A 535,730-nucleotide genomic window follows, 5' to 3' on the forward strand; every position below is an offset into this window, starting at 1 on the left:
TTCAATGACAATGATTAGAAGCATCTATTCAGCTTTGAAAATTTTTTCTACTTTTTGATAACTGCCCTCCCTAGTTTCTGTTCTTCCAGTACAACTAATAGCTGAGGCTGGATATGATGGGTTCATCTGCTGGAAGCTAAAATTCTACCTATTTCCCTGCAACAGCAGTTGTTCCTATTGTCATAGCCTTTCTGAGTACCATGGGTCAAAATCTCTGCGATTAATGGAGAGGAGAAAAAAAAATTTCCCATTAGTATTCTGTCTTTCATCTTCTAGAAATTTGAAACAGTTCTTCATCTATGAGTGGTTTTTTTGTCTTTTCTCTTGTTTATTCTTTTGATTTTCCTTCCCAGCTTTTGCATTCATTCTGCCCTCTTGTTAGAGCACTTAAAGTTTACTTTGGATGACATGGTTGAAATAAAATTGCAAGACCAACTTCTCAACAGTGATATTTTAAAATAGAATAATATGTTATACAACTTAAGTAACATCAAGACATGAGCTTAAGTAATCATGCATTTTTATCTTTGTAAAGAAAAGATTGGAAGGGCAAAAGAAATGCAGGTTTCCTTTTCTTTAAAATGCAGTAATAAAGCACTATTCTTCTGCTGTTATTTTTCATTTTCATGTCGAATGTAGCTCTTGAACTTACATGGCTTTAAAAACATTCTTTTTCATTTAAGTGATGTCTTAAAAGCTTCTCTGCACAGAAACTTAAATGATTTTCAGCAGAGATTTTTTTTCCTGCGTCCTTGGATCAATTTCTGATTCTTTTAAGACATGTTACCCACTGTGATATTAACGTATCATTATAAGAATTGTAGCAGCAGGAGACTGCTTTTCTCTTCCTCCAGAGAGGCAAAAAGGATGTGTGCCTACATTTTGTATGAGAATTTCCTTGACATCCAACTTACACTCTTGGTGATGTAAATGGTACAGTAGCATCTCTTCACATAAGTGGGCCTCTAATGAACTCAAGGATATGTAAGCAAAACATAAATTTATATGTATAACTCTTGCATCCAGTTGTTTATAGTTGTTTCAGGTTAACAAACCATATTCATTCAATAAACATTTGTCCTGAACACTCTCTTTGGCCTTGAGATTCACAGTAAAGAAAACACCATGAACCTTGAGCAACTACTGGGTGGAATAAAGGTATGAAAACAAGAAAGCAGCTAGTTTCCCCCAAAAGCATGCTTGACCATATGGTGGGATGCATATAAGGTGCTTTAAAATCAGACAAAATGGTAAGTAAAGGCTGTAGCATTGGAGGAGTTGACAAGATGGCTTCCTCAGGAGATGATGACTCCTGAAGTGAGCCTCAAAGAACCAGTCAAATCGGTGAGCAGAAAGAGGCCAATGAGATCAAAGAGCAACGTTCTGAGAACCCAGAGGTGTGAAGGCTGCATGCAGAATCCATCACAGACCCCCCGGAAAGGACTAGACCAGTTTCCAAAGTGACATGTCAGTCCCAAAGCCTTGAAAGGACACTTAGCACAGCAGCGATTCTTTCCTGTCCCTTCACTCAAGCTGAGGATCTCCTTCCCCTTTGTCTCTCCGTTGAGATATTAATATGGCTGACTCTCACCGTGACTTTGCTGTATCATGACACTACACTATTTGATGGATAGGAAGTGGGTCTCAACCTCAGCAGCCAGCATGAAAAGAAATTAGACTGGGTGGTATCTATTCTGTTGAGAAGGGGACAGACACAGCAAGCAACGTGGAGGTGAAAGATGAAACTAGAAAATTATGTGATGGCATAAGGCCACAGCAAGCCTTTGGCCCTTTGGCCTCAGAGAATATTCTGGGTAACTTTTCTGAGCACAGAAGAAACATGGTTACTGTGTTACACCCAAATCTACGTTCTTATTCCTCAGTATGATATACACAACAAGAATTATATCACTTGGGTTAATGCGAATTAATTTTTGTTTCTTCTTTGATTTCTTGGGGATGTGGGCTATCTAGATGAGTCACAATGACTTATTTTCATAACTGAGGGTGGAGATGGTTGTCTATCATTTTCCTCAAATTCAGTGAAATTAATATATATAATATTAATATATTCACTCAACTTACCTTCAAAGTCTGAAGTCACAATCAAAACCTTCAACCACAGTTCTGTTACCTTTCAGTAATGGTGAGGGCTGAACAAGCACCAAATGTTAGAGAGATTCAATGATTCTTTCTACATTTTTCTGTCTTCCTAAGCTTCATGTTTAGAAATCAAATTAATGTAAACACAGTGAGTTAAGTCAACACGTAATTCCTCTCCCATGAAGACCAACAAGCCCTGTCTTGGCCTCTTCCTTTGAATAGGGAAGATCTAGGCTATGTGGACATTGAGTTTCTTCTGTGAGAGAAGGAAGATACTCTTTAGGAAAAAGAAATTGAACAAAATTTTACAAAATAACTTCAAGTTTTCCTTCTTAGTAGGGAAAGAACCATGAGGCATAAATAGAGGGCCAAGCTTCATCAGGTTTGTGGCAAATTCCCTCTCATGAGCATCAAGTGTATAAGAATGCAATGCAATTTTCAGAGTTATAATAATGTTGACTGGCTATTTCGGAAGAAAGCCTACATCAGAAACATGAAGGCTCTTTAAAGATACCTGCTCTGGGCTATAATTATCCACATTTGCCAAAACCTTGATTTGCCACAGAAAGCAGTTCTCATTTGAATAGTCAGTCAACAAGAAAATTCGTGTGGTTGATCTTTTTCTCTGTCCCTCCCTCCCTCCCCACTCTTCCTCCCATCCTTTTTGTCTTTGCAGTGTCTCGCAGATTTTAGAGTCTGTTCTCCCAAACACACATTCTATCTGACCTTTCCCCAAGTTCTACTTAGATATCCACTTTTCAAATGCCGGTACCCACACAACAGAGGCAATAAGGTAGACTGAATGTATTCTATTAGGTAAGTGGAAAAGAACACAACCGGGGAAAAATAATAAAGCTGATTAGGGCAATGTCCTTAAAAGCCTGTTCCCAAAGGCAGTGTCGCAAGCTGCTCAGGTCACCGGAGACAGTCAAGCAGTGAGGCTGTCGGAATGAGAAGCTGCAGCCCTCTGAGCACAAGCAAGAAGCCCCTCTCATTATACAAATAGAAGCAACTCAGCTCTTCGTGCCCTCAGACTGAGCTCCGTGTGCCACTGCATCTCAAAAATATCCATCTGTTCCAAGAGAAGAAGCAGGAAGTTTTGTTAATTATCTCTCACAAGCCACTAGTTAGGTTTCAAAATAATCACTAACACCATCTTTCCTGAATAAATTTAACAAGAAAGTTACAAGATGCAGCTCAGGAGATAAGCCTTCCATTACCCCTCCTAAATGAACCGAGCCTATCAGTGGCCCAACTGCACACTCTCTACCTTTGAACCCATTCCTGTTTCCTTGACACTCAACAGACCACATTATTTTCCTGTAAACGACTTTCTCTATTATAACATCGATTGATAAAGCAATAGCACATTTGAAAAATTCAAAACACTACCCACTGTGCAATCACTTGACAAATATTTTCTGGTTTTCAGCACAATTTTGTTTCTATAATCCATTAAACTATCTCACGAATTTGCCCAACACTAAACAAAATACATATGTAATTTTTTTTGTTGATGGTTATTAGCTAATTTAAATCAGTACCTAAGCAGCCTTCTTCAGTCTGATTATGTTGTCTTAACTAAAACTCCACACCAGAGTGCTATAATGGCATTAAGATTACATATGCCCAGTTGGCCTCTTGCCATTATTCTATAAATCATTGCCAATTATGCCAATAAAGCATCCTGGGCAGTGATTGATTTCTTAGTTATGCAGTCAGCTGTTCGACATTTTGTTCTCTTCTAGTGTCTCAATCACACCCCAGCTTCCTCACACCATATTGGTTTACATTTCCCCGTAAGAGCCATTTGTACACATCTGCTGGGGGAAAAGAGAGGGCAGAAACTCGGAGGGACCTCATTCATTCCATTTAACTGTTAGGAAGAGAATAACCCAAACTGGTGAAAAGTCTGGACTGCGAAAGTTTTCAGAGAAACGTAGACTCTATGAGATGGCTCAGCCCGGAAGGGCACTTGCTATGGAGTCTGGTGTATGATCTGAGCTCCATCCATAGAACACACGTGATAGAAAGTTATAACCAGTTTTTCTGACTGTCACACAAACACCATAGCATGTGTGCGTACAAATACATTCCATGAGAATGTATGTGCATACACACACATGAATATTAATTAATGTAATTTTTTTAAATGTAAGAAACTTTCGCCTTTATTTTTTATACATTTATAGTAACTCTTAGCCTAATGAAGGCTCAGATTTCCTTTTGGGAAGTAGAGGCAAAGGATCAGGAATTCAAGGCCATTGTTCTTGACACAGAGAGAATTTGAAGCCAACCTGAGCTACACAAAACTCTAAAGAAATATACCCTGACCTTGCAAATAGAAATCATTGTTTAAAGAGCTCAGAGTCTGTGAAATATGTATATGTTATATACATGTATGTATACATATAATTTATAAAATGTAACAAAATTTAATTACATATTAATTAACTCTATGGCTTTCTATGGCTTATTCCCTGTAAAACTCACACCATAGATTTTATGTCTATATTTAGTTAGCTAGTTCTCGTAGGGTTGAAGATTGAATTCAGGATGTGCATATGCTAGACAACCACTATAGCACTGAGCGACATCCCCAAATCCTCACATTAGAACTTAATTCTCAGTGTGAAGTATGAAGATGTTTTGTTGAGGTAAAGCTTTTGGGAAATGGTGAAGATTAGATATGATAATCAGGGTAGCACCCCATGATTGAGTACTGGCGACTTTGTAAGAAAAGAAGGACTCTGCCAAATGAGAAAGCCATCACCAAAACCCAAATCTCATTCCATATACCATCAACACTGAGAGTCAAAATAAATGACCTCTTGGCTTAAACTGTTCCCAGACTCTGCTACTGTATTATTGGCAGCACAATTAGGTTACTCTTACTGTTAATTTGGTTCAATTCTTCTCTAGAAAAAAAAGGGGCAAATTTCCTACAGTCTTTGCCTCAATCAATTTTTCATTTCCTTCTAATTAATTGCTTACCAAAACTCAAATATGTTTCTGATCAAATGACTCAAATATGGTTTTGATCCAGAACTGGATATTTTATATTTTTCAGAAATTAACCTTTAGACTTATACAGAAAACAAAATAGAGTAGAAGTTCCAGTCTGGGATTAGAACCCAAGACCTTGAAGCTAACAAGTCCTGGGTTCCAATCCCATGTCAATCCTTTACTGGCCTCATAATATTCACCCACTAATTCAGTCAACCATCACATATTGAGCAGCTACTCTTCCGTGTGGATAAAGTAGTGAGAATTCATTAAGGTACCTGTACCCTGAAGGTTACTACTTACAGGAGATAACCAGATGAAGAAACAGAATAATTTCAGATAATGTTAAAGTTATAAATCATAAATAGAATTAGACTTTGCATGGTTAACACATGTCTATGGTAAAAGACCTCAAAGGGCAGATGCTGGTCACCATGGAACAGAGCAAGGCTGCTTATGTGGAGCCTAGGATGGGGTTGAGAATTCAAAGCAAAGGGAATACACAGTAGCAGCAAGTTGTAATGAACCTCGTGTATTTAAATGCAAGAAATAAGGCCATTGCGCCTGGTTTCATATGTGAGATGGGAATAGCGATGACACCAGTTTTACAGTTACCATTGGAGATTTTATTTGCAAAGTACCTCAGCAGTACCTGCCACGTCTTAAACACTCAGAAAAAAATATAAATGTCACCATTATCACTATGATTATTATCCTTAGACCTGATGTTTGCAACTAAAATCCTGTAACTAATCTAATAAATATGAAGTGAAAGGAAGTTACCTACTCAGAACTACGAACACTGCCAAATAATGCCGGAGAACTGTGCTTCTCTGACGTTCCAGAGCTGAGGTTTGCATTCTCGCCTCCTAGAAGCAGACATTGTGCTGACTTTCCCACATCCGTGAAGATGTCTTTCAGCCAAAACATGACTAAAACACTGTAATAGACACGAGAGCGGAAAGGCGCGCTACAGAACTGTAGAAACACAATAAAAATTGATACTGCGGGCTGGGGAAGCAGCTCAGTTAGAGTGCTCTCCTAGAATATACAGGATTCTAGGCTTTATCCCTGGCATCTCATAAATCAGACATAATGGTCTGACAGTAATCCCACCTCTTGAAAAGCAGAGGCAGGAGGATCAGAAGTTCAAGGTCAGTGCCAGAGAAATGGTTCAGCAGTTGAGATTGCTTCTCGCATTTTTTGAGGACCTATGTTTTGTTCCCAGTACCCATTAAAGTGGCTCGCAATTGTTCAGGAAATCCAAGGCTTTCTTCTGGACTCCACAAATGGCTACATGGGTGTGTCTTATTTTTAAGAAGTTCAAGACAACAAACTATAGAAATGATCCCTGAACATAAAGCAAAGAAAATCAGCCTACAAACCACAATACCAGAGAACTTAGACAACAAGGAGGACACTGACAGAGACTTACACAGATCTAATCTACATGGGAAGTAGAAAAAGGCAAGATCTCCTGAGTAAATTGGGAGCATAGGGACCTAAGAGGAGGATTGAAGGGGAAGAGGAGAGGCATGGAGGGGAGCAGAGAAAAATGTAGAGCTCAATAAAAATCAATAAAAAAAGAAGTTCAAGATAATCCTCTACTACATAGCAAGTTCAAGGATAGTTGGCAATACATGAGACCCTTTCTCATATTATATGTGTGTATGTGCTCTGCATATTATAAATACAAAAATGCATCAACATATAAACTGTGTCTTAGTGTCACATCACCATGGTCTACATTACATGTTCATAAAACACTTTCTGAAAGAGCGGCTAGCCTGCTCATTGACCCACACATGATCAGATTCATCAGCATCCCTCTTAACATTTAACTTTAAACCACCCCCGGGTGATAATCGGCTCCATCAAACTTCTTCATAATCATTGCCTTAATATTTATCTAGGCCTAAGCTACTTAACTCTTCCAAACAATAAAACTATCTGCACACCAAGAAAACTACTTTCAAATATAATTCAAATCAAATAGATAAAACCCTGAGGCTATAACAGAGAGAAAATACAGGCATGCTCTAATTCTAATTAACAGAAGTCAATTTCTTTTTAAAGTTAAGAATGCTACTTGTCCAGAGATAAAAACTTGGAAGCATTCACTAAATTCCCTCACTGAGTTCTTTGAGATCCACAAGTCACAGAAAAAAAATAATAAATCAGGTCTGGACGATGGCTCAATGATTAAGAGCACTTGCACTCTTGCAGAGAACCTGGGTTTAATTCCCAATCCATGTGGTGGCTCACAAACACCGTAACTCCAGTGGGACTCTGACACCACCAACTCCCAAAACCCATGTGGTAGGTCTGATGACCTCTTCTGACTTCTGCAAGCACACACATGGCACACATACACACATACAGGCAAGACACTCATACGCATAAAGTAAAACCAATAAATTTAAAAATATCATCTCACTTCCACTTAAATATCTTAAAAATCAGAAACTTTAAAAAGAAGAAAAATTAAGGTTAGAAAAGAGGGAGGGAAGAAAGGAGTGAGGGAGGAAGGGAAGAGAAGAGGGGAGGGAAGAGAAGGGAAGCGGAGGAGAAAGGAGAAAGAATATGAACAAAATAAATTAGCTTTAGGTTAAAATCCAAAATATTAATTGAGTATGATTGAGCCTACCCTGAGAGATAAAAATAAATAAATGATATCTCTTTCATTACACTCCCCCTCCATCCCACCCCCAACCCAATCATCTTATTTCCTCATGTTCCCCTCCCTCATCCCCTGCCTTTTATATCCCCCTTCTCCCAGTTTACCCAGGACATCTCATCTATTTCCTCTTCGCAGGGAGACACATGAGTCCCTCTTAGAGCCTCCTTGTTACCTGGCTTCTCTGGGGCTGAGGATTATAGCCTGGTTATCCTTTGCTTTGCAGCCAATATCCACTTGTGACTGAGTACATAGCACGCTTGTCTTTCTGGGTTTAGGTTGCCTCACTCAGAATGATTTTTTTCTAGTTCCACCCATTTGCCTATAAATTTCCATGATGTCATTGGGTTTTCTTTTTTCTGCTGAGTAACACTCCATTGTGTAGATTTACCACATTTTCTTTATCTATTCTTCAGTTGAGGGGCTTCTAGGTTGTTTCCAGGTTCTGGCTATTACGAATAATGCTGCTATGAACATAGTTGAGTAAATGTCCTTGTGGTATGATTGAGCACCCTTTGGATATATGCCCCAAAAATGGTATCACTGGGTCTTGAGGTAGATTGAGTCCAATTTTTCTGAGAAACTGCCGTATTGAACTCCAAAGTGGCTGTTCAAGTTTGTATTCCCACCTGCAGTGAGGGAGTGTTCCTTGGGGTTAGCGAGAAATCTGGTGCCAGGGAAACTTCCAGGAACTCACAAGGATGACCCCAGCTAAGACTCCTAGCAATAGTAGAGAAAGTGCCTGAACTGGTCTTTTCCTGTAATCAGATTGGTAACTACCCTAGTTGTTATCAAAGAACCTTTTAATTCAGTAACTGATAGAAACAGATGCAGAAATCCACAGCTAAGCACTGGGCTGAGCTTCAGTTGTCCAGCTGAAGAGAGGGACTAGGGATTATAAGAGCAAGGGAGCATCAAGATCATGATGGCAAAACCCACAATGACAGCTGACCTGGGTTCATGGGAGCTCTGGACCAACAGCTAGGGAGTCGACATGGGACTGATCTAGGCCTTCTGCATGTGGGTGACAGTTGTGTAGTTTGGTCTTGTGTAGGGCCCCTAGCAGTGGAACCAGGGCCTGTCGTTAACACATGAGATAACTCTTTGGAACCTAGTCCCTATGGTGGGATGCCCTGTCCAGCCTTGATGCAAGGAGGAGGAGCTTGGTCCTGCCTCAACCTGATACGCTGTGTTTTTTTGACTCCTGTGGGAGGCCTTACCCCTTCTGTATGGAGATGGAGAAGGAGTGGATTGGAGGGGAGGAAAAGAGACAAACTGAGGGAAGGAATTGAAGGAGAGTAGGGAGGAGAAACTGTGGTTTATATTAAAAATAAATGACAAATAAACAAACAAACAAGAGAGAAGGGAGACAAATTTCCTAACAAGAACAGTTTCAAATAGTTCGTTATACATAGTTCTGACTACCAACAGATGAAGCAAGCATCCCCACTCAATATGGGCCATGCACAGACTGTCTTTTAAAGAGTGCAATCAAGGAAATGAGAGAAAGAATTTAAAAGGGAGAACTCTGGCCACCTATCATTAGACTAGTCACCAAAGCTGGCACCACAGCCATATAGCATCTAATAATGGCACCTTACAGAGTCCTCTGAAATTTGAGGTGTCAGGATGCTCCACTCCTGAAGTCTCCTTTCCCTGAAGTCCAGTGTCATCTGGACAGGAGAAAAACATCAAACAAAGGCCAAGTGAGAGATATTCTACAAAATTTCTAAGACCTCATCAAAACTATCATCATCATATTTTAATTAGACACTTAGAGGTCATGAGAGGTTATGGAACGAGCCTAGTCAAGTAGGGTTCAGGGAGACATAATGGCCAAAGGCAAAATGGTGTCCTGAACAGAAAAATGCAACAAAAGAACACTGGGTAAAAGCTAAGAAAATATGAATAAAGTACGGTCTATGGTCTTTTTTAAAAAAGGAAAAAGGAAACAATGGCTACTCCTGACATAGCTTTTGACATGAGACTACATCAACTTTACTAAATCATACTTTTTTTCACTGATGGACTTTTCCTAAGTTATTGGTTAACAGCAAAAAATTACTGTCAACAGCTTGGGGACTGCACTTAAAGAAAGCGTGGACATCATTGACACTATCCACACAAATGCAGAGCAGACCAGTTTCTTCTCTTCTGTAGAAGTTTGACTTCCTAGGAGAGAGGTAGACATCCCTGTGAGAGTGTGGTCTATAAGGTATTCAAGAGTCTGACTCCTGCAAAGGGAAAATGTCAGAGCAAGGGCAGGGCAGGGGGAGAAGATAAAACGCTTACCCAGATGTCAACCTAAACCAACTCCACTGGGAGCTGTTGGCATTGTCCCTGGGCCAAGATGGTCATGCTTCCTATGAATGGCAATGATTTGCCTGATAGCCTGCCTGAGAGCCACACAGAAGAAGCTCCCCCAGATTGCCCACACTCATGTGCCCTGGTTTCTCATAAGCAGCTGTGCCCAAGCAAGGCTCACATGGTATAGGTTGCAGTCACATTAATTTCATCTGGCAAGCTTCTCCCTTTCCACTCATGTGTTCCTCGAGGAGGTTCAGACCATACTACTAGAAATGCGGTTTATCTTCCTGTTTGGAAGCCTTTCTTGGTCATCAAAGCTGTTTTAGTAAATTGCAAAGACTCCGCCAAAGAGGCAATTTAAACCCATTTTCCACAAATCTTAGTGGACCTTCGCTGATTATAGCTCAAAGCAAAGATGAAAACACTTTGAACGAGAAATGGTGCACTAAAGTAGGAGGGTGCCCATGGAAGCATTACCTCGCAGCCCAGCACCCCTGTCAATCCTGCCCGTTTCCCATGAAGAGGCAACTCTCCTCACCTTCCAACTTGTCATTTAGCACCCTCGAGTGCCTAGGAAACAACATAAAGACATTTCATGAGCCATCACGTGGCTCATAGCTGCACTGCGGTACATTAAAACAGAGCATGGAGTTGGAAACAAATTTCTTAGCAACTGGATATATTTATTCTCACTCAAGCCTTCCTGGTTTGGGGGCATAAGACCAGCAGACACCACACGTAGCACTCTATCCACTGTTTGAGAGACAAAGTTTAGTCCTGGCCAACCATGAGCTCCCACAAGCATAACTGAAGATTTAATACAAGCCCTTGTACTTACAGATGTCAGCGTGCGTTGAAGAAGATGTGAAAATTACTGGAAGCCAATTTACAGCAGCTGGAGCAAATTAGGGCTCATTGCAAAAAAAAAAATTTTTTTTTAATTTAAAGAAGGAAGTAATGAAACACCCAGCTCTAGGCAAACCATATGTGTGAACCCACATCTTTATTAATGGAAGTGAGCATTGTGTTAAAGGCAATTTAGTTCCTATAGCAAAACTCAATAAGGATACACACTAACTTGTAACCCTTGAGTCTCAAAGTGAGTTTCCAAAAGGTGTGCAGAGACTCAGGGTGCTCTTTCTCCAGTGGCCTTGTACCTACGGGTTTGACAGATGTCCACATTATTCATTCCACTCCCAAAAGATCACTTTGATTTTTTTTTTTTTTTGGAAATCTGGAAAAAGTTACATCTTATTTTACTACAATTAGGCAACTTAATTAGCTCTAAAGAATATTCAGGGTGGTCATTAAGATGGCTCTGTGGATAAACAAGCTTGTCAGTAAGACTGACCCGTTGAGTTTGATGCCTAGAAGCCACATGGTAGAAAGAGAGAACCCACTCTTGCAAGTTGTCCACATGCATACCATGTGTACTTCACAAACACGTAAGTAATAAATACTAAATTTTTTTAAAGAAAGAACATAGAAGGGCTGGAGAGAAGGCTCAATAGAGAAAGTACTTGAACGTGAGTTTGAATACCCAGTATTTGTGCAAAAGATGGCAAGGCAGCAAGCTCCAGGTTCAGTGCCACTTGGTCTCAGATAACACGTGGAGAGCCATATGACACCTGACATGACTTCTTGCTTCCACATCTACATGCACACATGTGTATGCATCACACATGCACCGACTCTTCAGTGCTTTAAAAAGAATATTCAAAGTATTTGGCATAGGTGTGTGGGGTGGAATGGACACAGAAATTATCAAACTAAAATCTGAAATATTAGTAACAGTCCAATGGCTACCTTCTAATCTACACACTATTATAATCTACACTATTTCCATACATATGACAAGATATTTACCAGAGAATGTGGAATCTCCGAGCAAAAACAACAACAACAAAAAGTCAAAGCAATGTTCTTGCTTAGATGGCACCCAAAGGCAAGCTTTCAAATGACAAAAGTTTGTATCAGCTCTACTTATGTACAATGGGAGGAAAACACCTTACATAGCAGCTCAAAAAGGCTGACATACCCCAGGCCGACTGCTAGGAAGTCACGTTGCAAGTTTTACATCTTGCTTATTCTCAGGTTAGCCCGCCCATTTACCACTTGCATTTGTTGGTTCACTGGGACAAAAATAGAAAAATCATTGTGGACGAGACAGAAATCAAGACTTATTTTTCAATTAAGTTTCCTTCCAAGTGCCTATGTGCATGCCTAATTTCTTCTGGTGAAATTTAGGGCTCTCTAAATGAATTTTTCCTAGATGAAAACAAATCAACTTTCCAAGTATCTCTTAAAATGACTCAGTTGTTGACTCTGCTTACATTTCAAATGTTTTATTATCAAGTAGAGTTCATCATCATTGTATATTAGGATATCACTGTGAGGGGCTAGATAGATGGCTCAGTAATTAAAAGCACTGATTGCTCTTCCAGAGGACCCACATGGCAGCTCGCAATCTTTGGTAGCTTCAGGGGATCCAAGACCTACTTCTGACTTCCTTGGACACCAGGCAAACACATGGCGCACACATATGCATGCAAAACACCTACCCATACAAAATAAAAAACATTTTTGAGGTGTCATTGTGGTGGTTCGAATGAGAAACGTTCCCCCCAGATGCATATGTCTGAGCACTTGTTCCCAGTTGGCACTCAGAAGCTTAAAACCCCACACCCATTTCCAGTTTGCTTTCTCTGCTTTCAGTCCATGGTGAAATGTGTGCTCCCATACTCCTGTTCATGCTGTCATGCCTGATACATGCTGCATATGTGAGTTCCCAGATTCTGTTCATGCTGTCATACCTGATACATGCTGCAGATGTGAGCTCCAAGACTCCTGTTCATGTTGTCATACCTGCTACAAGTTGCAGATGTGAACTCCCAGATTCCGTTCATGCTGTCATACGTGCTACATGCTGCAGATGTGAGCTCCCAGATTCTGTTCATACTGTCATACGTGCTGCAAGCTGCAGGTGTGAGCTCCCAGATTCTGTTCATGATGTCATGTGTGCTACATGATGCAGGTGTGAGCTCCCAGATTCCGTTCATGCTGTCGTGCCTGCTACATGCTGTCCTGATTTCCTGCCATAGTGGATTCTTACACCTCTGAAATCATAAGCCCCAAACACTTGCTTCTATAAGTTGCCTTGGTCATGGTGTTTTACCACAGAAACAGAAAAGGAACTAATATGGTCATTAAAATGGCATTGGAAAAGATGTAGATTACTCATTTGGTCCTGTTTTTATAAGGTACCCACAAGAGTAGAAATAATTCTTCTGATAACATTTTAATTGGTTACTAGTAATAGTAGTATGATTCTTGATCCTCCACAGTTGATATTTCTTTTCACTTCCTGTGATTTAGGATTAAACAATGAGAGTTTAACACAAAGATTTACTTCTTAAACAGGGATTGGAGGTTCTCTGATTCCTACAAATGCAGGCTGCTCTTAAATATTTGAGGATAGCAGGGCAGGTAGGGGAGCCACCAATCACTAATCATCTATATACACATCTCCCTGGAACACTCCATTACCAAGGCAGTAAAAAATGATGGTGCTTTTGAGTACAGCATCAGTATTTATATACTGTAGATAGTTTTACTGTTGAACATGTTATTATGTTTATGCCTAGCAGTTATGTATCAATGTTCTCTGTTTAGTAATGACATACTATAGGAGAATACTTCTATGGCAAACTGGTTAGAGATAATTCGCACATGATCCTCATCAGGAGACAGACAGCTAGACACTAAAAGCCCCATTAGCCACAACATTAAATAATTCCTTGTACATTTCTTACTGGAGAATTAAGATATCAAGTTCAGCTAATTCATGATTTAGTCTATTCCTTGCTATGCTACCTACCATTAAGTGTGTTGGCTTTCCATGTGTGCTTTTAATTATTTTACATATTAAATATGCATGTATTGTATGTAAATTTTGAGTGCTGCCATAAAGAATAGGGTGTGCACTATTGTGAATTGTGCAATTCTCTTAATGGGACCTTGCAAAGGAGACCCTTTCTCTCCATGTGTGTGGTACAGAGTTTTTAAACACACAGCATACACCTATCAGAAGTTTCACTACTCTGTTTTATTAAAAGCATGGAGGGTGTGATTTCCAATCCTTTATAATTTCCGGATTACTAATTAAATTGCTTCAATCATGTCAAAGGAACTTTTATCACTTAGAATATTAGAATCAGCCCTTTTTGGAGAACAAAGTCAATCAGAAAACCTCTAAAAGCATGAAAAAGTGTTTCCTGTGTTCAGATGACTTAAAAGGAGCTCAAAGGAAATTCACCAAATTTAAATAAAAATTCATTATCATAAAAAATAAGGCTGCAAATGAAAGCCAAAGCAGTTAGTACCCAGAAAACAACCCTATGCTAAAAAGGCAGCCTTACCCTATCTTCTGTCACTACAGAGGATGCCCCCTCATCTACTTACATACACAATAAATCCTTTATCCAGTGTGATCATAAAATAAGGTGTCTTGATTAATATATTGAACTAGAACAGTAGTTCTCAACCTTTCTACTGCTGTGACCCTTTAATATAGTTCCTTATGCTTTGGTGACCCCTGAACATAGAACTGCCATCATTGCTACTACATAACTGTAATTTTGCTGCCATTATGATTCATAATGTAAATATCTCATATTTCCAATGATCTTAGGTTACATCCCCCCCAAGGGTTGTGACCTACAGGTTGAGAACCACTGGACTAGCGACATAAGCATCAATGTTCTAAAGCACTTATCTGTAACAAACACAGTCTTACCTCATTCTCACCATGTGCTACGCTTACATCCCTTTTCAGAAATGAAGAATAAGTGAAGTTATAGGTTACAGAATGCAGTAGTCTGAAGGCAATTGGTCTTGTAATCTCATAGGAATGGCACTATTAGGGGGTGTGGCTTTGTTAGAGTGGGTGTGGCCTTGTTGGAGGAAGTGTGTCACTGTGGGGGTGGGCTTTGAGGTTTCTGTGTTCAGGATACTACCCAGTGTCCCAGTTGATTTCCTGTTGGCTGCAAGATGTAGGACTCTCAGTTACTCCTCCCAGCACCATATGCTCCCTGCTTTGATGAGAATGGACTGAACCTCTAAAACTGTAAGCAAGCCCCTCAATAAAATGTTTTCCTTATAAGAGTTCTCATGGTCATGATGTCTCTTCACAGCAACAGAAACCTTACCTAAGATAGAAGAGCTATATAATTTTAACCAAAGTGCTTCAAAAGCCTCCACTGTTTCATTTTTCATAATAAATGCATATGCCATATTATACACATACTGTTTTCCAGAGAACTACAATATGATCAAAATAAATTTGTGTTAAGAAAAAAACAATTTATTGTCTTTGTAAATTTGAAAAATATTTTTGTCATGCTTCAGGGTAATCATTACATACATTATTTTTATATGATATTTTTTAATTTAACACTATATATAATGAAAGAATGGTTAATGCATATAATGGTGACCCCAAAGCATGACAAAAATCCTTTCATTTCATATTATATATTTTATAATATATAATGAAAGGATAAATTAATGCTTATGTATTCAGAAGTACTATTAAAATATTTATGATTAATGGCAAGCCAATATGTTTACATGTACATTTTTTCCTACAGAGACATGACAAGTTGCAGACTTGCAAAATGACTAATCCCATCATGATGGTACATGTTACTATATGATTTCTCAGTAAGCTTGACTGTGCAGGTCTTGTTGTGTATTGCCCTCACAAGACATTGAACGTACTGAAATAAAGAAATTCCAGAACATACAGGATCCATGGCTAATGTCCAAATCCTCAGAGAGCTACTGCTTTTAACTGTTAATTATGGAATGGCCTGAGGTAACCCATAATATCATCCGAAGGAAAAGATTGCTTCATTTGCTACTTTTCTTAATTCTCAAGTTAAAGGTGACCCTAACCAAAGTCACTTTCAGCACATTATTCCCAGAGGTTCCAAAATAGAATTTGGATTTTTTTTAAGATTTTATTTATTTATTTATTTATTTATATGAGTGTTCTAGTTGCAGGTTTGCCTGCATGACAGAAGAAGACATCCGAACCCATTATAGATGGTTGTGAGCCACCATGTGGGTGCTGGGAGTTGAACTGAGTACCTCTGGAAGAGCAGCAAGTGCTCTTAACCACTGAGCCATCTCTGCAGCCCCCAGAATTTGGATTTTAAAAGGCTTAATGATTGGAAGTTTCTCCGCCCCAAATCCTAAGCTTTCTAGCAATAGCCCGTTGGACCCAGGCTACGAGCTGAAGGGAGAGCTGGAGGACAGCAAGGTCCCCTCTGCAGTTTATAGTTTTCATAGCTGACTAATCAAAGTATTGATTTCCTTTGCCCTGAACTTGGGTCTCAGTGTGCAGCGTTATCCTAATCCAAGCACAGTTTTAGTCATTTCTCTGTTTAAGTGTCTAGTGTTTCTACTTTACAGTGGACAGCGAAGAAGAGCAAATTGTGAGAGAGGAACAAATGTGCAATCTATGCATATGCTTACTTTAAATGAATCCAGAGCCATTGGTATTTTCTCATCGAATTCCATTTTAAAAAACACAGATGTCATTGTTAGAATGTCTTCCTCAAGTGCTTAGATATGAACATAATAAGTACGTTCTTATATTGATAGAGACTTCCAGAAATATTCCCTGCTTAATCTGTCAACAAAACTAGGAAATATGCAGCAGTTAATAACAGATAAAGAGGAGGTTTAGGTTAAAAAAAATAGATCTATTAATGGTCTATGTTTTCAAATGTAACACATGTAGAAAATAATTGCACACACATATGTATACTATCATCACTTGTAGTCAAAAAATACCATGCCTGAAACTTAGAGCATAGTTGAAGCTTCCTGTGTCTGTCACATTAAAATACAAAGGTAAAAGGAGGGAAAGAAGGAGTAACCATTTGTTAGGGTAGCCGTAACAAAACTAGCAAAAAAGCAACAGAAATCTATGTTTTTGCACTTCTGTAGACTATAAGTCTGTGGTCAACCTATTGGCAGTTGTCTTCTTCTGAGCCCATCTCCTTAATTTATACATGGCCATGTTTAGCATGTCTTCTTCACTTAATCATCTCTTTGTACTTGACAGTACCCAAATTTCCTCTTCTTATGGGAACACACAGCGCATTGGATAAGGACCCACTTTAATAACATCTTTTAGCCTCACCTACTGTTTCAACAACCTATCTGTAAGTGCAGTCAAATTCTGAGACACTGGGGAGAAACAGCCCAACCTCCACATAAAGGAGCATGACAAATTGTACTTAAGTGCAAGATTGCCTATGCCCACTGGTGATTTGTTAGGGAATCATGTAGACTTTATTGATCCATTACAGAATGGAAAGTTAGCACCTAAGGTTAAAAAAAAATTCAAGGGTGTTACCATGGTTACATTAATAAACATTAGAAGCAGTTCCACCAGAGCAGTGGTGGAACACTGGTCTAACCTAGGAAAAGCCCTGAGTCCGATGCCCAGTGCCACACAAATGAATCAATAACTGCACCCTTTAGTGGTTGTAAAGTTTGCTATGTCATGGACAGAAAAATAAGTTTAAGAAAGCACATATTATTTATTCCAAATTTGACTTGTTTTTTCAAATATGCACTGCAGATACTCTATTATATTCCATGTCATTATTGAGCATTGATTGCATGATGGGTAGTAACATAACTCTACCTAAGAGTCAGTGCTTTGTTTCCTGGTGAATGACAGTCCATGTTAAAATGGGGTGTCTTTGGTTTTGTTTAGTTACTTCTAACTTCCATCAAGATTCAACAATACAAATTTTAGCAAGTTTTCAAACATAACAAACATAAGTAACTGCACATACAAATGTACACCATCACTATGTGGAGGGAAAATACTGTGCCTGAAACATATATATCCTTCATGCCTCCATGTGACCCGTCATTACTAGTGGGTGTCCTTTCCTCACTGAAAATACTTGGAGTAGCAACAGTCACTATGGAAAGCTGGAGCCCTCTGAGGTAGCTTCAAATTTACAGATTGTGCCACTTAATGACTCTAAGGATTCATATTTGACTTTCTTCCTCGGCTCTGAATTTGAAGAACACTTACTTAAAAAAAAAAAAACCAGACCTATAAATCAAGTATTCTATCAAAGTTATCCTTCCTCCAAAAAGAAATGGTAAACAGACAGCCATGACTAATTGAGGTCCTCCCGGGCTACCAACTGGTTGCTGGCAATTGTGTGTCATAAGTTTTCTGGTAGTTAAATTCAATTTTGAAAATGTCATCTTCAAGCACCAAAGCTTGGTAGGGAAATTGCAAAGACCACAAAGGGAGAAATCACTATAATACACGTTGCCTCTGTTCAATCTTAATGGACTCCTATTACTCAAACAGACCTTGTGACTTGGAAAGCCTTTGTCTGCATGAAATTGCAGAGTGGTTTGAATACAGCACAGATGCCATGGAAAGCAAGGATAGATGTTTTTCCCAAATTGAAAACATGCAGTGGTTGCCTAGCGCAGAGATAAAAGCTTGGCTGATGAAGTATCCCAAACTGACTTGTAGAAATCTAGAAAACAAACACCTCATCATTCCGCAACACACTGCTCATCCTGAGCTCTGGCAGCGAACATTCTTCCTTGGAGAGCTGGCCCATGGAAGAAATTTTCCATTGCTCAGCTTCATGAAAACTGTTGTTTGGATTTCTGAGTTCAGTGAGAAGTCAAAATTAGGAAAAGGCTGGGAAGAGTTAACACAGGAAGCTTCCAGAGACCTCTCTGGATTATTAATCAGCCAGACAAGAACATGGCCTGTTTTTCATAGAATCTTTTTCTTCTAAGTGGAACAAGCCTAGAATTGCCAGTGAACATCAATGCCGTACAGAGAGAGAGTGGATGAATTTAGAGTGAATTATTTCCCAGTTAAAGAGAGACCAACAGTGAGTTTATAATAAAACAATTTGCACACAGTTTGGAATATGACAATGCTAATTGTTCTTATGCCCCAAACAAAACTTTCCTGGTGTGTGCTTTGAGGCAGAACAGGCCACGTCCTAATATAGTTCTTCCCACATCTTCCCAGCACGAGGAAGGCAATTTTGTGTTGGTCACACTTGTCCGGCACACCCAAGAGTGCAGCACATTTGGAGGCATGATTACACACAAGAGTTTTCAAACCAGTATTTTCAGCTGGAAATTCAGTGTTCAATGCCAGACATTTAAAAGCAGAGGGGGAGTGGGGAGTCCTTTCATCTTCTGCTGATGGCTGATACTCCTGTTATCTGGAACTTCTGACACCGTTTTAATCATGGCAGAGCACTGACTCTCAACCTGGCTGTCCAGTGAATATCCCAGGGAGCTCTAATAAACTGAGAGCTGATGCCCACCTCTAGACATTCTGATTTAAGCCATGTGGGGTGTGGCCAGGCATTGAGAGTTTTGAAAGCTCCCCGTGTGATTCTAAAGAGCAGATGGGGTTCAAAGAGGATATAAGAAAGGGGAAAAAAGAAAGGGAGAGAGAGACTCAGATGATATTTTGTCATTTGTAGCTACACAAAAGCTAAAATCTACATAAATAGTTCACATTTCATTTTTAGTTGCATCATCACAACCACCGAAATCATTACAGGAAATGTGGAGGAACATTAGGCTATTTGAACTGAAGAGAACCACAAGCTCAATTAGTCCTGAGATGCTTAATCAGGCGTCCTTGGACTTCTGGGAGTCTGTTAGATACTACATGAACCATTTGAAAGTGTAGATACATGCAATTTTCTAGAAACAATAGCCACAGATTCTGGCAGTTTGTAGAAGGAGGCCCTGAACTCCAAAAGAACCATTAAGAACCATTTACATCATCAAAAACATGGAGACAAAGAAATGAAATACCAAGTTGAAAATATAAAGCAATGCATCCTTCACTATACCCTCTAGCACTTCTCAGAACCAACCTCTTAGAAGCTTCACACATAGCCAATTAAAATCTCAAACAAATACATAAAGAGCTCCAAACAAAGCAACCAAATCAATAGCTTTGGCTGGTAACTGAAGCTTCCAGATCCAGAGAAGCAATAAAGTTCTTGAAGACTTCTCTAGCTTTCAGAGAAGGGATCCCAAAAGAATCCCTCTGACTAGGAATTTGCCAAGCATTATCACATTAACTGCAAACTCGGGAGATGGGCAAATGCTAGCATAGTGCTTCCATTGACATGGTGGAACCTCAATTCGATTTCTCCGAAGTTTGTATCATGCTTAATTTATGTCATCCCGTAACCTCAGCAGATTGTGGGTCCCATGCATATTTATTGAGGATGATCTTGTGAATCTACAGCTGTTCATGGACAGGAGATTCAGAGATGCCACTGACAGGTCTACATACACACACAGCGCATTACAGCTCTGTGGGGGCAGGAATCAGAGGGCTGCTTCTATAACAACCACCCTGCTCTAAACAGAAGTCCCCTGGTTGAGTCATCGAAAGAGAAAGTAGAACTTTAAATTGTGCTTCCCAGTAGTTTGCTGTTACTGAACTCTTGGGAAATACTTTAATTTCCAGTTTGTCCATTCCAATTCTGTCAAATGTTAGCCAAATTTTTCAGGTCTTCTCTCTGCTAAAGCAGGCATAATATTAGTTCAACACGTAAGACTAAAAGCTATTCTATATTTGGCATCTACCAGTAGCCCTGTCAGAGGAGCAGCAGGTGGCAACTGAAGTTCAAAGTGAAGCACACCAGGAGACAAATCCCTGGTAGGTGAATCTTGTATAGGAAAGGCCCCAAGACCACAGACACCAAAATGTTTTTTGCTTTTGCTGTGCCTTTACATATTTGCCCCTGCCATCTTTCTCTGGTATCTGGCATGGTGTGAATGGATGTGGCGAGATTCCCACTGCCTGTAATATAGTGAGTTTATCTCATGGAAACTTCCTACTCTAGTGGGCATTTTTACCTGTGGACTATTGTGAAGATGCTTTCTTCCTAAGCTGTACTGTCTAATTGATAGTAATAATGTGAGTTTAAATAGAATTTTGTTGATAAAAAAATAAAACAAAGAAGTGTCACACAGTAAGAACACATGAGTTCCCATGGAGAAACCATATAGATTGTGTCTTAGGCTAAAGATTAAGAAAAACAATTGAGTTGGGCAGTGGTGTCACACGTCTTTAATCCCAGCACTTGGGAGGCAGAGGCAGGTGGATTTCTGAGTTCAAGGCCAGCCTGGCCTACAGAACAAGTTCCAGAACAGGCTCCAAATCTACACAGAGAAACCCTGTCTCCAAAAAAAAAAAAGGAAAAGAAAAAAGAAAGAAAGAAAGAGAAAAAGAAAAATATTTGAGTCCCAGTAGCCCAGATAGTTTAAATTCTTTTAATCCTAATATTGGAAGATGTGTTCACAGGTTTCAGAGTGCATGATATTTGAAACAAAGCATTGAAAATAACTTAAGGTTAGACTAAGATGCTTTCTTAAGTTAGCTTTGAGGGGGAAAACTCAAGAAGATAATCTAAAGTTTTAGAAAGGCACATCATTGAATGTGAAACTCGTTAAGTTAAGGAAACAAGAACAAAGCAGCCCAATTATCATTAGCTGATGTATCTTTCTTGCTAGGATTAGTTGACTACCAAAGGTGATGATTGATTCCTTATACTCATTTCTACCCTCAGTCTTCTGATAGAAAAAAATATTGATGAGTAGGTAAGCACCCTAAAGATTTAAAGTAGATTTGATTGATTGCTTCTCGTGTAAAAAGTTTATCTTGTGATTCTTTTAAGATTCCTTATAAGATTACCTTTCAAGATAAGTGATAAAATGATTGGTCCTTTCTTTGTAACTGCAAGACCAGGTTCAGTTGCCAGAACTCACAAAAAGAGATGTACAGCCCCTGTAACTCCGGGTCCATGGCATGAGACACTATCTTCTAGCCTCCATTGGGGTCTGTATACATGTGATGCACATGCAGATAAGAAGGCACACACATATACACATAAAAAATAATTAACTGAAAAGCTAAAATTATCACTATCTAGACCAAGCAACATCTCAAAAGCTTTCATATTCTCCTTCCTTACCTCAGTATCACCAAAAAAAAAAAGAAGAATTTTTTCTGAAATTCAAAATCATGGCAGGCTCATTTATAAAATCTTTGGAATGTTTTTGTTTAATTTCTGGTTTTGTTTTTCATTGTTTCTTGGGTAGGCTTTACATTTACTTAGTGAAGCTTTTGAAAGCAAGAGCAGAAAACATTGCATTAATGAATAAAAGATGTTGAATAGTTTCTTCCCATGTGCTTTGAATTCTTATTCTTATTGCAACAGTAGGTCAAAAATTAATATCATGAATTGAAAAATTAATATCATGGACTGAAATAAAGAAAGAGAAGGAATGAAAGGAAAGGAAAGGAAATCAAGAGAAATGTAGAAGGGCACTTTGACAGCTAGAAGCAGTTGGATGTTTGTTTATAAATAAGTATCCAGTTTACTCATTTTCTTCATAAGGCATCTAATAGATATTTAACAGGATAACAATGTAGCCTTTGGGAACTCATGTAATTTTATAATGTGAAAAGAATTAAAATGCAAGGCATACGGGTTTTATTTAATGAATGATAAAAACATTAAACATTATAACTATTTATATGAAGAGGAGAGAGAGAATTGGACAGTTGGGCAAAGTAAGATTTGAATTCCGCATCTATAAGTTATGGAGTCACTGGGGAAACACATGCTAGAGACAAACCTGATGTGCTGAAGACACACCTGACATACCAGAGACACATTTGACATGCCGAAGACACACCTGATGTGCTGGATACACGCCTGATATTCTAGAGACACACCTAACATTCTGGAGACACGCCTGATGTGCTGGAGACACGCCTGACATATTGGAGACACACCTGATGTGCTGGAGACACACCTAACATTCTGGAGACACGCCTGATGTGCTGGAGACACGCCTGACATATTGGAGACACACCTGATGTGCTGGAGACACACCTAACATTCTGGAGACACGCCTGATGTGCTGGAGACACGCCTGACATATTGGAGACACACCTGATGTGCTGGAGACACACTGACGTGTTAGAGACACACCTGAAGTACTGAAGACACACCTGAAGTGCTAGAGACACACTTGATGTGTTAGAGACGCACCTAATGTGCTGGAGACACAACTGGTTGCTGGAGACACACCTGATCTGTAAAGCAAAGAGGTCCTAAGTCAGAAGGTGAAAATTCAGAGTTGAGTCATGTCCAAGGAGCAATAAAAAAAAAGTCCAAGTTTCTACCAGGTTGACATATGTGAAATCCTAAAGGATAAGAGTGTGAAAAGAAGTGAAGGTCATAACTGTGCATCATAATACCTGAACATTTTCTTCCCAGCATAGCACAAAATTTCTGTGATGCTAGGAAGGAATTACTCACAAAACCAAAGTACTCCAACCATTCCTAAAAACCAAAAAGATAACCTAAAGAGTGGCCCATATTTCAATGTCACTCTTCTTCTCTACATGTAAAGAATAATGTCTACTAATTTGGAAAAAATCCAAATTGAAAATTATTAGTTATTCCAGATTATTAATTTTCCAAATTATTGATTATTAAATTCCAAATTATTTGGAAACTATTAATTATTTGGAAAATCTTAATTATTGGAAATCATATCCAATAATTTGGAAAGTGCTTCAGTTTTTCAAGTAAGCCTGAGAATCCACACATGAGCAAGAAAGAAGTGGAGAGTCAGCGCTCAAACTGGAAATACTGCTCAGCACTGACCTGCAAACAGCCAGGATAAATGTGTGTCACCTGTTCCTGTCTGTCCTGTTTAAAGTGAGTGGCCCAAAACCGTTTGCCAAACGGAAAAGCACATATTCTTTTTTTAAATGTATAGCATTCTGGGAGCTGAGGTCATGGTTCTTGTGATACAGTGTTCTCTTAGCAGACTGTGAGGTCCTGGGTTAGAGCCCCAACACCACATGAACTGAACATGGTGATAAACACCTGTAATCTCAGCACTTGAGAGGGAGAGGCAGAAGAATTGGGAGTCGAAGGGCACACTTGGCTGAAGAGCAAATTTGAATCCAGCATGAGCTGTATGAGATCATGCCTACAAAGTCAAGGGAGTGTGCCATTTTCAAGGTCTACATAGTTCTTAAAGAATAGACATATTTCCTCCACGTGATTCTCATTCCTGAATTTCCTAGTTAGCAAATGCCTAGGCCATAGCCATAATTCAATCAAGCTGTGGAATACAGCCTCTGCCTAGAACACAAGGGTACAGCTAAACCAGCAGTTCTCAACCTGTGGGCCACAACCCTTAGAGAGGTCAAAAGACCCTTTAACAGGGTCACCTAAGGCCATCACAAACACAGATATTTACAATATGATTCATAACAGTTATGAAGTAACTTACTGTTATGAAGTAACTATGAAAATAATTGTATGGTTGGGGTCACCACACCATGAGGAACTGTATTAAAGTGTCAGAACATTAGGAAGGTTTGGGAACCACCAATCTAAATATTATCCATAAACCTAACATGAATGATTTTTGTGTTATCAGAAGAAGAACTAAATATTTTTCTCTCTGCCTTCTGCTTAAGTTGTCCGTCAAGAGAAACTGACCCTTCACAGCATCCCTTGGAATTCCACGTAAACAACTGGATGCCCATGGAATTGGTTAATCTCAGCTATTCTAATCTAGGGTCCCATTTCTGCTCTGGGAATACTAGCCTGTCTTGCTATGAACTTTCACACACACAAGCAGACAGACCCATTATTATTATATGAATATCTGCTTCTTCCTCATAGGTGGGAAAATTGGGGGGAGTAGATACCAAATAGAAGTAAAAATTAGAAGTGAATGAGACCTGAATAAGCAGTAATGGGTGCCTTTAAGAAAGATAAACAAGAGTAAACGGGATGAAAGCTGTACCCTGAAAGAGAAAACAGAATGGCTGGACTACAGAAACACTGAGGCTAAAAACTGCGACTTTGTCTCCTATTTAAAACACCATTGGTGCTTTGCAAAAGTTGCTATCACTTCCCAAAGTGGAGTGCTATTTGTCTTACAGGTATCTTACTGGTTAATACATCTTTACAATAAACACTCGGCAAAGTGTAAAGGAACTGAAGAAATAAATTGAAATGGCTTTTAGTAGTGGCTGGGGTTACCAGATTGACAGCTCTGGAAATGGATGGCCTCTTTTTCTCCCAAGAAGAGATACACCCTGATAAACAGAGGTGTTCCTTCAACCACTTCTTCAATAAGCCCTCACCCTGATAAAGCAGCAGCTGAAGGGAGACAGGAGTCTTTTCCAGACATCTCTCTGCACACTGCTTAGGAACCGCCATTTTGCTCCTGGGTAAGGGTATTTTCCTTGGTACCAGCCATACAGGGCAATGCACTGATTTCCCTTGTAATGGTGAGCAGTCAATCAGATGGTGATAACATTTGACTACTCTGGCCTCCACTGGATCCAAAGCACAGAACTCGGAGAGCAATAGAACTCATGTTTCCTACCCCAATTTCTTACAGTTTAGTCTCCTCACAGTCTTCGGCACTAAATCAGGTAATGCAGTTGAGTCTGGCTGTTTTATCTAGTTCTCCCAAAGTTATTCGAAATGAGTACTCTGCCATCCATGAAATCAAATGAATCCCAGGGACATTTCTATTTATGCAGTGTGAGGGGGGAATCTTTCAAAAGAGAAAGAAAAAGCATAAAAAAAGGCATGGAATGATTCCAAGAGAAGGGCAGCGTGCATTTTCCTCTCCTGAAGAAAAGCAGCAAGTATACATGAAAAATTGAGGGGCGTGAGCTAAAGTGGAGTCGCAACATCATTTATTTATGTGCTGAACTTAAGAACTACTGAAATCGTCGTTGTCACGTGACCCTAAAATGAACAAAGACCAATATAATACCACTATCAGATTACAGTCAGGAGATGTTAGGAAATATATGCTTTGTTTATCTTATACTTTTCTAAACAATCATACACAGTCTTCTTTTGTTTCAGGAGTCACTCAGGCATATAATAAGAGTTCCAACAAGTTGAAACCTCTTGTCTCTGGTTATTTTCAGTGAGCCGTAAACCTGCTGCCGTAAATCTCCAAGTCAGTAGTTTTCTTGCATTGCCAGGGAAGATTTTTTTTTAAAGGAGTCATTGTTCCAGTTTTTGTTAAGAAAGCACTTTACGATTTTCCGTCTCTTTCACTGACCTTTGTTAATAGCTTGCATTGATGTTTGAGATACCTTAAACACCTGTGATGCTTTCCAGGTAGAGCGCACTCGTGTGGGAGTCTGTCATTCTTTCTTATTTTTCCCTGAGCTGTGTCTTCCTGGTTTCCCTCTCTCTTTGCACCCCAGAGCAAACCTCCAAACTGAGGTGGTTTGAGGGACCTACACTGGCTTGTTCACATGTGCATTGTACCATCTATGTTCCGTTTTTAATTCATTCATTTGTCCACATAGACATCTATTAGCATTTCTATGAATCTTCCTTTGTCTTATGCATATGCTGAATCAAGGCTATCAATGCATACATACACATACATGCATGGGGTTGCACAGTAGAAATGGAACCAGAATAGAAATCCTGAATTCTATAGCTACTGCTACCACCCAACAAATGAGACCTGAAGCTAGACACTTGCTCTCCTTACATAAACCTCTGATACTGGTTGGGCTATGTCATGTCTAAGATCCTTTTATACCTCTGAAAGTTTTCAGTTTCAATGCTGTGGTAGTTTGAATGCAATTGGCCCCCATAATCCCAAAGGGAGTGGCACTATTAGGTGTGGCCTTGTTGAAGTAGGTGTGGCCTTGTTGAAAGACCTGTGTCACTGTAGGGGATGGGCTTTGAGGTCTGTTTTGCTTAAGTTTCCTCCAATGTGACAGTCAGTTCACTTCCTGTTGCCTGCAAGATGTAGGACTCTTCGGTACTTCTCCAGCACCATGTCTGCCTGCATACCATCATGTCCCACCATGAGGATAATGGACAGAACCTCTGAACTGTAAGTGAGACACCCCAAATAATTGTTTCCTTTTCTAAGTGTTGCTATAGTCATACTGCTTCTTCATAGCAATAGAAACTGTAACTAAGACAAATGTCAGTTCAGTTTATGATACAAACAGACAAATCAATCCATGTAGTAACATTAAAAAGTTTGTATTTTTCTTTTTAAGTTTTTGACATTTACAGTGGTTGCATACAGAAGCTCTTTAAAAGTAAGACAGGGAAACTCAATATTTGTAGAATGTTGTTAGATGAAGGGAAGGGTATTCAAAACAATGTCCAAATCCCATTTATAGACTAGTCTCACTTATCTGTTTTTTATACTGTGCACTTTAGGGTCTCTGATTAACCTCCTTCACATTGTTCTTTACCTGTTCCCTCCACATTCAATGGAATTGCCATCCTCAAGATTACCAAGTTATTTTCCAGTTTGCATTTAGTGCCTATTATTTATTCATCCTTGTGAATTATCCTCAGCATTTGTTGACTACGATCACTTCCTTCCTTCTTACGCCCTTTTCACCTACCACCTAATTTTTCCACCTACCTCACTAACCAATGCTTCCTGCCTGAAGCCCAGACTTGTAGATCCAAAAGACTCAAAGGATGAAAACAAAGACTGTCTGATGCTTTCACCCCAGCTTTATACAACTAGAGCAGTTGATGTAAGCTGTTCATGTTATCAGATGCTATGTCAAAGACATTTTGTGGGTCATTGGATATTTCCTTCAAACAGTGCTTATTCCTAATCAGTCAGGACATGACTCCAGAATCTCCTGGCATACCACTTCTACCATCATTCTCCTGTGAGCATTGCCAGCCCCTCTGTGCACTGCAACTCTCTCTCTGACCCTGTCAATTCCCTCTTATAGTTTGTTAACAACATAGAAGAAGTGGTGATCTTCTGAAAATCCTAGCTCAAGCTCATGTCAAGTGTTGTCAAAGCTTTCACTTTAGCTTCTGAGGCTCTCCATGTTTGGTTCTCCATAACTCCTCAAATTTCCCCTCTTTTCAAGTGTACCCTCCTGCCCTCTACTTGGCTCACTCCTGCCCAGTTCCATAGGCCTCCTCCTTACTTGAAATGTAAGAGCCAAGCTTAAGAGGCTTGTGTAGCTTCTAAAGAGGCTTGTGTAACTAATTCTTCACGTCCTTCAAGCATTTCCTCATTTCTCATCTTCTCAAGGACTCCTACCCTAAACATCCAATTTTATACTGAGAATTAAACCCCAGGCTCTTCTCATCTTCCTTACCTTGATTTACATGTCTTTTTCCATAGCAAGTATCAAGTTCCAATGTTCTATGTACTTGCTCTATGTCTAGCTTAGCTTTTGCCTCTTAGTGTTGGAATGTAAGTCACAAGGGAAGAGATAATCGTTTTCTATTTGTTCGTTAATTCATTGCCAGCACCTGAAACCATCCTAGACACCTGGCAAGTATTTACTATCTGGTAAATGAATCAGTGAATGGGTAGATAAAAAGAAGAGTGGCCCTATAGTCATCATATTATAATAAACATCATATGAAGCTATCTATGTGATCATTAGCCCAATATAGCTTCATTTTAATTAGCTAATCAATGCCCGCCTACCCCTTCCTGACTAGTCATCTGACACTCCTGACTGATAGTTGGTCTTTGAAGTTAATTTCTCTCTATTGGAGAAATTCTACTGGGATCCTCAGAACAAATAACAATCTTGTTTTGGAGAAATAGAAACAAGAGTTTTAGACTCATTCTGAATAATTTAGAATAAATCCTAGAAAATAACTACCTCATGATGCTGAATGACTGTAAAAGAATTGATCAGTATCTAAGTGTTTAAGCCCTAATTATGTGCCAGACATTGTTCTAAAGTTTTATAAACTCATTTATTCCTTTCATTTAATCTTTATTCTGATATGACTACTCTCTCCCCATTGTTGGATAAACTTCACGTGCACAACTACAAGAAAGTAACAAAAAATACGAATGGATAGAAGACTTTAAGCTAAAAGCATGGCCATGTTAAGAAATGTTTGTGTTGACACATTGAAGATCAAGTATGCAGAGCAATGAAATTTCTCCAAAGTGAGCCATAGGGAAGACTTCATTTGGAATAAATCTAGATTTAGCTATCCAGCCACAATTGGTATGAGAATGCAGATATATTTAAAAACACTTATTGTTTGGCTCATTGTTTCATCAGCATTTTCTTTTACTGTTCTTTTAAATATATAAAGTATGACAAAAAATGTATTAGCTTGACCATGGTCATCTCAGAATCATTTCAAATATCACTTTATTACCCTACTATCTCATTTCTATAATCCAAGAGAGTAAGGAGCCACTTAAAATAATACCCTTGCAGTCACCCTCTAACTGGTTCTATTCATTCCAGACTACTAAAAGTCAAAGACTTTCACTTCCCCGAGACTGCACCTATCTGTTCAGAACACACCTGTTGGAAGTCTACTGACTTGCAGGCCCGTGTTACCCACACAGAAGCATATACCACAGCCCCTCAGTCAAGGATTTGGTCTTGGGTAGTGAAGGGTAAAACAACTGCTATAGTTTAGATCTGAAATGTGCCTCACGAGCCCCATGTGTTAAAAATCTTGATTACCACCTGTGGCACTTTGGGGAGATCATGGCCCACAAAGAGGAACGGACAAGGGGAAAGAAGATGGATAAGGAGGGTATACTGAGGAAGATGATATTGGCGTCCCAATGCCTTCTTCTGTTTCTTTGCTCTCTGCTTGCCACGAGGTAAACAGGTTTTTACCACCAAATGCTCTTGTCAGCTCATGCCATCCCACCGCAAGACTCAAAGTACTGGAACCAAGAGAATATACACTAAATATTCTCAAACCTTTCACCGCACCAAAGGCCGTGAAGACTGGGTCAGACACACAAGCAACTGCCAAAGGCCAGGCCCGGGGGAAAGACCAAAATGCTACTGAGAGGTGAGGCCTTGTGTAGGTGTGTCCTGAAAGTCCCCAGAACACTAACCTTGAGCCGGGTCTGAAGAACAGCCAAGGCAGCGCCAAGGCGTGCCAGGCGAGAGGAGTGGCTGATAAGAAAGCATCCTGGAGGTTTCAGCTGCAGCACCACCTCAGGAATCAGGCAAACACGTAGGACCCTTTGACATTGCAGGACAATGTTGCAATCTACATAGTTCATGGTCAAGAACCTCACAATCAAAGTGGTTTTTTACTAAAAAAAAAAAAAGTTTTATCAAAAAAAGAATCTCATAATTTTGAACTGAATTACATTCAAGGCCCAGAGGCCATGAGTTGGATATGGTTAGTAGGCGTTCACTTCTAATTGTGTTGTTTACCATTCAATGACCTTGAGAGAATCAATCTGTGAACTTTTTCTTCTTCTTCAAGTTGAGCAAGGGTTGAAAACACCCCCCTGCCGCCTTAGTGTGTGGACTAGAGCGAGTGCATGCAGGAATGCCCTACTGTGGTAAACAGTAATTGCTCAGAAATGAAGAACTGATTAATGATTATTAGCCGAGACTAAGACGCGTCTCCTAATTTCCTGAGTTAGTGATCTTTTCATAACACTACAATGCTGATTTTTGTAATTAACATTATCCTAATTTCATAAGGCCCAGAATTTTACAGTAATAAAATAAGACGCCTCACTGGAGTCCTAGGCAATTTACTAGGTCTGAATTTTTAAAGTATGTTCCTTGATGACGTGGTCACTCATGCCAGGCGCTTTCCCTCCATGCTTCTGCTTACTCTCCATGCCTGGCATGTCTGATTATGCCAAGATCTCTATATGACCTTGAAGCTAACCAAACTGGAACTTTGGATAAACCAGCTTCTCAGTTATGGACTCAGCAGCTAACTGAAACTTGGAGCAGCAAATGTATATTATTCAGGAAGTTAAAATAGGAACAATGCATGCTTAAAGCCTTGAAATACCCAGACTTTATTAGGTTACAGAAAATCTGTGTGCATATCTTTAAACATAGAGCTGGTATTGATAAAACATTTGCATATTTAATAGACTAGCATAGTTACGATTATTTGGGTTGTTCAGAAAGTAGGTTTAAATAAACTTAAAGGAAAAAATAACTTCTGGAACTCACCTGCTGGGAGTGATAGATATTCACAAACTCTTATCACATCCAAGGATCAGTAAAGGAAGACTACATCCACACCATTCCCTGACTGGACATCTCTCTCCAAAGTAAACTGATGCTTCCTTGCCACAGGACTGAGCCAGATACAGCATGATCTAAGTCCAAAACTGAGCAACTATATTATTTTCCTCAATCCGGTTTTACTAACCATTATCACTATCCCGAGAAGTTGTCTGTTCCTGGAGACTAATGGTCACTGAAAACTGTACTCGTTCTTCAGCATGCTTCTCCGAAGTCTGCTGCCCTGTGTCAAGGGGAAGAAGCACCCTGTCTCTCCTCACAGCTCAGTTTAAACAGCCGAGAAGCATGGGATCGTTTAGGCGGCAAGAGCATTCAATATGTCCTATCCAGAAAGCTCCTCTTGTCTGACAGGAACAGCTACAAATACCACAGACTGGTGCGGATAACACACTGTGGCCCGAGCTCCCAGCCTGCTGCCATGGCCGTCAGCACAACAGTAAAGCCTCCAGTTCCTCAGGGGTTCCCATCAAGCCCTGTCCCAGCCTACCCCTTCTCTATCCTTCCCAAAAAGGAAAATAATATATTACGTGTTGGTTAATAGTAAAGATACAAATGCTGTTGCATGAAGTAGGGTTTACACTGGTATTTCACAGGGGGTATCTGAACTGAACTGAGGTAAAATCAAAGCCTTTTAGAAAATGCACGCATTCACTATCACAGATGGTTCTAGCACTTGATATTCATCTTTGAGGCAAGGGTCGAAAAGAGAAGAGGGTCAATAATCAACCTCCGTCCCCCTTCCTCTGACTCTCCTCCCTCCCCTCCCCTGACCCTTCTTTTCTCATGTTTGTGGTGTGTGTGTACCATATGTATGTGCTGGCCTGGAACCCCTGTGTGTCCAAGGATGCGTTGGAACCCTTGCTCTTCCTGCCTGTACTTCCCAAGTGCAGAAACTAGAAAATGCACCATCTTAAGGTGGTGTTCCTCCAGAACAGTGAGAGGGCAAGGAGGTGAGAAGTTGCCTTTCTCTAGCTGCTGTGAAGAGAAATGCAGCCCACCCGAGAAAGGATTGACTGAGGGCCTTCTGTGGTGTCAAAGCCTCCCAGCAACTGCAACTGAACGATACACGACAACAGGAAAGCCAGCATTTTCTTGTCACTTTCTAATGTGAATTGCTTTAAAATTAAGACAATCCTCTTTCCTTCCTTGCTAGCAGCAGACAACAGTTGGCATGCTGTTTTGAAGGTAACATTTCGGAGTCCATCCCCAAAGACAGACTAAGGAACAGCAGAAACACTTTGGTTGCCTCATTAGCCATCACAGTTCTTCATCTTGTTTTTTGATTAACTTTCCCCATGCATAACTAAAGCACACTAAGCAGAATGAAAGGCAGGTGACTGTAATCACACTAGATTGCCCAAAGCGAGAGAGGAAAGGGAGGCAAATCCTGTAATTCAGCTCGTAAGTACCATCCTCACCTGATAGAGTTACTCCGCGTGTGTATAAATCAGACTCTTAAAAGTTTTGAATGTATCCATTGAAATGAGTAAGATTTCTGTTGGGAAAATATATTAGCTTGCATCGGGGCTTTCTGTTACTCTTAAATACATCTTTGCCTCGTGTTTCAGAACATACATCACATTGAGGCAGGGCGGGGGAAAGCTATGGAGGCGGGGGACAGGAGCTACAAATGTGAGCTCTGGAGAGGTGGCTCAGTGGGTCAAAGCACTTCTGCCCTTGCAGGACCTGGATTCAGGTCTCAGCAATCACCTCATGGCTCATAACCACCTATAACTCCAGTTCCAGGGATCCAACAGCTTCTTCTGGTCTCTGAGGATACCATACACATGTGGTACATATAGAGAAAAGCAGGCACACACATATGTTAAAATAAGTACAAATGTTAAGTTCCAAATGCAAGCATTACTTTTAAAATACTCTTTAGATTATAGTATGGACCAAATTATACGCTCTGGGTTAACCAATGAAAGGAGTCAATGTCTTACATGTTTATTATGTGGTATATAACACCTGGAGAAATATCTAATTTAAAGCAAAATATGTCTTAATTTTATAGAATTTTCACATTATCTGCACAATCAAGATACACATAAAGATGTGAACTAAACAGTAGGAAAAGATGAGCAATGCCCCCACAACAGTGTTGGTGAGGAGATAAACACCATCCCCGAGTAAGGAGGTCTGGGTGTGGCACAGCTCCATGCCTTTAAACCATTAGTGTTCTTTATCAATTTCACACACACACACACACACACACACACACACGGGTTTAGAATTCAGCAACAAGGGCACAAACAAAAAGAAACGGCCAGAGCTGTTTTTTTTAAAAAAAAAAATCTATAGTAAGATTTCATATGGACTCAACAGCTAAAAGCATGAGTCAAAACTAACTATGACTTGAAACAAACAAGGATACTGGATCTCAAAACTTGAGCACCAAATGAAAAATCGATGGGTAACTAGAAGCTGAGGTTCAAGCTAGAAAAGGCCCCAAGTAGAAAACAGAAACACAGATGCCTGAAATCTATGTATCTCCTTGTCTCCCTCCATCTTCATCATCTCATCTAAAACCTGGGTAAGAGAGTTGGGCAGTAAGTGGAGTTCCTGCAAAGAAAACTCCAGCAGGCTGTGTGCAGAGGCCTTGTTAGCCCTCGGCAATGCCAGGACTGAGTCAGGCATCATGGTCCCCAGAGTGCCCGGTGCTGGTCTAAACAGTTCAATAATGCTATGATTGGGTATAGAGGTCTACATTTTAGAAAAAAATCAAAGAGTATTTTGTGAGATGTTCTTGTCTAATTGCAGGCTCGGGGAATACACAGGTGAAGTCATGGTCTCTGCCATCAAAGAACTCTGATGGGATGTTCAATAAAGAAACAACCAATAGGATGCTTCGTCTACAAGAAGGCGGCCAATAGTAATAATGCAGCAAGCAAAATCAGGAAGAAAGGGTTGTTTGGGTCATCCTCCATTACCTGCTGCACCTGCCCCAGCATTTGTTGACTGTAGCAACTTTGTGACCATTCTTAGAATGAGTATTTGATTTGAGTTTTACTTATTTTTGGAGGGGGGGGGGGGGGAAACAAGAAACTGTCTTAAATGTTTTCAAATTCTAGCTTACAGTGAACTTGATCTATGACTGTGGCTCTAGAAAGCACAAATTACACAGAAGTTTGAGGGAGAGTAATGTAGGTGTAAGGTTTCCCTGAGGCAAAACTGGAACCGCTGGCTTAAGAACTAATAAATGCTGCCTTTCCTCTGAGTGTTCAACAAGAAGCTAAGGCCGGCAGATACTAGGAAGCCCTACATTGGGCTCTCGAAAGCTTCTACTTTCATAATGCCAAGTTCTGATATCCAGTTCCAGTATTAGAATCTTCAACACTGACATCTGGGAAATTAGACAGCAGCATTTAAACAGTCAAAAGATAAGGGGACATATACTTAAAGATCACCTGAGGTCGTGGTGAGGATCCACAAAATGTCTGCCTGATACTGTCGTGCAGAGACGTAGAACTCTGTTCTCATAAGGAGAGTCGAACTTGTTCCTGGAGTCCCTGGGTCCACCATAGCAATGAAATGGGAGCATCTATGTCACAGATGATAGCAAATATCTCCCAGCATGCTTGTAATGGAGTGTCATTGCTCATAAAAAATAACAATAACTCCTAGAGTTGATGCCATTCTCCAGGTCAGAAACTCCCTTTGATTGACTTTGAATGAAACGAAGCAGGCTAAGATAACCCCATACTAGAGTAAGGGATGTCTCCCTGTCTACATTACAGACTTTTCTCTCTTCAGTGCCCATAGACCTCATGTTAAAATGAACCCAAAGGAAAGCCCTGTCTGCATTGGTAGTATTTTGCCATGGCGACACTGTGAAGATGGTCTATGAATGACAGCATTTGGTAAGCAGTCTTCCAAAGATGAATGGTTACTGCTGTATGATGGACTATGGTCGTCATAATTTATCTGGGCACAGGAGCCCTAAGACTCAGCTTCTTGTGCATCTACATGGTCATTCAAAGACCACAAGTCATGGCGGCCTTTTTGTGAGACATTTGTCTTCATAGCTAGGATAAACTTGCTGAGGTCTTAAGGAAAGATATGGATAATAAATCAAAACTGTGCCCCCGGGGAATCTGTGTGTTCATTTTCTTCTAAAAGTTATAAAAGTTATATATTTCTTTTCTTTCAAAGAAAAAAAGTCCTAAGATACATATATATCTCATATGAGATATATATATGAGATAGAAAAATCATTTGTTTCTTTTTTTGCTTTCACCCTTTGTGTCTTCATTAAGACCCAGGTCTTACAAGTGTTTGACAATCTTGGCACCCTTTCTGGTTCCTTGCTTAATTAGGCAAGGAACACTGTTTACGCTCTACAAGTAACATACGTATTTCTAGCTTGTAATGACTGTACCTACTGCTGTTTAGCCTCTAGGCCTTTTGTCTAGATTCTAAAGTAACACACACACACACACTCCTGAGTTTTCTAACCAGTGTTACGTTTAGAAGTGAAATCCAAAGCTATAAGACCAAAGGGAAAGAGAACTGTGAAAAGTCTATTTCCAAAATTAACAAATAGAGAAAACCTAAAATCTGAATGCCCCAGGGCTCCATTATATCTTCAAGGAAAACCTGGATCTAACTTTTCACTCCAGTGTTTCATTCCAGCTACCTCTGCAACACAGCCTTTCAATTCCATTATTTACAGAGCTATTTGAAGTAGCTTAATACCTCCCAGAGCACAGCTCCACAGCAGGTAAAGTACACTGTGAAATAGCCAGCACACCTGAACAGGTAGGAGCAGCAGAGCCAACCGAAGAGGTTGCATTTGTTTGGCAAATTCCTCCAGGCTATTTGCGTTGAGACTTCAAGATGCTAAATGAAGCCATACTGCTCAAGGTTAGCAGTCAAAGAAACAATAACAACAACAACAACAAGGCAAAAGGAACAGCCCAGATGCCAACACAAACCAGACAGGGAACAAACAGCATTGTATTCCCAGTCATTCCAGCTCCCCAAAGAGGTTATGCTCACACATTTTCCAAGGCCCATGGTTATAAACTTGAACCATCACACTTCTGGGTGAAAGTCAAACCCCATACCAGCAAGTCACAGACAGCTGCCTCAGTTCCCCAGTTCACCAACTGTGGAAGTAAGCACAATGAAAGCACATGAGGTTGCACTTACGCTGTCAAGGCCATGCCAACCTTAGCTTCGCAAGGTTGGAAGCTTGTAGGTCCCCCTGCCACCTCCATTTGCCACAAGCTGTTGTATTGAAGTTGGGCTCAGAACTACTTAGGCTTTAATCCACAATCCATTTTTCATATAACTTCTAAATGTTAAAATAAATAGAAACCTCATCAGCAAACATTGTAACAGTTTCAACTGTCATTTATAGAAACCTGGTCACATCCCTTTCTAAATTACACTCTGATGCATTCATTGTTCAGGTAGAAACACAGCAGAGTGCTGTCATTTCTGCATCTGTGTATTCATTCATGAATGGCTGTGACTCACTTTATACATCTTCAGAAACCTGAGAATCCATCCTCTGAGTTAGTCACAGATCTGGCAAAACAGACACTGCGTGCTGAGCCAACGCAAGGGGAGGTGGCCAAAAGGCAGAGCACCAAGATCAATCTGATCTGTTATTGGGTACAAGAAAGGTCAGAGAGGGTCATCTAAAATGAAATTATCTCTTTCTCTTTGCTTGTTTGCTGTTACCTAACCCTCTTGCTCTGTATTAAACCTTACCCTACCCATCTGCTCTGGTGAGTGTTGTCTGCCTTGTGGGCCAACTCCAGGCTGGTTGGATTTTATGGGCAGCATGTTCTGTTTTATGCACAGACTCCAGATTAGTACAAGGACAAAGAGGACGAACAACCCGTTAACTATAATAAGCAACTTCGTATCCGAGGGTGACTATAGCACAGATTTGATTTCAGAAGAAAAGGCAGAATTAAACCATGTCTGTCTGTGATAGGGGAGTTCAGCCAATCACATTCTGTTCGTGGGGCGTGTCCACTTAGGCAAAAGTTTACCTATAAACCTGGCTAGTGCGCTTCCCCTAGCCCTCTCTCTCTCTCTCTCTCTCTCTCTCTCTCTCTCTCTCTCTCTCTCTCTCTCTCTCGCCTGGCTCCTACGTCCGGTCGGATCGTTGGGACTCTGGTGTAAGTCTTCCCTCTGTTTATTAAAGCTGTATATTTTGTATTAAGCTAGTCTGGCGGATCTTTTATTACTGATCGCACCACGCCCCATCATGTCTGTAAACACCTAAGCTATCCCACACACATCATCCCTGTGCTCTGGTGAATAGCACTACCCAAGAGTCACTTCTTAGTCCCACTCCGACTCTGCAACCCTTAAATCTTGCCATAATATCTGGGATCCACAAGAAAAAAAGAGAACTTTGAAAGCCCTCTTCATGATCAGCTGTAGGCAATGCTCCGAGAGACCGTGCAAACACAACACATCCATACCTTCTAAAGGAAAATGCATTGTTATTGCTTTATGCAGAAAACTCATTTTCTTAGTTGCTTTAGATTACATGGGACCCATTGCTTAAGTTTATAATGCATCTATTATGAAAATTTACTCAGATACATAAATATGGGAGAAAACCAATTTATGTTGTTACCCTGTATTAATTACAGACATTAAAACAACATTACTGTTATTTATTTCCACCTCTAATTCAACGTGAAGTGATCCACCAGGATTTTTTCTGCCCACTTCTTTATTTAAATGGGAACATTATCACAGAGGTCTTTGCTTACTCCATTTTCCTGAGAATTCCTTATACGCCCTCATCCCTCCTTGCACCCCGTCTTATTGATGAGCTGTTTCTCTTCTGGGCTGACCTTTCATCCAAAAGTATTTGCTTCTTCTGTTACTATAAAGCTTTGTGGTCCTGTAATAATGACAGTTATGATGGCATCTGATCACGCTGTCTATATTAATGACAAGACATAGCTGCCCCCATGTCTTCACAGCTTACTGATCTCCTTGACAAGAGCTGTCGGGCTGACTCCTCACAATTTCCATCTCCCGGTAATTAAAAACGAGCCTTTTTTTTTTTTTCTTAGCAGTTTGAACTTCATTTTGCAGTGACGTGGAAATAGCACATGTGGCTGAAAGAATGTACGAGTCACCTGTGTGGCTTGCTTCAAGAGAAAGGTGTGAAAAGCGAGTGAAGAAGTTAATCATGTGCCCAGATTGAAGGCTTTCAAGCTGTGGCGTATGTGTCCCCGTGCATCCCATCCGTGCTGGAGGAAACGGCTCGCTCGGTTTAAAGGCAAGAGTGCTAAAATGCAGAGCTGATGTCACCTCCTAATTGCAGGTGAAGCCCCCATTTAACAGGGGTAAAAGCCGAGGTAAAGCAAAAAGAAGAACCTTCAAGGGCTGCTAAAGCCGTTCAGATTGCCCACAAAGTACCACCCCGGGGAAGAGGAGCCCTAGAGACAGAAAAGAAAGGGGGCGATGGAAATTTACTTTTTGCTGGGCTCTCTTTGTCCCCCTCTTAAATTTATTTTTTTACACTTTTAGTCTTTTAATTAGGGCACCAAGTAACATCTTTCCTCTCTGGCATCTTCAGACATACTTAGCTTTCGTTGACCCTCTTCCGTCTTTCCCTGCCTCACTTCCCAGTACCCAACTTGTACCCCTCCACTTCTCTCCATTTTCATGTCACAGAACGTTCCGGGCTTTTGGACATTCTTTGCTCCCTTTTCTTACCCCCTCCCTCGGGGTCTCCTTTCTAGTCTCAGGACCTATAACCCACATTCCCATCCACATAACTATACATGAATGGCAATGGGGACCTGGTATCCACATGTGAGAGAAAATATGCAAGACTTTTTTCAGCCTGGGCTGAAATGTTTTCTCTCATTCTTATATTACTTTAGTTACAAGAGTAAACGTGGAGATGACCAAGCACCATTTGCCCCTCCAAACGCTGTGGCAGCTCGCAAAGACACAGGTTAATGCTAGCAAAACTATGTGCTGGGGTGGTTTCTTATTCAGGTTACCATCCCCTAGCTGCTTTTGTTCCTGCCTCCTCAAAGTTCCCTCCTCTCTGTTCCGTCAACTTCAGCCAGTCTCTTCCAACTTACACCCCATCAAAGAAAACTCCCAGGAAGCCTGCTGATTTATAGCAGGCTTGAACATAAAGGAATGACATAAAGGACATAAAGACATAAGCCTGAACATAAAGGAATGACAATATTTTTGCTTTCTTACAGATGCATCAAAAGACAATGTCAAACTGAACACTCCTTTTGAATCTCCATTGTGCCAACACAGGGAACAAGTTTCCCTCGACTAAACAATGGGCTACAGGGCTGGGGATGTAGCTCAGCTGACTCTCCATAAGCCCAGCCTGTTGGCACACACCTTGCATTCTAGCGCTTTGAGGGTAGGGACAGGTGGATCAGAAGCTTAAGCTCATCCTCAGCTACATAGCAAGTTTGATGAGAGCCTTAAACATGTGAGAGTCTACCTTTAAAAAAAAAAAGAAGAACAGTAAAGGGTGTTTGTGTGCATTATGCACTACATAAAAGCGAAGCAACTATTTAGGACTCAGAAGGAGGGATGTGATCTTACACAGAAGTCAGCAAATGTGGGGGCCCACGTGTGCCGGTCAAACGTGATGCAGGTCTCACTGGTGGCAAAGTACTGTGTCCAGTCACTCCTGCCCTGCTGGTGTCTCCTCTTGAACATAAAGATGTGAACAAAATGCTGACACTGTATTTTCCAGGGAGTGGTGCAGCGATTTCCTCCAGCAGTACCTGGGCTGTTGAAAATATGTTCCGCACGTTACTTTGAAAACTTTTCATGAGGCTGCTCTCAGCTTTGACTGACTGTGCCCCTTTCTGTCTTCATGGTGCCCCATTTTTGATACTGCTGCGAACCCAAATTTTCTCCTTCTGTTCACTGACATGCGTTAGAACGCCCAGACAAAAGATTACCTACTTGAGAATTAAATTTTTCACCTTTAGATGGTTCGTAAGGCCAAACTCATTAATCTTCTTCTATTTGCTGTTTGCTGCAGTATAATTACGTGGCATCAACCAGTGAAACTACTGGTTAAAGGCTCCAGTGTTAACTCTGAGGTTGCTCTTCCTATTGGCATTCTTCTACAGAGAAGCTGCTATGGGAATGCTGACCCCCACTCTGTCCCTTTAGGAGCCATTGACTTTAAGGCATCCACTTCTGCATCCAACTGGGCAGGTTTTATAATAGGACTAGGCACCATATTGTTTCGTAACATGGTGAATACTCAGAACCTTACTGAACTTTACACCTAAAAATCATTAAAATTGTAAATTCCATGTTATGCATTTTTTTCACCACACTAAAAAAGATTAAGTATCTTGGATTTTTTTTTTCCCAAGATAGAAACACCTTTATTGCTTCTGCTGATTTTCAAGCAATAAATACAGGCTCTACAAAATTCTAACAGGGGAAAGCAATATAGATGTAGATAAAAAAGCTTCTTACTCATCTTTCCCAGTTGGGATACTCACTGTGACCAGTTAGGCAGATAACTTTAGGGACTACTATTCTGCACAAACAGCAAGAGAATATTGTGCACGTAGTGAAGACTTCAAAATAGTTAGTGGAGAAGATCTCAGAGTTGCTGTTCTCCACAAAGAGAAACAATAAATATTTGAGATGAGGTCTCGCCAGTTATCCTGAAAAGGTCATTGCATGCTCTAAACATGTATTGATGTGTCATACTCTTTCCCAATAATGTGTGCAATTATTTTATGCCCAATTAAAAATAAGAATATTTTAAAGCAGTGTATTTCTTGCAAGTGACAAAATTAAACTAAAGTCACCTTAATTTGGGGGGGGTTGTTTGTTTTGTTTTGTTTATTTTTTTGAGCTATACATTTTTCTCTGCTCTCCTCCCTGCTTTTTCCCTCCCCTTCAACCCTCTACCATGGCCCCCATGCCCCCAATTTATTCACGAGATCTTGTATTTTTCTACTTCCATGTATATTACATCCATTTATGTCTCTCTTAGGGTCCTCTTTGTTGTCTAGGTTCTCTGGGGTTGAGATTTGTAGGCTGGTTTCCTTTGCTTTATGTTTAAAAATCACTTATGAGTAAGTACATGTGATAATTGTCTTTCTGGGCCTGGGTTACCTCACTCAATACAATGTTTTCTAGCTCCATCCATTTGTCTGCAAATTTCAAGATATCATTATTTTTTTCTGCTGTGTAGTACTCCATTGTGTAAATGTACCACATTTTCCTTATCCATTCTTCAGCTGAGGGACATTTAGCTTCTTTCCAGGTTCTGGCTATGACAAACAAGGCTGCTATGAACATAGTTGAGCACATGTCCTTGTGGCATGATTGAGCACCCTTTGGATATATACCCAAAAGTGGTATTGCTGGATCCTGAGGAAGGTTGTTTCCTAATTTTCTGAGAAATTGCCATACTGATATCCAAAGGAGCTGTACCAGCTTGCACTCCCACCAGCAATGCAGAAGTGTTCCCTTTACCCCACAACCTCTCCAGCATAAGTTGTCATCAGTGTTTTTGATCTTGGCCATTCTTGCAGGTGTAAGATGGAATCTCAGAGTAATCACCTTGAATGTAAATAAATCACATAACAAATAACTCTAGGTGTATATGCAACTAACTTCAGGCATCATAGAGTCATACAGAGTATGACTGGTATAAGCAGGGTTTGTTTCTATCCCTCACTTTGCCACAGTCTGAATTGCTATTGCTCAGGTTCCATAAGGTGCCCTCTGGCAGCCCAGGTTCAAGTCCAGCAACCAAAAATAAAGAAACACTTCCTGCCTATTCTGTGAAGGGTATGTGGGATGGGGTGGGAGGAGAATGATGTGCCTTTGCCTTTGTATATAGGGGCCAAATGTCAATATCAGTGTCATCTTCTGTCCCTCTCAACCCTACTTTTTGAAAGAGGGTCTCTTGCTGAACATGGAGTTTACCATTTTGTCTAGGGTGTCTGGCTGGTGAACATTTAGGAGTTTTCTGTTTCCACTCACTAGAGCGAGAATTGCAGAAGTACGCTATGAGACCCACGTCTTATATGGATGTTGGGCTCTAAAATCAGGTCCTTGTGCTTGTACACCAAGCACTTTATCCATTAAGTCATCTCTCCAGCTCCTCTTCCTTCCTGTTCTTACATGTTTTATGTTTCAAGTGGACCAACTACGGTTCAAGGGATGAGCCCCAAGCTAATTAACATGGCTAGGGAAACGAAGTTTCTAAATGACCAGCCTTAAATCTCACATGACTTGTGGAGAATGGAATTGAGGAGAGCTTCAGTCTGTCAACAGAAAGGTAGACAGATGTTTACAAGCCAAACCTCTAAGCTCCCCAGTTTCGTTGGTTCTTGCACCATTGGCATGAGCCACATAATTCGGAGGGGGACTCCTTGCACCAAAAAAAAAATATTTTAAAAAATAGGATATGTTAGTAGAAGAAAGTTGCACACGCTCTTTTATTTCATTTGTAGGATCTCCTGAAGCATCATGGTTTTGGTTTTGCTATGAAATGCCATTATAATTATAGAACAATTTTAAATTTGAATTATTTATATAAATCTTCCCATTAACATTTACGTTGTTCATCGTCAGTATTAACTGTAAATAAAAAAGGTTTTATCTCAAGTGTGGAATCCCATAAACTTTGTGTTTCATATTCTTTTTTTAATTGATTTTTATTGAGCTCTACATTTTCTCTGCTGCCTCTATCTGTGACTCATAACTCCAGTGTATTTCGGTCTTAGCAGAACCATGGGGTCTAACTCAACTCTTCCTTTCTCTCTCAACACAAACAGCTTCCACATTTCCTCCTCAACTTACTGATGACTCAGGAAAGACTTGAAGGGAAAGTGATTATGTGTTGTCATACTTTCTTGTTACCCCTATGACATTTCAACATAAGTGGCTGGCAAATACACAAAAATATGACAGGTTTGACAGAATACGGTCGAGTTTCCAGTTCACGCATGTTTTGTTTGAAAGGATAGCATAGCTTCTTAGGACGGCCAGTGAGTCGGCGTTCTCAGTTACAAATGAACCTCCCTAGCCTGTTCTCTCTGAGACTCACTGAACATCATATTTCAGGATCCGTGAGAACTCTGTGCTTATGAGGCATGGAGAATAGCATGCACAAAGGGGATAGCTCTATGTCCATGCATGCAATCCTTTCGCCAAAATGAGCACATGTAGAAAACACAGCCTCACGGCCAAGCTTGGTGATACAGACTTGCCATTGCAACTACTCAAGAAGTAGAGGTAGGAGGATCACAAATTCGAGGCCAGTCTAGGCAACTTAGTGAGATTTTGTCTCAAGATAAGTGAAAAGAGCAATGGAGACAGATCTCAGTAGCTAAGAAGAGTCCTGTAAAAAGACCTAGGTGTCCTTAAGGAAACCTGCTGTACAGAAATGGAGGTTCCACGGAATGAAGTAGTAGCAGTCACTGGGGAGAGAGTGAAATCTTTCCAAATACTTCCCCTATAATACAAATCTATATCACATGTAGAACACATTTACTTTTAAAAGGTCTGTAGAATCTTGCTGTATGATGCCACCATAATCTAACAGACTCTGTGATGGTTGATCTCAATGTCAATTTGATGAAAATTTACTCCATGGAGATGGCCTCTGGCCATGCCTGGTGAGGTTATCTTGACTAAGTTAATAGGAAGACCCACTCACTGTGGGTGGCCCCATTCCATTGGCCGGAATCCGGGATTGCATACACAGGAGAGAGCGAATTGAGTCTAATCCTTCATCACTCTCTGTATCTTGACTGTGAATACCATTGACCGACTTGATCAAGGCCCTGCCACCTGGACTTTCCCACTTCGATAGGCAAGACAAAAGAAACTCTTCTCCACTTAACTTGCTTTTGTCAGAGTATTTTATCACAGAAACAGAATGAGTAATTAAGAGAGTCCCATATCAACAGTTAGATTTCTTCCAAGTTTTCAGTAAGACTTTATGAATAGTCTTAGATGCTTATTATTCATCAAGATCAGTTTCCAGAATTGCTGAGTTCACAAGCCATGCACTGGTTTTCATTGCCAGAGTCTTCACAAATGGTATACCAGTTGGTACTGAAAGTAACATCTAAAAAAACTTACCTCTTTATATTCAAATGTTTTTTTTCAATATTTGCTGATCTCAACAATAAAAAATAGTATTATACATTTCTTGATTGTAGCTAAGAGTGACTATCTTCGTAGTTAAATGTCATTTTTAACATTTCTAAACTTTCAACTATTCTTCAATAGTTGCCCCACACTCTGTGAAGAATCAAGACCTGATGAGGTTATGAATTCAAGGCCAGCCTAGACTACATAGTTAGTTCCAGGTCAGCCAGGTGATACATAGTGAGATTCTGGGTTTGTGTGTTTTGTTTTGTTAAGTTAACTGAAGTGATATGTTATTCCCTCCCACAGTAAATATGATGCCATCACATTTCTTACATACTTTCTGTATAGAGAAATCTTTTAAATATATCTTATCTTTAAATCTTCAAACTCTCATTGAATATTAAAAGAAATGGAAACTATAATCATCCCCATTTTGAAGAGGAAAAACTGAGGTTTGAAAGGTTAAATAGCCATCAGTGGCAGAACAATGGCTTATTTGGAAGTCTATCTGAAACTAAAGTCAGTGTCCTTAAATTCTCTATAGTCTGCTCCTAAGCTCAATCTTGAGGCTTTAGTTTTCATATTAATATGACAAATGGACCTACACCTGGTTGACTTTAACCATAAAATGATCCTTGGCCACGGAACAAGAATGTCTAATACCTAGCAACCTCTGAGGATGTGAGCCAAAAGGAAGAATGTTACCCAAACTCTATCTGTCTGGCCAGGAGCTGAAAGGCAACGAGAAAGCTGAGTGAGCATCAGTCATCTTGAAGTCTCATAAAAGAAGGGAAATTGTATTTGCAAGTCCAATTTCTGAATGTTTGAGGCAGCCTCGCAGGAACACTGCAAGGAGGAGCTAAATGAGGATCCTGAGAAGAGATGTGGATAATATAGTGTGTGGGGCTGCCCACTGCAGGGTATGTAAATACTTTATACACTAATTCAATTACATTCCCAGGTTATTCAGGAAGGCTGATTTAAGCAACAGCCTGAACCAGTGTCCCATCCCCCATGCATACATGCTGGAGGACAGAGTTAAAGAGAGCTGGGTCGACCTTAACTCTGGGTTTCTTGACTTTTATGGGTGTAAGTTGGAACTTTAATGTTTTATTAATGTCGAGGTTTTGGAGCTGGTATTCAAAATGTTTCAAGCAGAGATACGACGGGTCTCAAATACCTAAAATCTGTTCACATTGACAGGTAGTAAAAAAAAAATTCACTATTTTACAGAAATTTTCAGCCACTCAAAGAACTCAGTGGGATTATTTTTGCATAAATTATTATACAAAGGATTATTAACCGTGTAAAGGGTGAAATGTTTAACTGATGATAATTGATATATACTGGCAGATAATGTATGTAATTATGAACTTTTTAAAGCCCCTATTCCAATGTATAATGAAACACATTCTTAAATTAATCATCTTCAGAGGAAGTGCAACAAGAACTATAAATAAGGAGATTTGCACAGAGCATAAAGGAAGTGAGCTAACGCTTGGAAATGCCTCAAAACGTCAAGAGATCCTAGAGTGTTCGTCTTTTCTATTCTTCACATCTTGTATTGATTTATGCAAGAAACCCCTTCCAAAACTACAAGGCTCTGATAGTACATATTATTTTCTGGAAAAAAATTTAAAGATGAAATAAGGGTGCAATTTTCAACAATAAAAATGTTTTGGTTACACTGATTTGCTATTTCAAAAAGTCCAGCCTTAGGAAAACTGAGATGTATGTAATATTTTTTGACAAGAAAGCAGTTGTGTAGAACGTTAATTTCATATTTTCCACATCTGATTAAGTAGATTCATTTGGTGATTTATACTCTCCTTGAAAATGTTGTTTAGTGACAGATTTCCTTTTCAAAGGGCCGAGGATCCATGTGCTATAAAATTTTTAATCACATTATTACCATTAATGAATGCTAACACATTTTCTCAGTGTTGCTTGTGTCTTTGCCACCACTTAGACGAGCTGTGCTACCTCCTTCCCAGTTCATTTGCGATGCTCACAGGTTTTATTGGGGGGATTTTTATTTTTCCGGAAATTGAGAATTTCGAGTTACATGTTTCCATATTCATAAATGTCTCAACTATGAAGGATAAAGTGAAAAGAGATTCAAACTGGGCAGAAATACTGCTTATAAAACAGTCACTCAAGAATAATCATCTCAACTAAAGTAACTGTTTGTGCAAAGACAAAAGGGGCCAAATTCCATCCTTGGATGTGCACTCACAGCTCCATTAGCTTCAGAAGACAGCTGCGTGAGTGGAACCAAGGACAATGTTTAGCTCAATTTGGTCTAATTTATCCAGACCACTGCAGCCACAAGAGATAAAGGCAGATTATAAGACATTCTGCATGTCAGTACAGTAGCTTGCTTTGTGTTTTCCTAGTCCCCAGGGCTTCCTCCACCAGGCCGAACGTCTGTAAGCATATCTGAGAAGTTTGAAAAGTGTGTACAACAAATTGAGTTGAGCTGAGACTTGTTGAGGTTGGTGGCTCTGTCTCAAAGGAGGCCACCCCTTCTGCTCTGGGAGCCAAACTCTGGCAAATTCAATTTACCAAAAGAACCAGTCTGAGTCATATGCAAACGAAATTAAGTGCTAAGACAAGAATAAAAGGACATTGATTTTAAAGTTTTTTTTAAGTACCAATCAAGAGATATTGAGTTAATATGTTTTAGGCAGTTTCAATTTTCTAACTTACAAGATACATTTCAATGAGTGGATTTCTATAGTGAGCTAAATTTAATTTCCTTCAGAAATGCTTCTATCTATATACATGGTGTCTACAAGGATTATTTACTCCTAAGTTTAGCCATAAGTCACAGGACTGGCTTTGTCTAGGCCAGTGCTTATAATAAGGGCACAAGCACATTAATTCTCCTGAAAAACTGCTGTCTCAGTGTACTATATATATTCTGACCCATCCTTATTGTACAGCATGTACAATTAGACAATCATGGGTTTACCGGCCTCTTCTTTTTTCCTTCACTGGCATTTTATACCAAAGAAAGGAAAGGAAATTACAACGAAGACTTGGCAAACTGCTTTCTAAACCCATGTCAAACAACACCCTGCCAAATTCTCTCTGCTTATTGCTGCTGAAGGATGCCCAGGATGTTTGCTCTTGTAGCACACACCTGTTTGACATTTCTTACCTCCTCGGAACTTTAGAATGCATTTTGTCTTCTGTGAATGTCTCAGGGACCTGACTCAAGACTTCTTACATGTGTAAAATTCCTATTGACATAAAAAATAATATTTGGTGCAATTACAAGATGGATCGTGAAGACCATCACAGAACTTTGGGGGGACCTTTGAAGCACAGAGTAAGAGAGAGAGATTTATGAGCACTTTGTCAGATTTTGCCAATAATGGGCTGATATTTTTTGAAAGTATTTTACTGTTCCCTGGAGCAAGAAAACATTTCAAATTCCATGATCTTGACATACAGGTGGAAACATGTTCGTATGGGTGTTTGTTTCTCTATGCATATATAAGGAAGATAGAACACATGTGTATGCATTGCACAGTTGTACTATATGTCCAGACATAGCAAATCTAATCTATAGCAGTGACCCTACAAATGGCTTAGTAAGCAAAGGAGCAGAACACAGAAGGAGGAGGAGGAGAGCAATGATGTGACAACAGGGAACAGTAACAACAAAACTGAACTTTTGACAAAAATAAGGTCCTTGAATCCAGTTTTAAATTGCCCATACTGTGCTTTGCTCTTTTGTGGAAATAACAATGAATCCTACATGCCAATAATATTACAGGTAAGCTGTGGCTTAGTAGTAATGATGGTGTCATAAGGGAAGGGGGGTGTTAGGGAAGACAGTGCAAGAAAATATGAAACTATACAGCTTCTTCCGCTAAGCAAAATTGAACCCATGATGAAGAAGGACACTTAAAAAAATCCCACACTAACTCAGAATCGAGAATAATAGAGGGTTATTTATTTAGGGGTAGACTCACAGACCGCAATCCTTTGCTGGAGCAGGGAATAGCTACCGAATCCTGCAGCAAGAAAAGAGGCACCATGGGAGCCGAATGGTGCTTTCACTACCTTCTTTGCTCTAGGATTGACAAGACTAAGTGAGCCGGCAAAGTGTGCTTCAGTTTTAAGACCGCAATTGGTCATCTGGATCATGTGTAAGGGATTGTGAGATGCATGCTGTGCTGGTATTTTGTTTGTGCTTTAGCAAATAGAACTTGCCTGAAGATCAGAATGTGTACTTAGCCACACTAGATAGCCATAGAGCCCAGGCAGTGGCGGTACACACCTTTTATCCCAGCACTCAGGATACAGAGACAGATGGATGGATCTCTGTGAGTTCAAAGCCACCAGAGCTACAAGAGATTTAAATAGTCTAAAAGAGAAACAGAGTCAAGGGTAGTGGCTCACATCTTTAATCCCAGCACTAGGGAGGTGAAGATGGGAAGTGATATGGCTGAGCAGAGAGAGGAATATAAGGAGGGAATAGGAGCCCAGGATTCAGTCTGAGGTTTCATAGAGATGGCATTCAGTCCGAAGATTCGATAGAGGTAAGAACTAGTGGCTAGCTGCTCTGCTTCTCTGATCCTATATCTGACTAGGGGTTTTTATTATTAAGAACAATTAGAATTTGTGCTACACACACTTTACAAAATAGGAACCAAAGTCAATGCAGACTATATACTTTGATGCAGGAGAATTATCTGTATTCTGTCAATCATATTTTAATAAAACGCTGATTGGCCAGGCAGGCAATATAGGCGGGAAAACCAGACAGGAAGTAGAGGTGATACAATGAGAACAGGAGAATTCTGGGAAGCAGGGAGGTTCCTCAGCCATTCCTGTGCAGATCACTGAAGAAGCAGCATGTAACCTGCCCTGCTGAGAAAGGTACGGAGCCATGTGCTAACATAGATAAGGATAATGGGGTAACATAAGTTATAAGAGCTAATAAGTAGCCTGGCCTAATGGGCCAATCAATTTATAATCTTATGGAATCCTGTGTGTGATTTTCTTTTGGGATTTGCCGGTTGTGGGGTACTGGACAGGCCAGATACCCCAACAAGCTGGCCCCCTCGTGTTACAATACTTGCTGTTTTATACATCAGACACAGTTTAGAAGAACAAAATGTTAATCCAAAATCAAAGCAAAAAAAGGCTGAGAGCCCAAGAAATTGGATTATCTAAGAGGAAATACTTGACCCTTATGAAACATTAGTTTTGAGATGAGCATCATCCCAAGAACCATTGATTCATGACCAGCTTCTACTCCTTGCTGGCCTTGGATAGTCTCAGACCATAAGTGGAGAACCAGAGGAAGGGATCTCCTGTTGGTACAAAGACAGGTCTGCTAGTCATTTGACATTGACAGTTTGGTGAAAAGAATAATTTCAAAACTCTGAAGTATGTGAAAGATAGCCTAGACCTCATTGGATCAATTACATAGTACAAACTATGGAAGCCCAAAAGTTTTTTCCTTAAAGCTATGGTTTAAAAACATTTGTATCTTTTTACCTTTTCTAAGCTTGCGCATTGATGTTAATAATTAATACACTAGAACAGTTCAAACTTTTGGGAGTTTGAGAATTATATGGAACTGATGTTGTATATGAAACAGTTATAATCAATTCCATATATTGAACACAGACAATGTGCTCCATTACACAGTAGGTGTGTGTACCAGTCAGCTTTCATAACTGTGACAACATACCAAAGAAAGCCTACTTAAAGGCCAAAAGAGTTATTTTAAATCACAGTTTAAGTTTCTGTATGACTATGGAGTTTCAGGCCAAAGTAAGGCCATGATGAAGTAGAACACCAGAAGGTAGCATGTGATGAATCAATTTGTTCACCTTGTGGCATCTAGGAAATAGAGTGTAAGCAAGTGGTCAGATGCAAATGATATCTCCTTCAAGACCATTACTCTGTGACCTATCATTCTTAGGTTAAATATGCCCTACCACCTACAGTTCCTGCTGCTTCTGAATAATACCTTAAATTATAAACCTATGAATGGAGTAACCCATTGATGAAATCAGAGCCTTCACAATCCTGTCACTGCCCAAAAGTTCCAATACTAATTACTGAAGTATCTGCAGAACAGGTCTTCAGCACAAGAGCCTTTGGGACATTTTAGGTCCAAATCATAGTGGTGGAAAATATAAAATTTCACGTGCACATCTCTTTGAGAACATGGGTCTAATATTCCAGAAATTAGGACAAAGGAAAATAGCCATGGGTTCAAAGAAGGTCCAAGCATAGAACTGATTCAAGACTGAAGTAGCAGAGTTGAGCTGCCTCCAAGGGCATGCTCATCAGCTCTAGGGTAAGATGGAAACAGAGTCAAATCCTCACCAAGAAGCATGCTGGATTTTTTTCTTATACCTTTTCTCATTTTCATCAGAAAGAACTATGGTCACAGACTCAAACTCATCTCTTGCCTTTTTTCTCAATATGCTAACCGGGAAGAGCTTTCTTGTCACGATAATATCTAGTGTTATAGATACCCTTGTATCTATTTTCATTTTTAAGAAGAAAAATATAAAGAGTAGAAAAATACTCATAGTGAGTCTGAATCCACAAATAAAGCTGAACTGAAACTGGTAATAAGTGGCCTCTCAAATGCTGTTTCCGTTTGCTAGCACTGTGCCTAATGACTGACAATTTCCTCATCTTTATTCTCAACAAGCTCAATGGTATTGGTGTCCTGTGCATTGCAGGAAAGAAAGACAAGTCAGGAATTTGCTTTATTTGATTGTCCAACTGATTTTACAAGATTGGTGATTTGTATTCACACCTAGGTATTCTTTGGGAACTCATCATAGGTCTCAGTTGGACCAACCAAGATGCTTCTGCAAGGGCAAAAAGCTTTTAACCATTTATTACATCACAGACACTCTGAAAATTCTGCAAAACAAACTGGAACTTTGGCGGGTCTGTTTTTAAAGTCATCCTTGAAACAGTCTTCTTGGGCTTCTTTTTTTCTTTCAATTTCTCTGTTTTCTTTCCTTACGCCAAATTTATTGAAAAAGGAAAACTCACTGTGCTTAATCTGAATATTTTGCCAAGCCTGTCTCCCTCTGTGGTCATAACATTTTTACTAAGTCAAGCTAGTCAAGACCCTTTTCCTTTGGAGTCACACTGGGAGTCATTCAGATTTCACAGCTGTTTTATCAGAAACAGAAAACCCGTCTGGCAGGGAGATAGGGAGCAGCTGGGTAGTAGAATGGGGAGCAGCTGGGTGACTTAGGTGTACAAGACTCGGGGTTCTATCCCAGCACTACTTATAACACACCGCTGTAATCCTGGCACTTGGTAGGTAGAGGCAGGAAGAGCAAAAGTTTAAAGTGATCCTTGACTACATAGTGAGTCCAAGGCCAGCCTGGATTATATGAAGATATTTTAGAGAGTGAGGGAAAATGCAATGGGTCCAGGAGGCTCTCCAAGCTAATGAGAAGAGCCCTTGTTTCCCATAGGAAGAGATAGCACTGCTCATTTCCCACTGATGTGGGACCCTCTGTATGCTGTGAATACCATTGGCTAATAAAGAAACTACATTGGACCTTTAGCAAGGCAGAACTTAGCTGGGCGGGGAAAACTAAACTGAATTCTAGGAGAGAGAAGGCGAAGTCAAAGAGAAGCCATGTAGCCCCGCCGGAGCCAGATGGAACTTTACACAGTAAGCCACAGCCACATGACCATACACAAGATTACTAGAATTGGTTAAATTACGATGTAAGAGTTAGCCAATAAGAAGCTAGAGCTAATGGGCCAAGCAGTGTTTTAAATAGTATAATTTCTGTGTGATTATTTCAGGTGTGAGCTGCCAGGCAGCCGGGAAACAAACAAGCAGCCTCCTCCAACATCCCACTTTTCACCATTCACTCCATGCTTGCAGAACATAAAGCAGCAAGCATTACTCTCCTCCCAATGGCTGTGCACATAGAACACTTGAGACCCTGTAGAGATGTGTTAAGTATTGATTGACAAAATGAACGCTTTATACTTATATCAAAATATAAAGTCGATCAGGAACTTTGGGTAATCCAAAGAAAAGTCTGTGAGTCTCCATCCCTCAGAATAATAAAACTATTAAATTTAGTACAATTACAATTGTTCCCTCTGCTTTCTCATCCTTTCCTAAAGCTCAAAGATTTCCCGAGAGGTATTTCTGGTCACAAAATTATACATTTCACATCTAGGAAGTTCTTGGTCCAAATATCTAAAAGGATGAGGTTAGTTAAAACTGGTATTTCCCTAGTCGATACAATAGTTTTAGATAGAAGTATGGAGAGATAAAGAAACCAAGCTAAAGTTTCAGTAGTTGACAAATGATATATATAAGGCTAAAGAGATTAGACATCAATCACTAAAATTATGCCTGTAACTACTCGCCCATTTACAGCATGACTTTATAGTGATTTCTGGTTATTAGAGTCTAATTATTATATAATGTTTTCTAATTTAAAAAAAGAATGTGATTGATAGAATTTCTCACGTGTCCCTTGCTAGTTTCCAGACTCTGAGTGTGACATCTTGACCATGAAAATGTGAGATTTACATGACCAAGAGAACCGCTGCAATTGAGGCTAGTCACCCAGTCCATCGTACAATGAGGGTATCACCCTCTACTTCCTCAGTAGGCTCCATGTGATGAACAGCTCTAAAAGCCTGACAGCAACGAGATGAGGAAATCAGAGGCATCCGGAAGAAGCAAGGCCCTTCACTTGTCATTGCTGGTTTGAAGATGTAGGAGGTCATGACAAGAGGAATTCAGGTGGGCATTCTCTGCCTTAGCAGCCACCAGCTGACATCCAGCAAGGAAGCCTAGAAGTTACAACTTCAAGGAACTGAATTTGATTAACAATCAAATGAGCTTGAAAGTCGATTCCAAGAAATTCCCCTTAAGAGCCTACCTCAACTGACCCCTTGAGTGGGTGTGCCGATACCATAAGTGTAGAAACATATGGAGCCTGCCTCAACCTTGAAGCCATATACTAGGTTTGTGTTGTTTTAGATCTCTGACTTCATGCACTTTTTACAGAGATAGTCGAAAGCTAAAAAGGTGAAAAATTCATTAACACTTTTTACATTATAAATGCTGATAAAGGGTTTAAATATGAGAATAAAGTTTGATTTGCAATTGCTCTTCCGATATCAAAGCCACAAAGCCTTCTTGGTGGTCATTTAAGTAATGGCAGGTTGGCAGGGTGGGAGTGGTGATCTAACAGAGGTATGTGCCAAAAAAATAACAGCTAACATAATCCACAAAAGTTAGGCCATGCAATCAAATAGCATTTATTATGTACCTGCTGCTACTCATGAGGCTGAGCAATGAAAATAAAGATTAACCAAAAGCCTGGCCTAGTAGCACATACAAGTCCAGAACTTGAGAGGCCAGAGTTCAAAGGCATCCTTTGAGCTGTGCAGTGAGCTTGAAGCCAGTGTGGGTTACAGGAGACCCAGTCTCAAAACAAAATTTCAGAATGGTTCACATCTCTTTCCATGACCTAATTCATGCCTAGTTGCTCCACCTAGGCCTAATTCTTACAATGCAGGCAGTGAATTTACGGCTGCAATCAGTGATTTCTTGAAGTCATCTGAACTTGCATGTTCACTCGCCTTTCAGTACGATGTAATGTACTTCCTCCCTGAACTCTATCCAACCTAAAGATAAAGTTGGTCAAAGGTCCAGTTCAGAGCTGTGATAGTTTGCCAATTCTAAAGAAAGTCTGAAGGCTGGGAGAGAAGGTCCTGAGAGTAAAGCAAGAGTTCAAAGGTTGAAACAGCGACCTGCTGAGGAATTCCAGTGGGAGATTACCAGGACATTCCTGTGAAATGCCACACTGAGAACTGAGCTAAGTGATTTATTTTCCCTGATCTTATCTGCACACATACAAAAGATGTTCTGCCTATATATCTTCCTACTGCCATAAAAGAAAACTTAGGAGTGGGTGTGGTGGCCCATGCCTTTAATCCCAGCATTTAGGAGGCATACACAGGGGGATCTCTGTGAGTTCCAGGCCAGCCTGATCTACATACAGAGTTTCAGATCAGCCAGAGTGGCATAGTGAGACCATGTTTTGGTTTTTTTGTTGTTGTTGTTTTTGATTTTGGTTTTTTGAGGCAGGGTGTCCTGGAACTCACACTGTAGCCCAGGTTGGCCTTGAACTCACAAAGAGCCACCTGCCTCTGCTTCCTGAGTGGTGCGATTAAAGGATTAAAGGCATGAACCACCACCCAGTGAGACCGTTTTTTAAAAGAAGAAAGGAAAGAAAGGAAAGGGAGGGAGGGAGGGAAAAAGGGAAGAGGGAGTAAAGAAGGAAGGAAATGAATTCAAAATAAATGAAAACAAGAATTTTTCTTCATTGTTGCATTGGTCTTACAAATATCTGTGGTTGAGTTGGAAAGTCAAGTATTTTTATAAATCACAACCACATGTGTTTTATGTTTGTGCATTTGCTCCTACCTTTTCACATGGAAAAAAATTACAGGTGGGTGGAGGGGCTGAGGGGGAACCATCCGCCAACAGGGTTTTGCAGATCACAAGGCCCCATGCAATTAAGCTGCCATTGTTAATTTTCAAATTGTCATAATCCATTTGAGAATTTAAGACAATTCAAAAAACAATTATGACTGAATGAAAAGTGAATTGGGCAATCAACTGAGATGAAATTTAGCCTTGAGAAACAAAACATTGGGAGGGGGAAGCCTAGAATATGGTTAAGAATGAAAGGCTTACTGAAATGACTGATTGTTCAGGGATGGTCTTCAAAGGCCAAGGCTACTTGACAAGAAGGTGGTAGGGATCTGTTTTACACTGTGTGATTTTGCCGTTCTGCTAAGTACAGCAGATTTAGTTCTTTTAATTTTTAAGTTGCACAATAAAAGCATTGAAGGCTATGCAGATGCACATAGATATGGCTGTGTAGTGTTTACCTAAGACTATCATTCAGAAGCAAATAAACAAATGGGTCCCCACAGACATTACCGAACAGCTTGCTGCAAAAACGAAATTTCGGTTGTTTATTCTGATTCTCAGAAAGAAGATTAATTTGTGATGCATCTAAATGAACTATTTCTTCTAAATCAGCAAGTTCAAATAATCACATCCTATCTTTTTTTTATTTTGAATTTGAAATAAAGGTACTTAGCAAGATCATCAAATAGCATCAAAAGACCCTATCATAAACCATGAACAGCTAAACATGTGTGTCAAGTAACATTTTTTAATTCTTACTCTCCCCCACCAATAAGAAAAAATAACTTTGTTCCCTGAAATCTGACATTTTACACAAACAGAAGAGGCAAATATTATTACACGGTGGCTCACGTTCTTTTAAATTCTTAAGTCTTTATTTCCCTCCAAGCCATTTTACCTCTCTCAATCATCCTCTCTGCCTTTTGTAAAACATAAGACAGGATTCAGCTCCAGTCTGGTGCTTTTCTTGATAAATCACACCCCATCATGGTCGTCCTTGGGCTGGGAATTCTCTCTGAATGCATTTGTTCATTCACTCACTCATTCATGGATCATTTTGCACTTTCTACGAGACCTCCTCCACAGAATCAAGTTCTGTGTTCTCAGTGCAATCCAAGTGCATCTATTCTATGCCTCCCTTGAATACTAGGGCTATGCTAGGCACCATAAAGTTTATAGAAAGGAGTAGAGGTAATTATTGGTTTCTTTCAAAAAGATTGAAAGTGGCTGACTGTCAAAACAAACTACAGTATAACATAGTCATCCAAAATAAAAGGAGGAAAAAAACTAGCAATAAATGAGAAGGAAATTATATCAAAACCTTCCATTGCGTTTTTATGTGCTCAAAAGGGGGAAACAGAATGAATTGTGATCCAATAATAGAGATATTCCTTTACTGTCCTATTACTATTCCATTTCAATTCAAAGTGGGGCAAGGATAGCAAAAACGTGTCATGGTTAGGACCACCCACGATCCAACCTCAGAACTTTTCTCCAGAAAGCATCAGAGCAAACAACTATTAACTCATCAGAACAGTATTCAAACTATTTCATATATAAATGATGTGCTCTTCCCTCAAGTGCACCATTTAAGGATAAGTACTTAGAATAGTTAGATACTATACTGGATTGGGATTTATGACCTCACCAACCATGTATAATTAGCTAGTTTACAACACCAAGCTGAATTCCCTTATACTGAGTTGGTCTTAAGTCCAACATGATGATTGGTTGGTTATTCCAAAGATACAAGTGCCATTATTGCACCTTGGAGATATCTTGGTATTCTGGTCATTGCTGTTCATAGACATTACAACTAAGTAAGACTATGTATATTTTTTAATAGCAACTTGTACAGCACCTCCAGATACTGTGAGAGCAAACCGCAGGGGTGAAGCTTACAGTTCGTTTCCAGAGATTTCTCCAAGTCCTTGTCTGAAGCTTGTGGTGTCTTATTAATAGGAACTTACCTACAAGTTTTTGGAGGCAACCAAAGGCAATAGTAATAGTCTATTTTATTTGGGGAATGCTCTTGAACTCCCCTGATCAATAACTTGAAGGGACATTTTGAATGCCTGGCACTGATGATGTTGTTAGACAGTCTATGGCTCTTTGGAAGCACATTATTACCCAAAGTAGAATCATCTCATTTAAACTGTGAGTTTGTGTGTGTGTGTGTGTGTGTGTGTGTGTGTGTGTGTGTACAACAAGATATCTGCTGGAAGGTAGTGTCTTCTTTACATTTAGAGATTTCATGCACCCATGAAATCTCAACAATATGGTTGCCCATACAAGACAAACATAATAAACATAATAATGACAATATCAGCTGAATATTAATATAAATTAGTATAATATAAGGTCCCACCCATAGATCAAGAACTACAAGAAATTAATGTCTACAAGACAGGAAGATTTTGTCTTCTCTAGCAATAAGTCCCTTGACAGGATATCTAGCCCTAAGCAGTCTTCCCTAATACATATACATATGAACACCTCCAAATGAACTTGACATGTTGTATTTATATATAGTAATTAAGAAGATGAGTTCATTAATTTGAAAGGGAGTGGATTGGGAACACATAAAGAGTTGGAAGAGGAAAGAGAATGGTTAAAAATACATAAATACAACACTCATATATTAAAATCTCAAATTTTTTAAATAAAAAAATAAAAATGCAAAAATGAATTTGTTATTTAAAAAGAGTAATGATGGGCACTTGTAAAATTGTGGAAAACTTTAGACTCAAACCAAGTAGTGACAATTAATCTTTCCTTCATTCTTTGAATCCTGAATAGAAGTTGTACATGGTATCCTACATATTTATTCCCAACACTCAGAAGACAAAGGTGGGTGGATCTCTGTGAGTTCAAGACCAGACTAGTCTACCTCACAAGTTCCAGACAAGCTAGGGTGATAGAGTGAGATTCTGTCTCAAAAACAATTGAAATATTCAAAATTAATTAAAAACTGGCTACTGAGATTCAGGCTCTATATAAACATAATATCCTGGATGATGCTAACATGAGTGCTGAACACAACCAATGTGAGGAATGCCCATACAAATCTTTGATTAACTTATAATACAATATGCATTCAGAAAAAAAAAAACACCTTGGTAATGAAAAACATGTCTGACACAAGAAGAAAAAAAAAAAGTCAAGCCTGAAGGATTAATCTTGTTGAATGAGCGAACTATGATCTTGAATAAGTTACTTATTGGAAGAATTTGATGATAACAATAACTAAACATTGAGTCTGTAATCTTGTTTTACTGGCTTATTCATCTGAGATACCTGAATTTCATATTAAACCTCCCATTCTTTTGTTTTCAGATTTTACTGTTTTAAAAATTCAAAGCAACAGCTTCACTAGTCAGCCAGTAGGCAAGCTTCCTGCAGGTAGACTGCTTTAACACCTTCCCCCATCAATGGGTCCCTGTAAGCTACAAGGCCCACTGCCCAAATCTCCCCATCCCCTGTGGCCTTAGAGGAACTCTGAAGCACAGGCTACAACTGCACAGAGCAATCCAAGAGAGCAGGCTAAGAGAGATCTCAGCACACAGCCAGTAACTGCACAGAGTAGACTAAGGGCAACTCCCTAAGGCACAGACAGTAACTGCAAGGATTGGACCAAGAGGAAAAGACACTGCTGGCACCAATTGGAGGAAGAAGTGGATAGGCATCAACGGAAACATTCATTCAACAACCTAAAAAGCAGCATAGTAATGTAAGAGTCCAGTGGTCACACAACTGGAAGAGCTGACCATCCTAACCCGGAAGAAGCAAAAGGAAAGGATCTTAAATATAACTTTATGAAGATGATAGAGACCATTAAAGAGGAAATGAAAATTCTCTTAAAGAATATGAGGGAAAGACATGCAAAAAACTGGAAGAAATCAATAAGTATCTTAAATAAGCTCAAGAAAACCAAGGAAAGAAAACAATCAAACAGGAGAAGGAAACAATTCAAGACTTGAAAACTGAAATAGAGGCAATAAATAAAACACAAACCAAGGAAATTCTGGAAATGGAAATGATGTGAGAGTCCCTTCTGTGTGCTTGATTACCATTAATGAATAAAGAAACTGCTTTGGACCTGTAGCAAGACAGAACTTAGGTAGGCAGGGAAAGCTAGGCTGAATGCTGGGAGAAAGAAGGGAGAGTCAGAGAGAAGGGATGGATCCACCAGAGACAGATGCTGGGAATTTTAGCCAGTAAGCCACTGTTATGTGGCAATACACAGATTAATAGAAATGGGTTAAATTAATATGTAAGAGATGAGCCAAAAAGAAGGAAGAGCTAATGGGCCAAGCAGTGATTTAAATAATACAGTTTCTGTGTGATTACTTTATGGCTAAGTGGCTGGGAACCAACTAGCAGCTCTCTGTTTCTCTCCAACGTGGAAAATTTAGGTAAATGAAAAGGAATTACCAATGCAAGCATAACCAACAGAATACAAGAGATGATAGAGAGAATCTCAAATGTTGAAGATACTATAGAGGAAATAGATTCATCAGTCTAAGAAAATAATAAATCCAATAAATTCTTAACAGAAAACATCCAGGAAATCCAGGACACTATGAAAATACCAAACCTAAGAATAAAAAAAAGGGATAGAAGAAGAAGAAAAACTCAAACTCAAAAACACAGAAAATATATTCAGCAAAATCATAGAAGAAAACTTTCCCAACCTAAAGAAGGATATACCCCTGAAGGTACAAGAGGCTTACAGAAAATCAAATAGATTGGACCAAAAAAAGACTCCTCAAAGCACAAAACATACAGAATAAAGAAAGAATATTAAGAGCTGCAAAGGAAAATACCAAGTAACATATAAAAGCAGACCTATCAGAATTACACGTGACTTCTCCATAGAAATCTTGAAAGCCAGAAGGTCCTGTCAGAAGGTCCTGCAAATGTGCTGTAGACACTAAGAGACCATGGATGCAAGCCCAGACTACTATACCCAGCAAAGCTTTCAATTACTATTGATGGAGAAAACAAGACATTGCATGATAAAACCAGATTTAAGCAATACCTATTCACAAACCCAGCCTTACAGAAAGTTCTAGAAGGAAAATTCAATCTAAGGAAGCTAACTGCATCCACAAAAACACAGGTAACAAATACCCTCACACCAGGAAAACCCAAAGAAGGGAAATACACAAACACTACCACTGAAAAAATAACAGAAATTAACAATCACTGATCATAAATATCTCTTAATATCAATGGACTCAGTTCACTTATAAAAAGACACAGGCTAAGAGAATAGATACAAAGCAGGATCCATTCTTCTGCTGTATACAAGAAACTTACCCCAACTTCAAAGACAGACATTACCTCAGAGTAAAAGAATGAGAAAGGATTTTCCAATCAAATGAACTGAAGAAACAAGCAGGTGTAGCTAATATCTAACAAAATATATTTCAAACTAAAATCAATCAGAAGAGATGGAGAAGGATACTTCATATTCATCACAGGAAAAATCCCTCAAGATGAAGTCTCAATTCTCAAATTTAACCCCAAATACAAGAGCACCCACATATGTTAAACAAACATTACTAAAGCTTAAATCGCACTTCAAATCCCACACACTTATAGTAGGAGACTTCAACACCACACTCTCCCCAATGGACAGGTCATCCAGATAGGAACCTTAACAGAGAAATAAGAGAACAGATAACATGACTCAAATGGGCTTAGCAGACATCCATAGAACATTTCACCCAAACACAAAAGAATATACCTTCTACTCAGCACCTTATGAAACATTCTCTAAAATTGATCACATTCTGGGTAACAAAGCAAACCTCAACAGATAGAAAAATAAAATTGGAAAAACCTCCTGTATCTTATCGGATCACCATTGTTTAAAGTTACAATTCAACAGCAACACTGATTGCGAAAAACTACAAATTCATGGAAATTGAACAGTACTCAATTAAATCACCCCTGAGTCAAGGAAGGAAAGAAAGAGTAGAAAAGAAATGAAAAGAAAAGAAAGAAATTAAAAACTTCCCAGAATTCAACAAAAATGAAGGTACAATGTACCCAAACCTATGGGACACTATGAAAGCGGTGCTAAGAAGAAAGTTCATAGGACTAAGTGCCTATATAAAGAAAGGAGAGAAATCTCACACTAGCAACTTAACATCACACCTGGAAGCACTAGAATAAAAAGAAGCAGACTCACCCAGAAAGAGTAAATGAGAGGAATAATCAAATTGAGTGCCAAAATTAATAAAAAAAAAAGAAACAAAGAAACAATGAAACAAAGAATCAATGAAACAAAGAGCTGGTTCTTTGAGAAAATCAACAAGATAGACAAATCCTTACCAAAACTAATCAAAAGGCAGAGAGAGAACATCCAAATTAACAAAATCAGAAATGAAAAAGGCAGGCATAACAACAGACACTGAGGAAATCCAGAGAATCCATTAGATTGTACTACAAAAATCTGCACTCCACAAAACTGGAAAACATAAAAGAAAGGGACAATTTTCTGGATAGGTACCACATACCAAAATTAAATCAAGATCAGGTGAACAATTTAAATAGACCTATAACCTACAAAGAAATAGAAGCTTTTGTCAAAAGCATCCCAACCAAAGAAAGCCCAGGGTTTTAGCACAGAATTCTACCAGAACTTCAAAGAGCTAATACCAATACTCCTCAAATTCTTCCACATAATAGAAACGGAAGGAACATTGCCAAACTCTTTTTACAAGGCTACAGTTACCCTGATACCGAAACCACGCAAAGATTCAACCAAGAAAGAGAATTACAGACCAATCTCCTTCATGAACATTGATGCAAAAATACTCAATAAAATACTGACAAATCAAATCCAAGAACACATCAAAAAAGCTCATCCCTCATGATCAAGTTGACTTCTTTCCAGAGATGCAAGGATGGTTCAACAAAAGAAAATTTATGAATGTGATTCACCATATAAATAAATTGAAAGAAAAAAATATGATTATCACATTAGATACTGAAAAAGCATTTGACAAAATTCAACACCTCTTTATGATAAAGGTCTTCGAGAGGTCAGGGATACAAGGAACATATCTAAACATAATAAAAACAATATACAGCAAGCTAACAGCTACCATCAAATTAAATGAAGAGAAACTCAAAATGATTCCACTAAAATCAAGACAAGGCTGTCCACTCTCTCCATATCTACTCAACATAGTTCTTGAAGTTCTATCTAGCATAATAAGACAACAAAAGGAGATCAAGGGGATACAAATAGAGAGGAAAAACGTCAAACTTTTGCTATTGGCAGATGATATGATAATATACATGAGTCACCCCAAAAACTCTACCAGAGAACTCTTACAACTGATAAATACCTTCAGTAATGAGGCAGGATACATGATCAACTAAAAAAAAAAAAATTGGTAGCCTTCCTACATACAATGATAAAGAAGCTGAGAAAAAAATTCAGAGAAACATCACCCTTCACAATAGCCACAAATAATATAACTTATTTGGGGTAAAACTAACTAAAGAAGTGAAAGACCTGTTCAACAAGACTTTAAGCCTTTGAAGAAAGACATTGAAGAAGACATCAAAAAATGAAAAGATCTCCCATGCACTTGAATAGGCAGAATCAACATAATAAAAATGGCAATCTCACCAAAAGCAATCTACATATTCAATGCAATTCCCATCAAAATCCCAACACAATTCTTCACAAACCTTGAAATAACAATACTCAACTTCATATGGAAAAATTTAAAAAAAAAAACAAGATAGTCAAAACAATCCTGTATAACAAAAAAATTTCGGGAGGCATCACCATCTCTGACATCAAGCTCTATTGCAGTGCTACAGTGATGAAAACAGCTTGGTATTGGCATAAAAGCAGACAAGTTGACCAATGGAACTGAATCGAAGACCCGGATACAAATTCACACACCTATGAACACCTGGTTTCTAACAAAGAAGTTAAAATTATACAATGGAAAAAAGAAAGCATCTTCCACAAATGGTGCTGACATAACTGGGTGTCAATATGTAGAATAATGCAAATAGATCCATACCTATCTCCATGCACAAAACTCAAGTCAAAATGGATTAAAGGTCTCAATAAAAATCCAACCACACTGAACCTGATAGAAGAGAAAGTGGGAAGTAGCCTTCAATGTATAGGCACAGGAGACCACTTCCTAAATATAACCCCAGTAGCACAGATACTGAAAACAACAATAAGTAAATGGAACCTCCTGAAACTGAGAAGCTTGTGTAAAGAAAAGGACACAGTCAATAAGACAAAAGGGAGCCTACTGAATGGGAAAAGATCTTCACCAACCCCACATCAGACAGAGAACTGATCTCCAAAATATATAAAGAACTCAAGAAATTAGACATCAAAATCCCAAATAATTCAATTTTAAAATAGGGTACAAATCTAAACAGAATTCTCAACACAAGAATTTCAAATGGCTGAAAAACACTTAAGAAAATATTTAACATCCTTAGCCATCAGGAAGATGCAAATTAAAATGACTCAGAGATACCAACTTACATCTGTCAGAATGGCTAAGATCAAAAACACCAATAATAGCTTATGCTGGAGAGTATGCAGAGTAAGAGGAACACTCCTCCATTGCTGGTAGGAATGGAAACTTGTACAACCACTTTGGAAATCAGTATGGTGGTTTCTCAGAAAGCTGGGAACCAACCTACCTCAGGACCCAGAAATATCACTCTTGGGCATATACCCGAAGGATACTCAACCATACTACAAGGGCATTTGTCCAACTATGTTCTCAGCAGCATTATTCATATATAATGCCAGAAACTGGAAACAACCTAGATGCCCCTTAATTGAAGAATGGATGAAGAAAATGTGGTACATTTAAACAATGGAGTACTATTCAAAGGTTAAAAAAATTACATCTTGAAATTTGCATGAAAATGTATGGAGTTAGAAAAAAAATCATGAGTGAGGTAACCCAGACCCAGAAAGATGAGTGTGGTAAACACCCACTCATAGGTGAATATTAGCTGTAAAGCAACGGATAAGGAATCTATAGCCCATAACCCCAGAGAAGTTAAGCAACAAGGAGAACCCTAAGAGAAATATACATAGATCTCCCTGGGAAGGAGAAATAGACAAGATCTCCTGAGAAAAAAATGGGTGTGGGGAGAAGGGAAAGTGAAAAGGGAGAAGGGAAGGGGGAAGGAGAACTAGGGGGAACAGAATGATCTAGATAGAGGAAGGACAGAGAACAAGAAAAGAGATATCTTAATTGAGGGAGCCATTGTGGGACTAGTAAGAAACCTAGCACTAGAGAAATTTCCAGGAACCCACACGGCTTACCCCAGCTAAGACCCTAAGAAATAGTGGAGAGGGTGCTTGAACTGGCCTTGCCCTGGAGTCAGATTGATGACTATCTTAAATGTCATCATAGAACCTACATCCAACAACTGATGGAAGCAGATGCAGAGAACTACAACGGAGCATTGGACTGAGCTCCCAAAGTCCAGGTGAAGAGTGTGAGGAGAGAGAATAGGAGCAAAGAGGTCAAGACCATGATGGGGACACCCACTGAAACAGCTACCTGAGCCAATGGAAGCCTTCCAACTCCAGTCTGACAGTAAACAAACCAGCCTAGGACCAAATTAGACCCTCTGAATGTGGGTGACAGTTGTATGGCTGGGCAGACTGTCTGGCCACTGGCAGTGAGACCAGGATTTATCCCTACTGCTTGTTCTGGCTTTTTGGAACCCATTCTCTCTGGAGGGACACCTTGCTCAGTCTAAATGTACTGGGGAGGGCCTTGGTCCTGCCTCAAAGCAATATGCTAGACTTTGTTGACTCCCCATGGGAATCCTTATCCTCTCTGAAGAGTGGATTGGGGAGGGGGGGAGGTGGAGGAAGCAAAAGAAGAGGAGGGAGTGGGAAAAGAATTTGGCAAATGAAATGAAAACAGATAGCGATTTTAAAATAAATTTTTCAAAAAATCCATAGTCATGAAAATCAGTTTGGTGGAATTTTGGGGGAAAGGGTGGTTTCATTTTGTTTTCTTAGTTTTGTTGTTGTATTGAGTTTTTGCTTTTTTGAGAGAGAACATAAAGTTGGGTAGGGAGGGAGGGAGGGAGAATGGATCTGGAAGGACTTGGGAGAGGGCAACAGTACGATCAAAATATATTTAAATTTAAAAACTGCTTTAAATAATAAAAAAACATAAAAAATCTATAAACATGAACTTAATTTATTAGTATTAGCTAATACTCTGTATTAACTATCAGCACAGCAGGTCAAGGGTACTTTCCTTGATGTTCAACTTTACCTGCTCCCTGATATCTGGCCTTCGGTCATTGAGTCGCAGCACCAATCCACCTGACAGCACCTATCACATTTATTTGTGAAATCACCCTTTTCGCTTTCATCAAGACAGGGAGCTCATTCTCATTTGCCTCCTGTTGCTGGTGGTGAGAGGATGTGATATGCAGGAGTCTCTATGCGGAGGAAGCCCTCCAAATCAGCAAGTACTCAAAATTGTGTGCAAAATATGAATAAAATATTGATTTCATTAAAAATGTTAAGGACTACTTAATTCAAAAACATTTTATATGTTTGCATATTTATTCTGAAATTTGCATATTTGTTTGCATATAACTTGTAAAGATGAATGTTAATTATACTTTAAAATCATTTATAAATTGTAACTAAGAATGTTGTATGAATTTTTAAAACTGACAAATTCTCAAGTACCACTAATTATAAAGTGTCATGTAAAGTACACTGGAGCAGACCTCATATTGAAAAAATATTGAGATCCTGACAAATAGGAAAGCAGAATCATGAAGTGTGCTTGCTGATTAAACGATACCTCGGGCGAGTAAAAGTTAAGTATCATTCAAGCTTTCTCTATGCATTGGTCGATCCTCCTAGAATCAGGATGATTTTGCTCCTAACCTGACAGATGCCTTACCTGGCTCCTCCTCATTAGCACATATTCAAACGTACATTCTGGGAGTTATTTCATATTTGGTTCAGCTTTACGTACTCTGGACATGATGGGCAAAAGGAACTAGAAATCGTAGGAAGTCATAAGTTGCTCTACCAGTATTTCCTAACCCTTGAAATGAGCTGAGATTTGGCCCTGCACTGTCTGTAATGATCTGGAGTAATTTCAGGCATTTCCACAAAGTCAGATCTGGACTGGTTTTCAAAAAGAACCATTGAGAAGAATGAAACATCCAGGTAATTACCCTGACATTGGACCTAACACTCTGTCTATTAAATTAGGCATGAAACTGAACTACTTAAAACTACAGCAGGTCTTGCCTTATGGATTGCTATAAGCTTTCTAAAGTTTTGATAAAATATTTACTTATCGTAAGCACAGATATACTATAGGAAGGAATCACAGCCTGGGTGTCATTTTTCTTCTAAATTAGTAATTACTGTAAGCCAATTTTAAATTTTTCCAAAGAGCTGTCATTAATTCCACCATCTAACATCTCCCTGTCAGGGAAACACCTTGCTACCACTTCCTCTTTCTCTACCAGCCTCATGTCCCTTGTATCTGTTAGTTTAGGGTTGATTTGCAGATGTCTTAATACAGGAAATAATTAATGCTAAGTTATTCCAGGTTGTTATATTATCAGTGTCCTATCTGAATTCATACTAACTTAATTAGAGATAAAGTCAGCAACAAAAACCAAGTAACCCTTAAGGTTCCATGCCAAATATGATCGACTCTGCTGGCAGAACAGAACTCAAATCTTGAAAATAACTGATATCAAAAGACAAAAGTAAACAAATTAGATTTGTAACTTTGCTTTTCCCCTCTGGGTATTAATAAACCTTTATAAAGTACATAGTGACCTCTTCAAATCTGCCTTAATCGGAATTTAGTGTTCTGAAAGGCAAATGGAAAAAAATTGTCTCCCTCTGGTGGGGAATATAACAAGTTTTTCTTTTTCTTTCTCTTTTTCTGTTTCTTTTTTCCCCCTCCTGTTTTGGTTTGTTTTTTTTTTCCTGCAGTCAGTTTTAACTAAGTTTCATGATGGCATAAAAAGAGTATTTTCGAATGACCAGATTTGTATCATCTTTTCGACAGATTTTATTATTATTTAAATGTGACCAGTACTAAGAAAATCCAGATTCAAAAGCCAATCTCTACTTCTTTGACCTTTTACCCCTGAATTAAAAAAAAAAAGAGAAAGAAAGAAAGAAAGAAAGAAAGAAAGAAAGAAAGAAAGAAAGAAAGGGCTAAAAGAAGGAAAACTTGGATCCAAATCCAAGTTTTGTGTGTTCAAGAAACATCCAGTGGCTAGATGGCTGTAATCAAAAACTTCACTTTAGAATTTGTAGTTTTGAACTTACACTTCTAAATAAGCAATTTCAGAGTAGGAAAATTCTAGAAGAAGCCCCATCTCCCTCCATCCACCCACACCATTTGCCAAGGCTACCCAGGGCTCTTTCCCTTCACCGTGACCCTGAAACAATGGAAATATATTACATTGTCATCTGAGAGCTGGCTTGTTTGTGTGGCCAACCCCAGTCAAGACTGGGAGCTCTTCAGCAGATGTTTTATGTTTGAATGTCTGCAAGTCACCAGTGTGTGCCCTAGTGTCTGGAGCAATGAGAATCCACCCCAACCAGGAGTGAGCAAAGGTTTGAGTATACAATCATGAACACAACATACCCAGTCCCTGCACCCCTTGCATGATAGAGTCAATCTCTAGACTTCTTTATTCTCCTTGTTTATGCATCCTCTGATCTACATCTCCCAACTTCCTGCTATGTTGGTTCAGGGGTTTTGTCAACTCTACACAAGCTGGGGTCATCTGGAAAGAGGTAACCACAGCTGGGAAAATATCTCCATCAGATGGGCAAGTCTATAAGACATTTTGTTAATTCATGATTGATGTCAGAAGGCCCGGCCCACTGTGGGTGGTGCTTCTTTGGGGCAGGTAGTCTTGCGATGTATAAAAACATCAAGCTGAGCAAGCTATGGAGAGACAACCAAAAAGTAATATTCCTCCATGGTCTCCTTCAATTCCTGTAGCACGAATAATAAAAACCCAGAGACAGAAACTGGGGTTCAACCTCAAAGCCAGAAAAGCACAGTAGCCAAGTCACTAGAGAAGTCTTAACCTCTCCCAACGCTGGGTGACCTCAAAACTAAGCAGGCTAAGCTAACTGAGCCTCTTTCTCCTCCCATTTTATATTCCCTCTAGTGCTGGATTTAAGGGCATATGACTCCTTAGTACTGGGATTAAAGGTATGAGCCACTACCACCTGGGTTTATTTCTACATTGATTTTATGTAGCCCAGGGTGGCCTTGACTCACAGAGATCCTTGTGACTCTGTCTGTCAAATCCTGGTATTAGAGGTGTGTGTCACCATTGCCTGTCCTCCAGTGGCTTTAGCTTTGCCACTGGTCTTCAGACAAGATTTATTTATCAAACAATATACCACTACAAGTTCCTGCCTATAGATTTCTGTCTTAGCTTCTCTGATGATGAACTATAACCTGTAAGCCAAAAAAGAATCTATTTCCATCCATTTGCCTGATAATTCAAGCAGGTCATTATTTTTTTCTGCTGTGTAGCACTCCATTGTATAAATGCAGAAAACATCATATTAAGTGGGGTAACCTGGACCAAGAAAGACAATTATCACATGTACTCACTCAGAAGTGGTTTTTAAACATAAAGCAAAGAAAGCCAGCCCAAAAATCACAATCTCAGAGAACCTAGACAACAATGAGGACTCTAAGAGAGATATACCTGGATCTAATCTTCATAGGTAGTAGAAAAAGACAAGATCTCCTAGTAAATTGGGAGCTTGGGGACCATGGGAGAGGACTAAAGGGGAGGGGAGAGAAAGGGAGGGGATCAGAGAAAAATGTATAGCTCAATAAAATCAATTAAACAAAAGAATCCATTTCCTCCTTAAGTTGCTTTTGGTCAGAGGATTTTACCAGAGATAGAGAAACTAGCTAGCTAATCCACCTACTGATCCTGACTCCTGCCACTGATTGCTGCTGTTTTGTTTTCTATGTCTACATACTTCCATTTATTAGACTCCGTATAACAATACATATGAAGGATGGGGGTGCTGTTCTGTGGTAAAGGGCTTACCTAACATGTGTAAACCCAAATATAATCCCAGCGGTATAAAAAGAACAGCTTCCAGCTGGGCGGTGGTGGCACACACCTTTAATCCCAGCACTCCGGAGGCAGAGACAGACAGGTGGATCTCTGTGAGTTCAAGGCCAATTTAATCTACAAGAGAGTTCCAGGACAGGATCCAAAACTACAGAGAAACCTTGAAAAACCAAGAAAAAAAGAATTAAAGGAAGAAAGGGAGGGAGGGAGGGAGGGAGGAAGGAGGGAAGGAGGGAAGGAGGGAAGGAAGGAAGGAAGGAAGGAAGGAAGGAAGGAAGGAAGGAAGGAAGGAAGGAAGGAAGGAAGGAAGGAAGGAAGGAAGGAAGGAAAGTCTTCTAGGTATAGTATGACTGGTGTACATATGAACTCACAGAGACTGTGGCAGCATATTCAGGTCTAAGTCAGAAGGTATCCCAGTACTGAGAGAGGAAGTGAACATAAGTCTCCATCCCTAACCTAGACGCTATCACCAACTGATAATGCTCACAAAGAAAAAAAAAGTTTTCTACGATGGAATCCCACTGGGTATGCACACCACATTTAAGAGCAGGTCCCATGCCCAGGAGTAGATGGCTAAAACAAATCTAACTCAATGATAGTTTGACGTTTTGTTTTGGTTTTGTTTTTTTTTTCTTCTTTTTTTGTATCATAATGCTTTGTCTTGGCATTTTGTTTTGTTTAACCCCACAGGTTTTTTGATTATAGATTATGGTTTCTGATTTTGTGTCTTTATGGGATTTCTGTATTTGTACATTTGTCTGTGTGTGTGTGTGTGTGTGTGTGTGTGTGTGTGTTCATGTGTGTGTGTGTATCTGTCTGTGTTTCTTGTGCTCTTTTCTTTGGCTCATGTTTTTGATTTTGTTTTGGCTTTTGGTTTTGGTTTTTTATCCCACTCAGGCTTGTCCTTATTTTATCTTGTTTCATTTTTTAAAGATGACTGTTTTCTGGTGAGAGAAAGCAAGAAAGGGTGTAGATTTGAGTTGGTGGAAATGATCTGTAAGGAACTGGAAGAAGGGAAATCATAATTAGAAAATAGTACATTTAAAAATCTATTTTCAATTGCAAATAGAACTGGTGTACATATGAACTCAGAGACTTCATATGAAGACTACATATGAAAAAGGAAGGGCCAACTCAGTATTTACTGAGAAAAAAGTGTTATATTAAGTGTGGTAAAGAGAATGCAATAATGAGACTGTTGCAGAGTTGTAGACAATGTCAAGAAGACTGGATAAGGGAAAGTGGAGCCCCTTAGAGCTAGCAAACTGAAACACCATTACCTACACCTAAGGATAAATGGAGAGAGTAATACAGCAGTTATCATAACCCAAAGAAAAAAATCATAACTGAAGGATAGAATCTCCTTTGAAGACTCATAGAAGCGAGAAAGTGGAGTCATGAAATTCAAAGAGAACCTTAGAAAGTTCCAGATGAAAGGGAGGTTGGAGGTCATTATAATCCAACTTGCCTATTTTAGCATTGTAGTCCCAAATGTCAACTGGCTGTTACGACATCAAATGGGGCTTTAGGGAGCAAATAGCCACAAATGACCTGCAATCCATTCTTACAGACAAAAAAAAAACTGCGTTGATCTCAGGTTCTTCATGTCCTCTAGTATTCTGGAAAGTTTCCCATTGATTAAATCGAAACAACCAGAAGGCAGAGGGCAACGGAACCTCTGATTCTACCTTCAAAAGTCAGTTTCCTGGAGCAGGTCATAAGAGACTCAGGAGGAACCAATAGACAACATCTTTATAGAGAGTCTTTTAGTCACCTGATAGTAGAAAGCGGAGCATTGGACTTAAACTCAAAATATGAAGGCCACAGCAAGAAGAGATGATGAAGCATAAAAACCTCTGGCGGTGTACATCCAGCACTAACAAGACTTTTGATGTACAAGTCACCTCACACTTTGGGCAACATCAGTGGAATGAGCAAATAGAACTATGATGCTCTCTGTGCTCCCTTTCATCTTGAATCAACTGAGATTCTCTTTGAATTTCAGGATTCCACTTCCTCTTATTGTCCCTCCCATGATGCTTCAATAGCCTGAGTGCATGCTGAGTGCTTATCAATTAAGGTCTGCCTAGATTTTCCGGGAATTGACAGTCCCAGAAGTAAAGAAGAAAAGAAAATTTTCTGGTGTTGAGTGGAAGCAGCCAACATTGATCATACTCATAGAGTTCAGAGCAAAATCTCTGCCCTAACTATAGAAGTATACTAAGAGAATCAATCATACTACATATGAAGCTGAGACTTCTTCAAAGTAAATGGCTTAATTAAACTTAATCTGAATACATTATTTACTGCCTGTCTTAGTTTCACTTGCTATTATAAGATAAAGCAGCCTAACAAAAGCAACTTAAAGGAGAAAGGATTTATTTGACTCAAAATTTCAGGTTGTAGCCTATCATTTTGAGGAAGTCAAAGTGGCAGCAACGTGAAGCAGCAGTCACATGACAAGCCACACCCAAAAGCAAAGAGCAATAACTGCATGCATGCTATGTTCAGCTCGCTTTCTCCACTGTCATACAAATCAAGACCCCCTTCCCACCTAAGGGAATGGTACTACCCACAGTAGGTGAACCTCGCCACCTCAATCAATATTATCAGAATAATACCCAACACACAGCTCCACAGGTCAACCCAATCTGTGTAATCCCCATTACACTCCTCTTACTGGCGACCCTGGATTGTCTCACACTGGCAACACTAACAATCACACTCTCTTAGAATATTTCAGTGCTGTGATATTTTTTATTTTCAATCAAAACACTCTGCAAACCACATTTTAAAATGAGGAAAGGAAATGACACGGGTCATCTTTTTCTTACAACTAAAACATCAGAGTTTGTTGTGACAGCCGCCAGTGAAGTGAACAAAATTAAATTACAATTCCTGTCTCAACTGACTTGTTGAGTGGGAACAAGTTCAAATGCCAGTAAAGAGACTGATCTACAGACTATTCTACTGAAAAAGAAAAAACAATTTTATTTATGTACTGAATGAATGACAAGCGGTAAACCATTTTCTTTATTTTCATAGAAACTGTTCTACACTTAGGAATCTACATGATGGACCAGAATGCAGTGACAAGAAAGGATTGACATTTGCCAGACTCGAGTTTATTCATTCATTCGCTACTGACTCACTAAGTGCTGGACATTAGTGTTTGTATATTGAATGGCAAAGAACCAGCAGCAGTCCATATGGAACTGGTAATGTGTTGGAAAGTGTTACCACTGCCAGATGCCATTCACTCTCTACTAATATTTTCAGGATTCTTACTTTTGTCCTTTTATTTTAATTTACTTAATTATTTAATCGGTTCTCAAATAATTTTAAACAAATCTATAATACATACTGAACATTTCTGGTGACATTTTAAAAAAATGGCCCCCAAAGGAAGTGGCACTATTAGGAGATATGGCCCTGTTAGAGTTGGTGTGTTCTTGTTGGAGGAAGTGTGTCACTGTGGAGGCAAGCTTTGAGGTCTCATATATGCTCAAATACACCGAGTGCCTCAGTCCACTTTCTCTTGACTTCTGATCAAGATGTGACCAGTCTGCATGTCACCATGTCCCACCATGATGAACTGGACTCAACCTCTGAAAATGTAAGCCGCCACAATTAAATGTTTTTCTTTTATAAGAGTTGTCATGGTCATAACATCTCTTTAACTAAGATAGAAGTTGGTACCAGGAACTGGGGTATTGCTGTGAAAGGCCTGACCATGCTTTTATTTGGGAGAATTTGGACTTTGGGTGTTTGGGTTAGGAAAGCAGTGGAATGCTTTAAGTGATTCTTTTTTTTTTTTTTCTTTTTTTTTTTTTTTGATTTTATCATATTTATTATCGGTTGTTATACTTTGGGTTGCTTTTGCAAACGGGATTGCTTCTTCCCTTTGAGGTCATTTACAATTAGCATATAAAATACATCTTATTTTTATATTGACTTTATATCCCGCACCAATACAGAATGTGTTCAATGGTTTCATTGTTTGAATTTTCCTATACATATGAAATAGGATCACCTTAACAGTGGCAGTTTGAGTTCATTTTTCTTCATTTCGGCACTTTTTGTTTTACTCCTGCCTCAATATTTCTTGGAGGATTCTTAGTAGTGGTTTGAATAATAGTGATAAACTGATCATCACTGAATATTTTTATTTTCCTGAGTTTACAAAGAAAGCTTTCAAGTTTTCTCCATTCAGAGTAATATTAATAAATGGAATATTGTAAATGATTTTATTATGTTGAGGTATTTCTTTTATATCAAATTTGTTCACTGTGTTTATCATGAGTATGTGCTCAAGTTGATTAAATCTTGTTAATAATTCTCTCAAATTGATCATAGTACTGTTTCATTTTGTTTTAAGTGATTCTTAATGGGTCATACCAATAGGAGCATGGAAGGCAATGATGCTAAGAGTAATTTGAATTGATGGGGGGTGGCTCAAGATGTTTCAGAAAAAAATTGTTCTACGTAGCATAGAAACCAGTCTTGTGATATTTTGGTGAAGAATGTGGCTGCTTTTACCATTATCCAAAAAGTTTCCCCAAATCTAAAGTGAAGAGATTTGGATTAATTCCCTTGAAAGAGAAAAATCCCAAAAGAGCTAGTATAGACTCTGTTGTGTGGTTAGTAGTATTAACTCTGATGAAGATATATAATGAAAAGGAACAAGCTGAGCAAGAAAGAATGTTTGCAGAGGAAATGAGCACCAGAAAGTGGAATACAGTGAAGTTCCATGTTCAAAGCTATAAGCATATTAAGAAATGATATAAAGGGAATGGTGACCTCAGGAAAGATCTTACCCAGCTAAATTTCCAACTTGTGAAAAGGAATTATAGAAAAGCTTAAAGCCAGGTGTGGTGGTACACACCTTCAATTTCAGCACTCAGCAGTCAAAGGATGGTGGATTGATCTCCGAGTTTGAGGCCAACCTGCTCTACAGAACAAGTTCAAGGACAGCTAAGCTTAGGCATGAAGGTAAATGGAGAGCTGATGAAGATATAATTATACAAGGAAGCCATGTTCCAGCCCCATCAAACACCAGAACATGGCAACTTTGGCCACATGATTCTGGAGTTAAGAGTAGAAGAAAGGGTCTAAGGAATTTGCCTCAACACCTAAGGAGAGCTGCTGAGGCCATGCATGTGTTAGGCGTATCCCTGAATGGGGGCCTAGAGAGGCCATTGTGTGAAGCTGTGAAAATAAAGTCTGAATTCCCTAGAAGACCCTCAGATGTTGAGACACCAGATACATCAAATACCTGCCAAGGAGAGCTGCTAACAGGAGTGGAACCAGCCCAAGAGAAAGATGTACATTGCAGTCAACAAAGCTGAGAAGAGTTTGAATTCTGAAGAACATTTCAACATCAGACATGAAGATGCAAAGTTTAGAATTTTTCCAGCCAGTTTTTAGTCTTGCTTTGGTCCAGAACTTCCTCACCATGTTCCTTCCCTATGTTTTGGAATGGTGATAAATATCCTCTACTAATACATGTTGGAAGTATATGATCTGCATTTTGATTTTGATAACAATGGGATTGTAGTTAAGGGATTTCCATGAGTATCAGAAGAGACTTTGGACTGTCAAACAGGTTTGAGACTGTTACAGACTATGGAGACTTTTTGAAGTTTAATTAAATGCATTTTACATTATGGTATTATTACAAGCTTATGGGGGCCAGGAAGTGTTTTCCAGCTACATCCATCTGTCATGTCAGCCTTTGGAAAGTAGAGGAAAAAGGATCAGGAGTTCAAGTTCATCCTTGGTCACATAGTAAGTTCCAGGCCAGTCCAGGCAGGCTCCATGAGACTCTATAGTTTTTTTAGGTCATTCTCTAGACTTAATCTGATCACTGAAATCATTAACTCCCAGGGAGAGGAAGGACAGGAATAGTAGGGATGCAGGAGGTGACAGTAGTCAATAAGAGAGGCATATATATGTGAAATTATAAAAAACAGTCATAATGATTACACATTATTTAAAACACATTCAGACATTGTTACTATATATGTTGGTCTCCATCAAGGCTAGCTTCCAGCCTCAAAAATCTTGCAGAGATTTTATGTGGTAACATTTCTCAGATGTTCTAGTTATGGCTTCTTCATACTCACACAGTGTTCTGATTCAAAGTCAACTGCACAGGGCAGGAGGAAGGCTGGTCTTTGAGGAAACACCATCCTTCTCTTACTTAAGAACAACCTATGTTTTGATTTCACTCTTATCCATACTTGACCCGACTCTGCCTCTAAGAACAGATTTCTTAGAGGTTTCCCTCAGAGATCTCTCTGGTAAGTGCATTCCACCAGGTCCACCCCAGTAATACAACAGATGTACCCAGAATTGTCCAAGTCCCAAAGAAAACAAGTTTACCCTGCTTTTAGTTATCCCATGGTAGCAGACAAGACAGTGGATAACAAACATCAACTAGACACATAACCAATTTACAGAGAGAAAGGCAAGGAAGTAGAATTAATTTTGAAGCAGATGCTCCCAGAGAGTGGATCTAATATGGGTCTAAAGAATAAGTGGGCCGTTGACACTCAGGGGGGAGAGAACAAGGGCCATCTAGGCTGAAAAAAAGTGAGACTAGAGAGACCTGGAAAATAGCAAGTCCAAGGATAGGGTTTTTAGTTTGGTATTGTTGCTGTGTGGACCAAGAGGCAAGCATGTTGGAGAAATTACCATCCCCGAAGAGCAGGAAGAAAAGGAATAGATAAATGCAAATTGCAGATGGAACTCAGGCAGAAATCGACCTTTTTCCTTGAAGCCCTGTGGCTCTTCTCATTCTTCTCATGTGGTCTCTAACACTGCTAGTTTTTAGTCCCAGCGATCCACAGAGGATGAGATTTCAGATGTTCGGGTTGTCTTTAGTCTTCCAAGCCTCACACAGCCTTCTGACTCAGGCTCATCACGGTTGCTTTGCTAGCCTTTACTGCTTCAGCTCCTCTTTAGTTTCTTCATCTCACCTGCTTTAGTGGTTTCACAGTTGCTCTCCATTATCAGTTTGATTTCATTTTAAAACATCAAGGAGACATACATCTGACCGTGTCTGTGAGGACATTCCCAGGGAGTCTTAACTGAGGAAAACCCACCAAATGTGAGCCAAACCCTCCCACAGCTGGAGTCCTGGACTGAAAAAAAAAAAAGGAAGACTGAGAAAGCCAGCAGGACTTTCTCTCTTTGCTTCCTGGCTAAAGACACAATGTGACCTCATGCTCCTGCCTTCCCCACCATATATACTGTATTCCCCGAAACCTTAAGCCAAGATACACCTTTCCTTCTTTAGGTGCCTCTGTGGGCATTTTATCATAGCAGTGAGAAAAGAACTAAGACAATTGGGTTGTCTTACTCTTCCATGGGGAGAGCTGTGTGAGAGCATAGAAATGACGAAGGTTTGTAAGCACATGGAGTTGTTCATGACTAAGTTGAACACTCCCATCCCACTTATGCCACATAAAAAAATTCTCTTAACTTTTCCTGGTCTGTGTTTATAAAATGTCAATGACAATATCTATAATTAAATGAATTAAGTAAAGCCTATGAAGTTACCATACTGCATATGTTTTTAATGCATTTGTTCCCCCCAAACCCTTCAAAATTTAATGATCTTCATCATGTCTTCTAGACCGTTGATGCTCACTGTAGACTGTGTGCCCAGAAATCACACTGCTGCCCTGAATTCCATACTTCTTCAGATCATACTGCCTTAAGTACTTTGGACAGGTTTGTAGTCTACATTAAATTCACTCCCCAAATCATTTGTGCATTAACTTGAATGCTTAACACTGCTAAAAGCTAGCAGAAAGTGTGTTCACCATGGGTCCTGCTCCAAAGAGTTCACGGCCCTTGGTGATTCATCTCTGTGGATGGACTTTTAAGGAAATTATCCAATAGTATAGTGAATGAGGTCATTAAACCTGAGTGATACAAGGATGTATTTTTTACAGTCAAGTAATTCCTTCATGGGAATGCTTTGTAATGCTATTAGGGCTTTGGAGAAAAACTAACCCTTACCAGAAGACAGTATCCAGGGAGACAAGGTCTCATTCTACACTCACAGAATTGTGTTTGATCTCAGTGGATTGGTCCTTTAAGTATGGCATAGATGAATAGATTTCAGAGTAGATCAGAGGTATGACAGCACTCACGTTTGCACACTTCTGTGTAACCTCAGCAGTTAGGGAATAAAACAATCACTCTATGATCCAAGAGATTATTCAAGTTTTCAACATGCAAGCTAGAGAAGCTTAGAGGAAAGAAGTGCCGTGACAGATGATCACTTGGGTCGCAGTCACAGCCACCGCACAAGGACAGAATGTCCTGACACCACAGAGAGAGCAAAGCTAAGTGAGTCAGTCACAAACATAATGACCTGAGGGCGGAGAACCACAGGGACAGATAAGGCTCTGGTAAACATGCCTTAGATAATCAAGACAGTAACTGTCTCCTCACACTAAATTGAAGTGTCTCAGGAGAAAGTTTGAAATCGGGAAGAAGTTTGCACACACACACACACACACACTGTCGCTCATTAAATCCCAGTCTCTGTCTCCCAACCTTTCCTTTCTAGGGTCTTGACCCACTCTTTTTCCTTTTTGTTGTTTTTTGTTTTGTTTGGGTTATAGGGCTTTTGTTTTGCATGGTACTGGGGATCAAAACTAGGAGGTCTTACCAATTTTCTCTTCTATGTCTATAAAGGGGGAAAAAGCATCAATTGCTCACAAGACCTAGACCCTGTGACAATTAAGCCTGAGAACACAATGCTGTTAATAGCCTCCTGTTAAAGGTGATAGGAAGGATATGTCCGGGTTCACTCACAAGTAAGTAGTGAAGATAGATTATGAACTCAGAGCTGTCTAGTGCTCATAGATTATTTGAGTTTAATATACCACCCCTTAACAGGTAAATAGCATGCTATATATATAAATAGTTTATAGCATGCTATAAACTTGTAAGATTTTATTCAAGTTTAATTTATTAAGTGTTCTTGAATACAAAACTTTTATACTCAAGGAAACAAATTTTTAAAGCTGAGGTTTCAGCTGAAGTTCAGTTACAACTGGGAGTGTAAGTGGTACCCTGAACAGCAGGCCCCCATTCAGCTGATCTCCAGTTAGACCGCAGATGTGACTAATGGGGCCAAGCCATGGGGCTTGATGTAAGAGGAGGTTTAGAACTTGCAGCCGAGTCTTAAAGTTGTATGGTTGAAGGAAAATAAGGTCAGATAAAAACCGTTTCCAACCTAACCCCAGGAAATGGAAAAGGGACGGACTGCCCTTCAGAATGGGAATAAAAACTGGATATACTGGAGCTGAGCTCCATCCTTTCTAAATGCATCCTAGGACTTTACTATTCATGAGCATAAGTGGTGTCTAGGTTATTTCCCAGTTTAAGAAAAAGGAATACAATTGACCGCATCTTTCTCACTGTTTTAATGTTGAGCTATTATAATCTCACATTCCAGTGGTCTTCTAACTGCACGGTTATAGTCTCCTTATACTTACTCTGAAATTGTTTTTCCATTGTTATCTTACATTATAGTCGCATCGTAATGTCATGTTTAAGGGTTCCCCATACACTTGTAATGAAATCGTTTTGCAGTTCAGAATGGCATCATATTGGCACTTTAAGCAGGGTATCCATCACCCCGTATTGATAGTTTTCACAACAAAACACCCTATTTTAGTGACTGTGAAAGTAAATAGATGTTGCCGGTGATCTGTTCTTCCATTTCAAACTTAAATGGTCTCATCTGTTTTATTTTACCTTGCAATTTTCACACCCACTGTGGTATGGGCCAAGTTGATACTGGTTGCTTTTAAATGAGGACAGTCGTTGCACTTGCTCATAAATGTTTATATGACAGCCACTCATCTGTTCTGGGTTAGTCCTTGTGCAATAGATCACCAACATACTTTGGCCACTCCAATTCTAAGGCAAGCATCGAGAAGTCTTATGCTACCTGTAATCTAGAGTGAGGCTATTTGTAAATGTTTTCAAATCAAATCAAATAAACATATAAAAGCGATGTGGGCATCGCAAACTGTTCCTAATACAACAGCTCAGAACTCCATCTCCAGACAGGGACACGTGGAAAAGGTGAATGACTTTCTACAGACAAAAACTTTAAAACTTGTTCGACATGCAGGAAATCTGAGAATATGTGCTGTATCACCACCGTTGTCAGGAATCAGACATTCTTAGCTAACGCTTTTAAATGTACCACCATCGCTCCTCTGTGGTTAAACTTTGTAAGTTTAACAATTTGGTTCCTGTCTCCACTTCGAAGATTAAATGCTGCTCAACCCAAGCAGAATCCAGACTCTTGGAAGAGAGCCAGGGCAAAGCGAATCTCCTGACAATGGGCTTCACTTTGAGATCTTTCTATTCTCTGCTGCTTAAAAGAGCTGTGGCTGCCTTGCGAGTCCCCCACAGCTGTTTGGACAGTTCCTCATAGGTCAGGCTAGAAAGTGGGGGAGCTAAGAGAGAATCCAAGAGCTCTACTTATATACAAAACGATTTCTGCTAGGGTATCGCGCCTGAACCCACATGGCCTGCCCCTGGAGCCGAAGGTACGGTTTCCCATAAGCTTGTCCCGTCTAGAAAATGACTTCTCCATCTTTTGAAGTTAATCTAGATGCTGACGATGCCACAGGCTGCACACCAGTGACTCCAAGTGTCAGAGGCCACACAGCCACTTGTTTAGGTGTTTGCGCTTAACTGCATTTTCTGTCGGGAAACTTCTGTTCTTAGGTGACCCAGATTGCTCCAAGGACAAAACGTGAATCCCTTAAAACTGAATTTGCTTTAGTTAAAAACCAAATATAAGTGCTTGGCAGTTGACTATGGCTTGAGCTGTAAAACCAAACTAAATATGAGGTAGGGTTTAGAACAACCCCACGATGTGCAATCCCAATGACACTCTCTTGGTGTGAGACTTTCGTGACGACTCTCATTTCAAAATTATCTTTGGAATAAGTCCAAAGAGGAAAATGTGACATGCATACACACATGGAGAAAAAGAAAACCTCAAGAGACTTAAGATACAAGCTTAATTATAGGTGGCTGAAAGCTGTATGATAAAAGAAAAATTAAAGAACGTACAATCTACACGTTCCTGGTTTCTGAGTGTCTCCTCTCTGGGGCTCTGATATTGCTTCTACTTTCAATCTCCTGCTGCTGGGGTAACAGGTAGTTAGTTACCAATCTGTAGCATTCACAGAGGCTCAACCCTGTTTATGCTACTCACAGAGGGCACATTCTTACCTCCTCCCTGAAAAAAATGACACCAAATTGATTTTTTTCTCTCTCTCTCTTTCTCCACTTCACCGTACCCCACCCCCACCTACAGGGATGTCCAAGATCACACACAGACTACAAGATTTTTGTTTTTTCTTTAATACTCGGCTCCTTCTGGAACTAATGTGGGATTTCCCTCTGTATGTTGTGATTACCATTAATGAATAAAGAACTGCTTTGGACCTAAAGCAGGGCAGAACTTAGGTAGGTGGGGAAAACTAAACTGAATGCTGGGAGAAAGAAGGGTGGAGTCAGAGAGAAGTCATGTAGCTTCACCAGAGACAGACTCTGGAATTTTATCCTACCAGTCACACAGATTAATAAAAATGGTTTAAATTAATATGTAAGAATTTGCTAATAAGAACCTAGAGATAATGGGCCAAGCAGTAATTTAATTAATACAGTTTCTGTGTGATTTCCAGGCTAAGCAGCCAGGAACCAGCAAGCGGCCTTCTTCCAACATGGAACCTCACTTAACTGTAAGCTCTCATGTTCCTTCTTTCTGGCTCTTTTTCTTCTGAAAAACATTTTAAGAAGCTCCCCCAAATTATGGCCCAGTCACCGCTTCCAGACATTATTTACCCAGTTAAACTTTTCACAAGAGTGGCATCCAATTCATTTCATCCACATCCACTGAATACCTCTGAAACCCTCCTTTCTCTGAAACCATCTGTTTTTGTGGTGACTTGTCTGAAAGTCACCATCACAGTGAATTCTGACAGGAATTTTACCAGATTCTTTTTTTGACTTCTAATTAGCCATCCTCTGCTTTTCTTCAGTCTTTTGATCCCCTTCTCTCCTTTGGACATAGGCTTCCTTCTCCTCCCTACCTGTTCACTGAAGCATCATCACCTTCCCAGTGCTATGTCTCTTATCTTCTTGTGACTCTTCCACATAACAACGCATGTGTCCTTTACCTCTAGCATTGACTGCACTCCACACAATGATTGCCTTCCCCAAATAACTATAAGATGAGGACTGGAGAGGAAGCTCAGTTTGTAGAGTGCTTGCCTCACAAACACAATGACCTGAGTTTAAGACTCAGAATGCCTGGTTCAGAAAAAAGTGAGTCTTGGTGGCATGTCTCTGATATGGGATTTCCCTCTGTATGCTGTGAATATCATTGGTTAATAAAGGAACTGCTTTGGGCCTATAGTAGAGATATAGGGGAACAGAGCTAGGCAGGGGAAACTAAACTGAATGCTGGAAGAAAGAAGGGTGGAGTCAGAGAGAAGCCATAGAGCCACCACCAGAGACCGATGTACTGAAACTTTGCTGGTAGGCCACAACCTCAGGCTCATGTACAGATTAATGGAGATGGGTTAAATTAAGATGTAAGTGTTAGCCAATAAGAAGTTAGAGCTAATGGGCCAAGCAGTGATTTAAATAATACAGTTTCTGTATGATTATTTCAGGGCTGAGCAGCTGGGAACCAACAAGCGGCCTCCTCAAACAAATTGGCACCAACGTAAATCCATATAAAACCTGAGAGGGCCTGAAAAGGAATTCTAGACACTAAAAAAGCAAAGTGTAGCTGCAATTTTTTTCCTGAATGGGCTTTGCTTGCTAACAGCATGGTGTGGCTCCCTTAAGAGAGGATTACCTGATTCAGCAGTAGCAGAAAAAAAGCCATAGCCATTTTGAAATGCCAGCTTTCTGGGCTGTGCTGCCAGCATAAGCTCTGGCTCTTTCAGGAGACTAAGCATTTGAATGGGCTTTGTTGCTTGGTGGCAACATGGACTGGCTGTGTGCCTAGAGATAGGGCCATTTTGCATGGCTCTCAGAGGTGGTGAGCAGCTCTGCCATGTTGGGCTGGGCAGGGCAAGTAGGCAGTGCCATATTTCTTCTAGCAATGGTACAGACTAAGTTTTTAAGAAGTGCTTAGCATTTTAAGAAATGTTCCTAGACAGTAAAGAATTACAGATACAGAATAGGAAAGATTCAGACATAAAAGACCTCTAAATGGGTCACAGGGTTGAATAAAGGTACGTAGACTTGGGAGAGAGAAGAAATAAAGAGTCATAAAAGGAAATAAATGATTTATAAAAATAAAACAAAGTCTTTAAAGAGACAGAGTACAGACAGTCATAGATTAAAGGAATAAAGATAATAAAATAAATATTAAAAAGTAATATAGTAAGAAAAGCCATGTAAAGATGGAATATGCAAAGAGAGTCTGAATTATGTATATATTAATGTGTTTTCTTTGAATTTTTTGACTGTGAAGGAGATAAGTACAGACAGATATTTCATTGTATGGGCTGCTAAATTAAACCAGCATATATATTTTAAAGGTATCTTAATTTCAGAATATGGGTCTAAGAATATGTTACTTTGTACTTCTTTTGTTTCCACAGAGGATGAGAATCTATGGATTGCTTCCAGAATAATATGGTTTGATGGACCAAGAGCCCCTGGAAATGTTGCTGTGAACATCCCCCAAAAATTACTTCACCTAACTACTGACTGAGATGAACCTAGCACACATGAAAGACCTGATTAATGGTGCCACCAATCAGCAGGAAATAGTCTAGAGAACTACACCCATATTTCCAAATATTGTTTATTAATGTTTGTTTACATTTAAAGGGGGATATGCTATAGAAATTTGCATTGGTATGGGTCTTGGTTTATTGATACAAATTTAAAGTCAATTTTGTTATATTGTGTATATATATATATATATATATATATTTCTGCCCAGCTGGAGAGTTCTGAGACAATGAAAACCCATCTCAAAAGAAAAAAAAGGTGGACAGAACATGAGGGAAGCTATCTGAGCTTTCCTCTGAACTCTATATGCATGTACACATCCATAAGTGTACATTCACACACATACATACACACACACACACACACACAAAGAGAGAGAGAGAGAGAGAGAGAGAGAGAGAGAGAGAGAGAGAGAGAGAGAGAATATTGTGAGCATCATAAGCTGTATATTCAAAATTGCATCCATCATCTTGGCTGAATCTGTGCCTTCTCCTCTCCTCTGGTATCAGTGAAATTGTCTATGGCACCCAAACTAAAAGTGAGGACCGCCCCTCATCTGTCTTTCTATTTGTGGCAACTATTTCTATATCTCTGTGTGACTGTCATACTCAAGGAAAAGCTCAAAGTGACCCATGCAGTGTTGGAGAGCAGTGCTACTCAAAAGGATATGTGGCAGGGATAGGACGAACAGTATGACAGCAGAGTTTTGTTGACACCAAGATGAAAGTGTGTTTGTGTGTGTGTTTGTGTGCATATTCTGGGTCTTTACAAATGGGGATCATCTAACTAGCAGAAATTTTCCATTACTCATAAATTTGCTTTCTAAATGTTTACATATAAATTTCAGGCTAACAGTGACCTTTTACAAAGCAGCTACTATGTGACAAATACTTTTTATTCTTATAAGAACATAGGAAGACAGTCACCATTCATACTTTTAATAAACAGCAAAATAGTGTTAACTCAAAACTGGCTTTCAAGGGTAGAGCTCTTCCCTTCATACCTTGCCATAGCTAGACTATGCTTCTCCATCCACATGTCTCTAGTTCTTCATGTTGCTTCATAATGATTACTACCTTTTGGCCGTTCTGATTTTGCAGCCATATCTTTGTTCAATACAGGAATCAAGTTGTATCTTGACATAAGATGACCCAGTATTGCCATGCATAACACAAATGAGAACTTCCTTTCCCGATTTCTCTCTTTATCATGTTTAGTCAAAAGTTGATCAAAGCTCAGAACTGACAGGAGGATGTCCTCATTAGTCCAACTCATTTCTCATCGAGAAGATATCTTCAGTATAGGAAAAGCCCAGCGGCATCTTTTTTCTCTAGTATGCAGTTGTATATTAAACATAAAAATATGCTGACATCCAAGTAATTTTAGAGCAAGAAAGACGAATGTGGAGTTCTAACTTCTGTGGACCAGAAAAGAGAATGAGCTGTCCATATTTTAACAAATGGAAATAAAACAGAAATGTGCATTTGAATGGGGTTGCAAAACTGTGTTATGGGGGAACACAAATTGGCCTTTCTTTTTTTATGTGGAGCTTGCAAAATTCAAACACTAAAGACCATGAGCAACTCCACCCCCCAGATTAACCCAGTTCAAATAGCCCTGAAAGGGTGCTGAGCTAAAAGGAGTCCTTCCTGAGGCTTGGGTACTGTGCAATTAAGCACAAAATTCCAGTACCTTTCAGCTTCTTTTCAAATGGCAGACACGTGTGTCCTCTTCTGTTAAAGGAAAGGCCTATAACACTACTTTGAAAACAGCAAGGGCATGAGAGAGAGTCGAAATTGGGAATTCCTTTTAGAATGCTCAATGGAAAGCGGTCTCTATTTAACTTGGACCATCCCGGCCATCCTCCAAATTGCCACCTGGGAATAACAGCTTTGCACATTAAATAAGTGCAAAGCATTAGAAGAGACACAAGGTACTATTATTCTGGCGTGCTCTGATTTGAAAAGAGTAAATCAAAAAAAGCATTTTTGTTTAAAATCAGTTCTTTAAGGCTGTGTGCTCATAGTGGTTGCCAAGATTCAACCCAAAGTGAATGTTAAGGTCTATGTTATTAACCCTTGAGAAATGAGCCCTATCGTGGAAACAATGACCGACCTGGGAACTACCTGGTGCAGGGGCTGAAGCTGACAGTCAGTCAAGTAAGAGTAATGCAGGGTTTCTTCATATGCAAATCACATAATAATATGTGTTTGCCTTAAAGGGCAATGTCAGATTATTGTAAAAGTGCTTATAGATACAAATACCTTTTAAAGAGACCAAATTCATTTATACTGAACTCTCTATGGTTGACACACCATGATAAATCACCTCATTACACATGAAGCCACAAATGTGGGCTTTGAGGTTGGGTGTGAGGATATGAAAGGAATGACGAAGATTCTACTGTGTTTTGCTCTAATCCCCCAATAAAATATAATAAAAATCTGTAGACAATGGCTAGCATTTCCTCTAATATTAGGACCTCACACCTGCATGTATCTAAATGTACTCTGATGGGTTTCTGGTGCTTGGATGCTGCTTCTTAAACTAAAACTATTGCAATAAATTTTTCACAGCAAATGTCTATGTATTTAACAGCTATAAGCCTTCCTTTGAACATGCTGCAAGATTTGATGAGATACAAATTGGTGTATTTATATCCTAAGAAGCATCACAAAATGGCCTATCTGGTGCTGAGGGAATTCCAAGTTAGATAAAATTTTCATTATAAATTGTGTGTGTGTGTGTGTGTGTGTGTGTGTGTGTGTGTGTGTGTTCACACACCTGTGTACTTAAGATTTGTTCACTTTATACTATATAAGTCATTTTGCAGTTTGGCAGAGCGTTACCAAGCAAAGCAAAACGAAAGCTCTCTAAGACCCTCAAGTCATTTTACAAATGACAGCTCGTGTCCTAGGCACGGGTCCAGTAAAAACTTTTAAGTACTGCTTCCCAGATTGGAAACTTGTGTCCTGTTCCCCAGCCCTTGCCTGTTGCATTCACTATTCTTCATGTGTAAAAATGTCAAGGCAGAGTTCTTCCTGGTGGGAATTTACTATTTAAATCCGGAAACGTTCAAGCTAAAATGAGAGTTCCCAAAAAGATTGTAGTGTCTTTATAGAGAAGTAAAATGAGCTGTCCAGACAGCTGGCAGGGGGAAAAAAAGGACAGAAAGAAAAGGGAAAAAAAGTGAAATGTTCAGAAGTATATATGGATTGGGAGATCAAAGAGGCCTGGTTTTTCTATCCTCAGAAGTCCCCCCAGCCTGCTTGATCCTCAGTTCATCCTTCTTGCCATTATTCATAATCTTGTAACCTGTGCTCCTCGCATCCAGCTCACCCCTTCTCACCTGCTCAATCACCAGGAACCGGACAAAAGAGGCGAAGGAGGCCCAGCTGTGCTGTCTGCCAGAGACAATGGTGCGGCTACAACACTCGGCCTCGTGTTGCAGGATCAAATTGTCTATTTGATTTTCAATTTATACCCACTTAGAAACTTTCTGATTCTTAGTGAAGCAAAAGCAAAGCATCTTCCATGTGTGTATTTATGCAGTGCACAGAGACCTCAGAGTACGGCATGTGTGGTTTCTGAAGCACATGCCATTTCTTATTGAATTCATCCAGCCTGACAGAGTTGGTGAAGATGAATGCAACAATAGTAATATTTTATTTAGGTCCACCGGCACTTCGCATGATGTACATTTAAAAGATGTAATATATATTATGAATGTGAGTGGGTGGATACACAGACAAGCATTTTACTCCAAGGGGCATCGGCAGAATGATAAATTTCATGTATTAAATCTCTAAGAACCAAAAACACTGAGTTAAGACATCTGTACAGAATTAGGTGTCAAATGGAATGTCACAATCAGGTAAAGCGCCCATTTATGAGAATCATAGGATTACTTTTTTAGAACTAGGAAAAAAATTACTTTGCAAGTTATCCAGAAACAGAGACTCATTGACAGACATCCAAGCTGAGTTTTCAAAAGATTAAATGACTCATAGGGTTACTGAGCTACATGGATATAAAATCAAGACTAACCTTTCTTCCTCAACTATAGCATACTTTCTACCACGTCATGAACAGATATTGCTTCTGAAGCCAGTGTGCCCAAGGCCTCATGGTAGCTCCCACAGGTTTCATTGCTATGTGCCCATTATGTCCTTTGTGATACCTGCTCACAACTTTTCAATGTTAACCTTATTTTGTCAGTCTCTTACCTTCTTCAAGACTAGTACTGAGAATAAACCATTCTTGGAGTATGTCCCATGGGCCAATGGGGATGAGGACAACCCAAAATTGTGAACTGGTTGTATATACTGACTCCATAAAGAGAGGATGAGATGAAGACAGAGAGAAAGACACACAGAAGGAGACACAGAAAATATAGAGGAGAATAAGAACCGGGGCGGAGGAGTGGAAATAGATCTCCCTAGGAAGGGGAAATAGAATAGACAATTATGAATGGAGATAAGAGGATGGAATTTGAGTATCAAATGGAGAGGGGAAAAGAAGAGAGGGTAAGAGAGAAAATACAGGGGACAGTAAAAAGTAAGGGCCATTTGAGGAATAACATGGACACCTAATACAATAGAAACTTTTCTAGAATATATACATATACATACATGAAGACAAGCTAATGAAATTGCCAAATAACGGGAGAGAAAGATCCAACTAGCCATCTCCTATCACCAAATGAAGCTTCCAGTACCAGAACTGGGTTCCACCTAATTGAGTTGTTGTCCAAAGGGGTCCCATGGGAAACCCCAAACAACTCAGTCCGTTTCAAAGATTGCATGTTGCTTGCCACAAACTGACAGCAAGGCCTCACTGCTAAAGACAACACCTATAAAACGAAAGATTCAGAAGTTGAGTCATCACCTACATAGAGCCTTTACCTTTACAGGCTGGTTTGTGCTACAGGAAGTTACTCTGCTCGCTACTGAAGGAGCAATGGATAACCAGTCCAGTCACAAACCCTTTGATCTACAAGGGAGTCCTGCCCACGAGATGTGCTAATGCAATTGGGGCACAAAGTTTGAGTAAGGATTTAAAGGAGTAACCAACCAATATCTGGTTTAAGGCCCACTCTACAAGATGCAACCCATACATGAAAATGCTTGGGTGACCAAAAGTCTTAGACTAGATAGCCTAGGAAACTAGAGGAAAGTCAAGTACTACTGTTTTTTTTAAAAAAAAAAAAAAGCAATAAGATGATTCCTAATGGCATTCTGCTATACTCATAGATCAGTGCCTTGTTCAGTCATCATCAGAGATGCTTTCTCCTGCAACAGATGGGAGCAAATACAGAGACCCACATTCAGGCAATATGCATCAAGTGAAAGAGAGAGACCTTGGAACACTCAGTCCTAAACAGGGTGTCTCCATCAAATCTCTCCCTCAGGCCTCAGAGAGCCCTGCAGAAGAGGAGTCAGAAAGAGTGTGACAGCCAGAGGGAATGGGGAACACCAAGGAAACAAGGCTTTCTAAATCAACAGATCAATGTGTATACTTAGAGAGACCGGAGCAGCTTGCACAGGGTCTGCATGGGTCTGCACCAGCTGGTGTTCTAGAGCTGAAAGTAAAAGTGGACACAAGCTCCATCTCTAACCCAGGAACAATCTCCAGCTGATAACCACTTGCAAATGAAAACTCAGCTTCCTCCAAGGGAGTCTCACTAGGCAAACTAACTGTTCTTCAGGGTAGGCTGCATGCCCAGTAGGAGATGGCCAGTAGCAAATGAACTCAGCAGGGTCTTGTGAGGTTCTTTGTCTCATAATGCCTTGTCGGAGATCTTCAGTTTTTTAAATTTTATCTTATTATTTTTATTTTATATCTTTTCTCTTTTTGACCTTTGCGTATGTATCACGGCTGCCAATTTAGTGTTTTGGGGATCCTGAGTGTTCAAACAAGTGGTTCTCTATTTTCTTGTGCCTTCTCTTATGTTCTTGTCCTTCTGCTTGTTTTATACAATTCCAATGTGTTCATTTTTGTTTTTTCTGATAATATTATATTTTACATTATTATATCTCATACACACCTATTTGTTATCTAATGGGAGACAGAAATGGGATAGATTTCGAAGGGAGGGGAAGCAGGAAGGAGCTGGGAGGAGTATAAGGGGGAAACATTATCAGGATATAGTATGTGAGAAAATCTATTTTCAATGAAAGAAAAATATTTTTTAAAAACTTTTAAGTCACAGGCTGTTCTGTGAAAATCTGAATATTTCAACTGTGGTGCTCCACCAACTAGCTGACATAAGATTACCAAAGCCAAAGTCAAAGGGCAGAGAAAACATTAAAAACATCCATCCATTCATCCATAGCTTCTGCCCAAGTTGCCTGAGAGAAATTAAGTGTGGGGAACAGAACTCCAGCTGAGCCCTCTGCACAGCACCATAGATGTCAAGACTAGTGCCTGTGTCTCAGCTGAAGGCCTACTCAAAGCCGAGAAGCCCACAGCTTCTAACTTAGACAATAATACAGGCTTAGCACAACTTTCACCACAGAGCCAGTGAAATGCGGCAACACTCTTTTGTTGGGAACTAATACAAATGATGAGGAGATCTGGGGGCTCAATGACTGAATTCAGAAAATTATCAAGGGACAAGAAAAGCCACAGACACACACACAAAAAGCGTGGTGAACACAGGGCAGACTGTCTTTTATTCTTTTACAGAAATGTGTGCTTGAAAACCATTAGGAGCAGTGCCTTGGACACTGGTAAAATTCCTATAGACTGTTTTATAAAGGTAATGAACTCAGAAGAGCCTCACTGAGCAAGCCTGCCATTAAATCTTCCCTTAGAAACAGGATGTGGCCATTGGGTGTTTTGTGAGCTTTGCCCATACATCATTGGGGATTTTAGTTGCTGGGTCCCAAAATTACGATATTTGTGAAGTGAAATAAAATAGAAACCAACGCAGTACACACGCCCTGCGTCAATTCTTTTTTTTTTTTAACTTCATTTTATTTTCTCATGCATCAATTCTTAACCTAACTTGTTCTTGAAACCATCCTTGTTAGGAGTAGATGTGCAGAAAAGAACAAAGAAGAAATGTCAGATGACAAATGTCCAGTGTTAACAACCCAATCACAAGCAAATTAAAAGTCCATCTCTGTCTCAGCTGGAATCTCAGCCTGGCTGGCGGGGGGGGGGGGGGGGGGGGGGAGGGGATCCTCCATGTTGCTCAGAACAAATGTATCAGAGGCTAATCAAACTCTAATGCACACCTCGGGAGATTGCCTCTTTAGCCCAGGACCGGAAAGGCTTGTGCTCCATCCAAGGGTCTGAACCTACCAGTTGTTTCCTGGGATAGCAATTGTTTTGTTAATGACAGACACCCCCAGGAAGACATTTCAGTTCAGTCTTTGCTCACCGAGGTGTCAAGGTGATCCGTTTGATAATCTCTCACAGTACATTTTATTACCAACAAGAATAAATGAAGGGGCCGGAAGGAAAAAAGTTGAGCTGGGCGAAAAGACGAAGACAGCTGTGACTTCCAGACACAGCCTGGAACTATTTTGTCTGATCAACTCCAGCAGCTTTGTTTGAATTTATCAAAAGGCTGAAAAGAAAAAGGAGGGGGATGGGGGGACTGATATGTGTGAGTTTGAAAGATTAATTCAACCAGAAGTCAACAGAGGACATGAGAAGGGCAAAGGGGCAAGAAAAATGCAGGGGGCGCTATCAGCAGCATGAATCACACTGAGCCTGAGACTCAATTCTTCTCAGGGTGGCTTCCGGGGCTTTCCATTTTTTAATAAAATAAAATCCATAACAATGTCTGACACTTCTCAGGGACTTCCTAGATTGCCAGGACTTTGCGTATATTCTCTCCAAAACTCAGGAACTGTTTATCAACCTTATTTCTAGCTGGGGAAACTGAGTTTTTCAGAGGTTCAAAGGTCACCTACAAGCAACCACTGAGCTTATAAATTGTTAAGCAATATTCTACCCCAGAGCCTGCGCTATTTCTCCCTCACTATGACAGCCCCTTCTTTCTTCTCACTCACCCTGGTCTTCCCAACAGTTGCTTCTCCCGCAATCCACAGCTCCATGTCGAAGGCAAATTAAAAGCTGCCTACTACTCCAAACCATGCAATCAGCAAGAAGGGGAGAGTCATTTGGCTGTCTTAACTTTGCAGATTATGTAATTAGTGTAGCAAAGAGGGGTTGAGGCAGGGGAGTGTGAACTTGAGTCTTGGACTCAGCTTCCCTGTGTATATTCAGCCTTTGAACACCCGTTGTTCTCACGTTTCTTGGCAACTTGACAAACACTGGGTTCTAACCTCAGTTGAAAGTTTATGGTCCCTGAAAGGGCTCAGACTAAATGAGGCAGCAAACCTAAATTACAGTCTCCCCTAGCCCAATACACACATACACACACACGCACACATACACGTGTGCACACACACCACACACACTTACTCATACACACATGCACAGACGCCTCTAATTGAAGCGCATGCACCAGTCCCAGGCATGGCAGTGAAAGGGTTTATACACAGCTAGGATTCCCTGACAACACATTCAATCATGTTACTATCAAAAGTTTGTTTTGTTCCCATGGGAATTTACAATTGTGCAGACTTACAAAGACCATTCACGAGGCTGTTCCAATGACATCATTTGAAGAGATACAGACATCTCTCAAAATAAGCAAAGCAGCACAAAACCCAGAAACCAACTTCGGCTTAAAACCATGATTATCTCATTTTATTGTTGGTAACCTCTCTTCAAAAAGTATTATTAATGTTTGTTAGAAACCATTCTGGGCACGCTAAATGTCACATGCCTGTTATAGCAGCTGTTTGGCAGGCAGAGGCAAGAAGATCACAAGTTCAAGGCCAGTCTCAGTAACCTAATTAGATGCTCTCTCAAAATAAAATTGAAAAGGAGGGCTGGGGATACAGCTCACAGTGGTACAGCACTTGCCTCACAACCCTCAGTACTGAAAAGGGAGCTATTTTGTTCATACGCCAGTCTCTCTGGGACAATGTGATGTCACTAAGAGTTAACATGACAGCAAAACCCCGGGAATTAAGGTCAGCCATGTGGGTAGGTTCCAGCTTCCCTTCCTTCTAGACGCTGAGTTGGGGTATGCTTTTAAATTCCCTGATTCTCCCTTCCTTGTGTATAAAGTAAAATGAGTACTTATTCCATAGGGCAGCCAGTGGGGGATGGGGGTGGGGGTTGAATCAGCTATGGGGCTTAAATCAAAGTAGAATGCATGTTGCACAGCTGGATTACAAGCTTGCCTACAAGCTTCCCTCTGGGCTGTAGCAATATATCCACACAGCCAGGGTTTGACGGGTACTTTTGTGTGCTCCTCCTTAAAAGCATCCCTTTCCTTTTCATTCTTAAAGAACTTACAGGTTGGGGGTGGAGAGATGACTCGGTGGATAAAAATGCTTGCCACACAAGTCTGGTGACCTGAGTACAGATCCTCAGACTCCACATAAAACACTGAAGGCAGTGGTTTGCCCCCGTAACCCCAGGACTCCTACAGTCGGATGGGAAACAGGGGCGGATAATCTTCCAGAAGCTCATGAGGAAAAGCTGCAGCACAGAAGCAGAAACGAGAGGCCAATACTCCAACAAAGTGGAGAGCGTACGAAGGCTCTGGAAAATGGTTCTCTGACCTCCATAAGCATACAGAAGTGCACATGTGTCTGTATGTGTTTGTGTGTGTATGTATATATATATATATTTATATATACATGAAGTTATAGATTAGTAGATGTATCATTTATACAAAGATATATAGATATAAGTGTGTTTATCTTGGGGGCAATATGATAAGGAGAACCGATAGCTGATATTTATTGAATATTTTTATTGCATCAAACACTGCTTTATACGATTCAATCTAACAATGACAACCTTAGTGCTGTGGTACTAGTGTTCTGATAGCCTGGAGAAGGACATTATACATATGGGGAAAAGAAACCATGAAGGAGCCTCCAAAGTATAATATGTAAGTCAGACTTGGAATGATGAGGAATAGCCAGCCTTAGATATTTAACGGTCCGAGGGCGAGATTGCCTATTCCAGGAACTGAGAAGAGTCACATCCTTAGCCTGTTCAGAACACACAGTCGCTCAAACAAGCTGCTGGTCTCAGAGGCAACTCTGAAAAGGTCCCGTGAAGGTAAATGACGGAGGCTGTGTTGAAGACCCTGGATCCTTGCTCACCAAAGAACGTGTGAATTGCTTCATAGCCCTAGTTATTTGACCACGACAGTGACGGGGCAGGTTAAACTAGAAAGGAGAGTAACTGGAGACCGAGTGTCCAATTTTGAGAGTGGGAAGGGAGGTCAAGACCACGCACAGGTTCTCTTCTTTCCCTGCTAGTGAGTTTGGCAAATACTGATCTTTCTGCGAGGGGAGATAAAAGATCCAGCCTGCACGTGTGACTATCACTGTTTTCCAGAAGTTCAGACACCTGACAGCCTAAACTACAGAGCAAAAGGAACATCATGTATAAAACCCAATGAGCTAGGGAAAAGTTGTTTAATAGAATTTAGTGACCATAGGGTAAACATTAGCTGAGCATAGACCACAGGAAAACTCATCCTGGAATCCACACACGTCTCTGGGACTTATTTCACGCTGTATCTCATCATACAAGTACAGTGTCAATCACTAGCAGAGCATCATCTCCTCTATGGAGATTAAATCCCTCCCCTCTTCATTTTTGCCGTGGGTGGAAAGATGGCAGGTATTGTTTACATGTCCAGCGTTTCTCACTCTCTCAAGAACAAGATGTTTATTCTCCTGCTTGTTTCCCCACCCCTTACATGGGATGTGAGACACAGACCATAACACATAAGCCAATCTGTACTTAACTGTTCATGTTCAAGACCAAGGACAAAACCATGCTGGCCAAGCTCCGGTTAAGGGAATCAGTGTGAAAGGCTCTTTAGGAGGTGGGCTCCAGGCAGTACTTGCACATCCAGAGACAGGCTCTACAGAGGAGGGCTTTCGCTCCTTCCCCGGCCATATCACGTGTGTAAGACACCACAAAACAGAGCAGAATCTCTGTTCCAATAGGATTCCCTCCCTCTGCTTCTGATGAGGCTGTCTGCTGGGGTTATTGGCATTTGAACGAGTAGGTCTCTAAAGAGAGAAACGCCTGGCAGTGCACATGAATTTCATATCTTATGAAGTAGATATGCTTCTGCAGGAGTCCGTTCAGTTTTGCACTTTTCAGTCTAAAACTGAGTGCTTCCTGTCCCGTCACTGTTTGCCTTTTAGTTATTCGTGTCCACCCTGCACAGTCTCAGCTCTTTCGTGCTCATGTTAAACACTAGGTGTTCTGCCTAATGACTCCAACCTGGTTTCTCTCTGGGAAAAGCTATGGATTGCTGGTTCCTAAAGTTACAAGGGCTCTGAGATGACACAGGAAAATTATCATTCTTGACCAAGTTCAAAATTAAATATGTAAAGGACAAATTTCTTTGTTTTATTGCAGGTTGGAGGACTCTGCTGCTAGACCTCGGGGGTCTTTCTTATTCCTTTATTTTTCGAAAGAATGTTTTCAGCTCTCTTTGTTAGCTCTGAGCCTATATTATAGCTTTGATGCCAGAAAGAGGTAGAAGAAAACCGTCTTGACACAGTACTACGAAAATACGAAGCAGCAAAAAATAAACCTATTCTTATGTTAACATCCATATTTAAAAATGACACATCTGTGTTCAACGGCTTGCCTTTGAGGCTAACCCCAGCCAGCTGGGACATAGGACAAACAGTGTAACATACTGCCATAGAAAACATGGGCTTCACTGTGGCCGTAATGACCACAAAAGGACAATTTGTCATGAATGTAAGTTGGAAGCAAGCAATCAGTCAACACAAAGAGGATATGGGACAAACTGTGTTCCATGAAAGGTAGCATTACTTCATATGTGCATGTATGTGTGCATGCATGTATCCATGCATATGAATGTATGTGGAGTGTAGAGAACAATGAGTGTTAGTCCATCTTCATTTCTAAGATTTATTCTATGTGTGTTTTATGCCATGTATTTTAATGACATGAATTAAATTAATGAATTAATCCCATTCATTTCCCCATCCCTTTGCATTTATCCTCCACCCCTGGACACACCCAAAAAAAATAAAATTTAAGGGAAAACAAACCAAAAATAAAATTTAAAAATAGAAACACTTAAAAATCTCGTTTTTGAAGCTGCAATGTGACACAGTGAGTCACAGTGTTCATATATCTTTGCTTGCAAGTGTTCATTGCAAAGATTCTAACCCATTGTACACCACTAGAGTACAGAGAAACCACCATCCCATGCCATGCAGTCAAACACACCAAACTAATTGGGCACTATAATGATCTCTTCATGATGAGGAGGCATGACCACCTTCATTTTTTGAGACAGGGTCTCTCATTCTCACGGAATTTGCTGATTATGCCCAGGGAGTCCCAGGAATCCATCTGTCTTCCTGCCCAGTAGTGATAGAATTTCAAACATATGTCAATGCCATACCCAGCTCGTTACATGGGTTGTGCGGGTCAAACTCAAATTCTCATGTTTTCATGGCAAACACTTTACCAACTGAGCGATCTCCCCTGTCTGTTATTACACTTGTGTAACTATGTGTGTGGGTGGGGGGGGGGGAGAATGGGGTTACGATCAAAGGGTAACTTGGAAGTTAGTGCTCTCCTTCTACCATGTGAGTCCAAGGGATTGAATTCAGACTTGACCTGCTTTGCCTGCTGAGATATCTCACTGACCTCATAGACTAGTTTGTTGAACTTACCAGATTCTTAGTAAAAAGAAAAAAAATGCTATCTTAACAAGAGATGTTTACTAAATAATTTGATTATTTTAAGGCTTGCTTTGTCTTCTTTGTATTAGTGTTTTGTCTGTATGTGTGTGCCTGATACCCAAGAAAGAAGAGGGCATCGGATGCCCCAGAACTGGAGTTACAGGTGGTTGTCTGTTGCTATGTGGGTGCTGGGAATTGAACCCATAAAGAGCAGCAAGGGCTCTTAACCACTGAGCTATCTCCATTTTTAAAAGAACAATATCACCAGACAGTGGTGGCACAAGCCTTTAATCCCAGCTTTTGTGGAGCAGAGGCAGGCAGAGCTCTGTGAATATGAATGAGTTCAAGGTCAGCCTGGTCTACAAAGTGAGTTCCAGGACAGCCATGGCAGTTACAGAGAGAAACCGTCTTGAGAAACAACAAAAGCAATATCAGAGAAAGTGATGTTAAATTTCAACAGAAGAGATCTGAATCAAGCATAAAGCAGAGCTTTGTAACCAAATTTGTGGGAACTTTAAAGACAAGGATGAAGAGAAACACTAACCACGGGGAGGTGGGACTTAAAAATACTTCAAATCCTGACATGTGACACAAGCTGCGATTGCTCATGAGAAACCCCAGAATGAAAATCGTTCCTTGAAAGCATTAGGCTTCTGCAGTTTGATCCCACTACATGTTTCCCCTCTGACAAAGCTCTTCCCAATGTCACCTCCCCCAGAAAGAAGCCTTCCCTTCACTGACCCTAGCTGAGGTTCCTCCTGCCCTTTCTCTATCGCTCTGTACTGTGTACACACAGTAGCTAAGTTCTTTGGCTCATGATACAAAATTGGGTTTATCCTCTGTATTGGCCTCCCTATGGGAAATACAACTTCTGAGAGCAGGCCAGCTTGCATTATTGATCTTGGAGAAGCAAAAGTGTCTGGAGCATAGCGGGCACATTCCTCACTGTAGGGCTGAAGGACACGGGGACTAAGTGTGCAGAACATCTTCTTGGAACATATTTTGCACAGCCCGAGAAGTCACACAAGGTTCATTCTTCAGCACCCTTGCCCTTCTGTCGCAATTTCTTTTGCCCCTCTGATTTCTGCTGTTTTCCTAAAGATTACCAAATCTTCCCAGTTCTGAAGTTTTGTGTAAGCTCTGGCCTCCCGTATTTAGCTGTCTACTGAAGACTTCATAACAGCTCAGCCATACCTCAAACTTTCATCATATTCCCAAACCCTGGTGTCACAGATTCACCCTATCTGTGGCTCATCACTGTGGATCAGAAGTTCAGCCCTGAGTATCACCTCGGCTCCCCACTCCTCATTTTACTGCTGACTAGGAGGTCAATCTTTTCAGATGGCCAGCCCACTACTTTGCACTTGGATCTTTCTCTTTGTAGCTTCTGCTCCTGCAGTTCATGGTCTCAATATATTTCTCCTGACCAATGTAATAAAGACTGCTAAGAGACTTCCCTCTTCCAGGCTTTCAAACCCAGCTTCCACTTAAACTGCAAATAATGCTCCTAAAACAATGTGTTTGTCTGTTCAAAGAAACAGTGGCAAACTCAACCGTACAGTTTCTCCTTCTACATCCATCCCATAGTCTTCTCTTTTCCCAAATATCCATCATCTTCTCCCACACCAGATACCACAAACACATACCTTTCATTCTTATCTACTCCATAGACCTGCTCTGTCCTCAAGGTCTTTTTTTTTTTTTTACAATGTTTAGAACATTTACTGAAGTACAAAAGTTGGAATCAGCTGAGTGGAAAGATATTTCCAAAACTCATTGATAACAATGTATTGTAAGTAACACATACAACATCAAAGAAAGGTCTCAGCATCCACAAAGTAAAACTATGTACGGAGACTTGCACTGGACCACACGTCATGATTGAGCAATTTTGCCTCCTTATAATCTCATGTTCGAAAAGCATCATATGAAAGTCAGGATGCCATGTAACTGGCCTTTCTTCCCTCTGCTGCTTGTGCTGCAGCCATGGAGACACAGTCAAGACGACTTTCTATAGCTTCTGATAATGTTCAAAGGAGTGTGAGTAATTTCTCATGGCTTAAACAAAAATGCAAATCATAGGTTGAGCACCATTATCTACACTAGAATTATTCAGTTCTATGTGGTAGAATTCTACCTACACAAGTTTTGGATTCCACACAATTAGGCATAACAGAACTTAATATACTAAGCTAAAGTTAGTATGTTTTCAAAAGTGCCCCTCCGCCTCTTTTTCTATTTCCACTTGATATGAGGTAGCTTGTTTCTTGCCTCAAGGTCTTGATTGACCCAAGTTATTCTACCAGGATGGTCCTCCATTCTGTCAACTTCTTTCTCCACCTCTCTTAAGTCTCCCATTCAGACTTGCGGGCCAGCAGTTTTGAAATGCTTGGAGAATTTCATACAATATATTTTAATATTTCTTTCCCAAAATCTTCCCATGTCCTTCCCACAACTCACCCAACTTCATATTCTCTCTCTCAAAAGAAAAAATGCTAGTCCAATTTTCTTGGCCACCCATCCCTAAATGTAAGGCCTGCCATGGAGTGTAGTGGAGATAGTGTCACTCTGGTGGGGGGACCGGGGGGAGGGGAGGACAGATTCTCCAGCTCCTAGAAGCTATCAGGTACAAACATGTTTCCTGAGTAGGGGTAGGACTTTGTACCAACTCTCCCTTCTCTGTGGTAGAATGTCTTCTAGCTTGTGCAGAACTTGTGTGTTACACTCTGAGTTCACACATATATCAACCCTGTCATATCTGGAAAATGCTGTTTCCTTGGGGTCATCCACCAGCTGTGGTTCTTACAATATTCCCATACCCTCTTCTGCATATATCTCTGACATCCTTGGCGGGGGGGGGGGGGGCAGGGAGTGTTGGCAAAGTCATCTCATTTAGGACTGAGCGCTCCAAAGTCTCACTCTGTACATTGTCCAGTTGTGGGTCTCTGTTAGTTCCCATCCACTGAAAGAAGCAGCTTCTCTGATGGAGGCAGAGTAATGCCAACATCTATGGGCATAGCAATATGCCATTAGGAGTTGCTTTGCCACTATATTCCTTTAGCAGGATAATGGTGCTAGCAGCCATTCATAAACTGCAGTTTACAGAATCCCCAAGGAGCCCAGAGAGAAAATTAGAGACTCATGAATTTAGGTGAGGAAAAAAAAAGTACATGTTGATTTTCGCGACCTTCTGACAGAAATATATTTCAACATTTTATTATGAGCGTCGGTAACAAACTACAAAGATATTAAACATGTGTATGACTTTGTAACATCTGGAACCACAGACATAATCTTTCGACACTAAACTACAGCCTTGCATTATCATTTATAGTCATCACTTCAAAAGTACAATTATTGCAGCTCCGGACCTGTGGGGTGTTTGTTCCCTGCTCTGGTGTCCCAAAGGTCCCACTGGTCCCATTGCCATGATAAACGCCAGCAGAGCCTTGGCTGCGCGTCTCGTGGGCACCGCAGCCTCTTGGAGTCTGGCAGCCTCCCGTCACCAGGACAGCTGGAGTGGCCTTAGTCTTGAGTTGTTTCAGGAAGGCAATTAAGGGTGCAGTTGTGGGTAACTCCTGTGTAGCAGCTACGGAAGGCAAACAAGCAAAGTTCCTCAAGAACAATCAAGGTGCTAGAACTATGCCTTCTGTTGTGACCTTTACAAATGGAGAAAAACTTTTTGGTGCACCAGCAAGGCAACAGGCTGTCAATCCAAGCACCACCTTCTGTGCTACTAAGCGTAAGACTGAATGTTGTTATGACTACCCCCAAGTATACAGAAAGATGCTAAGACTCTTCCCTTTAAAACTGTCCGTGCTTCTTAATGGTGATGCCTGGGCTGGGGCTCATGGGAAACTCTTGTCCTAGTCAGATTGAAGCCTTGGTATTGATGAAGATGAAGCAGGCTGTGGAAAAGTACTTGGGTCACACAGAAAAAAAAATGCTGTGATCCTGCTTAATTCAATGAGTCAGAGAAACGGCCACTAAGAATGCTGGCTAGCTGGGCTAAATGTACTTCGAGTAGTCGGTGAACCTTAGCCCTGGCCTATAGTCTGAACAAATCTGAAGAAAAAAGTGTATGAGTTAGGTGGTTGAACCTTTGCTATTTCTATCCTGAAAATTCAGGAAGGAGGGCTTGATGTGAAATCCAATGGGGATGCTTTCTTAGGCGGTGAAGACTTTGACCAGGCATTGTGATGCCACATTATCAAGGAGATCAAGAGGAAGATGGGTTGATTTACCACAGACAACGCAGCACTTCAAAGGGGTTCAGGAAGCTGCTAAGAAGGCTAAGCGTAAACTCATCTGTGCAGACTGATAACTCACCATTTCTTACAGTGGATGCTTTTGGACCCAAACATTTAAATATGAAGCTAACCCGAGCTCAGTTTGAAGGCTTGCTTTCCAAGCAACCTCTTGGTTGACCTGTATTTTTGATGATTGTTCTTTTCATCCATTGTTCTTTTCATCCATTCTGGATTTTTTAAAAGATAAAATAAAATCCTAAAAGCAAAAAAAAAATTATAATTCTTAGAATTTATTTAAAATACAGAAGTATACTTATCACTATATAACTTTAACTGGTATGTTTCCATTATGATCTTTTATTATTTTATTCACTTAAATGATTCTAAGAGGTCAATGGACAATAAAGTTGAAGGTGTCTGTCTAGCTTTATTTTTACCTCAAGGTGGTTTCCCAGATCACCTTACATGCCCACCACACAGAATACATATCTCCTTCTACCCTGAACCATCAAACCAGTTGAAACTTTTCCAGAGGCCCTCACCACTCTGCTTTTCGTCTCTACATATTCTTTAGTCATTTACGGGGCCTTAGGACCATCCTCTCTATTTTTAAGTCCCCTGTAGTGCCAGTTCCATGGTAGGTGATGAACCTGAGTTGTGCTGGACACATCCCTTTTTCAAGAAACATTTGAAGCTGTTGGCATTCAAATTGAGAAAACTGATGTGTTGCTGGTATAGTCTGGTCAGCCAAGCGACCTTGTAAACTTGTACAATGTTGCTGGTGTAGATCTGGTCATTGAAGTGACCTTGTGAACTTGTACAAACTGAACTGTTCTGTTCTCATCTGATTTCTGTCTCAAACCAACACGAGAAAACATGGACACGGACAGAAAACAGGACTCAAAGTCTCTTTAGTGCAATGAATCATACACATTTGTTTATGTATATATTCGTATATGCATGTTGTATTATAATACACACAATATACGGGATTTTTTATAGTTCCTTCACACAAATAGTGTTCAAAATCCAGATCATTTAAACTACTAATAAAACATTTGGAATATTTACCATTAAACAACTATCTATGCTTCAGGGTCCAAAAATATCTGTGGAACAATGACTTTTATTGCTATTTGCTGTTGCGTAGCATAAGGTCTTTTGTGTGGGAATATAGACTAGTTCCTCCCAATGAAGGCATTTAATGTTCAGTGATACCCAAGTCCATCACCTTAACGGTGCAGTGTCAAGAAATAATGTACCATAACAGTCATGGGACACTCATCTCTGAGTAATTAACCGAGACTGATAGAAATATTAGATAAACACCTTTTTGGCAAGTTGTAAATAATCCTTTTTTTAAAAAATACAGTAAAAGAACCCAACTTAATCAAAATTCAATTATAAATATATATATATAAACAAGTAATTGAAATTTGGTATTTGAATTTATCCCTAACAGCCTAAGATATAATAAATCCCCCCCAAACATCTGCTAGGAATATCCCTCTGCATGCTAAGGTTTTAAAATTTATAGTTTTCAGCAATTTGTGCAAACTCCCGGCTCTTTTAGTTGTGGTGACCCTGTACTGCAGTTAATTATTTTAATGACAGATAAGGGAACTACTGTATTAATAATAAACATCCATGTACATAATGTTGTAAGTCTCAATGTTTAAACTGCCAATATTTTCTAGTAATTCCCTCTAAGAACACTGAGGAAGACAGGACAGCTTTAATACCAAATATATAAGCAAAGGAAGCAGGTCTCATGGATGTAAAGCAGTTTGCTCAGGTTTCCAAAGCCAAGGAATAACACAATCAAAGCACAGAGTCATGTCAGCCATATGCAATGTGTTCCTGTTTCACCCAGGGAAGCACCAGAGATCAAATCTCTGTTTTATCAATTACTGTGACTATGGGAATGACAGCCCAGATGTGCAGGACACTCTTTAATCATTTGCTCATTAATTTACCATATCTTATATTTGTCAAAATAAAAGTCAGATGTCTGGGCCTCTTAAGTGCTAGAGGAAGCAAATTTCACATTTGGAGATATTGCTCTGACTTATATTCCAAGAAGCAAACAAGCGATAGCTCACAGAACAAGACTCAGTAGCCCAGCTCATGACACAAGCAGTCTTGTCACTTGGGACGCACAACACATTCTAAGGCATAGGACTTACAGCATAAGACACCTTGTAGACCCAAAGTCTCATTGGGAGAATAGTGATGGGTGATCCTGGATGTATGGCTTGAATCTAAAGATACCCCCAAAAGCTCATGTGTGGAAGTCTTGATGTCCAATGCAGGGGGGTTGTGAGGTGAAGCATTTGGGAAATGGTTAGCTTGTGAGGCCAGCCTCACGAATGGATTAACTGAGTAATAGAAACAGTATTTAGTGTGGGGTTGGGAGACAGTAGACACTTTAGGGAGTGAGGCACTGGGAGTAAGTCACTGGAGACTGAACAGTAAGGTTGCCATTGAAGGACATGTTTTGTCTACAGCCCCTTCCTCTCTCCCTGTCCCTGCTTCCTGGCTGCCATGAGGTAAAAAATAGTTTTTTCTATCACATACTCCCTGCCGTGATGGCTTGCCTCACCATGGACCCAGAGAAAAAGCCAGAAGACATGGACTGAAACTAGGAGGCAAAAATCACCATCCTCTATAGCATAAAGATAAAAGCCCAGAGACAGACATTGGGGTTCAACCTAAAGATCAAAAAAGCAAAACATCGAACCACTAGAGAGACCTTTTACCTCTAACAAATCTTCAGACAAAAAGATCAAAATTCCTATCTCCATGAATCCTCAGACTCCACACCACACCGAACTCCTGTCTCTTCCCTTTATATTCCTCTCTCCGTCCATTCTTACCACTCCTGTCTCCACCTCCCTAGTGCTGGGAGTAAGGCATGGGATCACCTTGGTGTGAGTTCTGGTTTCTCAGACAGATTCAATCTTGTGTAGACCAGACTGGCCTCGAACTCAAGAGACCCATCTGCCTCGGTCTCCCGAGTCCTGGGATTAAAGGTGTGTGCCATCCCTCACTGGCCCTTCGATCTTCAGGAAAGCTTTATTTATTAGAACAAATAATATACCACTATAATCCTTGAAGTTGAGCCTCTCAGCATTCTGCCAGTGACAGAAAGCTATACTGTGGGCTGCAGTAGGCTGGAGGTCCCAACACAGAAACAGGCGGTGCTAACAGGGTTGCCGCTGCAGCTGGATACTGCCCAGCCTCATGGTCAGTATATATAGCAACGGGGCTTTGCTTCTTTCACTGACCTACCCGAGAAGTCTCATCTGGAAAAGGATTCCACCAAAAGTTTTCTTAAGACTTCCAGGAAAGTGGATCTGAGCATCTCAGGCAGTGCACTCTGGGAGATATTTTAGGAGCTCCTGTCACCCCTTCACTTCAGGCCTGTAGACACGTTCTCCAGATGCCAGGCACTCACATCTTAGCTTGTCTCTCTGGATACTGCCCTCAGTGAAGGGACGCCATCTCTTTCGATGCCATGCTCCCTTCCAAGGGCACTGTGCATGAAGGATTTGTAGATAACAAGGTGGCAAAGGTCTACTGCCCTTGACCAGGGCTGCTTCGGCTCCAGAGCTCCTGAGGACCTGGAGTGTCTCCCTTGTGACTAATAACAGAGCTCCTCTGCCCCATCTGTATTCTTCTCTCCCTTCCAGTTGTTGATCCAGGAATAGTCCCCAGCAAACCTTCTGCATGCTAAACTCAGAATTTTCTTCCCAGGGATTCGGATCTGTAACAGCTGTACTTAGAGTCAGCAATCTTTCCTTGATACACTCTCTAACAACAGCGGGCTTTATCACATGAGATTTGAGAACAGTTTTGAAGAGCAAAATTCACATAGCTGCCTTGGTGTTCAGCCCACAATTTAAGAATTTAAACTTCGCAGTTGTCTTTGAAAAGTTCGGCGTAAAGGTCACTAGGCCACATCAATAGCTGAACTCTTTAAGCAACTGTTTCCTTACTTTATGAACTTATTTTTTCCTGTTCTAAGAAAACATTGTCACCTTTTTACACCCCTCTCCTTTCATAAAGCCATCACCTATTCTTCCATGCAGGCTTTTCTCTTTCTACTGATAAGCCTTCACTATAAATTCTGTAAGAATTTTGCTCATTGACGATCATCAAGCCTTCTATGTTGATATAGAAAGAAGCCGGACCAGGAATGGAGATCTAGTTCTAGCTTTGTATCTGTGACTGTGTAATTTGTAATTTTGTTCACTTATTTACTTTAAAAAAAAAAAAAGACTATGTAGTACTTACAGTGTTTCAGAAATCGCACTTAGCGTTGAGTATAAAAGATGAACAAGACAAACATCCGCCCTTGTGCAGCTTAAAGCCTACTACAAAACCAACATTGCATCAGTGACAGGAAATTCTTTGAGCGGCAGGTTTTCTGAAGCAGCCGTCAGGGTGCTCTGAACATGTGTAACAGATAACCTTAACATTGTCTGGGATGCCTGTGGTGCTTCGATGATCTGGCAATTAAGTGCAGCTTAGGGGACGGAGACATAGCTCCCACACCCAGTTCCCAGCCCCACACAAACTGACCTCTGCAGCAAGGCATGTGATCTCAGCACTTGGAGGTGGGGGGAAGACAAATCTGAACTACACGGAGTTCAAGACAGCCTAGGCAATGGGGGACTCTATCTCAAAAGTAAGTGAAATGACAGAATTGGCAAGGTGGGAGAGGAAGAAAAGATTCAGAGACAGAAAAACTTCATACTTTAAAAGTCTACAAAAGGAGGATGCTACCTCACCACGTTTGCGGGGCTGGGTAAAGGCTACACGGCAAGAGCAATGGCGGATGAGAGGGAGGGAAGCCACTCACACGGTGTCATGTGAATCAGAGTGATGGTTTCAAGCATCACACTTAGTGCAACGAGAAAACACATTTAGGGTTTCAGGCAGGTGAAAGCATGGTCTGGCTCCTCCCACTCCAAAATGACGACATTATCACCCATCTGTTTACTGTAACACCCACGAAAAAAAATAAGATAATGACCATGAGTGTGCTTAGAAAATATGACATGCACAACCCCATTTCAGGAGGTCGATTAACTTTGGTTCACTACCCAAATAAAACTGATTATAGAATTCATTGCCTGACCAAATAAAATAAAACTTCTTAAACAGTGCCGTCATGTGGCAGGTGGATGCCTTCTCGAAATCCTACCACTGTCCCTGTGCTTTTTCCTTTTACTCAAGTCCAGAGGCAACTGCTGCATGATTGCAATCACTGTCCTGTATATTCCCAGCAAGTCTTTGGGAGACACAAGTGCCGCTGCCCACCGCAGTGTAGATCACAGCAGTGGGCAATCTCCTTTTCAGCCACCACACAATACTGAAGAGTATCACAGTAGGCACTTCCATGATACCCTGACAAAAGGTTTTCTAGGGCACAGGGGAAAAGACTTCTACAGAAGTAGGTTTAGATTTGAGCAAAGCAAAAAGAAATATGGAAATGAAGACGTGTGTTTTGAGGATGGGTGTGCAGCCAGGTTTCACAGAATAGAACCCCTCAATGCAAATGTCCTTTAAATTAACTTTTAGCCAGTGATCTAGCATCCAGGGGATAGTCTTATTTTTCTTTTAGTTCTATATTGTAGGCTAAGAGCCATTTTAAAATTTAAATCTTGTTTTAAATCCTAATTCTTTTATGTGTGTTGGCTTTATAACAATGGATAGAGAAAATGCAAAGATAAAAGTTACAATGGTTCATGTCCTACTTAGCAACAATGCTTCTCTCAATCACTTCAGTACATACACATGAAATATGCACTACCCATTGCACATATCTGTAGACATTATTGGTGTTAAACACACAACTTGAAAATATTCTGGAAATGGATTTAGGGTTGGTTTTCTTTTCTTTGAAACTTTGGTATAAAATCCACTTTAAAAGATTGGGGGACTTACCTTCACACAGAACACTTACTGAAACATGCATTTTTAGTGCCGGGGCCGAGCAGACAGCTTCGATTAAGAAAGCTAGGGGATATTTCATTTGATTGCTCTAAAAGATGAAAAGGGAAGAACGACAGAGGATGAAACAATTTCAGGTACTTTCAATGCATTTATCAAATAAGAATGAACTGCTTTTGACTGCACATATAATGGCTCGGGAGGCGTTCACTCAACCAAAAGGCAAGGACTTCTTTTCCACTGTGACAAATCTAACTTAATGAAATTATATTTTTTTCAAAAAAAAAAACTAAACATACGAGACATAAGAAAAGGGAGAGGGCGGAAAGGAAAGCAATGGCTAGTGTATTTCAGGAGAAGACAATAGGCACAATTTTGAACTGATTAATGTTAGAATTTCTGCCTGACCTTGAATTTGACAAAACTCAATATAAAGGCCAATCTTATAAAAGGACTTCAATTATAAGAGGTTATCTAAAGCACGCGTAAGCTGGTTCTCAAGATGAAATACTAACTGAGGTTTGTATTTATTTCTCAAACAACCATGTTAACCTTGCTATTTACACGGCCAATGACATCTTCCAAGACTGGGGACTCCCTGCGCTATAAATCCCCACCAGATAAGCAGCTCATTCCTTGTTTGTCAAAGTGTGGTAGGAAGTTGTACCAAGAAAATAATACATAAATGAATCAAACACAGTACTGTATATTACAAAAATAAAATCTATAGAGCACGTGCCATATACTCTGTGTGAATCCTTCATCCATTCTGTACAAATGGGTGTCCCAATGGCCAATACTCAACACCTGTGAGAGTGGGCTTGAGAGATTATCACAAGTAATCACCCGCACGTGTTTTCTACTTTGTAAACCTCTTTCTTTAGTGTTCTCTCCATTGACCTTGTCCTAAGAAACAGGCTGGGCATGTGAAACCAGCATGGTTAACCTTATGCAAGATTGTGTGGCAAATTCGAGAGGCAAAGTCAAAACCCACACAGAGGCAATTTGTTTTCTGGGGAAACTGAAATACTTCTCTGAATATTATTGTTTGTCCCTACAGACATGAGTTAGAGGACATTACTACAACAACAACATTCATAAACTCTTAGTTGGTTTAGTAAATTGTTGTAGGATAGTTTTCTCTTTTGGGTTTTTGAGGGGGCTCACCACCCAGCTCCCAAATAAATCACACACAGGGGCTTATTCTTAGTTATGAATTCCCAGTCTTAGCTCGACATGTTTCTGGTCAGCTTTCCTTAACCTGTGTTATCCCGACTACCTTTTGCCTCTGAGCTTTTTTATCTATGTCCGTATTTCTTACTTTCATTCCTTTTCCGTGGCTTGCCATACAGCTGGGTGGCCGGCTCCTCCTCCCCTTGTTCACCAGTTGCTCCTTGTTCTCCCTTAGTCTCAGGTCTCCTTTTTATCCTCTCTGCCTAGCAGCCCCGCCTATCCTTGCTCCTGTCTCGCTATTGGCTGTTCATCTCTTTATTAGGCCCATCAGGTGTTTTACACAGGCGCAGTAACACAGCTTCACAGAGTTAAACAAATGCAGCGTAAACAAAAGTTACACACCTGAAAATAATATTCCCCCAGAGTAAGTAAGCAGAAAACCACTATTTCCATCCTCCAAAAGAACTTCCACAGGTTTAGGATTTTCATCAAGCAATATTTCCGTTTTTTGTATAGGAAACTTTTCTTATCCAACACACCGTAGTGATTTGAAAATGAACTGGTCCCCTTGGACTCATGCATTTAAACACCTGGTTCCCAACTTGGGGTTCTGTTTTGGAAGACTGTAGAACCTTATGAGTAGGGGAAATGTTGATGGAAAGAGGAGATTCTTCTGGTGGACCTTGCTGGTTTAGAACCCAGCCCCACTTCTGTCCACTCTCTGCTACTTAACCACCTACTTCCCTCACTAACCTAACTGCAAATATGTAACCTTGCACCTCATCTCAGCATCAACCCTTCTCTGCCATGAAGGCCTGTGTCCCTTCTTAAATCCTAAGCCCAAACAACTCTTCCTCCCTCGAGTTGTTTAGTGATGGATATTCAGCGACACCAACGAGAAAAGCCATTAATAGAAGTAAGCATCGAGGCCAGTGTTAAGTCATTAACTGAAGAAGTCAGTGAAAGCCTAGCATTGTTAAAATATAATAGATGCCTTAAGTTGTTTGTTTTAAATATGGAAAGAAATTACTGTGATTAACCTAAATGTATGTCATCTCTCAACCTCAGCTATACCTTATCATATACATTTTCCAACATTGATACGTTAAATTTGAAGCTAAAACTCAGTAATAATGAAATTGCCTTCTGGGAATTTTTCTAGAGCCAGGTTTCTTGCTAATCTCAAAACGGCTCCCTCAATCAAGATATCTCTTTCCTTGCTCTCATATCTGTCCTTCCTCCATCTCAACTATCCCACTCTCTCAAGCTCTCCCCAACCCTCCCCTTCTCCCTTCCTCCTCTTCTTACCCTTCTCCCCTTCCTTCTACCCCCCTTCCCCCATGTGACACCAGCTAAGACCCTAAGCAATAGAGAGGGTGCCTGAACTGGCCTTGCCCTGTAGTCAGACTGATGATTATCTTAAATATCACCACAGAACCTTCGTTCAACAACAGATGGAAGTGGAGACAGAGACCCACATTGAAGCACTGGACTGAGCTCCCAAGGTCCAGTTGAAGAGCAGAAGGAGGGAGAGTATGAGTAAGAAGTCAAGACCATGAGGGGTTCACCCACCAAGACAATGTGCCTGAGCTAATGGAAGCTCACCAACTCCAACTGGACTGGGAATAAAGGAGCGTGGAACCAAACTAGTCCCTCTGAAGATGGTTGACAGTTGGGGCAGACTGAGGGGTCAATGACAATAGCACTGGGATTTGTCTCTACTGCTTTTTGGAATCCTATTCTCTTTGTATGTATACCTTGCTCAACCTGGATATAAAAGGGAGGGCCTTGGACTTTCCACAGGGCAGGGTGCCTTGCCCTCTCTTAAGATTGGAGAGGAGGATGTGTGGAGGGAATAGAAGGAAGTGGGAGGAGGGGAGAAGTGGGAAATTGGATTGGTATTTTTTTAAAGTAATAAACTAAAATAAATTGCCTCAACTTGGGGTGGGAAGATAGCTCGGTGGGTATCTTGTTCTCTGATCTGTACTATGCATTGGCAGCGTGTGCACAAGCACAGATGCCCTACACTGTACTTCTCTCTTGGTCTGGGAAGGATAGCACAGAGCATGGGCTTTGGAATTAGACTTGCCACTAAATTTTTTTACTCTACCTTTTATAGCCCTTGAACTCAGGCTTTATTAAAAACAAGTGTGTAAATATTTAATGTTTGAGTTCAAATGCCCAAAATTCACAGAAAGCCAGACACAGTAGCACACACCTGCAATCCTAATGGTCCTATAGGGGGAGAGGAGGCAGAGACTGGAAGAGTCTAAGAGCTTGAAAGCCAGTTAGCTTAGTGTCTTAGGGTTACTATTGCTGTGATGGAACACCACGGCCAAAGCAACTTGGGGGGAAAGGGGTCTGTTAGACCTACATTTCCTCATCACTGTTCGTCAATGAAGGAAATTGGGACCCTATAAGCAGGAGCTGATGCACTGGCCACACTAGAGTGCTGTTTCCTGCATTATTCCTCATGGTTTATGCAACCTGTTTTCTTATAGGCACCAGGGCCACTAACCCAGGGGTAACCACACCCTGAAAAGACTGGCCCTCCCTCGCTAATTAAAAAAAATATCCTACAAGCTTGTCTTCTGGAGGGATTTTCTCAATCGAGGGTGCCTCCGCTCAGGTGACTGTAGCTTGTGTCAAGTTGACATAAAATTGGACAGCACAATTGACCCCTTGTCAACTTGACACATAAACACATCAGGATTAAGCCACAACCTTTCCTTTCCTGTTCGTTCCCAAGATTACACACTAATACTGACATCACAATATAAAACATTGTGCAAACTTTAAAACCCTCATATTCTCACAGATTCAAACACTAACAATTTGGTCTTTAAAAATTCAAAGTCTCTGAACTGGGGGCTCCTATAAAATAAAAAATTGTTGGGACCATTTTGGAGTCCTGGCCTCCAGCTGCTCTTCCCTACTAGAGATCTTTACTTTCCTTCTGATCTGAGTTACTCAAAGCTGTGTCAAAGTTGTTTACCAGCTCTGCTTCACAGGCACGTGTTGCCTTGCCTTGAGGATCAGAGGAAGAGGTTTTCACCTGTTGGCCCACCTGACTGTTGTGTCTATAAGCCTCCATGGAGCTATTGAATAAAGGGGCTTCTTACCAGTGACTAGAGGTCCGTGTGTCTTTGTGTATTTCAATCTCCAGCCCCTTGCCCGAAGCTCGTGAACTGTATGGTAGCGCATAGAACACAGACAGGCATTGTGGGCTGCAAAAAATAAGTTAAATGCTTTCTTATTTCAAGAGGAAAGAACCAGGGCATGGTCACAATCAAAGCAAAACAAAATTCCAATAGTATAAGTAACTCACTGTCCAGTTACCTGGGATTTTCTCACAGTCTTAGTGTTCTGGGCTCTTCCAAAGAACTTGGGTCACTTCTCTGGCTCTGCCCTCTACTGTACACACATCTTACAGTCTAGGCTCTGGGTGGCTCCACTCTACAGCTGTTGTTGTTCTTGATCATGAATCTGACTTCTCCAAAATACTGGGGTCTTCTATTGCAACTGGGCTATACTTTCACCAGTAACCCCTCCTGGGCTCTATTCAGGGGCTCCACACCTCCGACACAGTACCAAGCCTCAGCTGCTCTCCGTGACCCCTTCATACTTTCGAAACCAGCACCACCTGAGTGACTCTTACACCTCCAAGATGGGCTGCCAGCACAAGGTACAACCTTGGCCACCTCTGGAACACAGTTTCTGGTTGCTGCTTCTTCTCAGGAAAGACCTTCCCGATGATCTCACCTTAGTGATGCTGGTCTCAATCACTGCTGATTTCTCAGCCCTAACTAAACAGCATCAGTTGTCCTGGTAAAGCTAAGGTTTCACTTTAACGGTGTTGGTCTCTTGTCAATCACAGCTAACTCTCAGCCCCAGTTGGCCAGAATCACAGGCTCTTAATTCAAAATATCACATGGCCCTGATAGTCTTTTAGTTTTCTTTTGAAACTTCATAGGCCAGGACTCTCCGTTATCTGTTCTGTTCTCAACATGATCTTTCAAGTTCCTACAGAACAGCCCACTGAGCTCTCAATACTCAATGGCTTTTCTATCTCAACTTCCCAAAGTCTTCCGAAAAACACATGGTCAGGTCTGGCTCAGCAATACACCACTATCCTGGTATCATTCTCTGTCTTAGAGTAGCAACTGCTGCGATGGAACACCACGACCAAAGCCATTTGAAGAAGACAGGGCTTATTTGGCTCACACTTCCTCTTCATTCTTTATCATGGAAGGAAGTCAGGGCAGGAAGTCAAACAGGGCAGAAACCTGGAGGCAGCAGCTGATGCAGAGGACATGAAGGACTGTTGCTTACTGGATTGCTCTTGGTGGCTGCTCAGCCTGCTTTCTTATAAACCCAGACCCACTAGCCCAGAGATGGCACCACCGGCAATGGACTGAGCCCTCCCAGCAAATTAAGAAAACACCCTACAGGCTCGTTTGTTGAAAGTTCAATGTTCTGAAGGCATTGTCTTGTTTTGGGGGGTTTTTTCTTTGTGTGTGTGTGTGTGTGTGTGTGTGTGTGTGTGTGCTTGTGTGTTTTGAGACAGGGATTCTCTATAGTTCTGGAGCCTGTCCTGGAACTAGCTCCTGTAGACCAGGCTAGCCTTGAACTCACAGAGATCTACCCACCTCTGCCTCCCGAGTGCTGGGATTAAAGGCCTGTGCCACCACCACCCAGCTGGAGGCATTGTCTTAACTGAGGCTCCCTTGTACCCAAATAGCATTCAGCTTGTGTCATGTTGACATAAAACTAGCCAGCACACCTGGAATACACTGATGCAACAAATATTAAAGCAACAAACAAACCTTGTCTGAAACAAGATGGACGGCAAGTACTGACATAGCACTTGTTCTGTCTTAGTTACTTTTCTACTGCTGTGACGAAACACCATGGCTAAGGTAAGTTATAGAAGCAAGAGTTTACTGAAAGCTTACAGTTTCAGAGGGTGAGTTCACTACAAAAGCCTGGTGTGGTGGCGCACATCTATAATCCCAGCACTCCAAGGATGTAGACAAGAAGTTCAAAGTCATCCTCAGCTATAGAGGAAATCCAGGGTTAGCCTAGGCTAGAGACCACTCTCAGAACAAAAAAAAAGTGTTTACACAATAATGCCACATAAATAAATTGCTAAAGTACAAATACCATATAATGTTATGTACATATAACATATGCAATAAACTGAACACACACAAATGCTGTTTGGTATCAAAGTATTTCCCCTGAGAACTATATTAACAAGAGCAAAACATTATAGCAGACAGACCTTCCTGATTACAACGAATATTATCTATGAACTCTTACATGGATGTCCTAGCTTGCCTTTTGTTGTTATGATAAAATGTTGACCAAAATCAAATTGGCAAGGAAAGGGTTTCTAAGCTTATAAAGTTTAGCCTATCACTGAGGGGAGCTAAGGCAAAGAATCCATTACAGAAGCTTAAAGCAGAACCTAGCAGTGGGAGGCTGCTTACTGACTCATTCCTCTGATTTGACCTTCCTTGACCTTCCACCTTTTCTTTTCTTTTTTCTTTTTTTTTCTTTTTTGTTTCTTTTATTTGTTTTCTTTGTTTTTTGTTTTGTTTTGTTTTGTTTTGGAAATAAAGTTTCTCTGTGTAGCTTTGGAGCCTGTCCTAGAACTTGCTCTGGAGACCAAGCTGGCCTCAAACTCACAGAGATCCAGCCTCTGCCTCCCAAGTGCTGGATCTAAAGTGCTACTACCATGCCCAGCCCTGCTGCCTTTCTTAGGTAGCTCAGGTCCAACTGCCCGCCCAGGTATGGCGCTATCCACAAAAGGCTGGGCCCTCCTACATCAATTAGCAGTGAAGAACCTGTCTACCCCTCAACACACAGCAATCTGATGGAGACAATTACTCCCTTGAGGTTCCCTCTTCCCAGAGGTTATGTCATGTGTACAAAAGTCAAGCAGCACAATGATGTACTGAAAGTTGCAGGATGCCTGTCACTCTGTAGCACTCGTCTGAAATGCGCAACCTCTCTTCAATCGTGAGAAAACATTTTATAAACAGAAGTAGAGGGACATTCTACGAGTGAACTGAATGACCAGTTCACTTTGAGTGTGAAGGGCACAAGAACCTGCAAACATTTTTTTTTCTTATCAATGGTTACAGAATGGAGAGCATCAAAGAAATAACGGCTTTATAATGTGTCGTGGGATCCTAGATTAGGTCTTGGAAAAGAAACCGGAACTAAGCAGAAGCGGCGCTGACGCTTGGTGCAGGTTTACCGCTTAGCTAACGGCATTGTACCTGTGTTGATTTCCTGGTTTTGTTCATTGTACCGGGGTTATGTAAGAGTGACACATGAGCGGCAGTTGGGTAAAGGGCGCACAGGAACAGAAGGCGCTATTTTTACAGTTTCTGTTGGTCTAAAATTAGTTCAGAATTAGAATGAAATAACAGACAAAAACACCTGAAAGGACTCTACAAGTGAGCCAGTGTGAAGAAGACACGGAGCCCAGGAGGGAGAAGAAAGAACAGGAACGACAGTATAGTCACAAAGGAACAGGAAGCAGACAGCCAGGAGCTAACACATTAAAAATGAAAACGTTCCACCTTGTAACTTAAAGAAATCCAAACTCAAACAAGGATTCTGCCTGGTCTTCAAGCAGACACATCTGATCCTGTACACCAGTCCGCAGAGGAGAACGCAAGAAGCAAAAACACAAGGCCACTGTAAGGGGAGGGAAAACTGGTACAGGCCTCTTGGAGAGAAATTTTCAAAGTTTAAGTGTATGCATCCTTGACAAAGGTTTTCCCTTATAAAAGCTCATTCTAATGAAATAAAAAGACAAAACATACAAAGGCTATTGATTGAAATGTCATAATCCTGAAATTTTTCAAATAATCTACATGCTCATCAATGGAGAAAGGGTAACTATAATGCATCCTGTATCCATATGTGAAAATATCATTCAATAATGTTAAAATAGTATATACTTTTACAGTTTTGAATATATGTGATTATTATGAGGGATATGAAAGACCATTCATAATAAACATCAATTACAGCACAAAATATGGTAGAAAATATTTATGATTATGTATAATTTTTTTAATATGAGGAGAAAATATAACTTTGATTTATTATATTCTTATTTTCTAACTTCTAAGTTCTAAAATTAACACATATTTTCTTTTAATAATAAAAAGGATAATATTCTTTTCATTTAATTTTTGAAAAATTGATATCTCATTAAGATTTCATTTGTTTTTCAGGGATCCAAAATTCCGGGATGATTGTCTCTGCAGTCCTAGACAGTGGGAAAACTCCATAGCTGCACGTTCAGGACCCGCCACTAGGTGGTACACTGCTTTTCCAATGCTCCTTTCGGACATTTTAAGCTTAGTGAGCTATGCTTAACTGCGGTGACCCCAGGCAATATCCCAGCCCTGCGTTTGTTTTTCCTTCACGTAAAAATCGTTCGCATTCCCTGAATAGTTATTAACTTAATAGCCTTTCTTTTTTTAAAGTTTTCTTACAGTAGGCACTGAAACGTCCTGTATATGTAAGAGACAAAAATCGAAGTGGCAAAAGCCTGGTCAGTTGACAGTTTTGCATTTTGTCAACTTCCTAAACAAATTAAAACCGGTTTTCATAAAGCCGATTATTTCTCTATATTGCACGTCTTCAAAAGAAAAAGGGAAGGCTTGGCATTCTCCAAGCATATTTGAATCTCTAAGTGTTATTAATTATACATATATTTTACCTGTGGATTATTTGACTCTTAGAAGGAATGACAGTCCAAAGAATACGACCTAAGAAACACTGACGTCGACACCTTTGTTCCCAACTACATATGTCATCTGTCCTGTGTCCATATAGCCCAGAGCCACTAAATCACAGGTTGTCGATTGCTATTATGTAACCAGCATGGCCCTGAAATCTGTGGACGAATTTCCTGTACCTGAAGCCTTCCTCTCTGAGCTGTGCTAGTCTTAAGACAGGGGACTTAAGTAGATCCTCTCCTATTGGTGTCTGATTGCCCTCTGAACTAAACCCAATACAAGCAAGTACAAGAAGGTGCTTAGTCTCCTGGCCCCAGTTCATGTGAGATAATAGAGTTTCATATCCTTCAGGAAATCTGCTAAATATAGCAGCGTGGATTAACTCTAAGTTCATCAAGGAAAACTTTGGAAACAGAAACCCAGTACAGATCACCTCAGTCTCCCAGTAAATAGCAAAGTACACAAAACACTATGGGCCTTGTTACATATTTGAAGAATGAGTGATATCTTTAATAAGTGAATAGAATCATGTGCTTGTTAGTAAGATACTAGAAAGTGTATCTTAATTCTAACACCACATTTTAAACCTTGTTTAACATATGCTAATCATAAAATAACTTATTTTCTCAAAACTGTTTACAAGTTGATTCTTTGGTTCAGATATGAAGAAGGGTAGGAAATAGCTCTGTCTTCATAAAATGCAGAGTGCAACAATTAAAAATAACTTACATGGATTTAATGCTTCCTCAAGCGCTTTACTACTCAGTGTTCACAAGAACCCAAGGCTGACAGATGCACCCAGCTACTTGCTTTAAGTTTCTATAAAGTCATAGGTAGTACTCTTCTAAAACACATAGAAAATATAAAGAACAGTGATACCAGAGATGCCTTTGAAGACGCCATGCAGTGTTTACATGGTCTGTGGACCCTTTCCTTCTCTGAGTGGAAAATTATTCGCATTTCGTTTCTAACTTGGCTTCATTTTCATCTATATTTAACCATGTATCTTTGCTAAATAATAAACTCTACAGTTTTACAAATTGCTTATGCATTGAACCATGCTGCAAATGCAATATTTCCATCCACATCATCATGTCCCTTTCCGCCTAGCCTCAGTCACGTGGGTAGGATTCTCCACATATATGTTACATGCATGTACAGACACACGCACAAAGATAAACTCATTCAGCTACTTCATGAAACCAGCAGGCCAAAAGACTAGGCGTGGTGCAATGTTCTTTCAGAGGGTCTATGGGCCTAAGCTGAGGTTCTTTAAGGGATAGTTAAGGAAAGACAGCTAGACAATTCATGACCCATCCATTCACCCAGCGTTCCTGACAACAACTTTATTGGTTGTGAGATGAAAGCAAAGTTGCCCCACTATTGAAATCCTAGATCTTCTAAGCCTCTTAGCAGGCAAAGTATCTGTATATCTAGGAGATAAAAACATATGTTTTGAAAGTAGGGAAAAAAGAAATTCCTTAAAGGTACAGCGGGAAGCATGTTCTTGTGCCCTTTGGTCTTTCTCTCTGCACCCTTCCGTGCAGATGTGAGAGAAGTGACTCAGCAGCCACTCACATTTGCCTGACTTGGAAAGCCTGAGTGACATTCTCGCAACTTCACACTGTCACTATTTCCTCTACGTTCTGTTTCATATAAAAAATAGGAAGCCCTATCTCACACTGCCAAATTGAAGCTCTACTTGATAAAGCAATCATCAAAGATATTTGCTCTAAAATTATACCTGATGGCAGTTCTCTCCTTCATGGACGCTGGTAGAGAACATTGGTGCTGAACCTCAGTCACTAAGACAAATCTCTTTGGAGTTTAGTGTGCTCAGGAGTTCTGGTTCAGCATGTTTGCGAACTGCAGCAGTGCAAACCCATTCTGTGACCACCCACTTTCATTTCCTTCATGTTGGATCTTATGTGTATGAGTCTATGTTAAGAAGCATATGTCGACACTTCAAAGTACTTTTCAAAAGATTTGTCAAATCAAGGCTCAGCAGAATGACAGAAGACATGCAGACCAACTTCCTTGGCATTTTCCACAAGCATGATCGTCTACCTTTCACAGATGCCGAACATCTGCAAAGCCTATTGCCAAGAGTTATACACTCTAGTGAAGAAAACAGACTCACCAGATTCCTCTTCCCTGTGTCTGAGACTTAAAATGCTTAGGATCGAACATTGAGTACCAAGGTTAATGGGAACCTCTTCATGTCTACTGATTTTCATGAGCCCAGAAGGAATGTAAGGACAATTTGCACATCTCAGATGCCGAGGAACACCTCCTTCCTTAACTGTATGTAAAGGATTTCTGTTCTTTTTTAAAGTCTGTTCACCTTATTTTGCATAATTTAAAAATCTCTAAATTGCTAACTTTTTAGGAAAAAAGAAAGGTGGAGTGTTCTGAATTAGTTTGTGTGGTACAGTGAAAAGATAATGTGTTTAGGAACCACAAATATTGGTTCTAAGACACATGAGTTATGCGATCTTTGTCAAGTCATTTAACAGCTTTGAACACCATATTTTCCCTCTGAGGTACAGCCACAGGGGCCTGTTAGGCTCAAACAATAAAATGTTCTCCAGAAGTATCATGGGTAAAGGGCTTGCCACACCAGCCTGATGACATAGTTAAATCCTTGAAAATCACGGAAAGGTGGAAAGAGAGAAACAAATCCGTAAAGTTACTGTCTGACCTCCACAATACACCCCTGCACATCAGGTATACATAATAATGCTACATCTTTTTAAGGCCATGAAAGTTCAGCTGTAGTGGACCAAAGACATTCTCTGTCCTCACATAGTCATGCTATAGTGGATAAAAGAAAACATGATTTGCAATAGCAATAGAAGATATTGAGAAGAGACATAAAGTAGGATATGTAATTACCATTCTAACTGAAGATACAGAATTAAAGGGTCAGTGAATGAGGGGGAGGTGGTTCTTCAGGTTTGTAGTAAAGGGCATTATTCTGGGCAAGTCTTGAATTAACTAAAAATAGCCATGAAGATATCTGCTAACACACACACACACTCACACACATGTGCAAAAAGACAAAGATAAATAAAAGGCCAAAGACTAGAAGCTAGAGAGGGCCCAGGTGCCCAGGACACAGCACTTCCTTTACTATAATGGTATTTCCAGATGCCCATTCTGCGATAAAGTTATGCCACCTCTTCCTTCTCTTTGGACCAGTGGATCATGTCTCATGCTGTTTCTTTTAGAATCCCGTACAATGAATGTGCCCTCTCTCACTATTTTAACCTAAGCCTAGATTCTCCTCCACAAATATTTAATGTATCCTTGCTCTTGAAGTTGTTGCATTCTAAAGGATAGATACACAGCAGGACTTTACAGAAAACTATGAGTATGTTACTTTGATCCTCATGAAAGTCCTAGGGTGTAGCTATGAATTTGTTGCATATGCGGGAACATATTTGAAAGTCAATATCATCAAATTCAAGTGGCTAGAAGCTGAGTTGGTACTTGAATCAAATCCTTGCCACACACTATATTCCTCAGGTCAACTACTGTCTTCTGCTTCCTCTGGTATGAAGGTGGCGGGGGGAGTAGGTGAACACACAATCCCATCTAAGAAGCTATTGACATTTGATAGCGACCATGAAAGGAAGAATCAATTTTCCCGAAGGGCGTGAGCACTGGTGGTCCATCACATTCAAGAGCAGGTCAACACACCCAAGGGTATTTAGGCAATACAAACTGGATTTGATGTGTTTTTCTTCTTTTTCAGAACATAAAGTTGGAAGGTTCTCTAGCACTGGGTTTCTTCCTAACCCTTTAATGGACCCCCTATATCAAAATATCTCTTTCATTACTCCGTCCTGCCCTCAACTTGACCATGCCAATAGCTCATGTTTTAATATCCCCATTCCCTCCCCTCTAACCCATCCTGCCCCCAGTTTACCTAGGAGGAGATCTCATCTATTTCTTCTTCCCAGAGAGATCCATGCAGACCTCTTCGGGTCCTCCTTGTTACCTAGCTTCCCTGGGACTGTGGATTGCAGCCTGGTTATCCTTTGCTTTATTTCTAATGTACTCTTATGAGGGAAGACATCCCATGCAGGAACCCACAAGGATGGCCTCAGCTAAGATTCCTAGCAATAGTGGAAGGGTACCTGACCTGGCCTTCCCCTGTAATCAGGCTGGTAACTACCCTAATTGTCTTCATAGAGTCTTCATCCAGTAACTGATAAAAGCAGATGAAGAGATCCACAGTCAATCACTGGGTCAAGCTTTGGGAGTACAGTTGAAGAAAAGGAGGAAGGATTATATGAACAAGGGGGTGGGAGTCAAGATTATGATTGGGAAACCCACAGACAGCTGATTTGAGCTTATGGGAACTCATGTACTCATGGACAGACAGCTAGGGAATCAGCATGGGGCCAACCTAGACCCTCTACATCTGGGTGACAGTTGTATAACTTGGTCTGTGGGGCTCCTAGCAGTGGGACCTGTCTCTGGAACACGAGCTGACTCTTTGGAACTTATTTCCTATGGTGGGATGCCTTGTCCAGCCTTGATGCAAGATGTGGGGGGAGGAACTTGGTCCTGCCTCAACTTGATAAACCACGCTTTGTTGACTCCCATGGAAGGCCTTACCCTTTCTGAATGGAGACGAAGGAGGAATGGATTGGGGACTCGGGTAGAAGGGAGGCAGGGGAAGGAACAGGAAGAGAAGGGGGAGAAGAAACTGTGGTTGATATGCAAAATAGATAAATATTAAAATGAAAAAAATAGAGCATGAAGTTGGATTGGCAGAGAAGTGGATGTAGGTCTTGGAAGAGTTGGGGGGCATGAATACAATCAAAACACATTATATGAAATTCTGAAAGAATTTATTAAAATACTCTTTAAAAAATCAGTGGGCTAATTGAATATGACTGAATTTCAAACTAATAAGATTGTGTGGACTCCACGAAAAGGCCATGTACTTTGCATATTGTTTTCAAAGGAGTTGTGAGTTGCAGCTTTGATTAATTATATTAATTCTTAAATTTAGAATCAAACTGGAAACTGTTTAGTTCTTGGACTCCTTTCATGTTCTGCGCAAGCCTTCACTGGAAGCCTTGAAAATCATGTTTAGAAACTGAACTGTGTTTTCTTTCTAATCCCCTGGAGACCAACCCCGTGAACTTTATCCTGTGAGGATGATGAAAGAAATGAGTCAGGATATAATTGGGGTTTTGTTGTTGTTGTTTTGTTTTGTTTTGCTTTGCTTTGTTTTTCGTCTGAGTCAAGCCCATGAACTGTAGCTAACACTGGCGATCTTTAAAGCATTCTGAGGGAAGTTGGCAACTTATACACAGATGTAGCAGGAGAGGACAAGGAAGGCTACATCCACTTGAGGAGAGCCAGTACGTCTGGAACGGAGTGGTGAGGAGCTTTTACTGTCTTCGAGATCTGTCTGATAATCTTGTAAGAGGATTCCACCATATTTTCAAAGAAAAGGTTTTAATGAGCGTCTTGGGATGAGAGGTAAGACCTCAAGAGACATGTTCAAACTAAAAATGATGGCTATTGAGCAAGAACTGAATTCAGAAATAAAAGAACACTTTGTTTCCGTGAGCCCTCTCATGGAGCTGGAGAGAGCCAAATTGCTCAGTATAATAAAGAGATGAATATGCAGAGCCTGGGGTGGGAGGAAGGGCGGGTCCAGGAAGTCTATAGTCAGGGGGACAGGGAAGGCGACCACAGAAGTCCCAGGAGTACCACAGCTGAAAGGAAGCTTTGGAGGAGAGAAAAAAAAAAGATGATCAGATAGTTGTTACTGTACCACATGTGGCGGAATATCCCTTTCATCTCCCCTGTGGATTTTGTAGCTCTCACTAAGGCCTTTACAAAAGTAGACGTGAGGACCAGCAGCAAACAACGTGAAGTCACGGAGAAGTTCTTTGTCGGTGAAGACATACAATTCAAACCAAAGCTGCTCCGGGGAGAAGTCTGTTGTTTTCTGGGCTGACATAGTACATGAAGAAAGTGAAAAGAGATATTAACAGGCCTGGGTGAAGGACCAGGGTAATTTTATGAGGGGCCGCGAGAGCAATCTTAAACATTATACACCTTGCCTTGGTGCAAATAGGGAACAGTTAAAAGGATTTGAGGAGAGGAATGATATAATTGGGGTTATAATTTAGAATAATTATTTTGGCAGCAATTAAGAAAATGGGCTGGAGGAAGCAATGCAGGGGTCGAAGGAAACTGTGGCAATCCAGGAGAGATGCTGATGGCATGAACTGGTGAGCTGTGGGGAGAGGAAGAGAGGAGCACACATGCGCACACATGGGGAAGCTAACACTAAAAAGTCTCCATTGGTTACACATGGACCAGGGTTCGGATGTTCTTATAGCTGATGCGTTACAGAGATCTGGGAGCCCTCACTGGAGATAGAGCTCAATGATAGAGTCACGCCTATTATGTGCAAAGTCCAGGGTTTGGATTCTAGCACAATAAAAATAAAATTGTGTAAGATACATGATGCATGGAATTGTATTATATTTAATATAATTATAGAGAAAGAGAAGGATTGTGGACAAAACATCCTGGTTTGCATTGGACCAAGGGACTTCATGTGTTGGAACTTTCCAGAGAAGCCAAGAAAATACTAGGAAAACTAGGATGAGTTTAGGCGCCTTATTGGCACTAAAGTTGTAAGGACAGCATTCAGTTTCTAACTCGGGGTGAAGGCATCATTGATATGGGGAAAGCAAAAACAGACTTAGATACAAATGTTAAGAGGATCCTGAAGTCCAATTTTTAGTCATGTTGGGTATCAGGAGCCTATTGGATATCTAAAAAGAAATATCCAGCAGACAGGCAGACCATATTTTTTTTTTACATTCTAGTATTCAAGAGCTGTCTTTAAAATATAATTTAGAAAGCTACTAGGTCTCATGTATATGAATGGATAAGATTTCCCAGGGATAGTTTATTTAGAGAAAACAGAATCAGGGGGTGGGAGATGAAGAGAGAACCTAGGGAAACAGCAATATTTGCAACACATATAAAGTTCCCGAGAACAGTTATAATAGTAAGATTTAAAAAAAAAAAAAAAAAAACAAGAGAGTGCATAGTCTAGAAGTTAGGGCAAGACAGTATTTGAAGAAGCAAGCTCGGGTCAGAGTCCAGTGCTACAGACAGATCAAGTAAGATAAAGAAGCTGAAAATTATCCTTCAGATTTAACAGCAAAGGGAATCACTATTGATCTTTGAAAAGGCAGTTTTAGAAAAATGGTAGAGAGAAGCCAGACTGAAGAATGAAAGCATATAAGAAAACAGAGATAAAGAAAAAGATTTTTTTTTCCTCAAAAAACTTTCAAAGAAGGGAAGGTATGAGGAAAGTAGATGAAGAGAGATGTGAGAATGGAGAGGAACACTTTAATGATGGATACATTAGCCTAAGTCCTCAAGGCCGCAGAGCCTGAAGAAGGACTAGCTGCTTTTCTGTGTCTGTGAGATGAGGCCCGGGGAGTGGATGTGAGAGGAGATGAAAATCAAGAAAAATGCAGAACAGTCAGATGAGTGCTGAGCCCCTGCTCGCCCCTTCCCAGCAAGTCAAGAGAGCACATTGTTCTGCCGTTGCATCTGAAGGCTTTGACAGGGAGAGTTGGGGCCCGGGGTGCAGTTTAGTGAGTAGAGGACTTACAAAGCATGCCTAAGGCCTTGGATTCGATACCCAGCATTTCACAGAGCAGGCATGACGGTGCATGTTTGCAATCCCAGCACTCAGATCCAGAAACAAGAGGATCAGAAGTTCCCAGTCAACTGGGGTATGTGACACTCTGTCTCAAATATGTGTATATATAATCACCTCTGAGTAGTTTGCATAAAGGAAGTAGATTGAAAAGTTAGGATGTGGTTTGTATTCTGGAATCTTACTGTTAGAGGTTTACCTCATGAGTAATACTTCCAGGCTATATCCTCAGGCAGTTGTGAGGAAGTCAGAGTCCACACTCATCGATGTTTTTCTTATCCATATCTAGAAGCAGACTAGCATTGGGACACAAGTTTCTGTCCAATAAGGCCAAGGAGACTTCAGCAATTAAATGGGATTGAAATGGAATCAGTAGAAAAGAAGTTCCCAGTTCAGACAAAGATGTATAAAACTAATGGAGATATATCGATATTAAAATAAACTTGGATAGAAATACAGGTCATTACATAAACAACATGAAGGAGATTGCAGAGTCTCCTCATAAACGCTCTCAAAATTCCCTCAGCCTTTGAACATGTGTATTAAGTGTTCACTGTTCTGACAATGACCGATCCGGGCACCAAAGTAAGCCTCCACTGTAGTCCCCTGAACATGAGCTACAGTTCCTCTGCCTTTGTGTGCCATCGACAGGGAGAAAGTGATAGCAGGTGGAATAAGTTTTCACAATCAAAGTCTGTAGAAAATAGCAGTTCTGGTGTCAGAAAGGAATAAAGATTGTTGCTCTGCAACCCTCTGCCGTGCTCCTGCAGGATGCTAGCCGCGTGCCATCATGTGGACTTTTGGAGCTTCTGTAAGATTTGGTATGAACCTTAGTTTTTGTCTAGTGGCTGTATCTGCTAAAACTACTTAAGATTTTTGTTTTTAAGTTTAACTACCTCATCCACAAAATGAAAATAATGCTATGTATTTCTAGTTATTGGAGTCAGCAATGATACATAAGATAATAATACATAGCATAAGACATGCACTGTGCTATCTGTTATTAGTTACTGTGCAGACGGGTTTAATAATGATTACATCACAGAACCATAGGCTGGACATTCTCACAGTACACACACACACACACACACACACACACGGACACTTCATCAGTGTGGAGGGTCCCACAGACTTGGCTTCTGCAACTCTTGTTACTGTGAACCTACCTCTAAATATGAAGAACTTCTGGGCACAGTTTAGCAAGAAGAAATTGTTCATTCATATCCAAGATTCAAACAATAAAAAAAATGGTCTAAGTGGTATACAAAACGAGTCAGGGCAATGAGCAGAAACTGTAGTCAACTTCTCACAAGGCAATTAGAAAAGGAGAGAAGCCTGGGACTGAGTCTTTAATATCCACCAGGCAGGGAGAGACACCTGACTTCAGAAACCTGGGCTCCAGGACAGGCACCTGAGCCAATCACATGAGTCCAGGGGTCAAGAAGGCTCATCTTTATGTGAAAGAGTGTTTATTACCTTTTTTTCAATCAGTGAAGCAGGGAGAACATTACACTGTTTTCTGGAAGTTCAGAGTTAATCCTCTCAGAGGGATTAGAAAGCAGCTTGCCCTGGCAAAGAGGGTTCATCAGAATTGAAGACCTTGAATGTCCCCAGCTTCATCAGGATCTTCCAACACGTGCCATTCTAACCCTCAGGCTACCATTCTTGCCCAGTCTGCATTATAAAGCTGGCTGCTGAATTTGTACTGAGATTCAGTCAACCACAGAGTGAGATTTTGAGACTGATTTTCAGCACTCTCAGCCTCTGAGCTGCCAGAGGTGAGGCCTCTTTGATGCCACACTTAGAAGCTTTCAAGGTATTTGAGCAGCATCTTAGCTAATGACTCAAATCCTCGAGCTCACCTTTTTCCTTCCCTACTTTGTCCAGTGACTCTAGGAGAAAGACGGCTCCCATTCTTTTCTCATAATTATAAACAGTAGTTTGTCTAAGTATTGAAAAGTTCCATGTTCCTAGTCACTCAAGGACTCTTCTCTTAAGGCTGGTCAGTGAGGACATCCAATGATGCTGATGACTGTTCGCGTCTCTCCTGCCAGGTTCCGTCCTTGTCTGTCAGGGCTTCTTAACTTGGCAGAAGTCATTGGCACCTCTGAACATATTCAGATTAAGCAGCCAGTTCAAGAAACTCCAAAACCAGTTCAGAAAGCTTGTGCTTAAAATTCTATTCCTCTAAAAACATTCTTAACATCAATATTAAATCTATATTAGTCAAGGTTGCCCAGAAAAAGAGACTGACAGGTGTGTGTGTGTGTGTGTGTGTGTGTGTGTGTGTGTGCGCGCGCGCGTGTGTGTGTGTGTGTGTTTAAATATGGGAGCAGGAAAAACTGGCTTCCCAAGTGGTCTTCTCTAACTTGAGAATCAGCATTTTTGTTCTATCCAGAGTTGGTTGGATAAGGGTCACTGAGATTAAAGGATATAATCTGTCTATACTAGTTACCAAGAAAAAGTCAGTCTCGCTGAAAATGCCCTCAGAGACATTCCCGCCATGATGTTTAGCCACATATCTGGACATCCTATTGCCATTTCAGGTTCACATATAAAATTTACCATCACAGAAAGTAGAATGGCCCAGGGAACGTAACAAACTGCAACTGAATTGCCCAGCCTGTTCACATGTCACATCTACCTGTGACCATACAAAGCATGGGGGGATGGTCTATGTCAGTGACAGACTCTATGGTAAGTACAGGGAATGCATAAATACATGGAAAGGTATAAATGACATCAGACAATGTAGAAAAATTACAATCCGAAACATCAGTATAACTTACTTACCCTTAGTATGCTGCGGGAGCGCCTTCCGCTGCTTCAGCCAATAGCCGCTGAAATACCAGCCCACTGGGGCGTGGTATATTTCTCTTTAAAAAAAAAAAGAACAGCAAGCTCGGCTCTGCTCTCTTGGTTCTGGTGCTTGTTTCCGGCTCCTGCTCCAGCGACTAGGCTCCCTTCCTGACGGTTTATCAAGTATGTAAGTTTTACCCCCCAAAATAAATAACCCCTTAAAACATAACAGGTATGTGATTGATTCGCCATTATTAGTAGGACAGAAATGAATTTTATGAGTGATATAAATAGCTAATGCTGATTTGACTCTCAAATTCTACACCTTGACTTTGAAATCACAATAAAAGATTATAAACCTTGATTGCTGAAGGGGGGTTGTCAGTTGTCATACATGTGCCACGCTAGTGGAAGCATTGGAATTAGAGAAAGTTGTGCACGCAGGGGTACAAAGTGCACAGAAATGTCTGTGCCTTCCTTTCGGTGTTGCTGAGAATCTAAGATTTCTCTGAAAAATAAAGTCTTTCAAAATGACAATGTATAAAAAATGTCTAAGCTGGGGAAGACCTTGAGTGATTGTCTTCCATCTCCCTATTTGAGACAACATCACAATAATGTCATCCAGGCAGATGAAGAGCTATGTTACTTTGAAAAGCTCCCGAGGAAAAGATTCTATGACCTTCCAGCATTAACAACGCTCACTGCCAGGAAATTCGACCATCTATAATCTAAGGCTCTCGCGCTGCGGTTAAATCAGTTTCCACTCTGCAGAGAGGAGTCGATAGGGAGTCAGCTGCCCTTCGGTTTCTATGTAGAAACTCTTCATTTGCTGATCCTGGAATGGAATCAGGTAGACTCTCCTGTGTAGTTTTGATTTAGTCTTCATCTTACATCCTTGACCAAGCTGGTTAGCCCTAGTTCTGTGACCTGCCCGTGAATTCACTGATACCCTTATCTGTACTCTCGCCTCACTTTATTATGTCCCTCCACCAGAGCGCAATTGCAATTTAGGGTAATTACACGTGGGCAGGACTCCCTCCCCACACCTCCTCCTGTCTTATCTGGGTGCCAGTCTCTATCACTGACATGTAATAGGTCCCAGTAAGCAACTGTCAAAGGAAAGAAAGAATGGAATGGCATCTAGATAAACCACTTACTTTAACTCCGCAGACAGGGTTGTGGCTCTGTCAGTTAAATTTCTTTCAATAGTAAATAACAGCTATCAGCTCTGCTTGTTGGAGTGAAGAGGGAGAATGCATCTGGAGATTTCTGGAAAAGTTTTAGAGATGCTAAAGGAGAGCTAAACCAAGGCCGAGGAAAGTTCGCCCCACGTACTTCCTCTCTGAGAGGCTACGGGCTTCTTTCCAGACTTCTGTGATGTGTCTCAGCTCGCAGAACCTTCCAACAATGCTGTCTTCTTTCAACATTTCTAGTTCATAACAGTGACAAACGGATGGTTCTATTTCAGGTCAGGTGTCAGTACTGAACCAAATAGCCTTTGTCCTAAGGGTCGAGATGGCTAACGTGGAAATGGCTGTCAGCCAAAAGTCCAAAAGAGGACAATGTTCTATATCTTAGCATCCCTTAGGGAAGAGAAACCAAGCATCCTGAAGCTACCAAAGAGATGTGTGCTGCAGACAACAGCTGTGCCCTGGAATGCCACTGAGCCATCTGAAAGAACTATGGAAAGAGAAGTGTATTCATTCAACTTTTGGGTGCCAAGGGGTTTTTTCCTCTTCGATTTTATTGCTTGACTATTTCTATTTTGTTCCTCTGGTACAAAGATTTAAGAATATAAAAGCTTGTCTTGCTGAGCTGAAGTGTAAATTTCCTTTGAACTGTGGATCAATGCTTGAGCTAATGACAAATATTACCACAAGATTTGTGGCCGTCGGAGAAATCTCCCTTCCAGAAATCCAGCACGCTTTATATGTCATTGAATTGGCAGTAACCATGCACCTGGAATACTAAGCGTGAGAAACAGAAAGGGAATGGGTTGTGCAAAGTCCCAAGCACCCAAGTGATGCTCAGGATGAATTCCTCATAAGAACACCAGCCATGAAGATGCTGGAAAAGGAGGGGAGGAGCAACTGTCTGCCCACATAGTGATGGTACTTTGAGGGGAAAAAAAATCTAACCGACTGTGAATGAAGTCAAACTCTTTCATTACCCTCGTTTCATCTTGTAATTGCGATAACTCACAAGAGATTAAAAATGACCACAAAATTATTTGCTGCTTTTTCTACTAGGAGCAGTAATTGATTTCCCCACTCCTTGAGCCTGGGCTGACATTGAGATTTTGTTTGACTGAAAAAGGTCAAAATGCTGTGTGAATAAAAGCTTAAACCTCAAGAGAACTTGTGTGCAGAAAAATAAAATATTAGAAAAGGATAAGAAATAATGTGAAGACCTTTAAAATTTTGAAATGTTTGGTACATCGATGTGGGTAAAATAGTCACTGCTCAAATTCAGGGGTCTATTGTCTTTTATTTGGCTCCATTAAAAAAACGTTTGGGGTCAGAGAAGGAGCTCAGTGTGTAAAAACATTTGCTATACAAGAATGAGGACCTGAGTTCAAATACCCAACACACCCAGGACAATCTGGGGATAGCCAAGCAGGCCTATAAATCCAGCACTATGGGGGTCAAAGATGGCAGGATTGTTGAGGCTAGTCTCCTGTCTTCTTGGTATCAGGTTTAGTGAGAAAACCTGTCTCAAGAGACTGATTAAGCAGGGCACCTGGATTCCTTCTCTGACCTTTGCACATATGCACCAGCACTCACAAGTATGCATACACCACACGTGTGCATGAGTACATACCCAAAACAAAAATTTTTAAGGAGTTTAGTGTATCTGTATACCCATGTATAGATACACAGACACAGACATAAGTTTATATCTTCAGATTTATAGGCATCACAAGTTTGATGTCCTGACATTTTGGAGTAATATCCATACTTAGCATCTAGCTAAACCAGGGCTGTTCTTCCTCAGGCTAAGACATCCAAGTAGTTTATAAGATCTTTAAAATGTAAGACCATTTTCAAAATTCTCGCTTTTCGTTTTTGCATCATTTACTGAGAGAATTAAACTGATGTTTCATGTTTCCAGTTCTGTTCTCCTGAGTGAGTTCACTAGAGTTAACTGGGTAGTTGAAATCTATGGACCATCTCCCAGGATGGGGAGACTTGGCTCTCCTCCACTTCATCTTCCTGACTTCCTGATTTGGAGATCTGTCACCAGCCCCTGCTGTGAGATCTTCTTTATTCTGTGTTCCTTTTATCTTTACCCAGAGACTTTCAAGAATCCTTCTTTGTTCCTCCCATCTCCATAGTTACTCTGGTATTTGAATATCTTCCTACGTCTCCTCCTGCTACGGAGGAGTTTATGGATGCTTAGTTTGCATATAGAATGAGAGCTGGGATGCTTAATAATTAGCACAGAAGCAAGCCTACGAATTCCCGCCGCACCCCATATCATATACCCTTCTGTACTCATTATTTTTACTGTTTTTGGTAATGTTCTGACTCTCAAAGACTAAATGAGTCACAGTCTCTTGCCTTGGAAAATCATATTCATTTTGTATAGCTCCACTGCTTATTTATTTTTAATCTAATACCTTTATTGTTCCTTTGTCAGGTTCTGGTTTCTGATTTTCATTTCTCCCCAGATAATTGTTTCGTTTTCTATACGTCATTTACTCTACTGTCTCCCCTCATAGTCTGTCTGGTGTTTTTACCTCTGGAAAGCACTTGTGAGCACCCCGATAAACACCGGGGGGAAAAAACTAAAAGGAAACTCTTTGAAACAAGAGCTGAAACATATTAAGATTTTCTCCAATCCTTAGTATTTCTCTACACACCGTGGATCCAGCTGCCTCTATTCACATACAGCACCTGCCGTACAAAAGCAGAGAATGATGACCTAAGATGAAGGGAGTGGGAGGTGGGCTTCATGGGGAAAATGGGACACTATTAATTGAGCCCATCAAAAGAAAATGCTTCTCATTCTTTTTAGATGAAGTTGACATTGGGAGGAAAAATAAAGCCACACATGTGATTCCATTCATCAGAAAGCATTTGCCGAATACCTTGGTAATCGAATTTACATCTGCATCGTTCAACTTCCAGTGTGTTTACATCAATCATATAGAAGCAAGGAGTCAGATAATAAACAAGTTATTCTATGTGAGACATTATAGGTAAAAGAAGGTATCTACATATTGTATATATGCAAATGGTGTCTCCAAGAAGTTGAAAGATCTGCCAATCTGACAACCCTGGTTTCTGGACTCCACACTCCTCTGCATCAAATTACCTTCCTCTGGGTCTCCTTTCCAAGGCCCAGGGATGTGTATATGGAGATTCCAGACTTGGAAGGATTTACTAATCAGTTATGGAGGTTTTGGGGACATAGCTCAGTTGGTAGAGTGCTTGCCCGGTATGTGCTAGGGCCTGGCTTCAATCTCCAGCACCGAAAAACAAATTAGCTATGGAAAAAAGCCAGGCATATAAAAGCAAATATAAAGATGATAATGGCAACTGGTAACATCCACAGAGTGCTTCCCGGTGCCAGGCGTTGCTTTACACGCAGTGACTCACCCGGCCCTCCCAGCCATCTTGTGAGACAGGCATGATTCTCGGCCTCCGTGGAAAGGTGAGACCCTGAAGGCACAGAGAGATTTACTTATTTTGCTACAGTCACCAAGCTAGGGAGTGATGAGATTTTAAATCATCTGAATCAAAGTTTAAAGCCAGCAGCCTGGCCTGTTGGCTGTGTTTGGTTACTATACTGTGTCCTACAACTTTTCTGGAAAACAGCACATGAAAGAGAGTTCGTGTTCGTGATGTAAGGAGTATGCTAGAAAGCCAAGAAAATTTGTGTGAGGGGCAGGGTAGGGGAGAGAAGCTTTTGCCTCTCCTATACAAAAGTAATGCAGACCATAAATAGCAGGTAAGATTTATTTAACCGGAAGGTGCTAAGACAACATGAACAGCAACATGAGGGAAAAGAAAGTCTGCTCCATGTTGGCAGGAGCTGCCAATGAACCAGACTGACTGTGGTAAAGCCCCTCCTGTGATGGCATTATGGGATCGAGAATTGCGTGTTTGCTGCAAATTAAAGTATGGCCCATCTACAACAGAATCTAAATCTGAACCCAGAAGTGAATAATGAAATACCCCAAAGACAATTTATATAAGGGACTAAAGTCCTCAAGAGGGTTTTCCCAGTTACAAACAGAATGGTTTGGGGTGGGGTTAAGCGTCAGACTTAAGAAGAGCAGTTAGCAACGATCACATCAACAGAGGAGTGGGGTAGGGTGGGGACACAGAGGCTGTAAGCGCTATTCACAGTGGACTCAGGGCCCCAGTAGCTAACACGACTGGGAAGATGAAATTTTCAGAGATGATGCAAAGCTTCCATGAGAGACTGGGAAAAGAATGACACCAATTCAGAGACAGGCAGAGAGATGCTAGCAGGGAGGCATGCTCAGATCTGCCACACTAAATTGAGCATGGCAGGATGACACAAGTTGAAACATCATGAGTTGATCAACAAATATTTGTTTTCCATACCTGTTTTGTGTTCGGAATATGTCAGAGCGTGGGGACGGTGCCGGCACAAAACAAAATGTCCCTCCCACGGAGACTTGGGTCTAGCGTTAAGCAGATGAGAAGAAAGCCAATTGAATAGAGGTGGTAGTTACCTCCAGGATTTCTTCTCTTTCCCTCTCTCCCTCTCTCTCTCTTTCTCTTTCTCTCTCCCTTTCTCCTCCCTCCCTCCTTATTCTAGCTCTCTTTATATGTTATTCCAATTCAGCGTCTCCCCTCAACAAATGAATTACTACGCGCAATCGCTTTTCTTCACAGAAAGTTAGAAGGAACATGCTATTTTAGGAACCCTAGAGAGGCAGAGAGAGATTGAAGGCAAGCATTTGTTTGAGTTTATTAATGAAAAGGATTACCAGAGTCCAGGGGCCCAGCCAGAGTACACTATCAAGAAGAGAAATAATATTTTTCGTACAACAATCTCTTCACTAGCGGGTGAGTTGAAGAGCCTCTGCTCCTGGTATGAACCACAAACCCCTGGGCTAGTGGCAACAACTTGCAGCTCACATGTGTTCATGTCATTGAGCCTCAGGCTTAGCTCCAGCACATATGAACCAGTGTTGGGTGGTTTTAGTACATAGGTAAGATGTGCCCAAGGCTATATGTAATCCACGACCTGTTTTGTATGACCTGTACAAGAGTCTTTTCAAGACTTGAGACATTTTAGTGTTTAGGCTTGGAATTCGGGGGTTAGACATCCTACTAGAACTCCCCACTGCTCTTGAAAGACCAGCATTGGGTGTGTTCTGATGACCGGCCATATTTGGGCAAGACAGTTCTTAGAGTCCTTTACTGGGCAAACTAACATTTCAGCAAGCTGTAGAAAAAGTGAAGCCTATGTTGGTCAGAGTGGCATACATGCCTGAGTTCAAGGCAAGTGGGGACTATGTCCTGTAGATAAAGTTCAGACCCATCTCACCAGGAGACAGCATGTCTTACTCCTTAATATTTTCTATGTGGTCCCTGTATCTGCACTGGGTAAGTTCAGCAGAGGGGCATGTCAGCAACAGGGAATAGGCCAAATAACTATGGCTGCACTAGCTACGAGGGGGCTCTCCAGTAACCAACACTTCAGGCAAGGAATTCAGATATTCTAAAATTCAACTTCCTGATTTGTAAATTGAGATGAATGGGTAACCAGCAATTCCACTACTGGCTATAGTCAAAGGAAGTGAAATTAGAGTATCAAAGAAATGCCCAGGTTCCCTTATTGTACTGGTTCAATTTTTGCCAACTTGACAAAAACTAGAGTTATCTGGGAAGAGGGAATATCAGTTGTAGAACTAACTTCATTAGATTGGGGTGGACAAGTCTGTGGGGCATTCTCCTCACCCATGGGCATTTTCCACACCCACAGGCATTCTCCCCACCCACAGGCATTCTCCCCACCCACCGGTTTCTTGAGACAGGGTTTCCTTGTGTAGCCATGGCTGTCCTGGAACTAGTTCTATAGACCAGGCTGCCCTCAAACTCAGAGATCTGTCTCCATCTGACTCTCTAGTGCCGGGATTAAAGACTTGTGACACTACACCCAGGCTGGCATCCTCTTGATTAATGATTGTTGTGGAAAGGCTTGGGCCTCTGTGGGCATGCCACCTCTGATGGTCCTGGATGGTCCATGTAAGAAAACTGAGTGAGCCATGAAGAGGCAAGCCGACAGTCAAGTTCTTCTGTGGTTCTTCTTCAGTCCCTGTCTCCAGCTTCCTGCCTTCAGTTCCTGCCCTGATTTCCCTCAGTGATGAACTAATACCCAGAACTATAAGATGAAATGAACTTTTTCCCCACAAAATTGCTTCAGTCAGTGTTTATCATAGTGGCAGAAAACAAAGGAGATCACTTAGTCGCTATAGTAAAGATATGGGGTCAACCTGAGGGTCCATCATGGATGAAAGGAGAAAATAGCAGCAGCAGCAGCAATAACACACACACACACACACACACACACACACACACACACTAAAAGAGTTGACCCTTAAAGGCAGGAAGCTCCTGTCACAACAACATGGGTGAACTTGGGGATATTATGTTAAGGAGAAATCCTGCATGATCTCGTTTATGAAATCTAAAATGTTGATCGCATGAAAGTAGAGACCAGAATCAGGAGCTGGAAGGTGCAGGAGTGGGGGTCTAAAATTGTGCTCCGAAAACCCAAATTTTCTGTTAGATGGGAGGTTAAGTTCAAAAAATTAACCATGTGGTTGCTACAGTCAGCAGCAATGTTGTATGTTCTTGAAAATTACCATGAGAGTAGGTTTTAGGAGCTGTTTCCACAAAATAAAAGGTAAATGTTGTTGGCAATACTTGTATGTTTAGTCAGCTTATTTTAGCCATCCCATAAGTTATACATGTGTGAAAATAACACATTACAAATGGTAAATTGGTAAATGTATACAATTTTTGTCCATTTTTTAAAAAAAAATGTAAGAAACTGATAGAAAGTTGGTATGGTGGCTTTTCCCTGTAAACTCAGCTTTGGGGAGACTAAAAGAAGGAATTTTAAATGTGAGTCTAGTCTGAACTGCATGGCAAACTCTTGTCTCAACAAAATAGCAACAAAATGTGTCAATGGCATTACATGATATCATATTGCGAATGAAAATCTTGGTATAGGGCTTAATGTATAATAACACTGATAAGTAAATAAAAATAACTATGATTTTTAAGGAAAAGTCTTCAGATATGAAAGCAAGTTGGGCTTTTCACATATTTTATGCAAATCTATCATGCATCTTCTATGGACCTAGTTCTGTGTAAAGCATTGGAAAAATAAGTAAATAATAACCCACGTATGGGAGTGCATGTCTGTACTCTCTCTGCTCAGGAAGCTGAGGCGGGATGATCATTAATTCTAGGCCACCCCAGCCTACACAGAATAAATATAGTCCATTTCCTTAAGGAATTCCCCGCTAAAAGTGAGATGGTACTAACAGGAGAAAAGGAGTTTCAGAAGTTAGATGATGCCTTTTAAGAGGAAAAGCGTGGAAGTAAATGACTTGGAAGAAGCAAAGAAAATTCAAAGCCAAGGCAAGAAAGAAAAAAAAATATGTGTAGCAAATGTCATTAAGAGGAGTGGGAAGAAGCTGACTCTTTCTTAAATTATGGTAAATTTGTATCTAGCAGTTCATGCTCCACAGAACAATGAGGATTCACAATTAGAATAGTCAATCCTAACACTTACTTCACAGCAGGCACTATTATAAATTCTTGACACTTATTAATTCTTTTAGTCTATAAGACAATACTTGATAAGTATGCTCAGATTTCTCTTCTGCAAAGAAATAAACAAGGGCTCACGAGAAGCCAGAGACTTCCCAATATTAGTAAACTCCTAATTGGTGGGGCTAGTATAGACAGAAGTTTCTGTCCCACCTAGTCCAGCAGCCATAAGGTTCCAAAGAAACACACAGAGGCTTATATTTGTTCTAAACTGTTTTGCCTATTAGCTCAAGCTTATTACTAACTAGCTCTTACAACTTAAATTAACCTGACTACTTCTCTAATTCAATTATTTAACCAATCAATACCAAAAGAGAAAATAAATGATACATACAGTAAAGTCAGTAGTGACACTAGGAAACTTGATGGGTCACCCATTCTTTGTTAGATTCAACTGTTCTTTGGGTAGTGTCTAATTCAAACCCTCAGCTTTGGGAGTGACCAAGATACACAAGACACAGCTAAAAGGTGCTATTCAGACTCTAGACTCAAATAGCCTAGCTGGCCTACAGTCCATGGTCACTACAATCATTTGCTATTTTAGTTAAGAGGGTGATCTTTATTTGTAAATATCTTTCTACGACAGATATTTAACAAGAAACTATGAGGCCTTTTTCAGGTCTTATTCAGGTCTGAGTAAAAAAAAAAATGCAGGTATCATCTCTCTATTAGCATCTCTTTCCTGATATGTAGGGCTGCCCCAAGCTGTTCTATGTTTTCAGGATAAGGTGTAAATACATATAGTATACACACAGACACACACACACACACACACACACACACACACACACATGCACACTCTCATGCACACATGAACACCTACTGTAGATATTATCTTGATGCTTGTTCCTAGTCTCAGGTGCGAAACAATTATTTGAAATTGGAGTTTTGTACAAACATGTCCCTAAAGTCTATTTAAATTCATTAAGTAGTGACATTTCCTTTTACTCAGGAGTAATTTTCTGTTAAATTAAGGGACAGGATAAATCTATTAAATACATTTTTTCTACTTAGCCAAACAAGATTTGAAATAAAATCTTTAACATGAAAAAATACTGAAATCAAATAGTGGCTTACCACTAGATGGAGCAACTAAATTTAAATTTTTTCACTCACTGCAAAGATTTGAGTGGTTTGAATTTAGTTCTGATTTTAGGTTCCTTCTTTATTTTTCTTACAGTCTCCCCTTTTTTTTGTTTGTTTGTTTATTAGGTGTTTGGAAGGCTAGCACATCTCTAGTAGAAAATAAAAATAACATTGCAGTTTGTACATCAGTGTCCATGAGCTTAAGGCTTTGTGAGATGAAAGGAGCCTTAGAAGAAAGTCTGCTCAGAGAGAAATTGGAGTTCAAAACTATAAGCAAATAAAAAAAATTCATCTCAAAAACAATGATAGCATCTTCTATACTACCTTAATCTTTCGCCTTACAATGCTGCCTATCTAGTCAAACCAAGCAAAAGTGACCTTTGATCTGTCAGAACAAGTGCTGCCGAGTTTGTGTGTACATAGCCTCCTGTGTTATGGCTATGTGTACAACGCCCAGGAGAGCCAGGACAGTGTCTGCTAGTATGCACAGGAAGCCACATCAGGTTAGTCGCTGACGTGATTCAGGTGGAACTGGAAGGGGAAGGTTCTAGCCCATGGCTTTATTCTGTTCCCTCTGAAAATCAAAGCACTTGTCCATTAATGTAATAAATATGTGTGGGGCTGAGACCTCTTGCCTGACACACATGGGGCCCTGGGTTCAATCCCCAGTCCTATACAATAATGATGAATAAATAAATATGCACTAAGAATCTGATGTCCTGAGCACTCTATTCTCCATCCATTTTTATCTCAGTGGCTGAAGAGGGTGTCTCAGAATTAGACCAGCCCAATCAGTCCCTGAAAGGTACAATGATATGTGTATTTGCTGTGGACAGAGGGTGGCGGGGGGGGAGAGCCAGAATTCATAAAGCTGAGGTTGGCGAAATGAAAGAGGACAGGATTGTATTCATCACGGCTTAGCAATGACACCATTTCCTGGACTGTGAATGTGAGCCATCACCGTCATAACCATACAGAACGGTTCTGGAAATGTGTCCGAACAACCTAAGTCTAGCGTCACTACGCCTAAATTATATGCTTATATTCCAGGAGGAGCCAATTTCATCTGTTGTCATCATTCTGAAAACTAGAATTAAAGAATTGTTTTTATGAGATTCAAGTTCTCTGTCTAGACTGATGATGGGGGGGGGGGCTCAAGATCCTGGGACTCAGAAGAGTAAGCAGCCCTTCAGAAGAGAACAATATCTTTTCCTGCCTGAAGGAGAGACTGCACTAACGCTCAGTCCCTTTCCTAGCAGGCTTTCTGATCAGGCCATCAAAGATCATGTAATTCCATCTTTTTTAGGGTCTGAATAAGGTTAACTGGTTTCCAAGTCCTTCCAAAGCAACAAACAAAGAGAAAGAACCAGAAACACAAATAATGTATTGGGTACCTTATATTGTGTTTATACATCTTGAAATCTGTTTATGCGTGTGTACACATATGTGTGTTTGTGGGTGCACATGTATGTGAGGCTATAGGCCAATTTGATTTAGCTAGACTGGATGCCCAGCAAGGCCCAGGGATTTCCCTGTCTCCATATCCCCAGTGCTGTAGTGACAGATGCATGTTTTTGCACACAGCTTTCTTTTGAAAAAATATATTTGTATTACTCTTTTGAGAGTTTCATGCATTCGTTTTATATATTCTTATTACATCCACTCATCCCCTTAACTGCTCCCAGATCCACCCATACTCCCCACTCCTCCCCGCTCCTTTCTTTTTTATAACCCACCAAGCCCAGTTTCTACTGCCCATGACTCATGGTGTGTGATCACTCTCTGGGGTGTGATTGACACACTAGGAGACACACTGATTCTCCCTCCCTCACAGGCTGCCAGCTGTCAATCATTCCTCAGTTAGGGTTAGTGGTGTATGAGCCCCACCCGCTCTTTGCAACCAGCTTTCTCCATGCATGCTGTGAATCTGAACTCTGGTAAGCAGTTTATAGACCAAGTCATCTCCCTAACCCCAGGTCCTCACATTTATCCCATGGTTGGGATAAAAACACCAAGACCAAGAGCAGCTTGGGCAGAAAGGGGGTATTTAGTTTACACTTCCCAGGTCACAGTCCGTGGACGGAAAACAAGGCAGGAACTCGAGGCAGGAACCTGGAGACGGGAGCTGAAGCCGAAGCTATAGTGGCATTTCATTTGTATTTTAGTGAGTAAAACTTGCCTGAAGTGAGTAAAACAGCCCTGATGGGCAGCCTTACAGAGCAAGCAGTGGTAACACACACCTTTAATCCCAGTAGTCACACTAGTTGCCTTTAATCCCAGTGGTACACGCCTTTACTCCCAGTTTTAGGATTATAAAATGGGAGGAAACAGCTCTTAGTACAGTCTCATTCTGAGATTCCTGGAGGCAGGGTCACCATTTCAGACCGAGGTAGAAGGAAGAGCCAGTGGCTGGCTGTTTTGCTTTTCTGACCTTCAGGTTGAACCCCAATTTCTCTCTTTGAGTTTTTATTAATTGTGCTTCAAGAAGCCATGGAGAAATACTATTTCCTGACTTTCTTAGTCTGTTTTCTTATAAATCCCAAGACCACCAGTCCAGAGGTGGCACCGACCACAATGGGCACTGCGCTCCCAAATCTATTGTTAATCAGGAAAATGTCCCACGGGAGGTATTTTCTCAATTGAGGCTCCCTCTTCTCAGATAACTCTAGCTTGCATTGAGTTGACAAAAAAAAATCAAAACAAACAAACAGGACATTTACTCTCTAAGACAACTTCATGAGATAGATACTATTTTTATGTATGCTTTTGAACACGAGAGCACCAAGGAACAGGAAGGTAAGTACCTTGCTGGAAGCTACCCAGCTCTAATACGGCAGCTCTAAACTCTCTGAACAAACATTCTTGCTCTAGGCTCATGCTCAGAACCTGCTGGATGTCCTTCACTGAGCAAAATGTGACTGCTGCCCACCTGACAAGGGGAGATGTGAAGAGTGGAGCCTCTAGACAAATTTAAAATTCACCACAACCTAGCAATGTTTAAAATATAATTTTCCCAGTTTTTTCAGGATATTTCAGGTTTAAAATATGTATTTCTATTATTCTCATTGAGATAACTTTGCCCAATGTTTCTTTTTAACTTTCAATTCACAGAACAAAGTTCTGTACCCTAAGTCTTTTATATGTCTGAGAGAATAGTTTGGCTGTGGTTATAGTGAGCTGGGAACTGAGTGTTTGCTGAGAAATGCACCTGTGTCCTCCTGGGTAGCATTAAGGACGCCCCCAGATGTTTTCTCCTAATATGAGAGAGTATCCTGGCATCTGACAATGGAAGTCTGGAGCAAGAAGAATTCACTTAGATGGTCTTGGTTAAAGAGAAGGCTTAAAGAGCAGACACCATAAAAACAGCAGGGAATATGCTCCGTCCTACCAGAAATAAGAGTTCTGGACATGTGTGTGCACATGGCACACACGAAACAGTTCCCACAGCCAGCAGTGTCACTTAGACTTGACTGTATGTTCCAGATGAAGAAAAGTCAAAGCTATGATCATGTGCTCCCGCCTCTGAGGTGAGTACAAGGAAGAGGACACTGGCACACTACTGCCCGGCTCTACCGATATCAGCATCCTGAGCTAACGATTCAGGATTCATGTTCTCTCCTCCCCGAAGGGATGAGAAAAGATAAAAAGAACATGAAAGTTTGTGAGGAGCTGTATAGCCTGCTGGTGACATGTAGCTGAAGTCAGTTAGGAGTGCAACCCTCCACAAACTATTGAGACTTACTTAATGCAGTTCTTACAATTCCATTGTGTGATTTTTTTGAGCATCAACTTTATAGAAAGCAGTTTCATGTTATAATGTGAGAAGGTTGGACACGTTCATGAGAGGAAGACACAAACAGTTGGGAATGCAAATGGTACCCAGAGAACAGAGTTGCAAAAAGGGTGGGGTCAGTTTTTTTTAAAGATATTTGAAACTAATAAACTGTAAGGGTGTCATTTAAGGACAAACATAATTATGAATATAAATAGAATAAAAATCAAATATTCATGTAAAAAGAAAAAGGCAGCACAGCAAATTACAAGCACTCAGGAGGATGAGGCAGGAGGATTGCTTCAAGTTCAAGGCCAACCTGAGCTACATGGCTGCATGTTAAAATTAATAATAATGGAAAAAATTAATAAAAAATGACATACTGTTTCCCCATCCTCTGACATATTAGTCCTGTATTTTAGGACTGCAGTTAAACATGGATAGTATAAAGTTTGTATCATAAATCATCACTAAAAACTCAGGACAATTCCAGTTTTCTTGACAGGTAGTAAAATAAAGTATTTTCTCTTCCTTCCTTCATTTATTTAAATTTATTTTGTGTGAGGAATGCACACATCTGTGAGTCTGTAGCTGTCTTTTGTGTGCAGTAGGTCAACACTGGACATCTTCCTTTGCTGCTTCCCACCCCCCACCTTATTTTTTGAGACAGAGTCTCTCCCAGAACCTGGATCTCACTGTGTCAGCCAGATTGACTGACCAGAAAAGCCCTGGGGATTCTCCAGTCTCTGGTCTCCCCCAGAGTGGACTGGAGTTACAAACACTCTGCCATGCCCAGCTTTTATGTAGAAGCTGGGGAATCCAAGCTCACGACCTTATGATTGAGCAGCAGTGAGACATTTCTCCAGGCCCAAGCATTTGAAATCTACAGTATAGCTGAGGCTGAGGAAGAAGCCCAGAAAGCTAGGTAACAGCCCTGAAACTCACCCCACAGTGTCTTCAAGACAACTCCAGCAAGTGGACAACTTCCAGAGCAAGTTGGAGAGCCAGGAGAAGGCTCAGTAAAGGACCATTGTGTGAGGGCAATGGGAGCTAATCACCTACACAGAATACTCACATAAGTGGCCACTGAAAGACTGGAAATCACCACCAGGCTCAGCAAATTTGGCCATAAAGGCACCAAGAGCAATTCAGAGGTTTCAGTTGCTGTTTCAGTGTCTATACCAGCAACAGAAAGGAGGAGCTGTATGAATCTGGATCCTGCCACGAAGCAGCGAGAAAGGCCAGTGCTGCTATGGTACTAACCGAAGGGCAAACTCACTCTCAGTTGCAAAAGACCAGGAGTAAGCATCCTAAGAGGTAGCTTTCAAACACTTATTCCAAACAGAGGAAACCCAGTACCTGCATTGCCAGCGGTGGTGTTCAAGTGTCCCACCTAATCACACAGTGTGGTAGTTTGAATGTTACTGGGACCCCATCTCATAGGGAGTGGCACTATTAGGAGGCGTGACTTTGTTGGAGTAGGACTAGCCTTGTTGGAGGAAGTGTGTCCTCCACACTGTGGGGGAGGGGGGAGACTTTGAGGTTTCCTATGCTCAGGATACTGCCCAGTGTCACAACTGACTTTCTCTACTTTCTCTTGCCCACAAGATACAGTACTCTCAGCTTCAGCAGCACATCTGTCTGCACGCCGGCAGGCTGATATGCTCCCCACCATGATGATAATGGGCTGAACCTCTAAAACTGTAAGCAAGCCACCCCAATTAAGTGTTTCTTTATAAGAATTGCAATAGTCATGGTGGCTTTTCACAGCAATGAAAAAACCTAACTAAGACACACAGTGTATCAGCTTTGAAATCACAGGGACTTACAACAAAGTGTTAACGCCCATATTCAAAACAAAATGTATTGGTTCTTGTGAACCTTATTGCCTCACTACCCTAAAACTACACCCAATCCCTTTCATCCCTAGTTATCTTAGAGACAAATCCTAGGCGCTATTACCCTTTGTTCATAAGTATTCTAGAGTGTATCTTTAGCAGATAGAGCTTCTCAGCCAGATGTGATGGGTGCACGCCTCTAACCACAGCACTGGGGTGCTCAACAGACCCTGAGCTCAAGGTCAGTCTGGGTTTGGTGAGATTTAACTAAAAAACAAGCCATGGCAAAACTAAAACAAAAAATGGCCCCCAAACTAAATACCAAATACCTTTAAAAGAATGATCATAACCGTACTAGGACTACCACACTCCGGACTTTGATACTCTATGAATTGTAACAAGTATGTAGCCAAATGCTCCTTTGATTGATGCCAATAATTAAAAAGCAGACCAACAAAAGAAACTCAGACCCAAAGGTAACAGTGAAAAGCTGTGTCTGGACCTCAGTTCACCTCATTTGTGAACACATGGGTGCAAATCCTCTAGAACTTGATTTTCCCGTTACAAAACGGCCAGCCCTGTTCTCTTTTCATTGTTGTTCCTGGGAGTAAGTTACTTAACTTTTCTTAACTTTAGTGTCTCTGTGTGAAACTGGAATAATGACCGACGAGAACGGTAGGATAATACCACGAAGTATGAGGCTATTATGCATATTAATTAAAAGAGCTTAAACATGGCATGCAGTCGGTATGCAACCATCACTCAACTTCTCTTTCTTGTTTGAATTACAAACTAATTTGCAGTAACGTTGCTATTTTTAATAGTGTATAATCCCGGCTCTGATTTTCATCCCTCATGTATTTCCAACAATCTGGCAGAGAGAGTAGTTTAGGTTGAATGGAATCCAAGGCCCAGAGAGATTTATTGTCTTGCCCAGAGTGCACAGCTGTTAAATGGCAGAAGCCGAGTTTCCATCGTGAACTCTTGACTCTCCCTGTTCTTCTGAACCTGTGACATCAAATGAAAGTTAAGTTGTGCTTGGAATATTATGTTCAGAGACAGGTTGATATATAACAACCTCAAGAAAAATTGTCACTTAGAATAATTACTTTCTACAATTTTTGAACTAATAGAGAGAACAAAGTTACTTTTTAAAAACCTCATTTTTGACTGTCCGGTGTACTATAAGTTTCAGTTTTTCTCTCTCCTAAAAGAAACGTAGCTAAGCCTGCTGATGGTGGCACTCACCTTTAATCCCAGCACTTGGGAGTCAGAGGCAAACAGATTTCTGTGTGTTCGTGGCTAGCCTGGTCTACAAGAGCTAGTTCCAGGACAGGCACTAAATTTACACAGAGAAACCCTGTCTGGAAAAACAAAACAAACAAACAAAAACAAAAAAGAAAACCAAGAGAAAGAAAAGAAAAAGAAAAGGATCTAAGTGATAATAATACACATTCTGCAATTAACTACAATGAAACTTGTGTACAACTCCATATATAAAATTTAAACTTTAAAAGTCATTGGACTTTTAAAGCACTGGACTGAGCCCCCAAGGTCCAAGTGAAGAGCAGAAGGAAGGAGAACATGAACAAGGAAGTCAGGACCGCGAAGGGTGCGTTCACCCACTGATACAAGGGGACTGATCGAATGAGAGCTCACCAAGGCCAGCTGGACTGGGACTGAACGAGCATGTGATCAAACTGGATTCTCTGAATGTGGCTGACATGGGGGCTGACTGAGAAGCCATTGACAATGGCACTGGGTCTTATTTTGTCTGCATGGACTGGCTTTTTGGGATCCTGGTCTGTTTGGATGCTCACCTTCCTGGACCTGTAGGGAGGGGGGAGGAACTTGGATTTCCCACAGGGCAGGAAACCCTGACTGCTCTTGGGAATGGTGAGGGAGGAGGAGAGGGAGTGGGGGGGAGTGGGAGGGTATTGGGAGGAGGGGAGGAAGTGGAAATTCTTTAAATAAATAAATAAGGAAAAAAAAGTCACATTTTAGTATAGGGGCATACAACTGTTATCTCAGCACTCAGGAGGAAGAGGCAGGAGGAGGCCAGCCTGGGGTACATAGGAATTTCCAGTCTATTTGGAGCTGTAAAATGAGAACCTGTCAAGGAGGAAGAAAAGAAAGTAGGGTGAGAGGGAGGAAGGGAGGGAGGGGGAAGGGAAGGAGGAAAGAAAAAAGAAAGGAGAGGGGTGGGGAAGGGAGGGGAAAGAGACTGGGCACGGTAGTACAGATCTTTAAAAAATTTAGGAGGTAGAGTCAGGCAAGTGTCTGTGAGTTCAAGGACAGCCTGAACTACAGGAACAAAGATAGGCCAGCCAAGGTCTAGATAATGAGATCCCACCATAAAAGAAAAGTGAAAAGTGCTGAATGTTTATTGACTTTAAATGAACAATCACATGTGGATCACAACGTTTATAAATTAGTGAACAAAGACTTTTTAAATTGTTCTCATAAAATGAGACTAGGCCGCCCATACCTACAAAAAGCAGTGAAATTTGGCCAGATGCTTGGTGCAGTCAGTATTCCTTTTGTAAACGGATTGGCAATCATTTGTAATTCTGAATGTTTCAAAAGTCAGAAGTCACGGAGTGGCTGTAGCTCCCAGCAGGTCCTTTCCTAGCGCGCGGGCACAAGCTGCCAGTGTCATCGATTTGCTCACACGTGTTTACACCTGGATGACCGCTAAGCCTCTGCTACAGAAGCTCTGGGAACCTTTTTCCCAGCTCAGTGGTGCTCTCTTTTTCATTGCATGCTCCTATCTTTCTGCTCAAGATTCTTTTCTTGGAGGGTAGGGAATTTGTAGTTTGTGTGTGTTCGTACGAAACTACCTCCCTTAGATTTTCTTACAGATGTTTGTGGAGCAAAGGTAAACGATCCTGGGCCTGCTGTCTAGTATTCCCAGGACGGCCTAGATGAGAGGCTAGAAGTGGCACTCTCAAACCTGCCTGGCCATGGGTAACCATTAACCGTCAAGCAGCTGGGGAATTTAACATGACCTCAGACTATCCAAGTAATGTTAGAAACAGGGAGCACTGCCTGCAGTGGTGACAATGACCCCAAACAGCAACAAACAACTTAGCAAGAGAAAACCATAGGAGGGCTTGCAGCTACTCAAGTTGGTGTCACCTGGAGACTCTGAGGTCAACATGCAGGAGCCATGAAGATTTTCTGGCGTAGGAAATTGAGCACCAGAGTATAAAGACCATAACCAGAGTTTCCCTGTTTATTTCCACATTAGTGAAATCCTACCATGACCTCTTTCAAGTCTGACAGCTACCATTGTAAGAGAAAGGTAGAGGTTTCAAGCCTAGGCAAAATGAGAATTATGAAGATAAGGAAAGTATTTTGATTTGTTTCTTTGAAAGATTAGAATATAGAATCACAAAAAGAATGATAATAGGGAAGTGACCAACAGAAGTCATGAACACGGGACACCAATAACTAAACAAGATGAATCAGGCTTAACCTGCATTGTGAAGTCCCGCCAGTGGCAGAAGCAGGCTGATTAATCATTAAAATGAATTGACTATGAGGATGTCCAATTTCCTGTTCTGAAAGTATAATTTATTAAAATTTGAAACATGCTTCCAGATTTTATTAATATTGACAATAATCATCTAAGGTTATTTTTATTTATCTACATGTGCGGGGTCTGTATGAGTGTATGGCACATGTGTGTGTGCCCAATGGAGGCCAAATGAGTGCATCAGGTCCCATGGAGCTGGAGTTACAGGTGCTAAGAGCAGAACTCAGATCCTCTGGGAAAGAGGGGTAAGCCCTCTGAGCTACAAAGTCATCTCTCCAGCCACTCAGGCTATTAAAGATACTCACAACTAAGAAAATAAAGGAGTTGTCCTTACTCCCAAGTGCAGAGCAAAGGACTTTGCAGTGAGCTGATGAATAGTTGGTAAGATTAGAATGCTGCTTCTCGGTGCACAGTGAAAGAGGGATCTGACGTGTTTATAACTGGGGACTAGCCACTGTTTATACCCTTGTCTTACAGCATCTCGTAAAGAACAGACAGGGGAAGCAATCTGGAGAGAAGGCAGGGCAATGCTGAACCAAAAACAAAGTTGTCTCTTACCCAGCTCATGGAATGGGTGTGAAGAGGCTCAACAGCTGAGAAATAAGCCTCCAGGATCTTCAGACTGATGCTCACACAGGGGAATAAGTGCCCTTAGAGGCATTTGGAATCAAGGTACACTTGTTTAAGATTAGCAAAGCTGGCTTAGGGGAAAAGAAACATTAAAAATAAATGAAGAGGGCTAACGAGGTAGCCCAGTGGGTAAAAGCACTGTCTTAACCACATCCAGAGGCCTGAGCTAGGTTTCCAGCACCTGCTTCAGATGGCTCACAACCACCTCTAACCCCAGTTCCATGGAACCCAGGGCCCTCTTCTGGTCTCCATGATACCTGCACCTGCACATACGTTGTGCAGGGTTTAGAGTATATACTGTAATTCTATAACTTTAATCCTATAGTTAGAGTATAGGACTCTAATTTGGTTCCCAGCACACATGTTAGCTAGCTCACATTACCCATAACCCCAACTCCAAGGAATCTAACCCTTCTCATGGGCATATAACCACAGACTTGTCCACATATAAGCACAGAACTTAAAAATATATCTTTAAAAGGAAAGAATGAACTCGGCATGATGGTGCACACTTCTAATCCCAGCACTGACAAGGCAGAGGTAGCAGGATTTCTGTGAGTTTGAGGCCAGCCTGGTCTACACAGTCAGCTCCAGGACAGCCAGGTAGAAAGACCCTTCTCAATCCTGTCCCCAAAAATGGATTAGAAATGAAAATACTAATTATTATAACAGAACCAATTTTGTCATGCTTCATTTAAAATTTTGTATTTTTAATGGTATAACTAGAATACAGCCCTTGGAACTTGAAAAATTAAAGTTGAAAGTCATGCAAAGAAATTGGACTTTGAGACGCCCTCAGCACAGTTTGAGAAATGGTAAAATCTGATTTGCATGTTAGAAACATGCTTCTGGGGCTGGATAGTTTGGATCACGGCTGGAGCCTTAAGGACCATAGACATAGCTTTACTGAGCGCCTGACTGTGCTCCAGATGTCACACGTGGAATATTAAGATTGGTCATTTTTTCCTGCCAGGTTTTGATCTTGCTTTCATTTGATTCTTACTATTTTCCTTGCCTTTGGAGTAGGACTTCTTTTCTCAGACCACCGTATCTTGGATGTATGTAGCTTCTTTTACATTCCCAGCTGCTCACAATTAATACTTTGCCTTGAGTGCCATAGGAGACTTTGGACCTGGGTTTTTTGTTTGTTTGTTTGTTTGTTTATTTGGGGTATTTTTTGATTTGGGTTTTTTTTTTGTCTTGTCTTTTTGTTTCTGTTTTTGCAATATTGAAACAGTTGAGACCTTGGATAAGTTTAGGGATACACTTGATTCTTTTTGCATTGTCAGACCAACAAGAAGCCTTGGGAGCCTGAGGTAGGATGCAATGGTTTAGATCTACAATATTACCCATAGCTCCATATATTAAGACGGACTTTACCTTTTATCTTGGCAATATTGAAAGGTGGTAGACCTTTTGAAAAGCAGAACCTATTGGGGCCTTTAGAACACTAGAGGAATGTTCTTGAAGATGATTGTGGGTGTTAGTCTCTTTGGGCTTGTAGCCGACATAAAGTATGCTCTGCCATGCGCTCCTATCATGAGGCATTGCCTTACCACAGGCCTAGAAGCAATGGGGTGAAGCAAACACGGGCGGAAACCTCCAAGAGAGTGGATCAAAACAAGTCTTTCCTATTTTGAAGTTCATGAAGTGGCAGTCTGAGAGGTGAACTTTAGAAAACTTGAGAAGAGAGATAGGTCAACCTGTCCGGGGCTGTGCTAGTTAGCTTTTAGTCAGCTTGGCACAAACTAGGATCACATGTGAAAAGGGACCCTCTAGTGAGGACTTGTCTCTAGCACATTGACCTGTAGACAGGTTTGGGGGATATTTTCTTGACTAATGGTTGATGTGGGAGAGCCTAGTCTACTGTGAGCAGTACTAACCCTGGCCAGGTGGTCCTAAGATGCCTAAGAAAGAAAACGGAGCAAGCTTATGAAAAGCAAGCTGTAAGCAGACGTTCCTGCCTCTGTTCCTGCTTTGATTTCCTGCCCAGATTTCCCTTGGTGATGAATTGTTGCCTGGAACTGTTAAGATGGAATAAATCCATTCCTCTCCAAGTTGCTTTAGGTCTGTGTTTTATCACAGCTACAGAAAGCAAATGGGAGAAGAGATTATTTCAAACGCCTAGAACAGGCAATGATGAGCATCTAAAAGAGAGCCCCAAGGCAATGATATGAGCATTACAAGGAATCTGATCTCTGTAAGATTCTTCACATGGGTTTCACATAAGTAGGAGACTAATTAGATGAGAAGAAAAACATGGGACTGAAGATGCTGCTCAATGTTATGCCTGTGTTGAACTGGTGCCTTATCAGAGCATTAGCCGAACTAGATAGAACAGAAAGAAAAGTAGAATTGGGGAAAACAATAATGACATTAGTTGAAGATATTTGCGATTTGAAGCAGAAATATTCAGTTGTTCGTTAGAAATATTTTGTTTCAAGGGCAAAGAAAGGTTTGAGTGGAGGTACACATGGAGGTGAAAGCCCAAACAATGAAAGCTCTTGACTCCACCTTTGTGGGAAACTGTGGTTTTAAATCGGGTTCTATCTTGAATCATGAAGGTCTATTGGTAACTATGGCATCCAATGATGTTTTACTGGGATGTTTCTCGATCCTCATGCCTCTCACTATGGGGCAGATTGCCTGAGAATGAAGGTACCCAGTAAGCACAATAGGACACAGAGACATGGCCCACCCCTGAAGAATTTGAGCCAATGCTCTGCCATAGGGTTCAGGAGTATGCATATGTAGTAATCAACTCCAAACTGGGTGTGGTGGTTTGTGCCTGTGATCCTATTACTAGAGAGGCTAAGGTCAATTTTAAGGCCAGCAGCCTACACTACATAGTAAAGTCCTGGTTCAGAAAGGGGGAGGGAGAAGAGGGAAAAAAAGAAAAACAAAAAGCAACTCTAGATGCTTGCTATATTCAATGGGGTCTGTTAAGTTCTTTCTTAAAACTTTATTTATGTAAATATGTGATTATGTGTATACGTGTCTCTATGTGTGTGTGTGTGTGTGTGTGTGTCTGTGTGTGTGTGTGTCTGTGTGTGGTAACCACAGAGGTAGAAGAGGTTCCTCTAGATCTGGAGTTTAGGGCAGCTCTGAGCCATCTGATATGGGTGCTGGGAAGAGGGCTCAGGCTCTCCAGAACAGCAGCAAGTGCTCTTAACTACTTAGCCATCTCTCTTGTCTGAGTTTGTATAGTTCTTTTGCAAAATCTAATTAAAAGGAAGGACCAAAATATAGTTAGAATTTTGCATTGTGAATCTTGTTATCACAATCACTATGTAAAACTTCTCTCAGAATATTTTCTTGTAGTGTAAAATTTATGGTTATACTTTTCAACCTAGAAATTATTTCCCCAGAACAGTTTATGATAGATTGGTCTTTGAGTTATAACAGATATTTCCCTAAACTTAGTAGAAAAAACAATGAAAGCTAGTAATAAAACCATCAATAGAAAACACCTGTGTATCAAGTTTGAAAATGACCAGTTTTCAATTTTAGTTATTATGCTTTTTAGAGAAATCCTGAATTGATCATCAGAAACTCTCCACTGTATAACATTTGCATTGACATTGGTCAAGGTCTTGTTCTTTTGGTGCTGTAAATTGAACCCAGGGTCTTGTGCTAGATGAATATCCTATCACTGAGCTACATTGTCAATCCTTCTACTCCTTTAACATCTCTAGGCTTCTGTTTCTCCATTTGTCTCAAGATAAAATTAGGGTAAGAAAATTTCTAGAGTTTAGATAATATTAGCATGTGATCTCTTAATTTTTTTGTGTTGAGACGAGATAAAAATAATATTATCCATTTTACCCATCTAAAATGGTAATTTCACATGACTCAACATATCTAGAGTGAAGCTAACCAACTAGAAATAATCAGTCTATGAACTTTTTTTCTGATAGCTCCCTTCATGTTTTCCCTAACAATATTCTCTCCATGGCCATAAGCAGACCCATGTATATGTTCTTTGAAGCTCTGTGGCTTCAATGGTCAATTTCTTTTTCTAACTCTAAGTGAAAAATTCCCAGAAAAGCACTGACTGTAACCCCAGGTCAGACAAACATTGTGAGCAGGGTGCCATCATTGGCTAGAATAGCCTCGCTTTCCTATCCCAATGACTAGAGGGACAGAAGTATGTGTATGTGAATGCCTGCATTTAATTTCTCAAAAGAGGCTTGGAGTGTAAGACACGGTGGTGCATGGGTGCATACCTTTAATTCCAGCACCTGAGAAGGCACAGGCAAGCAGATTTCTGTGAGTTTGCAGCTATCCTGGTCTACATAGTGGATTCCAGGTGAGCCAAATCTACATAGTGAGACCCTCTCTCAAAATAATTAAATGAGATTTTTTTTTTATAAAGCGTTTCATGCTGGGCAAGCTGGTGCATGTAGGCACTCCTAGCACTCAGGAGGTTGTCGGAGGAACATCACTGTGGCCTGAGACACAAAGTTTGAGCTTGTCTCAAACAAAACAAAGGAGTTGTGGAACTGGGAGGATGAACCCATAGATACCCCTACTATTTCCATTACTCTGGGTCTGTGTGTGTGACTTAAAACATACTCCATTACAGAGGGTACGGAATGACTTGGTGGATAAAGTGTTTGCAACATGTCAGGACTTCAATTTGAAACTTAAAACCTACACAGAAACTGAATGCACACAAAGAACATCTGTGATCCCAGCACACTCCTACCGGGGGATGGGAGGCAGAAACAAGAATTCCAAGAGCTCATCAGTCCATAAACCTGGCCTAGACAATGGAAGACTAGCAGACCCTGTCTCAAACAAGATGGAATGTGAGGACTGACATTTGAGGTTGTCAGGTTGCCATCTGACCTCCACATGGGTGCTGTGGTACACGTGAATCTGCATTCACCCACAGGAATGTGTACACATACATACACTCACACATCACACATCCACAAACACACTACACCCTCCATTATTGAGACAGTGTCACTAGACTGAATTAAGTCAGAAGGAAGATTTGACTCCAAAACTTTTGTGACTTCGAAGTCATTTTTCCCCTTTGAATCTATTTTCTCATCTGAGAGATGCATTATAAATACATCAAAGAGCTATTATGGGATGGTATGAAATAATGTGTCTAAAACTACTTTGAAAATTGCAAAGCTCCATAAGTTGAGAGATCTTTCATTCAATGAGCACAGAGTACCCGCTGTGGGCTGTGAACTCTACTAGGTGCTATGAATGCAAAAATGAGTACAATAGGGTTTTTTTTTTGCCCTCATATCATATAGGACCTTGTTAACATCTAGTACATAAATAGGCTCAGTACATCTTAACTTGTTTAATCTTTAAAATAGATCAAGTGGTTGAGAATTGGGTCAGAGGTTATATTAGTTTAAGAAACATGGGCATAGCCTCTACCTTATAGAAATGTTTTTCAGAATCTGAGTGTAGCCTGAACTACTTGAAGAAAATCTTTCGTTTTACCACTGTTATTTCATGACATTCTTTTCTATTCAGTTCCCCTCTTAAACAAATGATTTCCTCTTAAGGTAGGTGACAATGATGGCCCCTGTCTGGCGTCTTTCTTTAAGTATGCTCTTCAGGCTTGTTCTGAAAAGAATGCATCTCATTTTTCTATGCACAATTAAACACCAATGCAGCAGGTTTTTTTTTACCACAGCCCTCCCTCCCCCACAATTTTATTATTTTTCCCAAAGAAGTCAATTTTGAACTTTATTCATGTTGGTTTCTCTTATCTTTTCTTGGTATAATTCTCTTATTAAGTTATATCATCCTTGCCAAGCTCCTGCTTTGAGAACAAGTTGATAAAAGTGAGATCGAAGAAGTTATTCTACAATTCTTTAACCATTAAACCTAAAATGGCCCATTATCATTTATGTCAGTCCAACGGATTTCTCTGAGAGTGATTTGGGTTTTACAAATCATCTTGAACCACATTTTCACAGATGACTTCTTACAAATTTCAAACTGATTAAACAATAAATTCTAACAGACTTGTTTGAGAACTACTTGTCAAAAGTATTTGCTTGCCTGTGCAAAATATTTACATGTCAAGCACATGCTTTTGTAACCCGAGCTGAGCATATTACATTAAGCTCCTACCTACACCAGAACTGTGTGAAATTTCCAAGCCTACAGCTGCTTAGTGAGCTCGAGATTCACTTCCATGGATGGCAGGCACCAGTCATCTGTTAGAGTGTGGTCATAGCTTCCTCACATACTTTTCTTGAAACTCATTGCTCTGGTTTGTTTGTTCATTTCTTTCCTCAACAAGTATTTCTTGAAGGCCTGTTCTATGCCAGATGATATCCTTGGTAGACACAAAGGTAACAAGGTAAATTCTTCACCCTTGAGATCATTATCGAGCAGTGTAAAGGATGGAGAATCAAATATAAGTGCAACACGGGATTTGTAGTGCATGTGCAAAGGATAGCTTCCCCCGTGTGATCGTTCCTTTGGGAAGTTTAGCCTACACTATTGAGCTGAAAGAGTTGATCGTATTGCTCAGAGATGCCCATATGATTGTTTCAGAGTAGTCCAAGGACTCTCGAGATTTTCTGATAGAATTTTCAAGGAGGCACTGTTATTTATCCCACCAAGATTTATCCCACCAAGAGCCCCTACGTTAAAGGCTTGATTGCCAACCTGTGGTGCTGATGGGACGTGGAACTTGTTGAAGTGGGTTTCTGAGGTGGACATCTTTGGGTCAATGGATCTAGCTGTTTGAAAGAGGTCTGGGGAACCCAGTCCCTTGATCCCTCTCTCTTCTGCTCCCTGGCCGTGAGGAAAGTGGAACTTCTCTCTCCATTGTATGCTGCTTCATCACAGATTTGAAAGCTGTTGGGCCAAGGGATTATTAATTACATCCTTCAAAACTGTGAGCCAAGGTAATTTCTTCTTTTTCTAAATTTACCACCTCCCCTGCTACTGAAGATCATGTAGAACCACACACCTCACGCAAGTAGCACAGCCCACCTCTTGACTTATTTCTCTATACCCCACGTGTTTTTTTCTTTTTTATTTATTTTTTTCTTATTTATTTATTTAAAGAATTTCCACTTCCTCCCCTCCTCCCAATACCCTCCCGCTCACCCCACTCCCTCTCCTCCTCCCTCACCATTCCCAAGAGCAGTCAGGGTTTCCTGCCCTGTGGGAAATCCAAGTTTCTCCCCCCTCCCTCCAGGTCCAGGAAGGTGAGCATCCAAACAGACCAGGATCCCAAAAAGTCAGTCCATGCAGACAAAATAAGACCCAGTGCCATTGTCAATGGCTTCTCAGTCAGCCCCCATGTCAGCCACATTCAGAGAATCCGGTTTGATCACATGCTCGTTCAGTCCCAGTCCAGCTGGCCTTGGTGAGCTCTCATTCGATCAGTCCCCTTGTATCAATGGGTGAACGCACCCTTCGCAGTCCTGATTTCCTTGTTCATGTTCTCCTTCCTTCTGCTCTTCATTTGGACCTTGAGGGCTCAGTCCGGTGCTCCAATGTGGGTCTCCGTCTCTATCTCCATCCATCGTCGGATGAAGGTTCCCTCTGGTTCTGCTTTACTTGCTCACGATCTCCCTCCCTCTGTTTCTCATTTGGACCTAGGGAGTTAAGCCCAGTGTTCCAATATGTGTCTCTGTCTCTATTTCCATCCTTCACCATATGAAAGTTCTGTGGTGACATGCAAAATATTCATCAGTATGGTTATGGGCCAAGGCCAGTTCAGGTACCCTCTCCTCTGCTGCCCAGGGAACAATCTGGGGACCTCTCCTTGGGCCTGGGAACCCCTCCAGAATAAAGTCTCTTGCAAACCCTAAAATGGCTCCCTTAGTTGAGATATAAACTTCCCTGCTCCCATAACCATCCTTCCTCCCTCCCCCCTCCCATTCCCCCAAGCTATCCCCAATCCTCCCTCTCTCCCCTCTCCCTAACCATCTCCCCTTACTTCCACCCCCCACACCCCGTGCACCCAAGTTTGCCTGGCAATCTTGTCTACTTCTAATATCCAGGAGGATAACTATATGATTTTCTTCAGGTTCACCTTCTTAATTAGCTTCTCTAGGATCACGAAATATAGACTCAAAGACCTTTAACTATGGCTAGAATCCACTTATGAGTGAGTACATACCATATTCCTCTTTTTGGGTCTGGGTTACCTCACTCAGTAAAGCGTTTTCTATGTCCATCCATTTGCATGCAAAATTCAAGATGCCATTGTTTTTTACTGCTGAATAAAACTCTAATGTATATATGTTCCACACCTTTTTTAATCATTCTTCTATTGAGGGGCACCGAGGTTGTTTCCATGTTCTGGCTATTACAAATAGTGCTGCTATGAACATAGTTGAACAAATGCTTTTGTGATATGTTAGGGTATCTCTTGGGTATATTCCCAAGAGTGGAATTGCTGGGTCTTGAGGGAGGTTGACTCCCAGTTTCCTGAGAAACCGCCACACTGATTTCCACAGTGGCTGCACAAGTTTGCATTCCCACCAACAATGGATGAGTTTTCCCTTTACTCCACATCCTCTCCAGCATAGGCTATCATTGGTGTTTTTGAGTTTACCTATTCTGACAGGTGTAAGATGGTATCTCAAATTGGTTTTGATTTGCATTTCCCTGATTGCTAAGGAGGTTGAGCATGACCTTGAGTGTCTTTTGGCCATTCGAAGTTCATCTGTTGTGAATTCTCTGTTCAGTTCAGTACCCCATTTTTTAATTGGGTTAATTAGAGTTTTAGTGTCTAGTTTCTTGAGTTCTTTGTATATTTTGGAGATCAGACCTTTGTCTGATGAGGGGTTGGTGAAGATCTCCCAGTAAGAAGGTAGCCTTTTTGTCTTACTGACAGTGTCCTTTGCTTTACAGACGCTTCTCAGTTTCAGTAGGTCCCATTTATTCATTGATTCTCTTATTGTCTGTGCTACTGGGGTTCTACTTAGGAAGTGGTCTCCTGTGCCTATATCTTGTAGACTACTTCCCACTTTCTCTTCTATCAGATTCAAAGTGGACAGATTAATGTCGATGTCTTTAATCCATTTGGACTTGAGTTTTGTGCATGGTGATAGATATGGATCTACTTTCATTCTTCTACAGGTTGACATCCAGTTATATGCCAGCACCATTTGTTGAAGATGCTTTCCTTCTTCCATTGTATACCTTTAGCTCCCTTGTCGAAAATTAGGTGTTCATAGGTTTGTGGGTTAATATCCAGGTCTTCTATTCGATTCCATAGGTCAATTTCTCTGTTCTTATGCCAATACCAAGCTGTTTTCAATACTGTAGCTCTGTAATAGAGTTTGAAGTCAGGGATGGTAATGCCTCCAGAAGTCCCTTTATTGTATAAGATTGTTTTGGCTATCCTGGGTTTTTTTGCCATATAAACTTGATTATTGTTCTTTCAAGGTCTGTGAAGAAGTTTGTTGGAATTTTGATGGGGATTGCATTGAATCTATAGATTGTTTTTGGTAGAATTGCCATTTTTACTATGTTGATTCTCCCAATCCAAGAGCAGGGGAGGTCTTTCCATTTTCTGGTATCCTCCTCAATTTCTTTCTTCAAAGACTTAAAGTTCTTGTCAAATAGGTCTTTCACGTCCTTGGTCAGAGTAACCCCAAGATATTTTATGTTATTTTTGGCTATCGTGAAAGGTGATGTTTCTCTGATTTTCCTCTCTGCTTCTTTATCCTTTGTGTATAGGAGGGCAACTGATTTTTCTGGAGTTGATCATGTATCCTGCCACATTACTAAAGGTGTTTATCAGCTGTAGGAGTTCTTTGGTAGAGTTTTTGGGATCACTTATGTACACTATCATATCGTCTGCAAATAACGAAAGTTTAACTTCATCCTTTCCAACTCGAATCCCCTTGATCCCCCTATGTTGTCTTATTGCTATTGCTAGAACTTCAAGCACTATATTGAAGAGGTATGGAGAGAGTGGACAGCCTTGTCGTGTTCCTGATTTTAGTGGAAAGGCTTTGAGTTTCTCTCCATTCAATTTGATGTTAGCTGTCGGCTTGCTGTATATTGCTTTTATTATATTTAGGTATGATCCTTGTATCCCCAGTCTCTCCAACACCTTTATCATAAATGGGTGTTGAATTTTGTCAAATACTTTTTCTGCATCCAATGAAATGATCATATGGTTTTTTTTCTTTCAGTTTATTTATATGATGGATCACATTGATAGATTTGCGTATGTTGAACCAGCCCTGCATCTCTGGGATGAAGCCTACTTGATCATAATGGATAATTTTTCTAATGTGTTCTTGGATTCGGTTTGCCAGTATTTTATTGAGAATTTTCATGTCGATGTTCATGAGTGAGATTGGCCTGTAATATTCTTTCTTGGTTGTGTCTTTGTGAGGTTTTGGTATCAGAGTAACTGTAGCTTCATAAAAGGAGTTTGGCAATGACTCTTCTGTTTCTCTATTGTGGAATACATTAAGGAGTATAGGTATTACCTCTTCCTGGAAGTTCTGGTAAAATTCTGCATTGAAACCATCTGGTCCTGGGCTTTCTTTGGTAGGGAGACTTTTGATAACAGCTTCTAATTCTTTGTGACTAACAGGTCTATTTAGATTGTTCACCTGGTCTTGGTTCAACTTTGGTATATGGTACTTATCTAAAAAAAGTCCATTTCTTTTACATTTTCCAACTTTGTGGCATATAAACTTTCGTAGTAAGAGCTAATGATTCTCTGAATTTCCTCTGTGTCTGTGGTTATGTCCCCCTTTTCATTTCTGATCTTATTAATTTGCATGTTCTCTCTCTGCCGTTTGATTTGTTTGGATAGGGGTTTGTCGATCTTGTTGATTTTCTCCAAGAACCAGCTTTTTGTTTCATTGATTCTTTGGATTGTTTTCTGTGTTTCTATTTTGTTGATTTCAGCCCTCAGTCTGATTATTTCCAGTGTTCTACTCCTCCTGGGTGAATCAGCTTCTTTTTTTTTCTAGAGCTTTCAAGTGTGCTGTTAAGTCTCCAATGTGTGCTTTCTCCGTTTTCTTTAATTCGGCACTTAGTGCTATGAACTTTCCTCTTAGCACTGCTTTCATAGTGTCCCATAGGTTTGAGTATGTTGTGTCTTTATTTTCATTAAATTCAAGGAAGACTTTAATTTCTTTCTTTATTTCTTCCTTGACCCAGGGGTGATTTAGTAGTTGACTGTTCAACTTCCATGAGTTTGTTGGCTTCCTGGGGGTAGCATTGTTGTTGAATTCTAATTTTAATCCATGGTGATCTGACAAGACACAGGTGGTTACTAATATTTTTTTGTATCTGCGGAAGTTTGCTTTGTTACCGAGTATGTGGTCAATTTTTGAGACGGTTCCATGAGCTGCAGAGAAGAAGGTATATTCTTTCCTATTTGGGTGGAGTGTTCTATAGATGTCTGTTAAGTCCATTTGACTCAATACCTCCAATAATTCTCTTATTTCTCTGTTAGGTTTCTGTCTGATTGACCTGCCCATTGGTAAGAGAGGTGTATTGAAGTTTCCTACTATTAGTGTGTGTGGTTTGGTGACTGCCTTGAGTTCTAGAAGAGTTTCTTTTACATAAGTGGGTGCCTTTATATTAGGGACATAGATATTCAGGATTGATACTTCTTCCTGATGAATTGTTCCTGTTATGAGTATGAAATGTCCATCTCCATCTCTTCTGATTGATTTTAGTTTGAAGTCGATTTTGTTAGATATTAGAATGGCCACACCAGCTTGTTTCTTAGGTCCATTTGATTGGAAAACCTTTTCCCAACCGTTTACTCTGAGCAGGTGTCTGTCTTTGTACTTGAGGTGTGTTTCTTGTAAACAGCAGAATGTTGGATCCTGTTTTCATATCCAATCTCTAAGTCTGTGTCTTTTTATAGGTGAATTGAGTCCATTAATATTAAGTGATATTAATGACCAGTGGTTGTTGACTCCAGTCATTTTTGGGGGGTAGTAGAGTGTATGTGTTTTCCTTCTTTGAGTTGTGTTTGTGAAGGGTCGCTAGATGTCTGAGTTATTGTAGGCAGTGTTGGGAATGTTGGATTCCTTGGGTTGTGATTTTCCTTCTAATATTCTCTGTAAGCCTGGATTTGTAGCTACATATTATTTAAATTTGTTTTTATCCTGGAATATTTTGTTTTCTCCGTTGATAGTGAACAATAGCTTGGCTGGGTATAGTAGTCTGGGCTTGCATCCATGGTCTCTTAGTTTCTGCAGTACCTCTATCCAGGACCTTCTGGCTTTCATGGTTTCCATAGAGAACTCTGGTGTAAGTCTGATAGGTTTACCTTTATAAGTTACTTGACCTTTTTCCTTTGCAGCTCTTAATATCCTTTCTTTAATCTGAATGCTTTGTGTTTTGATTATTATATGGTGAGGGGATTTTTTTTCCTGATCCAGTCTATTCGGTGTTCTGTATGCTTCTAGAACCTTCATAGGAATATTGTTCTTTAGGTTGGGAAAGTTTTCTTCTATAATTTTGTTGAATATATTTTCTGGACCTTTGATCTGCAATTCTTCTCCTTCTTCTACCCCTATTATTCTTAGATTTGGTTTTTTTATTATGTCCCAGATTTTCTGAATGTTTTGTGATGAGAATTTGTTGGATTTGCTGTTTTCTTTGGTCAGAGCGTTTATTTTCTCTATGGTGTCTTCATAATCTGAGATTCGTTCTTCTATCTCTTGTATTCTATTGGTTATGCTTGTTCCTGAAGTCTCTGTTTGTTTGCCTAGATTTTCCATATCCAGCCGGCCCTCGGTTTGTGTTTTCATCATTGCCTCCATTTCAGTTTTCAATTCATGAACTGATTCCATTACCTGTTTGATTGTTTTTTCTTGGTTTCCCAGGGTATCGTTTACAAATTTACTCATTTCTTCAAACTTTTTGTTATATTTCTCTCTATTTCTTTACTCATTTCTTCAACCTTTTTGTTATATTTCTCTTCTATTTCTTTAAGTGAGTTACTCATACCCTGTTTAAGAGACTCTTTTGCTTTCATAATGACACTCTTTTCCACTTCTTCCGGAATAGGGTGTTCAAGTCCTTCTGTCGTAAGATCTCTGAGATCTGGTGTTTTCATGTTGTTTTTCAGATTGTTGGAGGAATTCTTGCCTTGGCGCCTGCCCATCTCTTCCTTCAGATGCTCTCCAATGGCTCTTCCCTCCACTGGGTCTTCTGCTACAGGATTAGTGCCCCTTGCTGGCCAGGAATCACTTTGCCTGCAATCCTACCTTGCTGCAGGCAGGTTATTAAAACAAAAGAACTCCCTCCCGTTTGCACTCACCGCCCCTTCCCGGCGGTGCCCACACAGGCTGAGTTTGAGGATTTATGCCCCAAAAAAAGGAGAGAGGAAAGGAAGGGGTTCCTGGCTGAAAGCAGGGATGGGGTAGGAGGAGAGAGGGTTTAGCCGTGGGAAGCTACCCCTTCGGAATACCCAGGGAGATAAGGATGTTGGGAAAATTGTGTGTTCCCTTACCGGGCTTCTGTGGTGGGTCAGTATAGTTTTGTGCACGGAAAGAAACAAAGATCAAGTTTTATTCTTCACCATATAGCTATCCAGTTTGGCTCTCACCATTTGCTGGAAATTCTGTCTTTTCCCCAGTATAAACTTTGGCTTGCCAAAAAGTCGGGAGGCTGTAGGAGTGTGGGTTTTTATATGAGTCTTCAATTCTGTTCCATTGATCAATGTGCATTTATGCAAGAACATGCTGCTTTTATTACTACACCTCTGCAATATAACTCAAAATCAGAGATGGTGATATCTCCCAGTAGCGGTCTTAGGACAGTTTTGGCTATCTTGAGTATTTGTCTTTCCATATAAACTTTAAATTAAAAAAATCTGTGAAAAAAGTATGGGAATTTTTATGGGTGTTGCATTGAATCTGTAGATTGCTTTTGGTAGAATGGGCATTTTCACCTATCCATGAATACAGGTGCTCTTTTTATCTTCTGGGGTCTGCTTCAACTTCTTTCTTCAGTGGCTGAGAAGTCTTCTTTGTATAAGTCTTTCAATGCATTACAGATATTTCTGAGGTTATTTTTAAAATGAGACTGTTTCTCTGATTTCTTTTTGGTGTATTTGTTCTTGGTACTTGGAAAGGCTTCTGATTTTTTAATGTTAATTTTGTGTTATACTATATATATATATATATCAGTTGTAGAAATTTTCTGGTGGAATCTTTAGGATCTTTATGTACAAAAGCATATCATGCTCAAATAAGGATACTTTGACTTGTTTGACTATTTGTGATCCCTTCATCTCTGTCTTTTGCTTTAGTCCTCTAGATAAGACTATAAGCACACTGTTGAACAGAAATGGAGACAGTAAATATTCTTGTCTTCTTCCTGATTTAGTAGAAATGCTTTGACTTTTTCCCCCATTTAGCTGTGGGATTTCTCCATCTTGACTGTGGGATTGTTTTAAAATGGCTTTATTATGTTGGGAAATGTTGTCTATATCCCTATATTCTCTAGGACTTTTATCATGAAGGGGTGTTGGATTAGCAGAAATTTGACTAAGATGGACTTCATGCACCTTCTTGAAAATTAAGCAGCATTCCAGACTTGTCTTTGCTCTAATCACCCCTATTTTCTTTTTCTTTTCTTTCTTTTTGTTTGCTTGCTTCTCTTTTTGTTTTGTTTTGTTTTGCTTTTGAGACAGGGTTTACTCTGTGCAGCTTTTCAGTCCGTCCTGGCACTCGCTCTGTAGACCAGGCTGGTCTCGAACTCACAGAGATCTGCCTGCCTCTGCCTCCCAAGTGCTAGGATTAAAGGCCTGTGCCACCACCATCAGCCTATTCTCCAGACCTAACTCCAGGCCTTGTCCTTTGCTTACATTTGACACTTTGCTCCTTTGTCTCAGCTGGGTGTGTCATGCAAATGATTTCTAGAAGTCAGACAGGTTGCGGGAGAGGGAAAATCCAATTGTCTTCAGGGTTGTAACCCCTGTCTGTAGGACTCTAGTAGATAGACCTACATCCATGCACACACAGAATCAATAAGTGTACTCAGTGAGTTTAAAATGTGTGTGTGTGTGTGTGTGTGAGAGAGAGAGAGAGAGAGAGAGAGAGAAAGAGAGAGAGAGAGAGAGAGAGAGGAAGTTGGGACAGAAAAGTGAGGGGTGTAGATGAAGGAGGAAACTGGAGTGGATTTAATTAACACACATTGTGCATGTATGAAACTCTCAAACAACTAAAAAACTATAGATGAGAAAGAAATTCAACAATTCCCTACCCCAAAAGTCAAAGATAGTACAGGATCGAAAGACAGGAAGCAAGGAGGCATATGGAAGCAGTGTAACAAAGATTAAACTCTTATTATTAGCAATTATAGCACTTGACAGTACACGTTCTCAAAGACAGACTAACAGAATGGATAGAAAAGTGTGTGCTGTCTAAAAGATTCATTTAATATAAAAGGACAAAAACCATTTTTAAAAAGGGGGAGTGTACAAACAAATATGGTCCATGCAAACAAACTGTAAGCAAAAGAAAAGGGGTGGCTGTACATTAAGAGACAAAATGAATTTTAAGTTGATGTAGAGAAGCTATGTATCTGCAGCCATCTAAACCTGGAAGGAAATAGCCTCTTTATCAAAGGAGCTCACTGTTAACTCTATGAGATGAAGAACAAAGAGAACTAGAACCCTGCCAGAGCCTAGGGGGGTTTGCTCATCGGTGAATGGGTGGCTGAGCTCCAGAAGCAATGAAATCACGGCTTTCCTAAGCCAGTGGCCCCAGGGTTGCGTTTCCTATTTCCTGACTCTTAGGAGCAAACAACTGGAGGATGAGAGATTTAGTCCAGACTGCCTGCATTTGATCTGGGAAAGTCTGGGCCTTGGAGGGGAAGTGACGGCTGAAAAGTCATGTGGAGAGGCTGGAGAGATGACTCGGTAGCCCTGAGCACTAACTGCTCCTCCAGAGGACCCAGGCTTGATTCCCAACACCCACAGGGCAATCCACAAACATCTATAACTCCAGCCACAGAGGATATGACACCCTCTTCCAGCCTCTGCAGGCAGTGCAGGCACAAGATAGGCAGACGCACACGCAGGAGAAAACCTGTACGTGTAAAACTCAAGGTTTTTTAACAAGTGATAGGCAGAGTCCCAGCAACAGCCTCCATACACTCTGAGTGGCCTCCACACACTCCCCATTAGATCAGGTAATGTTTAATCCAATTTAAGCAGCCAGACTGATTCATTGATCCTTTTAGTTATACTCAGACAGCGTTGCTGGTTTCATATCAAATTCCTAATTGATTTTAGATCTTATGCCCTATTAAAAGTAATAGGGTTTGTTAGGAATATTTCTTAATATTAGCTCCCTGCCGACGCAAAAATTCCCAATCCAGCCAAATCAAAACAAGCCAAATTAAGAAATATCCAGGTTTAATGGGAGATCTGCCCTCTCAGGTGACCCTGAGGGGGAACTGGGGAGCCACAGAAATGCGACCCACTGGAGGAAGAAAGGAAGACCATCTGTTCCTCTTTTGGGAGATCACTTAAGTACCCTTGGGAGTGGTCCTGACCCCATCCCCAAGGAGGGGTCAGGATCTGCCCTGCTGGGATTTGGAGTCCAGGCCAGGCCTGGAGGCTGGGACAGATGCAAGGAACTGGGGCCTACGCTCCCAACTTGACAGGGTTGCCAAACTGTGGTAGCGCACGCCTTTAAACCCTGCATCGGGAGGCACAGGCCGGCGGATCTTCATGAGTTGGAGGTCAGCCTGGTCTACATGAGCTAGTTCCAGGACAGGCTCCAAAGCTACAGAAAAACCCTGTCTTGAAGATCAAAAAAAAAAAAAAAAAAGGAAAAAGAAAAAGAAAAAGGAAAAGGAAAAGAAAGAAAGGAAGAAAGAAAGGAGGGAGGGAGGAAGGGAAAAAAGAAAAGCGATAGGGTTTGACAAATTTATTCCCATGCCATAAGATTGTGTTTCTTCCGGGATATCTTTCCCCCTGTGTATTTCCCTTCTCTTCTGGCTTTGGAATTTGCTCATTTTCAGTGAGTTTCATCTCAGAGTGGCAAGGGAGCACCTGCAGGGGTTACTCCATCTGGTTCTTAGCTCTGTTAACTTCCTCGGCACACCTTGGGTGCTTTGCTCACCTGGATATATCCAATGACTAGATTAGAGAATCTACATCTAAACCTTGAAGTTCAGCATCACTGTCTGAGTCTTTAAACATGTGCAGCAAAAATTCAACACTTTTTTTGGGCCATCAGCCCTGTGTGCTGCCCTGCTGTTTGATCTGGGAGCACGTACTGACTGCACCACTATACAGCTATACACTACAACGTGTGCAAAAACAGCACACATTGCTTTTGTAGGGCGACTTCTAACAAACTTCAGACTTTTGTTAGCTTTTCAAATATGCCTACCCTCAATGGCCTGGGCAGTTTTACAGACGTTCTTAAAGTGAACACGAAGATTTGAATCTCTTAATTTGCATGATTTTGTAGGGTTTTCTGGGTCACTAGAGTAGCAAACCATCTTCACAAGTTACCTCAGGGACTTATGGGAAGGAGACAGAGGTGATAGGGTTCTAAAAGAGAGTGCAAAAAAACACAAAAGTGATGTTTGTATCTGGCAATACTTTTTCTTTTCAAGTAGTATGTAAGTGTACAAATAGGGGTTTTATTAAGACATTTTCTAGCATATATATCAGGTACTGTAATCATATTCACCCTTCACTGTTGGGGGCAGTGAACTCCCAGATCCTGAATTTCTTGTAAACAACTTGTTTCCCCCTGATCTGAGTGCCTACAGCTGCTCTGAGCTCGAGACCCTCAGGAGTTCCTGATGGCAGGGGAATGGTTTCTAGTGTGTTTGGCTGGGGCGTGGCTATCCCTATATAAACTGATTCTGGACACAATAAAGGGGGTATTCTTGGGGCATTCCTGTTTCAAAGATGACTCGTGTCTCTGTCTGTCTTTGTGTGTTTCAATCTCCAGCCCCTTGCTCGGTTCATGAACTGTGTGGTGGCGCATAGAGCGCACACGGGCATGCTGCTGCGCCGCACTTCACGGTCCTCCCTTGTCCCCCGACCACTGCTGCTCATCCATGTCTCTTCACAGACACTCCCCTTCTGCTTTCATGTTTTCTCTCTGTCTTTTCTCATTTAGACTCCACATAAGAGAGAAAATGTGCTATTTATCTTTCTTAGCCTGGTTTATCTTGCTTGACATAATGATCTCCAGGTCTCTCCATTTTCCTGAAAAGGACATAATAGCATTACCCTTTATGTAGATGTACAATTTCTTTATCCATTCATCTGCTGGTGGTCGCTTGACTTGGCTGTGTAGTTCGGCTATTATAAATAGTGTCTCAGTAAAGGTGTTCTAGTAGTCATCACGACCGCATGCTGACTTAGATTCCTTTGGGTGTACATCCAGGAATGGTAGGGTTGTGTTATTTGGCAGTCAGTACTTCCATTTTTGTTCTTTGAGCAACTTCTATTCTGATTTCCATAGTGGCTATATTAGTTTAAATTCCCCGGAAGAGTATAAAAGTGATTTCCCCCGTAACCTAACCAGATTTTTTTGTTTTCTTGATGCTAGCTGTTGGGGGAGGCTGCTCATTTGTTCCCAGCCCCACACAGAAACTGTATTAATTAAATCACTGCTTTAGCCTATTTGCTCTAGCTTCTTATTGGCTAGCTCTTACATCTTAAATTAACTCATTTCCATCATTTGGTGTATCGTCGCGTGACTGTGTCTTATCGGCAGGGTTCCGGTATGTCTGTCTCCTGAGGCAGCTATGTGGCATCTCACTGACTCGGCCTCCTATTTCCCAATATTCAGTTTATTTTTCCTGCCTAGCTGTACTCTGCCCTATCACAGGCCAAAGGAGCTCCTTTATTCATTAACCAATAAAAGCAACACATATACAGAAGGATATCCCACATCTGCTAGTCACTCTGATTGGAGTAAGATGAAATCTCAAAGAGTGGGTAAGGATGTTGAATGTTTGTTCAAATATCTATTTTTATTTGTATTTCTCTTTGGAGAATTGTCTGATTTGTTAATTGTAAAGGCCCACCTACATCAGTTAATCCATTTACTGACTGAATAATTTGGAATATTTGGTGTTTGGGGTTCTTTAAGGGGTCTAGATATTAGTTCCTTGTTCAGGAATATTTGGCAAAAATTTTTCTCATTCTGCAGGTTGACTTTTCATTTGGCCAATTATGTCCTCTGCTGTACAGAAGTTTTTGTTTGGGCATTTATCCTGTCAATACTTGCTCCTACTTCTTGAGTTACTGGAGTCCTAGTCAGAAAACCATCGTCTGGATCAAGAGCTAAAAGAATTTTCTCTAGATTCCCATGAGTAGTTTCAAAGTTTCAGGACTTACTTTAACCCTGATGCATTTTAAATTGACTTTAGCATGGGATGAGAGATGGAGGTTTGGTTTAGTTTTCTACGTGTAAATACTTTTTAAAGCAACATTTGTTGAAGAGATTGTATTTTCTCCAACATGTTTTTGCCACTCTTATCAAAAATCAGAGGGCTTATTTCTGTGCATTACAGCATGTTCCATTCATCTACTTTTCTGTTTTTGTGCCAGGACCATATGAGTTCATTAATATAGCTATGAGGTATAATTTGAAATTGGCATTGTGATACTCCTAACTCTGCTCTTTCTTTTGAAGATTGCTTTGGATGTTTTGGAAAATTGTGTTTCCATATAGATTTATAAGTGGATTTTTTTTAAGTTGTGTTAAAAATGCCATTGATATTTTGGTTAAGATTGTATTGAATCTATAGATCACTCTTTAAATTTCCTTTTGGATTTTTTTCAATGGTAACCAATCATTTGAACTTATATGTTGTGTTGTGTCAATTTCTGTGTTTGAATATCTTTTTCTAGTTTCTCTTGTTATTGATTTATCATTTTATTCCACTATGATCTGATAAGATTCAAGAACTTATTGCCGTCTCCCTTTTGTATTTGCTAAAATTTATTTTATGGATTAAAATGTGGTCTGTTTTAGAGGAAGTCCAGAGAGCTGGTGGGAAGAATGTGTATTTCATAGCTACTGAACATGCTTCAAATGTCAACGTGTTTTCTTGTCCATTCAACCTATTGTGCTGGCTTTTATTTTATTTGTTCTAAGTTTCTTGCAAGTATATATTCTGTTTCAAGCATATTCACTCTCAAAATGTCCTAACTACTGTTTAGTTTAACTCAGAAACTCCTCTGTTGATTTTTCTTTTAATTTGGAAGATTCATCTATTGATAAGAATGGGTTATTGAGTTCACTAGTACAGTATTTGGATCTCTTTGTTTCTTTATGTCCTATAGTTTTTGTTTCATAATAATTGTGGTGGTTTGAATGAGAATAGCCCTGTTGGTTCATATGTTTGAATGCATAGTCTCCGGTGAGTGGAACTGTCTAAGAAAGATTAGGAAGTATGACCTTATTAGAAGACGTGTGTCACTGGGGATTTGCTTTGAGGTTTCAAAAGTCCCTGCCTGGTCCAGTGACTCCACCTTAACCCTGTGCCTGGGGATCAGAATGTGAAGTTCTCAGCCACTGCTCCAGCACCATGCCTATCTACTTCCTGCCATGGTGATAATAGGCTAATGTAGTTGTATATTATTTGTATCTTAATAAATAAAACTTGCCCAAAGGTCAATGCAAAGCAGTCACACCAGTCAGCCATACAGGTTATACACACCTTTAATCCAGCAGTCAGACTAGTTAGCCATAGAGGCTGCATAAAGACTGCATGCCTTTAATCCCAGCACGTGAGAGGAATATGAAATGGGAGGAGACAAGTCTTACACTCAGTTTCGTTCTGAGGATTCTTGGAGACAGGATCACCATTTCGGTTTGAGGTGGAGGCAAAGCAAGTAGCCACTGTCTCTTACTTCTCTGATCTTCAGGTTGAACCCCAATGTCTGTCTCTGGGTCTTTATTATTCATGCTGCAGACTAATCCTCTGAAATTGTAAGCAAGTCTCCAATTAAATGCTTTCTTTTATAAGAGTTGCCTTGGTCATGGTGTCTCTTCACAGCAATTAAACAATAACTAAGACAGACGTGTATCTTACAATGATTAAAGAATAAGTTTAACAGAAAGATTGAAAATGATAATTTTATATGTGTTCAATAATAGAATCTCAAAATACATGAAATAAAAATGGACAGAATCAAAGGGAATAATATATAACTCCACAATCACAGTAGGAAATTTACCAATGCAAAGAACTAGAATTTTAAGTCACTTAATATATAGATGACTTGTGTAACTATCCTATTTGATTCTTACTGACTTAAGGTTCATTAAAATATCCTAACTGATACTTATTATGGTATCATTATTGGCTGAGACATGTACATGATCCATTCAAGCATCATACACTCCATACATGTTATTTTTGACATATGTGATGGTTGTTGTCTTTTAGGAAGACAGAAGATGAATCTTTATTTGCAGCCATCAGCTGAAGTTAGAATTGGGAGATGGGGTGAAGAGAAGGCTCAGTGGTTAAAACGCTTGTTGCTCTTGCGAGGGACTTGGGGTCCATTCCCAGCACCGACATGGTGGCTTTTACAATTCCAATTTCGGTGTTTCTGATGCCCCTTTGGTCTCTGTGGGTATTACATGCAGGTGGCACACATATATACATGTAGGAAAAACATTCATACACATAGAATAAAAACAATAAATTTTGAGAAAAGAATTTAAAGCTACTAAAGCCTTCTCTAGGAAAAAAAGAAAATACTGAATTTTAATATCTAAGTTCTGATTTTATTTTTTTATCCTAACACTTGTAGGAAGAAGCTAAGGCCAAAAGGAACCAACCTAAAGTCTGTCTGGTGCTGTCAGAGGTCCTGATCATGCCTAACCAAAAAGGAATGACCAAGTGGTGTTTCCTGAGTGCCTAGCAACAGGCACTGTCAGAGGTCCTGATCATGCCTAGTCAATGAGGGATGAACATGAAATGTCAACTGCCCATGGATCAGAAAGCCTGGATGCTGGAGAGGGTAGGTAAGCTTTCCACCATTGTTAAATAAATGAGTCTGCTGTAAGCCTTCTACTTGACTCCCTGTGTCTTTGTTTCTTGACATTGCACCTTTTCATCCCTCACTTGAAGAAGACCTTAGGGTCCAGCAACAAACACTATCTTTATCTCATTGCTCCTTGGCTCTTTTACTGTTATGGCTTAAGTCAACACAGAAAACAAAACATTTCGAAACTTGAGAGCGCAACAGGCAGGTAAAAATGCTAACTGTAGGGTGGCTGAAAGTATTTCTAGACTTTAAATCTTAAACTGTGTCTGAAACAGAGGTGGGGAATTTTCTTTGTTTTTGGCTGACCCACAATGTAATTCAAATGAAAAAAGCAGATAGGTCTCTGTACAACCCCCTGATGTTGAAGAAAACTGAACTAGAGCCCATGTAAACAGACCAATTGCTAGACAGATAGTTGAGTAAGTCTTTCACTTAACTCTAGTGTATATGTATTCTGCCAAGTTTTATTATTTTCAGAATCAACTGCAAGTTCAGATTAGTAGGTGTAAATCAGAAGGCAACTTACCAAGTTGAGAGTAGAGACCTGCTCGGTCTATGAATAAAGACTTTGCGCAGGGTTGACTAACGAAAGCTTCAAGCCTATGGTTAATCAGAAAGGCGTGGATTAAGGAGCAGATGGGGTTGCGTGCTGGGGTTGCTCTTGGATGGCTGACGTCCAAGCTGTGCCCTAGTCCTTTTCTGCTGCTGTCACTAAGTCCTTGAGACTACGTGACTTATAATGAATAGAGGTTTACTTAGCTAGTAAGGTCCCCAAAATCTGTGGGCATGATGATTTTAGAACTTGATTTGACAGAGGGAATTGCATGGTGAGACTGAGAAATGTGTGCTGGGGTCTCCTTTCTTCTTAGTGAGGAACCAGTTCCAGCATGGGGATCGTCATGATCTTAAAACATCCTAAGTATCTACCAAAAGCTCAAACTACAGGCATCATCTTTGTATTAATCAGTGATTAAGTCTCCACTAGAGGAAAGTTGGGTGACACATTCAACTCAAATTACCATACAAATTTAGACGTAAGAAGAGCCGGACTCTACAACAAATAGATGCCGTTGCTGTGAATGCTGTCTTTATCCTCCGTGTCTTCAATCCCTGTCGGGTAATTTCTAACCATGTGGAGTAGAAGGCGGAGAGCAGGGAAGGGCAGAAAGAAGACAATAATGGTGTACTGAAGAACTCATCTTGCCACTTCCAGAAGTAATAGCTAGTTTTTCTATAAGCTGCCTCCACCACAGACCACATCAACACCACAGCAAGTGTAGCAAGAATAAATATTGAGAAAGTCCGACTATCACACTTCAAATATCTCCCAGGGATGTCTTATCTTTCATCCATTAACACGGCCTTAGGCCAAGGATGTTCTTTATGAACTGCATGTAGATAAGAAATCAAATCTTTAACATTTTGAATGAGCTTTGGTTTGTATAAGTCTTTATAGCTGCTGGCTTCATTTACCTTTCAAAGAAAAACAAATGAGCTGACTGCATGCATCATTATAGCTAGGGAATTTAAATTCTTTCACCACTAAAGGCATAGGGAGGGCAAAAATTGAGATCAACTTTTGACATGATACTTAGGGCAAGTAAAACATGTACTAATGAAAAATGATTCATTCAGAAATGTTAGTCTACATCATGAATCAGCAGGAGAAAAAAAAGCCCTTGAAGGTTAATGGTTTTAGAAATAAGATTCGAAATTGAAAAATAGATGTGATGTAAAAACCTCAATAGGCTATAAGAAATAATTCAATTTATTATTGTATTACTATGGCCACATCATGTCCAGGCAAGGAATTGAAACTGAGAAACCATGTTACTCAGTGTTTTTTCAAGCAACTATAACTGGATTTTGACATTGTGTAGCTGTTTGTGAATGGCCCCTACATAGTGAGCTTCGACATGTTGCAGTCTCCTCCATGTAAAGGACATCTTTATCAACAACTGGCTTAAAAATAAGTAATTTTTCTTATTGTGATAAAACTATTCATCCTTCCCCCTTTCTTTTTATTATTAAATATAGTGAAACCCAGAGTTGAGCACAATTTGAGATCAAAGATTATAAACCAGCTGACTGACATAATTTTATTAACTGAGTATAAGATATTTTTATGTAGATAAACTCAGGATGACATACATTTTTAGGTAAATAATTATCCCAAAAATAGACTTTTTTGTTAGTGTGATTAAAAAGATGTTGATAATATAGGTAAGCTGTGTTTCTGAAGAATTTATAGTAAGACCAATGTAACAGAACAAAGCCAGAAGCTTGTTAAATTCAGTGTGAAACCCTTCAAAACGTTTCTTTTGCTGATAGGATAATGTCTACAATACTACAGGTTTAATAAAAATTCAATTTTAAGATTGATTATTTTCATTCTTTGTTTTAAAATAGCTCTTACTCTTAGCACATAAAAAAAAAAATAAAAAGTGTCTATCACAAGTGAACCCATGAGGAAAACCTTGAATATCTTCTCTGTAGTCCCAGTTTCAAGTCAAGAGACTAGGTAGGTGTCCACGTGGCTTGAGTTAAGTACCAGCTGTATAAGCTGCTTCAGAGGTGTTTAGAAGATTGCTTATGGCAGGAGAGCACAGTCTGAAACATGGTTTTCTGGACTTGTTGAGATCTTCTAAGCCTCCTTATAGTAATGAAGGCAGCTGAAAGACAGTAGCTGGATCTCTCATTTTTCTCCAATAAAGTACTTTGGGAGCTTCTTCTATGATATCCAGTATAGCCAACAGCTGAGTCTGGATCTCAGATTACTTGCATATGTGTATGCAGTTAGGTACCTTAAAAATAAAACTTCATAGGTTTTATTTTAAAGGTGGCACACACCTTTAATCCCAGCACTCGGGAGGCAGAGGGCAGGCAGATCACCATGAGTTTGAGGCCAGCCTGGTCTACAAGAGCTAGTTCCAAGACAGCTAGGACTGTTATACTGTTATTTATCTGAGACTGTTACATGGCTCAGATAAATAAATAAATAGATAGATAAATAAGTAAATGAAAATTCATTTGGTGGGCAGCTTACAGTTAAAGAACTAAAGTAATACACAGGTGAATTATCAGCATATAAAAATAAATATGCAAATGACTGTAATATACTTTTCCAAAATAGCATCTTTAATAGGGCACCTTTCATAAGACTCTTTATGAAGTGATGTACTTTAGGTTGTTTTATATTTCAGAAGTGCTTAGAACCAGCGGTTCTTATTTTTAAATAGAAAAGTGTCTTTCCAGCCACACCCAAATAAATGGGATGTGAGCACATGAAGAACCGGTGCTTATAAACACGTTTATGGTAAATTAAAGCATCAATTAAGCAAGTTTAATAAGCACTTTACACTCCTAAGCAGCTTTTTACAATACTGAATGCTCTGAGGTACAAAGTCTGATATTAGTTTTCCACTCAAGGAGCTGCAAGTATACACAGAAACTCAAGAGTCGATACAACGGGTCCTATCAGTACAGTTTGCTTAATGAAGCCCCACTAAAATGTAGTCTTCTGCAAATATCATAAGAAGAGTGAATAAAGTGTGAAAGTGAATTTTTTAAAATTGGGTAGAGCATTTAAATACTTCAGAAAAATTCTATCAAGGGCAAGTTTAAGGAACGGGACTATTTAAACATACAACGTAGACCGTATCCTCAACATTGATTGTATCCACTGTCCTTCATAACCCTTAAAAACCCAGCAATCTAAGAACCCATTTTGGTATGCTTGTGGATTATGTGGTCTGGGAATTTGGACAGGACACAGGATTTGTTTGTCTCTTTCCTTGATGTCTCTAGTGTCCGATGACTTAAACAACTCGGGGCCAGAACAGCTGAGAACAAAGTTGATTAATGACAGGGCTGGAATGATGGGAAGACTTGGCTGAGCTATCACTATTGACCACATCTAGGTATGGTCTCTGCTTGAGGTTCCGTGTTCTACAGAATGGTTTCTGGGTTCTAGGAGGTTCAAACTAAGAGAACGTGTTCTAAGAACTTATGGCAGGTTTTAACTGCTGCAGTTGTTACATTTGTTCCGGGTCCTACAGAAATCAGTGGCTATAGATTTGGACTTGAAGAGTCAAATGCTTTGCTGATGGAACAAATCCCTGAATATACAACTGTCTGTCAAAATCTACCTGGCCTTCGTGAGGAAGAGTTATGGGTAGGCCCATGACATTGCTCAGAGACATTCCTCAGCCTCATCTAAAACTCAACACAATCAAGTCGCTACCTTTTCACAGCGAAATGTGAGTGGGAATGTCTATTTTTGAGTTGTAGCCTTAAGACATAAAACGTTATCACCCTCCATGATCTACTTTTCTTCTCAGAAAGTAGGTCATGGAATTCCCTGACAAGCTTTCAGATATGCAACTGCAAAGATGCCATAATTACTAGTAGAACAAGAAAGAGAAGACAGAAGTCCTCTGATGGCCTCAGGCGGAAGAGCCACCCTGATAGCTTGCTGTTCTGTGCAGTCCTGTGCACAAATATTACTATTTCATTACAATAACAAAATACTTTATGTAGGTTATTTATGAAAAGTGTTCTTTTAATAATAAAAAAATCAAAACTGAGCTCACAGTTCTTGAGGCTTCACTACTGCAGTGAGGGTCAACCCTTGGCTGCACTGTCCCGTGGTAGAGAGAGATGCCAGCAAAGCATGCCAGAGTGTGCGGTTGTGATGCCGGTTCTGGGCTGTCAGCTTGACCTCATCTGGAACTGACTTAAACCCCAAGCGGCCAGATACACCTGTAAGGGGTTTTTCTTAATTAAATCTTTACAGTGGGAAGACACACTTTAAATCCAGATCTTTTGAAGGGGTGTGATCCTTGGAATAAGAATAGATCCCATTGGTTTAGATGTTTGCATGCTTAGTCCCCTTTTGGTGAGCTGCTTGGAAGGATTAGGAGGTGTGCCCTTTTTGGAGTAGTTGTGTTGCTGGATGTGGGATTTGAGGTTTCAAGTCTGCTCCAGGCCCAGGATCTCTTTCTGTGCTTCTGTAGACCAGGATGTAGCTCTCGGCTACTTCTCTGGCACCTTGCTTGCTTGCTTCCATGTTCCCTGTCACGACAGTGAACTAAGCCTCGGAAACTATAAGCGAGTCCTCACTTAAATGCTTTCTTTTCTAAGAGTTGCCTTGCTCATGATGTCTCATCACTCAAGAGAACAGTGACTGAGACAGGTGGGAAGTGCCCCCTTCCATATGGGAGTCACTTTCTGGTGCCAGGCTAAATAGAGGAAAAGGAAGAAGGGCTTGCTTCTGCCTGCTTGCCCTTGCTCTCTCTGACATGGTCATTCATTCCCTGGTGTAAGAGCCCACTTCTTCAGGGTTCCAACATACACTGAAGGCCAGCTGAGACATATAGCCTCCAGATGGAACAGTTACTGGACTCTTTGACTTTCTGTTGGTAGGCAGCCATTGTTGGATTAACTGGGCCACAGACTATAAGTAAGCCATGCTAATAAATCCCTTTCACATATATGTGTCTGTGTTGTGTGTGTGTATATATATATAATTATATATGCATACATCATACCATAGATCATATATAATATATCATATATAACCTATTATATATGTATATTCTAACACACACACACACACACACACACAGTTCTACTCCTCTAGGGGACCCTAACTCATACACATGTGAAACCTAGAAGCAGAAAGCAGTGAGTGGGGCAGAAAATGATGAGCGGGATTAGACTTGCTCTTTTAAAGCAGCCTCAAGAGAGAACCACCACAGGGTTACATGGGAACTGTCTTCATTCTCAGGTTCTCCCTGCCAGAAGGCCGATCCCTGAAAGGTTCCACAGCAAATCCCAGTACTGCCACTCTAGCGAGTGGGTTCCAAGTGCAGGAAGCTTGGAGAGGACATAAGGCACTTCCAAGCTGCATCAGGAGGAGAGAAACATATCCAGTGTTCGGGAGTCTGTTACAAAGAGCAATTTACCATATACATTGTTACAGTGGCCTGATGCTGAGGAACTGATCTGGGAAAGTAAGCTTCCTGCCACGCTCTTCTTCCTCAAACCCTCTCAGGCATTCTGCATGGTCAGTAGTTTTGGCACGTATTCATCTGGACTGCCATTGGACAGTCACAGTTTTGCTTTAAGGCAAGCACTAGTAAGTGGCCATGATTTTACATAAGCTGTCTCATTTTCATGTTCCCTTTTCATTTTGACAAAGACAACTCAAATTTCTCATGTATTATCAGCTTCTCACAGGAAAAGCCCACGATGCTTGATATGATTTGAATACGGTATGGACCCGCTTAACACTCGTGTTGAAATTTGGTTTCCGCTATAGCAGTGTTGAGAGGTAGTGAGTCTTTTACAGGGTGCTGTGGATGTTAAGAGAACGGCTGCTGGGCACAGTGACGCATCCCTGTAACTCCAGCTCCACTTGGGAGACTTAAACCGGAGGGTTGAGTTTGAAGTCAGAATAGGCTGTGTAACAGGAGCCCTATCTCAATAGATTAACTCACATATAAATAGTGAGTCCGAAGGAACCAGTGTCTTTCTCATGGGACTGGGTTAATTCTCATGGGACTGGATTAGCTAGTCCCCACAGCAGGCTGTCATTAGTGAGGGTGTGCTGGATAGGTTATGTCAACTAGAGGAGGGAACCTCAATTAAGATAATACCTTCAAAAGACTGGGCTGTAAGCAAGCCTAGAGGGCATTCTCTTAATTAGTGATTGATGGCAGAGGGCTCAGCACATCGTGGGTGCTGCCATTCCTGGGTTGGTGGTCCTAAGTCCTAGAAGAAAGCAGTCTGAGCAAGCCACTAAGCAGCACCCCTCCATGGCCTCTGCATCAGCTTCTGCCTGCAGGTTCATACCTTGTTTGAGTTCTTGTCCTGACTTCCTTTCAGGATGGAGTATAATGTGGAAGTATAAGCCACATAAACTCCTTCCTCCCCAACTTACATTTCGGTCATGGTGTTTCATCACAGCAGTAGAAACCCTAACTAAGACAGAGCATGTCACTTGTATGTGAGACCTTTTCTGTCTATGAATGTTTTCCACTCTCTTCTTTGCATGAGACCTTCATCAGGTCCAACCTCCAGGACTGTAAGATACAACCTGTCTCTATTTCATACCTCACCCAGTCTCAGGTATTTTTTTCACAACAACAGAAAATGAACAAAGGCTGTAGTAAGTCAGAAGCTCTGGAAGCACAGAGATCCCGTTTCATCATTCACATGGAGCATTGCTAATTCAGTCACCAGCCGCAGCCCTACACATTAGCAGCTCTCCTTCAGGGCCTGCGGAAGAAGTGCAAGGTCATTTCCACTTCCTTAGCAGTAGTATGATGCCCTTTTTCTTTTTCACTCTGATGACATTTTTCTGGGATTGTGTGGGAGAGGATAAGGCCATTACTTTTAAAGATTAATGAGCTGTAAGCCTGTATATTCTTGTGTTTTTAAAACTTCTTTGGTTTTAACGTCTAAAGAGTAAACTTCAGAAGATGTAACTCATCGGGTCTTTGATAATATGTTAATACAAGAGATCTTCAATGTTTATATTATTTCCAGGTGCTAAAACAAAACACAGAATAGATGGCTTACCAAAACAGAAATTTGTTTCTCACAGTTCGGATGGCAGGAAGTCCGAGATCAGTGTGCGATGGCAGCTGTGTTTCAGTGAGGGCCATTTTCAAGTTGAAGAGTGCTGGATTCTCACTGTGCGCAGAACACAGGGGTTCTCCTGAGCCTCTTCTACAAGGACGCACATCTTTTCCACAGAGGAGTCTGCTGTGGTTAGAATATGAAAAGTCCTGACAAGTTTGCACTGCTTTGGGAAGTGGAACGTTATGGAAATGGATAGCTGCTAAAAGAAAAAAGCCAGGGGTCCAAACAAATCCTTGACTCCCTTGTTTCTTGTCAGGTATTTGGTCACAAGTTGACAACAGTAATCTAGTCTCTTGTCATGTGACCTAAGTACTGTCCTAAGGCCCTAACTCCTAACATCACAACTATTGGGCTTCCATGATTTTTTTGGGGGGGCATTCAGTTCCTGAGACTGAGGGTTCCTGAGTGTGCAGAATGAGTGGGTCTCTGCATTTATATCTAGGTTGTGTGTGTGCGCACGCGTGCACTTTTTTTTTTGGTTCTATTCCAATGTGTTAGATTTTTGCCTTATTTATTACTTTATTATTCTTTAGAAGTCTGTCTTTTTTTTCTAATGAGAGACAGAAAGGGGTGGATCTAAATGGAAGAGGAGGTGGAGAGGAACTGGGAGGAGTAGAAAGAGGAAAAACCATAAACAGGATATATTATTGTAGGGAAATATTATTTTAAGGCATGTTACTTCTGTCTATGCTGTGGAACATTTGTTTAATGTTTAATGATGTAAAGATGTGTTGCTTTTGTTTATGCTGATTTATTTAACTCTGTGAAGCTGTGTTACTTTGCCTTTCTGAAAGACCTGATAGCCTAATGAGGAGTTGAACAGCCAACAGCAAGGCAGGAGAAAGGATAGGCGGGGCTGGCAGGCAGAGAGCATAAATAGAAGGAGAAACAAGAGGAGCAACAGAGAACAAGAGGAGGAAGATGTCAGGAGACAGCCATGGAGTAAGAGTGAAAGTAAGATACACAGAAGTAAGGAAAGGAAAAAGCTCAGAGACAAAAGGTAGTCTGGATAACTTAAGAAAAGCTGGCTAGAAACAAGCCAAGCTAAGGCCAGGCATTCATAACTAAGAATAAGAATAAGCCTTTGTGTGTAATTTACCTGGGATCTGGGTGCTGAAACCCGCAAAAAGCTAAAGAGTAAAAAAATAAATAAATAAAAATAAACATATTATATGACTAAAAACCAATCTATTTTCAATAGAAATAAAAAAAACCTGTAAAGACAAAATAAAACTTTACTTTCCAATCATGGTTTAAACACTTTTTCAGGTCTTCAGACTTCAGTAGCTGTATCAAGGGAGAAAGTGGCATTTTCTATATCTCTTTCAGGAGACCTTTTATACACTTGGAAGACATTTCCAAATAATTTTATTTGGTTTAACAATTGAAATATCAGAATCTGAGAATGATCAAACTATAACAGGAAAAGGAGTAAGGCTTACTTGTTTGTGGAGGCTAAGGAGAGGCATGGACTCAGCATGGACATGAATGGTACCAGAGCCTACCATGTGGCCTTCTGTGCAAATTTAGTGAAGTCTTGAAACGCTAGAGATAGGGGGTGACTATCTCTATAAGGATGACTGGTCGTGGATTGCATTTCTGGCCCACAGCAATGTAGGCACTCAAGAAATACAAGCAGTGTGAATGCTGTGGAAATATATGTGGGAAAGAAAAGTAACAAGCATTTGAAAATAGCCTACCAGAGACTTCTGGAAACCGGATTGGAAGAAAGAGGCCCCTAACTTTAGAGGTTATGCCACTGAGCATCCAGGGCAGAATAATTCATTCTCTGGTTAGCGAGTCCCTGGCTAAGATTGTTATACCTTCAGAAATGTAGAACATAGTTATTTACTCCTTGTGAAATACTATATTGCACTGTATAAAATGCGTGCCTTTCTAGTGATTAAAGTCTAATAGAAGAGCTACATTACATACACTGACTCTACAGAGAAGGAATTTAAGTGCCTATAAAATGCAAAAACAAAGTACTGTGGCAAGACTCCATCAGGCCCAAGATGTAATTATTATTTATAATCTGCCCAGCTGCTGGTGCCAGGATCCATAGGGAACAAGCACACCAGATAGAGGAGTCTTTAGAAGTGAAGGCTGCACCAGCTGAACTGCTGTTGTGCTTTGCTTGTATCTTAGAGCAGAACTGTGGTCACACTTTCATTTACGGTTACTACCTGGACGAAATGGTTAGGGCAGTATGAGAACATGCGTGCACGCACACACACACACACACACACACACACACACACACACACACACACACACACACATATGTGTGTACATACATATACACCCCAAAATGCCCACACATACATACATGCATACACACAAGCATATATACACACACAGACCTACATACACACAAACATACATACAAATATGCTTGCGTACTTATATATGACAGATTTATAAGAACAAGCATAAACATAGCAATGGGACTTCCCGGGAACCGCAGTCACAAGAACCAAGTTGCCTGCTTCTTCTGCCCTCTGTCAACACAGGTTCTCTCATTTCTGCTTCTGTTTGCACACCATTTTATCCTCCCATCTACTTTTTGTTGTTGTGACTTGTTTGAAACAAGGTCTCACTATGTAGCCCTGGCTGGCCCTGAACTTGGAGTTCAGCCTGCCTCTTGCCACTAGAGTGCTGGGCTTAAAGACATGTACCACCATGCCAGGCTCTCCTATTCATCACCAAAATGGGCATTTTCTGCATTTTTACTGCCATGACCCCATAAAGTACAACTTTTGGGGGGCGGGAGGGGGACTGAACTGATCTCATTTCCTTTCTCAAACTTATTCTCCTGCTTCCCAGCTGTAGCTTTCCTCACTGCGTACCAGCATGATTTATTCAAATGAGAAACGTAGTAACTGTTTCCCCACCACACTGTTAGGATAAAGGCCCAAATCTCAATGTGTTATGAAACGGATCAGAGTCACCTGCATTTGGTCTCCTTGGTTGTGGTGTTCCTCTGTGTCTGAGGATGACATGCCCTGACCCTTTGTCCCTTGGTGCTCAGCATAAGAAAAGTTTGGCTGCTTTGCTAGTCTGGGTTCAGACTGAAGATGACAAGGAACAGAGCTTTGACCTTGTCACAAACCACTGAGAATCTTTCAGAATATTTTGTTACACAGCATAATGTCCTTGTCCTGACTGAGGTACACAGTCTGTGAGCTCTTGCATATTATCCCATCTCTTTGCTGCAGCTGGACTGACCTTTCAGTAATAGCAAACTTGGTTTTATTGTCTCTCCTTGGAGCTTGGTTTATCTTTCTTCTTTTGCCCACATTTACCTATGGGGGCGATCCCAGCTGAGATCCCAAAGGTCACTTGGCCTTTGTATGAAAGAAGCCGAGACACATACTGTGGCCAGGACTGTAATCCTAGAACTCAGAAGGCTGAGGCAAGAGGGCTTGCAAGTACAAGACCAACTTGGCAATTTATTAAAAGTGGGCTGTTGGTGTATCTCAGCGGTACAACACTTGCTTTGAATGGGCAAGGCCGTGGGGCACCACAAGAAATGAATACTACATAAGCCTGAATTTAACTTGTCATCATATCCAGTTCAGAAGACAGCAAGTTCCATGAAGACAGAGATCAGATATTGTAGAGGTGTAGCATTCATGCTGCGACGTGTACTACATGTACTACAGTACTATGCCTGTAGCTACTGCCTGTACTACAGGATAATTCTCAAGTTGGGTAAGGGGTTGGAGATTGAAACAAACAAACACACACAGAGGGGGGGGTCATCCTTGAGACAAGAACACCAAGAATGCCCCATTGAATCAAGAAATACCCCCTTTATTGTGTTCCAGGGCAGTTTATATAGGGTCTCCTTGATCAATGGCCCTGGCCCAACTCTTAGCTACAAGCCTATCAGAAACCACTCTCCTGTCTCGTGCTTAGAGCAGCTGCAAGCACAGGAAAACAAGTTGTTTGCTCAGAGCAGCTGCAAGCTAACAAGTTGTTTACTCCAGCAGGCAAGGTGGGGGGGGGGTCACAGGAAATTCAGGGTCTGGGGGTTCACAGTTCTCAACATAGTGGTACTCAATTTGTATTTTAATAAATAAAGCTTGCCTGGAGATTGGAGAAGTAAAACAGTCACACTGGCCAGCCTTACAGACCAGGCAGCAATGAAACACACCTTTAATCCCAGTAGCCACACTAGCTTGCTATAGAAACCAAGCGATAGTGGTGCACGCCTTAATTCCAGTCCTAGAGAAGAATATAAAACAGGAGGAGACAGCTCTCACACACAGTCTCATTCTGAGATTCCTAGAGGCAGGATTGCTGTTTTGGACTGAGGTAGAGGTAAGAGCCAGTGGCTGGCTGTTTTGCTTTTCTGATCCTCAGGCAAGTTTTGTTTATTAAAATATGAATACAAGATGTGCTTTAGAATCAAAAGATAGAAAATGCCATTCCAGTCCTAGTATTTTCTCCCTATTCTAGCATCTTCAAACTCTTGTGCAGATTCCAATTGTGTATGGTATACCAGGGGAATGGTCAGTTTGCTAGAGGATCTAAATTAAGCTCAGTCATCATGGCTTCAGAGATGTCTTCTCAGTGGGGCAGATTTTCAGTGAGGCTCAACTGATACTCTCAGACCCATCTGCTACAGTCACTACAGTTGCCTTAACTATTGTATGTTCTTGAGTCAGGCTTTTCTTCAGTGATCCTCATATGGTGTACAAGGGAATACTTCTACAAGGAGGTTCTTAGAAAGGAGCGATGACAACAAGATAGCTCTTTTTAAAATTTGTGTATTTGTGTGCACACCAAGTGTGCATGTGCATACATGTATAAAGAAGAGAAGCTCCTCTCTCAGCTGCCATCCACCTTGCTTTTGGAATAGAATTTCTCACTCACCTAAATCTCAGCTGATTAGACTATGCTTGGCTGTCCCCAGAGATCTGCCTGTCTTCGCCCAGGCCTCCCTGGCCCCACCCCAGCATTCCCATGACAGATGTGTACCACTGTACCTACCTGGCTTTTTAACCTGGGATCTCTGGGATGCAGGTTCTCATACCTGTAGATCAAACACCCTACTGACTGAGCTTTCTCCCTGCTGGCTGGGAGCTCTCATTTTGTCTTCCTGAGTTTTAGGATTCTTATTGTTAATACCATTTATTCTCTGGACACTGGACATACAATTCATCTGAATAAGTGCTTCAACAGGACTGAAAAAGTACCAATTCAAGTTTACCACAATTTCCCCGGAAAAGTTATCTATGGAAAGGAAAAGATATCACACCAAAGGAAGACAGAGATAACATGCTTTATATAGTCGGCAACTGAAATTGTATATATATGTCTGGTCATCTCTATCTAAAAATCATTAAAATATATGTGAAAACATTTGAAAGGTGCTGAATAACTAGTGATACAAACTAGGTATTTTAATGACTTTAATAGAAATTTAAATTTCTTTCCTCCTTTTTAATATAAATTAAACAATAATAAAGTGAACTTTACTTATGATTTTCTAAAATCATTTATAAGCAGGGGCTGAAACATATCTGAACACACTTCTGAATCAAATTTGATAAGCATTTCCATGAAAACTTTTCCAAGCATCATCAGTCTGATAAGAACCATTTATTTTCTTTTAGTCCCCCCCAACAACTAAAAAGCTGGGTGATAGTTTTTAGCTTAATTTGCTTTGAAATCTATGATTCTGAAGTTTTTACGTCTTCCTCCACTTGGGTTATATTACTTTCTGGAGCAAAATTTATCTCAGAAGAAATTCCCACAATATAGTGATATTGTTATTTGTATTTTAATAAATAAAACTTGCCTGAAGATCAGAGTGCAAAGCTAAGCCACTAAAGGTTAAGGAGTGGTGGCACACACCATTAATCTCAGGACTCAGGAGACAGAGGCAGATGGATCTCTGAGTTCAAGGCTACCCTGGGCTACACAAGATTGATCCGGAAACAGATCAAGGTGGTAGAAGTGGCTCACATCTTTAATCTCAGTGTTTGGGAGTCACATACCTTTAACCCCAGAACTAGAAAGGTGGCAGACAGAAGTGATACGGCTGGGCTGAGAGAGGACTATAAAGAGGAAGAGACAGGAACTCACTGGAGTGTGGCGTCTGAGGTTTGGTGGAGACACAGTGCAGTCTAGGCAGCCTGAGGATCGCCCCTTCAGTGTGAGCATTGGAGGTAAAAGGTCTCTCGTGGTTACTGTTCCTCTTCTCTGATCTTTGGCTTTAACCCCATAGCTGTCTCTGGGCTTTATTATTCGTGCTACACTGCAGCTTTAAAAACCTTGTGCATTCGTTGTTTATACTTACAGGTGATCTGTAAACTTGAGACTATCATACTTATTTTAACACTGGAACTATGAAACATCTGAAGTTTTTCCTGGGGTAACATTCTGAGGGTGCATAATGATCTCTGAGTTTACACGAGGATTCTATTTTAAAGCACAGTGTAGATTACAACCAGTCAGAGTGGCAAATGGAACACAGGTTCTGAGACTTAGCTCCTTTTCTGTCTTGTTTAGTAATACCTATCTTTTTCCTAATTAGTCAAACTAGGGCTTATAATTTTCAACTCACTGTAAGATCTAGGCTACATATTTAAGTGCTGCCTAGATCTAAAATTCCGGGCTGCTGAAATGTAAACACTTTCTCTTTAGATATAAATTTGTTTTTCTAACAGTGCTCATTGTATGTGTTTCTATTTTTCTAAGATCTTGCACGAGTTTGTTTACCTATTAATTTGAGACATGGTCTCACTATGCAGCTTTCTGAACTGAACTCATTATGTAGACCAGATGGGCCACAACCTCAGAGTTCTGTCCACCTCTGCTTCTTAACTGCTGGGGTCAAATGGGTGCACCACCATATCTGGGATCTTAGTTTGGGCTTTTATTGCTGTAAAAAGATACCATGGCCACAGCAACTCTTATAAAGAAAACAGTTAATTGGGGTGACTTGCTTTCAGAGGTTCAGTCAATTATCATCGTGGCGGAGAGCAATGGCGGTGTGCAGGCAGATATGGTGCTCAAGCTGAGAGTCCTGTATATTGACTCAAGCAACAGATGTTGATTAAAAGTCACACTTTGGGAAGTTTGAGCAAAAGAGACCTCAAGGACTGTCCCCAAAGTTACACACTTCCTCCAATAAGGCCATACCTCCTAATAGTGCCATTCACTTTGGAAGTCATTTTCTTCAAACCACCACACCTGGCATTACATGAGTAATTCTTAATTTAACAGTTAAGTACTTACTATGTGTATACTGGATATCACATCTTTCCTGGAGTAAGGTATATATATATATATATATATATATATATATATATATATATATGCACACACATAAATTAATAAGCATCCAGTGTCCCTGAATTGACACTTTACATGATAAATTTTGTTATGTATCTTTTACATTAACTCCCCCTAACACTTTGTACCTACCATCTAAAATAAAATGACATTATAGTTGTTTTGGACACAATGCTACTTCCTCAAAAAGTCTCCCCACCCTTGTTATGAACTCTTTCTTAATCCTACTTTTAACTCCAGGTTCTAACTCCCCCTGACTATAGTTACTAGGGAAGGTAATTATATATCCTGGCTTTTCCAAGTGTTGTTAGTTTCTTATTTCTTCCTTGATTAATAAGACTCCGTATTATTAGCAAGAGTTTAAAACATTACAGAAATATTACAGCAAGTATGAAGACAAAGTAATGTGTTTCAGATGTACAGACTGGCTTTTCTAAAAGCAGAGGTCGATTTCAGACCTGGCAAACTATTTGAAATTCTGCGCTATGATTAAGAAAGAAACAGGATGCCGGGTGGTGGTGGCCCACACCTTTAATCCCAGGACTTGAGAGGCAGAGGCAGGTGGATCTCTGGGTTTGAGACCAGCCTGATCTTCAAATGGAGTTCCAGAATGGCCATGGCTACACAGAGAAATCAAAACCAAAACCAAACCAAACCAAAACAACAACAAAAAACCAAAAAAGAGAGAGAGAGAAACTGGATTTATGTTTACAAATTAATATTTCATTAAAGTTATAATCGATGTCTTGAAGTGAAACAGTATTAGCCACTAAACACATTCTAAAATTTATTATGTTATTTAAGTACTTGTTACTTTTATCATTTTCAATCCAGGTAATTCATTAAACATAAATAGTAAAACTTTTGAAGACTACACCAGATTTTGTCAGTATATTTATTGTGAGCTGCAGTCACCGAGCTCTAGATCATCAATGTTTGTTGAAACATACTCATCCGACTCGGAGCTACCTACCTACAGCCTGCCTTTTAACTCCTCATCTTTACCTAAATATACACGACCATCTTGTCCACAAAGCTTTTAACCAGCAGTGTATACTTAAGTAAGCTTCAGGATCCCAAGTGAAGCAAATGCAGAGAATGTCCATTCACTGATTAGACAAAACAAAAGCCACAGTTTTGAGACTCTGTGCGTACTTGAGAAACATAGTGTTACTTATAGAAGATTAAGCTAGTTACTAAGTAGACGATTGAGTTCTCCCTGATCCCTCCCCAAGCACAGTTGGCTTTTGTCCACTCCCGATTTTGTCCACTCCTTGATTTTGACTATCTCTTTTCATTAAACTTAGTTTTTTTAAAAAAAAAGCAACAAATGAGCTGGTTCAACTTTGCGCTCGGTAGTTTCCCAGTCCAAACCACCGTTCAGAGCAGCGCTCGAGGAAAAGGCAGCTTGTACAGATTGCACTCAGAAGTTGTGGGCGCTCTAATCCCTCAGATTTTTTTCCGCAAAGTGCCTTTTCCAGGCCAGCCCGGCTCGCGGGGCACTTGACTGGTGGCGAAGTGGCGCGAGCGAACCGCAGGAGGATGGCAGGTGGGGGGAGGGGTCGCGGGGTCGCGCGGGGCAGGCCGGGTCTGGGCGCGGCTCTGGAGAAAGGCCTGGGGAGCACAGGCCCGACCCGCCGCCAGCGCCCAGACCTAGCGTTCGCGCAGGGCCGTTAAACGCGGACGGAGGTGGGTGTGGCCTGCACGCTCTTCCCGCCTCCCGGCGACGCGAGCCCAGGCCTCTCGCCCCAGTGTCACCCCGGCCCGCCCGGAGCCAGCTCCGCCCCGCCCCGCCCCGTCCCGCCCCGCGCCGCTGGCCCAGGGGGGTCCCCGCCATTCCCCCCTCCCCCAATCTACCCTTACCCCGCCCAGCCGGGGGCGGGGCCTCGGCCATCACGTGCGCCGGCGGCCGCCAAGCGAGGCGGCTTTTGCGACGCGGTGACAGCCAAATGGTGCGACAGGGGGAGCTGCCGCCGCGGCCGCTGCGCCCCGCACCAAGAGCTCCGAGGCGGCTCCCGGCGTCGCCCTGAGGGGAGCGGCTGAGGGGACAGAGTCCGGCGGGCGGCGGCGGGCGGCGAGGGGGAGCCGCGCCGAGGGCCCTCGCTCCCCGCCGCTCTCCATGAGCCGGGCCGCCTGAGCCGCGCCTGCAGTCGGGCCGCGCCTCCATGACTCCCTAGCTGCTGCTTTCTCTCCGGTCCTCACCCCCCGCCCGGCTCCCGTCCCGCCTTCTCCTCCCTCGGCCGCGCCGCTGGCCGCCTTCAGGTGCGGAGTCCCGAGCGGAGCGCCATGGCGTCCAACCCCGACCGGGGGGAGATCCTCCTCACCGAGCTGCAGGTAAGGGCCGCGGCCCTGCGGGAGTGCCGGCTGGGGAAGCGGGGCGGGTTGGGGGGGGACTCCGGGGATGGCGGCCGCGGGCTCGGGGACGCTGCGCACCGCGCCCCTGACCCGCTAAGTGCGGAAACTCGCGTGGTGTCAGTCCGGAGCGGCTGCCCCACGCCCGGGACCGGTCTCCCGCGCGCTCTAGGAGGCCACCGGGCGGAGGGACCCTCCGTCCCCGCGGGCGGGGCCGTGTGTTCGCACGGGTCCCCTCCCGGTGTCACCGCCCCGCCCTCCCCCCTCAACCCCGCTCCCTAACTCCTTTGAATGACTCCCTGGCTGTGGGCGGTTCCCTCCCCTTCCCCTCAGACTGCACAAAGAGCGCCCCCCAGAACTTCAGCCCCCCCCGGAGGGCTCGCTCCGAAGTGCTGGCCTCGCTCCACCAGCCCTCTTCAGGTGACCGATGGCCTTTAGCGGACCGTGCCGGCCGTGTCTTTTTCTTCACTTTTCCTTTCTAACTCAGGGAGAGATTGGTGGTCCTCCCCGATGGCTCCCTCTGCTCAGATCCGGAAGTTCAGATGCTGAAGGGTTTTTTTCCCCCCCAGACATTTATTTTCCCTCCCGTTTGGACACAAGAGAAAGAGCTCCAGAAGTTGTTTACAAGCCAGAGAACAGTTCACTATGTGAAAACGTTAGGCAGCACATGTCCGCAGAAGATAGCAAAGTAGATGCCGTAATTAGTGTGGTTGGTGTCGGAGCAATATTATTCTTTCCTATTTCCAGCTAAATATTTGATGATGTAAGCACGATTTTTGTTTTGAGATCTCTGTAATGTCGGAGATTGAGTGTATACACTGTTATGTTTCATTACTTTGGAGTATTCAAGAGATGTTTACATCTGGATTTAAATTTTGCCTCTAAACTGATTTTGGTTAATTTTTGGTTTGTTTTAATATACTCATATTTTAGCCACTCAAAGCTTAGAGGGAGGACTAAAGCACTTTCGTTAATTCTGAAAAAGTTGGACAGTTCATTTTGTAAACACGTGAATCTAGAAGGTTGATTATGATAACAAAATTATTCTTTGCTTCTCCCTGTAAATTTCTTCTTGAAATGCCTTTTTCTTAGGTCTCGGCATAAGCCTAGTATATTGGGTCATCAGATGTAAGCATAAGTGCATTGCCATGATAGTTGGTGTATCTTTAAGTTAGAGACCTGGGCAGGGTACAACTGTACACTACTGAGTCTGTGGAATCCTTTGGAAGTACAAAGTGGAACTTCCTGTCATTTGAAAATGTCATTATAAAACGTTTTGATTACAGTTAGCTCTTAAGCAGCTCTTCACAGCATGCATTTGCTAAATGAGTAGATTCTGTTCTTAATTTGCATGCTTCTAAAGGTAAAATGTCCTGAAGTTTTTGGAAAGAGCATATATTACCTACTTTTGAAACATGAAAAGCACACTTTGATTTTGCTAACATGCCATTAAAATGGCATTTTTCTATCAGTGCTGTTAGAATTATAAATTTTATAGTGTCCTTGTATTTTCTGGAGATTGGCATAAATGGCACTTATTTTGGCACTGTAGCAAAAAAACATTTTTGTGTTTATTATATTTAGGACCTTTTTGTTAGTAAGGTCAATTTTGGCAGTAACAAGCAAGCAAGTTAAAGAATGAAAAAGAACTTTAAATATGACAATTTAAATAATGGAAACAAAATAAGGAACACCAGATGCAGTTATGGTTTACAATAAGAAAGTATAACTCAGCCGGGTAGTGGTGGCGCACACCTTTAATCCCAGCACTCGGGAGGCAGAGGCAGGTGGATCTCTGTGAGTTCGAGACCAGCCTGGTCTACAAGACATAGTTCCAGGAAAGGCTCCAAAGTTTCAGAGAAACCCTGCCTCGAAATCCCCCTCCAGAAAGGAAGAAAGAAAGAATAAGTCCCTCTGAAAAAGTAATAGTTCTTATTAAGTGTTACTTTAATATTAATCTTTACAGTGTCAATATATATCTAGGACATTTTTCTTGGTTTATTATAGTCTCAGTTGTAATAAAAGTTACTGCATTTAAAGTTTATACTGGTTATTAAAATATTTGTCTACATCACTTAAGATACATGACCATAAAATTTACTTCAAATATTTATTTCACTTGGTCATGAAACAAATGTAATTGATCCAATATTTGTCAAAAGTTTACTTAGAGAGTTACATTTTTAAAGCTTCTAAGTTGTTTGAAACTTTTTAGACTGGAAACTAGTTTAATATGAATTTCTCGATGTTTACCTGTCAAACACACTTTTAAGTATTTAAATAATAAGTTATGTAACCAATTTTAAAACGTGTTTAATGACAGAACACTGTTACTTTACCATACATTGTCTTGGAATACTGTTTCACTCTAGACATTGGTTTAACTTTAATGAAATACTTGTTTGTAAACATACATCCAGTTTCTTTTTTAATCATACTGCAGAATTTGGAGTAGTTTGCAGGAGTTGTCTTAATATAATGTTTGCTTCTAGACAGGCAAAACTATACATTTGAAACCATTACTTTGTCTTCATACTTACTGTAGTGTTTCTGTGAGTAACACTTTTGACTCTTGCTAGTGACACGGAGACTTAGTAAACAAGGAGGCATTAGTAGAGTGAACTGGAGCTTTGATGGCCAGAGACTAGAAGGTGTATGGAAAGATATTTGTTACAGAAACAACAAAAATAGGCTATCAAAAAATTTAAACTCCATTGGCAGTTTCCAGCTTTTATATCATGATGTATATTAATTTTTTCATTGGGAGCATGGCAGGAAACTTATTTTCGTGAGGCCAAAAACCCTACACTTTATTTTTAAGAAAACTTGGATTAATGAAAAGTATTAAAAATCTCCAAATGACTATTGCAGTAATTTTAGAAAATTCAGAACCAAATTTGAGTAGAACCAAATATTTAAATAATCTTACTAATATTGGTGATTCATCACCTTCATCAAAGTTCTTAGTGAAGTGTTGCCTGGGTAAAGGAATTTGCTCAATTGAAAAGTTTTGGTACTTAGCCTTAAATTGCAGATGTTAATGTCAACTGAATATCTACTAAAACTGTATTGAAGGATCTAAATATGACAAGGAGTTTTTACTTTCTAGAATAGCACAAATAGCTTTTGTACCAGTGGAGAGTTTTATGAAAGTACAGATAGCATTTATTATTTGCTACATACTGACCATTGTTCTTAGGTATCTTGTGTACTTTATTTGATATCCACAAAACACTAGTAAGGTAAGATATTTTACTTCCATTTTATGAATTAGGAAACTAGCCTCAGAAGTGTTAAATTGTCTGGCATGACAGCACATGTCATTAATTCCAGCACTCAGGAGGTAGAAGCAGGAGGATTGCTATGAGTTCAAGGTCAGTCTAAATAGTGAGTTCGGGGCTAGCTAGGACTAAATAATGAGACCCTGCCTCAAAAACAAAAACCAGAAACTAGCCAACCAAAAAACAAGAATGTTAAGTAAATTTCCTATGGTTATGCTGTTAATTTTAAATTTGAACTCTGATCTGTGTATTTTCAATTACATCATTAAGTTGTTTCAGTTCTTTGGATTCATAAATGTTTTGTATTCCAGTGTTGTATGAGAATTTCTAAAAATTGGTCTAAATGTTGTTAATCAGGTTAATCAGAGTTAGCTTTGTTGTAAATTCTAAGATCCTGCTAGAAACAGGACAAGTGGTGTTCATATTTCATTTGATTGTGTATAATTTAACGGTGCTTGATTAATTTCAAATAGGGTACACTATATAGAGTAGTCATATAAACAACCTTCTACAGACTTTCTTAACAATGACTGTTTCTGATGAGAGACATTAAAAACTTGTTGAAAATCTGCCAAAGATTGATTTCTCAAGTTCATAGGTTAAATTATAAGTTTCTGTATAACCTAGTTTTGTGTTGGCACTTAGAAGGTGTTCGGTATATTGACAAGAGGCTCCATTTCTTACCTACAATGAGGACTGTCCTGATCATTTTATGAGAAGTTCATTATAATTACTGCCTTATGCAGTTATGGTTAACCCTTGTATCTTGGATTCTTCATTCATGGATTCAACTCTGTTACCGAGTCAACCTGATCTGCATAAAGTTCAAGGAAAACCAAAGCTACATAAAGAGACTCAAAACAAGGAGGTGGGGGTAGACAGATGGCTCAGTGGTTAGGAGCTCTGGCGGCTCTTTCAAGAACACAGGTTCAGTTCCCAGCACCCACATGACATCTCACAACTGTCTGTGATGCAGCTCCAGGTGTTTTGACACCCTCAGACAAACATGTGGACAAAACACCAGTGCACATAAAGTAAAAATAAATAAATTGTTAAAACCAACTCCATCTGTATTGTGCACGCACAAATGTTTTTCATGTCATTTCCCAAACAACATAGCATTTGCATTGTATTGAAGGATGTATGTAGATGATATTATTACAGTTATTCCTTGAAATCAATAGGGAATTCATTTCATGACACCTCTTGATCTCAGAATTCTTAGATGCTTAACTCTTGTGTGTGAAATGGCATGGTAATCTGCATGCCTTCAATTACCTGTCGATTGTTTACAATACCCAATTCATATATGCTAAAGTGATGCATTATAAAGATGAACTGATATACAAGAATTATATAGTATTGAGTGTGGAGTATAAAAGATTTGCAATGTCTACTTTGCCTAATTAATGGTTTACTGTCTTAGCACATAGACATTTTAATTTATTGGAAAGTAATTATGACAGACTTTGGAATTTACTTTTCCTTGTAGAAGATATGCCATCTAGTATGCTAATATGTGTTAAGTAGCACATACTTCATACCTTAGTCTTTCTGTTTTCCCTTCCCTATAGTTACAAAGGGATGGCTATTCTGGCTGTTTGAGAGCTTTCATTGAACAAATTACACACAATTTTTTTCTTTTATTTAACCTCTGGCATACTGTACTGAATCATTATTTGTCATAGTAATTAAGTACTCCTGGACCACCACTTTTCCCTCCTCATAGTATCTGCTCTGTAGACAGAAGTTTCTGTCCTGCCTGGCCCCGCAGCTGTTCAGTCCCAAAGAAACACACAGAGGCTTATATTAATTACAAACTGTTTGGCCTATTGTTCAGGCTTATTAACAACCACCTCTTACAACCTAAATTAACCCATAATTCTTATCTGTGTTTAACCATGTGGCTTTGTGCCTTTTCTTAGTAAGGCATTCAGTTGCATTGAATATAATCTTTTTAACTTGGGTTTCCACCTACTTTCGATAAACTTATTCATATTATTGCTTGTTGATGTAGTGTAACAGCATTGACTGTAGTTTCATTGAGTAGATATCTCCCGTTGTTTGATATTTGAATATTTAGCTCTTGTTGGTGATTTATTTATTTATTTATTTTTTGCTTTTCTTAATGGTGAGTAAAGATACTATGGACAGCGTGTTTCCTGTGTGTTTTTTAAGGGTGAAAGTTTATGTGGAGGCTCACTTGATGCTTTACAGAGCAGGCTAATGCTTTTAGCATTAAAAGGTGATACTGAACTTCTTTTGGTATATGAATTTATAATCATGCCAACAAGTATATGAGAATAAAGGTTCTTTTGTTACCTGTTCTTTGAACACCTTATTTTATCATTTTTAACTTTTACAAATCAAAGGGCCATAATACTTTGTCTCTTGATGTTGATGATGCTTCCTGATTATTATGATATAGAATATTTCTCTTTTTAAAAATTAGCTTTATTATTTTTAAGTATGTATAGGTGTGTATGTGTTCAATATGGATATTTGCATTTGAGTGCAGGAGCCCACCGAGGCTAGAAAGAAGCATTTGGATCCCTGTAGCTGGAGTTACAGATGGTTGTGAGCTTCCTGACTTGGATGTTGGGAACCAAAGTTGTGTCCTCTGGAAGAGAATCAAGTGCTCTTAAGTACTGAGCCATCTCTCCAGGTGCCCTGGAAATTTTCTTTTTGTTTTTTGACCTTTTATGTTTTTTTCTTCAGTTGAATCCTTTTTCTCTCTTGCCCACTTTTTCATTTTTTCCTTTTTGTTTGTTTTGATTTGTAAGAGTTTCTTATATTCTTTATTCTAAACCTGTTTATTGTTAATATCTTCTTTCAGTTTCTAAATTTCAGTTCAGGAGGTTGTTTAGGAGGAACAGCTATAAATCTTTTACCATTTTGGAATATGTTCAGAATCATAACTTACAAGCTTGCAGTTATTATTTGTTGCAAGATTGGTGTAAAAATAATGAAAGTATAATTTATTTCTATGGGTTTGTAAACTTTTCAAATAAAAAGCCCCAGGTAGTTGTGTAAAACATGTAATTCCCACACATGCTAGGCATTTAAGTGTTAGTTAACATAGTGTAACTGTAGAAATAAATAATGAGAATTATGTATGTGAATAGTTGATAAAACTGCTCATTTTCCATTCTATTTGTCTTAAATTACTTAATACTTTGTTATTAAGTAATTAATATTTAATTCTTATGCTGTAGACAGTATTATATGATTTTCAATCAGTTATTTACATATAAGCACAAGCTGTCAGTTTATTTCTGGAGTTGGTTAGATTTAATATTGAGGATAAAACAAAAAAAATGTTACTCCTTATTGCAATTTACTCATATTTGCTAACCTAGAATCCTATGGGCAATTTTTTTTTTTTTTTGCTGTGGTATCCTTTGATGATGAAAAATTCTTAATTTTTAACATATTTGTCCATTTTTTTCTTTTAATTGTCTTACACTCTTAAGAGATTCCTTCTTAAACCCAGGAACTGTATTTTCTTACCTGTATTCTCTAGTAAGATTATTTTTGAGATAGTCTCCCTAGGAGAGCCGCCAGAGACTCTAGTGGCCCAAAGAACCAGGCGCCAACTGTAGAAGTTAGCTCGATTCAGGAAATAACCAGGCTAGCTTAAAGATAAACAATTATATTTTTACTTATTATAAGGGGAAACTCATGCCACAAGAATGGAAAGTCCAAGTTCCGATGTATCCCACATGAATCACCCAGAGAGAGCAAGCACCTGGTCCATCCCAGTTTTTCCTTCTGTGCTCCAGGAAGCCACGCCTTAACTAGGTTCCACTTCTTAAAGATGATTGGTTAACAAAGCTTCCCCAGCCTAGATTGGTCTTAAATTTAGAGTACTTCTACATCAGCCACCAAGTGCTGGATCACACAGATTTGTGCCACTACCTTTGGCTTCTACTAAAATATGTGATGTTTCATTTTATTTTTTATGTTTAAGTCATTCGGTAGGCTTTTTAAAGGAGCAGCGTTATGTTCACAGCAGAACCGAGGAAGACGCAGATTTCCTAACTACCATAAACACACATAATGACAGCTTCCCATATCACCATGCTGATCAGAATGATATGTTTATTGACATTGATTAATACACATTAGTATAGCATTTTCTTCCAAAGTCCATAGTTTATATTAGGTTCACTTTTGGTATTGTTTATTGGATAGATTTGTAAGTATAACATATACTTACCGTTGTGTTAGGGTTTCTGTTGCTGCGATGAAACACCATGACTGAAAACAACTTTAGGAGGGAAGGATTTATTTTTGCTTATTCTTCCATATCACAGTTCATATTAAAAGGAAGTTCACATCAAAAGAAGTCAGAGTAGAAACTCAAATAGGATAGGACCTGGAGACAGGAGCTCAGACAGAGGCCATGGAGGAGTACTTATTACAGACTGGCATTTCATAGTTTGCTCAGTCTTTCTTATAGCATCCAAGACCATCTTCTTAGGAGTGGCACCACCCCCAGTGGGCTAGGCCCTCCCACATCAATCACTAATTAAGTAGGCATTGCTATTAATCAATCTTATGGAAGCATTTTCTCAGTTGAGTTTCCTCCCTCTTAGATGACTCTGGCTTTTATTGTTGACATAAAATTAGCCAGCACAACCATTATACTATCATTCAGAGTAGTGGAGTAAACTAAGAATCCTCTGTGCTTCATCCCTTCATTTCTCCCTCTGCTCTGTTCCCTGAGAACAGCTGATCTTTTGTTTTTGTGGCTTTTCTTTTCCAGAATGACATGTAGTTGAAGTCATTATGTAGCAGTCTAATTTTCACTTCATTCACATAGTAATATGCACTTATGTTTCCTTTATATCCTTTCACGATTTGATAATTTTTTTTTTCTGAGGGAGGAGGATCTCATATATCACAGACTGGCTTCAGACTTGCTATGTAGCCTAGGATGACCTTGAACTTCTGAGTCTTTTGCCTCCATTTCCCCAATGCTAGGATTATAGGCCTGTGTCATTCCACCCAGATTATGTGGTGCTGGGGATCAGTCTCATGGGTACTAGACATGTAGTCTACTAATGGAACTATATCCCCAGCCCAATATTGTCTTACTTCTTTCTTTAATAATCTGCTGCTTGGATGTACTACATTTTGTTCACTTGCTTACTAAAGAACACCTTGGTTGCTTCCAAGTTATAAAATAATAAACTGTGAAGAATGTCCTGTTCAAATTTTTGTGGGGGGTACATGTTTTTAATTTCTTTGGGTAAGTACCAAGTAATGTAACTTAGATTGTGTGATAAGAATCTATCTAGTTTTGTTACTACCAAATCACTCTCCAAATTGACTTACTGTGTTTGCAACATGGAATAGTGGCTGTCTCAATTTTAGCTACTCTAATAAGTATTGGATCACATTTTAATAGTTCATTTTTGAATATTGAGTAAATATCATGAACTATCAGTTTTAATACTTAAAACATAATGTATATCAAACAACCTTATAAATTTCAAATAGAGTACTTTTCATCTGTTAAGGTTATATCTGAATTAGCTTTATTTGGTCTAGTTTTTCCTGTTAGAATTGAGGCTGTATCATACTAGGTATGTAAGAATCATGCCTGAAGTTATCCTTACTTAATTTGTAACTGACTTCTTCCTTGTAATATTAGTTTGTGTTTGGTCACTTATTCCCTAAAATCTGTGTCAGTAAAGATCATTCTTTAACCTCTCTATTGATTCCCACAATATTCACCATTTATAACTCAAGTTTTACATTTTCTCTAAGTCCAACCTACTCCTGCTTTGTAGTCAAGAAATCACTTACCTTGTTTTTGCCTCTACTAAGTGATACACATGGTATGCCAATGTGAACCTACTTAACTTTCTTTCTCTTTAAACTTTAAGGTTTTAGCCCTTTTTTCCCTAACCCCCCACCACATTTTAAGGAGATATTGTTTTACTTTGCTGTGTCTATACTTTGCTGGTCTTTTCCATTCTATGTGATAGCTACATTTTATTCTTTACAGTCTAAGGTTTTTATTCTCCCTTGGTTTATTAACTGAAAATAAATTTATGTTTCATGTTTTTATTAGACTTTTAGTATCATTATCCTTCAGACTTCTTTTATAATCACATTCATTTAAAGAACTTTTTTAACTACTTTTGTCTTTACTTTCCACTTCTTTAACTTATCTAAATATGACTTTGTATCAATTATTCCATTAAAATTATTCTCTTACCGACATCGATGGTCTTCTGTTTCTAATCCTAGGTACAACTGATATTACTTCAACTTCCTGTAACTTTCATGTTTAAGCTTTGAAGACCCTGCACAAACCTTGTTTTATATATATGTATGCACTCACATGCACGTGTGGGAGTCTGTGGCTAACTAGCTGACGTGTGTGCACTACAGGAAGATTTCACTTAATCCAAGGATAAGGTGGAGACCCTAGTCCCCATAGTACTAAACAGAAAACTGAATGCCTTCTTTCCCTGCCTCCCTTTTCTTCTCTATCATTGATTCTGTATTCTCTTATCTCTTTAGCCTTACAGATCAAATGCCCATAAATCCATTGCAAGTTGAACAGTATACTCTGTGCCACAGTTTCAAATGCTTGTTTGAGAAAATGATTGGCCTTATTCACCTTGATCCATTCAACTATGTAACTCAAGGAATGGGATTGTTTTAGGGATGACAATTATTTTCTGAGAAAGGAGTGTAGGGTAGGAAAAAGCACATGCGTTTAAACTCCTTCAATAACTTTCTTTTGATTATAGAATGAAATAGACCTTCCGTTTTCTGACCTTTGTAAGTCCTGCTAGATCTTTCTCTGTCTGTCTTAAGCTAGGGCATATATTGAACTATTCGAAGATGTATGAACCACATTTCTTTTGTACTTCTGTACCTAGTTTTGAAAATACTAATATTGTCTGTCTCCATGAATAGTATTTGGCAAATTGGACAGTCCTTTAACTTTACTAAGAAACAGTTATATTTATGTAGAATCAAAAAGTTTAAAGGTTCCCCCATCCCCCATTTGTCTGTGTTTGAAAACACCTCATTTTTAGTCTGGGTTGTTCTCAAGGTCACACTCTTACCTCAGCTTCCCAAGTAATGAAACTACAGGCATGTACTACCACATTATTTCTTTTTTTAATAAGTAAATTTAATGAATTAGTCATTTCACATTTGTGACTATAGTGATATTTTATTTGTGTTTTAGTAAATAAAGCTTGCCTGAAGAGCTAAGCCACTAGAGGCCAGGGAGTTGTGACACACAATTTTAATCCCAGGATTTAAGGCCACCCTGGGCTCCACAAGATTAAATCTGTCTAAAAGGTCCCAGCACCTTTACATATGAGATCTATTGTAACGTGAAGGGTCCTGTTTGTTGGGGGTTTCTGTCCTAGCCCGGTACCCCCAGCTGTTTAGCCCCTAAGAAAATCACAGAAGATTTCATAAATTATAAGCTGATTGGCCCATTAGGTCAGGCTACTTATTAGTTCTTGTAACTTATATTAACCCATTTTTCTGATCTGTTTCAGCCATATGGCTCAGTACCTTTTTCTGCTGGCTTATCACATCCTGCTGCTTCGGTGATCTGGGCAGGAGTGTGGAGGGAGCTTCCTGCTTCCCAGAATACTCCCATTCTCTTTGCTCCACCTCTACTTCCTGTCTGGTTTTCCCGCCTATACTTCCTGCCTGGCCAATCAGCATTTATTTAAAATATGATTGACAGAATACAGATAATTCTCCCGCACCAATCTATAAAGGAGTCACACGTCCCAGCACTAGGGAGGTGGAAAGAGGTATATTAGACTGGAGAAGACAAGAGCTCATTGCAGTCTGAGGTTGGCGGAGAGCATTGTAGTCTATGGTCAGGCTGAGAACAGGATCACACCTTTGTTTTATTATGTTAATTATACTGCAGAGGTTATACATAGAAACTTGTATTAGTTATAAAGGTATCTCAGAAAATAGAGAATCATGCAGAAAGATATATTTAGTAATATTCAGTATTTATAATGACATTTGTAGAATGTTCTATAATTACTAAGAACTTTCATGTGCAATTTTTGCACGTGATTTTTTTTTTTAAAGACAAGTCTTTCTTTCTGTGTAGTTTATACTGACTTGGAACTCACTATGTAGCCCATGAAGGTCTTGAATTTGTATCTGTCGTTTTGCCTTAGTCTTCTAAGTGTTTGGGTTACAGGAGGACACCACGTTACTCCTGACTGCACTCTTAAAATGCCTTGTTGTTAGGGTTGAAGAGGTAATTAGCACCAATCTGCAGGTTTATATTTATTCAGTCAAAGTCACCCTTAATGTGAACCTTTATCTTCTGGCTCCTCTCTCTCATTTAAATTTTCTATGTAATTCTATTATTATCACCTTGTAGGGTTTTGGGGTTTTTGTTTTTAGTCTGCTTGTAAAAAACCCAAGATTATTTAAAGATAAATTTTGGTATTGTTAATTTTTATAGCTTTAAAAAATGCCCCCAAATTTTTAAATTTTAAAATATATTAAAAATTTTTGGAAAAAATATCTTTTTCAGGAGAACTGCTAATGGCTATGAATTCTGAAAATTACTATGAATTAGCATCTATAATTTGTCACCTAGTCATGATAATATTAAAGTTCTTTGACATAGTTAATAGAAACATTAAAATTAACCATCCTTGTTTACAGTTTATATAAAACTTAAAAATCATTTGAAGATGCTATTACAAATGAAGTTGGAGAGATGTTTTCTATACTTATGAATTAAATTATATGTACATTAAAAAGAAGCCAAACATGTTACATACTGTACAGACTTGCAAATCAACTTATTTGGCTCTTGATTGTGGTAGCTGTTGGGTTTATACAGCACAGTGCCAGTGCCCTAATGAGTATTCCCCCAAGCTACATCACAGCTGAATTGTGATGGTGGAGAAGCAGAGGGGAACTTGGTAGCCTGCAGGTGGGCCAAATATTTGAAGTGGACTACTTTTACAACAACCAGCTCTCATTAGTCACAGGGCACAGGCCTACTCTTCATGACCCTGTTTACCCTCTTCTAGGCTGCCTCAGCACCACCTAGTAGACCTAAGTGCCCAGCACATGAACTTTTGGGAGACAATTCAAACGATAACAGGGACTAAAGGTCTTTCCATGATTTAAATAAAAAAGTCCTTTAGAGCCCAAGAGTAAATTCATTTTCACTTGGCATCTAACAAGCGTTCCTAAACAATTTAAAAATAATTTTTATTCTTGAGAAATTTATGTAAGTGAAATGAAATATCTTACCCATCCTCCCTCCATTTTCCCCATCTGTTTCCCCAAATCTCTCCCAACACGCCCTCTCCCAACTTGTAAGCCATTATTTTTCTTGTAGTATCTTAACACTCAATGATCCTATCATTTCAGAATTAAATACAGAATAGTAAAGAAAAGGGTGCTTGACTTTATTTTCATTGTTTATATTAATTTCATCCTGGAAGATGCAATATTTTTCTTAATAGTGGTATTCCTATGCCTTATCCTGTTTTTCCTTTCCATGCTCTTTAAAACCTGATAGCCATTCTTTTATTATGCTTTCCCACTAAAATTGACTCTTTAAGGAGGAAAGTTAGTATATGTAATCCCATTTTGTTTAGCTTTGTTGTTCCTTTTGCTCATTATGTGACTTGCTCTATTGCCAGTCCCTAAATAACAAACAACAAAATATGCAGTAGGAACTCCTCTGAAATTCAGCTTTGATTTTATTTCATCTAGCCTTAGACCTTGTGAAAAAACCCACTATTCTGTCCAGCTAGAGCCTAGCTCTTGATGTGTAGCTGTGTAGTATAGCCTGATGCATCATTAGATTTCTGTAACTTTTTTTTTAATAATCTGACATTTCTATCCATGAAAAATACTTCATTTCGTTTGGTGACTTTAGATTCTTGTTACATATTCTGTCAGAAGTACGTACTTGCTCAAATTAAGAGCCCTGGTGAGCCACTGAGTGGGTAGTAGCTGACTGTGAAGGCTTAAGACTTCTGTGCACTGCTTAAGATTTTATAGATACTAAATTTGAACGTCATTAATTTGTTAAATATTTCTCTTTCTTAAATAATTAACTTGGCTTATTGGAACTTGATACTTTATAAACTTGAATTTTTAAAACTTTTGTGCTTTGTAATAGCGCTTGATTTAAAAAGAAAAATACTGGCCAGATGTGTGCTTTTAATCCCAGCACCATGGAGGCAGAGGCAGAGGCAGGCAGATCTTGGTAAGTTTGAGGCCAGTGTGGTTCACATAGGGGAGTTCTGGACTAACCAGGGATGCAGTGTAAGACCCTTTCTCAAAAAAGCAGCTGAAAACCCACTGTATATATTTGTACAAGAACACACATATATTTATTATATAAGATTCTGTTTCAAAATAATCTACTTTTTATCTTTTCAGTAATGTTTTTGCTAATTAGGACAGTACACAGGGTCAAGATCCATCACCGTGTTTCCACCTCTACATCTTAATCTTGTCTTCAAGGGAAATAATATGTAGATCCGTAATCTCCTGTGCTGAGTATCTTCTCACCTGGCTGAGTTTCTTTTGCAGTTAACTTTAAATTTAAATTCTTTAATAACTGCGGATGGCCTTGATCTATTTGCTGTTCTAAACCTGGTCAGCACCATGAAAAGGGGAATTTTGTATTGTTTTCTTTTTTTGAATCAGAGAAGCAACCACAAAGATGCAAGGAATATACATTTTAAAAGAACAACTGTGCTTTACTTTATGCTCTTGCTTACTCTTCTGCTTGGTAGACCTCTGAGTTTTACCACCTGAAGGTCTTCAGCCACTTTTATGCTCCTTCCTAGGATGACAGCTTAAGTTGAGCACCTACGGAGGAAGACAATTGATAATTCAGCACCATGACCACCGTAACTTTTACAAAGAACACATTTAATTGACTTTACAGTTTCGGTCCGTTATCATCATGATGGGGAGCATGGCTGCCTGCGGACAGGTGTGCTGGTTACATCTTGACCAGAGTGCAGCAGGAAGTCAACTGGATTATCACACCAAGTGAAACTTGAGAAACGAGACCTCAAAGCCTGCCCCCACAGTGACACACTTCCTCCACCAAGACTACCCCTACTTCAACAAGACCACAAATCCTAATAGTACCAATCCCTTTGCGGGGGGTATTTTCTTTCAAACCACCATAACTGAGGGGAAAATATCTGTTCAGTAATTGTTCGTTTTGTTCTTTGAATTATGTTTAATTCTGTAGCATTGTATTTAAAACATCTTGTCTTTTTCTTTGGTATAATAGCTATACTCTTTTGCGTACCCCTATATCTTTTAAAAAATCTTGAATAAGGCCAGGCATGGTAACAAACATCCTTAATCCCAGCACTCAGGAGTCAGAGACAGGTAGATCTCTGTGAGTTTGAGGTCAGCTTGGTCTACAAATCAAGTTCCAGAATAGCCAAGGACTGTTAGACAGAGAAACCCTGTCTCCAAAAAACCAAAGTAAGGAAGTCAGTGCTACTCTGTGTAGAAATTGATTTATTAAAGATAAATATATTATTAAAATGTCTGGGAGAACATTTATCTGATCATCTTATATAAAAATAAAATGAGTTACTTTCATGTATTACTATAAAATCTAAGGCATGTAAAAGTTTTGTTATTTAAACCACTACTTTCTTATTAATAGTTATTTTAATTTTACCACTTACTGAACACCTTTTGTGTATCATCCATATTTTGATTTTAATTTACAATAAAAGTAAGATAATTTGTTAATTTCTGTTACTGATTTTTGTATAGGCTGGAGAGATACCTCAACTATTAAAGAATAGGCTCATAAACAAAAATACAAAAATAATTATATAACACTCCTGCCCCCTTGCTTTGTTGTTGGTTTAATGTGCAGATTAAATGAAATGTAGCATTATTTATCTTATGTTATTGTTCCTAATGAACAGCCTAAACATTGTTGCTGTCTTGGTGTATTTTTTATTGCTGTGTTAAGACACCATGACCTGCTGGACTGTAGTGGTGCACACCTTTAATCCCAACACTCTGGAAGGACACCATGACCAAGGCAATTGATAATTGACTTTGTTAGGGCTTATAGTTTCAGAGGGTGAGGCCATGACCATCATGGCAGAGAGCTGCGGGCAGCCATGGCACTGGAATAATAGCTAAGAGATTACATCCTGATGCACAAGCACAAGGCAGAGAGCTAACTGGCAATTGTATGGACTTTTGAAACCACAGAGCCCAACCCCAAATAACATACCTCTTCCAATAAGGCCATACCTCCTGATCCTTCCCAAATAGTTCACTAACTGTGGACCAGGCATTCAAATGTATGAGCCTATGGAACTACTTTCATTCAAACCACCACACTTGCCTAACCTTCCTCATTCATACTAGCAGCTGAACAATTCTTTTTAATGTCAGTAGTTATGTTTTAATTGATATTGTGACACTTTCATGTAATACTATAAAATCTAAGGCTGTAAAAGTTTCATAATTTAAGGCCCGGCAGTGGTGGTACACACCTTTATTCAATCCTAGCACTCAAGAGGCAGAGGTAGGCAGATCTCTGTGAGTTTGAGGTTAGCCCGGGCTGTTCTGATCTACAGAGCAGTTCCAGGACAGCCAAGACTATACTGGAAACCCTGCCCCCCCCCCAAAAAAAAAGAAGGAAAAGAAAGTTTCGTGATTTAAATCACTGCTTTCTTATTAATAGTTATTTTAATTATTACCTTTATATTATCATGCTTATGTTGATTTTGATTTATTATAACAGTAAGAGACATTTGTTAATTTGTTACTGATTTTTATAGTGAGACAGAGAATTGAAATTATATGTCCCATGTTACATAGTAAAGTATCCCAATTGGAATTTAGAAATAGTTCTGTGTAAGTCTAAGGCAATATTCTTTGTTCTGTTATTTATTATTTTAAATGATAATGGGAGTTTGTGTATTTTCTAGTAAATATTTCCTTCCTTCATAGTGTCATTTGATTTTTAACATGAGATTTACCATGTTATATCATGAGAGAGTTCTAGAAAGCATAGAATACTAGTATATAGCCCCATGAAAAAAGTGTCAATTTAGCTTATGGTCATTTTACAGGTAGCAACATGAGACTTGGAGAGGTTCAGTAATGTGTCCAGTGGGTTTATTTCCTTTTTATGTAATAACACTTGACATAATTTAAAAGAGGTAAATATTTACTTGGCTATTTTGGAGGGTCTAGTCTAAGATATCCAATCTCTAGTACTTTGGTCCTCTTGTAGGCATACTACATGATAATAGCATATAGCACAATAAACTAAACTACTAGTCTCATGTCTAGGAAACTACAGAGGAAGAGGAAGGAAGTTAGGCTTCTCAGTTTCTTGGAGGACGTGCTCTCAGCGTCCTGAAGACCTGCTGGGTACATCCAAGTGACCAGGTCTTTGACAGTTTGACAGATACTTAGCCAAACTACAGAACCTCACTAGCTCCAGAATCTATGTGCTTTCAACATCTTGATTTTATTTTTTTAAAGATTTTTTTTTCTATGCATTGTTGCTTTACTCACATGAATGTCTGTATGGCAATGCCATATCCCCTGAAACCAGAGTTATGGACCACTCTGAGCTGCCTTGTAGGTTCTGGGAATTGAACCCAGATACTCTGGAAGAGCAGACAGTCCTCTTAACTTTGGAGCCAGCTCTCCAGTCCCAACAACTTGATTTTATTAATTCATAGAAAATATAATTGTTTACAGTAAGTTTTTGAAAGAATTTAAAAAGACTTTCTTAAGTGCCTTATTGATAAATAATTGGCAGCAAATTACGTATGCTTATAATTAGATATTTTGACATATTTTCTTGCTTGTGAAATTATCATCAGCGTAATAAAAATGGCCATTACCACAAATGATTTTTGTGTAATCATTTGTAATCATATGTTCAGGCCCTTATTTTCTTTTCTGGCAACTTCTTTCTGCTTTCTGTCTCTATCCATTCTTTATATTTTCTAGAGTTTTTCTGTGAAAAGAATCAATATAATATGTACTTCACTAAGGGCCCAGACTTCCCTTAAATATTAATTTTAAGAATATGCCATGTTCTTGCATTATTATTAGTTCAACTTTGTTGGGTAAAATTATATTGTATGGATTGTGCCAGAATTTATTTCACTGTTGATATTATAATTAACATTATAGTTATTGGTAAATTTGGGATATCAATGCAGCTGCTTTATGTGTAGATTATTTGATTTATTATGATATAATCAAAGTAACATTTTCAGTATTTATCTAAGGGAATATATGTTTACTGCACTTAGCAGCAATATAGTTCTTATCTCATTTATATATTATATAACTTCATTTTGCCTAATGATTCTATAAATTGGTTATGGTGTTTTTCCCTTTACAAATTGTGACATGATAAATATTTTTGTGTTTTATATGTATTCTCTCTCATACACACACACACACACACACATACACACACACACTGAACTCAGGGCCTTGATGTCTGATAGGCAAGTGCTGTACTGCTGAGCCAACTTCCTTTCCAGCCCTTATGTTTTCATTTTCACTTTATTACACATCTAGATGGAATTGCAAGTTCTATGAAAATTAATACTATCAAGTTACTCTCATAATTACTTCCAAACTGCTTTCTATAGCTTCTTTACAAGTTTATATTTAAAATTTTTCAAGCTCTTTTGGTGAAAGGATGTACTGTTAATTGTATCTCTTTGATTATTACAGAGAACTATTTTTTCATTCACTTATTACCTATTCTGGATTATTTTTGTGTGAGTTACCTGGTTATATTTTCCTAACTAAAATGTTATGGGTAAGGCATTTCTAATCTCATTTTACATTTCTTTATGTCAGAACACTAAATAATGACAAAAGTAATTTGTAGCACGAATAATAAAAACCTAGAGATAGATACGAAGATTCAAACTGAAGTTCAAAAAAACAAAGCAGCCAATACTAGAAAGATGGTTTACCTTTATCAGATCTTCAGACCAGAGGGAGAGATCCTGTCTCCATGAACCCTCAGACTCCACACTCAATTGAGTTCCTGTTGTTTCCCCTTTATATTCCTGTCTCCGTCCAGCCATGTCGCTTCTGTCTTTACCTCCGTAGTGCTAGAATTAAAGGTGTGTGACTCCCAAATACTGGGGTTAAAGGTGTGAGCCACCACCACTTGGATCTGTTTTTGGATTGATCTTGTGTAGCCTAGGGTGAGCTTGAACTCACAGAGATCGTCTGCCTCTGTCTCCCAAATTCTGGGATTAAAGGTGTGTACCACCACTCCCTGGCCTCTAGTGGCTTTGTTTTGCTTTCTGATCTTCAGGCAAACTTTATTTACTTAAAAAACAAATAAATAAACCAACAAATTTACTAAAAAAAATAAAAAACCACTTTGTGTGTGTGTGTGTGTGTCTGAGTGTGTGAATGTCTGTCTGTGTGTGCTGGAGATTGAACCCAGGGTCATGTTCATGCTAGGTAAACATTCTACCACTGATCTACATCCTTAGCCCTGTTTTTTGGCTCCCACCCCCACACATAATGTCTACTGATATTCTGTATATAGACAATGGTGGCCTTGCTATTATCCTCTAATTTGGTTTGTGTGGTTGAACCTGTTAAACCGGTAATTCTTGAATTATATGAATAAGAATAAGGAAGCTAGTTGTGGGTATTAGCAGGTTCTTTATAGGTTTTTGTTCAACTCCACCTACAATGGAATGTGTCACATTAGAAACTCTTGTTTAATGATACAATATAGTATAGCTCATGTGAGACTTTTGGGAATGCTTGCGGAAAAATTGATGAGCTAGTATGATTTTTTTCTCTTTCTTGTTACTTTTAAGTATACTAATTTACTGTAACCATTCCTCCATTCATTTAATGAACACCTGCTCTATTCAAAGTATTATTTTGAGGTCTGGTCATATAATAATTAGCAACATAAACTAATAGTATATTTTCTCATGAAGATTACACATGGCAGAGATAGTTTTTAAGTAATTAAATAACTAGACAAGGATAGTGGGACTTGAAGGGAACCAGGAATCACTCTCTTGAGAGCGGCTGAAGGTAGAATAGTGAATAGGGATAAAAAGGAAGCATGCAGTCCAAGTTTCTGTTAAGGAAAAAAACATTGATTTATTGTTTCAAAAGCCTATATGTTTTTTTTAACAAAATGAGAATCAATATTGGGAGCATACATATCATTCTAAAAATGTCACTGAGAGTAAAAATGATATAGATTTATGAAAACACTTAAGTGTCAACATATGTTGAGACTTAAATTTATGATTTATTAGACTGTTTTTTCCTTTCATGGGCTAAAAAAAATTTAACTTTGGTCATCAATTGACCAGTGACAAATTTTAGAAAACGTTTTCTCAGCACAACTTTGACTATAATAGTGTAGCAAGAATTTTTGCTCAGAGAATAAAAAGTGATTAATCTGCCTACCCATTGACTATGATGAGTGAAGGAAAGACAGTTTGGAAGTTTGCTGTGGGACAATGGTTTTACCCTGTGAAGATTTGTTTTTTGTACTTGTTTAATAAAATGCTGATTGGCCAGTAGCCAGGCAGGAAGTATAGGTGGAGCAATGAGAACAGAATAATTCTGGGAATAGCAAAGAGTCAGTGTGCAGTTGTCACCCAGAGAGAGAAGAGGCCAGACACAGAGCAAGCAAGATGTGACTGCCTCGCTGGAAAAGGTACCAAGCCACATTTCTAACACAGACAAGAATTATGGACTAATATAAATTATAAGAGTTAATAAGAAGCCTGAGCTTCTAGGCCAACCAGTTTATAATTAATATAGACCTCTGTGTGATTTCTTTGGGACTTAACAACTGTGGGAACCGGGCAGGACAGAAACCTCAGTCAACAGAAGTTGAAGACTTTGGCATCTTTAACAGAAATAGGGCGATTTGGAAAGACTAATAAAGTATTTATTTTGAGGCATACTGAGTTTAAAATCCATAAAACAGCATATGTAGTGAGGTGGTATATAAGCAGCTAGAACTGAGAAACTGATTCTAGGAATTAGGGGGTGGGATATACTCTAGGAAATCATTGGGTAGTATTGAATCATGCTGTTAGCCTGAGTGTATGAATGTTAAATAACTAGAAACAGTTTGCTTAAGATTAGTTAATGAAAGGAGGCTTCCTAGAAGTGGGCTGAGATTCTGCAATAATAAGGAGTAAAATTTTTAGGGCTCTCTCTCCATCTTCCACTTTGTTATTGTTTTTTTTTTGTTTGTTTGTTTTAGAGATAAAGTTTCTCTGTGTAGCCTTGATCTGGCTGTAGACTAGGCTGGCCTTGAACTCTCAGAGGTCCCTCTGTCTCTACCTCCCAACTGGTATGATTAAAGGCATGTGCCACTAGGCCCAGCCGTGCACTGTGTTTTTATACTAACTGTATTAAGGAGTAAATTTTTATAATATCACCTTGAATTCTATAACATTCATACTTTTCACTTTATCTTCAAGTTCTTAATTTGAAATTGATGTAACTGAACTTAGCACTGTTTTAGAAAAGAAACAATTGAAACATTTGAAAAAAAATCCTAGAATAAATCAGTGACAGAGCTATGACCAGAATTTAGGTTTTCTTATTCAGAATTCTCCTTGTCTTAGTTACTGTTCTTTTGCTGTGAAGAGACAAAATGACCAAGGCAACTTTTTGTAAAGGAAATCATTTAATTGGGAACTTGCTTACAATTTCAGAGGCTTAGTTGGCTATCATCATAGTGAGGGCATGAAGACATTTATTGCACTGGAGCAGTAGCTGAGAGCTACATCCTGATCTGCAGAGAGGGATTGGGCCTGGCATGTTGAAACCTCAAAGGCTACCCCCACTAACACAACAGGGTCACACTGACTAATCCTTCTAATCCTACTATCAAAGAGATCTACTTCATGGTGACTAAACATTCTATATATGATGCTGTGGAGCTATTCTTCAAACCACCACACTCCTCCTTAAAATAAAATAAAAAAACCAAAACATTGCTGTGGGATAATGCTCTTGTACCCTGTAAAGATTTTTCACTTGTATTGGTTTAATAAAACACTAATTGGACAGTAGCCTGGCAGGAAGTATAGGCTAGGACAATTCTGGGAAGAGGAAAGGCTTAGTCTGCAGTTGCCACCCAGACACAGAGGAAGCAAGATGGGAATGTGATATAGGAGTTCCTTCTCTGTGTGTGTTGTTTTCATTGGTTAATGAATAAAGAAACTGCCTTGGCCTAGTTGATATGGCGGAATTTAGGTAGTCAGAGAAAACAGAACTGAGTGCTGGGAGGAAGAAGGGCGGAGTGAGAGAAGCCTTGGATCCACTGCCTGAGATGAACGCTGGTTAGAATCTTTCCCAGTAAGCCATTGCCACGTGGCGATATACAGATTAATAGAAATGGGTTAAATCAAGATGTGAGAGTTAGCCAATAAGAGGCTAGAGATAATGGACCAAGCAGTGATTTAATTAATACAATTTCTGTGTGGTTATTTCGGGGCTAAGCAAGCTGGATGGCCAGGATGAACAAGCAGGCCCTCCTCCTTCAACAGGAATGCCTCACTGATAAAAGCTACTAAGCCACGTGGCTAACATAGACAAGAATTATGGGTTAATTTAAGTTATAGGAGCTAGTTAATAATAAGCCTGAGCTAATAGGCCAAACAGTTGATAATTAATATAAGCCTCTGTGTGTTTTGTTGGGACTAAATGACTGTAGGGCTGGGCAGAACAGAAACGCCATATACAAAACAACTTAGATTTTCTATATATGAATGTAATGCATGTATGTATACTCACAGTGTGTGTGCCTGATGCTACAGAGAATGACAGGAATTGGCTCTCCAGAAACTGGAGTTACAGATGATTATAAGCCACAGTGTGGGTGCTAGGAAACAAACCCTGAGTCCTCTACTAGAGCAACAAGTTTTCTTACCTACTCTCTATCCAGAGTTTTCTTTATTACTCCCTAGCCAGCTCTCTAGCCCCCTTCAACTCTCCAGAATATGCCTTCCATTATGATTATGTAACTACTAATAGTGTTGTCAAAAATAAAATAAACCATAGTCTAAGTTATTCAAAATGTAATAATATATGATTTTAAATAATTACTAAATCAAGATGTGTTATAAAGTAATAATAATATAATATATCATGAAATAGAAATCTTAAGCATTTTAAGTCAGAGTCTACTTACGACACTGACTAGTTATAATTTTCATTGACTGTTTCTGGTATATTTGCTCTTTATAAAGCTCATTTCTTTTTTGATATTTTTAAATAGTGTAAAAATTAGTAACATAAAAACTTTACAGGCTACTGGGCTATCTTCTCTTATGCATTTCTCTGGCCAAAGAACTGGGCCTGCTTGTTTTTTGTTTGTCTGTTTGTCTCTTTTCTTTGTATCCATTTAATTTTTTCTTCTTTTGGCTTTGGAGGGAGAAATCTACAATAGGATAAAATGCAGAGAACTCCCAACTGTCTCCTCATGGCTAGAATTCCCTTTTTAGTCTGCTTATTTCTTTCCATTTCTTATAGTCTCAGGAGTATTGTTTCACTGTATTTACTAGATAACAGCAAAGATAACTATTCCATCTTCTCAAGAACCAATGATATAATAATTCTGATTTTTATTTTAGTTCAAGCAGGGGTAACTCTTCTGTCTCTCCTTTTAGATAATTCTTAGTCATTGCTCAAGTCTTAAAATACATATTAGTGTCTTGCAAGTCTTTCTTCAACATTTTAACCTAAATTTTGAGTGTGTTTTTTATCTTTTTCTTTGCCTTGGTCTTTTCCTCTATTGTATACACACAGTTTTTAGTTGTGACTTGTCTTTCCATTGGATAACACTCCTTAAGTATAAAGATCATGTTTTCTAAAATAGATTTTTATTGGATAAATTTTCAGAAAAATGAACTGCCATGCAACCACTATGCTCTTGTTTAATTCAACAGTTTTTTACTGCTATACATTAAAGGTGTGATGGACAGTAGGAGCCAGATTTCTCACTGGAGTAAGAATTTACAAATAAGCAAAGGGAGATTAAAATGATCCGTATTTTCATAGAAATGAAATGATTCATGTAGTCGTAGATTGTAGCTGTGTAAATTGTGTCTTCACATTTTTCTATATCTAATATCCAAGAATAGCTTCTATTAATAAATATTTAGTCAATATTTCTATGAATTTTTATAAAAGTGTGAAATATGTATCTTTTATTTGGAGGTAGGATTATATAGTTTATGTTCTTATAAAGATGGTGTGTGGAAAGAATTTAAGAAAACTAATATTGCATTGGTTATTATTTTTCTATTATAGTATTATTAATATTTTCTTTCCTTAAATTAGATGGTGATGTTTCCATTGAGGGTCCACAAAGAGTAATTAGATGTAATTAAAGAAACTCCTGAGAGCCTGAATTAACCACAGCTGTATTCTCTTAGGTCTTTTTCTGAATACAAACATCCTGTGATTGTGGAAGAACATTAGCTATTTTTTCTGCTAGTCTGAGCTGGGCTCGCTGATGCGACAAGTTGGAATGACCACTATAGATTCAGTGTCTGCCATCTCAGTAATAATAATAGCTGGAGCAACTGGAGTACTTTATTCTTTTCTAAGTGGACTCTGTGTGGCACCTCCCTTTTTCCAGGGCTCCCTGCTCTTGCTAGCAGAAGAGCCTTTATATAGCATTTGAAATTGCAAGAGTTTAAACAGAAGCTTTAAGTCCACTTAAGGCCAACCTTGAAAATGTCCTGATATACCACATTGCTGTCACTTCTACTACATACTGTTAATAAGAGTAAGTCAAAGGACTACCCTAGAGACAGAATGAAAGGAGTGAGGAGTAATTCAATGCTGTTTGTACCAGCAATACTATTCCCTTCATAATGGGCTTTTCTTGCCAAATCCTGCCCTGAATTTACATTTATTCATAGTAAAAATTAAAAACTTAAATCAGTAATGAGGCCTTATATATTTTATTAACCCAAGTCAGCATTTATGATGCTGAAGAAAAGAAACTATTATAAACTATTTGTGTGGAGGGATGTAAATTAGTATAGTTGCTATGCTAGTCAATATGAATATTGAAAACAGAATTATCAAACCAGGTGGTGGTGACTCAAGCCTTTAATCCCAGCACTTAGGAGGCAGAGGCAGGACAGCCAAAACTACACAGAGAAACCCTGTCTTGAAGAAAAGAAGGAAGGAAGATAAAAAGAAAATAGAATAACCATATGATCCAGATATGTTTTTGCATACATATAACTGAAACACTCCAGACTGACATACAGCAGAGAACTTAAACATCATATTTATTGCAGCATGCATAACAGTTTGTGGAGTCAACCTAGATATTTGTCTGTAGATAAACGAATAAAGAAAATGTACATACACTGTGGGGTCTAGTGAAGCTGCAAAGAATGAATTGTCATTTGCAAGAAAATGGATAGTTGCAAGAAAATGGATAGAAATAGAAATTATCATGTTAAGTGAAATAAGCACACTCAGATGTATTTTCTCTCATATTAGAATCTGTATAAAAGAGGGACTGTTTGTTTGGAAGAGGAAGGGGACCAACAAGAGTAGGGAAAGAGGTATCAGAATTTATAGGGGGTGTAGATGAACAGAATGTATGATAAATGTATGAAAATGTCAAAATGAATCCCATTGTGTGCAATGATTATATGCTGATAATTGTTTTAGAGGCCAAGGGTAGACAGTGTAGGAGTTGTGTACCAGGCAAATAAGGATATCTAGGACTCAGCCTTTTTTCTCTTCTGTCATTCGTGGTGAATTGACTTTTGTCTTATGTGTACTTCATTGTCACAGATGGTTGCTACATTTTCAGGCCTTGGATCTGTATTCCAGCAAAAGAAAATAAGCTATGAATGCCACTCCAAAGAAGGAGCTCGTTCTCTTTAACAGGAGTTGTCTATATGTCTATTTGTAGGTACAAGAAAGGCTGATGAAGTGAGAATTTTATCTGTACACTTGGATCCATCTAACCAAAAGTCTTAGTGAAGATAATGGGAGGGTTGGTATTATGTAGGAACCCAGTACCCAGCATTGACTGCCTCAGGGCTGTGTGCCAGGAATGACACCGTTGCTGTGAAAGCACATTTCTTATATTTTGGTTGTAAGCCTAGTCTTTAATGGCTGAGCCATCTCTCTAGCACACTACATTTCTGAATTCTGAGCATAGCCTCTATAAGACATAGAAATAGTAGTATATTATGGTAGTAGTGATGATAAAAACAATGAAGAAATTGAAGCTTTAGTGTGATTGGAATATTAGAATTTATAAATGACCATTCTGATTTTGAATGCATCTCTATGTTACATTCTAACTTGGCCTTCTGCTAAGTACCCATGTAGCCTCATTTGTGTAAATTGAGCTATATATTTTTCTCCACTGCACTCCTTTCCTCTATCCTCTCCCAAGGTCTCCATGCTCCCAATTTACTCAGGAGATCTTGTCTTTTTCTACTTCCCATGTAAATTACATCCTCTTTGTTGTCTAGGTTCTCTGGGATTGAATTGTAGGCTGGGTTTTCTTTATGTCTAAAAGCCACTTATGAGTAAGTACATATATTTGTCTTTCTGAGTTTGAGTTTCTTCACTCAATATGATGTTTTCTAGATCTTTCCATTTGTAGCAAATTAAATGTCCCCCCCCCCCCCAGTTTTGTAGTACTCCATTGTATAAACATATCACATTTTTCTTGTCCGTCTTCAGTTGAGGGGCATTTAAGTTGTTTCCAGGTTTTGGCTATGACAAACAATGCTGCTATGAACATAGTTGAACACATGTCTCTGTGGTACAATTAAGCATCCTTTGGGTATATACCCAAAAGTGATATTGCTGGGTTTTTTCCTAATTTTCTGAGAAATCGTCACACTGATATCCAAAGGGGTTCTACAAATTTGCACTCCTATCAGCAATGTAGCAGTGTTTCCTTTACCCCACATCCTCTCCAGCATAAGTTGTCATCAGTGTTTTTGATCTTGGCCATTCTTATAGGTATAAGATGGAATCTCAGAGTTGTTTTGATTTGCATTTCTCTGATGGCTTAAGGATGTTGAACATTTCCTTAAGTGTCTTTCAGCCATTTTAGATTTGTCTGTTGAGAGTTCTGTGTTTAGGCCTGTATTCCATTTTTTTATTGGATTATTTGTTCTTTTGATGATCAATTTCTTAAGTCCTTTGTATATTTTGGAGATCAGTCCTCTTTTTGATGTGGGGTTAGTGAAGATCTTTTCCCATTGCGTAGTCTGCCATTTTGTCCTGTTGAATGTGTTTTTTGCCTCACATAAGCTTTTCAGTTTCAGGAGATCCCATTTATTGTTTCTTTCAGTGTCTGTACTACTGGAGTTATATTTAGGAAGTGGTCTCTTGTACCAATGTGTTCTAGTGTACTTCCCACTTTCTCTTCTATGTGGTTCAGTGTAGTTTTGTACATGGCAATAGATATGAATCACCTGAATCATTAATGGCTCAAAGAAGAAATAAAGGAAGAAATTAAAGACTTCCTAAAATTCATTGAAAATATCCACACAACATACCCAAATTTAGGAGACACAATGAAAGCAGTGTTAAGAGGAAAGTTCATAGTACCAAATGCCTACAAAGAAGCTAGGAAAATCCCACACTAGTGCATTAACAGAACACCTGAAAACTCCAGAACAAAAGGAAACAAACTCACTCAGGAGGACTAGACAACATCAAATTGAGAGCTGAAATCAACAAAATAGAGCTGAAATCAACAAAATAGAAACAAAGAAAAGATTACGAAGAATCAATGAGACAAAGAGTTGGTTCTTTGAGAAAATCAACAAAACAAACTTTTACCCAAACTAAACAAAAGGCAGAGAGAGAATATCAAATTAACAATCAGAAATGGAAAGGGGGAACATAACAACAGACACGGAGGAAATCCAGAGAATCATCGGGTCATATTTCAAAAACCTGTACTTCACAAAATTGAAAAGCTTAAAGGAAACGAACAATTTTCTGGATAAATATCACCTACCAGAATTAAATCAAGACCAGACAAACAAATAAACCTATAACTGCTTAAAAAAAAATAGAAATAGTCATCAGAAGTCTCCCAACTATAAAAAAGTCCATACCAGATGGTTTCAACTCAGAATTCTGCAAGATTTCAAAGAACTAATATCAATACTTCTCAAATATTTCCACACAGTACAAAAATAAGGAACATTGCCAAACTCTTTTTATGAGACTTCAATTACCCTGATATGCAAGCCACACAAAGACATTACTAAGAAAGAGAATTAAAGACCAATCTTATTCATGAACATTGATGCAAAAATACTCAATAAAATGCTGAAAAACCAAATCCAAGAACACATCAGAAAAACCATCCACCATGATCAAGTCGGCTTCATCGCAGAAATGCAGGGATAGTTCAACATATGAAAACCTGTCAATGTAATCTACCATATAAACAAACTGGAAAAAAATCATATGATCTGAAAAAGCCTTTGACAAAGTAAAACATTCCTTCATGATAAAGGTCTTGAAGAGAGCAGGAATACAAGGACATACCTAAACATAATAAAGGCAATATACAGCATGCCAACAGCCAACATCAAACTAAATGGAAAGAAACTCAAAGTGATCCCACTGAAATCAGGAGCAAGACAAGGTTGTCCACTCTTTATATCTATTCAATATAGTACTTGAGGTTCTAGCTAGAGCAATAACACAACAAAAAGAGATCAAGGGATACAAATCGGAAAAGAAGTCAAACCCTATTTGCTTAGCATCAGCAAAAACTATTTGCTGATGATACAGTTTACATAAGTGACCACAAAAACTCTACCAAGGAACTTCTACAACTCAATAACACCTTCAGTAATGTAGCAAGATACAGGATAAACTCAAGAAAATCAGTAACTCTCCTTTACACAGATGATAAATGGGCTGAAAAAAAAGTCATTTTTATCTTTGTATTTTCACTACTGTGTATTGTTTCAAATAAGTAGTTAAAAACTAAAACAACAGGAAAACCAAAGCCCTATTGTGTATATAAACAATCCGGGAAGAGGGGAAGTGATGGTATGCCATGTGTGTGTTGGATCACTCCTACTAGGGATTGCATTGAACTGTTGTTGGATTCCTAGATTGATTAGGCCTCTGAAGTATAAAGGATGGATTAGGGTGAAGCAAGAGGGGAAGACCTGTGTCTGCCAATGCCCCTGACTTGAGAAAGTTGCAATGCAAGTCATTTAGGTCAAGGCTTAGTTCAAATATAGGAAATGAGTATTCTGAAGGGCCCTCATTAAAGAAGGTATAGCAAAAAAGAGCACCAGACCAGGAGTCAGAAGGCCACTGTGCTGAACCTGCCACGTTACTGACTTTGTGTTCTTAGATTATTTGCTTGGCTGCTTTCAACCTGATTGCCTCAAACTACAGTCAAAGGGGTTAGAACAAATGATTTTTTTATTCCTTGTAGTCAACAGCATGTGAATTGTGACACCCAAGGTTTTCATGGGTATTCTAACATTTCTTGGCATCTGTCAAGTCAGACTTTTGTAGTTCTGAAATGCAGTAGAAGTAACAGCCTTTTCACTTCTCTGGGGACCTTGCCAGTGAGGCATAAACATCTTTTCCTGTCTCCTCTAAAATGAAGTACTTGGTCACAAGTGACAGGCTTTTTTTTTCCAAATCTGGTCCTGTTCTTATTTCAGTGTTTTCTTAACTATATTGTGAACTTATTGAAGTACAGTAGATTGAAAACGCCAATTTATGTTTTAAACTAAAATCATAATTTTATTGTTTCATAAAGTATGTGTTTTGTAAACATAGCTTTACAAATAATACATTTCTTCATTTTAAATGCCTGACTGACAATGATATGATCCACTTAGAGAAGAATTTGTAGTTGCATTTCTTACAATAGAAATGTGTTAATTGAAAAGCTTAAATAGCAAATACATGGTGTAAGATATCATTATAAATTTTGTAATTTGACAGAATTGAAATAAAGTGAATGCTGCTTTTGGTTTCTTTTAAAAATTGTCCTTATTATAGGCAAAATAATAGAAAAAATCTTATTTCCAAAGGCTAGAGAAAATATGTAAAATTTGGAGGAACTGAGTAAAAATCCCTATTAATATTTTGTCCTAGGGATAGCTATGACTATTTTAATATCTTTTTCCATTTTTATGTTAAGCATAACATTTGGAAAAATGGTATACACTTAGCAGACATAACTGTTGTGAGTGGGTTAATAGAAGCCATAAATAAGAGAAATTTGATTTTATTGTGTAAATTTTTTGTTATGACACTTAAGTAGCATCCTGATTATTTTTGTTTTTTTTATTTTATTTTTACTATTATAATTACTAGATCAAAAGACATCATTGTGAGTTTCTATTTATATTAATAATTTTCTATTAAGGCCATTAGTCTTAGAACTCTATATAGTCAACAGTATGACTTTTGTAAATGTTTATCAAATGGACAAAGAATGGTATAGTTTTTTTGTCAAAGCAACAATTTTCTTTAATGAAAATAATTCAGATGAATTTTTATTTCTTAATTGGGAATTAATTTTCCTCAGTTATGTGTCTGATGTACTAATTATCTCTAGTCTCTTACTTAGTCAGTTCATTTAAAATTTTAAATTTACTTATTTCCTCTGAAAATTCTTGTAATTTTTGTTTTGTCTATTATTAATTTGGTTTTTTTTATTGTCCTGCGAATTGAAACCTCCTTATTTAATCATTTCAGTTGTAAAGATGATTCTTAGAACATTAATTTCACAAATGGGTTCACATGTTTGAAATTTGGATGTTGCTTTACAGATAAGAGATGACAGAAAATTTATTATATATTAAATATTAATAAATGTGATTGATAATGTAAATCTTGTTAAAACAGTTTAAGACGTTTTGGTCAATCATTTGGTTGATGTTGGACTTAGATTAGTAGTTTTTAAATAAAACAGTAGAGCCTTTGCAAAGCAAAATAAAATTAGAATGTATGTAAACCACAGATTTCAGATTATTTTGATTAGAATGTGGAGTGGCTAAACATGCAGTTTCAGTGATAATAGATAGGGGAAATGTGGGTTTTCTTCATGTATATTCAGTGGTTGTCTGTGCAGTTAATAGTTCAGCATTATGTCTAGAATTAGCTCATGGACTCATTTTCCTCTCTTGTTCTCATACTTTCTGAGCATATTAATGAATATAAAAGCAACTTTTTAATTAGAAGTTAGATCCAACTTTATTTTTGTTGTTGTTTTACAGTGTGGTGGTGGGGATCAGATTAAGGACCTGGGCCATGCTTGACAACTCTCTGTCAGTTTGTTTTTCCAGATACACTCTCACCATGTAGTTTAAACAGTCCTTGAACTACTTGCTGATAGGCCAGTTAGTCTCAGCTTTCCTGTTTGCCTCCCAGGTGCTGGGGTAATAGGTGCATGCCTCCACACTACACTTTCTGTAGAAAGATGTTCTGAACTAGTGGATAAAAGCACGAAGCTAGTAATTAAGGTAGGTATAGAAAGTCAGCTCTCCCTCAACAGAAAATACTAAGGCAGAAGTTGCCACTAAGGTTCTCCCACTGGTTATGAACTATTTTCCTGTAGTTAATTTAGTTTATTCAAGTTAAGAGTATTGTTTCATTGCCTAGTAATAGTTCCTAGTGTTATAGTCATTTTGTTTCTGGGGATAGAAGCATTACAATTTAGGGAATTAAATACATTATTTCGGTTATTGTAAATATAAGAAAATTATGGTTTTAAATAAACCTTCAGTTTATTCTTACTAAAATTTAAAATTTTTTAATTTTTTAAAATGTTTTAAAGGATAGTGGTGGCTCATGCTGGAGGCAGGAGGAGGAAGATCTTGTTGAGGCTAGGCTGGCCTACAAAAGTGGTCCAGCCTAACCATAGCTATGTTGTATGAGGCTCGTTCATTCCCAGCTGCTCAGACCCGAAATAATCACTCAGACTGTATTAATTAAATCACTGTTTGCCATATTAGCTCTGGTTTCTTATATCTAGAATTAACTCATTTCTATTATTTTATGTTTTACCACAAGGTTCATGGTCTACTGGCAAGGTTCCAGCTGACAACTTGCATCTTTTTCCTCTGGAGGTTGCATGACTTCTTCTGACTTCGCCTTCTTTCTCCCAGCATTCAGTTTAGTTTTCCCTGTGTAGCTCTACTCTACCCTATCACAAGCAGATTCTTTATTCGTTAATCAATTAAAACAACGCATATACAAAAAGACTCCCGAAACCATACCTACATAGTGAGACTGACTATGCCTAAAGAAAGGCTGAGGTGGGGTAGAGAATATTCTAACCTTTTTGGGATCTGGATCTGGTATCTAGAACAATTGTTCATCCTAACTTAATGGCTATATTTTGTACACCCCTTGTTCCTGTTCTAAAGGTAATTGAATCATGTCACAGAAAAAGGTGGGAGTAATAATATGGTTACTAAAAAGTCAGATTTGTGGAAAAGAAGAGGGAGCCAATCTGTTATCAGTCAAAGTTTATATCTGACTTCTCAATGGTGGAATCCTAGTTTGCTTCTGAGTTTCAACAAGTATTCTTTTTATCAGAAAGAGAGAAACAAGAGTTTTTAAATTTGTGTGTGTGTGTGTGTGTGTATGAATGTTTTAAACATATCTTTTTCTTTTTAAAAAAAGTTTATGTGCCAACTATAATCCTGCCATCAAACGCTCTTAGTCTTTGGAGTAATCAGATAACAAGAGAAATAACTATTTAAACAAGATCCATGGTACCAGCACACAGGAGAGTCATTTAACTCCTAAGGGAGAACATTGGCAGGAAATTCTTTTCAGGGTGGTTATCATGAACTTTGAAACAAAAAGTTACCCAGGCCAAGAAGGAACTTGGAACAAGTAATTGGAGACAGAGAGGTGGTATATCCCAAAGGTATAACATGCATGGTGATGGAGCCAAGAAACATGGTTTCTCAAAGTAATTTCCCACAACTTGATATTGTTGGACTTTGGAGAACAATCTGAAAAGAACGAAGAGCGGAAGTAAGGAAGGAATGTCAAACAATTCACATCAAATATGTGAGCTGTTTTTATCTTTTTATTTTAACAGCCTTTAAAAGCTGTTATATACATGTTATATTTTTGTTTCAATATGTATTGTCACTATATCATGGCTAAATTGTTAAAACACAAGTATTAAGGTAGTTGGATCTTACTATTTACTTAACAGAACTGTTGGGTATTTTTTGGCCTACAAAGAAAAAGGAAAGAAGTTACTAAAGTGAAGGATATCATGAACCAAGAAATTTTAAGGACTAGTGACCTATTGCATAATATTAATCCAAGAACTTGTTAATTTCTGTGATATTTTCTGGTGAACTTACAAGAATTGAAATACCTAGCAGAGTTGGATTAATTTAAAGTCTTTTCTTTTCTAAGCATGTTTTTGCTTCAGGCTATTTTACAAAAATGGAAGTTTTTTATTCTTTGGCATTCATCATATGACTGGTGTTCCCAGTACCTAACCTAAGGTGACTTGGAAACTAAAATGATGAGACTCACTGGATTATAAATGTTGAAGAAACTGGAGATGTAGCTTAGTGGTAGGGTGCTTGGCTAGCATGTGAAACATGAGTTTTATCACCAGCATTATGCGAATGAATGTATTTGTGAATGAATGCTGAACATTTTCAGCAGTAATTTTATCCCAAGAAGAATAACATACTTTGATAAAATTAAATTTAAAGCCAATAGGCACATTTCAGGAATTAGTTTAGATAAGATGTATAGAGTACAGTATAGAAATTATATAGAGATGCATGTGAGTTTTTTTTTTTTATAGTGTGTTTTGTTTTGTCAGAATGTCGGGGAGATCTTAGCCTTAAGAATGTTAGAAATCAGTTAATATAATTCAGCTCCTTATATCCTTATATCCATATATATATATATATATATATATATATATATATATATATATATATGATGCTACCCTCAGCTCACGTTTCCCCCTACTTTGCATGACATATTTTTATTAGAGATTAAGAATTAGATGTAAAAGGGGCCGGATGGTGGTGGCGCACGCCTTCAATCCCAGTACCTAGGAGGCAGGGCAGGCAGATCTCTATGAGTTCGAGGCCAGCCTCGTCTACAAGAGCTAGTTTCAAGAGAGACTCCAAAGCTACAGAGAAGCTCTGTCTTGAATTAGATATAAAGAGTAATATACCAAAATTTTAAATAGTACTTACTCATACATACATACATACATACTTACATACATACATGTGTGTGTGTATTTGTGTGTGTGTGATGGGAACTGAAAGGCAGTCTTATTTCATTAGGTCTGTATTTCCAAAAGTAGGTAAACATGCTGCACAGAGAAATGTCTTTCTCTTTTCCATCCTATCAACAAACTCAGCCCTTCTCAAAGGGAACTGATATATGATTGCCTCTCAGAACTTAAGAATGTTCAAACAATGCTATTAGACTAATATCCACTATTATTAGTCTAACTGAACAAATAAAAGTAGCTAAAATGTAACTTTGGCTGTTTTAAATGTATGTTGGATTTACTTAGCTGATGTTCTATATTAAGAAAAGTAATTATACAGGCACCATCTTAGTTTTTAAAGACATAATTTAGAGATATTTTCTATTAATAATTTTCTGTTTTGTATTCCCAGCTAAACTTATCAGATCAAATAGCCTTGAAAAATATATATGCAATTCTGAATACCATGTTTACAAGTCTATGTATTGTGATGTGATAAAAAGTGACCAGGAAAGTATTTACTTTGTTTTGCTAGTTTACTTCTCTGTTTTTTTAAATAAAAAATAAGATTATTCTCCTTTAGAATTTTATTATTAGTGAGGCAAAATTATACTTGAAATTTCTCTTAGAATGTCTTGAATTACTAAATAGCTCTGAAAGGTCAGATTTCATAGAATATTGAATTGAGTTCTTAAAGATGAAATAACTTGCCCAGAGTTTATAATGTGAGAGTGACAATTTAACCATCCTTACACAACTCTGTGATGCCTTAGTGTTGTAGATGTATTATGATCCATGTACTTAACTAGATTATTTGAGGTATAGCCTTGCTGTGTAACCCAGACTGGTCCCTTAACTTTGCCATCCTTCTGCCTCAGCTTCCTTTTGAGGTTAAAGGTATGAACCACCATGCCTAGCTCATTTCAGTGTAAGTGTGTTTGTCAAATAACATTACTTAGTAAGTGGACAGAATATTTGAACTTTTATTCAGTGTGGTTTTATTACAGGAAAATAAGTACACTGTTGCCTATTAAGGAGAAACCTAAATGTAATTCAGTTAATAAGTAGTCTTTTCATGATACAAACACTTATCCTTGATGCTACATGTGCTTTTCTAGATTCCAATGTTGGATGTTTGTTTACTTACTTACTTACTTACTTACTTATTTGTTATAGGGAGATTCCCGGAGTCTTTCATTTTCTGAGAACGTGAGTGCTGTTCAAAAATTAGACTTTTCAGATACAATGGTGCAACAGAAATTGGATGACATCAAAGATCGAATCAAGAGAGAAATAAGGAAAGAACTGAAAATCAAAGAAGGAGCTGAAAATCTGAGGAAAGTCACAACAGATAAAAAAAATTTGGCTTATGTAGACAACATTTTGAAAAAGTCAAATAAAAAATTAGAAGAATTACATCACAAGCTACAAGAATTGAATGCACATATTGTTGTATCAGATCCAGAGGATGCTGCAGGTATTGTACTTCTTTGATTTTTATGTGATATATTAGTAGGATATATGTCCTTCCAGAGAATTCCAAATTTTATGACAGTAGTTTTTAGCTGTTCTAAAAGTACAAAGACTGTCTTCTTTGTGGTTAATGCCTTGTTTATATTACTGTTCATAAGGTTACTGAGTTGAAACATTTCTTGGAAGATAAGTAGCTGTTTTATTTTCTTGTCCCCAGTCAGTAGGACAGGGTGTGGCGTTATTTTCTAGTATTGTCTGGTACGGAGTCAGCCAAATGCTTTGAACCTTATGATCTGAAGCAAAAGTGTACCATATGAGTTTTAAAAGTGAAGAATTCATTCCACAGGGCTGGCAAGACAGCTTAGCCACTGAGGGTGCTTGCTTCTGGGCCTTTGTGCTGGAGCATGAAGACTTGAGACCTTTTAATACTCAGTAACCACATGGTGGGAAGACAAATATTCTTATGACCTCCACTTGCCCCCTCCCAAAAAAGTAATTGTGAAATAAATATGCATTCCATAAAAGTAGATACTTCAGATTTTTCAGCAATTAATCAAATTTATCACCTTGGTGTTTGGGTACAAAAAATCTGAATTAAACACCTGCATTATTATGCTCATTGTTTAATTCGGAAAAAAATAAAAACAAAGCAAAAACTGAAACTTTCCTTTTACTTCTCTGTAATTATAGAAAATAAGAGGGAACTGTAACTCATGGTTCGAACATAAGACCATTATTTTTAAAGAATCAACAGTTAGAAATTTTTTCAGTAGTGAAAAAAGTGAAGATAGGAAAATTATCTCTCTCCTTTTTCAGACCTCTTCCTAAAGGCAACTTTGCTTTTTTCATTGTATAACTTTTCAAGAAAAATGTCTATATTTATACCATTATCCACTTCTTTATGTGAATATTCTTTCTATAGCTTTATACAAAACATTTAAGACACTTGTGGTATAATAGTTTTGTTATTGCAAATATGATCTTTTCAGTGACATAAATTAAGCTGTGTGATCTTTTCATTTGCAATAAGTGAACAGGTAAAGAAAAAGTCATTTATAAAGAGTAAAACCCTAGTAGCAGAGATTTTAGATGAATGTGTGATTAGCTAGTAAGAGTTAATAGGTATAAAACTAACAGTCTAAAAAATTTCTAAAAATAACAGTATTTAGTACTCCTCTACTTTATTACCTTCAACATCTGGGATTTAGGACTTTTATTTGGAGAAGGCTCTGTATATAGACTTCAACCATGTACAAGAACTTAATCTTTAAAATGACATAAATAATAGGAAACCAGTCTTTCCATTTTAGAACTGAAACAGTTCCAAAGGTGTGAATTAATTTGCACAGAATAGTCAAGGTGGTTATACACTTTCTACTCCTTGGCTAGTAGTCTCTTACCCACAAATTCCATAATTATATTATAAATGGAAACATGTATTGTGAAAATTCCGTTTTTAGTAGTAGTATTTTATAAACTAAGATAGTCTGTTGTGTTTGGTTCTCTGCCAAGTTCTACATGTCTTGCCTATTGCGTCTTTGGAAGTCTAAAATAAGAAACTGCTAGAGCTTTAAACCCTATTTAGAGAAAGCATTTTTTTCTTTAGAATACTAAGAACTGTCTTGTGATTCATGAAAATTTGAGTGTTTTAGCAATACAAAATATAGCTAGCCCATTTTGTTTTCTCTAGTCCCTGTTTAAAAATGAGCATTAATGGAATAAAATTACATATAAATATATGTGAATGGTTTGCATATATGTTTAAGTATACAATTTGATGGTTTTTAACAAATGTACATAATGTATCTATGAAAATATTATTAGATCTACTTACAATGTTCCATTACTTCTCAGGTAGTTTCCACTCCCAGTGCTGATTCCTGGAAGCCATTAATATGCTGTCCATCACTTAACATTAAATACTTTAGAATATTGACCATCTCTTTTAAGTTTTTTATTTATTTTTTTTAATGACCTCCTTTAAGCCGTACTGTCAAATTCCTGGGCTCCCTCAAAAGCTAAGTTGGATAATATTGTGAAACATTCCGGCCAATTTAATCTTACCCTCTTTGTGCTGCTTTGCTCATTCGTTATTGTGATGTAATTTATTTCCATCCACGTTTATCCCTCACTAAACTGTGTGACCCTTGATGTTTTCTGGGCTTGTTATAGAATTTGAAACATAGGAGCATATAACTGTGAATATTAGATGTTTCAAATGCAGCAAATCAAAATTATGCTTCACTTTTGTAATTATTATCAAAGCATAATTTGTCATTTCACTTTAAACATTAAATGAGGTAGAGAACAAGCTTTAAAAAAGTTTCAAGATAAAACCAAAACTGTTGGATATTTACTTTGTAGCTAAATGTATAAAATATCACTTTGTGTTCTGATTGCTTAACATATCAGTATGTTGGAGTAAAATTTAGTAATTTTGTTAAATTATGCATTTAATTAGTGTGTGTGTGTGTGTGTGTGTGTAGTATAGGCACGTATACAAATGCCATGGCACGTGTATGGATGCAAGAGGAGACAACTTTGTTTTACCTCACTTGATACAGGATCTCATATTGTTTACTGCTGTGAACACCAGGCTAACTGGCTGGTAAGCTTCTGAGGTTTCTCCTGTCTGTGCCTCCTATATCCCTGTGGGAGTACTGAGATTGCAGATGTGTGCATTTCCATGTCTGGCTTATATGTGATTCTGGGAATCTGAACCCCAGTTGTCAGAGTTGCACGCTGATTCATCTCTGTAATAACTTTCAAATCATTGGTTGCACATGTGCCATGGCACATATATTGGGGCCAGAGGAGAGACCTATATGTGCCAACCCTTGCCTTTTACCTAGCTTCATATAGGATCTCATATTGTATACTGCTGTGTACAGTAAACAATTTTACCTATTTGCAAAATCAGGATTTTTATTAGGTGGACTTTTTAATTATAAAATTCTGAAATGTTGTTTATCATAAAGGCCTGGTCAGCTTCTTTCATGATAACAACTCAACAAATCAGATGTAGTTAGAATGTTCCTCAACACACATAAATGCACATACCCATATAACAATATATGAGAGATAGCCTCACAGTTCACATTGTAATGCTAAATAGTTGAAAGCTTTTTCTCCAAGATCAGAAGCAAGACAGGATAACCACTCTTACTAGTTCTATATAGTAAAGTCCCAGAAATCTTAGTCAAAGCAATGAAGGAAGAAAAGAAATAAAATGTGTCTAGAGAATAACAAAGAAAGGAATTATCTGTTTGCTAACAGGATTATTTTGATAGAGAGACTTCTATTTAACTCCCCAAAATTCTACTCAAAAACTTTTTAGAACTGATAATGAAATTTAGTAAAGTTGTGTAATAAAAATCAACATACAAAACTAGTAGCATTTTATACATCAATAGTAAAATAACTGAAAAAGAAATTAAGAAAATAGTCCTACTTATAATAGCATAAAATTTCACATATTTAGAACCTCACTTAATCAAGAAGATGAACAAACTGTTTAATTCAAATTGTTAAACATTGCCTATAAAAAATTTAAATGTCTTAAATCAGTTGGAAAATGTCCTGTATTCATTCATAGAATAATTAGTATTGTAAATAAGTCTGGTAGTGCAGGCCTGTAAACCCTTCTAATTTAGAAGGTAGGAAGATTGCAACTTCAAGGTCTCCCTGGGCAACAAAGTGAATTTAAGTTCAGTCCAGATAAGATAGTTAGGCAATGTCTTAAAATATAAAGTAAATACAGATAAATACAATGTGTTAAAAATACAAAGTAAATACAAAAGATTGTGGATATAGCACAGTGGTAAAGCCTTTGTCTCACATGTGTGAGTCTTTGTGAGATGTAGAATAGATTTAATGTAGTCTCTGACAAAAAAAAACTCAGTATTTTTTTTTATTAGCAGTGTGTGGGTGTGCATGTTCATGTATATGTATGTGTTTATGAGCCACATATGTGGAGAACAGTAGAACTTTCAGGAATTGGTTCTTTCCATACATCCTAGACTACGGTGCTAAGACTCACATCATCGTCCTGGATGGTAAACACTTTGACTCCTTGTGTCATTTTGCCAACCTCCAATATCATTCTTCACAGAGATATTAATAGACAGTATCCATAAAGCTTGTATGGGATCACAGAAGATTGAATGACCAGAGCCATTTAGGAAAAAGAAAAACCTAGAAGTATCAGATTACTGGTTTTCAAAGTATATTTTAAAACTATACTAATTAAAACAGCATGATATTGGCACAAAACAGACATATCAACCAATGAAATTATCTTTCCCAGAAATAAGCCTACACATTTGTGGTCAGTTTTGGCAAAGTGCTAGGAATATGCAATAGAAAAGGCCTTTTCAATAAATAGTGTTTAGGAAGCTGGATAGCCACATGTAGAAAAATAAAATGGTCCTTTAACTCATCCTTACAACAGAATAAATTAAAAATGGATTAAATGCTTAAATGTAAGATTTGAAACTAGAAACTACTAGAAACAAACTACAAAAAAATTCCATGTCATTAACCTGAGTAAGGCCTTCTTGAAAATAGATAAATAAATGGGATTACAATAAATTTAAGACTTTTTCATGACAAAGGAAATAATGGATTGAAGAGGCAACACAGCTTGCAGAAAATATATGCAAATCATATATTAATAGTTTTTTTTTAGGAACTGAGACTACCAATGAAGAAAACATTACCTTAGTTTTTTTTTTTTTTTTAAAGACCAAAAGTTTGAATAGAACTGTAGGTGTAATTCACTGAGAGTGTGAAGCTCTGATTTCTACCCACACCACAAAAATTGGGGGGGGGGGACAACAAAACAGAAACTCTAATTGTAGGCACTTCTCAGAGGACATGCAAATAGAAGTGTCTGTTCAATACCTAATTGTTAGAGAAATATAGTTGAAAACCAGAGAGAGACATTTCTTCCTCCTCTTAGATGGGTTAATTATTTAGAAATTGAAGGATCCATACTGGCAAGGATGTAGAGAAGGAAATTCGTGTGTATTCTTGGTGCTATTGCAAGTTAGTAAATCTAGTATGGGAAACAGAATGGAGGTTTGTCATGAGTAAAAGAAAAAATTATGTCAGTGGTTAGAATGTGTGCATGGCTTCCATTCAGTCTCTAGTGCTACAAACACAAAAGAATTGCCATATGGTTCAGTAGTGTGTCTTCCTTCTGGGTTTTTGATCAAAGGAGTCAAAATTATCACATCAAAGAGATGATGGTCACACCCCCATGTTTCTTGCAATATTTTCCACCATATCTAAGCTGTGGGCACAGTTGACGTGGTCATCAGTAAACAAATGGATTAAAAGTAAAATTTCAGTCTGTGAATATAGCTCGTTTGACAATACTCTTAACAAGCACAAGGTCCATGTTCAAGGGTCAGTACCACTGCACCCTCACATGTTTTATATAAATGGGGAATACCACTAAGCCCTTAAATAGCTGGAAACAGTTACTGAAACATGTATGGACCTAGTGGACATTATCACAGGTAGAGTAAGCTATATAAAGTGACAAGTACTGTATATCAGATCATTTGCCTAACCTAAAAACATTCAACTCAGAGATAGAGCACAAGGAGCTGGTTAATTAGCCTGATTTGGGTATTTGTGGTGTAGAAATGAAACATCATACTGTATACAATGGTTATTCATCAGTTAAAAGTAAAATAAAACTTTAAAAAACTTATATCATGGAATGTTCTTTGTTAGCTCACATAGAAATTACAAGTGTATGGTTAGTTGAAGCTAAGTGAATTATCTATGAAAGGTTAGCCGTCTCTGTAAAATGGAGCTGCAGTCTAAGAGTTAATTAGCGCTTGACACTCCAAAATGAATTATTTGGGAAAGAACCATTTCTAAGTCTTGGTATCTTAAATGAATCATTCTTAAAGAAATTAAGAAAATTATGCTGGGCTTTGTGGTGCCGTGTTAGATAGCTGAGACAGAAGGATCAGGAGTTCAGGCCAGCCTGGGTTAGGCTACATAGTGGATTGCAGATCAACTAGTGCTACACAGTGAAGCTCTGTCTCAATAAAAAACAATAACATGTGAGGCATGGTGGTATAAGCTTTAATTCCAGCATCCAGGAGACTGAGGCTACATTGTGAAACCCTAAAACCCTGTCTCAAAAACAAAACCAACACACACAGCATGTTTTAAATTCCCTGTTTTCATCTTTTTTAAAAAATATTTGTTTCTTGTGTTGTGTGTGGGGGTAGGGATGCACATGTCCTATAATCCGAGGATTAATCTCTAATTAACCTTAACACCAAGTGCCTTTATCCACTAAGCTTTCTCCCTGAACCACCGTTTTCATCTTCATCATTTTTCTATTTTCTCATACCCTCAAAATATAATGAATAATTATACTTGTTAATCTAGTGTTTATTTTCTTTAATATCTAGTACACACACATGCAGATGTCTTAGTATGTACTTAACAAAATTGAAGTTTGGGTTTTTTTTTTCTTTCTCTGAGATACTTAATCTTATCTTTTTTTTTAATGACTAAAGCGTAATTTGTTAAACCATTTTTAGACAGTAGCAATAGAAATTTAATTTTCCTATTGTCACCTAAATGTGGTGTTTATTTAAAATGTGTGAGTATTTTGCCCACCTGTGTGCCATATGCTTGTTTGATGCCAAAGGAGGAGAGAAAATATTAGTCTATGAGCTTCCATTTGGGTCCTGAGAACTGAACCTGGGTCTTTGTGCAAGAGCAGCAAATACTCTAATCTGCTGAGCCATTTCAGCTCCACTACTTGAATTCTTTGATGTACTTTAAAAAATTACTATAATATATGGTAAACTTGGTTTTGTTTTTGCTTGTTCTTTTTGTTTGTTTGTTTGTTTGTTTTTCTATATCATCCTTTTAGTTAACTTATTGCAACTTGCCATAACCTAGACTAGAAAAGAGGAAGCCTCAAAAATCAGTCACTCAGTGAGTTGATTGTGAGCATGTATGTGAGGGATTGTTTTTAATGCCTTACTTGATGTGTTAAGAAAACTGAAAATGTGGATACTGCGTGGCACCGTTCTTTGGGCAGAAGAAAACAATGTCTTGATTATCGTCGTCCCCCAACTTCCCTAATGCTAAACCTTGTACGTACTCTTCTCCTCAAGACCATATTCAATGGCAATCATTTTTACTTTTAAGAATATTATAAAAATAGAGTCATAAAGTATGTGCCTTTAGAAACTGACTTTTAGAGTTAGCATGTTGCCATTGAGCTTCATCTAAGATATATACATCAGTAATTTTACAATTTTTCTGAGTAGTCAGTTGTATATATGTATCACAGGTTATTCATTCACCAAGGATATTGAAGTTACTGATCTGTTTTAGGCGATCATCAGCCTATAAATACTCGTGGATGAAATTTTGTATGAGCAAGTTTACACTTTGATAAACATCTGGGACTAAGTTTGCAAATATTTGTTTGTCTTAAGTAGGGTTTCTATTGCTGTGAAGAGACACCATGACCATGGTAACTCTTAAAAAGGAAAACGTTTAATTAGGGTTCACTTACAGTCCATTATCCGTATGGCAGGAAGCAAGGCCTCATGCAGGTAGACATGGTGCTAGAGAAGGAGCTGAGAGTTCTTACATCTTGACTCAGAGGCAACAGGAAGTGGTCCGAGATACTGGGCATGGCTTGAGCGTGTATCAGACCTCAAAGCCTGCCTCCACAGTGACACCTCTTCCTACTAGACCATACCTACTCCAACAATGCTACACTTCCTAATAGTGTCACTTCCTTTAAGTACTGTTTTCTTTCAAACCACACAATGTGATATATATATATATATATATATATATATATATATATATATATATATATATATATATATTGTCTTCAAACTAAACTGCTAAAATATTTTTCAGAGAAACTGTATTATGTTTCCTTCTCACCAACAATGCATAGGGAGTCTGTAATATGGTAATATGTTTCCCAGCATTTAGCATTGCAGGTCTATTTTTCAGCCAGTCTAATGAATGTCGTGGTTGTTGAGGTTAGAGAAATGAGCAGATGGATAAAGCATTTACGGAGAACTTAAGAAGCTGCATATACCTTAAGCACAGAGTTTATATACAGAATGAAATTCCCTTTTCTAGGAGATGCAGTATACAGCTTTCAAACAATAAGATGCAACATGGTAGCAATTCTGAACGATGTTAATTATCAGCATTGGTTCGCCTGAATCAAAAAGCGATAATCTTACCCATGTCCATTGATTGTAATACAGTAAGAAACTTAACCAGAGTTGGTGTTGGTTTATTAAATAGCAAAATTGCTTTAACTGATAACATCTGACAAAGTTCATCATGAATACACAAAATACTAAAGCTCCATTATATTTTGATAAGTTCCAGGTGATTCTAAGAGGTAAGTCTGTCTGCCTGTTTAAGTAGAAAAGTTGGGTTTTGGAGGAAATATACGCAGGTAACTAACATATGACAAGATCCTGAAGCACTTTGTTTTAAAATCCATTTGTGAGTGCCAAGTATAAACCAAAATGTTGGTTAGTAAGTAGTACTTAGCACCTTGTGGACTTGTAGATAGATAGCCGCTTAAGGAAATAGATAAGTAGTGTTTTCGTATAGTACTTTTATTAATATAGATTTGGCCTGATTTGTTTCAACTGTCTTTCCTCTTTGTAACACGAGGGCCGGCTTGTTGGGGTTTCTGCTCCCGCCCAGTACCCCACAGTCGGCAACTCCCAAGGAAAATCAACCACACAGAGATCTCTATAAGTTATAAAGCTGATTGACCCATTAGCTCAGGCTTCTTGTTAACTCTTATAGCTTATATTAACCCATTATTCTGATCTATGTTAGCCACGTGGCTTGGTACCTTTTTCAGCTGTCAGCTTATATGTTGCCTCTTCTGTGGTCTGCGCAGGAGTGGTGGAGGGAGCTTCTGCTTCCAGAATACTCCCAGTCTCTTTGCTCCACCCCCACTTCCTGTCTGGCTTTCCTGCCTATACTGCCTGCCTGGCCAATCAGTGTTTTATTAAAATATGATTGACAGAATACAGACAATTCTCCCACACTACCTCTTAACTGTTTTAAGTGAGTAAATAGCTTTGTCTCATAAGCAGACACTCAAGCTGTACAAGTATACACCTTGATGAATTTTGAACATAGAGTCAGCTAGCTATAAATGAAGACCAAAGGTTGTTGTGTATGATTGAGTAGTCATATAGCTAGATCATTCCATTGCTTTATGGTTGGTTACCACTTGGATGACCTTCATACTTTGTTTTTATTATTTATTAAAAAGAAAAAGAAGCTAGACAGTATGTTCTTCACTGAAGTATTTTGTGAACAAGATGTTTGTAATAGCTTATGTGTCAAGCTATTAACACCTAAGCTCAGCTGATCAGAATATGAAACCTCTGTGGATGTAAGTAAAATCTTGAGAAAAGTTTTCTAGCACAGGGAAGGAAAGTGAATCAGTGGGGACTAGAGAGATGTCTCGGAACACTTGATGCTCTTGCAGAGGGCCTGAGTTCAGTTCTTAGCACCCACATAGCAGTTCACCACCACTTGTAACTCCAGTTCTAGGTGATCCAGTGTCCGCTTCCAGCCGACAACAAGCACTGCATGCATGTGATGAACTTACATACATGCAGGCAAAACACATATACACATTAAATAAAAATAAATGTTTTTTAAAGATCAGGGAAGCATTTGACCTAAAGATATTCCCGTGTTTTAAACCGCTAATTTCTTCAAAGCACTCAGTTGTGGTTTTGTTAAAATAAAAATGCCAGAAGCCAGACGGCAAGATGTCTTAGAGGAGTAAAGACTTCTTGCCTTACCTGGTGACCTGAATTCTATCCCCAGGACTTCTGTGGTGGAAGACAAGAACAGACTTCTACAATTAGTCCTCTACCATCTACATCTCCATTATGATACATTTGCATGTGTGCACATGCATGTGCATTACAAATGCTACTTTAAAAGGAAAAGCACCAGAAGCAGCATATCAAACGTATTACAAATTTGTGGTGGGGATGGCTGATCACAAATCAATATATTCTGGCCTTCTGAAGTTCCATCCCTAGAGATATTTTAATCATGCTCTATTTTCTGGTAACTCAAAAGCTGTGTCTCTAGCCAGGATATGTTCTCTGAGCTGTACTGATAGTCTTATATCATATAAGATATATGTTATATATATAGCCCCCCAACCCCCTATGTTATAATTATTCTAGACATGTTATCCCCCATCATGAAACCGTTTAGGGACCTACAATGAAACACCTTGTTAACATAAACTCCAGCATGGTCTGACACACCACTGTGAGTACCAGATCTCTATACTGGAGACAGTTCAAAAGTTTAGAATAGTGGTCCTAATGTTGTGACCCTTTAATACAGTTCATGTTGTGATGACCCCCTCAACCGTAAAATTATTTTCATTGTTATTTTATAACTGTAAGTTTTCTACTGTTTTGAATTGTAAATTTCTGTTTCTGATGGTCTTAGGCAATCCCCAGGAAAGGGTCATTTGATGAACTCCAAGGGATACAGTCCACTTCTAAATTTTTGCCTACATTTTCCATGATAATGACATCAGTGGCCATAATTAAAACTTGGCTTTTAGGATGGATATCATTTTTCTGGCCACCTTCACTTCCCCATTCAGATCACCAAGGCCTGATTCTGTCCTTATCAGATCTGTATTTTCTTTACAGCCAGTTTTTCTTCATTTCAATTTAAACATTGCTATCAGCATTATTTTTAACAAAGTATGCAGTGGGGAAGTTGGTTTGGATAGGTTGCTTGCTTCCTTGTGTTTTTGTTGTTGTTTTGTGAGGCAGGATCTTATAGCCTAGGCTGGCTTCAGCCTTGGTAGTAACTAACAGTGACCTTTGACTCCTGAGTGCTGGGATTATAAGTACAAAACTCATTCTGGCTTTCTAATAATGTTTTGATCCTATTGTTTCCTTATTTATGTTTTCAGGTGGTCTCTCTCTATATATATATTATTATATATATATTCTCTATAAAATATAGCACAGATTTGTAACATGTTAGATATTCCCTTTATCACGAGACATCTACATATTATTTTGGGGCTAGAGAGATGGCTCAGCGGTTAAGGGCGCTCCCTGCTCTCCCAAATGTCCTAAATTCAATTCCCAGCAACCACATAGTGGCTCACAACCATCTGTCATAAGATCTGGTGCCCTCTTGAGGAAGAGACCTGCTTAGTCATCCTCATCAACTTAGGCTATTAAACCCAATAAACAGAAACAAGTTCAACAGAACTGCCATATACGGGCTGCCCATGCATGCTTCAGCATTGCCAGAGCATAAATTTAACTTTTCATTTCTACATATTACTTCAGCTTCTTCCATTAATCACAACTCCCATTTTTTCCCCTTGCAGTTATGTTTGCTTTGTCTCTTTTCTCTCCCTATTGCACACACATGTTTGTGTGTAGGGGTGTGTATACCAGTGAGACTCCCTTGGGGAAGGTAATTTTTCTTTGCAAGTGGTTAATTAGAGACTGCTGAGATTAAAGGCATGTGTTACCACCACCTGGTCATATTACATCTCTTTATGTCATTTGTATACACATGAAGGAGGGTGCATGTATGGGGGTTAGAGGACAACTTTCAGGAGTAAGGGTCTTTGGCCTTGAACATACAGGTCAGCAGACTTGATGCAAGCTTCCTTCCATTGAACCATCTCACCAACCCAAATTTTCATTATTATGCACAGTGAACATTGGTGAAGACTTTTTGTTACCACGGTTTTGAAATACTAGCAAGTACACTGGAAATGATTTTCTAAAGCTGCCGGTTACCAGTAACCAAGGACAAAATGAGAAACAAGCAAACAGGAAGCATGCAGAGAATTTGCATCCCTTCATTCTCTTTTCAGTAAGGTCTTACTCTCTAGCCCATGCTGACCTCAGCGTCACAGTGATCCTCCTCCCTCAGCTGCCTGAGTGCTGGAAGTCAGGCATGACAGACCACATACTAGCTATAATTTCTCTCATTTCTAAATGAAAAGATGAGAGAGAGAGAGGGAAAGAGAGAGAGAGAGAATACAGCAGCAGCATCTCATTAAAAAAAACATACTAAAAATTGGTGCTTGCTTTTGTGACCTTAGAAAATTACTTATGTAAAGATTAAGTGAAGAGGACTGTCCACTGCTTACATGAGCCTTGATTTGATTTATTTTACCTTTAGTGTGCTTTAAGCTCCTCATAATAGCTGCAGTGCAGCTATGTTAAGTATGTAGTCATAACCACACCGATTATTAACAGCCACAAGGTTAGCCCTGTGATACAGACTCTAGAACTCTGGCTCACCTGTTCTTTTCCTTTACTCCTGTGGTTCTTCAGACCGAAGTCAGTGTATACTACTTCGTTAACTTTACATATAGTGAGTAGTTCAATATCAGAGCCAACCTGCAGTAATATACAGGAATTCAGTATACACTGTCTCTACCAAAACATATAAAATTTTGTATATATGGCCAGGCAGTGGTGGCGCATGCCTTTAATCCCAGCACTCGGGAGACAGAGGCAGGCAGATCTCTGTGAGTTCAAGACCAACCTGGTCTACAAGAGCTAGTTCCAGGACAAGCTCCAAACCTACAGGGAACTTCGTTACATCTTCAGGCAAGCTATATTGTTGTTAAACAACCCTAACTACAAGGAATTCATCTTATGATACAGCTTGTGTCCCCACTACTTTTACCCACTGATTCTCTGACCCATGTGGAAACATCAAGAGGACAGTTTTCATTTCATTTACAGGCAAATGTTTAGACAGGGATCATTTCTCCCCTCATCCCAGGCTAAACACCATCCGTAGTTTTACAAACAACACATTCCTGTTCTTTCCTCGGCAGAGGGCTTTGTACTCTCCATCCACTTTAGTTTTTTTAATTTAAATATGCTTTTATGGCAATTGTGTCCCAGATTCTGTGTGATTTGAGTGTCTAAAGTGATTTAAATGCAAGCACTTTTCTTTTTTTTCTCCCTTTGAGGCCAGGTTTCTCTATATAACCCTGACTGTCCTGGAACTTTCTCCATAGATCATCCTGTCCTCAAACTTAGAGATCCACCTGCTTCTGCCTCCAGAATGCTGGGAATAAAAGCGTGTTCCCCACACCCAGCTAGATCTAAGTGCTTTTTATCCCCTGTACTGCATATGGTCAATAGTTCCTGTGTACTAATTTGAAAGCATAGGTACATTTATGTCACTCTTCTATAAGAATGTGTTGTATTTAAAATGAATGTGGCTAATTCACTTAAAATAGAACTATTTCTTAAAGTAAATTCTAGCTATGGCTTTGTTTAAGTCTTGAAGCAGGTAATATCTGTCTCAAATGTTACTTAAGGATTAGTAGCATACATACTCAAGTGATTCATGGTTATACTGTTGTTTTCATAAATATTCATACATATACGGAATGTATTATAGTTGCTTATAGGCCTTTAAAGGCATAACAGAATACATGCCAAACACGACATAGCACAGCAATCAATAGGTTAGAGGTCAAAATAGAATTGATTAAATTAAAATCTGATTTTTCCACTTTAATAGCTATATGGCATGGAACATGTTTCTTAACTAATTTTTGTACCCTAATTTTCTTAATGGAATGTGAATGTGATAGTTTAGGGCTTCTAATGAAGATTGACACTTGTTTATTCATTTATATTTGCTACACTTATTATTTGAGTGTGTTCTGGGTTTGTGTATGGATTTTGGCATGCATATCACAGTATACATGTGGAAGTCAAAGGGCAACTTGGAGTTGGTTCTCTCCTTCCATCGTGTAACTCTTAGGGATCGAGCTCAGGTCGTCAGCCATGATAGTGAGTGCTGTACCTGTTGGACAATCTTGGTTTTGTATATGCTCATATTTTAAAAACATTTTGATTAGTAATTGTATTTAGTAAGCTGTACATAAATGTTTTGTTTTTTATTTTTTTCTGAGGCAGAATCTTGCTCTGTAGTCCAAGCAGGCCTTGAAGTCAAGGTATTCTTGTTCTTCCTGACAAGATTACAGGTGTAATGTTCTATGTCTGGCCTAGTTGTTTGTCCTGCCTATTGTTTTTAAATATGAGAACAAGTGTGGGTATGAAAGAAACTAGTTACTGTCAATATGAACATTTAGAGACATGGTCGAATTATTATTGGTCAATTGCCAAACAGTCACTTTTGAAGTCAATTATACTTTTTAATGTAAATATAAACAGCACAATATTCTGTACACTACGCCATAGTCATAATAAATATTTGGTCTCTTTACTCCTACCTATTACAAAATTTGATGTCATCAATAGCCTTGAACAGTATAAAACAAAATGTGCACATTTTTACGCTTAATTCATTAGCACTTAATGTTAGCACCACCTTTTAAAACTCATTTAGTTCTGTTTATAGAGAATCACCAGGGTGGAATTTGTGCAATATTTGGATATTTTATTCTCTTATCAATAATGTGACAAAGGAGAATTTTATTATTGAATGGAGTAGTCAAATTGCTGTGATTTAATTTAAAAGTAGTAATATTGAAAAAGCCTTGGATACATTCAGCTTAAGATAGACTGATTTTAAGGTCACTTTGTAGCCCACAGTGGCCTCAATGTCATATGTATGGGGATTATACCATGACAGGCCCCAAATGGTTAGATCTATAGGGTATAAAACTGAACTAGCAGTTAGTTCTGCCACTCAGGTAGTTCCTTTGCTTGAATTATTTAATTTTTTATTATTTATAAACATAAATTCCATTTAGGTGGCTTGAAAATTATTTCAAACTCTTATTCTTTGAATATATTAACTTATAGATTTTATCTTCAATGATATTTTTTATTAACGTGTATCACTTTATAATGGGTTTTATTGTGCCATGTTCACACTTGCAGGTCAGATTCACCCTGACATCCAGTTTCAAGCAGCAGTTGATCCTAGTAACATTATCATAATATTTTATACACAGATTGTCCAAGGACTCCAGATACTCCAAATAGTGACTCTCGTAGTTCTACTAGCAACAATAGATTGATGGCCCTGCAGAAACAACTGGATATAGAGCTTAAAGTAAAGCAAGGTGCAGAGAACATGATACAGATGTACTCAAATGGCTCTTCAAAGGTAAGTAAAGTCCCTGGTATTTGTAGATTCCATATTTATGAGTTTACCTACTCCCTAAAATTTATTTGCTACCCCGGTGTCAGTAAGAGTCTTTTGACTGTCATTGGCACATTTTCACAGAATGATGGACCTGCTTCCTCTGGCAATGTGAGTTCCCTGCTGAGGTCAACAGGTGATTACCACTTTCTAAAGCGCTCCCACTGCAAATAAACATCTTTTTCATTCCATTTAGTGACACATTTTTCATATAGTTTTAGTTTGGGTTGATAATTTTGGAGTTTAACACAGTATATAATGATCCTAAGACAATTTTAGCCTCAAAGTTAGAAAAGAGAAAAAAAAAAGAAATGTTTTTAAAAGCAATAGCATAAAAATTCTGTATTTTCTCAAAACCTAGTTTTCTGTATTTGTGACATTTCTGTGAACCTAAAATCACATCAAAATAAACAAAAAAAAAATCTATTCCCCCAAAAGAATCTAGACTATAAGAATTTTCCAGCCACTAGCAGATGTTGGGAAAGGGCAAGTGAAAAGCCAACATCCTAGAATTACCGATTACATGACTTACTATTGTATATTCTTGCGATTCTAATATTGTAACTACCATTTGAAAATCTGTGTTAAGGGAGCATATGCTTTTAAATATACTGTGGCAGGAAAAAGAAATGTTGGGAACCTCTGATCCATATTATACTAATGATTCTTCTCAACATAAAATTTCATAGATTTTATGATTCTGAAAATCTGGGGTATGTTTATTATAAATTCTACCTATCTAATCTTAGTTATTTTAAAGATTCTTATCTCTAGATATCTTTGTATTCTAAAGCTTACACGTATGTGTTATTTTTCTGTGTTGTATGTATGTGTTTGAGCCCACAGCAGAGGGCCAACAGTGTAGAGGTAGAGGACAGCTGTGGGAGTTAGTTCTCACATACTACCATGTGAGTCCCAGGGGTCAGACTTAGGTCATCAGGTTTGGCAGCAGGTATCCTATTGTAGGTGACCACTTTTTTGTTCCCGGCTGCTCAACCCCGAAATAATCACACAGAAACTATATTATTTAAAACACTGCTTGGCCAATGACTCTATCATATTCCTGGTAATCTCTTACATATTAAGTTAACCCATTTGTATTATTTTATATTTTACCATGAAGCTTGAGGGCTACCAGTAAGGTTCCGGCTAGCATCTTGCATCTTTCTCCTCTTGTGGCTCCTTGGCTTCTCCTGACTCCACCTTCTTTCTCCCATCATTCAGTTTAGTTTTCCCTGCCACCTCTATTCTGCCCTGCCAGGCCCAAGACAGATTCTTAGTTAACCAATGCTATTCACAGCATACAGAGGGGAATCCCACATCAGTATTCTTTGCTCTAAGCCTTTTCACTTGCCCCAGTGTCTGTCTGTCTCTGTGTGTGTGTGTGTGTGTGTGTGTGTGTGTGTGTGTGTGTGTGTGTGTGTGTGTGTGTGTAGAGCTGTTTGGTATTTCTGCTTGGAAAGAATGTGAAATGAGAGTGGAGAGGATCATTTCTTAATGTCTTGTATCCCACTCTTTCACTGAGCTAAGATATGTATAATAAGCAAGATTTTAAGGTTAATTATGAAAATTAGATAGATTATATAAAATTAAAAATTTTAGTAGAGTGTGTTTTTATTTGATAGACTATTGCTTCACTAACCTTTAACCTTGGAGATAAAATTATAATAATGATTATAAATTCCTGTTTTTATCTTCCTATCAATATCCTCCGTTATAGTTCCTTTCTGATATTCATGTCAGTTTTGCTTTATTTTTTGACCCAGTGAATTTAACCAGAGCCATCTATGCAATCACTAGGTGAAACTATCCATTGAAGGGAGCTTGTCTCACTCAACATTGAGCGTACAACTAAAGGTGCTTCCAAAATCTCTCAGTAGCCAGTGGCTCATTTGGGAAAGGGCCCTATGAACACTTTATTTGTGCCTCTGTTGATAGGCCTTGTACAAGGTGTACACTTGTGTGAGTCACCCAAGCTGCCATGGTTTTATGTTTATGTTTGCAGTGGCAGTGTCTTGCCTCAAAGGTGGCAGTTAACATCTCTCTGTTGTCCAAATACTATAGTCTTTTCACTCCCTCTTCTATGGTGTTCCTTGGTGGTGTGGATCTTGGTTAGAAACGCACACTCAGCTGTCACTTGCTCTCAGCATCTTGAGGAACTACAAATCTCTGAATTCACCAAGTTATCTCCGATTAATGCTTTATTGAGACAGTGTCTCCCTATATAGCCCATGCTGGCCTCACCCCACAATCCGCCTGCCTTGACCTCCCAACTACTAGGAATACAGATGTTTGCTAATGTACCCAGTTTTATTGGCTTTTAGCGGTTTTAATATTGGCCTTTAGTATAGGAAATTTTTTATTTTTATGAAAAGTTATTATGAAATATTCTGCTACATGATGCCAAGCATTTTAAAATTAAATTAAGCCAGTTAGTGCTGTCTGTCATAAGATTTTTTTAAATCCTAGGTTGATGGATTAATTTGAAGGGTTTAAGAGATCCCTTTAGAGTGTGGATAAAAGGACCATAGATTCCATTGTTTTCTCCTAGAGTTCTTGGAGAATGGTAAGACTAAGAACTATTATATACCAATTGAACAGTGTTATGAACATACTAAAATCAAAGAAGTACGTGGCTAAATTACAAAAACCACAGGTCCAAACTAAACAGACCTGTAAGCATAGTATTCAAACAGATATTTACATTCCAGTAGCTTTTGAATTATAATTAGGAAATCTCTTAATTAATTATACTTAATTAGAAGACCAAAGCCTATTAGCAGCTGCTTGCTGTAGTCACCAACATAGTCTTAACATCTTTCTTCTTTCTAGACGTGATTTTAACTGGTAACTTCTCAAAGGATCAAGGTACATTTTTATGAGATTAGAGATAAAATTGAATTAAAATTCTCTAGAGTATTGAAAGGATCTAGTTTAATACTCATGGTAGGTACTGGGATATAAGCTTTTAGAAGACCTTTCTTAAAAAGGGAATTGCAAATAATAGTAGTGGCTTGACTCTGGAAATCTGGAGAAGAACCACTGAAGTTCTGTAACAAATTATTTAAATCTTAACTGTGGAATATGAAAGACAATTTGATACTTAAAAACTAAACTCAGCAGGGCTTAATGGCTCATACCTATAATCCCAACACTTAGGACGCTGAGGCAGTAGAATCATAACTATAAGGCCAGCATGGGCTATGTAATGTAATGAAACTGTCTCCACAAACAAAAGGCAACTACTTTCTAGGGATGGTGGTATGAGTTGCCTGGTTAAGACACTGAGGTCATTGATAGGGTTATAACCAAATTTGTAGTACCATTTTTAACCTTAATTAAGAGTAAGTAAAGTTTACTTTTTGTGTGTATGATATGCACATATCTCCAAGTACATATGCAAGTGGGTTGGTTGCATGTGTGGGGAGGACAGAAGTTTGAGTAGTTTGTTTTTATGGGAGTCCAGGTTAAATGACTTTATGTGTCTTGAAGCAGCAGTAAAAATAAAGAACATAGAATCATGCTATTGGTATCTGGATGAGGAAGAACACAGTCAAAACTGACCGTTAGTGGCATGTAGGCAGATTGAATTGAATGTGCTATTCATAAGAAATTCACAAGAGGAAATAAGTTTTGGAACATGGATGATTACTCTCAGTTTGGCAATCAAGTCCTCTTCAGCAGTCTAGTTGCTGGTTTCTGTATGTTAGTAACCACTATGCCTGTATGTGATATTGTCAGAGTTGCCCTTTCAAATATTAGGTCAGATATTCTCAACCTCCTGCTCAAACCCCAAAACTTTCTATCTTAGTTTAAACAAAATCCTAAGTCCTGATTCTGATTTGGTAAACCCAGAAAATTTATCCCTGGATATCTTATCTTCTAAAAACAGCTTTTTCACCTTGTCCTGTACCATCACTGACCTTTTCCTGCCCTTTGAATATAGCTAGCACACTCAGGGCCTTTGTCTTAAGTATTTTCTTCTCCTAAGTGTTTTCATGACTTTTTTCCTTTAGGTTCTTAGATGCAACCATGTCACAGCAAGCTCTTTTTTACTGTCCCAAGTGAAATAGCAACAATTCTCCCCTTCATAACACTGCCACTAATTAGTTCATACAGGGTATGGATATCTTTTTCACATTCACAGTGCTGTTCTTTTAAAGCGCTGTCTGACCAGACTGTCTTTGACCTTATTATGTGCTTAAGTTGGCTTCAAATTTGTGATCCTCCTGCCTCCTGCCTTCTAAGTGGTGAGATATTTCTAGGTTTGTGCAGCCATGCCTGCGACATGATTAATTCTGTTATCCTGTGTTTAACATTAAAATGCAAATTTTATGTAAGCCAAGGACATTGCTTTGCTTTTTATTGTCTGTACTATTTAGAATTCCTTCTTAGTACCCTGACATACTTTATTTGCTACAGGACTGGATACCACGCTGTCACTCATTTGTCACCACTATCCTCCACTGGCCCCTGTTACACACTATTCTTTTCTGATTTCATATCTGTATACTATAATTTCTACTTTATAATTTACACGACTAACATTTTTATTATTATTAATACAGAGACCTGGGCAATGAGGTATATCTATCTTACCTTATTGTCTAAGGAGTAGTATTTATTAGCATTTTCTCAGTTGTGAAGGTTTTGATAAGATTTGTTAAAGAGTCTTATGCTTATGTTCAGATAATACATAAAACTATTAAAATCTAGGGCTTTTTCCAATATTTTCTTCCTTTCCTTCTGTTCCCAACCGTTATCATACTTTTTTCTAATTGGGAAATTCCCCTTTATCTGTCTTTCTTTCTCAATGTCTATCAAACTAAAAGTTTGAATTAGGATTCTGACGAGCCAAACCTTGTATTTTAATGAGTATGGTAATATTTAGTGTATGGAAAATAAGCTACAAACATGATAGAAAAGTTTATAATGGGCTTATTTATTTGATAGCTGTGTAGTTCTGAAATATATGTTATACCTGCATGGTTTTACAAAGCAGTACATTTTAAAATTTCTTTTATTTTTATTTTTTTGAGACCACGTCTCACTATGTAGCTCTGGCTGGCTGGAACTTGTTATGTAGTGCAGGCTGGCCTTGAACTCACAGAAATCTCTTTGTCTCACTTCCTGAGTGTTGGGATTAAAGGCTTGCCCCATCATGACTGATCAACTGTTTTCTATTAGGTCAAGAGTGATGCATACTTTGAAGACTTTTGCATTGTCTTATTGTATCTTATTTTGTCATTTTTGGTTGTTGTCTCTTGGAGGCCTGCTCTTTTCTGAAGGGAAACGGAGGGGGAGGGAATCTGGGGGGTGAGTTGGGAGAAGTAGAGAGAGGGTAAACTATGTATTGTGTGAGACAAATTATTTTCAATAATTAAAAATTATATATAAGTTGAAAATATGAAATTTATAGTTATTTTTGCTTATAATTATAAAATATCCATTCCACTTATAATTATCAAGCATTGTATAGTGCTTATTATTAGTAATCACTTTATGTATTCTATTAGGTGGAACCATAAGAAATTATTTTTAGTCTATAGTTAGTTAAATATTGGCCTAAAGCTGGTACGTAATAACTACACTGCTAAAGATGGTAGGTGGTATCCAAAGTCAGTTTTAAAAACCTTCATCACACTGTTGACATTTGAGCAGCTCTTCTAAAAGCAATCTGTGTGGGGAAGGTCCATTTAGTTTTTAAATAAGTGTTTTCCTTTCATGTTGTACCAAAATAGTTAAAAGAACTTCTGGGATAAGGACATAGTTTGTCTGATGCAAGTGCTTGCCTGTTCTGCACACTATCCTGCTTTCTGTTCTTATCAGTACTTAGACCAGGCAAGTCAGAGACAAGATTAGAAATTCAAGGCCATCCTTAGTGACACAATGAGTTTGATACCAGCTTTGGATAATAAGAAGCTTTTTCATGGGGGTGTTAGGAGAAGAAGGGAGGGAGAGAGAAAAAAAATATCATAGTGATAAGATGATAAAGAAAATGGCTGTACTGAAAAATATAGCATTGCATAATCGCCTTACTAGTTATAATTTCACATTTAAAGATGAGGTACTGTACCATTCTTTTGTTGCTCTAAAAGATTTTAACCATAATTGTGCCCTAGCAGTATAATTTTAGTATTATATAACATAGAAACTGTTTTCAGAGAGCTGTATCTCCTTTTACAGTTTATGAAGAAAACCAACAGCTTTACGAAAGTAGTCATTTTCACACACAAGACAATTTGATTCATGTCTAATTAAATTATGAGTTTCAGAGCAAACATTTCTCTATTTCAGATCTTTGATTTGTCTGATGTTTCCTCCCTCCCTCCCTCCCTCCCTCCCTCCCTCCCTCCCTCCCTTCCTTCCTTCCTTCCTTCCTTCCTTCCTTCCTTCCTTCCTTCTTTTCCAAGACAGGGTTTCTCTGTCCTGGAAATCACTTTGTAGACTAGACTGACCTCAAATTCACAGAGCTCCACCTGCCTCTGCTTGCTGGTAATGGGATTAAAGGTGTGTGTCACCACCGCTCTGCTTTGTCTGATGTTCTTAACACTCAAGAAGCAAAAGAAAAGGAAAAATGCTTTCCTTTTAAATTTGAAGAGTTAAGAGTTGTATTCATAACAGTGTATATGCTATGCCTCAGACAGATACCAAATTCAAGCAGATTCTTCACCGGCAAAGGATAATTAACAAATGAATATGGGGTATCTGTTTCTGCCTTGTAGTGTGCCTTGATATCAAAGGGATTTAGTAATTTGTTTTAGCCTGACTTCTTTACTTGGCATGAAATCAAGATATTTTATTAAAGAGTAAAAACTAGGTAGAAGTTACTAAAATTATTGACTTGGGAGCAGAAAAAAAGTAAAGAAAAACCACACAAATACTCATTTCCCCTATTACATACGAATTCTGTTAAATACATCAAACATAAATTAAGAACTCACTTTTTCTCTTTGTAAATCATCACACCATACATAACCATTTTTCTCTTTCGGCAGTGTGCCATTCTACATGGTTTAACTGAAATGGTACTGCTAAATTATGCCTGTTTCTTGAATTCTGGCCCGACGTATCACGGACAATGAAGCTTATTGTAGTCTATTTTATTCCCAAGTTAATACTAGTTGCCTAAAGATTTTGCATCAGTAGTAAGTGAAGATTAGTCTACCATGTAAATAACTACTTACCAATTTGATTCGTTAATCAAGTGTTGTGGATACCTATTCTTTAAAAAAGTTTTTTATTTAGTCATTAATTAATTTAGTTTTTCAAGGCAGGGTTTCTCTATGTGGCCCTGTCTGTTCTAGAACTAGCTTTGTAGATCAGACTGGCCTTCAACTCAGAGACTCAGAAATCCACCTGCCTCTGCTTCCTGAGCACTGAGATTGGAAGAGTACACCACCACTGTTCAGCTAAATTACAATTCTTACAGTAGTTCTATTAATGTCTGATAGTTTTTTTTTTAATTCCTTTTTTAAGTTTCTATGATTATTGTATGGAACAAATTGTATTACTTACTTTTTTATTGTCGTGATTCCATGATCAAGACAACTTATAAAAGAGTTTAATTGGGTTTATGGGTCCAGAGGTTAGCGTTTATAATAGTGGAATGAAAGCATTGAGGCAGAAAAGCCCAGAGCTCATATCACAGGCCAGAGCCAGAGAGCAAGCTGGTACAAGTCTTTTGAAACTTCAGTGTCTGACCCCAGTGACATACAACTTCCAGCAAGGCCACACCTCCTAATCCTTCCCAGCAGCAACCAACTGGGATCAAGTAATATCTTAGACTTATGAGAGACATCTCATTCTAAACATCATACCAATTAGAGATTTAAAACAATGTAGACTTTATGTGTGTGTGTGACAGTTTTATAGTAAGATAGGAAGACATCTTGGAACATTTTTTTTTAAGTTCCATTACTGAAGTAAACATCAGATACCATGCTTCAGATTTTGGGAATTACTGATGATGATAAAGGAACATTCATCCTATTTTGTGTAAAACAAAGATGGAAGAAAATTGCAATTTTGAATTTTTAAAAATATTACTAAGGTTCAAGGAGTGTCCATTAACTGATGAATAGATAATTGTATGATATAAATATAACATTCAATAAAAATACTGTGCTACCTTTCAAAGGGAGATTCTGGAGTAGGCACGATGACTCAGCAGATAAACACACTTGCTGTGCACACCTGATCTGAGTACAGTCTCGGGGTCCCATGATAGAAAGAGAACCAACTTCCTAAAGTTGTTTTCAAGCTACCACATGCATGTCTACATTCAAGCACAAACATATGCATGCACACATCATCACAACAACAATAATAAATTTTAATTTTTCACTGGGTGTGGGGGGTTGCACACTTTGAGTTTCAGGACAGCCTTGTCTACAGAATGATTCCAGGATAGCCAGATCTACACAGAGAGACCATGTCTTGAAAAATCTAAATAAATAAATAAGTTTTAATTTTAAAGACTGGTGTTCTTATATTTGTAATGATATAGCTAAATCTAGAGGACATCATGCCAAGTGGAATTTGCCAGGCACAGAAAGAAAAATGCTTTATGATCTTATTTGTATGTGGACCCTTGATAATAAAGTTGAATCAATATAACACTAGAACCCTTGTTCTAGGACAAGGTGAGGGGAGAAATGGGGAGAGGTAGGTCTTGCAGGCTACAAGTTTTTAGAATAAGTCTAGAGATCTTAGGTATAGGTTGAAAACTGTAGTTAATATGTATTGGGAGACTGGAGGTTTAGGTCAGTGCTGTGTAAGGCTCAGCATAACAATTAATGATATTGTGTATTGAGAAATTTAATAAAGGTATAGACTGTAGGTGCCTTTAGCACACATACACACTATAAGGGTAACTAGAGGATCATGGCTGTATTAACACTTTGTACTTTTCAGATACATAGATGAAGATGTAACTGAATGTGTGGTAGAGCACACACCTATTATGGATAAAACCCTGGGCTTCAGTTCCCAGCAATGTAAGCAGTCAGTCTAAAGTAAGATTCACTTGTTTTGTCTCAAATTGTCTAAACCAATAATATTTCTCTTTAAAGTCTTGATGACTTGTGTCTGTGTGTCTGTATATGTTTAAGTTTATTAGAAGCTGGGGACATTGTGACACACGTATTTAATTTCACTACTGCGATAGGGAGGCCTGGTCTACATACTGAGTTCCAGGCCATCCGAGGCTTCACAGGAGGACTTTGTCTCAAAAGACCAAGACCAAACTTTATTCTTAGAATGTGCACATTCTTTAGTCCTTTTAATTGCTAGGTTTTCACCTGATCTTTTAAGAAGATAAAGATTTATCTTTTTCTCCACTTACCTTTTCTAATTCATTTTTGATAGGATCGGAAACTCCATGGTACAGCTCAGCAACTGCTCCAGGATAGCAAGACAAAAATAGAAGTCATCCGAATGCAGATTCTTCAGGCCGTCCAGACCAATGAGCTGGCTTTTGACAATGGTGATGGAGTACTCTTAAGTCTTGTTGTCTTTTACAAGTTTAGCGTGCTTACTAAATTCATTAAGAATGAGGCATATGGGCTGGAAAGTTGCCCCGCCAGCTAAGAGCACTTACTGCTTTTGAAAAAGACCTGGGTTTAAATCCCAGCACCCACATTGTAGCTTACAACCATCTGTAACTCCAGTTCCAGGGGATTCAACACATTCTAAGACTTATGTGGGCACCAGGCATATACATGGTTTTCATGCATACATACAACCAAAGCATGCATGCCCATAAAGTAGTAAAATAAATCTTAAAAAAAAAACTTTCAAAAAAGGAAAAGAAAGGAACAGTCATTCAGAGTTTAGGGAGGAAGTTTTGGTTTAGGGATTTTGATTTGTTTCTTGAGTTTTACATAGGATGGTTGCTTTCAGATATTTACCCATTGTTTTTTACACGTAAAACAGAATTCTTCATTTCAATAAGCAACCAGATTTTTTTGTTTAATGCTTTAAGAAGCATGTTACTATTTAATAGTATTCCTTTGTTTAGCATTTTTCTTACTTTATTTAGATTTTTTTTTATTTCAGTGGTAGTCTTGAGCTAGTTATTAAAGAGCCAGAAACTACAGTTGTCATTCAGTATCTACAGATTGATTTCATGTCCTCAGTGGATCCCAAAATCTATGGATACTCGAGTTCTAAGTGGAACATGTCATAGTATCTGCAAAGAATATTTGTGCTTCCTCTCATGTACTTTATCTCTGGATTGCTTATCATACCTAGTCCAATGTAACCACAATATAAACAGTTCTTTTGTTTAAGAAATATTTACAATAACAAAATGTTTTTATATTATCAGTACAGATTCAGTTTTTCCCTGAAACATTTTTGCTTTGGAGGTGGTTGAATTCTTAATATGAAGAACCACTGTGTTTCCATCTCATCAAATTATATATACCAGTGTCTTCAGGTGTAGAACCTTTTCAGATGTGTGATTTTTATGTATAATGGCTTAAAATACCATTTTGTATATCAGCCTTCTATCTCTTGTTACTATAGTGTTTATTGACTTAAGAATGAGCCCAATGTCAGTTAGTCATTTATTTTTCATGGATTTTTATCACTAAATGTTAGAAAGTGAAATGATTCAATTAATAAATTTTTGTTTTTTTTTTCTTCTAGCAAAACCTGTGATTAGTCCTCTTGAGCTTCGGATGGAAGAATTAAGGCATCATTTTAGGATAGAGTTTGCAGTAGCAGAAGGTGCAAAGAATGTCATGAAATTACTTGGCTCAGGAAAAGTAACAGACAGAAAAGCACTTTCAGAAGTAATTTTAAAAACAATTTTTAGCTGTTTAATATGTTATTTGAAGAATATCATGGCGTAGATGACAACAATATTTCTTTTCCTTGCAAGGCTCAAGCGAGATTTAATGAATCAAGTCAGAAATTGGACCTTTTAAAATATTCGTTAGAGCAAAGGTTAAATGAACTTCCCAAGAATCATCCCAAAAGCAGTATTGTCATTGAGGAGCTTTCACTTGTTGCATCACCAACCCTAAGTCCACGACAGAGCATGATATCGACGCAGAACCAGTATAGCACACTGTCCAAACCAGCAGCGCTAACCGGTGCGTAGTATGTGCCTCTTTTTGTGTGTGTGTGTTTTTGTTAACATTAGATTATGGATTAATAGTTGGAGTCAAGGTCATTTGTACAGATCTTTTCTTGAATTATAGTTTAGGTTCCTATAGTAAAATTTATTGCTTTTGCTGTGGCTGATGGCACAGACTTTTAACCCAGCTACTTGAAATGCTGAAACAGGAGGAACACAAGTTTAAGGCTTGCCTGGAGAACTTAGTAAAACCCTGACTCAAAATAAAAATTAAATAAGTGATGAGAATGTAGCTCAGTGGAAGAATGCTTGCCTAGCATGTATAATGATTCACTCCCCAGCCTTGAAAGTTTATTCTAGCTGTTCATAAGAGTATAAAATTCAGAGACTTTTAATGTAATGTACAACCATCACCACTGTCAAGTTCTAGAATACTTCATCCCTAAAGAAAACTGGTATTCATATTCAGTACCCCATTCTTCTTCCTAGGCTATGGCACCATTAATTGCCTTTTTGTCTCAACGCATTTGTCTCCTAGTTAGTTCATTTCAGTGGGGTTATATGCTCTGTCGCCTTCTATATCTGGCTTATTTCACATAGCACACTTAATCATCTTTTGATTGAATGGTGCCCATGTTATAGTTTTATACTACATTTTGATTGTTCATTTGTTAGGATATTTGGGTTCTTTTTACTATTTGGATATTGTGAATAATACCTACATGAACATTTGTGTACATGTTTTTGTTTGAACACCCATTTTCAGTCTAGGTGAGCACATATCTATGAATGCATGTACCACGTCATATGACTTCTTTTTATTTAAAATTTGAACAGCCATCTGTTGTTAGATTTTCTTTTACTATAGCATCACATTGGGTGTCAATGTTGTTTCTGGTGTTTCATTTACTCTTTCCCCATGTTGGAACACCAAAACATTGTTGTTGATTGTTGGAGTTTTTTCTTTTAAATCTTTTAGATTTTAGGGGGCCCGCAACCCAACTCCCAAATAAATCACACACACAAAGAAACCTATTATTTTTTTTATAAATGCCCAGCCTTATCTTGGCTTGTTTCTTGTCAGCTTTTCTTAAATTATCCTGACTACCTATTGCCTCTGGGCTTTTTCCTTTTCTTACTTCTATATAGATATCTTACTTTCTTTCTTACTCCATGATGTCAGCTCCTAGCATCTTCCTCTCCTTGTTCTCTCGTTTCTTCTTTCTTTATCCACCTTTGATGACGGATGTCCTTCTGTATATGTGTTGCTTTTATTGGTTAATAAATAAAGCTGTTTTGACTAACAGCTTAGCAGAGTAAAGCCAGGTAAGAAATCTGAACAGAGATAAAGAGAATAAGTGGAATTAACGGAGTAACATACTTCTTCTCCAGTAAGCCATAACTTCTTGGCAGTACACAGATTAATAGAAATGGGTTAATTTAAGATGTAAGAGCTAACTAGGAATATGCCTGACCCATTGACCAAACAATGTGGTAATTAATATAGTTCCTGTGTGATTATTTGGGTCTGGGCAGCTGGAGAACAAAAGTGTTGTCTCCATCTACACTCCTTCTTTTTACCCTCTCTGCCTGCCAGCTCCGCCTATCCTTTCTCCTGCCTTGCTATTTATTGGCTATTCAGCTCTTGATTAGACTGTCAAGTGTTTTAGACCAAGGTTTTAGACAGGCAAAGAATCACAGCTTCACAGTTAAACAAATGCAACATAAACAAAAACAACACATCTTTACATCATTAAACAAATGTTCCAAAGCATAAACAAATGTAACACACCTTAAAACAGTATTCTACAACAGCTATCAAACTTGACAGATATTACTCAATTTAACATTCCCCAAAACAAGTGCATAAGTACATTTCACCAGTGCTTGTTGTTTTCTTTTTGTTCGGTGCTTGTTATTTCCTTTGTTGTTGTTGGTTTTGAAATTATTACAGCTATCCTAGTAGGATCATTATTGAAAGTGGGGTATAGGTCCTTGGCTGTTTGTGTAGCTGTCTTTATTTCTTCTTTCAGTTGTATCTTCCTCATGAATTGACTTCTGTCAATAACAGTGTCCTTTTTTGTCTTATAACAATTTGTTGTAAAGTCTGTTTTGTCTGACAATTATATCATCTTTAATGCTTTCTGCCAGTATTTTTTAACTACATTGCTTCATGCATCTATATTTATAATAACTGTCAGTAATATTTAATAAATTCTAATGCTAACTACTGGAAGTTAGTTTAAATTTTATAGGGTTATTCTATATGCTTGCTTTTCTTCAGACATGTAATTATAAGCTTGGAGGTCCAGTCATCTGTACTTCTGTACTTCTTTAGAACCTCAGGCTCCATTCCCTGGGACAGATTGCTGAACTCATGAAGGACTATATTTAATACTGCAGTTTTATTATAAAGAATATGAATTCGACTCAGAAAAATACATCTTTTCTCTTATATGTAGAACCTAGATGTATATGTAATAAAGCAGAAGAGGGTAAAATAAAGGGAATCAGTCAAGCGAGGGCAGGAAGCATGGGGAGGGAAGTGAATGGGAATAAGTAAAATGACATATATGTATGAAAATGCCAAAATAAAACTCAGTATTTCGTATGCTAACCTAAAAAATTAATTTAAAGAAGGGTTGGAGATAGTAGGCTGAGCCACAAGCGAAATGCAAGAACTGGGAGGGTCTTTCTGGTTCTTAGGATTTGTTGCCCTGTGTAACACATCCGTGTCTGTCACCAACTATGCTGTTCACTTTAGCTTTGGGGGTTCTGAATCTTTATTGAACTTTACTATGTGGTTGTGATTGAGTGAATCATTGCTGTGTGAGTGAAGTCAATTCCAGCTAGTTACTCTGCTCAGGAGGTCAGGGCATCAATATTATATGACTCAAAGCCCTAACCCCCTATGTTATAATTAGTCTTTTCTAGACATGTTATCCCCCATCATGAAACCGTTTAAGGACCTACAATGAAACACCTTATTAACATAAACTCCAGCATAGTCTGACACACCACTGTGAGTACCAGATCTCTATACTGGAGACAGTTCAAAAAGTTTAGGATAGTGGTCCTAATGTTGTGACCCTTTAATACAGTTCCTCATGTTGTGATGACCCCCCCCCCAACCGTAAAATTATTTTCATTGTTATTTTATAACTGTAAGTTTGCTACTGTTTTGAATTGTAAATTTCTGTTTTCTAATGGTCTTAGGCAATCCCCAGGAAAGGGTCATTTTAAGAACCCCAAGGGACAGAACCCACAGGTTGAGAACTCCTGACTTAGGGTCCCCTTACCATAAACTAATAGTAAAATTCTTTTTAATATAACAAAAGTACCTACTAAAGAATGAGGTCAGCCCAGGCAAATATGAGACCTCTGTCTCAGAACTCAATAGAGCCTGGGAGATGACTCATCAAGTAAAGATATTTGTTAACAAGCCTAACTCCCATAGTGTCCTCTGGTCACATGCATGCTATGGTATGCACATACATACCTAATCAGTCAAGTAATGTAATTTGTAAATTTTTAAACAAAAGATTTTTGGCTACTTTTCTATAAATGGTACTTTTTCCTAGAGCCTTATATATGACCTCTTTGTAGATTTTTCTAGTCTCTTATTCTCTCATTTTTTTTACTATTTAATTAATTACTTTTAAATTAGTGAATTATTTTTAGAAGGTTTATAATAGGCACATGCAGAATTTGAACAAGAAACAGAAGAGTTCATAAGCCAAATTTATACATATTCATCATCTCCCCTGCTATCAACATCTTAAACCAGACCGGCATGAGTGTGTTTTAGTTTGAGATTGGGTTTTTTACACTGCCCCCTTTCTCGTTTGTGATTTAGGGGTATACTGTTTTGATGCAGTCTCACTTTATATCCTATGCTGGCCTTGAACTCATTCTCCTGAATTACAGGCATGAGTCACAAATTTTTATAATTGGTGAGTCTACACAGATACATCATTGCCATCTGAAGTCCATAGTTTATATTAGCTTCTCTTTGTGTGGACATTGCCCGGGTGTTAGCCAGTAATGTAATAATATAATGTAATGTATTGTATGGTACATTGTAATGATAGGTGTCTGCCATTATATTTCCCTTTGCTATCTGCCAATCTGAATTCCAAACTACAAGCCTGGTAGTTCTTTGCCTTTATATTTTTTAATATTGAATTTGTTTCTCTCCCTTCTCCCAAATTCTGGAATTATAGGCATTTACCCCACACCCAGCTCAAGGATTCTTTTTCCAGGATGTCATAGCATGAGTTGAAATGTGTAGCCATTTCAAGACTGTGTTGAGAGAGAGACAGAGACAGAGACAGAGAGACAGAGAGGAGGGGATGGGGGGAGGGAAGGGCCAGCAGTATATGTGTGAGATGCCACAATTTCAGTATTTTTTTAGTACTCTACAAAAACTGTTACATACAGGTGTTCCTTCCCCTTTCTTCTGCTATTAAAGATTGTCTTTGTACATGATTTGCTCATTAACAGTGTAAGCAAGTTTGGGTGTTACAGCTCTGGAGCTACAAAGGTATAATTGGAAAGCCAGACCCTAGAACTGCAATAGGGACAGCTCTGGAGACTGGAGCTGCTGCAATAGGACAGCTAAGCCCTGGAGGGAATGGCACCCTGACTTGTTTAGAAGCCAGGCTACCTGAAGTTGGGGTGCAGTGGGTATGATTTCCCCCAAGATATAGCAACCCTGCCCCTCTTGTAGAGAGAGCCTTACAGCTTAGCTCTACACTTTTCCCCTAAGGGAATGTCCTAGCAGAGCTATCTGCTTCTTCTTTGGCCCAAGATGTTCCTACTTCTGCTATACTGTATGCTACAGGAGAAGCTGCTGCAGAAATGTAGCAATCTCCTTAGGCTCCAGGGAAAAGTTGTTACTTTTTTCTGCTCAGCGTTTTTCAGCTCCTGCTAAGGGAATATCTCAGGAAGGTTTTTTTCTTATCAGTCCTCTAGGGGACATCTCAGCAAGGTTCTTCCATTCTTCATCAGTGAATGAAGATCGTCAGCCAAGACTCTTTTAAGAAAGATTTATTTGGGAAGGATGACTCCAGGAGGGTGGCCACATCTACCAGGGTGGGAAATGACAGTCCACAACTGCATAGGCAGAGGGTCTTATATAGGCCTTCTTAGGGGCAGAGTTTTATCTGGGAGAAAGTTTTCTGCTCAGGGATTGGTTAGTTTTTCTGCTCAGGGAATGGTTAGTTTAGTTGGTCAGGGGCAGAGTTGGGGTTTCAGGGCCAAACTATGTTTCTTTCACTGGTCCTTTTTAGCTATTTTACTCTATTTTCAGGGCTAAGGCTAATTTTGCTTGCTCTGGTTCTAGAGCCAAAGTATGTTTCTTTGGCTCTAGGTTCAGGAATAAAGTTTCTTTCACTGGCTCTGGGTTCAGAGTCAGGGTATTCAGGGATTGGTTGGTTTTGTGTTTTAGTTTGTCAAGGGCAGAGTTGGCTCTGGTTTCAGGACTAAACTGTGTTTCTTTCTCTGATCTTTTTTTTTAATTTTTAATTTTTTTTAATAGCTTTCTGGCTCCAGTTTTTGGGACAGGGCATATTTCTTTCACTGGCTCTGGTTCCAGGGCCAAAGTGTGTTTCTTTGGCTCTGGTGTCAGAGTTAGGGTATGTTAAAAATAATTACAAACCCAAAACCATGGTTTTTGCTTTAGTATATACTAATGTCATTTGTGTTATCAGTGTTCATTATATTTTCTTTGGTTTCAAATCTTTGGTTACTAACTAGTGTCTTTTCACTGAAATGTAAGCCATTTTCTTTACGTCACTTCTGAGTAGGTAATGTGGTGAAGGACTGCCTTCCAATTTATTTTTATAGGGGAATATAATTATTCTTTCATTTTTGCATCATAGTTTTGTTATATATTGTTGGCAGAGGCTAACCATCCATGCTGCTGGAGGTTTCTCTCCTGCCCACCAGTTCCCAAATAACCACTCTGAGGCTTAATATTAATTATAAACTATTTGGTGTATTAGCTCAGGCTTATTATTAACTAACTCTTACAACTTTATCAGTCTACATTTTACCATGAGGCTCATGGCTTGTTACCTCTTTCTTATCTGGCCACTGCTGGCATCTCCCAGACTCTGCCTTCTTTTTCCCATTATCTTTGCTTGGATTTACCACCTTGCTCTATTGGCCAGCTCAGCTTCTTAATTAATCAATGGTAATAAAACATATTCACAGCATAAAGAAGGGTATTCCACATTTACAGCTTATTGCAGTTACAATTTGAATCCCAACTGGCACTACATCCTTTTGACATCTGATGTCTGATATTGTAAAGCTAAGTTTTATTTTGTTACTATGTGAAAAGTTAGTAGAGGAGGAAATCAAGGTGGAAATTTTGAAACCTACTCCAGAGTTTGGGAAGCTTTTGCATTGCTTGGCAAATGGCCCCTACTAGGAAATAACCTTGCTTATTTAATGAAATAAAAAGTATTTTCAAGTTGTGTGAATTACTTTCTCAAATAGTTATTAGTTTATGAAGGTCTCAGTAATATAGAACTACTATTTAACAAACTGCTATAAAGCTTGGAACACTCTAAAGAAACTGCATATTTTGATACCTGTGGACTTCTATAGCTATAGTTTATATGGCTCCCACCACAAATATCTTTAACATTCAAGTACTTTGTTAGCCATCTCCCGCTATCTTCTTTAAATGTCGTGGCCTCATTATCCGTCTTATAATATTGTATGTATGTTTTAAACTCAACCAAAGTGTAGACCTATAGTGAGTCAACCCACTATCTTATTTATTCCACAGTTTGTTACTACTATGTGGTAATTAGGTATATGCTGTGCTTACTATCTTAAATTTGATGATCTGTTAGGTTAGTGTTTATTCTCAATTTCTCAAAGATTCATTGGTTAAAGTAGATTTCAAGTATTTGGAAATTGATATTATGATAAAAAGTAATAAAGCCACACTTTTGAAATTGAGCTGATATGCTTACAATTCTACTTTTTGTTCTCTATTCTAGTCTGGTTTTGTTGGCTAGTTTTATGTCAGCATAGCACAAGCTAGAGATGTATATTAGAAGAGGGAATTGAAAACTGTCTACCAAGATCAAGCTGTAGACAAACCTCTAGGGCATTTTCTTAATTAGTGATATATAGGGGTCTAACCCATTGTGGGTGGTACCATCCTTGGGCATGTATCCTGGGTGCTATAGGAAAGTCAGCAGAACAAGCCAACAAGCATCACTCTTCCATGGCTTATGCTTTGGTTCCTGCATCCAGGTTTCTACCCTGTTTGAGTTTCTGTCCTGACTTTCCTCAGTGATGGACTGTGCTGTGAAACTCTAACCTGAAATATAAACCCTTTCATCCCAGAGTTGCTTTTGGCTATGGATTTTCACCACAGCAGCAGTAGCCCTAACTAAGACATGGTGGTTTCTTTTTTCATAATTTGTTTTAAAATGTATTACTCAATTATGTCAAGAGTGTAATTGTAGCATAGTGATGCATGTTGGCAATCCCAACCCTGGGAAGCTGAGATAGGAAGATCGGGGTTCTAAGTTAGGTGGGGCTACACAGAAGGCCTTATCTCAGAACAGCCATAGCAGTTAATAACATAGTTTTGTAGGTCACCATACTGAGTTAGTAAAAAAAGCTTATGAATATATTTAGTTATTAGATTCATGTGCTTTAAATTTTTTGTATTGTTTATGAAGGTGAAGAATGTAGTTTTACCCTATTTCTAATGTGGTTACAAGCAATTGTAATTATGCCATGTCATAAAAGAATGAAACCTCTAGATGTTTAATAAAGATCCTAAGTCTCTCTGGAGTTTTTTTTTCTCTAAATGAAAGCAGGTGGTAAGCATTGTCATGTCCTACTATTTTGAGATTACTAAAATATTTAATAAGCAACCAGGATTTGAAGTCGTAACCAGATGTTTTCAGTTTCCCCAGGATAACTTTTACAACTTAGTATTTACACTGGAAATGAGAAAAGTTTGCCATTGTTTTCAACAAAACAAACTACAAGCACAACAAATTTTTTTTTGATCAACAGTAAAAAGATAGCTACCCTGCTTAAACTGTCTTCTTGCTCCATAGTCTAACAAGCTTGAACAAAAAGATAATTTTTCTTCTTCCCACCTTAACAAGTTTGCTACTGCAAAGTGATTCAGTAGGATCCACCCATCTTAAGAATACCATTTAGTTGGACAGTGGTGGCGCATGCCTTTAATCCCAGCACTCAGGAGGCAGAGGCAGGCGGATCTCTCTGAGTTTGAGGTCAGCCTGGTCTGCAGAGCAAGTTCCAGGAAAGGCTCCAAAGCTACAGAGAGACCCTGTTAGAAAAAGAGAGGGAGGGAGGGAGGGAGGGAGGGAGGGAGGGAGGGAGGGAGGGAGGGAGGGAGGGAGGGAAAACTGTTTAATAACTTTTAAAATAAATACATATCACCTTTTGAAAATATTGAAAAGTAGTTCTGCCCTGTTTTCCAATGAGAAAACTACTGTTATTCTAATCTCTGTTCTTCTGTATGTAGTGTTATTTTCCTCTTGTTGCCCATGGTGTTTTCTGTTTATCAAAAAAAAAAAAACCCACAAAAATATGATATACTTTGTGATTCTTTGATTTGGTATCATTGAGTTTCTTGAACTTATCATTTTCATAAAATTTTGAGAGCTTTTAGCCACTTAAAACATATATATATATTTGTTTCCCATTTTGTCTGCTTTTTCTTTTAATCAGGAACTTCATTTAAACTTGCATGGTTCTGTCTAAGTATAATTCATAGTTCACGTATGTGTAATTCTTTTCACTGGTGTATTAATCTTGTCTGATGCTGTTGTTTTTAACTCAGACAACCTTTTCATTTTTTCTACTGCCTAAAATATGGACATGAAGGCAACATTTTAAAAAAAAGATTTATTTCTTTGTATTTTTTTTTAATGTGTTTTGGTGTTGTCTTTTTATATGTCTGTCTGTGCACCACATCCAGGCTGTTCACTTAGACGACAGAACAGGATATCAGATACTCTAGAACTGTAGTTACAGACAGTTGTTAGCTGCCATATGGGTACTGGGAATTGAACCTTTGTCTTCTGAAAAAAACAGTAAGTCTCTTCACCCTTGGGCCGTCTCTCCAGCCCTCAGACAATACTTTTAATTATAAGTTTAGTCCGCATAGTGACAAATCCATGTATCCAGATAGCTTTAGTCACAGTTCTTTGATTTCATTTTGAACACTTTTATTTGTCTAAGAAAAATATATAGTTGTGCTTAATTGTAACCCATAATTACTTAACTTTCCTGATACAGAAAATAAAATGTTATTTATATTTCAAATAGAATAGGAGCTGTTTGTTTATGTAGACAGCAAGGCAAAAGTACTTTTCTGTATCAGCTATATAACTATTAAGCATAGCTGTTATTTGCACTCAGAATTCTTTGTATCTAATCTGAATGCTAATATTTAGCTTTATTTTTCCCCTCATGTTTTCTAGCCACATAATTCTAAAATCTTTATGATTATAAAAGAATTATTTGTGTGTGTGTTTATTTTGTGCCCCCGACACAAAATAAATATTGGTAAATATTGTTCTTCTAAAGTTGTTTCTTATTTGTTTTAGTTTGTTAAGACAGATTCTCTTATATAGTCCAGGTTGGCTTGCACTGTCTGTATAGTTACAGGCTGTCCTTTAAGGCCTCTTCTGCCTCAGCCATACATTCTAGCATAACAGGTGTAGCCTACCATTCTAGCTGGTAATGTTCCTTTCTATAAATCTATTGCAGTTATGATTAAAAGTTTTCAGCTGTTTCTTTGAGTGAATGAAGGAGGCAGGTAGATTCCTCACAGATTCTCTGTGGAAGAATTTTTGTTATTTCAGCAAATCATCCTTTTTTTTCTGCTTTCTAAACAGAAAAGACATGGCTTTGTATATTACAATTGTTCTTAATTCATATTTATTTATGAACAGGTACTTTGGAAGTCCGTCTTATGGGGTGCCAAGATATCCTAGAGAATGTCCCTGGACGGTCAAAAGCAACATCGGTTGCACTGCCTGGATGGAGTCCCAGTGAAAACAGATCATCTTTTATGAGCAGAACTAGTAAAAGTAAAAGTGGAAGTAGTCGCAATCTCCTGAAAACCGATGACTTATCCAGTTCAGTAACCATGCTTTTTAAAATCATGTCACAGATTAAAGGGCTTTATTAATGGGGACAGACAAAAATGGGAAGTGTCCAAATAGGACCAAAAGTTTTAATTGCCATAATTTAAAAATTTTTAAAATTTATCATAAGAAATAGAAAAGCAATACACTTTGCTCTATTAAAAAATGAATGAGAATACATGGCAAATAACAAAACCATTTGAAGGAATGAAATGTTGAACATTATTCTTTATACCAAAATGAAGGTCTATGGACACTTGAGTTTTTTTTTTTCCCTATAACTTGGCTATTTTAATGGTTTGGTGATCATTATAAATTGAACTTTTTGTAATGGATGAGATTGTGCTGGAATAGTGACTGTAATCAGCTTTGGGAGGGAATGCATTCAGGGTCATGAAAGCAAAAATAAGAGATTTAGGAGCACATTGAGGATATCCTAGTATATAACATATAGCTGAGAAGGAAGGCAAATAACAATTTAACATTCGAGAGAATATGGAAGTAGCTTTCTTGTGTTTAGAGGGTACTGGGAGAGAAATGAAAATAATATTTAAGGCAATGAATGAGGGCTCTATCTAGCAAATGTAGTAGGAGATGATCAGGTGGCTAATATGGATACACATATAAGTAGGGTAGTTGAATTACATTATTACATATGAAAACCACCTTTTAGTGTTTGTGTTTTATCAGAAACAAATGTAAGAGGAATTGATAGGAATATTTATATATACAAAAGAAACCCAATTAAAATTCCAACAGTTCAATATTCATTATACAAAGAATCCTCAGACTGTTAGTGCTGTAAAATAGTGGTGATTATATTTTAACAGCTTACAGTTTTTAACCAGACTTACAAATTCTAATTACAGATGATGTCTGTGCTGTTTTGAAGCTAGATAATACTGTGGTTGGTCAAACTAGCTGGAAGCCTATTTCCAATCAGTCATGGGACCAGAAGTTTACACTGGAACTAGACAGGGTAAGATGAGAAATTTTTACTTGAAAATAGTGTAAAAATTTTACTTATTGGAAGCCTTTAAGTTTTATTATATTACATTGTTTTGTATTTTGAGATAGGGTCTTACTATATGTCCAGGCTGGGCTCTAACTCACAGAGCTCCTCCTGCCTCTGGGATTGAAGAAGGCATGCACCACCCTACCATGTCCAAGAAGTTTGCAAAGTAGAAGAACTTACATATTTCTGATGTTTCTCATCTGAGGGATGTGTATACGTTTGTCTTAAGACATTGGTATATATCTGAATGCTGCAGTATCTTTAGTTTGCAATAATCTGAAAACGTGTAGTTTACATCAACTAAAAAAGTCTGTAGTGGTAAAGTCTAGTACCAGAGTATATGTATGTTCCTACAGAATATGTTAGCATTGGGGTTATTTTGTATTGTTTTTTCTGTGTAGCTCCAGTTGGCTCAATTGCCAGTTTTCTTTCCTCAACCTGTGCTTGAATTACAGCCCTCTGCCACTGCCATGGTCAGCTATTTGTATTTAATAACATACAATCTATTTATTGCAGTAATTCTTCTGTAGCAAGATTTGTAAAATTGATTCTGAAAGGAGTTCTTATGCTCTGTTTTCCCAGCTGTCAGTGTGTCAGAATGTCTCTCACAAATGGTGTTTATAGCTAGGGTCTAGTCTCTGTCTGTACAACGACAGAGGTCAACACAGTACATTTAAATCTGCAAGATACTTTTTAGATTTTAATTCATCCATTAGTCTAGAAGAAAAGTAATCAGCCTTTATTGTTTTTTGATCTAAAGGTAATAGATTTTACTATTTAATGATCAATACATCTATACTATTTTAATTACATGTATCAGTTAGTGAAAGCTTATATTTGTTGTCTGGGGAGATTATAGGCTTTGGAAGAACCAAGTTATACCTCTAACTTCTACCTGTAAAATGTTTTTTTCTAATTTTTTTGATTTTATCGTCAAAGTAAGCATCCTGTTTCAGACTTACTGTTGCTTTTATTGTATCATAACTAGATCTGCCAGATAACTTTTACAGATATCTCACCTTTTCTGTATTTCTCTTCAGTGATATGTGAGATGTGTTAGGACTAAGTCCATAAAATTTTTTAAAGAAGTGGTGAGAATTTAGTGTTCACTATTTCACTAAAGTAATCTAACTAATCTCTCTACCTAAGCACCAGACTGATCTTCAGCAAATGCTACTTTCATCTCAGTTCGGAAACATTCATTCATTAGGCATTCCTATTTAATCAAATATTTATTGATTACTGTAGCATCTCAGTACTTCCAGGTACAGATTAACAATGAACACTATAAACAAGTTTCTCAGGTTTTCTTAAAGGTTTTATACTTCACCGGCTTTTCAGTCTATATCTCCTTAGTTGCAGGCTTTACTATTACAACAGAATTATCTATGTAGTCTATTACTTAGTTTTGAAGTCATATCTTTATTCTAATGACTTCATCTTAAAAGATAATGACTTTCCTATTCATACTTTATGATAGTGTGCTTAGAAAATTCATACAAGAAATCTTGACCTTAGGGAATTTATATGAAGAATAAATGTGAGGGCAAAGAGATGAAAGGCACGTAGATTGATAGATATCTGTCACTGAGATATAATTATAAGGTAATGAGAGGTAAACTAAATTGTATTAGTAGGAATGGAAAGAATATGTGAAAGATGAAAGGCAAATTAGTAAAACTTAATAACAGAGTTGACCCAAATCCACAGGAAGAAAATGCTTTCACAATGGTTTGAAAATAATTATACTGTAGAAGGATAAGTTCTAGAGTTCTTCGAGTTACAGATCATAAGTGAATCAATCCCATCCGTTTGTAAGACCATTCTTTGTGTATTTACTCATCAGCTTATATGTGCCGGGCATTTTATAGGATATAGTTTTACAGAGATACATAGTTACAGTGTAACTCGCAGCCTTACTAGTCACTGATTTTACATGCCAAGTATTATATCATTGCTGACTGTAATTTCTACAGTCAAAGTCCTATAGAAAAAGAAGATAGCTAGTAAACAGCTTAAAATATGCACAGAGATGTAGTACAGGGTCAGAAGTAAGGGACTACCGTTGACAGTGGAAATTATGCTTAACCTGAGACCTGGTGTGGGAAAATGTAGACAGATTGCTAGGATCCAAAGAGTATTCTAAAAGAGAAACCACTCCCTAACAGAGATGGGAACTTGATTTGTGGCCAGCAAAAAACCTGAGATAGAGGTGTGGTGTAACATAAAACAACTGAGGCAGAGGGTTGCCACATTATCACTTAGTTATAGGCTATGAGGTAGAAGAGAGTAAAAGATCTTTTTGCTGTTACTCTTGTCTTTGTTTTGTCTTGTGGATTTTTTTTAAGCTCACTTTGATCTTAAATATGCTCTTCTTGCCTCAGATTCCCTCATGTTCTACCATGCCTGTAGACTTTTAATAGGGTGCTTGATCTCTGGTTTACTACAGTAAATGATCTGACAGAAAGAAATACCATCTATTAGAGAAGCTACCCACCAATCTACAATGAAAAAACAGTCTTTAATAAGCAATATCCCAGAAGTAGGGGTAGTGAGGGATATTGAATGTTCGATTGTATCTAGAACACCATATTTACTTACTCTTATCCAGTGGAGAATTTCAGGATGGTACGATGGTTTAAAGTTAAAGGAGAAATAAGGAGAAAGTTTGACTAGGGGGTTCCAGTTTGAGTCTTAACTCACTGGAGCGAGTTCATAAGAATCTTTCCTGGGCAGGTCTTGGTTTTAAGAGATAATCTAATCAAGTAACAGTGTTTGCCAGATGCTTGGGGAAGAGATTGACTGTGCTTCATGACTTTGAAAGACAGGGCACAAACCAGTAGACAGATTCAAGTCTTTGAGTCCATTTGCTATCTTTTAATTGTCTGATAATATGACAAGTTTTTTAAGTTTATTTTCATCCATTTGGCTCACTATCTCTAAGATGGGTGTTAAGGATGATATGCAGTAATGTTAGGTAGAAAGGCAGACACAGTGTATATACAATGCCTATTATCCAGGCACACGTTAGCCATTCGGTGATACACTAATAAGCACGCAAATGCATGTATGCATGCACTGGTGCTTCTACAAGTTCATGCTCAGAGACCAGGATAAAACATCCTGTGTCACCTATTGCTCTGTCTTATTCCCTTGAGATAATATTACTATAAGAGAAATGAAAAAGAATTAGAGGTGTTTCTTCCATTAAAGGTCCTAAGATTGGCAGGTTAAAAAACAAATTGTGACAAAATAAAAAGTTAGATAGTTTGGAATCAGAAAGTTGGATTTTACTCAATATGAGCTTGTATCCAAAATTTGAAAATACAATGACGTTTAAGGAGAAATAGATAATGGGATTGAGATAGAGCATTTAAAGTTAATGTTTAAATGTTTAAAGAGAAGTGTTTTGAAAACTTGGGCGAATAATGAATGATAAACCAAAATGAGTAAGTAGAGTTTTAAAAAATTAAATGAGATTACAGATGTATAGATTTCATTTTGATACAATTGATGGGAAGCAGAAAATAAAATGTGGTTTGGCCATTAGTTGATGAATTATTTGTTCATATACATGAGGAGAACTGATAGAAAAGTGGTAAATGTTGTATTTGAAATTGAGGATGAGTTAAATGGCTCTGAGATATAGCTAAAGAAGTTGTAGGAAGAATAAGATGAGGTTTTATGATAAAGAGGCCAAGACACATGAAGGATAGAACAAGAAGGACAGCACACACTAAGTAGAGTTCAAAATGCAGGAATAGAGAGTAGCCATGTATAAGAACTTTCCAGAGGCAGTAAAAACTATGAGTTGCAGATTTGAGAATCCAAGTTTTTAGAAGAATAAGATACCCACAAATAAAAAGTAAAGAGAGAGGACTGTGGATGTTTAATCTAACCTTAATGCATGGAGGGAGTTGTACTGCCCTAAGGAAGACCAGTAGGAAAATCACCTGTTTTCATTTGGGAAATATACTCAAATTTAGAACTAGGAACAATAAGTGTATAGAGACAGAAGAATATATAAGTTTAGAATAGAAAGAAGGCTGTGGAAGAGTATGGACTGACATAGGAAAGAGATATAAGTAACATAATTTTATAAGAATTAATCATTCATTCATTCCTAATTGTTTGCCTGCCTCTTTCCCTGAAATGGAGTAAACAGTGCTTCTGTGACAGACTGACTTTTCAAGCATAAATCATGACCTTAAATTGTTCCTTGTCCCCATTTCCTGTCCTTTGTTCCTTCTTGTCACATTTTTTTTCCAGCTGTAGAATCTCCTCATTGGACTCCCAGAATGAACCAGATATTACTGTTTCCTCAAGTGATTGATTTGTCTTTGCCCCCAGGAGCCTCTAGTCTTCTAACTTTCCTGTTCTATCCTTTGTCCTAATAGGCACATAGCAGTGAAGTGCTTGAATTACTGAATAGTGTCCTAGAATAAGAGATACTGGCAGATGAGGACAGGAGCATTGGAAATGTTAGTATGCACCCCCCTCTTCTTCACTTCTTGGCCTTGCTTTTTACAGCAGTGTTCTATAGTTGCTGCCCCTTCTGGGTGGGTTGTTTTGTCGCGATCTATCTTCACTGGATTCTGATAATTACTGGATTTTGTTTATTTATCCTAAGAGTGATCATGACATCTGTTCTAGCTAAGTACTCGGGTTTTTATTCTTTGTTCTTTAATCACATCTTAATAAAGTTTTATTTAACTCTTTAAAGTTTTTAGTATGTCATCTGCTTGCTTTCTGCAAAAACCCATGTTTTCCTCAGAAGCTCACTGAAGACCAATAATCATTACATGCACCATTGTAAACATGTCACCATTCCTTAGCTTATGGATTTTCAAAACTGAACTTTATTTTTAACTTTAGGACAAACAAAAAGTTTATTTTTTGCCTTTTCTTTTTTTCAATAGAATTTCATTCTCCTTTACTTTAGCAGAGCTTTCAAACTTTTTCAGTTTAGTGCTCCAGTAAATTTTTTCATGATGTCTCTATAAGCCAAAATATAAAAGTAAAGATCCCATGGTTGTCTTCATTATGAAGTAAGTGCCAGATGAGGCATACCTGTTATCTCAGCACTTCCAAGGTTGAGGCAGGAAAGTTTAAGGGCAGCCTGAGATATGTATAGTAAGAGCCTTTCTCAAAAACAAAACAATAAACTAATTATGATTGCATTTATGTCCTTGAAAGTCAGTTTTGGGAGAACAAGTGTTAAATGCTTTTATGTAGTTCTCATTTAATTACAAATAATAAATAGTATGCATGTATGTTGTCCAGTTTTTTGTTGTTGTTGTTATTGCTGAACAAGAATCTTAGTAAAGATTTGATGGCATCAAGATAGATATAGCTCTGTATCTTTATTATAGTGAAACTATCCATAAACCTCCTCTGGTCGTTCTCATTGTGCACCATAGATACCACTGTGTTCCCTCTGAAAAGTATAAGTATTCCCAAGCACCCTGGGCTCCTCAGCAGATCATTTCAAAATTCATCCTTCCTCATGCCTCTTTCTGCTAAATGTACATCTTTTTTCTTAAGTGCAATACAGTATTGTATTTGTATACTTCTACTATAGCTACATGTAAAGCTGACTAGGTGAGTACCTCTTGTCTTTTTCTGTTTATATTCCAGTCCTAGAGTGATCAGCCACACAGATTCTTTGTTCATACCCTACAATTTTTTTATTCTAAATTCAAATTCACAATAAAGCAAAATGAAGCAGGAGCTGTATTGTCAACCAGTATTGCCAACTAATACCTAATTCAGATCCTATTGCCCAGCCTTTTTGAATTGTACTTTTACCCTATCCAAATTGTATTTCTCCTGTCCTTTGAAATTACTTGTAAAGCCCTTGCCCTTTAGAACTAACCTATAGTTTCCATTTAACACAGTGGTGGTATCTCTTTATAAAGAAGCCTTACTTAGTCTGTATGCTTTGTGCCTCAGATTCTATAGTTTTAGCCAACTTTCCTAAATTACTTTGGGTGTTAGGGGTTAAAGAAAAATGACAGTTTGTTGTATAAATTATAGAGTACTGATAATATGCCTAGGTCATAATACTGCTCAGTTTGGGAAGAGTGTTCATAGGGAACAGTGCAAAGGGACAAACAGTAAAAGTTATTGTCCCTGAAACCTTGTAGAACTCCAAGAATACTCATCTTAGCTCTGTGAATTCACATTCCATACCAAATCTCAGAGCTTTAATTTATTGCAGATTGACATACAGACTAGAGATAGGGAAAAGAAAAATCAATTAGTAAGTTAGTTTTAATAGACTCACTAGAATGGATAGCAGAAGTGAAGTGATTGGGACAACTCTTTACATCGTCTCACCACTTCAGCAGTGCAAACAGTAGTAAATCCACCACTAGCACTTGTGCCTCCTCAGGCTGCTTAATCTATAAACCTTTTGTAGGTGGAGTCGCGTGTTCGTCCAGGCTGCCCAGAACCAAAATAACCATACAGAAACTGTATTAATTAAATCACTGCTTGGCCCATTAGCTCTAGCTTCTTATTGCCTAACTCTTACATATTAATTTAGCCCATCTCCATTAATCTGTATATCACCACGAGGTCGTGGCCTACCAGCAAAATTTCAGCACGTCTATCTCCGGCGGTGGATCTATGGTGCCTTCTCTCTGCCTTCCTTCTCCCAGCATTCAGTCCAGTTTTACCCGCCTACCTAAGTTCTGCCCTATCTACAGGCCAAGGCAGTTTCTTTATTCATTAATAGTAATCACAGCACACAGAGGGGACTCTCACATCAACCTTTGCCTCATATATCTTCTTGATCTTTAGTAAGTCTTCCTGTTCAAAACAGTGGCCAAAGATAGGAGCCAGTAAACCTCCATTCTCCTGATTTAAAAAGAAAAACCTAAATCTAAATTACCAATCCTTAGTTTATTCTTTCAGTTTATTTCTAAAAATAGTTATAAAATATTAAACCTTGTATATGCATGTGATTTATGTGTATGTGTCTGTCTAATCCTAAAATACATATATTCCCATACTTTTAATTCCAATATATTTTTGTCATATTACTTATGAGTCAAAAATGAGATGAAATCCTGGGATCACATATCAAAACTTCTATTTTCTCATTTTTTTCTTTTGCTAATACTTAGTCTGTATTAACCAGACATTGTCTGTCATTGTGACAAAACCCATGAGAAAATCATCTCAAATAAAGAGACTTTTTCCTGTAGCTTACAGTTTCAGACTTTGGAGTTCATAGTCATTTGTCCCAGTTGTTTTAGACTCAGAGTAAAACAGACATAATGAAAGCACTTAGAGAAAGACTTCTCGCCTCCTGACAGCCAGAAAGCAAGGAAAGAAACAGGACAGAATACCAGTAGTCCTTCAGCTGTATTCTCCCAGTGTGCTCCTTCCCCACTAAAGCCCCACCTCCTAGAGTTCCACCACTTCCCAGAAGCACTGCTGTCACCCTGGATACACCTTCAGCAGGGTCCTGGGGGAGACTGACACTTCAGACCATATGATAACAAAGAACCTCTGACATGTTTTGTTTTGACTCATGTATGTTTCATGTTTCCTTTTTATAAATGTTTTCATTTTCATCAACTAGTTTTATAAAGTAAAAAAGTCTATTAATGTGTGTATACTAGGAACTTACGTAATAGGCAAAATTTCACAAATTAAAAATTGTTATATAAAAGAAGTAATTTTTATAGAACCTAAAGGGAAATACATTTATATCTTATTTGTGGGTAATCTGCATAATTCCTAAAAATAAAACAGTGGAACAGTTTGGTACTTTCTAATTAAAATGTGCATAAATTGTAACATACTGCAGAAATCAGCCATGATTTGATCCCAGCATACAAACTATTTAGGAGTAAGTTGTCAAAACCTTAATTATGTTTTCACAAGTAAACATTATTTCTAATGACCATAGTATACTCTCTTGTTGGTCGTGAAATCATATACTTAACTTGTCCTCGTGTTCTGGATATTCAAGTCATTACCAATTTTTAATATGTCTTTTTTAGATTATAGTAAAAGAATATTTTTCCATAAAAAGCATAACTTAAACATCATCCCCCTTCCATTTGACACAGGCTGCTATGCTCACCAGTCTTATTGCCTTGTAGTAATCTTTTGAAAATTCAATGGCCTGATATTCTCATAGTACTTACAGTATATAGCACACTAAAGTGCAGAAGAGAAGCCATTCCAGACCTTCTGTGGCCCAATAGTGGGTCAAAGAACTGGGTTTTCTGAGGGAAGCCCTGTGACATTTTAGCTGCAGGACAGTAGCAATGATGATCTTTGGAGCCCCGAAAGATTGAGGTTCTTAGCGGGAGGGAGGTTTCTGTAGTTTTTGATTGTTCTCAGCATGTTCTTTGAGCCTTGAACCTTAGAAATACATTAGCAGAGATGGTGTGAATATAAGTTTATTTATTATTTGAGTTAAAATTTGTAAGTTTGATAAAAGTGATATACAATTGAAAAAATTAGTGTTATTCAAAATACTGGATTGTAATGTGTACTTTGTTTATTGTATTTGCATTTCATATATTTTGTGATATTTTATTCAAGTGTGTGTCCAATGATGTCTTTTCTGTTTGTTTGTTTTCTTTTTGTTTGTTTTTTTTTAATTACTTAGTCACGTGAACTGGAAATTTCAGTTTATTGGCGTGATTGGCGATCTCTGTGTGCTGTAAAATTTCTGAGGTTAGAAGATTTTTTAGACAACCAGCGGCATGGCATGTGTCTCTATTTGGAACCACAGGGTACTTTGTTTGCAGAGGTAATAAATGTATTTTATTCAATGTGCATAACTACAGTAGAAATTGTATATGTCGGCAGTATGATACAGAAATGTCAAGAACGTTATGTCAAAAGACAGATAGCTTGAATTCTTGACTGCTGCATATTAGGGGTGTGACTTGGAGAAAAATCATTTATCTTCTCTAGGTCCATGTTCTCATCTGGAAAATGAAGGGGTTGGACTCAGTTATAGATCAGATTCTTTTAAATTCTCAAAAGTTAGGAGTCTAGTACATTTAAGGAAACATAATCCTTAAAGTTTTCATGTTGACTTGAATTTTCTTTACCACAGGTTACTTTTTTTAATCCAGTTATTGAAAGAAGACCAAAACTCCAAAGACAAAAGAAAATTTTTTCAAAACAACAAGGTAATTACTAAGAATCGAATGCAGTATTTAATTTTTAGAAAATCCAACTGTTGTCTTAAAAGTAATTGTATTTTCTTTCTTTGTAGTTGATTTCTAACATTTTTTAGTACTTAAACATATTCTTAATAGTAGCCTGTGTGATCTCAAAATATGCTGTCTGACCTCAAAGTGATCCCCCTGCCTTTGTCTCTTGGTGCTTGGATTATAGGCATGCACCACCATGCCTGGCTTAGTCACTGAGTTCAGCGATAGTCAACTTATGATTGTTTTACCATTTACCACTCACTGCCTGCCCTGCTGCTTTCTGAGCTTATTTGAAGCAAACTCAGGTATCACTGAGTCCTTGTTGTTCATTATCATAAATGTCTTAAACTTTAGTCGCACCTAACTACTAGAGTTAAGAAATAATTCAATTTTTTTTATCTATTTTAAAAAATTATGTGTGTGATTTACACTAGCTTTAATAAAAAACAAAATAATTAAGTAGAGAACTAGTTTTTAAGTTACAAATTTGTTCTTCATAAATTATAAACTGATGAATATGGATTTTTAAAATTTTTATGGCTTTTGGTAACATATAAAGAAATTACTTATCCCACTTTCGTTATCCACTATATCTACAGGCAAAACATTTCTCAGAGCTCCTCAAATGAATATTAATATTGCCACTTGGGGAAGGCTAGTGAGACGAGCTATTCCCACAGTAAATCATTCTGGCACATTCAGCCCTCAGACTCCTGTACCCGCTACAGTACCAGTGGTTGATGCACGCATCCCTGAACTCGCTCCTCCAGCCAGGTATATGTCTTACACAGCCATTACTGTGACATCATAATATGGATTACAGTGGTTGCACTTCGTCCCAGTCTTTTCCAAGTAGAATTGTGAAACTACTGCACTCCTTATTTAAAAGAAGTTAGTTTCCTTTTATTTTGCAGCTACTTAAAAATAAAGACCTTGATTGCTGTTTCGGTAAATTGCTTTGTCTTCTGTAAGTGATTCTACAGTAACCAAATTGGACTTTGATCTTGAACCTGAACCTCCTCCAGCCCCACCACGTGCTTCTTCCCTTGGAGAGATAGATGAATCTTCCGAATTGAGAGTTTTGGATATACCTGGACAGGCAAGGCATTTTAACCCTTCCTTCTACAATTTCTTCTTTAGTAAAGTTATTATAGTGACTAAAGTGTATATTTCAATTAAAATTACCAGCATGAACTATGAGTTTGCATTTTGTCTTTAGGGTTTTTATTGTTTTGTTTTGGGTTTTTAAATGAGTAAATTTTTTAAGGAGATGAAATTGAGGGGAGATAGCTACTTTCTTTCTGTTGGAACAGTTGTCCTTGACCTGTCTTCTCACAGGCCAAAAGGAATACAATGGGCTACAAAAATTTGAGGAGTATAATGTTACTTTTTCAAATTTTTTTTTTCCATAGGAACCTAAGTAACCAAATCTGAAATTTTTTTCTCTAATGCTTTTGGAATTTTTTCTCCAACTTCATGATTATCAAATAATTTTTTTACTGTAAGTTTCTCTAGTTTATTGAGCACTTAATATTTTGCAGGGTTCAGAAACTGTTTTCGATATTGAGAATGACAGAAATAACATGCGTCCAAAATCCTGTTCTGAATATGAGCTTGACATTCCTGACTCAGGTCGAAGCTGTTGGAGTGTTCGAGAGCTTGAGGAAAATAGGTGAGGAGCTAGTAGATGAAATGTGTTACTACTATCTTCTTGGATCTGTAGTTGCCTTATTTTCATTGTTACTGTTTTAGATCTCAACAAAGGTTTCAGTTCAATCTACAAGACTTCAGGTGCTGTGCTGTCTTGGGGAGAGGACATTTTGGAAAGGTAATCTATCAGCTCTTTAAGAATACTTCCAAAAGCAGTAATTCAAAAGGATATGAACTGTTTTAATCTTATTTCAGGTGCTGTTGGCTGAATATAAACACACAAATGAAATGTTTGCTATAAAAGCCTTAAAGAAAGGAGACATTGTGGCTCGAGACGAAGTAGACAGGTCAGTTTTTTAAAATGGAAATGTTTCTTTGAGGCAAGAGATTGAGTGGATAGCATTAAGTCTGAGGTCCCAGAAACATCTGATGAAGCTAAATATTTCTCTATGGCAAATGACAGACATTAATTAAATGCTGGTTTTCTTTCCAGTCACTTCTCTCCCTTACTCAGTGTTTGTGGATTCCAAGTAAAGACAGTGGAATGTTTAAACTAATTCCATTACATTTTAATAAGTTGAGATGTTAATAAAGTTTTAGCATGGAACTGTTTCTCATTGTGATTTAGTAAAACTAGTCACATTTTAGCCTGTGAAACAGATAAAATGTTACTTACTGATAACCCACAAGTAACTCAAATGGTTAATACCATCAATTTTTGAAATACATCTTTATAAATTATCCCTTCTTTGTGTTTGTAGGAGGAGGCCGTTTGTTGGTTCCCGGCCACTTAGCCCCAAAATAATCACACAGAAACTGCATTAATTAAATCACTGCTTGGCCCATTAGCTCTAGCTTCTTTTTGGCTAAATCTTACATATTAATTCAACCCATTTCTATTAATCTATGTATTGCAACATAGCTGTGACTTACCAGCTAAAGTTCTGGCGTCTGTCTTCCGCAGGGCTACATGGCTTCTCTCTGACTATGCCTCCTTTCTCCCAGCATTCAGTTTAGTTTTAGAACATCGAGCTCTGTTCCTTTATTAACCAGTGATATTTACAGCATAGGAATCCCACATCATGTGTTTTCTGAGTGTTCTGTCTGCATGTATGTCTGTGTACTGTGTGCATGCAATACTTATTGAGGCCAATAGTAGTAGAGGGTGTTGGATCCCTTGGGCTTTGAGTTACAGTCAGTTGTGAGCTGTCATGTGGATAGCAAGAATTGCACCTGAGTCCTAGAAAAAAAACAGTGCTCTTAACCACTGAGCTATTTTTTAGTTCCCTTCTTTGTGTTTTTTTAAATCATATTTTCAGTATAGTACTTTAACTTTCAAAGAGTTTAATAATGATAAATGGCCATGAATACATCTTTATTTGGTTATAAAATGCATGGACTTTAGGAATAAAAGATTAGAATTCAAGAATATATTTTAAAAGATTCATACACACAGACATGTGGAATTATTTTATAAAATGGTACATTTATCAGAAAAGCTTTTACATGATATTTAGTAGTATTTTTCTTGTACCACTAAGAATCTTAATAGAGAGTAGTCCTGCAGATAACTGGACAGATAGATAGCTCATCTGTGAAGACCATTTCTTTCTAGAAGACAAGGTTTGGTTGCCAACTCCCACATAAATATAATTTTATTTTTTTGTTTTGCTTTAATTCTTTGTTTTCATGATTAGAGATTGAATTTAGGGCCTTGTGCATGATAGGTAAGGACACTACCAGTGAACTACATAACCTAACCCTCTGCTTATTTTTGAAACATGTAGCTCAAACAGGTTTTGAATTTGTGGCCCTCTTGCCCCTGCCTCCCTAGATATCTGAGATTACAAGCCTGTATAACAAACCTGGCCGTGCACATTATGACATATATGTATATGTGTATTTAACTATATTTGCCTTCCTAATTAAATTGATACCTATAATGTTTTTTATTTTTTCATATGAGTAGTTTCTGGTCATAGGAACACACTTTTAATCTCAGCAGTCAGGAGTCTGAGGTAAAAAGATTGCTGTGACTCAGGGCCAGCCTGGACTGCCTACTGAGATTCTGACTCATATCCCTTCAAAAAATTTAGAATTTGAACCATTGTTTACAAATTGACATTTAAAATCAATTGGAATTTGCCTATTTGAGTTTTGCCTCTTTGCCTCTCTTTTTCCCATTCTTATCAAATCATATCAAAACAGATGCCTCTTTGATAGCCAAATTACCAACAAATGTAATTTTCTGGACCTTATACAGTAGCTAACCATTTTAAATGCTTAGAACTGTATTTATGTTACAAAATAGATAAGTGAAGCTAATCTTTTTTATCCATTTGTACTTGAAATATCAGAAGTTTCAAATATTTTTATTCCAGGTTTGTAATGTTGGTAGTGTTGAACCCAACCCAGGCATGGTGGCAATGACTGTAATCCCAGCACTCAGGTGTCTTACACGGATGGACTCTCAGAGTTTCGGGCCACCCTCCCTTATGTTGAGAGTTCTATAGCTACAGAGTGAGACCGTACCTTGAATTCATTTGTTTTCTTTTTTTTAAATATCTATTATGTATACAATATTCTGTCTGTGTGAATGTCTGCAGGTCAGAAGAGGGCACCAGACCTCATTACAGATGGTTGTGAGCCACCATGTGGTTGCCGGGAATTGAACTCAGGACCTTTGGAAGAGCAGGCAATGCTCTTAACTACTGAGCCATCTCTCCAGCCCCTCATTTGTTTTCTAAAAAAATAAGAAACTAGTTCAGATTGAGCATCTATAATCTAAAATTCTGAAACTTGAAATGCACAAATTCTCAATGTTTTGACTAAAGATGTGATGTTAAAATCGATATCATTGATTGTTCACAAATGTTTCATATACAATTATTTAAAATGTTGTAAAATTATTTTTAGATTTTTGGATATAAGGTACATATGAAACAAATGAATTTCATGTTTAGACCTCAGTCACATATTTTTGCTCTATCTTATTACCTGTGATGAGAAACAGTTCTGGCCTTAAACATTTCAGTTAAGGTATCTATAACCTTAACTACTCTCGTATCCTGGTTGCTCATATATGTTTTTGCTACATTGTTATTACTTTGAATCAGATCTTTTTAGAAAGATGCTGTCTAATTAAGGAAATTAGAATAATCCTAATATCATAAAGAAAAAGTTGTAGATTAGAGACTAGAGCCAAAAACCAGATCCTAACCATTACCTCTGGTGAAATACAGCCTAGCCTTGGATAAAAATTGAGAAATGCCTAAAATAGTTTCAGTTTTAAACTTTTCTAGTTTTGGGTAATTTAGATGGAGTTTCTTTGTGTCTCAGCAGCCACTTGCCAAATAACAACTCAGAGACTTAATTATAATTCTTGGCTGATAGCTCAGACTTATTATTAACTAGCTCATAGAACTTAAATTAACTCATTTGTATTAATCTATGTACTACCCTGAGGCTCATAGCTTTAACCTCTCTTGCAAGTCCTGCTTCCTTTCCATCTGGCTGGCAACTCCTTTGACAATCTCACCTGCCCAGCTATAGGCCAGTCAGTTCTTTAATAACCAATGAGAGTAATACATATTGAGAGTGTACAAAGATTGTAACATGGAAACAGATCTCAAATATGAACACCAAAAAGGAGAATGTTTCAGGAATGGTAAAGCTCACTCTTCGAGAAATTCTGGGAAAGTAGTTTTTAAAAAAAGCAATTTAAAATGTTATCTTTTTGTGACGGTATTTTGGGGTTTGAGGTTGATTGTTGGTTGGTTTGTTGTGTGGGTGGTTAGTTGGTTGGTTGGTTTTTTGAGTCAGGTCTCTCTGCATAGCCCTGACTGTCCTGGATCAACTGGCTTTGTAGACCACGCTGTCCTAAAGCTCACAGAAATCTAGCTCCCTCTGGGTCCTGAGTGCTGTGATTGAAGACAAGTGCCACCATGCCTGACTACTGTACTGTATCAGTTTTTAAAAGATCCAAAAAGAAATAATAGTGTTACCTATCTCTAACATTTGTGGTTTTCCTCAACTTTTGGAATGCCACAGTGTTATTTGAAACAACAAAGATCAAAGTCTAAATATTTTAGGATAATGATGATCGTAATCATGTGTGGTTTGCCCATGGAGGTCAAAGACATGGTGTAATTCTTATATACCAACTTATGTGTTTCAGACCCTGAACTCAAATAGCTAATTACACACTCAGACATCTTACTGACCTTGCCCTCTTAATTTAAAGCATTAAAGCTTTTAAGAATTTTTTTTATTCTAAGTTGCAATATAAACAGAAATGAAGCTTGCTTAGTATTAGAAATATTTATTATTTCTTAATAAGGTTTATCTATTGTTATTTTGACTCAGTACTAAAAATTAATATGTTAATTCAAGCTCCACTTAAATAACATATTATTACTAATATTTGACATATTCCTTTCAAGAATTTGTCTTGTTCTTATGGGGATTGCTACAGGTATTTGTATAGTATCTCAGGAAATCATGTTGTTCTCAAAGAATTCCCTTTTGAAACATGTAGAATTCTCTTAGCTTTCTAGTCAGTCTTCTAGATTAAATTTTTATCAGCCTATTTGTATCTCTCAACTTCATGTTTTATATGATAAAAATTTGAATACTCAAGCTAATGAATTATAAATGCTGTCCTTGGAATTACTATGTTCACAAACTTTATTTACTTTTTGGGTCTCTCTTTGTAAATTAACTATAATTACAAGCTCCATTTGTGCCAGGCTGATATTATCCTGTAAGTTATATAACCTTTATGTCTGCTACTCATTAATATATTTTCAATTACCATTATATATCAAGTAGAACTTCTCTCATAGTATTGCAAAATAAATTTTTATGATTTTTAAATTCATAAAAGTTTAAAATTTTATTTCAAGTTTTGGTAATGTTTTTTTCTTACAGCCTGATGTGTGAAAAAAGAATTTTTGAGACTGTGAATAGCGTCAGGCACCCCTTTCTGGTGAACCTATTTGCATGTTTCCAAACAAAAGAGCATGTTTGCTTTGTGATGGAGTATGCTGCAGGTGGGGACCTGATGATGCACATCCATACCGATGTCTTCTCTGAACCCAGAGCTGTGTGAGTATGCCTTCAACATCTGCCTCTCTCTCCGTGACTCATGACTTTTTGGGACTAAAAAGAGCTGTGACTTTTGCATCCTTGCTTTTTCCCTAATGAATGTAGACTTTTTGTTTATATACTATGTTATCCATAGTGAAAATTTCATAAGTTACCATTATTTTCATACTTGATCATTTAGATTCAATTTAGGTTACATTTAGATCATTTTTATTTTAGTTATTAGTTTTATCCCTACAGAATGACATCTGGAGTCCTAAGTTTAAAGGTAAATTATACTCAAAATACAATATATATAATATATGTATTTTACATATAGGTATGTTGGTATCTCATATTTATAATATTTATATTTGTGTTTTAAAGAGTAAATATGTGTTTATAATATATCCCAAACAATGCTTTAAAAAAATTTGGTATTGGGGCTGGAGAGATGGTTCAGAGGGTAAGAGCACTGGCTGCTCTTCCAGAGGTCCCGAGTTCAATTCCCAGCAACCACATGGTGGCTCACAACCATCTGTAATGAGACCTGGTGCCTTCCTTGCCAACAGTACATTGTATGCTTAATAAATAAATAAATCTTAAAAAAAAAATCAGTATAGGTTGATTGCCATTACACAAAAAGCCAGAAGTGTTTTAGACTTTTGTTTCTTCATTGTTTGAACATTTGCCTAGTATTCCAGATCCTTAATCACAACATTCTCCAATTTCTGTACCTTCCTCCCCTACACCATGTAAGGACTCCCCATATTACACAAACTAACCTAAAATTTGGTATATATTCTAGTCTAGCCTCAAAACTCATAGCCATCCTCTGTCATCTCCCCAAGTTTTATGATTGTAGGTGTGTAGTGCCATTCACAGCTCTGAAACTTTCTGAATGAGAGGCCGTGCTTTTGCATCAGTTACGGTCTCATGGTAATGTGTTGGGGATCCAGACTTTGGACATAACACAGAATGTTGTGTTAGAGCCTTTCATATTTCAGTTTGGAGGATTAGTGATGTTCAACCTGTATTCTTATAGCCTCCAAGAAAAGGAAGAGACATCAGGATAAACCATTTTTGTAGTTCAACTAAATTGTATATTAAAGTTAACTTATTCAAATACTTAAAAGTCAAGAGTAGTAAGCATTTTACATTATTGGCCATATACAGTGTATTATTTATTGTCCTAATTTTACAGCTTTTGCATAGTAGAGACCTAGAAGGGTACTCTATTAGCTATATCTTAGGAGACCCACAAGCTTACATCTCTAGCCCCAATCTCTTCACTAATGATCCAGCTACTAATAGTACCCAGCTCAGGACCAGCTTTTCCATTTGTAAGGCCCATAAAAATCTCATTTAGCATCTCAGGTTGTTTTCCTGCCTATTTTTTTTCTACCGCTTCGCAGACCTGCTACTATTACAGTCTTCGTCATCTTATTAAATAACAATATTATCTTTTATGCTGTCCAAGCCAAAATGCTGAGTGTCATTCATGGTCCCCTTTTTCCCTCACCTGTAACAACCATGTAATTAGCAAATCCAATCAACTCTCTTCAGAATATTCCCAAATCATTAGACTAAAAAAATCCAATAGTACCTTTATTGATTTTACTTTTGAATTATCTTAGTTCTATTTTGTGATGAAGCATCAACTAACATCCATGTAGCAATTTCTTTCACACTTTTGATTTTCTGTGTAACAGTTAGAGGTGTGTGCATATAGATAGTGCCACAGCTTTCACTTTTCAGATAGGAAAAGAGGAATTAATTCTGATGCATAGTAAAGTAGTTTAAAATTAGGCTGAGTAGTAAAAAGTCACTAAGAATTAATTTTCTGAATGTTTAAAACTTAAATTTTTTTCTTATTTTTATGTGTGAGTGTCTGTAACATGAGGGCCAGCTTATTGGGGTTTCTGTCCCTCCCAGTCCCCAACAGCCAGCAAGCAACAAAGAAAATCACACACAGGACTCCATAAGATTACAAACTGATTGGCCCTTAGCTCTGGCTACTTATTAGCTCTTATAACACATATTACCCCTTGTCTGCCCGCATCTCCTGCTCACCTAGATTCATCTCCTACTCTTTTTTTTCTTTCTGGAAGTCTCGCCTATACCCCCTGCCTGGTGATTGACATTGAGCTTTTTATTACATCAATCACAACACAATATATTTTACATGATAAGAATAAACAAATATTTGAGTAACTATAAAGTGTCCATTGAACTATAAAAGGGTTCAAGAGCAATGAAATTTAATTTAATTTAATGAAATTTGATTTAATTTTTCTAACAGATTTTATGCAGCATGTGTAGTTCTCGGGTTACAATATTTACATGAGCACAAAATTGTTTATAGGTAAGTACATTTTCCTTGTTTCTAATAGCTTACTCCCGCATGAATTGGAATTCAGGATAATTAACAAGGATATTTTGTGCTTAACCAATTTTTTAGTTTTATTCTTGTTAATTACCTAAATTCAATTCACACGTGAGTCCTACCCCAACTTGGAAAGCTAGCTCACCAGCATGAGAGTTGTGTGATGGATTCTTGGTTGTTGGCCCTCTGCTTATTTCCTAATTAAAATAGTGACACAGTTCACCAGTAGCTTTCATCTAGCGATGATATTTAACCATCTACTACAGAGAGAGAAAAACAACTATGCCAGAATGGAAACTACCATGCTGTCCCTCATAGGATGTCTTCAGTAGCATGGACTGAGAATAATGGTAGAGAGGTTATGATATGTGATGCCTTGGGTTTGATCTCCCACACAAGAATGAATGAATGAATGAATGAATGAATGAATGAATGAATGGGAAAATGTTGCCATTGTCTGAACTACAAAGGGTATTGGTGGTATAGCCCATTCATATCCTGGCACTGGCTTTTTGTCAAACTGCAAAACAGCTTGTGGCCAGCGTCTGGTCCCTGGCTACATTGAGTAGTGCTGCTTTTACTTCCCATTAATGCACTGTATGGGTACTGGAAAGCAAGCTTACTATGGAAAAGCCAGTCACAATTTGAAATCTTAGTGGTTTAGTCAAGCTTCTAACAGTGTTTTTAAGGTTTCCTCATGATTCCGTTTACTTAATAAAGTATTTTAAACTGGCTTCATTTGTAATCACTTAGCCTTCTCTTTATGTTAAACTATATTCTTAAAAGTTAAATTTTACACTTTATTTATACTGTTAGCTTAAATTCTTTCATAATACATATGAACAAAGTTCAAATTGTGACTAAGTCAGATTACTCTAAATAAAAATTTAAACTTCAATAAAAGGTATTTAAACTGATTCTGTATCTTAATATAAACAATTAAAAAGATAGAATGTTTATTTTGTAAATATATTCTCATGTATTTAACAAGAAAATTATTTAAAAGTTTTATTACTATACAAAAGGAAGAAAAATGAGAGCATCCAATGCTATAACTTGGAAGAAACTGTTCCCAGAAGACAAAATTGGGCTCCTCTTGAAAATAAAAATCTATCTTATACTATGTGGTTTACTGATTTATTTTCATGTTTCCACCTTGAACAGAGATTTGAAGTTGGATAATTTGTTGCTAGATACAGAAGGCTTTGTGAAAATTGCTGACTTTGGTCTTTGCAAAGAAGGTAATTAGAACTTTTAAGTTCTGCTCTATTAGATTATTATTCCTTTGTACTTCAGTAGTTTTCATTTGTGTCATAAAAACATTTTTTATTTTAATTTATTCAATTAAAACATTTGGATTGCTCATATAACCCAGTAACCACATCAAGACTTATCTGTGGATATTGATAGTTGGTATTTTCAGAAACTGTTGTGAGATTCAACTTCTCTGTATGGTTGATATTCTTGCCAGTATTTTGACATGGTGCTAAGCACTGGTTTGTTGATTGGGACTGAGCCAAAAAATACATGCACCTAGTGACTTTGCCAGTTTCTTAGAACTATTAACATTTTAAATTGGAAAAATAGAATTATGTAAATATCTCAAGATTTTCTATATATTTAGGGATTAAATAAAGCAGTTAAGCTGAGGCAATTCAAATGAAAGGTCATGTGAGAAATTTTAATGATGATGAATGTAAGTAGTAGATATTGCTAGGTTAGGTTTGACTCGTTATAAGATATTCACTCTTTATACATAATGTTATAACTGATGTTATTTGCTTCCTCCTCCGTACACTACTAGCTTTATTTTATTACTGAACTTTGTTTCCATTGTATGTAAACACAGGTCTTGGGTATCTTAGAATTAGTGAATGTTTACTGAATCATGAGTTTGATGGTTGAAACATTTGTAAAGTCTTGGTATGCTTGAGTTACAGACATACATGTACAGCTAACATGCTGTCCTAAGCACACCTTCTAATTTTTATGCCATTTTTTTCTTTGCCAATAAATACTTGAATTTATCATCTCCAGGAATGGGATATGGAGATAGAACAAGCACATTTTGTGGTACTCCTGAATTTCTTGCCCCAGAAGTATTGACAGAAACATCGTACACAAGGGCTGTAGATTGGTGGGGCCTTGGCGTACTTATATATGAAATGCTCGTTGGAGAGGTAAGCTGCAGGAAGTAGGTAGATGAAGAGAGGGAGGATGATTGGAAGGAAAAAGCACATCATTTTTATAAAGACACTTCCATGTATAAGTAGAAAATCAGTTTTATGCTAATAATTGGCTGTGTTTCTACAGTATCTTTGCTAGCCTAGTAGTTTAGATTTTTATACAGTGGGTAGACTGTATTATGTATGTTTTCAAATAGTAAGTGTTTTAAAATGGTTATGTTTTGTGATTTCAATATAATTAAATTTCATAGGGAATAGAACGACGGGAGAGTAATAAAAATGTACTCTACAGGCAGGTGTAGTGGTACATACTTGTCATCCGAGCACTTGGGTGGGAGGGGGCAGAGAGACAGGAAGATTATGAATTTGAGACCAATCTGGGCTACATAGTACAAACGCTTTGTAATTGAATTAAAATGCAAAGAGAAAAAAATATCTGCCATCTATAAAAATAAATGTGACCTTCAAAATCAATAGCAGAGTTGGAGAGATGGCTCAGCAGTTAAGAGTGCATATTACTGTTGCTGAGGACAAACTCCAGTTTAATTCCCAGCACCCTATTCTGAGTGCTCACAACCACCTGTGACTCCAGCTTCCAGGAATTGGACACCTCTGTACTCTACAAGTACCTGCACTCATATCCCCACACAGATAGACCCACATACACATATTTTAAAATACTTATAAACCCTTTTTTAAAAAAATAAGCAGAATTGAAGCAGTTGACACTTTACTCATTTTCTTATATTAACAATATTAGTCTCTGAGGATAACTGAGTTTAATACAAATTTAAATCCTTAATTTAAATTTAAATCCTTATAATTTATGAAACTTACAAAATAAGTGAAAATGATAAGGCCCTAATGTATGTTTTATGGATTGCTAAGAACAATAATGGGAATGGAATTCAGAATGAGTATATTTTTTGTCAAGGCAGTTGAAACCTTTCTCAAGAGGGGTTTTTCTGGAGATACAAGTCAACTTGTTGGGAATGGATCATTATTCTGGAGTTTCCCATTGCCAGCCACCTTCCTTGTATATCCAAGTCATGAATCATTTAGTGGCTGAATGAATGAACAGATGCCTTCTTATTTGTTAGATGGTTCTGAAGTTTTAGTCTGTGTGTTGTTTACTAACACTTAACCATAATGAACAGATCTGTCCAATAGATGACAGTCCTTTCAGTGTGTCAAATTGGAGTAGATTCTCTGGAAAAAGAAGAAATGGCTTATTAAAATAGCTATGAACTTTATAAATGTTAGCTCTGTTTGTTTTGCATCAACATTTAATAAACTCCAAACTAGTAGTATTGCCATTTTCAGATATGTGAGTAACACAAGTGGTTAATGACTTGTTGCACAGCACTTGTGAGTTAGGGTTGCACTTTTTTTGTCCTCTACATTTTCAGAACCTATTTCTAAACCCTGTACTTCATGCTTTAGGATCAGGTATCAATTCCATCTGGCCTCATTCATTTTCCCAAGACCTGTGACCCAGATTAATCTCCCACCTCTGTTTAGAAAAGCGACTTTAGGTATTTGGAATGGAATTCAATTGTTTTAGCCTCAGTATTCACAAGTCTTTCTAACTAAGGTGATGGAAATACTGTTGTTGGTGACTGTGGCATACTTAAACTCTGTCACCTCTCCAGTTTTGAAAAGAATGTTTCTGTTGCCATATTTTTAAATGTATCATTTAAGTAAATCTAAGATTTATTTCTGATCCAAAATTGTGTTCTTTCTTATAATTTACTTTCAGGAAGCAGAGGCAGGTAGGTCTCTGAGTTTGAGGCTATTCTGGTCTACATAGTGAGTTCCAGGACAGCCAGGGCTACACAGTGAGATCTTGTTTTAAACTCCATCCCCATCCTCCCAAAAATACTTTCTGTGTTAGAAATAACATGTGAAATTAGTTGTATAAATCTTGCAGAATTAATATGCTATTGATTTTGCCTTCTTCTGTTCAAGCCACTGGTTTAACAAACAAGTGAGGAAGTTCCTGCTTTCTAGTTTTGAAAAGGGATCTAAATGGTTGAGTTTTAAACACACCCAGAAGGCACTGCTATTCCAGTTTAGTTGCCTTTCAATTTCATTTATCTTTAGTGCCTCCACAGGAAGGTAATTAGGAAAGGAATTAAACTTAAAACCTATTTATTGGTCTGCATTATATTTTATGGCATTATTGAAGCTTCAGTTATAATGGTTTTTGGAGGGGTTTTTTTTGGTGGTTGTTTTTAACTGTTGAAAGTGTGGTTTGGCTAAACTCTTCTTTTGTTTTTATTTTTGTGTTTATTTGTTTGTTTTTGTCCCATTGGGACATCCTCTCCGTTTTTTATGGGGAGGTTTGAAATAAGGTCTCACTTTGTAATCAACTGTGGTCCTCAAACTTCATTCAGTCTCCCAACTTCTTGGAATGATAGGTATAAGCCGGCCTATGCAGCTCACAGTCAGAACTTCATTAGAGTGTTTGCTGTTTCTTTAAATGTGGTTTCCTGTAGCCCAGAGATAGCACAAGCCATTTACATTCACTATGTAGTGGGGGCTAGCCTTGAACTTCTTATCCTCCTGCCTCACCATTTCTGGTTTTATGCAGTTCTGGGATTGAACCCAGGACTTCTTACATGTTACGCAGGCATTCCAACCAACCTACATCCTCAGGTCCTGTTTTTGTTGTCTCTCTCTCTCTCTCTCTCTCTCTCTCTCTCTCTCTCTCTCTCTCTCCCCTCTCTCTCTCTCTCTCTCTCTCTCTCTCTCTCTCTCTCTCTCTTTCTCTCTCTCTCTCTTTCGGTATTTTTGAGACAGGGTTTCTCTGTGTAACATATAACAGCCCTAGCTACCCTGAAACTAGAGACTAAGGTGACCTTGAACTCACACACATCTGCCTGCCTCTGGCTCCCAAGTGCTGGGATCAAAGGTATGCATGTGCTACCACCACCCAGCTTCATTTCATTTCATTGCCTGAGTTTTGGTTCTGCTTTGAATATATGGGTTTTTGGACTATCTGGGACTTCTTCTTACTAAAAAATATTTCTTCCAGTCTCCCTTTCCTGGTGATGATGAAGAAGAGGTATTTGACAGTATTGTAAATGACGAAGTAAGGTATCCAAGGTTCTTATCTACAGAAGCCATTTCCATAATGAGAAGGGTAAGAAATTAGGATTAAGAATTCTTTTTTTAAAATTAAGTTTAATCTTTTAAGTTGAAGAAATTTTCCCAGTTGAAGAAAATTTCTCAGTTGAATTTTAGAAGTTGTTTTTAATTCATAGAAGACACATACTTTAGACAAATCTTAAAACAAAACAAAATCAAGTCTCTGAAAAGTTGTGAGAGTCTCTGTCAGTGAACTATGTTTTATTGCTTTCATCGTAATTTCCTTGTTTTGTTTGCTAGCTGTTGAGAAGAAATCCTGAGCGGCGCCTGGGAGCTGGTGAGAAAGATGCAGAAGATGTAAAGAAGCACCCATTTTTCCGGGTAAGTGCAAAAGTTCAAACTTTTTTTTATGAAACTTAAGTGATTAAAACAAAAAAATAAACTGGTTGTTTTATATTTTGTGACCCAGCTAACTGACTGGAGTGCTCTGATAGACAAAAAAGTAAAGCCGCCTTTCGTACCTACCATCAGAGGACGGGAAGATGTTAGTAATTTTGATGATGAATTTACCTCAGAAGCACCTATTCTGACTCCACCTCGAGAGCCAAGGATTCTTTCAGAAGAGGAACAGGAAATGTTCCGAGATTTTGACTACATTGCTGATTGGTGTTAAGTTACTGGACACTGTGAAACCAAGCAAACTGACTAAAAAGAAGACCTTGAAAACAGCACCCTTCATTTGCCTTCTGTGCCACCAGGAGCTTCCAAGGTTTTTTAATGCACATGAAGATGTGGTTAAAGTACTCTTTAAATACCTTCTCAATGTTTTTAACGTAAATCTGAACACTGGAAGCTGTTTCATGGAGTTTAGGCTGAGTGAACATTGGCTGTGGAAATCCATTACAAATAAATACTTTTACATCGATACTCTATTTTTAAAAAGAAGAAGAACCACTCTTTAATAGTCCTCATCTTTGCCCTAGGCCTGCCTTAAGTGGAAGGAAGATTAATCACTTTACTATGTTTTACAAAAGAAAAAATAGGGCTTTGGAAGCTATTACTGTTCACAGAGTGTGATTCTGTTTGAAAAAGGCAGTTTGTTTTTTAAAAAATCACTATAATATGAAAAATGTGGCAGTTTATACACCGTTGGTGGCTTGATTTAAAGGAAAAAATGAGAATGTATTAATGTCTAGTTTTATAAATTTTCTATATTTATCAGGAGAACACTCTTTATTGCCTTAACTTCCCTAGCCATGCAGCAGAACCTCATCATAGCTTTCCAACAGAGCTACCCGCCAAGTGAGCTTTTCTTTAGTAAACAATGCTGCAAACATTAGGAACATCGCTAAGAGTGTGAGGACTTCTGATCAGCTGGAACCAAGATACTGTGCTAACTGTATGCATTCCCAAAGTCGAGACACCCTGGAGGCTGTTCAGCCAGGTCTTCCGAAGTCAGTGAGCCTGATAAACCCTTTATTGGTATGCATTCTACACTTTTATCAACGTAGTCATCTTGTTCTTGTGTCTGCTGTAGAAGGGAACTCTATCATTGTTAAACCATAGAGATTATCATGGTATACATGCTGTGAACATGTATATGTACAAGTTGTAATGTATTCTGTGTTGTAGGCATATTATTTAATTTCACCACTTCCTCACTTTTGTACAGTGGCCAAGCAGACACCTCAAACTCCAGCATTTACATTAAGTGCATTTGTACATTTTAGGCCACTGGATCCAGATTTTATATTGGCAGTTATTGAGGGCAAAAGCAATATATTATAACAGAATGTATAAATATTTTTGATAAAACAGTCTATATTTTATAAAAAGTTATTATAACACTAAAGCTGTACCTCAAAAGTTTCACAAATAATTTGATCAAATACTCTACATATCTTCAGAGGATCCGTTTGTGGCTTTTTATCTTTCTTATGGTATGCCTTTTTACAAATCATGACCTTCACTTGGCTGGAACTCTTTTAGGTGTTTTTGATTGTTTTTACTTTTTCCTACTAGTCTATCACTTCATTGTTTTTCCTCAATTTGATATCATTAATGATCCTGTGCTTAACATGTTAGGGCCATTATACCTCAGGAATAGCAAGTTGGTAACTAACCACATTTGAATTAACCACGCAATCATAGTAAGCTCATCTCTTAAAATTGTCAAAATTTGAGTCTAATGAGGAACATAAAAGCACACTGATACATGAAGAGTTGAGCTTAAAACAGCCTTGCTAAGATACATTGGCGTGTTTGTATTGTACTCTAAGAACAATTAAAATTGTTCAGAGATACTTTATATTACCTTCCAATTCATTATGATTTTAATCCCAAGATCGTTTGGAACAAAAATTTATAAGAAAAAGGAACAATATGTTGTTTTAAGTTGCTTTACCCTTAATTAATTAATTAATTAATTAATTAATTAATTATCTTGGAAAACAACAATAGAAAAAAAATAGCCTAATTGTCTAGCTTTAATCTGAACAGTGTTAACAGAATATTAAAATCAAACACTTTTGAGGTACAGTCTGCATACTTTTGTTGGTTCTGAATTATGCATAGAAAGCAACGTTTTAAATGGGCTTATTGCATTAAAAACTGACATAGAGTTATATTCACATTGTACAGAAATTTTTTAAATTGAAGTCAATCACTAAAAAATTTAGAGGTCAAGGCATAGTCACACAATTATGCTGAAAAAGCACTAATTTTTCTGTAGTTTAAATTTATATATATATATATTTAGCCAGATTTTAAATTTTAAGAGTGTAAATAGATTTTGCTTTTACTGTATGTGTATGTGACTGCTCAAGCACTTTGTAAGGAAACCGGATACTTTAAATGGTACCCTATGCATCCAAATGAATTGTGCCTTTACATCATTCTAAGAAAAAGGGTGTTTTGCAGTCATAAATTACCACAAATGCACAAATTAAAGTTTAAAATAGATTAAAATTTGTAATTTTGGTTTTAAGTATTCATTCCTTTTAGAATTTTCCTTGTGTTAAAATAATATTGGCTATACTATGTTCAAAATTTGGAGAAAAATTTTTTTTAGTTAGCTTACCGGTAAATCATTTTTATTCTGTGGGAGGCATTTTGTCCACTTCACTTGGAATAATGGGGAAAACTTATATTGTATTCTGTATTCAACAGTTTCTTTCATCCATGCATAAAATGCCCACTGTCACTAAAACTGAGGCTAGGAAAGCTGAGTGGAGGAGAGCAGCAATGAAGTTCTCAAGACCAAAGAAACAAATGTTTACATTTTGAAATGTTAAAATGTAAGCAATGGCAGCATATGCACTTTTCTCATCAGAGGATAGCATTTTAATTTAGATCTGATATTTGAGAAAATAGATTAGTAAAGCAGATTGCTAGCCATTTTGTAGTAATAACACTAACAAGGTACATTCTAAAAATGTACAATGATAGGTACTATTGTTGGGACATAATGAACATTGCTATTATGTGCTGGTCTGGTCAAAACTGACTTCCACGCTCAAATCCTGACAAAATTGTGAAAGTTATGCCCATCTTCCCAGAGAAGCTGGTAAGGAAAAACCCAGAGTAGAAGAAAAAAATTATATATGTTCATGTACAAGAGTAGAGGTAATTTGGAAATCTATTTGTCAAAATTCTTGCTTGATGTCACTCACTACTAGGATCACACTAGAAATACTCAAGCATTATTGATCTCATTAAAGGTAAAGTGAACTTTGGCAGCACTTCATACTAAATAAGGAAATAGTCTTGAGCAGGAGTGTGGACAGACTAGTGTTTTAGCACCCAAAGTTAGAGTTAGTGTAACCAAAACTACAGTTCAAGTGGTGTATGTCTAATAAATCCTTGTACTCAGGAGGTATAGGTAGAGAAACTATGCAAGCTTGAGGCAACTTTGGTGTCCATGTCAGCCAAGGCTACATTGTGTAATTCTGCTCCCTAAAATACACAAAACATTGACGTAACAGTGAATGAAAAAATATTTATCCAAACATTCAAAAAGAGATTTTTAACCTCACAGGAGTTTTTAATAATGAAAAAAAAAACACTTTGTACTATGAAATGGACATAATCTAGATAAACTAAGCAGGGATACTTTATTATTAGCAAATGTATTAGAACAAATATGACCATGTTGGAGTCAGCAGCATCTGAAGTAGATATTGCTTTATTAGAAAATTGGGCGCATTCTAGGATTGCAAGTGTGATTTATTACTATGAAGTCCAAAAGGATACTTGCTGTATTAATAAAGAAAAAAAGTGATAGATTAAAGGTGATATCATTCCTGCTTTTTAAGCAAAGGAAGTAGTTTTCTTAACCTTTAGATAGTATCTGTTAAAAACAAAGAAATGTAACCAGTGCCGTCATCCTCTATCGTCTGAGGGACTAAGGATAGGACATCTGTCATTACCTGTTTTTGACATTGTATTGTACGGTTTATCACAGTGCAAGGTTCAGAAAGGGGAACAAAATAGCCACTTGTGGATGGATGTGATTGTCTACTTGGAATATACTAAGGAAACGGTATGAAAATTGTTCTGTGGAGAAAAGCGGTTTTGTTGTCGCTGAGACACTGCCGTCTCTGACATGGTTTCTTACATATGCATCCTAAAACTACTGTTTCCCAGCAATAGGAGAAAATCTTGTTCTTTATCCCAGCTCCTAAGGTGTTGGTAATTCTAGGTGATAAAAGAGTTTCTGAGATGATTCTTGCCAGGGGGACCGACCATATGATTAGAAGGTAGAACTCTGAACACTTATACCCCTAATGCCTGACAAGGGAAGATGTGCTGAGGAATATTGATACCAATGGTCAGTAATGTAAACATCAATTAGATCACATAAGAAAGCTGCCATAAACACCTAAAGGGGATGGAGTGACTCATCTGTCATCCGACCACTTGGAAGACTGAAGTAGAAGGGTTTCAAATTCCAGGCTCCATCGAGGTGCTATTCAGAACACCAGATTATATACACACAGCTCAGAAGAGCAGTTAAGAGTTTCCTAATTGCTGACTGTGATGGTTCCTGGAGGATGGACTGCCCAAGAAAGAGCCGAAGTTCTGCCCTTGGCACATGCCTTGGCCATCAGGCTGTTGACCTGTGTCCTTTTATTATAAGCAGCAAGCTGGTAAACATGTTTCTTGGACCCTGCTGTAGCAAATTAATGAAATTAAAGTGAGAGCTTCAATTATCAGTCAGTTGACAGGGATAGCAAACTACTGTCTATAGTTTGCATCTAAAGTGGGGCTCAGTTCTGAACCTGTTGGAATCTGTAACATGAGGGGGCCGGCTTGTTGGGGTTTCCGTTCCTGCCCAGTACCACACAGCCGGCAACTCCCAAGGAAAATCACACACAGGACTCCATAAGGTTATAGACTGATTGGCCCATTAGGTCAGGCTTCTTATTAACTCTTATAACTTATATTAACCCATTATTCTCATCTATGTTAGCCATAATGACTCCGTACCTTTCTCAGCTGGGCAAGTTACATGCTGCCTCTTCAGTGGTCTGCGCGGGAATGGCAGAGGAACCTCCCTGCTTCCCAGAATTCTCCTGTTCTCATTGCATCACCTCTACTTCCTGTCTGGTTTTCCCGCCTATACTGCCTGCCTGGCCAATCAGCGTTTTATTAAAATATGATTGACATAATACAGACAATTGTCCCACATCAAGAATCAGACACTATCTCTAGGTAAGTGGTGTTGGAATTATTCCTAAGTAATGTCTGTTTAGGTATTACTTGATTTATAAGAAAACTACCTCACACATAGCCTACACACACACACACACACACACACACACACACACTCCTTCACACATAGCCTGCGGACATGTTCACGCACACAAACTGTGTCAAAGGGATTGGTATGTAGGAAGAAAGTTCTTTTCCTCGCAAAATTGTACTTTGATTTTCTCTCAAAGGCTTCTTGAAGCTAAATGCCCTGCTCCCCCACCTCAGACCATGAAAAAGGTAATAAGGGAAGTATGTGAAGGACGCCATGGTCTCTCTGAACTGGAGATCAACTGAGATTGTCTTTATTGTGATACCATGCAATCCTGATACCCTGAGGCATCTGTGTGAGTATCTGGGGGTGCGGAGAGCATAAGGATGTCTTGAGGGGGTCAGGGAGTCCTTAAGTAGCTCAACAATTGGTAGATAAGATGAAAATCCAGCATCACAAAAAGTCAGGGCCACTGACATTTGGAAATATTAGCATGGGGCATAGAAGCTTTTTGCCTGGATAAGGAACAGGTGGGTACTAGGCTGACCCTTTCAACTGTTCATCTTCATAATTAAAGTAAATCTCATACCTGTGGTAGAAAATTACCTCAGGACCCAAAGACAGCCATGGGTAGAAAACATTTACTGCAATTAACACAAAGGCTTATTATCAAGAGATAGTAACTGTGTTGCAGGAATTTTTAGTTTGGAAGAATAGCTAAAGGGCAATTTCTAGTTAACTCCTTGTCACCAGACAGATTTAAAAGTTATTTTATTTGCATGTCTGTGGTGTGCACACACATATGTGTTCCCGTGTGTGCAGGCACACATGGACCTGTATGTAGAGACTCAAGGTTGACCTCAGGTGACTCTTGACCACTTTCTACCTTATATATTGAGGCACAGTCTCTTGACAATCCAGAGCTTATCTGTTTCTGCTACTCTGCCTAGCCAACTTGTTCTTGGGAATTCCAGTTGGGCTCTCACACACACCCAGTTTTCAAGTAAGTTCTATTCCTTTTCTCCACTCCCCCAAAATAATTTATTCTTCTCTCTTTTTCTCTTTCCAAGACAGGGTTTCTCTATGTAGCCCTGGCTGTACTGGAATGCACTGTTTAAACCAGGCTGGCCTCCAACTCAAAGAGATCTACCTGCCTCTGCCTCCATAGTGCTCAAATTAAAGACGTGTGCCGCCACCACCTGGCTAGAATTCACTCTTAAAAGCTTTTTTGTAAAACGCTATATATACGTTTTGTTTCTAAATACTCTCTTTAATAGAATTCTACTTGAACAATACAATACAGCTTACCTCAGTACTGAGACAAACTTCTTGTAAAATCATCCCCTGGTCTGTTTCATGGAAAGAACAGTTTCTACCAAGAAACCTCAGTCCCACCTCAGCTACTAAGTGAGTGTAGGTAGATCTTTTCATTTTTAGAGACTTCTGGCAAAAGGGGGAGAGAGGACCCGTGTGACAGGGAAGACAAAGCAAAGGATCCTCCATCTTGTTTTGTTGCTCATACTGTTTCAGGTTTAACTAGAATTTGATGATGTTGATGGCGAATCCCATGGCAAATTACCAAATTATTCTAGGAACCCAAGGCCAAGATACCCTTGTGAAATTAATTTCTATTAAACTGCCTGCTTGTGCAGTTAAGCCCTTAGCTTCTGTCAAATTGCTTGCATACTCTAATCTGCCTCCTCACCACTGCAGCTTCCGAGCAAGGTGCCAAGAACCTGGTTTCTGCCTTCAAAACCCCATGCTCTGGTCACTTTGGGCTACAACTGGCTCCCTAAATACCTGAGTGTAGTCTTAGCCAGGTGGAACAAAGACTTCGAATTGGTGTAGAGGATTCCCGGGAACAACATTCTGAAAGAGTATGAAACTGACAAGACTTGAATTCAGTAGTAAAAGACTATCAACCAAGGTAGTTTCCAGTGAGTGACTTCAGGTGACCTCAGTGTTTTAAGGCATCACATGCACAGAATGGATTTGCATGGAAAGTGGCCTGTGCTAAACTCAATAATTACCAACTTGCAAGATAGCTTAAGAAAACAATGATCTAAATCTAGACAACTTATGGGGGTTTATTTTCCAGCTTTCCTGAGGATTGACCTATAGTAATTGCTAAAGCCACACTTCTAAGACATAGTTGTGGTGGCAGATTGTAGTCATCTCTGAACTAGGAGCTATCCGTTCCTCACTAAAGCTCAGGGAACACACAAGTGTACTGTTGTCTCTTTCTACATGAGATGTGAGATACTGAGGATCAAGAATGGCACCCATGAGGGAAACATGGAAGAGAAACTCCTTCCATGTTTAGGCTTGACCTATGTTGTTCTGGAACAATAGTCTTGTACCCTGTAAAAATTTGTCACTTGTATTGGTTTAATAAAATGCTGATTGACCAGTAGCCAGGCAGGAAGTATAGGCAGGGTGACCAGAATAGAATTCTGGGAAGAGGAAAGGCTCAGTCTGCAGTCATCACTCTGACACAGAGGAAGCAAGATGAGAATGCCTCACTGATAAAAGGTACCAAGCCATGTGGCTAACACAGTGAAGAATTATGGGTTAATTTAAGATATGAGTTAATAAGAAGCCTGAGCTAATAGACCAACCAGTTTATAATTAATGTAGGCCCCTGTGTGTTTCTTTGGGACTAAACAGATGCAGGACCCAGCAGGACATAAACCTCTGTCAACACTATGTAGAGGATAAACTTCACTAGGTGTGCTGTCCTGCACTTGGACTGCAGTCTCCAAGCATCTGTTTCTTCTACCTAGCTTTATGCAATACCATGTAAAGCATGCAAGAACTCATGTTTCACCTAAGGAAAAAAATAATGGTCATGTTCCTATGCCCATCCTCCTTCCAAGAGCAGTAGAATGACAGGGGTCAAAGTCCTCTATTGACCAAGGTCTGAATGTACCCCCAGAGCTAATAACTGTAGAGTGAGAACCAGCAGTCTATATTAGTGATGTCTAACAGAGTCAAGTTACCCGTTCAAACTAAATAAATGGCAAAATTTTTAGTTTTCTTTTCTAGTGCCTAGGTTAAGATATCTTCAACACTGACATGCAAAATATTTAGATTCTAAATGTATGGACTAAAACAATTCCTATATACTCCTAGGATCCAGTAATCGTCATACAAAGTAGAGAACCCTTGGCATATCCCAATAAATATAAGAACCTTAGACAAGCTGGTTCTGTAAAATGATTTATTAACATTCCAAATTTTAATCAGTTGGTTTGCCTTAATTTCATCATCCTTTCTGCTCACAAGCTCATTGAGAACAAGCTTCCACTGCCTCGTGGTTTGATGTTTTTCAAGACCTAGCTAATCACTTCTCTCACACAACCTCTTATGTGTGCCTGTGGTTTGGATACTCAGATTACAAAATGTGTTGTAGATGTTAACAATGGTTCTCAAGCTTTTGCTATTTCCATGACTTAAAATTAAGAACATAAATATAAAAATGATGGAAAACAAAGCTTTCTCAGCTCTATTACCTGTAATATACAGAATTTATAATTATAAATTTTATGTTATAACAAAAACTTTAGTTTTAAAAAAATGTTTTATTTGAGAATTACATAGTTTAATATCTTCCAAAATACTGTTTCCTAATCACTAAAAAAAGAAAGCAGATTCAGTAAGAAATTTAAATCATTAAATATGTTGCACTAATATATACATACAGAATGCTAAGCAATAATATTTAGCTCTGGAATGCGTACCATCTTTTTCCTCATTAAAGGCTCAACCAGCACAACGTAGGCTATGTATAAAGTTCCATGTACATGAGAGTATGACAGTTGCCTCAACTTATAGCTGAGGTAATTTGTCCACTGGGGTGTCAAACTTGAAGTCTGAAGGGAAGAGATCTGGAGCCCGAGGGTAGATCAGTCTGTAGGACTGTCTGATTGTAACATCAGCAACACCAGCAATATCTCCAATTTCTAAAGGACAAAAAAACAAGACATTCAGTTGATCTGCTCTTACTACCAAAGGGCAAAACCAAACAAAACAACCTCTCAATTTCACTTTTTAAAACTGATAATGAAAACCCATTTTAATAGGCATGACAAGAGTCAAAATCAATATAAAGAGTGATATTGGCGCTGGAGAGATGGCTCAGAGGTTAAGAGCATTGCCTGCTCTTCCAAAGGTCCTGAGTTCAATTCCCAGCAACCACATGGTGGCTCACAACCATCTGTAATGGGGTCTGGTGCCCTCTTCTGGCTTGCAGGCATACACACAGACAGAATACTGAGACTACTGTATACATATTAAAGAAATATACTTTTAAAAAAATAGTGATATTGGCAGGCCTCTTTAAAGGTATCTTAGTAATACTTAAAGACATAATATATGCAGAGCAACCCAGAGCATGGCACTATGAGTGACAGGCACTGTGTTGCTTTTGCCAGGTATTTGTTGCAAGGCTGAGACAATATATACTTATCATGTGCAAAGCTAGGTTTATGCCTAGGGTGGCATAAAGATCATCCTCAGCTACACAGCAAGTTTGAGGCCAGTGGGGGATACATGAGACCTTACCTCAAAACAAACAAAAAAACATGGTGAAGGGCCATAAGGTACAATCCCTCCCCAAGGGACCACTGACAACTATTAGTAACATTTTCTTCGGTGATATATAACCACTAGTAAGCTGCTCATGCTCCAATAAATAAACCTCCCATAAAAGATACAAATTAAATTCAAACAGGAAAAGGAGACTTGTATACAAGAAAGACTATGCCTCTAATCACTTAAAAGCAAAATTCTGTATTTTCTAAAGGTGTTTTATGTCTGTTTTGTTTTGAGGTGCCGAGCCAGGCCCTTGGGCACACTCAGCAGATACTCTCAATGAACAGAACTATAATTTAACCTACTTCCTTCTGTGTTAATGCTTCTGAGGAGTTCTGAATCATTAGCCTTCTTAACCATCAACTCCCAACCTTGCCATCTCTCCGGCACACTTCCTAATAAAGATCCTACCTTTCTGTGTCCGCTTCTCAGCTGATGCCTGGGAAGCCATGTAAATAGCTGCCGCTGCCACAGATATGGGGCTCCTGCCAGGAACCAAGTCCAGCTCCACAGCCTTGCGGGCTATATGTGTAGCTGCCATCTGTACTTGCTTGGGGAGGCAAAGGTTCGAGCAGAACCTGGACATGAAGTCCCCAGTTGTGATCAGATCCACGCTGGTTTCCAAAGCTTTCAAAATCAGTTTAAAACAGCGGCCAATTTCTTTTTTAGAAATTCGAGATACGGCACATATTTCTAAAAGAAAAATAAAATTGAAAAAATGCAGAAGTTACAGAGTTCATTTTGTAATTTATCATTTTTTACAAAAATAAAATATTCTAGCTGTTAAAAATTTAATCATGACTTAAAGATGAGACCATAATCCTCTCAGCAATATTTCCCATGGACCTTATTTATTTAAAAATAAATTCTTAGTTTATATTTTCATCATACTTTAAATTGAGGCTGTATTCTTTCAAAATAAAAATTTTATCTATTTCAATTTATTAAGAAACAAGTTTCTCTAAGTAATCAAAACCTCTCAGATAGCAATATGTTAATCTTTGTAAGGAATGTTCTAAGGAGAATGAAAGTACTCAAGCTGAAGAATGCCAAGTGCATGTGTACTCTATCTACATGCTATCTAGAAAGCTAAAATGTTAGTCACCGCTTGAGTTACAATCAAAAAAATGTGTGATTAGTCTTGATTCTTCACTTTGACACAGGAAAACTTGAAAGATACTCACTGGATATATGGTGAATGTATATATCCAACCTGGACCTGGGCAATGAAAGTCAGTTATGTACCATAGTAAAAAACTGTGAGTAGGCTGTCCTGTACCCTTGAGTAAACACAAGCTTGACAAAACCCAGCAGTGATCAGTGATCTCAAAGTCTTTGCCTTGCACAAAACTGTTATTACTGGGCCTCAAAAAGAAAAAAAAAATGCACTGAGACCTTTCTTCCAAGACTTGACACACATCAGAAGCTAGCTAGCAGTTGTTTTCATCACCAGTTACAGATGTCAGTCCAGTGTAAAGCCTCTGTAGCATGTCAGGCCTTCTAGCCCATAAAGCAGAGTCAGGTGGACAGTAGCTATTAAATGGTGTCACCTGCGAAAGCAGCTTGCAAAGAAGACTGTCTTTTCTGTCAAAGAACAAAATAAAGATCCACTGGCAAATGTCATTGTTTAAAGATTCCTACTACTGTGAAGAGACAACATGCCCAAAGCAAGTCTTACAAAGAAAAACATTTAATTGGGGTGGTGGCTTACATTTCAAAAGTTTAGTTCATTATCATTATGGTGCAACATGGCGGCATGTAGACTGTCATGGTGCAGGCTACATCTTAATCAGAAGGCAACAGGAAATGGATTGAGACACTGGGTATATGAGACCTCAAAGCCTGCCTCCATAAAGACACACTTCCTCCAACAAGAACACGCTCACACCTCCTAATAGTTCCACTTCCTTTGGGGGCCATTTTATTTCAAAACATCACAGCCATGTACATGGATTACTGCATGTTATGCTGAAAACAAGCACTATTTGTTAAGTGACTCAGTGCAGTTGAAGCCTTACCTTTAAATGTCCTCGGAACTCCTTCTTGTCTACAGGCAATGTACAGACAAGCAGAAGCTATCGCATCATTAGCTCTTCCCTTCAGGCTCTTCTGCTCATATACTTGCTTGAATAAATTATTTGTTCGATCCTTCAAAGCAAAGAAACTAAGTTTAATTAAACATAATTACTTACAATATCAAATTTTTATGTGTTCATTAAATTATGCAAAGTAAATGTCAGAATGGCTTAAAGCACATGGACAAGAACTTACAACTATATTTCGAGGGAGGTTGATTCTGTCTGCCATGGTTGTGATTTCCTTGAAGGCATTCATCATTGCTCTATCAGAGCTACTCATTGTTCTCCGATTCTGGTACTTAGAATTGCCAAACTCATCAAAACTTGCAGCTCCTGTACCCTATAAGACAAAGAGTTAACCTTGCTAAACATTTTTGGAAATTTTGAACAGACAATTTCTATGAAAATGTAATTTATACAATCTGACTACGTGTATCCAGTGGAGCTTGTGCCTCAAACAGAAACTTCCAGGTGAAGATGCTTTAAAGAAGTTTGTTCACAGACACTTAAGTAAATCTAAACAATTGTTCCAGAACACAGAAAATAGGAAGTGAAAGTCCAATTGAATTTATATATGACACAAAATATAAATGTCAGAAAACAGAAAGCAAAAGCATATTAAATATACATACAAGATCAAGTAAAGATTAGTCAATACAAGAAAGGCACCTATTAGAGAACAGTTAATATGTCATAATCACATGTCTAAGAAAAATCACATGATCTTTAAAGGTACCGTATAAAGCTATGTGAACAAAACCCAAAATGCAGTTTTGATAAAGACTCATAATATTAGAAACGGGCAGTTCTCTGTGTATAAAAACCATTCTCCCAGGCCTAAGTAAACAATCTGGCTAGTAGGAAAAGGCTTCAGGCGCACTAAGTAAAGATCACAGCCAGGTAGCTTTGATGCTCAACAGCAATGCTTGTTAACTGATGGTAAAGGTCAAACTCATTCCAGGAGTGCACACTAAAGCGACCAGGCTGTAATATGGCATTGCAAAGACCAGATAAAGAATGTGTAACTGAAGCCCTGTGAAGGAGATCACAGCTATTTGTAGGCCCTATGTCTATGAGCTCAAAATCCCCAACAAAGTCATTTAAAAATGCTGCTGCTATAAACAGCAAGAGAGTTTGTTTGTTAAAGGAAAAGCACTGATGAAATCTGAAGCCTCATATACATATAATTCCTCTACCTCAGTGATTACAGGAATAGAATTATGTGTATGTGAATTTCTGCATTGAGTTTCTCAAAAGAAGCATGGTATACAGAACATGCTGGTGTATGCCTTTAGTCCCAGCACTTGGGAGATAGAAACAAGGCAGATCAAGACAGACCTGGTTTATACTGTGAGTACCAGGACAGCCAGGAATACACAGAGAAACCCTATCTTGAAAAACAAAACAACAACAACAAAATAGACAACATTTATATCTTCCTGTCTACTCAGTCTTGTTTTGTTTAACATGACTTTAAGAGAATAATGTAACAACCAAACTTACGTGCCATGGATTTCCCATGCATTCAACTTGTAAGTCTAAACTAATGTGTAGCTATGATCTTAAATTATGACTCTTTGGCCATGCACACTGCCTTTAACCCCAGCAGTCAGGAGGCAGAGGCAGGTGGATCCCTGTAAGCTCCAGGTCAACCTGGTCTACAACAGCCAGGACTGTTACACAGAAAAACCCTGTCTGAAAAAAACAGAAAAAAGAAAAGACTCTCATGCCCCTGCCCCAGACTACAATGTGTATCTGTTTATAAGTGTTATGACAATAATTTGCTGAAAACAGCAAATACAGGTTGAAAACAATAGTATAAAAATTAATATCTGTAAGTATTAAATAATAGCATACAGATCTCCTTGATAAGAGGGCAACTAATCCCCTGGAATTGAAGTTACAATGGTTGCGAGCCACCATGTGGGTGCTGGAAGCCAAATCCAGGTCCTCCACAAGAGTACCAATTGCATCTCTCTAGCCCCAATTATGATTTTTTTATACAATGATCTTTTTAAAAAGTCATGTTTAGCATGTTGGCACATGCCTCTAATCCTAGCAGCAGCAGGTGGATCTGTTAGTTCCAGGTTAGCCCGTCTACAAAGCTAGTTACAGGTCTGTATAGTGATACCCTGACTCAAAGAAACAAACAAAAAGACTTTGTAGTAGTGAAGTTCTAAACTAGCATACACTTCCTTGACTAGTCTTTCAGGGACAGTCATCAGCACTGATCAGCAGTGTAGCCTAACGGAGACTCTCCATCCTGGCTTGCTGCCTGCAGGTGGTGCAAATGCTCAAGGTTGCAGTTCTGTGAGTTCATACCGATGCTGGGGTGTGACCATTGGTAGAATCATTACTTGGGTCTGACACTGATTCCAAATCTTAGGGAAACAGATATTCATGTTGCTTCTTGCCAGAAAAAGGCTTACACAACAACTATAAAAAAGATATTGTTTTTGTAATTGTATGTATATGGGCAATTTGCCTGCATGTGTGCCTGTGCACCAGTGCCTGACTATTGCCAATAGTGGCCAGAAGGATACTCTGAAACAGGAGTCAACAGTTTGTGAGTCACTGTATGGATCCTAGGAATTAAACCCATGTCTTCCAGAAGAGTAGCCAATGCTCTTAATCCCAGCCCAAGATTATTATACTGATTCCATGTTCTTCCCTCCATGATGGGAAAAACACCCCATCAGGAGAGTTCCACAGTGCTAACACTGGCAAATCTTATCCCAAGTCAAGAGTCTCCTCCTTTGGGTTAATGATTGATACTTTTGCAAAAAATCCTAACTTTCCAGCTCTTTATCTCATCCCGCCCCTCTTGGCATTTTCTATTAAGTAGAATTATTACCTTGCCAATCATGGTAGACAAATCTCCATCACTCAGAAGAGGATTCTGAGAATCTCCAACTCGAGAAGGGTCTTTTGTTGCTTTATCATTGCTAAAAGTTCTCCATTCAGATCCCACATCGATAACCCGGTCCCCTAAGAAGGTAAGTACACAGTTACTTACTTAGCCAGGAACAGAACTCACCTCCCCACGCTGGCTAATCGCTAGCATCTCAACATGGCCACCTGGGCTCCAGTTTAGCCTTACATGTCTGCTCTGCTAGTTCAGTAATAAACTATGTAAATAGTATGCTATCGTTATTCATTTCCCAACTCTTAGAAGAAAAAAACTGGTTAAAAATAACACAAAGAAAAAGTTGGTATGGTAGTATGTGCCTATAATCCTAGTATTTGGGAGGCTGAGGCATAATAGAGAAAAATCAAGGCTATACTGACTACATATACATAGTAAGACCTAACCTCAATGACCAAAGCAAAATAATAAAACTATTCTTATGTGATACAAAGAAAAACAATGAAGCCAGGTACGGTGGAGCAAGCCTCTTATCTTAGGACTCAGATGATGGAGGCAGATAGTTATCTGACCTCCATGAATTCCAGACTAACCAGGACTACACAATGAGACCTTATCTCAAAGGGGGGAGGGGGGGCTCGGTAGTTGAGAGCACATGCCATTTCACCAGAGGACCCAAACCTGGTTCTCAGCACCCACATCAGGTGGCTCCCAACCACCTGAAACCAGCTCCAGAGGATCCATGCTCTCTCTCCATGGGAACTTTATTCCTGTGCACATATCCACACACAGATGCAGACGTATGCAAATTTAAAATAAAAATCTTAAGTTTTAATTACATTTACTTATTTTGTGTGTTGGAGGGCACATACACCATACATGTGTAGGGATCAGAGAATAATTCTCTCCTGCCATGTGGGTTCAGACAGATGACTGAGTATGGCAGGCTTGGTGGGAAGCACTAATCTGTTGAGCCATCTTTATGACACCAATTATTTTATTTCTATGCCTTATTTCTTTAGCTTCAGATTTCCCTAATAACTTCACATTTTAAAAACTGTAAGGTTAAATGAGTTAATGCACTTGTATAAGCATGTAAAGTTCTTTAAAGTAGCTGTAAGTTCTCCATGTCTAAACACTGACAGATGTTTTCACTCTCCATTTTGGGGGAGGGGGCAAGGGTGATGACAGAGGCATTCATCTGACCCTTAGATTTTAAAGGACTCCAGGGCTCTGCAGCAGCTTCTTAGTGACAAAGGAATATGGGGTGAAATGATCATTTCAGTGTAGAGCATATCAAAACTTTTATAGAATACATTAATTAAAAAGCAATATACAAAATAGCAATTATAATCTAAACCCAGTGATGTGCTTTAAGAAAGTAGGTTACTATATAACAGAATGATTTGTTAATGAAGGCTTCTGATAAATTTAGTTTTCTTTGAACTTCAAGAGAACCTGAGAGTATCTAGAGTATTTCCTAGACAATCATGTTTGGGTGAAGGAAGACAAACATGACACCTGCCATCTTCATAAATACTGAGAAAAAGCAGGGAGGAAGGAGCAAAGACCCACATTAGAAGGCGTTTTAACATGCCAGCCTGACTGTGGCTCCAAAGAAGGACAAAGTTAAGTGGAAATGATACTGTGTGGTTCCCATGCACTTGTGTTTTCAGAAACAGTCAATGAGGCCAACTTTCCTAGTCAGCAAGATAAAAACAAAAACACACACAAACATAAATTAATGTGGTCTTCAAAGCAGTTACCAAATTTGAAAAGTTAAACAGATCAAATGTCATTAACTTATATGTAGCTGTATATACATGAAGCACATATAATTTTTTTCAAGCACTTAGGGCCTTGAGCATGCTAGTCAAGTGTTCTCTGAACTTCAACTGTCAGCCCTTATCTTTGCTTTTATTTGAGGCAGGGTCTCAGGAAATTGTACAGGCCAGCCTGGGACTTATTCTAGCCTAGGCAGGTATTTATTTAACTTGAATTCTGTCTATAACTCCTAGTAGCTGGAATTACTGTTCCACTAGGCCCAGCTAACTGTTATGTTTTCAAGGGACAAAAATGAATATATCAAGAAAACCGTACAGGGGGAAATGCATGCTGGTGTGCCCACATGCTGTAATTCTACCTGCATATTTGGAGATAAAGCACCAGCAAGCTGAAATACTTCATAACATTTTCCTTTTGGCATCGAAGTACCTTATAGAGATTGTTTTATACTGTTTTTAAAAAGACAAAATGGACTTTAAAAATAATAATTACAAGGTGGCTTAGTATATAGTATAAACAAAAGCCCAGCAATGGACCATAGAGTAAAGTTTTCCAAATAAGTGGAATGATCTAAATGACTCACTCAAGAAATCTGGTTTATACTAAGAACTATTCCCTTTTAGACATAACTGCTCAAAATAGCATATATAAGAATCAAACTTCCGCTGGGTGGTTGTGGCACATAACTTTAATCTCAGCACTCAGGAGGCAGAGGCATGTGGATCTCTATGAGTTCGAGGCCAGCCTGGTCTACAAGAGCTAGTTCCAGGACAGCTAGGACTGTTAAACAGAGAAACCCTGTCTGGGAGGGGGAAGGGGGAGGACCAAGGCAACTCAAAGAGCACAGCATGAAACTAAAGAATTATTCAGAAAAAAAGTCTGAATATATATATGATTCTTGCTTAAAATCCAAATGAGACAGTATTAGAAAAGTTTCCTGGAAGAAAACTGCAAGTCAGAATCACTTCAAGGGGAGAGTGATACAAGATAGCCCAGTATTTAGATACTACAATCGCTGACAAAGAGGAAGCCTGTGTGTAATCAACCTTTATAGTAAGAAGCCTACCAGTTAACAAGCACACCCTCAAGTATCCTAGAAATAGAAGCAAATACCATTTTTTCTCCTCTTAAACTACATGTTAACTCTGTAACCTTAAGTCAGATGGGAGTTCTTGGTGAAAACAGTGTTAGTAGCACTGACACAGACAGAAACCATCACTGTGACCATCTCCATCTCTGTGACACAACTTTACAGGTTTTTACTCAAAGTCCACATAAAGAGAAAGTCATTCCAAGCACATAACACTAAACTTCAGTGTATAAGTCATAACAAAGAGTGGCATCTAAAGAGCATTTCATCACACTCTAAGGAGATAAACTGTATCTATTTGTTGAGAAACAAATGAAAGTAACTGTCAAAAAATCATTCTTGCTAGTTCAAAACAGTCATCACTCTAGCACCTACTTTTGACTTGTCAATGACTAAATTTTGGAAGAAAAGGTCAAAATGACTCATTCATTTTTCAAATCTATTTTCCTTATGTTGTTTTTAAAAAGATGAATTTAAATTTAAGTGGTGAACATGACATGATATTAAACTGGAAGTGGAACTGCTAATTTTAAGCAATACTAATGTGAAATCCTAATTCAGAAGGCATGATACTGATTTTCTTTTCTCAGCAGTGTTGAAGCTGAAATAATGTTTAGCCTAACAGGATAGGCATTTATGCAACCATTCAGCTACATTCCCTAGCCCCAAAATTATTTTCTAATAGCTACGACTGCAGCTACAAACCTAATATTTTGCTGATTATAAATCAATATACAAGCAATGTAATGTACAAGGTCAAATTTAGGAACAAACTGATACCCTAAACATTGTACTGCTACCTACTGTTGAACTTCGACAGTGACACTGTCACATTATTAGGATCTAGTTGGGGGCAGGGACTCAGCAGTTTTGTGGAAGGAAGGAAGGAAGCTCTGCCTCACTGGCCTGCTTAGTCACAACACACCTCAAGAAGCACCAAAGGGCCAGGTGTGGTTATGCACTCCTCTAATCCCAACAAGGAGACTGAGGCAGACAGATCTCTGGGAAACAAACCAGAGAGTAATAAACCAGAGAGGGTTACAGAGAGATGGCTCAGTGGGTAAAAGGACTTGCTGCATAAACATGAAGACCCATGTTCAGATTTAAAACACCCATTTAAAGATGTAAGCACGGCCACACATTTGTCAACCAGGTGCAAGGGGTGTGCGTGGAGACAAAGAAGTCTCTGGGCTTGTTTGTCAGCAAGCCTCACTGAAGGGCAGCAAGCTCTGGGCTCACTGAGAGACCCTGTTTTAAACGAATAGGGTGGAAAATGATAGAAGACATCCTTTGACCTCTGCCAGCTAACAAACTCATGTACACACATGCACATCACAACACACACAAATCAGTGATAAAATAGTGAATGCCATATCATAGCTCTTCAATGTACTCTACAGTTCAAGTGAAAGTCAAACAAACCACTATTATACACTGAACAGTTAGTTACATGGCTGGTGCTCGTGCCAAAGTGGAATAGATTTCTACAGTCTCCCAATCTAAGTGGTTCTTAAGACTTTACTGACCAATCCCAGTACACTCTGGTCTAGACATAGTCTTTGGTTTCCTTCAAAAAAATACTTGCATTCCTGATAAGTCTCTTTTTATTTGCTTTTTTAGTTGTTTTGTTTTTCAAGACAGGGTTTCTCTGTAGCTTTGGAGCCTGTCCTAGAACTCACTCTGTACACCAGGTTGACCTCCAACTCACCGAGATCTGCCTGTCTCTGCCTCCTGAGTGCTGGGATTAAAGGTGTGAGGCATGTGCCACCACCACCTGGCAATAGTTCCTTTCTAAATCAAGTACACGAAGAAAACATAACTGCTCTCTGATAACTCCATACCTAGTTTATTCTGTTTTTATTAAGAAATTCTGGTGTTATTAAATAACCCACATTTTTTCTGACCACTGTCTTCCTGAGGGTATTCTGGAGAGTCATTCCACATGTGCAGCATCTCTGCATAACAAACAACAGCACTGCTACCTAATCAACAGGCTAATGACTTTACTCCATCTTAATGGGCCACAGATTTGTTTGGACATGAGTACAAGATAGTAATAAACACTATAAAATGTTGCAATATGGCAACTTGCATGCCACTTACAGTACCATCGAGTTCGATCTCCACAACTGAAGTTTATAGTACAACTGGGTGACAGAGACAAGCAATAAGAGCACGCCTGTGGTTTCTGCTGCAATTACTAAGTGGTGAAACAACTGAATATGGGCATGTTCCAATAAAACTTTATGCATTACAAAACTTAAATATGGTAATATTCTCTTATACCCCAAATCATTATTATTTCAATTTTTCTCAACCACTTGAAAGTATAAATGCCATATTAAGAATATGTGTTAGCAGTATGCTGGCACCAGAAGCAATGGATCTCAATCTCTATTAGTAATTCTATAGGCTTTAAAATTCCCGCTATAAGCTAATCAAGGGGATAAAAGGCTTGAATACTCAGTGGTAACAATAAACAAAACCTTTCCAGTGTAAGTCTGAAGCAAGCATTTGTCACAGTTCCCAAGTCTAATAGCAATTTTATTCAAAGTGACTCAAATTGCTCAAAGGTTGGGAGTAGAGATTAGAGAAAGAGTGCTTCTTTAACATGTAAGGCCTTGTGCTTCATTGGCCATACTCAAGACAAAACAAACCACTATCACTTCTGCTCTCGCTACTGCTAAACAGCATCCTCATTTTTCTGTGTGAGTTTAAGTCTCTTCTGTGTATCTAGATTAGTGAGCAAACAGGCATAAAACTGAAATTGTATTCATTTTTCTTTTTGTAGTAATGGGAATTGAACAAAAAGGTTCTCCCAGTGCTGGGTAAGCATGTTACTACTGGCTATATCCTCAACCCTAAAAGTAAAATTTTAAGATGTGACATATTTGAACAATAACAATTTAAACTAGATATTCTATATCCTGATGCCATATGCATGTCTTAACAAATCTTATTTTACTACAAGTCACTAGATGAGGCTCAATAATATTACTTTGAAATCTACCGTATTTATTTTAGTAGCATACAAGTGGCACAAAAGTTAGATATTTATTAGTTATTTGAGTATCACTCCATCTCCTCTTACACACACACCTTCCATTAACTATTTAAAGCTAAGGCTGTAAATACTGTGGCCTTTTCATTTCTCTTTTTGTTTTGAGGTTTTCTCCGTGTAGTCTTGGCTGTCCTGGAACTCGCTTTGTAGACCAGATTGGCCTTAAGATCCACAAGCCTCTGCCTCCTGAGTGCTGAAATTTTTTTTGTTTGTTTGTTTGTTTTGTTTTTGAGACAGGTTTGTTTTTGGTTTTTCTCTATAGTTTTGGAGCCTGTCTTGGAACTAGCTCTTGTAGATAAGACTGGCCTTGAACTCACAGAATTACGCCTGCCTCTGCCTCCAGAGTGCTGGCATTAAAAACATGAGCCACCACTGTCCAGTAAGCCTTCCCTTTCTTTTTGGTAAATTTCTGTTGTGGGAACTCCTTCAACCAATAGCCTTTTAGATACCAGCCCACTTTGGGCATGGTCTGAGGTACTATAAGCTCAGTTGTAAAGCGTGCTAAACCCTTTTCTGCTGGATTCGGTTCGCAGCTTCCAGAGCACAGAGAAGACAGCAGATCTTTACCCTAATTGTGAGCTTTATCCAAAATAAATAAACCTTTGTTATAGTCCATTACGGGCTATTGAACACTCTTTGATACGCATATACATTTCTACCTACATTACAAAACATGTAGTAGTTACATACATGCAATGGTACATGGCATGTCTGCAGCTCTTACACATTTCCATTTCTCTTTTTACTTTATTGTAACTGTGACTTGCTTGTGTGGGGTGAGAGCTGTTAAAATGTATTCATTAAAACTTTGGAAGCTGTACAAAAGCAAAATACTGTGGATTATGATTTAAATTAAAACCTTAACAGCTACTTACCTACAACTAGGCCACATTCAGGGCAGATCATATCGCCGGCTCTGTAGTCCTCGACTAAAATTGCATCTGGATGATTCGGACATGTGACTCTTGGGAGAGCATCCAAACTATAAAAAAAAAAAACCCACATTTTTATATTTTCCAACTAATAAACAAGTCTGAGTTTTGTCTTCTAGTAATAGATAAGCTGCTAAGATTTTTGAAATCCTTGATTAATATAATAACAACTTGTAATCACAATAACCAGCAGCATTTATATATAATTATCTGATTTGTGATCTTCGCTATTTATTTCTATTGTTAGGGAATAATGGTGTTTTCTACTTGTCAGCCACCGTAATGATGGATTTAGCATAGCACAGTAAAGCCAACACACATTGCATGCAAGACAGTCGCAGCTGTGCTGGTCTTAGGTCTGAGGATTTCAGCTTTGCTGGACATAGTAACACATGCTATAGTTCCAACACTTGAGGCTAAAGTAGGATTCCTTGAGCCCAGGACTTCAATATCAGCCCAGACAAAAGACATAAGTATCTTCACAAGTTAAAAAAAAATTAAAAACTGGATAACCATACACAGAAGAATCTAGATTTCTATCTCTTATGCTGCCCAAACATCAATTCAAAATGGACCAATGACCTTCATGTAAGATCTAACCTTGGGAGCTGGAAAGATGGCTCAGAGGTTGAGTGCTTACTGCTCTTTTAGAAGACCTGCGTTCAGTTCCTAGCACCCACACAGTGACTCACAACCACCCATTAACTCCAGTTCCAAGAAGTCTGATTCTTTCTTCTGGCCTCTAAGGTCACCAGGAACACACCCAGACACAAAAATAAAAGTAAAAGAGATCTGACACTTTGAAAGCACTAAAGGAAACAGGTAAAAGGTACTTCAAGATGTAGGAATAGCAAGGACTGTGTAGGAGGAGAGAGCTGTTTGTTGGTTCCCACTACCCAGAGCTGAAATAATCACACAGCAACTGTATTATTTAAAACATGCTTGGCCCATTAGTCCTTGCTTCTTATTGGTTAACTTTTACATATTAATTTAACCCATCTCCATTAATCTGTGCATCACCATGAGGTCGTGGCCTACCAGCAAGGTTTGAGCACATCTGTCTCCGGCAGTGGCTCTATGGTTTCTCTCTGACTCCACCTCCTTTCGCCCAGCATTCCATTTAGTTTTCCCTGCCATAGGTCTAAAGCAGTTCCTTTATTACCCAATGATAGTCATAGCATACAGGGGGGAGTCCCACATCAGGATTGTCTTAAAAGGATCCCAGTAGCACAAGATATAATCCCAAGAATGGAAAAGAATGACTGCATGAAAAAAAAAAAAACTAAACAGCATCTATACTGCAAAGAAAATAATCAGCAAAGCTAACACAGTGGACAGAAAAGTAGGAAAACCTCTGCCAGTGACATAGGAAACACTGTCTATTAATATCAAGAAGCTATAGTGCACTCCAAAAATTAAGTACCAAAATTCAACAAGTAGACTAATGAAAGACAGTTCTCAAAAAGGAAAAAAAAAAGAGGAAACACAAATGGCCAATATTTGTAAATGTATTCAGTATCCTTAGCCGCTGAGGAAATTAAAACTGCTTTTTTATCTCATCCCAGTCAGAATGGCAATTATCTAGAAAACAAATAACAATAGTACGGCAACTGTGAAAAAGAAGAATCATCACACGCTGCTGATGGGAAGAGAAACTGTTACAGTTGCCGTGGAAATCAGAATGGGTTTTCTCAAAAGACAAACTATAGGGCTGGTGAGATAGCTCAGTGGGTAAAAGTGCTTATGGCCAGGCATGATGACTTGAGTTCAGCCACTGGGACCCAAATGGCAGAGGGATAAACCTAACTTCCATAGGTTGTCCTCTGATGTGGTTAGAGGAGAAAGCAGAATCCCACCAACTGTCCTGACTCACACCTTGGCACAGGCCCTCCCCCCAATAAATAAATACACTAATAAATTTTTTTAAATAGAACTATGTAATAGACTATACAACTCCTAGGCAGATACCTGAAGGTTCTAAGTAAACACATCACACACACTCAAATACCCATGTTCATCTGTAACAATGTAATGAAGTGGAATCAACTTTAGGGTAAAAAATTGTTACCAATACACAGCCTTGAAAAATGAAGTCTTAGGAAACAAATGGAAATGGAAAGCATTAGACTAAGTGAATAAAACAGAATCAGAAAAACAATGACAGCATGATTCTTTCATGTGTGGAATTTGTATTCAAGTTTACATGTATGTATAGTATACATACCCATACATGTTACATATGTATGTAAGATCTGAAAGAAAAACAGGAAACTGTAAGCAGGAAGGGAGTGACCTGAGGGAGGAGAAAGGAGGAAGAGGGGCAGAGCGGCACTATTTGGAAGAAGTGAACCAGCAAGAAGGTGGAAATCAGGACTGACTAATACAAAGGTGTAATGACACCAGCGTAAGGCATGCCATAAGACCATTATACTGCACGCTATCTAAGAAACTCATTTCAAATGAAAAATAATGACTACAAAGCTAACATATTTACTTAAGAGTTATGACATTAGTAACAATATTTTCCTTTTATTTTAAAAGACAGGTGCTGCTCTGTAGTCTAATTGGCCTCAAACACATTATACAGCCAGGCTGGCATCAACAAGAGCCTCTTACCTCAGCCTCCTGAAGTGAGATCACAGGGATGTGCCACAAAGCCCAGTTCATGATATTAATAACTTTTTTATTTATCTTGAACAATAAAACAGCTTGGGGAAATTGATTAACCTTAAATGACTTGATAAAACATGCTTTTAAAAAACAAACATTCTTGGTCAAAACCTAAGTATTATTTCTGGAAGGTGTGAGCCCTCTTCTAAAGCTCACTTGACATGTACACAGCAAATGGTTCTGTCACAGTCACCACAAGCACACACTTAAAACACAAAATTGACTCTTTACAACATGTAAATACACATTTGTGGTTTAGGGTCAAGTTTCTCATGCTAGCTGTTATAACTCAGAATGTTTTAACCACTAACATTGTTTTTCATTCATTTACTTTAAAGGTATATAATTTTTGTTTTATGTATGTATGTATGTGCGTGCATGCACATCTAGTGCCCAGATGTCAGAAAAGGCATCAGATTCCCTGGAAGTGCAGGTACCATTTGGGTGCCAGGTCCTCTGCAAGAGCAACAAGTGCTCTTACTACTGAACCATCTTTCTGGCTCACTAACTACCAACTTTGAAGTCACAAAGAAAATTGATTAAAAAAAAAAACATAATAACCACCAAATTTACTCAACTAGAACATATCTTGGATTTTTCTAATTGGAAAAATTCGGAGAGGGCAAAAATTGCTTTATTCTGGAAATTTTTAAAAAAATAAATTTTGAAAAATAAAAGTAGTTCATAAAAACTGAAACGCTGCCGATATAAAGGAAAATGTTAGTAAAATGAGGGGAGTTATGAGTAAATGAAGCAGGAAGTTACCATAACAGTATGTTACGGATTATCACAGTTTAGCACTTATGTCATTTGTTTGTTTGTTTTCAAGACAGGGTTTCTCTGTAGCTTTGCTGGCCTTGAACTCACAGATACTCGCCTGCCTCTGCCACCCTGATGCTGAGATTAAAGGCGTGCATCACCACCACCCAGCCAGTTTAGCACTGTAAACAAGTAGATCAAGCCAGCTGTGATGAAGAATGCCTGCAATCCCAGAATTCCAAAGCAGAGCTACATCTGCCACCATATTTAGGCCATACTAATAATGATACAATGATACATGGTAAGTTCTCGGACAGCTTAGACTAGCGTCAGCATCTCAAAAAGAAAATAAAAGTACATTAAAGGGGCTGGGAAGGGATTGGAGCTCAGTGGATAGTAACTATACAGTGAGTTCCAGAGCAGCTTAGATTATAGTCTCAAAAAGAAAAAAAGAAAAAAGAAAAGAAAAAGAAAAAGAAAAAACACAAACAAAAACAAACAATAAAAATAGGTAAAGGGGCTGGGAATGTAACTTAGTTGGAGAGGTCCAGTGCCTAAGGTCCTGGGCTCAATCCTACCACTTAAAAAAGGGAAACATAGGAAAGTTTGCAGTGCTTTTAAATGATAATGGAATTATCTAAGTATAGGTATTTTGTCTGCATGTATGTCCGTGAATCTGTGCATGACCTGGTACCGGCAGAGTAAGAAGAGGGCACCAGATCCCCTGGAGCTGGGGTAACTGAAGAGTTTGTGAGCTGCCATGTGGGTGCTGGAAACTGAACCCAGGGCCTCTGGAAAAGCAATCAGAGCTCTTAAATTTGCACAATATCCTGCAAGATAGGCACTCTTCATTTCACAGGTCCTGGCCAAAAAATTATTTACCTGAAGTCAGAATAAATATAGGACTTCACTCTGAACACATTCTCTTCAAGAACATCAATGGGTTTCAAGGCTAAGCAACTGCACACCAGCCCCAAGGAACTGGAACACCAGAGTAGTAATAGGAATGACACAGATTTAAAAGCTGGACAATGGACGGGCATGTCTGCATGCCTAGGAGAATTCTATCTAGGCCAGGAACTTAAAATGAAAACTGGCTGTCCAGAAGAGAAAAAAAAAATAAGCTTCAAGGAATTTTTTAAATGACAAGTTTAAAAATTGTAGCAGTGAGTTTACTATGCGTACTATTTAACTACAACTTGTGTTTCAAGAACACAGAGGTTCCCGTTCCATAAGATGACAAACTGTGCCTACATATGCACACATTCAGCTTTCAGCATCAGCCATGGGAAAATTTCAGTATTGGAAAATTTGGGGAAGCTGTTTTCATGTCCCCACAAGGAAGTCTTACCTGACAAAACCACACCCAGATGGAATGATTAAATCATAATTAAATCTAATTTAAAAATAAATTAGAACCAGTAAGCAAGAGTGCCAATGGCTTTAGTTCCACACAAAAAGTTGAAACTGCTCCTCCCCATGTCCACCTCTCGCTTTTTAGAATACAGTGTTCGAGGTTCCCAGAAAGGACCTGCGTGCGCGTCTGAGAATAATGGCTTCCCATGGTGACGTTTATCAATTCCACACATAGTAACCACCTCAGAAAAAAAATGTGTCAGAAGTGCAGAACTTAATTTGATACTTTGAATACACTCTGTATTAACTAGAAACCAATGGAATGGTAATCAGAAATAGGTATGTATGCTGGGGCACTCGAAAGGTCAACACAGCGGCATGACTCAGTTTACACATATGCCAGAATACTAATATCTACCTCGCACTGGCTACAAGAGATATAATTAGGGTCTGCAAAGCACTTTGCAGGTCACAAGATTAAAGGCTGTCTCTGAGGACCCAACACGCATTTCCTGTAGATATTAAGTACACGACGTTTTAAAAATACATGAAAAATGACTTGCAGCATATGTAATTAATTTTCTTGCAGACAACATCTCCTTCGGAGTGCTCAGTGATACTTGGGGGGGGTGGCTTTAGGAGAGAATTATTCAAGTCTCCGTATGTGCTTTTCTTTCTACTTCGGGGGGCCACTGGGCTGGCGACCCATTTCCACAAGGCTACCAACGCTGACGTTTCCCAACTTCCTAGCTGACAGATCCACAGAGACCTAGCACACGTCGCTTCCCCAGCTGTCTGGAAAGGGGGCGACGTCACAGTCCCTCAGATTGGATGGGCTGTCGAGGGGAAAACACACAGAAAACAGGAACGTGACACAAAGACGGCTGAGGGGTCCGGAGAGAGACGGAGGCCGGGGCGGCGCAGAGCCGCGGGGACGAAGCCTGACCGCGGCGACTCAGGCGAGCAGGGGATGCCTGCGGTAGCCGTCCGGAAGAGCCTCGGCCCCGCGACCCCCGGTTCCACTCGTTCCGAGGCCGCCGCACTCACCGGCTGGTCGACGCCATCTTCGTGGCTCCGCCAACAGCTTCTTCCAAAGCAGGAAGCGACACCGGCGGCCGGACGCTCCGAGCCGGGCTTTTATGTGCGAGTCGCTCGCGCGCAGTTTGCGCGACTACGGGTCGGGAGGAGGGCCAAAAAGCAGGCGATCCTAATGCCGCAAGCTAAAGGCTTCCTGGTTTTCTTTGCTGAGTAGCTGTCAGCTGCACGTCGCTGGAAGAAACTTCCGAGCCACCGCGGATAGAAGCCGGGCGTGGTTACACACACCTTTAATCCCAGCACGCGGGAGGCAGAAACTGGAGAATCTCTGTGAGTCCGGGCAGCAGCCTCATCTACTCAGCGAGGCTCGCTGACAGTCAGGACTATTATAGAGAGAGACCCTGTCTCGAACTAAACTAAACAAAAAACCGACCCAGGAAGAATCTCAGAGAATCCAGCGAATGAATTCAGAGTTAGTTCTCCAGCAAACCGAATGAAAACTCAAAGAAGTTGCCCGTGGTGGCAAAAGGACGGACGTAAGCATTAGACCAAAACAAAACACCACAAATCAGATAGGCAGACAGACAGACAGACAGATAATAGGCAAGTAAGTAGATAGATAGACAGAGAGATGATGGTTGTTAGGTAGGTAAATAGATGAGAGAGAGAGAGAGAGAGAGAGAGAGAGAGAGAGAGAGAGAGAGAGAGAGAGAGAACAACCCACAAAGGAAGCAAAGCTGTTTGAAAGGGGCAAAGCCCTTCCCTCAAACCACTCCTTTACTTTCAAGTCAGTTTTCCCTGTCTGATTGAATTTCTCATTTGCCCTGAGTAAAGAATTTGGAATAAAAAGAAATTGGCGTTGGTCTTTAGGAGTGGCTATCAATTCAAGTTCTGTCACAGACCAACAAGCTTCGAATTCCTACAGTCTTTTACCTCAACAGTATAAGGATAGAGTGGATTTGTCTCAAAGGCACTTCTAGGATCGACAGGAGATCAGATAGAACCCAGTGACAGTAGTGTATGTTGTGAAGAAAACGGAGAATCTGGTCCTGCCATGATCCATGTTGTTTGTCTTTCCCCAAACATCATTGGACATTGAACTGAAAGCTAAGGATAGAAAATTTAATAAAACACCTAATGACTGTACAAGGGCCTGTTGCACATTTATTTATGTATTTATTTATTAGTTAAACTAGCATCAAAATGGAACTAATAAGGCAAGACTTGTGGTTCATCCTTGTAATCCTAGCACTTAGGAGGCAGAGGCTGGAGGTCCAGAGATCCAATCCAGCACGGGCTGCAGAGTGCAATCCTGTCTCAGTCCTTGCCCACTTACTTAACAAAGGTAATTGTAGCAGCATTTCATTTGTATTTTAATAAATAAAACTTGCCCCATTGACCAGGCAGTGGTAACACACACTTTTAATCCCAGTAGCCACACTAGTTGCCATAGAAACGGAGCAGTGTACGCCTTTAATCCCAGCCCTAGAGAGGATCATAAAATGGGAGGAGACAGCTCTCGGGCTCAGTCTCATTCTGAGATTCCTGGAGGCAGGATCATCATTTCGGCCTGAGGTCGAGATAAGAGCCAGTGGCTTCCTGTTTTGCTTTACGGATCTTCATGCTGTACCCCAATTTCTCTTTCTGAGTTTTTATTAATTGTGCTTTATGTAATAATGCTACTTCTTTGTGAATGAGCCTCCTGGCAAAGCTGGAATTAAAGTAATTGCAAGAGAGGCATCTTTCACTGAGATAAGAACTCAGATATTAGCATTAGTAAACGCTTCATTTGTTGGTGGAAATCAAATGCCACTGAGCAGTCATTGTTTTCTTGAACAGAGTAGAAGCCAGGAGCTTCCTTTAAAGAGCAAGAGTTGCTGGAAATATAATCAGTTTGTGGACTGCTTGTCTGCAATGCATGGAGACCTGGGTTCAGTCCCAGCACTGCAGAAAAACAGGTGTGCCGGTGCAAGTCTGTAATCACCACTTGGAAGGTGGAGACAGGAGGAGGAGTTTCAGATCCTCTGTGGATACCTCAGGAGTCTGAGGCTAGCCTGGAAAGTCAGTCTGTCGTCAGCACTCTGTGCCCCGAGTAAGTTGCCCCAGGAGACTTTTACACAAAGCCAAAGCCTTTGACTCCGTTTTGAGGGCGGAGAGTGACTACTGGTTTCTTCCCACAGTATGAGAACGTCCTGAATGGCAACACATTAGAAGGCTCAGTAGGTTCAATGGCGGCACTTTGTCACATAAGCCACCTGGTTTGGTAATCTGACTGAGGCAATGCAGGTTCTCTTATTCCAGCTCGCATGGCTAATGTTAGCTGTCCTGTCCCACAGCTCACTGTACTTGTATCTGTCTATCTGGATGCATCTATGTGGCTTGCAGAAGCACATTGGTTAAAGAGGCTGCAACAGAGTTCAAAGGCGTTAGACGTGGTCTGAGAGAGAGGCTATATTGATAACAGAACAGATTATTGACATAAGGAGGCCGAAGGTGGAACTCCTGGAATTTGGGTGGGAAGCCGTGAGGTGAAGGCTGGACTGGGATCTGTGAGTGGAAGATGGAATATCCAGGTCCAGAAAGGTGGATGATGTTGAAGACCATCTTTGACGAAACTCATATGTTCCAGGGTAGGAGCGTGAGGATTAGAACCATTAACCAAAAGGAACGGAGACATAAGAGAAATAAGAGACAGAAACAGAGAACAACAAGCATCGGGAGGGGCATTCAGGGACTACTGAGTCCTGATTCCGTGTTTATTTTCCACATGTTTGTATACTTCACTCCAAAGGGGGAGGAGGGAATGCAACAGACTTCATTAACTGATACAAGAAATAGACTTGAGTTCTCCAACTTTGGTCCAGGTGGTGTGGATCCACCTCTTTACCCAAAATGCCAAGTAACCACGCCCTGAGTCAGAACCTCTTGTTTGCAGCCATATCTGATGTCAGCAACTTTGAGAGAGCTGAAATAAGCTCAGCCTCCCTGACCTCCAGTTGAGTGGAACAGACTCACGTTTGATGGGTGTGAGCACGTGAGCAGGCTCACGGAAAGATGAATGGGCAGGCAGTCCAGCAGAGGCCAGGCAGTGAGTTGAGCTGAAAGGGGGCCATCAGGAAGTGCTCCGCTTGTTGGTCCCTGATTTGTACACCTGGTGTCAGGTGGCAGGTTGGTGTGTGGCCGTGACATTGCACTGCTAGGTGTCTGTCTCTTTACGGAGTCCAGGTGAGGGACTTACACCCTTTCTTGGGTCTAGTGTGTCGGGTAATCTTGAGTCTTGTTTCCCAGATATGATTTTAATGCCCCCGTGTGCCTTTGCAGTCTCGATTCGCACCCATACTCTATAGAGTAGCTCCTTTTATACTCCTAGGAATAAGTCATTTATCGTTCTGTGCTGCATGGGTAATTTGCAGATCCATTCAGGGGCTGTAGTCATTCTCCTCAGTCAAAATCGAGTCTAAAACTGTTCGTTAAATGGAATCTCCTATGGTAAGGCACAGCCTAAAAAAAACACTGGTTTACACATGTGGGATAATTCTGAATCGGCCATAGACACCATCACAAAACCTAAAGTCATATTTAAGAAAGAAGTATGAACCACACCTAAGGGCAGTCCATCATCCCCATCCCCAACCCCAGCAGCAGATACCAATAAAAAACAAAACAGCTCAAAGGTAACTTTGAATTTTTTTGTCTCATATTGTTTTGTTTGGACTTTTTGTTTTTTTTAACCTTACTGGTCTAATGCTTGTATTTTATGGTTTCCAATTTTGAGTTTTCATGTGTGTAGGTGTGGATATTTCTTGTAATCTTTCTTAATTTCTGCCTTTTTTTCTTTTTTGTTTAAGTTTGTTTTGTTTTATCCTTGCTTGTCTCTTTTTATTTGTCTAATCCTTCTTTGTCTTTTTTGAGGCAAGCTCTCTCTATTATGTAGCCCTGGCTGTCCTGGAACCTCAGCCAGTATGTAGACTAAGCTGATCTCAAACTCACAGAGATTCTCCTGTCTCTGTCTTCCAAATGCTAGGATTGAAGGTGTGGACCACCACACCAGGGTGTTTCTTTACTTAAGAGAGAGCGAAAGGCTTGAGGTTGGAAGGGTGGCGAGGATCTAGGAGATGAATGAGAGACTGAGATCAGAATATATTGTATGAAAATAACTTAATTTTTTTTAAAAAAAAAAAAGTGTGAGAGACGTGAGCATAGAAACTAAAATCTGAGCGGGGGGTGCGGGAGCATGATTACCCCACCTGAATCTGTCATTGTTTAATTCCAAATTGAAAACTTGTCTGTGCTCAAGTGGGATGTTTCTTCCCCCTGAAGAATTGCGAGAGTTTGCCAGGCAGTCGTTCCCCACGCCTTTAATCCCAGCACTCAGGAGGCCGAGGTTGGTGGAGCTCTGGGAGTTTGAGGTCAGCCTGGTCTATAGGATGCGGTCTAGGACAGCCAGGGCTGTTGCATAGAGAAACTCTGTCTCGAAAGAAAAAAAAAGAATTGGGAGAATTCCAAAAATGTCATGACCCATTTTAGTGTGACAAGAGCACTCAGCAGGGAAGGGCCCCACCAGTAGGGAGCTCACAACCCACAGGCAGTGGTGTTTTCCCAGAGAGCACCTTCGGTTGTGAATGAAAGGGAAGAGGGCAATTGGGAGTACTCAGAGGACTAGAAGGACCCAGGGGGTTCACAGTAGATAGCTAACAATGTTTGTTGAGGGGAGAAACCACTAAGGAAACTGAAACCCCAGAGCAGGGAAGCAGAGCAACTAGAAACATTTCCCCCGCCCTCCTCCCTGGTCTTTTCATTGTTGCAGCCTTGCAAGGGTTGCTTTGTTAGTGTGGCACTAGCAATTTTTAGGGTCTTTGCACCCTCATGCTCAGGTTTTATTTCTGATCTTGAGTTTAAGACCACACATACGTTTGAGTTTCATCACCTGAGAACCAGTGACTTAGACCAGCTTTGACTACAATTTCTGGTGAGGAGTAACATTTTCTGTAAATTTATATGCAAGAGATCATAATAATTTTTAAACTACAGTCTCAATGTTTATTTTTAGTTTATTTTTATTATCATGGTGTTTTTTTTCAAAACAGGGTTTCTCTGTGTAGCTCTGGCTGGCCTGGAACTCACTATGAAGACCAGGCTAGCCTCAAACTCACAGATATCCTCCTGTTTCTGTCTCCCAAGTGTTTGAGGTACACCCTGTTGTACTATTTTATTTTTGAGTCAAGGTCTTATTATAGAACCCAGTATGAACCTGGTACTCACTCTACAACCCAGACTGTCCTCAGATCTATGGAGATGCTCTTGCCCTTGGCTCTTTGGTGTTGGGATTATAGTCACAAACCGCACCCGGTTCTGACATACTGTTCTGAAAGTTCATGGCATGTCTCTCATGCCTTCACTTTCAAAATCATTGACACGGAAACACCTGTTTGGGAAGTGCCAGGATGACAGAACTGGCTAAGATGACAGTCTCACTTTAACAGGAACTGGCTAACATTTGTTAGGAAAGTCTTAGGTAGCCTCTTTTGGTTGAGGAAGAACAGATGGCCAGCCAGATTCCAGAATGAGGGCCTACTTTCTCTTTGTGTCTCATTACTTTTCCTTCTGTCTGGCTTCAAAATTACTGTACCTTGGGAAGTACAGGCGGTATATTTGTAGAAAGATCTATTGGCTTTTTGATTTCTTAATTATGAAGCGTTATTTTAATTTAGGGAGGTGGAGGAGGAACCAAAAAAGAGAAATTGGGTTAATAATAGTAGCAACCAACCTAATAGAATTTACTGTATGCCAGGAACTATGTAAAGCTGTAGAAACATTACTCCATAAATCTTCTTAACAATTCTATGAGTTGTTCTCTTTCATAGATGGAGCATTGGAAGTTAAAATTGTTGAGTAACTAAGACATGCAGTTTGGAAGTGGCAGAGCTGGGATTAGCTGGGATTAGAATCCCGACAAATTGGCTTCAGAATCCATGCAACATGTCTCCTAATACAGACTTTGGATCAAAGTTTAGATCCATAGAGTTGAAGATCAGCGGGTATAATAAGAGGGTGCCCACAGCAATCCTGTAATCTCAATTTTACAAGACAGCTGCAGTCCAAAATACTCTTACCTATTGTCCGCACAAGGACGCTTGAGTGGGTCAGATCAAGTGTTCCCTTATCTGAAATGTTCCTGGCTCATATCTCACTGTTAAATGTTCTTAAACATGTGATATTGAATTTACCGGCTCTGTTTGTCTCACGATTGATTTGAAACCTTATTTGTGGCTCGTTCTCAATTTGAGAATGAACCCAGGTTTTCACTGGGAAAAGTCTACAACTCCACATACTATGTGGTCACACCCAAACTTTAACTGTTAGGGGATTGTAACTAAGAACCATAACTGTGTCCTTCTTCGGAATCAGAGGGCGAGACCTAGGAATGAAGGGTTGGTAGAGCAGCAGGGTTTTTTTTTTGTTTTTTTTTTGTTGTTGTTGTTGTTTTTGATTCCTTAAATGGTGATTAAAACAACCACCCCAAAGGTTTCACCTTATTTGTTTTCAAAAAGGTAACATTAAGAATGCTGTGGAGCATGGCTGAGGTCCTGAGAGAATGTGTATTGCTGATATGAGCATGGCCATGTGAGACTCCAATGGCAAACCCTTTGTCTGGCCCAAGTACTAATGTGGACACTAAGTATCAACTGCTATTCCCTCTCCTCCAAGACTGCAACCAGAGACACTCCACAAAGAAGACCTCTTACTGAGATTAAGTTCTCCAGATAGACCCCCTATAGAGATGGTTAGATGATTGCCCTCCCAGGTAGAGTCCCTGCTGAGCTTTGACAGTCCTCCACAGAGTAGCTGTCTAGTCTCCTACTTGGGCTTAGTTTCTGGAAAATGGTTGGTGCATCTCTATCTACCAGAGCGCTTTATAGCCACCAGATCCCAGTTTTCTGCACATGCCTGTTTTGTTTCTTCATTCCCTGGTGACCTAATTAGGTAAATTCCTAAGCCGTGCAGTTCAAGGCAGTGTGTAACTTCAAAAGTGTTGCTGCCTTTTTTTTTTTCCTGTATCTTTTGTTTGTTTCATTTTGTTTGGAGACAGGGTCTCTTTACATAGCCTTGGCTATCCTGGTATTCACTATGTAGACCAGGCTGGCCTAGACATCACAACAATCTATGGGTTTCTGCCTGCCAAGTGCTGGGTTCTAAAGGCATGTGCCACCATTCCTAACCTTGTTTTATGCATCTTGAAGTTTTTATTTTTCTCAAATAATAACTTCCAATTTTATAATACTAGAGCCATGAAGAATTTGAATGATACTCTAATTTCCCCCAAATCTTTTTTAAATTAATTTTGTTTGTTTTTTGAGTTGGGGTTTATCTGTAGCTTTGGGGCATGTCTTGGAACTCTGTCTATAAACCACGTTGGCCTCGAACTCACAAAGATCTGCCTGCCTCAGCCTTCCCAGTGCTGGGATTAAAGGCATGTGCCACCAATGCCCCGATCCCCAAATCTTTTTAAGTATATTTACTTAGTGTAGTTAACTTTTGCTCTTACACTCTTTCTTACTAATAAAGTCCTCTGATGAGCTGAAGGAAAGGCTATGGAACTTTTATCCCTGTTCCCCTTTAAACAGACTTCCTTTTATTTTATCATCATCATCATTATTATTAATCTTTGGTCACAGAGTCTCACTCATGCAAGATGACCCCCTCACAGGCTTAAAATTCTTCTGCCTCTGTATTTTGTGTGCTAAGGATTGCAGGCATAAACCACCACTGTTGGCCTGTTAGTTAAAGACTGTATCTTTTTTTTTAAAAAGGCAACAACAACAACAAATTTGTTTTATAGTTTTAAATTATGTGTACCTGTGTATGATGAGGCCTGGAGAGGTTGTTGGTTACCTGGATCTGCAATTAGAGGTGGATGTAAGCTGCCTAACATGGGTGCTGGGAACCAAATTCTGGTCCTCTGGTCCAGCTACCATTCAGAACCACCACCAGATGATTGGCACTCCCAAGGCTATTCAGAAGTTAATTGGTATCCTATAGAAATGTTAGATTTGAAGAGATTTAAGGAAGCAATAGTTTAATATGGTATGCATTCACTTTTATAAAGCAGATGTTAAATTCATGGGCCACTTAGAACAGAACTATTCCACAGATCTGGAAAGATTTGGTTACAGCAGTATTGGAAGCTGGTCCTCAGTTATAAGGAAAAATGTGGTAGAGAGATGAAGCGAGGGTCATAGGACAACAAGGTAGGGCTGGGGGTTATGAGATTTCCCAAGAGCAAATTCTTGGTAAAGGTCATTATGCTGAGTTGCAAAGCAGGTTGCATTTGATGATTACACCTTGGCTCTATGCCACATACCAGGTTTGAATGCTTGGGACAGGGTTGAAGAATCAGGAAATTTAGTAAATGACTGAGTCATTTACTAAAATTATACAAGTCCCAAAAGAAGCCTTCATTGATTTTTTTTTTTACATGAACCAGTCAGTCACCTTTTATTGGACACTAGTTCTTAGGACATGAAGATCCAGCCAGAGTTGAGTTCTTCATGAATGGGCATAGGAGAGGCGCTTATGCAGCCCCTCATAGTGCCCCTTCTTCAGTGGTACTTGCGTTGCCACTCATGTTTGAGTTCCTTGTAAGAAATGCAGTAGCTGAAAACCACATAGGCTGCCAGCACCATGTTAATCCCCGAGATGCTGCCTTTCCGCACATTGATGTACTTGTTGTAATACCGGTCGTAACCTCTCTGAAAGGCTCCCACAGTGCCACTGGGGATGAAATTCTGCATCAATATCCAGCTTGGCAGTTCTCCAAGTTTAACCTCCATAAGCTTCTTCTCCTTCAGTGGCACGAGCGACGCCATCTTGCAGTCCCCCTTCATTGATTTGTTTTGCAAAGATTTACTTCAGCTTTGGAGCCTATCCTGGAACTCACTCTGTAGACCACGTTGACCTCGAATTCACAGTGATCCATCTGCCTCTGCCTCTGCCTCCCGAGTGCTGGAATTAAAGGCGTGCACCACCACTGCCTGACTGAACTCTTAAATGTAATCAGCATAGAGCATTCCAATTGTCAGGTCTTTTAAAAATGCTAATAAGAGAGGAATGACAACTGCACAAAGATATTGGGTAATAGAAAAAAACCTGCTGAATTAAATAAGCCTGTATTTAACTTTATAAATATGTTGACCTCAAAATGGAAACCAAGATATACATTACGTTGGGGAAGAGGTTTTGTTTTTGTTTCCATGGAAGGAGAAAAGCTATGGATACCATCAAAATAAATGGCATCTTCTTGATTAGCAGAGGTAATAGTTCATCAAACAGTGTGGCCATTCATTCTAAACTAACTTCCAAGACGAACACTGTAAGGTCCTGAGCTCTTCAAAATATTTGCATTAGAGGATAGAGCATGATGCCAGTGTTTTACCAAGAGGGAAGACGTTTAGAAGATGGGAATTTTCATGTGACTTTACTTTTCACACACGGTTGTTTAACAGAGTGTGTCACGAACCATAAAAGTAGAATTATAGTGAATTAACCTAGGAATCTATGCAGAAAGAAAGCTACATATTAGAAACTTCCTTGGAAGTTTCCGGTCAAGTGGCCTATTTATTGAGTTTATAGACAACTGAGAGTTTACAAAAATAATGCTTCCAACATTAATTATATAATCTTTCTTTCACAAATTCTGGGTGTGAATGTAAGGAAAGGAGCTTCTGTGTGATATGGTGAAGTCAACATTGATTAAAAAATCCAGTTATCACTACAATTTAGTTTTGATAGATCCCAAGATGGCTGCTTGTCAGCAGGGGAACTTGTGACTTAGTTGGCAAGGTGGAGTCATTGTCTGTACTCTCCTAACACCAATACAAGGAAACTCTCAAGTCTCAGAACTGTGGTTGGGGTTTCTGTTTTGTTTTGTCTACCTTGGGGTTTATCCAGTTGGGAAGCCCCGAGTTTTATATGGGAGTAAGTTTTCATTTAAAATGTTTGGTAATTGTGTGGTTGCAGAGTTGCTTTCATTGTTAAGATGGAGGAAATTCCTGAGTTCAGAAGGCTTGCTGTAACTTTCCCCTCTTTCCGACATCCTCCCATGCCCCGACCTCTTTTCCCTGGGATCGGATGGCTCCTACTAAGTGAGAGACCGCTTTCTCTTTGCCTCTGATCAATGGAGCTTCTGGGAGGATGACCTGCAAACTCTGTCACTTTTATTAGACAACAATACATTCATCCACAGAAAACAGAAAGTATTGCAATTGGTTAAACAAATAGAGGTTTATTTACCTTTTGCATGACAAAGACTATTAGTAGGTGCAGTGGCCACTTCGTTTACTTCCAGGGGCCGGCCCCAACCTTTTTGCATCTTTCTGCCCTTTGTACGCCTTAGTATGAAGACACACACCCTCGTGCTACTTCCTGCAAGAAGGCGAGACCGTGACTGTATCTCCATTCCTTGACACTGCATTCCAGGTGAAATAAGTTCAAGGGACAGAGGACAGAAAGCCTTTTTCTTTCCCCGCCCCCCCCCCAAGCTGTTACCTGCTAAGACACTTAGAACTAATTGCACAAAAAGCTGAGGAATTCAGTAATTTGACTTTTTAGCTTAAACAGTAGAAATAGCCAAAGGAAAAAGTGTACCTTGTGTTTTAATAGTCAAACTGTAGTTTTGCTGTATTTTCCTCTGGGGTACAAGACGTCTTTGTAAGTTCCTTATTTTTGTGGTGTTTGTGTGTTTAGTTAGTGACAAGATGACGTCACAGAATGACTTATCTAACGGGAGAATCTGTAGATGACTTATCGGACCCGTGGCTGTCCTGTCCATATCAGTCATGGTTCTCCAGAGAAAGGGAACAAATGTGTGTGCAGACACGTATAAAACTGCTCACTTCAAACCTTTGTTTTATGTGATTGGGGGTTGATAGGTGCAGACTTGTGTCTGTGTTTGTGAGTCTCCTTTTGTTTTAAAAGTTCAGTTGTCCATATTATAAAGGCAACCTGTTTGATTCCAAGCCCACCATTTCCAGGGCTAGAGGTGTTGCTGAGTGCACCCCTGGGCCAGTGATTTGATCCTCATCACAAAAGCAAACAACACAACCCTTACATCTGAATGAGAGGAACAACAGTTCACAAAATTCAAAAATGAAACAAAATCCATCCATTTTAATGGTAATCTCATCTAAAATCAATCTGAAAGAAACATCCTAAAGAGTGTTCACACACCGGGCACCAAGGCTTACCTAGCTGTGGTGGTTTGAAAGAAAATGGTCCCCACAGGGAATGGCACTATTAGGAGGTGTGACCTTGTTGGAATTAACAGGCCAATCAGCATTATAACTTACAGAGATCTGTTGTGTGGTTTTCTCTGGGGCCTGCCGGTTGTGGGGTACCAGACGGGGACAGAAAACACAAGCAAGCAGGCCCAACATGTTACAGAATGGCACCCAACGTGGATAACTGAATCCACAAAAAGCCTGAAAAAGCTTGGGAAAGACTAGAGTAAAGCATTTAGGTTTTCAGCCTTAGCAGGAAAAAACTGCGCTGTTTTAAAATGCTGGCTTTCTGGGCGGGGGGGGGGGGGGGGGGGGGGGGGGGGGGGGGGGGAAACTCTGACTCTTTCAAGCAGGCCATCCTGACTATGGAAACATTGTTGCAGCTTGCTTCCTGGCAAGGACCTTGAAAAGCCATAGGAGCTTTTGACTGTTGTTTTCTCCATATTCCTTAGCAAATTAAAGACCCACATGGTCAGAAAGAGAGAGAGAGAGATACAGTAAAGGTAAAGAGAAATTAAAAAAAAAAAACAACCTCTAAATGATTTAAAGTCCTTAAAAAAGAAAGAAAGAAAGAAAGAAAGAAAGAAAGAGTTATTGGATATGGTGGTACACACCTTTAATCCCAAGGCTTGGGAGGCAGAGGCAGACAGACCTCTGTAAATTCAAGGTGTGATGGCAGACACCTTTAATCACAGCACTGGGGAGGCAGAGATAGACGGATCTCTGGGAGTTCAAGGATAGCCTGGTCTACAGAGGGAGTTCCAGGACAAAGATATGCAGAGAATCTGTCTCAAAAAGCCAAAAGTTAAAAATAAAAATAAAAAAATAGAGGTTAAAATAAAGCCACGTAAAGATGGAAAATACACAGAGAATCTTGATACTGTATGCTATTATGCTCTCTTTGAATTGTTTAAATGCTGAGGAAGGAGCAACAGCTACTAAAAGATATTTGCTTATAAATGCTGCAGTTAACCCAAAATAGGTATTTTGAAAATACCTTGGCTTCAGAATTGAAGTCAAAAGGTATGTTACTTTGGAGAAGAGATTTTGCTTTTGTTTCCACAGAAAATGAGAAGCTCTGGATTTATTCAGAGTTAAGAAAAATCATCTTTGACCAAGGGAGACCACCTGAGCAATCTCCGGTAGGAACAGATGGCCCAGATGTCTGAGTTCTTCATCCAGAACAGGTTCAAGACTGCTGTCTGAGATGATCAAGACTCACAGGATACTTCAGTCAGGACTTGATCATAACTCTAAATTTTCTTTAGGTCCCCATAAGATTATCAGTGCCCCCAACCAGCAGGAAGTAGCCTGGAATACTACGCCCACACTCCCAAAAACTGGACTATGGATATTTTCCTTTGTTTGTTTGTTTTAAAAAAAAGAGGGGGAAATGGTGCGGGAGAATTGTCTGTATTCTGTCAGTCATGTTTTAAATAAACGCTGATTGGTCAGGCAGGAGGGATAGGTGGTAAAACCAGACAGGAAGTGGAAATCATGCAAAGAGAGGAGGAGAATTCTGGGGAGGAGGAAGTTGATTCCTCCCACTCCTGCCCAGATCACCGAAGCAGCAGGATGTGAGCTGCCCCACTGAAAAGGGTACTGAGCCACATGGCTAACATAGATCAGAAAAATGGGTTAATCAAGATGTGAGAGTTAGCCAGTAAGAAGCCTGACCTAACAGGCCAATCAGCATTATAACTTATAGAGATCTTTTGTGTGATTTTTCATTGGGACTAAATAGCTGGGGGGCTGGGCAGGACAGAAAACCCCAACAAACAAACAGCCTTTTCATGTTACAGAACTAGAGGAACAACAGTTCACAAAATTCAAAAATGAAACAAAATCCATCCATTTTAATGGTAATCTCATCTAAAATCAATCTGAAAGAAACATCCTAAAGAGTGTTTGCTCACACACCGGGCACCAAGGCTTACCTAGCTGTGGTGGTTTGAAAGAAAATGGTCCCCACAGGGAATGGCACTATTAGGAGGTTTGACCTTGTTGGAATAGGTGTGGTCTTGGATACTCAAGTGACACCCAGAGAGAGAGAGAGACCACTTCCTGTTGCCTTTGGATCAAGATATAAGGACGCTCAGGTCTAGCACACCTGCCTGTATGCTGCCTTGCTCTCCACCGTGATGGTAATGGACTAAACCTCTGAACTGTAAGCAAGGCACCCCACTAAATGTCTTCCTTTATAAGAGTTGTTGTGGTTAGGGTAGAGATATGTGTTTATTGGTTCACTGATGAACAACCATGAGGCCCTACTTGTGAAAAGGATGTCAGGTGGGAAAGAGAGGGAAAGGAGGGAAGAGAAACCAAGACGGAAGGAGGAAGAATTTTACCCATAGGAGAATGAAAAGAGTAGAAGAAAGAATTCTAGAAAGAAAACTGTAAGATAGAGAGGAGTGGACATGACTCATTTCTGAAGAGACACAAGAAAATAGAACTACGTCTTCGAGAGTGAGAAGAAACATCATTGGAGCAAAAGTGGTGAGATGGCCATGAAATGAGTACAGGGCTGGCTACAGAGGGCAGGCTCAAGGCCAGGTGAAAACCTCCCTGCGTTCTCAGCAGGCCTGATGGGCTGAGGTTCCTGTGAAGCTTGTATGCCGTGTAACAACTGTCTCCAGGGTTCTAAGCCTTACTATTTTTTTGGTCTGGAACTCAAGCACAGGGCCTTGGATGTGCTAGGTGAGCACTGTACTACTGAGCTCCATTCCTAACTACGAGCTCTCCTTTTGAGAGCTGGACTCAATTTTCAAGCAACAACCTTCCCTATTCCATCGCTACCTGCTACTTGTGTGGCCTGAACAGGTTTGGGGATGACCTTTGTTACTAAGTGGATGAAGGAAGGACAAATGCCAGGTCAGGTATATCGCACGCAGTTTCTGACTTTGCTTTGACTTAGCTGTGTTGCTGGCGGTGGGCCGTGATGTGGAAAGAAGGCAAGAGAGTGGATTTTTTGGTTTCCTATCATAGAGAATATTAGCAATCGCTGATGTGGTAGCAGGTAGAGAAAACTCACTATCAGAGTTTAAGGAGCTGAGCTCGCAGCTAGGGTATACCCGCTTGTGCTCAGCAACCCTGGTGCAGGCATAGAACTTCAACCCCACGGGGTGGCGATCTCATTTTGGGCTGGCTAGGCAAGTTCAAACAGCTTGGTGATGAGTCAAAGTGTCCTGATCAGAGTGACAGAACAATGAAACCCAGTGAAAATGAGGACATGAGCGTAGTTGTGAAGTCTAATAGGAATCACACTGAAGGCCCAGTGAAGTATAACAGAGGCAATCTAACTGTAATCCGTGTAAAAATCACCAGAAGAGGGGTCAGGTCCTGTGATTATGTATTAGCTCTCAGGGGGAAGAGCCTGAATCTGTTTTAAAAAGGCTCTTAGTTGATGCTGACTAAGAGGGCTATGGACCATTTTCTGAGAGACACTGGGTTCCGAATTGCAGTACATTTAAAAAGGGACAGAGAGGGAGACAGAGGAGGGGGAGAGAGGGAGAGAGAACTCAGCCATGAAAACAGGAGCTGGAGGATGGGAGGTGTTCAGGAAACCATGAACTAGAGGACAGGTGGTTATAGAAATGACTTTACATCTCAAAGGTGAACCGGCCTTGAGTGACATTTCCAAGGTGTGGCCAAGGGAGTGGGTGGCTCAGTTGGTGCAGAGGCAACAAGGTCAAGGGATGAGAAACCTAGGCTGCTCTTACGGACCTCAAAGCCATCCCGAGGCATGGCAGCGCTTGGAACAGAGAAGCAAAGCCAGGAGCAAAGTTCAGTGTCCTTGGGCGGAAGCTGGAGGCACCCACGTAGCTGGCTGGTTCCAATGCTATGGGGAAGTGAAACTGGCCCACACCACGTGCCTGTAGTTTGTTTACTATGCATTCTGCAGACAGCCAGTAATCCTCAAAGACGCGTTTCATATGAAGTATGTGTTATTTTTGTTTGTTTCCTTTATTGAGAGAGTCTCATGTAGTCCAGGATGACCTCCAGCCTCTACCTCCCAAGCCCTGGTATCGCAGCTATGCCACCACATCAGGTACGGGAAATGTAAACGGGATTTCTGTTTCCATTTGTGAGAAAATACAACATAGAGAAACTGCCTCTGACAAAATTACAGTGTTAGGGGTTTTAATATATTCCAGACGAATAAAATCAGAATTTACTGACTATTGTTAGGAATGGGGTTCATTTTGGAAAGACGATGGAAATGTTTTCTTCTTAGTGCCCATGAGGTGGCAGCACTGAGTAGAAAGCCCTTGAAAGAGGCCGGAACACTCGCACCGGTTCACATCAAGACTTCCGGCTGTTCCACGCCTTGATAATTTCTTCAGCAGCATCCAGTGTGCTGTCTTTCTGGAAATTAATAAAAGAATCGTATTGTTACATGGTAATATGAACTCAAGATAGAGCAATATTTAAATATAGAAGATAAAGCCTCGTGGTGGTGGTGGCCTTTAATCCTAGCACTTGGGAAACAGAGGCAGGTAATCTCTTGAGGTCAGCTTGGTCTACAGACTGAGTTCCAGGACAGTCAGAGCTACATAGAGAATCCCTGTCTCTAAAAAACAAAACAAAAACCATAGAAGACATAAGAAAATATTTAGCTTTAGGTGAAGAAACAATTTCAAAGTAAAAACACAAATGCAAAAAAACATAACGTGAGGGAGGAATGGGAAGACGGCTCACAGGTTAAAGGCGTGTACAGAGGACTCATGTGGCGCGGGTGGCTCACAAAGCTGCCTGAAACTCCAGCTCCAGGGGACAGGATGAATCTCTCTTGTCTTACATGAATACACACACACACACACACACACACACACACACACACACACACACATAAACATACTTTAAAAGGAAAACAAAAACTAAACAACTGAAAGCAGTTATTCCATTAATTATAATTAGGGAAAGAAGTCATGAGTTCAGAGGCGACAATATTGAAAACCAATTAGGCAATGCCTCCCCCCATTTCCCTGTCAATCCCTCTGTTCCCCAAGACAACCTGTCATGGCAGTTTTTATATTTAGTTCTAATGGCTGCCATTAAAATGCAATCATATACTCAGCCTTTATTTCCTTATCTGCAAACACTGTGTTGTTTGCTATAGTTGGCCTTCAATAAGAAAAATAAGTCATTCTAATCAATACTCTGGGGGAAAAGTGCTAGGATTATTGAAAATGAATCCTCTTAGTTGTTGAATAGGAAATGTGGTTTTTATTACATTTTATTTACTTATGTATATTTTTAGGTATGAGTGTTCTGTCTGCATGTATACCTGAATTTCAGAAGAGGGTATCAGATCCTATTACAGATGATTGTGAGCCACTATGTGGTTGCTGGAAATTGAACTCAGGACCTTTGGAAGAACAGCCTGTGCTGTTAACCACTGAGCCATCTCTCTAGCCCATCAATGCATGTCTATGATATGACAGTAAATGGAACAGCTATCAGTGAAGGTCTTGTCTCATGCTTTTCTCCCCTTTCTTTTCCTCCCTCCATCCTTCCCTCCCTTCTTCCCTCCCTCCCTCTCTCCCTCCTTCTTTTCTCTTCTGACTTTTCTACCAAAATGGTTAAGTAGGAAAGCCAGCTACTGGAGCTGAGAGAAGAGAATATCCACATTTGGAGGCTGGGAGTCAAGCAACCTGGAGTAGGATGGTGTAGCCGGGGCAGGTTCTGGCCTGACAGTGAAGCCCCTGTGTGGGAGGGTGCCCATGCAGGGCACTGGCACTGAATGGAACAGGGGAGGCAGCAGCCATGAGGACTGAGAGCCTGAGAGGCCAGAGAGAGAATGCTTCGTGTGGGGCAAAGGGACTGCGAGGAAGGCATCTCTGTGGGAGAATGGTAGAACAGGGTCTGGGTTCATCCACTGAGAGGCGCACACGCGCGCGCGTATGTGTGTCTGTGTGTGTGCATGTGCAACTGGCCAGGGATCAATCACACTCAGAGGTATCAAGTAATTAAATAATGGGAACCAGGTTTTACTCTTGAAGAAGGGAGCTACAAACAGAAATGGAAAAGAATTACAATTACCCCATGATAGTTTTCAATAAATTTGGATACAGATAAATACAGATGTAAGAATATATGCAATCAGTTCTGTCTACCCAAGCGTTCTGCTTCTCACCCAACTGATGACTGAAAGTATAGAGAAGGAATTACATCTGCACCGAGCAGGGACACATTTCTTTTTCTTGTTATGATTCACAAACAATACACTATCACATCTCTTTGGATATTATTTTATATTAGATTATAAATAACCTGGAGACAATGTAAAGTATACAGAAGGATGTGCATACGTTATAGACAGATAGTGTGCCATTTATATCTGTCACTTGAATAACCTGGAGTTTGGTGAACAGAGATTTGTGGGAGTATGCAGCTCATCACCTTTTTTTACAGATTATGACTGACATATGTAAATGTGCATGAGTACAAATGTATTTATGTATTCTCTACATCTGCCTACTGGGAGAGTCTATGAACAGCAACACACAACAGCACCAAACACTACCAGTATCTAGACCTTGATTTAAAGGAAAAACTCTAGGGCTGAAGGGCAAGTCTATGGGAGAGTCTATGAACAGCAACACACAACAGCACCAAACACTATCAGTATCTAGACTTTGATTTAAAGGAAAATGCTCTAGGGCTGAAGGGCCAGCCCAGTAACTAAGAGCCCTTGTTGCTCTCAATAAGGACCTTCGTTGGGTTCCCAGAAGCTACATGGTGGCTCACAACCATCTGTAACTTCACTTTCAGGGATCTGACTTCCTCCTCTGGCATCCGTGAGCACCAGGCACATGTGTGATACACAGACATACAATGCAGGCAAAATACCAACACACACACACACACACAAAGCAAACAAGCAAAACCCCTAAACCCAAAAACATCACTCCCTCAACACACACACACACACACACACACACACACACACACACACACACCCAAAGCCTTACTCTAAAAAGAACCAGACTTATTGGAAATGGCTGGTTCCAGATTAGAGTAGATAATGATAAACCAATCCTGGTGTAGAAAGTTCAGAGAATGACCCAACATGTTGGTAACACATCAAAAGAAACAGAAGTCAGTTCAAAGCAGCTCATAGTGGCATTATTCTGTAGAAATTTAAATATAAAATAGGTGTGATAATAAATTATAACTTATCAAATGAGACAGAAATCTATGACTTTTTATTGCCACCAATGAATAAGTAAAATGATTAAATTACTTAGTGAGAAATGGAACATTACTGTAATTTCAAAGCAATTTCTTCAAAATAGTTAATATTTTTAATAGAAAACCCTAACTTTACTGGAAATGAGTCCATACACCATCTTAATCAGTTGTCTGAAGTCAACAGTAGCTGGCAAACTACGGTCATCATCATCATCATCATCACTTCTGCGCTTTCCTACCAAGCTCAACAATCCGAGCTGAACCGCGGTGGAGCATCAGGCCAAAATGGAGTGGTTTTCCTTAAAGTAGTTGGCTGGTGAGTGTTCCCGTGTCAAGGCAGTGAAGGCCAAATGTGAAGATCCATTCAACATGACAACTAAATGCAACACACAGCTCTGGCCTTGACACAGACAGACAGACAGACAGACAGAGTGAAACGGTTCTGGTCTGAGTTTCTCTGCTTGCTTGTTCTGAGCACTTTATGGGACAGTCGGTGTGACTTGGCTAGGAGCTGAGGGGTAGGACGAATGACAATTCGTCAATGTTAATTTCATGGTGCTGAGGGCAGTGTGTTGTGGGTTTGGAGAATGTCCTTGGTGGGAAACACACGATGAAATATTTGGGGATGATGGATTATCGTTAGCAGATATTTTACTCTGAGATGGTGGTTTAGAAACTATAAAACCATGCTGATGACACTTCAAATATATCATCTTTTGTGTGTACACATGTGTGTGTGTCTGTGCGTGAATCTGTGTGAGGCACGTGTGGAAGAAGACATGCTCGGGTATTGGTTTTCACCTCCCACTTTGAGATGAGGTCTCATGGTTGTGCCGGGACTGCCCACCTCTGCCTCCCATCATGCTGTAGGGTTATAGGCATACGGGACTGTACCAGCTTTAGGGGTTTTTATTTTTATTTCACGAGTCTTGGGACACCAACTCAGGTCCTCACACTTCTCTCCAGGTGCTTTTAGCACTGAGCTATCTCCCTAGCCCTTCAAAGTTGGTCTTTAGTTTAGCCATCCTCCCTCACGCTTCCTCAGCCACTCTGTGTTCTTCCCCAGAGGCAGCCCTGGGATTCTATTCTAGATCCTTCAAGAAACATTTCAAACATTTAGGTAACGAAAGCATTTCTGACAAAAAACAAAACAAAACAAAAAAACTGTACAGTTACTTGGAGTTCTGTTTGTTTGACTTTTCTTTACTTTTTCAGAGACTACATATTTCATTTTTTCTACTTCCATAATTTTCTCTAATATTGTAAAATTCCAGGTTCTTTTTCTGTTTCTTTAAAAAAACCATATTTATTTATTATGCATACAGGTTTCTACCTGCATGAACACCTACATGCTAGAAGAGGGCTCCAGATCTCATTACAAAGGGTTGTGGGCCATCATGTGGTTGCTGGGAATTGAACTCAGGATTTCTGGAAGAGCAACCAATGCTCTTAACCTTTGGGCCATCTCTCCAGCCCCGCCCTGTTATTTTTCAATTCAATGCTCTTTTCCACATTCTTTTACTTCCCTCAACCCTGAAGTGCTCAGAGTTTCCAGTGTCACCATAATTTCCAATCCTTTTACGTTCCCCTAAGTTTCTTACCTGCTGTCTGGTAGCTCCCGCTCCATCTTCCTGTATCATCACCCACCACTTTCTCACACTCTCAACCCCCAGCCTACTGTCTTAAGAGTTTAGAACCCCAAATGTCACAACTTTTAACTCTTCCCTGACACCATTCATTTTCCCAGTGAATACTCTAAAGATTGTTTTGTTCATGTGTCTTTCCTTTCCCTTACTATGTCCTTGGAAGATGTGGATCTCATTCCTTTGTGATTATGAACGATTTCAGACTGGATGCCCGCTGTGAGCTCTCCCTGCCAGTGCACGCACTGCTCCTATTCATCTGAGGATTGACTGTGCCACCGTGTGATTTGAAGATGGGTCTGTAGATTTTTAAAATGTCTTTTTAAATTTTTATTTTGTGGGCATTGACGTTTAGCCTGCATGCGTGTCTATATGAGTGTGTTGGATCCTCTTGAACTGGACAGTTGTGAGCTGCCATATGGGTTCTAGGAATTGAACCCGGGTCCTCTAGAAGATCAGCCAGTGCTCTTAAGGGCTGAGACCCCTCTCCAGTTCCAGGGATTTGCAGATGTTAAGCAAGGAGGAACTGGTCAGTGCTGGAAAACAACGGAATTCTCTCTTCTTCATCAACAAGTTTAATACAACTCATGTAGAGCTGGCGAGGTCAGCCAACTGGGAATTAATTCCATGTCCTAACTGAGGATCTTTCCTCCATATTGCCTCAACGCAACTTTTGGCGACACTGATAGATGAATGAGGAAATCACAGCCCAACTAGACTTTCCTTTCCACCCAGGCGCACAGTGTTTACATAAATGACTGCAGACTGGTGTCCTGCTTCTTCCACTGTCAGAACACCTGCAATCCCTACTGTTCTTGGTCCATTGGCTTCACCTATTATTTGAGACACAGATCCTTTCTAGGCATCCTTTCCTTCAACCACCACTTTTATGACACTTGGCAACCATTCCCTGTATGCTGGGTAATTTGTGAAATCATTTTACAACTCTCCTGAGTTATTTCCAAGAAGAGAAAAGGGGTAGGGCTGTGTTTACTGGATTAAAGCTGATGTTTTGTTTTGTTTTTCAAGACAGAACGACTCTGTGTAGCCCTGGCTGTCCTGGAACTCACTATGTCGATCAGGCTAGCTTTGAGCTCAGAGATTTGTCTGCTTCTGTGTCCTTCAACTGAGTTCTGAGATTAAAAGTTGTAGGCTACCACTCCCATATAAAACTGAAGTCTTAAGGTGACTTTTTCCTTTAGGTGATTATGTTTGTATTTTAAAACAATGTGTTTATAAAGATGGCCTCTGGCTTGTAGTGGCTTGTTGGCTATGTTTTGATTTTATGATGACAGATATTTAGTAACAACTGTGATTTGAATTTTGATATTTTGGGGGGCTGATGATATAAGGTAGGATATTCTCATTCTCTCACCTAATGCTGGGCTGTATGTAGCAAGGGGCCCCATGATCCAAAAGGTAAATGGCTGCTACCCCAGCCGCCTGCATTGCTAAGATATGCTGTTCAATGGTGTGGTTGTGGTAAATGTGTTTTCAACATACAGCATTTTGAACAAGACTTACATGGATATGTCTCCATTGTAAGTGGACACTAGGGCTTACTTTTTTTTTTAGGACAGCCATTATGATGGTATGCTTTATTTTCTTTTTCTTTTATATTTTAGTCAAAGGAATATTCACATTGCTCTGTTGTAAAAAATAGTATTTAGTACTGGGTGGTGGCAGCACAAGCCTTGAATTCTAGCACTCAGGAGACAGATGCAGGTGGATCACTGTGCATTTAAGGCCAGTCTGCTCTACACAGTGAGTTCCAGGACAGCCAAGGCTACACAGAGAAACCCTGTCTCAAATAACAAACACAAAAACTAAACAAAGCAAAGTATTTATGTTATGTTAGGTAGACTTTGATGAATGGAGTTAGTATAGAGATTGCCTCGATCTCAGTCATAGTGTTTTGAGTAGCCATAACATGCATGTAGTATGTATGTATGGTATGTGCTTGCTTTGCATGTATATGGGTATGTGCGCACGCGCATGCGTGCGCACAGGCAAACGCACAAACCTATGAAAGCCTGAAACTGACGTTGATAATTTCCTTGATTACTTTTCATGTTTATATATTGAAGCAGGGTCTCTCCCTGAATCCATAGCTCACCAACTATGGACTAGTGTAGGTGTCAGCTTGGCTCGGGGACACAGCCTCTACCTTAGAATGCTGTGACTGCAGGCCACTGCCTTGTTTATCTGGCTTTTTTGTGGGTTCTGGGGATCAGAACCCTGGTCCTCATGTTTACTCAGCAAGTGCTTTCTCCACTGAGCTACTCTATAGACCAGCAATAACGTCTTAAGAACAGCAGACCTTCTAGGATGGTCTAACGGTGATGAATGCTCTTAGTTAGCCATAGAGACATCTTTTGGTTTTCATTTTTAAGAATTCATTTTTCTTTTTCTTTAAGAAAGCCAAGTGTATGTGAATGTGTCTGTGTGAGCACATGCCGCACATGTAAGGATACCAATGTGCAGATATCTGTCTACATAGGCTAGAAGAGGGTGTAGGATTATATTGGTTCCCTTCAAAGAACTCAAATGACTCAAGGATGGTGGCGCCCAACACTTGTAGGACTGAGACCAGAGGATTGCCATGGGTCTGAGGGCAGCCTGGGTCATAGAGTGAGACCCTGTCTCAAGAAACCACAAATGAATAAGTAAACTGAAAACAACAGTAACAGCTCACAGAGGCTGAATACTGACTTACAGTTAGCATCATGGCACCAAGTCAACTTTTAAAAAAAGTCACTTTGTATATCATTTTTAGAAACAGGAAAAAGGGTGCTTTATAAGTTGGAATGCAAGATACTTTTGTGAGAATACAGAAACTTACTTTAATGAAGCAAAACCGCACCAGCTTCTCAAACTGTGGCTTAGACAGCGAGTCACAGAAGGCTGAAACAGGGATGGCTGACAGTTTCTGGGAAGACAAGGGAGATGATGTAATAGAAAAACCACACCCATTCCAGATGTCACTGAAGAGACCACAGAAACAGACACTGTTGATGGTCATCATATAATACAAAGAAAAGTATTTTTAAAATCCCTCACAAAGCCCTAAGTGGGCGGTTTAGATAAAAGCTGGAATTAGGGCAGTACTTTTGCCTGTCACTGGGGAAGCAGAGGCAGGCAGATCTCTCAGCGTTAAGGCTAGCCTGGTCTACACAGCAAGGTCCAGGCGTGCCGAGCCTACATAGTGAGACTCTGTCTCAAAAAACGAAGCTCAGCTAAACTAAGATTTTAAAATAAAGGAAAGGGGGAGAAACAAAGCTAGAATTGTCACTCAAAGCATACGCAGAAGCTCCTTGACAAGCTAGCTACGACGCAGCCCCGCAAGAGTCAGTGAATGTTACCTTGTTTTTTGTCATCCACTTCACAAACTTGTAGTCATAAGGCTCATCACCCTTCATGTCAGAGAGGTCAGCACCTGCAACCACAGGGAAAGGTGAGCGAAGGAAGGATTGCGTCTGCGACCAAGACTTCGCTGAAGCCGTCGTGACTCAGATTTTCTCCCGACTCACACAGGTTTCACCCAGAACTGTCTAGAGGTCATTGACTCACCGCACTGGCGTCTACACGACACGCTGAGAATGACTGACATACTGAGGCGGCACTCACACACAGAGGACCATGCATGTCCCTGTTGCTGCCTGCCCAGGAAGAGAAGGGCATGGGAAGCCATGGAGAGCGCTGCCAGTCATCTCTCAGTGAGGATGTGGCAGCACCAATGTCACACGGCTCTCTTGAGAAGGTGCTATTAACAGAGTTCTGAATACAAGGCCTGCCATAGCATATGTTTCCAATAACCATTAAACAGTCTTCCATTGTCCTTCATTGTAAAGCGTAATGGTAATTACTCTTTACCTTTATTCTTTCTCTTTATCACTTTTGAGATAGCATCTCCCACAGTAGTCCAGGTTGTATGGGACTATGGATCCCAGGTTGGCCTTGAACACACAACAACTGTCTTGCCTTAGCTTCTTAAATGTTGGGATTATTGACATGTACCACCATGCCCGGCTACTTTCATTTTCCTTTAAAATTATTTATTTTGATTTTAATTCTGTGCATAGGGGAGTATACATGGGTTTTGTGTGTGTGTGTGTGTGTGTTACCCAAGAAGACCAGAAGAGGGGGTGCGATTCTTGAAGCTGGGGTTACAGGCTGTTGTGAGCTGCCTAACTTGGGTGTCAGAAACTGAACTCTGATCTTCTGCAAGAACAATATGTGCTCTTATCCACTGAGCCATCTCTCCTTTCCAAGCCCCCTGGCTACCTTTATTCTGATGCTACCACTAGATGAGATTTTAATTTTTATCTCTAGAAAGAGGGGAGAACTAAATTCTAGTACAGGAAACAATCCCCACATAGTAAATTAAAGTTTGTTCGTGAGAAGAGGTTGAGATGTTACTATTTCCCCCATGGAGCGGATATCTTCTCATTTCCACATCAGAAATGGCTTTCCATCCAAACTCTCTGGCTCCTATCTAACCATGCTGTACCCAGAACTCAGACACAAGCAGGATGTGGCACAGGATGCACCGGCTCAGGCAACATGGAAGGGTTGCTTAGTGCAACACTTAGACAAATCCTTTCTTAGCGTCTATTGTCTTGGAAAAGCTGGGTACAGTGGAGAACCTTGAGGGTCATTTCCCAGCTGTCCTCCACCTGTTCTCTCAATAAATAAACTTGGGTGGAAAACCTTGAAGATTTGAAATTGAAAGAGTAGCTGGTGGGAAGAAATTGGATGAGGGTCAGACGAGAGCCACAGGGTGCCCCAGTCTAAACAAGTTTCCTGAGGTACAGAAGGCTCTTCACCAAGATAAGGGTGTGTTCTGGGACAGGCACGCTGTAAAAACCCACGAAAGCCTTCCCTGCACCCCAAGGTGGGGCCAGTGCTTGTGACCACTTCCTGGAAAGGGACTTTGAGCCTCAACTACAAGAAAGTCTAGCATCTCAGTTCTCTGAAACCTGTTATATTGGAAAAAAAATGACTAATGTCTAATGCTTGTGTATAGCAAAATGATTTCTACATGAATACAGAGCTAAAAGAGCCCCCTTCTACTTCAGGAGCACCCCACTTTCTCTTAATTAAACTATATTCATGCTGCCACCCCCCCAAAAACTAACATACAATCATTTATTTGTCACATAAAATTGAATTTTCCTTTATTCCCTCTAGATTTCTAAAATTTTGCCTAAATGAGAAACTTCAGTTTTTCAAATTCGGTGGCACATAACGTTATTACAATCTAAAATATTGAAAACCATATTAGAGTGATCATAATTAATCAATAATGAATACTCAAAGATTTATCATTAATAATATTTTTAAACATTAAAGAAATATAAGTTCTGTGTAAAAACTGTCAGAACGTGGCCAAAGGAATGACGCACGGTGGACGACACCTTGGGGAGCTCTGAGAGGCTCCAGGGCCTTTTACCTCAGGCACGTTTCGTTCCTGGATTACTCTTGGATGTGGTGGCTTCACACCTCCTGTGACAAACATTTACATCCAATCGATAAGGTATGCTTATTCTTGTTGGATATCAGAACATAGCTAAGGAGGCCAATCTGGGGAAAGGATATGCTGAGTGCCGTCGTCCGTGTGCCCTGGATCTGGATAGGGTCCTCTGCCTTGCTTTATTAATTTCCCAAATACAGTCTATAGCATATGTCAGGCAACTGTGTTAAGACTGGTCTGTCCTGAGATAGTTCTGGGAGAGGGCTGTTAATATTTAGGATGTGACTATTCAGGATGTTAATATTATTTAGTTTGTGCTTACTGGTGTTGGTTTACAAATTTTTCTGATCATGTTTTTCTGAACCCAAACAACCTTCCTTGGATCATAGTTTTTCTTTGTTACATTTACGTATGAAAGTACACTAAATGAAGCAAAGTTGTCTGTAGTGTTTGACGGTAATCCCACCCATTCATTCTTTAAGGTCCTCAAATCCCAGATCAAACTGTAGATGGATCTGCATAGGTTGGCGCCAAGGCCAACAAGATTCTTGTATACTTATTCATTATTATACTTCCGGCTTGAAGATTTGTGGGTGACAGGTCAGGATTACGCCATCAACTTCAGATGAAGGCAAGTCTAGTGACCTGAATTCAAGGCGAGGAGCCCACATGGTGGAAGGAGAGAAGCAGTTCCCAAAGCTGTCCTCTGCCCTCCACACATGAGCCTTGGCTTGCGCCCCCACACCCCATGTAAAAGGGATCACTATTGCCATGTGTTGGAAGCAGAACTGTGGATAGTCCATATGCATGACTCTGGGAAGTTACATAAGGCTTTGTAAACTTTCCTGCCTGCAAGGGTGGCACCAGCAATGCTTTCCAGAAGACGGTATTTGAGAACCTGGCATATAGTAGACTCTCAACGGATGTCTATCACTCCCCTTGTTGCCAGCATCCACCTCTGCAAACAGCAGGTATTCCCTGAGGCTTCACAGCGTCTACCAAACAGCATTTAGGAAAGTTAGAGAAATGTTCAGGTGAACTATTTCAAGAATACCATTTCACACTCAGAATTTCCAGGTACACCCTGGAACACGGTAAGAACAGTTCTGTAAGAGAACACCTTAGAACAACATCGCCCTTATAGCCATTTACCAGGAGTGAAAATTCAGGTCAAAGATCTGAAGGGAACGTGAGTTGTTGAAAGTGTTGAAATCATCCCTTCTAGAGATAAAATGCGTTCTAACTTGGGCACCTTTCCCTCATACATCTGCTTTCTTTTCAAATATACGTGTCTGTAGATGTGAAATAGCAAAGGCTTCACAAACCTAAGGAAGACACGTCAGCAATGATGAAGTAACCCCCGTCAGGGATGATGGGTTTCAGGCCAACGCTGTTAAGTAAACGGACCATCCGATCTCTTTTTACTTCTAATTCCTTTGGCAGAGAATTAAAGTAACACTCTGGGTCATCCATGCGCTTGATATCAGTCCAAAGGGCCTGGGCCAAGGCTGCCTGCATGTTAAGATATAAAAGGGGGGGGGGAGAAGTATGGTAATGTCAGTTAGGGTTCAGTTTACTGGAAGAATAAATAAAGGTCATCCAATTAAGATTTGTGGCAAGGAAGTCACTCAGAAAGTTATAGCCAGATTCCTGTGAACTATCCAGCTCCGTGGGTTAGTGGAGGAAGTTTTATGTAAATGTTTAAATCTAATATGACAAACAAAGGAAGACATAGAAATCCAAACCAAAAAAAGAGGTGTCACATAAATATGGTGTCCTTGGTAACAAAAGACATGAACTGTTCTCTACTGGGGTGAGCCGTCATCCAGTTTGTTAAATCTCAGGCTAAAGAATGTCCAGAGAGGTGACAGTGAGTCAGTGTTTTCCGTTACCTAGGACAGCACGGGAGGAAATTAAAGCCGGCCTGCTGTGTAGACAAGCCAATACAAGTTCCTTGTTCCTCAGAGGGAATGCTAAAATCATTCTGACCACAGCAAGGCAGTGTATGTGAAATGGGAGCTAGAAACAAGTATCTGGACTGTGTGGGTAACTCCTCCAGCGCTGGCGACTCAAGAAGAGAACAGAGAAGTGGGACCAAGAAAAACCAATAATGTAGAGCAAAAAGCTTAATGTTTGTGTTCCTCTTACTCCATATGGTGAATTCTTGGTCTCCAAGGTATGGGCCTTAGCAGGTATGACCTTTGGGGATGATTAGGCCAGAAGACTAGAGGCCCCAGGCATGGTACTAGCACCACCTCTATCATGGGAGAACACAGTGGAAAAGGGACACCGATGAGGCCGCAGGTCCTTATCTGGCAGTGATTGTCAGATCCATGAGAAACAAATTCCTCCTCTTTATAAGCTACAAAGTCTCTAGAATTTTGTTACAATGACCTTCCCAGACTAAGGCAGCAAGGATCAGGCAGGTGCCTGAGAAACACGTCAGCGCAGGACCATAAAAACAAGTCACAATCACAGGAGGAATTCAGCACAGAGATCTACCAAGCAGAAGGCTAGAGGGTTGGCAGGCGAAGCCATTTCGGTAAGAGCTGGGGACAAAACATAGGCGTGGCTCTGGCTTTCGTAAAACCTCCAATTAGTGCATACTGAAGGGTGGGTAGAGAGGTGAGGTGGAAAGGGCAGGGGAAAAAAATCTGTTCTGTGTGAGAGAACTGAAGCAAGCGACAGAACATGATGAGGTGGGAAGCGGGCAAGATCTCAGGGAAGGCTGTGGCAGGAGAATTTAGCAGTGAGACAGAATCAGCAACTCTTCAACACTAGCAAATCAGCATCCAAACGCAGCTGTCTGTGGATTTTCCTGAAATAGAGACTAACATGCTCCAGGAAACATTCTAGGATCTCAGCTGTACCTTTCTGAGCAATCTGTCCATTGACTATAGAAGTCACTGCCCTGGGAAATCCAGAGCTCAGAGACACAAACGGCTGTGCGAAGTGTATCTGGATTCCTCTTGCTCTCAAGCCTGGTTATGTCGTCCAGTAGCAAACACCACTGACTTAATCTTCCAACTATGTCCAGAGTCCCATTTCTCCTCATCACTTTTACCGTTCTCACCTTGGTTTAATCCACTAATATTTCTCTCGTGGAACTCTTCTCTTACCTTTTCCCTCAACGAAACACCAGACTCCATTTGATAACTTACGATCAAAACTGCCACAGTGTCCCATGTCCCTTAGTTCTAACAGTGACATACATGAGCCAACTTGATGTGATTCCCAGCTTCCACTCACTCTCTTACTCTTCCTCCTGGGTGACCTCATCCCAGCAGCTATGTTTATGATATGATAGTTTTATTGTCTGCTTCACCCTTCCTGTTCTCTCAGGCCACAGGGCTCTTCTCCAGGTTAACCAGATACTGTCTTCTCCACGAGGCTTGCCCAATATGACATCATATACTCCCCAACCTGGATCATTACATCTTCCTTCTTCACCACCTTCTCTTTGTATCCATCAAAACCTGACATAATATATTTTAAAAGCATCTCTGTTATTTATGTCCTTCTACTGGGTGTTAAGCTTCTTGAGTGCAGTTGTTTTTTGTTTGTAAAATCTCTAATCTTCAGTAAATCTTCAATGAATAAATGGCTTTATTTTGAGGTGATAAAAATGAACTTATAATAAAACAGAGTTTTGGAACGAGCCTTTTTCATAAGGTTATTTTAGAGAATCACTGAAAATAATGGGATTGTTTCCTACTGGGTAGACAATTTTAACGAGAAGCCACCAAACAAGTTCAACAGAGTCAGTTGTTTGACTTTCTTGTGCCTCAACTGCCTTCTAGAACTAGAACACCGTTTCAGTGTCTGGGGTATTTGGAGGAGAATGATAAATAGATTTGTTTCTAGAAATGTATACAAAAATAACAACAGTTTAACAAAGATATGCATTAAGGGCCAGGAATGATGGTACTTGCCTGTAATCCCACAGTTTGGGAGGTTAAGGCATGGCACTGTGCTCAAGAAAAAGACTCATCTGGGAGAAAGAGTCTGCCATTTATTAGGCCTATACATACTGATGTGGGATTTCCCTCTGTATGCTATGAATATGTTTTATTACCATTGGTTAATAAAGAAGCTGCTTTGGCCTGTGGCAGGGCAGAATATAGGTAGGCGGGAAAATTAACTGAGTGCAGGGAGAAAGAAGGTAGAGACTGGCAGATGTCACGTAACTTCCCAAATACTGTTTGTTCTCTGCCCATTCCCCACCTCCCATGGGGTCTTCCTATAATGTCCAGCTATGCTTTAAAGTCTGTGTGTGGCCTAGACCAGCCTTGAACTCAAGACTCTCCTGATTGAGCCTCAGTCATGCTAACATGGCAGGCATGCACCACCACACCCAGTGAACTTTATCCATGACTGTCTGTCTGCCCCAGAATTCCCAAATTGCGTTAGAAGGGCTTGCTCATGAGGAAGCTATTTAATTCTCACATGCACAAAGGCTAACACGTACCTGTAATGGAGTTGCACACGTGTACAAAGTGTTTTGCTGAACAGTCTGTAGATGCTTTATCAGGTGATGAGGGCCAATGCTCCAGCCAAGCTGGGAGAAGAGAAAAGCAGATTTCAAAAAACAATCCAAGGATATATATCATATCTAAGAGAGCAGTTAGGGCAAATGACAAACATAGGTACTTCAGAAATGTTCCGAGGAGGAAAGTGGGGCAATGCTTGTTTTCGTGAAGTTCCTAGGTCCGTCTTCATCACTCACCCTGACTCCTGAAGGTAAGAAAACCTGTGATCATTGTGAGCCCTTCCCTCTGCTGATGTGCCACTTCTGGTGCTTGTGAGGAATAAAAGCCAGCAGTTATACTTGCTCTAAGTACAGGCACGAGTAGTTCTGCACGATAGCTCAGAGGACTCCTCCAGAACTACAGCACACTGGTTTTCACCTATTCTTCTGGTCTAGCATCAGTAAGACTGAAAGAGAACTGAATTTTAACTGGGACATTATTTGTTGTTCTTTCGTGAGACAGTATCTCCTGTAGCCCAGGTTAGCCTTGAACTCACAAGTTAGCCAAAGAGAATGTCGGGTTCCTGATTTTCTTGCTTCCACTCCCTGTGGCTCAGGATTATAGATCCCGATGAATGCGTTATCGTGATCAACAGGACAGTGGTTGGTGCAGGGACTCTGAAGGCAGGCTCCCTGCCCTGGCTTGTCTTTATTAGCAGTGTAATACCAGGCAGACAGTGAAAACTACTGTGACTTAGTTTTATAATCTGTAAAGCAGGGATGAAAACTTTGCCCACTTTATACTGTGCTGCTAAGAATGAAAAGAATTAGCAAAGAATTAGCATTGCTGAAAATACTTAGTGTCTGGGTCACAGCTACAGCTGGAGGAACGGCCAGTGTAATTTTTCTCTTTTCATATGTGAAAATTTTTTTTGTAAAGAAAAAAGTATCATAAATTGATTGTTCATAAAATTTAAAATTACTTGATTTTTCTTTCTTTTAAGGAAATTACTTGATTTCAAAAAGGATGAAACATGGGGCAGTGATATGGTTCAGAGGGTAGGAACTTGCTTGCTTCTAAGCCCGAGGACCTCAGTTCAATCTCTGGGATCCACATGTTGGAAGAAGAAAACTGACTCCTACATATTACCTTCTGCCCTACACACACACACACACACACACACACACACACACACACACACACACACAGAGAGAGAGAGAGAGAGAGAGAGAGAGACAGAGAGCACAGCATACATCTCCCAGCCCCCAAGTAAATACATGTAATTAAAAACAAAAGGATAAAGCTTGACATGAGAGCCAAACAAATCAGTAAATATGGAAAAGATCACTAAGTATAAAACTCCACATATATTATGCATGTGTTTAAAATACAAAATATTGTACAAAAATCAAATTATGAGCTTCATTATTATTATTAATTTATTTACTTATTTATTTTTTATTTCCAAGACAGGGGCTCTCTGTGTAACAGAGATGGGGATTGAACCCAGGGCCTTTACATGCGAAGCATGGGCTCTACGACTGAGCCCCATCCCCAGCGCAGCAGCACCCTCCTGCTCTTACCTTCCATCCTGTCACACTGAAAGTCTTGCCAGCGCTTCCTATTGTTATTGTTCTCTCCCACATACCTGGAAAAGTGGCTTAAGAGGAAAAGAAAAACAAGTTGATAACTGGCTACCAATTACTTTCTTTTCCAACTACTTTTCATTTAGTATAACCTAAAAACACAATGCAGACAACATGAACTCAGTGAAAATAGACAGTAAATAGTATCAGTATAGTTATTTCAGTCTTCTTTAGAAAATGCAAGTATAACCCACTACTGCATGAGCACCGCTACCTTCAATTTCAGAACATTTTTTCCAACCACAGGCGAGTCGCTAAGCCATTCTTGACTGATCTCTTCCAGTGTCATTCATTCACAACTGCCCATCAAATCTTTCTTAGAAACTAAGAGTGGCAAAGGAAACAAGGCAGAGGAGCCTATGGCTTCTGCCTCTAAAGAGCTTGAGGTCTCGCTGAGGAAGTGACACCAAGGTGGCAGCAGTGGCACTGTGCTGGCGGCTGGAGTAGGGCAAGCAGGGGTGTTAGGCAATGGTGGAAGGGAGAGGAGGTCTCCTGGTCCAGGGAGGATTTGGTTACAGTTTGGAACACCACATCAGCTTAGGCAGGCAGAAAGGGGAGGGCAGACATTCTGTGCTACAATATGAAATGTAATTATTGTATTCTTTTTAATGAGCTAAGCAATTTGTCAATGAGTATTTCTTTTTAACCATGCAAAAGTGGATGCCCCTCTCTTTTTAAGGGGTCAGCTGATTAGCTGCATAGGGTACAAGGAAAGATGTTCAAATATCAGTGATTTAGTGTATGAATGAGGTGGGAGTAGAGAGGAACATTCTTTGTGATGATTGAAATGGCAGTTTTGTCAGTGGGAGATATTTGAGTCAAGAATATTTCATTCAATAAGAGGAAATTCTGTCATTTTCTTTCCTTCTTTTCCTCCTTTTCTTGAGGGCCATCAAAATGACTTTGTAGGTAGCAGCACTTGCTGGGAGAGCCTGAGCTGGATGTCTGGAATTCAGGGAAAGGAGGGAGGAGAGACTGTACTCCACTTCAGCTGCAGGGAGAGCCTGAGCTGGATGTCTGGAATTCAGGGAAAGGAGGGAGGAGAGACTGCACTCCACTTCAGCTGCAGGGAGAGCCTGAGCTGGATCTCTGGAATTCAGGGAAAGGAGGGAGGAGAGACTGTACTCCACTTCAGCTGCAGAGCCCGACCTCCATAGTTTCTACCCCTATCTGGGCCAGGCTGGCCTTGAACCCGAGACCTTCCTGCTTCACCCTCAGGAGTGGTGTGGCTTCCAGGTATGTGTTACCATGACTGATTGGAGATTCCATTTCTTCACAGTCACTATGCATCATCTAAGATGGCAGACACATGATTTGTTTCTGACCCTCACCCAAACCTGGGTCTTCTTAATCTTTTTTAATGCAGTCTCAGAACCAATATCTTTTGCTGTAGTTCTCGAAATATCATCACAGTCACTATTGAGATCAAGTTAATGTACAGGAATTTGAAAAGCTACCTTAGGTTTTCATCCACAATGTTTTCTTAAGCCTTTGGCAGTTGCTGCCACTTATCTGATTTTGAAAGTTACAGATCACTTAACAGGAGGATTTCGTAAATGAATATTAATGACCAAGTCAGAAAAATTCAAATGCATTTCCGCAATAGCTTTGTTATAGAGCCATGAATATAACTGGCATTTGAAAAGTATTATTTTATACATATGGTGTTTTGCTTATATGTAGGTCTATACACCAAAATGGTGCCCACAGAGGCAAGTAGAGGACATTAGAACCCCTGGAACTGGAATCACAGATGGTTGTGAACCACTATGTGGAAGCTAGGAATAGAACCTGGGTCCTCCGGAAGAACAGCCAGTGCTCTTAACTACTGAACCATCTTTCCAGCCCTAAAATTGGATTTAAAAAATTTTCAATTTCCTGTTAGACAGAATCGTTTCTAGTTTCTTCATGCCCCAGTTCCATTATGCAGGACACTGAGTTCTGGTGCATCTGTTAGCGAGTCTCAGAGACGCAGCCTTCTGCAATGGTCTCAGCCCCTCGTCAATGTTTATGCCCTACTTTCTAACGCTGTGGAATAATCATTTTGTGCACTGTGAAGATGTGTCACTCGGCCTGGTTTAATAAAAAGCGGAATGAGCCCGACGGTGGTGGCACACGCCTTTAATCCCAGCACTCGGGAGGCAGCGGCAGGTGAATCCCTGTGAGTTTGAGGCCAGCCTGGTCTACAAGAGCTCGTTCCAGGACAGACACCAAAAACTACAGAGAAACCCTGTCTCGGGAAAAAAAAAAAAAAAAGCGAAACGACCAATAAAAAGCGGAATGACCAAGAGTTAGGCAGGATTTTGGGGGCAGAGAGACCGTCGGTAAGAAGGAGGAGGAAAAGCCAAGAGACAGAAAATAGCAAGAAATGTGGGAGGAGAGGTGACAGCTACAAGTCTCGTGGCAGCACAAGGATGAATAAAAATGGGTTAATTTAAATTATAAGAGCTAGTTAGATACAAGCCTAAGCTATCGGCCAAACTTTCATAATTAATAATAAGTCTGTGAGTTGTGATTTGGGAGTAGGCAGGAGGGACAGAGAAGACTTGTTACATTCGAATCCCCTCAAGCCCTTGCTTTCTCCTTCCATCTCTGTGGCCATTTATAATGCGCCACTGTAACAATGACGGTACACACAACTTCTGTTCACACACATATCTATGTACCTCTTTACTGCCTCTGTTTCCTATTCATCTTACTCAGCAAAGACATCTGATTGCCTAATGTTCTAATTTGCTTTCTAATTTTCCATGATTAAAATCACAGGCGAAAGCAAATTCGGGGAGGAACGAGTTTGTTTGGCTCACACTTTGCCGTCATAGTACATCACTGAAGAAGTCAGTGCTGGGACTCATCAACAGCTCAGGAAGCACAGCAAAAACCATGAAGGAATGCTGAACCATGGGCTCACGCTCACTTGCTTTTCTTACAATGCCTAGGACTCCCACAGTGGAGCACACCTTCTTATATCATCAAGACATTTTTCATGGAGGTAGCCAAATGACTATGTGATTCAGGAATTCTTCAATTGGGATTTCCTCTCTTGACTCTGGAGGACTCTGGTTTGTGTCATGCTAAGGCACTCCCACTTTGTGTGGGACTCTAATGTGGAAAATGAGAATTTAGAAGAGACCAACACAAATAATAATCTCATCCTTCTGATAAATTAGAAGAAAAATGCATAGATTCTGTTTAAGGATATAGGTAAAAACAAAATAAAAGCGAAGGAAGCGAATGCTGGAGGCGAGGGAGGCTGATAAGGGAACAAAGACCTGAGGGAATTGTGGACACCAGAGGGATAGTGTCTAGGCATAGGCAAGACAGCACAAGACCCAAAGGTTACCCACATAGCTTACAGTTCTACAGCTGAGAGCTTGGGCCAGCCCAGTTGATACGGCAGTATTTGGGTGAGGTAGCCCAGTAGCAATTGCAAAATCCCACTGGGAACAGACGAGCAATAGCCTGCCATTCTATAATTCCTTGCTATTAGATTTGGGCAACTCATTCAGTACAATCACAAACCGCCTCATGAAAAGCTTTGTCCTCAGTTTCTTATATACTGAGGAACAGCAGGATTCTTGTTAAGAAGCCAAAGACAGGCAAAAGACCTACTCTGCTCACATCCCACCTTTACATTGTGATCTCAAGTCCCTTCCCCCATTGGAACATCTGTTCATCAAGCTCAGCTTTAATCTCTCAAGCGCGCTCCATCTAAATGCCCCTCGTAAGTGCGCACGTAGATACCCATCGCAGAGACTATTTGAAAGCTGGCCTGGGGTCCTCTCGGATCCTTTGTTCCACATGTGTCAAAACCCACTCAGACTGGAGACTCCGTCCGAATCAGTACCTATTTTTATATGCTTATGTCCAGTATAGACAAGCCATTCATAAACCTCATCACTGATGCACAGGGTGTCATGCTTGATGCAAAGGTCAGCAATGACTTGCAGCTCCTCTCTGGTATACACCTACACATATTAAAGGAAAGGGCAGAGCCAATTATTCTACATGTGAGAAAATAGGGACTCCCAGCCTGTGTAAGCAAAGAGGGTCGCTTACCTTGCCAATGGGGTTATGTGGAGTATTTAATATAATGGCTTTAGTCTTAGAACTAAATTTACTTTCCAGTTCTTGAGGATTGAATGTCCAATCAGAACTAGACCACTTCGTCCCATCGGTAGGTTTCTAAGCATGAAGAATAAAGATGTGGTTTGAACAAATTAATTCATGTTTACTGTCTTACAACAACCTAGTAAAGAAAGATGAAAGACAGACCCGAAAAAGGTAACTGAATAACATGACTAATGAAGAACACAGGCACAAATAATTAGGCTCTAATTCAACCTCGAGAACCCAGAGGCCCTGAGTTTTATGTACACACTGTTTAAGGAAACAATGAACGCTGTCAACAAACAGCTGTTCTTCCTTCCCAGAAGCGGCTGTATCTATGGGCAAGGTAAGGGCTGATAGAGGAGTCGGTGAGTCACCTTGGCTACTGGATTCATTATTTTCAAAAGACTTAGCTATACCTTCAATGACAACTTAATTTAAAACATTCTTCAGGTCAGCGGATGGTCTGGGGACTTACAGATCTCAGGGGAATAAACACAGGCGTTGCTCCGGCCATTCTCACCATGGGCTCATAACAGTCATAAAAAGGCACCATTATGATCACCTGAGATACAAAGCAAACAAGAACACAGGGTATCAGCCAGCAATTCACCTCTGGAATGTGGCGCCTCTTATGTGGGAGGTGCTGTGCTGAGTGACAAGATGCAGCAAAGGAAAAGACAAGCTCGGTCTTCATGGAGCCATTGTCTGAGTGCAAAAGACCCTGGATAGAAAGGCATCCTCGGAGTCAAAGATGGAGTTCTTGGTCTCTCGGGAGATCTACAGAGAGGTTTACAGTGGGGACATTTAAAAGTGTCAATTATTATAGGTGCATACCCAGATTAATCTGGTGCCTGGACTGCTCATCATATTCTCAAAAGTATGTTCTGAGCAAAACCAGTAAGGGTGTTTTTTTTTTTTTTTTTTTTTTTTTTTTTTTTTTTTTTTTTTTTTTTTTTTTTTTTGTATTTCAAACTAGAAAACAAAATGCAGGAGGAACTTGATATACACCGGACAGTGATAGGAGCAGGATTTCAGGAAATGACGTTGCGACCGTTTCTAGAGTGGAGTGCTAATTGGAGACAGTATCTTGAGAGTAAGCATTTGCGTGAGTCAGGGGCCAGAGTGGATGCTATTGTTCTCGTGTGATGCCCACAGTCCTCTGCTCCAGGTCTGTAGTGTCTGGCACCTTTTCCTCTCAGTCCTTGGATCAGATTTCTCACCTCTCAAACTCCCCTCCAACTACCCTTGCTGCAGCTTCAGATGGAGGAGCTGATCTTGTTGGCTGCCATCACACCCCAGCCTGCAGACTCAATCTAGGACTTCTGTCTTTCTTTTATCTCTGCGGTGGTTTGAGTGAGAAGGGCTCCACAGGCTCATGTTTGCCCGCTTGGGCCCTAGTTTATGGAACTGCTTGGAAAGGATTAGGAGGTGTGGACTTGTTGCAGGAGGTATATCAGTGGAGTTTCAAAAGCCCACTCCAGGTGGGTGGGGGTAGTGCCCGCCTTTAATCTCAGAACTCAGGAGGCAGAGATGGCAGATCTAGGCAGGCAGAGACAGGTGGATCTCTGTGAGTTCGAGGCCAGCCTGGTCCACAGAGAGAGTTCGAGAACAGACTTTAAAAAGCTACAGAGAAACCCTGTTTTGTAAAACAGACAGACAGACAGATAGATAAGAAAGCCCACTCTACTTGGCCCTCCCTCTGCCTCATGGCTGTTGTTTCAACATGAAGTCCCTCACCCACTGCTCCAGCATCATGCCTGCCTGCCTGCCTGCTGTTACACTCTCTGCCATGATGGTTATGGTCTCTTCTCACCCTTGAATCTAAGCAGACTCCCAATTATTTTGTAAACTGCCTTGGTTATGGTATTTTGTCACAAAAATAGGAAAGTAACTAAGACCATCTCCTTCCTTCCACTGAAATAAGATCTTTTCTAACCCTGACTGATCTCCGACCCCTGGTTTAACCTCCCACGCTCTGGGACGGCAGGCATGTGCCACCACACTTGCCTAGCTTTTATACAGTTTTTATTATTTATTTGTTTACTTGTTGCGTACATGTTCTTGTGTGCACCATGGGGCATGTGTGGGAATCAGAGGACAACTTTTGGTTATCTGATTCTATCATGTGGGTTCTGGAGATCAAATTCAGGCTTGGCAGAAAATGGCTTTATCATATGAGCCCTCTTGCCAGCCCAGGGAGCCACTTCTTCAGTCCATGCTTTTATATATATTTTTAAAACCTAACCCGATTTCATGAAAATGCCATATAATTTTAATTTTTGCTCTTACATTAATGTTGAGAGTTCCCTAAGTTTAAGAATTATTTTCTTACCTTTTACACACATAAATAACAGTGCTGTATTTGTGCCTATAGTTCTCTATTTTTAAAAGACCAGCTGAATAAATTCACATGACTGCTATCTCTAGATGAAAGAATATAAGCTTGTTTACACACACACACACAGTCTAATGTTTTTATTGAATCTGTGTATGTGTCTGTGTGTGTGGAGACAGGTGTACATGCCAACCATGTATGAAGTTCGTCCAGCTTGGGCTAGTCTCAAACACAAACAAGCAAACTAACCAGTTAACTAATTAACTAAGAACTTTACATAGCAGACATAATAACAAGTGAAAAGCAAAACAAAGCAAAACTCAAGAGCCTGTACCATCTGATTCCAACATCTATCCAATAAAAGAGCCGCGAGAATGAACTGAGGTGCAGATTACAGGAAAAGGGTTAACTCTGGGAGACAGACAACAGGACAGGCCTACAGCCTCTGGACGCTGGGAGGATGCAGCATCATTCTGTGTGCTACAGTTATATGGTAATTATCCCACTCCTCATTCAAGGCTTGCTAACTTTACTGTACCGCCACTAGACCTCAAAACCGACTGACAGAGAAAAAGAAAGGAACAAAATGAGGAGAAGGTTCCAACGTGGGACAGAAGCACCGAGTTTTAGGACAGTGTTCATACCCTTACCTCATCTCCCGGGTCAACCAATCCTTGAATGGCATTAAAGAGAGACCCATATCCTCCCACTGTCACAAGGATTTCTTTATCCGGATCAATTTGATTTTGATAAATTTTTCCATATAAGCAGGACAGAGCTTTCACAAGTGGTGGATGACCCTGTTGTATTAAAGATAAAGACAAAACAAAAATCCATCTTGATTTTTAAAGCAATACTTTGAGGCAATCTAATGCTAAAAATGTAACTCCCTTAAATTTTGGGTTTAATATTTAGCATTATCCCCACATTTGTGTTTTTAAAGATTTATTTTATATGTATGGGCATTGAGTGTGTGCGTGCACCACCTGAGTGGATGTCAGAAAAGGGTCTTGGATCCTTTGAACCTGTAGTGACAGGCTGGTATGACAGCCTGTATAGTTATAGTCACCAAGTAGGTGCTGGGAATTGAACTCAGGTCCTCTGCAAGAGCAATAAGTGCTTTAAACTACTGAGCCATCTCTCCAGCCTCCAAATCTGTATTTCCAAAGTAGCAATAAACTTTAAAATCCTTTGCACTTTGAAGGTCTCTATGAAAGGTTATGAAAACTTGCTGTTGATGAAAAATATCCACAAAAGAGAAGGTCTGGAATAGAAATCTCAAAGCATTTGTTTTGAATACAAATGAACTTCCTCCCAGCATATTGATAATAGCACAAAAAAAATAGATGAATGTAAAAATCCTGTATTTGCTACATCCCCTGAATCTGCTTTCCTCAATTGCCGGGGAGGTTCTTCCTGCCATGGACTAAGAGAAGGAAAACCAAATTCTCCAAAGATACACATGCTGGTGTTGCTAATGCAAACGCTACCAGGAAGCCTTGTATTGTCCACTGATGAGAAAAGAACAGTTCCCAGGGACAGCGATTCCCTTAAGATAAGATAGAGGGGATGGCACATGTATAAAAAGTGAGATATACGGTGATTCTCATACTCAAACTTCTTCTGTAGGGACTGGGACTTTAGCTTAGTACTAGAGCTTGCCTAGCAGGTACGGGCCCTGGGCTCAACCCATATTCTAAACCACGTTATTTTTATTATAGCTATCACGCAATAATTGCACATATTTAAGGGGCAGTGTGATACCTCAACACATGACCACAGTATATAGATAAAACCAGTAATTAGCATTTTCCTCCAGTTTCTTTGGAACCTTCAAGTTCCTCTCTTCTATTACAGTTATTCAAACAGGTTGTTGTGAATTCTAATCCCTGTCTGTGCTGTAGAACACTAGAAAGGTTTCCTTCCATCTCACTGGGTCTTGTTATCTAGTATTTAATCTCCCCTCCGTCCGCTTGTTCTTGCTAACCTTCAGAGATTACTCTTCGACTCTCACCTGTCTCCAGATCTGCGTATTTTAACTTTTCCATATGAGACAAAATATTTAGTAGTTGTTCCTCTGTGTCTGCCTCATTATTCCAGTTAATATGTTTGCCAATTCCATCTGTTTGGCCAAAGTTCTGCTTTTCACTCTGCCTGTGGCAAAGTCTACTGGGGAAGACACCATATTTTTGCCTATTCCTCTGCAGATGGCCACCTAGACTGATTCAGTATCTTAGCTACAGTGAACAGCACTTTAGTAAATCTCTGAGATGCTACTCTCATTTTCTTGCATATAAATCCAGACCTTTTTTATGTGTGTTGCTCCACCTATTTATTTATTTATTTATTTATTATGTTTCATTTATTTATTGTAACAAGTCTTTCTCTGTCCTGCCAATCCCAAATAATGACATGGAGACTTATTAATTATGAAAGCTTAACCTACTGCTGAGGCTTGTTTATAGCTAGCTCTTAAAACTTAAATTAGCCCATTTATATTAATTTGCATTCTGCCATGTGTCTCGTGGCTATTACCTCTGCACATCCTGCTTGTGCTTTGTCTCCTTGGCATGTCTTGATTATACCCTCCTACTTCCTCTCTCTGCCTGGAAGTCCTGCCTATGCCTTCTGCCTAGCTCTTGGCCATTCAGCTCTTTATTAAATCAGTCATGACAATACATTTTCACAGTGTACAAATATCCCACAATAATTTATTGTGTGTGTTGGGGGACAGTATCCACACCACACTGTGAACATAGAGGCTGGAGAACTACTGTGGAGTTGGTCCTCTCCCTCCACCACAGGGACAGTTTGCCAACCCTACTTATACTGTATTTCGTGACACTTGCACTAATTTATCGTGATGTCCAGGGTGCAGAAGAGATTCTTTTGTACTCTATGTTTCTTTGACATACACAATTGCTTAGCTCCATTAAATCACACCTGCGTACTTTTGCTACTGTTCCTTGTGTTTTGGGAGTTTTATAAGAAAATAAGCCTATACCTGTTGGGACTAATGAGTCCTGGTCTTCAGCTGGATGTTGGGACTAATGAGTTCTGGCCTTTAGCTGCTCTTCCCTCCTAGCACCCTCTAATTAAAGTCACTAGAAGCTGTGCCTGGTTTAGAGGATCAGAGGATGGGATTATCACCTGTTGGCCATGGACTGCAGTGTATTTAAGCCTACATGGTGTTAATAAAGGGGGCTTTCTGAACCAGCGTTTGGAGGTCCGTGTGTCAGTCTGTCTTTGCGTATGTATTCTCAATCTCCAGCCCCCTTTCCCGAAGCTCGCGAACTGGGTTCCAGCGCACGGAGCGCAGACACGGGGGCGCGGTGCATGGCATATACCAATACCTTGACCTATTTCCCATACATTTTCTCCTACAGCTTCCATAGTCTCAGGTCTGATATGTGGGTAGAGAGACTAGAAAGGAAGCAAGCATCTAGTCAAAGACAGGGTTCTTTAAGAAGACAATGCTAAGGGCATATAAGTGTTAATCAAATAGCAAAGATGTTGAGAGAATATTTTCCCTTCCTTTGAAGTCCTGCGATTTCATTTTGAAGAGGCCTGACTTAACATCAGTGCAGCCATGATAGACTGCAGACTAACAATACTGGGACTAGGCCACCACACCATCATAATAACCAGGAAAAGCCACAGACTGTACTCTTCAGGGAACCAATAGGAATGAAGACAGACAAGTTCTAGATGCTCCAGAACATTAACGGTGCTTCCATAATCTGTATATAGATTGTCAATTTCCTTGCAGCAACGTTAGTACCAATCACTGTTTGACAAAACTTATGTTACCTCACTCCTGCCCAATCAGGAGTTCAACCCACATCTGAATCTGGAATTCCCCCACCCCACCCCCATCCTTTACTCCTTAAAAACCCTGCTGTAGCTGAGCTCAGTGCTCTCCCTGATCCAACCACTGTGTTGTGAGCCCAAGTTTGAGCTTTCAATAAAGGCTCTTTGCTTTGCATATGAACTTAAGACTCCTGGTGATCTTTTGGGGGCACGTGACACAGGCATAACAATTTCGGAATAACAGTCAATGCAGGGCCAGAACTGTGAAAGGGCTGGAAGTTGGGGACGGTTCATTCCAAGAGGTAAGGGCAAGGGGCTCCTGAGTTTCCAGGTTGGGACAGTTGATTCTAGAAAGACAATGTCCTTTAAGGGGGAGTGGTTCTCTCTCTCTCTCTCTCTCTCTTTCACACACACACACACACACACACACACACACACACACACGCACGCGCACGCGCACACACACACACACACACACAAGCTTGACGTATCAGTGTATGCCCCACATGGCCCCGAAAGACTCACAAAGCCCCTTGTGTACTGATTCAGGTTATCAGTTAATGCCGCCTTTGATAATTCTTCCTTTACGTATGAAGGAGGGGATATATCTGGAAGGCCTTGTCCAAGATTCACAACAGCAGGATCTGCAGCCAACTTAGTAAATTCAACCCTGATTAAAAAAAGGAAACAACTAAAATTAGGAAATTTTAGAGTTAGCTTCATTATCATATGTGATCACGCAGTGGTAACCCATGCCTTTAATCCTAGCACTAGGGAGGTAGAGGCAGTTGGAGCTCTGAGTTCAAGGTCAGCCTTGCCTACAGAGTGAGTTCCAGGACAGCCAGGGCTACACAGAAAAATACTGTTTTGAAAAACAAAGAAACAAAAAGTCAGATGTTCTCATTATAAAATAAAAAAAAAATATAGGACTTTGTCTTAGAGATGAAACACAATGTGTTCCCAACAAAATGTTACCACCCACAGAATGAATTTATTTAGCAAATGATGGTTGAAATAAATGACCCTATACTCCTTAGAGACCTCAATTTAACAACATTCATATTTGAGTCATATATGTATATAGGTATATAAATGCTTGTAAATGTCTGTAATCTCAGGAGGGAAGGCTGAAGCAAGAGGCTCAAAAGTTTGAGGCCAGCCTGGGCTACATACATAACAAGACCCTACTTCAAGAAACAAAGAAAAGGAAACTGTTGTCAATTTCGTGAAAGCATCCGTTAAACTTAGTTTTAGATATCCTCTGCTATGTATCCAGTGCTAGCCCAGAGACTAGCATCCTCCCATTCAAGCTTAATTAATGGGGGGAGTTAAATGAAAGGCTTCATTATTGGATTGTGGCTGAAGCTAAAACCCAATTTAAGGGACACAGGAAACCTGATATGATCATTTGTCTAAGACACTCACCACACATTGCTGTCCAGGCCTTCGATTCGTTTGGCGTTTTTGAATTTCAAAGCCATTTTCTGAAAGATATATATTGAAAGTTTCTTTTAATTCTTTAGTCAAAATTCAAAGAGGCCATTAAACAATGGGCCACTCTTCCCTTTGTCTTCTGTTACCTTGTAAATGGTACCACGAAAAGAAGTTTTAGAACCCCGTGCAAAACTCTAAGGAACTGTCAACTCTTTCCTACTGTTCTACAGAATATTTTTCCTTGAGGCCCTCATAGCTTTACACTCAAGAACAAAATACCACCCCAGGATGAAGAGCTAATCAGTTTAAAGGCCTGAAACACACTCTAGAGCTCATTAAATAATACCAACAGGAAAGATTTCAAGAGAATCTTGAGCCATGCCATGAAGTTTGCATAACATATTATACATCCATAGTTCTATAAGGAAGTTCCTCCTATGGCCTACAGGAAGAACTCAAGAAATGGTTCTATTCTGCACAATTACGGATACTGATGCTAACACCATGAAGCAATGCTTATGTATCAGGCACCATTCTGTGTGCTTTACACGGCTAAAATTTTAACATTCACATCAGCCCTATGCAGCATTATGAACCCCATTTATGCATGAGCAAAACTGAGGTACCGTGAAGATGGAGAAGAAAAGAACTTTTTACATCTATCAACATTCGTAAAATAATCTCAAACAGGCTCAGCCCAAGATTTGAGCTCATGACCTTTCCCGACAGCCTGTACTTACATTATCTTCTACTGGATTTCCCATACTAAGACCTTCTAAAAAATATGACTGTAAGTTGTAGCTTAAAATATAGCAGTCATTCCCGTTAGGTCTTCTAACACCAAGCAAGCAAGCTAAGACTGTAGTAGGAAAATATTAGAAGTTATAATTACCATACCATACACACTATTTCAGTTCTTTCAATTCAAAAGTTATATTTTGACTGTTTCTCAAAAGTATTAAATTAGCTTTGAGTTCATTGTTAGCAGGCTGGTGGAAATAAGAAAAATGATTGACAGCATTTTTGTAAGGAATTTTATAATAGAATATTAAAGCAGTTTTAATTCAATCTGGAAGAGAGATAATGATAACGGTTATTCAATAGAACATTGTTCTCATTCTATTTCCAATAACGATACCAAAGAAATAGCTTTCTCAGCCTCCTATTTGTAATCTTTGAAACTCCAGTGAAGGGAATCACGAGTAAACTCTCTGGAGGCTAACACACTTCTAGAATAGCATTTCAATGAAATCCCACCTGAACACAGTGACACTCTAGAGAAAACAGTTATAAAATTCTAAAGTCCCCGCAGAATAGAAAAAGATATTTTAAACAAAGGCATTTGCTTCTTTCAGAAAATGTGTTGAGAACTTAATGATTCACTCAGCATGTGATCAGAAATGCAAAGTAGATTTATATATTTAAATAAAAGCAGGGCTGGGGAAATGGCTTAGAGGGCAAATCACTTTCTGAGTTCTTATCCCAAGCACCCATGTAGAAGCCAGGTTCTCCCATGGCTTGTAACTCCAAGACTGGGGGATAGAGATAGGATGGTTCCAGGGGTTCCCAGTCCAGCCAATACATCTCACACAGTGAACTCCAGACAAAATCAATAAGAGACCCTGCCTCAAAAATAAAGTAGAGGGCAACTGAGAAAGATACCCAACATTGACCTTGAGCCTCCAAATACCCATTCGACGGCATGTGCACCCTCCTGCAGGTACCGTTCTCCCACAAACTGAAAAAGCAAAGTTTTTATGGGGTGCCATAGACAACATAGATGGCAGGGAGTACTGTGGGAGCCCACGTATGGCTCAGTTTCCATTTGGAGCCATTTTGACTGCTCTGCCTTTCCCAATAACCTTGAAGGCTATGAGAGACTTCTGATTTAGCCTGTGAGACAAGAACACTCTATACAGCAGACAGTATACTGCTGATGACAAATCTCAGGAACATCAAGATAGAAAGTGAGGCTTCTTCCGACCAGCAAGCACATGTTGGAGAGGAGGCTGCTCACTCAAGGACAGGGTGGTCTTGCGGTTAGATACTGACCGTCTGTGCTGTGCTTTGTTCTGCTAAGCAAGTTCTGAAGTAAACTCTGGGCTGTTTGGCTGCTTGGGCATGACCAGACAGACCTCCCGATTCTATCATGTCTTTTGTTTCTTTCACGTGACTTTTCTTTGGCCTCTAGGATCCCCTATCCAGAAACCCTAGCTGACTTTGTAGGAGTGGGCTCCTACAGAGTACAACTATTTCAACTTAGTTGAGAAAACAAAGCACATTTGACTTAATTTTATTCAAAGTGTCTGTCTAAGTCATTTCCTCTATTGCTGCTGCCTCCCCTCCATCACAATCCAAGGCTTCAACTACCCGACCCTTTCAAATGATGTAGGCTAGCTCTACTCTGCATATAGTCTTTCCTCTCTCAAAACTGTCTTTAGCATCTCTCAGCCTCACTATAGAGCAGCGGTCTTTTTTCAGGTTTTATTATTATTATTATTAAAAATTTTCACCTCTTCTCACTTCTCTCCCCCTCTCTCTCCAGTCCAAAGAGCAGTCAGGGTTCCCTACCCTGTGGGAAGTCCAAGGTCCTCCCCCTCCCATCCGGTTCTAGGAAGGTGAGCATCCAAACAGACCAGGTTCTCCCAAAGCCAGTCCATGCAGTAGAATCAAAACCCAGTCCTTGGCTTCTCAGTCAGCCCTCCTTGTCAGCCACGCTCAGAGAGTCTGGTTCGATCACATGCTCCATCAGTCCCAGTCCAGCGGCCTTGGCAAGTTCCCATTAGATCAGCCCCACCATCACAGTGGGTGGGCAAACCCCTCACGGTCCTGACCTCCCTAGAGCAGCGGTTCTTAACCTTACTAATGCTGTAACCTTTTAACACAGTTGTAAGGAGACGTTCCTTTAGCTTAGGCTTGTCCCACTAGCTCTTAGAACTTAAACTAACCCATGTTTTACCATGCGCCTTTTATCTTTCTTTCATTCTGTATGTCCGACTCCATCCATGTTTCATTGGCATCTCCCTGCACCTTGATATCTCCTACTTCCTTTTTCTGTGCCCTGAAGTACCACCTGTACCTCCTGCCTCGCTATTGGTTGTTCAGCTTTTTATTACAGCAATCACAACAATAAATTTTCACTCAGTATACAAATACCCCACAACATACAGTTCCACATGTTGGTGACCCCCAACCATAAAAGTATTTCATTGCCATCTCATAATTGTACTTTTGCCACTATTATAAATCACAATGCAAATAAATTTGCTCTGTGATCCCCAAAGGGTCATGACCGACTGCTATAGAGACTTCAATAAGCATTTCTCCTCCTCTAAGTTCTATACGGGGAAATAAGATTGTGCCAGGTAGCACTGAGTTTTAAATAGTCGTAAACAGAACAGCAAGCATTTCCTTTGCCTGGCAAGCATTCATTTCCCTTTCTTGGAGACGAGACTGCTTCTCCGGAGGACGCATGCTCTGTACTTGAGGCCTGGTCTGAACAGTCAAGTTCCCGCCCTCGGTTCACACCTCCTATCCCATCTGCTACCTTTGTGACTCAAGTTGGATTTCATTTCCTGCTCTCCCTACATCAAGGTCTTCTACGCCTATGCGCTCCTGTTAAATGCAGTATTTTCTAGCATTCCATTCATCCATTTGTTCATTCAGTTGTATGCCCTTAGATTAGGAAAATACCTTGTGCACTGCTACGTCAGTCAAGCTTCTCTGGCCATGCAGCTGCGGGGCTGGTCAGTCAGAAACATGCAGAGCTGGCACCAGGAGAAGACCTGCTGTTACAGCTGGAACCTGAGGTGAGGATCTTCACTACCTAGGTGGGCGCTCAGTAGGTTTCTTTTCTAAGACATTGAACAAATCTCATCCACATTAGGTAGGGCTGCTATTCAGCTTTCCTCAAAGCACATTATTTTAAATCTTAATTTTATCTGAAAACTCCCTTCACGGCATCATCACACTCGTGTCTGAACACGTGTTTAGGTACTTAGGTATCCGTCAGCCAACCGGATACCAGCAGAGTTCAAGATACAGTCCTATGAGTGGTACACGCTGAGTTTTCAACACATATATAATGAATGAAGAGATTTGTTCACTTTATCGTGTCCGTGAGGTTAAGTTAGGTATGCATGTCAGCCCGCTTAAGATAATCTATGCTGCAATAATGAAAGACCCCAGCATTTTGAGATTGGAGGGCATTTTGCTTGCCTCTGTGTATGCCTCACTAACTCCTGAATTTCTGGGGGATTCTCCCATCTCAGTCTCCCATCTACCTACAGCAGGGTTGGGATGAACACATACTGTCATGTTTAGTTTTGTGTGGGTTTGGGGGATTGGAAAACAGGTTCTTACACTTTTGCACCAAATGCCTTAATCCCGGGATAATCTCTCCAGCCCTGATACATTAACAGTTTAGAATTATAAAGGTTTCCTCTTGCTTACACCACAAGGGCATTTAAACTCAGCTGCCGCTCTGCTCCATGTTAGTCATCCTGAGACATAAGTCAGCCGCTATAAAGAACACAGCCTACTTTAAAACAAAGAGATCGCTCTTAGAAGATCATGTTTATATATATATATATATATATATATATATATATATATATATATATATACCTCTTCTGTTTATACTTTTTTTTTTGTCATGGTTGATGTTGGGAAGCTCTGCCCAGCCCCACTCCTCTTGTTCCAGACCCCGCCCCTGAGAAAGCCCAAAACTGGCAGCTCCTCCCCCGGAACTGCTCAAGACCACCTATATGGTATTTAAGACCTTGTCCATAGATCTTCCATAGATCTCATGCCTTCCTAAGAGTTACCTGGGAGTTGCCTCGCTCTGCTCTGTTGATTGAGTCTAGATCTACTAATTCTGTTTGATTTGACTTATTATTTCCCCAATAACCGGGGATCTAATACTTCCCAGTTGAGTCATGGAGCCAGGTTATATAACTGACCAGCAGAGGAAGCAGTATGTGTTTGTGGAAGTAATTAAGTAAAGTTGTGGGAGTCCAGCTCCCGTGGGGTGTAGGTCCCAAAGAGGAGGTGTGGAGTGGGTGAGGAGAAGGACATTGACACAAGGTGAAGGTGAATTGGGACGATTGCCACTTTTCTGATAAAAAGACTACACATTTTATATGCTTTAATTGCACAAAAGATTCAGTGGGAGAAAGGGGGTGTGTGAGCTGGGGTGTGGCTTCTGATTAGGGGCTGAGGAAGCTAGCATTCACCTTCACAAGTTAATAGGTATCAGTCACATGTTAATAAAAGGGCCACAAGTTCCTCTTGCCAGACATAAAATTAACTCCCTTTTTTTAGAAACTTTCTCCACGCCCCTTATCTAAACACCTGACCTTGGGAAAAGGACTTTCTCTATTATGGAATATTGAAGTTTTTTTTTTTTATATGACTTAGTATATCCAACTAACTAAAGTTTAAAGTTTAAAGATGAGCTAGAAAAATATTACTGTGAACCTGAGTTTGTAGGCAGAGACATGTAGGCCACCGAGACCTGAATAATTACACAGATACTATGTTAATTATAACACTGTTTGGTCAATGGCTTATTCATGTTTCTAGCTAACTCTTTCATCTTAAATTCACCGATTTCTATTAATCTGTGAATCACCACGAGGTTGTGGCCTACCAGTCAGGTTGTGACTGGTAACTTGCATCTTTCTCCTTCGGCAGCTACATGGTATCTCTCTGACTCTGCCTCTTTTCTCTTTCTATCTCTGTATGGATTTGCTGCTTGACTTTACTAAGCCATTGGCTGAAACAGCTTCTTTAATAACCAATGGTAATAAAACATATTCATAGCATACAGAGCGGAATCCCACAGCATGAGTAGACCTTAGCAATCTATAAATCTTGATTATCAAATATACCTTATTTATCAAGCATATGTTACTCATCTAAACTTTCTAGTGGCTTGGTGTTAACTTGTGAAGGAAGAGGCAGAATTCTCACACTAGAGTTATTTTGTTTAAAGAGGTTGCCATTTTATACATTTTTCATCTTTCAAAACCTGAAAAAAAGGTTTCCCAAAGAAAAAGACATAAGGGTACTCCCATAACACATAATGAGAATCATTAAAAATGAAAGTAAACAGGTGCCGGAGAATTGTGTTCTACACAGTCTTAATGCTGGAACAAGAAGCAATGGTTGCCATACAGCGAAGATCAGACAGGTCATTGTTACAGGTTGGAATTTGGTTCCCCTCAGTTACATAGGTTGAGGTCCTAACTCTCAGTACTCAGAATGTGTCCACAGATAGAGTCACTGGGGTCTCACTGGCTTGGGAGCTAAGAGCACTGTCTACTCTTCCAAAGGACCCAGGTTTGATTCCCAAAACACACATGGGTGCATCAAAACTGTCTGTAATCCAATCCCAAAAGATCCAACACTCTGGTGTGGACAAAACACTCACATAATATATTAAAATAAAGATTTGACTGTTGTTTAAAAAACATGAAAGAAATAGGCTCATTGCATAGGTGATAGTTCAAAAAGGTCATCGGGGGGCTCACATCTCCTTTGGCCCATTGGTTCCTCATTTAAGAGGGCACACAGAGAGAGCCTATGTAAAGGGCATGGCCAAGGCTGAGCGATTCGTGTACAAGTCAAGGATGCCAACATCCCCAAGAAATCACTGGAAGTCAAGGAAGATGTTTCCTTAGGACGAAATGTCCCTGTTTACAGTGTGCTCAGCCTTCTCAGCCTCCGAAGGCAGTGAGGGAAACAAAACAAAACAAAAATCTCATTTCTTAAGCATTTGCTTTGTTAGAACAACCAGAGGAAATCAATTGACTAGCTGTGTTAGGGTTCTCTAGAGTCACAGAACTTATAGAATTAATCTCTCTCTGTTCATTACCATAAAAGATTCATCAGACTCTCACCACACTGGAACACATACTTTGGGGTACCCTGAATCTGTGTTTCATGGTTATTCATACTTGGCTCCTGAATAAGCTATCTCTTATCACCTTTGAGGTGAGGGTTGTGTCTTTACAGCAACAAAGGTCATGTGACAATGCACAGTGAGGACAATCAGACTCAGTTGCAGATGCAGATGGTGGTTGTGAGACAGAGGTGGGTAGATCTCTGAGTCCGAGGCCAGCCTGGTCTACAGAGTGAGTTACAAAACAGCTCGGGCTACACAGAGAAACCCTGTGTTGAAAAACACACACAAAAACCTTTTTTCCTGGGGCAGACTCAGCACCAGGAAGTTGGCATGAACTTCCAGATATATAAGAGAACATCTATAGGTTTATATGATTTTGAATGCAGCTAACCAGGTGATGTGCAGTTTTCCATCAGTTTGATTTAATGTATGACATACATATTATACAAAGTTACCATGGAAATCACAAGCTACCACCTAATCTTCCATCAGGTTGAAGGGAAAGGATGCTGCTCTACAGCTTCACCACAAGGTGGCGAGTTTGGCAAAGATAAGGAAAAGCTTCAACAAAGCAGTTCTTAAAATGAGAGGAATTACAACCCAAGAGCCTGCAACACCAAGTTCCAGCTGCATACACTTTGAGGCCTTAGCCCACAAGACCCAATATATGTAGGTGAGATGAGACAGGTACAGAAAAAGCCTCCCCAAAGAGGGGCTGATGCTGAGGAAGTCAAGGCTGTCAAATCTGTGTAGGAGGAGTCATTAAGCAAGTCTTTACCCAGAGCAGCCAAGGGGACAGCCAAAAACTACTAGAGGACAAGAGAACGAAAAATAGAAACAGCAACATTATATATAACATGAGTGCACACACGCACACATGTGCATATAATTTTGTCGTGCCTTTATTTTACTTAGCTTTTATATTTTGATGTTTTGAAGCCCACAGTGATGACACTTAGGACTCCCTTCACTTCTCAATAGTAATACTACCTCTTAAATGCCTCATTTATTTATTTATTTAATAAAATTTTAATACTTATTTATTATGTATATAATATTCTTTCTGCGTGTATGCCTGAAGGCCAGAAGAGGGCGCCAGACCTCATTGCAGATGGTTGTGAGCCACCATGTGGTTGCTGGGAATTGAACTCCGGACCTTTGGAAAAGCAGGCAATGCTCTTAACCTCTGAGCCATCTCTCCAGCCCCTTAAATGTTTAAGACACACTAGGAACACTATACTGGAATACTATACCACCCCCAACCTATGCCGTGGTTTCTTTTGTGAAGTTCTTGGCTGTCACTCAGGTTTCTGTGAAATCTGGGACTCTCAGGATGACACTGGGACATTATTAAGGGCAGAGGATTCCCCCAGCACATCAGATGCCATCGACAATCTAAAGCTACCAGAGCTTAGTTGCATGAGACACAGACTAAATCCACATCCCCTTTAATATGAAAAGGAATGAAATGAAGGGCTCATGCTACCGGAGAAAGGGAAAAGGAAAGTTGCTACCTTCAGCTCACAGGTGACAGAGGGGAACTTGAACCCCACAGGATTTTGCTTCGTTTCTACTTCCTGTCACATGAGACTAAATGCAGTCACACTTCCCAAATTCACTGTCATAGAAGGACGGAAAATAGGAGCACTCAAATCTGTCTCTAAAGCACATTAGGCCTCACAATTATACGGGAAATGAGAATTAAAATCACATGACACCAAGACGTACCCATTAAGATGCTTAGGTACTAAGTGTTGTTGGCAGAGACAGAGGGCAACTGGAATAGTGCTGAACCCTGGTGGGAAAAATAAAGGGGCCCAGGCAGTCTGAGAAATGGCTTGGCAGTGACCTAAAAACTAAAAATATTGTAAATATAATTAAAGGCGATTAAAAATCAGCCATATAGCTCACTGTGAGGTGTTTACAAGAGAATGAAAACATACATTTCTACAATCAATGGCTTTTTACAAGTGTCCTTGGCAAGTTTATTCACAGATGCCCAAACCTAGAAACAATACAAAGGCCTATCAAAGGGGAACAAAATAAAAGCAAACAGGCACATCCACATACTGAGCTAGCATGCAATAACAAGGAGAAAGGATTCACAGATATGTTACACTTAAAGTCATTGTATGCATAAAAAATATAAGCAAATGGCTTATATCTCAGTGGAAGAGCAATGGCTTAGTGTCTGCAAGGCTCTGGGTTCAATTCCTAGCACCACAAGGTAAGGCCACAGAGAGACATGGAGAATGTTTTAAGGGTGGTGGAGATGCTGTGTGGTTGCTGAGGCAGGGACTCCATTGTATATCCTTCCAGCAAATAAAAGATCACCGAGTTCTCATGCTAAAGCTCTGGGTTGTTGTATCTAGATAGAACGGATTTGAAAAGGTTGTCAGGGTCTTCTAAAATGATGCCTCTTTTCTCTCTCTGTAAAAAAAAAAATGTTTCTCAAGCAAACACTAGCAAGATTATGTCACAGATTTGAGTTCTTCCAAGGTACTATCTGCAAATTCAGGAAACCAGATGGATTGCTTTATTTAGCCACTAGATGGCAGCAAAACCACAGACTGCTCCAGCAATAATGGAAAAACTGAATGTAAAATTCAGGGGGACATCTGAATTAAGATTTAAGAATGAGGCGATTATACCTGATGCAGAGGTGTGTGATTTAATTGAAACTTTTAAGCACTACATACTTAGCTTCTCTATCTTATACAGAATTATTTCTAAACTGGATTTGGGGGCTCATTCCTGTAATCTGACAGTTTATCAATACAAATTTGATGTTAGCCTGGTCTACCGACCACGTTTCAGACCAGTTTGGGCTACACAGTGAGGCCTTCTTTCTAACAACAAATAAGTAGACAGATGGGCATGGTAATGCATACCTCTACCCTAAGAACTTGAGAAGTAGAGGCAGGAGGATCAGTTCGGGGCCAGTCCCAGCTACCAGCAAGTTCTAGGTCAGCCTAGGGTACATGAAACCCTGTCTGAAAATCAAAGAAAACAAAACCACCAGCCAACAACTAAAATGTGTTCGATATCTGTTGACTGAGCAAGTGAGTGATCCTTAGGAAGGACTCTCGACTCTGAGAGACCATACTGGAGGAAAACCTTACACCCCAGCAGGAAGTGAGGCACTGGCCACAATAGACCTCACAGGGCTGATCCTAGGAGGGCAGGGAGTGTGAGCTGTTTTGGACATTCTAAATGGAATGCCAACATCTATCAAAGTCTGTTTCTGAAATGTTGACTGACTTCAACCTGTAGAAAAAGCAGTTTGCCTTTATTTGCACCAATTCATTTACTTCGTATGAAATTGTGCTAGTTGGTTTCTTTGAGCTATCATAGCTGAGGATACAGCTAAGCCGTGGAGGGATTCCCCTGCAAGTATGAGGTGGTAGGTCCCATCCCCAGTTTCAAAAAAACTGAAATAAGTGGGGGAAGGGATCCATCCTGGCATGGTATGTGGTAACACAAACTTTTCACCCCAGTGTTTACAGGTAACCTCAGTCTTGCCTAACACCCACATGGCTATTAGACAAGACTCCTGGACTACACCCCTAACCTGGGCGGCCCCCAGCTTCTACCAACCCTGAAGCTAACAATGAGGCAGCATATGAATTCTATAGAGAATCAAAATTACGTGTTGGTTTTCTCATCTTGATGTAGTGATGATATGCTGGGTGAATATACTGATTAATGACTATAGAAGTTTGCACAACCTTTCTCCAATGGAACAAATTCAGGGCAGCTTGAATCTATTCAGGGGCCCTTCACGATCACTCATATTTGACTCAGGATTAACCATTTTCTCATTCCTCCCTCTATCTTTTTCCTTGCTCTCTCTCTCTCTCTCTCTCTCTCTCTCTCTCTCTCTCTCTCTCTCTCTCCCTCCCTCGCCAGTTCTGGTCCTAAACTCTAGATTCAAGTGATTTTCCTGACTCAGAGTTGGGGTAGCTGGAACTTTTTTTTTTAAAGATTTTATTTATTTATTATGTATATGGAGTCTGCCTGCATGTATGCCTGTGGGTCAGAAGACGGCACTAGATCTCATTACAGATGGTTGGGAGTCACCATGTGGTTGCAGGGAATTGAACGTAGATCTCTGGAAGAGCAGCCTGTGTTCTTAACTGCTAAGCCATCTCTCCAGCCCCCCAGTTGGAACTATTGATATCTTCTATCTTCCGATTTCTAGTGACTACAGTTTATGGAAACAGCCTGGCTGGCACAGGCTCTCTCTGATACCCTGAACTACCCACTGCTGCTTTTCAAACACCACTCAGGCTGCTTTTTCAACTTCCAACAGGAAGAACAGTTATCTCCTTATCTGCCTGACAATTTAAGGTTTCTCCTAATGTATGTGTTTGTGTGTGTGTGTGTGTGTGTGTGTGTGTGTGTGTGTGTGTGCTGTGTTTGTGTGTGTCTCCCTGCATGCAGTTTCCTGCAGAGATTAGAAAAGGATGTGTAAGATCCCTGGTGGGTTATAGACAGTTGTGAATGGTCTGATTTGGGAACTGAATTCTTAGCCCTCTGCAAAGGCAGCAAGTGCTCCTAAGGCTGAAATCTCCTCTCCAGACCCTCCCCCAACCTTGTTGTGATTTTTAATGCAAAGCCTCTGATGAATTGTGGGAATGTTTTGTGACAGGGACAGTCCTTAAAATGGCAGTTGTTAAAAATTAAGCCTAGAGTCAACATGTAATTCAGTCATCCCATTGCTTGGGGGTACTGTTGCTGGTGGTGGTGGTGGTGAATTGTATGTCAAGTAGTCAGCAGGTTTTAAAAATGCCCTGTTGGTGATTCTTGCCTGAGATGTAGATGAGAATCATTTAGACACATGTTTTTTCCTTAAGAATAGTCCAGATTTAAGGATCAGCATATCTTTGTGTGAGTCCTACATGTAATAGTACATGTAATCTAACAAACACACACACTTTTTTTGTTCTTGTTTATTTTTTGAGGCAGGGTCTCTTTATGTAGCCTCTGATTGTCCTGGAACTCTCTGGGTAAATCAGGCTGACCTTGAACTCACAGAGATCCACCGGTCTCTGCCTCCCAAGAGTCAGGATTAAAGACAGTACTGCCACTACACCCAGCTCATACCTTTAGTATCATGGTTTTGTATAATCACATTGGGCGACCACCATCACTTGGACCTCAGTCATCTTTTATGTATGGGGGAAGGGAAATTCAAGATGCTCATGAGGTAGAAGTCATAAGATTTGAAAGTCAATTATACATTAGAACTTTTAAAATTGACATAGTAAGGGTTGGGAGGCTGGAATGAGGGCGAACAGCATCACGCGCCTAACATTCTACCATTTTTGGCTCATGAAAAGGACAATTGGAGAAAACTCAGCCTGATACCAAACGCTCACATTCACATGAGAGTAGGAATTTGATAATGCCATGATTCCACAGCCCTTTTCTTTTCATTTATCACTGAGTGATTTCAAAATAGGTCCTGGACCTTACCTCATAATACCCCTACTTAATTGGTGTATATCCTTGACAAACAACCATAATGCCATTACTGTTCAGCTGGAACCTCAGCTCGCCCCGGCGTGATCCAGAAAAGCTCCATTTCTGTCTCTCTCTCCAAACCCCGACATGAGAAAATACACACAATAATTTGCCCGTCTGTGATAAGCAATACCTACGGCAGAAGTGGAGAGTTCAAGGACGTTTGAAGAATAAACTGTCTTTAGATGCTTTGCTCGGCTGCCAAGGGAAGAGAGTCTCCTCTGAGCCAAAAACATGCTAGAGAAGAGAAACAATGAAAACGGAGTCATGTGTGAGTCACGTGCCAGTTACGTCACCACCAGTCACCCGGAAGCGGAACACAGGTTTATGTAAATATAAACACAGTAAAAGCTTTAAAACTGCACTTATTTATTGTTAGGTGTGTGTGTGTGTGTGTGTGTGTGTGTGTGTGCATGTACACGTGCGTGCTTGCATGTGTGTGAGTGTGGGGCTCACAGGAGAGATCCAGCTTAGTCTGTCAAGCTTGGCAGCAAGCATATATACCTGATGAGCCATCTCACCAGTGTAGAACACATTTCTGACAATTCAACTAACTTCCTTTCCTCCCTTCCTTTAGGATTCTTGTTCTATTCTATTTTATTAATTTCTGGAATCATCCTAATGCTATTCTTTTGTATAAAAATATACACTGTAAAGTAAATATGCAAGTGATTAGAATAAAGATGGGGCCGCTTGTGTCAACCAGAACAAAATTACGTATAATTGTCCTGGAGAGATGGCTCAGTGGTTAAGAGCACTGACTGCTCTTCCAGAGGTCCTGAGTTCAATTCCCAGCAACCATATGGTGGCTCACAACCACAGGTAATAAGAACTTGTGCCAACAACTTCTGTCTGCAGGGATACATGCAGGCAGATCGTTGTATACATAATAAATAAATAAATCTTTAAAAATTTTATAATAATTATATAATAATATAATAAGCAGGGAGGTGATCAAGCTACAGTTGTTACAGATTTGTGTCTGATACCAGTTAGCATAAAAGACTACCACAGGCTGACAGAGAGGACACTGCAGTCTTACATACAAGCAACAGAGTGTTCAACTTGGGACCAAGGTAATGCCAAAGGATTTGCAGGTGGATTTATTTATTGAGACCATTGACTCCTCAGTAGTGACATGGAGACCTATTATTAATTATGCAAGCTTGGGCAACATCTTAGGCTTGTTTCTAAGTAGCTCCTTTTAACTTAAAATAATCCACCTTTTAGTCTACAATCCTTTTCGTGGCTCGGTTACCTTTACTTTGTAACGCTCATGCTGCCTGCTCTGTGTCTTGGCGTCCCTGCCCTTCTTCTTGCCAGCATCCTCTGTGGCTAGAAATCCTGCCTAGCTATTGGATGTTCAGTTTTTTATTAAACCATAATAACACTGTGACATATTTCACACAGTGTAAAGGAATAGTCCACAACAAGAATTAGTGCTTCAGAGTATTTTATGCAATCCTTCTTGGGGTTGTGTGTTTTTTTTTTTTAAACTTCCCCGTGTGTGCTGAGCATGGTGTTGTATATCTGTAATCCCAGCATTCCTAAGAGTTAGGCAGGAGGGTCATATGCTTGTGGCTAGCCTGGGCTACATAGCAAGCCTGTTTAAAAACACTGAGTGACTGGAATACAGCTCAGTTGTAGGGTGCTTGCCTAGCATGGGCAAGGTCCTGTGTTTAATCCCAGCACCATATATATATATAGATATATATATAGATATATCTATATATATATCTATATATCTATATATATCTATATATATATCCCTAAAGATACCTTCCCTTGATTCCCTGTTTGAATATGAATATGTTGGTAGCTTTCTATGGCACTGCATTTCCCTTGTGGGGCTCTTCTATTCCCAAATAAACACTAATGCTCTTTTGAGAAATTTTCTCAGACCCACTGATGTTTTATTGAGATCGACAATGCTTAAATCATTTAAAACTGGAGAGCAATAAAGATATTCTAAATTAAATATAAAGCTTTTAGGCCAGATGTGGTGGTGCACACCTTTAATCCCAGCTTTCCTATTCGTTTTTAATTTTTGAGATATGGTCTCATATAGCCCAGCCGTCCTCAAACTTCGTAGTTGAGGACGACCTTAAACTCCTTATCCTCTGGCCTTCACCTTCCATGTGGGATAACAGGCCTGTACCATGACCTCAAGATGGCTTCTGTTGTTTAAATAAATGTGGTTTTGCTCCAACGCAATTAGCTCTGTATATTGATATTCACCAATAGACTAAATAAACCGTTGAATTCAGATGTCAAGAAGTTGGAGGTTATTCTCTAAGCATGAGGTTTTGGGAAGAAAACTAGAAGACTGTCGATCAGTGACCCCGCCCAATCACTGTACACAGTTATAAAATCTGATCCATATGATCAGCAGAAAAATCAAATTGCCATTTTATCATCTCTAGAGCAGACTGATTCCAAAGGAAGACTGTGAACAATCTAGAGATTCAAGGTGAATTATTGAAGGCAAAATGCAAATCCCAAAGGTAGGCAAAGCATTCGAACTCAGTTTAGAAATATTTAACGTTCAGCGCTCTGGACTTACCTTTCTAACTCCCCTGTTACACACCTGTCCCATATGAGTTACACATATATAAAGAATGGTTAGAGTTTAGTGAATTTGATGAAGTCCAGAATCTTCCTGCAAGTTCAGGAAAGATTATTCCAGACACCCCTAAAAGGGCGTGCTAATGAGTGGGTACCAGTTTGCTTTCACCACACACCATACCTGCTAGTTGGCTTTCAGAATGTTTATAAAGTTCACTAATTGCAACATAGGCAAGTGGACAAGATCCTGGCTTGAAAAGTCCACAGAGCCGGATATGACAGGAAGCACAGAAAAATTTAAAGTTTATCAGCATGAGTTAAGAGGCACCATTGAAAAGTGGTTTGAACGATCTGGAGGAAGTGGGATTCATGCGATCACAAAGTGTTCCCAAGAGAAGCTGTGTGGCCGTTCGATGCTGGAGTTGGGATACAGCACACTGGCAAAAACTTTAACAGATTTAAATCCGACTGGCTGCGCTGCGAGCAAGCTTCCTATGTGTCACCGACCCATCATGTGGTGCTGAGGAGCCCTCAGGTGGAACGTGGAACGGAGGGGGCACCAAATAGTGGCTTGAGGCTCAGGTCTGCAGGAATGCTCGGCCTTCAGATATGACTGATGAGGTTGTTTTTATCTTTGAAATGCTTGGGAAAGATAGACTCCTTCGGGTTTAGCTGCTTTAGTTTCCCTTTTCAACCTTGAACTCTACTGGGGAGGTAGTTCAATTAGTAGGGTGCTTACCTGTCCCTGGCAAAGCCCTAGGTTCTAACCCAGGCATCGAATAAAACCAGCAGTGGTGTAGTTCTATCACGGGAGAGGAGAAGACAGAAGGATAAAAAGTGTAAGGTCGCCCTCTGCTACATAATTACTTCAAGAACAGGAGACTGCCTCAAAAAACAAAACTCTATCAAGGATGAGCTGCAGTCAGTGTTATCCTTTCACGAATGCGTTCTAAATACATCAGTTTACACAACCAGGAGTAAAAGAGACAAGAGAGGATTGGGGTCGAGTTATCTCGGAGCCCTTCTTTCTCCAAAGACCACTGTATCAACCCTAAAGTTAATCCCACAGTCTCCACTGCGGTCGGACCGGGAGCTTCTACAGCCCGCCTTTCTCCCTATGGTTCCCCGCTCCGCAAACTCCACACTCCCCGGGCCGTGTCACCGTGCACCACGTCCCGCGCCCACTCACCTCGATCCCCGGGTTCGAATGCGACCCTGACCTCAGTTCGGAGGTCGTGAAGTGGTGCGGGGGGGGGCGGGTCCCGGAGAAATTCACTTTGGGTTCCAGCCGCAGCAGGGTGCAGCAGGGACCCTTGTGGAGGGTGAAGGGGGGCAGGGTGGAGGCGGCGCCTGTCTCTGGCTGGGGATTGGGCCCCGGCATCGGGCTAAGGGTACGGATTGGCTGCGGGTTTCTCCAATCCTGGAGCGCGCAGTGAGAGTGTGAAAGAAGCAGCCAGTCTGGGAGGACGGGGCGTGGCCTCGGATGCGTGTCAGGGCTGAAATGGGTGTGGACGACTGGCTGGGTCAGGACTGTGGGTAAATCTCCCCTGCGAGTGGATTCGGAGCGGGTTCCGGTGAGAGATTATGGAAGTCGCTCCGCCTGTGCTGCGTACAATAGGGCTTGTAGGTGTCTATTTGTCCCATCTAATGGGCGAGAGGAGGGAGACGAAACCCTTCCTTCGGAACTGTGAAGTGACACAAGACCTAATGGGCGGAGGAAGCGAGATCGAAGACGGAAGACACCTGGTCACTAAGGAGGAAACCGGGACTAAGGGGAAAAAGAAGAGCGACCAGGCACTGCTTCGGGGCCGGGGCGGGGCGGTGGTGGGCTGCGGTGAGGAAGGGAGGGAATCGAAAAGTGAGTTTCTGTTAAGAGCTCAGCTTTGGGTTTAGATTTTCTTTCTCTTGCTTTTAAAGAAGTCGAGGCGGTGGCGGGCGTAAGAGTGACTGAGCGTTTGTGATCTTGCTTGGAAGGAAAGAGTAAAATTAGACTTTGATTGGGTGCGCTGTCCTTGGCACAGCGAGCCTTTTTCGTGTTTTGGCGTGATCGTTAAATGAACTCACTGTAAGCAACGGCGCTGGAAAGCCCTTGAACGGACGGATCCATGAATGGGGAGATTTTTGTTATAGGTATGAGAAAGAGTATAGCCAGAGACCTTCTGGAAAGTCCAGAGCCGTCATGGTTACCTTTCAGGGCAGAGAGGAGACGGACAGACTGGCGAGGGCTATGTCTCTTGGGAACAGAGGGAAGGGCACCGGTAGATGCAGGACTGTGAGCGTGTGTGTGTGTGTGTGTGTGTGTGTGTGTGTGTGTATGCGTGTGCGCACCCCGTGAATTGGAACGACCTGGAAGATTAAGGTGGCGGGGGGGGGGGGGGGGGACTTGAGAGTCCTGTGGATTTGGTATGCACTATATATCTTGCTGGCGAGTGGCTCCTGATGGTAGACAGAGGAACGCTGAGAGTGAGCTTTTGTCTCTCTATGGGCAGTACTACAGTCTAGCTTGAGCTGAGCTAAGACACTTCATTTTGGATCAATTCTGCCCATTTTGGGCGTTCTTGTAGTATTTCCCTTTGGACCTAAAACTGACTACCATCTTGTAGTCAGTTTTATCTGCCTTATCTGCAGTTGGTGTTCCATTGACATTGCTGTGATTAGATTGGGAAACATCAGAGTTTGTTCTGAGGTTAAGTGGCTGTTCAGTTGTTTTCTTTTTCTCTGTTTTTCATATACAACTATTACCTAAGCTGCTAGCTTGTTATTTCAAGACACACGATATGTGGTATGAACACTGTGTTCCGAGTTTCTGATATGATTAGACCGGCCACATAATGAAATGCTGCTTTTTGTCTTTCTTTGATTTGTGGTTTCCTTGCTAGTTTGCATGTAATTTTGCAGCCCCTTTGGAGACAACATGGAATCTATGAGTTGAAGGTTTTTGTTGTTTTGTTTTTGAGACAGGATCTCATCACACAACCCAGACTGGTTTCATTGTTTAACCCCAGTTGCTCCCAAACCCTCAGGAACCCTTCCTCTTCAGCCTCCTGAGGGCCAGGGTATACAGGCATGCCACACAGCGTTCAGCTTGTACGTTGTCAATCATCACTTCCTATCTAGGCAATAACAGTGATATTGGCATTAGTTTAAATACTTCAAAAACCTTAACAGAAATTGTGCATTTATCCACAGAAAGGTTGCTAAGGGTAACTGAATCTTCCCATCTCCATCCACGTATATTTTGAGGATAACTCTGAATCTTTCTATCTCCATCCACATATATTTTCTCTGGGTTGAATGCAGTTTGTTAGCATTTGCCATTTAAATTAATCAATCGTCTTTGAACTGTTGTTTGAAAAGGGAAAATGAATTTTGACTTTACATAGCAGTATGGTAGGGAAAGTGATTAAAAATATGGGGTATATATGTAAGCTATAATAATTAAAATTGCCCTTGGGGAAAGCTCGACATGCGTTCACTGCGCAGCTTCTAGCCAAGCATCGGAAAGTGTGAACACAGGCAAGCGTCTGCTGGGTGGGAACCTGGTGGGAAGTAGTCTTTGATGAGTGTCTGGTTTCCTTCTCTCTGGGACTTTACACCTGGAATGCCTAATCCACATCCATAAAAGTGCATGCAAGCTTTCAAGGGATGCTGCTTTCTAATGGGCTGTAGGTTCTCAGCCCCGGGGACTGTCTGTGAAGGTTTCCATCTCGCCTCCTCTGTCTGTCATGCTGTGCGAAGTCCTTCTGGCCTTACTGCTGCTTCAAAGTCACCGTTTCATGCTCTCTGCACACTGGGGCCTCAAGGTAGGTTGACTTAAGACAACTTAGGTTCTCCACATTCTTAATGGTGATGAAACGCTTTGTGTAAAGTAAAGCAGAAACAAGAATACAAGCATGCACCAAACTCCTGAAATTCTCTTGTGATATGTTCTTATTCAGTGGTAAACTTTAAGGGAGAAGCATCAGAAACCAAGTCAGGATGATGTAACACTACTTTCTGATGCTGATGTATCATTTATTATGTTCCAGGAACCCTTTCAGGTTCTGATGGTGCTATGGTGACCCAGCGCACTGGGTGGAGGGGAAACAAGCACAATAACACTCACAGGTAGTAATGAAAGTTACAGCCAGTAGATGGCGGACTTTGCTCATAAATATCACACATTTGGTGCTTTGAATCAGGCAATGCTGTTGAGCGCAAGACCCATCACTAAAGGTGTTTTTGGATCAAACTGGCCTTGATGCTTGATGGAGGAGGGTTATCTGTCTATTGTGTTATTTTCATTGGTCAATAAAGAGACTGCCTTGGCCCTTTGATAGGACAGAAAATTAGGTAGGCGGAGTAAACATAACAGAATGCTGGAAAGAGGGCAATGAGGCAGAAGCCATGGAGCCAGCCACCAGGTCAGACATGCTGAATCTTTTCCGGTAAGCCACCACCTCATGGTGCTACACAGATTATTAGAAATGGGTTAATATCAAGATATGAGAGTTAGTCAGTAACTAACTCTCTAGAGATAATGGGCCAGGCAGTGCTTAAATGAATACAATTTGTGTGTTGTTATTTCTGGGACTAAGCTAGCCATGCGGGAGCCGGGTGAGGCAAAAAGCAGGCCTGCCTGCAGCCCCTCACTACAGATGCTGAGATCTGGGTGCCTTTGCCTTACAAGCACTGGGATTAAAGGCTCTGCCATGATGCCCACCTAAACATTTCTTTTCTTAAATTGCTTCTGTTAAGTATTTTGTTACAGCAACAAGAACAGTAAATAACACATTGAGCTTGTATCTTTTGGTCTTATTAAACTCACTGGTTAGTTACAAAAATTGTTTCCTAGATTCATTGAGATTTTCACAGTCATGCAGTCTGCAAACAAAGACAGCTTTATTTTATCCTTTCTGAACCACAAACATTTAGAATCTTTTCTTGAGATTCTCTGTGTCTTAGTTAGGGTTTTATTGCTGTGAAGAGACACCATGACCACAGAAACTCTTTTTTTTTAAAGCATTTTTTTAAAACTTTATTAACTTTTATTTCATGCACATTGGTATATCAATGTCAGATTCTCTGGAACTGGAGTTACAGACAGCTGTGAGCTGCCATGTGGGCGTTGGGAATTGAATCCGGGTCCTCTGGAGGAACAGTCAGTGCTCTTAACCACTGAGCCAGCCCAAACTTTTTCTTTTCCGATTATTGATCAATAGCGATTCAGTATTGATCGCTTATCGATTGCTATGAGCGCCAAAGGGACTCGAACCAGGGTCCTCTGACACTAGAGCGTTAGGCGCTCTTAGTCCCTGAGCCACTGCTCAAGCTGCTCACAGAAACTTTTATAAAGAAAAACATTTAATTGGGACTGGATTACAGTTCAGAGCTTTAGTCCGTTATTGTTATTTTGGGAAGCATGGCAGTACACAGGCAGAATTGAGGGGAGGGGGGAGAAGGAGTCCAGAGTTCTACATCTGAATGGCCAGGCAGCAGGGAGAGAGAGCAACAGGGCCTGACCTGAGCTTTTGAAACTTCAAGCTCACCCACACATTTCTTCCAACAAAGTCATAGGTCCTAAACTTTTCAAATAATGTCACTTCCTGTGAGGCTCTGGGGCCATTTTCATTCAAACCAGCACACTGTAGTCAGAGACCCAGTGTCACCCTGAACACAAGTGGCCTTGCGTTTTCTTAGGTCAGAGGGGCAAACATTTAGTTTCATTAAGTATGATACTGTTGTGGGAGTTTTGCAGCTGCCATTTATTGTCTTAAAGAAGAAGACATCTAGCCAGGTGTGGTGGTACCTACCTACAATGCCACTGACTGGGAGGCTGAGGCTAGAGGATTGGTGCAAATTTGAGGATGGCTTGAATTATCCAACAAGACCCTATCTCAAAGTAAAAAATAAAACAATAAACAGCAGCCACCCTAATCCCCAAATTGGACAAAACAGAAGAGAAGGAGATTTGCATGGCGTTGGGATTGTTTTCCTGTTAATGGGTGCCATGTCAGCATTTTCGGTACTTATTTGAAGAATGCAGCATTCTGTTTTGTCTTCTTTAGCTTTTAGTGTAGTGAATTGCCTGTTCTTGCTCCAGCCTTTATTCTTTTTTAATGAACATAATTTTTATTGATTCTTTGAGAATTTCACATCACACATCCCAATCCCACTCATTTCTGAGTCCTTTGATATCTACCCTTCGCCCTTGTATTGCCTCCCCCCTCCAAAGGAAAACTAAAAGAGAAATAATAAAAATAAGATAAAAATTAAAAATAAAAACAGAAATTAAGAATATTTATTAAAAAGCAAACAAAACCCAACCAATCCAAACAAACAAACAAAACAAGAAACAACAGCAACAAACCAGCAAACAAAAAACCCTTCGTTGCTTCATCATTCTCAACTCTCCATCACCTCTTCATCTGCCTTGGTGACACTGGGAGCGGCTGTGTTCCACACAGTACATTCCTGTCCATACAACCTTACGTGCAAATGTTCTTTGTTTCATCTCCTGTTGGTCAGGTTCAAGGCCTCTGGCTTCTGTTACACCATCCATACTGGGTCCTCATCAAAACTCCTCCCAGGTATCCTGCAGTTATGTAGAGTCATGGACTTCCTGAGGCGATGGCTCCCCAGAATCCATCCCTTCAGGTGCTCCAGAAAGTCATAGATAGTGTAGATGTTGGGGAGTGTCCACTCAAAGTTTAGGATGTGTGTCTGGATGGTGGCTCGGTTGTTCTCATCAGGCGGCTGGGACCATTGCCGTCAGGTAAGGGATGGAGCCAGTCTCCCACGCCCGTGGTGGGGGTGGGGTCAGCTTGCTAAGGCCATTGGGGTCTATTATTATAGCCTTTATTCTTAGGACACATCCGTCCTGATGTAAATTGTTTTGGTACATTCCTGGATCTTGTTGGCTAATATTTTGTCACAGAGTTTTGTATCTAAGTTCATGAAGGATGTTTATCTGTGATTTCTCTGATTTGTACTTCTTTTTGGACTGATTTTGTTATCAGGACAATGCTACTCTTGTAGAATGAATTAAGAAATGCTTCCTCTTGTATTTTTAAAAGAAATCCTGTAGAATTTTTCTTTTTTTCTTGTTTACATTCACTGTAAGAGAAAGCCTTCTAAATCTGGATAAGTAGTTTTTAGATTTGTTTAAAAAAATACTCTAAATCTCGTTTCTTGAGATCTTGTAATTCAAGCGACCTCTTTTTATTCTAGAAGAGTGTGACAGTTAATAGTGTTGATTATCAGCCTGACAAGAATCACCTGGGAGACACACCTCCAGACATGGCTCTGAGGAAGCTTGTATATTGGGTTAATGGAGGTGGGAGGACCTGCTGTAACTGTGAACAGACAATTCCATGAGCTGGAGTTTCAGGCCAAATAAAAAGAAATTGATTGGACCCCCAGTATTCATCTCTCTGTCTTCTCTCGTGAATGCAATATGACCAGCTTCCTTGCACTCCTGCTGCCTATGATACAGCTCTCATGATGGACGGTACCCCACCCATGGTACAGCTCTCATGATGGACGGTACCCCACCCATAATACAGCTCTTATGATGAATAGTACCTTCAGACCGTGAACCAAAATAAACTCTTGATTCCTTTTACTGAGAGGTTCGTTGCAACAACCAGGGAAGTAACAAATATAGTGAACTTTAGTGTTTTATGCTTTCTTTGCGAAATTAGCTGATTTATCTGGATTGCCAATGTTATTCACGTGGAGTTGCCAGAATGCATATTTTAAAATGTTATGAGTACATACCATGTTTGTATTTCTGTGTCTGGCTTTCCTCACTAAGGATGATTTTTTTTCTAGTTCTATTCATTTGCCTGCAAATTTCATGATGTCATTTTTTTTAACCACTATGTAATGTTGTTGTGGGAGTAACTTCCGCTGCCTCAACCAATAATCACTGAAGCAGGAGCCCACAGTGCAGCGGGGAGCGACTTCCGCTCCGTCAGCCAATAACTGCTGAAATACCAGCCCACTGGGGCGTGGTATATTTCTCTTTTAAAAAGAGAAGCAGTTCCGGATAAGGTCTCTCTTGGTTCCAGCTCTTGGTTCTGGTGCTCGGTCTCGGCTGCTGCTCCCGGCTCCTGCTCCAGCGACTAGGCTCCCTTCCTGACGGTTTATGGTGTATGTAAGTTTTACCCCCCGCCAAATAAATAACCCCTTAAAACATAACTGGTGTGGGATTGATTCGTTAATAATTGGCGCCCAGCGTTTGGTTTAAGAACCGCCCCACTCCCCCACCCCCAGCTCGGCCTCTCAGGATACACAGGTCCGAACAGTCTCTGCCGGCTTACTTTGCCCTGTTCGGCACGGATTTTTAAATTTCTCCTTGCAACGTGAGTCAAAGAGCTCACAGCGCAAGCTCCCTTTGAAGTTCCAGCAAGCTGTTTGAAACCCATAACTGATTAGGAGTGCTGAAAGCAGCTTGACCCTTAATCCCAGCACAGGGACACAGGGCCCAAAGCACTAGGCCTCTTTAGCAACAGCGCAGTGGCTGTGTCACGACCCTCTGCATCCGGTTGAACAGAGCAGCAGGGCCTTGTTTATTGCCTTGTTTATTAGCCACTAGAAGCTCTCTGACCTTTTGTGATCTGTGGATTTAACCTCTGGATTTGAGTGTATATATTCTAGAGTTTACTTCCTCAATCAACACCACTGCCACGTGGATTCAGGTGCGCCCCACCTCCTACTGGCAGGCAACGGTCATTACAGGTAAGATTTTTCTTTTCGGTTGAAAATAAATACATACATACATACATACAAGTACAATTTCCTTTGATTGAAAATGTCGGAAAATATTACTATCCAAAAGTTCAATGGTTTTTTCAGTTGCGCTATGGAGGATATTCTGAAGGATGTCTCAGATATTCCTCTTACTTTGTTATTCCTGGGATCTGTTGCTTTTCTGGTGTTTGGCTATTTTATAAGAAAGATACAGTCCTTACAGACTGAATCTACAATGCTGAGGGCAGAGATTAAAACCTTAAGAACAATTCAGACTGATACCAAGCTCCTCAAAAAAGAGTTTGGAGATTTCAAGGAGGAAAGTAGATCAGAGTTTGGAGTTTTCAAGCAGGAGACTAGATCAGAGTTTGGAGTTCTCAAGGAGGAGAATAGATCTTTGTTTGATATGACTCGGTCAACTGGCCAAAATATCAAGAAGGTACAGTCTGATATTGCTTCTTTAGAAGGGAGCGTCACTGCCCTGGAGGAGGGGACAACCAAAATGACGCATAACCTCCAGTCCATGACTGTAAGTGCTGAAACATTAGCTGAGAGGATTATAACCATTGAATGTGAAAATCGGACTTTATCAAAAGGGTATGATAGATTAATTGACAGGATTTCCATACAAGAAGGCACAGTACATGCCATGAGGATTATGTCCAAGGAGGATATCGTGTCTCTGACGGACAAGCTCCATGCCTTAGAATCGTTAATGAAGGCTTTGGAGCATAATACTGGACAGGAGATTCAGGACTTACAGAAGGCAATGGTGAGCAGATTTAATAAGATTGAGGAAATCATAGACTCTGATGAACAGGAGCAAAAGGTAGAAAGGCAACCTTCACCTCAAAAAACTCTCAGTCTACATAGAGTTATACCTGCCTTTCCAGTAATAACATCAGAAAAGATAACTGGCTCCAAAAACCCTAAGGTCGTTAAAGAACATACATGGGAGCCTATACGTATGAATGATCTGAAAGAATTTAAACAAGCAATTGTGAATTATGGACTACATTCATCCTTTGTTAGGGAGATGTTAAAATCCTGGGCTCTGAGCAACAGGGCCACCCCTAAAGATTGGAACCAGCTCACATCAGCTGTCCTTGAGAACGGACCTTTATGGCATTTCAAATGCCTATTCAAACAAGAGGCCAGACTTTTACAACAACAAGAATCAGCGAAAGGAATTGAGGTTTCTCTAGATCAAATTCTAGGGAAAGGACCTTACTCTGATCCTCAGGAACAAGCTCTTTATGATGAAAACATTTTATCCATATGTGCTACAGCAGCTCTAAGGGCCTGGGACAGGGTTCAAGACTCAGGTCAGAGAGTAGAATCATATGTCAGGGTCAAACAGGGTCAGAGAGAACCCTTTAGTGACTTTTTGCAACGACTAACTAAGGCTGTACAAATAGGGATACCTGATCCAGAAGCAAGAAATATAGTAATTGAGTCTTTGGCTTATGAGAATGCCAATGTAGAATGCAAAAGGATCCTGGGGCCTTTAAAGCTCAGATCAGCGCCTTTGGACGAATGGGTTTTACATACAATGAATGTTGATACATTTGATTATGGCAATGAAACATGGGTACAAGAAGCAATTTCCAAAGGTAAAAGGAGACATCAGATTACAAAATGCTTTAATTGTGGCAAAATGGGACACATGAAAAGGGACTGCAGACAATGGAAGTCCAGGAATAATGCCTCTTCTAGAAATAACAGGAATAGGAGGACTCAGCCTTCAGGTTTATATAGGAGATGTGGAAAGGGCAGGCATTGGACGAATGAGTGTAGGTCAACAAGAGATAAACAGGGCAACCCGTTGCCATCGGGAAACTCAATAGGGGGCCTCTCGAAGGCCCCCATGGCAAATGTGGTCCAGTCATTTCCGATCACTGCAGAGAACATGCCTCTTCAGGGAAATTAGAATGCCCCATGCCTGCTGTTAAAAGCAATAACGGCCTGAAGGATGAGTTAAATGTGGTGAATGAATCAAGAAATCTAAGAGGACAAAGTAAACGAATATTCTGGCAGACTTCTATAAATGAACAAAGGCCACAGCTAAGAGTGTGTGTAAATGGCAAACTTATTACTGGCTTACTGGACACAGGTGCGGATGTAAGTATCATTACACCAGAGTCTTGGCATCCGCATTGGCCTCTTCAGGAGGTAGATATTCAGTTCTTAGGAATTGGAACCCTATCTCGAGTAAGACAAAGCACGAGATGGGTCAATTGTATAGGTCCAGACGGACAAATAGGAAAACTAAGGCCATATGTAGCAAATATTGCAGTGAATTTATGGGGCCGTGACCTATTGCAGCAATGGAATACCCAAATTAACATTCCTGCTGCTTCCAGAGCCCATATTTCTGAGGACAATATTACAAGATATTACAGATGGCGGAAACCAGCCATTAGAGCTATACAAGAACACAACACAATTGATGGCTCTTCAGAGGTACCAACAGCCATGCCTCTACAATGGTTGACTGAGAAACCAATATGGACTAAACAGTGGCCTTTAGCTGAGGAAAAGTTACAGGCTTTAGAACAGCTGGTACAAGAGCAATTAGATGCTGGACATATAGAAGAATCTACCAGCCCTTGGAACTCTCCTGTGTTTGTTGTTAAGAAAAAATCTGGTAAATGGAGAATGGTGACAGATCTTAGAGCTATCAACAAGGTTATTCAACCTATGGGCCCTCTGCAATCTGGAATTCCTCTGCCCTCCCTGTTACCAAAGGGATGGCCTCTTATAGTTATTGATCTGAAAGATTGTTTCTTCACTATACCATTACAAGAAAAAGATAGAGAAAAGTTTGCCTTCACAGTGCCTACCTATAATAACTCTCAGCCTGCAAGGAGGTACCAGTGGACCGTCCTCCCACAGGGAATGTTGAACTCTCCCACCCTGTGCCAATATTTTGTAAGCCAACCATTGAAAATTATACGCAAACAATTTCCTAAGTCCATAATATACCACTATATGGATGATATCCTGATATCTGATCAAAACAAAGATACCTTAGAAAGGCTGTTTGAAGAAGTAAAACTAGTATTACCTAAATGGGGATTGCAAATTGCTCCTGAAAAAATTCAGAGAGGAGATTCTGTTAATTATTTAGGTTATAAAATAGGCTTACAAAGAATTAAGACTCAAAAGGCACAAATCAGGAGAGACCGGTTACGAACGCTTAACGACTTTCAAAGATTATTAGGAGACATTTCCAGTCTACGACCAGCTGTTGGGATAACACCTGATCTAATAATTCATTTAAACAAAACCTTAGATGGTGACAAAGATTTGAATAGTCCCAGAGAGTTAACAGCTGAAGCAGAAAAGGAACTGATGATGGTTGAGGAAAAATTACAGGAGGCACATGTAGATTGGGTGGATCCAAATTTTAGTTGCGTTTTAGGTATATTGCCTTCCAGAATTTCTCCTACAGGAATTTTAATGCAGAGGGAAGATACTATTTTAGAATGGATTTTTTTACCACACAAACCAAGTAAAAAATTAAAAACTTATGTGGAAAAAGTCTCTGAATTGATTATAAAAGGAAAATTGAGACTTCGTCAATTAGCAGGTATAGACCCATCAGAAATTATAGTGCCTTTCACTGCTGATGAGATAAAAAAGTTGTGGGAAGACAATGAACCATGGCAAAGAGCTTGTGCTAATTTTTTGGGAGAAATCAATAACAATTACCCAAAAAGCAAGAGACTTAACTTTATAAAGAGAACTTCTTGGATCCTCCCTCGAATTGTCCGTGATGCTCCAATAACTGGAGCCCATACATTTTATACTGATGCATATAAATCAGGGAGAGCAGGTTACAAATCAGAAGAATTGAGTAAAGTGGAACAAAGTCCTTATGATTCTGTCCAGAAGGCAGAATTATATGCCATCCTTATGGTGCTTAGGGATTTTAAAGAACCTCTTAATATAATTACTGACTCACAATATGCAGAAAGAGTTATTTTGCATATTGAAACTGCTGAATTTATACCTGATGATACAGAACTGACCTCATTGTTTATCCAGGTACAAGACATGATCAGAAACAGGCTCTGCCCTATGTATATAACGCATATTCGATCCCATACAGGTCTGCCAGGTCCTCTAGCACAAGGTAATGCAGATATTGATCAATTATTGATTGGTAGTGTGCTGGAGGCATCTGAATTTCATAAAAAACATCATGTCAATAGCAAAGGCTTGAAAAAAGAGTTTTCTATTACATGGCAACAAGCTAAGGAGATTGTAAAGAAATGCCCTACTTGCTCTTATAACCAAACACCATTGCCTGCAGGGACTAATCCAAAGGGTATTAAAAGGAATGAAATTTGGCAGATGGATGTGTTTCACTTTCCAGAATTTGGCAAGTTAAAATATGTACATCACACCATTGACACTTATTCAGGCTTTCAGTGGGCAACCGCTTTAAGCTCAGAAAAAGCTGACTCAGTAATCACACATTTATTAGAAGTTATGGCCATTATGGGTATACCTGCACAAATAAAAACAGATAATGGTCCAGCTTATGTATCTAGGAAAATGAAACGATTTTTTGCTTATTATAATATTAAGCATGTTACAGGTATACCATACAATCCTACAGGTCAAGCAGTTATAGAAAGATCAAATCGTACTATAAAGGATATGCTAAACAAACAGAAAGGAACGAAAGATACCCCCAGAAATAGATTGCATAATGCTTTATTAACCTTGAATTTTCTTAATGCTAATGAGAAAGGAACAACAGCAGCAGAGAGGCATTGGATAATGGAAAAAACTTCTGAACTAAACCAACCTGTTTATTTCAAAGACGTGCTGACCTCTCAATGGAGGCCAGGAGATGTGCTACGTTGGGGAAGGGGTTTTGCTCTTGTTTCCACAGGAGAAGAAAAATTGTGGATACCATCAAAATTAATAAAGGTTCGATTTGAAGAGGAGAAACCTCTTGGAAAGGAGAAATGACAGCTCATCCACAATGATGATATTCATACAGTTGGTAAGAAAAACATATAGAATGGGGGCAGGGTTCTGTTCTTATCTCCACAGGAAAACACTGATTTTTGAAAAGTTCAAGGGACCCTGGATATCTGAATACTGACAGATGGAAAATAATGGCACAATAAGGACTATCAAGAAAACTGAATAGGTTCTGTAAGTAAAATATACTAAATCATATTTCTAAATTTATAGAGCTGGTTTTAGAGTTGGACTCTGGCTCAGTCCCTCTCTAATTCCAAGCCTGTTGTTAAAAGAAAAACCCAGAATTTCTGGAGTTTCTGTCTCATGTCAAGAGCCATGATATGGGACAGAAAGAAATATGAGTTTAGAAAACATTTTTACTTTTCTTCATATCTATCATACCTTTCAGTGAATATATCTATCATGTCTTTCATTGAATATATGTATGTCTGTATATGTCTATATGATTAATATACTATTATATATTATTATAATCATATAATATATGATATTAATATATGATTAATATATATGATTAATGTTTAATTCTTCCACAATGAACAATAAGTTTTTCCTGCAGTGACATTTGAAGTTTCCAGGAAGAAGATGGGGCCCCATAACAACAACTCCACCTGGTTGAGATGACATCATGATACTGATAGCGCTACTACAAGACCTGTTTTGGGTACCAGATGCACAAGACGATGCCAACGTGGTTAGCTGAAATGATGCACATCTTGTACAACATTCTGGCCAGACCTCCACAAAATACTCAGAGACTATTTGCAATTTTAAAAGACATTGATCTTGAAATTTAACCATCATTTTACTTTCACAGGATCCCCCAGAAAGAACGTCGCCCCCATGACAGCTGGAAGTAATTCTAGAGAACGACGTCCCCTCTCCCAGTAAAGTTTGTCCTTGGGTTTAGGGACATCATTTAGGGGTTGGTTATAATTAGTATAGGGTTGAGGGTTGGGGGAGGAATTTTATAAGTGCAGGAATCTTAAAAAAAAAAAAGGGATAATTGGATTATGGGATAATAGCTTTGTACTTGTGAGTTATTGTTTTTGACAAATGTATTGGTATTGATTCTCATATATTGATACAAAGTTAAATTATGTTGACTATTTTATGCATACATGCTTCTACCTCTGTTTAAAACATTTTTATGTATTGACATATATATATATTGTATTGATATATGTATATTTTACCATATTGCATTGTACACTTCTACCTTTGATTAAGATACTTATATATTGTTTATGTATTGATATATATATTTACCATATTGCAATGTATACTCGCACATTGTTTATATTTGGAGGTCATATTGTCCCCATTTATTGCACAGTTGTTTACTATTTCAGTCTTTAAGTTAGATAGATATTGAGAATAATATAGATCAATAGTCATCTAAGTTTGTCATTTATAACTAGACTAATCAGGTTCTTTAGATACATAGAGATTATATTCAGTATTGATAGATAATCTTCAACCTCTTCAAAGAGCTGCAGAAAACGGCCTTTAATCTAACTCAGAGTTCTGTGGTAGGGAGACACAATCCTTCCTGGCAACACTGATCTGTTCCCGAGAGAATGTTGAGCACCAAAGACACTCCACCTGGAGCCTTTCTTCTTGGTAGAACTGGCCTTTGGGTAAAGAAATGCCCATGCCTCAACTACTGACAGAGTTACAGAGTATCCGTAAATGGATAAAACAGGACTGTCATATCCTGCCAAGACAGGATAAGATAGTTTTGAAAAGTTCCTTGCCTTTGAAAATGGTATGTCAGTTACGTTAGGCCTTAGCCAAAGTTGGTTGCTTCAATGCTGCAAACGTGATTTTGGGTGTTTGCCCAGGTAGCCAGTTGTCTCTGTGATTTGTTACATGTTCTGGAAGTTTGATTGCACTTCCTAATTACTTAGGTAACATTATTTCCCTTCTCAGATCTTTGATGGGATTGAAGATTATATAAACGTAATTACTTTCCTTTTATGACGTGGCCAAGTTATTTCTTATATAAGACTTAAGCTAGTTAGAATAGGATATTTGTATTTATTGTATATAATTGTGTAGGTTTGTACTTACTGTATATAATTTCATAGTAGGCTTAGAACTCTCTTACTTAAACAAAAGGGGGAGGTGTTGTGGGAGTAACTTCCGCTGCCTCAACCAATAATCACTGAAGCAGGAGCCCACAGTGCAGCGGGGAGCGACTTCCGCTCCGTCAGCCAATAACTGCTGAAATACCAGCCCACTGGGGCGTGGTATATTTCTCTTTTAAAAAGAGAAGCAGTTCCGGATAAGGTCTCTCTTGGTTCCGGCTCTTGGTTCTGGTGCTCGGTCTCGGCTGCTGCTCCCGGCTCCTGCTCCAGCGACTAGGCTCCCTTCCTGACGGTTTATGGTGTATGTAAGTTTTACCCCCCGCCAAATAAATAACCCCTTAAAACATAACTGGTGTGGGATTGATTCGTTAATATAATGTACCACATTTTCTTTATCCACTCTTCAGCTGAGGAACATCTAGGTTGTTTCCAGGTTCTGAATATTACAAATAATGGTGCTGTGAACATAGTTGAGCAAGTGTCCTTGTGGTATGATTGAGCAGCCTTTGGGTATATGCCCAAGATTGATGTCGCTGGGTCTTGAGGTAGATTGATTACCAAGTTTCTGAGAAACCACCATACTGATTTTCAAAGTGGCTGTGCAAGTTTGCACTCCCACCAGCATGGAGGAGTGTTCCCTTACTCCCCAATCTCTCCAACCTAGACTGTCATTAACATGTTTGATCTTGGCCATTCTGACAGGTTTAAGATGGAATAGGAGTATATTTTCATATATCTTGTACATTTAGCATACCCCTGTACCCTTTACTCTTCACGATTCTCTACTCCTTTAGTCCTCTTTGTTTCCCTAGACAGTTTCACTTTGGCTTTCATGTCAAATATACATGTGTAATTTTATATATCTACATGCAGTCTAGGAATTGTGTACTAAAGAAGACATATCATTTGTTTTTCCGGGATTGATTTATCTTGCTTAATGTGATTATTTCTGGTCAATTCACTTCCAGCGAACAACATAACTCCATTCTCAATTACTTCGCAGCTTATTTTTGAGACAGGATCTCTCAGAGAACCCAGAGCCCATCTATTGGCTTTGCTGGCTGACTAGTAAGCCCCAGAGATTGTCCTGTCTATCTCTGCCCCAACCTCAGTGTTAGGCTTACAGTGTGTACCCCCATGTCTGGTTTGCTATGTGGGTGCTGGTGTTCTTACGTTTGCACTGCAAGTACTTCACCCACCAAGCCCCACACCCTCAAAAATGTTTTTGGTCTTTTTAAAAGATGTTCATCACCTACCTTGCACTTTTGGAAGTTAGAATATAGTTTATCTATACTCTATTATACTAAGATCCGGTCAAAATGTGGAAAAGAATCTTTATTATGCTTGGGGAATATCAACAGGATTTCAAGTATAGCTGTTAATAATAAGAAAAAGAGTAGCATAAGTTTATAAAGATAAATCATTAAAATTCCTTTGTTATTTATAGATTACCCATCATCATTTAAAGTGCACTTTAAGTTATATAATTTTATACATGAAGTATACATAATATGTACTTATGTGTACTTTATACATAAGTACATATGCTATTCATTATGCATAGTTGCCATCGTGTTAGTATATGATCAGTGTCGAATCTTAGATTTTGGAAATGTCCTGCTAACAGTTTCCATCCACATAAACTGGAACATTTCCTTCTTCAACCCATGGACCTGTAATCTAGCTCCTTGTTATGCTTATGGTTTCTCCCCTCTTCCTGAGGATATTATATATGGGGACTCTGATTTCCATGCAGGTGTCTTGATTTATAATGGAGTGTGTTCATAGGTTTATGCATCACCAGTGTTCACAAATAATTCCATTGCTAAAAGGTTGAGCGTTTTGATAGAATGGAGAACTTTGCATTGTAGGAAATGAGGCTATCCCTGTCCTTTAGACCCTTAGATCACATCCTTGGACCACTGGGTTCCTAATTATGTGCTACCATTTAAAAATGTTCTCTGTATGGGGTTAGAGAAATGGTTCAGAGGTTAAACAGCACTGACTTCTCTTCCAGAGAACCCTGGTTCAAATTCCAGCACCTACATGGCAGTTCACAAATATCTAACTCCAGGCTGGATGGTGGTGGCACAGGCCTTTAATCCCAGCACTTGGGAGGCAGAGACAGGTGGATCTCTGTGAGTTTGAGGACAGCCTGGTCTACAAGAGTTAGTTCCAGGACAGCTAGGGCTGTTACACAAAGAAACCCTGTCTTGAAAACAAACAAACAAAATATCTAACTCCAAGATCTGACACCCTCACATGGACATACATCCAGGCAAAACACTGATGCACATGAAACAATAAAAATAAAGTTTTCTTTTAAAAAGAATGTGTACAGTGTCCATTTGCCTCTTGAAGATCATCTAAAAAAAGACTTAGTTCTGAGCAGTTGTTGCTACCTCTACTGTGGTAGACAGGCTAATCGCATCCTCGGTGCCCAATCTTATAGGAAGATAAACATGATTTCAACGATCACATCACATATTTTTGCAGACTTTCAGGTTTCTGATGCAGGACCCAATTTTTATCAATTGAAGTGGCACTTGTTGCATATTCTACACCTGATCAGCTCTGTTTTGAGAGGCAGGATGGCGCTATTCTTAGAACCATAGCTTACGATGCCATTTGTGCTTTGGTTTCTTTTGCTGGAGACGTATCCTTTCTTCTTCAAGCCTTTTGGCCTCCTTCTGGAATCCTTTCTGTAGTAGTTGAGCCTGTTTCTAAAAAGCAACAAGAGAAAACAATGAGTTGTTGCACTGAGTAGATTCTTATGTTCTATGCATTTTCTGTAATCATTTATTTTATTATTTAACTTATTAAAATTTTTCTACTCTTAATTTTTATATATCTTTAACCTGTTTTTATTCTTGTGTAAAATTTAATATGCAGAGAAATATTTTTTCTGTTTTTAATTTTTTTATTCCCCTTCCCAAATTATACTTTTCCTTGGGTAGCTGTGATCCTGTCTCTTGGGGAGTTGCTTTAGCTAAGAAACAATTCCAGCCATGGGCAAAGTGACACCTTTGTGATGGTGTTGTTCTTATCACTGAGGGGCAGAGCAGATGGAAGCTCTTCCTTCATCCTTGCTTGATGCCTGGCTGTTTCATGCCTAGGCCACATTAGAAAAATAACAATTCTATTGGTGAACCTAAGTTACCCGTATTGACCTTTCTCCTTATCCATTGTCTATGAGTTTGACTTCAAATATGAGAGCCATGGACTTTATTTAGATCCCCCCATACTCACATCTTATGTAAGCACGCCCCACAGGAATGAATTCTGAAAATCTGTCCTTAAGCTCTGAGTCTTTGTCGAGGAAGCGTAGTTTGTGGAGAGGACATGGCAGAGTCAGGAACATGTCTGCTGCATAAGCGTGAGGACCTGAGCTGGGATCTCAAGCACCCATGTGAGTTCTAGATGCAGCACTGTGCTGTAACACCACACTGCGGAGGCAGATACAGGCAGGTCGCTGAAAGTAATAGGCCAGGCTAGCCCTGCCAGTGAACTCTAGGTCCAGTGAGAGACCCTGCCACAAAAAAATATGATGGACAGTGATGGAGCAAGATTGGAAGTAGTTCTGTGGCCTTCACATCCATGTGAACCCATGACCAAGCACACATATACAAAGGAACTGACACAGGAAAAGAGAGAGAAAGAGTGCCGGTGGGAGAAGAACTTAAGTGTAAACTTCCACAACTAGGTTGCAGGGTGAGAGATGATAGGAAAGAAAATCAGAGTCCCAGATGGAAGATAATGAATTTCCTCATCCAACTCCCAACTGAACTCAAATCGGGGACAGAGTATAGGGAAAAGGAAAGACAGACAGACAATCACATAGTCGCAAGGGTTAAATAGTTCCTCCCCTCATAAACACTCTTAGGAGTAAATTTATACCAGGTGAAAACAACCCTAGTGAATCCCACAGGGGAAAGAGATGAGATGCTTTTGCATTTGAGAACAGTGTGTTACAGACTGAAATTCCATTCCAAGCATCCAAGTCATTTGGCTCACGATCACCAAAAACTCCAGCTCCCCAGGATCTGATTCACTTTTCCTGCTTCTAGAGGTATCATATATACATGAGCAAACACACACACACACACACACACACACACACACACACACACACACACTTTAAAATACTTTTTTAAGTTGTGAAAGTTTTCTTGTATGACTTGGTTGGATATATTTTCTGTGCCTTTGAGCTGGTATTCTTCTGTCCATATCATTCTTAGGTTTGGTCTTTTCATGGTGTTCCAGATTTCCTGAGCATTTTGTGTTATGTATGACTTTGTTAGCTATATGTTTTCTTTGACTGATAAAACTATTTTCTCTATTGCATTTTCAACCCTTGAGATTCTGTCTTCTATCTCTTGGTTCTGTTGGTTATGCCTGCATCTGTAGTTCCTGTTCATTACGCAGACTTTTTCATTCCCACAAATCCCTCGGTTTGCGTTTTTTTTTATTTGCTCTATTTCAGTGTTCAAGTCTTGAACTGTTTCCTTCATCTGTTTAATTGTTTTTTCTTGGCTTTCTTTAAGAGATTTATTGATTTCGTCCAATTTTTTGTTTGTCTTTTCCCCCATTTCTTTTAGAGAACTTTTCATTTCCTCTTTAAGAGTCTGTCATCTTCATAAAGTTATTTTTAATGTTGTTTTCTTCTGCTTCTTCTGGGTTGGGATGTTTAGGTCTTCCTGTTGTTAGGACCACTAGGTTCTGGTAGTGCCATATTTCTCTTTAGGCTGCTGAATTTATTTTGCATCCATACCTACCCATCTCTTCTTCCAATTGGTGCAGGCAGTATCTTTTCCGCTTGGTCAGATTGTTGCAGTTGGTATCTGTGTCTCAGGGAGTCGCAGAGGTCTCCAGGGATGGGTGGGTTTGGAGGTCGAGTGGGACTTGTCGATTACAGGTTCCTATTGGGGGTGCTGGAGCAGCCTGCCTAGAGGAGACTTGTCCATTGATTAGCTAGTGTGGTTGAGGTGGCGGGGAGGGGCCAAGGGTTTTGCCCTGGGGCCTACAGACTGGGCTGTCCAGCAGGGAGGCTGGTGCAGCCACTTTGGAAATCAGTATGGCAGTTTCTCAGAAAATTGGAAAACAATCTACCTCAAGACCTAGTATGCTCCTGGGTATATATCCAAAGGTTATTCAATCATACCACAAGGGCACTTGCTCAATAATGTTCATAGCAGCATTATGTGTAATTGCCAGAACCTGGAAACAACCTAGATGCTCTTCAACTGAAGAATGGATAAAGAAAATGTGGTGCTTTTGTACAATGGATTATTACTCATCTATAAAAACCAATGACATCATGAAATTTGCAGGCAAATGAATGTAACTAGAAAAAAAAACATCCTGAGTGAGCTAACCCAGACTAGAAAAAAACACGGTACGTACTCACTCATCAGTGGATATTAGACATAAATGAAGGTATAACCAGACAACAATCCATAACTCTAAAGAAACTAAGTAACAAGGGAGACTCTAAGAGGGGCACATGGATCACCCTGGGAAGAGGAATTAGATGAGATCTCCTGGGTAAACTGGGGGCAAGGGAGGATGGTAAAGGGGAGGGGATGGGAGATGAGAACATGAGGGGATGGGCAGGTCAAGGGGGGAGAGGGACAGAGTGGGAGAGCAGTGAGAGAGATCTCAATAGAGAGAGCTGCTGGAAGAAACCCCAAGGATCCACAGGATGACCCCAGCAGTAGTGGAGAGGGTGTCCAGACTGGCCTTCCTCTGTGATCAGATTGGTGAATACCCCAACTATCATCGTAGAGCCTTCATCCAGTAACTTACGAAACCAGATGCAGAGATCCACAACCAAGCACCAGACCAAGTCCCAAGAATTCAGTTGAAGAGGAGACAGGAATATATGAACAAGGGAGGTCAAGACCATGATGAAGAAATCTACAGAGACAGTTGAACCAAGTTCGTGGAAATTCATGTACTCTAGACCGACAACTGTAGAGCCTCTATGGGACCAAACTAGGTACTCCGTATGTAGGAGACAGTGGTGAAACTTCCACTATCTGAGTTGCCCCTGGCACTAGGACTAGGATCTGTCCTTAGTGCGTGAGCTTGCTTGTTGGAGCACATTCCCTGTGGAAAATGCAGGGGAGAGGGGCTTGGTTCTGCCCCCGACTTAATGTGCCGGACTTTGTTGGGAGCTCTTACCCGTTGGGAGGAGTGGATGGGGTAGGCTGGGGAGACGGTCAGGGGTGGGAGAGAGAACTGTGGTTGGAATGTACAATGAAATTAAGAAAAAAAAAAGTAAAAAGAAAGAAAAATTCTTTTAAGTGAAGAGAATACAAGCAGTGATGCAATTAAAATACTTGTACCCTGTGCTCAGTGATCCTCTGTTGCTCTTCCCTCATCCGGGCCTTTTCCTTCTCCACCTCCCTCAGCCGTTTCCCACGTTCCTGGTAGCTCTTCTCTTTCCTTTGCATCAGTTGTTCATTCTGCAGCTGCATTTCCTTCGGCAATTTTGCTGCAGCCTGTGCCGCTTCAGGTTTCACACGCTCCCCTGGGAAGAAAGCAGGAAGGACGGTGACAATGCATCATGTGTTGCTCGCTTCTTCCTCACCTGCTTCATTGTTACTGCTGACGTCATAGTACTACCATGCCTGCTGCCAGCCGGTAAGAGACAGCTTTGCTCTTTTAACTCTGGTATAGGGTCCCAGGTTTACAAGTAATTCAAACATTCCATGACCTTGCAGGGCTTGTAGCCCCTTAACCTGTGCCTCACCTTCAATCTGCTTTTCCTTTTCTGTCAGAGCCTTAACTCTCTGTAGAATGGCATCAGTTACATCCCCTTTGGACTGCAGAAACTTCTGCAGCGCTTCCTCAACCTTCAAATCCAGAAGCCATGAAGTTAACAGCAGGAATGACTGCAAGTTTTTGCCCCTATCTCCTTACCCTCCCCCCCCCCCCTTTTCTCTAGTGACGCCTCTTGGTATATTTGGTCCCAGCCTCAGAAACAGGCACACAGTCTAGGCTGGATCCCACCAACAATGTCTTTTATTGGAGGCCTGTGCTAGAAAACATAGAGAGTCCTTTAGACTAGGGCTCTAACTTACAAATTAATGGTGCTATGGTGATAGATGGCGGGGGCGGGGGAGGAGATGATGACATAAACTCTCAAGGAGAACAAAGAGATCAGAGGAAATGAGAAAGGTAGATGGGGCTGGGGAAGACAGATGGACATAAGATTATATCATACTCAGCTGTCCTTTAAAGCCAGTGTGAAGTCCAAACTGATTATTACAAGTTTCGTTTAAGGGGCTATCATTGGGTCCTTTGCAACACAAAGGGTCCAGCACAGGGTGACAGTCACACTGGCGGATAATGTGATTGTCTGGTGTGAACTCAAGTGTTCAGTGAGTGCACTGTCTCTGATGAGTAAGAAGAACACATCGAGTGTGAGAACCTTTACGTATGTGATGTTGAAGGAGCCTATGCCTGGAATGCACACTGTAAGACATTCTGGCTTTGATGCCTGGGGTCACTCTGCAGTCTGACGGAGGTCAGCAGTTTTCCCAGAACACACATGTAGCCTTAGTTACCTGAATTCCCTTCCTGGCTTCCTCAAAGTACTTGCTCTTCAACTTCTTGTTGGGTGAGGATTATGATTTATTCTTATGTTACTTTCCAGATCAGCGGTGGTAAAAAATCCTCAGTTAGAGGGGACTTTAACCTTAAAAAAACCCTTTGTGACCTATACATGGTATGAAATAAAATGAAAGAAACAGCAACAAACCCACAAATGCCGTCCACAGCACTTGCAGGGTGAATGTTCCTTTGCTTTGTGGCTTCATTTGTCCTTCCTGTTCACCTCAACACTGGAAATGGGGATGCTTATTCTGTGCCATTGTATATTACAGGTCGTCTTGAGTGTCAGATGAGATGTTGGACTTTTATAGACTGTTAGAACTACAAGACTAAGGGGTCTGTTTAAGTGGTTTCAACTGTATTTTGGGACCAGGGTAGAATATTATGGTTTTAAGGCAGATGTTCACCATAGGCCCATGTACTTGAACACTTGATCCCCAGTTAGGGATATTAAGTTGGGACATATGGAAGCCTTAAGAGGTAGGACCTGACTGACAGAGGGCAGGTCTTTGTAGACTATTACTGGCCTTGCTTGTGACTCTCGGCTCTCTGCTTTCTGGTAAGTCATGAACAAGCCACAAGATCCTACCACTACACATACAGCCACATAGTCCTGTCTTCCTGACATAGTGGAATAATAGCCCCTGAACTTTGAGCAAAGTAAATTCTCCTGCCTTACATTGCAGCTGTCAGTCATTTGATCAGCGATGAGACTGATACAACCTAGAAAACCTGAGAGCCTGGCCTCTGACAGGTGTCTCTCCAGCCATCTTCACACCAGCATCATTCAGAGTACCCAGCTGTCCTGTCTACAGGGAAATGGATAAGGCAATGGTAGACACACTTTATCCCTGCACCTCAAAAAGAAAGAAAATTTTGCAACAATTTCCTCATAGTGACAAACCTGGGAGGTGTCATGTTAAATGAAAAAACCAGTCAGGAAAAAAAAACATAATTTGTATGAGTCTACTTATTCATGAGACATTTCTAGGAGAGCAAAATTTATAGATATAGCATGTAGAATAGTGGTATAGGATGGGCAATGAGCTACTTCTAGAGATGGATAAGGGAGACAGATGTATACATTTGTTTAATGTCACAGACCCAGATACTTAAAATTATAAAGATAAAGCTTAAATAATTTACAATAATAAAAAGTCAATACATATAATATAGACTCTATTTAACCTTAAGGACCAGTAGAAATTTGCTGCTATTACATGACCGTTTCAGTAATACCTTAAAGTCTATTAACATATAAATTAACTTATACTTATTACCTCCTTTCTGCTCCTAGGAAAGAAGCCAGTTGTGGCTTTAGAAGGAAAACTAGGAGGTGGTGGTGCAGGCCTGGCATCAGCACTCAGGAAGGCAAGGAAGAAGATCATGAGCTCAGAGTCAACCTAGATTATGTACTGAACTCAAGGCCTGCTTGAGCTATATAGCATGGCATTGTCTCAGAAACAAAAGCCAACGGACAAAGCAACAATAACAATAACAAAAAGGATCCTAACATCCAACCATGACTGGAAGATTAAATTCTTTACACTCTCCTGCAGGAAGCAGATAATATGAGTGGACATGGATACAGCACAGCTGTGTTGGGGGCACTCACCTGTGTTCTTCCCAGCCAGCCTATTCATCAAGTGGGATTTGCCTGTGCGGTAGAGGCCCACGATGGCCACCACCACCACTGGCTGCTTGATGGCAGACAGGATCCTCAGAGCCTCCTGATTGGTTACCAGTTGCCCTTTCACATTCTCAATGAGGCACACAGGGCCTGGCATGTGATCCTCTGAGTCCATTGTTCAGGCCCGTCCCCTGCCTAGAGAGAAGAGATGAGATTAACTAGAATCTTATTCTTTCACTCAGTAGGTGGAGTTATGAAACTGTCAAAAAACACAACAGGGTTGTCATCAGAGACATAGGTGAAGGAGAGTATGTACAGTTTTAGAATCTTTTATTTATAACATGACAGCAACAACATTCTATTGCTCACAACACATATGTTCTGTTTAATTTTGCATTGAAAATTTCCTTATTCAAGATTTTGTACTAGACATCACATGGAAAATAAAATCAGGGTTAGAGAAATTATTTTATATTGCAGTTTATATAATAAGTCAAATATTCATTTATTCATTAGTTTACCATTGTAATGAATAAAGACCCGTGGAGTTTCTGCTTTGTTGTTTGATGCATACCCTTACAATAATTTCTAGATACTATAAAATATATTCATTCCATGTATCTGAGTAGTTATATCATGCAGAATTTCTAGAGATTATAAAATGTATTCACAATATCTGTCTTAGTAGATATTCTTATACTTTGGCCACGAGTCTCTAGCCCCAGAATCAATCACATTGCCATTCTAGCAAGAGAACCATCACATAATGTGGCTTTTGCAAAGTGTATTGAAATATTTCGCATAATGTGGCTGTGACTCTTCCAAAGAAATGGTTGTGCAAAAGCAGGTCCTTGAAATTTAAGCTTCACTAGCTATCAGTGAGCAATGAATGAAAACTGGGTGTGGTCTCACAGCAAATGAGATGAAATCCAACAATGCAAATACTGGATGTTGCAGAAAGCAACAGTGATGTAAATAGCAGGAAATCAGGGAGCTGGTGGTTCAAAGAAATTATTTCCTGCCATTCTTCTTTGGGTTTTCTGTTTTGCTTTCATTTGGCAGAGAAGGGAGAAATGCAAAGAGGAGGAAGAGAAGCACTGGGAAACAGAAACTAGAAACTGACCAGGTAGAACAAAGCTGTCAGGAAGAACGTGATGAGAGAGAATGGCGCCTGGGCTGGGGTCTCCAGAAGGCAGGGACAATTGCCTGAGGGCCTGGAGTTGGGACGAGGTGAGCAGACATTGTTCTCAGTCCTGTGTGCCCAGGGATCTTCTAAGAAAGCCCTTCACTACAATCTAGGGGCGGATCCTGCACGGGGGGGGGGGGTAGTTACAAAGGAATTGGCCATGAGGATGAAGAAAGAGCCAATCTTCCTCCTACCAAAGGAGGAAAATCACTTGACAGCCAAGATCAGATGTGTGATGGCCACCACCCCTCTTCATTTTTCACTCTGACTTCATTTTTCACTGTGACCTGAGATTCCCAGAAAACAGCCACAGCTGTGTCAATGAACCTACGAGACTGATTGATTAGAATTGGTGTGATTGTGGAGAGCTGATGGTTTTAAGGCTGGAGCCAGATTTTCCTGGGTGATCTTTAGCTGCCACAATGGCCATTTACTGACCATCACTTAACCTCCTTGGGACTTTCAGTTAAAATCCTTTTTGGAATGCACACAGAGACCTCTAGGCTCACCACCCCAAAGGCTAAGAATATAATCAGATAACATCAGAAGACCTGTAACAAACTCCCCTATTTTGCCATAATCTGTCTTCCCACATTGTCACCAATGTACTTTCAAAGGATCTTGATCTGTGGCTTTATTCTGTTGCTCCAGAAACTTCAAAAGCCTTTCCAAGTTGGAACATGGTGTGGAAAGCTGAACTTGTACTCCTGGGCCATTGACCATAGTCATCTCTAGAACAGACCCCATCTCTTACTCCCTTTGTGTTCTTACATCAACAAAGGCGGCGCCTATTCACCCTGCGTCTCATTCTGTTTGCCCTCATGAAAATCAGCCACAGGCAGCCCTTTCAGGAACAGCTCTGCCCCATCACTGACCATAGGTATTTAACTGTGTCCCTGTCAGCAGAGACAGGTGAACACCGAGAAAGATTGTCCCAGTGCATACCCTTCCCTGTTTCAGCCACATGTCTTCTGGTCCCTAATTCAAAATGAGTTTAGTGGTGGCCGTTAGAGACTGGCTGCCTTGATAATATCACCAAAGGTTCATCTGCTGCTGTGCCCCAGTCATAGCAATTTTAAAGAAAACGAATTATCCCTCAAAACTGATATCTCAGTCCTGCCCAGGCTGGTGGCCCCATGTTCCAGGGCAGAACTCCCCAGACCTAGCAAGAGCACGAGCCCCTTCGTACCTGCTTTTGCTGCTCAGTGTGAGTGGTAGGGCTCTGCCTTTTGTTGTTGCTATCCTCCTGCAATCTTGTGAGGCTTTCTGGGTTTTCCCAAGTGAGCAAATGTTGAAAAGCACTGTAACTTTGCAGTGGGTGAAGTTCTGGGAAACAGAAACCATTTGACCATGGAAATGAATCAACCACGGTGTGAAAAGTTCAGAGAACTGAGTTTGGAGGAGGGAATGCAGGGCTTCTCAACCAGAACCTTCAATAATTGGTCCAAAGAGATCTTGAAACCCCTTTGTTATTTAAAACCGCACCACAAGGTGGAGCCCAAGTCTAACACACCTGATGGTCAAGAACCAGAGCAGAGGCTGGATAGCCCAGAGACCCAGTATAAAACCAAACAGTACTGGGAATAATAATAATAATAATAATAATAATAATAATAATAATAATAATAATAATAATAATGATAAAAAAGCAACCAACCAAGCAAACAAACAGATAAACAAAACACCAAAAAGCATGCCCAAAAGCATTTCTTTGTGATGTGGAGTAATTTTCAGTTTGTGGACTTTTTGGAAAAGCATAGATGAAGAACAAGGATATATATAATCTTTATAGTGTAATTTCTGCAAAGTTCAGACTAGCATTCTTTCAGAGGTGAAGGAGTGAGGGGACACCATGTCTTACAGCCTCCTAGCACTCAGTCTCCGGTTCTTAGACTCAGTGGAGTCAGGTGGCGGAGCCATTTTTCACACAGGTGTCCCTGTTCAATGCTGATGTCTTTTCATGGATCACACATGTTGGTGTCTTAACCGATATTGCCCCATGAGTTCATAGAAATAAAGGTAGAGGAAGACTTTATCAGCCATCAGGTTATGACATCTAAGGAGTCTTGAGGAAAACACTCTTGACTCCCAGGCCTTGTTATGAACCACCAAACTATGCCGTTTTGTGTTTACTGAGTGAATAGCTAGGAAAGCCTCATTGGCAGATTAATTTCTGTTTGCTTCTTATATTTCCTGTTTGAAGCAACCATTTCTGACTACAAACATGAAGAGGTAGGGTGCTGTCTTTGTAAGAGTGTTCAGCTGGGCTTCTTTTTAGGATCTTCAGTTTACTAATGATGCATCCTTTCAGGCTGACCCATGTCCCTAATTGTGCTATGTCAGTCATCAGTTAGAGCACAAATGAGCAAATGTACTTAGGTGCTTTTCGATCTCGGCTTCGTCACTCTGTCACTGAAAGGAATAAGCATTAGCTCTCAAGGGTCTTGATATATCAGTATATATATGACACTATATATAATCAAAAAGCTAATTTTAATATGTTGTTCAACCTTCTTTGATTTTGCTCTGTAGCATGATAATAAAGCTTTATAACCGTTTCCCATGGACATGCTGTTACAAAAAGAGGGGCCTTACCAAAACGTCAATCCATCACTCCCACCCAGCAGAAAGAAGGCAGAATTGAGACCCTATTCAATTCAATAAGCATTGAAGGGGATAGTGGAGCGACACAAAGATCAATTCTGCTTCAGCTTCCCCTTTATCAGCTGTAATGGGTAGTGCAATCAGAGGTTTGTTGCCCAGTCTTCCTCCCTCTGGTCTTCTCTCTTTGCCTGTAATTTCTTTTACTAACTTTTGCACAGGAGACAAGAGTTGAAGCATGTTTCCAGAGAAGAAAATGGATGCTTCAGCCTGCTCTAGTCAAAGAAAAGGCTAGAACTGACAGACAGAAACTCTGTCAAGCAGGAAATGAATGGGATCATCCACCCATCATTCAGTACAAAACTCTTGATACTCAATATTTTGTAAAAGATTAAAAGTAGACTCCAGCTGAACTCGGGCCACGAGCCCCTCCTTCTAACCCCCTCACTTCTGTACATCTGTCCAAAAATGTCTCTTTTTGTCATTGACTTCTGGAAGCTCTTTTACTTCCCTCCCAGTGTATGATCAGCTCACACAAACCACACAGAAAACAGAGATTCAGGTTGCGTGTGAAACATTTAAAACCAAACCACGAAATCAACAGTATCTTCAAAATCCTTGGAGTTCCAGAGAGAAGTTCTCAGAACTGAAATGGGTTACAACAGAGATGGGGACACCAAAAACCAGAGGAGTGTTAGTTTGAGGCCAGCTTGAACACCTGGACAGGAAGGCATAAAGATTACAGGTACATGGGAGGGCAAGCATCCCCTCATCCCAAAGGAACTCCTGTAACCAGCTAAAAAGTTGGAATTCCAGCCCAGGTGTCCTGCGTTGTAAAGGCTGACAGAATTGTGTGTGCAGACATTTCATGTGACCCAGGCTTAAGACCTGAGTACATATGATCTTGATCAGGACTTCACTGCTTTCCTCAGACATAGCCTAAGTTTACAGTGAAGGTTTCCTACCTTCCTATAGCCCTTCCTATAGCCCTGTGGACCAGATGTGCATTTTCTTGACTGTAATCTTGTGAGGTGTCCTCAGGAACCATTCTGTAAAGGCAGTAACTTCAAAACCCAGCAAAGTCTATTTGGGATTACTGTCTGTTATACGACAGGCGCGCTCCACCTTTATAGGAGCTGCTCGGTATATCTTCTATATGCATTTTTGTCTGCACTTTGGAGAACAATAAATATAGCTTGAAGGTGTTAGTTTTTTTTTTTTTAAAGATTTTGTTTAATTTGCTCATGGGTGTGTGTCTATCAACCACCTGTGTCCAGGTGCCTGCAGAAGTCGGAAGAGGATGTGGAATCCCTGGAGCTGGAGTTACAAACATTTGAGAGCTGCTCTGCACAGTTACTGAGGTACAAACTCTGGTCCTTGTAAGAGCAGAAAGCCGCGTATTGGTCACCAAGCCATCCCTCAGGCCCCTCATGTGTTCTTAACATTTTATCAGACCACGGTGTCCAGACAGCTGATCCATCTGGGATTTCAGCAAGCGGTAAACTGGCCATTGTTCAGTTGGGTTTTGCAGAGGTTCAGATTGGGTTTCTGAATGACTATATTTTACTAACAGGATCAGAAACTTTCTCCCCTTGTAAGGCTGTCCCTCCCTGCTCTCTGAATTTGAAATTTGCATAGTCTCCAAACAATGGGTAAGGAAAGCCTCAGGCTTTCTCCAGTCCTTTTGTTAGGAAAGATCTCCTGGTGTACTTTGGACAAACTGGACTCATTTTTATTTCCGGCAGAAGTGATAGCAGACAGTCTAGGATTCTCGGAAACAGCCCAGATGTCAGGAAACCAGATGCTTTCTTTCTTGAATGGGTTGGGATTTGGTTTGTGCAATTTTTTGTACGTCAGGCTGCTGGAAGTTTTCTTCAAGTCCAGGATATGAATATTGTATATGGGATACTCTGATGCCAGCCGCCATTTACATACCGAACTCTGTAGCCTGCCTCACCTCACAGCAGTGGGGATCACAGAGTTCCTGCACTGCAGAGGCAGGACCTTCAAGTTAGGAAAACACCTGAAACAATCAGGGAGCCAGTGGTCACATTGGTGGAGCAGCAGGTGGCAATTGAAATGCAAGGTGTCAATCTACCAGGAGGAAGCTCTCTGATGAGTGAATCTCCTTTAAGCAAAGCTACAAGACTGCAGACTCTGGAATGTCTTTTGTTTCTTCTGTGCCTTTACATGTTTGCTGCTACAAATCTTTCTCTGGTGTCTGGCAAGGTATGAGTGGATGTGTGGAGATCCCCACTGCCTGCAGTGTAGTGTGTTTATCACATGAACACACCCTGATCTACTGGACACTTTTATCTGTGGATTGTCAAGAATGTGATTCCTCCCTAAACTGTACTGTCTAATTGACATAGTAATGATCGCCTACACAGGGTTTGATGAATAAAAATAAATACAAGGATATGTTTTAGATATAAGGCGGATGAATTCCACCTAGACTGATTTAGATCAGAGCTCAGATTGATGATTAAGGAAAACCTTTGTATTCAGGAGTCAGTCTTACTCCGACTTTCTTAATGCTGAAAAGATGCAGCCATAGCAACAGCGATCACAGAGTTCCTGCAGAGCAGAGGCAGGGTCATGTGAAGACTCCTTAGAACCCGGCATTGACCTAACAAAGTTTACTGCAGTGTAAAATGGAATCTTCAGAGGGTGGAAGAATAGAGGAATGCATGAGCCCTAGGCGCTAGATAACTGAACAGCCCACAATTGTCAAGGAGAGCATTGGAAACTTAACAATGACAAATTTATTTTAATGTATTTTTTTATGTGAAATAAATGGATACAGATTATTAAGGCATGGTGTTGCAATTTTCTTACTCTTAATTATTTCCTGATACATTTTTTATTATTTTAATAAACTCTGGTATCAGTTACATACAATTTTTGAGAGTCTCACTATGAGTAGCTGCAAACTGGTAAGACCTGTTCCTTCGCATCTTAAGTACTGTGACCTGAAGTGTGTGACATCACACCAGCTCCTGCACATGCCTTAGAGAACTCAGGATGTCTTTTCAGAGCTCTGCTTTGACCCATGTGATTGGCATAATTCTCTGAGTCAAAATTAGGATCATTTTGTCAAGTTTCAGAAGAATTATACTTCTATTTAACATAGTGGGTAAATACACACATTGATTTATAAAGATTACTTTTACCTAAGTCCTCTCATTTTGAAGCCTGAATTCAGTTATTCCACTTATTTGAAATCATTTTAAATCTCACATTATTATTATTTGGTACTTTTCTTTGTTTCTATTCTAAAAGGTTTCTAAAAAGTTGCCTTTGCTGTGTATTTTGTTGCAGCAACCAGGAAAGTAGCAAATTCAGCAAATTTCAGTGCTGTGTGCCTCCTTTTAGAAATGAGTTGATTTATCTGTGTTGCCAATGTTATTTACAAGGAGTTGTTAGAATTCTTATTTTAAAATGTTTCTTGTTGATCACAAATGGTTGTTATAATTTTCATTGCATATACTTGTCATACATGTTGCTATATTATAGGAGGATATTTTATACAGGTGTATCTTGTGTGTTAACATACCCCCTTGCCCCTACTCTTCTCTTCATGCCTGCTTTTCCCATTAGTCCTCTTTGTTTCTCTAGACAGTTACATTTTAAACTATTTTGTCATATTATACAAACATAATTTCATATATCGATATGCAGTCTATGAGTTCTATATTAAAGAAAACAAACTTTGTTTTCTGAGATTGATTTAACTTGCTTAATATGATTATCTCTGGTCACATTCACTTCTAGCAAACATCACAAATATGTTCTTTTCACCTAATTACTTTCCACCTAATTTTTTGAAACAGGATCTCTCAGAGAACCCAGTCTATCTGTTGGCTAGACTGGCTGGCTAATAGGCCCCAGGGATTGTCCTGTCTACCTCTGCCCCAACCTCAGCGCTAGACTTACAAGCGCACACCACCATGTCACCACATCTGATTTGGTATGTGGGTGCTGGCATCTGAATGTAGGTCCCCATGCTTGCACTGCTCTCAATCCCATTAAAAGATGCTAACTATACCTTGCATTTTTGGCAGTTGGGACACAGTTTGTCTACACTCCATAGTACTAAGAACTGCTCAATAGATGAAAAATAATTTTTGTTCTGCTTGGGAAAAATCAACAGGATTTCAAGTGCTAATAATAGGAAATAGCAGTGTAAGTTTATGGTTACAGATAAACTGCTGAAAGATTAAGTGATTTTGAAATAATGTAGAGCTTTTCATTGTCTCCAGTAAGGAATGAGACTGGCCTATTCAGACCTATCACCTCCCTAGGCAACTTGGAGCAAAGGCTCAGTGTCCATTTGCCTCCTGGAGATTATCTGGCAAACAAACTTTCTTCTGGGCAGTGCTGTTAGTACCTCCCTTATGGTAGAGATCTCAATGGCATCCTTGGTGCAAAATCTTATATGAGGATGAACATGATTTCAATGATTACACTGAACATCTTTGCAGATTTTTATTTCTTTGATGCAGGACCCAATTATTATCAACGGGAGCAACTCCTGTTCCCAGTTCTGCAGCCTAGTCATCTCTGCTTTGAATGTTAGGAAATCCTTACTCTTTAGGCCTTTAGATTATGATGCACTTGATTGAAGTTGACTTTGTATGGTGAGACTTTTTCTCCATCTGAAAACTTTGGCACTGCTGCTGGAAGGTTTCCTTTTGGAGTCGATCCTGTTCCTAAAAAGTGACAAGTGGAGACAATGAGCCATCGCAGCGAGTTCATCCCCATGTTCTATGCAGGTTTCATAGTAATAAATTTTCATTATTTAACCCCTTAACATTTTCTTCACCCTGGATTTTTATTATGCTCCTTTAACTTGTTTTTAGTCATGAGTAAACTTTAATATTCAAAATTTTCTTGTTTTGATTTTCTATTCCCCTCCCCAAAGCTATTGTTTTCTTTGGGCAGCTACTGTCACTTCTTCTGGGCTTCCTTCAGCTGAGAACAGTTCCATGGATAAACCTAAATTACCAGTATTGGTTTTTGTTTCACACTGGTTGCCTATGGCTCCTGTAGGGAATCTTAATCTTGTGTTTGACTTCAAATTTTAACATTGTAGACTTTAGTACATCAACCTCTTCATATCTCATATAAATATGTAGCACAGGAATGAATTCTGAAAATCTGACTAATGCTCTGAATCATCGACTAAGGAATTTAGTCTAGAGGCTGGGGGATGACTGTCAGTAACATGCCTGCTGCACAAGAATAAGACCCGAGCTGGAATCCTGAGCACCCACGTTAAAGCTAGACACAACACTGTTTTGTAATAACAGGCAGGGAAGTCAGATATAGACAGAGCCTGGAAACTCATTTGCCAGTCAGGTGACCCCCATCAGTGAGCTTGAGTTACAGAGAGAGACCCCTGTCTCCAAAAATATGGAGGAGAGTGAGGGAGGAAGGATGAAAGGAGATCTCTGGCCTTCACATCAATGCACACACATGAAGAAACACACACACACACACACACACACACACACACACATTCACACAGACACAGAAAAAGAGAAAGGAGATACAATGAAAACAAAAGAGAAAGAGAGAGAGAGAGAGAGAGAGAGAGAGAGAGCGAGAGAGAGAGAGAGAGAATAAATTTAGTGTAAGCTTCCACAACTTGGTAACAGGGTGACAGATGATGGGTATAAAAATCAGAGTTCCAGACTGAAGATAATGAAATTCCTCATCTAACTCCCAACTGAACATACTTTAGGAGCAGAGTAGGAAAACGGATGAACAGACAGGCTGACACGTAGGCATAAACTCTCTTAGATATAAACACATACCAGATAAGATGGAAAAAACCTGTCATATTTATCTTATAAATAGTGTTTGTTTGTTTGTTTGTTTATTTGTCTATCTATTTATTTATATCTGAGACAGGGTCTATTGCCCTGGTTGGTTCTGAATATCCTATATAGCTGCGGATGACTTTGATCTTTTGACTCTCCTGCCTCTGCTACCCAAAGTACTAAGATTGTATATTTTTTTAATCTTATGTGAATCTGTGTTTCTTCCATGTAATAGGGACATAGTTTTTGGTTCATAGAGTATTAAGAAAGAAATAAAGATAAAACATAAAGAGAATAGCTGTCATAAATAAACAGATATATTACTAAAGGAATTAGTGTGACTCCATTACACATTACTAACTTAATCACCAGACAAGGACAATTGACTCTCAAGTAGGTGTTTAGGAATAAAGATCATAAGGGAACAGGCTTTGTTAGACTTTAGGCTTCATTATATTTCACGATGAATAGAAATGGAGAGAACAGGAGGCTGGATAGATGGCTTAGCAATAAAAAGGCCTATAAACCGAAACTCAGTTGTAAGTCTCCAAATTAGGCAGTTCTGACCACCTATAACTGCAGCTCCTGGGGAGCAGACCCCCTTTCAGCCTCTATAGATACTACATGCACACATGCAAATAAACATACATACAACACACACACAGAGAAACACACAGAGAGATACACAAACACACATACACACTTAAGTTTTTTTTTTTTTAATGAAGAGAACATAGAGGTGGTGCAATTAAAATACCTGAAGTTTGTGCTCAATGGCCCGCCGGTGCTCCTCCCTCATCTGGGCCTGTTCCTTCTCCATCTTCTCAGTCAGCTGGTGTATGTGTTCCTGGTAGATCTTCTCTTTCTCTCTCATCAACTGGTCGTTCTTCTGTTGCATTTCCTCCCGGATTTTTGAGGCGGTCTCTGCAGCTTCAGCTTTCATACGCTCCACTGCAAGGAAAAGCAGGAAGGACGGTGAAAATGCACCACTTGTGGCTCTCTTCTCCTCACCTGCTTCCTTGTTACTGCTGACGTCAGAGCACTACCATGCCTGGTGCAAGTCCCTAAGATACAGCTTTGTCCTTTTAGCTCAGCTTTAAGGTCCCAGGTTTACAAGTTATTTAAACATTCCACAGCTTTGCAGGGCATGTAGCCCCTTAATTTGTGCCTCACCTTCAATCTCCTTTTCCTTTTCTGTCAGAGCCTGGTCTGTCTGTAGAATTGCCTCAATCACATCTTCCTTGGACTGCAAAAACTTCTGCAGAGCATCTTCAGCCTCCAGATTCAGAGAACATGAAGTTACCATCAGGAATCACTGCAAAGTTGTGCCTTCCTCCATACCCACTTTCCACTAGTGATGCCTCTTGGTTCTAAGATTCCCAGTTATAGAAACAGGTAAACAATCCAGGCTGGACTCCACTAAAGAATATCATTTATTGTAGGATTGTTTTAAAAAACAAAGATTGTCTTTTCAGATTGAGGGCTCGAACTTTAGAGTTAATGGTACCATGGTCATAGATGGGGAAAGTGTGCTGTCGCCCTTGTGGAGAACAAAAAGATCTGAGGGAATGAGACAAGAACAGAAGCAGAGGAGTGATGGACAGACAGACAAAGGACATTATTATCTGACACAGTTGTTGTTTAAAGCCAGTGTGAAGTCCAAACTGATGAATTACAAGTTTTGTTTAAGGGGCCATCACTGGACCCTTTGCAACACAAAGAGTCCAGCTGAAACACAGGGCGACAGTCACACTGGTGGTTAATGTGATTGTCTGGTGTGAACTCAAGTGTTGAGTGAGTGCACTGTCTCTGATGAGTAAGCAGAACACATCCAGTGTGAGAACCTTCACATATGTGATGTTGAAGGAGCAAATGTCTGAAATACAAATAGTAAGATCCTCTCACAGTGATGCTTGGGTGTCACACTGCAGTCTGAACCATGTCAACAACTTCCCAGAACACACACATAACCTCGGTTACCTGCACCCCCTTTCCGGGTGTGTTATAGTACTTTTTCTTCAACTCCTGTAACTTCTGGTTAAAAAGAAAAAAGCCCCTTGGTTTGCAATAAACGCCCTGCTTCACATCCTCTTCTAGTGGACTGAAAATATCCTGAAGCAGAGCTGAGCACCGGTCTGAGGACGCCTGTACATTCTTCGCAAGAAATTCCTCTTGTTTTCTTTCTATCTTGGTCTTTAATGTAAAAATGATAAAAAAAAAGAAAAAAAGAAAGAAAGAAAAACCTGGAGTTTAGGATTTCTGGGTTCATATCTCAAAAGAAAAACAAATTCAGGAAAAAAAAACAATTAGAAGAAAACTTCTAAACACTGATGATAAGAACCCCCTTCCTCTGATCCAGCTTTTTACTGACACCATCTTTGCTCTTTGGCCGTGGATTTCAATGCAGAGATTCACACCTTTAGAGGCAAACTACTTTTTCCAGACTGGGTGACAGATGGAACATAGAATAAACATTGTTCAACGTTAATTTGCTTCAGCTAACATTTTCTTTGCTATTGTCCTGAATCAGTCTGCTGACACTGGGCAGACACTCTAATTACTTTTCTGAACTTAATTCAGTGAGGGGTATTGTTACAAACTTATTCATGAAAGGAGAAATATTTTAAAATTTTGAGTCTGTGGTAACCCATTTATATTATTTATTCTATTTATTAATAGGTAGCAGTTAGTACTTCACAATCTAGTAACATTTGCTCTCTTCAGAAACCCATTTCATTTCTTCATAGAATTTTGATTTCCAATTCTATATCCAGGCAAACCTGAGAGAATTATTACCTCTAATTCTGTTAGGAACACTTGGTTAACATCTTTGAAGGAATTTTCCATGAAGATCTTGATGGCTTCTTTCTCACTGGCCCTGTGAAGGTCCAGCAGCTCCTGGAGGTTTTTCGTGGGCAGCTGCAACTTCTGGCTCATTTGCTGGTCATAGTGGGCAATGGCCTTTTGCACTGCAGCTGCATTCTCTGTCTGGGACAAAGTCAGGACAGCATTCTCCATGCAGGGCAGACCCCCACCGCTGATAGCATTCACATAGGTCATCACCAAACTCTTTAGTCCTACAACCAGAAAACAGGTGACACTATTTGCTATAGAATGATGAAGGGGAACACTATTCTGTGGAATTTTGGATATGTCAGTTATTGGTGCCTGAAAGCATCAGTGTCCTTAGCATTATTTGGAAGAATGACAGACAAAAGCATCTCAGCCTCCACTTCACCTTGATGGGATTAGACATTACTCTGTGCAAAGATCCTTTCATGAGGTCTGAGACCCCAAAGGCTAAGAATGTTAGATGGAGATTCCAAGAGACTGTGTCTGTGCAATGCTTGTGCCTATTTTTAAACAAACACTGCCATGAGAACAGGCTCCACACCTCTTTTATATTTGTCTATGTCACCGGTTCTGTCCATAGTAAACATTTCATTCCAATTCAGGAGCAAAATGTACTCTTCCAGTCAAAAATTCTCCCTCAGGTTGATTAGAAACAAATAGAATTGCCTAAGGGAATTTTGTGTATGTGCTGATGTGCCATTGACTAGCTCCATGCAGATGTTATTGAACTTATGTATTAAGAGCCACATCTGTTTAATTCATATCACATAGGTGGACACAGAACCAGGTTTCTGGGTAATTTAAAAAGGCTTTTTTTTTTGTTTTGTTTTACCCTCGTTTCTTTTTATTCAACAAGAAAATGTGATACTGAAATTCTGTTATACATGCTGGTACCATCTACAGCTTCACACTACAGTGGTGATAAGGCTACATTTCTTTAAGACTGAAGTAGGTCATAGCTATTTTATGGTACTGTGGCCTAGACAGTGAGCAGAAGGACTGGGAAGAGACTCACGTGGCCCATTGACTTTGAGTCCTCCTGAAAGCATTTTAACCTTGGAAGAGCTGAACACATAGGAGCAGAACTCTGCCACTTGTTCCACGAAGTCGGGGTCCAGGTCTTCATCCTCCAATGCTTCCAGCTGGCCAAGCTTTTTCCCTTGTACTGGCCGCTCAAAGACAAAGCATTTCTTCTTTGGGAAGAATTTACGGATACAGAGCCGTGGCAGATTTAACTCTTTTTCTTTTTCTTTTTGGCTGGTACCTAGATAGAGCAGAAAACAGGATTTTCAAACAGGACCTGGAAGGTGAGTATATGTTTTAAAATTCAGTCATGTGAGCTTTTGACATTCTGGACCACTGGAAGCCAAGGCAGGAGAATTACAAGTTGAGGCCAGCATAGGTTACATAGTGAGACCCTGAAAATGCAAAACAAAAGGAACAAATGAGGGTTGTCTATTTTAAGCATTTTCAGTCATCTAAAATGCTTTATAAAAATCTGGACTGTGTGCATACACAACATGTAATCCCTCGAGCACAGTGTCATTTCATTTCCAAAGGTGCCTGGCAGCTGAACAGTTGTGTGTGGGATACAATTTCCCAAAGTTTGGGCTTGATTACTGGTAACATTTTAATCTACATTTCTCAAATATATAGTCATTGTGTACCATATTTTGTGTTTCATCTTAAAACAAGTCCAGAGCAGGGAGGTCAAATCAATCACTATAAAGGGAAAGAGAAAGACAAACTTATTTCTAGGACAAATGAGAAAATTATAGATAGAAAAATCTGAATTTTCAGGGTTTTGAAATCCTCATTTACCAGTTGTTAGTCTCTTACCCTGTATAAGCTTTAGGGAATTCTCCAGGTATTCATCTGGGGAGATGGATTCCCCATTTACTTTCAGCTCGAGAGAGAAGTCTCTCAGAGTCCACACAAAGTCTGGAAAGAAGCTCACAAATTCATCTGAGTCCTCCAATTCATCCTGGTCAGACGAGGATCTTGTTCTGATTCTGTCTGTCAGCTCTGTCACATAGCTGAACAGATAATTAAGGAAAGCCCGGAAACAACCAGAGCACCAACCGCAGCTCCAGGGTGACCATCCTGCATTAGTTACACATCTTCCTGGAACCTAGGCAAAACCCTCATTTGCTTTGTTCCTAACATTGGTGTGAACACGGTAGCTACATACATATGAGTTATTTTTATCTTTTATGTTGCATTAAGCAAGATCTAGAGTCACAGAGTTGGTGTATGAAGGTAGGGCTGCACCACAAAAAGGATACTGCAGCTGGTCCAGGGCCTGCTGGTTGATGGTTCCCATGCTGTTGTACACAAAGATGCTGCTTAGAAGTACAGCGAGGGCAAAGATCCAGCAGTCATTCTGGTTGTCACCCTGGAAGTAAGAATACATGTGGTTCAGGAGTATGTTTTGCTCTTATGTGACTTTCAGATCAGCAGTGATTAAATATACAGACTTCATGAGTGGACACACTTATCTGAAAAAGTAAGGGAAGCCTTTGTGACCTTTACAAGGTACAAAACAAAACAAAAACAGCAATGAACCTACAGATGCCGTCCACTGCACTCACAGGTGAATGTTCTTTGGTTTGGGGTTTGATTTGCGATGATTCTCAGTAGTACTGCTTAGTCTGTTGCTAGTGTCTCAACACTGCAGGCTGCCACACTGCTGTTCTGTGAGCCAGTCTTGTGACAAGTTCCCTCTTCTTTGTTGACTAAACATGACGACATGTCACGTAAGTAAAAATGAAAAGGATGCAGTGGTGAAGTTTAAACTCTGAGTGAAAAACTAGATTTCCAGTGAGAAGACTTTGTGGGAAAAAATGCTTTCAGTGAAGTTACAGCTGAGTTCAATGCTCAGAACCTGCATGGTGGAAAAGAGAACTGACCCCACCTGTTGTGCAGCAGTGCACACACTCACACACTCACACACACACACACACACGCACACACACACACACACACATACACACACCACACTGAGTGTAAAAGCTTTAAAATGGCATAGAGAACAGGGTAACATGTCGTAATATTCAGAGATGAGGGAATGAATTGCACACTGTGCCCTCAGTCCTTACCTTCTCAACATCTCCCAGGCCCTCTGTGTCAAGCAGAACTAGGGTGCATCCTGGTTTCTGGGGGTGTGGGACACACCACATCCAGATCCCCTTGGTGTGAGATTGCACTGTGGAGCCCAGAGAAAAACCTAAAAAGCAGAGAGGAAAGAGGGATTAGACATGTGGAAACAAGTAATTCGAGAAAGTGATAATAAAATTAGCATAACTAAAAAGATGGCTCAGTGGTAAAGTGTGCCTGCTGCTCTTGTAATGGACCAGAGTCCAGTTCTCAGCTCACAACTGCCTATATACTCCAGAGTCATGGAACCCTATGTCCCATTTTAATATCTGTGAATGCCAGACATGCATGTGGTACACAGGCAAAATACTCATACATGCAAAATTAAAATAAACAAATCTCTTTTGAAAAATCAGCACAATCAAGTCAGGAGAATTAACTGAAACCAAAGTTTGTGCTGATCTCACAAACAGAGATATAACAAAAATTAGGTTTTTAGATATGTGGAATGCTACATACAGTTACATGACCTCCATGCTTGCACCGTGGTGCCATAGCAGGGTCAGTCTCTCATGTGGAGTTCCCGAGCTTGCTGTGTGTGAGGCCGTGGGGGTAAAGCTGAAGTAACAATGGAGATCCCAGGAAGTTAGAGATGCCAGGGTTGTGGGATATCCACTGAGGAAACCTGGATTCGGTGAGTGGACCTGGCCCTAGAGAGAGCCCTTGTGTCCCACAAGCAGGAAGAACCTTGAATCAGGGTTGGCAAGCTGCTGCTGTCTAGGGTTGGCCACCACATGCCCTATATACTGCACGTGAAACTATAGGGTTAGGTGTTTTTCCTACGGGCGTTTAGTTTTTCTATGGCATTTCCTTTCCTTCCTGTCCTCCTGAACACCGGAAATAGGAATGTTCATTCCATGCCATTGCATATTACAGGTAAGTAGCTTAAAATTTATTTTGCAAAGGCTCACAGATGCATGGTTATAAACTGTTAAAACTTTAAGATTATAGGGAAGTTCGAAGTTATATCAAATGCATTTTGGAGTGAGGAGCAGAATGCTATGATTTATATGTCCGTCACAGGCTCATGTACTTGAAAACTTGGTCTCCAGTTATTGATACTGTATTGAGAGATACGGAAGCTTTAGGAATTGGACATGGCTGATATGAACCAGGCCTTTGAAGTTTGTAATACAGCCCTTGCTGTCGCACTCTGTTCCCTGCTTCCTGCTCAGCTATAATATAAACAAGCCACAAGCTCCTACCACTACACATGGAGACACAAAGTGCTGTCTTCCCTACCATAGTGAACTGTGAGGCAAAGTAAACCCTCTATCTTTATACTGCTGCTGTCAGTCATTTGATCAGTGATAAATCTAATACGGCTTAGAAAACCTGAAAGCCTGGACTCTGACAGGTGTCTCTACAGCCATATTCTTGTCAGCATCATTCAGAGCACTCAGCTGTCCTGTTGAGTGGATAAGGCAGTGTTAGATATGCACTATCATTGAACCTCAAAAAGGAAAACAAATCGACACATGTCCTCACAGTGACAAACCTTGAAGCATCTTACTTAGTGAAAGGACCAGTCACACACACACACACACACACACACACACACACACACACACACATACACAGAGAGAGAGAGAGAGAGAGAGAGAGAGAGAGAGAGAGGAAGAGAGAGAGAGAGAAATATGGAGAGAGAGAGAGAGACAACATATTATCCCAGAGTTCACTTATGTAACATTCCTAGGACAGCTTAGTCATAAATACAGCATGTGTAATAATAATGGTATAAGTTGAACAATGAGCTACTTCTAGAGATGGATGGAGGAGATAGATAGTTGCATAAATTTGTTTAATGCCACAGAACTAGATACTTAAAAGAAAATCATAAAGACAAACCTGCTGTGGGATTTCCCTCTGTAGGCTATGAATATTTGATTAGCATTTCTTAATAAAGAAGATCCTTTGACATATAGCAGAACAGAATATGGTAAAGTGGAAAAATTCAAGCAGAGATATAGGAGGAAAAATGGCAGAAACAGACAAATGCCATGTAGCTACCAAAGGAGAAAGATGAGAAAGATGCCAAAATCTTACTGGTAATCCACAGCTCTGTGGCAATACACAGATTAACAAGAATGGGTTAATTTAAGGTATAATGGCTTAGGAATACTCCTCAACCGTTGACCAAATAGTGTTGTAATTAATTTATCTTCTATCATAAGTTCAGGGTCATCCAGGACTACATAGTGAGCTAAAGGCCTGCTTGGACTATATAGCATGACCTTGTCTTAAAAATCAAAAACAAACTGACTAAGCAACAAGAACAAAAAGGATTCCAACATCCAATCTGTGACAAGAAGATTAAATTCTTCACACTTTCATGCACAAAGCAGACAATGGGAGTGGACTCAGGGGACCCAGCTCAGCTGTGTTGGAGGCACTCACCTGTGTTCTTCCCAGTCAGCCTGTTCATCAAGTAGGATTTGCCTGTGCGGTAGAGGCCCACAATGGCCACCACCACCACTGGCTTCTTGATAGCAGACAGGATCCTCAGAGCCCCCTGGTTGGCTATCAGTTGTCCTTTCACATTATCAATGAGGCACAAAGGGCCTGGCATGTGGTCCTCTGAGGCCATTATTCAGGCCTATACCCTGCCAAGAGAGGAGAGATGATATTAACTAGAATCTTATTCTTTCACTCAGTAGGTGGAGTTATGAAACTGTCAAAAAACACAACAGGGTTGACATCAGAGACATAGGTGAAGGAGAGTATGTACAGTTTTAGAATCTTTTATTTATAACATGACAGCAATGACATTCTGTCATTGTTCTGTTTAATTAACAGATAATAAACATATGTTCTGTTTAATTTTGCATTGAAAATTTCCTTATTCAAGATTTTGTACTAGACATCACATGGAAAATAAAATCAGGGTTAGAGAAATTATTTTATATTGCAGTTTATATAATAAGTCAAATATTCATTTATTCATTAGTTTACCATTGTAATGAATAAAGACCCGTGGAGTTTCTGCTTTGTTGTTTGATGCATACCCTTACAATAATTTCTAGATACTATAAAATATATTCATTCCATGTATCTGAGTAGTTATATCATGCAGACTTTCTAGAGTTTATAAAATGTATTCACTATATCTATCCTAGTAGATATTCTTATCCTTTGGCCATAGGTCTCTAGCCACAGAATTAATCACATTGCCATTCCAATAAGAGAACCATCACAAAATATATTGAAATATTTCGCATAATGTGGCAGTGACTCTTCCAAAGAAATGGTTGTGCAAAAGCAGGTCCTTGAAATTTAAGCTTCATTAGCTATCAGTGAGCAATGAATGAAAACTGGGTGTGGTCTCACAGCAAATGAGATGAAATTCAACAATGCAAATACTGGATGTTGCAGAAAGCAACAGTGATGTAAATAGCAGGAAATCAGGAAGCTGGAGGTTCAAAGAAATTGTTTCCTATCATTCTTTGTGTTTTCTGTTTCACTTTCATTTGACAGAGAAAGCAGAAATGCAAAGAGGAGGAAGAGAAGTCTTGGGAATAAGAGACTAGAAACTAACCAAGCAGAACAAAGCTGTCAGGAAGAACGTGATGAGTGAGAATGGTGCCTGAGCTGGGGTTCTGGTCTCCAGAAGGCAGGGACAATTGCCTGAGGGCCTGGAGTTGGGGACAAGGTGAGCAGACATTGTTCTCAGTCCTGTGTGCCCAGGGATCTTCTAAGAAAGTCCTTCACTACAATCTAGGGGTGGATTCTGCAGGGGAGGGTAACAAAGGAAGTGTCCATGAGGATGAAGAAAGAGCCAATCTTCCTCTTACCAAAGGAGGAAAATCACTTGACAGCCAAGGTCAGATGTGTGATGGCCACCACCCCTCTTCATCTCTCACTCTGGCTTTCAGCTGTGACCTGAGATTCCCAGAAAACAGCCACAGCTGTGTCAATGAACCTACAAGACTGACTGATTAGAATTGTTGTGATTGTGGAGAGCTGATGGTTTTAAGGCTGGAGCCAGATTTTCCTGGGTGATCTTTAGCTTCCACCGTGGCCATTTACTGACCATCACTTAACCTCCCTGGAACTTTCAATTAAAATCCTTTTTGGAATGCACACAGAGACCTCTAGGCTCACCACCCCAAAGGCTAAGAATATAATCAGATAACATCAGAAGGCCTGTAACAAGCTCCCCTATTTTGCCATAATCTGTCTTCCCACATTGTCACCAATGTACTTTCAAAGGATCTTGATCTGTGGCTTTATTCTGTTGCTCCAGAAACTTCAAAAGCCTTTCCAAGTTGGAACATGGTGTGGAAAGCTGAACTTGTACTCCTGGGCCATTGACCATAGTCATCTCTAGAACAGACCCCATCTCTTACTCCCTTTGTGTTCTTACATCAACAAAGGTGGTGACTATTCACCCTGAGTCTCATTCTGTTTGCCCTCATGAAAATCAGCCACAGGCAGCCCTTTCAGGAACAGCTCTGCCCCATCACTAACTGTAGGTACCAAGGCCTTTTTTCCTTCTGGTGATTCGCAGGGCCGTGTGACCTCCGGCTCCCTGGAGATTCTGCACTAGCACTGGCTTGAGGGGATAGCTTAGCAAGAACCTGGCTCTCTTTGTTATGGTGATTCCACCTGTATTCAAGGTTCTAGCAGTGGGCCCACACGCCTGGCCTCCCCCAGCTGATTCTGCCTGAGGCGCTGGGACCTTTATTCTCCTTCCTGCTTCTGTTGCCCTTTTTGATCCTGCTTGCCCACTTCTATAAATACCCGACTTGAGTTTAATAAAGTTGCCATTTACTCTTGGTAAATGAGCAAGGTCCTTTTTTTGTGTGTGTCTGCTTTAAACCCTCAGGACAATCGTCCATTCTCGTGGGCCCGAGTTCGGGAAGGCGCGCACCTGGATCGGGTGTGGGTATCCACAGAAAAGTGCGGGGTCTTACAGATGGCGACTCTGGGTGGGCTTTGAAGAAGAATTGAAGGACCACATCCTGCCGTCAGTGGATCCACCACGAGAACCCCAAAAAGAGGTGAGGGCCCCCCCACGATCCGGAATCTGGCCAGTTTTGTAATGTGCAATTGTGCACGTGTCATAAGGGGGTGAATAGCTTGATTTTTAGGAAAATGGGTGCTGAAATGTCCACTCCAGAGTTAGAAGGGCAGTTAGCAGATCAGCTACTGCAGCTCGTGGAAAAGCTAGGCACCAGGATCAAAGGTTACACAGCACAAGGGACCATCAAGGTAATTTCAGAGCTCAGTCCTTTGTTCTCTCTGACTGGGAACCTTAATATCGAGGACTGGGAACAAGTTAGGGCTGATCTACGTGTTGCACAGAGAGAATGGGGAACTAAAGCCGTCCCCCTAGTGATCTATTCGCTATGGCGTCTTATCAGAGATGCCCTCCTTAGTGAAGATGTTTTAGTGAAGGAACAGTTAGAGGTTTTGAACAAAACCCTTGAGGAAATTCAGAAAGTAGAATCTGTTAGCTCTATCAGGAGTTTTGATGATCAAGAAGTCAAAAGCATTGATAATTTAGATGAAGAAGAGGAAATATTAGAAGGCGAAATCGCACTTCTAACCAAACAGCTAGAGAAGGAGGAAGGCGGGGCCACTAGCAGAGATGCCCCCATTAGGCCTCCTCCGCAAAGAGCATTTTCTGCTACCCCAAACCATTGTGCTACAGCTTTCGCCCCTGTTAATCTGGAGGCGGGAACTCGGGGGTTTTCAAACAGGCCTGATAATCTCGGTAGAGATAGGGCAATTCGTTCCGCTGAAGGAACTCTTGGACAGCAAGTACTTAACTTTAGACAGCCTGACCCTCTGACTTTTAAGATTGTCAAGCAATTGAAGGATGCAGTCGTTGCTTATGGTGTTCACGCTTCCTTCACTGTGACATTGCTGGAGTCCTTTGTTAAGCTCAACCTTACGCCCAGCGACTGGATACAACTTTGCAAGGCCTGTCTCTCTGGGGGTGAATTTTTACTGTGGAGAGGTGTCTTGCGAAGGATTTGCAAGGAAACCGCTTGGCTTAATGCCACCGCCAGTTTCTCCCAGCATGACCTTGATGTGTTACTTGGAGGGGGTCAATATTCTGATCTCAAAGTGCAAACCACTTATGATCCCGCAGTTTGCGCTCTAGTAGCTGCCGCGGCGGTAAAGGCATGAAAATCTCTACCAGTAGAAGGAACAGGAGAACTACTCTCAAAAATTGTACAGGGACCTACAGAGTCTTATTCTGCATTTATAAACCGCCTCTTAGAGTTGGGCAGCCGTACTCTTGGGGATATTAATTCTTACTTGCCAGCAGTAAAGCTATTAGCCTATGAAAATGCTAACAGGTCTTGCCAGGAAGTTTTGCGCCTGCATAGAAACAAGGACCTGGATGATTTTATTCATCTGTGCAGAGGCGTAGTTCCTTCTACTATGGTGGGACAGGTGGTCACTTCTGCCCCTAGGGAGGTTGCAGCCAAAACTGGATCAAAAAATTGCTTTCAGTGTGGGAAGCCCGGGCATATTAGAAAAGACTGCCCAGCTATTAAAGCAGTGGTTGATCCTTCCAGGAGTAGCCCTGGTGTCTGCCCCAGATGCCAGAAAGGAACACACTGGACAAGCAACTGCTGGTCTAAAACTGACAGTCAGGGCATTCCCCTACCTGTGTCAAAAAACGGGAGAAGGGGCCGGCCTCGGGCCCCGAAAACGCAAGCGTACGGGGCAATGAGCGAGCCAAATGCTCAGATCAGATTCGTCCCTCAAAGAAGTGCCTCACTGTCTGCGAACTTGCCCGAAGCACCCCAGGAGGTGCAGGATTAGCTCTCTGCGCCTCTGCCTGGGCAGTGTTAACACCGCAGATGGGGGCACAAGCATTAGGGACTGAGGTGTTTGGACCCATTCCAGAGAACTCTGTAGGGTTAGTGCTGGGCCGAAGCAGTTCTGTGCTTAAAGGAATTAAAGTTTTGCCAGGTATTATAGACAGTAGTCATTCGGGAGAGATTAAAGTTATGGTGGAAGCCACCATGATGGTCCTTGTCATCCCCCGCAGGGAGAGGATATACCAACTGGTTCTCCTGCGCAGTTTTCACTCTGCTAATCCTTTAAATAAACAAGTACGAGGAGGAGGCAAAAGGCTTGACTCCGGTAAATCCCCTGGGACGTTCTGGGTTGCTAGCCTAAAGGACCGCCCTGCTCTCACTTTAACCATCTGTGGGAAGAAATTCACGGGTCTCCCTGACACCGGGGCTGACTCGTCCGTGGTTGCTAAGAAACATTGGCCCGCTACCTGGCCCCTTCAGCTGGCCTGCACTGCGTTACAGGGGGTCGGTGTAGCCAGCTCCCCGGAGCGCAGCACGCAATACCTTGATTGGGAGGACGAAGAGGGCCACGCTGGCGTTTTTAAACCTTATGTTCTAGAACACCTTCCTCTTAACCTGTGGGGAAGAGATGTGTTAAAGGCTATGGGAGCGGTGCTGACCACGGAACCCGTGCGGCGCATGCTAGCTAATCAGGGCTTTGTCCCCGGCCAAGGTCTGGGAAAAAATCTCCAGGGAGACGTTCAGGCCTTAGTCGACAAGAACTTGATCTAGCAATTGCCTGGACAACGTGCAGGGCTAGGAAATTTTTCTAGGGGCCATTGCAGAGCAGCCAGATTATAAACCTATTAAATGGAAAACTGAAAAACCTGTGTGGATTGAGCAATGGCCCCTTAGTAAGGAGAAGCTACTGGCTGCTCAGACATTGGTCCAGGAACAGCTGGAGGTGGGGCGTATAGTGCCCTCCACCTCCCCCTGGAATACACCTATTTTTGTGGTTAAAAAGAAATCAGGTAAATGGAGATTGTTGCAGGATCTCAGAGCCGTAATGATTGCATGGAAATAATGGGTAGCACCCAACCAGGTTTGCCACAACCGGTGGGTATCCCTGCAGGATACCATCTGTTAGTTATTGACCTGAAGGATTTTTTTTCACCATTCCCCTGCATCCTAAAGACTCTGATAAATTTGCTTTCAGTGTGCCTTCCACAAATCTCATAGAGCCTTTCAAACGCTACCAGTGGAAAACCTTGCCACAAGGAATGTCATGCAGTCCAGCCATCTGTCAGGTGTTTGTGGCAAGGGTTATTGCCCCAATCAGACAGAAATATCCTCAATTGTATATGATCTACTACATTGATGACATACTTCTCACTGGACAGGAACCAAAAGTAGTTCTTGGGGCCTTTGCTGACCTGCAGGAGTGTCTAGCACATGCTGGGTTGGTGATTGCTGCTGATAAGGTACAACAGCAGTTCCCATATCAATATTTGGGGCATCAGCTGTTGCAAACAGGAGTAAAACCTCAAAAGGTCACTCTCCGCCTAGACAAGTTACAAACTTTAAATGATTTTCAAAAGCTGCTTGGGGACCTCAATTGGATCCAGCCTCGTTTGAGTATCCCTACTGGAACCCTAAAGCCGCTTTTTGACATCCTGCAGGGAAACTCAGACCCAACTTCCCCTCGAGAGTTAACTCCCCAGGCAAGACAGTGTATTTCACTGATTGAAGAAAGGCTTGCCTCTGCTCATGTCCAGTACATAGATTATAATCAACCTCTGTTCTTAATAATTTTTCCTTCCCAGCATAGCCCTACTGGAGTTTTTTGGCAAACAGGGCCAATCCTATGGGTGCATGAACACGTGTCACCGGTAAAAATTGTTATATCTTATCCATCAGCTGTGCTGCGCATTATTCAGAAAGGATATAAACTGTGTTTGCAAACCTTTGGTATGTTTCCTGGTAAAGTTATTACACCGTATAATCAGTCAGAAATAACTTGACTGCAGAATTTTGCTGAGGATTGGACCTTATTTCTATGCACCAATCCCTGTAAGTTTGATAATCATTACCCTTCTAATAAGCTAGTCACCTTTTTCAAGAACCATCCGGTGTGTTTCCCTAAAGTTATTCCCTTAAAGCCTTTGGCTGGGGCTAGGAATGTATTTACTGACAGCTCCTCCACTGGAAGAGCTGTGGTGTTCTCCCCACCTGATGTTTGTACCCGAGCCGTTGATACTAACTCTGCTCAGATAACTGAATTAACCGCAGTACAACTGGCCCTGGGAAAATATGCTGACATTCCATTTAACCTCTATACTGACAGTCAGTATATTAGCAAAATTCTTGCACCTTTAGAAACTGCAGCTTATATTGCTTCTGTGTCTCGAGTCCAGATTCAGCTTCAGGCATTGCTTTGTGCCAGGTCTGTTCCCATATACATGGGACATTTGAGGGCACATAGCGATCTTCCTGGCCCCCTGAGTGAAGGCAATGCCTTGGCTGATGAACTCACTCGCCAGGTTTATACAGTTAGTCAAGAATCTTATGAAGCTGCTAAGAAAGCTCATAATCGCTTTCATCTCAATGCTGGGTCTTTGAGATTTCATTATAAAATATCTCGGGAGCAAGCCACTGATATTGTTAAGAAGTGCCCTTTATGTGTAGAACTTTTAACTGCTCCCCATTTGGGAATTAATCCACGTGGGCTGGCTCCCAACCATTTATGGCAGATGGATGTTACCCACGTTCCTTCTTTTGGATGTTTGCAGTATGTTCACGTAACTGTGGACACGTATTCACACCTTATCTTTGCCTCAGCTCATATAGGAGAAAAATTACGGGATGTTAAAAGCCACTGCCTGCAGGCTTTTGCCTACATGGGGGTCCCTAAATCTCTCAAAATGGACAACAGACCAGCCTATACCAGTGCTGGTTTTGCTAAGTTCTGCCAGGAGCTTCATATTTCTCACAAAACCGGTATACCCCATAACCCCCAGGGGCAGGCAGTTGTAGAGAGGACCCACCACACTCTTAAGGCTTATCTGCACAAAACTAAAAGGGGGGATTACAGTTCTACCCCCAGAGAGCATCTATCGTTCATTTTATACATTTTAAACTTTCTGACTGTGGATGCTGGCTCCCGTATGGCCGCCGAGAATCACTGGCAGCCTAGCTCCCCAGGGAAGCCCTTAGTGAAGTGGAAAAATCTGGCAAATGGCACTTGGTGTGGTCCAGACCGGGTCTTAATTTGGGGGCAGAGGAGCGGTTTGTGTATTTCCACAGGATGCAGAGCTCCCGATCTGGGTCCCTGAACGTCTGGGGCGGACCGTGGATTCCTCTGTTCAGAAACCTGAGGACGAGGCGAGATCAAGAGATCCCACGGACACAGCGGCGGAAGCGGCGGCGGAGTTGACAGATTCCTGAGAGATGATCCAGCGCCTGATTTTACCCCTTTCCCAGCTTTCTGTCTTGCTCTGCCTGATCTGTCAGTTTCAGCCAAGGCTGCTTGACCCCCTGAGGGGAAAACAGCTACTTCCCCTGCCTTGTTTGCAGTGTTGGATGCTCAAGGCTAAAACCTTGCCAGATAGACAGAATTACCATAACAAGTAATTTAAATTCACAATTGGACGCTGTAGTTAATCTTTACAACTGGGTGTGGATTTTGACCTCTGCTGGTCGCAGGTTAAGATTTTGCTGCTTTTTCTCGGACCCCGGAATACAAAATTGCTAATTGGCTCTAATTTAGTTTGACTAGTCATACCAGGGGTCCCATTTGCCGGTGCTGTAGCCCTACTCAAGGGCTCTATTCTGAGCCAACGTTTCAGATATTGTGCAAGCACTGTCTCTTCCAGGAATGCTTATGTGTACGTACACTGGAGCATCTTCACCTGGCCAATGGCTTCAGGTCCGCCACGGCCTGGCTCTAGTAGGCATCCGCCTTGGAGTATCTTTCAGCATAAAACCGGCTGAACGTGTTGGAGGATGGCATTAACCAGAGACAGGTCTAGATCACTGGGCAGGCTTTTCCGATCTAAGACAGGGAGCGTCTGGACCTGAGGCGTCATCCTGACGACGGATCCGGATTTGTCCTGACTGTTTCCCGGTGGCGCCTAAGGCAGGTTTTGTCATCATATTTTATATATATTTAAAGGGAGACTTGTAGGTACCAAGGCCTTTTTCCCTTCTCCTGGCGATTCGCAGGGCCATTTGACCTCTGGCTCCCTGGAGATTCTGCACTAGCACTGGCTTGAGGGGATAGCTTAGCAAGAACCTGGCTCTCTTTGTTATGGTGATTCCACCTGTATTCAAGGTTCTAGCAGTGGGCCCACACGCCTGGCCTCCCCCAGCTGATTCTGCCTGAGGTGCCGGGGCCTTTATTCTCCTTCCTGCTTCTGTTGGGAGGAGGCCTTGCCCTTTTTGATCCCGCTCGCCCACTTCTATAAATACCCGACTTGAATTTAATTAAGTTGCCATTTACTCTTGGTAAATGAGCAAGGTCCTTTTTTTGTGTGTGTCTGCTTTAAACCCTCAGGACAGTAGTCGTCCATTCTCGTGGGCCTGAGTTTGGGAAGGCGCGCGCCTGGATCGGGTGTGGGTATCCACAGAAAAGTGCGGGGTCTTACAACTGACCATAGGTATTTAACTGTGTCCCTGTCAGCAGAGACAGGTGAACACCGAGAAAGATTGTCCCAGTGCATACCCTTCCCTGTTTCAGCCACATGTCTTCTGGTCCCTAATTCAAAATGAGTTTAGTGGTGGCCGTTAGAGACTGGCTGCATTGATAATATCACCCAAGATTCATCTGCTGCTGTGCCCCAGTCATAGCAATTTTAAAGAAAACGAATTATCCCTCAAAAATGATATCTCATTCCTGCCCAGGCTGGTGGCCCCATGTTCCAGGGCAGAACTCGCCAGACCTAGCAAGAGCACGAGCCGCTTCTTACCTGCTTTTGCTGCTCAGTGTGAGTGGTAGGGCTCTGCCTTTTGTTGTTGCTATCCTCCTGCAATCTTGTGAGGCTTTCTGGGTTTTTCCAAGTGAGCAAATGTTGGAAAGCACTGCAACTTTGCAGTGGGTGAAGTTCTGGGAAACAGAAACCATTTGACCATGGAAATGAATCAACCACGGTGTCAAAAGTTCAGAGAACTGTGTTTGGAGGACGAATGCAGGGTTTCCCAACCAGCACCTTCAATAATTGGTCCAAAGAGATCACACCCCTTTGTTATTTAAAACCACACCACAAGGTGGAGCCCAAGTCTAACACATTCAAATGTCCAAGAACCAGAGCAGAGATCCAGTATAAAACCAAACAGTACTGGGAATAATAATAATAATAATAATAATAATAATAATAATAATCATAATCATAATCATAATCATAATAATAATAATAAAAATAAAAGCAACCAACCAAGCAAACAAACACATAAACAAAACACCCAAAAGCATGCCCAAAAGCATTTCTTTGTGATGTGGGGTAATTTTCAGTTAGTGGACTTTTTGGAAAAGCATAAATGAAGAACAAGGATATATATATAATCTTTACAGTCTAATTTCTGAAACGTACAGACTAGCATTCTTTTAGAAGTGAAGGAGTGAGGGGACACCATGTCTTACAGCCTCCTAGCACTCAGTCTCCGGTTCTTAGACTCAGTGCAGTCAGGTGGCGGAGCCATTTTTCACACAGGTGTCCCTGTTCAATGCTGATGTCTTTTCCTGGATCACACATGTTGGTGTCTTAACTGATATTCCCATGAGTTCATAGAAATAAAAGTAGAGGAAGACTTTATCAGCCATCAGGTTATGACATCTAAGGAGTCTTGAGGAAAAGACTCTTGACTCCCAGGCCTTGTTATGAACTACCTCACTATGCCGTTTTGTGTTTACTGAGTGAATAGCTAGAAAAGCCTCATTGGCAGATTAATTTCTGTTTGCTTCTTATGTTTCCTGTTTGAATCAACCATTTCTGACTACAAACATGAAGAGGTAGGGTGCTGTCTTTGTAAGAGCGTTCAGCTGGGCTTCTTTTTAGGATCTTCAGTTTACTAATGATGCATCCTTTCAGGCTGACCCATGTCCCTAATTGTGCTATGTCAGTCATCAGTTAGAGCACAAATGAGCAAATGTACTTAGGTGCTTTTTGATCTCGGCTTCGTCACTCTGTCACTGAAAGGAATAAGCATTAGCTCTCAAGGGTCTTGATATGTCAGTATATATATATGATACTATATATAATCAAAAAGTTAATTTTAATATGTTGTTCAACGTTCTTTGATTTTGCTCTGTAGCATGCTAATAAAGCTTTATAACCGTTTCCCATGGACATGCTGTTACAAAAACAGGGGCCTTACCAAAACGTCAATCCATCACTCCCACCCAGCAGAAAGAAGGCAGAATTGAGACCCTATTCAATTCAATAAACATTGAAGGAGATAGTGGAGCGACACAAAGATCAATTCTGCTTCAGCTTCCCCTTTATCAGCTGTAATGGGTAGTGCAATCAGAGGTTTGTTGCCCAGCCTTCCTCCCTCTGGTCTTCTCTCTTTGCCTGTAATTTCTTTTACTAACTTTTGCACAGGAGACAAGAGTTGAAGCATGTTTCCAGAGAAGAAAATGGATGCTTCAGCCTGCTCTAGTCAAAGAAAAGGCTAGAACTGACAGACAGACAGAAACTCTGTCAAGCAGGAAATGAATGGGATCATCCACCCATCATTCAGTACAAAACTCTTGATACTCAATATTTTGTAAAAGATTAAAAGTAGACTCCAGCTGAACTCGGGCCACGAGCCCCTCCTTCTAACCCCCTCACTTCTGTACATCTGTCCAAAAATGTCTCTTTTTGTCATTGACTTCTGGAAGCTCTTTTACTTCCCTCCCAGTGTATGATCAGCTCACACAAACCACACAGAAAACAGAGATTCAGGTTGCGTGTGAAACATTTAAAACCAAACCACGAAATCAACAGTATCTTCAAAATCCTTGGAGTTCCAGAGAGAAGTTCTCAGAACTGAAATGGGTTACAACAGACCCATGGGGACACCAAAAACCAGAGGAGTGTGAGTTTGAGGCCAGCTTGAACACCTGGACAGGAAGGCATAAAGATTACAGGTACATGGGAGGGCAAGCAGCCCCTCACACGAGTGAACGCCTCTTACCAGCTAAAAAGTTGGAATTCCAGCCCAGGTGTCCTGTGCTGTAAAGGCTGACGGAATTGTGTGTGCAGACATTTCATGTGACCCAGGCTTAAGACCTGAGTGCATATGATCTTGATCAGGACTTCACTCCTTTCCTCAGACATAGCCTAAGTTTACAGTGAAGGTTTCCTACCTTCCTATAGCCCTGTGGACCAGATGTCCATTTTCTTGACTGTAATCTTATGAGGTGTCCCTCAGGAACCATCCTGTAAAGGCAGTAACTTCAAAACCCAGCAAAGTCTATTTGGGATTATTGTCTGTTATACGACAGGCACACTCCACCTTTATAGGAGCTGCTCGGTATATCTTCTATATGCATTTTTGTCTGCACTTTGGAGAACAATAAATATAGCTTGAAGGTGTTAGATTTTTTTTTAAGATTTTGTTTTATTTGCTCATGAGTGTGTGTCTATCAACCACCTGTGTCCAGGTGCCTGCAGAAGTCGGAAGAGGATGTGGAATCCCTGGAGCTGGAGTTACAAACATTTGAGAGCTGCTCTGCGCAGTTACTGAGGTACAAACTCTGGTCCTTGTAAGAGCAGAAAGCCGCGTATTGGTCACCAAGCCATCCCTCAGGCCCCTCCTGTGTTCTTAACATTTTATCAGACCACGGTGTCCAGACAGCTGATCCATCTGGGATTTCAGCAAACGGTAAAGTGGCCATTGTTCAGTTGGGTTTTGCAGAGGTTCAAATTGGGTTTCTGAATGACTATATTTTACTAACAGGATCAGAAACTTTCTCCCCTTGTAAGGCTGTCCCTCCCTGCTCTCTGAATTTGAAATTTGCATAGTCTCCAAACAATGGGTAAGGAAAGCCTCAGGCTTTCTTCAATTCTTTTGTTAGGAAAGATCTCCTGGTGTATTTTGGACAAACTGGACTCATTTTTATTTCCGACAGAAGTGATAGCAGACAGTCTAGGATCCTCGGGAACAGCCCAGATGTCAGGAAACCAGATGCTTTCTTTCTTGAATGGGTTGGGATTTGGTTTGTGCAATTTTTTGTACGTCAGGCTGCTGGAAGTTTTCTTCAAGTCCAGGATATGAATATTGTATATGGGATACTCTGATGCCAGCCGCCATTTACATACCGAACTCTGTAGCCTGCCTCACCTCACAGCAGTGGGGATCACAGAGTTCCTGCACTGCAGAGGCAGGACCTTCAAGTTAGGAAAACACCTGAAACAATCATGGGAGCCAGTGGCCACATTGGTGGAGCAGCAGGTGGCAATTGAAATGCAAGGTGTCAATCTACCAGGAGGAAGCTCTCTGATGAGTGAATCTCCTTTAAGCAAAGCTACAAGACTGCAGACTCTGGAATGTCTTTTGTTTCTTCTGTGCCTTTACATGTTTGCTGCTACAAATCTTTCTCTGGTGTCTGGCAAGGTATGAGTGGATGTGTGGAGATCCCCACTGCCTGGAGTGTAGTGTGTTTATCACATGAACACACCCTGATCTACTGGACACTTTTATCTGTGGATTGTCAAGAATGTGATTCCTCCCTAAACTGTACTGTCTAATTGACATAGTAATGATCGCCTACACAGGGTTTGATGAATAAAAATAAATACAAGGATATGTTTTAGATTTAAGGCGGATGAATTCCACCTAGACTGATTTAGATCAGAGCTCAGATTGATGATCAAGGAAAACCTTTGTGTTCAGGAGTCAGTCTTACTCCGACTTTTTTAATGCTGAAAAGATGCAGCCATAGCAACAGCGATCACAGAGTTCCTGCAGAGCAGAGGCAGGGTCATGTGAAGACTCCTTAGAACCCGGCACTGACCTAACAAGGTTTACTGCAGTGTAAAATGGAATCTTCAGAGGGTGGAAGAATAGAGGAAAGCAAGAGCCCTAGGCGCTAGATAACTGAACAGCCCACGATTGTCAAGGAGAGCATTGGAAACTTAACAATGACAAATTTATTTTAATGTATTTTTATGTGAAAAAAATGGATTCAGATTATTAAGGCATGGTGTTGCAGTTTTCTTACTCTTAATTATTTCCTGATACATGGTTTTTTTTATTACTTTAATAAACTCTGGTATCAGTTACATACAATTTTTGAGAGTCTCACTATGAGTAGCTGCAAACTGGTAAGACCTGTTCCTTCGCATCTTAAGTACTGTGACCTGAAGTGTGTGACATCACACCAGCTCCTGCACATGCCTTAGAGAACTCAGGATGTCTTTTCAGAGCTCTGCTTTGACCCATGTGATTGGCATAATTCTCTGAGTCAAAATTAGGATCATTTTGTCAAGTTTCAGAAGAACTGTACTTCTATTTAACATAGTGGGTAAATACACACATTGATTTATAAAGATTACTTTTACCTAAGTCCTCTCATTTTGAAGCCTGAATTCAGTTATTCCACTTATTTGAAATCATTTTAAATCTCACATTATTATTATTTGGTACTTTTCTTTGTTTCTATTCTAAAAGGTTTCTAAAAAGTTGCCTTTGCTGTGTATTTTGTTGCAGCAACCAGGAAAGTAGCAAATTCAGCAAATTTCAGTGCTGTGTGCCTCCTTTTAGAAATGAGTTGATTTATCTGTGTTGCCAATGTTATTTACAAGGAGTTGTTAGAATTCTTATTTTAAAATGTTTCTTGTTGATCACAAATGGTTGTTATAATTTTCATTGCATATACTTGTCATACATGTTGCTATATTATAGGAGAATATTTTCATACAGGTGTATCTTGTGTGTTAACATACCCCCTTGCCCCTACTCTTCTCTTCATGCCTGCTTTTCCCATTAGTCCTCTTTGTTTCCCTAGACAGTTACATTTTAAACTATTTTGTCATATTATACAAACATAATTTTATATATCGATATGCAGTCTATGAGTTATATATTAAAGAAAACAATCTTTGTTTTCTGAGATTGATTTAACTTGCTTAATATGATTATCTCTGGTCACATTCACTTCTAGCAAACATCACAAATATGTTCTTTTCACCTAATTACTTTCCACCTAATTTTTTGAAACAGGATCTCTCAGAGAACCCAGTCTATCTGTTGGCTAGACTGGCTGGCTAATAGGCCCCAGGGGTTGTCCTGTCTACCTCTGCCCCAACCTCAGCGCTAGACTTACAAGCGCACACCACCATGTCACCACGTCTGATTTGGTATGTGGGTGCTGGCATCTGAATGTAGGTCCCCATGCTTGCACTGCTCTCAATCCCATTAAAAGATGCTAACTATACCTTGCATTTTTGGCAGTTGGGACACAGTTTGTCTACACTCCATAGTACTAAGAACTGCTCAATAGATGAAAAATAATTTTTGTTCTGCTTGGGAAAAATCAACAGGATTTCAAGTGCTAATAATAGGAAAGAGTAGTGTAAGTTTATGGTTACAGATAAATCGTTAAAGTATCTTTGGTAGCCTCAGATTACACATCATCATTTAACGTTCATCTTTAAAGTTACTGCTCTACATTATGCTTAAGTATCATGTTACTATGTAATTTAAAGTCAACTCTTAAAGTTTGGAAATTTCTGTTATAGTTTCAATCTATGTGCATTGAAACACTTTCTTCTTCACCCATGGATTTGTGGATTCTTCTCCTTGTCATGCCAATGACTTCTTCCATCTTCAAGTGGGATATATATAAATATATATATATATATATATATATGCAGACACACACACAGACACACACACACACACACACACACACACACACACACAGACACACAGACACACACGTATTCCATGCAGGTGTCTTCATTCATATTAGAGTGTGTTGATAGGATTATCTCCCACCAATGTCCACAAATCATGCCACTGCTGAAAGATTAAGCGATTTTGAAATAATGTAGAGCTTTTCATTGTCTCCAGTAAGGAATGAGACTGGCCTATTCAGACCTATCACCTCCCTAGGCAACTTGGAGCAAAGGCTCAGTGTCCATTTGCCTCCTGGAGATTATCGGGCAAACAAACTTTCTTCTGGGCAGTGCTGTTAGTACCTCCCAATGGCATCCTTGGTGCAAAATCTTATATGAGGATGAACATGATTTCAATGATTACACCAAACATCGTTGCAGATTTTTAGTTCTTTATTGCAGGACCCAATTATTATCAACGGGAGCAACTCCTGTTCCCAGTTCTGCAGCCTAGTCATCTGTGTTTTGAATGTTAGGAAATCCCTACTCTTTAGGCCTTTAGCTTATGATGCACTTGCGTGAAGCTGCCTCTTCATGGAGAGCGTTTATCTCTTTCTGAAGACTTTGGCGCTCCTGCTGGAAGGTCTCCTTTAGGAGTCGATCCTGTTCCTAAAAAGTGACAAGTGGAGACAATGAGCCATCGCAGCGAGTTCATCCCCATGTTCTATGCAGGTTCCATAGTAATAAATTTTCATTATTTAATCCCTTAACATTTTCTTCACCCTGGATTTTTAATGCTCCTTTAACTTGTTTTTAGTCATGAGTAAACTTTAATATTCAAAATTTTCTTGTGTTGATTTTCTATTCCCCTCCCCAGAGCTATTGTTTTCTTTGGGCAGCTACTGTCACTTCTCCTGGGCTTCCTTCAGCTGAAAGCAGTTCCATCGATGAACCTAAATTATCAGAACAGTTTTTGTTTCACACTGGCTGCCTATGGCTCCTGTAGGTAATCTTAATCATGTTTGACTTCAAATTTTAACATTGTAGACTTTAATACATCAACCCATTTATACCTTATATAAATATGCAACACAGGAATGAATTCTGAAAATCTGACTAATGCTCTGAATCATCGACTAAGGAACTTAGTCTAGAGGCTGGGGGATGACTGTCAGTAACATGCCTGCTGCACAAGCATCAGACCTGAGCTGGAATCCTAAGCACCCAAGTTAAAGCTAGACACAACACTGTTTTGTAATAACAGGCAGGGAAGTCAGATATAGACAGAGCCTTGAAACTCATTTGCCAGTCAGGTGACCCCCATCAGTGAGCTTGAATTACAGAGAGAGACCCCTGTCTCTAAAAATAGAAATGGAGAGAACAGGAGGCTGGATAGATGGCTCAGCAATAAAAAGGCCTATAAACCGAAATTCAGCTGTAAGCCACCAATCAGGCAGTTCCCACCACCAATAACTGCAGCTCCTGGGGATCGGACCCCCTTTCAGCCTCTATAGATACTATATGCACACATGCAAATATACATACATGCGCGCGCGCGCACGCACGCACACACAGAAATACACACACACAAACACACATACACACTTAAGATTTTTTTTTTTTAATGAAGGGAACATAGAGGTGGTGCAATTACAATACCTGAAGTTTGTGCTCAATGGCCCGCCGGTGCTCCTCCCTCATCTGGGCCTGTTCCTTCTCCATCTTCTCAGTCAGCTGGTGCATGCGTTCCTGGTAGCTCTTCTCTTTCTCTCTCATCAACTGGTCGTTCTTCTGTTGCATTTCCTCCAGGATTTTTGAGGCGGTCTCTGCAGCTTCAGCTTTCACACGCTCCACTGCAAGGAAAAGCAGGAAGGACGGTGAAAATGCAGCACGTGTGGCTCTCTTCTCCTCACCTGCTTTCTCGTTACTGCTGACGTCAGAGCACTACCATGCCTGGTGCAAGTCCCTAAGATACAGCTTTGTTCTTTTAGCTCAGCTTTAAGGTCCCAGGTTTACAAGTAATTTAAACATTCCACAGCTTTGCAGGGCATGTAGCCCCTTAATTTGTGCCTCACCTTCAATCTCCTTTTCCTTTTCTGTCAGAGCCTGGTCTGTCTGTAGAATTGCCTCAATCACATCTTCCTTGGACTGCAAAAACTTCTGCAGAGCATCTTCAGCCTCCAGATTCAGAGAACATGAAGTTACCATCAGGAATCATTGCAAAGTTGTGCCTTCCTCCATACCCACTTTCCACTAGTGATGCCTCTTGGTTCTAAGATTCCCAGTTATAGAAACAGGCAAACAATCCAGGCTGGACTCCACTAAAGAATACCATTTATTGTAGGGTTGTTTTAAAAAACAAAGATTGTCTTTTCAGATTGAGGGCTCGAACTTTAGAGTTTATGGTACCATGGTCATAGATGGGGAAAGTGTGCTGTTGCCCTTGTGGAGAACAAAAAGATCTGAGAAAATGAGACAAGAACAGAAGCAGAAGAGTGATGACAGACAGACAAAGGACATTATTATCTGACACAGTTGTTGTTTAAAGCCAGTGTGAAGTCCAAACTGATGAATTACAAGTTTTGTTTAAGGGGCCAACATTGGACCCTTTGCAACACAGAGTCCTGCTGAAACACAGGGCGACAGTCACACTGGTGGTTAATGTGATTGTCTGGTGTGAATTCAAGTGTTGAGTGAGTGCACTGTCTCTGATGAGTAAGCAGAACACATCCAGTGTGACAGCCTTCACATATGTGATGTTGAAGGAGCAAATGCCTGAAATACAGACAGTAAGATCCTCTCACAGCGATGCTTGGGTGTCACACTGCAGTCTGAACCATGTCAACAACTTCCCAGAACACACACATAACCTCGGTTACCTGCACCCCCTTTCCGGGCGTGTTATAGTACTTTTTCTTCAACTCCTGTAACTTCTGGTTAAAAAGACAAAAGCCCCTTGGTTTGTAATAAATGCCCTGCTTCACATCCTCTTCTAGTGGACTGAAAATATCCTGAAGCAGAGCTGAGCACCGGTCTGAGGACGCCTGTACATTCTTCGCTAGAAATTCCTCTTGTTTTCTTTCTATCTTGGTCTTTAATGTAAAAATGATAAAAAAAAAGAAAAAAACCTGAGTTTAGAATTTCTGGCATCATTTCTCAAAAGAAAAACAAATGCAAGAAAAAAAAACAATTAGAGGAAAACTTCTAAACACTGATGATAAGGACCCCCTTCCTCTGATCCAGCTTTTTACTGACACCTTCTTTGCTCCTTGGCCGTGGATTTCAATGCAGAGATTCACGCCTTTAGAGGCAAACTACTTTTTCCAGACTGGGTGACAGATGGAACATAGAATAAATAGGGTTCAAAGTTAATTTGCTTCAGATAACTAGGGCTAACATTTTCTTTGCTATTGGCCTGAATCAGTCTGCTGACACTGGCCATGCAATTTGATCAGACACTCTAATTACTTTTCTGAACTTAATTCAGTGAGGGGTATTGTTACAAACTTATTCATGAAAGTAGAAATGTTTTAAAATTTTGAGTCTGTGGTAACCTATTTATATTATTTATTCTATTTATTAATAGGTAACAGTTAGTACTTCAAAATCTAGTAACATTTGCTCTCTTCAGACACCCATTTCATTTCTTCATAGAATTTTGACTTCCAATTCTATATCCAGGTAAACATGAGAGAACTATTACCACTAATTCTGTTAGGAACACTTGGTTAACATCTTTGAAGGAATTTTCCATGAAGATCTTGATGGCTTCTTTCTCACTGGCCCTGTGAAGGTCCAGCAGCTCCTGGAGATTTTCCGTGGGCAGCTGCAACTTCTGACTCATTTGCTGGTCATAGTGGGCAATGGCCTTTTGCACTGCAGCTGCATTCTCTGTCTGGGACAAAGTCAGGACAGCATTCTCCATGCAGGGCAGACCCCCACCGCAGATAGTATTCACATAGGTCATCACCAAACTCTTTAGTCCTACAATCAGGAAACAGGTGACAATATTTGCTACAGAAGGATGAAAGGGAACACTATTCTGTGGAATTTTGAATATGTCAGTTATTGGTGCCTGAAAGCATCAGTGTCCTTAGCATCATTTGGAAGAATGACAGACAAAAGCATCTCAGCCTCTACTTCACCTTGATGGGATTAGACATTACTCTGTGCAAAGATCCTTTCATGAGGTCTGAGACATCAAAGGCTAAGAATGTTAGATGGAGATTCCAAGAGCCTGTGTCTGTGCAATGTTTGTGCCCATGTTTAAACAAGCACCACCATGAGAACAGGCTCCACACCTCTTTCATATTTGTCTGTGTCACCGGTCCTGTCCAAACTAAACATTTCATTCTAATTCAGGAGCAAAATGTACTCTTCCAGTCAAAAATTCTCCATCAGGTTGATTAGAAACAAATAGCATTGCCCAAGGGAATTTTGTGTATGTGTTGATGATACTCACTAGGTCTATGCAGATGTTATTGTACTTATGTATTAAGGGCCACATCTGTTTAGTTCATATCACATAGGTGGACACAGAACCAGGTTTCTGGGTAATTTAAAAAGAATTTTTTCTTTTGCCCCCCTTTCTTTTTATTCAACAAGATAATGTGAAAAAGAAAATCTGTTATAATTGCTGGTACCATCTACAGCTTTACACTACAGTGGTGATAAGGCTACATTTCTGATGGAGGAGGGTTATCTGTCTATTGTGTTATTTTCATTGGTCAATAAAGAGACTGCCTTGGCCCCTTGATAGGACAGAAAATTAGGTAGGCCGAGTAAACAAAACAGAATGCTGGGAAGAGGGCTATGAGGCAGATGCCATGGAGCCAGCCACCAAGTCAGACATGCTGAATCTTTTCTGGTAAGCCACCACCTTGTGGTGCTACACAGATTTTTAGAAATGGGTTAATCAGGATGTGAGAGTTAGCCAGTAACTAACTTTCTAGAGATAATGGGTCAGGCAGTATTTAAATGAATACAATTTGTGTGCTATTATTTCCGGGGCTAAGCTAGCCATGCAGGAGCCAGGTGGGATGAAAAGCAGGCCTGCCCGCAGCCCCTCACTACACATTTCTACAAGGCTAAGGTATGTCATAGCTATCTTATGGTACTGTGGCCTAGACTGGGAAGAGACTCACGTGGCCCATTGACCTTGAGTCCTCCTGAAAGCGTTTTAACCTTGGAAGAGCTGAACACGTAGGAGCAGAACTTGGCCACTTGTTCCACGAAGTCGGAGTCTAGGTCTTCATCCTCCAATGCTTCCAGCTGGCCAAGCTTTTTCCCTTGTACTGGCCGCTCAAAGACAAAGCATTTCTTCTTTGGGAAGAATTTACGGATACAGAGTCGTGGTAGATTTAACTCTTTTTCTTTTTCTTTTGGACTGGTACCTAGATAGAGGAGAAAAGAGGTTTTGAAACAGGGCCTGGAAGGTGAGTATATGTTTTAAAATTCAGTCATGTGAGCTTTTGAAATTCTGGACCACTGGAAGCCAAGGCAGGAGAATTACAAGTTGAGGCCAGCATAGGTTACATAGTGAGACCCTGAAAATGAAAAACAAAAGGAACAAATGAGGGTTGTCTATTTTAAGCATTTTCAGTCATCTAAAATGCTTTATAAAAATCTGGACTGTGTGCATACACAACATGTAATCCCTCGAGTACAGTGTCTGTACTCTTACAGTGTCTGTATTTCATTTCCAAGGTGCCTGGCAGCTGAACAGTTGTGTGTGGGATACAATTTCCCAAAGTTTGGGCTTGATTACTGGTAACATTTTAATCTACATTTCTCAAATATATAATCATTGTGTACCATATTTTGTGTTTCATCTTAAAACAAGTCCAGAGCAGGGAGGTCAAATCAATCACTATAAAGAGAAAGTGAAAGACAATCTTATTTCTAGGACAAATGAGAAAATTATAGATAGAAAAATCTGAATTTTCAGGGTTTTGAAATCCTCATTTACCAGTTGTTAGTCTCTTACCCTGTATAAGCTTTAGGGAATTCTCCAGGTATTCATCTGGGGAGATGGATTCCCCATTTGCTTTCAGCTCGAGAGAGAAGTCTCTCAGAGTCCACACGAAGTCTGGAAAGAAGCTCACAAATTCATCTGAGTCCTCCAATTCATCCTGGTCAGACGAGGATCTTGTTCTGATTCTGTCTGTCAGCTCTGTCACATAGCTGAACAGATAATTAAGGAAAGCCCAGAAACAGCCAGAGCACCAACCGCAGCTCCAGGGTGTATTATTAGTTCCACATCTTCCGGGACCCTAGCCCCAAACCCTCATTTGCTTTGTTCCTAACGTTGGTGTGAACACGGTAGCTACATACATATGAGCTATTTTTTTCTTTCATGTTGCATTCAGCAAGATCTAGAGTCACAGAGTTGGTGTATGAAGGCAGGGTTGCACCACATAAAGGATACTGCAGCTGGTCCAGGGCCTGCTGGTTGATGGTTCCCATGCTGTTGTACACAAAGATGCTGCTTAGAAGTACAGCCAGGGCAAAGATCCAGCAGTCATTCTGGTTGTCACCCTGGAAGTAAGAATACATGTGATTCAGGAGTATGTTTTGCTCTTATGTGACTTTCAGATCAGCAGTGATTAAATATACAGACTTCATGAGAGGATACATTTGCCTAAAAAAGTGAGGGAAGCCTTTTTGACTTTTGCAAGGTACAAAACAAAACAAAACAAAAACAGCAATGAACCTACAGATGCCGTCCACGGCACTCACAGGTGAATGTTTTTTGGTTTGGGGTTTTATTTGCGATGATTCTCACTAGTCCTGCTTAGTCTGTTGCTAGTGTCTCAACACTGCAGGCTGCACACTGCTGTTCTGTGAGCCAGTCTTGTGACAAGTTCCCTCTTCTTTGTTGACTAAACATGACGACATGTCACGTAAGTAAAAATGAAAAGGATTTAGTGTTGAAGTTTAAACTCTGAGTGAAAAACTAGATTTCCAGTGAGAAGACTTTGTGGAAAAAAATGCTTTCAGTGAAGTTACAGCTGAGTTCAATGCTCAGAACCTGCGTGGTGGAAAAGAGAACTGACCCCACCTGTTGTGCAGCAGTGCACACACTCACACACACACACACACACACACACACACACACACACCCAATGAGTGTAAATGGTTTAAAATGGCATAGAGAACAGTTCATAATATTCAGAGATGAGGGAATGAATTGCACACTGTGCCCTCAGTCCTTACTTTCTCAACGTCTCCCAGGCCCTCTGTATCAAGCAGAACTAGGGTGCGTCCTGGTTTCTGGGGATGAGGGACACACCACATCCAGATCCCCTTGGTGTGAGACTGCACTGTGGAGCCTAGAGAAAAACCTAAAAAGCAGAGAGGAAAGAGGGATTAGACATGTGAAAACAAGTACTTCAAGAAAGTGATAATAAAACTAGCATAACTAAAAAGATGGCTCAGTGGTAAAGTGTGCCTGCTGCTCTTGTAGTGGACCAGAGTCCAGTTCTCAGCTCACAACTGCCTATAACTCCAGAGTCAGGGAACCTTATGTCCCATTTTAATATCTGTGAATGCCAGACTTGCATGTGGTACACAGGCAAAATACTCATACATGCAAAATTAAAATAAACAAATCTCTTTTGAAAAATCAGCACAATCAAGTCAGGAGAATTAACTGAAACCAAAGTTTGTGCTGATCTCACAAACAGAGATATAACAAAAATTCAGTTTTTAGATATGTGGAATGCTACATACAGTTACATGACCTCCATGCTTGCACCGTGGTGCCATAGCAGGGTCAGTCTCTCATGTGGAGTTCCCGAGCTTGCTGTGTGTGAGGCCGTGGGGGTAAAGCTGAAGTAACAATGGAGATCCCAGGAGGTTAGAGATGCCAGGGTTGTGGGATATCCACTGAGGAAACCTGGATTCGGTGAGTGGACCTGGCCCTAGAGAGAGCCCTTGTGTCCCACAAGGAGCAAGGACCTTGAATCAGGGTTGGCAAGCTGCTGCTGTCTAGGTTTGGCCACCACATGCCCTATATACTGCACGTGGAACTATAGGGTTAGGTGTTTTTCCTACGGGCGTTTAGTTTTTCTATGGCATTTCCTTTCCTTCCTTTCCTCCTGAACACTGGAAATAGGAATGTTCATTCCATGCCATTGCATATTACAGGTAAGTAAGTTAAAATTTATTTTGCAAAGGCTCACAGATGCATGGTTATAAACTGTTAAAACTTTAAGATTATAGGGAAGTTCGAAGTTATATCAAATGCATTTTTGAGTGAGGAACAGAATGCTATGATTTATAAGTTTGTAATACAGGCCTTGCTGTCGCACTCAGTTCCCTGCTTCCTGCTCAGCCATAATATAAACAAGCCACAAGCTCCTACCACTACACATGAAGGCACAAAGTGCTGTCTTCCCTACCATAGTGAACTGTGAGGCAAAGTAAACCCTCTATCTTTACACTGCTGCTGTCAGTCATTTGATCAGTGATAGATCTAATACAGCATAGAAAACCTGAAAGCCTGGACTCTGACAGGTGTCTCTACAGCCATATTCTTGTCAGCACCATTCAGAGCACTCAGCTGTCCTGTCTACAGGCGAATGGATAAGGCAGTGTTAGATACGCACTGTCATTGAACCTCAAAAAGGAAAACAAATCGACACATGTCCTCACAGTGACAAACCTTGAGGCGTCTTACTAAGTGAAAGGACCAATCACACACACACACACACACACACACACACACACACACACACACACAGAGAGAGAGAGAGAGAGAGAGAGAGAGAGAGAGAGAGAGAGAGAGAGAGAACATATTATGCCTGAGTTCACTCATGTAACATTCCTAGGACAGCCTTAGTCATAAATATAGTATTTGTAATAATAATGGTATAAGTTGAACAATGAACTACTAGAGATGGATGAAGGAGATAGATAGTTGCATAAATTTGTTTAATGCCACAGAACTAGATATTTAAAAGAAAATTGTAAAGACAAACCTGATGTGGGATTTCCCTCTGTAGGCTATGAATATTTGATTAGCATTTCTTAATAAAGAAGCTCCTTTGACATATAGCAGGACAGAATATGGTAAAGTGGAAAAATTCAAGCAGAGATAGAGGAGGAAAGAAGGCAGAAACAGACAAATGCCATGTAGCTACCAAAGGAGAAAGATGAGAAAGATGCCAAAATCTTACTGGTAATCCACAGCTCTGTGGCAATACACAGATTAACAAGAATGGGTTAACTTAAGGTATAGGAGCTATCTAGGAATACTCCTCAGCCATTGACCAAACAGTGTTGTAATTAATATAGCTTCTATCATAAATTCAGGGTCATCCAGGACTACACATTGAGCTAAAGGCCTGCTTGGGCTATATAGCATGACCTTGTCTCAAAAATCAAAAACAAACTGACTAAGCAACAAGAACAAAAAGGATTTCAACATCCAATTGTGACTAGAAGATTAAATTTTTCACATTCTCATGCACAAAGCAGACAATGGGAGTGGACTCAGGGGACTCAGCTCAGCTGTGTTGGAGGAACTCACCTGTTTTCTTCCCAGCCAGCCTGTTCATCAAGTAGGATTTGCCTGTGCGGTAGAGGCCCACGATGGCCACCACCACCACTGGCTTCTTGATGGCAGACAGGATCCTCAGAGCCTCCTGGTTGGCTACCAGTTGCCCTTTCACATTCTCTATGAGGCACACAGGGCCTGGCATGTGGTCCTCTGAGGCCATTGTTCAGGCTTGTCGTCCCCTGACTAGAGAAGGAGAGATGACATTAACTATAATCAATTCTTTTTTCTCAGAAGGTAGAGTAATCCAATTCTTAAAAAACACAGCAGTGCTGTGTACATCAGAGACATAGGTGAAAGAGAATCTGTATAATTTTTGAATCTTAAAGAATATTATTAAAGTATTTAATTTATAATGTAAGAGGGACAACATTCTACTTCTCTTACAACACAAATATTTCACTTAATTTACACTGAAAACTTTTCTTATTAAAGATTTTTACTGTAGACATCAATTATAAATAGAGAATCAAATTCAGAGATGTTATTTTATATTGTAGTTGTATTTAATTAATTAAATATTCAATTACTCATTTTTTATAAATTAAATTTATTTATTTTACATCTTTACTGAAGTTTTCCCTCCCTCTTCTCCTACCATTCCCCAATTAACTCTTCCATCATTTCTGTTTAGAAAGGGGCAGACCTCTCATGGGTATCAACAAATCATGCCATATAAAAGTTGTAGCAAGTCTAAGCACCTCCCCTTGTACTTAGACTGGGCAAGTCAATCCAGTATGAAGAATACATTTCCAAAGCCAGCCAATGCATTAGGGACAGCCCCTATTCTCATGGTTAGGAGTTTCACAAGTAGACCAAGCCACACAACTGTCACAAGTAGGTAGAGGACCTAAGGTGTTTCTATGTAGACTCCCTGATTGTTGGTTAAGATGCTGTGAGCGTGTTTGGGTCCGGGTTAGTTGTTTCTGTGAGTTTTCTTATGATGTCCTTGACCCCTCTGACTGCCACAGTGTTTTCTCCCTCTTTTTAGCAATATTCCTCAAAGGCAGCATAATGTTTGGTTGTGAGTCTCTGCAAATCTTCATCAGTTACTGGATGAAGCCTCTTGATGACAGTTGAGGTGGTCACCAATCTGATCACAGGACATGGCCAGTTCAGGCTACATATCATCTATTTCAAGGAGTCATATAATAAATATAATAATTTTATATATTTATTATATAAATATATAAATAATAAATATATAAATATAGTCATATATAAATAATATATTATTTATATATGACTATATTTATATATTTATAAATATATTATTATAGTCATATATAAATAATAAAACTTCTGGGGGTTTTCCTTACATCAGGTTTCTACCTGATCCCAAAATGCCCCCTTCCAGTCATCTCTTTCAGTACTCTCCCGCTCCATCCGTCCCCCAACCTGACCCTTCATGTTCCCATCACCAACCATAGGAGTTCTCTTCTATTTCCTTTTCCTAATTTAAAGCCATGGATCCCCTTTATTATCTAATCTCTCTGGGTCTGTGGATTGTAGCATAGTTATTATTTACTTTATAGCTAATATCCACTTATGAGTGAGTACATACCGTGTTTGTCTTTCTGGGTCTGGATTACCTCACTCAGGATGCTTTTTTTCTAGTTCTATCCATTGACCTGCAAATTTCATGATGCCATTTTTTTAACAGCTGAGTAATAAATACTCTATTGTGTAATTGTACAACATTTTCTCTATCCATTCTTCAGTTAAGGGGCATCTAAGTTGTTTTCAGAGTCTGGATATTATGAAAAAGCTATTATGAACATAGCTGAGCAAGTGATGGAGTATCCTTTGGGTATATGGTCAAGAGTGGTATAGTTGGGTTTTGAGGTAGATTGACTCCAAATTTTCTGAGAAACTACCATATTGTTTTCCAAAGTGGCTGTACAAGTTTGCATTCCCACTAGCAGTGGAGGAGTGCTCCCTTTGCTCCATATCCTCTCCAGCATAAGCTGTCATTTGTGTTTTTGATCTTAGCCATTCTAGCAGGTGTAGGATGAACTCTCGGAGTAATTTTAATTTGCATTTTTTCTGATGGTTAAGGATGTTGAGCATTTCTTTATTTCTCCTTAGGTTTTCTGAGCAGTTTCCATTTGGCAGAGAAAGGAGAAATGCAAAGAGGAGGAAGAAAAACACTGGGAATCAGAGACTAGGAGCTGACCAGGTAGAACAAAGCTGTCAGGAAGAATGTGATGAGAGAGAATGGTGCCTGGTTGGGGTTCTGCTTTCTAGAAGACAGTAGGAGTGGGAAGGCATCAACTCTGCTCCAACACTGACCATGATCATTTAACCATGCCCATCAGCAGACTGCGTGAGCACAGAGAAAGACAATCCCAGTGTTTCTCACTCTTGCTAAAACCACACATATTCTGCTCCCTAATTTACAGCAAGTCCTATAGTGACCCCTAGAGACTGGCTGCCCTGATCATACCACCCAGGTTCACCTGCAGCTGTGCCCTAGCCATGCCCAGGAGCAGCCTTTTCTAGTCACAGTAGTTCTAGAGAAAATGAATTAGCCCTCAAAAATGCCATCTAGTTCATGCCCAGGCTGATTAACCCATGTTCCAGAGCAGGGCTCCCCAAACCTAGCAAGAGCAAGTGCTCCTTAGCCTCTCTTGCTGCTCAGCACAGGTGAATGGGCTCTGTTGCTGTCTTATTTCCTCACCAAATTGTGAGGCTTTATGGTTTGCCCCTAGTGAACAAATATTGAACAGCACTGTAACCTTTGTAGCGGGTTGAAGTACTCAGAAACTAAAAACATTCTGACCATGGAAGTAAATAAACAAAACAGTGCAAAGCCTTCATTGGGCTGGGTCACTGGGAAGTTTTAGTAAGCTTTGTCAAGACTTTCCAACCAGAACATGAAGTATTGGGATCGAAAAGATCTTGAACTCATTTGCTGTTTACAAATACTTCCATGTGATATAGAGTCTATGGAATAATTTTCATCTTTGAGGCCAATTACAAAAGTATTGATGAGGAGGAAGGGTATAATTCTTTTAAAGTCTAATTTCTGAAAATGATGTAAGAGGCCCCCAGACCTTACCACAGCTGACTTCATGATGGAAGTGTTATCCAGGCCATAAAACTCAGCATGTTGACTGCGTTGTCAGCCAAAATGAAAACAAAGGCCTAGATCTTCAAAATCCATAGTTCTGTGAAAGTCTCTGAAAGTACTAACTCTGCTTTCTGACTTCTGTATTTCTTCTTGTGGCTAACTCTTCTCATTCGCTGAAGTATGTCTACCAAGAACATGGATTCTGTGCTTAAAAGGTCATGCTCAGAAAGGCTTGAACTACTCTGGGATTCTGAACACCCAGTGTAATCACTGGCTAGCTAATAAATAATTATTATTGGTTTAAAATGGTGTCCAAACAGTCTTCTATGGTATATATGTCATAGCATTTCTCGAGGTCACACAGAGATCCCCAGGGTTCAGACCCTGAGACACTGTGTGTCTCAGAGCCCCTCAGAATACGGATGAGTGCAGTGGTCAAGGCATTCCTCAGGGGTGCCAAACCTGGGGTGTTCCAGGTCCCCAAAACTCCCTTTGGTCAACTGTCACCTAAGGTTTCTGAGGATTCTGACACCTCCACCCCAAAAAGAAGCAATTAGAAAGTCTCCTGGCCTGTCACCTCTGGAGTGACAGTCTGGTTAAGGTGCTTTCTGTTTGTGTCCACAGGAGAGGTTGACAAAGGCTGCTGATCCAGTGTCCAGAAAGGTGTGAGACTTCACCAGATTCCTGTCTGCCAATTCTTTCTCCTGGTACTGACCAATGGCTTTCTCTGGTGTGATAACCCCTCCCAGGCTTAAGACTTTGCCCCGTATATTGGGGAACCAAATTCTTTTGGCTCTGCCAGATCACCCAGAGAAACAAACAACACCCCCAAGTCCCACTTTGGAGTTCTTGCTTGTTTCATGGCTTACTAATGCTCAGGGTCCCCAGTTGTCCTGGTCACCATGTCAGGGTGGGGCCAAGCCTCTCATCCAGAGCACCATGCTATCTGAGCCGAGTGTACAGAAGGAAGGAGAAATACTTTCCCAAGATCACTGCCTGCTCTACACAGCCCCACAGAAGAAAACAGAAGGAAGTTTTCGTCTTTCTTTATTTTTGTGGTTTTTTTCAATCAATGATCCCTATAATTGGACAATTCAAAACTCACTATTCTCTAAAAATAAAATTAAACAAACAAACAAATGAATGAGTGAATGAAGTGGCTGGGTGAGCAAGAGTGTAGTTACCTGACAATGCAGCCGGGACAAACAGATTTTCTCTTCTGTCCAACACTGAATAGAAAGAATTTCAATACTATTCACTAGGCCCTGTTTAGAAAGATTAAAGAGAGCTGCTAAAAATATTTCCTTTGCTACTCAGTTAGCTCCAGATAGTGGTAAAAAGGTATAAATGTCAAAAAATTGTATAGACATCAGGAGGTTTAGTTGCTGGAGGTAGCTGAAAAGGTGTTTAAGAACAGAGAACCGATTAGGACAGGACCTTTTGCCCAAACTGAAACCCCCCCCCCCTCTCTCTCTCTCTCTCTCTCTCTCTAACAATGAGATGCAGAAACCATACCTAATGACCCTGGAAATGAAAAGGAAAAATACAATCCTTATTTTGTGGCTTGGATGGACAGGCATCCTGGTGCCCTGCCTGAAAAGCACATTTCCTGGCTATAAAGAGACCTGGAACCTCTGATTCTCATGAGTCTGATTCCTCCAGAGAAACAGGAATACACTGTTTAGGACCTGAAAGATGCATTCTCTGGTCTCCCACTGGCAGAGGTGAGTCAACCCATTTTTGTTTCTAAATGGACAGATCCAGAGGGAGGTTACTGCTGGCTACTTTTGGAACCCGATTGCTTCAAGGATTTAAAAATTTCTCCAATACTGTTTGATGAGACTCCAAATGCCCTGCCCTTCCATCAGAAGTTTCCGAGGAAAACAGATTATAAAAGGGCACCGAGGGAAAGCTGCAAGAGTTACAGACCTTGGTCTGCAGATTGTCTGCTGGGAATTTATATATCAGAGGCTACCTGTCTTAGCCACAAGCTGAGACGGGCAAATGGAGCCTGTCTCAGAGTAGGATTGCCACCATCTTTCAGATCCCAGCTCCAAAGACTAAGACATGGGTTCATGAGTCTAGGTGCAGCTGGTATTGTTGCCTCTGGATACCGGAGTTTGCTCTGTACATGAGCAAAAAGGGAAAGGGGTCACTGAGTCACTAATCTGGACTGAGATTCAAGAAAAGACCTTTTGGGCTTTGCAAGTAGTTCTGCCTTCGGCTCCAGCTGTACCACTTCCAGATGCCTCAAAACCTTTTCAGCTGTCTGTCTATGAAACAAAATACCACAAAAGCAGCTGTAACCCAAACACTGGGGCTACGGGAAAGCCCTGTGACATACCTGTCCAAATGGTTAGCCTCTGTAGTGGCAGGATGGTCCTCCTGTAAGTGCTGTGGCAGCTCCTGCTAATACAATAAAGAAAAGGACAATAGGGGGATGGAAGAAAGGAAAAACGAAAGAAAGAACTATAAGTCAAACCAAATCAACCAGCTAACCAAAGAAACAAGCTAACTCTGCATCCGGATCAAAGTCATACAGTACCCCACAAGTTCGCTGAGGCCCTCCTCTGACGAATACCAAAATGCTGTCTGTCTAATGTCTGTGTGACCCAGTCACAGGTCTTACTCCTGGACCACCCTCGAGTCTGGCTTGAGAAACTCACCACTGTCAGTCCTCCTACCCTCTTGCCTGATGCCGACTTGCAGGTGCTCGTGTACGACTGTCACCAGGCTCATGGGAACTGCAGTAATCACTTCAACCAAAATGATTTGGGTCCAAGCCAGGTTCCTCAGCCCAGAGGGCAGAACTCTTTTATCTGATCCAGGATCTCAGATGGGAAAAGGAAAGCACACCATGGTGCACACACAGTCAATATGCTTTTACTGCCAGGAATGCCCATAGTTTGGGGGATAGAGAAAAGGGACTTCTGATCACTGGAGAAAGAACATTAAGAACAACTAGATAATCATGTCCCTCCCAGGCTATTTGACTGTCCCTACAAATTGTCCTCCTCTACTGCCAAGGACATCAAAAGAGACTCCTCTGAGGCAAGAGGTAACTGGTTCTTGACCTAGCTGCCTGGCAAATGACCCTAAGACCAACGGGGCTTGTTGATACTCTGTGGACATAACCTGACCTGATGTTGCCTGAGCTACTCCATGGTTCTACCAAAAAGAAATAGAGGATGGGGAGAGAAAAAAATAGACAGCTCAAATATCTAGTCCAAAGGGAAAGATTATTCTCCCAGAAACAATTGTCTGCACTCTGGAAACTGACATTCACTAGGTTACTCATGCAGGATCTAAGAACTTTCTGAGTTTCTCAGATAAATATATAATATACCTAGACTGAACAGCCTGACTCAGGATGTTTCTGGCAGATGTCAAATCTCTGCAGATGTAAATCCAAGACTGAGAGTGCTTTCCCAGGAAGGGATCTCAGTGAGATGCCAACATTCTGGCAAACTCTGGAAAAACTGACATCCCCAAGATCTGGCCTGCTAGTACTTGCTAGCTTTTATCGATATATTTTCTGTGTGGGTAGACGTGTTCTCTACCAGGACTGGAACTGTACAAATAGTAGTTCAAAACCTGCTCCAGGAACTGGCCCCCTGACTTGCCCCACACCAATGGGGTCCAACAATGGCCTGACTTTTGTTAATACTGATATTTGCCAGAGAAACCACCAATTTGGCAGAATTTAAGCAAGATTTTATTAAAATTTTAAATACTGACCAAAATGGAATTTGGTCAGGACCTTCACTTGGAAACTTTCCAGGTGAATGTCCTCAAGACACTTGTTGGTAGGGCTTATGTGGACAAAAACCTTAGACTACCATACTCAATAAGATGTTTTTGAGATCCATCTATTTGCCCACAAATTTTAGGATGTCATTATTGTTTTCCTCTGTGTAGCAATCCATTTTGTAAATGCACCATGATTTCCTTATCCATTTTTCAATCGAGGGGCATTTAGGTTGTTTCCAGGTTCTGACTATGACAGATAATGCTGCTATGAACATAGTTGAGCACATGTGCTCATGGTATGATTGAGCATCCTTTGGATATAGACCCAAAAGTGCTGGGTCTTGAGGTAGGTTGTTCCCTCATTTTCTGAGAAATTGCCATACTGATATTCAAACCATTTACACAATGGAGTATTATTACTCAACTGTTGAAAATGAAGTTATTGCAGAATTTACAGGCAAATAGATAGAAATAGGAAAAAAAACATCCTGAGTGAGGTAATCCAGACCCAGAAAGACAAACATGATATGCACTCACTCATAAGTGGATATTATCTGTGAAGTCAAATGATAGCCATGCTATAGTACACAGATACAGAGGGCTAAGAAACAGAGGACTTAGGGGAGAATGCAAGCATTCCCTAGGAAGTGGAACCAAAATAGATTTCAAAAGGAGACTGAGGGCTGGGGAGGTAGAAAAAGGAAAGATCAAGTTGGCGGGATTCTCAGAGAAATGACTAGAATTGGGGGCATTTTGGAGATGAGATGGAAACTGAGTGCAATGGAAACACCATGAAATCCCTGAGAGTAATCCCAGCAAAGGCTCGGAGTACTGGGGACTATGAAGCCCGAATCAGCCATCTTCTGTAACCAGGGAAGGCCTCAAGTGTAGGGACTGGTACACCAACCTAGCCACAATACATTTGACCTAGAGTTTGTCCTATTTGGAGAGTGTTCTGGGACTGGAACTTAGCAAAAATCATCATAAAAGAGACCAGAGAGAATTCATTTGGCAATTGATGGGAGCAGAGGCAGATTCCCATAGCCAAGCATTGGGTGGAGCTTGAGAAATCCTGTAGAGGAGGAGAAGAATGGATAGGAGGAACCAGAAGGGTCAGGGACACCACAAGAACATGGCCCACATAGTCAATTGACTGGGGCTCATGGGAGTCCAACAAGATCGGGAAACTTGTATGGTAGACTAGAGCCTAACCTAGATTCTCTGCACATATGTTGTGGCTGAGTAGCTTGATGTTCCTGTGGGATTCCTAACAGTAAGAGCAGGGGTGGTCTCTGACGCTGTTGCCTCTTTATGGGACACCTCTCCTCCTACTGGGTTGCCTCTTCTAGCCTTTATATGATGGTATGTGTCTGGGCTTGTTGTAGCATGTTATGCCATGTTTCATTGATGCCTCTGGGAGGTATGCTCTTTTCTGTGGGGAGACCAAGGATGTTAGTCAGGGAGAGAAGGGAGGTGGGAAAAGAACCTGGGGGTGGGGTTCCATATAATATATTTTAATATATTAGTCACCATATACTATATTTTAAAAAAGAGTATTTTTTAAATTCTGAAGTCATTTTACATAAAAACTATTCAAACAAATTCCTTGTTATTTAGTTTCCAAAGTTCTCTTTCGACTTCTTGTGCTGTTCAGTTACGTAGGGTCAAGTGTTCTTGCTTTCCTCTACTCTTCCACCCTCTGAAGAATCCATTTTACTCACTGCAGTAAACCATATTAGGGCAGAGACTGGGTCTAATAAATCTTCATAGTGCCCTGTACATTGCCCACAGTGCTGTGCACACAGTACCTGTGCTCAGTAAACACCCATATCACTGTGTCCTTTGTTTTCCTATCTTGAAGGTCCAGCCTCTGTTCTGATGAGAACTCTGTGATCCCCGTTGCTGTGCAGTGGAGCTTGCTACAGAGCTCAGTTTGTAATCTTCAGTTTAGCATGAAAGCATTCCATACCTGATATTCACAATCTCAGGACTTAGAAAAACCTTCCAGTAGCCTGAAGTAAAACAAACTGTACAAACAGGACTCCAAGACAGTTAAGAAAGAACACGTGGTTTCTTGACATTCAGGCTATTTCCAAGAAGCTGAGCCTGTCTGCTTTCACTTTCAGTCTTGTGCCCAAAAGAAAAGAGGTCCATGTTGTCCTGAATTGATACCAGAAGACTTTTCATCACAAAGAGAAGCAGAGGAACCTGAGGCTTTCCTTCATTCTTTATTCGAGTAGGCAAGGGGATTGTGTAGACTTCAGATGCAGGGAGGTGAACAGACAGGCACACATGCACAGAAAATACTTGATCCTTTCGATGAAACAAAGTCAAACAAAAACCCAACTTGAACTTTTGTTAACACTGGCCAGTTTACTCTTTGCTGAAATTCCAGATCACCCAGTTGTCTGGACATAACCTGATAAACTATTAAGAACACATTAGGGGGATAGGTGTAGTGGTGCACACATTTTAATCCCAGCATTCAGGAGGGAGAAGTTGGTGGATCTTTGTGAGTTCAAAGCCAGTCTGGTCTACAAGGAGACTTCCAGAGCAGCTATGGCTGTTACACAGAGAAACTCTGCCATGAACAATAAAATAAAAAAATAATAAAGGGGCTGGAGAGGAGGCTCAGAGGATAAGATCAGAGGCTGTTCTTCCAGAGGACCTGAGTTCCATTCCTAGCAACTACATGGTGATTCACAACCACCTGTAATGAGATCTAGTGTTCTCTTCTGGTCTGCAGGCATACTGCAATCAGAGCACTGTATACAAATAAATAAATATTTTCAAAAAGAAAAATAAAAATCAAGAAACAAAGCACACAAATAAACAAAAAAAACATATTAGGGACTAGAGGGAACACTCTGTGACTAAACAGGACTTTCTACTCTTACAAAGGACCAGAGTTTGTATCTCAGCAGCCATGCAGAGGAGCTCAAACCTGTTTGTAGCTCTAGCTCCATGGATCCCAATCCTCCTGACTTCTGAAGGTACCTGCACGCAGGTGGTTGACAGACACAAGTATACAAACAAATAAAACAAAGTCCTTTGAAAATACACCAGACACCTTCAAGTTGCCTTTATTGGTGGTGTACAAAATGGAGACAACATCTACATCATAAATACTTAACAGAAGAAGTACCCACCAACTCCTATGAAGACCTAGTGCACCTGTCGTATAACAGACAATAATCCCATATAGACTTTGCTGGGCTTTGAAGTTACTGCCTTTACAGGGTGGTTCCTGAGGACACCTCATAAGGTTACAGTCAAGAAAATGGACATCCGGCCCACAGGGCTATAGGAAGATAAGAAACCTTCACTGTAAACTTAGGCTATGTCTGAGGAAAGGAGTGAAGTCCTGATCAAGGTCATACATGCTCAGGTTTTAAGCCTGGGTCACATGCAATGTCTGCATACACAATTCCATCAGCCTTTACAGCACAGGACACCTGGGCTGGAATTGCAGTTTCTCAGCTTTTGAGAGGTTTTACTCCTGGGGTGAGGGCCCCTTAACACAACTCCATGGTCTCTCCATCTTTCTAGCTTTTCAAGCTGGCCTCAGACTCACTCCTCTGGTTTTCAGTGCTACTGTCTCTGTTGTGACTCCATTTCAGTTCTGACGGCTGCTCCCTGGGGCTCTGCAAATTTTGAAAATTCTGTTGGTCTGCCACCTTAAGGCTTTCTTTTAGCTGTCAAACCCATTTCCTGAATGAAGATCTTTGTTTTGTGTGAGGTATATGAGATCTGATCCTACAGCACAAACACTATTCTTGGTACCAGTTTTCTGAGTTAAATTCATTCCTTACTGCATTGACTACATACCTGACAAAAAGTATCTGATAGAATGGTTGACTTGAGGTCCTTGTTTTTCCTGCCTGGTCCCAACATATGTGGGAAGCCCTGGAAATGCTGTCTGCGTGATGTATCCGAAATTATTTCTTTCTTTTCTATTTTTTGTCAAGCTTACAGGAAATTTGTTTTAATTCACCTTTACAACTTTTGTAGAATTTCCGGGAGGTCTCTTGGATCTGAGCTTTTCTTGTTGGCAGGTATTTTATGAATATGATTGAAGTATTGTAGAATTAATGTGCCTTCCTCGTGATAAATCGTTCTACCACCTGGAGACTAATAAGGAAAAACTCTTTAATAATAGCACAAAAAGGAACCAAGCAGGAACAGAAACCTCCCTCAGCTTATATACTTTCCCAGCCCCAAATTACACTTGGAGCAACTGAACACTTCAAGAAACAGGAATTCCAAAGTTTGGTTGTTTGGACGAATGGGGAGATTTCTAACAACAACAACAAAAAATACTGCGATAGTTATCTTGTGACTGACCTGGCTGCTTTTCATAGGTGATTTTAGCAAAGGCTGTCCTGCCTGACTGGCTCCTCCTGCTAAGACAATCGGGAATGCTCCTTTAGCTAAACTCGATTTTGTGTAACTTCATTTTTCCTAAGAAGGTTTAGCAAGCCCTTTATTGCTGAATTAGTATCCTCAGTTTCTCCTATATCAACAGAAATAAAATCTCTTGATTTTATTTAATAAAATTTTATTTAATAAAATCTCTTGAGTTCTTAAGGTTTACCTGGGTGAGTGTCCTATTCATTTTTATTTATGGGATAGGGTTAGGGTCTTTTGCAGCCCAGGCTGGCCTCAGATGTGCATTGGAGCCAAGGTGAACTTTCATTCTGATACTACTCCAAGCACTTCCCACAGATGCGTCCAGTGGGTTTCTTACCCACACACTCAAAAAAAAATTGCGATATTTTATTATTTAAAATGCTGCTAAAACATTATGTATATGTATCTGGCCATGTATATCCTCACTTAAGGAAAAAAATCAAAAAATCAAAATTAAATCCGAGATTTCACAAAATCATAAATCCGTAGGATCTTTAAACCTGGCAGTGAGAAAAGCCTAAAAATATGATTTTAAATATTTTTCTCCATTTATAATTTCATTTTTCACATTATCATAGATAGTGACTATATATTTCTGATAGAACTCTATAATACTCTAATTTTTTTCTATGAAAAGTAAGACAACCTTTCACATAGGAAATAGATTTTTCTGTTCTCAATTTAACAAAGAGTTACTATTTTTTTTTCTTTTTTTAAAACTTTTGGCCTAATACAGACTGAGGCTGTGGTTATTGCTGGCAGGAGACCATCAGAAAATACAGATCAATCCCCCAATTTCACAGTATATATGGGTCATTGCTCATCTTCAGACCATGGCTAATCATAAAATATTTAAAAATTAAAACTTAAATTTTAAAAAATTAAAATTTAAAGATTAAAACTCAACACATACCAATTGAAATTGGAATTTAAAGTTTGTAGATTATTTATGAAAATCATGCAAAGAAATGACCCAAAGGTGAGTGAATGGATTAAAATGAATTGAGTTAAAAATTTACACATGTAGACAAAGAACAGATTTCAAATTTTAATCAACATTCACCTCTCCAGAAACTCCTGTTTTTCAGAAATTTTTTGAATTCCAGGGTCACAAAAATTTAATATTTTGAGACTTCTATCTGCAGGTAAAATACTATTTCCCAGAATGTTCTCTCTAACCCATTCTAGAATATTCAGAGCCTGGCAAACTCATTCTAAATGATAACATCTTTGGCAACAATTTGAATCTGAATCTGCAAATTTTGAATACGGAAAAAAATGGTTTCGTTTGTTTTCTTGTTTCTGCCTCAAGGTACTGGTACTGAATAGCTTGGGACCAGGCAGAACAGAACCTTCTGTCCACAGTACCCTCTCTCATAACCTGGGAATAGACAAGCAAAGGGAAAAGTCACTGCATTTCAGCTGCTTTCCAGCCACTAAGATCCGCAGAAGCATATGGGGATAATACACGCTCACACAATTTAGTAAATGCAATAAACACCAAAAAAAAAACCAGAAGTAAAGCTGATTATAAAATAAATCCAGCTGTGCCAATAGCTGAATTATTGCAATTGTATGTGATCTAATGGTGTGGGAAGTCCTTCTGTATATGTGTTGCTTTTATTAGTTAGTGAATAAAGAAATTATTTTGGGCCTATAGCAGGGCAGAATATAGTCAGACAGGAAGAGATTTAGAGAGAATGAAGGTGGAGTCAAAGAAAGGTCATTTAGCCACCAACGGAGCAAGACATCTTCAGGAGCCCACTGGACCCTTGTTCTAGAGGAGTTAGCTACACTCCAGGAACTTAGGAGATGGTTCCTTAAGAAATAATATGTTTTTAAACATAGAGCAAGGAAAATCAGCCTACAAACCACAATCCCAGAGAACATAGGCAACAATGAGAATCCTAAGAGAGACATACATAGATCTAATCTACATGGGAAGTAAAGAAAGACAGAATCTCCTGAGTAAATTGGGAGCATGGGGATCTTGGGGGAAGGTTGAAGGGAGGAAAGGAGAGGCAGGGAGGGGAGCAGAGAAAAACGTAGAGTTTAATTAAAAAAAAAAGAAAAAAAGAAATGATATTAATAATGTATGGTACAGAAGTGTTTCTTTTACATAAGTGGGTGCCTTTATATTAGGGGCATAGATATTGAGGATTGTGACTTCCTCCCGATGAATTGTTCCTGTTATGAGTATGAAATGTCCATCTCCATCTCTTCTGATTGATTTTAGTTTGAAGTCAATTTTGTTAGATATTAGTATGGCCACACCCGCTTATTTCTTAGGTCTGTTTGCTTGGAAAACCTTTTCCCAACCCTTTACTCTGAGTAGGTGTCTGTCTTTGTGGTTGAGGTGTGTTTCTTGTAAACAGCAAAATGTTGGATCCTGTTTTCATATCCAATCTCTAAGTCTGTGCCTTTTTATAGGTGAACTGAGTCCATTGATATTAAGTGCTATTAATGACCAGTGGTTGTTGACTCCGGATATTTTCCTTTTTTGGGGGGGAGTAGTAGAGAGTGTGTGTTTCCCTTCTTTGAGTTGTGCTTGTGAAGGGTTGCTAGATGTCTGAGTTATTGTAGGCAGTATTGGCAATATTGGATTCCTTGGGTTGTGATTTTCCTTCTAATACTTTCCATAAGACTGGATTTGTGGCTACGTATTGTTTAAATTTGTGTTTATCCTGGAATATTTTGTTTTCTCCGTTGATAGTGAATGATAGTTTGGCTGGGTATAGTAGTCTGGGCTTGCATCCCTGGTCTCTTAGTTTCTGCAGTACCTCTATCCAGGACCTTCTGGCTTTCATGGTTTCCATAGAGAAGTCCAGTGTAAGTCTGATAGGTTTACCTTTATAAGTTACTTGACCTTTTTCCTTTGCAGCTCTTAATATTCTTTCTTTAATCTGTATGTTTTCTGTTTTGATTATTATATGGTGAGGGGATTTTTTTTTTATCCAGTCTATTCGGTGTTCTGTATGCTTCTTGAACCTTCATAGGGATATCGTTCTTTAGGTTGGGAAAGTTTTCTTCTATAATTTTGTTGAATATATTTTCTGGGCCTTTGGTCTGCAGTTCCTCTCATTCTTCTACCCCTATTATTCTTAGATTTGGTTTTTTTTTATTGTGTCCCACATTTCCTGAATGTTTTGTGATGAGAATTTGTTGGATTTGCTGTTTTCTTTGATCAGAGCGTTTATTTCCTCTATGGTGTCTTCAGAATCTGAGACTCGTTCTTCTATCTCTTGTATTCTATTGGTTATGCTTGTTTCTGTCATCTCTGTTCGTTTACCCAGATTTTCCATAGCCAGCTGGCCCTTGGTTTGTGTTTTCTTCATTGCCTCCATTTCAGTTTTCAATTCTTGAACTGATTCCATTACCTGTTTGATTGTTTTTTCTTGGTTTCCCAGGGTTTCATTTACGAATTTACTCATTTCTTCAACCTTTTTGTTATACTTCTCTTCCATTTCTTTACTCATTTCTTCAATCTTTTTGTTATACTTTTCTTCCATTTCTTTACAGCAGATTTTCACCTCCTCTATTATAGTTCCTCTATTATTTTCATATAGTTCCGCTTAGAGTCGATTTCTTTTATTTCTTCTGGAGTAGGGTGTTCAGTTCTTCTAGTTTCGTGATCCCTGGATTCTGTAGACGTCATGTTGCCTTTCAGGTTGTTGGAGGAATTCTTGCATTGGCGCCTGCCCATCTCTTCCTTCAAATGGAGCCAGTAGAGTCTTGGTGTCTTGGTTCAGTTTTTGCTGTGACTGACTCTCTGGGTGGATCTCTTCAGTGCTGGAGCAGGAACTGTTCCTCTCCCTCTAGATGGTAGTCCTCAGTACCCTCTGGATGGAACTCCTCAACATAGACACAGGGATAGCCCCCTCTGGATGGAACTCCTTCACACTGAAATATGGTCAGCTCTCTAGATGTAACTCCTCAGCACTGAAATAGGGATAGTTGGTATTCCTAGGACACAGGAGACAAAAGGGCGACTGTGGGGGCAGGGCAGAATTGAGTGGAACACAGAAGATCCTGCAACAGAAGCTGGGCAGGGGGACTGTACTCTCTACCAGGACAGTCTGCCCTGGATAGCACAGACTCAACCCTCTGGGTGGAACTCCTCAACACTGAAATAGGGACAGCTGGTATTCCAAAGTCACAGGAGACAAAAGGGTAACCGTGGGGTAGTATTGGGTTGAGTGGAACCCCAAAGACCCTGCAGCAGAAGCTGGGGGGGCTGTGCTCTATTCTAGGACAGTCCATCCCGGATAGCACACACTCACCTCCCTGGATGGAACTCCTCAGCACTCTTAAATTTATTTTTATTTATTTTTCATACCAACCATGATTCCCCTCCCTACTCACATCCTGTTCCCTCCCTCACCTTCTTTCTACCACCCTCAGAAAGGGTAAAGCTTCCTGTGGAAGTTAACAGAGCATGGCATATCAAGTTGAGGCAGGACCAAGCTTCTATCCCCTGCATCAAGGCTAAGTGAGATATCCCACCATGGGGGATAGGTTCCAAAAAGCCAACTCATGAACCAGGGACAGATCCTGGTCCCACTGATTGGGGTCCACAAATACACCAAGTTTCACAGCTGTCACCCACAAGCACAGAGTCTAGATTTGTCCCATGTGTGCTCCTTAGCTGTCTGTCTAGAGTCCTTGAGCTCCTACAAGCTTGGGTCCACTGTCTTTGTAGGTTTCACCATCATAATCTTGATCCACTTGCCTTACATAATCTCTCCTCCCTCTCTTCAGTTATACTCCCAGAGGTTGGTCCAGTGCTTGGCTGTGACTCTCTGCATCTACTTCTATCAGTTACCTGATGCTAGTTCTATGATAACAACTAGGGTAGTCAGCAATCTGATTACAAGAGAAGGCCAGATCAGGCACCCTCTCTACTATTGCTAAGAGTCTTATCTGGGATCATCCTTGTGGATTCTTTGGAGTTTCCCTGACACCAAGTTTCTCCCTAAACCCATGAAGGCCCCCTTTATTAAATTATCTTCTCCTCTGTTTTTCTCCTGGACAATTCTGTAATCTGTCAATTATGTTTTAACTAAATGCTGATTGGCCAGTAGCCAGGCAGGAAGTATAAGAGGGTCCACCAGACAGGAAGTAGAGGAAGGGCAATGAGAACAAGAGAATTCTGGGAAGGAGGAAGCCCATTCCTCCCTAGTCCTGTCCAGACACCAAAGAAGGAAGATGTGACCTGTCCTGATGAAAAAAGTATCGAGCCATGTGGCTCACATATACAAGAATAATGAGCTAATGGGCCAATCAGTTTTATAACTTATGTAGACCTCTCTGTATGATTTTCCTTGGGACTTAACAAATGCAGGAACCAGGCAGGACAGAAACCCCAACAAGCAGGCCCTCCTGTTATACTCTCCCTTTCTGTACCTCCCCCAACTTGACCATCTGAATCCCTTATGTTCCCGCCCCCATCTCATTCCCTCTACCACCCCACTTTTAGTTTACCCAGGAGATCTCATCTATGTCCCTTTCCCAGAGAAATCCATGCATCTCTCTTAGGGTCCTCATTTTTACCTTGTCTCTCTAGGATTGTATATTGCAGCCTGATTATCCTTTATTTTATATCTAATGTGCACTTAAGAGTGAATACACACCATATGTGTCTTTCTGGGTTTGGGTTACTGCATTCTTAATTATTATTTCTAGTTCCATCAATTTGCTTGCAAATTTCAGGGTGTCATTGTTTTACTGTTGAATAATACTACATTGTATAAATGTATCACATATTCTTCAACCATTATTTGGTTAAGGGACACCTAGGTTGTTTTCAATTTCTGGCTATTATAAATAATGATGCTATGAACATAGCTGGGCAAGTCTCCTTGTGGTATAACAAAAAGAGTTTGGTATTGGCATAAAAACAGACATGTGGATCAATGGAATCAAGTCAAAGACTCTGACATAAATCCACACACCTATGAACATCTAAATTTTGACAAAGAAGCCAAAATTGTACAATGGAAAAAAGAAAGCATCTTCAACAAATGGTGCTTGTATAATTGGATGTAGACATGTAGAAAATTGCAAAAAGATCCATATCTACTGCCCTGCACAAAATTCAGGTCTAAACAGATCAAAGACCTCAACATAAATCCAGTTATACTGAACCTAATATAAGAGAAAGTAGATATAGCCATGAATGCATTGACACAGGAGACTACTTCCTGAATATAACACCAGTGCACAGATACTAAGATCAACAATTAATAAATGAGACTGTCTGAAACTAAAAAGTTCTACAAGGCAAAGGACATGGTCAATAAGACAAAATGGCAATCTACAGAATGGGAAAATATCTTCACCAACCTTAAATCTTAAAGAGGGCTAATCTCCAAAATATATAAAACCTGAAGAAACTAGACATTAAAATAACAAATAATACAATTTAAAAATGGAGCACAGAGTTAAACAAAGAATTCTCAACAGAAGAGTGTCAAATGGCTGAAGGAAAATTAAGGAATTGCTTAGCATCCTTAGTCATCAAGGAAATGAAAATCCAAATAACTCTGAGACACCATATTACACCTGTCTGAAAAGCTAATATGAAAAACACCGATGACAGGCTATGTTGGAAAGGATGTGGAGTAAGGGAGACACTCCTCCCCTGCTGGTGGGAGTCCAAACTGCACAACTACTTTGGAAATCAGTATGGCAGTTTCTCAGAAAATTGGGGATCTAATCTACATGGGAAGTAGAGAAAGACAGGATCTCCTGAGTAAATTAGAATCATGGGGACCTTGGGGGAGGGTTGAAGGAGGAGAAGAGAGGCAGAAAGGGGAGCAGAGAGAAATGTAGAGCTTAATAAAAATCAACAAAAAAGAACTTCAGAAAAACACAACCAACTACTTAGAGACTATCTGCAATTGTACAGACAGTAATCTTGAAACTTAACCATCATTTTAATTTTTTACAGGATTTAATAGAAATAACACTGCCCCCCATGACAGCTGAAAGTAATTCTAGAAGAGGATGCCTCCTCTCTCAACAAAATTTGTCCTCAAGATTAAAGACATCTATTAGAAGTTGATTATAAGTAGTATAAGGTTGGGGGTGGAAATTAAGTAGGCTCAGTGATCTCTTTCGAAATAAAAAATGTTGGATGGGATAACAGGTAGATTAGTGTCAGCTTACTCACACTAATAATAATAGTGAGTAATAGTGAGAATACTTGTGAGTTATTACTCATAGACAATTTACATTGGTATAGATTCTTGTATATTAATACAAATTCAAACTGTATGTGTTATATTGACTATGCTCCTATTTCTATTTACAATATTTGTGCACCTATGCAAAGTTATTGTGTCATATTGTTTGCATGCGTGTTTCTACCTCTGCTTAAGATATTTTGATTATTGATGCAATTTTAGGATATATTTATTATATTACACTACACATTTCTTCCTCTGATCAAAATACTTATACATTATTTACATTTTGAGGTCATTGTCCTCATTTGCTGAACATCTATTTAAGGAGTGTTTAATATTTTAATATGAACTCTTAGACTTTAAGTTATATAGGTAATTATAGGTCAGTATTTGTCCATGTTTGTCATACTTATAGTTAGACTAATCAGATTCTTTGGATGCATAGAGATTGTATTCCACATAGATAGATAATCATCAACAACTTCAAAGAGCTGTAGAATATGGCATTTAAATTACTTAGGTTTCTGTTGATGTGAGACACAATTACTCCTGGCAGCACCAATCTACTCCCAAAAGAATGTTGGGCACAGATGACCCTCTACTTGGAGCTTGTTTTCTTCTTGGCAATACTTGCCTTTGGACAAAGAACTACCCCTGCCTCAACCACTGACAAAATGCATGGTGTCCAGACTGGACAAGCAGGATACAAACATAAAGCCTGCCAAACTGTAGGCAGAGGCTACTTGTTTATTTCTCAACTTCCCGATCAAAAGTAACCACACATAAAATGTATTAATTAAAACACTGCTCAGCCTATTAGCTCAGGCTTCTAGTTGGCTAGCTCCTATATCTTAAATTAACCCATCTGAAGCTGTGTTTCCTGTATATCTCTATCTTTTCTGAGCACATGAGTCTTAAATCTGCTAAACAGCATGGCTAGGATTACAGCTGAGGCTTTGGCAGCTGAATCCTACCCATTTCTTAGCATTCTGAGAGTCTAGCTTCATGGTGGAGGTACTGGTGAGAATCACAGGTACTGGCGGGAGTCACACTTATTGTCTCTGTGGAGTTTCTAGGTCCATGCCACCATTAAGAAGCCTGATGTCAACTGTTCATAAACATAATTTAAGTGTTTGGTGGCAGAGTCTCTTAAAAGAGTGGTAAGAAAGGAGCCATGCCTCTGTTTGCCTCTAGCAAACAACAGAGCTCATCTTAGACAATGCTACTACCAAGAAGTTGGGCTTGACTCTATTCTTTTCTTTCAAGATTTATTTTTTAACTTTCTCAGGCTTTATGTGGAAATTCTTGCCAAATGCTTGGGCACCATTTGCTTTCATTAGCTGACCAATGATCACACTGCTTAATTTTATGGCCATTGGATTACATTTCCTTATTCCACATTTCTTGGAAGAGGGGTTACTTTCTATATATTCATCCACATGATTTTAGGAAGCCTCTGTTTTACAACCCCAGTTTTTGCAATGGAAACTCTCCTGTACTTAATGACCAAGGGGCCCAGTCATAGGGCAGGTACTAAACTGTAAACTCTGTATTTCTATCTCAAAAGACAAAATCCATATCTTTCCTTTTTTTAGGAAAAAGGAAACTAGACATTTAAAGTGGGAATCAGTGAGCCAAGATCAAGATGAATATGGGTTGCTAGTTTGAAGTCATATTAGCTAATATCATTCTTGTATCTAACTTCCTTAGTTTATAGGACTAGACCTGTGTGGGGATTGGATCATGTTCCTGTGTTTATACCAGAAATAAGACTCAGGAGGAGGTTGAGTGGCAGTAAATGGAAAGGCCCAATGGAACCTTAAGTTTTATGCATCCATAGACTTGAGTCAGTTCATTTGCCAACCACCATCCATGGCTTCTGCCATGATGATAGGTGTGGTGGATCCATGGCAGAATGCCAGCTACCTCCACAGTTATACAGTTGGAGAGAATCACAGTGTAGGGTTCTTTTCATGTTGGTTCTGGTGATGCTTTGGCTACCTTCTTGACCCAGACAGGATCCCCATACTGAAACAACAGAAAACTACTGATGAACTCAGAGTTTGGCTGGGTCTCTCAAGTCTTCCGATGAATAGTCTTTACGAAGGACTGGAAACCCCATAGTGGCTTGACAATAGAATGGTTAAAGAGTTATGCCAACTGCTGGTCTCTGAGCATGGGAAGTAGTTGGGGTAAATCCCTCCCTATATGGAATCCAGCAAGCCCAAAGCAAAACAAAATAAGAAGGTCTATCTACCCTTTGCTGGAATCTAACGAGAATTTTGATAGTCTCTTTAATGTACAGTTTATTTTTCTCTACCTGTCCAGAACACTGAGATCTGTATGTACAATGAAGCTTTTAATCCATGCCTAAAACTTTAGCTGTGTATTGAGAGGTTTTGAAAGACAGGAAATTGTTAGATCCCATCAGAACCAGTTCCAGGAGGAGCTGATCAAACTACTATTTGAACTGTTTCAATCCAGGTGGAGAACATTTCTACCTACCCAGAAAAGTTTTCTCTAAAGACTAGTACATATTTGTATCTCCCCTGTCAGGCCAGATCTTGGGGAAGTCAGTTTTTCCAGAGTTTTCCAGAATGTTGGCATCTCACTGAGGCCCCTTCCTGGGAAAGCACTCTCAGTTTTATATTTCCTTGAGCAAAAACCTGGCATCTGTATGGTACAACTTGAGTCAGGCTCTTCAGTCTAAGTATAACTAATCTTGATCTGAGACACTCAGGAAGTTCTGTGAACCCCAGATGAGTACCCTGGTGAGTGTCACTTCCCAGAGTCCTATCAGCTGCTTCTAGGGGAATGATCTTTCCCTAGGGACTGACCTGTGGGTTTCAACTGTCCATGTTTTCTCTTTTTATTCTCTATCTCTTCTTGGAGTTGCTGTGGAGTCTCTCAGACAACACCAGGTCAGGTTATGTCCACAGAGTATCAACAAGCCTCATTGGTCTTAGGGCGATTTGCCAGGCAGCTAGGTGAGGTGCCCAGATACCTTTTGCCTCAGGGGAATCTCTTTTGATGTCCTTGGCAGTAAAAGAGAGCGATTTTTAGGGTTAGTCAAAATAGCCTCTGGGAGGGACACGATTATCTAGTTGTTCTTAATGTTCTTTCTCCAGTGATCAGAAGTCCCTTTTCTCTATCCCTCTGAACTGTGGGAATTCCTGGCAGTAAAAGCATATCAACTGTGTGTGCACCATGGTGTACTTTCCTTTTCCCATCTGAGATCCTGGGTCAGATAAATGAGTTCTGCCCTATGGGCTGAGGAATCTGGCTTGGACCCAAATCATTTTGGTTGAAGTGATTACTGAAGTTCCCAGGACAGCCAAAACAATCCTATACAATAAAAGTACTTTTGGAGGCATTGCCATCCCTGACTTCAAACTCTATTACAGAGCTACAGTAAAGAAAACTGCTTGGTGTTGGCAAAAAACAGAGATGTTGACCAATGAAATCAAATCGAAGACCCAGATCTTAATCCACAAACCTATGAACACCTGATTTTCGACAAGGGAGCTAAAACTATACAATGGAAGAAAGAAAGCATCTTTAATAAATGGTTCTGGCATAACTGGATGTCAACCTGTAGAAGAATGAAAATAGTTCCATATCTATCACCATGTACAAAACTCAAGTCTAAATGGATTAAAGACCTCAACATTAATCTGACCACATTGAACCTGACAGAAGAGAAAGTGGGAAGTAGTCTACAAGACACGGGCACAGGAGAGGACTTCCTAGGTAGAACCCTAGTAGCATAGACAATAAGAGCAACAATGAATAAGTGGGACCTCCTGAAACTGAGAAGTTTCTGTAAAGCAAAGGACACTGTCATTAAGACCAAAAGGCAACCTACTGATTGGGAGAAGATCTTCACCAACCCCTCATCAGACAAAGGTCTGGTCTCCAAAACATACAAAGAACTCAAGAAACTAGACACTAAAACTCTAATTAACCCAATTAAAAAATGGGGTACTGAACTGAACAGAGAATTCTCAACAGAAGAAGTTCGAATGGCTAAAAGACACTTAAGATCATGCTCAACCTCCTTAGCGATCAGGGAAATGCAAATCAAAACAACTTTGAGATACCATCTTACACCTGTCAGAATAGCTAAAGTCAAAAATACCAATGATAGCCTATGCTGGAGAGGATGTGGAGGGAGGGGAACTCTCATCCATTGTTGGTGGGAATGCAAATTTGTGCAACCACTGTGGAAATCAGTGTGGCAGTTTCTCAGGAAACTGGGAGTCAACCTCCCTCAGGACCCAGCAATCCCACTCTTGGGAATACACCCAAAAGATGCCCTATCATACTACAAAAGCATTTGTTCAACTATGTTCATAGCAGCACTATTTGTAATAGCCAGAACCTGGAAACAACCTAGGTGCCTCTCAATAGAAGAGTAGTTAAAGAAGGTGTGGTACATATACACATTAGAGTTTTACTCAGCAGTAAAAAACAATGACATCTTGAATTTTGCATGCAAATGGATGGAAATAGTAAATGCTTTACTGAGTGAGGTAACCCAGACCCAAAAAGAGGAATATGGTATATACTCACTCATAAGGGGATTCTAGCCATAATTAAAGGTCTTCAAGCCTAAAATTCGTGATTCTAGAGAAGCTAAATAAGAATGTTAACCTGAAGAAAATCATGTAGTTATCCTCCTGGATATTGGAAGTAGACAAGATTTTCAGGCAAAACTTGGGTGCATGGGGGTGGAGGGGTGGGGGGTGGATGCAAGGGGAGATGGGTAGAGAGAGGGGAGAAGGGGAGGATTGGGGAAAGCTTGGGGGAATGGGATGGGTGGGATGGAGGAAGAGTGGATATGGGAGCAGGGAAGTAAATATCTTAATTAAGGCTGCAGGCAGTCCTGCTTTCTGTCCCACCTGGTACCCCACAACCGGCAATTTCCCAAGAAAATCACATGGAGTCTACATTATTTTATAAACTGATTGGCCCATTAGGCCAGGCTACTTATTAGCTCTTATAACTTTTGTTATCCCATTATCCTTATCTATGTTAGCCAGATGATTTGGTACCTTTTTCAGATGTTAGCTCACATGTTGTTTCTTCGGTGATCTGGGCAGGAAGGGCTGAGGGAGCTTTCTTCTCCCTAGCCTTCTCCTATTCTCATTGCCCCGCCTCTACTTCCTGTCTGGTTGACCCACCTATACTTCCTGCCTGGCCAATCAGCGTTTTATTAAAATACATGATTGGCAGAATACAGACAATTCTCCCACACCAGGGAGCCATTTTAGGTTTTGCTAGGGAGTTCTCTCTAGAGGGGTTCCCAGGTCCAAGGAGAGGTCCTCAGATTGTTCCTTGAGCAGCAGAGGAGAGGGTGCCTGAACTGGCCTTGTCCCATAGCCACACTGATGAACATTTTGCATATAACCATAGAGCCTTCATCTGGTGATGGATGGAGATAGAGACAGAGACCCACATTGGAGCTCTGGACTTAGCTCCCAAGGTCCAAATGAGGAGCAGAAGGAGGGAGAACATGAAGGAAGTCAGGATCACGAGGGGTGCATCCACCCACTGAGACAGTGGTACTGATCTAATGAGAGCCAGCTGGACTGCGAGTGTTGGAGCATGTGGTCAAAATGGACACTCTGAACGTGGCTGGCAATGAAGGCTCACTGAGGATCCAAGGACAATGGCACTGGATTTTTATTCTACTGCATGGACTGACTTTGTGGGAGCCTGGTTTGTTTGGATGCTCACCTTTATAGATCTGGATGAAGGGGGGAGGACCTTGGACTTCCCACGGGGCAGGGAACCCTGACTGCTCTTAGGACTAGAGAGGGACGGGGAGGTGGGGAGGGGAAGGTGGGGAGGGGGAGGGAAAAGGGAGTCGGGGAGGAGGTGGAAATTTTTAATAAATAAATTAAAAAAATAAATTTAATAAAAGAAAAAAGATGAGAGATTTCCCAGAGTTTATACTGATGCCCTCATACTCTTGTACTGGTCCTTCAGGATGTGGAAGCTAGTTTCTCAAATTGTACAGATAGTCTTTCCTTTTCCCTCAATATCATAAATTTTAATACGAGAACTCTTTTAATTTGATTTAGAAATTAAGGATCATCTTGGTGTTTTTGTTGCTCAGATAAGACCAGAGTCTTCTTGGCTCAGAGGTCTTTGTTCCAACATTTTATATTTCTGAAGATTTCTTTCCACCGATCTTGACAAGGTTGGTTCTTTATTGAAGTCTTTGCCAATGTTCATGTCTTAATAAGATACTATACTAACATTGTTTCAATCTCCATCACATTAAAGATGTTCATTTACTTTAATTTCTGCTCTGACTGCCAGACATGCAAGCTCCTCAGTAGCCACACATATCCATTATTGTATCAGCACCACCATGATGAACAGGGTCCAGTATAATATGGAATATATAGAGTGGTCCTTGTTATGAAAAATATATTATATTTTTATATTGAATATATAACCTTTGAAGTTGGGATGAGATAGTAAAATTTTTATGCAAAGTATTATTTGCTAACTGTCATAAACTTAAAATGACATACCGTAGGCTGGAGAGATGGCTTAGTGGTCAAGAGCATTATGTACTCTTACAGAGGACCTGGGTTTGAGTCCCAGGACATACATGACAGCTAACTACAAGTGGTAACCCCAGTTCCTGGCGTGGGTGGGGGGATCCAATGTCTTCTCCTTGTCTCCACAGGCACTGCATGTGAATGATATATAGGAAAACATGCAGGCAAATACCTATACAAAAAGTAATGGAAAAAACAAATTAAAAATTAAAATGTATACCACTTATACATCTAAGGCATGAATATTATTTTTTCATGCTTTATACAAATGATATTATTGAGACTCTTCAATTCTACATCAACTTTTTATCTTCACTCTTCCCACAACTTCTTTAAAGCCGTCTTATTGTTTTTTCAATGTATCATGTTTGTTTTTTGACTCTTGTTGTTTATTTTTTTGAGAGGAAATCTCATGTTGCCCAGGTTAGCCATAATTTCACTATATAGTCAAGGATAACATGTAATTTCTGAGTCTTCTGTTTCCAGCTCGTCTTGATTTCTGCTCCACTGGAGTTCTGGAAGTGCAGGACAGATGTGTGGAGTCAGTGACAATGAAGACAGTGACTACTAAGTGTCATTCAAGCAAATGGCCCCAAATAGCCCGAACTGTCTTTATATAGGTTCCAGAGCATCAAGATATCTCTTTCTTTGCTCTCCCTCTTTGTCCTTGACCCATCTTGACCATTCCATTCCCTTATGTTCTCCTCTTTCCTCACCTTCTGCCCTCTCCCCCTCTACCCTCTCTTCTCCCCCCTTCCTAATTTTCTTAGGAGATCTTGTTTATTTCCCCTTCTCAGAGTGATCCATGTATGTCTCTCTCCTTGTTACCTAGCTTCTCTGAGGTCATGGACTATAGGCTGGTTATCCTTTGCTTCACATCTAATATCCACTTATGAGTGATTGATGACTACCTTAGTTGTCATCATAGAACCTTCATTTAGCAATTGATGAAAGCAGATGCAGAGATCCACAGCTAAGCACTGGGCTGCGCTTCTGAAGACAAGTCAAAGAGAGGGAGGAGCAATAATTTGAGCAAAGGGGCCAAGACCATGATGGGGATACCCACAAAAACAGCTGACCTGTGCTAGTGGGAGCTCACTGACTCTGGGCTGATAGTGGGGAAACCTACATAGGACCAAACTAGGACCTCCATATGTTGGTGACATTGTGGCTTAGGCAGTCTGTGGTGCCACTGGCAGTGGGACCAGGATTTAGTCCTAGTGCTTGAACTGGCTCTTGGAGCCCATTTTTTTTGGAGGGATACCTTGCTCAGCCACAATATAGGGGGAAGGTCCTTGGTCCTGCCTCAAAGGGATGTGTCAGACTTTGTTGACTTCCCGTGGGAAACCTTACCCTCTCTGAGAAGTGGATAGAGGGTGGGGTGAGAAGAAGGTGGAGGGAGTGGGAGGAGGGGAGAGAATGGGAGAAGGGGTGGGAGAAGGAACTGGGACAGGTATGTAAAATGAGAAAATTTCATTTAAAATAAATAAAAAACCCAAGTTCTAGAGCCTCCAGGCATGAGTAGTTTCAATTAAATTCTCTTTAATCCTTATCCAAGAACTATTAATATTTATCCCATTTAGTTTCTTTCCACTCCCTTATTATCATTAATAAACTGTTAACCCATAGCTGAAGCATAAATTGACCTTTAGCTTTTAACTCATATCTAAACATGAATGAACCTTTACCAGAGCATAAAATGACCTTTAGCTAATACCTATACATAATTTTTATATTTCAAATGATTGTATCTAACCATGCACACCCTATTCATATTGTGCCCTGGCTGACAGCAGACATATGGTTATAAAAATGAAAGACATCCAAGCCCTACAGTTAAGTTTTTAACAGTACAGTGCTTTATATTTTTGCTGTCAACAGAAGGTATGATAACATTCCTTGAATTGTATCTTCCAGGTATAAGTCTGATAATTTCTAAGTGATCTATCTGTTCTTCTTTATATACTTTGAGGATGGTAATGATTAATACCTAACTCTTGACTGATGGGCCTAAATTTTCATACTTTCTGGCAGTTTCTACTTCTACTTTTATCTCGGAGGTTACAGAAAGATTTAGATTCCTCTGTTGATATTTTGGCACTGGAGATATGTGTGACCTTTCATGCCGTTTATCTTTTCCTTATATGTACCACACATTTTTAATATCATTTCTCTTTTTCTTTTTTATTGAGCTCTACATTTTTCTCTGCTCCCCTCCCTGCCTTTCCCTTTCCCCTTTCAACTTTCCCTCAAGGTCCCCACGCTCCCAATTTACTCAGGAGATTCTGTCTTTCTCTATTTCCCATGTAGATTAGATCTATGTATGTCTCTCTTAGGGTCCTCATTGTTGTCTATGTTCTCTGGGATTGTGGTTTGTAGGCTGATTTTCTTTGCTTTATGTTTAAAAACATATTATTTCTTAAGGAACCATCTCCTAAGAGATTTCCATCTCCATCTCCTGGAGTGTAGCTAACTCCTCTAGAACAAGGGTACAGTGGGCTCCTGAGGGTGTCTTTCTCTGTTGGTGGATAATGACCTTTCTTTGACTCCACCTTCTTTCTCTCTAAATCTCTTCCAGTCTGACTATGTTTTGACCTGCTATAGGCCCAAAGTAATTTCTCTATTCATTAACCAATAAAAGCAACACATATACAGAAGGACTTCCCACACCATTAGATCACATCCAATTGCAATAATTCAGCTATTGGCACAGCTGAATATTTTTATTTTTATCAGCCTTACTTCTGTTTTTTTTGGTGTTTAGTTACTTTAAAATTTATGATATTTTTATTGCATTTACTAAATTGTGTGAGCGTGTATTATCCCCCATATGCTTCTGCGGATCTTAGTAACTGGAAAGCAGCTGAAATGCAGTGACTTTTCCCTTTGCTTGTCTATTCCCAGGTTATGAGAGAGGGTGCTGTGGACAGAAGGTTCTGTTCTGCCTGGTCCCAAGCTATTCAGTACCAGTACCTTGAGGCAAAAACAAGAAAACAAACGAAACCATTTTTTTCCGTATTCAAAATTTGCAGATTCAGATTCAAATTGTTGCCAAAGATGTTAGCATTTAGAATGAGTTTGCCAGGCTCTGAATATTCTAGAATGGGTTAGAGAGGACATTCTGGGAAATAGTATTTTACCTGCAGATAGAAGTCTCAAAATATTAAATTTTTGTGACCCTGGAATTCAAAAAATTTCTGAAAAACAGGAGTTTCTGGAGAGGTGAATGTTGATTAAAATTTGAAATCTGTTCTTTGTCTACAAATGTGTGGATTTTTAACTCAATTCATTTTAATGCAGTCACTCACCTTTGGGTCATTTCTTTGCATCATTTTCACAAATAATCTACAAACTTTAAATTCCAATTTCAATTGGTATGTGTTTAGTTTTAATCTTTAAATTTTAATTTTTTAAAATTTAAGTTTTAAATTTTTAAATATTTTATGATTAGCCATGGTCTGAAGATGAGCAATGAACCATATATACTGTGAAATTGGGGATTGGTCTGTATTTTCTGACGGTCTCCTGCCAGCAATAACCACAGCCTCAGTCTGTATTAGGCCAAAAGTTTTAAAAAAAGAAAAAAAATAGTAATTCTTTGTTAAATTGAGAACAGAAAAATCTATTTCCTATGTGAAAGGTTGTCTTACTTTTCATAGAAAAAAAATTAGAGTATTATAGAGTTCTATCAGAAATATATAGTCACTATCTATGATAATGTGAAAAATGAAATTATAAATGGAGAAAAATATTTAAAATCATATTTTTAGGCTTTTCTCACTGCCAGGTTTAAAGATCCTACGGATTTATGATTTTGTGAAATCTCGGATTTAATTTTGATTTTTTGATTTTTTTCCTTAAGTGAGGATATACATGGCCAGATACATATACATAATGTTTTAGCAGCATTTTAAATAATAAAATATCGCAATTTTTTTTTGAGTGTGTGGGTAAGAAACCCACTGGACGCATCTGTGGGAAGTGCTTGGAGTAGTATCAGAATGAAAGTTCACCTTGGCTCCAATGCACATCTGAGGCCAGCCTGGGCTGCAAAAGACCCTAACCCTATCCCATAAATAAAAATGAATAGGACACTCACCCAGGTAAACCTTAAGAACTCAAGAGATTTTATTAAATAAAATTTTATTAAATAAAATCAAGAGATTTTATTTCTGTTGATATAGGAGAAACTGAGGATACTAATTCAGCAATAAAGGGCTTGCTAAACCTTCTTAGGAAAAATGAAGTTACACAAAATCGAGTTTAGCTAAAGGAGCATTCCCGATTGTCTTAGCAGGAGGAGCCAGTCAGGCAGGACAGCCTTTGCTAAAATCACCTATGAAAAGCAGCCAGGTCAGTCACAAGATAACTATCGCAGTATTTTTTGTTGTTGTTGTTAGAAATCTCCCCATTCGTCCAAACAACCAAACTTTGGAATTCCTGTTTCTTGAAGTGTTCAGTTGCTCCAAGTGTAATTTGGGGCTGGGAAAGTATATAAGCTGAGGGAGGTTTCTGTTCCTGCTTGGTTCCTTTTTGTGCTATTATTAAAGAGTTTTTCCTTATTAGTCTCCAGGTGGTAGAACGATTTATCACGAGGAAGGCACATTAATTCTACAATACTTCAATCATATTCATAAAATACCTGCCAACAAGAAAAGCTCAGATCCAAGAGACCTCCCGGAAATTCTACAAAAGTTGTAAAGGTGAATTAAAACAAATTTCCTGTAAGCTTGACAAAAAATAGAAAAGAAAGAAATAATTTCGGATACATCACGCAGACAGCATTTCCAGGGCTTCCCACATATGTTGGGACCAGGCAGGAAAAACAAGGACCTCAAGTCAACCATTCTATCAGATACTTTTTGTCAGGTATGTAGTCAATGCAGTAAGGAATGAATTTAACTCAGAAAACTGGTACCAAGAATAGTGTTTGTGCTGTAGGATCAGATCTCATATACCTCACACAAAACAAAGATCTTCATTCAGGAAATGGGTTTGACAGCTAAAAGAAAGCCTTAAGGTGGCAGACCAACAGAATTTTCAAAATTTGCAGAGCCCCAGGGAGCAGCCGTCAGAACTGAAATGGAGTCACAACAGAGACAGTAGCACTGAAAACCAGAGGAGTGAGTCTGAGGCCAGCTTGAAAAGCTAGAAAGATGGAGAGACCATGGAGTTGTGTTAAGGGGCCCTCACCCCAGGAGTAAAACCTCTCAAAAGCTGAGAAACTGCAATTCCAGCCCAGGTGTCCTGTGCTGTAAAGGCTGATGGAATTGTGTATGCAGACATTGCATGTGACCCAGGCTTAAAACCTGAGCATGTATGACCTTGATCAGGACTTCACTCCTTTCCTCAGACATAACCTAAGTTTACAGTGAAGGTTTCTTATCTTCCTATAGCCCTGTGGGCCGGATGTCCATTTTCTTGACTGTAACCTTATGAGGTGTCCTCAGGAACCACCCTGTAAAGGCAGTAACTTCAAAGCCCAGCAAAGTCTATATGGGATTATTGTCTGTTATACGACAGGTGCACTAGGTCTTCATAGGAGTTGGTGGGTACTTCTTCTGTTAAGTATTTATGATGTAGATGTTGTCTCCATTTTGTACACCACCAATAAAGGCAACTTGAAGGTGTCTGGTGTATTTTCAAAGGACTTTGTTTTATTTGTTTGTATACTTGTGTCTGTCAACCACCTGCGTGCAGGTACCTTCAGAAGTCAGGAGGATTGGGATCCATGGAGCTAGAGCTACAAACAGGTTTGAGCTGCTCTGCATGGCTGCTGAGATACAAACTCTGGTCCTTTGTAAGAGTGGAAAGCCCTGTGTTTAGTCACAGAGTCATCCCTCTAGTCCCTAATATGTTTTTTTGTTTATTTGTGTTTTGTTTCTTGTTTTTTATTTCTTTTTGAAAATATTTATTTATTTGTATACAGTGCTCTGATTGCAGTATGCCTGCAGACCAGAAGAGAACACTAGATCTCATTACAGGTGGTTGTGAATCACCATGTAGTTGCTAGGAATGGAACTCAGGTCCTCTGGAAGAACAGCCTCTGATCTTATCCTCTGAGCCTCCTCTCCAGCCCCTTTATTATTTTATTTTATTTTTTCATTTTTCATGGCAGAGTTTCTCTGTGTAACAGCCATAGCTGCTCTGGAAGTCTCCTTGTAGACCAGACTGGCTTTGAACTCACAAAGATCCACCAACTTCTCCCTCCTGAATGCTGGGATTAAAGTTGTGCACCACTACACCTATCCCCCTAATGTGTTCTTAATAGTTTATCAGGCTATGTCCAGACAGCCGGGTGATCTGGAATTTCAGCAAAACTAAACTGGCCAGTGTTAACAAAAGTTCAAGTTGGGTTTCTGTTTGACTTTGTTTTATGGTGTGGGAGAATTATATGTATTCTTTCAATCATGTATTTTAATAAAACGCTTCCTGTCAACCAGACAGGAATTAGAGTCAGGGCAATGAGAATAGGATAAGGCTAGGGAGGAGAAAGCTCCCTCAGCCATTCCTGTGCAGACCACCGAAGAGGCAGCATGTAACTTGCCCAGCTGAGAAAGGTATGGAGCCATGTGGCTAATGTAGATAAGGATAATGGGGTAACATAAGGTATAAGAGCTAATAAGTAGCCTGACCTAATGGGCCAACCAGCTTTATAACTTATAGAGATCTCTGTGTGATTGATTTTCCTTGGGGTATGCCTGCTGTGGGGTACCGGGCAGGACAGAAACCCCAACAAGCTGGCCTTCATGTTACATATGGCGCCAACATGTGGACAACTGTATTCACATAAAGCCTGAGACAGCTTGGGAAGTAATTCTAGAACAAAATAACAGCATTATGCATGGTTTCTTGGTAGCAGCAATTTCTCGGGTCTGCTCTGCTTGCTAGAGGCAAGCAAATGCTCTCATCTAAGAGAGGCTTCCTGACTCAGCTTTAGCTGCAAAACCTTACAGCTCTTTTAAGAGGTCCTGCCACGACACACTTAAAAGGTGTTGATGAAAAGCTGAAGCATGCTTTTTGGGTTTTCAGCAGTAGCAGGAAAAATCTGCGCTGTTTTAAAATGCCGGCTTTCTGGGCCGACCTGCCAGGGCAAACGCTGACTCTTTCAGGCAGGTAGTCCGACTAAGTATGGTCTGTGAGCAGAATGCTGCAGCTTGCTTGCTTGCAGGGACCTTGAAACGCCAAAGAGTTGTGGCAATAAGAATGACTACAGCCGGTACCTCTGACATGAGGCCAAAAAGCTAAGAAATGGGCTGAATCTAGCTCTCAAAGCCACGGCTTTGATCTCCTTAAAGACTCATGTAGTCAGAAAAAGAGAGATATACAATAAAGAGAGGATCAAAGACGAAGAAAACCTCTAAACGGTTTACTGTGTGTTAAAAATACGTGCAGAATAAAAGTTAAAGTTCTTGAAGGAAAAAAGGAAAAAAGAAAGGGAGTATTTGGGTGTGGTGGTACACACCTTTAATTCCAATGCCTGGGAGGCAGAGGCATATTGACCTCTGTGACTTCAAGGGGCAGAGGTAGATTGACCTCTGTGACCTCAAGGTGTGGTAGTACACACCTTTAATCCAGTGCCTGGGAGGCAGAGATAGAAGGATCTCTGAATTCAAGGTGTGGTAGCATACACCTTTGATCCCAGCACTGGGGAGGCAGAGACAGAGGGATCTCTGTGAGTTCAAGGACAGCCTGGTCTACAGAGTTATTCCAGGACAAAAATATATACAGGGAACCTGTCTCAAAAAGCCAAAAGTTAAAAGTAAAAATAAAAGAAATAGAGGTTGAAATAAAGCTGCATAAAGATGGAAAATAAACAGAGAATCTTGATACTGTATGCTATTATTCTTTCTTTGAATTGTTTGAATGCTGAGGAAGGAGCAACAGCTGCTAAAGGACTTCTGTTTATAAATGCTGCAGAATTAATCCAAGATAGGTATTTCGAAAATACCTTGGCTTCAAAATTGAAGTCAAAAGGTATGTTACTTTGGAGAAGAGATTTTGCTTTTGTTTCCACAGAAAAGGAGAGGCTGTGGATTCATTCTGAGTTAAGAAAAATCAAGTTCGAAAAAGGAAGACCACCTGCAAAATCTCCGATAAGAACAGATGGCCCAGATGACAGAGTTCTACATCCAGAACAGATTCAAGACTGCTGCCTGAGATGATCAAGACTCACAGGATACTCCAGTCAGGACTTGATTATAACTCTAAATTTTCTTTAGGTCCCCATAAGATCATCAGTGCCCCCAACCAGCAGAAAGTAGCCTGAAATACTACACCCACATTCCCAACAAATGGACTATGGGAATTTTCCTTTGTTTAAAAAAAAAAAAAGAGGGAAATGGTGTGGGAGAATTATATGTATTCTGTCAATCATGTATTTTAATAAAACGCTGATTGGCCAGGCAGGAAGTATAGGCGAGTCAACCAGACAGGAAGTAGAGGCAGGGCAATGAGAATAGGATAAGGCTAGGGAGGAGAAAGCTCCCTCAGCCATTCCTGTGCAGACCACCGAAGAGGCAGCATGTAACTTGCCCAGCTGAGAAAGGTATGGAGCCATGTGGCTAATGTAGATAAGGATAATGGGGTAACATAAGGTATAAGAGCTAATAAGTAGCCTGACCTAATGGGCCAACCAGCTTTATAACTTATAGAGATCTCTGTGTGATTGATTTTTATTGGGGTTTGCCAGCTATGGGGTACTGGGCGGGATGGATACCCCAACAAGCCAGCCCCGTCATGTTACAGTTTCATCAACAGGATCAAGTATTTTCTGTGCATGTATGCCTGTCTGTTCACCTCCCTACATCTGAAGTCTACACAATCCCCTTGCCAACTCGAATAAAGGATGAAGGAAAGCCTCAGGTTCCTCTGCTTCTCTTTGTGATGAAAAGTCTTCTGGTATCAATTCAGGACAACATGGACCTCTTTTCTTTTGGGCACAAGACTGAAAGTGAAAGCAGACAGGCTCAGCTTTTTGGAAACAGCCTGAATGTCAAGAAACCACGTGTTCTTTCTTAACTGTCTTGGAGTCCTGTTTGTACAGTTTGTTTTACTTCAGGCTACTGGAAGGTTTTTCTAAGTCCTGAGATTATGTATATCAGGTATGGAATGCTTTCATGCTAAACTGAAGATTACAAACTGGACTCTGTAGCAAGCTCCACTGCACAGCAGCGGGGATCACAGAGTTCTCATCAGAACAGAGGCTGGACCTTCAAGATAGGAAAACAATAGACACAGTGATATGGGTGTTTACTGAGCACAGGTACTGTATACACAGCACTGTGGGCAATGTACAGGACACTATGAAGACCCAGTCTCTGTCCTAACATAGTGTACTGCAGTGGGTAAAATGGATTCTTCAGAGGGTGGAAGAGTAGAGAAAAGCAAGAACACTTGACCCTACGTAACTGAACAGCACAAGAAGTCGAAAGAGAACTTTGGAAACGAAATAACAAGGAATTTGTTTTAATAGTTTTTATGTAAAATGACTTCAGAATTTAAAAAATACTCTTTCTTAAAATATAGTATATGGTGACTAATATATTAAAATATATTATATGGAACCCCACCCCCAGGTTCTTTCCCTACCTCCCTTCTCTCCCTGACCAACATCCTTGGTCTCACCACAGAAAAAAGCAGACCTCCCAGAGGCATCAGTGAAACATGGCATAACATGCTACATCAAGCCCAGACACATACCATCATATAAAGTCTGGAGGACGCAACTCAGTAGGAGGATAGGTGTCCCATAAAGAGGCAACAGCGTCAGAGACCACCCCTGCTCTTACTGTTAGGAATCCCACAGGAACATCAAGCTACTCAGCCATAACGTATATGCAGAGAATCTAGGTTAGGTTCTAGTCTACCATACAAGTTCCCCGATCTTATTGGACTCCCATGAGCCCCAGTCAATTGAAAGCCTTAAGGTGGCAGACCAACAGAATTTTCAAAATTTGCAGAGCCCCAGGGAGCAGCCATCAGAACTGAAATGGAGTCACAACAGAGACAGTAGCACTGAAAACCAGAGGAGTGAGTCTGAGGCCAGCTTGAAAAGCTAGAAAGATGGAGAGACCATGGAGTTGTGTTAAGGGGCCCTCACCCCAGGAGTAAAGCCTCTCAAAAGCTGAGAAACTGCAATTCCAGCCCAGGTGTCCTGTGCTGTAAAGGCTGATGGAATTGTGTATGCAGACATTTCATGTGACCCAGGCTTAAAACCTGAGCATGGAGGCAGAGGCAACTACTCCCTGCGGAGCTCTCCTGATTCCAGTCCCAGCCTTTATCCAGGTACACCTTCCTCTCTCCCCCCCTCCCCTCTGGAGACACAAGATCTCCCCAGAGCTGCTCCCTTGCATGCTGGGCCTGGACTGTGGGCTCAGTCCGGCAGGGGCAGCTCAGGTGCTTTGAGAGCCTGCCTGAGGAAAGGCAAGCCCTGTCTCAGCTCAATCACATTCCTGGCCAGCAAGAGAGAGTGAACTTCTAGCAGACTTCCATTGGAGGAGGGGTGAGTTTTCTCCTGGCCAGAGGGCTTCCTCTAGGAGGAATTCAGCCTTTCCCCGCCCCCCTCGACAATCTGGTCACCAGGCAGAGGCGACTACTCCCTGCGGAGCTCTCCTGATTCCAGTCCCAGCCTTTATCCAGGTACACCTTCCTCTCTCCCCCCTCTCCCCTCTGGAGACACAAGATCTCCCCAGAGCAACTCCCTTACTCGCTGGGCCTGGGTTGTGAGTACAACCCGGTAGTAGGGAGTGCCTGTGTTTCAATAGACTGCCTGAGGAAAGGTAGGCCTTCTGTCAGTGAATTCCCTGCCCAACAAGGGAACCTGACCTGGTACTAGAAGATCCAGTAGAGAGCATTTGAAGGAAGAGATGGGCAGACGCCAAGGCAAGAACTCCTCCAACAATCTAAAAAACAATATGAAAACACCAGAACCCAATGACCCTACAATAGAAGGACTTGAACCTCTTAATTCAGAAGAAGCGGGAAAAAATGCCATTATGAAAGCAATAGAGTCCCTTAAACAGGATATGAATAACTCCCTTAAAGAACTGGATGAGAAGTATAACAGAAAGATTGAAGAAATGAGTAAAGAAATGGATGAAAAATATAAAAAAAATTCGAAGAAATGAGTAAATCCATGAATGATATATTGGGAAACCAAGAAAAAACAATCAAACAGGTAATGGAAACAATTCAAGAATTGAAAACTGAAATGGAGGCAATGAAGAAAACACAAAATGAGGGCCGGCTGGATATGGAAAATCTAGGTAAACGAACAGAGACTACAGAATCAAGCATAACCAATAGGATACAAGAGATGGAAGAACGAATCTCAGAGTCTGAAGATACCATAGAGAAAATAAATGCTCTGATCAAAGAAAACAGCAAATCCAATAAATTCTCATCACAAAACATTCAAGAAATCTGGGACACAATAAAAAAACCAAATCTAAGAATAATAGGGATTGAAGAAGGAGAAAAACTGCAGATCAAAGGACCAGAAAATATATTCAACAAAATTATAGAAGAAAACTTTCCCAATCTAAAGAATGATATTCCTATGAAGGTTCAAGAAGCATACAGAACACCGAATAGGCTTGATCAAAAAAAAACATCCTCTCACCATATAATAATCAAAACACAAAACATACAGATTAAAGAAAGAATATTAAGAGCTGCAAAGGAAAAAGGGCAAGTAACTTATAAAGGTAAACCTATCAGACTCACACCGGACTTCTCTATGGAAACCATGAAAGCCAGAAGGTCCTGGATAGAGGTACTGCAGAAACTAAGAGACCATGGATGCAAGCCCAGACTAATATACCCAGCCAAGCTATCATTCACTATCAATGGAGAAAACAAAATATTCCAGGATAAGAACAAATTTAAACAATTTGCAGCCACAAACCCAGCCTTACAGAAAGTAATAGAAGGAAAATTGCAACCAAAGGAGTCCAACATTGCCAGCAATGCTTACAATAACTCAGACATCTAGCGACCCTTCACGAGCTTAACTCAAAGAAGGGACACATACAAACACTATTAATCAAACAAACAAAAATAATAATAACCGGAGTCAACAACCACTGGTCATTAATATCACTTAATATTAATGGGCTCAATTCACCTATAAAAAGGCACAGACTAAGAGACTGGATACGAAAACAGGATCCAACATTCTGCTGTTTACAAGAAACACACCTCAACCACAAAGACAGACATTTACTCAGAGTAAAGGGTTGGGAAAAGGTTTTTCAAGCAAACGGACCTAAGAAACAAGCAGGCGTGGCCATTCTAATCTCCAACAAAATCGACTTCAAACTAAAATCAATCAGAAGAGATGGAGATGGACATTTCATACTCATAACAGGAACAATTCATCAGGAGGAAGTCTCAATCCTGAATATCTACGCCCCTAATATAAAGCCTCCTACTTATGTAAAAGAAACACTTCTAGAACTCAAGGCAGTCATCAAACCACACACACTAATAGTAGGAGACTTCAACACTCCTCTCTCACCAATGGACAGGTCAATCAGACAGAAACCTAACAGAGAATTAAGAGAATTATTGGAGGTATTGAATCAAATGGACTTAACAGACATCTATAGAACATTCCACCCAAATAGGAAAGAATATACCTTCTTCTCTGCAGCTCATGGAACCTTCTCAAAAATTGACCACATACTGGGTAACAAAGCAAACTTCCACAGATACAAAAAAATATTAGTAACCACCTGTGTCTTGTCAGACCACCATGGATTAAAGTTAGAATTCAAGAACAGTGCTACCCCCAGGAAGCCAACAAATTCATGGAAGTTGAACAGTCAACTACTGAATCAGCCCTGGGTCAAGGAAGAAATAAAGAAAGAAATTAAAGTCTTCCTTGAATTTAATGAAAATAAAGACACAACATACTCAAACCTATGGGACACTATGAAAGCAGTGCTAAGAGGAAAGTTCATAGCACTAAGTGCCCAATTAAAGAAAACGGAGAAAGCACACATTGGAGACTTAACAGCACACTTGAAAGCTCTCGAAAAAAAAAAGAAGCTGATTCACCCAGGAGGAGTAGAAGACTGGAAATAATCAAACTGAGGGCTGAAATCAACAAAATAGAAACACAGAAAACAATCCAAAGAATCAATGAATCAAAAAGCTGGTTCTTGGAGAAAATCAACAAGATCGACAAACCCCTATCCAAATTAATCAAACGGCAGAGAGAGAACATGCAAATTAATAAGATCAGAAATGAACAGGAGGACATAACCACAGACACAGAGGAAATCCAGAGAATCATTAGATCTTACTACGAAAATTTATAAGCCACAAAGTTGGAAAATGTAAAAGAAATGGACATTTTTTTAGATAAGTACCATATACCAAGGTTGAACCAAGAACAGGCGAACAATCTAAATAGACCTGTCAGTCGTGAAGAATTAGAAGCTGTTATTAAAAATCGCCCTACCAAAAAAAGCCCAGGACCAGATGGTTTCAATGCAGAATTCTACCGGAACTTCCAGGAAGAGCTAATACCTATACTCCTTAATGTATTTCACAATATAGAAACAGAAGAATCACTGCCAAACTCTTTTTATGAAGCTCCAGTTACCCTGATACCAAAACTACACAAAGACACAACCAGGAAAGAGAATTACAGACCAATATCACTCATGAACATTGACGCAAAAATACTCAATAAAATACTGGCAAACCGAATCCAAGAATACATTAGAAAAATTATCCATTATGATCAAGTGGGCTTCATCCCAGAGATGCAGGGCTGGTTCAACATACGCAAATCTATCAATGTAATCCATCATATAAATAAACTGAAAGAAAAAAACCATATGATCATTTCATTGGATGCTGAAAAAGCATTTGACAAAATTCAACACCCATTTATGATAAAGGTGTTGGAGAGACTGGGGATACAAGGGTCATACCTAAATATAATAAAATCAATATACAGCAAACCGTCAGCTAACATCAAATTGAATGGAGAGAAACTCAAAGCCTTTCCACTAAAATCAGGAACACGACAAGGCTGTCCACTCTCACCATTCCTCTTCAATATAGTGCTTGAAGTTCTAGCAATAGCAATAAGACAACATAAGGGGATCAAGGGGATTCAAATGGGAAAAGATGAAGTTAAACTTTCGTTATTTGCAGACGATATGATAGTGTACATCAGCGACCCCAAAGACTCTACCAAAGAACTCCTACAGTTGATAAACACCTTTAGTAATGTGGCAGGATACAAGATCAACTCCAAAAATTCGGTAGCCCTCCTATACACAAAGGATAAAGAAGCAGAGAGGGAAATCAGAGAAACATCACCTTTCATGATAGCCACAAATAGCATAAAATATCTTGGGGTAACTCTAACCAAGGAAGTGAAAGACCTATTTGACAAGAACTTTAAGACTTTGAAGAAAGACATTGAGGAGGATACCAGAAAATGGAAAGACCTTCCCTGCTCTTGGATAGGGAGAATCAACATAGTAAAAATGGCAATTCTACCAAAAGCAATCTATAGATTCAATGCAATTCCCATCAAAATCCCATCAAACTTCTTTACAGACCTTGAGAGAACAATAATCAAGTTTATATGGCAAAACAAAAAACCCAGGATAGCCAAAACAATCTTATACAATAAAGGAACTTCTGGAGGCATTACCATCCCTGACTTCAAACTGTATTACAGAGCAACAGTATTGAAAACAGCTTGGTATTGGCATAAGAACAGAGAAGTCGACCTATGGAATCGAATAGAAGACCCGGGTATTAACCCACAAACTTATGAACACCTGATTTTTGACAAGGGAGCTAAAGCTATACAATGGAAGAAAGATAGCATCTTTAACAAATGGTGCTGGCATAACTGGATGGCAACCTGTAGAAGAATGAAAATATATCCATATCTATCACCATGCACAAAACTCAGGTCCAAATGGATAAAAGACATCAACATTAATCCAACCACTTTGAACCTGATAGAAGAGAAAGTGGGAAGTAGTCTACAAGATATAGGCACAGGAGACCACTTCCTAAGCAGAACCCCAGGAGCGCAGACAATAAGAGAAACAATAAATAAATGGGACCTACTGAAACTGAGAAGCTTCTGTAAAGCAAAGGACACTGTCAGTAAGACAAAAAGGCTACCTTCTGACTGGGAAAAGATCTTCACAAACCCTTCAACAGATAAAGGTCTGATCTCCAAAATATACAAAGAACTCAAGAAACTAGACACTAAAACTCTAATTAACCCAATTAAAAAATGGGGTACTGAACTGAACAGAGAATTCACAACAGATGAACTTCGAAGGGCTAAAAAGCACTTAAGGTCATGCTCAACCTCCTTAGCGATCAGGGAAATGCAAATCAAAACAACTTTGAGATATCATCTTACACCTGTCAGAATAGCCAAACTCAAAAACACCAATGATAGCCTATGCTGGAGAGGATGTGGAATGAGGGGGACACTCATCCATTGTTGGTGGGAACGCAAACTTGTGCAGCCACTGTGGAAATCAGTGTGGCGGTTTCTCAGGAAACTGGGAGTCAACCTCCCTCAGGACCCAGCAATTCCACTCTTGGGAATATACCCTAGAGATTCCCTAACATACTACAAAAGCATTTGTTCTACTATGTTCATAGCAGCACTATTTGTAATAGCCAGAACCTGGAAACAGCCTAGGTGCCCCTCAATAGAAGAATGGTTAAAAAAGGTGTGGAACATATACACATTAGAGTTTTACTCAGCGGTAAAAAACAATGACATCTTGAATTTTGCATGCAAATGGATGGAAATAGAAAACGCTTTACTGAGTGAGGTAAGCCAGACCCAAAAAGAGGAACATGGTATGTATTCACTCATAAGTGGATTCTAACCATAATTAAAGGTCTTTGAGCCTATTATTCGTGATCCTAGAGAAGCTAAATAAGAAGATGAACCTGATGAAGATTATTTAGCTATCCGCCAGGAGGTAGGATATAGACAAGAGTCCCAGGTAACCTCGGGTGCATGGGGGGGGGTGGGAGGGTTGTCAGAAAGGGAGAGGGTTAGAGAGAAGGGAGTAGGGGAGGATTGGAGAAAGATCGGGGGACTAGGATGGGGGGGAGGGAGGAAGGATGGATATGGGATCAAGCAAGTATATACCTCAACTAAGGGAATCATTTTAGGGTTTACAAGATACTTGATTATAAAGGGGATCCCCGGTCCAAGGAGAGATCCCCAGATGGTTCTCTGGACAGAGGAGAGGGTGCCTGAACCGGCCTTGGCCCACAACCATACTGATGATTATTTTGCATGTCACCATTGAACCCTCATCTGGCGATGGATGGAGATGGAGGCGGAGAACCACGTTGGAACACGGGACCTAGCTCCCTAGGTCCAAATAAGAGGCAGAAGGAAAGAGAACGTGAGCAAAGAAGGCAAGGGCAGAGGAAACCTTCATCCGACGTTGGATGGTGATACAGATGGAGACCCATATTGGAACACCGAACTGAGCACTCCACGGTCCAAATGAGGAACAGAAAGATGAAGAAAATAAAAAAAGTAACCAGGACTGCGAGGGATGCGAGCACCCACTGATACAAGGGAACTGATATAATGAGAGTTCACCAAGGCCTGTTGGACTGGGACTGAACGAGGTCGTGATCCAACCAGATTCTCTGAATGTGGCTGGCCCGGAGCCTTTTTGAAAAGCCATTGACAATGACACTGGGACTTGCTTCCTCTGCATATACTGGATTTTGGCGCTCCAGTCTGTTTGGACTCTCACCTTCCCTGGACCTGGAGGGAGGGGGGAGGAACTTGAACTTCCCACAGGGCAGGAAACCCTGACTGCTCTAGGGGATGGAGAGGGAGGAGGAGAGAGAGTGGGGGGAGTGGGAGGGTGTTGGGAGGAGGGGCTGAAATGGAAACTTTTATAATTTAATAAAAAAAAAGAGAGAGAAAAAAAAAACCTGAGCATGTATGACCTTGATCAGGACTTCACTCCTTTCCTCAGACATAGCCTAAGTTTACAGTGAAGGTTTCTTATCTTCCTATAGCCCTGTGGGCCGGATGTTCATTTTCTTGACTGTAATCTTATGAGGTGTCCTCAGGAACCACCCTGTAAAGGCAGTAACTTCAAAGCCCAGCAAAGTCTATATGGGATTATTGTCTGTTATACGACAGGTGCACTAGGTCTTTATAGGAGTTGGTATAAAGTTGGGTACTTTTTCTGTTAAGTATTTATGATGTAGATGTTGTCTCCATTTTGTACACCACCAATAAAGGCAACTTGAAGGTGTCTGGTGTATTTTCAAAGGACTTTGTTTTATTTGTTTGTATTCTTGTGTCTGTCAACCACCTGCGTGCAGATACCTTCAGAAGTCAGAGAGCATTGGGATCCATGGAGCTAGAGCTACAAACAGGTTTGAGCTCCTCTGCATGGCTGCTGAGATACAAACTCTGGTCCTTTGTAAGAGTAGAAAGTCCTGTGTTTAGTCACAGAGTATTCCCTCTATGCCCTAATATGTTTTTTTTGTTTATTTGTGTGCTTTGTTTCTTGATTTTTATTTTTCTTTTTGAAAATATTTATTTATTTGTATACAGTGCTCTGATTGCAGTATGCCTGCAGACCAGAAGAGAACACTAGATCTCATTACAGGTGGTTGTGAATCACCATGTAGTTGCTAGGAATTGAATTCAGGACCTCTGGAAGAACAGCCTCTGATCTTATCCTCTGAACCTCCTCTCCTGCCCCTTTATTATTTTTTTTTATTTTATTGTTCATTGCAGAGTTTCTCTGTGTAACAGCCATAGCTGCTCTGGAACTCTCCTTGTAGACCAGACTGGCTTTGAACTCACAAAAGTCCACCAACTTCTCCCTCCTGAATGCTGGGATTAAAATGTGTGCACCACTACACCTATCCCCTTAATGTGTTCTTAATAGTTTATCAGGTTATGTCCAGACATCTGGGTGATCTGGAATTTCAGCAAAAGTAAACTGGCCAGTGTTAACAAAAGTTCAAGTTGGGTTTTTGTTTGACTTTGTTTCATCGAAAGGATCAAGTATTTTCTGTGCATGTGTGCCTGTCTGTTCACCTCCCTGCATCTGAAGTCTACACAATCCCCTTGCCTACTCGAATAAAGGATGAAGGGAAGCCTCAGGTTCCTCTGCTTCTCTTTGTGATGAAAAGTCTTCTGGTATCAATTCAGGACAACATGGACCTCTTTTCTTTTGGGCACAGGACTGAAAGTGAAAGCAGACAGGCTCAGCTTCTTGGAAACAGCCTGAATGTCAAGAAACCACGTGTTCTTTCTTAACTGTCTTGGAGTCCTGTTTGTACAGTTTGTTTTACTTCAGGCTACTGGAAGGTTTTTCTAAGTCCTGAGATTGTGAATATCAGGTATGGAATGCTTTCATGCTAAGCTGAAGATTACAAACTGAGCTCTGTAGCAAGCTCCACTGCACAGCAGTGGGGATCACAGAGTTCTCATCAGAACAGAGGCAGGACCTTCAAGATAGGAAAACAATGGACACAGTGACATTGGTGTTTACTGAGCAGAGGTACTGTATACACAGCACTGTGGGCAATGTACAGGACACTATGAAGATTCATTAGACCCAGTCTCTGCCCTAATATGGTTTACTGCAGTGGGTTAAATGGATTCTTCAGAGGATGGAAGAGTAGAGGAAAGCAAGAACACTTGACCCTACGTAACTGAACAGCACAAGAAGTCGAAAGAGAACTTTGGAAACGAAATAACAAGGAATTTGTTTTAATAGTTTTTATGTAAAATGACTTCAGAATTTAAAAAATACTCTTTTTTAAAATATAGCATATGGTGACTAATATATTAAAATATATTATATGGAACCCCACCCCCAGGTTCTTTTCCCACCTCCCTTCTCTCCCTGACCAACATCCTTGGTCTCACCACAGAAAAGAGCATACCTCCCAGAGGCATCAATGAAACATGGCATAACATGTTACAATAAGCCCAGACACATACCATCATATAAAGGCTAGAAGAGGCAACCCAGTAGGAGGAGAGGTGTCCCATAAAGAGGCAACAGCATCAGAGACCACCCCTGCTCTTACTGTTAGGAATCCCACAGGAACATCAAGCTACTCAGCCATAACGTATATGCAGAGAATCTAGGTTAGGCTCTAGTCTACCATACAAGTTCCCCGATCTTATTGGACTCCCATGAGCCCCAGTCAATTGACTATGTGGGCCATGTTCTTGTGGTGTCCCTGACCCTTCTGGTTCCTCCTATCCATTCTTCTCCTCCTCTACAGGATTTCTCAAGCTCCACCCAATGCTTGGCTATGGGAATCTGCCTCTGCTCCTGTCAATAGCTGAATGAATTCTCTCTGGTCTCTTTTCAGATGATTTTGCTAAGTTCCAGTCCCAGAACACTCTGCAGATAGGACAAACTCTAGGTCAAATGTATTGTGGCTTGGTTGTGTCCCAGTCCCTGCACTTGAGGCCTTCCCTGGTTACAGAAGTTGGCTGATTCGGGCTTCATAGTCCCCAATACTGCGAACCTTTACTGGGATTACTCTCAGGGATTCCATGGCGTTTCCATTGCACTCGGTTTCCATCTCATCTACAAAATGCCCCCAAATTCTAGTCATTTCTCCGAGAATCCCGCCAACTTGATCTTTCCCATTTCTACCTCCCCAGCCCTCAGTCTACTTTTGAAATCTATTTTGGTTCCACTTCCTAGGGAAAGCTTGCATTCTCCCCTAAGTCCTCTGTTTCTTAGCCCTCTGTATCTGTGTACTATAGCATGGCTATCATTTGACTTCACAGGTAATATCCACTTATGAGTGAGTACATATCATGTTTGTCTTTCTGGGTCTGGATTACCTCACCCAGGATGTTTTTTTTTCCTATTTCTATCTATTTGCCTCTAAATTCTGCAATAACTTCATTTTTCACAGCTGAGTAATAATACTCCATTGTGTGAATGGTTTGAATATCAGTATGGCAATTTCTCAAAAAACTAGGGAGCAACCTACCTCAAGACCCAGCACTTTTGGGTATATATCCAAAGGATGCTCAATCATACCACGAGCGCATGTGCTCAACTATGTTCATAGCAGCATTATCTGTCATAGTCAGAACCTGGAAACAGCCTAAATGCCCCTCGATTGAAAAATGGATAAGGAAATCATGGTGCATTTACAAAATGGATTGCTACGCAGAGGAAAACAATAATGGCATCCTAAAATTTTTTGGCAAATAGATGGATCTCAAAAACATCTTATTGAGTATGGTAGTCTAAGGTTTTTGTCCACATAAGCCCTACCAACAAGTGTCTTGAGGACATTCACCTGGAAAGTTTCTAGGTGAAGGTCCTGACCAAATTCCATTTTGGTCAGTATTTAAAATTTTAATAAAAGCTTGATTAAGTTCTTCCAAATTGGTGGTTTCTCTGGCAAATATCAGTATTAACAAAAGCCAGGCCATTGTTGGACCCCATTGGTGTGGGACAAGTCAGGGGGCCAGTTCCTGGAGCAGGTTTTGAACTACTATTTGTACAGTTCCAGTCCTGGTAGAGAACACGTCTACCCACACAGAAAATATATCGAGAAAAGCTAGTAAGTACTAACAGGCCAGATCTTGGGGATGTCAGTTTTTCCAGAGTTTGCCAGAATGTTGGCATCTCACTGAGATCCCTTCCTGGGAAAGCACTCTCAGTCTTGGATTTACATCTGCAGAGATTTGACATCTGCCAGAAACATCCTGAGTCAGGCTGTCCAGTCTAGGTATATTATATATTTATCTGAGAAACTCAGAAAGTTCTTAGATCCTGCATGAGTAGCCTAGTGAATGTCAGTTTCCAGAGTCCAGACAATTGTTTCTGGGAGAATAATCTTTCCCTTTGGACTAGATATTTGAGCTGTCTATTTTTTTCTCTCCCCATCCTCTATTTCTTTTTGGTAGAACCATGGAGTAGCTCAGGCAACACCAGGTCAGGTTATGTCCATAGAGCATCTACAAGCCCCGTTGGTCTTAGGGCCATTTGCCAGGCAGCTAGGTCAAGAACCAGTTACCTCTTGCCTCAGAGGAGTCTCTTTTGATGTCCTTGGCAGTGGAGGAGGACAATTTGTAGGGACAGTCCAATAGCCTGGGAGGGACACGATTATCTATTTGTTCTTAATGTTTTTTCCCCAGTGATCAGAAGTCCCTTTTCTCTGTCCACCAAACTGTGGGCATTCCTGGCAGTAAAAGCATATTGTCTGTGTGTGCATCATGGTGTGCTTTCCTTTTCCCATCATAGATCCTGGGTCAGATAAATGAGTTCTGCCCTCTGGGCTGAGGAACCTGGCTTGGACCCAAATCATTTTGGTTGAAGTGATTACTGCAGTTTTCATGAGCCTGGTTACAGTCGTATGTGAGCACCTGCAAGTCGGCATCAAGCAAGAAGGTAGGAGGACTGACGGTGGTGAGTTTCTCAAGCCAGACATGAGGGTGGTCCAGGAGTAGGACCTGTGACTGTTTCACACAGACATTAGACAGACAGCATTTTGTTATTCCTCAGAGGAGGGCATCAACTTAATTGTACTGTGAGGATATGATTCTGATTCACGGTTAACTCAGTTTTTTTCTTTGTAGTTTGGTTTTGTTTGGTCTTTTAGTTCTATTTTTCTTTCCTTCTTTCTTTCTTTCCTTCCTTCCTTCCTTCCTTTCTTCCTTCCTTCCTTCCTTCCTTCCTTCCTCTCTTCCTTCCTCCCTTCCTTCCTTCTCTCCTTTCTTCCTTCTATTGTTCTTTTCTTTATTATACTAACAGTGGCCAACACAGCACTTACAGGGGGACCATCCTATACCTACAGAGGCTAACCATTTGGACAGGTATGTCACAGGACTTTCCCATGGCCTCAGTGTTTGGGTTAAAGCTGCGTTTGTGATATCTTTAGTTTCATAGACAGAAATCTGAAAAGGTTTTGAGGCATCTGGAAGGGCAAGCCTGGAGCCAAATTCAGGACTGCTTTTAAAGCACATAAGTCCTTTCTGTAGTCTCAGTCCAGACAAGGGATCCAGTACCACTCCTGTCTTGTGATTGTGTTTAGAGAGGGCTTGCTATTCCTGAAATCTCTGGTATCCAGAGGCAACAATACCAGCTGCACCTAGACTCATGAACCCATCTCTTAGTCTTTGGAGCGGGGATCTGAAGTGTAGTGGCAATCCTACTGTGAGACAGGCTCCGTTTGCCCCCTCTTAGCTAGTGGCTAAGATAGGTAGCCTCTGATATATAAAGTTCTCATCAGATAATCTACAGACCAAGGTCTGTAACTCTTGCAGCTTTCCTTCAGTGCCCTTTTACAATCTCTATTTCTGGGAAACCTCTGATGGAAGGGCAGGGGTCAGCATTTGGAATCTCATCAAACAGGGTTGGAGAATTTTGTTAATTTCTGGGGGAAATCGAGTCTATGAAAGTTGCCTGCTGTAATCTCCCTTTGGATCTGTTCATTTAAAAGCAAAAATGGGTTGACTCACCTCTGCTAATGGGAGAGTGGAGAATGCATCTTTCAGGTCCAAGACAATATACACCTGTTTCTCTGGAGGAACCGGATTAATGAGAATCAAAGTTCCCAGGTTTCTTCACAGGCAGAAAAGAGTATTCCAGAGTCACTGGCAGGGCACCAGGATGCCTGTCTCTCTAAGTCTTGAGATATGTACTGCTTTTTCCCTTTTTATTTCCAGGGCCATAGCGTATTTTTTTTTTTATTTTTGTATCTCATCATCAGAGAAGGGGACAGTGACTTTCAACTTATGCAAAAGGTCCTGTCTCAATCAGTTCTGTTGTTATATCCCCTTTGATCTACCCTCATCAACTGGACCTACTAATGTATTTACAACTTTCTAATATTTATATTTTCTACTATCTGGGGTGACTAGATGAGAAAGGAAAACCTCTTAGCAGTTATCTTTAATCCTTGTGAAAAGGACCAAGTAAAACTTATTGACCGTCTCCTTGCCCAGCGCTGGACAGAAGGGGAAAATCCATTCTGTTCAGGCTGTATTGTCAGGCAGTTATCCTCTTGGTCACCCAGCCCTGGGCAGTCTCTCTCTCTCTCTCTCTCTCTCTCTCTCTCTCTCTCTCTCTCTCTCCTCTCTCTCTTCATATATATATCCTTATGTTGAGAGAACAGTGTGTTTTACATTTTCCAATTGTAAGGATCATTTGGTTGAAAAAAACCACAAAAATACCAAAAGAAGAAGGAGTAAAACTTCCTTCTGTTTTCTTCTGTTGGGCTACTTAGAGCAGCCAGTGAGCTCAGGGAACATTTCTTTCTTCCTGTGTACATCCTGCTCTGAAAAGAGGGTGCCTTGAATGAGAGCCCCACCATGACTGCACATGGGGACCAGGACAACTGGAGACCCTGAGAAGGAATGAAGCAGTGAAACAAACAAGATCTCCATAGTGTGATGGGCCCAGGTTTTGTTTGTTTTACTGGGGGACCTATCCGAGTCAAAAGGATTTGGCTTCCCAACATAGGGGGCAAAGGTCTTAAGTCTGGGAGGGGATATCACATCAGAGAAAGTCATTGGTCACTACTCAGAGACTGAATTGGCATACAGGAATCTGGTGAAGTCTCACACCTTTCTGAACACTGGATCAGCAGCCTTTGTCAACCTCTCCTGTGGACACAAACAGAAAGCACCTTAACCAGACTGTCACTTCAGAGGTGACAGGCCAGGAGACTTTCTAATTGCTTCCTTTTGGGGTGGAGGAGTCAGAATCCTCAGAAACCTTAGGTGACAGTTGACTAAAGGGAGTTCTGGGGACCTGGAACACCCCAGGTTTGGCATCTCTAAGGAATGCCTTGACCACTGCACTCATCCCTATTCTGAGGGGCTCTGAGACACACAGTGTCTCAGGGTCTGAACCCTGGGGATCTCAGTGTAACCTCGAGAAATGCTATGACATATATACCATAGAAGACTGTTTGGACATCATTTAAAACCAATAGTAATCCTTTATTAGCCAGTCAGTGATTACACTGGGTGTTCAGAATCCCAGAGTAGTTCAAATCTTTCTGAGTATTCGTTTTTAAGCACAGAATCCATGCTCTGGGTAGGCATGTGTCAGTGAACAAGAACAGTTAGTCATGAGAAGAACTACAGAAGTCAGAAATCAGAGTTGGTACATTCAGAGGCTTTCCCAGAACTATGGATTTTGAAGATCTAGGCCTTTGTTTTCATTTTGGCTGACAATGCAGTCTACATGCTGAGTTTTATGGCCTGGATAACACTTCCATCATGAAGTCAGTTGTGGTAAGGTCTGGGAGCCTCTTACATCATTTTCAGAAACTAGATTTTAATCAGATTACACCTTTGCTCCTCATTGCCTCAAAGATGAAAATTATTCCATAGATTCTATATCACATGGAACTGCTTTTAAATAACAAATGGGTTCAAGCTCTTTTTGATCCAGATATTGCAGATTCTGGTTGGGAAGTTCCTGACAAAACCTGCTGGCCACACAGTTCAATGAAGTCTTTGCACGGCTTTATTTACTTCTTCCATGGTCAGAATGTTTTCAGTTTCTGAGTACTTCAACTACACTACAAAGGTTACAGTGCTTTTCACCATTTCTTCACTAGGGGCAATCCGGAAGGCCTCACAGGATTGGAGGAGGAAATAAAAGACAGCAACATCCACCTGTGCTGAGCAGCAAGTGCGGCTAACTAGGGGCCCTTGCTCTTGCTAGGTCTGGGGAGCTCTACTCCGGAACATGGGGCCACCATCCTGAGCAGGAACAAGATGGCGTTTTTGAGGGTTAATTCATTTTCTCTAGGACTACTGTGACTAGAAAAGGCTGTTCTTGGACATGGTTGGGGCACAGCAGCAGATGAACCCTGGGTAGTATGATCAGGGCAACCAATCTTGAACACTACTATTGGGCTTGATTTAAGGGAGGGACCAGAATATGTGCAGTTTAAGCAAGAGTGAGAAACACACTGTGATTGTCTTTCTCTGTGCTCACCATGTCTGCTGATGGACACGGTGAAATGACCATGGCCAGTGATGAAGCAGAGCTGATGCCTTCCCACTTCTACTGAAAGGGATGCCTGTGGCTGATTTTCATGAGGGGAAACAGAACAGAGTGATCAGCTACTGGCTTGGTGAAGGGCAAAGGGAGTTAACACAGTGTTAATATAAGAATACAAAAGGAAGATGAGATATGATCTGTTCTAGTGATGAATATGAATGATCAGCTTACCACACACAGCATGTTCCAACTTGACAAGTTTCTGTAGGAACAGAATAAAGAAAGTCATAGATTTAGGTATTTTTTTAAAAAGTGGTGGCAGTTCTGGTAGAATTCTGCATTGAAACCATCTGGTCCTGGGCTTTTTTTGGTAGGGAGGGTTTTGATAACAGCTTCTATTTCTTCGCGACTAACAGGTCTATTTAGATTGTTCACTTGGTCTTGATTTAACTTTGGTAAATGGTACTTATCTAAAAACAAGTGCATTTCTTGTACATTTTCCAACTTTGTGGCATATAAGCTTTTGTAGTAAGATCTAATGATTCTCTGAATTTCCTCTGTGTCTGTGGTTACATCCCCCTTTTCATTTCTGATCCTATTAATTTGCATGTTCTCTCCCTGCCATTTGATTAGTTGGCTACGGGTTTGTCAATCTTGTTGATTTTCTCCAAGAACCAAATTTTGTTTCGTTGATTCTTTGGATTGTTTTCTGAGTTTCTATTTTGTTGATTTCAGCCCTCAGTTTGATTATTTCCAATCTTCTACTCCTCCTGGGTGAGTCTGCTTCTTTTTTTCCCAGAGCTTTCAGGTGTGCTGTTAAGTCTCCAATGTGTGCTTTCTCCGTTTTCTTTAAATGGGCACTTAGTGCTATGAACTTTCCTCTTAGCACTGCTTTCGTTGTGTCCCATAGGTTTGAGTATGTTGTGTCTTTATTTTCATTAAATTCAAGGAATTTAATTTCTTTATTTAAATAAATAAATAATTTAATTTCTTTATTTAAATAAATAAATAATTTAATTTATTTCTTTAAATAATTTAAAGAAAATTAATTTCTTTCTTTATTTCTTCCTTGACCCAGGGGTGATTCAGTAGTTGATTGTTCAGCTTCCATGAGTTTGTAGGCTGTCTGGAATTAGAATTGTTGTTGAATTCTAACTTTAATCCATGGTGGTCTGACAAGACACAGGTGGTTACTAATATTTTTTTGTATCTGTGGATGTTTGCTTTGTTACCAAGTATGTGGTCAATTTTCAAGAAGGTTCCATGAGCTGCAGAGAAGAAGGTATATTCTTTCCTATTTGGGTGGAATGTTCTATAGATATCTGTTCAGTCCATTTGATTCAATACCTCCAGTAATTCTCTTATTTCTCTGTTAAGTTTCTGTCTGATTGACCTGTCCATTGGTGAGAGAGGAGTGTTGAAGTCTCCTACTATTAGTGTGTGTGGTTTGATGACTGCCTGGAGTTCTAGAAGAGTTTCTTTTACATAAGAGGGTGCCTTTATATTAGGGGCATAGATATTCATAGATATTCATTGAGACTTCCTTCTGATGAATTGTTCCTGTTATGAGTATGAAATGTCCATCTCCATCTCTTCTGATTGATTTTAGTTTGAAGTCAATTTTGTTGAGCCTGTTTTCTGGGAACCTTGGGTCATAGATGAAACTCAGAGTGAAGGATGAAGAGCAGGGCCATGACCATCACACATCTGATCTTGGCTGCCAAGAGAATATCCTCCTTCAGTAGGAAGACTGGCTTATTCCTTATATCCATGTAGTTTTTATCCCTCTCCTGCAAGACCGGCTCTTATACTGTAGTGAAGGGCTTTCTCTAGAAGGTCGGGAACAAAAGACTGAGGACATGTCTGCTTATCTTGTCCCCAACTTCAGGTCTTCAGGCTGTTGTTCCTGTCCTTTGGGATCCAGAACCTCAGTCGGGCACCGTTCTTACTTATCACATTCTTGCTTGATAACTGGTCAGCTCCTAGTCTCTGATTCCCAAGGCTTCTCTGCCCCTTCTTTATATCCCCCCTTTCTCTAGCAAATGAAAAATGAACTGAAAACCTAAAGGAGAATGGCAGGAAATAATTCTTTGAAACATTTCCTCTCTTGTGGTATTGAGAAGCTTCCTGATTTCTTGCTATTTACAGCAGAGCTGCTTTCTGCAATATCCAGCCTTTGCATTGGTGCTCACACACCCTCTCTGGGTATAGGCACATTGGAGACATAGCTGCTTAAGTTTCAGAGCACTGCTCATGTGTAATCATGTCCTTGTAAGTGTCACTGTCACATAATTTCATAAATTTTGTAACACAGAAACACGTAATATTTTTCTATGTTTATGCTTTTTCTGAAATGACAATGTTATTAATTCTGTGGATGACTCATACCCATGATATAGGTAAAAAGGAACGTATTTTATAATCTCTAGTAATTATCGAAAAGACATGCATCAAAAAAGAAGTGTTAATTCCGGGGGGGGTATTTATTCCTTATAATGACAATGAATAAATGAATATTTAACTGAGCATATTAGCAACAATGCAAAATAATTTCTCTAAATCTGATTCTGCTTCTTATTTGATATATAATGTAAAATCTTGAATAAGAAAAATTCTCAGTGCTAAATCAAATGGGATATTTCTGATGTAAGCACAGTAGAATGTTGTCATATTATAAAGGAAATTCTTTAATAATATTTTAGAAGACTATAAAATTATACCGCTTCTCCCTCAGCCTTGTCTCTGATGCACCAAACACTGTTATTTTTGTTGAGAATTTTACCACTCTACCTTCTGAGTAAAAAGAATAGATTCTAGGTAATCTCCTCTCTCCCTTTCTAGACAAGGGACGGGCCTGCACAATGGCCTCAGAAGTCCACATGCCAGGCCCTGTTTGCCTCATTGAGAATGTGAAAGGGCAACTGGTAGCCAATCAGGAGGCTTTGAGGATCCTGTCTGCCATCAAGCAGCCAGTGGCGGTGGTGGCCATCGTGGGTTTCTACTGCACAGGCAAATCCTACTTGATGAACAGGCTGGCTGGAAAGAATGCAGGTGAGTGCCTCCAACTATGCTATGCTGGTACCCTTGTGCCCACTCACATTGTCTGCTACTTGCATGAGAGTGTGAATAATTTAATCTTTTGGTCATAGTTGGATGTTGGCATCCCTTTTGTCATTGTTATTGTTGCTTTATCTGTTTGCTTTGTTTTTGAGACAAGGTCTTGCTTTAGGGCACAAGCAGGCCTTTAATTCAGTACATAGTCTTGTCTGATCTTGAACTTATGATCTAACCTTGGCCTCCTGAGTGCTGTTGGCCTGCACCTCCTCATCTAACTCTTGGTTTCCCTTCTTAAACCACAGCTGGTTCCTTTCCTAGAAGCAGAAAGGAGGTAGTAAAGATGAACTAATTTACATGTTAATTAGCATTAACGCATTGATAACATGTTCAAGTAACATCAGTGGGTCTTTAATGCTTAAAAAGTTTGCCTGTATCTGGATTATATGTGTTGACTTTTTTTATTGTAAAATAAATAAGATTTATCTTTGTGATTGTTTTTAAGTACACTTTTCTGTGCTAAATGTATACATCTGTGTATCTCTCTTCCCTCCTTCTCTAGAACTAGCTCATTGTCCACCCTATCTCAATCCTCCACATGCACTGTCTATTAATACAAATGTCCTAGGAATGTCGTTTAAGTGGGATTCTATAAAATATGGGGGTTTTGTTATTGGTTCTTTCACTTAGCATGATACCTTTAAGTTTTCTCACCTTGAGAAAAGTATATCAAAATGTTCTTTCTTTTTGAGCTTCATTGGTAAAATATGTCTTAATTACAACATCCATTCACCTGTAAACAGGACAGTTGAGTACTCTGAACCATGCCATGAAGATGGCTATAAAGACACCTATCTGAGGCCAGGTTTTTTTAGTCTTATCATGGATAAAATGCCTGATGGCAGCAATGGAAGGAAGAAGGATTTGCTTTGCCTCACATTTCAGGGGATATCAGTCCACTATGTCTGGGGAGACAGAACTTTGTGGCTATATGTGTAGTGGTAGGAGTTTGTGGCTTGTTCATATCAAGAACCAAGAAAGCAGAGAGCAGAGGACCTTAAGCAAGGCCAGTAAGAACCTTCAAAGGCCTGCCCTCTCCCAGTCAAGTTCTACCTCCTAATGCTTCCACAGGTCCCAACACAATACCACTAAGTGTGTACCAAGTGTTCAAATACATGAGCCTGCAATGGACATTTTACATTCAAAAAAGGATCATTCTTCCCTGGCCTCAAAATGCAGTTGGACTTGTTATGGACTTGTTACTCATCCCCAAATGAATTCACAGAGCCTGGATTCTGATGAAAATTTCATGAGTTCTTTAATGTACAAACTCGAGTTTGGATCACAATTCCAGCAAATCCATGCAGTGGGTAAGAGAAGTTCAGTGGTGAGCCTGGGAAAGGGGAGAACTTTTGAAGGTGAAATGCCATAATCAGGGGAGTTCATGTCTTTTTGCCTTGGGACTGGGTAAGGAGGGCATAGGGAAAGGTAGTTTCTAAAACTATTGATCAGTTTTGGGGCATGAAAATTTTAACAAAGAGCCATTAATAACTGACAAGGTATCTTCAAGGACAGGATGCCTCCTAGGATCATCTGGACTTTGTTAAATTTTATGGCCCTGTTCCCTAGCTCCTTAATTGGCTATTTTCAGGGTATCCATTCAAATTCCACTATTGCAGAGTATTTCTGGAGCTGAGAATGCTGCCCCTTGCTTATTGTATGTCTTGAGATGAAGTCCTTTATTTAAAATGAGGCTTGCAAAGTCAGATTCTCACAGACCCAAAAAGTACCCATAGTCTTAAAGTTCTGATAGTGTACAAAAGTCCACCAACTCATCTAAGACTTAAGGCAACTTGTAATATACATTGACACAGAATAAACATCCCCAATGCCAGTATTGAGGAGAATAGCAAGAAAAGTATACACTATAGCAAGACTGAACCAGTATGGACAAACGCCTAGCCCTGTAGCTCCATGTGCAGCATATAAGGCATATGGTGGCTTTCTCTAGATAACATTAACTTGCTCTAGGGTCCGGCTGTTTATAGAACACAAGGGCTCTCTCTAGGGCTGTGTGCACTCAGTGACGCCAGCTTTCCTCAGTGAACATCGCACAGTCTTGGCTTCTCTAACTTCCTGGGATCTCCATTGTTACTTCAGCTTTACCCTCACAGCCTCACACACAGTGAGCTCATGAGATTCATATTGCTCTTTGGCCTGCTACACACTCTTCTGGGACTTTGTTTACAAGGTCGGATGCCTTGTGACTGTTGTATTCTGCATATCTGAAAACTGAATTTCTGTTATGTCTCTGATTGTGATATCAGAACTAGCTTTGGTTTTGGCTAATTCCGTGGACCTTGTTTGTGCCGAGTTTCACATCAATATTTATAATTTATTATTATTTTACATGTATGGATATTATGTATGAGTATTTTGCCTGTGTACCACATGCATGCCTGGCATTCACAGATGTTAGAAGGGGCATAGGGTTCCTTGAAACTATAGTTATAGGCAGTTGTGAGTTGTTGCATAGATGCTGAGAACCATACTCTGGTCCTCTGCAAGAGCAGCAGGCACACTTAATCACTGAGGCATCCTCCCTGATCAATTATGCCAATTTTATCATCATTTTCTTAAAGCACTTGTTTCCACATGTCTAATCCCTCATTTCCTCTCTGTTTTTCAGGTTTCTCTCTGGGCTCCACAGTGCAGTCTCACACCAAGGGGATCTGGATGTGGTGTGTCCCTCATCCCCAGAAGCCAGACCACACTCTAGTTCTGCTTGATACTGAGGGCCTGGGGGATGTTGAGAAAGTAAGGATTGAGGGCTCAGTGTGCAATTTATCCCCTCATCTCTGAATATTATATACTGTTATCTATGTTGCTTTAAAACCTAGTATGTTCATTTTCATTTATATTGTGTTTTCATGTGCATGTGTACATGCATGCATGCATTGTAAGTATATGTGTGAGTGCATTATATGTGCATGGTACATGAACTTCATTGCACATACAGAGGTTAGAGTACATTTGGGTGCAGTTACTTTTTCCACCATGTGGGTTCTAAGGACTTAAGTAGGACTGTAAGCTTTGTAGTTTTTCACCCAGAGTTTAAACTTCATTGTAGCATCATTTTCATTTTTACTTACGTGACATGCCGTCATGTGTGGTTAACAAAGAGGAGGGAACTAGTCATAAGACCTGATCATAGAACAGCAGGGTGCTAGTCTTCAGTATTGAAACACTAACAACAGACTAAGAAGCACTAGTGAGAAGCATCAAAAATAAAACCACAAACCAAAAGAACAACCACCCTACAAGTACTGTGGATGGTATTTGCAGGTTTCCTGCTGTTTCTTTTCTTTTGTATTGTACCACGCATAGGTCACAAAGGTTTCATTTTTTTAACCTTAGTGAAACTCTAAAATCCCTTTTAATGAAGTGAATATATTTTATCATTACTCATCTGGAAAGTGACATGAGAACAAAACATACCCCTGATCCATGTGTATTCTGACTTCCAGGGTGACAACCAGAATGACTGCTGGATCTTTGCCCTCGCTATACTTCTAAGCAGCATATTTGTGTACAACAGTATGGGAACCATTAACCAGCAGGCCATGGACCAACTTCAGTATCCTTTATGTGGTTCCAAAGAGCACCAGCGTGGGGTGATGTTTTGCTTATGATCTAACGAATAAAATTTGCCTGAGGATCAGAGTATAGAGCTAAGCCAATAGTCAGCTACAGAGGCCAGGCGGTGGCCTTTAATCCCAGTACTCGGGAGACAGAGGCAGACAAATCTCTGTGATTTCAAGGCCACCATGGGCTACATGAGATTAATTCAGTCTCCAAGATAAACAGAGTCAGATGGTGATAGCTCATACCTTTAATCCCTGCACTAGGGAGGTGTAGACAGGAGTGATATGGTCGGGTGGAGAGAGGAATATTAGGAGGAGACAGGAGCTCAGAGCACTCAGTCTGAGGATTTGTAGGAACAGGATCTCCCCTTTGGTCTGAGAACTCAGCAGAGAGGAAAACTGGTGGCTGCTCTGCTTCTCCGATCGTTCAGCACTAACCTTCCTTCCTCCCAGAGCTCTCTCTGTCCACAACTCCCTGCTATGCCTCCTGCCTAGTAATTGGCTGCTTAGTTTTTTTCTAAACCAATCACAATGACACATTTTCAAACAGTGTAAAGGAATATTCTGCAATGTATGTACGTAAACTATTCATACTGATGTTAAGAACAAGGTGAATGAAACTTTGGGGCTAGGGTTTGGGAAAAAGTAGAACTAATACTTGATGGAGACCCTGGAACTTTGGCTGGTGCTTTGGTTGTTTCATGGGTTTTCCTTAATTAGCCATTCAGCTATGTGACAGAACTGTCAGACAGAATCAGAACAAGATCCTCATCTGACCAGGATGAGGTAGAGGACTCAGATGAGTTTGTGAGCTTCTTCCCGGACTTCGTGTGGGCTCTGAGGGACTTCTCTCTTGAGCTGAAAGCAAATGGAGAAATTATTTCTCCAGATGAATACCTAGAGAATTCCCTGAGGCTTATACAGGGTAAGAGACTTAGCAACTACTAAATGGGATGTGAAACAATAATAAAAATTTGTAGTTTTCAATCTATAATCTTCTTAACCTACAGTTTCTATTTCTTCTAGCAAGCTACTCCTAAGACTAGTGCTTAATGTATTATTTAATAGATTGAGTTAAACATTTCTCTTTTGTTCTAGGAGCAAATATATTTTATGCACCTTTTCCTGCACCATGATCAATTTGAGTTTCCTGCTTTGGACTTGTTTTTATGCTAAAACACAAAATAGAGTATACAATGATTATGTATTTTCAGATTATATATGTATATATGTTTGGAAAAGTGTGGCCCACACACAACTGTTTCCTGCCAGGTGTCTTTGGGAATGAAATGATGCTGTACTTGTGGCTTTGCATATTGTGTATACATATGGTCCAGGTACTCTAAGTGATTTGAACACTTAGAATAGAGGCCACTTTCCCTGCGAATCCTAAAAGAGCATTCAGGAAATTCCTAGACTGACAATCCTTAAAGCAGACAATTTCTCTTTTCTGTTCTTGTTTTGTATTTGTAGGATCTCACTCTGTGACTCAGGCTGGCCTCAATTTATAATCCTCCTGCTTCAGCTTTCAGCATGCTAGGATTTCAAAAGCTCATATGACTAAATTAAAAAACATATACTCTCCTTCTATATCCTGACTGAAAATCCTGATTTTGCTCCATCTAGGTACTGGCCAAAGAGATAAAGAACAAAAGTTTAATCTGCCTCGGCTCTGTATCCGCAAATTCTTCCCAAAGAAGAAATGCTTTGTCTTTGAGCGGCCAGCACATGGGAAGAAACTTGGTCAGCTGGAATCACTGCAAGATCAAGACCTGAACTCCAATTTCATGGAACAAGTGACAGAGTTCTGCTCCTATGTGTTCAGCTGTTCCAAGGTTAAAATGCTTTCAGGAGGCATCAAGGTCAATGGGCCACGTGAGTCTCTTCCCAGTCCTTCTGCTCACTGTCTAGGCCACAGCACCATGAGATGGCAAAGACCCATTTCCGCCATGAAGAAATATAGATCCATCACCACTGCAATGCTAAGCTGCAGGTGGTGCCAGCATTTATAATAGATTTTGTCTGTCACATTTTCTTGTTGGGAATAGAGAAAAGGGGGTAAAAGAAAAATAAATCCTTCTTAAATTACTCAGCAATCTGGTTCTGTGTTCATCAACATGATATCAACTAAATAAATGTGGTTCTTAATATGTAAGTACAAGAAAATCTGCATGGAGACAGTCATTGTCTCATCAGTGTATACAGTGAGCATGTGCCAATAACCTACAGATAGTATTTAGCAATGCCATTTTTTTTTTTGTAATCAACTTGTTGGAGAATTACTGACCGGGAAAGCATGTTTTATTGCCAAATTGGATGGAATGCTTACTATGGGAAGATCTGATGAACACAGGCAAACATTCTCCATGCATATGAGAGATGCCATCATGAATTAAAATGGGCACAAAAATCCCATGGACACAGGTTCTTGTAATCTTCATCCAGCATTCTTTGCCTTTGTTATCTTAAATACCTCATGAGAAGATCTTTGCCTGGAGGAAGATCTTATCTCATCAATGTGAGGTAGAGGTTGAGATGCTTCTGTCTGTCATTCTTCCAAATGATGTTAAGGACACTGGTGCTTTTAAGACATCAATGATAGACATATCCAGAATTACATAGATAAGTGTTTTCTTCATCCCCCTGTAGCAAACATTGTCATCTATTTTCTGTTTATAGGACTAGAGAGTTTAGTAGTAACCTATGTCAACACCATCAGCAGTGGTGGTCTTCCCTGCATGGAGAATGCTGTCCTGGCTTTGTCTAAGACAGAGAATGCAGCTGCAATGCAAAAGGCCATTGCCCATTATGACCAGCAGATGACCCAGAAGTTGCAGCTGCCCACAGAAAACCTCCAGGAGCTTCTGGACCTTCACAAGGCCAGTGAGAAAGAAGCCATCAAGATCTTCATGGAAAATTCCTTCAAAGATGTTAACCAAGTGTTCCTAACAGAATTAGTGGTAATAATTCTCTCATGTTTACCTGGATATAGATTTTGGAAGGCGAAGTGCTATGGGGGAATTGAAATGGGTGTTTGAGGGGGCCAACTGTTACTAGATTTTGAATTAGTAATAAGTACCCATTAATAATCACAATAATCAGAAATAATGGATTTTCATAGACTCAAAACTTTAAAACATTTCTCCTTCATGAATAACCTGGCAATGTGCCACTTCACTGAATTAAGTATAGAAAAATAAGTCATGTATGATCAAGCTGCATGTATAGTGTCTGTTGACTGATCCAATATTCAAGTCAATATCTTAAAAAACCGTAGCCTTAGCTATCAGAGGCAAACTAATGTTGAGCTATGTTCATTTTGTATTCCACCTTTAGTCCAGTCTGAAAAAAAAGATTACTTTGCTCTAAACTTCACAGTCAAGGAGTAAGGGGTGACATCAGTAAGCTGGCATCAGAGGAGGCAATGTAATTATAGTGAATGCTCATAGGTTTTCCTTTGTTTGTTTTGTGTTTGTTTATGTTTTGAGAAATGTTCCCAGAAACTTGTAACTCGGGCTTCTTTTCCTTCTTAATTTTTTTCTTTTCATTTTTACATTAAAGGCCAAGTTGGAAAGAAAGGGAGAAGAATTATATAAGAAGAATGTACAGGCATCCTCAGATCACTGCTCAGCTCTGCTTCAGAATATTTTCAGTCCACTAGAAGATGAAGTGAAGCAGGGCATTTATTCTAAACCAGGGGGATACTGTCTTTTTAGTAAGAAGATAAAGGAATTAAAGAAGAAGTACTCTGAGGAACCCAGAAAGGGGGTTCAGGTAACCAAGGTTATGTGAGTGTTCTGGGAAGCTGCTGACCTCCAGACTGCAGAGCTACACCCATAATGTCTGGGAGAGGATTATACTGTTTGCATACCACATATAAGGTCAACATCATATACAAGAAGATTATCACATGGAATGCTTCCTGCTTATCCATCAGAAAAATTACACTCACTCAACAATTGAGTTCACAGTGAACAATCACATTAGACACCAGTATGGCTGTACCCTGTGTTTTAGCTAGACTCTTTGTATTGCAAAAGACCCAAATGATACTCCTTATACAGAACATATAATTCATTACTTGACCTTTTAACAGGATTTAAAAGACAACTGGGTGAGGTAATATCTATGTCTTTCATCCATCACTCTTCTCCAGGCCCATACTTCCTTCCCTTTCTCATTCCTTCAAATAACTGTGTTCTCCAGAAGGGTTACAATAAACTCATCCCATCTAGTACCACATCACACTTAACTCCAATTTAGAACTGTTAGTCTAGCAAGATAATCTCTTTTATCCAGCATGGGTCTACAATAAAGACATTCCTTAGTGGGATGGGTCCATCCTGGATCATGTGATCATGCGCTTGTTTCTGTGACTGGAACTCCAAATACCAAAAGGCATCCTTAGAGGAATGGAGGGTAGAGAAACAGGCATAAAAGCATTCAGTAATTTCTGATATTAACTTTTTGTTTTCTGGACTTGAAGGCTGAAAAAGCTCTGCAGAAATTTTTGCAATCCAAGGAGAGTGTGACTGATGCAATTCTACAGACAGACAAGACTCTGACGGAAAAGGAAAAGGAGATTGAGTGTGAGTCACCAGTTAAGAGACTCTGTTCTCTTGAAAGCTGTGGAATGTTTAAATTACTTGTAAACCTGGGACCCTAAACCATAGCTAAAAACAAAGTTGTGTCTTACTGACTGCTGTCAGTCAAGGTAGTATTATGACGTCATCAGTATCAGTGTAGCAGGTAAGGAAGAAGAATAACACATGCTGCATTTTCGCCTTCCTTCTTGTCCCCCCCCCCCCAGTGGAGCATGTGGCTGCTGAAGCTGCACGGGCTACAGCAAAATTATTGGAGGTAGTGCATCAGAAGAAGAATCAGTTGATGAAAGAGAAAGAGAAGTTTTACCAGGAGCACGTGAAAGAGTTGACTGAGAAGATGGAGAAGGAACATGCCCAACTGAAAGAGAAGCAACAGCAGGACATTGAGCACAAGCTTCAGGTATTTAAATTGCATCATCATCTATATTCTCTTCATTTAAACATATCTAAAGTGTGTGTGTGTGTGTGTGTGTGTGTGTGTGTGCATTTGCTAATGTGATTTTAGTATATGTAAAGACCCAAAGAGGAAGTCAGATCCCCTGGGGCTTGAGTTAGAGGTGCTTGTGAGCCACCTGACTTGGAGGCTTGGAACTGAATTCTAGCCAGTAACACACACATTTCTGCTGAGTTATCTATCCAGTTTCTTGCTCTCTGTTCATCATGAAAGGTAATGAAGCCTAAAGGCTGGAGAAGCCTAATCTCTTGGGCTGTTTATTTCTAAGTTCTGCTTGAGTCTGTTGCTCATGTCTGGTGATTAAGATAGTAATGTGTAATGTTGTCACACTAAGCCATTTAGTAATATATGTTCATGGCAGCTATGCTCTTTATGTTTTTCTTTATTTCTTTTTAAGACTCCATGAACCAAGAACTATATTTGTATTATACAGAAGACAGGAACACAAGTTAATATAAGATTAAAAAGTATAGGGGGCTGGAGAGATGGCTCAGAGGTTAAGAGCATTGCCTGCTCTTCCAAAGGTCCTGAGTTCAATTCCCAGCAACCACATGGTGGCTCACAACACACATACACACATGCAAACATACACACAGACAGAATATTGTATACATAACAAATAAATAAATATTTAAAAAAAAAGATTAAAAAGTATACAGTCTAAGTACTTTGGGAAGTGGAGGCAAGAAGATCAAAAGGTCAAAATCATCCTCAGCTATATAATTTAAACCAACCAGGGAAATAGCCCCTGTCTCCCGATATGAACAAACATACAAACAAAAGGTCACTATTTTTTTTTCTTTTTTTTAAAGTAATTTTATTAAATTATAAAAGTTTCCATTTACGTCCCTCTTCCCAACACCCTCCCACTCCCCCCCTCTCCTCCTCCCTCTCTGTCCCTAAGGGCAGTCAGGGTTTCCAGCCCTGTGGGAAGTTCAAGTTCGTCCCCACTCCCTCCAGGTCCAGGAAGGTGAGTATCCAAACAGACTGGATCCCAAAAATCCAGTATATGCAGAGGAAACTAGTCCCAGTGTCATTGTCAATGGCTTCTCAGAAAGACTCCGGGCCAGCCACATTCAGAGAATCCGGCCACATTCAGAGACTCTGGTTGGATCACGTGCTCGTTCAGTCGCAGTCCAACTGCCCTTGGTAAACTCTCATTAGATCCGACCCCTTGTATCAGTGGGTGATAGCATCCCTCGCAGTCCTTCGTCATTTTCTTCGTCCTTCTGCTCCTCATTTGGACCTTGGGGGGCTCAGTCCGGTGCTCCAATGTGGGTCTCCGTCTGTATCGTCATCCATCGCCAGATGAATGATCTGGGACTCTTGACTATTTCCTACCTCCTGGCGGATAGCTAGATAATCTTCATCAGGTTCGTCTTCTTATTTAGCTTCTCTAGGATCACGAATAATAGGCTCAAAGACCTTTAAATTATGTTTAGAATCCACTTATGAGTGAATACATACCGTGTTCCTCTTTTTGGGTCTGGCTTACCTCACTCAGTAAAGCGTTTTCTATGTCCATCCATTTGCATGCAAAATTCAAGATGTCATTATTTTTTACCACTGAGTAAAACTCTAATGTGTATATGTTCCACACCTTTTTTAACCATTCTTCTATTGAGGGGCACCTAGGCTGTTTCCAGGTTCTGGCTATTACAAATAGTGCTGCTATGAACATAGTTGAACAAATGTTTTTGTAGTATGCTAGGGAATCTCTAGGGTATATTCCCAAGAGTGGAATTGCTGGGTCCTGAGGGAGGTTGACTCCCAGTTTCCTGAGAAACCGCCACACTGATTTCCACAGTGGCTGCACAAGTTTGCATTCCCACCAACAATGGATGAGTGTTCCCCTCACCCCACGTCCTCTCCAGCATAGGCTATCATTGGTGTTTTTGACTTTAGCTATTCTGACAGGTGTAAGTTGGTATCTCAAAGTGGTTTTGATTTGCATTTCCCTGATCGCTAAGGAGGTTGAGCATGACCTTAAGTGTCTTCTGGCCATTCGAAGTTCATCTGTTGTGAATTCTCTGTTCAGTTCAGTACCCCATTTTTTAATTGGGTTAATTAGAGTTTTAGTGCCTAGTTTCTTGAGTTCTTTGTATATTTTGGAGATCAGACCTTTGTCTGATGAGGGGTTGGTGAAGATCTTCTCCAAGTCAGAAGGCAGCCTTTTTGTCTTACTGACAGTGTCCTTTGCTTTACAGAAGCTTCTCAGTTTCAGTAGATCCCATTTATTCTTTGTTTCTCTTATTGTCTGTGCTGCTGGGGTCCTGCTTAGGAAGAGGCCTCCTGTGCCTATATCTTGTAGACTACTTCCCACTTTCTCTTCTATCAGGTTCAAAGTGGACGGATTAATGTTGATGTCTTTAATCCATTTGGACCTGAGTTTTGTGCATGGTGATATGTATGGATCTACTTTCATCCTTCTACAGGTTGACATCCAGTTATGACAGAACCATTTGTTAAAGATGCTTTCCTTCTTCCATTGTATACCTTTAGCTCCCTTGTCAAAAATTAGGTGCTCATAGGTTTGTGGGTTAATATCCGGGTCTCCTATTCGATTCCAAAGGTCGATTTCTCTGTTCTTATGCCAATACCAAGCTGTTTTCAATACGGTAGCTCTGTAATAGAGTTTGAAGTCAGGGATGGTAATGCCTCCTGACGTTCCATTATTGTATAAGATTGTTTTGGCTATCCTGGGTTTTTTGTTTTGCCATATAAACTTGATTATTGTTTTCTCAAGGTCTGTGAAGAAGTTTGATGGGATTTTGATGGGGATTGCATTGAATCTATAGATTGCTTTTGGTAGAATTGCCATTTTTACTATGTTGATCCTCCCAATCCAAAAACAAGGGAGATCTTTCCATTTTCTGGTATCCTCCTCAATTTCTTTCTTCAAAGACTTAAAGTTCTTGTCAAATAGGTCTTTCACTTCCTTGGTTAGAGTAACCCCAATATATTTTATGCTATTTGTGGGTATCGTGAAAGGTGATGTTTCTCTGATTTCCCTCTCAGCTTCTTTATCCTTTGTGTATAGGAGGGCCACTGATTTTTTGGAGTTGATCTTGTATCCTGCCACGTTACTAAAGGTGTTTATCAGCTGTAGGAGTTCTTTGGTAGAGTTTTTGGGGTCACTTATGTACACTATCATATTGTCAGCAAATAACGAAAGTTTAACTTCATCCTTTCCAATTCGAATCCCCTTGATCTCCTTATGTTGTCTTATTGCTATTGCTAGAACTTCAAGCACTATATTGAAGAGGTATGGAGAGAGTGGACAGCCTTGTCGTGTTCCTGATTTTAGTGGAAAGGCTTTGAGTTTCTCTCCATTCAATTTGATGTTAGCTGTCGGCTTGCTGTATATTGCTTTTATTATATTTAGGTATGATCCTTGTATCCCCAGTCTCTCCAACACCTTTATCATAAATGGGTGTTGAATTTTGTCAAATGCTTTTTCAGCATCCAATGAAATGATCATATGGTTTTTTTCTTTCAGTTTATTTATATGATGGATTACATTGATAGATTTGCGTATGTTGAACCAGCCCTGCATCTCTGGGATGAAGCCTACTTGATCATAATGAATAATTTTTCTAATGTGTTCCTGGATTCGGTTTGCCAGGATTTTATTGAGAATTTTCGCGTCGATGTTCATGAGTGAGATTGGCCTGTAATTCTCTTTCTTGGTTGTGTCTTTATGTGGTTTTGGTATTAAGGTAACTGTAGCTTCATAAAAGGAGTTTGGCAATGACTCTTCTGTTTCTATATTATGGAATACATTAAGGAGTATAGGAATTAGCTCTTCCTGGAAGTTCTGGTAGAATTCTGCATTGAAACCATCTGGTCCTGGGCTTTTTTTGGTAGGGAGATTTCTGATAACAGCTTCTAATTCTTCACGACTGACAGGTCTATTTAGATTGTTCACCTGTTCTTGGTTCAACTTTGGTATATGGTACTTATCTAAAAAAATGTCCATTTCTTTTACATTTTCCAACTTTGTGGGATATAAACTTTCGTAGTAAGATCTAATGATTCTCTGAATTTCCTCTGTGTCTGTGGTTATATCCCCCTTTTCATTTCTGATCTTATTAATTTGCATGTGCTCTCTCTGCCGTTTGATTAGTTTGGATAGGGGTTTGTCAATCTTGTTGATTTTCTCCAAGAACCAGCTTTTTGATTCATTGATTCTTTGGATTGTTTTCTGTGTTTCTATTTTGTTGATTTCAGCCCTCAGTTTGATTATTTCCAGTCTTCTACTCCTCCTGGGTGAATCAGCTTCTTTTTTTTCTAGAGCTTTCAAGTGTGCTGTTAGGTCTCCAATGTGTGCTTTCTCCGTTTTCTTTAGTTGGGCACCTATTGCTATGAACTTTCCTCTTAGCACTGCTTTCATAGTGTCCCATAGGTTTGAGTATGTTGTGTCTTTGTTTTAATTAAATTCAAGGAAGACTTTAATTTCTTTCTTAATTTCGTCCTTGACCCAGGGGTGATTTAGTAGTTGACTGTTCAACTTCCATGAGTTTGTTGACTTCCTGGGAGTAGCATTGTTGTTGAATTCTAATTTTAATCCATGGTGATCTGACAAGACACAGGTGGTTACTAATATTTTTTTATATCTGTGGGAGTTTGCTTTGTTACCGAGTATGTGGTCAATCTTCGAGAAGGTTCCATGAACTGCAGAGAAGAAGGTATATTCTTTCCTATTTGGGTGGAGTGTTCTATAGATGTCTGTTAAGTCCATTTGATTCAATACCTTCAATAAATCTCTTAATTCTCTGTTTGGTTTCTGTCTGATTGACCTGTCCATTGGTGAGAGAGGAGTGTTGAAGTCTCCTACTATTAGCGTGTGTGGTTTGATGACTGCCTTGAGTTCTAGAAGAGTTTCTTTTACATATGTGGGTGCCTTTACATTAGGGGCATAGATATTCAGGATTGAGACTTCTTCCTGATGAGTTGTTCCTGTTATGAGTATGAAATGTCCATCTCCATCTCTTCTGATTGATTTTAGTTTGATGTAGATTTTGTTAGATATTAGAATGGCCACACCCGCTTGTTTCTTAGGTCCATTTGCTTGGAAAACCTTTTCCCAACCCTTTACTCTGAGTAGGTGTCTGTCTTTGTGGTTGAGGTGTGTTTCTTGTAAACAGCAGAATGTTGGATCCTGTTTTCGTATCCAATCTCTAAGTCTGTGCCTCTTTATAGGTGAATTGAGTCCCTTGATATTAAGAGATATTAATGACCGTTGGTTGTTGACTCCAGTCATTTTTTTGGGGCGTAATAGAGTGTATGTGTTTTCCTTCTTTGAATTGTGCTAGTGAAGGGTCGCTAGATGTCTGAATTATTGTAGTCAGTGTTGGCAATGTTGGATTCCTTGGGATGTAATTTTCCTTCTAGTATTCTCTGTAAGGCTGGATTAGCAGTTACGTATTGTTTAAATTTGTTTTTATCCTGGAATATTTTGTTTTCTCCGTTGATAGTGAACGAAAGCTTGGCTGGGTAAAGTAGTCTGGGCTTGCATCCATGGTCCCTTAATTTCTGCAGTACCTCTATTCAGGACCTTCTGGCTTTCATGGTTTCTATAGAGAAGTCTGGTGTAAGTCTGATAGGTTTACAAAAGGTCACTATTTATATGATACATACAACAAATTAAACTATGGTTCCCATAGTGGAATCCACATGGTAGTTTTCTGTCTTACTGGTGTGAATTTATTCCTGAGAGTGTGTTTATGAGGAGAGGAACTCCTCAGCCCTAACAGTCATGTGATTCTCTGTCTCTCCTCTTTCCTGTACTCTGTTCCAAATTTGTGTTTAGCCAGAAGCTCTCAAGATCTGGAAGGCTACACTAAATTTCTTCCTTCCTTCCTTCCTTCCTTCCTTCCTTCCTTCCTTCCTTCCTTCCTTCCTTCCTTCCTTTCCTCCTCCTCCTCCTCCTCCTCCTCTTCCTCCTCCTCCTCCTTCTTCCCCACCCTCTCTCTTATTTTTACTCTCTCTCTTTGTCTTTGTGTGTGTGAACATGCATGTGTATGTTAGTGTCTCTTCATGTGTGCACATAGATGTGAAGACTGGATGCACTTCCAATCTTCCTTCATCACTCACAACCATATTTTTTGAGACAGGGTCTCTCACTGAACCTTGAACTCAATGATGGGGCTAGCCTAACTAGCCAACGAACTTCAGGAATCTGCCTACATCTGCCTTCCTAGCGTGGTATTACAGAACTGTGCTGCATCTAACTTTTACTCGGGTGCTCAGGATTTCAGCTTAGGTCCTATGCTTGTGCAGCAGGCATGCTACTGACAGTCATCCCCCAGCCTCTAGACTACATTTCTTAGTGTAAGTTTCAGAGGCTTAGTTAGATTTTAAGAATTCATTCCTGTGCTGCATATTTATATAAGATATGAGTAGGTAGATGTATTAAAGTCATTAATGCTAAAATCTGAAGTCAAAAACAAAATTAAGATTACCTACAGGGACCATAGACAACCAATGAGGAAAAAACCCTCATATTATCTTTTTTTTAGTAGTAGTAACCACAGCTGCCCAAGAAAAATCGCAATTTGGGGTATGGGGATAAAAACGTCCAAAAGGGAAAATAAAAGAAAACCTTTGAATATCAAAATTTATTTATGACTAAAAACAGGTTAAATTATAATAAAATTAAGGTTAGAGAAAAATTTAAGAAATTAAATGATAAGGATAATTCATATGGAATTATGAATAGTATAGAACACGGGGATATGTTCAATAACTCATTGTTTTCACTTGTCACTTTTTAGGAACAGGCTCGACTACTGAATGAGGAATTTCAGCAGGAGCGCAAAAGGCTTCAAGATGAGATAAAGAATCTCCAGACAAGGGAACCAAAGTGGAAACTGACCATACTCTAAAGGCCTAGCAAACAGTGCTGTCCTGGGTTACAGAGCACAACTAAACATGGTGTTTAATGGGGACATAGTGTCACTCCACTTGGTATTAGTTGAGTCCTGTATCAGAAAATAAAAAATCTGCAATGGTGTTCAGTGCGATCATTGAAATCATGTTTATTTCCCTGTATAATTGAATATCAAGGATATCATTGTGTCTCTAACACAAGAGACGTATCGATGATCTCTAGGAAACAAAGGAACATTGAGTACATTCATAAATGGTGGCATATAATTTGGAACCAAGTTGTCCAAGGGCGCTTTGGGAGAGTCATTGTAATGCATTATTTATCTTAATCTTAGATGTATGAGTATGTGCATGTATGAGTATTTTGTCTGTGTGTCAGGTGCATGCTTGGCATTCACAGATGTTAGAAGAAAAAGCACAGGGCCTGGCATATGGACCTCTGAGGCCATTGTTCTTGCGAATCCTAGCAAGAAATAAAAGATTAACTAGAATCAGACCTTTAACTCACTAGTTAGAGTTATGAAATCCTTAAAAAACACAAAAGTACTGTGTGCATTAAAGACATAGACAAAGAAGAACCTGCGTAACTTTAGCATCTTATAGAATATTGTTAAAGAATTTCATTTAAAACGTAACTGTGACAATATCAGACTGCTCTCACAACACAAAAATTTCAATAAATTTGACATAGAAAGCTATTCTTATTAAAGTTTTAAAACTAGATAGACATCAAATAGAAAACAGAGTCAGATTTAGAGAAATAGTTTTATATTGCAGTTGTATATAATCAATTAAATATTCCTTAATTCATTAGCTTACTTTTGCAATGAATAAAGATATCCAGAAATTAGTGCTTCATTGTTTGATGCATACCTTTACAATAATTTCTACAGATTATGAAATATATTCATTCCCCCTATCTTAGTAGTTTTTCTCATGTCATGGGCACATGTCCCTATCCACAGAATTAGTTATATTAACAACATAAAGCTACAAAAAACTATTTATTTTATTCATTTTTCTGTTTTGTTTGCAAAATCTGTGATGATGCATTACAACGACTCTTCCAAGGACTTGATTGCGCAAGAGCAGTGATCCGAAATGCAGCTATACAGCCAATGAGCCTAAACCCAGAGAGGCTGTGAGAGCACCAATGCAAATACTAGATACTGCAGACCATAACTGTGATATAAACAGAAAGAAATCAGGGAGCTTGGGTGGCAACTGAGTTTGTCCATTTGCCTGTTCTTCTGCATGTATGACAAGGGCCAACTTTTCCATGTGCTGCAGCCAGAAAGGGATGGGGCCAGGTCTCTGACTCTCATGTGCCCAGACCCAGATATCTCATGCAACACAAGTAAGGGGTAGGACCAGTTCTTCAAGTAAGGCAGGGCCAATTCTACATAGTCTTCACATCAACATGGCCCTAGGTATAAACTTAGATGAGGGAAGTCTAAATGGCCTTTGGAGTTAACATGAGCCAAGGACATAAACCCAGGCATGGCCCTCTATGGCAGATTAGGCCATGACATCACCATGGCCTCAGGTGGCAGCACAGCCTATTCACATGGAGATGTTCCTCACCTTCAGGTCTACCTTTTTTCCATAGTGTACAGTTTTTTTTCTCTTTCTCTCTCATCCTTGATGTGGGACAACCAGTTTATAATTAATGTACGTCTTTGTGTGCTTCTTTGGGACTGGATAGCCGTGGGACCAGGCAGGACAGAAACCTCTGTCAACACATCTCTTCCCCACATAGTTGCTCATCTTAGTAGCACCTAATGTGATTGCTCTGAGTGGCAGTTGTGGAATGCTTCCAAGTCTTATGCCTTGCCTGTCTGCTCTAGCCTTTATTCTTAGGCCAAACTCCACCCGATACAAGTAAACTACTTTGGTACATTCCTGGATTTTATTTTCTAATAGTTTTATTGAGTTTCACATCTAAGTTAATGGAGGACCTTGATCTGTGGTTTCTCTGATTTGTCCTGTTTTTTTTTAACTTGTTTTGCTATCAAGACAATGCTGTTTTCATAGAATAAATTAGGAAATGCTTCCTTTCATATTTTGTTAAAGAAACTCTGTAGAATTTATATTATTTATTATTTGCAGGCACTGTAAGAATGTCTTCTGGGTCAAAAGAAGTATCTTTTAGGATTTTTTTAAACTTTAAACTTGATTTCTCGAGAGGTTGTAATTCACAAAACCTTTTTTATCCTTGAAAAGTGTGACAGTTAAGAGTATTGACTATAGATTTGACCTGATCTGGAATCTCCCAGGAGACACACCTGTAGATATGTCTATGATGGAGTTTCTGGATTGGACTAATGGAGTTTGGAGATCTTACTGTGGACAGAACAATTGCATGAGCTGGAGTTTCAGGCCAAATAAAAACAGATTGAATGACCAGTATTCATCTCACTCTGCTTCCTTAGTGTGGATGCAAAGTGACCATTTACCTTACACTCCTGGGGTCATAATAACCTGAACCATAACAAATTGTTCCTTGGGCTGGGTAATTTGTTGCAGCAATGATGGAAGTAACAAATACAGTGAGTTTTAGGGCTTTATGAGTTCTTTGTGATGCTAGTTGGTTTAACTGAACTGGAAATATTATTTACAGAGAGAAGTCAAATGCCTTGTTTAAAAATGTTCTTTGTTTATCACAAATTGCTTTTATAATTCTATTGCATTTATTCATTATACAGAGTGCTGTATCATAGGAGGATACTTTCATATCAGCATATCTTGTATGTTTAGAATATTCCCACAACCCCTACTCTTTTTCATGGCTTCCTTTTCCACTACTCCTCTTTGTTTTCCTAGAAGGTTTCACTTTGAATGTCATGTCATATACACTTAATAATTTAAGTATCTATATAGAGTCTTAAGATATATATTAAAGAAAACATTTATTTGTCCTTCAGAGTCTGATTTTGTTTGCTTAATATGATTTTTTTTCTAGTCCCATCCACTTCCAGCAATCAATCTAATGGAGTTCTCAATTGCTCTCCACCTTGTTTTAGAGACAGGTTTTCTCACTGAGAGTATACCACCATGTCTGGATTGTACGTGAGAGTTGGGATCTGAATTATGTCCTCCTGTGTATAGAGCAAGCACTTTACTTACTGAACCAGGCAACCCCATTCTGAGTTTTTAGTTTCTTTAAAAGATGGTAACCACCTAACTTATATTTTTCGAAGATGCGATAGTTAATCTATACTTCACAATACTAAGAGTTAGTCAAAATACGGAAAAATCATCTTTATTCTTCTTGGGGGAAAATCAACAAGATTTCATGTCCAGTTGCTAATAATAGGAAAAGTTTAGAATCAAGTTATTGACACAGATAAATCATCGAAGTTTGTTTCATATCCACAGATTACCCGTCATAATATAAAGTCCATCTTTAAACTTACAGCTCTACAACATGCTGAGTTGTCACAATGTTATTATATAACTCCTAAGATAAACCTTTTTCTTTTAGCTCTGGTTTAGGGTCATAGGATCACAAGGAATTTAAACATTCCACATATTTGCAGGGCACATAATCCCTTAACTTGTGCCTCACCTTCAATCTCCCTTTTCTTTCCTGAGAGTGTCTGCTCTGTTAGTAGCATCACTTACATCTTACTTGAACTGTAAAAATTTCTGTTGAGTTCTTAAAGCCATTGAATCCAGAAAACATTAAGTTAACAGCAGGAACAACTGCATGCTTTTGTTCCCTGCTCCCTACTCCATTCCCTCTAATGAGTCTCTTGGGGCTAAGAGTCCCAAACACAGATGCCAGATTCTCTGGCAAAAATGGCAGGGATAGAGCTGTATCTGCTGGACTTTCCATGGGTTGACGACCCAGACCTGACCCCTGGCCACCATGGAGAAATACACACACTGAGTCCGAAGTCTGTCACAGCAGGATCTCATTTTATTGCATCAGGCAGGAACTTATATAGGACTGAGATAGAGGGTGAAAACCTTGAGATAGGTTGAGGCAGAGCAAGGAATTTGGGCCAATAATGTTCTGTCATGTTAGTGGTGGCTGGGCAGAGGTGGGTTTAGGTTGGGCTGTGCTGAGTCACTCATATGCAGAAGTCATGGCCAAAGGCAGGTCTCCAAACTTGAGCTAGACTCAGGAAATTACACTGGGCCTCACGCCTGGGCCAATAAGGCCCAATATCTCCCACTTTTGTTTTTATTAGGAAGATTGAAGACATGGCCCCTGTCTTAGGTTGTCTCCCACATGGAGATCTTACCCGTTATTGAGTACCAGGTATCTCATTAATGAAGAATCCACTCCATGACCTGTCTTAAGTCATCCCAGCCTGTCTGAGATCTTACCCATTTCTGGTCAAGTGGAGGGTAGAAGAGGGGTTCTTATATGAGGATTACCAGTCATACAAGGAGCCAGACTCCTGTGTGGCTGCCTATAAAAGTATACCTCAAGCTGATGCCATTTAATTGCCTCCAATCTTTGGTGAATAATTGTAGATCTTATTGAACACACAAGGCCCAGTGGTAAGGAGGAGAATAAGGAAAAGAAAAGGGTCTGAGTAGGGGAAGAAAGCAGGGTAAGAATCCTTGAAGGCCTGTCCACAGGGGGTTATGTTGAAGGTCTTGCAGTCTTCTCTCTAGGTCTTCCTGAAGTTTTTTGATCTTCTCTCAGATGATCCCCAACTTGTTGGCATAAAACAAGAGCCTTTCCTGTAAGAACAAGCGATGGCTCCTTCTTCGGCAGTTAGAAGGTCTAACCCTCTTCTGTTTTGTAGGCAAAGCCAGTGTCAGATTAAGTACAGGAAAAACCATGCGGAGAAGAGATTCCATATGGATGACAAAGACAGGTCAGACTGACCTGTCTTTGACATCCATACAGTAATTAAGCTCTGGGTATTGGGCCAAGGCAAGTTGTCCTACAATTTCTCCAAGAGGCCAGCCCCAGGACCCATACTTGTTCGTGATGGGTGGTGGGACTGGTGGCCTGCTGACAGCCTGTGGAATACTGGTTAGAAGTGCCAGAAAGCATCCCACAGGTGAGGGGGACTGGGGAGTCAGCAGCATAATTTCTTTCAGCCTGAACTGGGCACTCCTCCCTAAACTTTTCACAAAGTCTTTCTCTTTGGAGGGCCTTGGTGGAAAGCAGCCCTTTAAGGCAGTGACAGTTGCAATGGCTCCCAGAGGGGAATTTCCACTTTCTCTATCTGAGCTCTCTGGATTAGACTTTCTACCCTGTTCCAGGTGTCCCAATCAAAGAGGCTGCCTTTGGTTAGCCATGGGACAACCCTGAGTAGGTAAGTCCATGTCTGGAGGGTTTGACTGTCAGAAAAATTAAAACCCCTGCTCTTAAGTAGGACCTGCAGGGACTCCAAAGTAGGGCTTTGCTTAAAAGAGGACTGCCCCATATTTAATGGGGGTACGTTCACCCTCTGACCGATTTGCCTGTCCTCAATTCCTCACACGGGGCACCAATCTGCTGTGTTCTCTAACAGAAAGGGCGGGAGCAAAGCCAGACCTGTCTGAATTTCCCTGGTGCTGAGTGTGATGGTGAGTGTCAACTATCCAGACCCCCCTCCCGACCCCTGGCCACTGGGGAGAAACACACACACACACACACACACACACACACACACACACACACACACACACAGTCAGGAATCTGACAAAGCAGGATCTCGGTATATTGCATTAGGCAGCAACTTATATGGGGCTGAGATAGAGGGTGGAAATCTTGGGGTAAAGAATAAGGGCCAGTAATATTCTTCCATGTTAGTAGTGGCTGGGCAGAGGTGGGTTTAGGTTGGGTTGTGCTGAGTCATTCATATAGGGATGTCATGGCCAAAGATAGGTCTCCAAAGTTCAGCAAGGTTTAGGAAGTTACACTGGGCCTCATGCCCAGGCCTTATGAGGCCCAACAAACAGAAGCAGGCACCCAGTCCAGGCTGGAGCCCATGAAAAAAAATCTTTTACTGAAGGCCTATGATAGAGAACAAAGATAGTGTTTTAAGACTAGGGCTCTAACTTTGGAGTTAATAGTGATGTGGTCACAGATGGAGAGAGTTTGTTGAAGATATAATCCATTGGGGGACAACAAAGAGATCAGAGAAAATAAGAAAGGAAGGGAAGTGTGGGGCTGGGGAAGAGTAATGGACAGATGGACATAGGATAATATTGCACTTGGCTGTCCTTTAAAACCAGTGGGAAGTCCAAACTGATGAATTACAAGTTTTGTTTAAGGAGCTATCATTGGGTCCTTTGCAACACAAAGAGTCCAGTTGAAACAGGGAGGCAGTCACACTGGTGGTTAATGTGATTGTCCAGTGTGAACTCAAGTGTTAGTGAGTGCACTGTCTCTGATGAGGAAGCAGGACATATCCAGTGTGACAGCCTTCACGTATGTGATGTTGAAGGAGCCTATGCCTGAAATGTCAACAGTAAGACCCTCTAACAGTATGTCTCTGGGGGACATACTACCATCTGAAAGAGGTCAGCAGCTTCCCAGAACACACACATGACCTTGGGTACCTGAACCCAAGTCATGGGGATCAAAGCAGAGCTCTAGAAAGAAACCCCGAGATCTCTAAGATACAAGTAGGAGCCGGTGTGGTGGCACACACTTGTGCTCACAGAACTTGAGGTGCTAAGGCAGGGATCTCTGAACAATTCTATCAGCCTTTATGGGGCTAGATACCTGGGCTGGAATTCCAGTTTCTCAGTGAGTGAGAGGCATTCTTCTGGGGTGAGGGCTTCTTTGCCCATCCTATGTCCCCATGATCTTTCTGTCTTTCTGTCCAGCTGTTCGGACTGACTGCGAACTCATGCTTCTTTGGTTTTCTGTGCTACTATCTCTGTTGTGACTCCCTTTCAGCTCTGACAGCTGCTCTTTGGGCCTCTGCAAATTTTGAAGATACTGTTGATCTGCTATCTTGTGATTAGGTTGTAACTGTTACACACATTGCCTGAATAAAGGTCTCTGATTTGAATGGGGTCATGAGATCTGAGACAGGCATCTGAGGCCAATCCATGTCACACTGCAGGTCCAATCTTGATATAGCTCCTTTATTCTACGCAGTATGAATGCTGCACGTCCTACTGTAGTGGTGGCCACATGATCCCTGAGAGGATAAGATAAGAACGAGTCATCCAAGAGTCAGAGTAACCCTGATGGAAATCCCTGTACTGCCTACTTCTGATAACTACTGAGGAGTGGCATCCCTATTTGATGGATATTGTCCATCCCGTGAGTGTAAGGGCCTGAAAAAGTAGATGAACTGAAATACATTGCCACGGCTAAGAGCACCACACAGGAGATGTGTACATAAGCAAGTTTGGCAGTGGTTGTCATGTGCTCTTTGCTGTGAGCTCTAAGACTTGAAAACAAGCTTTAGCTGTCTTCATAAAAAGCTTGACCATGTAACAGGGGACCTAGAGTGCAGGGAAGGGGTCTATGCTATCTGCTTCGTTTGCCATGGATTTGGCAAGAAAAAGTATGGGGGAATGGAGAACGAGTCTGGACTTTGACTTGGCACTACTTAGAAGCTGAAATTATATAATGGAAAGGATACAGGACAGCACTGTGATAAAGAGACCTTCCTGGTATCCAAAACTGTGAGACCCATGGCGGGAAATGAGTAATGAATAGACAGAAACCAAACCACAATACAAGACAGCCCTCAACTCTGACCTTTAATAGAGAGGAATAAAAATTCCATGATTAGGCATGCAGACTGGGCGTGTTTATAATGGCTCATAATAAAGCCTTGATAATCAAGAAATAGTCTGCATCTGAGTGGTGTAAACTGGGAAAGACTAATGATTAAAAAGAGAAAGCGATTTTTTTTCTGTCTGATTTGTGGGACAGGGTGGTGGGTGAGAGCAGTTTGAGTGTGGGGGAGGCAGAGAAATAAAATCACTCAACCTTTATCAGATAAACCCTACACAGGCCAAAGAAACATCAGGGAAATCCTGAGAGACTTGATCACATGAGCCATTGGGGACACTAGGATAACACTACCTGAGGACCTCATGATAGCAGGGACTGGAAGATGATAGACGAAGGACAGACATTACTGGGGATCCTATATAGGTAGGAGGCACTGTGTAGTGTCCAGTTCACTGGTCCAGAGTGGACTGTGTTCACAGAAGAGTCAAGTCAGTGGTGGGTTCAGCAGGGACCTCAGTACTGTTAAGGGCCTTTAGAGGTTTGATGAGCCCCTAGTGAGGCATGGCCTTTATGAGGTTGGAGAGACTTCTGAGGAGATGGATGGTTTAGATTAGCATTTAATCAGTTGCAAAGTGGTAAAGCCTTCAAAAGAGATGAGAAAGAGGCAATGAAGACTGAAGGTGAGTCACATGAAGACGTTAGTACTTTTGTGTTGTGTTGGAGTTCCTGGGGAAAATTAATGAAGCGCAGTGTTAGCAACTTTCTTAATTGCTTTAAAACCCAAGCTGCAGTTCACAGAAGATTTAAATGATATAATGGGAGATATAAAGAGGTTTAAGCCTAGGCAGTAAGCAACAATTATACCCCCAAACTCTGTACTGTATGTTTATCTTTTCCAAATAAAGAGTGTCTTACAGTAGCAATTGTTCACCCAGCCTGAGGTCCTCATCAGCAGCCTTATGTGACTGATGGGAAGGCAAGAGTCAAGTTTTTGTCCAGAACCAGTGAGAACCAGGAAGTTATAACCAGTGTTAGGCATGAGCCAGACCAATGTCAGTCCCACCAAGGCTTTCAGGGGTGAGGAGATGTGAAATGTTCCTGAAGGGGAAGTTGCATCCAGGATGTGGAGCACTGATGCTAACCTAGAGAATGGCAGTGGATTGTGAAGGCTGGATGGGAAAATATCTTCCATCCATGTCATTGTGTCCACCATTGCACTTTTAACCAAGCATTGGATATAAGTGATGAGACCTTTTTTCTACTTCATTGGACCTTGGTATCATTTCTTTATAAGTATCCCTTTAGAAATCCAAGACAAATTGTCATTTTCTTGAAGTGGACATGATAGGCTTTCAGAGATCATATCCTATCTCTATGTAGGATTTGTTACACATTGCTCATCTTGAATTAGAAACTTACAAAGGCATCTGGAAGAACAGCAAAGACAACAGTTAGGGAGGTAACATCAAGACACCTCATATTAATGGGAGAAGGTACTCCAATTAGTCTTAAATAAAATGAGTGAAAATCTTAGTACTATGGATAGACAATCTCCTGATTAGATTGAATACAGAGGGTCCTAAACCTCCAGAAACTGTAAGGGCTACTGCTGCTGCTGTTGGCTGAGTGGCAGAACTAAATAGAAAGTTCCTGGTAGGTATAGTCATGACACACTTTGTTTGCAGGACTGTGTGATATCAAGCCATAGCTGAACTGGAATGTCCTCTGCTGCATGGTCCTCATATCATAGCCACAGAAGGAAACATGCAGGCAGCTGAGGGGAACTGTCACAAACAGTCCTGTTTGGCTATGAGACCTATCTCCTCCAAGATCCAACAGTCAGAAAATATGTTATCACTTGTGCAGTAGTGTCTGCTGATAAGATTTAAGGCTAATCCCACATAAACTCACATCAGGAGTTAAAAGCCAAGGAAAAGCCAATGGATAAGAGGAGACTGGAGTAGGGGAGGAATGGAGAAAGCTCGGTTGACTGGGATGGGGGGAAGGGAGGAAGGATGAATATGGGATCAGGGAAGAATATATTTCAACTAAGGGAGTCATTTTAGAGTTTACAGGAAACTTGATTATATATGGGATCCCAGGTCCAAGGAGAGATCCCCAGATTGTTCTCTGGACAGAGGAGAGGGTGCCTGAACTGGCCTTGGCCCATAACCATACTGATGAATATTTTGCTTATCACCATAGATCCTTCATCTGGCGTTGGATAGCGATACAGACGGAGACCCACATTGGAGCACTGGACTGAGCCCCCCAAGATCCAAATGAGGAGCAGAAGGAGGAAGAAAATGACGAAGGACTGCGAGGGATGCTATCACCCACTGATACAAGGGGTCGGATCTAATGAGAGTTTACCAAGGGCAGTTGGACTGTGACTGAACGAGCATGTGATCCAACCAGATTCTCTGAATGTGGCCGGATTCTCTGAATGTGGCTGGCCTGGAGTCTTTCTGAGAAGCCATTGACAATGACACTGGGACTAGTTTCCTCTGCATATACTGGATTTTTGGGATCCAGTCTGTTTGGATACTCACCTTCCTGGACCTGGAGGGAGGGGGGACGAACTTGAACTTCCCACAGGGCAGGAAACCCTGACTGCCCTTAGGGACAAAGAGGGAGGAGGAGAGGGAGCGGGGGAGTGAGAGGGTGTTGGGAAGAGGGGCGTAAATGGAAACTTTTATAATTTAATAAAATTACTTTCAAAAAAAAAAAAGAGGAGACTGGTCATTGGTCCTCGTGTGAAGGACATTACTATTGGTTTGTTGTATGGGTGTGATGTACACTTAACAAATTTCCTTATGAACATTTATGTTTACAGCAATGGATGCTGTTGTCACCAAATTCAACCAGTCACGAGGGGTGAGGAAAAGATCCTGATAATTAAGTGACTGCTGATTTTCCATAGCTGTCTAATACACAACCAGAGAATACAATCTTCAAAAATCTATCTCGTCCCCTTCAAGATTCAGAGAACGCTGCAGAAAAGGTGATATAAAGATGGTAAAACCTGTAGGGAGGGCATTACATGAAGAGAGGACTGGTGGATATGGGTTTTCCAATCCCAAAAATTGAGAATAAGACTGCTATGGTTTAGGCAAAATGGCACCGTTCCCTGAGTGGTGGCAGTGGGCCAAGAGACTGTGGTGGGCCACGTGGCAGGTGAGGGACAGAGGATGATAGGCATGCCATGCAGAGAAAGTGGGTATTTATTTAATAGGTTAGGGAAGGGAAGGGGGAAGAGGGAGAGAGGAGGGGGACAAGGAGAGAGAGGCACAGAGAGAGGGAGAGAGAGAGAAAGAGAATGGGGGAAGGGGAGAATGGGGAGAAAGGAGAGAGGCCAAAGCTGCCTCTTTGGAAGAGAGTCTGAAAGAAAGGAGCTTAGGGTGGAAGCAGAAGAAAAATCTGCTTGCTTGGGAGGACAGGGAAGAGAGTGAGTGGGGCTTATCTCTTAAAGGGACAGGATAGACCCTTACATTCCTATCTCTTTTTTATAATAAAAATGTGGGAGGTTAGGCATAACAGGTTAAAGGGATTGGGATGACAGATTTTCAAGATTGCTTTCTGCTTATTTATCCTGGCCAGTGGGATATGAATGAGGGTCCCTGATAAACCTGGAGGAGAGGAATGGAAGGGCAAGAGACATGAGAAATGACAGCAAGCCAGGATTTCAGATTAAGCAGCATTTTATTATTTCTCAGAAGCTGTTATAAAGCAAAACAGGCAAGGGAGATGGAAAGGTGTCAGGTCCACTGAAATTCAGGTCTTGAGTCATCCCTAGCTGATAATGAAATACTGAGGGTCTATGATTGTTGACTAACAAAGGAAATGCTAATTGTTTTCTAAAAGCCTGGTGCCTGCAGGTCTCACTAGGAGGTAAGATACCAGGTTGATTTCCAAGGCCCTGCAGAGGGGATAGAGGTGAATATTTTACTTATCTTGTGAGCTTAAGATGACTGTAAACAAAATACAAATCTCAAAATAAAGGTCGTTGCTTCCAGTACTTATTTGTGGGCATTGTCTTGGGGGGGATCCTGAGAAAACTGGGTGCTGGTTTCTCTGCTCCTGTCCGGTGTTTGTGGTATGGAAATGTCTGGTGTCTCTTACACTTGTTTAAGGTATTGGCAGGACAGAGAAAAAGATAAGTTTAGGAAAAAAAAATTAGGACCAGGAAATCGAGAGGGGTGTATCTGACCTGTTTAAGGTGGACCCTCCAATTTGGCTCCCTGGAACTCACAAGAATTTTTTTTGGGTTTATAAAAACATAAATTTTAGCATATTTATGTCAGAATGACTGTGACAGATGTTGTTGCACAATGAAAAATGTTTTTAAGGCAATGAAAGGCAGCATGAGAGAGAAATTGATAGTGTGCACTTGTCCTCACACCTTTATAACTTGCAGGTACACACCTTAATAACTTGTATCTGTATCTTGCTAAAATTTTTTGGTGAGGTTGTCATTTTTAACTGATAAGCTGTCAAACTGCATCAGAGCTCTTTGAGAAGGAAAAAAAATTTACTTGAGTTATTGATTGAAAACGACAGAGAACTTACTTGGTTGGCATGTAGAGCTACTCTTCAGGGTCCTCCATGGTTACTGAGGGTTGTGTTTGCCTTTTGCTGTTTAGTGCAAGGCCTGCCAGGCTCCAGAAGATCCTGTGGGTTAAGACATGCCTACCTTGACCTGAGCAGCTAAGATGTCGATTCTGGTGACTTGTTCACTGTTTGGAGATCTTCAGTTTAGATGAAAGGCAGTTTTTCCCAGTGGTCAGTGCTTGGTAGTTGAAGTCAATTGTGAATGGACGTTATTCTGTGTCCTTTTGTTTTCTGTCTTTTACGAGCTGATTAGGTTGATTTTCATTCAAATCATCAAAGCGTAGTAAGAGATCCAGTGTCACATTTAACATGAATGATGAGAGTGGAAGACCTTGTATTTTCCTAGATCAGAGGGACAAATGTATAGTGTCTTATTAAATTTGATGCTGGTGTGGGATTTTTGTAGCTGCTGTTTATTGCCTTAAAGAAGTTGACATATAGCCAGGTGAGTTGTATACCTACCATCACTGTACCTGGGAAGATGAGAATGGAGAATTGGTACATATTTGAGGATAGTCTGAGCTATATAACATGACCCTATCTCAAACAAAAAACCAAAACAACAAACAGAAACACCCCTACCAAACTCCAAGCAAATCAAACAAAATAGGGAAAGACTTGTACTTCTCTATAGATTATTTTATTGTTCATGGGTGTCTTGTCAGGGTTTTTATGCAGCTAATTGTGGAATCTGACATTTTGTTTTGTCTTTTTATGTTTTCATTATATTGGGCTACATGGTATTTTTGTTCCAGCCTTTATTCTTTGGATAAATACTGCCTGCTGTAGGTAAACTATTTTGGTACATTTCTGGATTTTGTTGACTAATATTTTGTCATGGAGATTTACATCTAAGTTCATGAAGAGTATTGATCTGTGGGTTTCTCTGATTTCTACTGTTTTTGATAAATTTTGGTATCAAGACAGTGCTGTTCTCATAGAATGAATTAGGAAATGTTTCCTCTTGTATTTTCTGAAAGAACTTCTATAGAATTTTTATTATTTACTTCTCTACATGTACAATAAGAGAAAAATCTTCTGGATCTGGAGAAGTAACTTTTAGATTTTATTTTTTACAACTATAAATCTAATTTCTTGAGAGGTTATAATTCAAGCAACCTCATTTATTCTATAAAAGTGTGTGACAGTTAATCATATTGATTTCTAACCTGACAAGATCTGGAATTCCCCAGGAGACACACCCCTAGGCATATCTGTGAGGGAGTTTCTACACTGGGTTAATGGATGTGGGAAGGCCTACCCTTATTGTGCGCACACAATATCATAAGCTGTGGTTTCTGGTTGAGTAAAAGGAGATACTGAATGGACCACCAGTATTCATCTCTCTATGTCCCTTCACTGGGAATGCAATGTTTTAGGTTCCTCACACTCCTACCAGCATGAAGTGTCCATCATGATAAACCCTTTCTTCTTTAAGTTGCTTTTCCTGGGTATTTTGTTATAGCAATAAGGGAAGTAACAAATATGGCAAGTTTTAGTGCTGTGTACTTTCTTTGAGAAATTGATTGAAGCATCTGAATTGTCAATATTAATCACTGTTGTGGGATAATCTTTTTGTACACTGTGAAGATGTGTTTCTACCAAGGCACCTTATGATTTGTTTAATAAAGAGCAGAATGGCCAATAACTGTGTGAGATAGGTAGGCAGGACTTTGAGACAGAGATAGGAACTTTGGGAAGAAGAGAGATTTTCCCAGCCAGATGTGGAGAAAATAGGACACACAGTATGGTGCCCTGCAGAATGTCTGGCAGTTTCTTCTGTGAAGCAGGAACTCTGACGGATGAGACCATTCTTTGGAATGTTTAACAGTCACATTTTTGTCAGTCCTGCATGTCCAGTTCATACAGCATACTATCATACAGTCCAGGCAATATCAGTTTCTTGAACAAATGGCTAGAAAACTTTATAAAGAGCCTCTTCAATGCTCAACATCCTCTTGAAATAATTGGTGCTGCCAGAAGCAGACATGTCTCTTTGCCACGAAAAGGCTAAGCTCCTAAATATTTTAAATGCAATATTCCATAAGTCTTTAAAAGATTTGAAGAATACCTACTCATTTTTAGTATATCTCTTAACATGTAAAAAACTTAACATGACTACAGTTTGACTTTTATAGATGGCTGCCTATAAAAATGTATTTCTTAATTATACATAATATTTTAAATGAACTGTATAAACATAATACCTTAAACAAGAGTAGAAATGTTTATATAACAGAACAAAATCCATATCAAAGTATTCATTTCTATATCATATCCCACTTATTATTATTATTATTATTATTATTATTATTATTAGGAATTGACTGTGCCCATTAGTTACTTATGATCAAACCCTTTTAAACAAAACACCAGAAACAAAGGTCTGTCTACAGACAAAACATTAAAAGAAAGCACAATAATATATATAGTCCAGACTCTCTGTCTATTTTCCACCTTTATTTGGCTATTTTTTTACTCCTTTAATCTATGACTGTCTGTACACTTTTATATTACTTTTACTTGACTTCATTTTATAACCATCTATATTTTTTCCTCTCTTTTCCATGCCAACGTACATTTTTAAACACACTGTGTCTCATTTAGAGGTCTTTTTTGTCTGAATCTATCCTATTGTGAATTGGAAATCATTTTCTGACAAGGAGCATTTTAAAATGGTAAGCAATGTGGTTACAGAAGCCCTAGATGCTGGCTTTACCTTTCTTGGCCTTTCAAAATGGTGGAGGTACATTTACTGACAGCTCTGTGACTGCTGGGTAGGAGCTGTGCTCACCACCTCAACTCTGCAAAGCACCTTGCAGCACATAAACCTTTCATGTCTGTGTAAATGCTAAATCTGCCATGCAGTGTGCTGTGACCTGAAAATGTCTCCATGTGAATCCAACATGCTTTCCTGCCTGTGCACACCTAGCTTGCTCAGGAGGTTGACCTGAGCAGCAGGCATGGTCTCATCTACTTTCGTCCGAACCTTGAGCTGGCATACAAGCACCTGTACCCAAAGTGTGTGGCTGGCCACATGGGTTAGCCCAAACATATGGGAGCCATTTTGTTGAAGGAGACAGCTTGTTAGTTCCCAGCTATCCAGACCTAAATAATCACACAGAAATTATATCAATTACCAAACTGATTGGCCTGTACCTTAGATATATTTCTGGCTAACTCTTATTTCTTAAATTAACTCGTTTCTACTAATCTGTATTGCCAAGTGGCTGTGGCCTACTGGTTAAGGTTCCAGCATGGCCCTCACCTTCAGAAGCTACATGGAAGCTTCTTGACTCGACCTATTCTCTCTATGTATCTCTTCCATCCTGGCTATATTCTGCCCTGCCATAGGCCAAAATTGCTAAATTAAACAATGGCAATATAACATATTCACAGCATACAAAAAGGAATTCCATATCAGTGATCAGATCTCTATCTTTTCAAACTTGGAAAACATTCCTGTTTATAAACAAGTTACACGTGTGTCTGCTATTGCAATGTAACTAATTTACTAATATTGCAAAGTAGATAATACAGAGGAGCTAGCATGGAGTTGAATTCAATAGTGGCATAGACAGGGTCCTAACCATTTTCTCACTGTTCATCAGATTTAAAAAAAAACCTAGCTTTATGATATTTTCTGTATCACAGATCTGAGGAGTTGCTATGATCTAGGCTGAAAATTATTGTATAATAGGTAATTACTTTTTTAAATTTTTATTTACTTATTTATTTATTGACAAAAATTTCCACTTCCTCCCCTCCTCCCAATACCCTCCCACTCCCCCCCCCACTCCCTCTCCCCCTTCCTTTCCAGTCCTAAGAGCAGTCAGGGTTTCCTGCCCTGTGGGAAGTTGAAGTTCCTCCCCCGTCCTTCCGGGTCTAGGAAGGTGAGCATCCAAACAGACTAGGATCCCAAAAAGCCAGTACATGCAGATGAAACAAGACCCAGTGCCATTATCAGTGGCTTCTCAGTCAGCCCCCATGTCAGCCACATTCAGAGAATCCGGTTTAATCACATGCTCATTCAGACCCAGTCCAGCTGGCCTTGGTGAGCTCCCATTAGATCAGTCCCCTTGTATCAGTGGGTGAACGCACCCCTCGCGGTCCGGACTTCCTTGTTCATGTTCTCCCTCCTTCTGCTACTCATTTGGACCTTGGGAGTTCAGTCCAGTGCTCCAATGAGGGTCTCTGTCTCTATCTCCATCCATCGTCGGATGAAGGTTCCCTCTGATCCTGCCTTCCTTGCTCACGTTCTCCCTCCTTCTGCTTCTCATTTGGACCTAGGGAGTTAAGTCCAGTGTTGCAATGTGTGTCTCTGTCTCTATCTCAATCCATTGCCAGGTGAAGGTTCTATGGTGATATGCAAAATATTCATCAGTATGGTTATGAGCCAAGGCCAGTTCTGGCACCTTCTCCTCTTCTGCCCAGGGAACCATCTGGGGACTGCTCCTTGGACCTGGGAACCGCTCTAGAATCAAGACTCTTGCAAACCCTAAAATGGCTCCCTTAGTTGAGATATATACTTTCCTGCTCCCATATCCATCCTTCCTCTCTCCCCCCCATCCCATTCTCCCAAGCTATCACCAATTCTCCCCTTCTCCCTTCTCTCTAACCATCTCCCCTTACATTCACCCCCCGCCCCCACGTGCACCCAAATTTGCCTGGCAATCTTGTCTACTTCCAATATCCAGGAGGATAACTACATGATTTTCGTCAGGTTCACCTTCTTATTTACCTTCTCTAGGATCACAAATTATAGGCTCAAAGACCTTTAATTATGGCTAGAATCCACTTATGAGTGAGTACATACCATATTCCTCTTTTTGGGTCTGGGTTACTTCACTCAGAAAAGTGTTTTCTATTTCCATCCATTTTCATGCAAAATTCAATATGTCATTGTTTTTTACCGCTGAGTAAATCTCTAATGTGTATATGTTCAACACCTTCTTTAACCATTCTTCTATTGAGGGGCACCTAGGTTGTTTTCAGGTTCTGACTCTTACAAATAGTGCTGCTATGAACATTGTAGAACAAATGCTTTTGTAGTATGTTAGGGAATCTCTAGGGTATATACCCAAAAGTGGAATTGCTGGGTCCTGAGGGAGGTTGACTCCCAGTTTCCTGAGAAACCGCCATACTGATTTCCACAGTGGCTGCACGAGTTTGCATTCCCACCAACAATGGATGAGTGTTCCCCTCATTCCACATCCTCTCCAGCATAGGCTATCATTGGTGTTTTTGACTTTAGCTATTCTGACAGGTGTAAGATGGTATCTCAAAGTGGTTTTGATTTGCATTTCCCTGATCGCTAAGGAGGTTGAGCATGACCTTAAGTGTCTTCTGGCCATTCGAAGTTCATCTGTTGTGAATTCTCTGTTCAGTTCAGTACCCCATTTTTTAATTGGGTTAATTAGAGTTTTAGTGCCTAGTTTCTTGAGTTCTTTGTATATTTTGGAGATCAGACCTTTGTCTGATGAGGGGTTGGTGAAGATCTTCTCCCAGTCAGAAGGCAGCCTTTTTGTCTTACTGACAGTGTCCTTTGCTTTACAGAAGCTTCTCAGTTTCAGTAGATCCCATTTATTCATTGTTTCTCTTATTGTCTGTGCAGCTGGGGTCCTGCTTAGGAAGAGGCCTCCTGTGCCTATATCTTGTAGACTACTTCCCACTTTCTCTTCTATCAGGTTCAAAGTGGACGGATTAATGTTGAAGTCTTTAATCCATTTGGACCTGAGTTTTGTGCATGGTGATAGGTATGGATCTACTTTCATCCTTCTACAGGTTGACATCCAGTTATGCCAGCACCATTTGTTAAAGATGCTTTCCTTCTTCCATTGTATACCTTTAGCTCCCTTGTCAAAAATTAGGTGTTCATAGGTTTGTGGGTTAATATCCGGGTCTTCTATTCGATTCCAAAGGTCGATTTCTCTGTTCTTATGCCAATACCAAGCTGTTTTCAATACTGTAGCTCTGTAATAGAGTTTGAAGTCAGGGATGGTAATGCCTCCTGAAGTTCCTTTATTGTATAAGATTGTTTTGGCTATCCTGGGTTTTTTTTGTTTTGCCATATAAACTTGATTATTGTTTTCTCAAGGTCTGTGAAGAAGTTTGATGGGATTTTGATGGGGATTGCATTGAATCTATAGATTGCTTTTGGTAGAATTGCCATTTTTACTATGTTGATCCTCCCAATCCAAGAACAAGGGAGATCTTTCCATTTTCTGGTATCCTCCTCAATTTCTTTCTTCAAAGACTTAAAGTTCTTGTCAAATAGGTCTTTCACTTCCTTGGTTAGAGTAACCCCAAGATATTTTATGCTATTTGTGTCTATCGTGAAAGGTGATGTTTCTCTGATTTCCCTCTCAGCTTCTTTATCCTTTGTGTATAGGAGGGTCACTGATTTTTTGGAGTTGATCTTGTATCTTGCCACGTTACTAAAGGTGTTTATCAGCTGTAGGAGTTCTTTGGTAGAGTTTTTGGGGTCACTTATGTACACTATCATATCGTCAGCAAATAACAAAAGTTTAACTTCATCCTTTCCAATTCGAATCCCCTTGATCTCCTTATGTTGTCTTATTGCTATTGCTAGAACTTCAAGCAGTATATTGAAGAGGTATGGAGAGAGTGGACAGCCTTGCCGCGTTCCTGATTTTAGTGGAAAGGCTTTGAGTTTCTCTCCATTCAATTTGATGTTAGCTGTTGGCTTGCTGTATATTGCTTTTATTATATTTAGGTATGATCCTTGTATCCCCAGTCTCTCCAACACCTTTATCATAAATGGGTGTTGAATTTTGTCAAATGCTTTTTCAGCATCCAATGAAATGATCATATGGTTTTTTTCTTTCAGTTTATTTATATGATGGATTACATTGATAGATTTGCGTATGTTGAACCAGCCCTGCATCTCTGGGATGAAGCCTACTTGATCATAATGAATAATTTTTCTAATGTGTTCCTGGATTCGGTTTGCCAGGATTTTATTGAGAATTTTCGCGTCGATGTTCATGAGTGAGATTGGCCTGTAATTCTCTTTCTTGGTTGTGTCTTTATGTGGTTTTGGTATTAAGGTAACTGTAGCTTCATAAAAGGAGTTTGGCAATGACTCTTCTGTTTCTATATTATGGAATACATTAAGGAGTATAGGAATTAGATCTTCATGGAAGTTCTGGTAGAATTCTGCATTGAAACCATGTGGTCCTGGGCTTTTTTTGGCAGGGAGATTTCTGATAACAGCTTCTAATTCTTCACGACTAACAGGTCTATTTAGATTGTTCACCTGTTCTTGGTTCAACTTTGGTATATGGTACTTATCTAAAAAAATGTCCATTTCTTTTACATTTTCCAACTTTGTGGCATATAAACTTTCGTAGTAAGATCTAATGATTCTCTGAATTTCCTCCGTGTCTGTGATTATGTCCCTCTTTTCATTTCTGATCCTATTAATTTGCAAGTTCTCTCTCTGCCGTTTGATTAGTTTGGATAGGGGTTTGTCAATCTTGTTGATTTTCTCCAAGAACCAGCTTTTTGATTCATTGATTCTTTGGATTGTTTTCTGTGTTTCTATTTTGTTGATTTCAGCCCTCAGTTTGATTATTTCCAGTCTTCTACTCCTCCTGGGTGAATCAGCTTCTTTTTTTTCTAGAGCTTTCAAGTGTGCTGTTAGGTCTCCAATGTGTGCTTTCTCCGTTTTCTTTAGTTGGGCACCTATTGCTATGAACTTTCCTCTTAGCACTGCTTTCATAGTGTCCCATAGGCTTGAGTATGTTGTGTCTTTGTTTTAATTAAATTCAAGGAAGACTTTAATTTCTTTCTTAATTTCGTCCCTGACCCAGGGGTGTTTTAGTAGTTGACTGTTCAACTTCCATGAGTTTGTTGACTTCCTGGGGGAAGCATTGTTGTTGAATTCTAATTTTAATCCATGGTGATCTGACAAGACACAGGTGGTTACTAATATTTTTTTGTATCTGTGGGAGTTTGCTTTGTTACCAAGTATGTGGTCAATTTTCGAGAAGGTTCCATGAACTGCAGAGAAGAAGGTATATTCTTTCCTATTTGGGTGGAGTGTTCTATAGATGTCTGTTAAGTCCATTTGATTCAATACCTCCAATAAATCTCTTAATTCTCTGTTTGGTTTCTGTCTGATTGATCTGTCCATTGGTGAGAGAGGAGTGTTGAAGTCTCCTACTATTAGCGTGTGTGGTTTGATGACTGCCTTGAGTTCTAGAAGTGTTTCTTTTACATATGTGGGTGCCTTTATATTAGGGGCATAGATATTCAGGATTGAGACTTCTTCCTGATGAGTTGTTCCTGTTATGAGTATGAAATGTCCATCTCCATCTCTTCTGATTGATTTTAATTTGAAGTCGATTTTGTTAGATATTAGAATGGCCACACCCGCTTGTTTCTTAGGTCCATTTGCTTGGAAAACCTTTTCCCAACCCTTTACTCTGAGTAGGTGTCTGTCTTTGTGGTTGAGGTGTGTTTCTTGTAAACACCAGAATGTTGGATCCTGTTTTTGTAACCAAACTCTAAGTCTGTGCCTCTTTATAGGTGAATTGAGTCCATTGATATTAAGAGATATTAATGACCATTGGTTGTTGACTCCAGTCAATTTTTTTTGGGGGGGTAATAGAGTGTATGAGTTTTCCTTCTTTGAATTGTGCTAGTGAAGTGTCGATAGATGTCTGAATTATTGTAATCAGTGTTGGCAATGTTGGATTCCTTGGGATGTAATTTTCCTTCTAGTATTCTCTGTAAGGCTGGATTAGTAGCTACGTATTGTTTAAATTTCTTTTTATCCTGGAATATTTTGTTTTCTTCGTTGATAGTGAACAATAGCTTGGCTGGGTATAGTAGTCTGGGCTTGCATCCATGGTCTCTTAGTTTCTGCAGTACCTCTATCCAGGACCTTCTGGCTTTCATGGTTTCCATAGAGAAGTCTGGTGTAAGTCTGATAGGTTTACCTTTATAGGTTACTTGACCTTTTTCCTTTGCAGCTCTTAATATCCTTTCTTTAATCAGACTGCTTTGTGTTTTGATTATTATATGGCGAGGTGATGTTTTTTTCTTATTCAATCTATTCGGTGTTCTGTATGCTTCTTGCACCTTCATAGGAATATCCCTCTTTAGGATGGGAAAGTTTTCTTCTATAATTTTGTTGAATATATCTTCTGGACCTTTGATCTGCAATTCTTCTCCTTCTTCTACTCCTATTATTTAGATTTGGTTTTTTTATTATGTCCCATATTTCCTGAATGTTTTGTGATGAGAATTTGTTGGATTTGCTGTTTTCTTTGGTCAGGGCGTTTATTTTCTCTATGGTGTCTTCATAATCTGAGATTCGTTCTTCTATCTCTTGTATTCTATTGGTTAAGCTTGATTCTGTAGTCTCCGTTAGTTTACCTAGATTTTCCATATCCAGCCGACCCTCGGATTGTGTTTTCCTCACTGCCTCCATTTCAGTTTTCAATTCTTGAACTGATTCCATTAACTGTTTGATTGCTTTTTCTTGGTTTCCCAGGGTATCATTTACGAATTTACTCATTTCTTCAACCTTTTTGTTATATTTGTCTTCCATTTCTTTACTCATTTCTTCCATCTTTTTGTTATATTTGTCTTCTATTTCTTTAAGTGAGTTATTCATACCCTGTTTAAGAGACTCTATTGCTTTCATAATGACACTGTTTTCCACTTCTTCCGGAATAGGGTGTTCCAGTCTTTCTGTTGTAAGATCGCTGGGATCTGGTGTTTTCATGTTGTTTTTCAGATTGTTGGAGGAATTCTTGCCTTGGCGCCTGCCCATCTCTTCCTTCAGATGCTCTCCAATGGCTCTTCCCTCCGCTGGGTCTTCTTCTACTGGATTAGTGTCCCTTGCTATCCAGGAATCACTTTGCCTGCAGTCTTAGCTTGCTGCAGGCAGGCTATTAGAACAAAGGGACTTCCTTCCCTTTGCACTCACCACCTGTCCCGACCCGCGGTGCCCACCCCGGCTGAGATGGAGGAATTTAAGCCCCGAAAAAGGGAGAGAGGACAGGGGGGGGGGGGTTCAAGGCCGAAAGCTGGGATGGCGTAGCAGGAGAGAGGGATTAGCTGGGGGAAGCTGCCCCTTTGGAGCAGCCAGGGAGATAAGGATGGCGGGAATACCGTGTGTACCTAACTGGACTTGTATGGCGGTCAACACACTCACCCCTCCACAGGATCAGAGCCCCTCGCTGGTCTGGTAGGGAGATTTTTGATAACAGCTTCTAATTCTTCACGACTAACAGGTCTATTTAGATTGTTCACCTGTTCTTTGTCAAACTTTGGTATATGGTTCTTATCTAAAAAAATGTCCATTTCTTTTACATTTTCCAATTTTGTGGCATACAGGCTTTTGTAGTAAGATCTAATGATTCTCTGAATTTCATCTGTGTCCTTGGTTATGTACCCCCTTTTATTTCTGATCTTATTAATTTACATGTCCTCTCTCTGCCATTTGATTAGTTTGGATAGGGGTTTGTCGATCTTGTTGATTTTCTCCAAGAACCAGCTTTTTGTTTCATTGATTATTTGCATTGTTTTCTGTGTTTCTATTTTGTTGTTTTCAGGCCTCAGTTTGATTATTTCCCGTCTTCTACTCCTCCTGGGTGAATCTGCCTCTTTTTTTCAAGAGCTTTCAGGTGTGCTGTTAAGTCTCCAATGTGTGCTGGTGCGGGAGAATTATCTGTATTCTGTCAATCATGTATTTTAATAAAACGCTGATTGGCCAGGCAGGCAGTATAGGCGGGAAAGCCAGACAGGAAGTAGGGGTGGAGCAAAGAGACTGGGAGTATTCTGGAAGCAGAGCTTCCTCAGCCACTCCTGTACAGACCACCGAAGAGGCAACATGTAAGCTGTCACAATGAGAAAGGTACGGAGCCATTATGGCTAACATAGATCAGAATAATGGGTTAAGATAAGTTATAAGAACTAATAAGTAGCCTGACCTAATGGGCCAATCAGTTTATAACCTTATGGAGTCTTGTGTGTGATTTTCCTTGGGACTTGCTGGCTTGTTGGGGTACTGGGCGGGACAGAAACCCCAACAAGCTGGCCCACATACTACAGTGTGCTTTCTCCGTTTTCTTTAATTGGGCACTTAGTGCTATGAATTTTCCTCTTAGTACTGCTTTCATAGTGTCCCATAGGTTTGAGTATGTTGTGTCTTTATTTTCATTAAATTCAAGGAAGACTTTAATTTCTTTCTTTATTTCTTCCTTGACCCAGGGCTGATTCAGTAGTTGACTGTTCAGCTTCCATGAGTTTGTTGGTTTCCTGCGGGTAATATTGTTGTTGAATTCTAATTTTAATCCATGGTGATTTGACAAGACACAGGTGGTTACTAATATTTTTTTGTACCTGTGGAAGTTTGCTTTGTTACCCAGTATGTGGTCAATTTTCGAGAAGGTTCCATGAGCTGCAGAGAAGAAGGTATATTCTTTCCTATTTGGGTGGAGTATTCTATAGATGTCTGTTCAGTCCATTTGATTCAGTACCTCCAATAATTCTCTTATTTCTCTGTTAGGTTTCTGTCTGATTGATCTGTCCATTGGTGAGAGAGGTGTGTTGAAGTCTCCTACTATTAGTGTGTGTGGTTTGATGACTGCCTTGAGTTCTAGAAGTGTTTCTTTTACATGTGTGGGTGCCTTTATATTAGGGGCATAGATATTCAAGATTGAGACTTCCTCCTGATGAATTGTTCCTGTTATGATTATAAAATGTCCATCTGCATCTCTTCTGATTGATTTTCGTTTGAAGTCAATTTTGTTAGATATTAGAATGGCCACACCCGCTTGTTCCTTAGGTCCGTTTGCTTGGAAAACCTTTTCCCAACCCTTTACTCTTAGTAGGTGTCTGTCTTTGTGGTTGAGGTGTGTTTCTTGTAAACACCAGAATGTTCGATCCTGTTTTTGTATCCAGTGTATAAGTCTGTGCCTTTTTACAGGTGAATTGAGTCCATTGATATTAAGTGATATTAATGACCAGTGGTTGTTGACTCGGATAGTTTCTTTTTGTTTTTTGGGTAGTAGAGTGTGTGTGTTTCCCTTCTTTGAGTTGTGCTTGTGAAGGGTCGCTAGATGTCTGAGTTATTTTAGGCAGTATTGGCAATGTTGGATTCCTTGGGTTGTGATTTTCCTTCTAATTTTTTCTGTAAGGCTGGATTTGTGGCTATGAATTGTTTAAATTTGTTTTTATCCTGGAATATTTTGTTTTCTTCGTTGATAGTGAATGATAGCTTGGCGGTTTATAGTAGTCTGGGCTTGCATCCATGGTCTCTTAGTTTCTGCAGTACCTCTATCTAGGACCTTCTGGCTTTCATGGTTTCCATAGAGAAGTCCGGTGTAAATCTGATAGGTTTACCTTTATAAGTTACTTAACCTTTTTTCTTTGCAGCTCTTAATATTCTTTCTTTAATCTGAATATTTTTTGTTTTGATTATTATATGGTGAGGGATGTTTTCTTTTGATCCTGTCTATTCGGTGTTCTGTATGCTTCTTGAACCTTCATAGGGATATTGTTCTTTAGATCGGGAAAGTTTTCTTCTATAATTTTGTTGAATACATTTTCTGGGCCTTTGATCTGCAATTCTTCTCCTTCTTCTACCTCTATTATTCTTAGATTTGGTTTTTTTTTATTGTGTCCCACATTTCCTGAATGTTTTGTGATGAGAATTTGTTGGATTTGCTCTTTTCTTTGGTCAGAGCTTTTATTTTCTCCTTTGTGTCTTCAGAATCTGAGATTCGTTCTTCTATCTCTTGTATTCTAATGGTTATGATTGTTTCTGAAGTCTCTGTTCGTTTACCTAGATTTTCCATATCCAGCTAGGCCTCGGTTTGTGTTTTCTTCATTGCCTCCATTTCAGTTTTTTTTTTTTGTTTTTTTTTGGGTTTTTTTTGTTTTTTATTAAAATATAAAAGTTTCCATTTTCACCCCTCCTCCCAACACCCTCCCACTCCCCCCACTCCCTCTCCTCTTCCCTCTCCATCCCTAAGAGCAGTCAGGGTTTCCTGCCCTGTGGGTAGTTCAAGTTCCTCCCCGCTCCCTCCAGGACCAGGAAGGTGAGTATCCAAACAGACTGGATCTCCAAAAATCCAGAATATGCAGAGGAAACAAGTCCCAGAGTCATTGTCAATGGCTTTTTAGAAAGACTTCGGGCCACCCACATTCAGGGAATCCAGCCTCCTCCAGAGAATCTGGTTGGATCAAGTGCTCCTTCAGTCCCAGTCAACTGGCATTGGTGAACTCTCATTAGATCAATCCCCTTGTATCAGTGGGTGATCGTTCCTCTTGCGGTTCTGATTTTCTTTTTCATGTTCTTCCTCCTTCTGCTCCTCATTTGGACCTTGGGGGACTCAGTCTGGTGCTCCAATGTGGGTCTCCGTCTGTATTGCCATCCATCGCCAGATGAAGGTTCCCTCTGATCTTGCCCTCCCTGCTCACGTTCTTCTTCCTTCTGCTTCTCGCTTGAACCTAGGGAGAAAAGTCCAGTGTTCCAACGTGGGTCCCCGTCCCTATCTCCATCCATTGCCAGATGAAGGATCTATGGTGATAAGCAAAATATTCATCAGTATGGTTATGGGCCAAGGCCAGTTCAGGCACCCTCTCCTCTGTCCAGAGAACAATCTGGGAATCTCTCCTTGAACCTGGGATCCCATTTACAGTCAAGTCTCTAGTAAACCCTAAACTGATTTCCATAGTTGAGATATATTCTTCCCTGAACCCATATCTATCCTTCCTCCCTCCCCCCCTTCCCAGACCCCCGAGCATTCCCCATTCCTCCCCTGCTCCCTTATCTCTAACCCTTTCCCCTTCCAACTACCCTCCCAACCTCCCATGCACCCGTGGTTACCTGGAACTCTTGTCTATTTCCAATCTCCAGGAGGAAAACTACCTGAATTTTCTTCAGGTTCACCTTCTTATTTAGCTTCTCTAGGATCACGAATAATAGGCTCAAAGACCTTTAATTATGGCTGGAATCCACTTATGAGTGAATACATACCTTATTCCTCTTTTTGGGTCTGGCTTACCTGACTAAGTAAAGCGTTTTCTTTTTCTTTTTTTTATTTTTCTTTTTATTTATTTATTTATTTATTTTTATTTAATTTTTACTGGGAACCCCTCCAGAATCAAGTCTCTTGCAAACCCTAGAATGGCTCTCTTAGTTGCGATATAAACTTCCCTGCTCCCATAACCATCCTTCCTCCCTCCCTCCCCCCTCCCATTCCCCCAAGCCATCCCCAATTCTCGCCCTCTCCCCTCTCCCTAACCATCTTCCCTTATGTCCACCCCTCGACTCCCCATGCACCCGAGTTTGCTTGGCAATCTTGCCTAGTTCTATTATCCAGGAGGATAACTATATAAATTTTCTTCAGGTTCACTTTCTTATCTAGCTTCTCTAGGATCACAAATTATAGACTCAAAGACCTTTAACTATGGCTAGAATCCACTTATGAGTGAGTACATACCATATTCCTCTTTTTGGGTCTGGGTTACCTCACTCAGTAAAGCATTTTCTATTTCCATCCATTTGCATGCAAAATTCAAGATGTCATTGTTCTTTACCGCTGAGTAAAACTCTAATGTATATATGTTCCACACCTTCTTTAACCATTCTTCTATTGAGGGGCACCTAGGTTGTTTCCAGGTTCTGGCTATTACAAATAGTGCAGCTATGAACATAGTTGAACAAATACTTTTGTAGTATGATAGGGCATCTCTTGGGTATATTCCCAAGAGTGGAATTGCTGGTTCCTGAGGGAGGTTGACTCCCAGTTTCCTGAGAAACCGCCACACTAATTTCCACAGTGGCTGCACAAGTTTGCATTCCCACCAACAATGGATGAGTGTTCCCCTCATTCCACATCCTCTCCAGCATAGGCTATCATTGGTGTTTTTGACTTTAGCTATTCTGACAGGTGTAAGATGATATCTCAAAGTGGTTTTGATTTGCATTTTCCTGATCGCTAAGGAGGTTGAGCATGACCTTAAGTGTCTTCTGGCCATTCGAAGTTCATCTGTTGTGAATTCTCTGTTCAGATCAGTACCCCCATTTTTTAATTGGGTTAATTAGAGTTTTAGTGTCTAGTTTCTTGAGTTCTTTGTATATTTTGGAGATCAGACCTTTGTCTGATGAGGGGTTGGTGAAGATCTTCTCCCAGTCAGAAGGCAGCCTTTTTGTCTTACTGACAGTGTCCTTTGCTTTACAGAAGCTTCTCAGTTTCAGCAGGTCCCATTTATTCATTGTTTCTCTTATTGTCTGTGCTACTGGGGTCCTACTTAGGAAGTGGCCTCCTGTGCCTATATCTTGTAGACTACTTCCCACTTTCTCTTCTATCAGGTTCAAAGTGGACAGATTGATGTTGATGTCTTTAAAGCATTTGGACTTGAGTTTTGTGCATGGTGACATATATGGATCTACTTTCATTCTTCTATAGGTTGACATCCAGTTATGCCAGCACCATTTGTTAAAGATGCTTTCCTTCTTCCATTGTATACCTTTAGCTCCCTTGTCAAAAATTAGGTGTTCATAGGTTTGTGGGTTAATATCCGGGTTTTCTATTCGATTCCATAGGTCGACTTCTCTGTACTTATGCCAATACCAAGCCGTTTTCAATACTGTAGCTCTGTAATAGAGTTTGAAGTCAGGGATGGTAATGCCTCCTGAAGTTCCTTTATTGTATAAGATTGTTTTGACTATCCTGGGTTTTTTGTTTTGCCATATGAACTTGATTATTGTTCTCTCAAGTTCTGTGAAGAAGTTTGATGGGATTTTGATGGGGATTGCATTGAATCTATAGATTGCTTTTGATAGAATTGCCATTTTTACTATGTTGATCCTCCCAATCCAAGAGCAGGGGAGCTCTTTCCATTTTCTGGTATCCTCCTCAATTTCTTTTTCCAAAAGCTTAAAGTTCTTGTCAAATAGGTCTTTCACTTCCTTGGTTAGAGTATCCCCAAGATATTTTATGCTATTTGTGTCTATCGTGAAAGGTGATGTTTCTCTGATTTCCCTCTCAGCTTCTTTATCCTTTGTGTATAGGAGGGCCACTGATTTTTTTGGAGTTGATCTTGTATCCTGCCACATTACTAAAGGTGTTTATCAGCTGTAGGAGTTCTTTGGTAGAGTTTTTGGGGTCTCTTATGTACACTATCATATCGTCAGCAAATAACGAAAGCTTAACTTCATCCTTTCCAATTCGAATCCCCTTGATCTCCTTATGTTGTCTTATTGCTATTGCTAGAACATCAAGCACTATATTGAAGAGGTATGGAGAGAGTGGACAGCCTTGTCGTGTTCCTGATTTTAGTGGAAAGGCTTTGAGTTTCTCTCCATTCAATTTGATGTTAGCTGTTGGCTTGCTGTATATTGCTTTTATTATATTTAGGTATGATCCTTGTATCCCCAGTCTCTCCAACACCTTTATCATAAATGGGTGTTGAATTTTGTCAAATGCTTTTTCAGCATCCAATGAAATGATCATATGGTTTTTTTCTTTCAGTTTATTTATATGATGGATTACATTGATAGATTTGCGTATGTTGAACCAGCCCTGCATCTCTGGGATGAAGCCTACTTGATCATAATGGATAATTTTTCTAAAGTGTTCTCAGATTCGGTTTGCCAGTATTTTATTGAGAATTTTCGCATTGATGTTCATGAGTGAGATTGGCCTGTAATTCTCTTTCTTGGTTGTGTCTTTGTGTGGTTTTGGTATTAGGGTGACTGTAGCTTCATGAAAGGAGTTTGGCAGTGACTCTTCTGTTTCTATATTGTGGAATACATTAAGGAGTATAGGTATTAGCTCTTCCTGGAAGTTCTGGTAGAATTCTGCATTGAAACCATCTGGTCCTGGGCTTTTTTTGGTAGGGGGATTTTTGATGACAGCTTCTAATTCTTCACGACTAACAGGTCTATTTAGATTGTTCATCTGTTCTTGGTTCAACTTTGGTATATGGTACTTATGTAAAAAATTGTCCATTTCTTTTACATTTTCCAACTTTGTGGCATATAAACTTTCGTAGTAAGATCTAATGATTCTCTGAATTTCCTCTGTGTCTGTGGTTATGTCCCCCTTTTCATTTCTGATCCTATTAATTTGCAAGTTCTCTCTCTGCCGTTTGATTAGTTTGGATAGGGGTTTGTCAATCTTGTTGATTTTCTCCAAGAACCAGCTTTTTGTTTCATTGATTCTTTGGATTGTTTTCTCTGTTTCTATTTTGTTGATTTCAGGCCTCAGTTTGATTATTTCCAGTCTTCTATTCCTCCTGGGTAAATCAGCTTCTTTTTTTTCTAGAGCTTTCAAGTGTGCTTTTAATTCTCCAATGTGTGCTTTCTCCGTTTTCTTTAATTGGGCACCTATTGCTATGAACTTTCCTCTTAGCACTGCTTTCATAGTGTCCCATAGGTTTGAATACGTTGTGTCTTTGTTTTCATTAAATTCAAGGAAGAGTTTAATTTCTTTCTTTATTTCTTCCTTGACCCAGGGCTGATTTAGTAGTTGACTGTTCAACTTTCATGAGTTTGTTGGCTTCCTGGGGGTAGCATTGTTGTTGAATTCTAATTTTAATCCATGGTGATCTGACAAGACACAGGTGGTTACTAATATTTTTTTGTATCTGTGGGAGTTTGCTTTGTTACCCAGTATGTGGTCTATTTTCGAGAAGGTTCCATGAGCTGCAGAGAAGAAGGTATATTCTTTCCTATTTGGGTGGAGTGTTCTATAGATGTCTGTTAAGTCCATTTGATTCAGTACCTCCAATAAATCTTTTATTTCTCTGTGAGGTTTCTGTCTGATTGATCTGTCCGTTGGTGAGAGAGGTGTGTTGAAGTCTCCTACTATTAGTGTGTGTGCTTTGATGACTGCCTTGAGTTTTAGAAGTGTTTCTTTTACATGTGTGGGTGCCTTTATATTAGGGGCATAGATATTCAAGATTGAGACTTCTTCCTGATGAATTGTTCCTGTTATGAGTATGAAATGTCCATCTCCATCTCTTCTGATTGATTTTAGTTTGAAGTCAATTTTGTTAGATATTAGAATGGCCATACCCGCTTGTTTCTTAGGTCCATTTGCTTGGAAAACCTTTTCCCAACCCTTTACTCTTAGTAGGTGTCTGTCTTTGTGGTTGAGGTATGTTTCTTGTAAACAGCAGAATGTTGGATCCTCTTTTCATATCCAATCTCTAAGTCTGTGCCTTTTTATAGGTGAGTTGAGTCCATAGATATTAAGTGATATTAATGACCAGTGATTGATGACTCCGGTCATTTTTTTTGGGTAGTAGAGTGTATGTGTTTTCCTTCTTTGAGTTGTGCTTGTGAAGGGTCGCTAGATGTCTGAGTTAGTGTAGGCAGTGTTGGGAATATTGGATTCCTTGGGTTGTGATTTTCCTTCTAATATTCTCTGTAAGGCTGGATTAGTAGCTACGTATTTTTTAAATTTCTTTTTATCCTGGAATATTTTGGTTTCTTCGTTGATAGTGAACAATAGCTTGGCTGGGTATAGTAGTCTGGGCTTGCATCCATGGTCTCTTAGTTTCTGCAGGACCTCTATCCAGGACCTTCTGGCTTTCATGGTTTCCTTAGAGAAGTCTGGTGTAAGTCTGATAGGTTTACCTTTATAAGTTACTTGACCTTTTTCCTTTGCAGCTCTCAATATCCTTTCTTTAGTCTGAATTCTTTGTGTTTTGATTATTATATGGTGAGGCGATGTTTTTTTCTGATCCAGTGTATTCGGCGTTCTGTATGCTTCTTGAACCTTCATAGGAATATCGTTTTTTAGGATTGGAAAGTTTTCTTCTATTATTTTGTTGAGTATATTTTCTGGACCTTTGATCTGCAATTCTTCTCCTTCTTCTACTCCTATTATTCTTAGATTTGGTTTTTTTTTATTGTATCCCACAGTTCCTGAATGTTTTGTGATGAGAATTTGTTGGATTTGCTGTTTTCTTTGGTCAGAATGTTTAATTTCTCTATGGTGTCCTCAGAGTCTGAGATTCTTTCTTCAATCTCTTGTATTCTGTTGGTTATGCTTGTTTCTGAAGTCTCTGTTCATTTACCTAGATTTTCCATAGCCAGCTGGCCCTCGGTTTGTGATTTCTTCATTGACTCCATTTCAGTTTTCAAATCTTGAACTGTTTCTATTACCTGTTTGATTGTTTTTTCTTGGTTTCCCAGAATTTCATTTACGGATTTACTCATTTCTTTAAACTTTTTGGTATATTTCTCTTCCATTTCTTTATTCATTTCCTCAATCTTTTTGTTATACTTATCTTCTATTTCTTTACGGCAGATTTTCACCTCCTGTTTAAGTTCCTCTATTATTTTCATAAAGATCTGCTTAGAGTCGATTTCTTCTATTTCTTCTCGAGTAGGGTGTTCAATTCTTCTAGTTTCAAGCTCCCTGGATTCTGGAGATGTCATGTTGCCTTTCAGGTTGTTGGAGGAATTCTTGCATTAGTGCCTGCCCATCTCGTCCACTCTAGATGAAGCTCCTCAGCACTTTCTTCATAGAACTCCTCAACACTCTCTGGGTAGGACTCCTCAGCACTCTCTGGATAGAGCTCCTCAGCACTCTCTGGGTAGGACTCCTCAGCAGTGCAACAGGGCTAGCTGGTTTTCCCAGGACCTGGGCGACAAAGGGCCAGCAGCAGTGGGGGGAGGGAGGAGTCCTGTTGAACACCGAAGTCCCTGCCACAGAAGCTGAGGGGAGAGGGGCTGTGCTCTCTTCCTGGACAAGCAGGCTACCCAGGTGAGCAACCCCTCACCTCTCTGGGAAGAGCTTTTCAGCAGTGCAACAGGGCTAGCTGGTCTTCCCAGGACTTGGGAGACAAAGGGCCAGCAGCAGTGTGGGGAGGGAGGGGTCCCGTGGAACACCAAAGACCCTGTCACAGAAGCTGAGGGGGAGGGGCTGTGCTCTCTTCCCGGACAGGCAGGCTGCCCAGGCGAGCACCCCCTCACCTCTCTGGGAAGAGCTCCTCAGCAGTGCAACAGGGCTAGCTGGTCTTCCCAGGACCCAGGTGACAAAGGGCCAGCAGCAGTGGGGGGAGGGAGGGGTCCCGTGGAACACCGAAGACCCTGCCACAGAAGCTGAAGGGGGAGGGGCTGTACTCTCTTTCCAGATAGGCAGGCTGCCCAGGCGAGCACCCACTCACCTCTCTGGGAAGAGCTCCTCAGCAGTGCAACAGGGCTAGCTGGTCTTCCCAGGACCCGGGCGACAAAGGGCCCATTT

At 40.0% G+C, this 535,730-nt stretch overlaps 8 protein-coding genes and 2 long non-coding RNA genes across 15 annotated transcripts; 3 read left to right on the forward strand and 7 right to left on the reverse strand.

The window, feature by feature from the left end:
• Positions 1-98,806: 98,806 nt before the first annotated feature.
• LOC125412871 (uncharacterized) lies at positions 98,807-107,267 on the reverse strand. The gene is made up of 3 exons (XR_014997787.2): positions 107,148-107,267; positions 105,821-105,917; positions 98,807-100,124 (listed from the first exon to the last, which is right to left on the reverse strand). It is a non-coding gene; the product is annotated as an uncharacterized LOC125412871 (long non-coding RNA).
• Positions 107,268-184,114: 76,847 nt separating this feature from the next.
• On the forward strand, positions 184,115-283,356 carry Pkn2 (protein kinase N2). 2 transcript variants are annotated; one of them, XM_087897485.1, is made up of 22 exons: positions 184,115-184,247; positions 219,036-219,336; positions 234,346-234,500; positions 243,906-244,023; positions 245,190-245,335; positions 245,425-245,638; positions 255,588-255,773; positions 256,652-256,761; positions 265,430-265,573; positions 265,886-265,961; positions 266,585-266,759; positions 266,958-267,084; positions 267,527-267,657; positions 267,738-267,813; positions 267,891-267,982; positions 272,565-272,741; positions 275,023-275,085; positions 276,271-276,347; positions 277,144-277,286; positions 280,330-280,437; positions 280,683-280,763; positions 280,852-283,356. In XM_087897485.1, exons 1-22 carry the CDS (start codon positions 184,200-184,202, stop codon positions 281,053-281,055), a joined length of 2,952 nt encoding a protein of 983 aa, XP_087753611.1. In that variant the 5' UTR covers positions 184,115-184,199; the 3' UTR covers positions 281,056-283,356. The 2 variants fall into 2 exon arrangements, with proteins under 2 accessions (XP_087753611.1, XP_087753612.1); XM_087897486.1 differs by lacking the exon at positions 265,430-265,573.
• A 5,975-nt stretch (positions 283,357-289,331) lies between these two features.
• On the reverse strand, positions 289,332-308,502 carry Gtf2b (general transcription factor IIB). Its single transcript, XM_048453687.3, has 7 exons — positions 308,363-308,502; positions 302,474-302,580; positions 295,651-295,784; positions 292,990-293,136; positions 292,737-292,866; positions 291,130-291,411; positions 289,332-290,087 (listed from the first exon to the last, which is right to left on the reverse strand). The coding sequence occupies exons 1-7, from the start codon at positions 308,377-308,379 to the stop codon at positions 289,954-289,956; spliced, it is 951 nt and encodes a 316-aa protein (XP_048309644.1). The 5' UTR covers positions 308,380-308,502; the 3' UTR covers positions 289,332-289,953.
• An 8,447-nt stretch (positions 308,503-316,949) lies between these two features.
• Positions 316,950-317,223, reverse strand: LOC125412872 (ATP synthase F(0) complex subunit f, mitochondrial). The gene has a single exon (XM_048453747.3). It carries the CDS (start codon positions 317,215-317,217, stop codon positions 316,951-316,953), a length of 267 nt encoding a protein of 88 aa, XP_048309704.1. The 5' UTR covers positions 317,218-317,223; the 3' UTR covers position 316,950.
• A 6,526-nt stretch (positions 317,224-323,749) lies between these two features.
• Kyat3 (kynurenine aminotransferase 3) lies at positions 323,750-368,090 on the reverse strand. Of its 2 annotated transcripts, XM_087897488.1 has the most exons (14): positions 367,931-368,090; positions 364,314-364,413; positions 351,735-351,793; positions 350,835-350,979; positions 347,150-347,299; positions 344,640-344,726; positions 344,111-344,236; positions 343,899-344,019; positions 339,989-340,065; positions 338,405-338,494; positions 335,262-335,448; positions 331,826-331,899; positions 331,306-331,392; positions 323,750-323,991 (listed from the first exon to the last, which is right to left on the reverse strand). In XM_087897488.1, the coding sequence occupies exons 2-14, from the start codon at positions 364,410-364,412 to the stop codon at positions 323,929-323,931; spliced, it is 1,365 nt and encodes a 454-aa protein (XP_087753614.1). In that variant the 5' UTR covers position 364,413; positions 367,931-368,090; the 3' UTR covers positions 323,750-323,928. The 2 variants fall into 2 exon arrangements, with proteins under 2 accessions (XP_087753614.1, XP_087753615.1); XM_087897489.1 differs by lacking the exon at positions 367,931-368,090 and having other exon boundaries at positions 364,310-364,413.
• Positions 368,091-368,266: 176 nt separating this feature from the next.
• LOC148119323 (uncharacterized) lies at positions 368,267-392,280 on the forward strand. The gene is made up of 2 exons (XR_015735294.1): positions 368,267-368,871; positions 391,483-392,280. It is a non-coding gene; the product is annotated as an uncharacterized LOC148119323 (long non-coding RNA).
• Positions 383,886-391,990, reverse strand: LOC148119324 (uncharacterized). The gene is made up of 3 exons (XM_087897512.1): positions 391,801-391,990; positions 388,916-389,100; positions 383,886-385,291 (listed from the first exon to the last, which is right to left on the reverse strand). Exons 1-3 carry the CDS (start codon positions 391,988-391,990, stop codon positions 385,172-385,174), a joined length of 495 nt encoding a protein of 164 aa, XP_087753638.1. The 3' UTR covers positions 383,886-385,171.
• Positions 392,281-400,077: 7,797 nt separating the features above from the next.
• Positions 400,078-419,346, reverse strand: LOC146891174 (guanylate-binding protein 1-like). Its single transcript, XM_085677617.2, has 11 exons — positions 419,159-419,346; positions 409,834-410,039; positions 407,379-407,506; positions 406,566-406,675; positions 406,120-406,316; positions 405,296-405,544; positions 404,224-404,504; positions 403,408-403,620; positions 402,601-402,703; positions 402,185-402,378; positions 400,078-400,314 (listed from the first exon to the last, which is right to left on the reverse strand). Exons 2-11 carry the CDS (start codon positions 410,021-410,023, stop codon positions 400,204-400,206), a joined length of 1,776 nt encoding a protein of 591 aa, XP_085533743.2. The 5' UTR covers positions 410,024-410,039; positions 419,159-419,346; the 3' UTR covers positions 400,078-400,203.
• Positions 419,347-425,448: 6,102 nt separating this feature from the next.
• On the reverse strand, positions 425,449-440,399 carry LOC148119325 (guanylate-binding protein 1-like). Of its 4 annotated transcripts, none has more exons than XM_087897504.1 (13): positions 440,313-440,399; positions 439,991-440,052; positions 438,831-438,911; positions 434,547-434,759; positions 432,230-432,357; positions 431,442-431,551; positions 431,001-431,197; positions 430,159-430,407; positions 428,718-428,998; positions 427,894-428,106; positions 427,090-427,192; positions 426,674-426,867; positions 425,449-425,683 (listed from the first exon to the last, which is right to left on the reverse strand). In XM_087897504.1, the coding sequence occupies exons 4-13, from the start codon at positions 434,734-434,736 to the stop codon at positions 425,573-425,575; spliced, it is 1,776 nt and encodes a 591-aa protein (XP_087753630.1). In that variant the 5' UTR covers positions 434,737-434,759; positions 438,831-438,911; positions 439,991-440,052; positions 440,313-440,399; the 3' UTR covers positions 425,449-425,572. The 4 variants fall into 4 exon arrangements, with proteins under 4 accessions (XP_087753630.1, XP_087753631.1, XP_087753629.1 ...); XM_087897505.1 differs by having other exon boundaries at positions 439,991-440,055; positions 440,313-440,364; XM_087897503.1 differs by lacking the exon at positions 438,831-438,911.
• A 47,022-nt stretch (positions 440,400-487,421) lies between these two features.
• Positions 487,422-503,350, forward strand: LOC125412827 (guanylate-binding protein 1-like). Its single transcript, XM_087897507.1, has 10 exons — positions 487,422-487,626; positions 490,319-490,446; positions 491,157-491,266; positions 492,002-492,198; positions 492,900-493,148; positions 493,953-494,233; positions 494,835-495,047; positions 495,760-495,862; positions 496,084-496,277; positions 503,108-503,350. The coding sequence occupies exons 1-10, from the start codon at positions 487,437-487,439 to the stop codon at positions 503,216-503,218; spliced, it is 1,776 nt and encodes a 591-aa protein (XP_087753633.1). The 5' UTR covers positions 487,422-487,436; the 3' UTR covers positions 503,219-503,350.
• The last annotated feature ends 32,380 nt before the right edge of the window (positions 503,351-535,730 follow it).

The sequence above is a fragment of the Myodes glareolus genome, chromosome 17 (assembly GCF_982192425.1).
Source record: "Myodes glareolus chromosome 17, mMyoGla1.1, whole genome shotgun sequence".
NCBI lineage: Eukaryota > Metazoa > Chordata > Mammalia > Rodentia > Cricetidae > Myodes > Myodes glareolus.

What these genes read in the sequence shown, in the direction of transcription:
- Pkn2 (XM_087897485.1), top strand. Translation starts at nt 184,200, where the DNA reads ATGGCGTCCAACCCCGACCGGGGGGAGATCCTCCTCACCGAGCTGCAG. An exon ending in TCCTCCTCACCGAGCTGCAG is followed by an intron (nt 184,248 to 219,035) that starts GTAAGGGCCGCG and finishes TATTTGTTATAG; the next exon opens with GGAGATTCCCGGAGTCTTTC. An exon ending in ACTCAAATGGCTCTTCAAAG is followed by an intron (nt 234,501 to 243,905) that starts GTAAGTAAAGTC and finishes CATTTTTGATAG; the next exon opens with GATCGGAAACTCCATGGTAC.
- Gtf2b (XM_048453687.3), bottom strand. An exon ending in TGTCTACCATGATTGGCAAG is followed by an intron (nt 293,137 to 295,650) that starts GTAATAATTCTA and finishes TTTGTCTTATAG; the next exon opens with GGTACAGGAGCTGCAAGTTT. An exon ending in AGTTCCGAGGACATTTAAAG is followed by an intron (nt 291,412 to 292,736) that starts GTAAGGCTTCAA and finishes TTTTTCTTTTAG; the next exon opens with AAATATGTGCCGTATCTCGA.
- LOC125412872 (XM_048453747.3), bottom strand. Translation starts at nt 317,217, where the DNA reads ATGGCGTCGCTCGTGCCACTGAAGGAGAAGAAGCTTATGGAGGTTAAA.
- Kyat3 (XM_087897488.1), bottom strand. Translation starts at nt 364,412, where the DNA reads ATGTTTTTGGCTCAGAGGAGACTCTCTTCCCTTGGCAGCCGAGCAAAG. An exon ending in ACATAAGCATATAAAAATAG is followed by an intron (nt 340,066 to 343,898) that starts GTACTGATTCGG and finishes TTTCCTCTTAAG; the next exon opens with CCACTTTTCCAGGTATGTGG. An exon ending in TCAGTGTGACAGGATGGAAG is followed by an intron (nt 338,495 to 339,988) that starts GTAAGAGCAGGA and finishes CTCTTCTCCCAG; the next exon opens with CTTGGCTGGAGCATTGGCCC.
- LOC148119324 (XM_087897512.1), bottom strand. Translation starts at nt 391,990, where the DNA reads ATGGACTCAGAGGATCACATGCCAGGCCCTGTGTGCCTCATTGAGAAT. An exon ending in GCTGGCTGGGAAGAACACAG is followed by an intron (nt 389,101 to 391,800) that starts GTGAGTGCCCCC and finishes CTTTCTTCCCAG; the next exon opens with GGGAGCGTGTGAAACCTGAA. An exon ending in AGAGGATCACTGAGCACAGG is followed by an intron (nt 385,292 to 388,915) that starts GTACAAGTATTT and finishes GTTGCTTTTTAG; the next exon opens with AAACAGGCTCAACTACTACA.
- LOC146891174 (XM_085677617.2), bottom strand. Translation starts at nt 410,023, where the DNA reads ATGGCCTCAGAGGACCACATGCCAGGCCCTTTGTGCCTCATTGATAAT. An exon ending in GCTGACTGGGAAGAACACAG is followed by an intron (nt 407,507 to 409,833) that starts GTGAGTGCCTCC and finishes TCTGCTTTTTAG; the next exon opens with GTTTTTCTCTGGGCTCCACA. An exon ending in AAAGGAAAAGGAGATTGAAG is followed by an intron (nt 402,379 to 402,600) that starts GTGAGGCACAAA and finishes TTTTCCTTGCAG; the next exon opens with TGGAGCGTATGAAAGCTGAA.
- LOC148119325 (XM_087897503.1), bottom strand. Translation starts at nt 434,736, where the DNA reads ATGGCCTCAGAGGACCACATGCCAGGCCCTGTGTGCCTCATAGAGAAT. An exon ending in CAGGCCCTGGACCAGCTGCA is followed by an intron (nt 431,198 to 431,441) that starts GTATCCTTTATG and finishes TTATCTGTTCAG; the next exon opens with CTATGTGACAGAGCTGACAG. An exon ending in CCATTGAGCACAAACTTCAG is followed by an intron (nt 425,684 to 426,673) that starts GTATTGTAATTG and finishes GTCACTTTTTAG; the next exon opens with GAACAGGATCGACTCCTAAA.
- LOC125412827 (XM_087897507.1), top strand. Translation starts at nt 487,437, where the DNA reads ATGGCCTCAGAAGTCCACATGCCAGGCCCTGTTTGCCTCATTGAGAAT. An exon ending in TTCCCTGAGGCTTATACAGG is followed by an intron (nt 492,199 to 492,899) that starts GTAAGAGACTTA and finishes TGCTCCATCTAG; the next exon opens with GTACTGGCCAAAGAGATAAA. An exon ending in CATCAAGGTCAATGGGCCAC is followed by an intron (nt 493,149 to 493,952) that starts GTGAGTCTCTTC and finishes TTCTGTTTATAG; the next exon opens with GACTAGAGAGTTTAGTAGTA.